The sequence below is a fragment of the Stigmatopora nigra genome, chromosome 12 (assembly GCF_051989575.1).
Source record: "Stigmatopora nigra isolate UIUO_SnigA chromosome 12, RoL_Snig_1.1, whole genome shotgun sequence".
Taxonomy (NCBI): Eukaryota; Metazoa; Chordata; class Actinopteri; order Syngnathiformes; family Syngnathidae; genus Stigmatopora; species Stigmatopora nigra.
Genome location: NC_135519.1, coordinates 7,708,832 through 8,223,811, shown reverse-complemented (window position 1 = coordinate 8,223,811; position 514,980 = coordinate 7,708,832). Strand labels below are relative to the sequence as shown.

Sequence of the window (514,980 nt, the reverse complement as noted above, 5' to 3'; positions counted from 1 at the left end):
CTATTTGCCGATTTTAACCCTTACTGGGACAGTGGTCATTAAAGTGAAAGTGCCTATTTTTGCCAATTAGAAATAACGTTCCCAGTAGCAATTATTATTGTTATATTCTTTTATTTGGATTATAGTACATAATACATGTCTTTGTCCCATTATTGTATATAAGTATGCATCATTAAATGAACCAATGAGATTGATTAGTCCTCTATTTGAAGGTTTAGAAAGTGATGATATATATTGAATAATTTGTGCATTCAATGGTGAAATTCAACATTTCCCCTCACTCGTTAGGTGTAGTTGTTTGAAACATTATATTTCATTTTGATGCGATAGCTGTGCTTTAGCAAACTACAACTCCCAAGAACATTTTCGGCATCATCCATGCGCCGCAGTCAATCAGCTGTTGAGGCAACTGCTGACTCTCTCGGAACAAGGGTTGCTTGTCATTTCTAAACCTAGACGAAGCAAACAGAAATATATTTATCCACCGAGTCCCAAAAAGGTGAACGATAAAGGTAACTTGACGACTGACTGACAATATCGCTGTGGTGTTTGTTGCTTTTGTTGGGGGATCCACACATTTGGATTAAATGGGGATTTTTTTGGAGGAAGGCAGGTTCATGTTGAAATGGATCGCATGTCTTTATTAGAGGGCAAATGTATTTTTTAAACTCGAATTGGGGAAATATGTTAACGAAGTAGACAGTTGGGCTATTCTGATGACCTTGGAAGCTGTTGGGGGAGAAAACCCGGATTAACTACCGGGGTGTGTTCAATGCAGGCTGTTGCTGCTGCTGCTGGTATTATTACATATTTTTTAAATGAGTTATAAATTTATCTCATCTTTCATTTCTCTATGCGCTAAACGAATGAACTTGCATGTGCAATTGGATGTTTTTCAATGCAACAATAATTTGTAATGATGTAAAAAAACATATTGCATATTCTAACATATACTTTTGCCCACTTTCCTGATATTTACGCATTTATTCGGATGTCTTTGGCTTTGCCTTGTCCACGTTTTGATCCAAATAAATGCGAATATGGGAAATAGGCTGATGCGAGTCGTGCTATATATGAATTGGAATTCTTCCACTGAAATGCAAAGTGGTATGAATTTGACCTGTTAGTGGCTAAGCTGCTCTAATTATACATGGAATTACTTTGAAACCCACCCTTTATGCGTGGGTTTCATCTGTGTCACTGCGGACCTCAACCATTGCGCTATAGCACAAAAAAAGCTGTACTAACAGAATGTGTTGGGCTATTTGTGTCTATATTAAGTGTGGAGAGAGAGCGAGAGTGTTCAGTTGGATGCTTGCGCATGAAAAATTCCACTTGCGTGACTCTGCAACATTTTGCATGGCCAAGTGTGTCAAATTCCTATCCTTATGGGTCAAGGTGCCTTTTTCTCCCTATGGAAGGACAGCTGTATTTACTGACATATGCAAATGAGCGTAAGGGAGGTCCTCTGCCCCACACAATTGAGTTTCACGTTGCAGTTTAGAGTTTCCTGTGGAGAAAACGCAACGTGGCGAAATCGACGCTACGCTCCATGCAAATCCGCGTCTGAATTCCGACTATGTTGTCTTAGGGATGTAGGTTCGATGAAATGCGTGATCACTAAATGGACTTTGTACTGGTGTGTTCCTGATAACGTCAGATCGGTCAAATGTACTCTGTGCTCGACTTCAATACTATAACAAGGACGCGTTCAATGCATCTGTTTTGCAGCTCTTCCAAACCATGCAGGATGATTTACTGATGGACAAAAACACAGCCCCGGCTCACCATCAGCAAGATCCGACGCAAATAGACCCTCCTCCTCCTTCCTCTCCCACCTCGACCCCCTCGTTGGAGCCGTCGTTCTCATCACCGGGGTCGGAGAGTCCGTCAAGCGGGAGCAGTAACGCGGACAAAGTGCCGATGGAGTCCCCGATTTTGCCAGGCTTGAACTTCCATCAACAAGCCCAGGAGAACGACGGTCCGATTCCCTCCCCGTCCTCCTCGTTTGGCAGCACCTGGTCCACGGGAAACACCAACTTGGTGGACGAGAGCTTTTTCCGGGGAATATCCTCCGTGAATGGGGCGATGCTCTTTCAAAACTTCCCCCACCACCTTAACGCGGTTTTCGGGGGCAATTTCTCCCCGCAAATGCCCCCCGCCCCGCAGTCTCAACAGCATCAACAAGCGGCGCACCAGAGAAGATCTCCCCTCAGTCCCAACCCAGGCCCCTTCCCCCAGAGAAACGCTTATCAGACAATCATGAACGCCGCTAAGGGATCTTCTACATCCATATCGTCACCCGCTTGGAATAATCACCAAAACGCCGGCTGGAGCACAGGCTCCAACCACCCTTGGAGCGCCGCGCAAGCAGGCAGAGACCCGCGCAGAGCGGTGGGCGTCGGTGTGGGGGTCGGTGTTGGAGTTCCTTCACCCGTGAGCCCAATTTCCCCCATGAAAAAACCTATTATTGCACCCCCAAAATATCAGAGAAATGGTCCCTTTAACCCTAAAGGCTGGAATGAGGACGTTGCCTTCAGGACTGACAGCAATATACTACCTTTCCAGGTAAACACACTTATTTAATACTCATGGTTAGTTTGGTGGTCAAAGTTTGTTCAGATTATGTGTAGTTCTGGGAAATAGATTTTTTTATTCATGTTTTTTTCTTTGTCATTGCTAATAGTGCAGCACCAAAATTATTTTTTGGCTCATACTAATTCCAATATATAGGACATCGATACTATACCAGTGCCACATTTAAAAACTGAGTGACTGAGTGGGTTTTCTCTAGGAAGACTGATTTCCGCCCTCATTCTTAAATATTGCTTGGTAAGCTTGTTGAACACTACGATTGTCCCTAGGTTTGAATTTGAGGGTGAATGTTTGTTTGTTGGTCTAGTTGACTAGCAACCAATTCAGGGTGTCCCCCACCTACTACTAGTGGGATAGGCTCCAGGCCCTTGTTGGGATACGTGTTGTGAAAAAATAATTAAAGAGCTAAGATGTCTCATTCAATGCTTTGTACAGTATTTCTAGTACAGTTAAACACAATTGCGCTCTCATACCAATTAGTGTGACACAAAGACAGTAAGTGAATCGGGTGAGGCCTGTCTGATGGCTAAAGAATGTCTGTTAGCTCAAAACCACTATTAAATGACGATCTACTCTGTCTAACTAACAACTCGTTCATACATGTATTGCATTGAGCAATGAGATCGTTTCACAGGCCCCCCTCCTACCTTGGCATTTCCAATTGCAAGTACACTACATGGCTGTCACCTATGTTGACCTGCTATTCAAATGGACGATGATTTTCCCCTCTTACTTTATTTATGACATCAGAATCAATCATCATAAGAGGATACTTAAGTATTTTTTCCTAAAAACTTAAAATGACTTGTAACTTAACATGATAAACACATTGGCCGGTAAGAATAGTTCATAGTCCTACTTCCGTTGTAATGATTTCATACTGTAAGTACAACTCATTACAGAATTAGACATTTACTCCACTAAAGGAAATAGTGATGTCAGTGTTGGTCAAACCTTACCAGGCCATAAACACAATTACGTCATAAGTGTGAATGTGGAGTTGTATGTTTCTCAAAGGAGACACTTTTATATATTGTCACTAAATTATGACGAATGGCTAGTGCCAGTGTAAAGTAAAATGGCTTCTCAATTGCACCAAAAGTATTGGCAAAAATGCAAAATATATACACGGTATAAAAAATGCATCTTATTTGTCATCCATCTTTGCTGCATAGCTTCAATAAAGACTTTTTTTTAGGTAGGGAATCAACATGTCAGAACTATTAAGATTTCTCAGGCTATGCAATTCTATGGTTTTAGTCAAATTTATTATCAGCAGGATATATCTGCAGTCACCTTCACCCACTAACAATAACTAAGTATTTTCCTAGAAGACCTTTGGTTCCCTCACTGATGTCATCTGTGCCAGTGTTCACACCTATTTGCTTAACAATTAAAGCCATAATTGGAGGGGAGTTATCACGAGGACGCAAGGTCAGGGTGCCAAATGTCAACTGGTTTGTTTATTGTCGTGACACTTGGGCTAGTTGCTGAGTCAAGCAGCAGGCGCAGCCACAGCCGACATGCAATGTCACATGGAAAACACATGACAGGTGTGCCAGTTCTGGTCTACAGTTTCCTGAATGCACCAAGAACCAAGACTTGAGCATTTTTCTTGTATAGAGATTCTCACCGCAGACACACCAAATAGATAGTCATATTATTGGTTGTCTCATCAGGTCAAATCGAGATTAAATACTCTGTCTTTGTGAGCATAAAAAGGTTGATTGTCCAACTCAAGCTGTCAGTAAATCAGCCGCAAAGGTATTTTTTGATGTTATGTTTTTATCAAATGCCGCAGGTGAATTCTTCCATCCCTTGTGCTCAGATGTGTAGTCTTGTGTGTTGGGTGACTGTTTGCTGAGGCTGAAACGTGAGGAATGTGTGGAATTCTTCTTAGCATATCAGTGTGATGCTTAAGTCCCAAAGTCACATGAACATTTCTCGAGATACTATGATACAAAGAGATCTCGGTTGGTATTTGTAGTCGTTATCAATTCAGACCTCATCTCAGCTTCAAACAAGCAGTCAAATGCTGTCAGGTGGTCATGCAAAATAGGAGCATTGAACATTTGGAGGGCGTAACTGACATCATTTGCATCAACAATGAAAACGTGGTGTGACTTGTTTTCCAGGAACTTATTGAGCAATCATTTCTATCATATAATTCAGCTGTCTATTTAAACTTACTAAATGCCCTTCACAAGCCTATTTAGAGTTATAGAATTGTGTTACCTGATGACATTTCGTTAAAAAAAAATTCCCAGTAATTGCAGAGGCACCGTATAAAGGGCATTAATCACTGTACCCTTCATTCTGACATTTAGGGTCCATATGTTGAATTAATTATAAACTCTGTGTGGAAGAGAGCATTATCTGTTTAGGTTATTGGACCAGATTGACCTGGCCCCCCTGCTGTGAGCATCCACACTGATCACTGAGGAGGGCAAAGCAAGGAAACCAAAAGCTCAGCGTTTTAAGTATTTAGCGTTTGTACCAAGTGAGCAGATTTTTATCTATATGGTGCTGTCAGATCCAGAGTGCGGGTGAATAACGCTTTTGAATGCTCAGCCCAATGCATAACAATGGTGTTGGTGTGCAAACAATGCGGCTTTGGCTCGTGCTGCCCGGCCGGCCTGGAGCGAGACACTCTCAGGCCTCACCTTTGGCACATATGTCACTCTCATGCATTCATTCACAGACAGTAAGCGTTTGATCAGCTGTGACCGCATGCTTTGACCTTCAGCCATTCCACATAAAATTGTTTGTTGTTCTGGTTTGCGAGGGGTCAGCGTGCTGCACCAGATCAGAAAATTCATCTGCGTAAGTTTTGTTTTGCAGCGCATGATTACTAGTTATCTGTGCTAAAGACAAAAACAAATCCAAGTGTGACCATGACAACTGCACCAACATCAGAGAGACCAGACTTTGATGATTTGGATAATAAGGATTAGGACTATATCGGTTGCAGAATTATGAGTGTTGAACTGCCAGTGAAAATGGCGAGTGGAAGTGAAAGTGACAATGTATATATTATAGTACTTTCCAATGTTGTGTTGTATTCGAGCTTGTTTTTATTTTGTACTATAAAATGAGACACATACTATAGGCTCTGACCCATGTACTCCTTTTTCTTATTTTTTGCAGGACCGGAATCGACCTTTTGATGCATTTAGCTTGCACTCTTTGGAGAATTCTTTGATGGATATGATAAGGACTGACCATGACAAAGGTAAAGCAAACTTTACAATTACCCTTGACAATCATTAATGTTACATGCAGGGATCCTTTTACCGAGTTAAAAATATTCATTTTAATGAACCAATAAAAAATGCATTCAGTATTTGTTGATTATATTTTTTGGGCACCTGATGCCAAGAAATGCTACATCTCAACAGTCCCTTTTCCCTGAAAGAGGTTATCAACTCCACCACCATCTGCTTCCTCTTCCTTACAACAATTAGCACCAGAAGTAGGGTACATTCTCATGGCTGTGCATCCCGTGTTACATGTTTACCATTGTGGTTGTCATGTAGAGAGGCATATGGCTGCAGCAAGCTCTCCCACCAACCACAGGGCAGCTCCACCCTGTTTGTACAGCACTCCAAAGTCTTCATCTATGCTGTGGATTCGAAAAGGCTCTTAAATTCTTTACATCCCACCATAGGAAAAACATGTTGAAGGGAGGAGGCATTAATATCTACTCATCGACTGTCATTAGTGATTATGTTTCACTGCCATTGTCGGCACTAGATGTTCAATTTGACTGGGAGAGGGATTAAAATGCATTAGGTGTCTATCTCCACCAATGGGAGCCCATCAATTAATTAGACCTGGTTGTGGACTTTAAACCAAGTTATTTAAGAGTTTTCTGCAAATGATAATCGCTTTTTTTAAAAAATGGATTAACTATTAAGCTATTTTCGGGGTACACCTATGAAACATATTGTTATCTTTGTCCATGTCAAATCGGGATTGTTGCAATATTCTTATGCCTTGCTGCGCCATTTTGGATAAGTGTTAGCGGACTTGGTCAGATTAACTTTGCTATGTCTGTCGCCACTCTGTATAGAAGGTAAAGGGAAGAACAACGGCTTGAGGAGGACACTGCTTTTGAGAGGGAGTGTTTCAATTAAGTTTAGGTGAGAGTTCAGTATCAGCTTTCCTTAACATGTTGGACTTCACCTCATAACCTTTCAGGACTTTACGCCGAGGTGATCACAACAGAGAAGCGAAGGCCCTGTGCTTTAAGTATACTGCATAAAGATAAGATAAACCCCACAGTGTGACATGGGTGTATTCCATCATATTTTCATAATTTTCTGCAGCCCGTACGTGGACAGTGGGTTGTAGTTGGCCCGTGAGCCGTAGTTTGGATACTCTGGATCGAAATTGTGTGCAGCTATGGGGAAACAGTTGTTTGTATAGTTGGCATATTTTCATGAGTAGTTTTTCTTGTATGAATGAAAAAGAAAAACAATGGCAACGCCTCACGTAGAGCATTGACAGATGGAGCTGTCTTTGTCACCGTATCAGAATGCAGTTTCTGTTGATCTCCCAGTCATTTGGTTTCATTTGTTTATGCTCATTTCCGTATGAAAACATATATTTTCTAATATTAACAGGTTGTTCATATGCCGAATGTTCAATCCAGTTTTTTTTCTTTTCTCGGAAGGACGTATGGGCATTAACTTCCATCATCCTGGAGCTGAACACATAATGCCTCTGAACAGTAAGTAGCATTCTCATTTTAAACACTCCTTATCCCGGTCAGGGTTTTGGGGTGCTGGAGCCATCCATTGTGGAAAGTCTTACCAAATCAGAGTGTAGAGTAGCAAATTGAACTACACCACTTGGTGGAAACATAACTGAAGTAAACCCACACTGATCCATGTCCCTAAAAAGTGGTGCACCTGCCTCCCCTTGGGCCTGGCTTCCCTGACACCATAAACCAAGGATGAACCTCTGAGCACAGTTGACCTGTGAAAAGCATTACTATGAATAGCTCTACATGTAAAACTAGAATCTCCTAGTACTAGTCCGCCAGTGGGCAGATTACCAACCAGATGAAGAAATTGGGTTTTCATTTCATATACTCTATGCATTCAAAGCATTATGTTTTTAGTAATGGACACTCTTCAGACAGACTTTATGAATAAACTATCAGCCTGAGATGAAGATGATAGACATGGCTCCCTTGACCGAGAAGTAATCCTGTCCCTGGTCCATTCAATGTTGTCATCTCAAAACTATGTAAATCAAAACATGCCAACTTCTTCACGTCCATAGAAATCAGCCATTGGAGTCCTCCGCCCAAACATAACAGACCGAGATGTAACCCAGTTCCAACCCATTACTTATCTCCTAGCTGGTTAGGACCTGACTTGTAACCCTGTGCTGTAGTATCCGCATGTTTCCCTGGTTGCTAGGTGACTTTGTTACCGCAGATGCTTGAGGGAGAAGTGGACAGACAATACTACAGACAGCCTATACAGAATGGAGGGGTTCAAGAGTCAGATCTAGTTTTAATGAAAACATGAAGAGGAGTCTCTGGGACAATATACTATTCCCTTAGAATAATCCCACCAATGCCCCCCTTGTAATGTCTTCTAAAGGCCAATACTTGTTTTGGATTTACCGAGCCAAAAGGAAACTCTCGAGGAAACTCTTTTGCTGGTATTATTTACTGAGATACTCTAGATTGAGACTGTTTTTGGATGCCGACAAGACAAGGAGATTTACAAATATTCCCATGGGGAAAATTCTACAACTACCAGCGTGATCATAAATTATTGTTTGCTCACTAGCACTTTTTGAAGTGATCATCTGTTCCTTCTTCTTTCTATTTATTTGAAACAAAAACAAAAAAGGTACTTTAGAACCAAGTACAGGAAAGCCAGATGATCTGAATCAATAATATGGGGGACAACATTTGAACTATGGCAGAAATTATTATATGATGCTCTTATTTGGTAGAAAAAAATAGTTATAGTATTGTTGAGCTGATAGGATTTTTTATGGCAGGTGGTTGGAAGATTTATTCTGCAGTTCCCGATAGTACCTACTTGTTAAAATTAACAGTTGTAACTTTGACTTTCCATTGATTAAACAAGAGGCTTGAGGCACATTCTGTCCTTTTCCATTCTGCGTGCAGTTTTCTCTCTTTCCATCCTCTCCATGCCCTGCGGAAAGTTTCCACTCTCTTAGAGTCTTCTACTCCTGACCAGAGAACAAATTGTAATATTTTACCAAGTTCATGATAATGACTAACCGGCCTGGCCTTAAGTCGTGTGTGCTTTGTTTTATTGTCGCATTTGGGAATGAACACGGAAGATTAGCATGAACATCACCATTCGTGGTTCATTAAACTTTGATAAAAATGTCCGGTAATGCGTTACACTACTAAATGGAGAATCCACTTTCATGATTTAACCTCACCTACCAGTCTGTTGACAAGGCAGGTTTTTCTACCAGCTGCATAATAATCCTCCCTCTGTTGAACAAGCTTAGGTGTAGCCATCTGTGTTTTTCCGTCTCCTTAGAGATACTGGTGTTATCACTAAAAAATATCTTTGAAACTCTTCTCTACCTCATGCCTTGAACCCCATGTCTCTCTTCTGTCTTTCTCTTTGCCCACTTTGCTGACATCTAGCCCGGAGCTTTGGCCGCAGAAGAGGTAATATTTAACTCTCCCGTTGGGCACCTGCTTGTTTTTCTTACTACTCTATATCTCTCCTAAATTGAGGGGTGCCTCATATATGCTGAGGTGAATTAAATCATCCAAATAAAGTCAAAGCCATTCAATTGAACCAGACTAAGAAACATGTCTTTGCATTTTACAGAAGTATACAATAGTCTAATTTTGATGCATTTTCCTTCCTCTCCTATCCTTTTTTATACTATTTTACGTATATTGTCCATCTAAATATGATCCTCATAGTGTGTTCCTCTATAGAATTGATGTATACAGGTATTTTTTGATATACTTCACATCTATATGTCTATTTCTATATGTATATCTCTATTAGGTACTACAGCGTATGATAGCTACAACTGCCACTTAATGAGCCTTAGACAATACCAATAGCTTTATGAAGGCTTATAGATAATATTCAAGGACAATGTATTCTTATCATGAATGATTGGCAATTTTACTAAATTTGCTCTGACTCTACTATATATGCAATAATATAACTACATGTGATTCAAGGATGATGATTTTAAAATTCAAGATGCAGTCTTTTCCATAACCTGCATTATTTACCGTTGAAAGGGTCTGTGCCATTCACATATTTCTGTTTATGCATACATCTCTGTTTATACATATTTCATGTCTCTCAACTCCCACCTGTCCTTCTGTTGTCTTTCTTACCTTTCCCCTGTTCCTATTCTAGGTCGTTCCTACCTTTTTCCCTTTGAAGATGGTTTCCTTGATGATGGCCACAGTGACCTTTCCTTGACCCCAGGTTTGAACTCTCCAACCCATTGTCAGAATGGTGAAAGGATTGAACGATACTCTCGTAAGGTCTTTGTGGGAGGCTTACCCCCGGACATAGATGAAGGTAAATTCTTCATCTTGGGTTATTTTTCCAATTTTTGTATCAATGTCACCCTGCTTTAGCCTGATTGTTGTGTTAAGAACAAACTAAGTTGCAACATAATCCCCATAATCATTTAAAAAATGCAAAAATACAGTGATGTCAAAATGTTAGGACTAATATTATCCCCAAAGTATTTAAAAAAGGAAGGAAAAAAACTTCGAATACTGCTTGTCATTGTATGATGCTCCCTAAAAAAATTGTAATGCACAATACACATGAATGATGCAAACATGTCTCCTACTGCCATCTTTATTATTTTTACAGACGAAATCACCAACAGTTTCCGTCGCTATGGACACTTGGTTGTAGATTGGCCCCACAAAGCTGAGAGCAAATCCTACTTCCCACCAAAAGGTAACATTAGTTCTCCAAACAAAAGCAGGATTTCCACAATAAAAATCAAAGAGTACACTAATAAATATCACCTTTGGTGTTTCTCACAATCATAGTGAGTCAACAACATTCATGTTACTTAGAAATCAGAACAAATGCTGCTGCAGTTGCAATTTTAGTGAGATATGTCTGTATTGCATATTGGAACGCTTACCTGAGGCAGGTCAATGTTATATATATTCTTTTAATAAAGATGCCAGATTAGCATTTGGAAATAAGACTGGCAAAATAGCAAAACACTCTTTATGACTTCTAACCCACCAGGAGCTAGGGAAGCTATTACGATATCCTCAAAATAACTGGCATTCCACATACATGTGCTAATACACTACATCTGGAGGACCTCTCTCCTATGCTCATTTCTCAATATTATTGTTTTTCTGAATCGGGAGGATTCCTTGGGAGTAGGCTTGAATTCTACCGCCACACCCAGCAGAAAAAGTATGACGAGCTGGAGGAGACTACCATTCTATATGGGTGGGGACAGTGATATGTTATGTATCTTAAATTAAATTTTAAAAAAAAATCTACCTTTTAAAACCTCTGAAATCTAACAGAGAATTTAAAACTACAACATTGAATGGAGTTTGTTTTGCATCCTTCATTAAATGGGTTTTAGTTGAAGAGGTGGCATATATTAACAGAGTGACATTAAATAAATGCTTTTATCCTGTGGATGCTTTGTATGGAACAATCGAATGCTTGCCCTGGCAACCACAATGAAGTCTGGTCACCTTGGTGATGTCAGGTACATCCGCTCAATGTCATCTAACACTGCCATCACGGTTAATGTTGCAAATGTTAAGGAGCTATTTTGGTCTGTGACTGAGAGTGATGAAGAAGGCAAAGCTGCTGAAGCGGGACCAAAGTGAAAACTACTACTACTTGTGTAAAATAGCATCATAAGTGTTAAAATTGCACTTATTTGCAAGCAGCAATTAGAATACAACAAAATATGGAGAAGAAGGCAAGATGGTGGCGCAAATTTGAAGATAGCCATCTGCACAGTCTAATCTAAAACAAGTGTTAGACCCAAATGCTTATGCAAAACTATAATGACACATTTTGAATAACATCATTTGGCACATTTTACACAACAGGGTCATCTATTTGTATTCGATCCTTAGTATTAGATAGATTTAACAGTAATTTGCAGGCAGAAAGGCACATAAATGTTAACCCATTTTCTATTCGTTTTATAGTTACTCTCTATTATATGTTTCCCGAGTTAAACTGTTCTTTCCTGTTTTGTCCTGTGCTGTTCCTTACTGTATTTCAGGAAGGTTATTGTTTGCGCAACAATAAGACGAGGGATTGTAAACAATAATCTGTAGGGTGGAAAATGATGTTGTGGCCACTTCCCCCGTTTCTCTTGTCATATAAATCTAGAGCACAGGCCACTGCGGAACAAAAGTTATTCTTTCATCGTAAAACATCTAAAACGAGAATGTTATGTATTAAAATTGTATACTACAAGCGTTTACCCTGCACGTACGGATGTCTTCTAGTGATAAACACATTTCCTCGCCTAGTTGTACCTGTTAATCCGAAAACGTTCATTTGTCTGCCTACTTTTTACCAGGTTATGCCTTCCTACTGTTTCAAGAAGAGGCTTCTGTTCAGGCCTTGATTGATGCATGCATTGAGGAAGATGGCAAGCTTTACTTGTGTGTGTCCAGTCCCACCATCAAAGACAAACCGGTAACTAGAGTCCTAAAGTGCAGTTGATAATGTTATTAAATAAGATAAGCATCAATTGCAGCCCCTGACAGCTTAGATACTAAAAGAGAGATACTACAAGAGATCAGCATTCATGTTTTTTTTCCCTTTTTAAATATTACTAATCTGGGTTAAATTGGAATTGTTGTCATCAATTGCACCTTATTTTTTTCCTCACAGGTCCAAATCCGTCCTTGGAACCTGAGTGATAGTGACTTTGTCATGGATGGTTCCCAGCCTTTGGACCCCCGAAAGACCATCTTTGTGGGGGGAGTACCCCGGCCTCTCCGTGCAGGTAGTTGCTATAACTAATGATATTATATTTCATCCCGAATCTTAACCTGAATGACTGATCAATCGTCTTTCTCTCGCGATCTAGTGGAGCTCGCTATGATCATGGATCGTCTTTACGGAGGTGTTTGCTATGCTGGCATCGACACCGACCCAGAGCTCAAATACCCAAAAGGAGCTGGCCGTGTAGCCTTCTCCAATCAACAGAGCTACATCGCAGCTATCAGTGCCCGTTTTGTTCAGTTGCAGCACAATGACATTGACAAAAGGGTGAGTAGTTCAAATTCAAACCTCCTATTATATTCACTCTCTGATGGTTCTGTTCTTCCCATCAGGTGGAGGTGAAGCCATATGTGCTGGACGATCAGATGTGTGACGAATGCCAGGGGGCACGCTGCGGGGGGAAGTTTGCTCCCTTCTTCTGTGCCAACGTCACGTGTCTCCAGTACTACTGTGAGTACTGTTGGGCCAGCATTCACTCGCGAGCAGGCCGAGAGTTTCACAAGCCCCTGGTGAAGGAGGGGGGCGACCGCCCTCGACACGTGTCCTTCCGCTGGAGCTGAGTAGTGTGGCTGCTTGAACATCCTGTACCCAGATCCCTAGAAATTCTCTCTCTCTCTCTATATATATATATAGATATATACATATAAATCCCACTAACATGACAAATAATACCACACAAAGCATCTCATCTTGACACTTTCTGGCCCAAATCTTTGTGTTCCCCTCTAATGAAGCATTGTGAGAATGAAAGCTACAAATTTGCACTTTGGCAGAACACTCTATCAAACATAGAAGTTGAAACCTCCAAAACTTGACCACTCAAGAATCAGTCTTCTTTTGACTGAGTTGGTAAAGAGAGGTGGGACCTGACAAAAGTCTTTTAGTTTTGTGCTTAGCCATAAATGTAATGTCTATGGAATTTATTTATTTACTTAAAAAAACACTCTAAATTGCCCCTAGGTATGAGTGTGAGTGTGAATGATTGCCCGTCTCCTCGTGCCCTGCAATTGGTTGGCTACCAATTCAGGGTAACCCCCCCCCCCCCCCCCCCCACCTCATGCCAGAAGTCCAGTGAGATAGGCTCCAACACCCCCTGCAACCCGCGTGAGGAAAAGTGGTTCAGAAAATGAATGAATGAATGTAAAAAAGAGCATGCACTTACTGTACTTTAAAAAAAAGACATCGTACAATCAATTTATTTACCATATATTTTGAACTATAAGGCACGCCTGACTATAATCGACATCCACCATACTTTAAAAGAAAACAGTTTTTCTTTATTTACATGCCGTATAGCACCATTAAGACCTCCCTTAAGAAGTCCAAATTGTACTGTAGTATGGGCTATTTACACCAAAAGACATGTAACACATCAGCCAGTTAAAATCCTTAAATTAGACACAAGGGGCTATAAACTGTTTGGTTCAAACCGAAGGAAAAACGTAGTGCCTTATATTCCGAAAACAACACTATACACACAGAAACACACGTCCACACCATATTTTTCGGACTATAAGTCATAGCTGAATATACTAAGTTGCACTGGAGTATAAGTCTCATCAAACATGATACATTATAGTAATAATAATAATAGAGTAATAAAGAAAGAACCGACATCTGTTAATGGAACATATTGACCTTTGACTTCTTTTACTGCAAAATGTAATCTTCTCTTATATTTCCTATTATAAATATCCTGCAAATTTGATAATAATCCTTCACCAAATGCGAGCTCGTCTAATGCGACCTTCTGTTTTGCAAAAAAAAAGAAAAGTACGTATATCAATTGTAGGCCCAGGCAAACTATCCACAAATGTGTCTTTTATAATCCAGAAAATACGACACCTACGTGCGTGTATATATTAAGAAACATTGTATAATCTAAACGCCGTAAACCGCCGAAATTATGAAAATATCACAATGTATCCTATTACCCTCTAATTTATGTATACCGCATACATTTACCAAATTAATTTGCGGTTCATTTCTAGATTCTTATCTTTTGATAATGTTATTATTTTTTAAAGAATTCTATAACTATAATGCTGCAATGGCTTTGCTGCTAAATTGATGGTATGCCCACGTACGATAAGTGCATACCTCACGTGTAAAAAGATCTAGAGGGGCACTCTCAACACAAAGATTGCCGCCATTGAAGTGCATGTTTAATTAGTTCGCTGCTTGCGATCGACTTTTTTAATACTGCCCATGTTTGCACAACACGTTACAAATTCATCCAGGGGCAGTAAATATACAAGGCGGATAGTGCTTCTTCTAAGTATCACAAATCCAATTTGGTGCATAATAACCATGACAAACCGTCTCTGGTAGTTGAAGTACTTTTTTGTAGTGATTGTTGTTATCATTGTGTAATTTTTATACCGTATCTCGTAAGGTCAGAGTATGCCTAGAGCTGTGATTCGCTTTAGCTGTCTTTGTCCGACATAGTGATGATGTTCCACAAGACTTAAAAAAGGATATCGTACACGTGTATTTGTGCGCTAGTACACTCTTTCACACACTAAATTATTGTTATCCTTGAATTGTGAACTACAATAATTTCAAGTGACTTTTGTAATTGCAACAATTTACTGAAAATCCACCATTGCTGTATTTTGTGGTTCAAAATAATTATTTTATAAAGAAAAAATAGCAAATCTGGCACGTCAACAAACAATGATAATGCCCTTAATGACTTTTTAGGTTTATTATTACATATATAATAGCTGTCTTTCCAATGTACACATATTAAGTTAGAGGGAAGATAACTTTAAATGAAAAGAAAAACAAGTAATGGATGACTTGTAAATGTCCAGAAGTCAACCAAAGAGCTTGTGCCGGATGATAAACGGCCTAAAATAAAGAGATGAGTGTGTAGTATGTGCCTGTGGATGGAATGGGAGAGGAATTTGAAAAGAGGCACAAGTTCACTACACATTTATGATAAATAAAAGCAGATTAGGGGTAAACTTTATATGCCCATTTATTCTGTCCTGCAAAGCTTGAAGTAACTGACCTGCTACCAATCTATTTGTTTGTGTTTTTGTAAAAAAAAAAAAAAATCTGATGATGGCAAATGACACTGGTTTGTAGCAGTCTTGTGGACAATCTTTAAAGGATTTTTTGCAAGGTCATGCATGTGGTCACTTTTTCATTTTGCTGGGGGGTTGATTGTGCCATGCCCTGAATCGCATCTCCTCTGTTTTTAGTCACAAACTGTTGTTTTTGTTGTTGTTTGCATTTATATTTTTTTAATTTTTTGTTGTTGATGTGATGTCCAGAAAAATTAAACCGGAACTGTTTTAATACCAATGGAAGTTAGATTTAAAAAGAAACTAACTTGATACGTAAATAATATGTATCCCTATGAAAGTGAGTTTGGGAGGTTTTTGTGACATATCTTTGCTATCCGAAGGTGATTTTCTGTTTCTTCTTTCTCTGCGGGATAGTTGATTGTTATGCACTACTCTTAATCTACTTTTTTTTTTTTAAAGATGGAAAAAAGAGAAGGTGAAGCTTGCTTCTTGACTGACAATATCTTTTACCTCAATTTTCTAAACATAATACATTTATTTTCTAAGTTTATTCAGATATATAAAATATATTAATTTAATCAAGAGAAATTATTTAACCTTTTTTTCTTGTTATTTGATTGATTTTTAAGAATTTATTTTTTTGAAAAGATAAAGATGAAGTTAGAACTTTTTAACTAATATATTGTTGCATAGTTTGTGTGAGTTTTTCTTATTTTATTGCAGGCGCATCAGAAAAAAAAAGATTTATTTTGTTTGAATTTTTTCACATTTTGTATCTTTATAATCATTTGTATACTGTTGCTTTTTTCTTTATAAAGCAGTGTACCTGAATTGTTTGTTTTTACGTTTTTTTCCCCAAGATTGGAGATAGGAAAATTGTTTTTTTTCTAAACATAACGCAGACACAAGTTGGCCAATTGCCCCCAAGGTGCATCAAAACTGGTGGCCTTCTTATCTCATGCAACACTTGAATCACTTGAATTTGTCCCCTTTTTTCCCTTGTCAAGCTAAAGACGTATTTGTTGTCATGTGCAATACTGTTTGTACCATTTGTTTAAAAAAAAAAGACAAAAATCTAAAAAAAAAAAAAGGCATAAATCTTTACCGCAGAATTATTTTCATTGTGATTCGCAAGAATAATTTTTTTACTGTGTATTTACCGACTCTACCTGCTAGTACCTTCCAGTAGTATGTAGCCTTTGTACTGAGAAAGTTTTGATTATTTTTCTTTTTTTCTTTCATATGACATCAACACTTTTTGTAAGAGGGGGAAAATGACAAAATTATTCCCATATTTTTGTTTTGTATTTGCTGTCACTGATTTATTCTTCAACTGAGATTTACTTGGGGGAGATTTTCATATTTGGTCAATGTCATTCATAATATATTATTTTGTATTTTACTTGGAATTAATATTGTGATGCTGATTAAAAAAAATAACTTTGATATTTTTACTTTTTGTTTTGGAATCTGGATGTTTTATTTTTTAATAATAGTGATCATGTCACTTATTTATGGATTTTTTAAAAATGCTTTTGCTTTGTGTCAATGTGAAAATTAATCTATTTAGTAGGCTTACATAAACAAATGATTGGGGTTTGATGGAAAAAAAATATCTGTATCAAAATAGCAATTAAATGGGGATAAATAAACCGAATTGAGCACATGTGAGTTTTGTATTTTGTAGCGCCATGGCCGAATTAACAGAAAGCCTCAAGCTGGTTTGCTGTAATAAATAAAGTGCATCTCTTCCTTTTCTTGTAGTGTGCATGTGTGATCTTAAATATAGGTCCAGTACATATTATACAGAATTTAGATAACCTGCAGAAGTACTTTCATATACACTCAGCAAGAATTTCCAAATGTAATGCTGTGGCATTTCCGTGTGCCGTCAAACAACTTGTGGCCCTTTAAGAATGCGTCCAACATCATCCAGTTTGTTCCAGAAACATTAAAAGACATCAGTCATTGATGTGCAGTGCTGAAAATGAAATAGCTGGCATAATAAAATGTCCATTTCTTGCCCAAATAGAAAAAGTAATGTATTTCTGTGAGTTCCAATGGCCCTATGTTCAATAAAGAGGACCGTTTTTTCTAGAATTGAGATGATATCATCACTTCAGTTCTTCATTACTTGTATAACGTGTTTGTCATGCCATTTGATTTTCCAAATAACCTTGCGCTCTTGCAATTGTCAATGATCAAAAAAGTGCTTTTTAAATACTTCATAAAAATGCTCATGCTCCATGGTTAAAGGGTGTGTAGAATTTATTACAATTCCACTTTCATAAACAAAAATCCACTATTACAGAAATATCTACAAGTCCATGATCTCTCACTTTTTTCTTTTTTAAATACTTCTGTCAAAACCATTTTCAGCTTGGCCCCTGATGACGGTTTAGTCAATGTGACACTGCATCAACGAGAACAGCATTTCATCAAGCCGTAGACTCATTTGGAAGTTCCGGACAAATCAGTCTTTTCTGCATCATAGAGTTGCGAGTAACTGAAAATAATAGCATCATGTGGTGGATGAGAAGAAGTGCTTGGCCTGGCCTGACGTCACTATTTTTCAAATTGCCAGAAATGAACTTGATAGCAGAGTCTTCTGTTGTGCTTCTACAACTGAGGATGAAGGCAAAATAAGGTTGTGGCCCTGCATTTTAAAGGCAGTGGGCCATAAAAAAAAGTAGTAGCTACTTCAGATTTTACACTGCTGAAACTAAATGATTAAACTATACAAATTGGCAGTTAAGTGCAGGATTCACTAAAACTTGGGGGGGAGAAAAAAATATACAGAAATTTCATAAAGGGGCTTAGCAAAATCAAGCTAAATACGGAGGAACTTGAATGCACAAAGTTCTTGCAGGTTTTGTACGATCCTGACCAGGTCCTGCTTGGTCAGATATGTGAGGTTGTGTGCCACTACTGCAGGGAGTGCATGAAACTGTCCAGGTTGTATTCGCTGTCATATTGTTGCTGGTCCCAGAGCTCTCCCAGACCATCCAATACTGATTTCATGGAGGCCTTCCCTGAGGTTGACGAAGACTGTTCCGCCCTTTCACCTTGGCCACTCTAAAGTACAAAAAAATGCACACATGCATTACAAATATGACTCTGATTTGGAAGAATGCTTGTGGTCTCACTTTGTCAAGAGTGAAAAGGTTGAGGAGCTGGTCAGTTCCCATGCTCTGCAGGCTTGCATTCTCCTGGCTGATAATGGTGTTGGCAATATTCATTTTGAACTTCTGCAGACCCATTATCTTCTCCTCCAGGGTTCCCCTAGTGATCAGCCTGTACACGTTCACCACTCGTTTCTGATGGACACAAAAGAGATGCAGCTCAAAACAGGGAACACAGCACCCTTACCAGTTTGTCTGAATACCTGTCCTATCCTATGTGCCCGGTCCATGGCTTGCAGATCCCTCATTGGGTTCCAGTCATGCTCCACAAACACCACCGTGTCAGCACCAGTCAAGTTCAGACCAAGACCGCCAACGTGCGTTGTCAGCAACAGCACATCAATGGATGGGTCATTATTAAACCTGGAGGAACAAATGGCTTTTTAGAGGCATTCAAAGCACACTCAAGAGTGTGGAGCGACGGCGAAGACGCACCGAGAGACGATGGCGTGGCGCAGGCCAGCCTGCACGCTCCCGTCCAATCTCAAGTAGGTGACGGCAGGCATTTTGGGTTTCAGGAGGTCGTGTTCGACGATATCCAACATACTCTTCAGCTGACAGAAAATGAGCACCCGGTGCTGAGCCACCACTGCCTCCGTGCTTCCTTCGGAACCCCCGCCGCCGCCAACTCCGCAGTCGAGGAGCAACTAACCCGACCGACAAACAAGCCTGCACTTTAGTTTGCACAGTAAAGGGCCTATTGAAAAACACAAAGCTAAAAGTCGAGCACCTGTTTTAGTGCAGAGAGTTTCGGAGCGTGCTGAATGTCCCGCAGGTTGGAGTTTTGTCCCGATAGCTGCTCGATGATGCGTTTGTACTCTGGATGTTGTGGGGTCAAAACCAAGCTTGGGTGGTTGCAGAGCTTGCGCAGGTACTGCAGTGCCTAGAAAATTATACAACTTTTTATTCTCACTCTTTTCATCCTTCTGCTTTCAAATTAAATAAAACACATTCGCCAGCAGAAGACGTCCAATAGATTTAAAGTGGGAGTGATTGTCAGAGGTGAAGAGTCACTACTTTGCTATCAGCCTTTACACTCGAATGGATTGGACATCTATTGCGGAAAATGGCACTTCTCGAGTTAGGAACTCAAGATAAACATAGGAAGTGCATGTTCAAAAATTCCTGCAGTACAGACAATTTGAACCAAGGACTACAGGCTGTGTATTTACTATTCTCAATTTCAGAATTATATGGCAAGTTATGTTGACTCACCTGGAAGACATGGCCTGTGGCCTTATGCTTGGGTTTCTCCTGTTGCTCTGGAGAGGTAACGGAGATGCTATCATCGATGTTTGCCTTAGCCCGAGACTTAGCAAAGTCTTCGTAAAGTTGAACCTGAAAGTTTAGAGGAAACATAGATGAAATACCAACACATGGGACACTTTTAGGTAAAGCCAATGAAGTAGTGCATGTTACCTGCAGAGGACTCAAGTTGCAGTAGTAGTCCTGAATTATTTTTGGAGGAAGATCTTGGAGAACATCCTCTTTCATCCTTCTCAAAAGGAAGGGTAAGACTTGCCGATGAAGTGCCTCCATTGCCAGGACACCTGGAAAAAGACGAGCTTAATTGACAGTTCTCAGTTTGAGTGTGCCGTTTCCATACCAGCTTCTTGTTCACGTGAAGAACTTTTGGCATCACGACTGGCCAGGATGGGTTTCCCGTAACGTGCAGCAAACTGGCGCTCTGTCCCCAAGAAGCCCGGCATGAGGAAGTCAAAGAGGGACCAGAGCTCCAGAACGTTATTCTGGGGATAGGATGAGAATTGAAAGTCATGAAACACTAGATAAAGGTGATTAAAAGGGAGAAGTTAACAATCATGAAGAGGATAAACTCACCTGAATTGGTGTTCCTGATAAAATGACACGGAAGTTGGCGGCCAATTGTTTAATAGCTTTGGAAAGTTTGGTTTTGCCATTTTTGATGATGTGACCTTCATCAAGAATACAATAATTGAATTTGATGTGTCTGTAAAAGTAGAAATCACAACACTTGTTAACAAAATGTTCTTTGAAATAAAATCGGATTAATCCATAGATGGTACTCACTTGAAAAAGTCAATGTCATTTCGTACGACATCGTAAGACGCAACAACAAGATTGTGTTTTTTCACTTGGTGTTGTAACCTGAAATCAAAGTGAAATACTATTTGGCTTTCACTCAGAATAAACTCTGCCCACACAAACATATGCCCTTCAAGGACCTTACCGCATTCTCTCTGTAGGCGGCCCGGTATAGTGCAGAGGGTTGAGGTATTCTCTAGCACAGAACTTGCCAACCTCATCCACCCAGTGACCAGTTAGTGTTGGGGGGCACACCACTAATGACGGTAGCGGGCTGCAGTCTGCTGCCTTTGTCTTGGTATATTCTTGAGCCCTAAAAAAGGCATCAACCATTTACAAGGTTGGGTGCTGCTCACTTCTAGGAAAATCAAAATCCACGCAACATTTGGGCTTTAACATTACCTGAGGTAGTGATCTCCTGCCAGTATGCATATAGATTGCAAAGTCTTGCCCAGGCCCATGTCATCACACAATATACCGTGCAGCTTGTACTTGTTTAGGAATGAAAGCCAATTCACACCATCCTGAGAGATAAAACCAGTGGACACTTTAGGCTACCAACAATACAATACATCTATACCACAGTTTAAACACCTTTCTGAACAGAGCGAGATACTATTCACATTTTTGAATGTTATTTCTTGGGAGCCATAATGAAAACTTTTGCCTCAAAAAGAAAATGCTCTCTAATATAACTAACAAATTTAAAAAGAACCTTACCTGCTGGTATTTCCTTAGTTCTGCCTTAATGGGCACGGGAATAACGTAATTCTCTAACTTTCTTCCATCTAGCAGTTGTTCCAAAAAGCATCGCTCTCTGGCCTTCTGGCGGATGAGTTCAGTGGACATGGCAGGGGGGTCAGGTATTCCCGCCTGGCAAACAAGTGAGGAGATCAGTCAAGGTGAGAGTGCTCAACAAATCTTAATTGTGTGGCCTTACTTCCAGCGGTAATAGGCGGATGAGTGTAGCAAAGCACTGCGTGGCCATGAAACGAATGCTGTCACTGGGATCGCTCATACGTCCCAACACCGGTACTACCAGCAGTACGATGTAGGGCACGATATCAACGTCCAACTGTTCCATAATGCCTGCAAGTCATCCTGTCAAGGACAATTGGCGGCCTCAAAGTAAAACCGAACGCCTTGTTGACAATGTACATTCTAAATAAGACCAGCAAGATATCCACATGAGAAAGCATGAAGGATACAAGCCAAAGCTTCAATGGACCCCTCCTGTTTAGTGCAATCATGAATAGCTGCTAACCAGGGTAGGACACACTCAAGAAAAGCATCCATGGTCTCCAGCATGGATATCTTACTAAGCACACCTACACACCGTGCTGCCATGTGACGCACTGCTGTGTAAGGATGCTGCAGGCATGTAAACAGATGAGGAAGGTGTTCCAGTAGCTGAAAATACAGGAAAACAAACATGAGTTTTCTTTTCACAAAATGCCAGTGAGCAATCCCCTCTGCAGTGAAATACTGTGCCAAGGAAAAGGAATTGGGATTAATCAACAGGTTTACTGGAGCGGATTTTGTGAGGAGGTCATTGCTAATACAATAGAATAGCTATGAAGGTAAACATCATACCAGAGGTTTGAGCTCATCGGACATGGCTCCAGTCATGACTTCGAGTACTTGTAGTGAGTTTACCAGTTCCTGAGCTGCAACATCACCTCTCTCCAACTGAATCTGCCTATCTGGAACACAGGAAGCACACAACCTGCGTCATGACATTTAATGAATTTCCCTATATCATGGTTCTTAAATTGTGGTAGGAGTACCACCAGTTGGACACAGGCTCCCTCTAGTGTTATTAAAAATAGATCATTAATAATTAATTTAACTACTGTACCTTATTTTACAAACAGTTCAGTTGTATTCAACTTCAATTAAAAAATAATCCTTCACATTTAATATTGAGAAATTGTTTTTCCAGAAACAATTGTTAGTGTAACCCAAAAGTGCACATACACACAATCTACATTACCACTTAATTTTTACTATATTTCTGTCTTTAAAGAGTGTTTTTAAGCAACATACCAATATCATTATTTTTATCAACAACAGCCCTCAAAGGTCCCACTGTGTTCTCCCAAAGGTAAGGCAAAGACTTTGTGAGGTCAGCACCAAAGTGCCTTGCAATGGTTGTAAGGGAAAACTCCGCCCCTCTCCTTTGAATGAGACATGGCTTCCTCTAAAAGACAAAAAAAAAAAAAAAAAATCAAGTACAGGAACACTTTATTTTGTACCTTAACATGGCATTGTCCCATCCCTTCATACCTCATCATTCTCCAAACCAATAGCGCTGCCAGGTGGAAGGTCAGAGGGGGGAGTTTTTGATGATTTCGGAACAGGGCCCCTTTTACTTGTGATTGCAAACGCTGCCCTTTGATGACGATACAGAGTCATGATACCTCGAGTTTTGGTGACCATGTGATGTGGGCAGTCTTTGTCCAAATTGTTGCCTAATGACCATAAGAGAACAAGAAAATGTTCGTGTAAAATAAAACAGACAGTAGAACTCAAGAGGTACTGAGGCAAATAATCCATTCAACTTTCTACTCCGGCTACCTTTAGAATTTTCTTGTGGGGTGGGCACAGGACAAGCAGACGAAGGCGTAACAGAAGAGTCTGCGCAAACTGAGGCACAGAGGTTTTTGATAATTTTGGGATTGGGACAAGGCAAACGACTGCCACACTGTTGTAGCAACTTGGCAATAAAAGAAGCAGCATAGCTCTGAATAAGTGTATTTTCTTCACGCTTGATAGACTCCATCAGAGGTCGGACCAGTGGGTTGAGTTTGTCAGGGAGTACTAGGAGGTTGATCACTGCACAGGCGGTGAACATATGGACCCGGAGATGCAATTGCTGCCATTCATTATTAGTTTCCATTACTGTGGCCTGTGCCTGCTGCCGTTTACTGTCCAATGCTTGCCATGGTTTTGTCTTCAGATTCAAACCCGATGTTGACTCTGTGAAGATGGTTGTCAACTAGTGGAAGTGCAAGAGAAGGAGTTATATTATTATAGTTAAAAGGTATACGTGAAGTCAGTGCGGATTTGGTCATACCAGCTCATTGGCTTGATCAATGGTGAAAACGCTACAATTGAGGCGGTCTTGAATATCGATGTGAGCCTCGGAGAGCAAGGCGATGAGCTGCTTGCACTCATTTTGCATCCGTGTGAAAGGGATGGCAATCTCATCGTAATACAAGTGCTCTGAAAGAATAGCGAGAAGACGAGGCTGCACCGTGCTCGACACTGTCTGGCAATCCTGTCCGGGAGAGTCAAAAGGTCAATGAAAATTTGATTTGAAAATGTACAGAGTCCTCACACATAAATGTACTAAAAAAGAAAAAGAAATAGGTTTCACCTTTTGAAGAGCAGCCCACTCACAGAGCACAAGAGCAACAGCAATTCGCTGCAGTGCAGACTTTGAATTGAGGTGAAAGAGCAGCAACTGGCCTAGCGACTCAGCTGGACGGATCTCCTGAGTTGCGGCATTGAGATGAGGATCACAGATACACCTACACAGAGCTCCGAGCAATCTATAGAAAAGAGAGCAGAGCAATGTTATAGAAATAAACGTTTCAAAAATGATATTCATGACTCATTGCTCACAAAAAGTGCTGCAGTTTTATACAGTTAAAATATGCCAACTTACTTGGCAGCCATAAGTCGAGCGCGAATCACCACATAGTCCCTTAACACAGGGTCATCAGTCACTGTCTCTGCTCCTGCTATATACTTCTGGACTGTTTCCTTTACCTGGTTGGTTGCTTGGCGTGCCTTAGGACCAGCTTTATCCTAGTAAAAGAACAGACTTCATTAAATGCCATGTGAAATAATTGGTGCATTTCAATTGCTGATCAGACATATACCTATAATCTTGCAGCACATTTAGAGTTCTTTAAATGTTAAATTTGTTTGATAAAAAATGTCAGCATAAGCAGGACTATTAACAAAAATGTTCATGACTTCCTATCCTGCCTCTCTTTATAAACACTTTTTAATAACTAGAGTCCATCTAATTAAACTATTTTAACTATGTTATAAGATTCAAACAGAAAGAAGAACCTTGCAGCGGGCTTTCACTTCCAGCAACATGTTGAGATCTATGGGAATGTGCGAGGCTTGCATCATGAAACAAAGCCAGGCACCCATCCACGGACAACTGGCTGCTACCACATACTGTTGAGGGGCCTGTGAGATAAGCTCTGTCCATACCTGTATACAAGGACAATGAACAGGCTTGATGCTAAATAAATAATAGTCAATAGCAGAAAAACCCTATCCTGCAATGTGTTGTATTCAGTCCTCATATGCAGTGACATACCTTTTGTATGAGTTCCAGAATTTCCTCATTGCTTTCGAGTATGCAAGACTGGAAAATGTGGCGAAGCATATCTTGCATGATAGGATTAATCCACAATGCACAATTCTGATAAAAAATAAATTGGGGAAAAAACATCAGCTAGTAAACATATTATTAAACATTCATAGATCACATCATACAAGGCAACATGCTTATCCAAGTTTACCTGGTCAGATTTAGATAGCAGCGTGTAAAGTGTTTCCAGTGCTGCTTTTCTCACTGAAGATATTGTATGTCTCAAGAAGGGCCAAACCCGAGGGACCAGCACTGTTAATGACTGCTGCGTACTACAAGCCAAAAGTGATGCAAAAAAACATTAATAACCACACCTCATGGACACAGAATGAGCTTAGAGCTAACCTTTTTTTCAATTTAAATTGTTTAATGTACAAGGTCAAAATAAGTACATCAGCTGCTTAAAGTTTGCAATTTCACACTGTGCTCAGCAATTAACATTATCTATCATTCAGCTACGACAGAAAACGTTACTGAGACCAACCTGCACTGCCGAACCTGCGGGTAGGTGAGCAGGGATGACAACAATGTCATGATGCTGTTGGTGGATGCAGTGAGATCATCCAGATCCAAAAGAGCATCCCACAACGTATTTATGATGAATGGTACCTGAATGGTACAGAATGCTATATTAATATTAAACCTTGACGAGAAGGACAATGTGTAAAAGCCGAACCTAAAATTTTGTTTAAACCTTCTCTGGACAACACATTTGAGGACTGCTCTTGGAAACTGACCTTACTGGGGAGTAACTGTACTAAGCCTTCTACCACTGGGATGAGTGCTGCAGCTGCTACAGCCCTGACATCATCATCGAGGTCCTGAAGACCCTCAGTAATGGCAGGGAGCAGGCGTGGGAGCAAAATGGAGATGAGGTCCTTAAATGCGGGGGGGAAGAACAGTGATTCGCAAAAGCCCCACAAACCGGAATAGTGGATACCAAATTATTGAGCAGCTGCTACCTGTCGGACAGCAAGAGCATATTTGATTCCAAGAAGGCCTCCGTGACGGACCTCCCACTGGTCTTCTTTGAGCAGCTTCAGTAGGACATCAACTGTCATAGACACACCCGTCTCACTCATGTAGCGAAGTGCCACACCAAGCGTCTGAGCACACGTCTCCCGGACAGGTGCCACTACCTAGTAAGTGATTAATAGAGATCGATAGATAACTTTAAAAAAATCTGTCAAATATGAATGCTTTAAAGTTAGTGTGTATGACTGTGTACATATACTGTTTCTTATTATCTCTAATCATGTGTACGATAAACCAGAGCAGTCTCGGAGATAAAAACCAACCTCATCAGACACAAAGTCTCCAAAACGATCCAGAGCGAAGACACACAGCAAACGGATGACGAGGTCTTGTATCCACTCCTCATGCTGCCGCATCATCTTATCAATGTAAGAGGTCCCAGAGTTACTGGTAAAACATTTCTTCATTCACATTAAACACATACCTGCTCCACAGTGCTTCCCACAAGTTTTCCACCTCCAGCACCATGGCACTTGAGGATTTCTCTAAGACCAGTGCCTGCACCATGACGGATCTATAAACAGTTAAATTGGTTAAAATAGTCGATCGCCATCATTGCGGTCAATGAGTTAACACTGTACCAAAACTTTTTGCTTGTACCTCCCAAGAAGGATTAAAAAGGTCATTGCAGAGCTCTTCACTGAAGCTTTCTAAGGGCCACTCTTGTATCTAAACATCAAAAGACATACACGATTCATTAATTTGATTTGGAAAATAGCCACATCTGGATACATTTATGGATATCATGGGTGTCTAATCTAGTCATCGGAGGCCATAGGTTTTCATTCCAACCGATGAAGATACGTTTTCATCAATCTGATGCCTTAAACATGTAATTGATTAATTGATTGCAGGAAGGTTTGCTAATTGTGTGCCACATCAGTTGGAGCAAAAACCTGCACCCAGTTTGTAGAATAGTTTGGGCACAGATGTGTATTAGTTTCAATACCTCCTCTGAAAGAGCAGCGTTATCCGTAACTTTGTTGATTAAACCTTTTTGCTCCAATGCTGGTTGGTCACCCATGTTGGTGGTTTTCCTTCGTTTCTCTTCAGGCTCACCTTCAAAACTGTCATTACTAAATGGCAAAATTATTTGAAAAAAATACATTAAAACAAAAACAAAAATATACTTTAGGCCATGTTTTAGCAAGCAAGCTTAAAACCTCAAAAGCAAACATTTATCAAACAGCCTTAAATCTGTTTTTATGTAGGGGTAGCTTCAACAACTTCACTATCATACTGGATATAAATTATAGTATTACATGCACTCCATATGGATACGAATACCATTCAAAAGACTGCAATATGCAGAACAATCATGCTTATTTTTCTCCTTACCTTTTTTCATTTGTGTCCAAGTCCCTGGATTTTTGTTTTGCAACTAGCTTTGCAAGCCTTTTTGCTTTATTCCTTTGGCGATTGCTCATGCCTGGCCGGAATTCGGAGTCGATCAATTCGGCAGCTTGAATAGGCTGCAAAGATATACATTTGTCAATGCATTATTCAATAATGTTAAAATAAGTGGAAAACGCCTACTCATGCTGTTCTGGTTAAAGATGAAAGGAAGACCTACAACATGGTTACGGGAGGTGGATCCTCCACTTAGCTTGCTTCCTTGAGGTCGGGACCCACTCGATGAATACGTATAGTCGAGGTCCTCGTCGTTAAATAACTCCTCTGTATCCATACCAATTGCAGCACCTATGTCAAGTCCAAGTTTCTTCTGAAGAAGCTTTCTTTGACAGGCCAGACGTTCCTTGGGGTCCATTTCACCTGAAAATATAGAAAAGTTACTTTCAAAAGTTTCCAAAGAGTGAGTAATGCGTCAGAAATGCAGTTTTAATTACAATGAGAAAAAACAATTTGTGAGCACATACTTTATAAATGGGCGTTTGTGTGCCTTTATAATGGAACACTGGCCGTGTTTGAGTCTCAACAATTCTAAATGTAATCATTATTATGTAATCATGCTTTGACCTACACATTTTGTCGTCCTGTAATTCAAACTCCACTCCTGCTGATCCCAAAAGAGACGCTCCATGTTTGAGTAGGCGGGAAATGTCAAAATGGTAAAAACTCAGCCTGTCACTAGTTGGATCTTCAGTTAAGGACTCTGTAACAAAAGAAATAGATGACTTTCATTACAATATGCCGCCTTTGTCTAAATAAACCAAACAAATATTCAATTTGCACAGACAGCCTGGGCACTGACCTTCTTTAGGGTTTGGGGCAGGCTTCCACTCTGGAATATTTTTTACAATAGCCTCTACAGCTTGACCTGCTGCAATGCGCGTGTCCCAATTTGGACTCCTTAGGTAGGTCAAGACCTTTGAATAGAAAGAATCAATCTATTGCCTTAACTATTCAAATGCAAGATGAGCAGAACAATTAGAACACAATACAAATACAGCTAAAATATCCTTAGAAAAGACATCTCATGGCACCGTGTTTGGGGAGAAAAACAAAAAAAAAAACCTTTGTGGTCTTTTAAAGCACTTTGTAGTGAAGAATCACACATACCTTTGATAAAAGATTATTTAGTTCATGTGGGTGTAGTTTCACAACTTCTCCTAGTTGCTGGGCTGCTGCTTTCCTGGTTACTGGCGTTGTTCCAGTGTCAAGTAGGATGAACAAACGATCAAGTCTAGAAATAAGCATATAGAGTCGCTAAAGACAATGCATGACAAAGTGCGTACGCAAGAGTGGCCGCTAAAATATATAAGCACAATTACAGGAAAAGCTTCTCATTAATAATATGTATGCTCATGTAAAATAAATCAGAAATAGAATTTGGAGTCAATCATTACATTGTGATTTTGTGTAACCATTTACGAGTATTTGTAACCAAGAGTGGGTTTTACTGCTTTACATAAGCAGTCTATAAATACATTGGAGTGGATTAGAGGTGTACAGGTTTCCCCCAAGGTAAAACTTCAACACAGAGTTCACTATGCAAATGATGATCAGTGTCACACCAAGATGACTTGGAACAACAGAACACCTCAAACATCCTACAATGCATAGCAATGCAAATATCAGATTGCTGATAAATAGATCAGTAGGTGATGTAAATCAACACCGACACTATACCGATCGTCACATTTTATGTCATCCCTGCATCTTTTGAGCATCAAGACTACATCAAACAAGCAGTGGTGCTCAACACTGCAGAAGAATCAATTAAAATGTAATATCGGACCAGCAATGCCAGTCAGTTTTAGTCATTAGTCGGATTTTAAACGTGTACACTGACGAGTGCTCAAGTTTTCCGCCAACATTACACTGTTTGTAAACCGACTATCTGGAGATCTGAGTTGTCGCTACGCCGATCTTGGCACAACTAAACAGCACACTCTGTTGTTAAGAAGGAACGCTAGCTAATTGTTAAGTAAAGTCCATCACATTAAAAGAAACTATGTGTAAGCGAAATGTAGGCCGGTGTTACCTTGTTACAGCCATGTTCAGCGGTCCTTTCGTTCTTCCCGTCCCACATTCAAGCAGAAGCTAGTAACTCAACACGATCGGTGTGGAAGGGTTCCAATGTGGCAAATAATAGCAGGCGAAATCATGAGCTAGTTAGCTGCTACTGTTAGCGAGTCGAGGCCCGATCGTGTGTGTGGATGTGCTACTGACCGCCCCAAGTGTGTCAAACCGAGACGAAGACTTCACAATTCATGGCATCAAAGTTGTCGCTGTTGCCTTCTAGGTTTCTTGTGCCATGAAAAATTATTAATTACCACACACATATCAATCTATAGCTTACGTCAACCCGCAGAACTCTTCGCCGATGAATATTTCAACCTAATTAAGTATAAAGAGTTATTTTGTGTCGCTGTGAGGGCGATCCTGTGGACTGTTTTTATATGAGGGGCCATCTTGCATTTATTCCTTCCTCTGTGTTAGACGATCGGTGATTGGCTACACACATCACAGTGGAGCCAATCACGTACACGTCTAAAGAGGAAACGAGTAGAGAAAAAACGTGTAGGACGTTTGTTTTTTTTACGCGTATATGTTATATTGGCGTGGTCGTAGGCGGGCTTTAACAACACAGCATTGTATCCAATACATAGAAACGCATCTTTATTCATTGATACCTATGAAAAGAACCAAACATCGTATTTATGCATCATATTTTGACATACCTTTGTTTTTCCCCAAAGCCTTTATTATTAGTCACTGTTGTACTAATTCCCTGCTTAGTCGTCGCTGTTTGATTTGATTCGCTCAAATGACAATAGATACGGAGTGATAATACCTGGAGCTGTCCATGGTGCTGAACTCTTTACTATACTTTGCTCGGCTCAAAATGGGAATTTTGACCGAAAACATTTTAGGGGAAATTCAGGTCAAAGGGTTTAGGTTTAGTGAAGGGGTGACCACGTCCGTTCCTAGAGAGCACATATCCAGTCAGTTTTCCATGCGTTTACCATGCTTCGTTATGGTCAGGTTTAGGATAAGGTTTAGAGTAGGGGTGGGCAAAGTTTTTGACTTGCGGGCCAGAATGGATACTAAAATTTGACATATGGGCAGGCCAAGACCTTTTGGACACGCAATGTAATTTATCAAACCTGGGGATGGAAAGGAAGAAAAAAGACACAATTAAAGGTGAATAGTTATTTTCAAATTTACTTTCATCATTAAGAACATATTATTCAATGAAAGAAAGCTGTCTTTAAATTGAATGATGAGTTGCATGTGAATTAAGCTACTGTATTGCTGCTGTAAGTACATGTGCAAATTGCATTTTTTTAACACAGTAGAGGAACTCACATTTCAGTGGGAAATGTGTTGTTGGTCTCCCTTTTGTGCCAGTGAGTTACACTCCAACAAAGGTCTAGACTAGTGCGCTTTCTACCGAGGAAACGAGGGTAGTGCAGGGAAAGGGAAATGAATGAGGTCGTTGATATTTATAATTTGGACAACATTGACGGGTCGGATTATAAAGCCTAATCAGTCATATATTGCCCGCGGGCCGTAGTTTCCCCATGGTGGTTTAGGGTTATTGTTAGCGCAGGGGTGGCCACGTCCGGGCCTCGAGAGCACCTATCCAGTCTGTTTTCCACGTCTCCCGAACCGTTAGGGTTTCTTTACCGCGCTGCATTATGGTCAGGTTTAGTGTTAAGATTGGCTAGTAAAGGGGTGGCCACGTCCGGTCCTCGGGAGCCTCTATCCAGTCTGTTTTTCATATTTCCCTCCTCTACCACAGCTGAATCATATGATCAACTCATCAGCAAGCTGTCCAGAAGCTTCATACTGATTCCAATTATTTGATTAATGCGTGTTGGTGCAAGGAGACATGGAAAACAGACTGGATATGGGCTCTCGAGGACCAGACTTGCCCACCCCTGAAATATACGTGTTCACAAGTTACACAAAATGCAGGGACCTTTCTTATCCCAACATTATAGGTGATGTAGAGGCATGTAATAATGTCAATGAAAACTTTTGGTAACAATTTGAAGTTCAACAGAGGTTTATATTTTAATTAAAACTTAGTGCACAGCACTGACTGAAACAATTTGTGTACACAAGAGCAACACACTTTCCAAATATGAACTGATTTTTTTGGAAACAGTTCACAGTTATGAAAACCAAAAAACCCCAAAACATCTATACAAGTACAAAAATATTCAACAAATGTGCGCCATTTATTTCCCAGAAAGGGATATGAATCCGGTGCTGGTATCGCCTCAACTAAGTATTGTTCTCAACAACATGGCTGTTAGGCATCTTTTGTGCAATACTTTTACGTATTTTAGCTCAAGTAAATAAATAAATAAATATTTTGGCATGGCCAAATTATAACAATTTGAAGTAATACCGCTGTGCAAGGACTCTAGTGGTATACTTGAAAAGCCTCATAACAGTTATCAACTCAACAAAAACCCTAACAACAGCTCTCCACAGAAAAAAATACTACAGAATAGCTTAAACCTTGAGGTCCAAAGTGCGGCATGTATTCATTCAACACCCTTAAAATTAAAAACGTGTTATCTTTTGGGATACTGAACTACCTTGTAACACAAAGAAAGATATCTTGACTTCTATTCAATAACAAAATGCCAGAAGTCCATCACCGGTCAAAGCATGGAGCAAAACTATAAAGCATGCCGACTTGATAAACTCTGTTAGTTTGGTTCGATTTTGGTTCAAATGAGGTAGTTATTGTCTGAGTACTGCCCTGCGGGGGTCCGTTGGAGACCTGCATGGTGGTAGTGGGGGGTAGATATGAGGCAGCCCTGAGGTTTGCTGCAAGAGATGGTTGCGTAGCTTGCTGGGCGTACTGCATGCCAGGACGGTGCCGGTACGGGGCCGCAGTGGCTGCCTGACTCAAACTATGGCACACCGTCTGACCTTGTTGCAATGGCTGTTGGCATTTCTGCTTGTTGGCCTCTCTAACATCACTGTCATGTGCACTGGAATAAAAAAGGGACAATACAAATCAGTGTGTTTTCCTTTAAAGTGTACTTTTTTGAAAGGTCTGAGGAGAGTTTATATAATTAATTGTAGAGTAGAATACACACGTGAGGAGCTTCTCAGCACATGGGACAAGGTTCTCCCACATATATCCACTGAGCCGCTGCAATCGGGGAGCCCACGTGGGGGATACATGCAGGATGAGGCGTGAGGCAGCCACGCATGCCGCAGCCACCAGAGAGGGTGCAAAACATAAAAATCCATGATCTAAAAGAAGAAGAAATAGGTAGGATCTAATTGTAGATATATATTTTGATGTTTAGATTTTCTATAATGTCACGATAGATTACACCAAAAAAAGTTTTTTTTCAGGAATGTGTGAATAGTAGCCTAATTTACAATTAAAACTGATTTTGCATGCAATATTAAACTTTTGATAACATCACCTTGCAGGGAGACCTCCAGGAAGTAATCAGCATACTTGGCCATGTAAAGTCTTGTTTTCTCGAGGCAGGACATAGGCCAGCCATCATGGAGATCTCCCTCATGTACTGCAATTGAAAGGTAGTATTCTATGAAATGAGCAGCAGTGGGGAGGTACAGGTTCCACTGGAAGGATTCTAGAAGGAAAAGCTCCATGTTTAGTAGAGCCTGCTTAGTCAAAACAAGGTTTATGGAGCTCATGCATCCTAGGCTGTTCAGAATGTCCAGTTTTGGAATCTTGTCCTCTCTTTCCTCAAACTTGCCTAAAAGAAGTAAATCTGAGCATTACAACACATGAAAAAACTGCAGAAATTTCCTTCTAAATTCATGGTCTCAGTTACACTTACTGGCCAAAAGAAGACATGAGAGCGAGACCATGTGAAGCTGGTGAATAGTGACATCATAGCGGTCCATGAAGAGGTCCAGCAGGTAGACAGCAAGGTGTCTAGCTGTTGGACACAGTTGGAAGTGGTTGCTGATGATGGCTATGAGGTCTGCAAAGTATCGCCTCAAGTTGAGCTGAGGGGACTGGCCTTTGAAGGAGGGCAGCTTGAGCTCCTGATTGACAACATTTTGCATTAGTCCTTCATTCTGCCTAGCAAGTCACCAACAAATAAAGCAAATTGAGCCTTGATGTTAATATTTCATTTGTCTTCAATGTGTTCTGAAGCTGAAACACTAATTTGTAGTACATTATCAGAATGACAGTCTATTTGAATAGACTGGGAGCCACAGTAAGTAATGATAACAAACTAGATCCAAATAATTTTCTCGTTTTCAGAAACTAAACTATAAAATCTTATTTTTGATGCGACAGTCAGCTCCAACTTACACAGTTCCTACACCAGACATCAGTCTGGAGACTTACATTGCATCTCAGCGTTTGATAAATATCTGTAGCCAGTTGTCCTTTCCACCAATGGTCCTCTAGCTCCATTTAACGCAGGGGCTTTAGAAATATCTGAAAATACAAACGAACAAAAAAAATGAAGCGTGATTGCATTCTATCAGCAATTATTACGTCAGTTAAACACATTTCACGAGAATACTACAGCGCCTGATTTAAAAGACGCATGATGATGATGCGGCAGTAGTCGGTACTGTTAATGCTAGCAGCAGCAACTGTCCTGTCCGTTCATTCATAAGTTTCAAAGAACTATATTAAGAACATTTAGCAAAGGGGAAACTTCACCTAGTGTGCACATGAAGGGAATGCAACAGTCCGTTTCGGCAAAGTAAATTCCAGAGTATATTCGAAGAACATACTCGCAAACCGCACTGAGAACTAATCAGTCGGTGAAACTTCTTCGGTCTGCATGTGTCCAGCAAACACAGCTGCAGACTTCACCGCCACCGGAAATACAATCATCAAGGTGAACCGCTATCAATTACAAAATTAAACGCTCTACAATGAGAATGTATATATATTAACACATACCTGATGAGAAACTGTTATTGTATGTTATTTCAATATGACGTATACATTCTGAGATGATTTTTTAAAGAGAAAAATAAACTAATATTTGGTTTGACTTTACTCTAATTTTTTTTAAAATTAATTTCCATTTGTCCTTGAAAGCAACACGGTGTGCGGACAGACGGCTGATTGGACGGATGGGTGGATGGATGAAAGGATGGATGGATGGATGGACCAGTCCAATCAATTTTGACAGGGCTGGCCGCCCATCTAAAATGGATTGGACGTCTATCACCGTCAATAGCAGCCAATTAGTCCATAATTAATAATAAACATGTAAAAGCCCACCCTCTGAAAAATGACGTGATCGGACCCGGATCTCCTCAAAAGTTTGGGCACCACTAATTTAGCGTCCATCGTAGCGAATGGCAGTGAAAGAGTTAATAAATGGATTGATTGCCTTTTAAATTATTGTCAGATATCCAAAGTTAACCTAACTCAGAGGCAAATATGTTTATAGGTTTAATAGGACAGCGAACAATGCATAGTTTTCCGTTTCAAACAATTCAAAACAATATTTTGGTTTTGATCAATTTCGCTCAGTCGCTATAGTCAGGATGAGGTTTGAGACAGGACGAGCTGCAACTGAGTGCCATCAGGCTAAAGGCTAAAGGGGCTCAGAGGCTGTAATCCCCGGATGATGAAACCATCATGGCTGCCACTCGCTGAGCTGTCAAGCTCTCGACAAAAGAAAAGGTAAAAGCCGAGACACTACTCTCCCCAGCAATTCTTCGCCCCGATCTGCCTTTAATTACGCCGTCGCAGCGACGCCCCGCAATAATATGCAACGATCGTAACTTTGCCCGACGTTTTTTTTTATTCCTCAAGTTATTTTGTCTATGCAAACGCTTGGTGCGTCACGTCATTTAAAACAAACGAAACGGCACTTTGCGTCACATTTTCGCAGTCAGATCGACAGCAAACGCACAAATCTTGTTCTTCTGGGAATTGAATACAGTGACAAGTCCTCTGCTCGGTTGTATTTAAATCGTCACTTCCCAATTCCATACGCGTCTGTCGGCTACATTCTCGTCACTTTGTTGTGGTTAAGTTATAGTAGTACAATGGCCGCCCCATTCGCCGACGAGGCTGCAATGATATGATTACTTTTGGTGGCTCCTTCTGCTTCACTCATTATTGGATTAGCAAATTCCGACAGGGATCTCATTGCATATTGACTGTAAATGGTGATCAAGTGGTTGTGCACAAAAGTGAGCCCACCAGCAGTGGCCGATCACTCAGTTATTCAAAAGAGTTCCGTGTTTTCCGCCAACGGCAAATGATAGAATTTTCAAACATAACAAGTTCCACCATATCTAGCAACAGGTGGACATGTACCAAAAAAGAGTGCATCTATTGTGTGAATACTGTCTGGTAAAGCAATGATTTACAACTATTTTGTGGATCCATGGATGCACAGAAGGGTGATTCTTTGCTTTTCTATGGTCAGCTGTGTAATTTTAATGCTGGGTTACTAGTATGGTTGGTGCAAAATTGTCCAAAAAGCATCTGTAGCTGGTAATTTCAATTGTACGCAGACCTCGCTGAAGATGATCCATGTTTAGGGACACGGCATAATAATTCTTGTTCATATCCAATATGTTTACACTTGTTAAAGTGAACTGAATCCTAAAACTTTTGAATCGTTTTGAAGACATTTTTGTTGATAACACATGTAAATCTTAACATATCCAATACACACTGTATATTAAAATGGAATATTGCTTTCTTTTAAACTAGTTGATTTGAATTTGCATTGATTCAATTTATTTTTACTCATAGGAACCTGAAGGCCTATGGACTTGGTGAATGTTTACAGCGTTATCTCTGCTCCAAATAAAAAGCAGCGCGCTCGAAAGAACAATCGAGCTGGGCGCAAACGGCTCCGCCGAACGAAACCTTCAGCTCCTTGCTCAACTATGCAACGTGAAGCTCAAAATGGACCAAAACATATGTCCGAGGAACATGAACATAGCACAGAGTGGCCTTCCTCAAATAAGCCCAACTTAGAGTCACAACCAAGTGAATGCTGGACAAACCATAATATTGATGCACTCAGGTTCACGTGCTGTCATTGCAAAGACAATCAAGAGTATGTTTCCAAAGACTTAGTGAGACACTTCAAGGAAAACCACAGAGGGAGCTCACCTATTTTTTCTTGTCATATGTGTCCTTTTGATGCACCTGACCTCTCATACCTAAGGGTACATCTGTTAAGCCACAAAGACACTTTTTCTAGCTGCAGCATATGTAAGGATGACATAAAACGCACCTGGGCTGAACTGAGTACTCATCTTACAATTTGTCACTGCCAAAATGGCAAATATTCTTGTGAAAAATGTCCAAGATTCTCGACTGATGATGTGGCAGTGTTTTTAAAGCATATGTGTGTACATCATCTTGGCCTTCAAACAGCAAATGAGATTGAACTCGACAAAAGTAATACTCAATTTGCTTCTGTTAAAGCAAATGAAACTTTACGTTGTCCCTACTGTAGCTATGAAGCATCTCAAAATCTGGTGCTTGCAAAGCACATTAATGCAAACCATGGTTGCCTGAAAGGTGACCAGAGAAAAAAGAAGATCCGTTCCAAAGCAAGGAACTCAAACAATACCCACATAAGGCCGAGGTTAACAAGAAGTTCAGTCAAAGAAATGTGCTGGTTGACACAGGACTGCCTTTCTCTTCCAGGTAGAGACTTCTTGAATAAATACTGTGATTTGTCAGATCCCCAAACTACTCTAGAGAAGACCCAACAGTTTTTAATGAAATCTGTAGCAGGGGAAAAGGGTGACCAGAAATGGACCAAGGCTCTTAAAAGTGTTCTGTCCAATGTTCCTCAAGATATTAGCATCCATCCAAAGTCTGAGAATTGCATCGTGTCTAATTCTGAGGAGCTCACTGTCCTCACAGTCCAGAACAAGATAACTGTATCCCAGAATGGTGCTACCTATCCTAAGAGATTAAAAGTGGTGGAGACAACAGAAAAAGAAAGTCTAACCCCTGAAAGTTCTGCTACCGATGCTCATTATGACAATGGCCAAAACCGACGTCAAGTAATTTTGAATGATACCCCATATTGCCTGGACACTGAAACAAAAGATAGCAAAGATGTATTGAATCACTCTCAAAACAAACCACTTGAGTTTGTTAAAATCCTGGAGAATGGAGAGAACCATATATTAAACTTAAACCACGGGAACGATGTAAAGCAAGAAGACATGCAGCTGGGCTTTGAGGAAATCAATCATTCTTGTGATCCAATCATCACAACTGAGAGCCAAGAGCAGAAAGCCACTCATAAAGACAAACCAAAAAGTACTACTTTGAGAAAAAGAAGAAAAAGAAAGACCAGGTTTAAAAAGGTGAAGAAAGTAAGCTCTGAGCTTGCCTTAAAGATTGTGTTAAAGAAAAATCCTGTCAAAGAAAGACAGTGGGTGTCACAAAGCCCTTTACTACCAGTGGAAGACCAGTCCAAACAAGCACCTCCTGACACAACAATGCAGGTCTCGATACCTATGATTGATCAACATGACCCCAAAGAAGCCGTTACAATAGCACATGCACTATCAGAGACTGAACCTCCTCTACATGGAGACACAAAACCTGCCCAGTTGAAGAATTTTCTTAATGAGCAGCCTTTCGTGTCTGAAGATTTGCCATTGCCATTTGATAGAAAAAATGACAATGTAAATAAGACATTACAAGTTGTGCAGACTGTTCATGATAAGAGCACCATGTCAAATTTAATGAAGACATCCATCGAGCTGTGTCCTGAGACCATGCAGTTCCCTTGCTCCAACGGATCCCCAAACTGCAGTGTGTCAGCTGTTGATGATGGGGCCACTCAAAGCACCCCCAGCAATTCTCCCCCTTTTTCTCAACCTGCTATTACATCACATGGTAAGACTACAAATGATACTTTATATTGAAATGAAACTCACTGTTAGATGCTGCAGAAATGTCTAAACTAGTGTCAAATTCAACTTCACAGGTATTATGAACCCAGCAGGGAAAAGGCAGAGTGACCATGATATAGAAGTGCCTCCCCAATCCAACACAGACCATCTCAGCAATTCTGACCAGCCAACAAAGAAAGCCACGGGACAAAAATCACAGCCAGCCTTTGTACGCTGCCAGCAGCCACTTCCAAAAAACCTTCAAAGAACACTGAAATTGATAGCCATGAATCCCTCTCAATTGATCAAGCGTCCTGTGAGAGACCAGCCAGTCGTGGTACTCAATCACCCAGATGCAGACGTCCCAGAGGTGGCCAGGATTATGAATGTGGTCAGCCGGTACAAAGGAGACGTGCAGAAGGTAGTGCTGTCGCAAAGGACTCTGAAAGCACTGTCAGCTGTGACCAATGGGACCCATGAAGCAAACCTTTATATGGACGCTCAGACTCAACCGCCATGGCACGGGGAGAACCTAGTCCAGGAAAGGTTTGTTTTGAAGCTTAGGTTGCGTAGACTTGGCAGGAAAAAGTATGAGGTGGTTGATGCAGTTTCGCCCAACAAAATAGTTGCAAAGAAATTCAGTTGCTGGTTCTGCGGCAGGGTCTTTGAAAAGCAAGAGGTGTGGATGGTTCATCGCCAGAGGCACCTGGTGGACTGGGAAAGGCCAAACTGTGAAAACTTTTAAATGTCGCATACACTGAAAAAATGTCTGGAATATAACTGCAATACAACAAAACAATCATGGAAAAAGTGACAATCATGTTTTCCAAGTCTTAATTTAAATGTCGCACAACCTGGACAATCTCAGGGTAACATTACCTACCATAATCTTCATTCTAGGCCAGGTGTGGCTCCTTTAAAACTATCAATGCAAGGAGTTTATTTGTAAAATCACAAAAATGTGATCGCTTAATTTAGTTTGAGTAACCTTTCTGTTGACCGACCCTTTTTTTAATTTAAATACACTGTTGCATTTTTTTTTAAAGCAAACACTGTAATTGTGTATTGCCACACAGTTTGAGCTATATATACGGGTAGGCTATAGCATATTTATAATTTTGAAATGGGATGCCAAGACCCATGTTAGTCAGAGATACCAAAACTCTGTATTGTTAAAGAAGTAAAACAAAAGCAATAAGCTGTTTTATTCAACATTTATTTATGGCTCTCATAAATGGAAATTATTTTGGGGCCAATGGAATATTTTTGTAAATGTTATGTAAATTCCAAATGTTTAAATCTAGTATTATCGATGACCGATATGTTTTCATGCATTGCCATGAACAGATTTTCCTTAACGTACTACATTTTATACCTGAAGTTATTTTATGATGTCAGCAAATGATAGATTTTTTTTAAAATCTGACCTTGATTGGTTGTTTTTCCAATTGCTTTTGTTTGACGTAAAAATGTTGATCTATTTTTTTTTTTTACTTGCACTATTAGGAGGATTTCTATTTCCGTTACCTCACCCCAAGTTGACAGGAGTCTCAACAGTGTCCTCATGTGGCAAACACATGTCCTAAAGCATGACATCTCAGTATTGACAGCACAAGAACGAACCGTGGTGTGTCTCTTCTCTGTGTTGATGTCACTCAAGGACCATCCCTTTTTAGAACTCTTTGTAAATATCAAATCTTCAATTCAGAGGAGAGATTTCTAATTGTATTGTACATAGTCGAACTAGTGGTACTCTAAGAATAAGATGTACTTCTCATAAAGTGCCTTAATTTCTTTTATGCAACAAATCTGCATGAACATTATTTGATCGGAGAATAAAGTTATTTTCCTGGTGACATAGAAACTTGCATTTTTAAAAAATAATATTTAATGAAAATTACAATTCGTAAGGGGAAAAACAATTCTGCTTCCGATAGAGTTACAGTCTCAGGGTTATCGCAAATTTCAATACATTTCAAAGCATCCGAATAAATCACGCTCAAATCTTCCGAATCTGCCACTTTGTAACCATCTGAGCTGCAGACCCCTTGTGTATTATAAAATAGGTAAGAATGCATCAGGGCTCTGGTGATGTCCAGCTGTGGTTGTTTCTTTCAGAGGGCGCAGCATGACAGCATCCTTGCTGTTACTTTTGCTGTCTATCAGTACTAGTGGTTTCTTCTGATGTTTTTCGATGATGTGAGAGATACTGTGGAAATACTAACAACATAAATAAGGAAGGGGAGGGAGACCCAGGCATCCAGTATTAGAACATATTTTTAAGTATTACTTGGTGTTTTAGGTTTACTTGTATAAATTGTTTCCATTTTCCAAATGTAAGTTGAGCACATGCATTACATTTTTTTTTTAACTGTTGTCTAAAAATAGGAAAAACTACCTCAACTTCACATACACTTTTTCCTCAATAGATATGCAATTTAACTGAAGCTTCCTCAATTTAGGGTGACAAGTGTGTTACATCCTTAAGTGATTGCCAACCAATTACAGGGCTCATAAATCTCAAGTATATTTGTCTTGCTTCGGTAAAAGTGCCTGCGACTTATCTTAGCTACACTTCAAGAAGTTTTAGTTTTAAGTTGTGTTTTAAAAGCTAAAAGATTTTTATGAAACCAATTGGACCTGAAAATATTTATTGGAAGAAATAATCTTAATCAAATTTCACTATCTGCTCTACCATATTTGCCAGTGCTTTTCAAATGAATGACAAAAAAAAAGCAAGTATACCACTTCTGTTTTCTTCTCACTCCCCAGGGCAAACTGCTGTCTTGTGTGTATAAACCGGATTGGGATGTTGTACACCTTGCCCTTACAGTACACCACCAACGTGTATGGCTGATTTGTGTTTTGTCCAGAACTCTTCCTCACAATGAAGGCCCCATCCTGAAGTCAAAACCAACAGAAGGTCAGTGTAATGTCAATGACTACTTTGTGGAAGTTGACACAGACATACTTCTTTTGCATGAAACAACAGCTGGTAAGCAGTATTGCGGTCACATTCCCCAGCAAACCATGACTCTCCATAGATGTCTGCATCCTAAAGTATAGGGGTAATTAAGCAGTGAATGGCATGGATTGCTTTAAATTGCTATTCATTTTGGTCTTTGCGAGGAAAACCTTGATTTTGTTGATAGTCCCATTTTCACCAGACTGACTTTCAGTTTGTTCTGGTACACATAGACAATTTACAAAGTACCGGTAAATGTAATGTTTCTGATGTGGTTGTTTTCTTGTATGTTGACAAAATGTTACTTACTGAGGGAAGAAACACTTGGAGGTGGTATCCTGCAGAAGTGTCCAGACAAATAGTAAATCATATTTTGAATATTTTTCCCTGGTCTCTACATTTGCCTTACATTGGGTGCTGCATGTCCAGAGTAGGGAACTTTGGAGAATGTGGTCTGCAATCTTTGGAATTTATTGGGAGTGTCCAGCCTGTAAAAATAATTATGAAATTACACAATGGGCCTGCTTATGCCCTGTAAAATCTCTTCTTTATTGAGTCAAAACTAGTCAGATAAAATAGAAAATATTTACACTGAAAATCTCTCTGCTTGGCAAATTGTACCTGTAATAAGAATCACTGTATGATTTTGGAAAGGGACACAAAAATGTTGTGTAACAAACCTCTGACCTACCTGACTCCAAGGAGGTTTGGGCAAACTGAAAAAAACAAAAAAACAAATCAAGTCATCCAAAATTATCATGAAATGTGAAAAACACAATATAGGTAGTATTTCAGTGACTTACCTTCTGTGAATAGGTTTGGGTGGGTAAAATAGAGATGCTTCTGGTGCTTCAGTGCCATGAGACAATACTACAAAAATAAATTCATATGATCTTTCAATGACAAGTCTTCTAGTTTAATGTCAGTGTACTTCTGCTGTTACACTTGGCATCAACTAGGTGGCACTACATGCTAAATTACTCTACTGTACTTCATGTGGGGCCCACAACGCTGTAATTATAGATGCTGTAAGAAGCATTTTCTCTCTTTAGTATTCACCTTTGTCAGGATCCAACACAGTACATCTTGAGTCACTTTCATCCTGGTGGTCCTAGATGGACAAATGGCAGTACTTATCCATGACATTACAAAATTAGTATTGTCACTCAGACTTAAAAGTAAACACCCACCTCTTTGCCCAGCACATCATAAAACACTGAAAAAAAGCACATTTGTGATTCAGTTTGATTGTAAAGATGGAAACATAAATAATTTAACAACTTTGTTGTTTAACCCAATTGTGCAGTTTGGACCAATATTTGATTAGGCCAAACATTCTTGGCATTCTTGAGTTTTTTTTATGTCTACATTTTTCATATCTCCCTTTTTCTTGTTAATTTGAAGTACATCTTACCCGAAGGGGGATTCCCAGCAGGTTCAACATAGTTGTTATCCTCATTACTATCATCTGGATTGATGTAGTCTTCCTGTAGAACATTAGCAAGAGAAAACTTGAACATAAATGGCTGTGCACACACTTGATGGATAGCTGGAAATTTAAAAAAATATCTCTATGTTGGAGTCTTCATCTTACATCACTATTGTCCATATGACTGGGCTGTGGGGGGAATCGCTGTGGTTCTTTGCATCGTTTGACAGCCTTTCTGTATCCCTTGTTTGGCCAGTTACTGCAACTGTCTGCAAAGAAGCCAGATTTTAGCATTTGCAAAATGCCCTCTTCTGACCCACTAACTCAGGTGCTTGTTTGACAATGTTTCTAATTTACAAACTTGTTTGTACAACTTGTTTCAACATAAATGATTGGGCGACCTTTTTTAATACAAGTGAAATTTGACAAGCAAAATTCACATGAGTGAACATGACAACACTGACCAACATAGGCCTCTATAGGGAAGGATGAAGAAGATGTTCTGGCAATGACACTGTGGCTGGGAGGTGGCTCATAGTTTATATCGTGCCCTTGCAGTGGATTGTCGTATATATCATTATCCTGGGAACAGCGGGCATTAAATTAATTGCTATTTTAGAGACAATTGTGGAGTGATGGCAGTACTTTTACTGTATTGAGAAAAAAAAGTTTAATTTACATATTCTGGTTCTGCACTCCAAACTTGCTCTGAAATCACCAGACAAATATTATATTTTGAGGAGAGAAATATCCACTCATGAAGTTTTTACAGTTTTTACCTTTGTAGTCCCTAACAGGTACTTCAGGAACTGGTTTGGTTTTCAGTCTAACAAAGATAGACAATATAAGAATTGGATCAATTAATAATTTTAGCTTCATTATCATTCATTTAAATAACACTGAAAGCAGCAAAAGTATACAAATGGTTATCATACCTTTTTAGTTTAATTAGGAAGCTGTTGTCATTTTTCTGTATGTCCTGAGTGATCTTTTGTAGCTGTCTGGAAAAAAAAAGAAACTCTCTTGATCAGTGCAAATGAGAACAAGGTCAACATTAGGAGTTCTATTTTTTACCCTTTTTTGGAATGGCAATATGAACATATTTGGCAATAAGTTTGAGATAATAGCTATAACACATTCCAATAATTTCAAAACAGAAGTTATGTCTTCATTCATATAGTGACAACAACCACAAAAATCATAGAACTCACCGAATCTTGGCTGTGGCAGAAGCGGTGATTTTACTGATAATTTCCATACCTCAGCAAAGGCTTTATCTCTTCTGTGCAGTAGGTATGTGTAAGTCACACTACGGGTTGGATTTTATTTTGGCTGGCTCAAACAAAAAAAAAAAAAGAAATAAAGAATCACTTCTCTTTTCCACTCTAAAACAGATGCACAAGCACAACCACAATTTACAAATAACCTCTTTCCTCAACAGGTGCGTTGGTTATATTGTCTTATGATGTGTCTATAAAAATTATGTTTGGAATTCACATTGCAGCCCAATAAATACAATACAATAATTTTGAAAGTATTTTGAAATGATCAACCACTCGCAATGTCATACAATTGACAAAAGCAATAAACTTAAATGTTACTTTTTTGCTTTTTGTTTATTGAAGAATCCGTCAGGGTGAATAATATGTAATGATTTGCAAACACTACAGAGAAACTACCATTGCAATTTGACAAATTATTTTCAATGGCTTGGTATGATAAACATTGAAACTTTTTTTATTTGTTTCAATTTTAAGGTGGTGGAAAAAAGTGACAACTGATAAAACAATGGCCAATGGTACTCACAGCTGCTAGCCTGAACGGTTCATAACGCCATCTAACAACTCCTCAGTTCAAACAACATAAGATGCCCAATGATCTGGTAAGATGATTTGGTATGTGAGCCTATTTATATACTGTGGATGGCAGTATTTCACCACACGATTTTGTGATTGCCATCTGCCTCTATTATTTGTCCCTAATCTAACATTTGGAGGTGATACTGGGCTCCACTTTAAGGCATCTCTTGGGCACACATTTGCTTTGACTAAGTGGCTCTTCTGTGTGATAACCACAAGGGGATGAGAGCTGCATTCCAAGGGAGGATGCCCATTGACACTGTATAGGCAGGACATTTTTGTTAAGGGGCAGCCCAGAGGGTTAGTGGTTGTTTGTCTCCTTGTGCCCTGCAATTGGCTAGCCACCAATTCAGGGTGTCCTCCGCCTCACTCTCGAAGTCAACTGGGATGAGCTCCAGAACCCCCCGCAACCCTAGTGAGGATAAAGCTGTTCTGTAAATGAGATGCACTGAGATCTTTGTTAAGTGTGGGGCTTGTTTAAATTGACAAATGATTTATGATCAAGTTTAGAAAAATAAGCAAATCATAAGGAGAAAAAATATGACTTTGTCACATGGTGATAAAACACACAGCTCTTCATTCCGATCACTTTAATGTTGCATCGCTCCATTCATCTATTAATGTTAATCACTGTCAGCGTTACAGATGTATATGGCGAAATCAGATAACTTTGGGTGAGGGCAAACCAAGACTAAACAAGTCTAGTACAGGCATTCACACTAACCATCGAGCCACAGGATTATTAAACTATGTTATTATTAACCTGTCCTGAGGCATAATTTTGGGTTGAACTTTATTACAGTTGGGTAGCCAGGCAATCTAAAGAAAAAAATAATTACCATAAAATATGCAGCAATTCTAACTAAATTATGTATTCTATTCTTCATAATTTATTGTTCCAGGTCATTCTTTGCTCCAACACTTTCTCTTTGACTGTAAAATTCAGTATGAACAACAAAGAATAACAACTATTTTAATTTTATGGACTACAGGTACTAATTTAATGGAGAGCTATTTCATGAAAAAACAGTGGTATTCCTTATAGAACATCTATTTACATTTATCTAGTATGCCTAATGAAGATTTTCAAAGCACCAACATGGCCTAGAGATAAAAGACAGCATCCAAAATAAACACAAAGTAAACACTTTAAAACAAATTCTTGTGGTTTATCAAGAGTAAATCAGAGCAATTTTGTCATATGAGAGACTTTCCCTAGTTTAAAGGAAATGAACATTGACCCCACACATATTCCTTGTGCCTCTACAGTGGGGAAAATGGTGTCTGTATAAATCAGACTTAGCCTTCTGACACGACTAAAATATCAAATAATTCACCCCAGCGGATACTTATACACCGTCCCGATGATGAATTATTTATAGGAGTGTCTGTGCTTGTTCAAATGAGACACAACTTCTCTGCAAGCTTCTATCTTTCCTTTGTATCACCAAGTGCAATCCTTGTGTAAAGTGACTTTTAAATCTTAATAACTCACTAGCTATTATAATAGCATTGAATTTCATTTGTGAAGTTCTTCTAAGTGCATGACTTCTCGCTTTATATGACAGGAGTGTATGAATGGAACAAAATCCAATGATTTGACGGTGAATAAAAGAGTTTCAGCAAAACCTTCACATACTGCTCTTTCCTAGAGGGCATGTTGGGTGACGTGCATGGTGATAGGCCAAAATTGTATTCCCTACTGTATTATGAGCAATAAATATGCTGTGAAGCGATAATAAAAAGGCTGATTTTCAGTGGAAATGGGTCAAGTTGCCAGCACTCTCGGCATACTTATCACTCACCTTGCTCATAAATAAGGCCACTTGGCTCTGGTCCCACCCCCCACACTGCTCTCTGGATGGCAAGTTCATTTCAGTCACAGCAGGGATACCTGGGTTGAAGTGAGTGTGCCTGTAGAAGTGCAGTAATAGACTGACCTGTCACATCTTGCAGCTCCAAGGTTCAGATAAAGCATAGAGGAGTGCACAGTAGGAGGCCATATTTCATTATTAGTCTCCCACATCCTCAACTAATGCAGCAATTTATGGCTTTTTTGAACGGTTTGTTTTTCCTTTATATTCCCCCTCAGAAAAGGGCATTCCACTGAGTTGTCTAAAGTTGGAAGCAAGATTCTATTTATTTAAGTAAATGCACCACCTAGTTCTAGTGACTAGATTCAACATTTATTTTCATTCTTTAAGAAAGCATGACTTTAAGGTCAGTGAAGAGTGTTCTTGTTTAATTGCTTTTTTTTTCTCCTGGAGACTCCTTTTTTTCCTCAAAATTGCTATTATGTCTGAATAATTGTCTGTCTAAACTCTATATGCCCTGAGACTGACAGGCCAGCACTCTTATGTATACCCATTTTTATTGTCTCATTTGGTGTAAAATGATCACTTTCCTCTTCAAATATTTTGTCATGCACCAATTGTAAAACACTGCTACTGAACACTTTTCGCTCAGCCACCACGTGGTCTACTTTGCACCTGTGTGTGCAAAAGTTGTTGATGAATCTCCAGAGAGACTCTCTTTTTTTAGATAGTAAACTAATTAAAGTGGTGGAGCAGATGGCACAGACTTGGTTTGGACATAATGTGTGAGCAAGTGGCAAAAATGAACTGGACATGGCAGAACAGCTGTGTGAGGTGACCAGTATACAAGCAACTCTCAGGGCAGGAGCTTCACACTCATTCTAAGAGAATTGTTTTCAACGAAACTTTTAAGTTTTATTATTGGGTATAACTCAGTCAACAGTGTCCTTTAAAACCGCATTTATGGTGCACTGTTTTTGGCAAACAAGACTATGCCTAATTCTATAGGGAATAAAACACCCCACCCAAATATGCAGGTGTTTCTATGGTAAAGACCAAAACTACAACTTCCACACCTGTTGCCAGAAGTTTTCTAGTCTATCAGTAACTGACAAAAACAGCCACATAAGAGGAATGTGTAGTAGAACAAAAGCAGAAGAAACATTTTTCTCATTCCAGAAAAGATGTTCAATTCTGCCATTGTGCCTTGGGTTAAGAAGCGGTCAAAACCAACGTGCGCCAGTGTACCCGCTCATGTGGTGAAATTTAAGGAGGTGAGACTGTACTTAGTAGAGAGGAAAATGGGCTCCAGCAGGAGAAGCTTTCTGACTCAACTGGCCAGGACAAAAGGCTTTATTGTGGATGACATCCTCAGGTTGGGAAAGAAAACATGCTTTTTGTTTGTTAATCTGTTTGGTTTTTGATATGTTGTTATCCATTCATTCATTTCCTGAACCGCTTATCCAGACAATGGTCGCAGGGGTTGCTGGAACCTATCCCAGCTGACATTTGGCAGCCAATTTGCAGGGCACACTGCAATGGACAACCATTCACGCTCACAACCAGACCTTGGGGCAATTCAGAGGGTTCAAACAGTCTACCGTGCATGTTTTTGGAATGTGGGAGGATATGGAGTACCCGGAGAAAACCCACATAAGCTTGAGGACAAAGATATGTTGGTAAAATACATCCTAACACAACACGGAGAGATTCTTTCAATTCACAAACGTCACTGTCAAGTTGAAAGGGGAATTTTTCTGTGGTTTCGGTTTCAGGCAATTGTAAATGTAACCTCTGGACTGCCTATGAATGTGAAAGGAATGATTGTACGAGTTGAGCGCTCTTTTTTTTTTTTTTTTTTTTAGAACTCGAAACTGGCCAGAAATGTATATGTATGATGGAAACAAAGCTACTTGGTAAATTGCCAAATAGCTGAAGTTATTCATGTAGGACGTTCATAGGAATTGACTCAGTTTAGAAGCAAATGAAAATTAATATATTTTATTCCCGTAGTGACTTTGCACTGGTGCCTGTTACCCTCGATATCTCATCTTAGTTTTATGTCTACTTCAACCACAAAATTATTGTTATATTGGTTTCAACTGCAAATAGTGCCCACTGTTAATGAATTGTCCTCATGAGTGTTGTATAACCGTAAATGTGTGTGTTTTTGAATGTGTGTGCCTGCAAGCCGCAAGACAGCTTGGCCATGGCAGCATTCCCAGAAACACAGCTTGAGCGCTACTTCGGTTACACTCTGCTTGATACAATGGTTTGAAAGCAACGGCAGGAAATAGAGTGAGCCTGCATCAAACGGACGTTAATTCCATAAGCTGACAAAACTCATAACAACTGCAGTTTGATGCCAACTGCACAAACCTTTAAGTTTTAGACCCCACCCACAGACACACACACACACAAACACAGAGTAAAGGCCAGAGTCAGCTCAAAGAATGGAGCAGAAGGGAATTTACCTGGGAGACTTTTCAATATTAAAGCTATGTGACTTTTATGCGTCCTTGTTTTCAGGTTCACATTCACTATGATTCTGACAAATACAACCAAACATTGGGCTTGCTGTCTTCTTCATGACACATTTTGGCAATTATAATTTGGTCTGGCATTGGCTACCAATATTTACTAGCAAGTCAATATTGTCAAAACAAAATGTGAGCATAGGGTAGCAAAGTCCGGTCTTCGAGAGCCTAGCTTAGTGGAAACTTTTAATAAAGTGCTCAATTACTTCTTCTTCATTTACAGTGATGATATCACTCATGTGGTCTCTGAAGACAGTGGGTCATCATCTCTTTGGGCGTGGCTCAAAGGTTGTGGCTTGGAGAATCTTTCCAAGATTCAAGTGCTGCACATCAGCTGGTTTACTGACAGCATGAGAGAGGGAAAGCCTGCTACTATTGAGACCCGTCATCTTATTCAGGTTTGCTCAGAAATCAAACAGACTTAGAAAATAAAACAAACCACAGCGTTTTATTTAGTCAACATAGTGTAGTTCTTTTTTCTTAATTCTTTTGCTTTTGCAGCACATGGTATTTTTTCCAATGCCTCACTATCTCATAAAACAACAATAGATTGGACGTAAACAACATATACATATATATATTTTTATGTCTGATTACCTGTATTTTTTTATCATGACCTTTACATATATATTCACAAATGTTGAACCATTGCTTTTCAGTATGAAAAGGGCAATTTAGAGGAAGCGAATTAGATGACTGCAAGCATATTGTAATGACAAGGGTTCAGCGCTGTAATGGATTTGGATGTCACCAGTCTGTGAGATGAATGACATTAGCTTGTTGCTCCAGAGACAGACAGTGATAAAATAACTTATCTAAGGCAAACAGTTACATTTCCATGTTGTTCAGCTCGGTGCTTGGCTTTGCTTTTCGGAGGTACATATCCTCTGACGTCTAAACATTCAAACACACAGTAGCAAGGAGTCAAGTGATTGACATAAAAACATACGGAGCACAATGCAACTAATACCATGCATATGTATTACATTTTGACTTCCTTTATATTCTTGTACCAAGGACACATCACCTACATTGCAAGAAGAGTCAGCATCTGTCCCTGTGTCTGTGATTTCCCAGTATGCCTGCCAGAGACGGACAAGTACAGATAACAAAAACAAGATTTTTACAGTAAGAAACCCTCTCGTCACTTCCCTCCAGTATTTTGCCCCTCAAAAACTGCATATTTTTTCTAACACTTGATTGGAGGAGTTGACAAGTAAATCCCACCTAGATACTTTGTGACCACTGCCATCAGAATCTACAATAGTCAACGACCGTCCTCAGTAGGAACCGGAACCTTATGACAATGACATTCACACTCACACACATGTAATGCCAACAATGCCAAGTTCCTACTCACATCTCAAATTGAGGTGGACTTCTGTTTAGGCTTCTCCTTTTCCCCCCTCTTCATTAACTCTGTAATCAAATCCATAATGAAATCATTAACCTCATGTACAACCAATGCAACTTCTCATGGGAAATGTTACATACTCAGGTGAATTCGCATTGAAATAGCCTGTCAAACTGAAATGCAAATCAGAGTAGTTTCCTAGGACCTTTTGACAGCACATGTGAAAGACACAATGTCACCATAGCATATCCTTAGTCTCTCTGGTGATGAATTTAGTCATCACATTTCTAAGTAAAAACACTGCGTAACAGCCAGATGTGGGCTCATTCTCTGGTTTGTAACCTCAGGGAGAGGATAGTTATGGTTTCTCATTAATAAAAACCTGAAATGAAGGTATCACAACCTATCAAAGCTGTAACGCAGCACCGACTCATCCAAACAAACTAGTGGTAACATATCCAGGACATGCTCTCGCCTTCTTCCCTATCAGCTCAGCCTGCTTTAGAGAGACAGCTTTGAGGGTGTGTTTACAAGTGGATGAGTTGCTCCATCTCCATGCAATGCACTAAGCGGGTCAGTGCATCCCCAGGTGAAATAGTGTCCTGTTTACTGACCCGAGGCTCTATGTCTGCACGAGATAGCAAGTGGTGCAGAGTCCTAAAATGAGCGCTTGGGTTAAAACACAAATAAGGACTCTTATTTAGTCTTGTCTTGGTCTAGTCAAATCCCAGAGCATTCAATCCAAGCCTTATTTGAAAATTGGAAATGGTTAAGTGGTTTATCAGACATACTTGAGGTGATATCTGTTACAAGTAGATAGCACTATGTAAGACAAATATGAAATACTAAAACAAACATTAAAAAATGTCAATTGTAAATGTCTCCTTAAGAGCACACTTGCCAGTTTTCATAAAACAGTTATGAACAATTTAATTTTCATTAGCCTCCAATGTAATAAATCATTAAAAACGTCAAGTATTGCTCACAGTGCTGCTTGTGAAGAGCATGGCATACTCTTCTTTAAGAATATTAAATGTGGCATTTTAGGGGGCAACAACTTCCCCTGACGGGATGTAGTGCGTTCTTACATTTTTAAATGCCTTCAAATGATGTAGTCATTTAAAGTATAATTACCAAAAAGAAGCGTCATGTTCTCTTACCAACAATTCACCAGTTTTGTACTGGATATTTGAAAAGCTGTTGATAATGCACCGATTACCATTATGTATTGTTCATTTCTTGTGTCCTGAATTTACCTCCCTTTTCCATTCCTTCCCCTGCCCTGATCCCCTCTGCCTGCAGGATGCTTTTGAAATACTGGCAGAGAACTACGAATTCAATGAGCTGCAGAGTTCATGCCTTGCCTTTAGGAGAGCTGCGTCTGTCTTGAAAAGTCTACCGTGGACTGTGCAGTGTATAGGGGCCACTCAGGGCTTGCCCTGCCTCAGGGAGCACACCAAGGCAGTTATAGAGGTGTTATCTTTTTAAATCTTCTGATTTAATTCGAGGACAGAGACCACATTTAATTTTCTTTAGGATCTGTTTAAAGTTGTGGTCAGAGGAATAGTACAGTCTGGTCAGCCCGTTCACTTGCAATGTTTTTTCCATTACATTTACTACATGTCTTTAAAACTAAATACACCTTGTTTTTAAAAGACAAAACTCCAAACATGAACATACCTTGTAGAGATGGCGGGCTTTTGTACGTTTTGGTGTTTGTGCTACAAGTAAATGTCAAGATTTGACAATTTTGGGGTTGAAAAAAAGAAAATCTCTTGCTTCTTTTGCTTGACTAGAAACTCTGAAGTTGACAGGCAAACTATTTTGACTATGATCTGCATTAGAGGCCTTGTCGGAGAATGCGATGTTATTGGACCCATCAATGTCGCATACAGTGCTTCTCTTGATATAGGTTTCAAAATCTGTCGCATCTGTCAGCTTGCAAGCGAGATCACTAAAGAAAATAACATGAATGTCGCAGAAAAAAACAAATTAGACTGGCAACGAATGACCTCATGTTAGTATTGTCTCTGTGGCATTCAGATGCTCATCCACTGCCACCATTTTCTTTTCTCTCTTAGAATATGGATCATAGATCAAAACAAGAAAATGACATGACAGATGAAATAAAGCGAAACCAGGCAGAGTAAAAACAAAACAGCTTGAAAGGTTTTTGAACATTTTGAACATGACGCTCGGACAGTACTGACTGAAGATAAAAACCTACTGATTTGAAGGTCTGGCAGCAATAAGGCAGAGTTTGTGTATGTGTGTGTGCATATGTGGGTGCTCTTCTACTGTAGTCTCATTGTAGATTTCAGGTTTACTTACAAATCGCTTTGTCAGGCCATTACTTACTTCACAACACTAAATTAATATTATGTTTAACAGAAATATGAAAGTTAGAATTTCAGGTTTTAATATCAACAAGAGGTGATGGTGATTTGTCCTATATCAAATACAAAAATTAAAAAGGTTTGGGTGTCTACTAGTGATAAATACATTTAAAAATCACAGCAGAACAATGAATGAATGAATGTATATCACGGTCAATGGCGGTAAAAGAGTTAAATAAAACATGTCAAACTTGTTTTTCAGGAAATCCTGCAATGTGACCGTTCATTTGAAGTTGAAAAAATACTCTCAAGTGAGCGGTATCAAACCTTAAAGGTCAGTGAATGAAAAACAAGTCAATCTCTACTCTAACAACAGCCTGCCATTGCTTTCTTAAAGTGCTTTCAATCTCTTTTAGAAATGATTTGCATTTTTTTTGTTGGTCTTTTTAAAGGCCACCCATCCATACAACATTTCAAATCTGCACTAGCTAGCCCCTTCTCAAAAGAACTCATGTCTTAACATCTTAATAAAGGCCTTTCCTCATTTCCTGACAGCTGTTCACAAGTGTATTTGGGGTTGGACTGAAGACAGCAGAGAAATGGTACCGCAGGGGGCTGCGCTCATTTAGTGAGATTCTGTCAGAGCCCAGCATTGAGCTCAATCGGATGCAGAAAAGTGGTATGTCAACATCTCATTTTTTTCTGCTTTTTCATTTCACTGATTAGAGAATTCAAAACCCACCTATAGTTGAGTCTTGAAAGAAAGTGATTTAGAAATTAAAGCCAGTGAACAACTACTGTGTCAGTAATTACAAGCTCAACTACGATGAAAAGCATTGCTTGAATACATTGCTTCACATTAGGATCCTATTTTTCTCCATACACAATACCTACTTTATACAAATAAACCAGTAGCATTTTTATACATAGTGATCAATGAGTAAAACCTTGTTATTATGGAGAATTCTATTCCCAAACTTCCTTTCAATGGTTCTTTCGCTGCTCAAAATGCAGCTGGCTGCATGACGAAGTCTGTTGCACTAAGTAGTACTTCAAAGCATTTGATTATAAAGCTCATGTCTTAATTTAAAAAAGAAGTTTTACATTAGAAGAAGTGGAACGGTGGCTTATTTGATCAGACATATTGATAATTTTGTCAGAAGTAGGTAGTTTATGTCCCAAGATGTTAATGTTTTTTCAAGCAAACACTTGACAAAAAATAAAATAAAACAAATAGTCGAGATAGAGCAAACCAAAATGACATCAGTTCATCATTTACTGACATGCACCAGCAGTCGCCTTCCAGCACAACATATCAAATTGTATCTCTCTTGTAATTCACAACCACTCTCTACTTCCCCAACTGGCTGTGATTGATGGCTGGCTCCAAGACTAATAACTACATGGTCTTTCCCCTGCAGGTTTTCTGCATTATGGAGACATCTCAAGGGTTGTCACTAAAGCAGAAGCTCTAGCCCTGGGGAACATTATTGACGAAGCTGTCCATTTGATCACATCGGACGCCGTAATTACACTGACAGGTGGCTTCCGCAGGTAAAAAGCATGTCTGCTCCTCTCCTTGTCGATGTGGTGTTTGCAACATTACTATTTTTAGCTGATGTAATCCCAATGACCTAATCGGTATTTAACTTCTAATTTACCTAATTGTTTTTTTAGAAACATTTAACATATTAAATCAAGCTTCAAACCATTAATGACATTTTACTCACAAGTGGATTTGCATTGATGTCCATCCTAATTACTCCCCAACACTCAGGTCAAAGGTCATATTAGTTTGATATACAGTCAGTTAGTATCTTTTTTTTGGTCACTAGTGTAGACTTTGGCAAAGAAGTGCTCTGAGTGCAGTTATTTTGCACCTTGCTAGAGCTTCTTGCCTGAGTAAGTTGGGAGCTTTCTGGTCTCTGTGTTGTGAAAATCCAGTTATATCTGGTTGTGTGAGTGAGTGCACACATGCATGTGCGCGTATTCAATATTTCAGAAGTAGCAGTATGGGCGCAGTAAGGAAGGGCACTTAAGTCAACATGGGTGACTGAACCCCCACTTTATTGTAAGTCTCAAATAGTTCTTGGCCGACCAGTGTTCAGCCTTACGACTTGTTTTCTTCTTTTTATCGAAATATATTTTCCCTATTTGATTCAATTTCACAATGCTTAGCAGATTTTAGCTCTCCATAGAAATGGATTAGTTTGTAAAAATCTAATATGGTTGTAGAGCCAGCATGTGTAATGTTACGTTATTAATGCTTTTGTTTACTGCTTGTAGTGAATTATTGATTTCCTCATATTGTAGTACCATTGCTTTGTAGCACCCAACTGGAGGGTGATAAAAATAACCCAACAGTATTCGGCTTCTATGTTATTCTCCTTGAAAATAACTTTGTGATCTCAAGTTACTGGTCAACTATGATAAAGGTTTATTGCTGTAATGCTTGGAAATGTTATACTTCTCTTGACATGAGAGAAACATTAGTGAGGGTAGCCTCCCAATACAGCATAGTAAGTTCTAACTTCAAAGAGCTGAGTGGCAGCTTGAATGATGTCTGATTATGTAAATAACTGCTCCTCAAGGGAAAATGTGGTAAAAGTGGTGAGGAAAAAAAGATTAGAGCATCACGGCTAGTTAACATCAAGATGATGAGGAGCAACAGTACACGATTTATTGGAGAGGAATCTGCTGAAACGCATAACAGGCCCAATGAGGGAGCTTTTTTTTATGACTTCAAACTCAGCAGGATGGAGCACATTTAAAATTCTTCTTATATGTGGTCCAGGGTCTAGTAAAGTCCCTCGAATCTATTTGGATTCATGTAGAGCTATATAGAAGAACAATGACTTGCAGATTTTAAGTAAATAAGTGATTATTTGACCTTCATATTGCTGAAGAGAAGGTACATATTTCTTTTTCCCCCCTTTTTTTAAATTAATTAATACTGTAGGTAATTAGTCAAAATGGATTTGACGCCAATCGTTCTCAATGGCAGACAATGAATTAGTAGTGGATCTTTGTTTGAGTCCATCACACTGACATATCTTACGAGCTCAAATAATTGCACTGAGCACCACTAATCACCCACTAATTCTCTTCTTTGTAACATTCTTGAAAAAGCACTTCTTAAAGCTTTGACAGATGTAATTAGCTATAATTTCACTATTGCTTGAAGTCTTTTATTAACCTAATTACTTACCAAGAATAGCCTTTATTAAAATCTCTTAAAATAAACATGCTCTAATTACTTACTCATTGAAATGTGAGTCAGACCCCAAATTTACAAAAAGTAACTGTCACTGGAGAAAGTCAAATTGTCACCCATTTCACACCAAAGTGGCACGACAACGATTTTGACACTGCTGACATTAGTCATTTTAAAGGGATAGCTGTGCAAGAAAAGTGACAAGTCTCAAATACATGCTGTTGAGGGGGATTAAAAATAGATTTTATTGGAAAATACAGCTTCTGCATGCAATGTATGTGAAAAGCTCAAATAGTATTAGCATGTCTTAGGATCTTAGGACCTCTATGGATGTTATTCAACAACATCATGATAGTCAGGACTGTTACCCAGTAACACTGAACCTCTCTGAAACCCAACAGTGACAGCACATTCTCAGGGCATGAACCACACTGTTATGTACTATGTCTCTTCACTAAAAACTACTAAAACTAAATGAAACATGACTATTAAATGTAGAATTTTATCCAAAGTTAGCTGTGGTCATCCACAGTGAACAAGATGAAAGGGCAAAGAAAACTGTTGGAGTCTAAAGATTTGAACAAAATTTTAATCAGGAGATTTAACTCTTTATCAATTTTTTTTCTTGAATTCATGTTGAACTCTCTCATTATCACTTCCCATTTCTTCTTGTGAGGAAAAGTTTTGAAGTGACACATTACAGCGAGGAAAGTGTCTCCTCCCACCACCCCTAACTTTAAGCTATGAGTAAACTTTCCTTTCCTCACATTCTTTGACATTTCCAGAAGCAACACTTCACACGTCTGTATTATTCATACATGTCACCCTGTCATCCACACAAATTTGTAAATAACCTTTAATATTTCATGTGCTTTGTGCTGGAAACACTTAATAATTTATCATTTTTCCTCACGCAATAAAAGTGTAGACCAACTGACTTTTTGTGTGTGTGGTGATACAACTGGCCATAAGTGAATGCCTTATAGAGATTGCAACAAAATAGAAGAAAAACAACTTTAACTTGAGTGAATAGGACTTATGTGCTGTCTTCCATCTTACTGCTGACCAAAGCTGTGTTATGGAAAGTAGCTGCACAGTCTCCTACTTACTAATAATACAGCAACTATCCAGAGAGCTGAGAAATATAATGCACTGTATAAGTGAATGTAACCTACCTACTTCCCCAAAAACCCATTCTTATGCCATGCACTCACTCATAGTTGTCCAAGAGAGGATTTGCTGAGGATGTCAATCTCCCTCCCTTTTTACAGTCTTGCTATTCATGGTGCACAATATTCCAGCATACTAAAGTGAGATATGCCAGTGTAGCAGAAGCAGCTGGTGATCTAGATGTGTTTTGACATCCAACACGGACAAGAAAAATTGTGGAAAAATTAGCTTTGCCAATTAAAAGTACTATAGAGGCTTATAAGGAAGTTCCATATTCAGCAAATGAGAAACTGCAATGGAAATACAAGTCAACTGATTAGGCCAAAGTTCTAGTTTCAGAAGAGACAAAAAAGGACAACAAAGGATGTTACTTCTTCAAAATTAGGTCTATACAGGTGGCTGCATCCCAGAATCAAACACCAGATCTCATAAATCAGCCTCTTGAGTTGAATGTGCTTACCAATTTTCCACCATACAGTCTATGCATCCGTCACATGCTGTCTTTTTTTTTTTTTGTTACAGGGGGAAGGATGTTGGTCATGATGTGGACTTTATTGTCACAACACCTGAAGTGGGAAAAGAGGAATGTGTGCTACGTCACATCATCGATAGCTTCAAAAAACAAGTAAGTAATGGATGGATTTTAAAATATATATTCACCAATGCATTGTTTGGTCCAGCTCAAACAAGAAATAAAAATTATATATGCTAACTCTATTTTGGTGTGGATTGTGTAAAGCAAACTATGAAGTTTCTTGGTGTGACGATGCTTTAAGTGTTTTTAAAATATATAGGTTTTCAATATGAATATTACTGAAGTTGTTGGGTCACTAGATTTGTAGTAAATGTATATGTATGAAATGAGTGAATATAAAAATAAGATTGAAAAAATACAGCTAGATTTTTCAGGATGAGTAAAGAGTCGGAGACAAACTGAACTGATTAGTAGCCACTAATACCATCTTACCCTAAAGACTTGACTTCTTCTCTTTCTAAAGTTTTAAAAATGAACCCCAGATCTGTGTACCCTATTTTTTTTTATCCACACCTCCATGTACATAATGTCCTTCAAAGCTCTAGCGACAATAATGACCTCCTACTTGCTTTTACAAGTGTTCCCACCATTTGCAGTCTCTTGTTCCATACAGGCGTACCAGGTGATCTGAAGTTGTGAAAAGCATGTGCGAATATGATCTAACATGAAGTAAGATTGTGACTTCTGCTGGTGTTAAAGAGGTTTTAGGTGGGCAAGAAAGGAAAGCAGGACATTTCCGATGTTCCTTCATACGGGCAAGGAGAGCCACAGATTTTTTTTCTACCCCTGTTAGGGTATTTGATTCATGCATTCGGCTAATACATATGAGATTAGATTTCTTAATTTATATCTTTAAATCTGAAAAAAAAAGTTAACTTTGACAGGCATTTGGAGCAAATAATCACAACGTTATCAAAATCAATTTCATAGCTCTTGGCTGAGACCAGCTAATATGCCACTGCCAGGCAGATTTTAGACTTTTCCTTGAGTTAGACAACTTACAAGATGAGATCACAGTTCTATGATTCCATCAAACAATTTGTTTGTCCTTTTTATATGGAGTGTTGTGCATTGACCTAATTAATTTTTAAAACATGCATGTAAATAATAACTGGAGGGTAAAACAAGATTTCAATCATCCCCGTTTGCCTCCATACTTCTTAGAAGCAAAGCTTTTTGGGATAAGATTATCTTTACGCCTGCGTCCTTTCTATGTAATTCCTTCTGTAAACTCTGGCAACAGCTTGCTCTCAGATGTTTGCTGACATTACCTGCTGCTTGGGAGATGATTACACACTGCCATTGGGCTAAACAGTCCACTATGTTACTTTAGACGGGAACTTTGCAACGGCCCCTGCTTAAAAAAAAAGTCTTTTTGGGTGTATGCATGTCAGAAAAAGAGTAAGACATAAATAAGAGAGACTGCTTATGATTTACTGTTTGTTTCTTGTATTGTAGGGCCACGAGTTTAAGAATAAGGGCAGGCATTTAACTCATTAATTACTATTGACGGTGCTAAACGTCCAATCCATTTTAAGTGGACATTTGTTAATTTGCACCTCCCAGTCAAAAAAGATCGGACATCTAGCCCTGTCATTGACATTAAAATAAGCACATTCTCATCTATAGCTGTCAATGGCAGACAGTTAGTCATTGATCCATCAGACAGTCATCAGAACTATTAATGCTTTTCTTGTAAGGTGGTAAGCACAGGAAGTGAAAAATCCTGTGGGGATGAATGAATGCGGCTTGATGTTTTTAAAAATAGAGCAATCATTAAGTGTGTTTTTATGTCAAAGGGACTCTAATTGCAGTTGAATTATTTTATATTGTCCCTCAAGTCACGACTATTCGGCACAACACGAAGGAAACTTAAAAGACTGCTCCCCTATCTAATGAAAGGTGAATGGTTATCTGTAATTGCAGAGAGAAGGCAAGCAATTCATGGAGGGTGACTCCTGGGAAAGTGGCATTTAGTTGCACAACAAATGACTGTGTGATTTTATATAATGTAGAGGCTTTAAGAAAGAATAAATGTAAAAATTATTTGCACTCGCTTTGTTCCACAATGTATCTTAATGAATGGATTTTATATTTTGTGAAAAAAATAGATCGTTTTCATTTTTGTACATGTTTAGCATTGATAATATATTGTTCAGAAAAGCCTGGAGTTCCTTTTTAAATTTTTTTTTATATCAGAATCCATTGTTGAACAATTACACCAAAAATCAATGGCCTTTGACAGCCGCATATTATAGTTTGTCATTGAGATTTTTATTCTGGTTCAAAGCTCAAGATACTCTTAACATGGAGAACATTGTATTTTCTAATTCTTTTGTGTTCATTCCATTCCATTTGCACTTATTTTCTTTGGTACCCGTCAGCGCTCAGCTTCCTTCTCCGGCACACTGAAAACCTACTCGGCAAAGATTCCCATTATCTGCAGACAGGAGGTTTTTTCCCCCCACCAAATAGGCTTTAATGGTCATCTATGGCTGTGTGACATCTCAGCTATCTTCTTTTCTAACACTCTTAAATTAAGCTAATGATCCTCTCAGTATTTCTGTTTTAACTTGCCTCTTTACCCCTCTCTCAGCTATTGCAATGATTGCTTTCCAAAAGCTTTTTGAAACATAAATCCTAATCATCTATTCTCAGAAAAGATGGAAAGACAGAAAAACTTATCATGGCTCAAGGTCATGATTTAGAACATAACTATTTGATATCATTTGCAGTAAAACCACACTCAGATGAACCTTGTTTGAGGAATCAACAAATCAATCCATTGCAACAATCTGCTTCAATTAAACTTGTATTTTAACTTTGGCTATTTATACAGTGGAATCCAGGGCAGCCCGGTGGAGTGAGTGGTTAGCGCATCAGCCTCTCCAGCTCTAGGGCCCTGGGTTCAAATCCAGGTCATGTCCTCTGTGTGGAGTTTGCATGTCCTTCCCAGGCCTACATGGGTTTCGTCTGGGTATTCCGGTTTCCTCCCATATTCCAAAAAAACATGGTAGGCTGATTGGACACTCTAAATTGCCCCTAAGTATGGGTGTGAGTGAGCATGGTTGTTCGTCTCCTTGTGCCTCTGGCTTGGAATCAGCTGGGATTGGCTCCAGCACCCCCACACCCTAATGAGGATAAAGTGGTTCAGAAAATGAGATGAAATGAGAGAAGGGAACCTTTGACTCCAGAGGACTCAATAAAATGATCTACACACATTTATACACACCGCCTCCCGTATGCTTCCTTCCAAGACATACTGTAATCTTTGCGGCATTAAATGATAAAGCTAAGGTCATCATCAGCATGTTGTAATTAAAGAATAACTTCCCTACAGTATTTAAAGAGTAATCACTTCTCAGAAGGACCAGAAGCAAAGACAATTATTTTATCGGCATAGAGGAGAATTTAGGAATTTCTAATGACTGAGAGAATGAAAATGGAGAAGGAAATGGGAGCAAGTATTAAACCTGTGGGGATGTTTGAAGGTTGAAAGTCTAAATTAACATCTTGAACTCTATTAAAGAGGCGGTTAGATAAACAAGCTAACTGATGACCGCAATAGAATCTACAATTCATATTAAGAGGGAATGATTCACCAAGCCTAATGCTTCCATTAGGTACATGAATAATGCTGTAGACATGTTTCCCCTCAATGCAGTAGCTATTCTAGATATTCTTTTCTATAGATTCCCCTACCACACCCTATACATTCAATGAACCTTCTTCTAGACTTCAAATAGTGTGCGCCTAAAATACTTCTTTGACTTAAAAGAACAACAACAGTGGATAAAAACCATAGATTTTTGCAAGCTCCAAAATGTAAAGTTAATTTATAAAGTCATGGGCTTGTTTCCCCATTTATGTCAGGACCTTTGAGTTCACATTTCAGCAGGATAGACTTTCTGTCCTTTTTTCACTCGACTGCTGCAAGAATATCTCTATATTGCTTTATGAATTATTAATGTAGACTTTGAGTCTTCTATACATCCTAAAAATCTACACTGTGGACTCAAGTTGTAACAAAAAAAAAAACATTCATATGATCAGAATTTCATTTCCTACAGATACATAAATATTCTAAATGATCATCTTGACCCCCTAATGTTAATAGCCATGAAAAAAAAGTTCTTGTTTTTTCTTCTTCTTTTGCTTAGGGAATTCTTCTCTACAGTGATTACAGGCCATCTACTTTCCATGTGTCTAAGCTGCAATGCCAGAGATTTGAGGCAATGGACTATTTTGCAAAATGTTTCCTGATCCTGCGCTTGGAGGCTATCCGAGTGGATGGAGGTCTCAGCTGTGCTGAGGGGGACAACAGGGGCTGGAGGGCAATACGTGTGGACTTGGTGTCACCGCCGATGGATCGTTACGCATTTGCTCTCCTGGGATGGACCGGATCCACGGTAGGCTGCAAAAAGAACAGAAAACAAACACGTCGCAACACAACACCATGTCATTTATTTTTTTTATAAAGCAACTTCTTTTTCTATGTGACAGTCATATTAAAGATGAAAAAATAGAAAGAAATCAATGGTTTCATGCAATAATGTTTCATGTATTAACAAGAGATTTAAGACAATATTTTCTTTTTTTTAACCAATTGTTTTTTTTTTCTCGTTACAGCAGTTTGACAGAGATCTGAGGAGGTTCGCTCGAATAGAGAGAAGAATGATTTTGGACAATCATACTCTTTATGACAAAACAAAGGTACCACACATTACTCATTACATATATTGACAGTGAAATTCATATATGTATAGAGATTGTATGTTTTCTTCTTGTTTGTGTGGCTTTTCTATAATTGGCTAATGAGCAGTTCAATGTAGGTTTAGCAATACCACAGAGAATCGAGGGATAAAAAAAAGTTTTTCTTCTTGAACAGAGCTTGTTTTTCTGCCAACAACATTAGAGAAAAATCTTCCACATCACAAGATGACTTAGTGGTTAAATGTGTGAGACATCCTTACAACAAACAAGAAAGCAACAGCTCTTAGTCACTGTCAATCTTTAATGCTGTCATTTCTGAGCTTGTGCTGGTTATATCATTGTACCATGTTTGGATTTGTTCCCATTTACGATGCTTAAAACTGAGCGGCCTTTATCAAGTATATAGACAACGAATAAAGAGGATCATGGTGCAGATTGACATCGGGGCCGCTGCCATATCACTGGAATGGCCCGTCAAAGCCTCCTTGGGTATAGAGGTCAGGGTCTCAGGATCACAGAGTGTCAATTTCATGCCAGTTTTATGCACAACTCACCAACTCAGATGGTGTTTATTAAAATGCAAGGACAAAGCAGACCTGCTGACAGTGCAGTCACCCGTGCACAGAAGTGGACAGTAGAAGTCACACAAAAACTTAGGCTGTAAATTATGTAGAAAGCAGAAAATGTGTGCAACAATTATTAGGATGTATTGCCCTTGCTTAAAGATAAAGAAGCCATAAAGACTAATATCTGTTTTAAGCGTGGATGATATAAAGATGACGATTTAGAGAGGTTTTAATCTTGTGGGTTTCACAAAGTCTCTGAGTTTATAAAATAAGGCGTATCGACTCAAACCAATCATCTCCTGACTAAGTGTTGGCTGCGGGGCAATCTTGACGAGGCTTGCAAATGGCATACAGAGATCGACTAGATTTATACATAGTAAATAGGAATCCAATTTTAAATCTCTTTCGTGGATGGGATGATGTCAACTGAAGACAGGTGAAACACAGCAGTGAAAAATGGCATAAGAGAGAAAAAATGTGTTTTGGGTGCTATTATTTGCAGGAGTTGCTCACACAGAAAGGCTTAAAACAACAAATTATGCTGCATATGGCCTTTGCAAGCGTTAAAAAAAATAAAATAAATGCTGCATATGGCCTGTGCAATATGCTCTGCAGAGCAATTCCACCCCTGAATGAACAGCTAGTCACATTTAGGTGGAATAAATTTGTATTGCCTTCACCATATTTTTTCTTAATACAGAACTCAGTGTTAAATCCCATAATCTGGCAGGTTGACAGTTTAACAGAAATGTTGCAATATGTTTTCTTTGGCGTGAAGGGATTTAAGAAGAAGAACAAATCTATTGTTTTGAGGGAAACTTGTAGAAATGCCTCATATAAGATGACGAATCGCCTCCCAGTGCATATTCTAGAGGTGTTAAATTGCATTCAACACTTGTGAACTGGTGGCATTGCTTGATTATCAGCATTGGAGCGAATAAAACACACCAAAGTGTGGATTTAAGAGGTCAATATTAGTAACAATTGTGGAATGAAACTGATCTGGGTCAGAACTACTTCACTGCACTAGTGTTGTGAGGTTTAGATGACAGACTAACTGAGGCGAGCTGAGAGGTTTTTTGCTTCGGCAAGCAATGACTGACATCTTTAGGCCAACAATTTGCAGTGCCGCAGGCATTTGGAACCAGCATCAGTAGGGATGGGAATTTGCAGAAATAGGTCTGCTATGATAGTAGTCTCTGCTGCAGTATCTTGTCAATGTAGTGGCTTCTGTGGGATTATTTGTGTGTCCTCTGCTGTAAGTCTGAAGGTTTGTGATAATTAATATGTGGAGTGGGTCTGATGAATGAGGACAGCTGGAGGATTTCATCATGCTTTGACAGAATGCTCCCTCCCAGAGCAGAGGGGATCCATGACCTGACCAACACCTGCAAACACACTTGAGTACAGCATGTGGGGAATGACCTATTGTTGAAAATAATTCGGTGTGTACAGAAAATATTGTCTATAGAGGGTTGTAAACAGTACAAATGCTGCAATATTGCCAATCAAAAGTGTGTGTATGTGCATGTGTGCGTGTGTGTGTGTCTTTCAGGACCACTCTTAAAGGGTAATCACTCTTGTCTTGTCTAGGGGTGTGATTAATGAAGTCTCGGTGAAAAGGGTGCAAGCGTAGATGTCGCAGCTTCGTCTGGTTGCAGTCACTGATAGGGGAAGCTCATTTATACGATGTCTACCTGACGCTCGCTAAAAAAAGCTTTAGGCCCATGTAAGATTCTTGACGGACACTGAGTAGAAAATACATGCTTACAATAGTAGACCTCATTAGTTTACATTTCAAGGTATATTAAAAGGGATTTTCACACTGGATGTCTATTTATTTATGTGTGATATCCCAAAGAGACATTCTTGGACATATTCTGTTTTATTTTATAGTCATTCTTTTCCATTCCATTCCAAGGTTGCTTCATTCACTTTGTGCTACATTTGAGTGGTATCATTTTTCATGTGCTTTAGTACTCTTGGTTATTTCACTATTAGTATTATTGTATTGAAATTCTGCCGAGTGTTAGTGAAAGGACATTATCAATGAATATATAATAACAATTATAGTTCAGTATGTCATGCACACAAGGATTTGCTTTGAAGCATTCACTTTCACATACTAATTTCTGCTTTGTAAAAATGACCCTGAGAGAACATCCAAAATGTTGCTTCAGTAATTCTTACCCATCCATTGATTCTTTAAAATACCTTTTTAAATCCCAGAACTTCATCAGATGCTGACAATTCCCCCAATTCTTCCTGACACTCACCAAAATGTTTAATTTAAAAAGTGATCAGCCTGTAAAGATAGTTCTCTGCCTCCCAGATGGAGAGTAGAAATTAATATGAAGCTCACTGTCAAATTAGAAAATCTGGGGTGTAGAGTGCTCACAGCTTTTTTGACCCACCCCCTTGAGAGAACTGGATGACTGGACAATAACAGGGCAATTGCACTGGGCTTTAGGGAGCAAGGGTTTTAAAAGCTCCAAGATGGTGGAAGTTTGAGGATAGGCACTAGTCAGGAGAAACATCTTAAGTGTGCAGGGGAAGGGGAGGAGAGCTTTAATTTAGCGGATGGTGGCACATGGACCCTTAGGGCGTCCCATATTGTAAAAGCACACACCTGTGCATACATTGTGACAGACAAATGAACTGTGGAGGATGTCCTCTAAACAGTCAGATGGCTGTCGGGTATGTAGAGGAGTTTGAAAATTAGCTGCTGTGCTTTTACAAATGAACATGCATTTCTCTGCACACTTACTGTGCATACTCACAAAACACTCCTCCCGTCTATCCTTCTGAATTTTAATTACAGTTTAATCAACTGAGGGAGATGAAAAGACATGGAGTGGTCGCATTGAAGGTGCATTGTCATATACTGCTTGAAGGTCAGGAGATGTGGTGGTTTATTAAATGCTTGGCGCATGCAGACTTTCAAGCCTCGGTAAATGTGTCTGAAACAGCTGCATCTCTCAAACTCTCTTCATCTGGTAACCACTGAAAGAAGCTCGACACAAGCACAAAAAATGCACATATAGTACATTGGTAATAACTTACGTGCACGCTCGCAAAGAAGGTTTCACGGTTCCAATTTTGTGACAGGTTATTTGAGTCACTTATTCTCAAGAATACAATTCTGTAACCCTGTAATTACAGGACGAAAAATATAATTCCACACCAATTAGAAGATTGCACAAATATGTGCTTTCTCTTAAAAACTATTGCGGTTGTCATCCCAGAACATTCTCTCTGAATCCCATTTTTAATTACGATTGACGTGTACAATAACAAACCACAAAATTGCTCTGTTTGTTACTCATATTTCCAGCTATCAATCATGGGAATTGCAGGAAACAAAATACTAAAATAAGGCATGCACTCAATTCTATTTCGTGACCTCATTATAGTAAAGCGCTAGAGGGATAGTTTATTTCTCCCTTGCCTCACATGGGTGCAAACAACATCTTGCATTTTAATTAGATACACAAAGTAATCATTATTATGCTTTTCCTGGTGTAATATTTGGGTGGAAATGAAGTTTCCGCGGGAAGAAATGTAGGTTTTATGTCTTTCTTTATATTACAATTCACAAAGTATACTAATATACTGTATTTAGGTTAAATTGTAAACAATTCATATGTTATGTTATAATCACTACCCCTATTTCAGAGGATACTATTTACTTTAGTTATCCACCTTAACCTTTTCAAGAAAAGTGGTCATGACAGTGGACAGCTAAAACATGTTGTTGTTTTTTGTTGATTTATTTATTTCACTCTTTATAGAAAAAGTGACTACAAATACAAATTGCCTACAGTAGATTGAAGGGGTTAAAATTCCATCATGGAAAATAACTTCTGTTTAAGGCTGAAATTAATACCATCAAATCATTGAGCTTTAAACACAAACCTGTGTTAGGAAAATTGCTTGAGACAGAGCTAGAGCTGGAAGATGAATGGTCGGATTAAAGTTTCTAGGCATATCTCAGCACCACAGGATTCTTGCTCCTTATAGCTCATGTAAAACATTTTCTTATAAGCCCCAACATATGGCTATAAGGTAAGAATGGCAAATTATAAAATTCATTTGGATTTGTAAATAGGATTAGGGAAATTGGACTGTTTCAAATGTTCAGCTATGTGATGTGTGGTGACTAACTCTTAACAATTATGGAGCATAGCCACTAGCAAAATATAGTAGCTGTTATGATTGGTAGCATGAAGTGTGGAAAAAGTGAAGAAAAAAAACAATGCAAATGACAGAAATTCAAACTTTCACAGATGTTAGAAAAAGCGTGAAGCTGCATTGCAGGATGAGTCTAATCAAGTTTCTTGGTCTGAATGGAGGCACATTTTTTATCCATTATTGATGAAGAGAAAGGCAGACGGTCTGAGGGATGTTTGAGTCTGGCCCATGTTTGCCTCGTCGTATAGCTTTAATTGACACTGAGCTGGCGATGGCACAAGCACGCTTCCTCTCTGGGCTTCTGTTTCAGTTTGGCCCATGATTTATTTAGTGGGACACTCCAATGAACAATCACTGGGCTGGTTCAGCCTGATCATGCGGTCACTGTGTAACCTTTGTGTGATTTGACTCTACATTACCAGAAAAAGTGAGCAGATAGCATATCTTACTAAGAGGAGTGCTGACCTCTGATAGGTTGTGACCGTCTACGTTTTATTGTTCCCTCACATTTTGTGAGAAAATGAGACAAAAATACTTCCTCGACTAAATTGATGCCGTTTATTCGCATGGACCATTAAAAGAGACTTTTTTTTTGGAAAGGTAGTCAATTCAAGTGAAGAATCCATAAAATAAAAATAAATGAGAATAGATCTGGGTATTTTAGTGCTGTTAAAAGCATAATTGTGGATTGCATAAAATAAACAAAAGTTAAATGGAGGGTCTCACACTCTAGTAATACTTAGGTGATACGTAGGATCATCCCAAAACACTAAATGTATTCCACCTTTATCCACACATTTCTATAAATTGAAATTTTGGAATGAATTACCATGTCGACCCCATCATAGTGATTGTTTGAAATGAGATCACATCTCTTTGCTCATTTTAAAATGAGCCTGCTTCAACTGATTGCCCCTAACTATTGCGATGAAATGGTAAAAAAAAGGCTTAAGAAACTCTTAACAACGATTCTCTCCACAAAAAGCTTCTTCTTAGTGGACTCTTGAATAAATGATAGTCTTAATTAAATTGCTATGAGAGTGACTTTCACATTTTCTTGAAACGAGCTAGTACTGAAATAACATTTTAAGTGCATTTGTCGACCTGCACACTTTTATCATATCATGAAAGCATTCAGTCATCCAAATAGTCTTACTTAAATGCTCATGCCTGTTGTATTTGGATTATTTTTGCTTGCAACACACATCCTAGAACCTCTATATAGACAATACCCATAATCGTCTTGAGCGCCAGCTCCCTGTTCAACAAACCAGTTAATTATTCATAAGCTTTGGTGCAAGAGAGAAAGTTAATTTTCTGCTATCATTAGAGGGGTGTTCTTTTTGTGGCTCAAAATGAAGGCGAGAAACAATGTAATGTACAATTGCAAGCTTGGCTGTGAACCTTGCCACATTTTACTTTTACGATTTAGAAAGAACAACATTCACGTTGTACTTTATTTACCAACACATTTAATTAAATCTAATCGCCAGCTGCAAGTGTTTGCTGTGCACTTACAAAAATATACTATAATAACTTGACAATATTTTGGATATTTTGTGAGTAGTACCAGCAGTCTAAGTGAATTTAAGTCTGAGTTGCATGAACAATAAAAATAACTGAAAGGGATTGAGAATGTGTTCTTGAGATAATACAGTATTAATAGAACATTTTTTCCACTCTGCCATTTGTTATAGCTAGCTATTAAATTTGGGCGATTTATTCCCAAATGTTTGCACCTCCACAAGTGTACAGGGCAATAGCATTTGTGCATATTTAATTAGGTATCCCACAACTTGTGATGACAAATTTATTATTTAATGGACCTTTGTCTGCTTTACATGCTGATTAGTGAACCATTAACACACTTGGATCAAGACAACACTAAAGCCAATATGGCTGTTTTATTAACAGATGTGTTTTTTATGACTCTTTTCCTAATGGCTGGTGTGATTAGTGAGTTGCTTGTGACCTTCCGGTATATGTTACCAGTGTTTGACCTGTGTTCTGCAGAGGGGAAGATAAGAGAACAACAACTGTGATTACGCAGCATGAAAGTGAAATCCACAACACCATAGCAAATGTTGCTTGAAAATATGCTGTATTATTAAATTTGGGATACCTTTGAATATTGCATAGTATATAATTTCCAAACAACTCCTTCACTTTGAGTCTACACAAATGTACAGTTTAAACAAAATAGACTTATGTAGTCGAAGTCAAAGAGAAACAATTACCACCATTTCTTCTGTTGGCAATGTCAGATACTAGGCGGGTGTTACATTTGTAAAACTTAGATTGACCTAAAAATGTCTTCTAGAAGACGTGTATTAGTGTACAAAAATCTGCATTTAGATTATCATCAAATTATTTATTGTGTGGAAATCAGATCTTTTTTTTATGTCACTGTATGTTTGACAATCTGCAAAAAAAAATGCAAAAAAAGATTTAGTTTTTCCACAAATTGTTTCCCCGGAAAACAATGAATGAAGGATGAAACAATCTCTACATTAATGCACTAAAGCGTATCATAATACAATTCAATGATACAATTAATTATAAGTTGTATAGCGTATTTTTACTGAAATGCCCTCCAAAGTCTTCATGACATTCGAGCTGAGCCGCTTTTCAGTTGTTGTTTCTTTTTCCCCCTTCGTCTCCTTTTCTGTCATGCTTTGATGTGTCGGTGGCGCCTGTCCGGCATCGGGCAGGCAGCCATGTCCATCTGCCCCATCCATCAAGCCTTGGACCGGGTGGCACACGGGATGACGGGTAACAGAGAAAAGGCAGATGTTTTGCAGGGACTCGGATGTTTTCACATCCACGAGGGACGTCATTATGGGGAGGACGGTGAAACATGTAGCTGATTAGCAGCTTATTTAGTGAAGGACACTGATTTGCGGTAATATGAGCACTCTCATTTTGGTTTGTAATGTTGATGGACTGAATTGGAATTCTTGATGTTAAAGAAGCAGCGATTAATAGAAATATGAGCTTTTTTTTGCCATAGGTTAAAATATTGTAACTCATTGCTTTTGTTTCCAATGAATAACATGGAACATTTTTAAAATTTTCTCAACCTTTTTTATTGACACAATGAGCAACGTTATACAGGTTTTTGTGTGAAACACGGTGCTAATAAAATTTCAAATTGACCCTGACGGAGGCCTTTGCGTTATCACCTCTCAGTCAGGTACTTTAAAACTTATAATAACTCTGCATTTTTTACCTCTCTTTGACTCAGCGCCTATAAAAGATAAAAACACTTTTTTTTTACATTATCAAGTGTGTTTTTTCCTGTGTATACCCAAGGCGGAGAAGTTTGAGCTACATGAGAATTATGGGCACAGTGCTATGCAAAATAAATCAATCAGCACCTCGCTGAGGGTGCAGGAGGCTTTTAAGAGTCGAGGAAAGTTAACAGTGCTCTACAGGAATGACTTTCATTTGATCCGCTACAATGACTTAATTGGTCATGTTGAGAATCTCATCTGTGTTTTTCTCATTCAGCTACATGTCCTCAATTGTCCTGCATCCCATGTATTGTTGTATAAGTGGAAGCCAAGCACTCTTTTTTTATGTTATCTTCCATTCCTCCTCGTAGCCTCAGCCTGTTATCACCCAGAAGTTCAATATTGTCTAGCGCCTAAATTACAATGATGTGTTTCTGCATGTTATTTGATTTAAGTTGTTAGAGCAATAAATGGGCCTGGGGTTATGATCAAGGCAATACTAACCACTTAATGTGCCTTAAAATGATTCCACTGTGATACATTAAATGTTCTACTCCACTAGATTTCCCCCCCTGAAAACAAACAAGTTATATTCCTCTAAATATTTTCTCTGTATGAGTCAGTAAGACCAGAATATAACTCTCAATTGTTTTTCAACTGACATAGTAAACTGATTTCAAGAGGATAATGAAATTATACAACAGATAAGAGGCTGGTCATAGCTTTGACTGTTGTCGAAAAGTAAAACAAAATAAAGAATCACCCAAGTCTGCCTGGACGAAAAACATAGAGAATCAGATCACAGTAACACTATCTCACTTTGATTTTTGGTGTTGCATTTTTCATCAATAAACTCACACCTTCAGAGATCACACTCAATCTTCTTGTTTCAATGAAATATAACAAGAATTTTAAGTTCTTACATTTTGTATTGAATCACATCCGGATATAGTACTTGGTTTTATTGCAAAACAGCACAGTATTGAATTTAAGCAAAGATATGAAAATAGAATTACATTCAATAAAAGCGTGTTTTCAATATTAACCCATTGGGTGCCATTGACGGTGCTAGACGTCCAATAAATTTGAACAAGGATGCACAAGTTTATTCGATACTAACCCTCCCAGTTCCAGTAGATTGGGCAACTACTTAGAAAAAGTTAAAGATCCATTGGCTTCTTTACTTTATGTGTACTGCTACTTTATTCACACATATTTGCCTCATGCCCAACACATGCTCACATCCTTTGCATTATCTGTAACAAGTTAGTGCTTTGTACTTTGCATTTCTCTCTAGGCTGACAACCTGTTACTGTACACGTGTCTTCAGCTGACAGCTTCGCTTTTCGTTCTTTTGGCTTTTCCTAACGTCCTTTTGCAATGTGTCAGGTCCAGTTTAACACTCGAAGGCAGGATTTGTCAAAATCACAGCTCATTTCTCTCCAGGCAGTACTGCTCCCAAGGTGAGTCAGAGCTCATCAGCCCTCTTATGAAGACAACCCCCCCATCACATGGCTTTGGTAAACAGCCAACTGCTAATAACCAAGTCATGTTTTGTCAAGGAAAATGCTCATCTCCTCCACGGTAGCACAAGTACATATACAGCAAAATATAGTAGGAAGGAAAAGAATGCCAGGAAGGAAAGTGCTAAACTGACTGGAACTATTGCGGGTAAAATAATTGATGATATGTTCAACATTTCTTGTTTTTTTATAGTGCCTTCTGCTGAAATGAATGGTAAAGAACAACCAATTACCGTCATTTAGTTAATTTGTGCATCTATAATTGCCCCTGTTCTGCCGATATGACAACACATTCTCCTATGGTGTCTGCTTTCCTAAATCCTCTACTCATTGCAATGATTTTTTTTCATTGTTTTTCTCATTGTTAGAAAGAGTTTCTGACAGCCAGGAGCGAAGAGGACATATTTGCTCATCTGGGTCTTGAGTACCTGGAGCCTTGGCAAAGGAATGCGTAGGCATCCACTCTTCCTTGAATCCTTGACACAACACCAGCGTTGCTCCCATCTGCTTTCAAGTATCTCCAACTTTGTTTTTTGTTTTTTAAATTTCATACAGGTGTGCATTGATGATCCTATTTGTTGTTGTTTTTGTTTTATTTTAAAAGCCTATGCATAATTCATAATGTTGCTCATTCTTTTAGCAGGGAGTGAATAAATACTTTCCTTCATCCACAATTTGCTTGTCTGTAAGTGTCGTAATGACACATGCAATACAAAGGCAATTGAATTCCATCGTGGGCGACTAAAAGAAGCACAGGAGGAGGGAGGAAGCAGAAGAGAAGAAGAAGTTAGCAGGGGAATTGGGGAGGCAGGAAACAATGAAAAAGAGGGGTGAGGGCTTGTTGAGAAAAATGTTGCAATCACTCTCTCGGCAGGAAAATGCACAGCGTGAAGCAGGAGAAGGTCTTGTGGGAATTGAGTGGCGGGTAATGAGCTTCAAATAAAGAGCCTTCTGCGTTGCCATTTAGCTTCTATTTTAATCTGCGTCCAGTGCAGACCATTTAACTGGCATCCGATCATTCAAAAACCACACTCAATAAACATCTCAACCACAAAAAATTGTGTATAATAATATCCTGTAGTACATTATCAAAATCACTTTGAAACTGAATATATATACTGATATATATAAGTCAATAAATCCCAATTCATGACAATTATCAACACAGTTTTGAGTACAAACCATTTTACAAAGATACAGTACAGAAACAGATAACACAGTATTTATCTATCTTGGTCTGTACTATGAATATTTCACAACATTCATACCTTTCCCCCCCTGGTCAAAACCACATCTCATTTGCTTATTCCTGACTTTTAACCAATCCTGCTTCCATTTTCCATTCAAATTATTGCTTTAGCTTTTCAAAGTCTGGCATGCACAACCTTTTATTTTGATGTCTGAGGTCTAACTAAGATGACTGGTGTGTGACAACATGATGAATTGCATGCACCCATTTGCATAGAAATAATTTGCTGATTTGCCTACCCGCCGTCCAAAAATAAAATCAGTTTTAGATTTCTCTATGGGTAATGATATTCAATTTACAGTGTTAACTCAGATTGATGTAGCAAAATCCACCTTTTTCTTGCATTTATACAGGCTGTATATTTGCAATTTTAACAGCAGCACAGGCCCCCGTCTTTATTTTCCAATCGGTATATCATGCGCCTGACCTTTTGATAAGCATGCACACATTATGTTTTATTATGTGGCAATGTAAAATGACATATGAATGCCCTGCACCACTATTTGTCACGGCAGATATTACATGATTGACTAAAATAGAGAGAGAATGATTTGTTGACAGCTTGCATTAATGGGAAGTGCCCAAAGATTAATGGGCTGCTCTTTGAGAAGGACATATGTACTCAGGGGAACTTGCATCAAAAGGTATTCATCGCTAGAACAAGCTTGATGATTTCATAGAAAAGTGGCTTAGAAGTTGCAAAGAGGTTACTGTACTATGATTTCAGATCAAATATATTAGTATTAAATTAAAATAAAATGTCACAATACCAAACTAAACGTTGACATTTTTTAAGACAGTCAATAATAAGTAGGATAGAAACAGGGTGAGAACACAAAATGGTAGAAATAATATCGAAATCTTATATTGCGTTTGTTTCATGCGAGTACTTTGTGACCCTCAATGATGACTTTGTTTTAACAGATGAGGAAGTGATTTCACTAGGGAAATTTCTATGCATCTTTAATTGTCCGTCGAGCACAAAATTAGTGCTTGTCCTAATTTATATGGCTTAATTTATCAACAGCCTCACTTGGATACTAAAACTTGCTTTGGTTTTATCTTTTGCAGGGATTTTTGCGGTAATGCTTCTTACAAGGTAAGACTTACATTTATGTGGACATGATTTTGCTTCCTGCTGTTGTAATGTTGTCTATGTTGCCAAATATAGTCCTTTATCCATCAATTTGATAAGACCTGCTGACAGAGTACAAACATAGAGAGAAAATTAAAGCTCAAGCCTTCTACTGCACTCTTGATCATGGGCACTCCCCTCGTCTAATTGGCTTGCTTCCTTTGACCAAGCTGTGGGGTGTGAGTTGAGTTAATAGGGTCATGTTTGTGTCTGCAATTTGGGAAGCAACTTGGCACAGACACACTTTTCTCATTCATTATTACAATGTTCAGTTTATGGAACCCCACAAGCTTCAAATGGCATTGAAAAGCTATGATCATCTTTTCAGCCCTCACAGCAAATCCCAGCTTGAATTTGATCCTTTTGTCTTTACCTTTTCAAATACTAATGAACCAAGCCCATCTCAACTTTTCATATGATGTGCTTTCTGTTGTCCTACTCTATCATATCTGTTCTCTGATGCAGGAAACTATCCATCAATTTGAGCATATGGTGAGTTGATATAGTGCACCACTTGTAGGAAGAGAAGGGATGATCAAAATGGAAGGCAGAAAAGAAATGAAAAATGGTATTTGAAGTGGTAAAAGATGAAGATAAACAGCTCAGGAATAATTAAAAATATATATCAGTAAATATCATCAAGCACAATGAAAAAAAATCTGTGTCATTCAGAGTAATGTAATATTTTGCACCCCAGTTCTTTTTATTCTTATCTTAGTGTCTAGTACAATAACAAAGTTTCTTTTTCTCCAATGGCCCAAGGGGTTCTCTTCAGATTCTGTGAAAGAAGGAGTCGACAATGCATTGAACTTTATAGCTCTTGTCTTGAGGGCTGCAGACTATACTGAGACAGCTGGAGGTAATTCACTCGGCACCATTTTGCTGCCTATCAACAGCTCATGAGAACCCCCACTAAACCTTTTAACATATTCTATTGTCTTTAAGAGCAGTCTTCGCTTTTCCTCCCTGGTTACCGTATGGTATGCTTATGCTTTGTGTGCTTGTGAGAGAAACAAAAAGAGGCTTGAATATCTGTGTGTGTCAAGATTAGGGCAAGAGTGGAGAAACCCATGTATCATTGATTTGCTTGCTTGGGGCTTGCTGTACACAACACAGTATTAAAATGATTCATGGTACTTGAACCTGGCTATGGTGATATTGAGATACTGTATCAGTTTGCCATTTTCTGTCACTGGTTCAATGGACAAATGCCTTAACTGACACAAGAGGGTTCTTCCACATGAGCTGAGTTAATAATCTAATAGCGACATTTGTTTTCGTCTCCAATTCCCTTCTCGGCTACAAAATATAATCTATCTATTGGGGTGGTGGGGGGGGGCACCTTTTGCCTCTGCAGTACATAAATAACAGTTGGATGACAGCTAAGCAAGTGTAGCTGGGACCATCTGGCCCTCCTGGTGACTCAGTCAATGTGACAATGATGATGGATATATAACCATCTCAGCTGCATAGCAACAAAAAAAATAATTTTTCGACTGTGTAAGAAATTTATTTCTATCATTGTATTTCTGATCTGGCAACATTGAGGTGCAGTGTGCCATTGACTCATGATCTCCATATTTGAGTGTTGACAGTGCCTTGTGTGAGGTTTAAAATGTTAATATGTATTGTGTTCGATAAAACTGATACATATAATATATCTTAATATGATTGAAAACTATTTTTAAGGATTTATATAGATTGTGCTCTCTTGTGTATGCCGTCATTAATCCTTTGTTTTGCTATTAGCAGAAAAACCCAAAAATATTAGGAGCTTAATAGTTCTTTGTAAAAACATTATGATTCATCTTCATGAAATGAGCAAAACTGTATTTTTTGTGTGAACCCTTATCGATTCTATGTGCAAATAACTTATAATTGCTAAGAATTAATCAGCCATTGGCAAAGAAGGGATATTAATCCATGTAACCTTTGTAACTAATAACCTTGTGATTCTTTCAATGCCCAAGCACACTGAGAATTTGTTAGCGTTAGAGGGTGTCGCGCAACCATTATGCATTGATATGGATTATTTGAGTATAGAGGTTAAATAGTCAATAGCGAATGAAAGTGATTTTTCTTAATGAGAGCGTCCTGCTGGAAAAAGCTGACTCACCTTGTATATGTGTTTGCTGTCATGGGAACAAACAAAATTATCCTTTTTGTGCAGAGTTCTCAAACCCTTTTAAAGGTTCTTTTTAGTCATTTGGGTAATTTTTGTTTTAAATGCATTAAATATGTTTGAAGGTAAGTGATGAAAGCATGTGTATGGTCAGTGGACACTATGGGATCTATCGCCAAGCATTTTCCTCCCTTTTAAAGCCTTAGAATATATAGTACCTTAAGTTTAATATTCATATAAATTTGGTAGGCAACACCCAATCAAATACTTTCACCCAATCAAACAATTTATTAATATTTTACTTCAACTGGACAGTATTTATAATATGATGTTGGAAACTACAGGGAACATTCAGGAAACTGCAGTTTCTCATTGTTTGAACTGTGCATGCTGTTTTTATTTCATTTCATTGTGTTATTTATTACATAAATAAAAGCATGTACAGATGGTAAAGGTTGCTATACAGAGAAATATAAAACTGGTGCAAATGACACTGAACTGATTCATTTCTACCCGGTCATGACTTTATTGGTAATAAGGTTTTAAAGACCTTGCTCTTCTCTTTCATTGCATATTTTCCTTCATTTTATGTTCCACCAAAATCTATGAGGTTCTTAAAACTTTTAATGTGTCTCTTGTGTCATATAACAATACTGGTAAAGCCTGCCTTGCTTTATATGCTGCTAAACCTAGCCAAATTGTGTTAGATTTTTTGAAGGATGCGCTTAAAATCTGCTTTGTTCTGCTTTGGCTTTATGGGCATCTGGTTTAAGTTAAGCACTGATCTAATAAAGGATAGTTTTAAAAAAAAATAAGATGAGATTACAATTTCAACATCACCCTCAAGTGCAGACTTGTGAGCAGAGATTAGTAAAGATTTTTATAAATCGTATTCTTTAAATAAAATCAAATTGACATTTTATTCCAAACTAAAAAGCATCACAGAATGAAAAACATTATAAACTAGAATAGCTGCAAACTAAAACAAGCGATTACTGCGTTCCCTAATCATTGCTTTGTACCTGCAAAATGTTCCGTTTTTCTCAATGTTTTGGTAAATGGGGCGTAACTCCACCTTTGAGATTTTGGCATACTCAAATATCTATTTGTGTTATGCTTCTAGTCTGCAGATGGTTCTGGCTGACAATATTTCCAAACAGGTGGGTGAGACTGTCTTCTAATTAATATCCTCATTGTTCCTACTTGGTCAAGCATGCATCAGTTATCTCAGTGGAAAAAATCCCCCTCACTCTGATTGTATTCCAATTCACAAAAGCACCACTAGCATTTTAAATTACCAGTACTCTGATGTTCTTTCTATGCTCTGTGGAGATGAAATTGCCTGTGGTTATAGTCTATTGTGGAGTAATAGCTAATTGGGTATCTTTTGAAAACGCTTCATTTAATGCATCAATAATATCACCCTTTACTTCTTTGATTTTTCTCCCTCGACACAATAATATTGGTGTGATTATTCAGCTGCAACGGAAAAATAATGATGGTAATACAGTCAACACACAAACAAAGCCTTTTGAAAACAGTGGAACGTTTTGTATTAGTTTGTATCACTTTTAATGTGGAGAGTGAAGTACATGTTGCGTAAAATCTGACAAATATACTTCGGAATAAGACCAAAGGGAAAATCCTGATGTTAAAATAGAAAAAGACAGTGTTTTCATTCAAGTAATGAGAATTGAAATATTAAACCTCTACATCTATTGACTACAAAAATGCAAAAGAGTCTATTTTGAATTTGTTGATAACATCATAATTGTATCTTAGATTAATTTTGTGTTTTACTTCTCTGCATGGGAGAAGTGACTCAGGCACATGGACTGTATTAGTATACATAATTAATTTCAGACAAAACTGGCTAAAAAGCAATTCCATCTGCTTGCTACAACTTTAACCTTTGGCAATATGATGCTGGGTTTTTCACTGCTCAATTGTTTTTCTCACTTTCTTTCTTTTTTGTACAAAAGTATTTTACTTGGATAAACCAGACATAGCCACCACAGTGTGCTGCTCTGTTGAGTTTATACTGTAGGAGATTTTGAAATTACAACCCAGATATTTTTCTGCTTGGTCCTATGAGAGGGCTTGTGTGGGGGCCTGGTTTCATTTATCTCACTGCTGCTAAGATATAAATGAAGGTTAAGACCGCCTAGACTTTGGTCCCTGTTGGGGATGATTGGGAGAATATGAAATGAAGTGGTTAAAAATTTACATTTTGCTCTCAGGAAATATCTAATATAATGTGTCACTTCCACTCACTCAACAATATATTTTTTTTAATGATTCTTATGAGTTTTGGCACATTTTCATGAGGAAAATACACAGTAGAGTGAATAAATCTTAGAAGAACAGGCCGTATGTATCTTGTTTTGCAAACAAACAAGAATTAATTGTTAAAGGGTGAAATGGAAAGTATTAATATTTGGAGAATAAAATATTAAAGTTGTTTGAGAGCTTTTGGACCTAGCATTTATTACGGTCCCCATTTATATGCACAAAGATACAAGTTTAAATGTTTGGGGATTTTATGTTATTATGTATGATGGATTTAGCTTAAAAAAATTGGGATTTCTACAGGTTGACATGTAATTCATTTCGCATGGATTATCTTTATATACCAAATTGCTTTCATTAAACATAATAGTAGACTTTATGATTTTTACAGCATTCTCAAAAATCACACATTCACTGCTATTGTTAATGAAAGACTTCCTGCATATTGTTCGTTTTTCCAGACACTTTTATAGTTTAAGACATCATTTTAGTTGGCATTGGCTACTGGAAGACTTTCTTGTCATAGTACTTCATATTTCTTTTTGAAAGTGCATATTTCAACAACCATCTGCCTGGAATCTGTACATATTGTATGGCATTGACAGCAGAGCAACCCTGACAGGTCCATTACAGATGTCATATTACTTTGAATGAATAAGGTATGAGAAGCTAAATGGCTCCATAGGAGTTCAAGTATAAATATTTAATTGTCACAAGCTGTAGTTTTTCAGTAGGTTTCATCAAGTTTTGCATGTAGGGTACAGACCTAATGACATGATGCTCTTAGACCTATTTTTAGCTCTGGCAACTTTGACTATGCTATAATAGAAAGTAAAGTTACAGACAACCATTCAATGATTATATTGCTTGAAAATTATTCATGCTTTTACTTGGAAAATCTGTCTTTCGGCCACCTTGAATCATAATAACATTCATGAGAAATTTCACAGTGATTTAAATCGCCATCTTTGTCAATGCTTAAAAGGTAAGTTTGTATGGTTTTCTGATTTTCCATTGGCCAAGTCTTCCATGTAGACTAAATTTAGCAAAAATCAATGTGTTATTTGTTTCAAAGTATAAATTTGATATACACGAGATACAGATAAACTTGAACTCTCTTGGGCTCCATTGTGTTGACTGTTTTAATATAGTATTGAAGTATTTAAAACTTCATTATTACACTTACTGCATTTTCAGTGTGTTCTCGTATCGTTGGCTGACCCAACTGCAATTGACGTCTAATACATTTTGACTGGGAGGCTTGACAGCAAATGATTAAAGCCAGTCTTTTTATATTTTTATGACCCTGTCTTGTTCAGCTGCTTAGCTACACACACTGGGAATCTAAATGTCTTTATGATCTGAACAGTTTTAATGTGCCACATGGGAGTTTTGTGGCAACCATATTTGACAATGGCAAGCAATGAGATAATTTTATGTGCATGAATTTCTTACAGATGTAGTTTGTTGCAATATATGAATAAAGTTAAGTACATGACAGACGGGTTGTCAAAGGCAATTCTGAATTGCTAACCCTAAATCACCTTTGTCTGGCAAGCCCGTTCTTCCAACAGCCAAAATAATTAGCACTTTGTAGGCATGTAATAACATAAATCTGTCAAAGACCTCTGCTCTGTATATGTGCTTTTTGCATTATGTGATTTGCGCAGCTTTGCTAAATTACAGCCTCTAGGGTACATAAATGGGTGAAAAAATGTTTGAGTCCATTTGCAGATCCCTATGCTTTCCCATATTCATAGCCTGAATTAAATTGGCAGTTCAGCTATTAACATATTTTTTGTGTCCTGCCTAAAGAGCTAATAAAGATGCAAACTATGCAAATAAACACAGCAGAAATAGAAGCTTTAAAAGTCATCAAATATTTGGATGCATGATTATGGTACTTGAACAAACATGCAGGTACATGGATTGGCCGTCAATATTTATTTTACAAATTCATAAAAAATGGAGGCCTTGTATTGGAAAACCAAGTAGGGAGATGGATAGATTTCAGACCTTTTTTTTTTTATAAGGTAATGTAATTTGTTCAATTTTTTTGTAATTGTATTTTTTTTTTAATTTGCTGGGGAAACTGTTATGTTATTAGAAAACATTCTCTGTCTATCACCGGGACTCTTTTCTGAAGAGGTTCTTAAAAGCATAAGAAATGGCTAGTTGAACTGAGGTCATCTGATATTGTATAGCCATTCACTCATCATTTAGACATATGAATGTGGTTTGAAACCTGCCTGCTAGTTTGCTCTCACATCATGTAGCAGACACATAACAGAATAATGAACTATTGCAGTCAGGACACATTTCATATCGGAAAAAGGTGTGAAACCTCCCTCGCGAAAAAAAAAAAACAACAACTTCATTTTCACCTCCCAAGGACGTCCTCTTAAGGACAGAAGGCTTATTTTTTTTTGTACAAACACATGGAAACAGATGGTGAATTCTCACCCGTGAATGTGTTAACAAAACAAAATTATAACATTGCCACATCACCTGTAGCCAATTACTCATCCATAACATTAGACACATGCTGAGAAACCCATACTATTATACTATTTTTTTTAATTATGTAGTTTTGAATCCTTGACCAATAACAGGGTAGACATTCAGCCACTGACATTGATGTATGTCCAATTTATTTAAATCAAGAGTCCTGGCTGTGAATGTTCATCTTTCATTGTCATTGACTGCATTAGACGTCCAATTTTTTTTGACTTGAAGGACCGGCTGGCAACAAATGATCAGTGGCTTCTACTCAAAATGAATAGAACTCCTCAATGAGTTGGTCACTGTATTCTTGTCTATAGCTCTCAAATTTCTCTGCATTTAATTCATGGCAGGGCTGCTGAATTCCCATGTGATGTTTCTTGTTTCGCAGCATTTAGTAACGATTGCATAGGGTCACCATTCTATTGGCAGATAAAGGACATTGACAATGAGCAGCATGTGACTTAAGGTACTTGGACACCTTGGAGCGGAACCACTTCCAAAATATTAGGTTCCCTTGGTTAACAAGACATCAGTCCTCTATGAGCTTTCAGACTGAACCATCTCTATACAGAATGATGCAAGTTGACTGAGGATTCAGAAACCACACTCTGCTTTGTCCGTTTAATGAAAATTTCATCACCAGGAGTGTTTACCTTGGGATGGAAGAAGGTTGATTAGTGACTTGCTCTACATTTTACTTTGTAAGTGAGTATTTGACAAAATACTTATTTCTTATTTTAACAAATGACTGTGGACATGAAAATTTAGATTACGCAGGTAACAAGTCAAACTCACACCTGATAAGTACACACCGATGTATTGTTTAATTGACTATTTCTACCTAATATTATTAGGTATTATAATATTATTTGTGTTTTTTAATAATAGGTCATCAAGATGCAATATAAGCGTTGAAAAAAACCTAAGCACACTCTTCAAACACTATACATTTTGAAGCCATCGGACATGACCCTGACTTGCTCGCTTTATCCGACTCGGCTGCTGAAATATAAATGCACCCTTCACTTGCCCTCTATTTGGCTTTCTCTCTTGTGTTTTTACCCAGCGAGCTTCCACAATATTTTGAGACAGGAAGTCATCACTTTTGTTGATACTGTTATCTGACAGTAGACAGACACTAACTTTTTATACGTTTCAGTATATTCTGAATTTTAATTTTAAGGACGCCTACAGATTTGGCACATAAAGACTCTCCTTTGAAAAGGCGATGCTCAGAGTCTCCATGGCTCTCTTGTTTCGGATTCTGCAATTCCATTAAAACTTGTTTAATACTGGTCGCACTGTATTGAAAGTAGAATAATTATTTGTTTTTTTAATTGCTCTCATTATGCTTTTGTACAAAAATAATTAAATGCATATTTTACTTTTCCAGCTACTAATTTGAAAACTCAAATCCCTACCAGGGTCTTATATTAGCAATGAATGGATAAAGGAACAAACAAACTAATGAATGAGTTTGAACCCTAAAACAAACAAACAATTTTTTAACAAAATGATTTTGGCTGGTGCACTATAGAATGGCCAGTCTTTTTAATTTGTCACAATTTCACTAATCTCAGCTAATGCTGTGTTGTTGTATTTGCCTGTTCTCTCTTCGGCTGAATAGGTTCATGTGGCATCCTTCCACTCATACAAACAGAAAAACATCTCCAAAAATCATATCATTTATTGATGTGACAGGATATTTGTCAATATGTACCTTGTAATTAGTTGGCTACCATTCCGGTATCACCCAGTTTCATCTTTAATAGGGTCTTAGTCACCTAACATCCTAAGGAGAACAAGCAATGGTGGATCGTTTATATTAGGATTGTGCCCGATCATTTTAGCACTACCTAAATGTGTGGAGAGCACCTTGACCTGATCACCTGACAGTACTCAGCTCATAGAACCTCCCTCCATCCTGTCATCACTCTCTCGCTCTCTCTCTCTTTTGCTCTATCTCACTCTCTCTGCTTCTCTCCTCTTTCCACGCGTGTCTGTGTACACGCTCGTCAGTAAGAGCAGTGGAAGCGTTCGACTCCTTTCCTCCTCCATCTGATCCGAGAAGCGATAGAAGAAACGGACGGCTTCATTTATTCACTGTTTACGCGGACCGGCTGTGAAGAAAAATGCTTTCTTTCCTTCGGCATAATCTTCGTCTGCATTATCATTAAATGCTCCCGAAAGAAAAGAAAAAAACGCCACGCGACCCTCTGACATCCTTACCGAGGTAACCACTTTTCTTATATCTTTCTTCTGCTTTGTCTTTAAGAAATATACACTGTGAGGGTGTGTCTTGCACGTGTTTTTTTTTGTCACTCGTGGGTTTAAATTCTTTTTTTTTTAATGAATTTTCACAGGTGAGTCTAGGTGTCTTTTTTTTAATTGCCTTGAACTAAGTCTTTCAATTTAAAAAAAACTCCATTGATATTACTTGTTGGTAAAGAAATCGTGAAATAGATCATGTATTTATAATAAAAAAATCTTAAAAATGAGATACCTAATAAATAAATTAAATACAGTACAAGGTGTACAGGGTGCCTGCATTTTTAACTAAGCATATAAATAGTTTTAGCTCAGTTTATTTCTATTATTTTGCTAAAAGACAATTTTCAAATGGATTTAGTGGGATGCGTAAGACTAAATTATTTGATATTGCAAGGTGAAGAGACCATAACCATTGAAGTTTTTATTTTTCATATTGATAAAAAACACAACCTCATAAAGACCTGGTATCAATACACAGGATCACATTTGGGTTTTAATATGTTAAGAAAATCTTTTTGTGTACTTATCGTAATTTCACAAAACTGGCTGTGAATGCACATTTTTAAGTGCCAATGACTGCTTCAGATGTCCAATTCATTCTCCCAGTCAAAATGAATTGGACACCTAGCATCGTTAATGACACGGTTGTGCATATCACCTTTCATTACATATGCTTGCGGTTATTAACTTATGGGAACCTGTGGCCGTTTGAAATATCAGGGATTTTTCAAAAGACGAAAAGCCACTGTATGACCAGGGAGAACAATTATATGTGCCATTTATCATGTGCCATCTTTTGATAAGTTCACGTGTGTTCCAAGCCAATTATTTATGATGTTCATTATTGCACATGGATGGTGAGTGGTTAGCACGTCGGCCTCACAGCTCTGGGATCCTGGGTTCAAATCCAGGTCAGGTCCACCTGTGTGGAGTTTGGATGTTCCCCCCGGGCCTGTGTGGATTTCCTCTGGGTACTCTGGTTTCCTCCCACATTCCAAAAACATGCATTGTAGGCTCTTTGGGCACTCTAAATTGCCCCTAGGTATGGATGTGATTGTGCATGGTTGTCCGTCTCCTTGTGCCCTACAATCAGCTGCCCACCGATTCAGGGTGTCCCCTGCCTCTGGTCCGAAGTCAGCTGGGATAGGCTCCAGCACCCCCTGAGACCTTAATGAGGATAAAGCGGTTCAGAAAATGGGATGAGATGAGTATTGCACACACTGTACTAAAGTTGCTCTGACAGTAATTATGCATATTAATGGTTGAGAGAGTCAGTAGGGATTTTCAATCCACAGCTATGCTAAATTTCTGGACTGAATATAAACAGATCATTTACACCTACACCTTTCAGGTAATACACAATCTGTTCTGAAATATGAACACACATTTGTTCTACATGCATGGCGCTTCTCTGCGAAGTCCTTGTATACCTTAAAATCAAACCATACCAGATAGATTAACTGTTGAAGTCTGTAACATGAGCATGTGGCATTATAACATTCTTCACACTCACATAAATAATGCGTCAAAGGAGTCAAATGATGAAAATTATAGTTCAACATATGTAAATTAACTGCTGTGAAGTGTTATGGGTTCTTTCACGTACCCACTGCACATTTTAATTGCCACATGCTCAAGTGCAAAAAGGAACAACCATGTTTTTTAAGCGAAAGATGACGGAGACATGCTTTGCTCTTTTGTTTGCATTTTACAAAGTTTTTATTTTAATTAACATTTTTGTCAATATCCGAACTGGGTTACTCACAGACTTTCCACTGCTCCGATTCAATGGATGTGGAGTCAATAAACATTACCATAATTTTTCAAAAAAGGACTTCAGATGCGCTGGGTCATGGGAACTTCTAATATTCTGACACGGGCTGATGAATAAGGACAGAAGGTCAAGATGAAAGCGTGGTCACTCGTTATTTTTATACCCGAGTGATTCTCTTGAATGGAGCATCTGTTTATTGGAAGCTAAAATGGGAAAGTTATTCTGTTTGTGTTTTTTTTTTGCAGCCATGCTACTCAAAATGTGAAGGACGTTTCTAGGATTTTCTGTTCAGTCTTGCTCATACAGCAATTTATATACTGTACTGTCATTTGACAAATTGAGCTAATTTGTACCACGTGGCAGAAATGTTAATAATTATATTTTTAAAAAAAAGATACCAAAGGTTTTTGATGGATATTTGGACTCAGACTTAGGGTCATAGGATAATATATTCCATATTGTGAGGAGAATTTTTTCTAGCAAGATTTTAAAAGGTGGAGGAGGAGATGACAAGAACATCTTTTTTTCCAGTGAGTGATTTCCTATTTATTTGATGGACTTGGTCCAATTGGCTCCACTTTAGCATAGAACAAGATAGAGCGAAGGAAAGAATAAAGCAAAACAAAAACAAAAAAAATATTTCCCCTCAACGTTTTTCTAATCAAGAGCAATTGAAAACAACAAGGAAGAGGAATTAATATTTGATGAAGGTTTGTTTGTTCAATTAAGAAATGAAAACTATTAGCCGCGGAATACAGAGACATTTGTTTAAAATGCTAATTAATTCTTGAGCTTTTCTCTGCATGTGGATGTCTGGAACATGTTGGTTTATTCATCAAGGAGAAAAAAATAGGAATGAACAACAAAGGGCCTTCTAGTTCAACAGTTTTCATGATTCATTTCAAGGCTTTGACACTTAGGTTATGTATAAGAAAATCTATAAAATCATTGGGTCTTTCGCCTTAATGTTTGTTATATTTAATTAAAATGCAATGTGTAGATTACGATACCAACATAAGGCAAAAAATAAAAGAAATTCATCCTTTTTTTTAACCACCACTCTCTTTATTTACTCTTTCAGTGGCATGCGTTTATGATAGAAATGAATTGTTTAAATTGCCTTTTCCATTTTCGATGTCTTATCCATTTGAACTGGGATCGTTCTTTCATTGGCTGCCATTCTTCTCAGTTCAAATGGATTCTAAGCCTATTACCATCAACATGCAAATCATTTAACTTCTATTAAAATTCTCTTTTGCCAAGAATTATATGTCACTTTCCCTCAATTTATGCAACCTTTTTGTGTATCGTAACCATTTAAAATGCTTATGCTGTTGTTGGTTTTCCCATTTTGGTTTTCATTTGCCATCACCACAACTGGGCCAAAGAAAGATATTTATAATGGATGAGCTACTTGTGGTGAATAATGTGGGTCAAATTAGACTGAGTGAGCATGTGCCACAAGCATTAAAATAGAATAGTAAATAAAGAGTGTGTGAACAAAGAGTAGGTTCTAGAGGGAATACGAAGTAGGAACTAGTGGTGTTCTAAGACTTCAGCCTTGGGAAAACGGCAGCTGCTGAGTGGGATTCATTTCAAATCCGTGGCAACTTTAAAGACATCCAAGTGCTTGTATTCCATTGGAAATACAGTGCAATAAATTTATATCATTTTATATTCTGCGAACCAATAAGTGGTTTTAAATTAAACAATAAATTCTACTCTGCCGTTTCCTTGAAATAACAAATTTTATTGCAACTCATAAATTTGGCGTCAGCTACAAATGGGCGGGCTGTTGTTTTCCAAGTGCATTCCTGTGGAAGAGATTGTACCTTGGGCTTAAAAATAAATAAATACATGATCTAATGCTTTTGAAAGCTCATTAATGGACTCCAGAAGATATTTAAAGGATCATCCTTTTACAAATTATTTCAGCGTCATTGGCAATGATGAAGGTGATGATTGTGATGTTTAATTATGTGGCACTGATAACTAAATTCACAAGGGCTAGACCTTCCATTACTATCCAAAATAGTGCAAGATCAAATTTACTCCATAACAACACATTTCTGGTGAGCTGTGGTCATGCAAGAACAAATAACTTAATGCCTTACCGTCAATACTTTGAATATCGTATCCAGGTTCAACATTTCAGTGTTGAGTCTTTGGCATTTTTTTAATACTTTGCTCTATTGTTGATCATCTTGGATTAGATTTCAAAATTGACTAGCCGTAGACTGACTTCTTATTGTACCATGTTTAATACATCATCATGTTTTTCATTCACTATCCTGCCTCTCCGGACTAATCACTGTACAGATCAGCCTTGCGGGGGGAAATAGAGGATTAGCAACAACTGCACACTTATTCTCTCAGTATCTGTATCCAAGCTTCCAAATACAGTGCAAGCTATTGTTGTTTTAAGTAGCTTGGCAATTGAGCGCAGACGCAGGCTCTAATTGTTCCTCAGAGTGGAAGGATGCTTGCGATTTGGAGCTACCTCTCCTACTATGTATTCTTCATCAGGATGTGAAACTGTGCATCTGAGAAAAGCCAACTGCCAGGACCTCTCACTCCGATATTCGCTTCATACATAATAAATAAGTCACTGTGAGTTACAGTACAGCAGTATAACTAGGCTAATGCCCAGATTTGCATATTTGTGCTGAATTCCATAATTCATGAAAGTGCAGCAGGCAGAAATTTGCGGTGCTAAGACCTTTGTCCATATGCTGCACATCACTTAGAGACGCATCTCCACCATGTGCAGGCACAGAAGCGCATCAAAAACAATTCTGATATTGTCACTGACTCTTGGATGGTGCATCTTCATCAACAACGTGAGTCTAAATTCAGCCCTCAGGGCAGAGATTGATGCTAGTTTTGTTTTTTTAGAGCGTGTAGTATGATTGAAACGGCAAGGAGCTAAACATCCTAAAAAGGAACTCCCAATGAATGATGTTCCAAGCTAGTACATTTACATCCCTGCACAGTAGGTGTACCTCTATTTGCTGATTCTTGTGCCAAAATGAGCAACAACATTCAAACACAGCAGGTTTGGGGTTGAGTGGCAGTCAACAAGCCATCAGTGAAATGATTGTAAATAATTAATGAAGTTGTTAATGTATCATTAAAAAGTAATAGCTATGTTTGGGGAAAAGGCATTAACTATCTATTTGAGCCAATTACTCTAACTTAAATTAACAAATGTATAAATTGACACTTATTCATTTGCACAGCTCATTTTGCGAGCAATGCACTGAGTGCTAGATTCTCTAATGTAATCTCTGCCTTATACACTTTTCATCTACACTTATCTTTCCATCCGGACTTTTAACACACTTAACAAGCAGGGATTTAATGTGCAAACACCAAAGGAGAATGATAAATTCATTCGAAATCTTGCTTTAAAATCGCATAGCTTGGTGCCATGGCAACATAGAATTTCAGGCTAACTCACATGGAAATATAAGGATTTGACAGGGGGCTATCAAACCTGTAGTTTAGCAATATACTCCATAAATGAAACAGTGGATGGGTAAAAACTGCTTGGCAAGTTCCAACTGGTCTGTTTTGTTTCCTACCCGTGTGTTGCTGCTATTCTTTGTCCCAGCCATGTCATATTTGACAGATTAACGGTGCTATTTCTTCCGGGGGGAGATCACGACCCTGTCTAGAGGAGAACGATTTGTTTTGATTCATATGCCCCTGCAAGGCCAGGCTGTAAATACTGCTTCCCAGCGTGTGGGTGGACGCACTTTCATGAGGCGAAAAAAGCAGATGATGGTGATTAGCATGGATTAAAGTTTTTGAAACGTTTTTTCCCATTTCCATTGGATCCTTATAGGGAGAAAACTAAAAAAAAATCTACTCTACGTAGATATATTCCAAGCAAGATAGCTAAATTGTGTTAAGGACATCTTGAGCCCATGATTATTTAGAAAACCAGTCTCCAGAAGTTGTGCTGGGGACTGTCTGTGGTGCTGGAAACTGTCTGTGGTGCTGGAAACTGTCTGTGGTGCTGGGAACTGTTTGTGGTGCTGGAAACTGTCTGTAGTGTTGGGAACTGTCCGTGGTACTGAAAGAGACTCTTCGTCTTCATCTTGCTTTTCAAACCTAGCAGCAATCTTTCAATTAACTTGAATTTTTTTCACCTTTTTCAATTTTATTTAAACCTGAGATAAGCTTTATCTAATATTCAGAACCTATGAAAAAAATGTGTCCTACTGTGTAAAATGATGTATGATTGTGAAATGTCTAGTGACATATTGAGTACTTTGATATTGATAAGCAATTAAAAACCATTGGAGTGGCATAAACAGCATCTAAAATGGAAAGATAGATGGACAGAGATGAAGATAGAGATAGAGAGGCTATTGTTTTATCCTTGGCATCTTCTTTTTCAAATCCAAACATATTGACATTCACATGCAAATCCCTTAATCACATTGTTAGGTGTTTCTACAAATCGGCAGTTTGTGTGAAGCAGCTCTTTAACATGCTTTTATTTCTGTCAGTTGCCAATTATGAGATGGTGATGATGGTTATGTGATAATTCTCATCAATTATCTTATCATACTTCAGCTGTATTGCTTGTAACTTTTGGGTCGGAAAACCATGGATATAGAAGCCTATTATTCGGTTCAGATACAACTAATAATTTGTATTTCTAAATTGTTTTTTCTCACTAAAACTGGATGCTTTTATTAGATGTTTAACTCAGCAGAGAGCCCATCACTGTGGCGAACACAGCAATTATGAAAAATGAAATAGAAAGCTTTTAGCGACCTGTGCAACAAATGGGGCACATTGATGATTTTTTTTTTGAGGGCAGCAAATATCTGAGTGCTTGGGCAACCTAATGGGGGTCCAGCTAGATATCCCTAGATGGCATGTGACTGAGTTGTTGGAGCCTCAGATGTTAAATTTATATTCCGGTAACATTTCCACTGGTCAGAGATTCAAAGCAAGATACCCAGCAAAGAGGCAGAGTCATTGCAAAGTCATAACCTAGTAAATGACAATTATAACAGTACTTGGAGTTAAATACGACAAAATGATATGCTAAATGTCTGATTACTCTGTAATAAGGCCATCTAAACAATGACAAGCACTCATTTCCATAAGTAATTTAAGCCTCATTCAGAATGTAGGCAGCAATTACCACCCACATGTCGCTACTTAAGTTTGTTGCAATGTTTAAAAGAAAGAAAGAAGGAAAATACAGGTACTAACTCATCTGGTGAGATTCATTTGGAAATAAATCCCAGCTCTATTATCCAACCAAACACAATTTTCTAAGAAAATACTGTACATGTCATTTATGTGACAAAGATCAATTTTCAATATACAAGCAGGATTACAAAAGTTAATCTTCAATTTCAAACTTTTCTTTGTCTAATACGTATGGGGGCACTGGTGTCTGTTTTGGGAGTTGAAAAGAAGATAAAGGAACGTGGAATACCTAATACACTTCACTGTTGTTTTACTATTTTCTACATTTTGTTTTGCGATCTGTACTTATTGCAATGTGAAACTTATTGCTGATCTTTAAAATATAGATCACATTTGGTGAACCATGCTGTGCAACAACATATGAATGAATATATATATGTTGAAAAAATTAGACTACACAATCAATGGCAAGTCTCTCCACACCCAATCTGGTGGGAGAAAGATTTAATTATATTCCTGGTTTCCCCACTTAATATGCACACGATTGAGTTCACATGATTTTAATCATTCCCATATCAGGTTTAGTCAGATAGCGATGTTGCTGAATTAAAAGTGATCAATCTCTGCTTGAATTTGCTGCACTTCATAATTGCCCAATACAGTAAAAACATGCTTGAAATGTTCCGCTTCAACTATTCATATAAAAAAGGATGTGTAGTTGTGTGTTGTTTAACATTACGTTATCTTAAAGAATATATTATAGAAAACTAACATGATTATGTCTTTCCGAGGCATTCATTTCAAAGCACATACACCTTTTTCACTTTTTTACATTGTACTACTTATTACTGTACTTGGCCTTTTACCTACATACCTATTGTCCCATAATCCCGTTGACTCATTTCAAAAGATTACGAGAGCACATACAGCAAGCCAATAAGCAATGTCCTATTGATAACCTATTTTATTTCCCCATGACACCCCTTGATACTTGCTTCCGAAAATTGTCTAATGAAGAATTCTTCTTCAGCAAGTCTACCTATGAAATGGCTTTAGCTGCAAGAACCTGGGGTGATAAAACAAGTTATTGGACCTGCGACCTCTTTTGCCTCTTATCTCTCGTAAACAGTATGGTTGGTTTTATTGGGCCGTGGAGAGAGAGGAGGGGTGACTGATGACATATACGTGAAGAACAGTGCAACGAAATGTCTGAGGAAGTCTCTTACTTAAAGTCGTGTTGATTAATCTTGAACACGGGCTTCATACATCATTCTGACACAAAAATGATCAAACGTACTGTATCTGCATCTTGCTTTTGGGGGGTGAATAACACGATACCCTGATTAGCTTTTTGGGTTGAGGCCTGTACAGATGATTCTGTTTTGAAAGTCACCCTGCCAAAATGGCACAATGTTTTATTCCCTCTGTCTCCTCAACCCGATTCTGTCAGATACAGAGCATGGCAGATGTTCAGATATTGTCATTACTTTCCAAACAGTCCCCCGCCAGTTATTTGAATTATATAGAGGGATTACTTTCAAACCTGCCATAGGTACGCTTGCCATAAGGAACAAGATAACGAACCTAGTGACAGAATGCTGATACAGGTGTTCAGTATTGCTGTGAATGGGTGCTTTTTATTTATTTTTTTGCCCATCCTAATGTTTTGGTTGCAAAATATTGGGTATTTTCTGCCTGGCAGGGGCAATACAAAAAACCCAATCCTAGTGCTCATACTTTATTGCTTATATATCCCGAGGAGCATAGTTATATACGTATAACCTAAGGTTTGGCAAAATATCTTGGCATATATTATCCTGTTTAGGGATATTATCACATTATGATAGGAATTATTTTACCCCAAGTTACATTTTTATTTTGAGAATATAATCATAGTTTATTTAATATCAATGCATTTCCAGAAATCATATTAGAATAAAACGTTTTAATTAATTTTATTGACTAGTTAAAATACTACATTTTCAAATATCAAACTTCATCATTGTAACTGGACTTGAATCTCTTAAAGTTTATTTTTCTTTGTATTTTCTTGAAAATAGGCAACAATTATTTTTGCTTTTATGGGATGTAGTGCCTTATTTATTCTCCCTTTCCAGTCAAAGGGGGTTAAACGTCTAACACCGTCAATGCCACCCAATGAGTTAAATCACCATATAAAGGGTTAAAAGTTACATTTTCCATCACCAGTATTAATTTTGCTGGGATATGTTGACAGTTGTTATAACTGACATAATGGCCTTGGCACAAAGTAAATAAAACTGAGTTGAAACATGCTAAATAATTGCTTGGTGCGACATTGGCACTGAGGCATAAGAGACTGTATTTTAATTTATTGATATGTGCTCAGATAGTAAAGTCGAGGCTTCCAAGGCATTTCTTGGCAAGAAATGGAGCAGGAGATCATTATCCTAGAGAAACACTTTCCTAAGCTCTTATTTGCCTGGCCAGTAGGGCTTGGTAAGTCACTAACTGAGTTCATTCCCTTGTAATGCTTCCTTTCTTCCAGGCATCATTTGCTCTGTTGATGATTTAGGGTGCGATTTATGCAAAAGGATGACCTTGAAAGCCTATCGCTATGATTCGTTGGTTTTTCTGAAGAAAAAAAAATGCTTTTTCACCTGTGTTAGCCTAATCTTTTTGAAACAGCTTGTGACAACTGGAAATACTAATGCTGATGAGGTAAAACTATATTCTTTGTTAAGGTCACGGCAAAATTTGAAAATGCTGTGACTGTAGTGGTATGAGCAAGAAATCTCAATGTTTAAACATTCTAGAAAAGACCTTTAAATATCATAAGCGTGCGTGTTATCTGCTGTTGCAGTTGTCTCTCTCCAGCTGTTACATGGCTTGCTTTGTTTGTGTCTCACCATGGATGCACTGCATCTTCCATCATGCATATTTACCAAAGCACGCCAACCATGGCCTGCTACTGAAAGACTCGTAAATGACTGTGTGATACTTTTACTCTGATGCGTGCAAAACCCGAAAATGAGCTCTAACTTCAGCACACTATTATCTGGATACTTGCAGTGTAGTGTTGGATCACATCAGTGCTTGGCAGCCCACAGCACATATTTGTGATGGCAGGAAAACACTGGCGGATCGCTGATATGAGACTTCCAATGGGAGCTTTTTGTGCCAAAGCGGGAAAAGCTTTCCAAGTCCATGTTGTTGAAAATTACATACCAGCTGTAGTTTGGGGAAATAAACAAGATACAGTATAGTTCAAATGTGTTTGGAAAGTGGCAGATCTTTTGAAATTATTATTCAGTGTTTCCTCTTGCGCTTTTTTTTAAACCTGGCGGTTGCCAGTCTTGTTTGGCGGCCCTGCCAGGATGAAAGTACTGCAAAAGAAGATAGTATATGACAAAGTATTCCTATTAGAAATTGGTCTGGTGATTGGTTTTCTTTGTTATAACTCAAATTTCAAGGCTGTGCCTTTTTGTAAAAATTCTCTAAACTTAAAGTTTGTATTTTTATTTAATGTATTGCCTGTAGATTTATTATCAAATGCATGATTGGCTACTGATGGGTCTCTCTACCACCATGCTTTGCATATTTTCTAAGGGAAACTCTGATTAGTAATATTTTATATATTTGTTGAATTTTGCTTTTTACACTGCTACAAGGGATTTGAAATGCAACTACAAATGTGATTTAAATATGGAGTTTAAGATATTTTCACATTTTTTTCTTTTATCCTTGGGATACTTTGTGAGGGTTACTACAATCAAGTGGAGATTTTCTATTTTATTGACCTTCAAAAGTCACCTGAATTCATAATAAGTTGCAGCGAGACAACAGCTTGCATAAAGGAAAACATTGAAAATAAAAGTTATGAATAGAATACAGTGTGTGTAAGTGTATAGTTTATATTTCATGCTTTTGTACACTACACCGATAGCATATACAGCCCTAGGGTATATTGTCCAATGCAAGCTGCTCAACTCTTGGCTGTATCTGGCTTACTCTCAATGTTCATCCATCATTGCTTTGTAGCCTTTATCCTCACAAGAGTTGCAGGGCTACTGGCGCCGATCCCAGCAGACAAATGGACGGGGGTGCACCCGGACTCAATGTCCTGTGTTTTTTATAATATTTTGGACCTCTTAAAATCCCAATCATTTAAAAAATTATCTGCAGGTTGTAACAATTTTTCAGAGCTTATCCGGTAGAAAAAATCATTTGATTGGATGTCTAGTGGTGACAAGTTAATTTAAATTTGCCGGTGAGCAAGTAGATAAGGCACATGATTGGATACCTATCATTGTTAATGGTAGTGATAGATTATATACCTGCTGGGAAGCATCATAGAAATTGCAGGTGAGTTATCACAGAAACGATAACCAGAGTACTTATAGATTGATTTTTTTTCTTGTACTTTCTGACCAGCATTGGAACATGACTCCGAATGATTCTCTGGTCGGGGAATTGCTTGCTCCCAGGTGATGAGAAATTTGGTCTCTTTTATCTGGGAAAAAGCCTTTCGGGATTTGACCCAATGTCAGCTGATGCTTGTGGAACATCTCAGATCATAGACAAATACATAAATTGAATTTATGCTGTGAGGTTGGTAACATAGACACAAGAGATTTTACTGCTTGACAATCATGTACAATAGAATTTAGATAGATTGTCAAAGCCTCATCATCATGCGGAAACGTTTTTTTTTTGTGTTTAAAAGGGATTTGGTGTTCATATAAAATTTGCAGGTTATGTTTAGCTGGCACAAACCACAGGCATCATAGCCTATTATTTTATTCAATACCTACAGTGGGTCGCAAGGACTGTAGTTAGAAGAGACAGCTTTCCAAATGAATCCACTTTACAGGAAGGAAGAACGGAAAATGTTGCAAGACCTTTTGCTTGAAAGCTGCGTTTAAAAGAAATCACAGGTGTAGCACTATAATTAGTGTGCAGGGCCACATGTCCCTGCAATTAATGAAAAGATAGATTGCCCGTTCATTAAGTTTACAGCAAAGGACTCTTCTCACATGTTGCAGTCGATCAGGTTATTGTTGTATCCTTTTGTTCGCCCTGAAAGATTCAAAGAATACTCTGCAGCTGAGTGGAGGCGCAATTTCCATTCCAAACATGGAGGGAAAATGCTCTAATGCTACTCCTTTAGAATCAATTCTTTCACAATGGCCGAGTTGTTAATCATGGAATGTTAAAATAGCTTCACAAACATCAGATTTTTCAGAATGAAATGTAACACACAATTCTGAGCTCTGTGACTATTGACCTTTTACTTCGTGACCCCAAAACCAGTCCAATTTCATACCAGAAACACATCCTTCAAGTTTAAGAACAATCCTTTAATTTAAGTTCTTGAGTTATCTTGAACACAAACATAAAGACAAACAGACATGACATAACCTCTGTGTCACCTACTTGTAATGCAGGCAAGAAAATATCATTACTTTTAGAAAGACCGCCGCTATATTAATAGTTTTCCTTTGCTTTCTTTTGTTATTTTTGTTTTTGTTTATTCATTTTGAAGTTGAGCTCTTTGCTCAAAGATATTTTTAGGTCACTATTTTTTTTCACTTGCATTGTGGTGCAATATGGAAATTTCCTTCAATATTTAGACCTGAAATGGCCAAATTACCAGTCAATTCTGTACTGGTTAAAAGAGACCCATTGAGCTAATATGTTATTAATTATATGATGATGATAATGATTATTATTATTATTATTTTTTTAATTATTAAACCACCTTGGCAATACAACAATATTCAGTCAGGACAAAGTTTAAAAAAAGTTATTACTTTAAAAGTTAATGTTATTAAAAATGAGAAGAGATGAATTGACATGTCTTTGCATACATACATGAAAATTTAATAAACACGTGGGACAAAAGTCCCTATTCGCCATGATATGGTGTAAAGATAAAGCAGCTGTTCCACGCATCTAGTTAAAATGTATATTCTTTGGAGAACTCTAACAATAATCAATCATTTTCTCTCAACGTCTTTGTGATCGAGCCTCTTTCTTGTTGTAATTATTTCGTACTAACGTGCGCAATGAGCGGCCATTAAAAAAACAAGGCTTGGCTGTACAATATCGCCTGTTTGCCACAGTTGATGGCAGCAGGCTTAGTGGAGGGTTTGATCTGAAGATGTATAGAGCCAGCTGTTTGGGTTAATTAGAGGAAAGCCAACCCCTACGGCGCTGTAAACCTGTGCAGCCTTTCTCTCTTTGTCGGCTGAGATATAATGAATAGCACACATCTGAAGACTGCCCTTTTTACTAAGCCCTTTTGCTCTCATGGCAGACAACTTTTTAAGGCCTTAATAAAATTGAGCCAGGGCTCCTCTCTGCTGTTATAATGATCAGCATGAGTGGAAGAGGAGAATTAGATGGATTTGTGATATTGTGTCTTTAATGCCTTCTTATTCCGAATTCTTTCAAAAAACAAAAAAGGAACTCCATTTAATGTGTTATCATTATGCATTGCATACCTTGGTTATTTTAGTAATGGTATATAATGGTCTAAATATAATTTGATAACTAACTTGATTTAGTTTTAGGAATTAACTTGAATTTGGACCCCAAAGCATTGAGACGTAAAAAATAAAATCCAAATGCACTATAAAATACAGCATATAACAAGATGTACAAGTGAAATAAAAGAGAGTTATATCCAATATAAACCCTACAAGAATACAAAAACACATAAAATTCAGTAGTTAAAGCCATAGTACAGACTCAAAGGTGATTCAATAAAAGGCACTGGTAAGCAAAGATTGTACATTTTAAAAGCTAAAAAATACAGCATATCTTTACTTTTATGTGGTTGGTCCTTCATATGTTGGCAAGAAAGAAAAAAAACTCAGAAGACATTTGATGTGTAGAGTAAGAGTTTATGTTACTCTTTTTAGCCTTTTGAACCAACTTTGATGTCCTCCTTTTGGATTTTTTGATGACATGCCAACTTGTTGACACTTTTATTGGAGTGGATGCAAGATGACTGATTATTAAGCAAATTTAAATATTTTTTTGTGGGTATTTAATTACTATCTGTATATGTAGTGGGAGGTGCAGGTAAGAAACTCAGGTAAGAAAAAAAGAAATCTTGCTGGCTAAGAAAGTGAAAAAAGATGTAAAACAACAACATATTTCACACATTTAAAAAAATAAATAACTTTCCCTACAGCATTTAAGAATACTTTAGTCTCATTCTTCAATTTTGATGTTGCCATATGCCGTATGTTCATGCTCATTCATGAAGTTGTCTGCTAACTAAATGATGGACAAAAAATATGCTGCTCACATATTAACCTTGCAAACAGCTGTGCGTGGAGTGTTCCCAGTAACTGTCCAATTCCACCAAGGCTAAATTTCACCTTGCCCGTTTGTTCCGACGACTGCTGCTGTTCACATGTCAGGGGATTGAAATGATACACCTGTCGTACATCTGAAGGACATGCGAGCAAGTCACCGTGAAAAAGTGACCACAGTCATCACTTAATTGCAGTTATTGTGCGATATAGAAGTAGTATGAGTCAATAGATAACTATCCAATGGGGGGGGGGGGGGGGGAGAGAAACGAGGGTCAGTGTCAAGTTGAAACAATGGCTCCTTCTCGGAGGTGGCGTTCCGTGAGATGAGTGGGATTGGATGAGACAGGAAACTTGTGAAGCTGCTGAGCTGTTCGCATTGGACTTGGCAGCTCCTTGCTGTGGAATGGCTGACAGGCAGGAGAGCAAATTAGAGCCTATAAAGACCTCACTGCACAACCACACTGGTCCTGTCGTGACTGAGGCCATGTGGAAAATCAATGTAGTATGCGATTTGAACCAAGTCACTTGAAAGTTGATCGATGGATAGTACATGTTGTTAAATTGTTTACATCACAATATGCGTAAACACATTTGACTGCATTAAAAGATATCATTGCATACTTTTGACATTTGGCATGCAAAAATGAAGTCAACAATACACAATTTAACTCTAGTTTTCAATGTTAAAAAAAGTTTAAATGAGGATTTTCAACTTTAACCTGCTAAACCTTCCTGCACCCCACATGACCTTTTTCAAATGGAAATTATGCATAAGACATGCAGGTGTTTCTCAAAATATTTTCCCATGCAAGCACTATCTTGTGAAAATGACCTTAGCCAGGATCTAATTGTTTCCAAAGCTTGGCTCCTTTGTTTTGACTAGCCATGTGTCAGCAACAACTCACCCGGATTGTTTACCCCATAAGAGCTTCTGAAAACAAGCTTTTTGATCATAATTAATGATATACAGTTAAAGCAGGAAAACATCACATACAAACATATGTGCATATATTCATTCATTCTCTGTACTGCCATCCTAAGCAAGATGTAAATCCCATCTCATTTTCATAAACATATATATATATATATATATATATATATATATATATATATATATATATATATATATATATATATATATATATATATATATATATATATATATATATATATATATATATATATATATATATATATATATATATATATATATATATATATATATATATATATATATATATATATATATATATATATATATATATATATATATATATATATATATATATATATATATATATATATATATATATATATATATATAACTTTTCATTTTTTATTCTTTGTTCTCATCAGTATGGTTAATCTAATTTAATACCAAAGCTCAATGAGTCAGCTGGATACAGATGTCCTACAATTGATCCTTCTTGAGAATTATAGGAAATCAAAGTCGCCTACAAGCGGGAACACAGTTGATTTCCTGTGCAAAATGTGTCTTTATAAATCTAAGGCTCTGATATGAAGGTAGTCTGCGGAGAGACAGTATGTGTATTGATTGGTCGTATAGATTCTGGGCTAGTAAAGCAAGACGGGAGCTCTTGTTGGGCCGACTGGCCTTCAGCCACAATTGCATTGCTCCGTTATGTTTCCTAACGAGCTGCTTTGCTAGACGTTTTTCAGCCTGAGAAATTACAGAATCACTACAAAACGGGTTGATGCAGTGGGAAGAGAAAGAAGATTGGATGGAGGATGATGAAAGAGGCTCAGAAAAAGACGAATAGATATCATCCTTTCGAGACGATACACTTACAGGACACGTGGATTGTATTTAAGGGCTAGATTGCATTTCCAGGGGAATGAGGATTTCCATTTCCATATAAATCAGACATTCATCTTACAGCACATAACTCAAATCTAAAATCCTTTCTCTTTTCTCTTTCTCCCTCTCTCTTTTTTTTCCCTTACAGATGTGCTGTGGACTGGCTGCAATTTCTTCTCCTGCTGTCCAAATTGCACGGCCGATAAAACCTGCACTTTCCGCCGGTCTCGTTATCACTGAGCCCAAAGAGCCAGATCTGGTTTACAGCTAAAACACAAGTTTCTGTTCTCGGCTCTCCGTCATTATTTCCCCTCTCTCACCATGGCATGTTTCCTGGTGTCTGCCTTTCTTCTCATCCTCCAAACGTCTGCTGCACCCCCCCAAACAGGTGTAAGTAACGAGGAAGATGTGGCCTTGTCTCCTCCTCCGGGGACTAGCAAAAGACCCCCACATAGCATTATAATTGGGGTGCGCAAAGGCGGCACGCGAGCCCTGCTGGAAATGATGGACATACACCCCGAGGTCGCTGCCGCGGCAACGGAGGTGCATTTCTTTGACTGGGACGAGAACTATTCCAAAGGTTTAGAGTGGTACCGTGAACTCATGCCCTACTCATACCCTCACCAGATAACAGTAGAGAAGACCCCAGGATACTTCACCTCAACTCTTGCACCCGAACGCATCAGGGCAATGAACTCATCCATCAAACTGCTCCTGATCCTGCGCGACCCGGCCGAACGGGTCGTCTCGGACTACACGCAAGTATACTTCAACCGTCTGGAAAACCACAAGCCGGTTCAAGCCATCGAGAACCTCCTAGTGCGAAACGGCGCCCTGAATACTCGCTATAAGGCCATTCAAAGGAGCCTTTACGACATCCACGTGCGCAACTGGCTACGTTATTTTCCCCTAGAACAGATTCACATCGTGGATGGGGATTTGCTCATCCACAATCCCTTGCCAGAACTTCAAAAGGTGGAGCGCTTCCTCAACTTGCCACCCAGGATAGTGGCCTCCAATTTTTACTTTAACCAGACCAAGGGTTTTTACTGCATTCGAAGTGACGGTCGAGAGCGATGTCTGCACGAGTCCAAGGGACGACCGCACCCGGTTGTCAACGGCACTGTGCTACAACAACTCCGTTCTTACCTGCAAGAACACAACAGAACCTTCTTTAGCCTGGTGAAGCGTACCTTCAACTGGCAATGATGAACCAGAACTCAAAGGAAGAAGTCTGTCAAAAGGTTGAAATCAGACTTTAAGCACTTTAGAGAAATGATATTGAAAGCCTGTCCGTTTTGAGCCGTGTCTTCTCTAGTTTCTGCCGACTTGTTATTAACTCCGTTTACACTATAGGCCAAAAGAGAGGATTTGTCAAGTTTTCACATTTTCTCCTTGCTGCAAGCACAAACGTGATCAAATTAACTTGATAATGAACAGGCTTTTTTTTCTGTTTCTGTCTGTTTCATATCCTCGTTCTTGATAATAAATTGTTCTTTTGAGTCTTTCTGGCATGCTTGCATTTCTCGCTCTCTGCATTTCTTCAGAACGCCGTCTCCTGTTCTCACAGAGGTGTTTTTGCCGTGGAAAGTAGACCTCATTTCAATGAAACGTGTACCCGGGAGCACAGCTTTAGTAGTACAGAAATCACTAATGGTTTTGGACACCGAAAGCAGTCGCCTGTGCCCACAGCTGAATCAGTTCATTTGAGCCAGATCCCGAGAGCTTTCCTTGCATTTCACCGCTGTTTTGCTGAAGGTAACAGTCAGGTGTTAGGATCAAGTGAATTGCCTGAAAAACATTTCCCTTTTAGCTGTCACTTGCCAGAATAATAGTTGGAAGGCATTTCGTGCGATGTGGGTCTTGTTTCTTTCATTTGAAGTTGACGGTCTTTTGGGAACTGATAAAAACTATGGAGTCTGAACAAAAATGTGGCTTTTTTTGTGCCACAATGAAAAATACATCTCTGCATGTTGGCTCTTCCAGTCGTGCAAAAAAAGCCTAAACGGAGGACACCCATTAAACTCATTTAGCAGTAGACATCAAATCCATTATGAAGGTGAGAGGCTGGCAGCGAATAATTGCTTAACATTTCCACTGAAAAATGAGCATTCACAGCCAGTCCACCCAGTTTAAATGAATGGGAAATCTATTGTTGTTAGTGTCAAGCAAGCAGGACTGAGTATTGATAGTAAAATTAAAATTGCAAATCTCATTATTCAGTTTTTGTATTTAAAAATGTAAATATCCTACTATTAATTTATTGTTTAAAAAACAATGGAACTTTAACTTTTTTTATTTTTTTATGTATAGATTGAAAATAGATGAAACACAAATATTTTCTTAAATGTTATATATTAAAAAGTAGTTTGTAAAAATTTAATACCAACTTGAGCTTGTTATTGGAAAACACAAACATTCACACTATGAATTCTCCCGTCTGCTCACCAGGGGTCACTTGCACACCAAAATAGCTCACCATGGGGCACAGGGAGAAAATTAACTCTCCATGAGGCCAGTGACTTTTTGGGTCAGAAAAACAAACAAACAAAAATATATAGAATGCCTGCAATGGTAAATGACACATTGCCATTTAAACTGAGGGGAGTGATTGTGAATGATCAAGTTTAATGCCCGCTCCCAACCCTTCCAGTTCAAATAGATTGGACGAGTAATGCCGTCAATGGCAAGAGTTATATGAGGACCGCACAAAGTGTTATTGGGTAAAGTTCTGTGCTCAATCAGGCTTTGTTCTTTTTCAAAAGAACCACCAAATATATGTAGCAGGATATTCAGTGACCTGGTTGATATATATCTGTCCTGGTATGTATTGCACAATAAAGAACATAATCCCTTCCACAGCTTTTTATTCCTCTGTAAACGGTTATAGATTCATAAAATTGCTGCAGTTATGAACAATATGTGAGGAAACAGGAAATACAACCCTATCTGTAGTATCTATTAGGTTGCCAAACTAGCTTTTTTATCTGAAGTATTTTTCAACACAGGTTGGTTGAGGAGAGACCCTGAACTTTTTAAAATAAGTAATTTAAAAGCACCAATACTGACAAGTGGCCGCAATTGATTGTCTCGCTTGTCATCTCATGTCTCTGATGAATGCCACTCTGAAGTATAATTAAAGTTTTAAGGGTTGAACTAGTGCAATCTGCAGTTGATGTTTTTGCTGGTCTTGTCATTCACAGAAGCCCTAATGATCTGTCTGGATAATGATTGATGAAGTACTTCATCAAATCAAAGTGCAAAGGAGCACTCTCTGCTTACTAAACATAATATAATCGTCAGGAAGGCTCCATGGACCTGAAACACACATCTCAGTGCTGGCCACATTTGCATAACATTACACACTGCTTTAGTTTATATTAATGAGCCAATCTATCCGAAATATGAATACCAATTTTTTTTTTTCGTCCTCCTTTGTGATTAACAATTTATTTGTTGTTGGCTCTTTGTTACATTGCCTCAGGTACAGTGGGGATGTGTTTGATGACATCCTGTGGGACTCAAGGGGAGGAATGCAAGCACGGCATCCGGCTCAAGGGAGAAGACGAAGACATGCTTCCTTATTTGCAAAGCATTATTAAAGTCTGTGATTAATCCTTTGAGGTGTGGGGAAAATATATAGCCCAGTGTTTTGAATTGGCATTGAAATATGCACGATTGGGGTAGTAGAATATTACACCACTTCTGCATGCCAGTGTTTTTCTTTAGTTTTTTTTAAATCTCAGGTGATGTTATACAGTACTAATTCCTTTTATACATATGGAATTAAATTGGAGAACGTTTAGCATGAAATTGAGCTGTGTGTTAATATTTTAACAACATACGGCACATTTTATGTCACAATAATAATATAACAATATTTAGCAATTGCTAATTAATTGATGAAATTGTATTTTCAAACCGTTAGGACCCGCCAAAAGGAGTGGAGGTCGATCACTGTCAACTGCGCTGAAACATGATCATTCACTGCTAACCCTCCAAGTTTAAATGGATTGGACATGTGTCACCATTAATGGAAAACCAGTGAGTCAACTGTTAGATTTATTCATGAACCATATGTTTGTGTTGTGTGATTTATTACAACACTCTGGTATACTGGTACAGGAAAATCTAGTAGCTATTCCGTATAATTGATTTAAGAAATATTGGCATTGTAGAGGTGAGTCCAGAGTTGTTGTATTTTTTTTGTGACAACAAGAGCAAATTCTAGATATTTTTAATGTTAATTCATATAAATATATTGATTCCTTTGGGGATTTTATCTATATAGACTTGCTAGACATTCCAATCAATTTAGGAGGTTGGCAGCGAATGAACAAATGTCTGTTCATTTGGTTTTTCATTGCCATCCTTCCCAGTTCAAAAGAACTGAGCGTCTATAAGTGATAAACTCCTTTAAATCCACAACAGAAGGATGATTATTTGACGTCCATTATGGTCAATGGCACCGAATGAGTTAACATCATCTTTTCTTATAGCACTCTAATAAAAGCTGGCAAACACAAGAAGATTACTTTTCTTTTGGCCCAAATCTCAGCTGTGGTTGAAAGCCCACACATGACTGTAAACTGTCTTATTCATAGAATAAAATCCCCTCGCACAAGCAACTAGACATGCTGCCTGGTCTTAAGGACTCAGTCACTTCACTTTCCCATACTCCTTTATACCTCAAGCCTCCCCAGCAGTTTATATCTATTCAAATCAAGTGCGAGTGTGACAGAAAGCTTTTCACGGTGGAATATAAAATCCAACTTCCTATGGGTGTAGAGTAAAGCCCAGAATCCCAGCTCTGATTCCTCCACAGCCAAACAACAACAAACGTCTGAGTGAACAGCCGTGGCAGCGAAGATCCCATTTATAGCAACCCTGGCCCACAGGAGGCCAATGTCACATTTTGCTATTTGCAGACGTTACAGAAAGGGGCAAGAGGGAGCTTGTGAAAGCGAGAATGTCTCACTTCAGCTCTGTCAGTCTTTTTGCATCACTTTTTCCTGTCAAATGGGATTATGACTTGTGTTGGATATTTCTTGGCACATCTTTTGTTCATTCATCTTCTTCTAGAATATTTTTCATGGCTGCTTGGCTACCCTTTTAGTGAAAGAGCTTCATATTTCATATCCTCCTGACTACCAGTAGTTGAAATATGTCCTCTGTAGAGGGCATTTGGAAACCTAAATATCTCCCATTTGGTGAATACAATTGCATTAACACTATAGAGGACATCCACAGCTTTTCAATGATACCAAATTGTTTTGCAGTATTCCAATTACTTCACATAGATTGGGGAATTTCAAATGTGATTGGATAACATTTTTTTATCCCTGGTAGTCAGACGGATAAAGTCATCCATCGCTACGGATAGATCTTATTATAACAGCTCATCCATTTAGTGAATGTTTCTAAGCCTAACAACATTTATTTTCTCATAACAAAAGAAGCGCTCGACTCAGACGGCTATTGCTTCGCTTCATTAGGGCCTTTTATGTTTTTTTTTCCAAAAGAACAGACAAATACAGTTGTGTTGAAAAGGGATTTTAGCGGAAATGATAAAATCAGTTCATACTCCCTGAAGTCTCCACAAAAGCAAGCAGCTATTTGAGGTGTGTTAATCCATTCACCAAATGGCCAATGTAAGTGGAAGGCAAAATAAACAATCTTATTCACTTTACGACATCCCGTGACAAAACACAATTCTGAAAGTTGGCATTTAGCTTCTTGTAATTAGGTATATTCTATTCCTATAATTACTATGCACACTGACTGCCCTCTGCCTGCACTGAAGGAGTTAAAATTCCCAGTGTGAAAGCCTTCAAGTCTCTGGTAATGCAAACCTAAGATTTCCAAATAAAAATCATGAGCGAGAATTATTTTCTCAATGAAGTAAAAGAAGACATTTTCAAGTACATTCTAAATGGCAAAGAGATGATATGATGATATCGAGTTCATAATCATTCAAATTCAGTTTTCTTGAATTGCGTCTTTATGAGGCAGCATGAAATGAGAAAAGTTACCCATTTCTTTATCTCAAAATGCAGCTGTTATAGATACGAGGTCCTCGTTAATAAAGTCATTTTTTTTTTCATTTTTATATGGCGTGTTGCTGAGTCGATCCAATAAAACAGTTATCTAGGCATATCAAAACATTAGTTACGGCCACACAACGTAGTGGCACAAAATATGAGATGCATATTTTGTTGAAAGTGCCTGTGACTTTTCATAATCTTGATTTGTATGTATAATCTATTCTTTTCCATTCCACATTTGGCATTAATATACAGTTTAAAATAACTATATTATTCAATAATCAAATTTTTTTGGGATGAATATTTACTGAATCAACCATTTAGATTAAAAAGGGTGTGCAATCACACACACACACACACACACACACACACACACACACACACACACACACACACACACACACACACACACACACACACACAAATATACATAACAACGAAGGGATGTTGTTAGAAGGGATGATATCCCATTACAGCTTTTTCAATTTGCAACGACATGAAGTAGTGGCTGATTGTGCAAACGACAAACACAAGCAGAAGCTTTCACAAAGCCAAGCGAGTATGCTCATTCAAATTTGACATCGAACCCATTTGCTGCTATTTATAAATCCACCTTTCTCTCAAATCTGTGGAGACTCCTTGAATGTCTCTAAACTGCTTGTTTTAAATGTATACAGGGCTTTTGATGCACACTATTTTAAATGCATTCGTGTGTTTCACTTGTAAAATCCGCAGATAACTGTGAAGTGTGAATGTGATCAAACCTAGAGCAGGCATTATTTAACTGCTTAAATTGGTTGTCCTTTGTGCTATTACTAAATATTGTGTCTGGCAAACACATAGGTTTTATTTTAAGCAAACAATCAACATGTCAACTGTTTTGAAATGCCACATCCCCTTCCTTGGCCCTGAATTTATTTCATTTCAACTGCCTGCCTGCTCTTTGATCCTCAGCCCTCCTGGACGTTGAAACACTGACAAGCTGACTCTGTGAAAAGGGAGGAAAAAAAACTTGACCAAGAAATATGAGAAATCAGCAGTATTTTCTCTCCTGTGTGTGTGTGTGTGTGTGTGTGTGTACATGTCATGTTAAAATAATTTTATGATGCCCTTGAAAATGACAGACGTCCAATCAACTGCCTTTTTTTCTTTCTTCTGATGAATTTTAAATGAGTTTTCCACTAGTAGTTCTCCAAACCCTTTCAATAGGGAAGAAGAGACACTTCACTTATTTCCAGTTCAAAGGTATTGGACGTCTATTACTGTCAATGGCATCCAATGAATTAATTTCTTGTAATCGCCTCGCATGTTTCTTTATCACTTAGAATAGATTAAAGTTAAAGTCAGACGAGATACGTTCCACCTCATCTGTGATCCCAAGTGCTACGTATAATGATAACAGGATGGATGGATGAACACTTTGATTAAAACATTAATAACGGAGCAGAAACTGAAGTAGGACAGTAGAGGGGAAACAATTTTCTTCTTGTCTGTTATTACCAGTACTTGAAGAGGGATTTCTGTGTACTGTATATATAGTCATGTGGAGATTTGTACATGTATCTGGCAACCAAAGTAACCCCTGGCCTCCTCAGACGATAGCTTATCTTATGATTAAGTAGACACAGGGTGCATCCATGTACTACTTCCTCCCTGCAGATCTACTGTACAGTATCATCCCCATTGGCTTAGTTTACAACATAAGAGGCCAGCTGTCATGACAACTCACCTTTCATTCTCCGTCCATGCAACATTTCACAAATCCCTTTTAAGCACACGCATTTCAAAATACATAGTGCATGTGAAAAGTATTTGGAGGTGGTTCAAATGTGGTCATGACCTCATTTAGTTAGATGAGGCAGGCATGTTGTCAGTATGATGCTATTTTAGACATTTTACCTCTTTTAGATAGTGCCATTCCGAACTGAGAATTATTTCACTTTGTGCATCAAGTGAAATGTTATGTTGATGCTGCTCACACTTTGTTTCCCGTAAATGTTGTGGTGTGTTCTTATTTAGCGATGTTGACACGTGTTTTTATTTAACGATGTTGACACGTGTTCTCACTCCTTCATAGAAATGCAAGAAAAAGAAAAATACTTTTAATAATTTTCCACACCTATCATACATGGCCCCACCGATGATTATCCAGGGCTTCATGTTGTTATGAAGATATTTTGCCGACTTATTCTGCACAAGGTTGTGACATAAAGTGCATAAGTGTTTGCTAAAAGCTATGACAATGATGCACCGCAAAAATACTTCAATAATCTGTGAATGTGCAGATATCTACAACCTTCATTCCCTTCTGTGCTACAGTATCAAGGGGTGGAGTACTCCCTGTTCTCAGGAGGACGCCTGGAAGCCACCCTGCTGCCCACCTTATCTCTGAATTCCCACCACTAGTAGAAAGGGAGGTCTTTAATTTGACTCTTATCATGGTGGCGAAGGATTTGAGATTAAATAAAGGGTATGTGTGTGTTTTCTGCTGGAGGTCAGAGCCCCCGCTGTACAATGCCAGTAGTTCACAGCCTCCCTTTCCCATGCCTACGTTTAATCATGCAGTCGCAGTCAAACCAGCTGCTTTTATTTTCTTGTCGTGTCACATTCTCATACAAAGTCACTGTGTTCACACATGGAAGGGTGACAGGTGGCCTTGCCACCGACAAAAAACTATTCAAGCGCGATGTCATGATGCCAGTTTGACCACAAAGGTCACAACCCTTGATATCCTGCATTGAATTTCCAGGTTGCAAAGAAGATGGCTGACTTAGGGGTCTTTCTGCGAAAGATTTCACTGATGACGAGGAAGCAGCCAATCAAATATTTTAAATTGTTCATGTGATTCTGTTCTCAGGGCTGGAAAATTCCACAACACAACACAGCAGTGAAGAGGGGAATAGGACTATGACAATAATAAAAATATATAGAGAGAATAAAGTCACATTATTTCAAGAATCAAGTTATGATGCATAAGTTTAACAGACATTATTACAAGTTCTAACTGTAAGTCAGACATTCTTATAGTATCAGGATTTAAATCATAATATTAGGATATTAAAATTGCATCTGTTTTTACATCATTTAAAACAAGATATAATTCCTTATTAAGAAGAGACTAATAAACATTTTTTGCTCCCGATACTCATTCTGACAGCAGGCCGTTGCCGATACTGTACTGATAGCCTGTTTTTTTTTTTTTTTCAAAGAGTCATACAAAACTCAAGCAAACAAAAACTTGGGTGAGAAAGAAAAAAAGACTATATTCAGCGTTAATATTTTCATCTAACCAACATTATGCTGTCACCTCGCTCCTGCAAATTCAAAATGCATCCTTGATTATTCTGCTGGAGAGAGTTTTGTTTTTAATATGGAGAACAAAGGTGCTCATGGGAGACTAAAGACTCATCTGCATTGCCAAGAAGACATTACAGGAGAGTTGGAGACAGACAACATCGTGGGCCCACCCGGTTGGGGGTACCTGGAGACTCTTTTTGAAGTGGTAATCTGCTAGCACCGAGAGGAGGGATGCCGAATTGATATGTCTTTTGACAATGACTGTCATTGTAGTTGCCCTGAGGAGTGTAACGAGTGGGAGAAACATGTTGAAACAGACAGAAAAAAGAGCCATCATCACAGGAAATAGCTTTTGATCACCTGACTTGTCTCACTGAGGTTACAATAGTCCTCATGAATTTTCTTCGGAGAGTTTGAATTTCAACATTATTGGTAATGTGCAGTTAAATTTGAGATACACAAGCATTTTTAGTATTAATGCTTAGAGCTTTGACATGTCAGCCATGTTAGGGCTCTGCTACTTTGTGGCAAGCTCTGATAATATTTCTTTGTAGACATTGCTTTACAATCCTGATTAGATTTGCTATTGTTTGGGGAGCCTGGGATAACATTGCTTCAGGTGATTGTTTTTGAACCAGAAACAAAATTAAACATTCCTTGTTGTTTTATTTTGTAGCGTTTATTCTCATCGCACAAAATTCCTGTTAATGTTGTATTGTCATTGGAAAACAATTTGCTTGTGTACGCAGGTGGCCAGAGGTCAACGTTCCCAAACTATTTTTTTTTTGTTCATTAAGGAAGTTGACAGGCTAATTAATAATACAAATGGAAGAAGAGGATGAATTTAAGAACAAATAAAATATTAACAATGACCTCACTTGCTTCATTCTTATTTATTCAATCAATTGTCAGGGTGGGCTGGAGACGATCTCTTGGGGCCAGATTTGGCCCCCGAGCCGCCACTTTGACACGTGCTCTAGACTGAGTGAGAATCGAAGTCAGGTGAAAGAACCACAGCACCGATGGGTGGCTGATTCATTTTCGTTATTTTTTTCTTTTTAATCTGTGTTTAAAATTGCAGAGCTCAGCATCAAATTAACCATCTGCTTGGTTCTATACACAATGCACACAATCATACACGCTTTTAGCCCCAGGAATCTCGGCATCCTCTTGAAAAAGCCAGAAAATGCTGTGGTAAAGCCCCTCAAATGAGGTCAGGCGGGTTCTTGTAACATTATGGCCTTATTGATCACCAACTGCTAAATATACAATGAACATTGAGGAAGGTATAAAGAGAAAGAACTAGGTACGTGCGGAATAAAATATTCTAAAAAGACAAACTTTATTAAGCTACGACAAACTTGCGACCCTGAAAAATGCAGTTAACATCATGGGTTGTCGGTCAGGAATTTCAATAAAACTTTAAGCCATACTCATCTGCTCCAACAAATTCATCAAGCATGAAACTCAGGAAATAGACCATACAAATATACAGAACATTTTTGGATGAACTTTATACCCCCATTTTTGTTTCTTTGTAAAATCAGTAACAAAAAATCATGCTGCAGGGGATGACATTCTTATCATCTAGGACTAATAATATTTGAAAACATTGAAAGGCCATTCACATCATATGTGTGAGTATATATGTTCATCTACTATATTGTATAGAATGATGACCAGTAGTAGTGTGTCCATTTTTAACCTTACATTGGATCAAAGTAGCGTATTGCTGTACTGTGTGAAACATGTAATTTTCAATAGCATATGTTGGTAAGTTTTCAGTTTCACAGCAGCATTATACTGAAGTCAAATTATTACATAAAACATAAGATTGGCACATATCAACCAAAAACAGTTTAGTGCCATAAGACGGTTCCCTAAGTCTGTTTCACTGTAGCTGAGGGGATAAACTCCAATCCCATCAATGTGTCAACTGCAAGCTACCTCGACAAGCCTTTGAAGTGAAGTAAGTGATCTTACTCTACCGCTGATGAACAGCTAAGCTTTCATGTCTCGTTTTGACTGAGTAAGTAAGGTACGTTTGCTTCTTTTTGCAAAAGTCAAATTCACCAAAAGTACTTTGAGAAATATGCAAAACACATCATGTTAACATGCGGCCTATTGAATAGCAACATTCATCATGGAACGACATGGAAATGTGACCATATTTTGCAATATATTGTCATTTTCCAGATAATAAGTAAATACGAGCAAGAGGAGAGTACATGTTGAACATGAGCTGTAAAAGCTAGAGCTCATATTTTATCAGATAGCATCCGTACATAGGTCAAACATGCAAGCCAAACACATTCCTGCTCATGAGACCTCGAGAAGCACAAAGGACATGAAGCAGTGTTGTGCCGTCGTGTAAATATTTAATCTAATTTTGCATGCAAGTGTTTGCCAACCTCATTATCATCTTGAATCTTATGACAATCCACAAACTGTATTAATCTGAGTTTTTGTATGTATTAGGTTTAGCTTTAGTAAAAGTAAATATTTGAACTTTGCACTTTGTCTATCAGTTATAATCAGCTAGAAATTGTTAAATTAAACTTTATATTGAGATGGGTCAACCTCTACCACCATGGCATAAATTCATAGTGAGCACAGTTTTTCCTGCTTGCTTTGGCTTTGACATGTCGTGGCATTGATGTGCATCCCACACCAGCACAGCCCGAGAGACAGTGTCGAGAGACCTTGAAAAGTTTGGAGGCCTGTCTACTACTCTCCGGGGAAACGAAAAACCCTGAACTGATAAGAAAGTGTGCCAACAGAAATAACAAGTTGTTCTTCTTCCAAGGTTTACCTCTGACGTGGACGCCATGTGCAAGATAGTTGCAACTATGACAATAGACAATAGACAATCTTTGTTTTTTTTTTTCTCACCACAGATGTATCTGTGTCTTGAAACTAAGGGAGGGTTAATGCTGACTAAGCAAGTTTTTTGCTCAAGCATCTTCAAGGTCCCAGAGGAGGGATAAATGCCCAACAGGCTGTGAAGCCCCACTAGACTCACCCGGCACTCTCCTAGGTAAGTTCTCTTCATACTTCAGAGATTCTAGGATGCTTTAAAAAAAAAGACAAGTCTGATTTTAATTGTATCTACCTTGCCTTTTGTCAGAGAAAGAATATTCTAACAGCTTTGTCTATTATTTTCTTTTTTTCCTTTCAGTGGCTAGCAAGCTGGAGCAGCTCTGGGAGGTTGTTGCACTCGCTTTTCCTTTTTCCTATGCATATACCTCTTTGAGAAATTGCTTTAAAGAGGCATAGGGCATGGGAAAATGGGGCTGCAGAGGTATTCCACTCTTCTTCTCGTCATGACAGCTGGAATCTAGGTTTACACATGGTTGTGGAACAATCATGTTTTATGTAATGTACACGTGTGAAGTTTGTGATGGTGCTCATTGATTCAATTTTCATAGATTGTGAGACTTTTGATTGGATGTTAGCAAGTAGCTGGCGTGTCAATGCATGTTTTCCCAATTATGTATACTACATTTTTTTTTTGCAGTTTCTAATAAAATTCCCAAACATCAGAGCAATTGCGTCTTTCATTTTTTTTTTTAAGTATTGATATTTTATATGGTGGATCAGCTAAATTCAAGATTACTAACTTACTAGTACTGTATACCATAGTAAATTAAAATTAAATTACACATTTTCATAACTGTTGAATACTTATGTGACAAAGTATTGTTTGATAAAATGCTTTGTTTTATATGAAAACAAGATTGTCACAATGCAACAATGCACTACTAAATATACACTTTGAAATAGTCCTTTGAGTATATTGAGCTTTTTATCAGAATTTTTATTTTGGTGAATTGTAGTATAAGTTTTATAAGTTTAAAATGCATATTAAACCCCCAAAAATCAAATGAGAAGTATTTCATAATAAAACTATATGATATATTGGATTTCTTATATTTTTGGTTTAAAACTGGTTCAGTATAAATAATTATGAAGACTTTACCTTGTTCAGCTTCAAGTTTCACACAAAGAATGAATTTAATGAAATACAAATGCTTTCATGAACAAATGGTACTCTGTATTACATTCATATTTAAAATAATGTACATCCATCATAGAGAGGAGGCAATATAATTTATTAATCACATAATTATACATTATTATCTACATTTCAACTGTCTATGTATTGCCCATGTTTTTTTAACACAAACGTAAATTATTTATTGCTCCCACAAAGTTATATGTACAAAGAAAAATATACGTTCACAACTGTAGAACTTCATCATCTCCCATTGACTATCATTGAATTCCTCAAAATACTATACTATTAATGATTACTGTAACTGCACCGAAACACAGAATCATTCTTATTTTTTGGTCTAAATCTGAAATTTCTCTATCTACACTACAGAAATCCTTTCTTTTCCTGCTTTCGTAAAGTATCTTAATTCTATCACAGTGATAATCAGATGAGAGGCAAGGGACAGTTTGGGGACTTGTCTCACATAACTTGCATTTAAACTTTGTTCACCATGTGACACCCAGTTTTGGCTCCAGTCTGTCTGCTGCCATCCAGCTGCAACAGTTAGCACCTCCTCACCTTCAACACACCTGATTGAAAAGGATCAGGGAGTATGTAGCTCATTGTCATTCCACTTACTATGGCTTTCCCCCCTTACAAAACAGCATTTATTGATGCTGGTGTGGCCATTAGATCTGTGAACAAGCCCAGCTGCTGGGATAGACGAAAACAGGCTTCAGGCTTATTGAACTGATAGATAGTAAAAATATATGACTTTTTGTAATAACCAACAAACTCTAAATATATACTATTTTAATGTTTTAATTTGATAGTACATTGTGGATGAGGTCAGATGATGACCTGCACTGACACTCACTCAACCAGCAGGTTGCAGCGTTTCCCATGTGGTATCCTATATTCAAACAGTGAGTACTTGACGGGAAACTTTATGACAGGGTGACTCAATCAGTCACCCATTTAGCTAGTGCTGCTTAATGACTTGAAACGTGAGGCAATACACACCTTTGTCAGACATGAGGGCGCCTTCCTTGAGTGGCTTTCATCTATGTGTGAATTGTTCGACGGAGGAGACAAAAGACCTCAATGGATATCAATGATGTGGCACTTACTTCTGCTTTGATGTATCGTTGAAGATGTAAATGACCCAGAAGCAAGGAGCCACCATGCCACCAGACGCCAAATGAAAATATTTGCCTGCAGCAACCAGAGGAAGTACCTTCTGATTGGATCAAAAATAACAGCCTTATACTGTAACAATGTTGTTTTAAATAACATTTTCTTGGTGTTGGAATTTTCTAAAATAAAATAACAATCTACGTAACATTACCATTGTGCTGAACTGAGAAAACACGTCCTCTCAATGTTGTCAAAGAGCATTTTCCAAAAAAATACAATGTCTTCAGAAATTGCAAGCATTATAGAGCATTAAGATGAGAAATCGACATTCTCGATATTGATTTCTTTCGTCTAAATAATTGATTAAGTACAAAACAGTTTCCTTGTTTTTGATTGTATTAGTACATAAACACTGTATAGTCACGAATACATATATTATTTGACAAATGTCAAAAGATTAGTCAATAGAACGCACCGCTGTTTCTAGGAACTGTCCTCAAGTGACGTGGTGCTGAAACTTTGGAGCGTCTTTCCTGGTGAATCTATTGAAGAGGGACACACTTCGATTTGCATATGCAAAGGTTTCGGATAGAAACTTGATGGTTATAAATGAGTTTAAAGGAGAGCTTATGGCTTTTTTTTTTCTTGTAGACTAACTGGCGTCAGCAAGTCTGCAGCTATCACGGAGTAATGTGATTGAATGCAAGTAGACAAGGCAAGCACTAACGTGTCATCTCCTGAGCAAGTTTATTGCATCGGAAACCAACAACCCCTGCATGTTGTACGAATTCAAATGTCTATTCTAATAAAAAAAACAATTCAAACATTTATTTTTTATGTAAGTATAATAAGTACCTAAGTATTATATTCGGTATTTATCCTTGATTAATTTTTGTCGACTTTATCAGTGACGTTTTATGCAGGTTTGACTTGTTTTGGGCGAATCACTCTTTTAAATTGTATTCATTGTACATGAAATAGTCAATCTTATTCATCTTATTTTTTTGTAAAGTGACTTCAAATATGTGCTACTTTTCAAATATTTTATGGAACACATTGAGCTTCTTAAGCTTCAGAAATCACAAAACACAATATAAGTTTGACTTCGAGACTTCAACCAGAGATTAAAATTAGTATCATACAAAAACTCAGACTCTCAGGAGCCATGCCGGAGGGCCCCTGTGGTACTTGTAAACTCATCAATGCCCGGCTTAATTACAACTATTTGTTGACCATGATCTGCCCCATTAGGTGGCGTTTGAAATGCAAACTGGGAGCTGGGGTGAGGGTGGGGGTGCGTGTGCTTGCATTTGGGTGCCTGGAAAAGCTTCGTGGGCGTGAAAGTGTAGGCATTTCGTTCCTGTTTGTGTTCATGCATGCATACATTCTTAAAACATTCTGACAACTGTTTTATTCTTATTGTTGGAATTGAAATAGTGATAAATGGGATTCATCTCTTCACAATAACAACAGCCAGCACACACACACACACACACACACACACACACACACACACACACACACACACACACACACGCACACACACACGCGCGCGCGCGTACACAAGCCCATTCTTTGTACTTCCCACAAAACGAGCAGTAACAGTTGCATTAAAAAGATAAACTTTATTCAGCTGATAAATAAAATTTAGTTTTGGCTTTATATACAATTCTTGCATCAAATAAAACGAATCAAAGAAAGACTCGAAAGCAGCTCCAAATTGCACTTCTTATTAAGTGTTCGAGTGAGAAGTCTCCTTTTTAATACATCTCTCAGTAGAAATGTGGGTTGGGGAGCAACACAGGGCGAGGGGCCATCTGCTGCATGGGTACGGGGTAAAAAGCTGCTCCAGCTGGGGGGTAGTGAGCCTGTTGTCCGGCCATGGCGTGGTATTGAATAGGGTGGAGATGTTGGAACATGACCGGTTGCACTTGGGGCGTGAGGTCCTGCACTTCCCTTTTGAGCTTCATTCTCCGGTTCTGGAACCAAGTCCTGACCTGAATGAATACATAATAGATTAATGTCTAAAGCTAAATAAAAGTGCAAGTAATTCCATCCAAAGAACGTTTGGGGTCGTGCTTTTACCTGAGTTTCAGTGAGTCCCAATTTGCGCGCAGTCTTCACTCTCTCACCAGCATCCAAATACTTGTGCTTGTCGAATATCTTCACCAGTTTGCTGATTTGCTCGGGGGTGAATTTGGTGCGCACCCTTCGCAGCTGGGAGCACTCTTTCTCCGCTTCACTGGTCTCACCCACAGAAAGGCACTCCGAGGAAGCTGCTTCACTATCGTAGCCAGAAGAGTAGCCACTCGTTTCTGAAACTGCATTTAATTCCATTTTAACTTCTGTAAATTCATTGCTTTAACAATAACAAACGTCAAATCGAGGTGCATCACTTGTAGACGTCCAATCCATTTGAACATGGAGAGATGTGCAGAATTTACTGCCGATCAAATGGATCGGACGTCTAACGCTGTCAATGGCAGACGCCGATTAAAAAGGCAGTGGAATACTTACTCGGTGACGATCTGCCTGTTAAATGCGATGGCGATGTCTCCGTCGCTTTAAATGATTTTGCTTTGGGCTGCACGTAAGTCTTGCCATAAGCGGGTGGGCTGGGCTGCACCATGCACGGGATATGCGGCCTGCAGGCGGGCACACCCTCTTTATCCTCCGGCCGGTCATCATGGTGGCTCCGGGCCAGCCAGTCCACGGAAAAGTACTTCACCATGTTCCCTGGCTTGTTGTGTTTTGTCGTGTCCGTGTAAGTGACAGCGGAAGAAGAATGCGGTGGATCAGGAGGGGAGCGCACTTTATAAGAAGTGGCTCGACGCCATCATTTGCATATGTAGAAAGGCTTGTTAACGCCCGATCGATCCACATGATTGGAGGTTAATGGCTCGTTATTGAAGTCTTTACATATCCTGTGAGTGTGTGAAGACCTGGCGCCTTTGAGTCTGTTAAAAGGACCCCCCCAGCCCATCCCACCCCACCCGGATCATACATTTGTCTGAGACGGACTGAAACTGTGGGTTCCTGCAGGAAAAGTTGTCAGGATTTAATAATAAGTCCAAAATAGATTTTTTTACATCGTGTTTGAAAAAAAAACACGCTAACTCCACACAAGAATGCAACCTCGAAATGTGCTTCTGCTCAATTTACGCTCTCATTACAAGGTTTAACATTGTTCATCATGTTATCATGTTTAGACTTTGCCACAGACCAGTGGGACCTAATAGATAAAAAAAAACATATACTACAGGTCTAGCCAATGAGTTCTATTAAATATAGGCATCATAACAAAGCATGTTTGTTAGTAGTTAGGTGAGTAATGATGCATTTTCTAAATATCTGCTCCAACCGGTTCATTGCATCAGCTTCATCCATGCACGTTTAGCAGCACATTGGCCGTTTTGCATGGCGTTCCTGTATTGACATGTCTCCGATACCCTGTTGCGCATCGGCGCCAGCGATCCAACAGCCCACTTTCGGCCGAGTCTATTCAAATGTCGTGCATCAAAGGAATTACAGTAGCAACACAATTACTCTTCAATGTCGAGCCATTCAAATGGAAATATAGCGAAACGAGACGAGGGGCAAGAAAGCCCGGATTGGACGCAATAACCAGAATGATCGCATTACATCAATTGAATATCAATGTTTTTCATAGATCCCGAATAATTAGTCTGATGGATTACTCCTAACAATATAGGACTGGTTTTGAGATCGTGCATGAGAATGAGAGGTCGTTTCTTGTTCCAGTCCAAGAACAATGCCACGACTTTAAGTGACCGTTATTTTTATGACAATGCAGATAAGAAAGAAGCCGACTCTGGTCTCGTTCCTTATCAATCCAGTGTCTCCGAGGAGCCAGAGTCCCCTCGAGCAATTTGAGGCTATTTATCTGGAAAGCTTTGAAGATGCTCCTTGATTTTGTTAGATAGGAAAATAAAGAGCGCCCGTGATGTCGCCTTCACGCTGTGCCTATTTCCTAAAAGCTGACTGACAGACAGGCTCCCACCTCTGTCTGCTTGTCTGATAACCCACCGAGAACGTTACCCCTTTGTATTTTAATGTACCCCATCTATTGCATGCAATATTGGCTCCATTACAATGTAAAAGTTGCCTTTGTCACCATTAACAAATTGCTGTAACATATTAAATGTAATTTCATTTATTTTATGTGCATGGTGTTATGCTGTTTTAATGTCCATTTGTATTTGGAATTAATTCTTTTTTTCTGCAGTTTGCAGCCACACCAACATTGAACGTTGATTTACCTGGATAAATGAATGAATGCATAACTACATTTGAATCCATGGACATAAGCCACTTTCCACCATCTCCTCAAACAGGGCACTCCCCTCCCATTTTAAAAATATCACATTAGATTTTATTAATTGGGCAACACACAAAAAACAAGTCACCTTGCTACAATGCACCACCCGTTCTTCAACCTTTAATCTCACAACTGTCAAGCAATGTTCTGACCAGTCATGCACTAGGGCCACCTACTTTTTAAATATGCATGATGCTATCTTTAAACATCTTGAAAACAAAAACGTTTACATTTCAAAAGTAGAACAAATTGTGACTGTCCACACAATGAAATGTTTTTATTCTGCATCTAAAGAGAATGTGGCTGAAACTGTTTGTTGCCATGGTAAGAAGCAACAAATGTCGTGGTTCAGTTATGGGTCGCTGAATGACGCCTTGAGGCGGGAACAGGTTAGGACTCACTGGAAGGAGGCTTTAACCTTTTTCAGGGTGTCCTGAACCCTTCTTGTTTCACGCTCCATTGACTGCTGAGATTCCGCATCAATGGCAGCATCATGAAAGTGAATGTCAGAATTGCCGAGCTGGCTGATGCGATGGCGAAGGTAGACCTGCAATTTCCAGTCTGGGATGTAGTTGAAAATGACCTCCTGCAAGGCGTGGACTTGACTCACCACTTTAGCTATGCTCCTTTTATACCCCATGTAACAATGAGAAATGGGATGGGAAAATAAAAAAGGAAAATATGTAAAACATTAATAGTACTTTATGAGATTTTCTAAAACTAGCACTATTTCTTCTGTGACCTAATTTGAAGACAACATGGAGGAGGCTGGTTTCAGTCCAACCAGCTGTAGCGCTGCTTGTCTCTGCTAGCCCTTTTGCCCTGAGCATCTGTGTATAGCCATCGGCTGTGAAGCATCTGGACCGCAACCTCTTTTCCAATCAAACCCTCCTCTCGCGGGTGCCATCTGCTACAGCAGTGGCCACCTCTTAATTCAACAGCTGCCTCATTCCTATCCAACTGCCCCTCGCTGTGACTCAGCATCTGGCCAGTTCGGCTGGCGAGAAGGAAAGGGAAAAAAAAAAAAACAAGTGGGCCAACTCAGCCATCGATGCATAGACGAATTGGGGATGGATATTTTGTATATATTGCTCAAGAAGAATGTGTACTACCTGTGGTACTACTTTAACCTTTGTGGAAATAGGATATGATTATACAAAAATGGATTTTTATAACAAATTGACCCCATGTGACGACCCTGTGCCTCTGTCAAACGTCCATCCATTCAACATTGACACTTGCTATAGTCTTCTGATATATAACCTAGAGAGCTAAGGGTCAAATGAAAACTAACTACACCTGAAACTGATGGTTGCTCAACCATGCATGAAATGTCATCATACCTAAGTTTGGTCCACTTGACAGCTCCGCTCGTGATGGTGAAGGCTCCAATTTCCCGCTGTTGCACATGCATGGCTAGGATTTGTGCTGAAGGCAGGGTGGGCTTTCTCCTCTTGTGTTCTTCCGTGATAAGACAACAGTCATCACTTTTCAGGAACACCTGAGGAAAGAAGTTAATCCCAAACATAGTATGTGTTTGGCCCTGAAATGAAGTGGGAACCTTTCCAGCAAAATAGCGAGGGACAGAACCAGATAATACAATTGAGACACATTTCCCAGTTTGACAAAACGTGGCCAGAAAAGCCGTCAGCACAATGGAGTGTAAAGGCAGTCACCTGCACAGCTCGTAGTTCCTGCAGTGCTTCAAGCATCTTACAAGGCAGATGTTTCCATGCCTGTAGTAGGCAAAAATAAATACATTTTTGGTGTTCATTTTCATTTAAATATCATGTTTTGACTCATACACAATTAGTGCATTTACAATTGCAATTAATTAAAATATATGTTAATATTGTGGACTTAAGAGTTTAAGACATTTAAAGGTTATGTTCCTATTTTGTTAATTACCATAATTAAATATAAAAAACATGTAGTATAATTTATAGCAAGGCGCCCTTACTGGTAATTTCCTGACGATTATATTCTCTAGTCCTCCTAAAACATGCATGGCTGTAGCAAAATCTCTGGATTCATAGCAATGCTTCCCAATGCATATAAATTTGATCAACAGGGAAACTTGGTCCTGAATGAAAGGTAATGGGAAGAAACAGATTGCTCAGGTCACAGTCTTTGTCACATAGACAAAAGCACTTCAGTGCACACACACTATTTCAGCCTAAAGGCAAAGTGTCTATAGGATGACCAAGTGTAGACTGCAACTCACCTTGACTGATTCACAAACCAATATTTCACTAGAGATCCATTTTATAACGCTGTCAGAGTAACCAATTAGCTGCTGCAGGTATGACCGTGATGGTGTCCCATCATGTGGCAGACTGATGCTCTCTCCTGATTGAATTTGCTGAGACCCAGTGCTTGAACTGCTGTTGGACAGAGAAATATAGGGGAAATAATTACTCCAAACCTGAATTTTAATGGATTTAAGGTTAAAAACTAAACAAAAGAAACCACACCTATGAAAATAATCTAGATTTTCAATTCATGGACAGCAATAAAATTGAAATGAATGTTTTCATTTTTATTATAGAAGTATAAGGAGATTTAAATAAAACATAATTATAATAATAAAAAAAAATATTTATATAGAAATATAATATTGTACCGAAGCATGAAGGCTTACTTGTTTTTCCTTGAGGGCTTGTCTGTGATGCCTTGAATTCTGGAATTGAGGAAATGGACCGGATGGCATCGGTGGAAAATATCCTGCATTTTAACATTGACATTAATGATACAATCACGGTGAAGCGTTTCCCCCTAGTGCTCAAGTAGAACAACTGCGCCGCCCAAAAGAAACATTAAAAAAACACATACAAAAAAGTTTTGCACCTGTTGTAGAAGTGTAAGTTGCTGGGCTACATTCAGAGCACTGCAATTTTTCTGGCTGAAGGACTTGTGAACATCGCAGTTGTAAGGATCGGCTCCTGCGGAGACGTAGCAAGGCAGGGGCAGAGCTGCAAAGATGGAGAAATTCTTCTCTTTTGGCGGAGATGCTGAAGGCTGTACGCCTGTTGACATTTTCCACTAAGAAGACAGTTAGAGAAAAATGGACGTTCTTAACAACTTTGAAATGACAAAAATTTGTCGGTTAATGCGGTCAGAACAAAAAAAAAAAAGAATCATTGTTCCGGACTGCCAGCGTGATAAAACTAAATTTTCTCTTAAAAAATAAATGGATTTGGGGATAGGGATGAAAAGAGGACATTGATTCTAATGAGTCACCTTCCTCATGTGATCCACAGTTCCAGGGTATTCTACTTCACATTGGATTTGATTCCCATTTCTTAAGCTAAAAATTGGACTTGGTGGACTTAAAAGAGCAGTGAGAAGGACTTGCCCTCGACTGTCCACAGGAATGACCTGGGAGGAGAAAAATGAAAGAAAAAAAACTGGTAAAATGTATTATTTAGCACTATTTCAAAACACATTTTATGTCCGTTGGATTGATTTCCAGGCAAATTAGAATGTATTGTGTATGCAAAAAATATTTTCAATGCCTTAAATTAGAGTGGATATAAAAACATGGACACTGGAAGATAGAAAATGACATTTTGTCAAAATATTGTAGTTTGCTATGAATGTATGTTTGATGTGCACTTACATCATTACGAAGGAAGTTCTCTAAAACATCTGCAACATTCGACTTTGGCGTGAAATCAACAATTTTACAATCCATAATCCACATGTACAGCAAGTCCAAACTGCGATGAAAGATGTTAGCACTATTTTCAGATTTATCTGGACCCTCTCTGTAATAAAATAAGAAAAATATATATACGTATAAATGATTATCATATGTCATTGAAGCTCAATCATCTTGATTGGGAATTCTTATTATACCTCACGGCCCTGGAGAATGTCTCCATAATAAACTGCAATAACTGCTCAGGAGTGCAGAAAAAGCGATACGTATACAGGAACTGCTGAATGTACCCCTCTGATGCAGCATTTCTGTGTAAATAGAAAATGTTGCATGACCCAAAGACTAACAAAAGTTATTGTTTCCTTATTTCTTAACTTAGTAATTACTGCACTACGTATTTAGTTATTTGGTCAAATGGGTGAGAAAATGCAAGCACAGTGAAAAGTATGTATATATATATAGAAAATTACTTTGCATAAAGGTAAGCCAGAAGACCTAGAGGAGTGCCAGCATGCAGATTTTCTTTTCCTTTGTGAGTTGTAAAGCTTAAGATGCACATTTCTTCAGAGCTTTGGACAAAAGGACACAAAGAGCCAGGCAGTATTGATGTGTCCAAGCCCCACTGATCCACGCTTTGTGTCTGTAGCAAAACATAAAATCATTTGTATGGACACAATAAATTAAAGTTGCAGTACGGCGTACTACTAATGTACTTCACCTCAAGGTACTTCTTAACATGACTCAAAAACATTACTTTGGATCTCAGTTCTTCAAGTTCAGCCCTGAGTTTGGATAGCATTCCTTTGTTGTCAAAATCTTTAGAAAAAAAACATTTTGTATTCATTTAAATATTGTTATTGAAAATGTGTTTAATCATAATTTTAGCATTACAGTGTATATAATAAAAACAAACCTTGATTCTTTCTCTCTTGCTGAATTAGTTTCTGGTGGAAATTTCTCATTTTCTTAAGATTCCTTGTTTCAATGATCAGCTGCTGCTGTAATTCCTGTTCAAAAGAAACTACACTCAGTGAATCTTTGATTCATTTTTAATTTATGAAGAAACCTTTGGCCTCTTTTTTCCCCCCACAGCCATTTAATTCTATCTTTTTTTACAGCAAGCAACAAATTTCAACAGATCCTTTGAAGTCAACAGTGAAAAGAATGCTACTGACTGACTTAAGATGGGTTATTGGTGTCTATTCTAAGCTTTCATAAGTGGGTCACCAGTGTTTGCAAATAAAAAGACAATTTGTCCATTTTCATGTGCAAATGATAATCAAAACTTTTGCCAAAGGTCAAATTCAACTATTAAATGTTCCAATCCAGGTTCCAGATTATTTTACAAGTCCCCAATAAGATCTCTCCCTATTTACCCCAAAGCCTGACAGTGTGTGATTGGATTCAGTTTGAGGTTTAACACGTTCATCATGCACAAATGATTACTTTTATTCTTCAGCCCACCCCCAAAAAGGCACTCTTTTAATCAACATTCAATCGGCCCTCCCTGTAAAAATGGATTAGACATAAGCACTGTCAATGGCACTGAAAGTTGACCATTTAAAATCAATCCTCCTAGTATAAATGAACTGAGTGTCTTCACTATCAATAGCATGTAATGTGTGAAATACTATGAAAAACAAATTTGCTTCAGGCCGTTACCAATGTTTTTTTCCATAAATTTAGTTTTACATGTCATTATATTAATCTAAACATTGATTTATAAATTTATAAAAATACATAAATATATAATAAAGATGAATAAATACAATAATAACTGCTAATGATATTTTAATATTTTTCTTGATCATAAATTGTTCATTGTCCTATGAAGGGAAAAAGGTCCTATAAGTCCAAAAACAGTCTTTTTTTAATTAACCAAAAATAGCTACTTTCCAAGTTCAACTTTGAAATAGCTGTCCATTATAGTGACCACTGTCCCTGAAAGGATTAAAGTCAAATCGGACTGCTATCTTCACTCACCTGTATTTTAACATCCAAGCATGGCAATCCTGAATACTGGCCAAGACTCAAGGCATACTGGAAGACCTCTGGGCTAAAAGAATCCTCTCCAAAAAAAGCCAAGTCCCAGGTGGGCCTGAAGTACAAGTCTGGTCCATCGGCTGTAGATCCCGATGAGATAATTTGCTCCGAAACTAGAGAATCTCGCTCCTCCATAACTTCTAGGCAGTCAGGACTCATCTGTTCAAAACAAATATCAGGCAATTGTTCCTTTGCTTTTGAATGGCATTCCGCTTTAGGGTGGCTTTCATCGTTGGCCCTAGCTAAGTGGTCTCCTTCCTGAGTGAGCCTTGCATCTGAAGCATCCATGTCTATGTCATCCCAGAGAAGGAGTGTGCCAAGATCGGCAAGAGAGGAGAAACAAAGACAGCTGACTGAATCACATGGGCAGTGAAAAAAATGGGTTATAGAAAAGCAAAACAGTCTACTTTGTACTGGAGTGGGGTCATTAGTATTTGTACTGCACAATAAATGTAGTGTGAAACTCATGCCCCTAAAGATAATTGTGCTGAATTCACCATACATTTTTCTCCTTTTAAAGTCTGTTATTAACCAATACTATTGACCCACTTATTTTAGAAATGAGTGCCACAGATTGAAATGTCAGTTTGGAAGCATCCTTAACAATTGAATTTTTGTTTTTTTCCAAGCATGTCTAAACGTAAAAGTCCTGAATTTCCAGAAAATCCATCCAGAACACAGCCTCAATTCATGTGACTTTCGTCAGCAACAGAAGTGTAAACCGCAAGGACCACAGGGAGCTTTGGAGCCAATATCTTTCTTTCATGAATTGTGAATAGAAAAAAAATGAAGGTAATATTCTTGAAGTCTTACATTTTTTAAGGGGATTCCTGATGCAATCAATACAGCTACGGCACGTAAAAAAAACTGAATTTCCGGCTACGTTGACCCACCTGGCCTCCGTCTTTCTACCCTCCCTTAATAAATATTGACTTCATATGAAAGTAGGAAAATAAATGAAAATCTTCTGCATGAACAGACTTCATTTTCAGAGCATCTCTTTTGATCCAAATGCATATATATATTTATATAAATGCAAAAAGACATGAAATTAATTATTCTCTTTCATTCACGTTTCCTTTCAGCCACCCAAGTCCTTCCCGCTGAAAGGATTTGCACATCATTAACAGTGGAGAGTAGGTTCAACATATCTTCTCAATGTGTTTAGACACTGCTAAGCATTCAGTGAAACAAAACACGTTACCATGGGTAACGCTATTCATGAATAGTGCTTCCATTATGCACCCTTCACAATCATTTAAATGACATATATGCAAAATAATATGTGTATACACTTAAAGAGGGTTATTTCAATTAAGACAGCGCATTAATGCAACTGCCCAATATGCTCAAAATTTCACTCTATTGTAGGTAATCCAATCATTCTTTTATTTTATGAACCTCTTATCCTTGCAAGGGTCATGGGGGGTGCTGGAGCCTATCCCAGTTGATATCGGGCCGGCGGCGACATACCTTTTAAAAATTCAGCTCACTCGTTAATGGCATTTTCATTCCATTATCTCTTTTCACTTTCGGTTTGTCTGTGTCATGTGGACTCAAATCTTTAACCATGGATCTTGATACTGGCTGGAAAACAGTAGAATTGGTTAAAAACATATTATCATCACAGATAAAATGTGGCTAACAAACTTAACAAACTGAATTTACCGCATTAACTCTGCTGATTAGTTGGTTCCATACATTTGTAGCATTGGTCCCTTGACGTGTCAAGTAATCACAACAACTCTGAAATGTATGCATAACACTAATGTAGTTATTGAGACCTCCAGGAAAGGGAAAAAATTCTAGGAATTATTGCATGGCACAGAACAAATGAAGCAATCTATTTCTTTATAGATAGTTAACAATATGTCGTGGTAATGGCAAAATTGTTTGAATCCAGTTATTGTCCAAACGTTAAGTTCTTAGTGCAGTGATGTTAATTTACAAGGGATGATGAATCTTACTGATTTAGAAATGTTTTAAAAATGTTGCTTGTTTCAACCTGTTTAGCCATGGCAATGGAAGGTCTTTCCATGGGTGCGTACTTTGCCATCTCAAGCAGAAGTTGTTTCAGTTTATGAGGCATTACCAGCTTCTGATTGGGCAACAAAGGGAATTTAGCGGTTGTCCACAGGATAGCAGCCACCCCATAAACACAGGCCTAGACAGTCACAGACCAATGTAATCAGAAAAAAAACACTGGGCATTGAAGGGCATTTTTTTTAACCATACCTTCTCAGTTACAATTCCATGCTCTTGATATTCAGGAGAAAGATAAAATATATCTTGAGATTCTGCATGGAACACATTTATACAATGCTTAAAAACAACAAAAACAAAATATTATGCAAAGATATACAAAACAATGACAAAACAGTGCACCAGTGTTATTTTTGAAGCTCTTTTGTGCACTTTAAAGTCCTACTTAAAGCAAGAGGCATGGGGTAACTGCCAGAGGACTCACAGTGCATCAAAGATGAATAGTGAAGTCACCCTAGGTGGGACGCTGCCAACTGTCTTTCTTTTTCGATTTCTTTTTTTTTTCTTTCTACTTTAGCAGTGAGAAAAATAAAAAGTGATCTTACCAATGTTTTTAGGAGTCAAGAAAAGCATTTCACCTTGACAGCCAATGTATACAGTGTCCAGGGATAAGCATGCTATTGAAAATAAGATACAACAATGATAAGTTACTTCAAAATCAGTGTAAATGAAAATAAGCAGAACACATTTGCATTCTCCTTTTAAGAAAAATTAAACAAAAAATGGTCTTCAATCAGAAATTAACCTTTTGTAGGATAGTGGTGACTATATGTAGATGTATTCTCATCTCATGAGTGTCCAATCAGCCTAACAATGCATGTTTTTGGAATGTGGGAGAAAACTGGAGTACCCGGAGGAAACCCACACATGCCCGGGGAGGGGAGAACATGCAATCTTCTCACCAGTGGACGTGACCTGGATTTGAACCCAAGACCCCAGAGCTGTGAGGCTGACACGCTAACCACTCACTCCACCGGGCACCCACATATGTGAGAAGAAGAAATAAAAGCAACCACAATTTGTCAATGAAAGGATGAAGAAGTGTACCTGGAAAGTCAATATAAGTCTGTAAGGATGCCAGGCAGGTATAACAGAGAGCCCATAGCTCATTCACTGTCAGTCCTAGTTCACAATGCGCAAGTAATTCCCTTAGTGGGATCCACTGAAGGAAAGAGAAAGGGGGAACAAAAAGAATTGCTGACTTCATTATGTATATCCTTTTGATAACATACTGGAATTTCCTTATGCTACTCAATGTGAAATTGCATTATCCTCTGTAAACTCAATGGAAATATAACAAGTATATAGACAGTATCAGTACTACTCTGCACTGCAGACAAATTGTGATGTCATCTTAAAGATCCATTATCAAAATCTGTCAGATGTTGTGTAGTATACCAATAGAATTAAATGGCAAAAGGAAAGTCCAATGTAAGTATCCTCTAACATAAACATTTTATATAGAAAGCCAGGGAGAAATCAGAGTTCAACTAACCTCATGCTGAGATTCTTCATTGAGGAAAAGCATGCTTTTGGTCATGAAGTTCTTTGGCATGTAGAGTTTGTGGTCCTTTGATTTTTGTGCCCCGAGGGTGTCGTATTCCACATCCAAGTAGTTGTGGGAAGCAAATTTGCAGCATGAGGCTACATTCTGAGTCGTTTCCTTTAATGTATGTTCAAGATGTTCTTGGAAATGGCTTCTTTCATGCCATGATGGCTTGCTGGCCTCTTCATTTATTCTTCTTGATATTGAATAGTCAGAAACGGACAACACGTAATCATCTTCACTATGACATGGATAGGACTCACAGGACCCTCCTCGGTTGATTCTTTTGTATCGGCTGCACTGGACGGAATCGGAACACAAATGCTGATCTGCTTCAATCTCAGTAAGATCTGATATAGGTATACTCATATTTTCATGAAGCGGGGTGGGACAAGGTGGATTATTGGAGTTGGGGACGGAGCAGGAGCGGTTGAGTGCCCACTTTGCCGTGTTGAGTTTTTGCTGAGCTCTCATTCTTAGTGGAGACTTGTTGTAAGAACAGCAGTCCAGCTCGTGTGCTAAATCTGGGCGGCATCTGTCGGAAATTTCCTCATTCCAGAGCGAGGAATCCCAGCCAACGCACACCTGTAATATTCCAGATGCTATGATACGTTCAACAGAAAATTTCTAGAAGGCATTTTTTACAATGGTAAACTTTGACAACAATTAATCACTCAAAACCAAGATACAGTGACTTAAATGCTGTATATAGCCTTGGATTGTTAATTATTGTCAATGAAAATAGTGGCATATGATACTTAAATGGCTTGATCGGTAGCGGGAAGTACCAAGAAATCACTTGCTGCTGCAGAATATGCACTTTACAGATCTAGTTTTAAACTGCTGAGTAACCAACCTAAGATGGTCACCAGCTATGGACACTGCCTTAAACAACAGCAGGCTTCTCACTGTTCCCAACGTGATGACAAACGTGTTACGTCCTCCTACCGCTGTAAATTTTAATGAGTTTATCATCAGTAGACGACCAAACCATTGGAGGTGGGACCAAGCCATGTTAGCCATTCCTTTACATTTGGGTGAGCATGCATTTATCATTAAAAGATAATTATTAGAAAAAAACAACAATGGTATCGGTACACAGCTAGGTTTCGGAATAATTATCCAGAGATGAATTTTTTTTTGGTACAACACAAAATGGCCAACCTGCTGCCTGCGTACACCGTTGTCCTTCATAGAGGTTTTTGCGGATTGGTCTTTGTTAATATCATATGAAATCTGTCTTTTGGATTTAGGATGTTGCCACATTTCCTCACAGCTTTCTTGCTTATCTGGGAAGGAATGGGTCAAGTATGAAATCACAACAGAGATCAAATATTGACATAGCGAGGAGATTTGATGGAATGACCTTGGAAATTTGATATCGATTCAATGGAGAGCACACGCCGTCCAACAGAGGATAATTTACGGCACACAGCTGCGGATGAGGTGTGCTTCAGACGTGCTTGAGCCTGATATAGGATGTCCTAAAAGATGTAATGTTGAAAAACATGTAGTCTTATAAACTTGCAATTGTTTATGGTATACTATGAGAATGGAAATTTGTTACTTATTACCTTTATAAGTGGTCTATCCTCTGGTTTCTTTTCCTGCATTTTTTCTAATAGCGTGTAAATGACCTCTCCTAGCTCAACCTGTAATTCTGGTTCGATGACAAAATTCAGTGCCGCAGACAGAGTTGAACCCAGAGAGAAAACATGACCCTGGATTCCAACAAAAAGAAGGACTTACATGTATTATGGGTGTCATTTTCTTTAATAAATGCGATTTTCTGTACTGCACAACCTGTTTGCTAATATATTTTTTAATAAAATGGTTCATAGTACATGATATAAATGCATTTGTATTCTTATGATGAAACCCAAATTAAGTGTAAACAATGTCAACACGATCAATAATTAGTTGGCAAGGCCATTGAGGCACCCATTGTAAGTGTCATGTTAAAGGTTGTGAGTCCATAAAACGTGATTCCGATATTAAATGGGAATTTAACTGTCTCTGAGTCTGCTATGAAAACAATAATTCCATACCTCAAATGTACTGCCTGTGCTGTCAAACTCAGGAGGCACAAATAATCCTTCAGGATCATCTGAAAGCCAGAAACAGATACTATACTTAGCAATTGCTATAAGATCATTTGTAAAGACTGATGGGGGGTTAATTTGAGGATCAACAGATATATTGAAAAATAAAAAAACAGTGCTCCAAACCATGGCAGATGTCAAACAAGTGAATGGAACTGCGAAATGCAATTATAGCTTTAGAGTGAGCGTGTTGTTGCAAATGACACAGTAGTTGCGATCAATACGATTTTGTATTGCTGACATTTGGTTTTACACGATCAATAAAAGCGTGGGATTAGTGTGAATGCACAAATCACTGAAGGGATGCGATTGGTAGCATACTGTGCAGAATGAAGATTAGGGAAATACGTTGCAATTAAAAGGCCCTCATGAAGAATCACAAAAGAATAGTAGAGCATCAAGGAGGGAATAAAAAACCTTTAGCTGTTAATATTTCAAAAAAGAAATCATGAAATGAATGTAATTATGTTTACAATCTTAAATAGTTTGATGATCTTAAACTCGAAAGTACAGGAGTATTTTTCCGAAACTTTTTCATAAAAATGGTGTTCCCTTGCTGTTAACTCACCGCTAATCTGCTCCATAAAGCAAACATTTCCATGAGCATTGAAGGCCAGCGTGTCCGGAGTGATGCACAAGGTGTGGAAGAGGTGGGAGGGTCGAATACTCTGCAGAGCTAGAACACACTCAGCACACACTGCCCACACATCTTCTTCAGACAGACACCTGTCTTGCAGAGTCAGGATGTCTGCCAGAGACACATTCTCCTAGAGACAAACGTTCACAGAGTTAAGTATGTCCCCATAAGGAAATATTACCCTTTAAAAAAAAAGAATAGTCCCATATTATGTTTACAATTGGTGATTTTAAATGACTTTTCTTCTGTATTTTAGTAGCAGTTCTTCGTAGATAGATGATTGTCACCACTGCTCAATCTGATGATTCTTGAATGCACAAGTATGAGTATTTCTGTCCTACAAAATGCATTAGTATATTAAATTGTACTCAATAGTAAGGCCATTTGGCACAATGTTCATGACATCCTCCACACGGACGCCACACCACAAAGTGAGTTCTACACACCCACACAGTAAAGTGAGTCATTAAGTGGAAATGGCCCCAGTTTCCAATGGTATTGCATCCAAGTCAGCATCACCCAGACTAATGTCCCCTTCTGTTCTGTTGTCCCAATATTATTAGATGCTCTTTTGTACTTATAAAAGGTTTGCGTGTGGTAAGGAGCAAGAAAAGATCATCACAATTATTACATCTTTCATGATCTCAATATTAGTGCAATTTAATCATTCTTTTTCCCCCCACCATAATGTTGTTGTATGCAAATAGAAATGCATATTTCAATGCATGTTCAGCCATCACCAAATGTGATTTCAAAGCAGAATTGTTTGTTATGATGTAAGAATACTGTATTCCTGTGAGTTCTTACAGGATGATAAATGCTACTGTCTTTAAACCAGCAGCTGCAACTCTATAAATAGTCATTTTCACTTGGGAGCAATGCTCAGAAAAGTAAAAAAAATCCTATAGCATAAAGAATGTCCTACATATAGTGAGCTTTGTGACTAGTGGAGATTTTTCTTGGAGTAGTCATGGGTTTGTGTATGCGGTGGGACCGAGATGAGCAGTGAAAAAGGCTGCAGAACTCACAGATGGTGTGCAATTTTGCTATGAGAATGTGTTGGTGGGAGCTTTTGTGGACTTGACATGTAGGAGCTATCTTTGGCAACTCAGTAAGAAAGCATCAATCCAATCCATGAATATTTAGCTGTAAATATTAAACCCAGATTCAGGTTTTTACTAGCAGTTCCATCAAATCACTGTAGAAATTATAGAGGCTTTAAATCAGCTAAGGCCAACTTTCTTCTCATTAGAGTACACATGAATATGATGTGAGACTTACCGTAGTATTTATTAGAAAATGCAGATTAACAACAAAAAACAAATACCCGGGTGATAATATTGTTATCCCTGCTGAGCAATACAGTATTTGCTAGTTTCAGTACTGGCAAGATAAAATAATAATTATAATATTAATTGAAAATAAATAAACTGGTTCTGTGAGATTTGGTACTTACCAGCTTGTGATTGTTTCTTGAACTTGTATAATGACAAAAAAAAGGAATTCAATTTAATCAAATATGCACTGACATTTTTTTTTATAGTGATTTGTTGGAAGTTAGGAACAACTGGTTTTAATCTAACATACATTTGATTCAGTATATGCAAATCTTAAACAACAAACGTCTTTTTCTGCAAGAAAAAGAAAAAAAATACCTCATCTTCTAGTAAAGTAGGTAGGTGGTCCATTTCATTGTATGCGTCTCTCCACCAAGTGTCCATTGCAGCAATTTAGTTCGGTTGAGTGTTTATGCCTTAGAAAAGAGCCGCAAACCTTCTCAGCTTGTGGCACCCTGTTCCGTTCGGCTTTGGTCCAGATGTTACTGCCAAAGACATCCGTTAAAACCTGTAAGAAAGCTGCATTAGGCATGTATTACTGCAGTAGAGCAAACTTGCACTTGGGAGATTTGTTGCCCACGAAACAGGCTGGTTTGTTGTGTTAAGTAAGAATGCTTGTTCCCTTTGCAAAAGAGCAAGCACATATACAGCAGAATCACTTTTTGCGCTTTTACCATTTTTAGCCACTAGAGGGCAAACGTGTATAAAGAAATTCCAACATTTGCCATTTCAAAAGGTTAGTGTGGAATTAGATCATTCACTATTTCTTCATTATAGACAAAAGTGAACAGTTTACTGACATATACTATGCACAAACGCACAAATGCTTAAATTTCATCACATTAATTTTGGACAGGAGTCAATATTTTGTAGCCTTAATTTTGTATTTGTATGTGTTGCAATGGAAAATAATACCATTTTCTATACTAAAATACAGAATGCTATTCTATGCACTACTCTAGTATACATAAATTAAGATGCAATTATTTGATTGAACAATCCATTATTTAAACTAAATCAAATAGTAAGCAATAAAATAAAATATTTTTAAAATGCAAATAAAAAATACATGAGTCATAAAAACAAATAATTCAAAATCAAATCAAATAATTTTAAAGATAGATATTCCAAATGTGTTTGTTTTGTTTCATATAGACGGCTTTTGACGTCCAATCCTGGTCAACTGAGAAGAAAAATTGGAGATTATTTGATAGCTTCGAGCCCTTCCCAGTTGACATAGATTGGACGTCTATTACCGTCAATGCATTTGTTCAGTGTTCCACGTGGAGGCTACAGAAGTGTCACCCTATATACATTACAATGACATATCCCCAGCTGTTTTGCTTTCACCACTCTAGGAGGAGGTGGCGCACTTGGCTGTTGTGTTAACAGACGGTTATAGGCCCATATAATCCACTGGCTTGTTGCAACAAAACCATCACATGATTTTTTTTCTTCTCCTTTGCAGTTGTAAGAGGTTGCGTCACCATTGGGGAAAGCTATAAATAACAAAGATGGGCTGTGGGGGAGGGAATCATGGTGGATAATCGTCAAAGACTAACAACAGCACAGATTGGCAGCTATCATCTGTTTTTGAAGCCAGAATCGTCTTCCATTAAACAGTGGTGTAATATTTACTAAGTATTTGGTATGCATCACACCACAAATGATTTAATGCATGAAGAAATTTGACAGCACAGCAGGGGCCTTTGACTGAGAAGAAAACAAGTAGAGAGAATATTTACATCACACATTCAAATGTCGTGATTTGAGTTTTATGACAAAACAACTTACTGTGGATTAAGGATTAACAATTTCTTGAGTAAAACTGAAATATAATCGTTTTCCATTACATAATGCAATGAGTAAAAATCTTCTCAACCTCTTGGAATAGAGGAGAGCCTGCAGATGGAGGAGCAGAATTCAAAGCAATAGCTTCAGGTTCAATCATTGGGACGTACTGCACTTACAAAGAAGTAGGTGAGCGGACAAGTGGTGGTAAATCAGGCCACGGTAAGGGCGCTATTTTCATATCCAATGCAGGTCTACACTTATGCATTGTTTTTCCCATAGAGAAGACATGTTAGACATGGTGTTGGTAATAGAGTGATCAGTTGCAGAGACCAGTTAAACAATTTATAATACCTTACATTTGAGTGTCAGGATCAGAAAAAAATAAGCCTAGTCCACTTCTTCCTGTCATCTTTTCCTTTTTTATTTCACCACGTCACCTTTTGTCAGTCTTTATCCCTTATATGGCTCTTTCTAGCCCTCCAAAATCCACACCCTTTCTGTTTGAGTCAGGATTGTATTTTCAAGGACGTCATTATCATGACAAGCACACCTTTCTATCACAAGTCATTGTGGGGACGATGGTAGAAAAATGTATGGTGAAAAAAAGGGATAAAGGCATTTTTGCCTAAAAAGATTTTAAAATTCATACATGAATTGGCACAAAACGGAAACAATCCATTTGCCATTCTTCCTGGAAGAAGATTTTTTCATTTTCTGACAGTTAAAAACAAAAGAGCATCTGCACAAAGAGACTGGCCAAACTCCTCTGCAGTGCCTACATTGGTGCGTTAACGCCTCAGTGAAAGTAGAGCGCGAACGTGTATGAAGTACTGCTTGATATTCCACATCTGATTACTCACGCGTGCCCACAGGCGTAATACATTGTCTTCGGCTAACAACACAGCCACATTCTCACTTGGCCTCTCCTCACTCGCTCATATTAACTAGCTTGTTTCACACAGTGGTAAATCGAACTACTGTAAGTAACTGTATGAAAAAGAAAAAAATCAAAACACACAACAATAGACAAAACAAGTCTACACACTAAAAATGCACCTAATCACTGAGATGGAGAGATGAAAAATATAAATTTCTACTAATTAAATACTGTTGCTTTGGGGCCAATTAAGTCAAATTGGATACATTTCCATGATAATCTTTCACAAGAGACTGTGTAACCACGAATTGGTTTGAAATATCTACTGTGTACTAATTAAGGGACAACTCTGGCTTGCTGCCCAGATATCACTTGCAGCAAAGTATAAAAAAAATATTGACTGTGGCCTACACAAGAAGCTTAAAACCAGCCCACAGTTTGGTTTTGGTTCTTAGCTTTCCCACAAGATGGACCCAAAACACAAACAGCTCCTCTTCATTAATTGAGTTCTCAAAACCAAACAACAGGTTCATATCAAGGCATGGAAATGGGTAGCATTTCAGCATTTTGTTTTACATAAATAAACCTAAAATATAATCCAATGTGATGAATTTAGATTTCATGGTTGTGACAATTCTCAACATCAATTTTAAGAGGGAAAGTTGGCATTACATGATCATATTTCACTGTCATTGACAGCTATAATCCAATTTGACAGTGGGGCTGGCAGCAATCATCCAAAAACGGATTGGACATCTTCATTAATAGGTAAAAATGCATACAATTTAAAATCTCAGTCATTCATACACAATTCTGATCCCCTATTTAAGAAATGAAAATGTAAGGATTTCATTTCTTCGATTTTTGTTGTTGTTGAAAGTAGCACCTAGAGAGGAAACATTTGGACACCACTACTCTAGTCTAAATCAAATTTCTTTGAAATGTCACTGTTGCTATGTATTCCATGTAAAATATGATGCCCAGAAAAGGATTACAATGATCTGCGAGATGCATGGGCTGAAGGTTGTGGACGCTTATAGCAGCAACACGCATACAAGCACACAAGACTGAATCCAAGCCTGCGGCATTTAGAAATCATACCCTACGGCAGCTCTGTGGGAGATTTCTTTTGTCAACAGTGTAGCAAGAACGCAGAGACCTTTTGCCTTACGCGTATTTACCGCCACATATGAAAGAAGGCTGACTCACAAACACATTGTAAAGATACTCTGGCTAGTTACATGGTGAAAAAATACATTTATTGGAATCTGTGTCAATGTAGAAAAAAGTGAAAACTGGCTTTGGGTTTTGTCATTGTACCACTGGTCAGTTTCAAGCAGTTGCCAGGTGACCCAAAATGAAGTCGTCATGCTCATTTGGGTCAGCATACCTGCTGTTGCTGATAATAGAGAGGGTATTCTACAGTGGCACTATGACACCAAATACATTGAAACAAAACATTTAGCAAATACTGGCACATAAATGAACCAAGACCACTGTTTAGTTAAATAATGTGATTTGTCCTAGTAGTACCCATTCCAATGTCTTTTTTTATGTGAATGGTAATTTGTCCTACTATCGCCTTCCCTCTCTCAATAAACATGTATATAGGCCTATCCAAAATTTAGAATATCAAGTAAAAGTTGTTTTATTTGGTCAATTTAACATAAAATATGAAAGCAACCAATTTTATTGAGACATTAAAACAATGAAGTCATCTCTGTTGTAACCTTGCTGATTTGAAGATTTTCAGCTTATTATGACAATAAACTTTTCACGATATTCATATTTTCTGAGTAGTACTGTATAGTATACGTATGTAAGTGTGTAGTTAAGTAATTGGGTAACAATTTCATCTCCCGTTTGCCTGTGTCTAAGCGACTATTAAGGATATGGGCCAATATTTTACCACTAAAATTCAACCTTTAATTACTCATTTTGTACAGGACCGTTGAAGAAACTCCAATGACTCTGTGGAGAGAGGGATTCATGCAATGTCTATGAAAAACTACAAAAAAAAAACCCTACAAAAAACCAACGAATTTCACGAGTGGCACGCTCTTCTCAATTTTTACAGAAGTCGCAATAATTAACGTGATATTCCTGTCCGAACAAACATCACAATGAAACTTAATGTAAAGTCATTTGGAGAGCGTTAGATTGGGTAGTGCACTTCTATTTCTCATATACCAGGGAAAAATCTCACAACACATTGAGATCAGCATACTTATGTTAATGACAAACAAAATGACAACAGATTAAAAGGCATTAGACAACAAAAGACAATTCTAAACTCAGATACTGAGCATTAAATTGAGAGTTAAGTTTTTCCCCTATTCATATATAGATTTACTGTATTCATAAACATTTTTTTTTAAAATCTGATGGAAAATAATCAGGAATCTTTTTTTTTTATTCACACAGCAGGAGTGCACATAGTGCAGAAAGACATTTTGTCCATGCCAAGGTGATTTTTCGAGAACAGGGTTTGCGGTCCATATGTTGATTATATGCAACTTTTTTTTTAAAGTTTTTTTAGGTGGGGTTTTCTGATGAAATGCATGGGATTTTCTAGACTCCTAAAAACATCATTCATCTAACACAGACATGTGGTTTCAGATGGTATGTAACCTCTGGCTCTTTACCATACTCATTAGGTGAGCCATAATCATCAGAAAAGTCTAATTGGATTTGGATTTTATAATTAATGTTGGAATAAAAGGATGTCTTTTTATAAAGTATGTTAAAGCTAAGGCTTTGACGGAATTGATATGATAAACTGCAGCAGTCTGTTCAGGTCAAAGGCAAATCAAATACTCGTGGGTGGACAAAGTCAAAGAAGGAAGTGATGGTTGCATAAATTAGATCATGCTTGAATTGGGATTTCATCATGACAACATGTGACAGGTAAAATAAACTTTCCAATGCATAACCTTATTTACGTGTTTTGTAAGAACACATAAGTCTCAACATTACATGTTGTATTAATCTTTTTTTTACTGGACCTTTCAGACCCCACTGGAATTATGAATTTTGATGTCTTTAAGCTCATTGGATATAGTTTAATGTCTAAAAGTTAGTAGTAATTCATTTTGCCATGCATGAAATGTTTTTTTTTTTTTTTAGATTACTGAACCAGTGTTACACTGGTGCCTTAAGATATGCCTTGATGAAAGTAAAGTGTCATGGAAAATGAACGAATGAGTAAGTGACTGAAAACCCTACAAAGCTATTGATAAAACAAATTAAAAAGCTTTTGGAACTTATTAAGCCTTTCAGCGGTCAATACACAGGACAGCAATTTAAAAGTAGCTTTTTTTTCAATTTCTATTTAATAGACTTAAGAAAACTTCATAACTAAAAATTATTACAAATTTAAATAAGAGATAATGATTGGAAAAAAATGGGAAATTAGGAAATATACTCTGGTCCTATGTTAAATGAGCGCCCTGGACAAATTCTAAAATAAATAATCATAATTTGTACATGAAAGGATTAATGGAGTGCTTATTTATCTCGATACAATATAGGTTATATGTCACTAAATTAACTCACACCTCAAGGCACCACTGTATGTCCTTTGTGGATGAAAAATATATCTACTGTATCTTCTTGGCTGAGAAATCTGGATTCATTAAATCAACTCATGAAAACTGCAGTCACATTGTTACAATTGATAAACAAGTCTTTTCTGAAGAAAATATAACCGAACTGAGAAAACACCATACAGATAGCATGTTCAATGCAAACCTGAAAAAACAAGTTTGACGTAATTTTTTTTCATGTCTTCAACGAGTATCACTTAAATGCTTGACACATTATTGTGTGTTACTTAGAAAATATCTTGCACTTATACATAATTGTATGACTGAATGGCAAAGAAACATAAGAAATCTACAATTGCTGGTTTAGTTTTCTAAAACATGTACTAAATGAATTGTTGAAAGTTTTGGTTTTGGTTAATCTGATCAGGTAATGAAGCATAAAGCATAAAATCCTGCAGCTTGTTGGCTTTGAGCACTAACTCACATTTTCAAAAATACGGTCATTCGATTTCTTTTATGCATACAGGGATATGTAGTGGTAAGAGCGGAAATATCTTCTGTTCACGTATATCTTCTGACATGTTCATATATTTTTTTCTTAATGAAATAGATTGTTTTGGGATTCGTTTTTCTTCACGGAGAACTTCATATATTGTAGTCAATTTCTGTCCAGTAAAAGATACAAATATGAGGACATTATTCCACACTGATTGAGACGATTATCATGTTTTTATATTCTGGGAGAAACTATTTTTTTTTCTTTTGCACGAAGCATAGAGTGCTACTGCCACGCATCCCAGACTACACAGTAGTTTCATTCTTCCATGGTCCAGTGCGTATATTCCCTGTACTGTCTGAGCTGTAAAGGAGTCCCTCATGCAGGCCACCTTTTAGAATCCCATTCTGATTGGGCGGATTCTGCGGGTAGGATTGTCTGCGCGGGGCGTGCATGTCCAAATGGTGATGCGTAACATGCTCCTCCTCCGCAGTTTTGCTGCACCCGCACAGGAACACGCCTGCGTCAGCTGCCTCTGCCGGGCACAATGAAGGGAAAATATCCGCTTTAGTGCAGCACATATGCCGGTGGCATGGATTATGACATGTGATGGCCTCGTGCGCAGTAGCTGCTGCTCCTGTGTGGCATGTATGCTGGCCCTCGTGGAGGCCCTCGTGGACCTGATGCGGACAAGTGTGGACGTGGCGCTCGTGAGTGCTGTGGGGGCTATCTGTGTGTGAGCTGTGAACGCTGCCTCCATCTGCATTGGAGGGGATATGGTAGGCATATTCCCTATCGCTCCCCGCACCACAAATACCGGTGCCAGACCGGCGGCTGAAACGACGGCCTTTAGTCCTGCCGCTGCTCTTCAGACAGGGGTGCAACTGGATTCCCGGCCGGTAACCCTCGGGATCAGCGTGTAGGAGCACGTGTGTGGCAGTTGGTTCCTCCTCCATGAGCTGTTGGCTATGCAGGGCAGCACAACATGGAGTCACAGGTGTCAAACATGTCACGTGATTCTGTGATGATGAATGGGCAGCATGTTTACAGTGACTTACGCTGCCGTGACTACAGCTAATCACAGCTTTACACGGAGATTCGTGGTGGCAGTGACCGTGGCCGTGCGATGGAGTATCTCCATTTACGTTGACTTTCGGCGGCACCTGCCCATGTGCCACGGAGCAATTGTCAGCCCGCCCGCCGGGACAGCATGAACACCAGCAATGCCAGACATCATCCCGTTTGGCACAATGATGGATGAGGATGAAGAGGCCAAGTGTGACAGAAAAGGCACCGTACAGGCAACTAAAGATCATGTCCAGGAAATGACCCTGGGACACAGCCAGCGCCCCAAAAGTCCAAGTGGCCAGGAAGAGGAAAAGCGTGAAGGCCGCTGTGCGGAGTTGGGCCTTGAAGGAGTGCTCATTGGCCAGTAGGGCGGGATTAATGGGGATACCCGGGCAACCGGCGGGGCAGTGGCTCCCAGTCGCTGGTGCCGTCAGCACGCCGGGCTCAGCCGCCTGCTGGCAAGGTGTCGGCACGTCGATGGAGGCCAACCTTTGCTGCTCTTCTGTCAGCTGCTTGAGCTCATACTTCTTTTCAGGGTGACGCCTTAGTTGAATGAAGGTACAGAGGAAATAGATGCACGTCACCAGGACGATGAGGGCCACTGGGCCGAAGAAAGCACCCAGACTTGGCTCCCAGGCCATCCAACAGCTGCGGAAAATAGAAAGATAATCAGATTATAATATTCTCTTAATTTGACTTTATTTAACTACAATACAGATCTCAAATGTAGATGACGAAGAATTGATGTTCCTGCTCTGTTGTTCATTAAAAGTAATGTGTGTAATTGTTGTATTCATTGAATAATAACTCCCCCATGTATACCTTTTGATAGCCACTGAATTTCTTGAATTGAACAGTGTGAACTTACTATGGTGCTTGCTCCACGCTGCCATAGTTGTCAAGATTGACAGCTGCGGTTACCCCACAGATGATGAAGGGCACTCCACTGCTGACTAAATAAAATCTGGAAGATAAGATGAAAAGGTGTTTTGGAAGAGTTTTTTTTTACATAAACAAAAAGTTGCTGATCTTAGAACAAATAATGCATTGTTACCAGCGACACCAATAGATGTTAAATCCATTCTAACAGGGATGGGTTGCATTAAATGATAATGTTTAAGTGCCATTCATGATAGACCTCCATACTGACGAGAGGGCTGGCAACGATTGTTCGTTCGCAGTACAAAATTCATTGATTAAATAACTGCCTTTAGTTGATGTGTTCACCTGGTTTCAGTGTTGAGTTTACAACAACTCAGGTGTGAATAACTGCATCAATGGCAGCCAATGAATTAGTCAAAATGAATTTTATTGTGTGAAATTTCAAATGAAAATTATCCAATGTCTATTGTTTATACCAAAGAAATAAAGCATTTTATCTCTTTTTGTGTCTAGTTAAGCAAGAAGAAAATTATTATATATTTGCTTTCACTGGCGATTCATTGAAATACAAAAAAAGAACACATTGTATGTCACAGTGGGGCTCTCAGCATTCATCTCATCATTCACCCTTTCCCTTTAGCATTAAATCTTCTTGTGAAATTAATGTTACACTTCCTCAGGGTAAAATTGAGGCCACAAATCTGAAGATGCTATCATATTTACAGTACTATTACCTTCAGGCAAAGTTCTTTCTGCATGGAAGCATTGCAAGTTTTCCTAATCTGTCAACGGCTGCCTGATAAGAACAGCTTTTTAATTGTAAAATCTGATTGCCAGCGATGCTTGCATCAACAACTACTTAACAGTGAAGCATAAAAATTGTATGCAGAAACATACCTAATCCCAAGCAGCTTCCTCTGCGCTCTGTTCTTTTTTTTTGTGTTCACTTTGCCCTGCCATCCACTTTCCTACATAACACTATGCTATTTCCTCTTCCATCCTGTTCAATCTCCACCCGTGTCACAGGTGTAACCTTCACAGCACTCCATCTTCCTCCTTTCTCCTTTCTCTGTCTCTCCCTTTCACAATACATCCCTCGTCACACAGCAGGCATCCCCAAAATTCAATTATAATCAAGGTTCTTGTCTTAGCCACTAGTACTTGGGGGTGGGGTGGGTGCATTGAGATGGGTGAAGCTGAGAAGGGAAATTGGGAGTGTTGTTGGAGATGGTAGTCGTTGGGGGGCATTACCAGCCTGTCACTGCTTCTGAGTGGAACAATTCCCTCAGGAGCTCCCAACCCCCACCAACAGAAAGCCATTTACACTCCTGTCAGCAAGATAAGTGTAAATGAGAATAAATGGTAAAATGTAAGGCGGCTGACCTATTTAACAGCAAAATCAATAGAGTACATGGCTTACATATGTAACTGTTTTATGCAAATAGATAATACATCCAAATCTGTGCATGTAAAAAGTCCAAGAAAAAAAGGGTCTGGGTATTTGGAAGATAACATGTTCTGAAGCATACTAAGACAAAAAGATCTTTAAAATTTGGCAGAGTATTAACCACTTGATGGCTGAACATATATTTAACAAATATACACATTATTCACTGCTAGTACTTAGTGTGTATTACCCCAATGAAATGTATAACTGTTAACTCAATCACTTCCAGGTAAAGGCATTTGCTTAGAATTCACTATCTGTGTTGGGGATGTGGTAATTTGCAAAAGAATTACATGTATAGTAAAAACCATTAAGAATACGAAACTTCCACTCCATTTTGACTGCAAGTTAATTTGCTTATTCACCCCTCCGAGCATTGGATTCGACGTCAAGCGCCCTCAATGGTAGCCACTGAGCTAAATGTAAATTCAAGCTTTGAGTTTAAACATGGGGTGGCAACAATTTCTCACCAAACTGCAATTGTTTTCTGATGTGTCATTAGATTGAAATTAGATGGAGGGACAGGAAGGTAGATCAGTAGAAATAGGGTTGATAATGGGAATGGGGGAGGTGGTGATTGGAGAATGGGAATGTGTTGGGGGGCAGCAGGAAGAGAATTGATTTGTCTCCAGATGCTAAGTCTTACTGCATGAGCATGTCTGAAAGGGACCATTACGGTCAATCATCATGGATCAACATGGATGCAGTGCTGCATGATCCAACCGCTTGCCCCTGGACAAATGATCTAATTCACAAGCTGTGCATGGTGGTAGCGGATCAAGAATATTCTTTATTAATATGCAGAATCATGGTATTGGCAGATGTATTTTGCCGGAATAAAGGCTGTTTAGAGATAAAAAAAATGTCCTTCCTTTCTGTTGCCCTTCAGAAATGCTTTACTGTGTTGTCTGCCTTTTTCATATCAAAACCAAGCTGAATAACACTGTTGTGATTCTTGTTACCGTTGATCGCCATAACTTATTCTCATAAAAATGTAAAAATAAAAGAAATAAATACAAATTCGTAAAAATTGTAATTTGTGTTTTGAAGACGACAATGTGCAAACTGAGCTGTCGTCAAACAAGCGATTGCTGACCATCCAATTTGCTGATTGTCGTATACCAAAATAATTATTGGGTTTGTATTTGAGCTGAACTAAAAGCCAGTCATTTATTGCAGCCATGCAAGACAGAGACAATGTCAATGCTCATTTTTCAGTGCCATTGACGGTTATAGGCATCCAATCAATTTTGACCGGGAGACTGACAGAGATTTCCACTGCCAGCCTCCCAATCAAAATGGATTGGATGTCTAATCCAGTCACAGGCAGCCAATGAGTTAAAAAGGCAACGCTTAAGTTCATTATATAGAATTTTGTGTACCTCAAGAGTGGTTGTTTAGGGGGTCTTGGCGGATCACCATCTTTGCTCTTTGGAGGCTTCTTAGTCACCTGCTTATAAATGTTCCTTGCTGTCACGCCGAGCCACAGCATTGTCGCTAAAGATGAGTAGTGCAAGATGAACCCGACCTGAAATGGTGAAAGATGGAAAATTGCTAAACGTATTTTCTTAACTGGTCAATGTCTGCCAGGGGGGTCAGAGTTTTTTTTACACATAATTTAAAGAGAAGGCAGATCTGCTGTTTAAAATATCAATATCATTCCAAGGGTGTCTCTGACTGCTTCCGTACTTTGATGTTCTGTGTGCCTAATTAAAGAGACCATCGAGCACGTCCGTGTAAAAGGTTGAATGAGTGCAAGGTTGTTGATAGAATTTTTGGGCAGTTTTACATTTGGATACCAGCAGCTCCTTATCAGTTACGCTAGAGGACATCAGGGGTGCTGCCAGAATAACAAATTAGAATAGAAATGATAGTCACGTTGACGCCTATCTCGTGAGAAGAATGCCTTGTAATGCGTACCTGCACTCTCCTAGTTTGAATATTCATAAATTATGCTTCAATAGAAGAATTGATCTAACTTTGCCAAAAGGCTTTGGCAACTCATCAAAATAGATTTAAAAGGGAAGGTAGTAGATGTGATGATGGAAAAATATTAGAAACTCCAATTGCTCAGTTGCTCTATCAAATCCTTATTCTTCAGCTTTAGCTCATTAACTAAAGTAGTAGTTTATTTGAGTCCTGGTCCTAATAGATAATATGTCCTTGAGCATCATATGTAGAACTGGTTTGTCAATCAGCCTGTTGGAATACCTGCATATATTTAAGCCTCATTAGTACCAATGAAAAGAGGAGAAATATATGGCTTGTAGGCATTTGTATGCACGCCAGTCAACAAATATTGGGTGTAAATGAATATAATTTGCTGGTTTTGACCCTCATATGTATGCTGACCAGCTGGCGGTGGAGATATTTTGAAAATAATAAAACAAAATTCTGACTACTGTTAGAGATTTGGAAAGTTTGTTTTCATTGAATGAAATATGTGCTAAGGACATGTTATTATTAGAACTATAAAAAAGACTGATATTTACCAATCCTATTATGTAGTAGTAAATAAACTAATGCAATCAAATGAGGACTTTCAATGGGTTCCAACCCATAGAGACCAGCAAACTAATATGATTGATCGCATCATATAAAGGCATGGTGGGCGAGACATTATTACATCTGCCTTCCAGTTTTGAGATTGAGGTTTTCAATCCCCGGTGGGTTCTGACCTTCCAGTGGAGTTTGCATATCTCCCTGAGCGTAGATTTTCTCCGGGTACTTTGGTTTGCAAAGAACACTTAAAGTTGTCCATAGGTACAAGTGTGTACATGAATGGCGGCTTGTCTGATTGTGCCCTCTGATTTGCTGGAAACCAATTTGGAGCGTTTGACTATTTTCATTTGACGTTAAAGCTATTGATAGCAGGAAATCTTGAACAAATATTAAATATTCCAGGCAATGTCTGCCTCACTAAGCAGAACGTTGATCACAAAGTCAACAAAGGATGAGCTGGAAACAGCCAAGTGGAATCTAATTAATGTTTTTTTTTTCCATTAAAGAGCAGCAGACTAGCAAATGTGAGCTTTCTAGACACAGTGTTGAGGTTTTTAATGGCTTGTTTACTGACCTTTTTGACCACTATTCTATTTTTAGACATCACTACTTGCATTGATGTAAGGTTTTCTTTTTCATATCATTCAGGTAATTTAGCATTTTAGTTGGGGCGACAGAGAAATTCTACAGAAAAGAGATTCCGCAAGCTTCTTCAGAACTATCAACCATTCCGGGATCACTGCAAAATTTCCGGTTCAAAATAAACTCGGCTATTATCTGCCTTTTTGCCCTCCAGTCATTGAACTCTGGTCCCCCGCACTCATAGAAACTTTAAGGGTCCCAAGCTGGAAATATTTTTAACAAATTAATCGTGCAAATGCCGAAGAGAAAAAACTAATATAATGTCATTCATAAGTAAAAAGGAGAACACAGCTCTTTATGATGAAAAGTAATTTCATCTGCATTTCAATTAACTGTTATGTGTATTAATAGATAGTTCTTAAGATTTGAAACAACACATTCACTTGTTTGTTGACAATGATTGAGCCTAAGTGGGTCCATGTAAGACAATTACTTTTCACATAGTGTAATATCCATTTAGCAGCTATCTTTATCCAGAATAGAATAAGCTGCCAACAGCTATAGTTCTTGTTTCGCCATTCACTGTAAATGGACCACAGTGATTTCCCTCTCAAGGTACTTCAAGTGCATTAGTGTTGTTTCATTCACACAAAGTGGTGGCCCCGTGGTTAAAATTGTCTTGCAAGCGTATAGCATGCATTTTCCCTTTTCCTTGTTTTTAGAACTATCTAAATGTCATAGCAATAAAATATGAACGCAAGTATTGGGACATTAGATTATTACAAGTAGAGGAGTTGAAAAAACAATTTTGGAGTAGTGTGCAGGGAAGAAGGATAAAGAGGAATTGTATCCAAAAGTGAAGCTAGTCACTGATTCTATATGAGAAGGCCTGCATCACAATCTACTTTCAAGAGCAACCCAAATGTGTCTGATGGGGTTGAGGTCAATGTTCTATGATGACTAGGCAGTCCCATTCCTTTGGAGAAAAAAAAACTCTATAAACCATAATGTTACTGCCCTTGCCTTGAAATAAATCGAGGCCACTGAGCTACTCAACAAACATTGATGCTGTTGCTAAAACATCCTAAAGCAAATGTGCTGCTTCCACTAGAATTGTAATTTTATTGTTGTTTTAAAAATACCCCGTCACGGACTGATTTTATTCCTAACGCCTCTATAAAAATTTCTAACCACTGTATTAGCAAGACTCACGGTAACAGAATGCACTTACTGTTTGACATATGATGGGATATTTGATTCGATTGATGCCCCCGGCAAACACAGCGAAGGTCAGAGCAGTATGGAAACAGAAGTTGAGAAGTATATGCCATCCCTTTCGACTGATGCGGATCGCACTGTAAAAAGAAAAATCAATATACCAAAAAATTATAAGCGCAAACTTATATTTCTTTCAGAGCAAAAATTCATAAAAATATATATTTGAAATAATACATTGCCCTCAACACAACTTCAGCACTTCACTATAATGTTAACATGTTTTTGTTTGTATTGTGAACAACAAAAATAAATGTTATTATTTAAATTGAAGCAATCTTACTCGTAATAAATCTCCTGATAACCCTTTTATATTACTATGATGTTGTGCTTATTCATTTAAAAAAAAAGGGAAAAGAATATCTGGACATGTGATTAGCATCACTATACAAAGTGGCATTTGCAAACAAACATTATTCGCTCAGATATGACTTGAACAGGAATAGGGATCTTTTCCGGTTCACAAAATCAATTGAAGCTTCCTTTTCTGTGTACTTAAAGTATTTTTGTTTTGAGCCCAGAGTTACATAGCCATGAGCAAGGCACTTAACCCACTTTATCACATTCACTCTAGTCAGAGAATAGGCTGAATAGGTCATACAACAGCAATATACAGTTTGGCACACGTTTTACTGTGGTGATCCAGTAGCAGTTGAGCCAATTTCAGATAAAGCATTGGCAGGAGTCAGTTACAAGGCATGTCTAGAGCCAAGCTGCACTGCTCTGGTGCTGCTGCCTTTGCCATAGTCGAGGTATTGAAGTGCATCCAGCAAAGAGGCTATAAATCAAGCTGACTGTTGGCTTCCTTGAAAGGAGATTTTCATAGGCGCCGCACTGCGTTTCATTGGGTCAAGTAAATTAACCTACAACCCCGCACACCCCTTAACCCCAGAGACTGGGATGAATTGAGCTGTCCTCTTACCTTGTGCTATGCATATTGAATGTGAATTTCATTCTTAAAGAAAAGCTATAGTCATTCAAAATGGTTGCACTTCACTCAAGTAGAGTAGATACCCACTGAACCTTATTTCAAAATCTGGAATCTTGTGTTATAATATGTCTTACCAAAATCACTCTTCAAATGATTTTTCCCTCTGTATTTGCATGTATATATTTCTGTCCGTGGTTTCCCTAATCATTCACTGAGCCAAATCATTAGCAGAAAATGAAACTGGCCTTACTCAGTATATTTTATGGAATACATTTTTAGCCTGGTTATATTTGTCACATCTCTTCCTAATCCAGTATTTCCCATCTGTGGGGCGCATTCATTTTTGGTTTTCTATTGTTGGGTCTGTAGCACGCAGAAGTAATGATGGGATTTGCGAGCACAGGGGAGTGAGGGCAACTATTTTTGAGATTTCATTTCAGAGGACGGAATGTAAAACACACGCATAACCCAAACAATAAATAAACATTTTAATTGCATACTAGAAAATGGGCCATGGCAATAAACATTTGAGAACCATGGCCATAACCCTTTGGCATTAAGGTAAGTGCATTTGATGTCAGAAATAAAAGAATTCTAAAATCTACTGCGTCTAGCCTTAAGCAAACCCCTTTGAATTTTGCCTATCTATCACCCTGTTAGTGCTTCATGCACTAACAATCAGCTTGAGTGATACTACACACCTAAAGTGTTCTGAAAAATAAATGGTGTTTAATAGTCATACCCCTGGCCTATCATCTCTCTTTCCCCTCAGTAAGAGTACAATAGTTAGTATATATCTTCACTACTTATATTAAGTAGCATATATATAATCGATCATGTTTTTGTGTTAGTATCCCCCTGTCCTTCTTTCCCTCTGTGTCCAAAAAAATCATTTTTAATCCATCTAATTTTTCAATAATCACAATGGGAGTACACTAAACTCCCATGTGGCACATTAAAAGTGTTCCAGTGGAAAATAACACTTAGGCCTATAATGCTTTACCATTCTCTATGTCTAAGCAGCTGAACAGGACAAAAAATGTAAAAATAGCCTTATTACCATATCAGATATTAACTACAAAAGAAAATACCTTATTAAGAATCAAAAGAAAAGGTATGACACTACTAAGACTAAACTATTGAATCCCTGATCTCCTTTTAAAAAAACTAGGTCAGATAACAGTAGTAGAAGCGTTTAAAAAAATTGTACATATGAATGTAGCGTGTGCGATAATTTATCCGTTTCTGATTGGACAGAGTCTTTAGAGCAGGGGTAGGGAACTTATGTCTCCGGAGCCATATAAGGCTCTTTCCATGGGTGCATATGGCTCTCCATTAACCTGTGATGTAAAATATGGAAATCACTAGTGAGAGAGCTGAGTCCCGAACGCACTAATAAGAGCGTCACTGTGGCGTTGACACTACTTCTACCACCACTTTATCATAATTTTGTCTTATAATACTCTTCTGCACGCATGAAATCATTGATACTGATTTAATAGCAAGAGCATAACAATGTTGTCAAAATAATTGAGACTTTTTGTACTTTAAAAGTGGTAAAATGACAAAGTAAAATCACACATTTTCATGTATCTTTACTTTTCAATTTTGAGAATGGCTCTCCAGAAATAACATGAGAAAATATGAATTGTTTATGCTTCTCTCTGTCAAAAAGGTTCACGACCCCTGCCTGAGGGGATTGAGAGTATCAGCACTTAAAGTGAGAACGAGACCCCCATGCACATGGGACATATCATACATAATAGTCAATTGCAGAGCTGCCAATGCACCTTTCAACGTATAAATTTGCTTAAAGGAGTGAATTAACCTACCTGTGATGCACTATGTATGTGATGATGGAGGCAAAGAGGCAGAGCAACATGACCGCAGTGCAGGCATACACCACTGGGTGCAAAAATTCCCCTGGGAATGGGGGGAAAGACAGCACCTTCTTCAGATCCTGGGGAATAAAAGTAAGCAGACGGGAGATTAGAGGAAAGTCGGCCGTTTCGTGACAAATAATATGAGCGGTTTAGTTTAGCTAAAACATCCCACAAAATCTGACCAAGGATAAAGATGATGATCTGTAAATACTGTATGCTATTCCACAGTACACTGTAAACAAGAGAGACAAGAATAGCTAAACAAGAGTTAGACCATACTAATTTCTAACGTACGGACGATATAGGGAAGAACACATTTTTCTATAACAACTGAACATTGGCATTCAATTTCCAGCATAAATAGAACACACAAGGCGTAAAAAGCATTTCTGTTATTTTAAAATACTACTTTTTTCAATAATTTGTATCAATATATGAGCAAATGTGGTTTTATGTACATTTCATCTCACTTACGTACTTGATTGCCGAGGTAATAGCCAAAAACACATTTACGTCTACCCACTCATTTTTATGCGTTGCTGATGGAAAAAAAAAACCTGTGGCATTACTCACTCCTTTGTACGGTATGAATCAGCCAAAAAATGCTGAAAGACATTTATCCCGCCTTCTATAATGAACAGTTTACTGTAATTAGCTGATTTTATGTTTACTGTTTAGGTTGTATTTAATCACATGTATACAATACAGTTATCCACTGAACATATGAATGCAATTGTCAGTCAGACTCGAAATAAGAATGTTTTGATCCCAAAAAGAGATGAATTTTTCCATTTCCATTATTCTATATTAAATAAATGTCATTAAACTTCTGTGTGTAATATTTCCAATGACAAAGAATGAATGACAAAACAGGAAAAAACTGAAAACAGAAAGACTAGAAATTGAACTGGAAAAAAAAGACTAAGTGAGACAAATATGCTGTATACTTTTTTTATGAGCTTCGATGAAAAATGACAAGACAGCATGCAGGGCTCCAACATATCAAACAACTTCCCGCATGTGTTAATGAATGTTAAACAAGCAAAATTGAAGTTTGTATTTACCCTGTGAGCGATGTCATAGAAGGACACTGAAAATTGGTTAATTATAAATTAACACGATATGAAATTAAAGTGATGGAAAACAAATGCCTACAGCACCAGAGGCTGCTCAAATGGTTGCGCTACATTTTTAACTAGATTCCGCATTGTATAGTTTATTTTAGTGAGTAACATAATCACACAACCACCAGTACAGGTAGCGTTCATAAAGTGAGTCAAGTGATGGACCATATTTTGCAAATTATCATGAAAGGTAACAGTCATAAACACTGCTGGCATTTTCCCACCAAGGAAGAGGCTTCTTTACATTAAGATCTTTTTTTTCTCTTGTAAATTCCTGTCAATAATTTAAAAAACAACAACTTGCGCTTTGACTCTATGATTTAAGAACTGTTTTGCTCAGTTTTACCAGGCAGATCACATGAACACTATAATGACTTTTTTTGTCAGCCAAAAGGGGTGAAGTCTATGAAAATGTGGTCCACTGAATTATAAATAAATCTTCTTGTAGAGAAATATGCTTAAAAAGCAATTGGTGGATAAGTCAGGATGGCAAACCTTAAATCTTCAGTTTCGATCATGTCAAGACAAGGCAATACCAGAAGGGCATCCCAGAATATCTTTTTCATCATAGTATGGACAATTTATGAGAGTCTGCATTTACATGTGTGAACAAGTCTAATTTTAATTAGCGTGCATGATTGATATTGGGCCTCCAGTTAAATATTATGGCTTGAGACCCTTTTTTACTACCACACTGGTAGCTGGTAGGCTACAGCCAGGCGTGAAGCAGTTGGAAAGAGTGTACAAACATCCAACTGCTCCTTTAATAGAAATGTGTGAATAATTGCTGAGCGAGCTGCTGTCCCAAGTGAAGGAACTCATGTATCTTGTAGTATGGGTAAAGGAAGAGGAAAAGACCGTCGCCTCATACTGAATACCAGGGATGGTCCCTGTGCTTGTGGATACGAATAAAGCAAACAAAATGGAGAGCACGCTCAGTCTGAATTGCAGTCTGTATACTAACATCGTGAACTGATGTCATGTTCTACTTTAAAATGCAAACTCATTGAGATTGAATCGACAGTGCCTCTGCAAATCGTAGTGAACATTTTCTTTCAGTTCCCTCAGACTTATTAACCTCAGCATGTTTTGTGTTTTCTTGCAAGGATGGCTTAAAAGACCTTCAAGACATTGAAACAACCCTGTGGACTACTGCCAAAATGGAACTGAAGAGACTTGCATCATCACCCTTGCAGCTTTCTGAAAAGCAGCACAATGAATCGTTTGTGACTGAAGCCCCAGAAGCAGGGGAGGTAAACATGAACAGCAGGACCCCCTATTTACACACACAGTGAACAGTCAGGATTTACTATCAGCCCAGTAGGAGATATTAACGCTTTTAGAGCTTGTTGATCCTTCCCATCTATTTTCAGAAGCGAAGTAGGCGAGATTTGCTTTCAAAAAGCACTATGCTGTCCATCTTTAAAATTCGAAAGAAACCATCAATACAGGCCATCTGCTTTCGTTTTGGCAAAATAATACTATCCAGAGAGTACGGTTTGTCATTTCTGACTCCCTAAACTTTCCCCTCCAAGGGCAAGTTATCAAATTGGTTATTCATAGGTACTTTCTGGAGTCAAAGTTTGAATATTAATACACTGGGAGGTAACTGTGCACTAAATACTATATTATATGTGTGCCTTATAGACACCCATAATAAACTTTGATTTATATTCTGCAGTTTATCCTCATGAGTGTCATGGTATTTATAAGACATACTGTGCAAATACCTCCTTCTTAGAGTTAATGGTAGACCAGGAAGTAATAGAAAAACCAAAGCAAGCTAGACTGTGAAGGTGGCACTAGGACTGCAGTAGCTGCATAAAACGCAGTTTAATGAACCACTACATTATTGATTGCTCACTGAAAACCATTATAGGGCAAATAAAACTACTGGGAAGGCAACAATCTTACACCATCTGTTCTTGGCTGTGGAGATTAAGATTTTGCTCAGGAAAATTTAAATGTGAAGATGTATCAAATTGGAGAAGTTGCACACTCTCAAGAAACCAAACCCGGACCCAAAGGTAGAAAGATCCTTTCAAGTTGGAGAGGTTTAGGACAGATGTACAAGGAAAAGGAACAAGAAAAAAAGTGCTCACAGTTTGGTAAATCCCTATAGAAATGATCATGTTCATCTACACTCTACAGTGTAGTTTGAATAAATAGAACTTCAATTTCCCCAGAGTCAGTAGTGGGGCACGAACTAACAGAAGGAATAGATCTGAATAGATGCCTCAAGTGCTTTGGTTTTACAAACTTTGAGTTTGATGTAAAGCTAGCTTTCCATGTGCTTTGTAAGAAAAGCCTGTAATGTTGTAAGACTCTAGTTGACCTAGCTGTCATGGTGACTGACGGGACATTTGGTGCAGTTAACAGTATGCTCTGAGCAAGTGAAATCAGTTGCAGAGCCAATCGAACATCAGCAGTGGACAAAAACTGCCAGCTCAAGAAAATATTTTTCCTTCAGGCCACTTATGATTTTAACTGCGATCATATTACTTCACTGTGCAATAGCCACTTTATTACTGTGGATCCACAGCAACACAATGTGACCGGCCCTTTGACAGGGCAATTCATTACAGCAATTACCTAACAATGCAATTTAACCTGTTCTGGATTAGCACCGACATGTTACATCTGAACACAACTCTACTGCCCCTCAGGCCGATGCAACCAAAACTACCTGATCCCCTTCTTGTGTAGCAACAACATTAATTTGTGACCTGCTCTTCCGTATCCAAAGTCAGATTATAAAAATCAATTAAATTTGATCTCATTCTTAATCTCTGCTCTCAGGCATAAAGAGTCCACAATGGTAGGGGTTTTGTTTTCACTGTAAGGGCTACAGTTAATGACTTATACAGAAGCGACTGCTTCATACGAGCAAGCTAGACTTGGAACTGAAGAAGTTGTCATACTGAGACAAGCTTGAACCTACTTTTGTAATGAGGGAGATGAGATGACAAAAAACAACAAACGTTTGTTTGAAACTGATCTTATGCAATCACAAGCCACAGCAAATATTGAATACCCACTCACTCACTTGCTCAAAGTTAACTTTTGTCTCAATGTTTTTACTGAGCATTTAAAACTTAAACTCTATCAGAACACATTGCAACGGCTCATACTGAATAGAGCTAAAACGTAACGCTTTGCATCTCTGTATGATATTCACCATCACTTTTTAATTGTCATATACATATTATAAACCAAAAAAGTACATTACATTAGAGATTATTGAAGTAATCTATACATAATATCATCACAAGTTTGCTTTTTACTCTGTTGTGAACTAGAATGTGGAACTAAATAAGGGAAAGAACACAAGTTAAAATCCCCTTGCAAACTGCCTTTGGGCTCCCAGCTTGCAGCACTACATTTTATCATCCTTGAGTGGCCCCATGAACACTGGAACAGAACCAGGCTAACTCTGCAAATCAAACTCAGTCTGGCTTCCCCATCGTCCATAGGATAACAGAGTGTGACAGAACACTGGTGAGACAGAACTTCCTGACTTAACAACAGTCTGAAAAACGGCCATGCACCATTAATGTGGTTCATCAATGATTCAACGGCACCTTGAGGCTGTCACTCAGTTCACAGCTTTGAGATACATTCAGGCATGTAATCACTGCCGCCTGGCAAGTGTTCAGCTGGATGCACCGCAATACAGTCATCAAATGCTGTAGAACGGAGTATAGAGCAATCCATTCATTACCACTATTTCTCAGCAGGCGTTACCCTCAGCCCAAGGCTAACTAGATCCTTCAAAAATAGTTTGGCCAATCGTTCTTCTGAGATATTCAAAGTGTACTACTAAAAATTAAATTAAATATATCAACATTGAGAAAGTGGTCACTTATTTGTACACAAAGCACAACATATAATCTCCTTTCCTTTACTATGATGCTATTACCAAATAAGATATTATCCTAGGTCTTGGGAGCCATGAATCAAAAAGTCATCTATCTGGTCGCTATTCCGAAGCAACCACCTAAAATCTCATTCCCTTAGCTGATGTGAAGTCGATGGTCAGCCTCAGTAAAATTGAATGTCCTTACTGAATATTTAATGTTGAGCTCATCAACCTTTGTCAGTACTTGATTTACACTACTAAATTTCAAAGCTGCCAATATGTTTGCTGTCATTTCCAACCCTTTCACGGATATATTCTGACCGCCTTGCTGTAATATGAAAACCCAGCCAAAATGTGTATTAGAAAAGCGCCCAAAAAAGATGTTGTATATGTCAAGCCCCTTGTAAACAGTGCTTGAGTGTGGCTAATTCATCTACAATATGCTAGTACTCCCACGCAAAATATGAATGCTCTACTCTATTGCAAAAGCATATTTTAACTGAGCACCTGGTGAATATTCAAATGTGCAATAAAAACAACTTATCACCATTAACTAATGCAATAGAAGCATTAATGAAACATCTTTGTTATTGAACCACTTCTAATTACAATGCCTGAGAATATTTCTACCTACAATGATGTTCTTTTGAAATGCAGACATATTGTGGCATTGTGACATTGCATATATTTAAATGAACTTGCTGTAAATATGTAGTATTTGAAATATTGATCATGGTCAGTCTAAATTCATTTCCTTTTATTTGCTGTCATGAAAATGGTTTAGAAGGCTTCACTTGTACTGTGTAGTTAGTTAAGTACATAACTACAATATTTGTTTTAAAGTGGCACAGGTTAACTTTGCAGAACAAATGCTAAAACACTTGTCAACAACAAGATGTTGCACCGAGTCGGGAGAGGACCAGCTGAGACAGCTCTCGCGCCATCACCAAACAAAGAGTGTCGAATTGAACCATATAATTGGGGCGCATGTTACAAGTGTCCAAGATCAATGTATTACTCAACCAGCAGCTGTCACCATTCATTTATGTGTGGCAAGGCAGCCAAAAGAAGTTGTTGTCGGCAGAGCCAGAGAGTCAGATATGTATTCAGGCCTAACGCTGGTACGTTTTACAAAAGCTTCAAACTGTATTACAGATTGTTCTATTACAAGAAGACACAAGTTGCACCTTTTTTTCTGAAAAAAAGAACATTAGAATAGCACTTTAAACATTCTGCTTTGATTCCATATACAGACATTGTAACAGGAAGGATTGAGTCTAAGCCAAGCCTCTGCAGAGCAACAGCATGCAAGCAGCATTTCTAAAAATGCATTTACACTCTGGCACCAATGGTCATGGAGGATAAATGAGCCAGCTCTGTGGCACTTAACAGGGTAACAGAGCTCACATGAATATGTTTCCGGCCACCATTTTTATGTGTGTTCTGTTTTGCTTTGGCGTATAGTGGTCTTCCTACACTTCTGCCTGACTGTGAAATGTTAGCCATTTGATAGCTTTACTATACGACAGCTTTGTAATAGTAACATGGTGAGCAGTAAGCAGTCCATCAAGAAGCTTTAAGTTTAAAAATATTGAAAAGGGGAAATGTAGATATAATATAATTGTGAAGGGCTTTTAGAATGCAGTATTGTAAGTGGATGTATGCATGGCCCGGGCTTGAGACTTACACTGTATGAGCGATGTTTTCAAAGATTAGCAATTAGTTCTTTATTGCTGCTGAAATTAAATTATTTTTTGTTCTAGTCCAAGGTGAAGCTCCATGAAATGTAAAGCACAAAAGCATTTTATAGTGGAGAGAGCTTACACTTTAAAACAGGCCAAAACTGCACACAATTTTTATAATGTACACTGCTATCTTTCAGTTAGAAATGTCATAAAAATGTATATATGACTTGAAAGAATAATTATTTTATTAGATCAGACCGAAAACTATGTATGTTTGAAATACGATAGGAACTTTCTTTTTAATTGGGTTTATACAAATAGTCGAGTCTCCAGCAGCCCTGACCACCCATTGAGTGTGAAATTAAACAACCAAGTAAATATTTTGCTATCTCCCTTTCTGAAACCGTGTGTGAGTAAGCCTCTCTCTGAGTCCCATCAGAGCATGTAGAAAACAAAGGATTTAAACTGCCTATGCCAGAAAATCATTGAAACCAGAAATCATTGTATGCAATTAAAAAAAGGAAAAGAAAATACATTCACGATTGGGGAAAAAAGATGATTAGGGTTATGTAGAATGCAAGATTACGTGCTTGTATTGTTGTTTAGGTGACAAGTCTGTTTCCAACATTCTTGTTCGATTTTCCCTTCCTGCTGAGTCATTTAAACTCAATGGCTGCCATTGACGGTGCTGGACTCCAATTCAATTTCAATTAGGACAGCATTAACATTAATTTATTTGGCCTCTGCCCGGGCAAAGGAATTCTGGACATCTAGCATTGTCAATGCCACTGAAAGATGCGCATTCACGGTCAGCAATTGTCCTAGTGTAAATGAATTGGCTGTCTATTGCTCTCAATGGAAGGCAGTAAGTTAAAATGCAATTAATGTGTGTGATATAATCATGCCATTATTACAAATTTTGTACTTGGAAAAAAAAACTTTACCACTGATGCCCATAATGAGTTGTAAAGAAACCACAACTGACTATGCTCTCTAACTATAATTTTTGACAGCTTTTTATAACCCTCGCTAACAGATAGCCACATTATAGTCTCCTATTTGAGATTATGTAACAGTCATTTTCAGCAGTGCTTATCTTCCTCGTTGGAGTGCACAAGGGGCCAAATTGCATCAACAGCTACCCCTAATTAAAAACCAAGAAACCAGACGTAGGTCTTCAACCCTGAGAGTTAATTCAGAAACACACAAATGCAGCCATGCTCCCTTTATGAAAAATATACTACTGTGGTTTCATTAAGTCACGTGTAGGTTGAATCCCAAAGGTCACACTGATCGTAATTGGTTATTCCAGAAAAAACCACCAATGTTTTGGCTAATAACAGTTTTTCAAGTATATTATAGAAAATGAGTCAACTTTGGCTCCATCACATCACAAGTGTTAGAAAAAGTGACAACTATTTTTTTTAAAAATCTATTTCAATAGAGATGGTGGTATAGTGGAACAATGTCTTTATGTGGTTATCTTGATTCTATTGTGTAAACTAATATATTAAACACGTATTTAGTAACCCATTTAAAAGACAGTGACAAAACTCAAAACAGATGCACAGTTGGGACGCAGTCTTCACAGCATGTCCTAATTTCTACCAGTCTTTCTCTAGGGCTCACAGCTGACTGGAGAGCAGCTGGAAGCATGGCAGATGGTACACATAGTGCCACTACTAGTTTATACATTTCTCAAATGCGTGACCATAGTGTCACCCTTTTTAACATTAAGTTAAAATCTCCCCTCGTATATCTCTTGCTCAGGAAAATGTAATTGCAATATGGCAGTTCTCGTCCCCAAAATTCCTGCATTTTATATATTTTTCTAATTCTAAATACATTTATAAGTAAATGTAAAACTAAATTAATGAAATTAAAATGAATGAAAAGGGAAATGCACTCTGGTTGCAGCCCAAAATAACTTTATAAAGAAGTCTTTTTTTTCCGTTGCATGCCATCCATGAAAATAGACGTCCAAATGATTTAAACCGGGAAGACTGCTCATGTTTCAGTGGCATTAACGGTGCTAGATCTTTAATGTTTGTTCACCACTCCTAGTGAAATGGATTGGACATCTAGCACTGTCATCAGCAGCCAATGAATAAAAATGAGTGCACTGTAAGGGTATTAAAAATAATAATAATTTGTGAATGGGTGGGTTAAGATGTGACATATTTATCTTTTGAAACACATGTACGCAATGATAGCTGAGTAAAATGGGTGCCAGAGCTCTAAACTCATTATGCTGAATCCGCCATGTGATTAATGGCTAGTTTACTGTCTGTTATGAGAGGGTTCTGGAGACTGTGGGGGATCACTGGATGAATTGTACCCTTGCCCTTTCACACCAAAGCACATCTGCAGGCAGCAATTTGAGTTAAATGAGCCACAGCTATGTGCATAGCGTTGATGTGACATAACACTGCGAAGCCTGATTGGCGAATGGTTAAAGTCAGAGGACAGTGAGGAGTTTGCATGGCTGCCTACTCAGATTTGAAACAATTGCAGCAGTGAAAGCACACTATAATAGAGCCAACACTTAGCAGCAACCCAAACACAGTGTGAACAACAGATTACTCATGTCCTCCAAGTTATCTCTTTTTTTTGTTTTACTTGGAAGAATAAATGAATTCACATTATGGTAAAAAAAGAAGTTTTGTTCAACTAAAATACTAAAGAACCTCAAATGCATCCATATGTGGGTTTATTATGTTTGTGTTTAAAATTGTGACAATTGAGTTATTTTCTTTGATTACACGATGTAGTTTAAACGTCATATGATCTAAAAAATCTCCCAACTAGTCTGACAAAAACTTGAGTCGCAATAACTCATTGACTGCCATTGACAATAATTGACATCTACATTGGGAAGACTGGTGGTGCCATTGACGACACAAGACGTCCAATCAATTTCAACTTGGAGGGGTGAGTAAACGAATGGATTGGTCATCTAATGCTGTCAATGGTAGCCAGTAAGATAAAATGGAAGTCACTCCAAAACTCCCCAAATTTAATAGTATGAACTGAGCTAAAGGAAGTGACTCTTAAATAGTCAAGTATCCACATTTTCTCACTGCTTAATACAATTAAGTACTAAATAAGATAGAGGGCCTTCATGTGTTTGGGCTAGGGAGAGACGATTGCATACTCTATCTGAACCAAAGTGACTGTTAGTTGGATTTTGATTTTTGTTTTTTGTTTTTTTTTCTTGTCGCTTGCCAAAGTGCTCCAGGACACAATCAACAAACTCTGAACTGCAGATCTTTTTTTTTTAAACTACTGAAGGGAGCGGTTTGTGTTACATACAAGTAGGAATAAACAATTTGCTCCTTGAGGTATCAACACTATCAAACATTATATTTAGCAGTTTGAGAATAAAATGGGTTAAGACCACAGCAGCAGGCACACTGACAGATGCAAAGGCAAAATTGTTTGATAATACATCTGATGTTTAAAAAAAGCATAGCTTGCTTAAGCAAAGTGTTTGGTAAAATGGTGCTATTATTTGTATTTACTTTGAACTGTAAGAAAAGACTTGCAGACAAAAAAGTTAAAAAGATTGTCTGTAATATTCATGCCAAAACAAACTTATTTTGTTGTTTGTTTAGCAGCACCAGTGTACCTAGCAAGGTCTATAAAGGTACAGGTCAAAATGTGAGAGCGCTGAAACACCACCAACACCTTTGAAATTCACTACAAAGTCTCCACAGAAGAGGCATCAACATGTAGTGAAACTGGTTATCATTTCTCTTTTAACTGCGTATGTACATGTTTCCACCGCAATTATCAATTAAACCACATGAAAAGAAATTTCAGTCTTTAAACAGTAGTTATGATTGACTACCAGTTGTAGAATTCTGCATATTAAAGACATATAGAATACATGAACACCTCTACTTCTCAATGACATTTGAAATATAAAGAAGATGGCTCAGAGGTATGTTTTGGTTGAAGTGTGGGGAGTATAGAAGCTCGTCACAGTGATGGAGACAAATGACGAGGCTGCATTGCTGTAAACGAGTGAGTCAGCCCGCCACGCACACACCAGGCCGTACTAGGTAGAAGGGGACAGGGTCAGAGGAGCTGTTCGTGGTGCTGAAATTTTGAACATTCATAACAGCGCTGTTCATTACTATTCAGGGGGGAAACACATTCGGGCAAGCTGTCCCAACATAGCTTTGTTGGCTAATTAGTGTGACTACGCACAGTAAGTGGTTACTAGGAAAACAATTGTAAACAACTATAGAAAACCAGTACGTAATGAGGCAATTAGAATATAAAGTAAGGATCAGTATACCTCTATGAAAAGAACGTGGGTAGCATGTCGTTCTTTCTGACCCCCAAGTCCAAGAGAATGTGAAGGAAGTGTTTTTATATATTTTGCTTCAACGACATTGTGTGCATTTTGCTGGATCACTGAGTACAGAAAGTGATCCAGTTACAACTGGAAAGTGATGTAATAGCTACGTTTGTGGTATAAATCACTGCCATGCTTCTCAATGCCTTGCTGTCACAGCAGTGGAACTAACTTTACAGCAAGTTGACCTGATTTTCCTTGAGGAGCACTGCAGCAGAGACTAGGATGGCATTATAGCCTTACACTCTCTAGGCTTTTTTTTTCATAAATTGCTTTCAAATGGACAACTCAGAAGCCAGCATGCTGAGGAAAATGCTTTGAGCGTGACATGACACGATTAAGCAACAGGTCTGGTGCTGGCTAAAAAAAAGCCTTCCAAGCAAATAAATCTCGTACAGAGATGATTGTTGCAAAAGGAACCAGGCGAAGAACATTTTTGATATGAAACGAAAGCGAGCGTGATGTCACAGGTCTGTTAACAGGGGTCTTTTTCGCGTGCACTGCAGAGACCAGGCGGGTGTGGTGACTGCATTCGCAAACGGGCAATCCCAAGCGCAAAAAAAAGCTTCCTTCCAACAGATCATTAACTTGCACACAGTTTTCGCTCACTAGTCTACCGATTATTCTATTGAATTCCACATTAGATTCCAGAAAACGGCAAACGTTGCGTTACATTCCCCCCCTATGCCACGAGGCGCACGCTGACTGCGCGCTTTGCCAAGCCGAGGTGAAGAAAAAAAAACATGCTCGCGCAATTACAATATGACATCTGTTTCGTCTAGTAACAGTTTAGTATTCTCCATGGACACCCACCTTCTTCTCTACACCCCTCCAACACCACCACACGCGCATACATACACCCACCACCACCACTACCACCCCGAGAACACACACGCACACGCTGCCTATACAGCCGCACTTTGTCATTCCAATGCGGCGTTTTCCAGCCAGCTTCCTTTTCCAACACGCCTCATAAAATATGCAGGTAAAAGGCAACTTGGAAAGCAGCGACAAGCATTTCAAGCACATCACTTTTCATGCACCACTAACAACTGACCTCCCAGTCTATCGAATCCCACTCTTCGGTAAACATCCGGAGGATTTCTTTTCATCCAAAAAATAAATAAATAAAATAAAATAAAATAATTGGAGCGAGCGCCAAAAGCGGCTCTGTGCATGGGCCAGCTCGGGCGATGCGATTGCCAGTTGCGCTTTGGTTAATATCCTCATGAAATCAGCGTGAAGAGGGGGACGTCGTCTGGAGGAGGCATCTCGGCGCAGCGACGGCGTCGAGATCAACTTGAGCGGCACAAATCAACCATGCTAGGCTTCAGAGTCCAACATTTTCTCTCGGTGCGATGCTTGCGACCAATTAAAACACCACTTGCGCCCCAAGGCGAATAGCTCCTGACAAGGCGCTCCTTTCCTCTCAGACCATCACTTCTTTTTTTTCCCTATCCTCTATTCGGAGGGGAAAATACATCCTAAATCAAATCCATCTTCCTGGGATATTTACAATATATATTTTCTTTTTAAAAAACACGACTTATCCACGAACTTGACGAATCTGCCTTTTAAAAAAATGCAACAACAAAGGGCGCTTGCAAATGCCCTCTTCGTGAAACACGTGACTCCCTCTATTCTTTATTGGGAAACGCTGTTTTCCACCCATAGAAGAAGTGGAAAAGGAAAAAAGGGGAGGGTGCTAACATGAATGACACTGCCATCTCACAAAGTACTCACCATGAGCACGGCAAAGTTATTAAGATGGGTGCAGTGGATGGTGGTCGTATTTCCACCGGAGCCTGTTATGTGGCAGCCTTCTGCCCTCCAGCCACCATGTCCATCCAGCAGGTCAAAGTCCCAATAGGCTGCGGTGGGTTCTACCCCCAGTGCGAAGTGCCTGAGTGCAATAGTGACGGAGTGCACGGCGCTCCCCAGGCTGCAGCCATCTACAAAACAAAAAGGGGGGAAGATGCAATGTATTCTATCAAGGAAATCAAGTGGAAAAGTCAGCGTAAGCGCCGTAGAATCAAAATCATCAGCATGCATACGAGACGCGTACCGCGACACAAGATCGAGCTTGCAGCAGAATTGCCAATGAAGTGCAAAACGTTGGCGCAAAATGCAAATAAAAGCAAGAGGTGGCGTAGTATTTATTTGGGAAGCCGAAAGAGAGAAAAAACAAAACAAAAAAAAACCCGCGTCCGTGTCAACATGACGCGAGGAAGTGAAAACATTTGAAGCAGGTGACGACAGAGCGTTGACATGCAGACGCGATGGTCGAATGGATTTCCTCTTACCTAATTTGGTGAAAGCAACTGGTGTTGACACGCTCCTCCGCTTGCCGGCGTCTGCGAGATTGGACGAATTCCCTGTGCACGGGAAGAGTTTGCCATTGCGGAAAACGATGAACTGCAGCCTGCAACTGGAGTTATCAACAGATTGCAAAGCAGACGAGGAGGTGTGTTGAGCATCCAGAGGTAAATGGATGGAAGCGACTGCCACAGAATTCTACCAAGTGGGGGGGAAAAAGAAGAGGTGAACATTCACTAGTCTTGCCCCCCAATTTGCCCAGTGAAACGTAAAAACACAGCAATTTACATGACCTTTTTTTCAAAGGGTTTGTTATCCTCTGTGGATGAAACCATTAAAGACAATTGTCCAAAGCAGTGAAAATCCAGTTTGAAGCGTGCCTATTTGGTCAGCCTCTGCCGCAGAGGTGGAAATGGTTCTTACCATTTCAGCTTGAGGGCACATCAGCACTGGCGTTTGATTTAAAGAGACAACTGGTCTGACTTTATATTCTTTTCACACATTGAAACAACAAGCTCTGCCGACAAAATAACAAGATTTGAGTGAAATATTTGGATGTGTACACACAAACACAACCAAGTAACATGAATAATAATTATTTAACAGATTTACTATACATAAGTCGAACATAGTGTGGCACCTTTACGAGTATAGGTAATGGTGCTGATACAGTACTAAAATTACATCATCAGAACGTGTATTTTTCGAGTACTAGTTTTCACCCGCTGGTTTCCCTCCCCAAAATGGCAGGCAGTTAAAAGAAAAAAAAGGAACACTTGAGTTAATCACGGGTAGACATCTTGTAGCGAATGAGTGAACGGTTATTCTTTGCCACCTTCCTCCTTTATTTAAAATGTGAAAGAAAAAACTCATCTTAAAACACAGAGCTCAACCTTTCCATTCAAATGACAATAAACTCAAATGACAATGCTTTATTGCATAGGTCAGCAGCACAGGCCACTGGGTCACCATATGCGTCGCCTGCAGACCTGTTCTAAAAATAGCCCACCGGTAAGAGAACATATATGCAAGCGATCATTTGAAAAGTAACTTCCAGAGTTAAAATGTAACAGATAGTAATAAAAAAAAAGTATTACCTAAACTTCGCTGTTGTATGAATTATCTAAAATGACTTCATTTTTACCTCCTCCAAATTATAGTCATAGAAGAAATACATTAGAATTCACCTACAATGTGCCTGTAAAGACATTTTTATAATCCTACAGAATAGTGTTATGCAGAGACAATACTTGATGTGCACAAAGCGCCTTCCCATTTGTGAACATCTGAAAATCGGTTATAAATTTCCCACCAGACGCTAATAAAGTAGTGATTAGGAAATAACTAAGAAGGTTCAGAGCTTCTTGGATAAACTGACTTTCTAAAAAGACACTTACAGCAGTAAACCAATGTCAGGTGACCACAGATGGTAATGTTTTTAGACATAAATTTGACCTATGACTTAACTCAGTAAAAATGGATTGGACCTGTAGCACAATCAAAGCAGTTAAATGAGTTAAACATTTATATAGGTATGCCTAGTTAATGGGCCTCCCGAAGAGAACATTGTCTTCCATTGACAAAAAAAAAAAAAGAGTTAGATTTGATTATAGTCTTTGTTTAACCAATACTGCAGATTTTTTGAATGTGGCGGATAAATAGAAGAACCTTGTGAAATTTTACTTGGGCTCAGGAGGAGGAAAACAACAGCTTGCTAAGTGCTGGCCTGCAGAATTACTGATCAGCACAATGGGATATTTGCATAATTTTTGTTGTAATCATGGGCAGTCCCATCAACAAAAACATGGCCAAAAACATGACCATGAAAAAGAGGTGAGTGAAACAAGGAGAGTACAAATAAAGTGTACAGAGGAATGTGTGTTATCTGGTTTGAATGGACAGCGCTATGCTGCAGCTCCTCAGGCGGATCTGACTCAGAATGTTACGTCAAAGGCTTGTGCCACATCACAAACCTTCACTTGCCTGCAACAGATGGGCAGCAGTGAACAACACTGTTGATTAGAAGCAGTTAATATTATGAATTGTGTGCAAATGCTGACTTACTCTTAGGCAAATGGAATTGCCTGAGGCTCTAAGTTGTTTCAGGAAAATTAATTAGTAAAGTATTCCTCCATTTTCATATGCCGTTGATAAACATATACATAGTATATAGTCACGGCAAAAAGTATTAAGGTCAACGAACACCTTTTGTAAAGTTAGCCCTCATTTTATACATGCCGGTTGCCCTCATAAGGGTCACAGAGCACATAATTAACGATTGATCACTGACATGAATGCATACAAAAGACTGCTCTTTTCAGTAAAGGCAGGGAAGGATGTTTGCTGACATTCCATTGATTGATATCATTCACAGGCAGCTCCTGTGAAGCTGGCATTGGCGTAGTGTCACCATAGCAACGTGGTCATGAATCTCCATGACAGTATTCTTACAAATTAGCACTGTGGGGTGAGCAGGCACCTATAATGTGTATGGAATAGCTTTACTTACATATCAGTATACCTGAATATGAAAGACTACAGGGAAGAGGAGACAATTCCGTTAAATGAGAGTATACACTTTAGCAGCGTTCATGGCTTCAACACATTACTCTTCCAAAAGTAGTATAGAACAGTATATAGTGTAAAAGCAAACATGTATTGTTCTACAACCATACTGAACAATAATTATAATGTTGAATTTAACAGCAGATTAAAAGTTATGTGGATTTAATCAAATGGGATGGCTTCAAAAAAATATGCTTCATATATCCCAACTAGGTGCCCGCTTAGGAAAGGGAGTAATGGCGAAAAATTTGATGATTGGTAAATTCTGCCCTTGTTTTCTGCCAATTTTCTAACTACTAATACTTGCAAATTTGGATGGATGTTTTGTTGTTGTATATATATTACTTTAGTTTGGCCATGGGCACTACTATGGCACATCCAGCAGATCTAAGTGTAGTAGCATATAATAGCATAATAAAAAAGAAAAAGAAGAGAAAAAGCTTTAAATGTATTTCATTTTTAAACCGTATTAATCCATCCCCACTAATCCTTTGAATAAATCAAATGAAACTAATGGCTCTGGTGGTAATCTTTATCTCAAAAGACTGATGGTAAAAGTCAGAACCACTGATGGTGAACTCAAAGCACACTAATTGTGCTTTGTAGCTTTACTTTTAATTGTATTTGTACTTTTTCAACAGCTTTTACATCCGAGTATGTGAAATTCTGGATCTACAGAAAGCCATTTTGCAAATAAAGAATAATTTTCCAAAAGTATTCAGTAATTTTAAGTTTGGATATACAAACATGAGGAAATTCTGTTTTCCCCCCAAACACAGTTAATGCATAGAGCTACTGTTTGTCATTCTGTTTGTGTCTCAGTCTCATGCTGTGAAATCCAGCACTTTTACCAGAAGCAGGGGTAGGGTGGAAGATTTATTGGTGAGCTCTTGTCCGTCGAATGCACATCCTTATAATCGATCTGTTGAAGTATTACCATAGTGTGCTCACTCCAGTGGTTTAGCTCTCTCCCATCTTCCATTTATGTGTTGATCAATGATGGTGCCCTCTCCCGGTCCACCTCAAACCTCCAGCAGTGAATGGGACCAAAGCCAAAAACTGACAACTGTTTGTCCATGAATATGCGGAGGAAAAGACTACTGTACTTCTCAATCGATTAAGCATTCCAATAATGATGGCCAGGTTGACAGCCATTCTGTTAATGTTGTTAAAAATGTCAAGCCTATGTCCATGTCTTAGCATCGTTTATTTCCTTTCTTAAAACATTGACTCAGTACACCGCTGTTTTCAGCAATACCCGAGATGCAGCTTCAGCAACTCCAGTTTTTTTTCCCCATGACCTTCTAATTGATGTAAGACTAAATGCAACACTTCACTACTGCCACAACAAATAACACCTAATATCTATAACCTTTTGCAGACCACTCTCAATCATTGGTCCCTTGGCAGTGGTGAGCTCCCAAACACCACTGACCTTTGCAAACACTCCATGGGAACTCTCCAATTTTTTTCTCTACAATTCCACACCATATCAGACCGGCAACCTCGTGCATAGCTATAGCTAATTTTAAAGTTATGATACACCACAGCAGTTCAATATAAATGTCCTCAATGGAAAAGAGAGAATGTTTTTACCCTAAACCTTTGGTCGTTTTGTTAATCTTTCATACTTTGAACCCCCACTCAAAAATATTTATAGTAAAAATGCATGTATTTGAAATGGAAAATACAACAACAACCTTGAAACTCCTGCAATTACCATACAAGATAAGCATCAGTAAAAGCTTTTGGTTCAACGTTAAAAAAATATTTAGAAGGTCAGATTGGGAATTTAGTGGAAAGGAAGACTGAATAAATTACATTGATTTTATTTCTTTTTTTATTTGCTTGCAACTCCTCAAGTAAAGAACATGGAACCGCCACTTTGTGGTTTTGATGTTTACTTTTTTTTCCGGTAACTATCTGTTTATTACTATGGGGTGACAAGTAGTGCTTTAGTCTGCTTCATTATTCAGGTGCTCACAAGAGAGATTTGGTGCCATGTTTGGCACTGAAATGTTTTGCTTAGCGTTTTGCGTGACATGCGCCCTATCTACCCTTACTTCTGATATTATAAATTAATAATTTGCAGCTCAGAGTCATCTACAACCCAATTTTAGTTGCATATTTGCCATAAGAGCACATTAACAAAACAAATGGAAGGGAATGATTTTTGACTCAACAAAACAATAATATTCTTTTAAACCATCTAGACATCTAAATTACGTCATTACTTGTATAATTCTGACATCACAATGAGCTTGTAGTATTGATTGTATAATACGAGTTATTTTGAACGTCCTGGTGTTTTATATCCAATTGATATTCACATTGTGTTTCAAATTCATACAATTAATTTAGCATTAATCAAATGGAAAATATTTTTCCTCATCAAGGGCATGCAAATACAATAAACAAGAGAGAGAGATTGACTCGTTAAACTAGAATACAATCATTCATCTCAATGAAATTTGTGGGTGGGGGGGATTAAGTCTGTTGGGTACAAATTTGAATGTAAATTCCTTATAAACATGGATGGTCAGCAGGGCATATTTTCATTGAACCAGTGCCGGACATAATTAGATTTTTTCCCCCTAGTATTATCTGTAAACAAGAGGTAAATGTCTCATCAGAATAGAAGTGTCAAGAAACGACAAATGCGCCAAATTTCAATTTCTGCAATTGCTTCACTGTTAACATGAGCCCAACTGTCAATACCAAGGAAACAGTAAAATAACACATACTGTATGCTTCATTAGAGGATATGATATACAGGTGGCAGAACAAAACATGGTAGTATAATATGGTGTAAGTAGTATGAGTCAGACTAACACATTACCAACGTATAAAGACAAGCATAAACTGTGGTGGTTGAAGCAGATAGTATGTTGATCGACTGGTCTTATTACCACTGTAAAATCTAATCTATTACCTTACAGCAGACAGGATGGCTACAATTTATCTTTAGTCTGTCAGGACCTGTTTTATTCCCAGTGTAACTGGACCATAATGGCTTGTGACAAGACATGACCTGCGGAATAAGAAAATATGAGATACAGATGTCAAATAGCCATGCAATTTTCTTTGAGACCCATAAATAGTATATGGGAAAAATAGGTGAACCCATGTGCAAAGTAATGGATATTGCAACTGTTATTGAGGCCTGGGGAAAAATAGTTTAAAAAAAAATCAATGCAGAAATGGTTGCAAAAAAAGATAAAATAAATAAATAAAGGATGAGGCAGCAGCTATATACAAAAGAAGGAAAACAATTTAAAAAAAAACCCTATGAGATTAGCAGTTTTGACAAGGCAACATTTCCCTCCCAATTATTCTACTATTCCATTGTATGTTTGCAATCTATCTTTGGACCAAGCAAGCAAGATTGATTCAAGGAAGCTGAAAACTGAAAAATACTAAGTCAATGTCATCTCATTTTGTCATCTATTTTTTTTCTCCATGCCTCCATTCATCTACAAAGCATAAAGCACCTTAAGAGGATGCAGCAATGAACTACAAAAGGAGCACATATTCCCTATAGTAGTGTTTGGTGATCTGGGCTTTCCACGAAACGGACTGATTTTGGACTATTGTAGGGATGCCAGTCGCAAAGAGCTCTAATGATTGCCTGCTGCTATTGAAGTCGAGCCAGAAACATGCAGCCCAACCAGTGCAGTTACAGGACACACAGCAAATTACAATTATAGCTCTTTTTTCAGACATGTCAGAAGAGCTATTATTTATATCTCAATATAGGACACAAGAAAAGAAAATGTCATGTTTGCTGATCACCTAAGCAAATAAACTGTTAGAAATATTTGTTTTTTCTGATTCATTTTGGAAATTAACCAAACGACATTAAAAGTGCAACACAAATTTTACATTGACATTCAAAAAGCCAATCACTATAAACTATAGTTTGAAAAAATCAAACAAAATCTATTTTAAAAAAAAGCCTGGTGGTAGTAATAATGCAGAGCGAGTCAACTCACAAAGTGAGCTGTGCTGCTGGCAATACCAACAGATGATCCCTCATTTTAGGATTCTCAATGGGTGCCATGTGTAGAGCGTATCAAGAGCTCCAGTATGGATTAGCTGGGCTGGGAGTTACTTATGCATTTTAGGAGAACACAGTGTAGCACCACACTGGATTACACAGCTGGAAAAAAGTTACAGAGTTTAATGGATGGGAGAGTCGAATAGAAACAGCAGGTAGACAGCATGCGTAATCATTAAAAACGTCAGGACGCCTTTTCATTTTTGTGCCCTCATAAAGCCAGATGGCACCAAAGCGGATATATCATTCATTCATTCATCTTCCATGCCACCCATCCTCGAAAGGGTTGCTGGAGCCTAACCCAACTGTCTAGGGGTGATTTTGCGAACTTTTCATTTCCCAAATATATTTACCCGGTTTGTAATAAATACTTGAAGACTAAGTGTGCACCAGCAAAACCCATTGCAAAATGAACTCAAAGTGTCAATCCATTACAAGCATTATGTTAAAAAATGTTGATATTTGGAAAATGACTCTGTAATTAATTAGGTTAAGTTAAAAATTAAAATAGAAACCCGAGGCTTCAAAAAATATTTTAACAAATACATGAATGAGTGAAAGCACTAATTTCCACATCAGAATGAACGTTAATTATAACATATAGAGCCAGCAAAAGAGAGGACAGTATGCTCTATGTGCTGAGAGACAATGATGTGTCTTGTAATTGTACCTTTTAAAGCTGCGTTGATTGCAGATTCTGCCAGAAAAAAATGCTAGACCAAGTATAAAAATATCTCTCAGCCTCTTAAGCAATGTTTTTAAATGAGTGAGTTATTGACTACACAGGAAAATACGAGGTTTTGGCTAAAAGTCCAAAGCTGATTATCTTGGGTGTTTTCATAAATTACTTTAGCCAATAAATTAATGTATCAAAGTAAATTGGCAGAGAAAAAATGAGAACATGGCAAATAAATTAAAAGTGCCTGCCGCGGGTGGTCCAAAGCAATTTCAGTAAATGATGGGATTGGGACACATGCTTCAGGACTGGACGACTTGCCCAGAAGAGAGTCTTTGGAGGAAATAAGATGAACTTCCCTGCTTTTCCACAAAGGAAAATTCATCTATGTCAGTCACTCATGGTAACAGACAACCATCCGCTGGGCCTACTGGCCCCGAGTCACTGACGGAACAATTTGTCTTCCTCATTTTCTGACACACAGTATCATTTCTCCTCGTTCGAAACTTTGTACTCGATTCACACAGTGTTTAGGTGTGCAAAACTGGGCACAATCTCTGCGAGAGGATGATGCTCACAGCTGGACAGATGAAAATAGTGAGACGATCGCTGCAATATTTTCTTAGGTTTGAGCACTAACAATATACTACAGTACTATTTTTGCAGAAATCATTGTCGTTTTAGTTTTACGCATGTTTTTTTTGTCTCTAAACCTTAGTCGACATTTAGTATTCATGGCCTCTTACAGCAGCATGAGAAATATATTGCAATGATTTGGACACATTCTGCAGGAATAGAAAAACATTGTTTCTATGTCCAGAGCATGATTGATTTGACTTTATGTTAATAAGGCCAACAATATTAAGACCAGCCTTTGCATGATGGCTGATGTGGCTGATTAGTGTTGCATTATGTATTAAACACCTTGAATGAATGAATATACAACAATTTATCAGGATTAATACATGAAAGGCACTCATTAACTCCTCAAGCCCCCTATACTTTCATTCAAACGAACTGACTAAAAAAAACTTAATGGATGTACAAGCTTAACACCGAGTGACATTTTAATCAGAGAGTCTAACACCCATGTAATTAACTCCTTGTATCTTGTTTGTCAAATACAGGGCAAATAATTACATCTAAGATCTTCCTAAACAACTTTATGGTCAATCTGTGGATGCATAGGTTAGCAAATCTGCTTTTCTTCAGAGAAAATTGCAGACATTTGGTCCTAACATATTCCAATTACAGGCAAATTATGACAACATTAAAGATTTATATATAAAAAGTGCTGTGTTTACTGACTCGAGGTAAACTGGGTCATATTTGGTTGTTTCAGTTCCTTGTGTTTCCCTTTGCTGTACAGCAGCTGCTGGCTCAATTCTCTTGCAACACTGTCCCCAGATAGAGCCTTAACCTGCAGGCCAGCTGATGCATACATACAACCAAACCCTCAAACAATAATACAAAAATTCATCCAGTTCCACCAGCCCTCAAGTGGAAAAATAAGTACATAAACACACCCACGTCGAGCAATTAAAAAGACAGTGAAGCTCTGTGGAGCAGAAAAAGGCTGTCTGAGGAGAAAGAGGTGGGAATGCACTGCTTGTTCAGCCAACAGGCTTCCACTAATTACCTGTCAATTGCAAGGAAGAAAGAGGTATATTCCAAACTGTTACCTTCCATGAACCAAAGAAGTTTAGTATTTAACCTCTTGATTTGTCATATTGGAAAAGTTGTCATTTGTCCTTGCACTTTGAACTTTTCATCACTATCCACAGTGGAACCAAAGGGTAAAAAACTGCTAAAGGTCAAGTCGTTATTGGGCCGAAATAGAAAAAACACATCCCGCGGTATGCTTAGCAGACAACTATCTTGGGTCAGTCACCCAATGGTTGGAAACAAAATCTTGAAGAGTAGTACATATTGCACATCATTGCCGCATTATTCGTTGGTACTGTCCAATACAGATGATGTAATTTTAGTATCATAACTGTGCCACATTAATATTAGTTGAGTTCTTTCTCAAGGTTAGTAAAAGGAAATGTCACCTTCAGGTAGATAAATCCAGTATGTATACAAATATTCCCATCTTTTTGCATATGATGATTGAAAAAGGGACTTGATATCGAATTAAATGCCTTTCTCAGCTATTTTTGCAAATGGAAAATAAAACGAGAACAGGCAAAGCACCAAACACAGACAGTTATCTGCATGGAAACCCTCTAGAAGCTCATTACCCGTTTCTGTTGCATAAGATAAATTTATTGCACAGCGTTAGAAATTTGCACTCGAATAAACACGTCTTCACCTTACTCTACAATGACTTGGGCAAAGTTAGTGCTAATTCACTTCATTCACCTCCTCTGGATTGGTTTTAGCATGCACTGATAGCCAGGTAATTACATTTTTTACAAACAAATGCATGTGTGTTTAAAGTCCTTACAACAAGAAAGCAAATGGAGCACATGAATTGTTTTGCCTTAGAGTTATTGAGCTGTGGTGAATAACTACACTCATCATATAAATGGTGAGGAATGCTATGGTATTGTAAGTATCTGTACTCACTGCAAGCCATTGAAACCATGTGTCCTATCCATTTTGAAGGGCAGATACAGAAATGTCGAACGTCCTCCCGAACACATACTGTGCTAGATTAAATAATCAACTGGTCAAATTTTTTAAATGGCTGTTCTTATTCATAACAAAATATATATTTTTGACTCACTTTTGTGTCAGCTTTTATGTGTGCCTCCTGTTTGTTTACACAATCCACCTAACCTGACCTTATGATTGATTTACAATGAAATCTTATTCAAGCCCAGTCAGGCATCATTGCTTAATAGGTGTGTCATGATTAAAACATTGATTAGTTTATGCATTACTACAAATAAGTAGAGCCATTAGTAACTTCATTAATTTAGAACGCCAGTACGCCCATCGCTGTGTCTACCAGGAGACAACAGCTTTGCACATTCAAGAGCATTTAAGTAGCACCTCAATGTCTCCCTATATTTAGTCCCCTCAAGGAGGTGATTTTTCAGCCTCCTATTTAAAACGTCCATCTGGAAACATTAAAGAGGGATGTTGGGAATAATTATTGAGTGTTGCATTGTCCTGACCAAGTGTGACTTATAAGCCAGCAGGAACATGCGCACTGAGTTGCATGAACAGCCCTGAGGTAAAATGTAGCAAAGTACTTAAGCTGGTGCCAAAGCACAGAGACATGGCAGTGTCACAAGAGAAGAAGATTAGAGGAGTGGAATAAGCCCAATAGCACAACCATGTCCATTGACTCGGTCTTGGCAGACCAGCGTACTAACAGCCTCTATTATTATTTCAATACTAAGTAACTAGCCATTAAGAAGAATGTTCCAAATGTTATAGATAAATACTACTTACACAAGGGCAGGATTATCTTATTCAAGAGTATTTGCTGATAAAGATATTACTTACTGAAGAGATAAAGTATTTACCACGGGGAATGTCAAAGGATGGTGTCTCAAGGAGTGAGCAAATTTATAGTGACAGCTACAAAGAATATTCACTGACTCCCAAATAACAATTACACACACATCCCTGCCATCTGTCATGTTGAAAATTGAAACAGGTGTCATAATTTCAAAAGTTTCCATGTTCACATAGCAAATAGGAGTGGCAAACAATGTGTGTTAATCTTTAAGTCAAATAATTACAAAATAATGCCCTTGCGTGATGTTTTCGTGTAAGATGTTTTGCATTCCCCAAACAGCGTGCACACGTTATTATATATTAGTTTCCATTACTAATAATACACTGCATGTAAATGTGTTTTGTACAGGCTGGTCTGTTGGCCGTTATAGTTTTCTGACCTGAGGTAGCAATTTCTACTCAAAATCATAAGTAAGAGCAGATTTGATTACGTTACCATTCGGAGATGACTGGCTGGTGTGCTTCGATTTATTGTGTCACATTTAAAGTTGAGGAAGGATTCGCCCATAGTATTAGTGCCTGAATCCTTGGTAGAATGGGTTTCCAGTCGAGGTGATGCATCATACAGTGGAGGCTGTTGGAGTGCCGTGCAAGACAGACCAAGAAAGTTGGAGGGCCGGATCAGAAAGGCCTCCATAGCTATGTTAGCGGACACCTGAGAAGAGCGGCAGGAAGATGAATAAGTAAAAATTAGAATATGACTATTTTTTTTAATAATACCTTTGATATAGCCTGATTTTCTCCAGTTAGTGCCACGTCAGCAATGCGTTCAACACACTGAACAATTCGAGTGCATGCTCTTGCTTCATTTTGGGCCATCCACAGGATACGCTCGTCTACAAGCATCATGTTGCTGGCTATCTCGGATATATAGTCTCCAAGCTGCGGGGACATACGAAGACATGCATTTCAATATATACATGCACAAAATTATAATAAAAATGTAAAAAATGGGAATTGGAAATAAAATAGGCTAAGAGATCATTCACACCTACCTATCAAGTCAACAACAGTCACAATTGTGAAGGAATGAACAGTGGGTTCATTCACTATAAAGAGATTTAATTTAGATTAGCAGCTCTGAAGGGTAGTAATTGTGTCCCCAAGATGACAGCTTGCTATTTACTTACTGCACTTTTCATTGTTGCCTCGTTTTACTATTTCTCATTAGACTAACGCATGTGCCCTCCGTTTACCCAGTCTTCAAATAAACCTTAATACTATTTTCTCCCTTGTGACCTGTTAGGGTTAATTGGACGCATTGGAGTTAAACTTAGCACTACATGACATTCAATCTGACTAAGGGCCAAAGATTTTCTTTGGCCAAATACACAGGATACGTTCACAAAAAGACAATTTTCCCTCCCTACATGACACGGTACTGGTCATTCTAGTCAGAAGATACAAATTGGTAGGATCCATTCGTCAAAAAAAAAAAAAAAAAAAAAAAGACAAATGTCCTGTACCACATTACATCGCTGAGTTCAGGGTTCCACTTACTTCTTTGCGCTTCTTTGCCAGCCTGGTCAGTCGCTCGACTAAGTGTGTTACGAAGATGACATCCATTACATCAGTAAAGTGAGCTGCTCTGCTGGTGAAGACCACTAACTGCTCCACCAAAGGTTGGGCATTGCTAGTGTTGATGGTTATCTGTCATCAAACAAATGTTAAAATCCATTATGAAAGAAAAGAGACAACTATGTATAGATTAAAAATACTATTATCTGAAACACATTTGGAATAAAGTGTAAACCAAATCACCAATACATTGTCACATGAATCACCCCCAATACTGTCCCTTTCTGATGAACTCTACATATATAATTAGCTGATTTAATATTGTGGTATCATGATATAAAATGAGCCATATCGCCCACCCTGTGGCATCACAATTTCAAATATGCTAGTCCGCAAACCTTCCTTATTGATACCTGGGTAAGCTCATGTAGTACACGTGTGAATTCACTGGCATATGGGCACTGAGTGTAGTCTTCTTCATCCCACCGTCCAGTCCGATCACAGCGGCGCCATGCTTTCTTCTCCTTATGGTTGGATGGCTGAGGAACAGCGCCTGAAGGGTGAGGAGCGGAACCAAACGTTGCAGGAGCGCAAGGAAAGAAGGCCAAGATTCCTGCAAGAGTCCTGGGCCAGCTGAAATTAAAATATAACTGTACATCACCCGAGGAGTTTGGCATCAACGATAATACTGTAAGGATCATAATACCGAAGATCATCTGCTTTGAAGGCACCTGATCATTTCCCTGCCCTTACTTTCACTACCTGGTCATAAATGGAATGAAAATGGTCCCAAACTTAAGAAAAAGGGGGCCTCATTTTCCAGGCCATTACGTTAGTGCACCAAGAGAGTCAGAGTCTGTGTGCTTATGAAGTTGAGGAGGGTGGCAAAGCAAAGAGGCTGACAGCTGCACTCTCACGTGACAAGAGAGGATATGGGCTTTAATGGAGAGTCTTAGTGTACATTTTTTTTCATTTAGACAAAAAAGAAAAAAGTCCACCCTGGTTAAAAGTAGCAGTTCAGTAAAGGTCAGTCATGTGAAGTGTCTTATCTGTGTATATTTCTGTATGCAAACAATAGGTTTTGAAACTGATGCTTCAAAATGCAAGTTCCTGCCCTCTTCTTTCTTGCTACATGGCCGCCAATATCGAGAGTAAGCATTATTGAAATCTACATCTGTGAAATTGCAGTGGTTAAGTACAATTATCTTGTGTCATGTTTTTAATCCACGACATCCACATGAAACTAAATATGTTTACACTTGTTACTTTTCTACAAGATTTACATCTAAGGCAGAAATTATCTGCTCACAATAACCATAATTTTTGGTAGATAATTTGTTATTGCTCCGATTTCAAGGCAGTAGAGCATTCATTTCAGTATCTCACCTGAATTCCCCCTTGTTGTTGGTGACTCGGTCAGCAGGACAGTATGGTGCAGACATCTCCAGGACAACTATCTCCATCTGCCGTGAACTGTTGCCACGGGAACTAGTCACCAGGCATTCCCAGGTGCCTGCAAGGCTCACGTCAATGTTGGTAAGGATGATCTCACTGGTGGAGAAGTAAACAAGGAATCAAAGAAAAATACTTGAATAACTTTGTCTTTAAAAGTAATAACAGCATATAAGGTACAAACAAATAAAAATATTACCTGATGTTCAAACCTTTTCACCCAATGTGAATGCTTTGTTCATTTTGTTATGCCGCAAAACCATCTAGATTGTGAGCCTTTTTTTGTGTTTTTCCTTATTAAAGAAATAGATTTTCCATTTAGCTTGGTTAAAACGGGTCCAAGTAAGGCAAGTAGAACAGTAGCAAAAGGGGAACATAATATTAAAAAAAACACATCTGGAAGGCTTCCTGGAATCATTATGAAAGCCTGGCATCTAACTATAAACTGAAATGAATTAAGTCAGAAATAAATACAGTAGATGGCAAAAGTAAAAATTTCCCACCAACACAACCAGAAGCCACTCTCTTTTACCCGTTACTATACTGCTGCATCCAACTAAAACAAGCAAAGCTGATGACAGAATGTAGCTCAGCATTGGGCAGTGTAATTTTCCTACATTATGAGAAAAAGGTCACCCAGATTCATCTGATAATGAAACATGAAGAAATCAGTCACTTGTGAAAAGCTAAAAGAAAAGGCACATTTATCAGCCACTGACCTACATACAGACTAACGCTGCACCACTGCGGTAAAAAGACCCAGTGGACTTATAGGCACATTAGTGCTACCAGCTGATGTTCAACAAATTGTTTGAATAAAGTTGATTTTGAGACAACAGCATTTCAATTTGTCCTTTTGTCCAATGCAATTTTAAAATCTGGCCTTGTTGCCTGTTGTGTAAAAAAACTGCACTTTCTTTCCTGGACGAAACACGACTACTACTTAATACTACTACTAATTATGCTATACTGCTTTTTATTTGCATGACAAAAATTTGTCGATGCTACGGAGGTCTGTGAAATTCCCCATGGTGGATGAATGAGGGTCTATTTTATCAATTTACAGTGTGGGGACTCATACATTGCACTTCTACAAGAGGTAATATCCATTTAACGACCATATAATATACAAGAGTTACAGCAAAAGTAAAACTGAATTAGATGAATAAGGTTCTCTTTCAACCAATCAAGGAACACTAACCAAAACATTACACTTGCATCTCAGTTCAACTACAAGGTATTAATAATTTTGTTGCTGCATTAATGACTGACTGGCAGGCTAATTTAAAATGGCATTGTCACCTAGAAAATTGATTTGTAAATAATTAACCAAAGCAGAAATAGCATGCAATACGGAAAGATGTTCAATAATGATAAGAACACCGGAGGGAACTGTCAGCATTAGATTCAAATACAAATTGAAAACAAACGCTGTCAAGCAACCTCTAAAAACTGTGAAGACACTGTCTTCCACTACAAAAATTCAAATTTGGCACATTAACTATCAAGTGTAAGAAAGCAGATTTGCAAAGGCATGGCACAAAACCCACAGACACATGTAATTCCAGCGGTAATATTCTACAACCATTTTCTTCCTCATTTTGTACAAGATTACGCCGATTAAAAATGGAAAGGATTAAGAGGGATACAGCCAAAGTATCTGCTGAAGCTAGCCACAGGCTTTTGAAATGTTTGATTAATGAAACATGATTCACAGGATGGTCCCAGTGCTACTGCTAGTACAGTTAATACAGAGAGTTTGGCCTGACACCATTACTCAGCAGGAGTCTGGCACACATCGGAGAACCATGTGGTCTCAGGGCTGTTATGTTCACTGAGAGAAATGTAAACAAATCATCTTATCAACGCAGCTGCAGCAGCAAATAACACATGCTAATTCGATGGCACAATGTGAGGACGGAACTGAAGGCTCCATGAAAGATACCCAAACAATGGGTAAACAAGAAAAGTGTGAACATCACACTTCTGCCTAAATCTATTTCGTGTACACAATTTGTTGACGTCTCATGTGGACAAACGTAAAACAAACAGAATTAAACACCTACAGTACATTGTTGAGTTTTTCTTCTCAGAGGTCACTTCACTGAGACTGTGCAACAGCATGTGTCAAATCTAGACATAGGCCTTAAACCGCGTACTAAATATTATGTATTCAGTCTTCACTGAAGGGACATGTGGAGTGAAGCCTAATGACTCACAGGACATTGATCCAAGGTGACAATCCCCAACAGGTGCAACTGTGACTCATCATTTGTTCACTGTGGTTAAACAAGCATAGCGAGGGGAAAATGTATTAAAGAACAGACTTTTTAGATTGAAATGTTTCTCTCTGGAAAAACTCGAATGAAGTAATAATGTCAAAATTCTACCATACTCAGCACATCATTTGAATTGGAACACTGAAGTTGAAATTTGCACAGGCTGACTTTCTGTTTGGACTGAACTGTGTAATAAAGTCCTCGCATGTGAAACTTACTTCTGCTCCTTGTGGGTTTTCTGCCGATGGGAAACATTTCAGGTGCCAAGACAAACATGACCTACATGAGCTCCCAGTGGTGGAACAAATTGCATTATTTGTCTTTGCTTGAGGCCAACAATGGGTAAGTGTAAGTAGGCCCGCAGGAGCAATGTTGAAGAATTTAACATGTTTCTCCTATGGCTCCTAAAAATAGTCACCTTAGTTACATTTATTGTACCTATTACAAAATGTATTTGATCTGATCTAGTGATTAGAAATCAGGGCCGTTTACATCATGTCCAGAGGATTGAATACAAGAGACCGGCGTCAAGGAAGGAAGATGCAAAGCTAAGCTTCTTGGCATGAAAACATCCAGAAGAATCATGATATCGGGAAAGGCTGGTGCACCAATGCAAATAACAACTGTTTTGGGTGGGACTAAAAGTAATTTCCTTATGTCATGAATCCCTCCGTGCGTCATTTGTGCAAATCTGCAGGACCATTTCTGCCAACCTTTCCATGTTCACAAAAAAAAATTCCAGTTTTCTTATGTTCTACGTCACCAAAGGATCAGTCATCAAATTTTCAAAACAGTCCAACACATAAAATAACTATTGATAATATGATATTGATTCTATGAGGGAAATTGTACACGTTTTAATGTGATGAAGCAAATACTATAATTAGCTGCCATCCTTGTTGCTTAACTAAACCATAAAGCATCAGGGTCATTTTAAATGTACAAAACCTGTGTCAGCAGCTCATCAATTTTTATTTTCAAAGAGGCAATTGGTCGTTGGTTGCAGGGCGATCTTTAAAAAAATTAAAACTATGCAAGGTTTCTACTTTTTATTACAACAATTATTTTTCAGCATCTGTTACTCTTAATGTCTAAGCAGTAAGATCTACGGGATAGGCTGGAAGGCCAGCCTCTCTCGGGACGGGCTGCAGATTGCGCCGAGATGTTGGCTTACTGCCAAGTCAATTTTTTCCTATCCTTTCAGATCCTTATCAAGGGCGCCAATGACTAAAGTTAAATCCTAGCTACTTTAGATGATTGAGAGATATGGAAGGAAAGGAGGGATGTGTCAGGGTCTTTACATATATTCTGTGTGTTGGCTATGAAGGTGAAATCGCTGTGCTGTAATGTGTTTTTCATTCAAAATAGGGTGGCTGAAGAGAGTTCAGTGGATGATCAAGTCATCATATTTCGCTAATGATGGTTACGATTCCGGAGAAACATGAACATCACCTCATCACAGAGTCGTTAGCACATATAATTTTACGTCTTTGCAATGAAAACACCAAACGCAGAGGTGATGAGCAAATGGGGAGCGTCCTTGTCAAGATATGAAATGTTAAATTTACCCATAAAACGAGTAGGTGTACAACTTTCTATTTAGCGGCTCATCAACCTTCAACCAGCTACATTTCTTTCATCCCATAAATCATTCAATTTCTAGCGTGTACCTGGTAAGCAGACAACAGTCATGAAGCAAGGTGTCTTCCACATAAACACCAGGGTCCTCTTGTATAGATACAGCATGGCCATTGTGATGCCAGTGCAGCTCAACAGATGGGTCCAAGTAAGTGACAGTGCACTGAAGAGGCAAACGGTCTCCCTGGAAAACCAGCTGCCTCTGGGAAGGGATCAAATGAAAGAGCGGCACCTCTAAAGCTCCATCTAGGAAACGAAGATAGGATACAACTGCAGGGTCAGCAAACTACTGTGTCAAGCATGTCTTCAAGCATCACTGTCACATTGAGTGCATGGTTTAAGGGTTAAGTTCTGCATCCTTGTGATGAAAAATAATTTCCTGTCTTTTCTACAGACTTAACATCAAATGCAAATGAATGTGATTCTAATTAATTACACCAAGGCACCCTGCCCACAAAGTTGCATTGTGTACAAACAAATCCTGTCAAGGTCAGACTAATCCCTCATCGTTTGCACATGCCGTTGCTGCTCCTGCGTGAGATAAAAAGCAGTTGATAAAGGAGGACTGCCTTGACCACTCCTCTGGACTCTCCTTGACTCCCTGCTTGTCCATCTTGATGGAAGAGTGTTGTATAATGTGGGCTACTGGAGCATTTATAGTATGGTTAGGGGATACGTACTTCCTTATTTCAGTTTGTTCGAATAATAGGAAGCCATGGGAGTGTGAAGCTGTGCACTGCAGACATTCCAGAATCAGGACATGCAGCACTTTTTATAAGCATGGTCGTGAAGTCACGTGACAGTGGCTGTGTTCCGAGGCCACTGAATGTCCATTTTTATTTATGAACCAGGATTAGCCTCAAGCCTTTCCAGCAAATTGTACCACCTTGGGAATCATTTCCGCGGGTGTTCAATACAGGGCTAGACATTTCCTTGGACCTGCTCCAAACAGCAACACAATCTTTGCCTCCACTTGTATACAATCAATTTTGGATGTTGCTGCCATTTGACAGGCAATTTGATGTAGGATTCATAAAAGTGCCTTATACTTTCAAACATTCAAAGGAGACACAGAAAGAGGAGGGTGGTTGAGAACCGGAAGGCTGTGACTTTAGGGATGTCTATAGTTCATGTGCGTCTACTTAATTCCTCATATGGACCCACTTTCCTAGTTTGGTAATCATAGCATTGAATGCATTTGAAAGCACTCAATGGATATTGCTTCTGTGCCACATTCAGACAACAGTTCAAACTGTTAGTTGTATTCACCTCTATCTGAACAGGTTAGAAAGGCATTTTGTAATGTTAACTGTAAACACTTTTAAACCGAGGAATAAGAAATCCTGTAAAATGTCTGTGTCTGGATGTCTTTCAATCAGAAATGAAGGTACTCACCACATCTGAGTTGCTGTCCACGAAGATTGCGAAACTCCAAGCCATGGAGATGGGTGGGAAACATGCATACTGTGTTGTTGCCAATCCTAACGGAGTTGCTTCGAGTCCACGAGAGAAGCCACTTCAGCTGACAGTCACAGAATAAAGTTTCGGTACCGAAGTGTCTGGTGAGAACAGCAAGTGACAATTGCGATCGCTAAGTATAAAATAGAAATATGAATTGCTCTTTCTTACAACACTCGAAGAGCCAAAAGGTGCGTGAAAAGTCCCACAGTCATAGTGGAGAAGATATTCCCAGACAGATTCCTGTAAGCAGAAAAACAGCTGTCAAACTTACAATTCCCCACTCAGTTCATCAAAAGGGTTCTAAATGACTTGATTGGAGTTGTTATACTTAAGTCTATAATAGTGCCTAATAATAACTGCATTAATGCTTATTAGTAAATAATAATTGCTCCCATTTTTTTTTACGTAAACATATAACTTACAGTTTTAAAAGATTGCCCAAATCTAGGAACATTTCAGGGTGGAAGCAACCTATCCTGTTGTTGGATAGGTCCCTGTAGTAGAGAGAGAGATAGTAGAGATTAAGAGAAAAAAACAACAACAATGTCAAACTTGTATTGTATGGAGAACAATCATAAGGTCCTTGTACATATGTGTTATTGTGACAAAATCACTTAGCTTTATTGTTGTACATATTAGCAAACAACTCAAACTTAATTGTTTTTTAAATGTTTTCTTTTTCTCTGAATATCAGTGATGGCTAAAATTGTAGTACACATAGATGAGGCTAGATGAAACTGCAACTGCATACAACGAACGGTGAAACAATATAATACGATGGCATTTGTTGCACCCCATCATGAACTTTTACCCATTACCTAACTACTGCCAGTATATCAAACACAAAAAAATGTAGAGGGATTTGTGAGTCAATAGAGCTGTGTCCTCATGCTCTGTAATTAAAGACCAGCTTTGCAGGAACAGCTGCGGGAAAATAAACAGAGCTCTCACAATCACCAATTGGGGAGCACTTAAATTAACACTTTGCTTTTCCATGAATTTGGGAAGCCCTCATACATATACAAGCAAAACTCAGCCAAAAATAAGCATCAGTAATTAAAAAAACAACAACTACGAGCTAGATCACTTTTTGAATAAACGTTTCATGAACAGAAGGTGGGATAAAGACATTGGTGCATAGTATTTGCATCGTAGCATATCAAAACCGTTGACCACAGTCAATGCAATCAATCCATACAATACATTACACCATGTCTTAGAAGAAATAACTGGTCAACTACGTCACAGACAAGTACATTAAGGAAAACAGCTGCAGTAGGAACAAAGTCATTAAAACTGTTAATTACATCAACCACAGTAAATGTTTTGTAATCTACAGTGAGGGGCTGCAGCAGAAAAAAACAACCCAGAAATTGAAACACTAAGGGCATTCTACCTTACTCATAAGCCTGATGCCTTGAGAGATGATTTGACAAGGAACACAAATTCTTTATATAGGGCAATCCTTTTTAAATCTCCTAAGTCTAGTTTATCTTATGACTGTTTCAAATGCTTTCAGTCACCTAGAAAATTTAAAGAAATTGGTCTCATGGGAAAGGGAGTGTATATATTTCATTTCATTTTGACTTAGTGATAAGGATAATATATTCATGTAATGTGCAAAAACAGAAGGATTCATCCTTTGTCCCCTAAAGGAGAGTATTACTAGACTTCATAATGCTTACAGTCTCCTCAAAGTCAGCAGACCACGGAAGGCCCAGGGCTCCACTGTGCTTATCAGATTATTCCTCAGATCCCTGAAGAGGACAAACAAGAAGGAGTCAGAGTTAAGGTGGTGATTCAGATGCTGTGAACTCAGGCCCTCTGTGGAAATGTGACTTCACACAAATCATGAATCTTGACTTTCTCACAGGTCAGAGAACAACATTTTTCAAGCAGTGGTCAACTGATGAAGAGACTTGAGTATAGTTGGGAAATAACAGGTTGTATAAAGATAATCATATTGTAGTATATCGTTAAATGTTGTAGTATCAAACTTTGCTCATACATCCAGTTCATATTTTCCAACCGGCCTTAAATTATATTATACCACATATATTGTGTAAATCTAATTTGGGATACAGATGTAATAAAATTGTGGAATTTTGGTTCAAAAGTATTTCTTGGTGAGACAGTACAGACAAGTTTGTGGTGGCTTAAATGACTAAAAACGTCATAATACGCAATGTGGTTTCATTCAATGACTCGACATCAACAAGCACCGGCAAACTAAAAAACTTCTACACAACCAAAATTTGTCCGTCTTGTTTTCTTAGCTGGCTCATCAACATTTACGAAAGGGTACCGAAGCAGCTCCATGACATAGTAGCCTTTTAGTCCAATTTGGACGATGAACGGGCGGCTCTCATCTCTGCTCTCATCTAAATTGTCTTTGATCGTGTGCAATGTGACACTAAGAGCGATTGCAGGGTGGAAACCCAGAAGTCATCCATTGTGCCTGAAGCACCTTCTTTCATCTTTGACCTGTGTTACTATCCCTCAGGAGCTTTGCTGAATTAGCAGATAATACTTTCGGTTTCATATGGACCAATTTACTGGAATTACAAAGGTTAACGCTTTGTGACTACAGACATGTATATAGCCGGTCATGTTAAAATTTAAAGTATATTCTATTTCACTACATAATGAATGAATGAATGAAATAGTAGTATAGTTTTTAGAATAAGATGCACCAATTCAATACTACTACTAAAAATAATAATGAGACAGGTCTCAAAAAAACAATCTAGATATATACAGAAGAACGAGTTGCAAAGATCAATTATGCTCCAAGCACCAATACATTAATGGAGGAGGATGTGTTATCAGGCTGATTCTCAGGGGTCTTCTTGCTTCATCTAATTGAGACAGCCTGTGCGCTGACATCACCAGTCCTCAAATACATGAATTGGGACACACGTGGCAGGTTTCTTTCTGGATCACTAAGAACATAGAACACACAAACATGCACACACAATTTCATTTAAGAACATAGAACACACAAACATACACACACAAACACACACACACACACACACACACACACTTGCACAAGGACAAAGTCACGAAAACAAACGGTAAAACAGAACAGACTACACACCAAACAGATCCCTAGAATAACAATTACTTACTATATTTTTCATGTGTGGGCTCAGTGAATATATCACAACATTGATCCAATTATATAAATATACCACTAGATTTGGAAAAGGTCAAGTCTCACATGAAGTAGGCAAACAAAACAGAAGCCTGCTTCAGGCACTTGGGCACTCATCCAAATAGAAAGTGACGCTGAATGATGTATTTGATTGCCCATACACTTAATGAAATGAGACGACGTAATACACTGATTTGAATCACACAAACATTAGGGTGACTCGAAGTCTATAATGCCCACAGTAATTTGTTTGCAACAAACAGGACTATATGTCAATGTAATAAAATTTAAAACAGTAAAGAGCATACTATACTGTACAGAGCAATGTCCATTATAGATTTAAACTGCAAAAACAGACAGCAAGACAATCTCTATCTCAGACATACATATTATAAAAAATTTAATCACACAATTTATCATGTAAATTCAGTTTTTTATTGTTTTGCTATTGAATTGTTACACCATCTGACATGAAACTTGATGTAGATAACCTTACGGAGATAGTGGTCACACAATCATAACCAGCAGTACAGAATGGCCTTCAGAGACTCACTATGTTCTCATCAATCACTTCCACATGCCGGCAGAATACAATTCATTCTTTTAGATAGAACAGAAGCTAAAGTTTGCAAACAGACACCTCATCAGGTGTTCAGCAATGAGTTTTTAGAGTGAACAATATTAAATGCCAGTCACCAAACCGTAAATTGATTAAAAGACTTCATGCTTTCCATTTACTGACCCTCAGGGTTGCTTTTGGAAAAGTGATAATAATTGTGTGGTCCAAAGGGGGCAGACAAAAACATACAACTTTCTTTCTTAAGTTTTTTTTAATTTGTGGGAGAAAGAAAAATGTAAGTTTATCTGTTTTACATACATGTATATTCTTCAGTTTGACTAAAAATAATGAGCTTTGTGTGGTGGGAACCCATGATTAAATAGCAAAATTAACTGACCAGGGAACAGTGACAAGCTTTGTTCATGCTTTGCTACCGTGGGACCCATTTACAGTAACAACTTGGGTCCAGATTAGATGGTGGGGGCTCTGGGCAGGTTCACCCCATTAGCTAATACACAAAGACCTTGGATTGTGCCTCTCTGGCGATAAAATAATTGTAAATTCAGATCAAACTTGAATTATTTTACTCAAGTGAAATGTGAAGACTAATTGAACATTGTAACAGGATCGACTTTGTGAAAAATGTTTCTTCTCGATCAAGATTGATGGATAGAATTGGCTATTAACTATAATGTCATGAATTTAATTAAAATATAAGTGAGCACAGAATTTAGAAGACACTTCAGCACCGATGGGAATGCATCAGTCACCCATCTATCTGCCTGTTTGGCAATGTTTCCTGCAAGCCATTTCAAGATTGTCTTTTGAATTAAATATTTATTCTACTTTTTTTAAAAGATTTCAAATAAAGTTAAAAGATTATCTTGTACAGTGTCCATAAAATCATGTAATAGGCACCAGCATCCCCACGGCCCTTGTGAGGATAAGTGGTACGAAAATGAATGAATGTTAACACGTCATTAAAACACCATCATCTTTTACAATATCACTATCAAACAATAGTTGCTTTCTGTTCAAGTAACTAAAGAAACTCAAACACAACTGCACGATAAATGTCTCAATCTCTGTCTCTCTCACACACACATGAAATGCTGATCCTGTCATGTAGCCAACCGCGCACGAGTCCAATGGGCCAGACCAAGAACCAGTTGGCAGCAACCTGTTCATTGAGCATACCTGGCATGGCATCAATTGCGAAGAAAAATCTATCCAAATGCTCTATCCAGCGGAACACAGAGGCTGAGCGTGCAAAAATTGAGACGACAAAAAGAGAGATCCATAGCGCTTTCTTATATTTCTCATGATTTTCTAGTACACCAAACGCTTGCCTCTATTGTAATTACTGAAATCTAGACGGGTATACCTCCTGTGTGTCCTTGTTATCTACAAACGTCAGTGTCACCATATAACCAGGTAGGGAAGCAGTTCTTGGAGGGCTCCACAGAGGTGAAAGCAATCAATTGCTGACTTCAGTGGGCAGGCATGAGTTGTAGCACAGTCATCATAGAGCTCATCATCAGCCTGATCCTGTGAAGCCGCCTGGGACATTCCATAAAATGTCCTATTCATTTACAAGGTTTGCACACTGTCATTCTGCACTACATTAGACCTTTATCTTATCTATTTTAAGACATTTACTGTAGTAATTGAGGTTAAGCGCTCAGGCTGAAAGGTGAAAACTACTGGCAATCCTCCTGAAAGTTGCACTCCTAATTTCTACTATGTCTTCTTTTTGGCTTTCTACAGCTTGAGTACAATGACAGATATTGGGACTCGAGAGGACAAAACAATAAAGCGAACTTGATTTAAGTACTCACAGTTTTTCCAGAGCTGCCAAGCCATAGAAAGAGCCATTCCTCAACACGGTGATCTTGTTGTTATTCAAATTCCTGTTCAAAGACATAAAATGATTAGAAATAAGGTGACCATGTGGAGAACACAGGTGTCACAAAACACAACATGTACGAAGTGTACAACAATATTAAATTATAATCACCCTAGACAGAATGTGTTGAAAGCAATGACATTTTAGTACTAAGGAACTCCGTATGAAGCTGTAACTTGCACTGAATAGGACTTTAAATCACTTTTAAATGACCAAATACAAAACAAAAGTAAAGATACAGTGGTGAATATGTAAACTTATCAGGTCCACAAATGCAAATACTTAAAAGTCAGCAGGAGTATTGAAATTTCGTATGGGTGTATTGATAATTTACTGTGTTATATAACTGTAAACATATTGCAATATTGACATTTTGTTCGGCCCCTAGGGGACAAAAAGGTTTCCACTATGTATCTGCAAAGCTTTGCAGTCTGCTTTAGAGCTGAAGTTTGTGGACATAACATTTTGCCCAAGACAATTAAATTATATTATTTTGGGAGGTGGGTTAAATTGAAAATGTTTTATGTGCAGCTCACTAACATAAAAAACTGATGGCAAGGTATCAGAGGTGTAATTCCAAAATAAATCACAAAAGCTATTCAAAGTCGCTTCTCATGTTGATTTATGGGTAGTCGTTGCCTATAAAAGTGCTTAAAGATGATTACATCTATGTCCTTTTGTCTTTCTGTCATGAGTTATTTGTCAATTGTGCACTGTGAATACTTCTTACAGCAGTATCCTAACTAAGTCCTTTTTGGATTCAACTAAACATTTTGAACTCTAGGCTTAATTTTGCCCTTTTGGCTGGTTGTTTCCGATTCACTCTCACTCACTTCACTTTCCTTCCTTCCATCAAAGTACAATCAGTTTGACATCTGTGCGGTTAGAAAATCAATAACAATCACCTTGAGAGTCACATGTCTCTGCAAGCAGGGATTTGAAATTGAGGTGACACAGTATCACAACATTACCCAAGTACCTGCTCATCCAATCAGAGAACTAATTTACATCCAATGTGCATATTAATGAGAGGTCTGGCATTCTGAAATTCCAGACAAAAAAAGGAACAATAGAAAAAAATAAGACATTTGTTGGGAGGCATTAAACTCATCTACTCAATGTTGTATAGTTTTCAGAAACTCATAAGGGACTATATTTCTGTGTTTAATGTTGCCGTTTCCTCTTTGTATCACTGTGAAATTTCTTTAGTCGATTGGAGGTGCAAGTGGCTGAACCAAAACTCAGAAAGCAACCATTTATATTGCTTTCATTATTGTTGATCCAGACATCAATATCATGCGGGGACCCTGTCACTTCTCCTTTATTTTAATACAAAGCTCCTGGACATTTTGAGTTTAAAAATGTCAGCAAAAAGTGAAATGGACATGGTCAGACCGAATCATAAGGTTCACGATGTCTTATCCATTTACTGATATTATTTCATTCATTTTCTGAGAAATGGCAGCAAATGTATTTACAGCTACTGATGGATTTTGTGAGATAATGAGATAGATTTTTTTGTCACTGGATAGTGTTCTCTGTGTTCCCTGGACATCCCTCACAGGGACAGGCAACCTCTGTTTGAGCAAACTCAACCGTGTTATTGCTGTGTTTGTATGTGTGTATCTGTTTATTCACCCTTATGTGCCTCATTCTGGCACTTTCTAATGCCTTCAAAATAAGTGCAATAACAAAAATGATCATTATGAAAACGGACCACAGACTTCTGGGTATGGTGCAATTGATCAATTACATTATCAATTATGATCTCTGTGGGAAAAAAGGCTGAGGGCAAGATGGGGAGGCAATTGTGAGATTAGAAGATTGTGGAGTCTGCACCTTACGCATTCTAGCACAAGATGCTGCATACATACTGCAAACTAAAATTACATGTTTATAGGAACATGGATGATCATGTGTAGGCTAACTGCAGCAACACCTAATGTTGAGGTGAATGCCTGTCAAGTCTTACAATTGGGCGTGATATGGAAACAAGTGAGATCTATGCCAGCGCTTCACTTAAACAGAAGCTCAGGCTCCTAATTTGTCCTTGCTACAGCTGGGAGACACACTGTGTGGTCTGACTGAAATGTAGCTAATCTAGAAGAGAGCCTGGCGGCCATGCACCAGAGACATCCAGCTGTATTATTACACAAGAGCCCAAACCAAAATAGCAACCGACACCATCCACACCAACAATCATAAGCATCAAGTGGAGCCGAGATCACAATGTTAACTTTTACAAATATTTTGATCCACTGGCCTCAAGGTTTTGGGACACTTTTCTTCAACCAGTCAAGTGTTGTGTTATTCTAAAAGATAAAGTTACGGGCCATAGCCAATGAAAATAACATATTTTACATCGGCTAATGCTGACCTATGATGGGAAACTGACATTGGTTCAGAGGTTACCTACTAGAAGTAATATATATTGCCAGATCCTTATAGTCTATACATGATAGTGAGGTACATCTGCCTGGGATTCAACCAATGAAAACTGGAATGGGAATTCCCAAGTTGTTTATTCAAGTGCTAGAGAATGAGCCAATTGGGAATTTAGCAGAATAAGGTGACTTCTTTTGACTGATTAACCCCATTCTGGCATGCATTAGAGAAGTACTCCCTACTGTCTTCCAAAGTTCCAACTTCTTTCTCAAGAAGTGGGAGCTTTACTTGTAAAACCATATGGTCATCATTCTGCTGCATCCCTAAATATAAAACACTTAAAGTTCCTTATTTTAAAATTTAAAGCAGACTTTTTTAAACCAAAGAATAAAAACGGCATAGCTGACTAACATAGGTGTATATTTCTATTTTATAAAGTAAAGAACATGTATGCTTTACAATTAGCCAAAACTATGCAGCAGAAGAAGATTGGTAGCCACTTGGATGTCAGATGTTTAAAGTGTACTCTTTAGAGCACAATTATTGCAATGCACCCCCTTCTAGGTGGTTGCATCATTGTCCGTTTTACTTTGCTAGAGTATTGCAGGAATATAGGGATCCTTATTTATACTACAGATTTTTCCTTTTCATCATAAAGCCAGCTCAAAGCCAGTCTGATCTTTGGTGGTCACACAGTTACTGGTTGATGTTTTTTTCTCATACAAAACTCTTTCTCAGTTGGATCAAGGTTGTGATGACTTGATAAATCTGATTTTCTTCTTGTGTCCACCACTTTATTAATTCATTGCCTAGAAAAATGGCATTAATTTAAATTAGTTTTAGCACAATGTGTACTCCAGATGCATTAATATGAGGACATCCAAAAAATGACTTAGGCTGAGAACATCAATGCTATCTGCAACTGATTGACAGTACAGAGTACAAACAGAATAAGACACTGAAAAATTCATCATTTGTATGCATAAGCTAATGCCAACAGAAAAGCAATATACAGAAATAGGCAGAATTGCAGATGAAGTTTTTACTCAGATATAGTCAAGTTTTAAACAAAACAAAAGAGCCAGACTCCCTTATTATGTGAGTATTCCAGAAATATTTTTCACAAAATTCTGGAAGTATGTGTGGAAATGATTTGCTCTATGTTGACAGTTTGTGAGGAAACTATATGTAAAGTGTACATATTTCACTTGATTGGTGTTCTTATGCATGCATTGTCTCTGCATTTAAACAAGAAAATAATGCATCACTGAAATATTGTATTTGAATTACCTAGAAGCCTAAAGGGCACAGAGTAATAAAGAAAATAAAAGTGTTGGGGGGCAATAAGCAAAGCTATATTTTTAGAATGCAATAAGGAGAGAAACAGAAAGCTATTTAAGGTAACAATTGTTGGGGGAAAAGAGGCCTCTGCAGTGGTTGTTTACACAAATCATGCAATTCTTATCTCCTTTCATGTGAATGAGGACAATATGGCAAATACCCTACCTACGTGCAAGGGCATAATTTAAGGGAAACATTATGCATTTTTAAATGGTTCCTAGGAGTGCCAATATCATTTTTGTGATGTCCTTGAGAAATATGCAAAGTATCAAGAACTACAGCAAAATGTATCAACTAATTTCTTGCTTTTCTTAAGCCTTTTTCAACCTGCCTGTTTGTGCAATCACTGAAGAAAGATTTTGACAGGAGCTTTACTGAAGAGTCCATTTTGGAAATGGAGACATATTTGTGAGTTTTGTAAGACTGCCTACACCAGACATTGGTATGTGAAAACTTCCCTGGATATCGGTGTTTATTTGTGCGGTGCATCCAAACAAAAGAGTGAGGAGGGAGGCCAGTTCAGCCTGACAAAGGTCACATTTCCGAGCGCAGGAAAACTGCTTCCTGGCCAGCCAGAGCAACTCACCAAACAATATGGCTGAACGACGATGCAACTCCATTAAAACATCCCTAGTTTACCTAAAGATATCTACCAGGGAAGTCACTTCCAACCTTCCAAAGGTATGTAAGTGCAGTATTTAATTATATTATTATGATTTATCAATAAGTTTCTCTTTAAAAACCGTAGTTCCTCCAACCCTGCAATACACAAAAAAACACACTTTGACAAATGCAAAATACAGAATACAGCCCTTAACCACTTCCCACTTAGAAGAACAAAAGCCCCCCTGCCTACACAAAAGAAAACTCAAAAATTAAATACATCACACTAAGTAGCGTGCAACCATTATTCAAGTGCACTCGCAGTTTAGAATAAGTGGTTGGCTGTAATTTGTCAATAGATTTTGCATTTAATATTTGCTTTAACTGGTTGAAAGCACTACACACTTAAAAAAAAATGAAAATATCTTTAAGTAGGGAAGTCAGTCCACCTGCACAGAGGCGAGGAACATTATTAACCCCCCAAAGTGTACAGAGTGCTATTTCATCAACAGGAGAGAACGCAGGAATATTAAGGAATGGTTCTCAGCATTGCAATTCAAGTATAAGATGAATATTTGAATAACTTGCCGTAAGACGCAATCATAGTTAAAAGCCAAAGGCAGAGGCCGCTTAAATTTGAGAAAACATCTTTTATCGTTAATATGTGAAGAAAAAAATATTTTTTGCTTTTGTTTGAAAAATATTAAGAGGACAGAACAAATAGTATGTGGGCATGTTAGATTGTATCAAGTCCATATTTTTACTGATATGATATGATTTGTGCAGCATTGATGAAACAATCTTTACAGTAAATCATCCCATTATCCATTTAATTCATCCATGATTTTCCACAGCAAACATCACACCTACTGATGAGCTGTAAACTTTAGGTTTGCCATTATACTTACAGTGATATGGTTCTATTGGGTAGAAAGCTGGGATGCAGTGTATCCAACAGGTCCACATCATCACACACAACTTTGACCCGGACGTGAAGTCCTCTCAGCTCTTTGGACCTCTCAGCAGAACACTGACAGTTGTCCACGAAGAGATCCGGACAATTTCTGTTGGCCACGTTGAAATTCAAAAGCCCGAGCATGGCACACAGTAAATTCAGAATCCTCATGACGTTCATCTGTCAAGTGATGTCCTCCCAGCTTGTTGTCCGAACCATTTCACATGGGCTCGGTTTCAAGTCCAGCCTTTTAAACCGCGAAATCCGACAATGTCATTTCCACAAGTAGCAAATTGCCGATGCTACTTTTTTTCAAAAGCGAAACTTCTATGCGACTTGACACTTGGATTTTTAAAATTCTTCCCATCTCCACTTTCGAATCTTCTCCCGACATGCCCCATGCGTAATATAAACTTCTGATGACGCGATCTAGAAGTCTCGAGAACTTTAGCGCGCGTTTAACCTCGCAGTTTACCGACACTATTTATCAGAAATAATCTAAAAAGAAAAGGAAAATACAAACTTGTCTTATACGCTGCTCCTGGACGCTTCTGCCTACATGTCCACAAAGTCCCTCCCAGTCAGCTGGGCTTCAACTGGGCTTCAACTGGGAATCGGAATTTGTCTGGATCTAAGGTAACGTGACACGTCAAAAAGTCCTCAGAGAAATCCAATTTATTATGGTTTCTTTCTGTGCCAGCAAAACCTGTACCAAAACACACCACCACACGTTCACATACACACTGACAACAAGGTTCTGCAGGATTTGTTGTGTTTTTGCACTTGTCTTGCAGGTTCAGAAACCAGCATTTGGTATTTTTTTAGGAGGAATATATTCACGTAATTCTAACACTCTGGCGCAAAAGAAAAGCCTATTCTATAACAAATGCATGTTTTAGAGCAACCCTTTAAAATGTATTTCCTTCAACAACTTCATAAATAATGAACTGCCTGATTGTGTAAGGATTCATTTCCCGGACTTTGGTGTGGCCACTGTGGGCTCAATTCCTGCTGGTGGCGCTATAATTGTGAGTTTGAATGATTGTCTGTTACTCTGTGTTGGTTCCTTTGGGACAGAAGCTGATACTTTGGTTGCCTGAGGGACAATGTTTGCACACATCTCTATGAGTGAGAACTCATGCCCTTGTTATCTGCATAGCTCTGATCAGAGAACAAAAGATAAATTGAGGCCACTCCAACTGACCTGAGACAAGTTGTGTGCTTCCCATCCGACTGTTTGCTAGCAAAAAAAAACACAAAATTCTCCTTACATGAGTACGCTACACTGGGATGAACACAACCTGTGCCATGTGTGTGTGTATATACGGTATACATGGTGGCATTGGTCCTATTCTATTCTGGTTACTTGACATTTCGAATGACTGGCACTCATCCATATTTTCATCGATGTTTTTGGTTCAAAACAGTAAGCGTACGTGAAGATCTTCCATGGGCTATCACATGGAATAACACTTTGTGGGAGTGACATTACAATTTTGGTGATCCTTTTTGATAGAAAAACGTGGTGGGGAAAAATGACCTGATAAAATGATAATGGTGAAAAGATGACATGGAGCTAACCTCCATGCAGTTAAATATGCTGCATATTTTAGCTACAAATACTGCAAGCCTTGCTATCTCATTCTATTTCATTAAGTTAGGAAAAGGCCAGAATGTGTCAATGTTTGAATGCACAGAGCCGCTGGAAAAAGCATGCTCAACAAAATTTCAGTGAGATTCAATCATAGATATGGGAATTAAGTGACAGAACCAGGCTCTGTTGAGGAAAGGTTGGAGACTAAAATATGCAGTGTCAAAAGTGGATGCGAAAAAATATTTTATAGACTTGCTCAAAGGGTTTTCACTGGTTATTCTAAAAACAATAAATACCAGAGAATTTTTTAGCCCCTTCTTTATATAATTGAAAGGGTACAAAGTGTTTTGGGGAAAAACATAAATGCAACAATAGCCCATCGGGATAGTTTGCATGTAAACTTTGCCCCCGATGGTCATAAATTCTGAATAGGAATGGCCAACAGGCAAGTTTCCTTTCCCTGGTTTATTGTGACTATTTTGTGTAGAATAATTGCTAGTTGTTCTCAGTGAAGGTCATCTGGGAGTCAGAGCTGATGCCATATTTCCTACCAGTTAGTACATCCCTCCCAAATCTACTTTTCTATTAAAAAGCCCCACTATGGTTAATTCTGTAGAGCTCTTGCCTCGGTAAGCTTGATGGAACATTTAATTTTGAGTCAATCACTCTCTTAGCCAGTCCAGTTAAGAAGTTCCTTTTTTTTCTAAACCACCCCTAATTCATATCCACTCATCCGCATCATAGCTTTCATGGAGAAACGTGTCTTTTCTGATGACCACATCACAAAAGAAAGCTTGGACGAACTAGGCAAACTGCATGTAACTTACCAAAGAAACCTCCAGTTTTACCACACCCATTCCTTTCATAAGGGTCCAAAACCAATGAGTATTTAAATTGAAATGTTTTATTGAACATTTCAAGTTGAGATGGTGATCTTGGATGTAAACAATGGTAAAAAAAGACCAGCAGTTTTAAGAAAGTAAGTAATGTAATTAAATGACCATCTGCTACATGCATTACTTTCAAATTGGGTGTGTTACTCTGACCCAGAGTAAAGTTCATGTAAGCATCTTGATAAAATTTAAGTGATGGTAAAAAATAGCGACCTCGTCTAGCTTATGTCTGCCAGTCAGTGTCTTCTGGGATTTATTTTTAGATCAGTCGGCAATTAGGACTCTGGTGAAATGTAAATTTCTTTCTTTGCCATGCAAATCAAAATGTACGCAACTTCAATAATTTATAAATAAAGAATTCAGCACTTAATATATTCGTTCTAGTTCTATGTCAAAGACAACAGTAATTTGGAGTTGTGTACTTATTTGACACTTGCTTAAAATATTTGATGACCAATTAGTATTTGTGTCTAATACAGAACTAAAGTAAGCATCATGCAATGCTGTTTCAGACCTTGGATTGAAGACAACAAAGTAAATCCAACAGACACCAGATTTCACAATTGTATCTGTTTAATTTGAGGATTATTTCTTGACAAGTGATTTGTTGCTTGGCCATTCTGTTGAAATAGTGATTTGGAATATTTAAAGCTAATATATGGTAGATGTTAATCCGGACTATTTGAGAGTTTTAGTTTTCCTTGGAGAGTAGTGCAATGTGGGCTTCCTCAAGTTCACACATGCTGCACTCTCCAGGGAGGTCTTGGAACAAGATGGATGTCACAAGATTCTGTGCGCCACAACTCTGCAAATCTCGAGGGCTTGCTAACCTCTGCTCCACAAGCTCTCTGCTCAGTTTGTCCCCAATGGGTGTTTTTTTTTCCCTCCTCATTTGAACTCCACTGAAATGTGGGGCTTACTGAGTCATGATTGCAGGCAGGGACCCAGTGACACAGGACGTCACTTGACTGTCATGTATAAGAGACTCCAGCTGAATCAACTGTGCCAGCATGGAGAAAACAAACATAACACACATATAGTAGGCTACTGCATGCTTACATGCACCAAAAACAAAATTACCTTGAGTATATTTGTCTTTTTTCCCTTCTATTTTTCATAATTTGGCCCCAAAGGTGTTCTAGCAATGCTGGTCTAACCAAAGAAAAGCATTTGCCACGGAAAGAAAGCTTTACATCATTAAAAGATTGGAAAGGAAAGACACTGCCAAACATCGGTAAAGACTTTGACCGAAGTTAAACCATCACACAAAATCAGCTTCCTGAGAATTATGCTAACCCATCGCCAAAAGCAGATTTGTGTTCACCCAGAACGTAGGTTGCACATACTTTGTCATATTTGCAAAAACTGGGAACACGATTTCTGCAAGCCGTAGCTGATGCCAACAAAAATGGGAACAAAACGCCAGTTTTTGCTTTCCCTTAGATTTTCTACTGTTGAATCTCTATCATAAAAAAAATAGATCTACACACCTCTGTGACACACTTCAGAGTTAAGAACAACATACATTCTTCCTGTTTTCGTTCCATTCATTGACCCTCTCCTTTCAATCTCTTTTAGTTCACCCACATCGGACGGAAGCCAAACAAAAAGTTGACCTGGGTTCCCTCATGGAGCTGCTTCTCCAAGACATCTGCACATGGCACCACAGGAGCAACAGACATCAGCTGTCCTGAATCAACCGGTAATAATTAGCCGAAACCAGAATTCTAAACATCAAAATTTGATTTAACCAACAGAAACATAGGTTTGGCTAAATGTGTCAGCTCATGTGTCACTCAGTCTTTTAATACCTTTCAGAAGAGTTCCTTGAAAAACAACCCAAAACCTTTAACTTCCCATTTTTTCAAAGTTCAAAATAGATTTTGTTTGATGTTTTCACAAACTGTTTATGTTTGCGTCCTTGCATCATATTTTCTTTTGTTGTGTACTTGAATTCCGAGATAGCCCAGGTGAAGAGCAAAAAATAAATCATGTTTATTTTAAACTATGCGGGAGAAGATTTTAGGCTGGCATGGGCCCTTTACCAATCAGGATAATCAAATTCAAAATCATAATAGCTTTAGTTACTTCTAATGAGTAGCACAGCAAGAGCCATTAAATTTTACTCATCTCTACACTGGAGAAAATGTGTACAAACATCTGATGTTCCCTCACCTCTCCAGTTTGATTGATGATCTTGATCTGTACATGTCTTTTTTTAAAGAATTCTCCGCATGTTTATTTGCATGCAATACCATACCAAAGTTCCGAATCAAACAAATACCAAATGCATACACTTGGCTGTGCTGCATTAGTTGGTTCATTAGAGTTCAAACATTTTCAGTATTCCCATTGATTATATATCAATTTGGAACAAGGAAGTTAAAAACATAAATAAGTTGCTGCAGTGGACACTTAGAGGAGAAAATTCTAAGCAGCAGTGAAGTGTCAACCCTTCAAAAAATGGTGATGTAAAAATGGCCCTCTATAGCAGAAAGCCACCTGGATGATGGCAATGGTTCTCTTGAAATGTCCAAGTGTCTCTCCAGTAGTGTAATCAGTTAGAGGGGGAGGTTGACACCACTTTTTTCCACAAAGATGAAGAGCATTTTAGCTATCAATCGTTTGAAACTGCACTCTGGCTGGCTCAAATTTTACATTCAGATAGTGTTTCATGACAATACTAATGCAGCTATCCCACATCCTGAACTTGGAAAATAAATAAAAACATGCACAAAGCAAAAAAAAAAGATATGCAATTAAATAAATGGCCAGTTTGTCTGCTATAATGTTTGAGGATTATATTGGGCTCCTTCAAAGAATATTTATAATCATACAAAGAATATTCCTATATCGAGAATTGATGGATTTGTGTGTTATCGAATGCCACCCTTAACACTAAACACATTTATATGCTATTTAATCTCAGCATATAATCATTTGCTTGAATTTGTGGGTTTCACATTTAGAAATAGGTTTTTCATCAATGTGAGTTTAATAAAGATCTTTAGCGTGCACAAATGGATTTCATTAAAGCCCTGATTGTAGAAGGCAAATTATCCAAAACCTCAAAGTAGTTTCATAATTTGATTGCAGCACCCCATTAAGGACTGCAAGTTCAAGATAAGTTCAGTTAAAGAGATTTGTAAGACTTGTTTAGACTTGTCAGCTAAATGTTATTGTGTAAGTTGGAAACAATGAAATATGAATGATTAAGCCCAATTGGTTGGTAACCAATTTAGGGTGTTCCTCCCCCTAGTGCCCTAAGTTGGCTAGGGTAAGCTCCAGCACCCCTGCTGTTACATTTAATACATTAATTTTGAGCAATCAGATTTTTCCCAGATAAAAATGGATGTATAATGTTAATATGTTAGATATTTATGACAAATTAAATTTCTTTTTGTTCCGAGGGACTAATAAAAGCTCAAAGATATGAGATATTTAATTTGCTTTCAAATATTTAGTGGTTTGGGCTTTCATCAATACTTTGGAAATCCTTGCTCCAAGTTGAATGAGAATTTATGGAAAACAGTTGACTGCAAAATTATAATGAAGCTTTAAAAAAAAGTATAAATTAGTACAAGCCCTTTTGCTTTTACTCAAATGGCCTCTTGTGATTCATGAGAAAACCACTCAGAGAAAATACAGCCAGACTGTATTATGGGCCAAAAAGTTTTGAGTGTGTGTGTGTGTGTCTTCCCACCCAGAAGCAATTCATCATCAAGTCGTTGGATTGTGGAATCCTACAACATACACACGAGTATACTTTATATGTTAAATACTATGATGTAACTTCCAGCAGTGACTTCAGTCGTTGTAAATGCAAGTGCTATTCTGCTTTCTCAAATTAACTTAATGTCCAAAGATATTGGTCAGAATGAATACATCATGGTTTAGTGGTGTGGCTATAATTATTACCATGAATACTAGAATTTTTAATGTATTTAGTGACACGTCCTGGCAAATGTAAACATCAACTCACTGTTTTTAATACTTATAATAATAGTTATCATATAAAAAGGTCATACGTGCCTTTATCTATGCTGGGTGAGATGTTGACATTTAAAAATAAGAGGAAGCCTAGTCGGATTAAAAGAAAAGTAAAGGAGTGTTCTTTATCTGTAGATTGCTGAGTACCGTATGGGTCCATTTTTTTCACTTTACGTTTCTACTAATCTCTAGCCTATTTGCCGTGAAAAAAATTAAAAATTAAAATTGGCCACCTTATTTCATTTGGATGGAACAAAGCATTCTTTTAACTAGCACCAAAGTTTCCATTTTGAACTTGAACTTTCATGGGTGGATGTCAAATCCGTCCTATCATCACTCCAGCAAAGTAAAGAAGCAGGTGAGTGAAAATTTGAAATATTCATCACAGCAGGGTTTTCTATCAAGATGCTACCACTGTCTCTGGAGGTGCTTGGTTATTCTTTGGTCTCAGAGAGCTACCACACAAACACTTTTGAGAGAAAACCTAGCAAAAACACAGCAGCAAACTTTCTAATTCAGTCAGATGTTTTAATGGTTGCTTGCATCTCAATTGGAGTGAAATTATTGCTGAAGGTTCTCGACAAATCAAGAAAATAAGAAGAAATATTGAATACGCTCACATGGACGTCACAATGCAGCCTAATACAGGTTCAGGGTTGGGCAATGAGATAATCTGCAGATGAAATGAACCATTATTATGCATAACAATGCACATAAATGACTGCGTACATGTGTGCGTGGCTATGAATATTCTTTTGTATGTTGAAAGGTTTAAAAAGAGATTTAACAACGTGTTGACCATATTCATAGTCTTTGTTAGAATGTATGAATAATTTACTCTGCTGGTGAGTCTTACGATAGGCTATTTGGCTATATTTCAAATTATCTTTAGGCATAATGGAGATAATGGTGGATTGAGTCCCAAATGAAGGCCCACGGCCAAAATGTAGCACCCACGTCCGAGTTTTTGTGTTTCCCTCAACATATTGTCTGCTCAGATACATACGTGCTATTGCGCTTCTTTTCACTTCAGTGTTTTTGCAACCTACTGCCTATATGTGTGTTGGTAAATTGTGGGAGCTGCTTAGTATTCCTGACTCCCTACTGTGATGCAGAGGCTTCTGACTGAGCTATGACTCATCATGGATGCTCAGTGAGATCTCTGAGGTCAGACACAAAAGAGTGCAGGCAGGCAGAATGGCAGAGATGTACTGAGCAGAATCTGTCGGGTAATAGGCATTGAACTAAAATAATCTCTGACGGAACAGCACACTGATTCAGTGTTTTTTTTTTTTATTGGGTTATTTTTTTTCCCAAGAAATGCGTCAAACTGTGAATAACATCGTTGTGGAACTTGCAGTCACGCCCGTGTAAAGGAAAGCACACTAAACCTTATCTGGAAAATAATGAATTTTAGTGTCAAAATAAGGTCTATTTCACCCCTTTTGTGGACGACGTATACAAGGGATTGGCGCAATTTGATTACATGTCAAGGTGGATCGGGAATATCTCAGTACATTGGCCACAGAAGGCTCTGAATAGAGACGAAAAAGTACCAATCAAGTGTGATCTAAGAGTCAGGCAGAGTGGGAGGCAGATCCAGAAAGTTATGCATGACTTTGTGTGTGGGTGAAAGACAAACTTGATAAGATTTTGTCCCACATCTGATAAGGCTGCTGTGGCTTATTTTGTATATCTGCCCAAAAGAAGACAAGGGGGAAACTACAGCATAGTTAGTATATGAGACATTTTTTACTCAACTTATTTGCTGCAAAGTTATTTACAGGAATTTTTACTTTAATGAAGATTAACCCTAACCCTATCTCAGCACACTTCTATTATTAATTTGAGTAGCTGTCTACTGTAGTGACCACTGTGTCTGAAATGGTTAATGTTGCAAATTGTACAGGTTAGTGGAGCAAATGTTAAGAAAGGTGACTGATACGGTAAGTCTATGAGACAGTGTGTCCTTTTCAAGAAAGTGGAAGTGCCAGCATCAGGTGAACATTGCACTTGGCCAAATGATGTACAGAGCTGCGAAATAAGAGGAGGAATTTGTAGGTGAATGAGATCACATGGGACGTGATAAAGAGGTGCTAAAGGGCGTAGTTGGTTAGTTGGCTGCTGATTTAGTGTTGGGTAGTGTTGGCATTGGCGTGGAGGGTCATTCCAAGGTGCAGCGCATAAATCTTCAAGAGGAGGGGAGCAAGTCTGGAGCATTGTTGCACAACTTCATTGACAGGAACTATGAATAATGACAAACTTTCGATGCTTGGGACAAGCATGAATGGAGCCAGGAAAAGTCTCCAAGCCTGAACTGTTTCACTGTAAAGCTACAATCTCAATACATCTTCATGTTTAAATTGTTTGGATCAGAAACCTTTTCCCCATGCATGGAATATTTTATTCCAGTTAATGTGCCATGGAAATATGTCAATTTGCTTTAAGAGCCCACAGTCAATTACAATTTACAAAGAGAAAGCTAATTTTCCAAAGTCATTAAACACCAAATTACAAAGCTGTCATAGCGTCATCCATTATTTATACTAATTTTGTGAAGCTTCGACTGGGGGCACTATTTCTTGGTTTACTGCATTACGGGTCAAATGCAGCATGTGACCTGCAATTGGCTTGCAGGTATTCCAGGATGTGCCCCCACCTGTTGCCCATAGTCAGTCGTCATTTATGCTCACATCACACATACATTTGATGGTAATGTTAAGTGAGGTGAATTTCAAACTTGACTTAACATTCACTGGCTTCATGGCACTGTGAGAGAAGTCAGAATTGCTCAGAGAAGCAAGGTGATAATTGATGTACAAGTTTTGATGAAAATGAATGGGCTTGCCAGTTTAGCTGACATTTGAGAGGAAAAACAAGCCGGAAAAAAAACCTAATGTAAGAACAGTACTACAGAAATTTATAAAAAGCACGTATTCAATACAGGCACTCCAATTTTCACTAATAATCTTATTTTATTTAGTTGTTCTCAGGAGAATTAAAAATGTATTCAGGTATTCGGTCAATCAGGGCGTCATTCATATCAAGCAGCAGTCAAATCATTATTCCATTTTTTTTAAAGTGCCACAATATGCTGCATTACAGACAACCAAATATTAGTTGTTGTTGGGTGTGTGTCTGGCTAAGAGAGAGAGAGAAAGACAGATGTGGTAAGGTGGGGGTCGGAGGGGAGCAATATCTGTTAATTCAAGATTATGGCTTCTCGCAATTTAATTGTAGACCATGTTATTACATGCTGCTGATGCACTGCGGCAGGTTTAAGCTATCAGGAAATTTAATACTAGGGCGTCATCTTGTGGTTCTGTTATGCATCACAAAAATGAAAGCCTTATAGTGTCATGAGTCATCCATTGCTGTCATATGACAGCATGGTTACTACACTGAAATTTGCTTTAGTTGTGAGTCTTGTCCTTAATTTCCATCAATTTACTGGGGGGAAAAAGTCTTATTTAGCTGCATGAGTGTCTCATGGCTGAGATGGGCTCGAGCACCAATGCCTTGCGGGGATTAGCAGTACGGAAAATTAATGAATATATAATATTGCAAAACAGCTAGTCCTGCAAGGAACTACAAATGTCTACTGTATGCACATCATTTTATTGCTTTCATCATTTTTTTACAGTCAACATGCACATTGGTGAATTTATTTACAAATGTTGAAGCAGAACAATATCTAGATCATTAGAATGCTACAGTAGAAATATAAATTTACAGAAAGTCATCCAAGATTGTTCATCAACATCACCATGAGGTGTTATTGTCCACGTTTTACATCATAAAAGGGAATCTTAAATCTTGTCTTAAATCTCGTTCCATCTTTCCTTTAGGAAGCTTCAGTGGTTTCCTTCTGTCGCTTCTTTTGCCAGCTAAGCATTCATTTCAGATCCATCCATCCATTGTCAGATAAAGGAGTAGTATATATAAAACTGGTCATTGTAAAATAATGGATATGAATCTTTTCATTCGCTCAGTGCTTTGCGCTTTTACATGACACAGTTCAGTCCAACATTGTCAAAGTTTGCAGGCTGAACATAAGAACAGAACTGAGAATCACCTGACCTTTTGGAATGAGAAATTACTGACAATCAAAGCATCGGATACCTTTCTGAGCTTTAACCAAGAGTAAAGCTCAGTATAATCTTCTACAGAAAAATACATGCGCAGAGAACCAGTTTTAAGTATCATCAGGAAAGGCAGAATGCCTTGTAATTTAAACAGGAAAATTATGCATCTGAAGAAGTTAAGAAAAAATGCAATGTGTTTAGTTGGATGCATAAGTCATTAAATCTATGGAAGATCTGAAACTTGCAATATGAGGAAATAGCTCATCCAGTAAGAGCATAATTAAGCAGTACTAAATGCAACAACAAATCTACTTGCGCCACTGGGCCCCCCAACCAACATACAATGTTTCAGGCTGTATTGACATGACATGCTGTTATGATGATAGCGTTTGAAAACGGCTTTTAACTTCACATGATCACAAAACTGCATCTTTTATGAAAAACATCAAACTGACACTATAATAAAATATTGTCTTTTACAGTATATGATCATATATGTCCAGACTGTTAATGTCAGGTACTGCTAGAGTTGCTTGGTTTTGTTATGCTTTTTCTCCCCCTGGTGTCCTCTCTTAGTGGTTGCCCATTGTGTTCAGCTGTCATTTCTCCACCCCTGGTGTATAGTTCCTCCCCTGTTTCCCAGGTGTTCCTAATTGTCTCGTAAAACCAATGTCAGTCTGTTCAAACCCCATTGGTTGCTTTGTCATTGTTGGATCATCTGCTTTGTTTGCACCATGCCATGCCCCCTGCTCCATATTCCTTGTTTCCCCATGTCTTTCCCGTCATATTTGATTTAATTCTTCATTTGATTTCCACTTGCCTCGTCTTTGCCTGCATCCCTGCAATTGGGCCCTACTCCATGTGTCCTCCCCATGACCTTGTCTAAAGACAGGTACAGTATATTAGTATTTCACTGTGAACCTGTTGTTTTGCAGCAGACTTCTAAAGAGCCTGGTGATTGTCACCCAAATGTTCATAAATATGCAAAGTGATTTGAAATGAATTGGGAAGCATTTTGCACAGAACTCATCTTGGCTAAAAATGCAAATTGAAATGCAGTCAAAACACTTCAATTCTAACCTAATTGCGATACCAACCAATGTGTTTTGGGGTAATGAGAAATCATTGACTTTAACTCAATCACTGCCATTGATAATGATAGGAAACTAATAAATTTTAAATGCTGAGACTGGCATTAAATGATCATACTAAACTGCCTGCCATTGACAGTGCTAGACATCCAATCCAATTTGGCTGGGTTATTTCATTATACATTTCCATCTTTCATGTAGTTGTTTGGGGCTTATACATGTAGCTGTGCTTTTCAATGTGTGTAAAATATATGAAACTAATTTAGAATTAGAGTGGTAACTGAGTCATTGAAGAACTAAATGACAATTAAACAAAAAACATAATTTGTGCTACTCATTGGACCTAAATTCTCTCAAATATTCAATTTTAAAAATCACTCCTATTGTGAGTTATTCTTTCATATCTGCAGTTTCTTCTGTCATCTACTGCCTATCCATTTCTACAGTTTTACTAAATATTTGGACCTTCAGTCAGAAAAGGAACATTAAAAAGATTATCACTCAGTGAAACTTGAGACAAATAGAGGAGCATCCATTCCGACTTTCGCAGCAATTTCCCAATATTTCAGCCATCAACTCATAAATTACATATCCATCTTATTTGTATTACAGACTAAGAAATCAAGCAGATATATAATTTGAATAACTGTGCCATAGTGAGAAAAATGCATTTTTTTTTGCATGTTGGACCTCACCAATCAGAATTAGGCAGGCAAAGCTTCCATTTCTTTTCTGCCTGGAGAAAAAAAAAACAATCTTGTATCATTATTAGGCTGCTGCTTAGAAAACTCATTTCAGAACCACACCTAAGTCAAACTTCTATGTACAATGTAATATCTGCCTGTCTAAATACTGAAATAAATACTAAAAGTACAAGTAATACGTCCAGTAAAGAAGATTAACAATGACAAATGATAAGGGGAAGGAAACTCTTGAGTAGTTGTCTATGTGGTGTGGATTATTGATGTGGCAGCAGCTTATGAAACTGAGAAGTTTGGGAAGAGTGGCTAGAACAATTCGACACCAATTGGTGCGCTCTGGAGGAGGTGCCTCAGGCTTGGGCTCGCTGCCTGTCGGGCTGGATGGGTCAATTGCCAATTCATTGGATGTGGTGGCAGCGGCAGTGGTGGGACCTGCGTCAGGCTCCTTGCGTCTCTTGGTCCTGTCAGAGTGGCTGGAGATGGTGGTGACGATTCCGTTTATTTCGTCATCAAAGTTGTGCATTTGGTGGCCATACTGTAACAAAGTAATCAATCAAAGAGGAAACGTTGCATTGAGCTGAATAATCAACGGACTGACAAATTAAATATATAAGGGCGTTCATAAATGATTTCAATCTGGGATCCAACGTGACAGAAATAATGTTGTATCAACCGAACCGTGGAGCATGCGGTTAAATTACGGCCCCTGAAGACTGTAATGATGATAATCACCGACTCCTATAAGACAAGTGCAAACACTGCAGCGATGGATATAACTGGATGGAATAATAATGAGGTTCTCACCATGAGCATGTGTGAGTCACTATAAGTGAGAGTGCAGAAGTGAGCCACAGCATACTCAATGAGGGCTCCGAAGATGAAGCTGAAGCAGATTCCTAAATACACGTCAATCGCCTTGATGAAACAGTTAGCATTTGGGAGAGATGTGCGAGCACCCATCATCAGAGTGGTCATCGTCAGTACTGTAGTTACTCCTGGAATGGGACACAAAGTGCACATTAATTGATGAATAATATCAGTTAAAATATTTTCACTAACTCTACTGAAAAAATGCATACTAAAATTTAAGCAACAATGAAATAAACTTTGTTTTTTTAATTCTTACAGCTTGGGACGTACCTATACAAATTCGTGCTGGAACTGATGACAGAGAAATCCAAAAAGAGACCCAAGAGAGGACAACCAACAGACTTGATGGGACATATGTCTCCAGGATAAAGTACAAGATGCTTCTTTTCAGCTCAAAGTGGAAGACCAGCTTGGGGTAGTGACCTTTCAAGAAATAAATACCTGGTAACTATAGTCACATTTACAAATTGGAAATTTAACATTAACACATTTAGTTTAGGGGAGGCCAGTCAGCCTCACAGTTCTGGGGTTCTGGGTTCGAATTCAGGTCCATACAGTTGCACTTTCAATGACTTCATTTATCAAATGTTAAGAACTTAAACCTGCACAAGTAACACACTAACCATTACATGGTGCCAAAGAGAATACATGATAAGAAATAAAAAAAATCTGAATCCTGACCAAATGGGACCATTTAAAGTGTGGGCAGCATAGTTACCAGTTTCATAAATGGCCTCTGACACAGAGGTGTAGTGGTCTTCAACTGTGTACTGAGCAAGTTGAAGAGTATCTAGGCCGCTGACAGACTCATTTCCTCGGGTCCAGTAGAACATGACATCGTTGATGTTGTAGCCCCCTATGGACATAGAAAATGATGAAAGTTCAACTTTTTTTTCAGGAACATTGCACATAGGGGATTTTATGAGTGGTTTGTCAGTGGAAATTAATCACTTCCCTTCAAGAGAATTCATCAAATAAGCACTAGGATATTATCACGTTGCAGGAGAACCATTCTTTTATTTAGCACAATGTAACGCACTCCTGACCAAGTGCGACTGCACTTTCTGCACTTGTCCTCATGTGACATAGAAAAGCTGCTATTAATAAGATATAGTGGAATGGGTAAAACAGAATGTCACTAAACTAAAATGTAGCACTGTATAGCACACCTTGAAAAGTGAATTAACTGCTCCTCCCACGGTTAGGTTATTATTGGATTACAAGCCTCAGTTGGCGTAAAGTCCCTCTTAGAGCACTACAGGAGCACCGCAAATGTAAAACTCCTTTGGAAAAGCTAGTGGAATGATGTTCACATCCAGATTAAATACAGCATTGAAATGTTTATACTTTCGTTTCCACACTCAGAATAGACAAACTAAGTAAGAACCTCAATCAAGCTTTGAAAACATTATTTAATGCATTCTAGCCACAATGGAAATTGAATACTTTCAGAGAAATAAAGCAAACTAAATTTGAGTAAAATTATGCTGTTTTATGTTTGCTTTAACGGGTTAAGCATTTTGACTGAAAAGGTTGGCATTCTCTGGCTCAACCTTTTTCTGTCAAAAGTAATTGCTCTTCTAGTGCTGTCAATGGCAGCCAATGTGTTAATGCTATGGAGAAAACAGGAATAAATAAGATCTAAAAGGATTATTCATTACTTAATGCAGAAACTGAGCCCAATTTTTCTCTGCTTATTGTTGTATTGCACCATTTCAAAAAGAAACGTTTGGTGTGTTTCCCCACACTTTTCACAAGAGGGAGTAAGAGGAGAAAAAAATAAACACTGCAGTGACATTTCTTAACTTTAATGAATTACTTTGACTTATTAAATTTATTATTGGCACTCTAAATAATTCACCAAAGGAATCCCATGTCATGTAGCCCACGATATAAACATAACTGTACAACTATTGAAAAGAATAAAAAATAAAAGCTGTACCAAATAGCTGTGCTATGGTTCCATAAAATTAAAACTTCACTCAATTGTAATGGTAACCAAATGGTAATTATGGCAATTATAGCTGACATATCTCCACACACTTTGCTGTCAGAAACTACTAAATATTTTACCGGTCGAATGAATGCTCAGCACTCTCCCCCACAATGACTCCATACTCTGCTGTCAAGCCTCTTTTAGCATAATTTTAGAAGAAATTAATCTTTGGCTCCATCTTCATATGAGGGCGATGAGAAAGTAAGCGGGAGATATCAGAAAAAGTGTAAGAAGATCAGGGGGAAACTTCCTCAAAATGTGAACGGAAGGTGCAGAAATTTAGCTCAGAATATATGAGGCGGCGTTATCCTTTCAGTTTCAACCTCAGGTCTTTGTGTCAGTTAAGGAGGATTTTAGGTCCTTCATTTTTATCTATTTTCCCCCTTTCTGGCACTTGGTTGGCTTTTGAGAGGGTTTGGAATGGGCTAAGCCTTCATGGCTAACTGTCATTTAAATGCTTGGCATAAAGCAAGCTGATCATCAAGAATGACAGGAGATCAGTGGGGGTGGCAGAAACAACAGCGGGGGTAGTTTATTTCTCACAGCGCAGCTGTCCTGATATTAAAAGAGGTTCCTGCTGCCTTGTACCTGCTGATCAAATTAAAATGATGTGTCATATAATGAAAGCTAAAGTGTTATTAATGATCTTTTTTTTTTTTTAATGGTGGCTTAATTTAACCAAGCCAAAGCGCCCAAAGAAAACTTGGAACAGTTCTTACAGCTCTCCAGTTGTAGTGTGCAGGTCTGCTTGTCCATTGGGTACTTGGTCAAATCCATGTTACAGGCCACAGTGGTGGTAATTCTGCAAGACATTAATATTGCAGTTGTTTACTGGAGAATTTTCAGACCCAACTTTGATTCGTTTGTATTTTTATTAAGCAAAATGACATCACCAAACTGCATATTTTGATAAGAGTAAACATGATGCAGTAGGAATTTATTGTGAATTCATTAGAAGAATACCTGTTGTTTAGTGAAAAAAAATCAGTGATCACCCAGACTATTTGGTTTGTTGTACCCATAACTGCAATTGCAGTTTGAATCTTAACTTATAATCTTAGCACAAACTGTATTGTTAATGAGGCAATTTCATTCTATCTATACTACATCACTGTACGTACATCTTAGTGGTTTCTTATGTATCCTCAAAGGCAAATCACTACTGAAACATTCACAAAGGCTCTACCGCCTCACATTTCTGACTCATACTGTCTTTTCTCAGCCCCGATTCCCCAAGGTAGCCGATCCTGCACTGACTATCTCTTACTAGCTGAGCTTCTACTGAACACCTCAGTCTTGGTGAAGCCCAAGGATGTTCAAAGCACACATAGAAAAATAACATTGCATGTGTGAGCAACACAACAAATTCCCTTCACAGTGGGATGTCACCCATAAAAAAAATGTGGAGCTGCAAAGCCAGGCTGAAATGAGTGGGAATACCCAACTCAATTTTGCAACGGCAAGATGTTCACATAAATGTCTTCCCCCTCTGTTGGTTGCAAAGCTGCCATTAACAACAGTGGAGATGTCTTCGATGTGGACTTTGCCCTTTTTTACTTGACTTAGATGGAGCCAAGCAGAAATAAATAAATACAAATAAATCATTTAAAGTGAGCCTGCAATACTACTTAATATAATCTCAATATAATGCTGTTGGATATACTTTACCTTGTATATTCTATCAATGAGATCAAAGTTAAAATATCCCAAATAGAAATATGATTGTTATTACCTATAAACTGTCTTTTTTTAAGCATCTGATACAAAGCAGGCTTACTTAACCCGTCATAGAGCAATCATTACCATTTGACTGGGTGGGGAATATTAGGTCCAAATAGACATCAAGCATCATCAATGGATGCCAATATGTTAAATATTTTAACATTATAGCTGTCATAACAGCGTTCCAAAGGAAACCATAGCTACGATTTGATATGCCACATGGATTGGTTTGATATCTCTGCTTTCATCCCTGAGTAGTAGCCAAATCCCATTTTTTTATTCATTACCTGTCACCCCATTTTTGCAGATAATGCATCCAAAAAACAATAAACCAAGATGTTTGTTCATTATCTGACCTTAGCGCATAAAGGACGGTCCCATTTGGAAAGATGCGAATTAGTCTGTTCTCCACAGTAATGTCATGAAGAAAAGACTTCTTGGAGTCCACAATGAAGGTGTCGGGAACCCATAGGAGCTCCACTAGTCGTCCGTCAAGGCTTAGGCTCTTGTTCCCTTCAAATACTAAACGCTCATCTGTCCAGCGCTGACGAAGGAATATGGTGGCTGTGTAGTCCTGCAAGATTGAGGTCCAAAGGTTATAACAAAACTAATGGGCTACATTACTTTGTATGTCTAAAATATGCTGACAAACATAGTTACTCATAGTTTTTCTCCCCACTAATGTAGGATATTATTGGTGTCAGGTCCCAGCGATAGCCTGTGCCTAAAGCAATTTAAATGCATGACGTTGCATCCAGTGAGTACATTAACTCTGAGAGAATGCAGCAGAGAATGTTGATGTATCAATGTTTGGAGTCTAGTTCTTTTGAGAAATTTGGAGGGGTGCTTAGGTTTCCACCAGAAAATGTATGAATTTGATCATGCCACTTGCGATTCTGGTCTTGAAATATTGGTTCATGCTTGATTGGTTGACCAAACTTTCTGAACACTGACAAGAATTGAATCACAATATCAGACTTCTTGATGCAAAACATCCCAAACTTTCACTAGTGTAATATTCAGGCCACGTAAGACTTCTGAGACCAAAACATCTGTTTCATCAGATGTGCCAGAGGTCTGATTTTGGACGATTTCCCAAATCTTGGACTGGCATGGTTTGTGTTTGTGACATTTGTTGGATGTATGGCCAAATTCTCACGGGCTAGAATAGGTTGGCAAAATGTCTTACCATGTTGATCTCAGATATAGTGTCAATACTAGCAACATCCAAGCTCATCCCAACAGTCACAGGTCCATCTAGAAACAAACAATATACAATATGTACATCCTTTATTGATGAAAAATTACAGCTTGCATTAGGCAGTCATCAAAACTTAAATGGTGAATTTTGGTAAATAAATAATTAGTGCTCACATAACATTTATAACAAATATAATACAAAAAAAACAGTTAGTGCTTGGTAACTGTCGAATGTTATTTATTTTTTGTAGGACTCATTAGAAATTAGTATGACAATACCCTGCCAAATAGCAAATGTTAAATTTGCATAAGGTTGCAGCTTCCTTACTATCAAAGAAAGGCCTCAGGTACTTGTTATATCCTTTCATCAGCTTTTGAATGGTTGGAGGCAGAATTTCACCTTCTTTAACCTCTGCATTGAACATGGAACTCTCTAGCAATCTAAGCAAAACACAAGGGGGAAAAAAGAGATGTAATTCATGTTTTGTTCATTGTAGCTGTTGAATATCCATATCATTCTGGTGCAACCTTTCAAACCCTTTGTAAAAGTGATTGGATTTTACAAACATGAAAAAAAGAACAAAATGCAGCACACTTGAAAGGCTTCTTGAATTTTTTTGAATCAGTTATCACATTTTATGGTAAACATGTATCTCGCATTCTTATGCATTTTAATTGGTATATTTCGAGAACGTATCTTTTTTGCTGCAAGTGCTAGCTATAAAGACCCATTGAAGTGTGGGAATACAATTATATTACTTGCAATTGCAACATGTAGTGAAAAACACCCCACTTTTATCTTTTACGATGATGTGCGTGTTTGTGTAGAAACCAGGGAATATAGAATCCATAATTGTGGACAAAAAGCTTCTATCTGCTCATGGCATGATGTAAGAAGGCTGTGGAGGAGGAGAGATTAAGTAGGCTTTTTGGAAAGACGGGCTTCATTCTCCCTCCACACGCTGCCTGCATGAGATTCCCAAACATTCACAGTTTTGGAGTAGCACATTTTTAATATGGTACAAGTTAAATGGATGCTAATCGGAGACAAGCCCTCACTAAGTACATATGAGCTGCCGTCAAGATATGAAACTGATCGTTGTGTGGGAGACTTCTTACATTCAATGATATTGCACAGTTGTTTAAATCTTGAATGGCATCTTCTTAAGGTTTGTTTGATATGGCCAACTAAATACAATCAAATAAATTCTTATATTGGGGGAGAAAGAGGTGCAGTGGTATAGCAGTTTGAAATTAAATGAACTATAGGGAGTAAATAATATTTTTTTCCCGGATGGAGTCATTTCACATCTATAGTAACATCCTAATGATGTTTTATGAGTCTACTGTGAGCAGTTTAATTTTATATGCTAAGCTTTGTTGAGCAAACCTGGTGGAGTGATTCAGAAACCAATATTAAAAAAGATTCTACATCTGCAATACAGCATATCAAAGTTTCGGATAAATTGTTAATTAACAGGCCACACATAATCTTATGCTTGTCCTATTTGCAGGGGCAGTATGTGGTCACCATTCTGGGACTGATAAGCTTCCTCACAAATGAAAATGAAGTTCAGCTCTCTGACCACCTGACTGTGGCAAACAAGTGAAGACAGCTGGTAAGTTGCTCCAAGCACCCTGTTGCTATGCTGCATGAAGTCTCACTCACAATACTTGCTGCCCGTTGTTTTAGTAGGCAACATTCTTGGATGATAAAGCCATGTTAGTGACAGTGCTTTGCCTCTGGCCCACTTTCATTATCATTTTAGCTCACCAAGTGTGGCTACATTCACAATGACTCTTGCTCAGTGCATGATGTGGTCACCTTCAGGACTTCACAGTTGCCTGATAGCTGATCTTGTTTTCTTATTTGATATGGTTAGAAACCAATATAATAAGGTAATATCATATTCTGCACACGTTCAACAAGAAAGAAATGAATATCCCTCCGAGTGTAATCGGCACATGTTGCTTCAATTTCTTGATGAAACCGTGTACATAATATTGCAATGCCAACTGATGCTCATTTTAAATTGATTATTTTCACCAAGGTTGATGGAGGGGTGTCAGATTTTCCCTTCAATTTCATAGACTTCAAGGAACAATTGGGGATCTTTACCAGAGTGAATTAAGGGGGGGAAAGCATGCTTATTTGTAAATAATACCACCCCTAGTTTATTCATTAAAGTATGGGAAAGGGAAGCAGCACATTTTAAAGTAACAAACCTCCTCATGGATATGCAAGCATCTTTCTATTTTGGAAATGTAGCAACTATCTCCACTGGACTGAAAGCTAAGTCTTCAGAGGGCATATTTTCCCAGGGTGCAATCTGACAGACCTGACACACCTGCCCACTGGGCTGCCTATCAAGAATAATAAGATGACACACCGAGTGCCCACGACTAAGCTCAAGGGGCAGATGCCATGCAGGCGGAAAGCCTTACTTAAGATTGAGTTAAAAAGTAGTATTTCGTATGTATAACAAGTACATAATTCTAACTATAAAATTGTGATTCATTAATTTTTCTACATGAATTCTCCCTATTTTTTTGTTATTCTATGAAAAATATTTTTTTAAAAAAGTATTTGTGAAATCAGGCTTGTTCTCACAAGTAGTCAGTGCAGTTGCCTATTTTATTATTTAGTTTTCACACCATGAGCCATGAGCACCTACCAAGTTTTTAACATCAATTTAAAAGAAAATTTTGGGGTCGCAGCATGGTATAGCCAGGCAGGTGAAAAAACAATTACTTCTGCAACTTAGTAAGTCGGACTTCAGTCCAGCACCCTCGTGATTGTGTTCTGGACAAATGGTGAAGAAAATTGATGCTTTTCACCGTGCTTTGTCAGTGCAGATCAATAAGTAGAAAACACAAATAATGGAAGCACTGCGAATCAAGTAGCTACCAAATCAATGAGTGAAAACACCTACAAGGACAAAAAAACTAAGGCACATTAATGATCTGCTCACCGGTTGTTCCAGGGCCATAATTAGTCAACGTCTTGGTATTTGATTTGATTGTTACGCGGCAAATGACTTCAATAGATTAGCTGCACATAATCACAGTAATAATTAAGTAGCAATACCTTCTAAATAACTTCATGAATGATTCTATTTCCTCCTTGAAAGGCCTCAACCTCTAGTGCACAAAAAGTGCAGTGTTCTACATTTGAAGCTATAGTAACTAATGCATGGCCTCCATATGTCTTTTATTCAATGGCCTTAAGGCTATACCAATGTGTGCATGCCTGGTGTTGGATGCATGGTTCAATGAATCCGTTCAGACATTGTTACACAAAGGTGCCATGGACTGAAGGTTCACACCCTGTAGCAGAATTTGCCTTTACACATAAGGTTCTATTGATTAACCTCTCCAATTGGCCCCCAACCCCTGCAAATATTCATTCACTTTCAGCAAAGTGTCCTTGTAGTCAGCCATTGCACATAGCATATCCGATTAATTTAGACAAACGGGCAGAACAGTGTCTCTGTCTTTACTTCGCACTTCCTTCCACTCGGCAATATGTGCAAGCCGCACCAGAACCCCCCTCTTCTTTCATTGATTTATGTCATTATCCTATTCCAACATCCAAACCATGTCTCTTGTTGTAGGCCAAATCCCTTGTGTTTTTAGTGTGTTCACAATGAGCAATTTGGATGTTTATATATATTTTTTTCTTTTAGCATTTCAGTGTTGACCGAGATACGGTTCCGCCAAAGTTTCCCTTTACTCCTGAAACTCTGACTCACAAGGGACATACAAATACATTTTCATGAGATAATTTTGCACCATGTTCATTAAACCTGCAAGTCATATTACCATAAGTTTTGCATTTCCTTCATACTATAAATTATATTAAAAAACAGTTTTAAATCCTGCATGTTTAAAAATAAAATGTCCTTATACAAGACTGTTTATTAGAATATTAGCACATACTTTACATTTAATTTTACCTCCCTATCAAACTATTAAAGTGCATTTATAGTCTTGCCAAACTGTCAAATTATCATGCATAGACAAATATAAAATAAAACCAACATGATTAGTATTATTACGGAGAAATGAGAAATTTACAATATTATTATATTATAATTTTACTCAATTCTGGTAAAAAAGTATTTGGTCTGGCTGCGTTACATTTCACTTGTTAAAATGTAAATAGTATCATACAAACATTTTTAATTAACCATTAAATCTATGACAGTAGGAAGTCGTTAAACTGGGGGTTAATTTCGTTAAAATTCCCATTGGATGCCCCACCTGGGTCCTTTAGTAAAGAAGATTATTTTCCCCCTTGAAAAAAAAAATGATTGGACATGAGATGCTACTGCTCTCATATGCAGAGATTATGTGCTCATGCATCAGGTGCCTTTCGAGCCTTCCACAGACCTCTTAGTCACCAGCGGCAATATAAGATACAAAGAGAGCCAAGTCATTCTCCGTTCATGTATCAAGCTTGGTGGATAAAAGCTGGTATTTCTTCATTTCGTGCAATCCTTAGTAGCCTACTTAAACCCTTCAAACGGGGCAACAAAGAACTGTCACCTACTGACGGTTTAAATGTCATGAAAAATGTGATTGACAATATAGACAAATCATCACGAACTTATTCCATAAATGATAAAGTAGTAATGAAGATGGGTCTTATGGCTACAATGTAACCTATGTTTATCTTTCTAAACCCGCTGTTTCTAACCCTTGCTGTTGGTGAGGTAAGAAAAGCATCATATTTCTAGAGCATTAACAAAACACAAAGGAACCATGTCTATTTGTCCTTATCATTTCTTATCTTTCATCACGATCTGATAGTCTTTCTTCAAGCAGATATTTGACTCCGGCATAATTAGGTTGGCTATGGATCATAACTTTCAGATAGCTCTTTGAATAGGCACAAACTTTAATCAGTCAGAAAAGATCATTGTTAAAACATTTCAGCAATATTGCAGCATTCTTTACACAATGTGTGTGATTCTGCTGTGGTGTTTTCTCACGGAAAAGCTCGATAAAGCTTTTTTGACAATCTGGCACAACATTTTAGTGTTGTATAGAGTGTGAAGTGCATTTTTTTGTGTGTGGAGACAGAAAAATGGAGTGTCGCATTGGTGAAATGCAGCTTGACTAAAGAAAATGGGCAGCCGCATGCCGCTGTCGAAGTGATAAACAGGTTATGATTTGATGAGAGAAATTCAGCACTGCTCCAAACGCTGCTTCTCAGTCCACATTTGCTATGGAACAAGTCTAGTATATCGTAAGGAGTGCTGGAGCCATAAATGTTCAGTCTTGTCAGAAGTTCATAGATCCAAGCTTCCGCACACTTTCTAATTTAGTTATAGAAGACACTGATCTAAGAATAAACCACTCAATTATAAATTGGTGTAGACAGTCTCCTGACGGTGCTTCATTCTGGTTCTTTGTTGCCAACAGAGTTGGGAAAATTAATTCTCTATGCAAACTAGTTCAAACTTCAGTTCCGAGTTACTTCAACTCAACATACTGTAGTAGTGACATTTTGCCACCTGTTCATTGCCCACATTTAAAGTTTTACTGTATGTGTTGCTTGAAGAGGAATTAAAAAAAAAAAAAAGAAAAACAGGTCAATAGTCCTCCAAACAAACAAAAACAAGGCATCTTGTTTTTGACATGCAGTTTTAAGGCTAACAATACGTTTCGCTTCTCAAGCATACAAATACAATAATGTTCATCCGATACAAACGCTGTATGCTACGTTAATTTCAAAAGATATTCTGTGCATTTCTCCCTTTTAAATAACGATGACCTTTATTTAGGTAGTTGGTGTGTTGTAAAATAAGGGTGTTTATAAATTACGAATCTACAAACACCCTGGATCAACAGTCATTTATAGCAATTGTTCTTAATGGCCACCTGAAAGTGTTTTTTTTCTTTCGTTTTGTCTTTTTTTTAATTACCACATTCGAGGCTTACATGCACATTATCACTAGCCTCCAGGGTTCAATTAATAGTGCACGTTGAAAACACTGGTGCTTTGACAAAGATTGTCACACTATACAAAAATGTTATATCTTAATTTTAATTAATTAACACGGCCCAAAGATCTAATTTAAGATTTTAATAGTGAAACGTTTTAAATAGGAATCACCTCAGGCTTTAAAATGGATTATGCTGTACCATGGAGCTCCTTTATTTATAAAGGGATAGTATTTGTTTTGTTAAAAATCTTGCAGGATTCTTCCCCCATTGACAAAGCATAGCTATTAATTGATAAAGTCTTTCCTAGAACAACTCACTCTCTCTTAAAAAAAAAAAAGAAAAGATTCAATACAGTACAGTATATAAAACTGGCAAGTTGAAACATTTACAAGGAGAATTGTAAAACTATTCGTAAAGCAAAATGATTTGCTTTTGTGCATAATATAATAACATTTAAATAAGATTCTATATAAAATAATCTGCCTTTACAAAGATAATAGAGTTCACTGTCAACAATTTAATTGAATTGCAGTGCTGAAGAAGATGGGAGAAGCTACTAATCTTTAGAAATTTGAGTTGTGGTAGCAAATGTTTTTATTGTCTTATGAAAAAACATAAAAACTGTAAATCTGATTTTCAGTATGTTCAACTTTCAAATGCAATGTTATTCTTTGTGTTATGCTACTGCACTGAATTTTGAGGTGATGGCAAATCAATAAGTACAAAATAAGCCTTTGCACTATTGAGGTCACATAGGGGGGCAATGTGTGTTGGCAAATGGTTGTCACATGACATTACTATTCCACTGGTAGAGCACAACTTATTATTCATAATCATACAAAAGATATCTGTTTATCTGATCTGAGCAACAATGTAAGCTTGCTGATGGGCTGCATAGTCTGCTTCGGTCTCCACGGTGTTCCTTCAAAACAACTTACGGGAGCCATACAATTTTATTAGGGTACTGCCTCAAAGGCATGCGGTTTAAAATGTGCTGTTATGAGGGAGGCTTTTATCACAGTCCTGGAAGACTTGACTCCTTGGCATGCTTGGAAGCAGTTATTTTCTTCCGTTTGTTGGATGAGGGCTGATTGAAAGCGCACCACCCATAGAGACCAAAGTACTGCAGTGAAATGGTGGCTTGAAGACTTCTCATGCAGATAAGAGAGAAAAGTAGCGCAAAATATACGAGACACGCTGGTGTTTCTGTGTATATGAGCTGTGCAGGCCTAATTAGATGTGCTTTACAGCATCGGGAATGCACAAATGGAATTTTAATGTAGAGTTGATTGTCAACTGGAACAGCGTCTTGATAGTTCACACATAAATGTAAAAGCCACTTCCCATGGTTATGCTCTTTAAATCTGGCCATACATGTTGTAAAGAATTGAAATTGGACAATAATTCATTGAGTTTGCCACACTCTCCCATAAGTAGGTAAAAATGACATGGTTAGACTCCTGAGTCTGATATTTCTTCTGAGTCAAATTGATCATGTTTGCTTTGATTTCAAGCCCCTGCCGGTTGGAGAATATCTATAAAATCTCTGGCTGCGTCAGCTTTCTGACCATTCTGAGTGTTTCTATTTGACCCACCCATGGAAATATACAATATTATTAATAATGGAAGGGGACTCCTTGGATATGGAACAATACAATTTTTCATTGTGGAGATATTTCAAGAAAACACCCAGTTCATTTTTGATTCACTAATCCATTAGGAGTCAAAATAGCAGATCAGAATGATTGTGTTTCCTCTTTTGAAATAGATCTTACCTACTAATGAGGAGAAAAGAGAGCAGGGTCCCCGGTGATACAATTGGACCCATGGCTGCAGAGGAAGTGGAGTGGCAGAGTGGAGTCTGGGGGCAGAAAACAACAGTCAAGTTAACATGATGCAAGACGTGATAGATTGTGTCCTCTTACGTTAACAGTTTTTCTGCATTTCAAGAGTGATGCAACAGAATGTTTTGCTTAACAATGGACTTTTAAAATCCCTCTGCTGTTTGAAAACCAATTTAAATGCCTGTCATCACCTTTAGACTCGCCTATTGCTCAGTACTCAATAATATACAGTAGTTCGACTCATATGAAAAAACGGAAGGTAGCCTGGCTCTTTGATGACTTCAAAAGACCCTCGAGCTTTACCTTACACAGCAGGGAGATATTGTGGAGACAGGACTTTAGGATATTCCTCATACAGAATAATGACTTCCTGACTGAGAATTGCACGTTCCGTCAAAGACGCCCTCTTGGTTCCCTTCACATTTCAGAATTTGTAGATGAAACCTACTGGCACTTGTCCCTTCACCATTGGAAATAACTGAGAGTCACGTGAAAGAAATTCCAAAATATGAATTAAATATGAATGCAAATTCATAAGAATCAGTTTTATTACTCTAATCTGGACAAACAACCATTCACACTCACATTGAGATCAAATAACATTGAGTCTTAAATAAGATATCATGTGGTAGGAAAGAATAATAAGTAATTTAACATCATTGCATACTTATGAAAACATTATTTAAAAAAGCATGTGTTACCATCAAATAATATATGTCCCCAGTTGACCATTAAATATGTCTCACTATTGAATTCTATACCTTAGATATTTCACTTTGAACTGAGGCACCAAAATGAGCCCTGAATCTATTTGGTAGAGGCAGCTCAATATTGCTGGCTGTATGTAGTCAAATAATGCAAGAGAGAGGGACATTAGCCTTTGGAAAAACCTGTACGCTAATTTTATAATCAATATTTTAGTAATAAGGCAATACATAATTCATCAGCCACCATTGCTCATGGGTGAGAACTGTACAAGTGTATACATTTAATTTATGTTCACACCTGACGACACAAGGCAAAAGAAAGTACAGCTTATTTAATAATGTCTATTAGCTTTATTAACCATATTCCAAGTCATAGAAAGTGCACCCTACTTTATGATAAATACAATATACGTGGGGTTATACCACCCAGGAAAAACTGATTTACTCCTAAAATTCTTTGCATGAACTAATTTACTAACATTATTCAAGTGCTCATCTTGACCATGTTGAAGAATGTAATGAGTGTACACAGGGAAGAGTGCAGTAGATGTCTGTTATATTTTGCATTTAAATGTGCCCTAAATAGCGCTGCAATAATTAGCAAAAGTCACCAAGGCAAAATGTTTGAGGTGGCAACCCACATTCCACTCTGCAGTTGTTAAGCATAGTTTGTGAATGATATTTGCATGCACTTCTCAGTGAGTATGTACTACAAATATCTGTCCTTGATATAGTGGCATAACATCTTCCTACTTCTAGCCTGCGCACATTAGTATTCGCCCGTCCTGTCCTACATGCCATTACATATAGACTATATACTATATAGCTGGCAACAAGTGCGCGAAGACACAGACATTTGTCAGGAAGATTTTCTGGTCTGATGAAGACACAATTTCATGCAGTATGCCTGGAGAAAATCAGTCATCAGTTGGTTTACACCAGAGGGATGTTGGTGGAAGGAGCGGAGGGATGGAGAAGTCACAGCCTTGAGACAAACCCTGTTGGACATACAGTATGTGGAGACCTCAACATAACCGCTCACTGCAATTCCCCAACCTGACAAAGAGAGAGGTGATGTGAAGAAAGAAATGGGAGCAAATCTCTGTGTGAACTTTGCTGCATAGTTCCCAAGAGTGGATTATCTGCTAAAGTTTTCTCTACTAACTAGTCGAAGAAAAAGACGGCTGACCTTTTATTAGGCTAAAACACCAACTGTCAGAAAAGTTAGTACAGGATTGAATGATTACTACCAGCCCTCCCAGTCAAAGGAGAATGGGCTTCTATACATGTCATTAGCTAATAAACCTGATTTACTGCAGGATTTGTGAGTTCAAATTGATTAGACTTCTACTACTATGAATGGCAACCAATGAGGAAATTTGGTAGTGTTTATATCATACCTTCATAGTGACACTTTTGTTGGTTTTAGTAGATGAGGACACTTGTACACCTTCCAAGGCTTGGACACATAAAGAATGGTGCGTTGCTCTAGTCATTAATGAAAGGGACTTTGTTTTTAAGCTCCTCGGCTTTAGCCACATTTCTTTGACACGTAATCCTTGAGAAACAAAGCCTGGGGGAGAACTTTTTTCTCTGAAGAAGAATCTTGACACTGACTTTTCCGAATGGACAATGGCAGTAAGCTTTATGTTGGTTTTGATGCAGCAATACTTAAAAGAAACCTGTGAGCTATTGGTTAGTGCTTTGACATGCAAGTCCCTGACAATGGATGTGTTTTTTTTTACATGCTTCCAAGTTTAAGGACAGAGAACCATCGAGAAGCAGATTGGAGATAAAATAGCTATCTGCAAACTGTACTGCTTTTGGGAAAAATCTGTGGTAATTTTAGGCCTTATTCATATATGCATATTGTGCATTTTGAGAAAGCTGAATTATGCAGTTTTCTTCTTTGTTGGGTGTTTGTTAAATTTTGTCTTCATTCACTCCAATGCTTTGCCTTTTCTGGGGGCCTAAACACTCCCTGCCCACAAAAGCTAGCGATGACATTTTTTTTTAACATTTCTGCCAATGCATTATGTTTTGGCAATTCCGTCAATCTGAAAGCAGGAAACACAAACAACACTCAAAGCCCTGGAGTTGTGTTGATAACACTCCCATTTGCCACACAACTCTATTTATGTAAATCACATTCCTCTACCCTCCAGTCCCTGTTTGTGATGGTTGGCCTGCACTGGGAGATCTGAAAGCTGGCAGCTGGCAATTTAGAACCAATGAGTGAACAAAAGCTGCACCAATTAAGTATGCCTTGCAATCTGGATCTCTTCCAAAGATAAAAGGCATGACGAGTGGCACAAAATATCTGTGAAATAAAAGGAAGGTCTGTCGAGATGCAACCTAATGCTTTAATAGGGTTAAAGAGATTTTTTTGGCATGGATTTGACAATGAGTTCATTTATCATCTCCTAAATTTTAGTAACATTGAGCTTACATGTTGACAGCAAAACTAATAACCACAAATCTGATTAACAAGCTCTTCATTTCTGAAAAACCCACACTTTATATTAGATCCTCATTCGGCTCAGCTTTATAGCATTGCACCCTCAGGCTCTCAGTTAAAGTGAGTCTTTACATTCATCTTGTTTTGCAATATTCAAAGTTTGCTTTAGATTTATACAAGCCAAATGCTGCATTTATTCTATTCAAAATGAGTCTAAAATAATCAATAATGCATGAATTGGCAAAAATGGCTGAAAACCTAAAATGCATTCTCCTAATACGACTCAAATAAAGATAATTCACTGGCAGCAATTGACGACTCTAGACGTCTGGTCTTTTTTAAAAGGGAGGGTTGGCCAGCCAGCTAGACATCAATGGCAGTTTAAAATAATTGTATGTCTCGTCATACGGCTATAAAAACGGATAACACGTGCCTATTTCTGAACTTAAAGTTAAAAAAATTGCATCCATCCATCCATTCATCCTTTAAAGTTCCCATCATCAGCGGACTTGCGGACAAATGCACGTCTACGCAATAGGCGCGCGCGAGAATAGTGGCAGAAAATAGACATCTCTTACACGAATAAAATAGCGTATTCTTCTTCATCATTTTAAAAAAAGGATATATATTGTTATGGTTTACTTCGTTACGAGTTCAATTTTCTCTCATGGATAATGTAAAGTGGAAAATGAAACGTACCTGGATTTGTCGAGCTCTTCCAGTTCACATTTTAACGCATAATTCTTCCCTTTGGTTATCCGCAATGGAATAGATCGTCTTTTGCGTTTGTCTCCTGGCAATGGATACACTCGTGCTGAAGACAGCATGCACCTGCCTATCAGAGCTCACACAGGAGCGAGCGAACAACTGCTTGTGCTCAGTCAGCACTTTGCCACTAATTGCTTATGGGTAGGACGCGCTTCTGCGCAATAGCGCACGCTGTCTGATATGGAAGATCCCCTAACATGGATAAATCTAAAATCGGCCACTATAACCATTGAGATGCTTTCATTCCTTTCTACCGATTCATAAAATAGCTCCACTGACATTATTGACAGCAATTCACCTCAATGACCAGCTCTAATTATGCATATACAAGCCCAAATATCACAAATTGCCTAATATTGCCCCCCGCACAAGGATACCCATCATGTTAAAACAAAATATAATTGTAGCCTGAAAGAAAGGGGTATGGGCACACTGCATGAACGCAGTGTCATCTATTTTGGTTCTTTGAAGAAATCAAGTGACAATAATCCTGTCAGCGCAAATTTAACGCTTGGAAGCATCACCTGCCGGCTATTACGCTTTCTAATCGGTCACATTGAGGAGAGTATGCTTTACGAAATAATAATCAGCAAAAAATAAATTTAAATGGGGTCAAACATTTTGCTGTAACCTTGTTTTTTGCTTATGTGGGTCAGATGTACCTTGAAAAGAATAACATTGCCTGAAGCGAACATGAGGTCACCAGCAACACAGCCATACCAATGTTAGCTCTCGTGTACCGTTACTGTTGAAGATGAGAGATTAGGCCGTTAGGGCATAGAAAGTGCCACGATGACACCATTCATGAGGAAGTAAGACTGCTTGCTTGCCCCTTTGATGGCCAACAACCTTTCAGTTGAAGCGTGCTCACAAGCAGCATGTTGAACATAGTCTACGCATGGAGCTTTCGCCTACAGGGAAGATGCTCCATGACTAACCCCTGACCTGTGACCGAAAAAAGAAAAGTGGTGGGAAAGAGGAGATTACGCAAGTCAACTAAACCTATGTTGTTAATGTCATTTGGTCGTGAATCAAATGCCTTAAAAAAAAGTGAAGTTCGAGGAGTTTAAAATAGATATTGCGATTGTTAAATAGTGAAGAGAACTCCCTGCCCCCCTGTTGTGCGCTTCTCTCATTTGCATTAAAGTTGCCTTTAGGTACACAAATCTGTAAAAGGTCAAACACATGGACTCTGGCCAGACAGAAAAATTTAATTTGACATTTTTGCTTTGAATATAGTCGCATCTTTGCATGTGAATTTTGCTCATCAATATTTTCTTTCTTGGATTGATTCATACATCATATGCCAAAATACATTACTTTGAAAGAGTGGTTGTTTATGGGTGGTTGGCGCATCGGCATCACAGCTCTGGGGTCCTGGATTTAAATCCAGGTCATGTCCACCTGTGTGGAGTTTGCATAAGTGGGTTTCCTCCGGGTACTCCCCTTGTATGTGTAATGCGGTTCCGAAACTGAGATGAGATGGTTATTTATGTTGGTGTCTTGAACTTCACCTCTGTTTATCGCATTAACACATGACATTTTTATAATGCCATATTGTTATCTAACATCTGATGTAAAGTGAAGGGCGAGTGTTCTTTATAGGTCATCACAACCCAACTTAAGAAACAAAACTGGAAGACTACTTTAAATGGTTTAACAAATTAAAACAGTTGTATTTTCAAATTTTGAGAAAGAGAGTCAGTGGCTATCAATTTTACCTGTGGTTTAAGGTCGTCAACAACCCTCCCTCCCATTCTGTGGGTGTTTATGTGTTTTATGGTATTTAAGGTGCTTGTTGTGTAATAATGGGAAAAGCACCATAGGAGGAGGGGGAATCATCGCATGCTGCCAGGAAGCCTCAAAGGCTAGCGGTGAATCGTGCAGTAGTGGCAGACTCGAGATGTGTCACAGGCCTGCTGTGTTTTAATAGAGGCTGCTAGCATGTAGAGTAAAATGCATTAAGTTGCAAAACAGTTGTAGGTGAATATTGATATTTTTTTTCCATACCCAGAATATTGACTAACCTCTAGCAAACAATTAAACGATGGCTATTATTGTTAGATTTCTGGGCAGAGCAGGTGTTGGAGAGATCTGGTACTCGTAGGGAATTTGTTTACATAGTATATGTAGAGCTGTTTTTATTCTTGTCCAAAAGAGTAATGGCTGATTTCCTGGAAGTACCATATTAAAATCCACATACTAGAAGCTGCACACAATACCAACAAATTCATTTTTCACACTCCTGTAAACATTCTAGTGTTTGGGTTTACTGGGTTTAAGGGTATCAAATGTATAAAAATCCCTAAAAATGTAACCTTGCGTTTTAATTTTATTCTGTTTTCCTCGGACTTGGTCTTGCTGGTTGATTTTATGTATGTTTGCCCCCATTCCTGCCAAGATTAAGGATATAGATGCTGTTGGCTGTAAGCTCACAGTAGAGTATTTTTGTCTCAAGAATGTATTGGTACAATATATTTTCACACATTCTATCACAACATACAACTGGGGTCGAGAATAGCAAATAACAGTATTTAATTGGTATATACAGTATTTCAGTCCTTTGCAGAATAAATATCATTTCTTTGCCAAAGTTAACCGGACTAAAACCCTTAGCCAACCTGCAACCCTCATGATGGCAGTGGGTGGATCTTCTAAAGATCATACAGTTCCAACAGTTGTTTGTACTTGTTTATGCATAAGACGGTCTTGGACCACTCACTTCTTGAAGGCCATCTAGCTCGCCACCCTCTGCTTATCAGTAAGCCAACTTGTGATGAATGCACCCTTCGTTTCCTTCCCATTATAATTCTGTTGAGGAATGTCACTACATGCACCTGAACCCCCATTCATCTGCAGCTTTTCACCTGAGGTCATAGCAGTATGTGCATATTTTATTCATGCTTTGTGTGCAGTGTATGCATTCATTTAAATGTATGTTAAAGTTGTTCACCAAAGTACAATCCAGTCAAGCTTTTCCCAGGGATGTTTTAGGTCCTCAACTAATTAGTTTTATCAAATATTATTTTGCGTGGTGATGCATTTTTACTCTTCTGTCATTATCTTTGTGATGTGAGGAACAAAAGGCTAATCACTGCACAAATGTATTTTACTGTAATCACAGAGCAAGCAATGGCTTTCTACCATATTGACATGGTCTTGCATTATGCAACATTTCATTTTGCTTCCATGGTTATGGTAAACGAAATGACCTGTTTTGAAAATTTCCATTTCATTTGGAGAATAACCTTGCAATCCATCGTCATCTGGATGATGGATTTCTGTATAAAGCCTCAGAAATCACTCCAAAATATATTGCAAACTGACTTTAATGTCACGAACAGACCATACAGATTGGATGGCCCTGGAATTGAATACAAGAAAAAAAATATATATATATAATTTATATTAGAATAATTAAACAAAATGTAAAGCTACTTGTGTCTTGAACATAAAGAACTTCAGCAATTTATGAATATTCTATGTATCATACATAAATCCCTGCTTTTGTCTCATACAGCTCATCTTCAGAGGGTTGTTAGATCAGACAGTTCACATGCTCTTTGTCTAACACTGAGTTCTGGGTTGACTTTCCAAGAATATCCAAACTGTGAGTAGTTGGGCTCAGGACAGTTGATCGTAGTTCAAATCACACCAAGCCCATAGTTAACTTGTTTTTAGTCCGGACTGAAATACAATGGATGCCAACTGACTAAAGAGCTATGGTATAGTCAGCTAGTGCAGGCTCCAACTCTAGATGACCCTGAGTAGTATACTTGAGGCAGTATGGAAAATCAATGGAAAAACTTTTAAAACTGACTGTCATATGCATTATTTTTTCTGTTGTGAGACTGTTGTCACAGCATCTGCTTGCACACACTTTGGACAGATTGTGTTTAGGGATGTAATCAATTTGCAACATCCTTGCTTTCAAAATGAAAAGTCATAGGAAGCTGAATTTCCATGTCATTCTTTCTAAGGTCCTTACATATATTTTGCATTTTGGTTTGTTCAAATCAAATGGGGCCGAGTGTTTGCTGACACCACCTTTGTGATGGATGAAGCAATAATAGTATGCGCTCTGGGAAAGGATGTCATTGTTATTGAAACAGTCTCATGCATAGATAAATAAATAAAACGGACATGAGTTAAAACATTTTGGTAAAGCCCACTTCCATTTATTTTTTTCCTTACTCTGTTCCTTTTCTGCAACACCCTCATCTTCTATGCTATCCTATAAACATGTTTTTATCATTTTTTTTAAATCATATGGTCAGGTCTTCCAACCTTTTTCTTCATGGCTTTTGTTCTTTTTCCTTCTAGGCCCACACATACCCATAAATAGCTTGGTTAATCTTTGCAGACGGAGAAGGTAGGCGTATTAAAATAGTATAAGAAAGAATGTATCTGGATATTTACTTCACAGAATTTTAAATACATACATTTAAAGGTAAAATATTTTACAGTCCAGATCCCCCACTTACTGTATTTTGGAGGTTTTGTCCTACATTTATTCTCAATATTAAGGATACCATCAGGTCAAGTAGTTCTCATCAAAGTACTTTTTCATCAATTTTTGTCACTTTTTACAGTAAATACAGGTGATTATAAAAATACTGTCAATAAGTGGATTTTTAAATGAATGTAACTGTAGAATTCATTTATTATTACAGTACTGTACTTCTAACTTACAAAGTAAAATCATTCAGGAAATGGATGGGCCGCTTGCAAGGACACAATTTCTATATTGTGCCTCTGAAGTACAGTATGATTAATAGCCTAGGCATCCCACTCAATTATCTGCAAAGTTATCCTTGTGGCCCTGGAATTAATTAAAGTACATGTTTCGTAATAGTAAAACAGTCCCCAAAAGCCACTGTTATATCCTGCATTGGAAAAGCTTAGGGATTTCTCTATCAGGGAAGAACAACTTTATATATTAATAGTACATTATTAAGGAATTATGTTATTTAACAATCAGTTTTAAGAGGACTCCACAAATTACACTGCCGTATGCACTTTTTTCCCTCAATTAAACTTCTACTACTAATGCATATACTTAAACAAGAAACTTGCCAAATGCTCTTGGTTTGGCATGATGGATGAATCTGTTTTATCTCCGTTGTTCTGTTAATTAATCCCCACTTGTCCTTGAATTTGATATGATCGAACCAAGAGTGTTAGAGTAACGATACAATCGCTCACAGTTTATTGCCTGTACTCTAACACTGTAGTATACTGTATTATCAAGAAAAAAGAGAATCTGAAAAATATTCTATGCTCCACAATTCATTCTGATCTTGTAATATAAAAAGTATCATTTGCAGATAAATCTCAAATTACTTGAAAGGAGAAGAGAATATCAAAAAGTTCCAGTATTTAATGTCTGTCTCTTCATAGCTAGTGGCTGACCTACTTTTGTCCATCATAAAACTTATCATCTTTGCATCTTGGGTAGGGATACCATATTTGAATTATACAGTATAATGCATTTTAAAGTACCTTTTGTATTTTCATCCATCTATTCATTCAGGCTACACATATTGTCACGACACATGGTGTTGTTTGACCTCCTCAATTTATTAAATACATTTTTTTCCACACACTTCTAAATGTATTTTTGGAGTGAACAAAGAAATCCCTAATGAGCGTGAGACCTACAAAAGCAAGTTACAGACACTAGCAAGGTTAGAAATGACCTTAGTTGTACCTTTGAAATTATCATAATAAAGACCACCCAAAACAAGGCTGCTAGAAAATATGAAAAAAATGCTTTTTAACAAGGTTTTATATAAATTTTTGGTGTGACTCATGAAGCAATGTTTCACTGAAGAGATGCCACTGGCATTTTCACAAAACATTCCTACCTCACTATAAATGACACTGAGAACATCTGGGATGGCACCTACTGCTGCAAAAAAATAGGCCTTGAGTTAGAAGGATTTTCAGTCAGATTTCTCCCCATATGTTGTCTCTGGCAGTCAGATTTCTTCATACATGCTATTTTTGTCATGGAGAGACTTGACATTCTATATTATCTTATCCCTGTTTCAATTGCAGCCTTAAGCCATTGATGTTAAATGGGCCATTGCGATAAAGCATAAAGTTAGACTGCTTTGTCGAAACATGTCATATTGATCGTCTTTCATATAACCAATGTTTTCGTATGTTCGATGAAAACATGTTAAGCAGAGTGATTTTTGTTGAGGTTGTATTGAGCTCAGAGGATTGGCCGTGTATAGCCCTTTCAAAATTGGCCAAATAAGTGATAGTCATGGAGAATGTTGAAAGGAGTATGGAGAGATTAAAACAGTAGGATATACTGTAGAGAGGTTATAAGAGGAGAGGAGGAGAGTCTCCTTTAAATTGAACCCGAAGCCCTTGTTCACAAGAGATGGTCATTTAGAAGCATAATAGCCATCTGTGGCCTTACATAAAGTGCTTCCCTCAAGTGGGGTTGTGAATTCAGAGGGAAATGCTGTCGTCTGTTCCTTTCAGTGTGGTGAAACAAAAGGTCCACGAACCGTGAAAAAATGTTGAACAATCCTAAAGCCAATGCTGGGGAACTTTTTTTTAAAACTGAAGAGTACACATACAAGGTGATTGAAAACAAAAGTAATGCAATTCAAATATAGCACAGCAATTTGGGTTTTGTCAAGAAAATACGATGAACAATTGATATGCCATTGTCACTTTACAATGATGTATATGTACCTGCATCTAAATTAACTTGAATGGTATGAGACTTCATGATTGATGTGTATTTTTCAATGTCAGCCAACAGATGATGGGAGGCAAGAGTTCAAACAGCCGTTGTTTCTTAAGTGGCTTATTGATTGCTGTCAGTGGGGCAACCATAGTGTGGCTAATCATAACTGATTTGTGGCTCTTCAAATGCAAAGACAATAATTTGGGGATGTCAGAATCGGAATATTTTGACTCTATCAATCAATACACACAAAAGTGCAGGTATTGTAATGGAAACTTGACTATTGGCATTCTGGAGCCAACTGGCTCTGTAAACAGGCAGCAACATAATTTTGTTTTACTCTGTATTGTTACACATTCATTCATATTCTTTATACTCAGTCCACACAATTGCTTATATCATAGGGACTACTTCTAGAGTTAGTAGAGTGATTTAAAAATAAACCTCAGAATGAGTCCATGCCTATCCACAAACAAACCAGGGGCATCCATCAGCTTCAACGACAGCATAGCCAATGAGGTTCAATTGACAATTTTGCACACAGACTCTGTCTACTTTTATTTTTTTTCCTTTAATTTTTCGTATCTGAAGCTGGTAATACTTTACCCAATATTGTTAAAAATCCAGAATTTACTCTCTGGGGATTGATAAAGGATTGTTTTATGAAACTGCATGTTTGAAATATGTCAGTATCAAATATATTCTGGTTCTAAGAAAGTCTTATAAAATAGGGTTTACTTTGTGAGTCCCATAATGTGGAAATGTGCATAGTTTCAGCTTTTGATAGAGCCACAAAATGAATATGGCATTTAAGAGTAGACATTTACACAAAGAGGATATTACAAAGCATAATTTTTCGTTTTTATTTCCTGTTAAATCTTAGTTGGCCAAGCGACAATGTGTTCCAAAACTAAGCATAGGGAGGAAGGGAAAGTTTACACACAAACGTAGCAGACATTCAGCATAGTCAGCACACAAACTGAAGCAATGGAGGAACAAGATATCCCGAGAGAATATCGCTGTAGTGAGAAACTGCACACAGATGAAGTGAAAAACATACCAGGCAAACAATGAATAATAATATGTTTCAGGTACACTTTTCCTTAACTGTACAATCTTATATTGCAATTGATGACTGAATAATTGTTTTGCACTGAAATAATGTGCAAATGACAAAAAAATGGCTATTCGATTCTATGATTATGGATCATGATGTGAAATACATTAATTGTGCTTAAATAAATCAAAAAATCTAATTTCTTTCAAATACTGTGGAAAGTGCAGTAAACAAAATGCCCCGATGCTACCTACTATTTTTTTTAGCAGCAATTCTGCTTTACCTGTATATTACTTTTGTGCACGTTCCATTTTCAAAAGAAGTACACTAAATAAGATTCAGAAAATAATATTATTATTTAAGTAGATAACTCATAACATGTCTTGGATGCATGAAAACAAGGACTTTTTATATTGCATATGCAACAGAAAATAGAAGAAAATGTAATTATTTTGCTGATTCTTGTACGTCTGTACAAACCATCAATTGTTAATGAGGGTTTGACGAGTATTGAATGATTTAGCTGATCCCGCTGATACAACATCTTAGGAATATGAAATATAATACAGTGAGACACGTAAGCAATGGTGAAAGGGAACTCACAATAGGGTTCTGAAGATGCAAATGTATTTATTGGACTGACTTTTCACATGACATTGCTACATTATGAATGCGTTCTGCACATTGTACATAGTATAAAGGTCAATTTTAGACAACACTTGATGTTTCTTTTCAACATTTGAGTGAATGTAAACACTCTAAGGAGAAGCACTGTAGCTGTATCTTTCCTTCATGTCTTTTGTCATTGTTTTTTTTTTTGTCAAACAGATTCATCGCTACATTTGATCCTTGATTGCATCTATAATTGCATGTGAACATTCAAAATTAGTGTTTTATTGTTTGAATTTAAAATGCATAATTAAAACGAGAACCCTTGCAGTGAACAGAATAGCAATACCTCCTGGAGACTTGTTTCAATTTGTATCTGGGAAGTAATCAATGAGTATAAGATTATTAGGCCATTACTGCCATTATTAGTTTTTGTCTTCTATTTTGTTGTGTTTTCTTTCAAGCTTTTTTTTTGCTTGTGTCCCCGTTGTTAAATGCCGTTGAGTACATACTGCATTTTTGAAAACATCTCTTATTTGTCAATGCGGCTCTGCCTAGAAGATGCGGAAGCACTTTAATGTTCTTCAAAGAGTAGATTCTGATTAATTATGCGACGGAAACAAGTCTGTGTTTTTGACATTATGAGCGATAGGAAAACCTTTTTTTAAATTATTTTTTTTATAGCCTAATCATCATGATTTAGAACCATCTGTGTGGTGCAAAGTAAGCAGTTATTTGTTTTTTTTTTTTCAAGCAAAAAACAGCTCTGGCAATTATTGATGTGTCTGAAAGAAAGCATCAACTCCCACAAATAATTTCATTATGCAATCATTTATACTATATTCTGTTACATATCACCATTTATCCATTGCCAAATATAATGGACTATACAATATATATAATTTATTCATTTCACTTTTTTAAATTGCTAAATCTGTCATAAAGCAGTATAATTACATGGCATCAATTTACAGTCAACAAAGGAGAGTTCCAATGTTTGGTATAATACTTTGCTTTGATAACTGCATCATATTCATAGAGTAATGAAGGGAGTTAAAGATTTATGCCATAATAAGCATTTCCCTCAACTTCCCAAATCTACCTTCAATCAAATGTTTTATAATACAGCACAACCCACGAAAAGAAAACACAGAAAGAAATCGAAAAAATTTTGGTACTTTTGTCTCCCTTTACTTCCCGTAATGAGGAAATTCGGCCGTTGCTAAGCAACCTCCCCAAACTTTAGTGCGCGAACCACTCAACGTTGATTATTGCAAATTAAGGAAACGCTTGCCCAGTATTTGAATCAATAATCTTTTTTCTCCTGAGATTCTGCTGCAGAGGTATTTTATTCATTTATCATGATCACATGCAACGATCTAACTAGGTAGACGTGTTTAGGTTTTAAATAGCTTATGAGCGACCACGTGGCTTCTTCAAATAACCTTTGCTAAAATGAAAGTTAGACATGTTGTAAAAACCTTAAATAAACCGCTCATCTAGCTCACTGATGTTTTTCAAGTTGAATTAAATTCCTATTTGACATCATTTTAGGTGCGATTTGCTATATTTTTAGGGTCATTGCTTGATAGAAAAGAGAAAATATAAGTTATGAGATAAGTACTTGATTTCCACTTTTGCACTGTACATGTTCTGCAAACAGAATCAACCATGGACCTGGATGTCATTCAATATTTGGCCAAAGCCAAGAAGAAACAAGGTGTGCTTTTGTATGCTGGCTTACACTTTAAAACCACTCTGGAGGTTGCATTTCATTATTTTGCTTTGTTTTGTTTGCAGACCCTGCAGCTTTGCAAGCAGCTTTCAATGAATTGGAAGAAATGACAGACCCTGACTCAGGAGGAACACTCAGCTTTGACCAACATATGTACATCTCCTGTGCAGAAGTAGGGCTACAGGTAAGACACACAGATTATGTCCTGTATTGCAAGCAACAAGTTAAAACTTATTTGGCAATGCCAACAGCACCGTGTGTGCTACTACAGTGTGTGCACCAGCAAGATCACACTGTAAGAGTTGTCAATAAACATATAGAGATGGAGAATTAGTATGTAACTGTGCTTACAGCTTTAGATTTCAGGTGAATGCTTATTCCATTATATTGCTGTACCTAGTGAAATGGCCAAAGAATGCTTATGCCTTATTCTGCATAGTTTTAACTACCCAAAATGTAATGATCATGTTGTTTTGTTTTCTAGCTGGGATGTTTGGACATAACGGCAGCTTGTCTCAAAAAGTTCTTTGATGGCAATCCACCAGCGGATCAATATTTGTGTCGCGCCTTTCTCTGCCAGATCCAGTTGAAGTGTCCTCCGCCCACAGGTACCATGGTGAGTGCGGTTAATTGGGAACGGCTCTGTTTAGGAGTGTTGCTTCTCTTCTGTTTCTCAAGACACTCACTTTGATTTCTGTGACTGCATTTTCTATGTTAAAATGCCATTTAATTGTCCTATCTGTCTGAGGATGTAATTTAAGGACAATATTGTTAATTCATTGTACTTTATATTTCATATGCAGAATTGTCATTATAGCATGGGTGTGTTTTCTTTTATTATAGGCAGACTTTAAAGAGAATGTGCAGTATTGCCTTAAAGCGATCGACATTTCAAAGAGAGAAAAAAGGTAAGTTATCATTCTGAAAAGTTAATTTTTGTTTTATACAGGTGATCATCGTATGATAACCAGTATATAGTCAGACATAATAAAATACACCCTCTATCAGGAGTGTGTTTAGTTCAATGTACTTTAAAACAACATCAATGTTTGAAAAGAAAGAATAAATAATTAAATGATATCTACTTGGATGCCATGACCTCTTATTCACATTTATATCATAAGTAATGTGTTAGTTTAATGAACAAACAACTTCATGAAGGTCTTTGAAATAGAAGTATTTTCAATCCCTGGTGTTTTTCTGTAAAATATATTTGGACATCAGCAGTAAGAAGCATGAAAAGTGTCAAGAGAAAGGGTCAAATGAGCAAACCTCCAATTAGCACCCCAGGGAATGTTTGTTAAACCCATTGCAGCCAAGTATACAACAGTTTCTTTTGTGAATAAATTAGCTGCACTAATGTGCTCTATTTAGAATCAACACATAAATCAGCTTTTTACACATTGAATTATTTGTCTACTGTGGCTCATTAGACAAATAGTATCAATACCATTATTTTGCCCTTCTGGCACATTTTGAAAAGAACTGTACTTAGAGAATACTTTCATTTATGCCAATATACATTATAGACATTACTTCAAGTATATATTATTAATTTCTGCCTTTTGGTACATTGGCTTTGTTTTGAACAGATCTCACTACATTGTGTTCAATGCCTCAGTGCTGTATCTTCAGACAGTGCGTCCTCTCCTGCAACCAGGACGGTGCTGCCACCTCATAACTTCACTTAGGCAGGTGGTCAAAAGTCTGGAAATGGTGGTGGACAAGGATCACAGCTGGAGAGCTGAACTCATGATGCAAGTGGTACCCCATTGCATTCTTATTGCACTCTTATTCTGCATTCACGGGGATGGGTTACAGAGATAATTAAGCAGCATTCCATGTGCTGCAACAGCTCTGTGGCTCCCCAATTAATTGGCTTGCTTCTCATCTAATAGAGGGAAAAAGTGCGCTGATGTAAGCTGTCTTGTGCTCGTGAAAACACCTCAGGTTCAAATGCTAATTTTGCTTTTGGTCGCCTGACACAATATAAAATGTGTATACAGTGGGAGTGAGTTTTAATTGGATTCACAGTTCTTTGAAGGATAGACACTTTCCATAACATCTGTTTTATTCCATGAAATACTGTCACATACATTCTAAATTATCATTTCAACCTATCTTACTGCATGAGGAAAAGAAAAGTAAGATTATGTGAGAAATAAAATATTGTTCAATTAAAATCCCTAATCAAAAATGGGTATGCCCATATTTTAAACTATTCCTATATTTGTCTTTTTCTCTTCAGGCACTTAATTGACGCTCTTTTGGATGCTGGAAAAACGGATGATGCTGCAAGCTATGCCAGAATTACAGAGGAATTCATTAAAAAACACTGCATGCATCTTTATTCTAATGTCTTTCGTTTACAGGTAAACAATTTATTTCAAGGTGTTGAAAGTAAGAAATACAATATTGATTTTTCAAGGATTTATAGTATATCCTAATGGATATATGGTATTGTCCTACACCATGCTTTGTATTTTTCATTGTGAAATGCTCAATTGGAAATATTCAGGGGGCAAATAGTAAAATGAAATTATTCATTCTTACAGTTGTAACTGAATTCAGTTTACAGTGATTTTAAGCCAACTACTGTAAAAGAATTTCAAATTATTTTTTGGGGAAATCCCGTCTAGTTTAATACAAAATAATTTTCGCAGTAAACTACTTGTCAATTGCTGCCAGATTTGACAGTAACTCATTACAGATATTTTTAACACCCTATCCTTCTTGACAGGTATGGCATAATCTGTCAAAACGAGAAATCATCCTTAAAAAGAGCCGCCAGTCCACTGCCTTAACTATCATTTACAAGCTGCTACAATTTAAAAGGTAAGTAATGGGAAGGCCCATTATATTTTTCACTTTCTATGCATGAGTAGAAGTATATCATTTGAGTGGTTTGTAGATTTGATTGCAATCTCTGTTCAAAAAAGGACATTTTAAATTGGTTAAGCTGGGACATCACATTTGACCTTATTCTGCAAATATGTGGCCATTTTGCTTCCCGCACTTCCAGCGCCAATGGCCACACAGCATCAAATATGAACACTAGATCATTCAAGAGTTTTTGTTACAATTTTAAAACATTCAAATTTGATCCAGTCATCGATAAATTATTGGGATTCTTCCTGTTTGTAAAGGCAAGACAAACAACAGTTTTTAGAGGCTAATTAGATTTTTTTCTCCAGTTCAAGAATACTGATGTAAAAAAATCTACATAATTTATATTTTTTGGGCCACGGGCAAATTTATACACGAAAAGTTTGTCCCCAAGTCAAAAAAGGTTGAGAACTCCTTTTGTATCATACTGTGCAATATTAATCAACAATAATGTGTGTAAATAACAAAGTATGAGACTACAACTGTATAATTAGCACTGTACAATAGAACTACTGCATAATCCAATGGTTTAAACGGTTAATAGCCCAAGGGAAGATTCAAGTTTGTAGCATAATCATTTATGAGCTTGATTTATTATGTAACGATTTGTGCAACTGTTAGCAGAAGCATTTTAATTTAGAGTTTGTAATTCCTGAAACACACAAATGCATTGGACTCCCCTAATGTCTTTAGGGGATTGGGAGAAATAAGTGAGGATGAACTTACGAAAAAGGATTTAAATGAACTTGAGGAAATTTTTAGCCTCATGGGGGAGTCAACAAAACCTTCTCTACGAACACCCCTCCCACCATCTAACAGGTATGTGATCAAAAACTCTTTATAACACCTTTGATTCAAGGCTTTTTGTCCGTTTTACACCAAATCTCACTGTATTTTGCTCTGGATAATAGAGTGTCCTTTCTCCTGGAGCTTGCTTTTCTTGCTTTGCAAGGAAAGAATCATAAAGTGGCTGACAAATGCTTAAAAAAACTAAAGTCAGCCGGCGAGACTGTGAGTACTCATTTTCCTAAAATATTGAAGCCGTTAGCATAATATTGCCACATATTATTTTTTTTAAATGATTTGTGTATTTGTACTGCTTGTGGACAAAAAATGTGAAATGACTACTTAAGTCTATGTCTCATGCATAAAATAGATACTTGAATAAAAAATAATAACTAAACGTTGTTCTTACTTAGTGTGACTCTTGAAAAATCTTTTTACATTTAGAGTATCGGAGAACAGATAATGATGGAGTGCATCAACTGTGAAATAAACCTTCGGAAGAAAGAGACAAAGACGAATGACTACTCCAAATCCAGTGTGGAGGTGCTTTCTCAACGACACTTCTCAGAACATATTAGTATTGGTCATTTGATTACAAGTTCAAAGTTAATCATTTTCACTTTTAAGAAAGCCACAGTTGTGCATAAACACTGCTTGAAATACACTTCATACAGCACTTGATTCTTCTAGGATTTTTCCCCATTTCTTTTTTTAATATCTAGTATACTCGGTGATAGAACGGTTGTCTCTTTTACTTGCTTCATAAGACTTTTGTTTCACCCCTAGGCTCGACTGAAAGCTATATTAAAGCTTAATCAGTGTCTTCAGGCTGCAGTCAGAGAGGGGGACCCTCAAGCTGTTCAAGCAGTGTGTGCAACACAGTGGAGCTTCTGTCTTCCACTGTTACAGCACAATCTCCGTAGACATGTTAAGACACCTCTGTCACGGGTAGCCCAAGCACTAGAAGACATGCAATGGTAACCGATTTAAATGATTCTACATGTAGTCATATTAATATCACCCCAAAGAACATGCTTCCTTTTACCTTGCTAGTATGAAGTGTCATTGCAGACTTTCTACAGATGATAGTGGGGCTGTTTACACAGGAAATATTAGCTTTATGCACTGGATCTTTAAATACCTCTTCCTGTTAATATGGTGTGAAACCAGGAAGGAAAGAAATTATTCAGTAATGTGTGAATACTGAAGGCACTGAAATAACCATTGTAAACATAAATTAATACTTCCTACAGTGTTTGTTAGTAAATAACAATTATTAGACTTAGTAGGCTTTCCTACTGTTTTTGTTAGTAAAGAACATTCATTTCCGTTCTAAGAGTTAGAAGGTCGTTTTTCCAGCATGCTGTTCACAGTTCGATGTCAGGTTCATGCCGAGCTTGCAGTAACTGAAGAAGAGGATGGACTTCTTGAGGCCTCACAAAATCACCTCCAAAAAGCAATGCAGCTGGATAATGGCACACAAAAAGAAAGATTGTCATCAGCATTCCACCTCCTACAGCTCCGACGAAACCTTTATCAAACGCCCTCTCGAATAGAAGATAAAGCCGCAATGCTTATGCAGCAGGTTAGAAGCACTGTTTGGCACATTTCGAGGCAGACAATTTCACTTTTAAACACTTCTAGAATATTTAATAATGAAACATGACTTCCAGAAAAGACAATACTTTGGTAAACTGTATTTTGCAATAAGCCACCATCTTTTTTCAGATCAAGGAAAGGCAGCCCCAACAGAATACTGACTGCCGCCCGTTGCTGCTGACTGTGGGTCAACTATTGGCTCCTGCTGATTTCCAAATGGTGCTAAATGCAGACAACATCTCGAAAAGTACATTTTCTTCTTTCTCACTTTCAGCATTCACTTAGTAGTTGCAATGGTCTAAAAATCATGAACAGGAAAATTATTTTCTCATTATTTTTATATGCTGCAATTGAAATGGCTGGAGGAACAATGATTTCCGTACATTGGACGTACATTTCTTCCGCGCAGTGAATAAGCATGCATATTTAATCAATTTGAATAAATTATAGGCAATCACTCAAGTCCTGGGAAACTACAACAAATTATATGGAATATGGAATTTATAATACTGCCATAATGAATTATGAAAAAAACAACTTTGTAACATAAAGTTTTGTTTTGCTAGTTACCAAATCCACTGTTGGATGTGGACCAACAGCAAATCTATCTGCTGAGGCTCATAATTACTATGCAGCTGTGCAGAAGTTGGATGGATACCTAGACCGACAAGGAGAAAATGCTGACAATACGGAGAGGTAGCTATCCTTTGTGCATATGTGTGGGTGTGTCAAGGGGGTGCATGAGTTTGTCTGTAGTGTATATGTACTCAGTTGTGTATATGTGAATTCTCTATATTCGCTTTCAATCAGTCAGTGATTAGTTCAAATTGGATACCTGCCATTCACACGAAAATGGCAGTCGTGAACCAAGTGAGACTGAGTGGCAAAGATAATTGGCGGAGGGATCAATTGGTACTTCCTGTGACTGCAAGTCTGCAACACATTACCTTCTTATTAAGATTGCTGAGTTTTATCTGTCACCAATGACAGAAGACGTGAAAAGAATAAAAATTAACTGTTTTTATGCACCAAACTATAGAGAAGCAATTAGATTTTACCTCAATTGTTATTGATTTTACTGTGCAAATGACCTTAATAAGGCTACAATTTGATGAGTATATTTTCTCTTCTCCAGATTGAGGCTGTGGGCCATACTTGCAAAGACAGCAAGAAAGCAAGAAGTGTGGGATGTGTGCAGAGTAGCTTGTCGATTTTGTTTGCTCTATGATGAAGCAAGATCGAAGATGTCCAAATGTCACAGTAAGATGCCTAATAGAAGGATGAATAAATATCAGAAAATTCATGTTAAATCAGAAAAGATAAGAAAAGATCCAAAAAAAGACGAGCTGATTCCCAGAGCTTTAGTATTTTGGGATCACAGGAAAAAGGGAAAAATTTGGATTTAGATGTAGTCTTCAGGCAAATGCCTTCATAAAAATATACCCAAAATATGAATTGATCTGTTGTATAATTTATATGCAGAATCAAAATGCTCAGATGAAGAGAGTTCTTCCGAAAACATTAGCACCTTTGAAGAAATTCAACCCTGTCCGAAAAAATTGCGCCTCTTAGCTGAAATATGCTTTATCACAGCTGAGGTAGGTGAATCTTTTCTAAAAAGTACAATATTCTGCACCCTTGCCCATACACAAATATTCTGGAACAATACTCATGATCAGCAATGGATTTTTAATAATAATAATGTAATTTTCATGGGTGAAATGTTTGTCCTATTTAGGCTACTGCCCAAAAGCTGCAAATGCTTGGTGTGCAGCTCAACAGCCCTGCAGTTCTCCCTCAGGATGTAGGTGTGTCTGAAGATGATAAACATTGGATTATTTACAGGTAAGAACAATAACTGTATGGTCCAAACTTTCCAAACTTTTCATCACAGGAAGGGTTTCTGTTTCTCAAGTCTGCCTTTGCTTTCTGATTATTTAATGAGGCATTTGATGACAATATTGCATGCAAATGCTAAATGTCACTGTGCCAAAGGCAGATCTATTGTCTACACAATTTAAAGATAACAGACAAAATTTTGATTTTTAATTAGATGGCATGTTATTAAACACTATTTTTTTTCTTCCCTGTCATTCACAACATAGAGACTGGATCCAGGATCTATCTGGCTATGCCACATCCACCTTCCTTCGAGCAGCTGAGCTTGGTACTCAGATCAGAGAACCCTGGGTTGTAGCAAATTCAGCCATTTACTTATGGAACTACAACAAGCATTTGCTGGTTACTGGGGACTATAATTGTCTTATCCCCACCTTCCAAAGCCTGGTAGAGATGTTTCAAAAGACAGAGTGCACTGGGTAGGAATGCATTTAACACTATTTTCCATCATTTAGTTTTAATTGTCCGGCCTCATTCCTCTTGATTTGTCAAAATCGAGTAATCTTTTTAACAGTCAGTATGGCAGCCCATGTTCACATTAAAATTCGGATTCAATGACTTAAACCTTCCCAAATAATTTGTGCAAGCAAAGATTGTAGAACATTATTTTGTCCATTCTAGAAATCATGCTCTGCTGGTGCTCCTGTGTGATGCTGTCGCTCGAGGGCTGTACCAACATCTAGCTGTACCAGACAAAATGGAGCAAGCCAAAATGGAGCAGGCCTATCCACAAGACAAAGGAAAAGTCAAATTTGATAAACAGATAACCAGTGTCTCAACTACTGTGCTGGAACCTGATGAGCTCATTAAGGTCCAAAAAGCTTTTGAGGTATGTCAGTATTATGTTTTTCCCCCCCAGTATGCCTGTTCAATATAGCTATTTTAAGCTCTGATTAAAAATAAAAATCAATAGATCTTTTTTGTACTGCTGTTGAAAAACACATGAAGACTTAATTCCAAGTTGAAATCAAAGTCTGCAGTCAAATAGCTCAGTATCAAGAGATTATATTTTTCCTGCCATTATGTATTCCTACATCAAAAGAATAACTATATTTTGTCTTCACCCTTAGCTCTGTAACTACGCACTCTCCATATCCAACAACAACACCACGGGGGAGACCGTACCCATTGCTGTGCAAAAGCAAGTGGTGGCCACGTGGGTGCGGATCAAGACCCTCCTGCAGCAGCAGACTGGCTGCAATGGAGAAACTGAAGAAAAGGTATCATTCTGCCTGTCAGACTAGAATAGTAATCTGTTGGGTCCAATAAGGACAGTGTGTAAAATATCATTATACTGAGTTGTAGGATTGGCATATCTGATAGGCCATGTTGTCATCAATGCAGGGTTAGATTTTGAAATGATCAAAAGTGATGTATTTCAATACAAAACATGAACACGCAATGTGAGACAGTCAGCGAAACATGTCTCCTCATCAAGGAGTTAATAAGGTGCCTGAGGCGTTTGGTTAGAAGCCCTTGCTAGTCAGGTGTTCATATTCATATTTTTTTTTAGACCAAAAGGCAATCTTGTGGATCTGACAGAACTGTGTTTTCCTAGCCTAACAAGGTGGCTTGCCCCCATATTCTGAAAGATAGCACAGCCTACAAAAGACACTTTGCTGCTAGCACATGGCAGTACATCATAAGCTGCTGACTTGCTTTCTGTGCAATGCAACAAAAGAAAAGTTCCCATGTATTTTTGGCTTTCTTCGACACATGACATTTATGTTACCACTGCCTGGCTGTTTCTGGCAGTCCCCTAGAATTCAACGATGGGGTACTTTGTTCTTACACCTGGGAGCATGGTGTTTTTTGTTAAAACTAATTACATCGCCTTTCCCAGTCTGAGAAATGCACAGTTATAGGAAAGTGTTTCTTCAGAATTACAATTAGTTATATTGATCTTTTTCTTTTTCAACTGGCTCATAGTTTTACATGTTATAGCAGCAAGTTGTTTTTATAATTTAACATGCACAGTATTTGGGAAATGTCATAATCAATTGTACTGCCTTAAAACTTACGCCCTAGATAAAAAGGTTGATTTTAGAATGATATACCAAATTAAAATCATTCATTGATAAAGGATTTTCATTGACAATTACATGACGCTTCAAGGTTCAATATGTATGAAGAAAACATGGTAGGAATTGTTCACCGTTCAACTAAGCCTAAAGGTGGTTCTCATACCTTCTTGTTAGAATGAAGAATACTCGCCCATGACTCGTGTGCTGATTGCGGTGGAAATGCTTCAGTCCTACAAAAATGCCAGCCCCATGGAGGGTCATGATCCCAGTCTTTCAACGGTTTGTTTTCCCATCTTTTTTTTCTCCTATTTAACTAGTCAACTTGATGATCAGCGTCATGTCCTGTGAATATATAACTAAGTTAAGCTCTTTCCATTCTCCCACTCCAACATATTCATTGCTGTTCCCATATTTCCCCACTTTACTGCCCCACCAAAAACTCATTTATATGCAAGCTTCAACTTGCCTTTCACCACTCATTATGCTTTTCCCCCATTCTTGATTACTTTCATTTTTGGATGGCCTTTCATTATCTGCACTTGATTACTTCTACCCATTTTATCACCTTTTACAGTATGCCGCGTCCGCGTGTCCTCTAATCACTTCAACTCTCCACATCACTGTAGCTTCCCATCTGCTCAGTTTGTCTTTTTTATACAATCTTTCTGTATGTTTGTTTCTTTTACCTGAATGAAAGATCTTGGATGCACTATAAAACTGGAATGATTCCGTTTTCCAATATATTATGAATGATTTCTTCTTTAGCATACTGTTACCTTCTGATTTTCTGACTTCTGATTCAATTTTCTTTTGTCTCGTCCCTCAAAAAGCTGGTCAGCATGGTGTCTAATTGTAACTGGACTGATGCCGTGGTGGAGCTGCAGACATGGTGTCAACTTGCTGCTTTCTGCCACCATGCCAAGGAGTATAGTTTGGTTCTAAACTGCACCGAGAGAGCAATGCAACTTGAGGATGCAGCATTAAAATGCCTCACCACCACACCTTGCCTATTGTAAGTCAATTGACCTTTTAAATTCATTTAGTTGCATATTTAAAAGAACTCGTAGATGAGTGGGTGAAACAAAAAAGGAACGTATTAGTATGAGGAATTGCAGTCAATATGAAACGAGTCAATATAATAGTCTGTAATTAGTAGGTTTTATGAAATAAAATATTGGTGTTGTAACCTTTCCTGTTGCTTAGCTTTAATATCTTAATATCTTCTAGGTATGGCTTGCCTGCAGTGAATGAGATGCTGAGTACTGCAGCCTGTTTGAGAGGGTTGAGCTCAATTCATCAGTCTATTGGAGACTTACATATATACAAGACAGCCATGGATATGCTTCTGTCTAGTATCAGGTAGTGTCCTTAGAAAACTTACTGTATGTTCTGTTGTGACATCAGTGGCCAGATTGTTCAAGAATAATTATTCATTTATTCAGTCTCTCCTTCGAAAGACAATATGAACAATATCTGTATTCTATGTTGTCTCACAGGTATGCGCTAAAGGCCGGGCATCCAGAATTATGTTTCACAGCTGCTAGACATTACTGGAACAATTGCCTACCTCTAACACATTCACCTGAGGAAAGACATCAGCTCAAAGAGCCATTGGAGGCAATTCTCAGTGCCCTCCTTCAAACTCATCCCAAGCATACAAACGTATGAACCTTTTGTCTTTTGCCATTTTGGTACTGATGCATTATATTTCCACAGTGGGATGGTGTGGTGTGTTGGAAAGATATCTATTGATCACTCCTATGAATAGTTAATGCTATTTTTCCAAATTAATTTGGTTTCCTTCCCATCAATCTGAATACATCCATGGCAGGGCGATTCATTATTTATGAAATGGTGAGGATTTTTGGATAGGCTTAGGTGGAAGAAAGCGTCTCCAAGGCTTCTTCGCTCTCTTAAATCTATATAGTACTACCTACTCACAATGCACACTCACAGAATCATAAAAAGAAGAAAAATATTATACCAGTGCATTTCCTTCACTGTGTTGCTTTGCCATATATATTCAGTATGTGTATTTATTTTTAATGCACCTTATAAATTTCATGTTGTGCTCATTGTATCAGCCTTTCTCCATCAATCATCTTTACGACTATAATCTTTTTGTCATTTGTCATTTTATAGAAACAAGACAAAGTGAAACAACCCCAGAAAGGAGTACCTAGTGGAAGTTCTAAACCTGAAGCACAAAGTAAGAGCTGAGTGAGTGGAAGTCTTTTCAAATGGACACCCCTTTCAAACTACTAATTTTTATGTTTTTCTTGTCTCTCTGACCAGACGAAGAAGTCCTCACTCTGAGATCATCGATGTACTGTCTGTTGCTACAAATATACATAGATAAAACCGATTTCAATGGAGCTTTGCAACTGTTGGATAACGCTGTGAGAGATATGCCTGGGACTAAACATCGACTGTAAGTGAAAACTGATCAAACATTCATTCATTCCTCACAAGGGTCACGGAGGGTGCTGGAGCCTATTCCAGCTGACTTCGGGCTAAAGACGCGGGACACCCTGAATCGATAGCCAGCCGATTGTAGATTGATAAAACACTAATAAAAAAAAAAAATAACAATAAGATGATGAATTCAACTTTATTTTCTTCTCTGTTCCTCAGGCTTCTGCTGAAATATCGCATACAGATGAAAGCCCGGCTGGGGGAGAGTGTATTGATGGACATGCAGACTCTACAAGGCAAAGAAGAGCAGAATTGTTCACTAATGTGGCACAAAGCAGCACTGTGTTCTTGCAATAAAACACAGCAGATGACTTGTTATCAGAAATCAGTAACATCTCTCATGGTAAGTCAAGATAATGTTGCAGCTCGCAGAGATACCAGATCTTCTGATGGAAGCATTTATTTTACCTTGTCTTTGGGATCTTTACAAAAAGAAATGAGATTTTAGTACTGTAGGAAACATATTTTATGTATGGACTTTTGGATCCATAAAAACTGGATCTTTGCACTGATTAAATAACTTTATGTTTAGCGTTTGGTATAAAATACAATCTTAAAAAACGAAATCCTACCCCCATCTTGTGGAATTGTAGTATCATTGCAGCAATTCCATCCCCTGGAAATTAAGAAAGGGAGGTGTCTAGGAAAAGAATAATGAGTTTGTGACTCTTGTGTGTTCTTAATTAAAGTCTGAAGAAAATCAATGGCAAAAGGTCAGCTTCCTGCTTGCATTTGGAGCATGGTTGTACTGTCACAACATGTCTACACAAGAGGCTCAGCACCAGGTTCAGTGGGCCATTGACATTCTTCTACATTTTGGAAAAGGAAAGTCAGAGAAATCAGGTATCCATTGATTATGAAATTGGCTCAATTTTTTTACTGTTAAGTTGATTGGCCGAATGTACTTTTTCCTTTTTTATATTCATTCAATCAATAGTATACTTTCTTGCGATGTGGAAAATTTCATTTAAAAATTTTGTGGTCTCTGCATAATATTTTTTTTTATTTCTTTTTCTGCCTAGAGGAAGGGTCTGAGGAAATGGACACTGGTTCGTTGAAATGTGAGACTCTGGCAGTTGTTCAAGGACTGTCATTCACACAGACGGTGTCCAGTCTGAAGGAGGTGCAACGCCTTGACAGCTTGGTGCAAGCACACACTCTGCTTGCGGTCATGGCAGACAGAAATTCATCTGAGCACCAGTTTAACCTGCTCCGAGCATACGACTTTGTGCTACAAATATGGCAGGTGGGCATGTCAGTGGAAAAAGTTTGTTTAGATGGCATTTTTCCAATGTTAAGTCAATGATTAAAGGCTGTTTCTACATCCACAAAAGGCTGATCGGGTTCCTTGCCAATATATGAAACTAAAACAGTTTGACAGACTCCCTCTCTACCTGACCCATTCTAGACTGTCTGACCTAACTTTTGAAAAATCGAAAACTGTGTATCTTTACAGGTCTCGGCAGAAGTTGTCTCTATGAGTCCAAGTGAGAATATTAAAGGCCAATCTCCCAATCCTGCAGGGAACAAAAAAGACAAAGCCAAAGGGAAAAAGGTCAAAGATGTATGATTATTTAATCAAAATTTTGGATTGTTTTAACATGTGGTTTCTGTGAAATATATTGATACATTATTTTATGTACTTTCCCCAGCCCTCTCCACAAGACATGACACCCAAACCTGTCTTGGAACCTACACGTCCATATACTCTGGATTACTGGGTTAGATACATTTGCTCTGATCAGGTCCGCTACACTTTCAAAACAAATCGCAACCCACAGTGCATAAATATTCACACCATTACTAATCAGGTAAGGTTACTTATACTCCATTGTTCATTACAAATACTCCTATAATGGAAAGAAAATGCTTATTGTTTTAGTTACTTTTTTTTCTTATTTACTCTAGAACCAAAGCTTGTTTTATCTTGACCTTCTGGAAAAGGAACTGAACTCGCTCTCACTGAGCCACCTCACCCTACCGATTATGCACCTCGCAGAAACATTTGCTCATGATCTGTTGGATAGGAGAAGCCTCTCTGATTTGTATCGACTCAGGTAGAAACACTGGCACATTAGTGTGTTTTTATACCTCATACCAGTTTCTCCATTTGATTAAATTGTGAAATTCACACGTAAAATGGCTAAAATATATATATTCATCCCAAAAACATGGCTTTATTGGTAGAATGTTAATATCACAAGTTCATTCATTTAATTTCCACAATAGGACTAGAAAACACCCACACACCATGTAAAATGTGACTATTCTATAAATCTCTTTCTGCCATTCTCACCTCATTAGAATTGTGAGGACCTGCTGTCAGCTTGGCATGGAAACTCATTCCTCATATCATGAGAGTCTCTTAAGCCTGATGAAAATGCGAGAACAAGAGCAGATCAGGTATTTAAGAGCTGCCGTGTGCTTATTTTTGTACTTATAACTTCATCCACATACAGTAAATGATATCTGTCACTATAGGTGCCACAGAGCATTCACTCTTTTACAGGAGAGAAGACGACTCTACAAATCCAACAATCCGGTCAATCCAAAGCGCTTTTCTGCTCTAACGGTACATCCCTTGCTACTCCTTCACAAAAAGGATAACTTTGAGTTACTAAGCTGTGCTTCAAAATATTGTTTTTGTTCATTTTCCTACATAACAGCAGATTATGGTAGTTTACACGTTAGCACAAGCCACCATTCTACCTTACGGTCAGTATTTGAATGCCTTACAGAAAACCGATATGGAGTCAGGTTTACAGAGGAGGAATTCCTTTCGATTGGATATTTGGATTGATAAAGCAGATGTCTGCATAGAGATGGGACTCTACCAAGGTGCCAGGCAGCTCCTGGCAGAAGCTCAGTTGGTTGCGTTGGTGAGTTAATGGAAGGCCTAATAGTGACAACAATAATTATTGTAGCATATTATATTTTCTTTGTTTTTCCTAATTAGGAGTTTGATGATCAAAGTGTCATGCCAAGAATCTTGCTTAGTATGGCTACTCTAGCTTGTGAAGAACACAATTATGCAGAAGCCCTATATCTTCTCGACAAAGCTCAGGCCATGGGTGGAGACGAGCACTTCTGGTACAAGTTCACACTCACAAAGGTTGCCGCCGTGGTTGGCCAGAGACCCCAGGATGCACAAACCAAGGTGAAGATAACCTGTAACTAGACCGTAAATTTAGCCGTTTTTGATCTAATGATATTTCTTTTAACAGATGGATCAAATAATCAAGCAAGGGTGTGAAGCTTTGACGGTGGTTTTGAAGCAGCGGTTAAACCGAAAATCAGAGATCACATTTTTAATTGAATCGTTAGAAATGAGGTAATTGTATACATTTAGCCAAGAGGAATAGTTTAAGTATTGAAAACTATTTTAAACAGTTCTTAAATATTACCATTATTACTGTGCCAGCAGCATGTGGGTTGGTTGGCGACATCTTCAATCAGCTTCTAAATCTCTTAATGTATTTTTTTACCCTGTTCTAGAGGTGCCATTGAGTGCATCAGTGCCATTTGTGGCAGCGAGCCTGGAGCCAGACTCTCTACCAAGGAATTCCTAGTGCTGAAAGCTGCCTGTGATACACTCGGGAAGTGCGCAAGCGTTTTCACACAACTCAACTACAGAGACCATGCTGCAAAGAGCCATGAACAATGCACATACGGCCTAAGGTCAGTCAGGTTAAAGTTCATCCATATTTTGATATTCTACTCTCTTGACCCTGAAGTAAATGCTGACGATGTCATTTGAATAATCTTAATAACCAGCTATTAACACAAATGATTTCTGACAAAAAATACCCTGAAACATGCATCACAGCCCTTTTTATGGTTTTATTAGTTTTGTGGTAGCATTTTGCAGGAAACTGACCCTCAAACATTCATGTAACACGTTCAAAGGTTTCTGGCGTACAAAGCTACAGACAAAAAGGAAAAGCAACGTTTTCTGCTCGATGCACTTTCCCACATGCAGTTATCAATCTCAGAGCAAGAACGTGTGGTTTTGAATGCTGAAAACCTGCTCCAACTTGAAGAGGCAGTAAGTAAACAGCAAACATTTCACAGACACATTTGAAGATTTATTTCCTTTGACTACGCATGTGAATATTGGTCATTGATTATATTCAAAATATGATATTAGTATGGGTATTCATTTCTGTTGCAACAAGATAGTAAAGTCTAAGAAGCGAGTAGTCAAATCATGAGATTCAGTCAGAGTTTTGAGGGAACTTTAAATGAAGACTTATGTTTCCATCAGACATCTATCTCAGCAATTGCAATACTTTGATGTTAACAGTGTACGCACAGGAGATGGTGCTGTTGCCCTTCCTACTCACTCGTAGCATTTATCCTGTAATCAATCAAGTCAGTGGTGTCTTATCAGACCTTTTGTAATAACACTGTTTATGGAGAGGTCGCATTTATTAACTAATTATTTTAATTACCATTTTAAAATGTGTACTTTTTTCATTTAACCTGTGTCTGTACCTTGAAATAACTTGCTGATGTTTGTTTTGTGTTTCTGCCAGAGTTCTGGAGCAATATTGTCACCCAAGTGGACACTTTTACGTCTGCGTCTCTCCCTGGTAGATGTCTGTTTGGCAATACTAGAGGAGCACTGTGAAGAAATAGTCAACAGAGCCCTGACCAAAGACAAGACTATTGCTCAGATAGCAATTGAAGATTTTATGCGAAGCATACCAGAAACCAACTCAATTGAACAGGTAGCTCCTATATGAATTCTATAAATTTGCAAAGAAAAACAGACCAAGGTCTGACGGGGGCATATGTAGCCAACTTCTTCCAGAGTTCAGGCAAAGGTGCCTGGCTACCACATAGAGGAGGTAGCAGTGATGTGTGCGTAAAATGTGAAACACCAGCTGAGGTCTGATGTGGCACCGTTATTTTTCTCAATTTTGAAGCCTACTTGGCAAAAGCTTGTTAACAATACTTTTTTTTATTTGGCTCAGTGACTTATTGCTGTCAACTTCTATTTTACGGGAGCATTAAAATTAGGAATCTAACGGGATATTCAGATTTTTCATCTAAATTGAATACAAATAATTTCAGGAGTTTGATGGGAGAATGTTTTTAAATAAAAACAAAAAAGTAATTTATAATGTAAAAAGAAATGTGTTTCTACAATGCATATTCTTCTTTTATAATGCATTTCTTTTCAGTTATTTTTTATGCCCTCCAGTACATTTGGAGTTTGACTTGGCCAGTCAAAACCTTCCAATTCTTCCCGCAATGAACTTCTTTGTTATTTTGCCAGTGTGTGTTTTGGGTCATTATCTTGACGAATGATGAAGGATCTCCCAATCAGTTTTGTGAAATTGGCAGCCAAAATATTTCTATAAAGTCTGGAGTTCATTTTGGAGCTGCCTTATGTGTTCACAACAATAAAGATTAATGAGCCTGTCCCGGAAGAAGCCATCCAAGCCCAAACCGTGACATTACCTCCACTATTTTTCAGATAAGCGTTTATTGGAGATATTTAGCTTAACTTTACTGTTTTTATTTACCTTTTTAAAGAATACATTTAATTGAGAAAATGAATTTTCACACTTACTGTACAATTGATTCCGACCTACTGACATTTGCAGTTGCTTACAATTTTTAAAAACAAATTTAATGAGGCTTGATTAACCCTATGTAGGTCACTCACGGAACTCACTGACTGACATTAACGGTGTCAGACGTCCAATCGTACGAACAAACGTTTATTGAAAAGAAAAAGTCAAATCACAGTTGCATGACTACTGGCATAAATAATACATTCTGAAAAATAATCTTGACAATCATTATGTTTATAATATAAAGTGATGCCTTACCAATTGCACTGGTCGACAGTGAGTTGTTCATGCTGTATGAACGACTTTAAGATTAAGAAAACAAAGCTTGAGAAAGCCATGTTTAAAGATGTGAGTGAAAACAAGTTTAGACATTGAGCAGTTCTTCAATCACCTTAATGAATAGTATAATTGCAGAAGGGTGATGTAGTTTAGCTTTTCTCCAAGCACATTACAGTGTGAGTATGGCAATCACTCTCTCTAATTAAGATTTTGCTAAGCTGTCTAGCCTTTTATTTTCATCAGAGTTAGGAGTTGCAATAATCACTGCGTGGAATCTTAAACCCATAAAAAATATATTTCCCTTATGTCTGACTGCCATTCAATAGTTACTTTTAATTCAATGAATTAATTCTATGAACAAATACATCCAACTTCATATCCTTCTGTCTTGAACAGGAGTGGATGAATGTAGGCAGCACGTTGGGCCAGATGGCGTTGGGCCAGCTGGCTGCAGTGAACTCTTGTTCTCTGGATGACTTGGAAATGAGAGCACATTGCCTGTGTTTGATGGGAAAGACCCTGAGACTGTTGGCTGTCCAGGAGGATCCTGTTTATATCTCTTCTCTCTGGAAAAAAGACCTAAGGGTAAAAAGCACGTCATTGAAATTGAACTTTCAGGCAAGATTACCAATAAGCGTGAATGCTTGCATGCAGTGACCCTGAAATTATTCTCCCCAGCTGCAAGTTTCCTTTGACTCCAGTGTCAAAATTACCGAAGAAGAGAATTGTGTGAAAGACAAGGAGAGCGTTCTAAGCAGTAAAGAGTCCAGAATGACCTCTGCCAAAAGCGTAGAGCCCCAGGTGCGTACCTCCTGATATATCTGCGGCTCCTCTAATTTAAAACTCAACTCGTATGTTAAATATCTATACATTATTGTCTGAGATCCCATCTCCCGTAGATTTTAGAACTGCTTTACGTTTGCAGAAAAAACGATTGGCTATTTTATGGTCTTAACTTTGGTTGTAAATACACATCTAGGCCATTTAATTCTCAGGGCACTGAATCGATCACAACTTCACTGTTTTGGTTGTCTTAGAAAGTGTTTCACCCCCCATCTGTGCAGGCCTTATTAGTTCTCGACTACAGCGAACAGTTCTAGCCTGAGGCCAGGGTTTCGATCGATTCGATGCCGTGGGAATATTATAAAATTCAGTAAAGGTCCTGTTTCCTTCCGTTTTGCTCCTTTAGGGTTGGTTACCAAAGTATGTCTCTTTTCTATCTCAGTTTCTCTTCTGCTAACCTCCTCTTGAACATCAATAGCCTTTTTCTGTTCAATACATCTGTCAAATCTAATATATATTTAGAAGGCTTTAGCTCAGGGGACTTCAAATAGTCAATACATTTAATTGGATTTGTTTTGTTTTTTAGGTTTGCTGTTTTTTTTTTGTTTCCTATCTGTCGTAATAAAATCCAACTGTAAGGATGAATGTGTATTGGTTTGTGAACTATACACTATAGTGATTGATTTTTTTTTACCCACTATCATTATTGGACCATTGTTACATCCACGTATTTGTGCTGATTACGCTATAAAAATATGCATTCATTAGAGTAACTGTTGTAAAGTGTAACCATTATGTGTCTTTGCCATGCAGCAAAAAAAGCACAAGGTTGAGCTGCTTTTGGCCCAAGCCAATAATGTGCTGTCCGAAACGGTTAGCTTGTGTCTTCAGCACAATTTGTCAGCATCCATCCTGAGTGATGCCTCTCTCAATATGCTGGAGTGTCTTGGAAACTCACACCATGAATTGGCATGTCAGTATCTTGCCTTGTTTCAGGTATGCTCTCGTCGGTGAAAAAATGTATCCATAGCCTGTTTATAGTTTGTATCATTTGCACTTTTTCCAGCAATTTATCATTTTAACTTTTTCTCCATAGAGTGCGTGTATTGCTGATGTCATGGCTGATGTTTTAAGTTTGGCCTGTGATGACACTAGTGTGTCCCAACTCTCAGCTCTACTCAGCCTCTACAGGAAACTCTTAGTATCTCAAGAGGGCAGGCCCACTAAAATGCTGGAAGCAGTAAGGCACTCCCTGAACAGCATTTCCAAGGTACCAGGTCACCGTACAACTCATGATTAATGGATTCTGTCATACCAAGTTGCTAAGTTCCCACGAGGATGGACTTGATATTAGGAACGTTAAGCCCTCTTCTCCAAATGGTTCCCAAAATTGTTCAGGGAGCCAGAGCAACACATCCGCAGTATATACGCATCACCTCAATTTTTTTTTAATATTATATATGTTATTTCAAGTACCTCTGATGAACCCCAAATATAGTTTAGATGTCCTAAAAGGAGTTTGAACCTCAACATGGATGTTTGTTGGATTCTGAACATTCACATCCCTACATATTACAAAATGTTCTCACTTGTACAATCACCTTTTCTTAGTTGATTATTTTTACTGGGCTCTATTTTTACCCGATAGTTTACTCGCCAAAACCGGGGTCATATTTTTAGTTCCAAAATTAATATGCATTTTCAACAGTGGTGTATAGTTTTTTTGATACTATATATTCAATTTAGCATTTTGCAGGGTTCCCTTACTGCCAAATGAAACGAATAATATACAAATTTAAGCGAAAAACTGAAATAATTTAAAGACGTCATATTTGTATGTGTATTTTAGGACATAAATCCATTTTTTGCAGGCCTTTTCCCAATTGACCATCAACCCCAATCACCTAAATCTTCTTGCTGAACTTTCGCCTGACCTGAATATTATTTTACTTCAGCACTCTAAGGATGGGTAATGTGTGTTATTTATGATATTACATTATATTACAGATCTAGATCGCCTACATTTAAACATGTAGAAATGGCTAGTACTGTTTCAATGTTTTTTTTATCTTAAATGTGTACCTTCCATCACTTTTTATGTTGTGCTTTAGATCAGAACTTTACGGAGCATTCTACAAAGTGACTGAGCCTCAGGAAATTCTAAAAGGAAAGACAACACCAGGTAAATGTTGATAAAGTGAAGAAAAGTCAGTGGATCCACCTAATAAGTGTTTATGAAATGTTAAAATGCGTTCTAGTCCAATGAATTCTCTTAGGAACGTTCATACACAGCAAAGTAGAAAGACATTTACAATAAACGGGAGATTTTGTTTGGACAGGTATTTTTGTATTTGAAAGACCAGTGAAGGATCTGCTAAAGAACAAGTACAGAACAAATCCCCCTTTTATTCACTTTTGCCTCAAGCCTAGGTTGTTTTACCTGTTTATATTAACTTATAACTTAAGTGTGAAAACAGTAGCCATGAAAAAGAATAAAAGAGTGTCTGCTCTGTTGTATAATTTGTTGAAGGGGACCTAGTTCGTGAAACAGAAAAGAATATGATATGAACAATGATACATAAAAATAAAAAAAAAGAGAGAGAAAACAGGGCACTGGAAAAACATTGGGAAGCGGCTGTGAATGTGCTCACGGGGACCAATTACAAGTCCCGTACTGCATGCGTTAAGAACCATACAGTTGTGACTGAGTGTATATTTATTTGCTGTAGGTTCACCAACATGCTCACGAGTGGCTAAGATTTCTGTATGCCCGAGGGCTCTGCTGGCTCTTCGCGAGCAGGCACGGGCCTTTGACCAAAAGATGAGACACGCACTCCTCAAGGAGACCTGTTTGCATGAAGGAAGAGTGAAAACCCCTGAAGAGGATCAGGTTTCTCATCCTGTATGTCTTTATCATTATTTGTCTTTTTTTTTAACTCAACAATTTACTTCTTTTTGGCAGTATAAAAAATGTCTTTATTTTCTGAACAGACAGCTGATGAGAAAAATGCCTTGACACTTCACTTTAAAGATATTGTTCACAAAATGGAAGAATACCTGGATCCACTAATTTCTCAGTTTGACTTCACTTTCTTGAGGTATGATACTTTATGACAGCAAATTATTGATCGTATCTTGAAGGAGGGATTCCCCTTTGGATAAACCTTTGTAGGGCACTCATTGGCTCTCATTGAGGCTGGCACTGAAGCATGAGCATTTACAGTCTGTCCTCTTGAGTTTGAATAAATTGGACATCTATAATTATCAATGGTAGGCAATGGGTAAAATGTTAATAAAGCTGGGTTGTCTCCAGCACCCCGCAAATCTGACATGGTTGAATGCTGTTGAAAATGAATATAGTATAAATAAATAGACACACACATTTTGGTTCATGTATGCCACAACTGTATACTGAAAGAAGATATTGTAATAATGACTAATTATTTTATGTTTTTGTTTGTTATAGTTCTCCTGAGTCATCTGATCCAGCTCCCGAAGAATGCCAAACCAAATCTGAAGATAAGAAAGCAACGATATGTGAAGGTACAGTCGCTGTTTCAATCTCGGACATTGCTGTAAAGCTAATATAAAACTTGGGTGGTCCAAATTTAATTTCCCTCAAACCTGTTTCTACAAGAGCACTCATACTATCATAACTAATGAGTGATGAAGAACCAACGGAATGCCATTGTCTGTCCTAATAAGAATTGATAATATTGATACATTTGTAAAAATGGAAAAAAAACAAGACAAAAAAACTTTTCTGTATTTTTGTGTGTCTTAAACATCAGCGCCACCACGGAAACCAGGTGAATTTGTAGTGTTGCTGGCAGATTGGAAGTTGATGGAGTTGCCATTGGAGGCTTTGTCAGTCCTTCAGGGGGACCTATTGTCATCCGTTTCTCGAGATTTCTCCCTCCAGCTTTTGTGCAGTCGTATACCAAAAGAAGAGCCGAAAAAAGGTACGAGATTAAAGACTCCAATTTGCCCAAAATTCACACTGTTATTTGCAACCACTATCAAGAAGCCTTGAAAGAGATTTCCAAGAGAAGTAACTGAAGTACTCTACTAGACATGTCATGTGAACCAGTTTTTTTCATTATATACAAGAAAAAGTGGTTATTCATCATGCCCTCATTAAATGCTTGAACCCATGAGAGCAATTTATACACAGAAGAAAGTGGATACATGAGTTTTCAAATGCCAACATTTGATGATATAAGAATCTTTCAATAAAGTTTCAATATCATGTGAACATATTTTGGCCTGCCTTTAGGAAGACAATTGCCCAGAGCCAAACTTTGTTTTCGACGCTTGCTTGAGTATGGCCGCCGCAGGTTTTGACAAAGCATGATTAAGTTTTTTAGCTCATTATGTTTTTAACCCATTCTAGTTGGCATCAAAGCTGCAGGTATGGCAAACCTGAGAGAACAGCCTTTGCAGGCTCCAAGGAGCTTTGTAGATGAAAATGAAAGAAATGTCAATGACTGCAGATATTTTGAAGCTTTTTGTTATGGGTAATAGCTAGCAAAGAACCGTGAATTTATTCATTCTATTTCCTGCTTTTAACAGTGGATAAGGACGCCAAAGGGGGCAAAGCCATGAAGGGGAAAGGTAATCAAAGTCAAGTCATCAAAGCGGTGAGTAAATTGATCTGGGCCTGTTTGATAGTGACAGTATGATATTTACCTGCTGTTGGCACTGGCAATTAGTTTTTTTTTTTTTTAAATGTGTATTTCATCAAAGATCCCATTTCTCCCACACCTGAACTTTCAGCTGGTATTTGCCATATACAATGGGATTTTGTTTATAGTTGTGATGTTTACATTTCAAATATATTTCTTCTTAAAGTGATGCCTTGTGGCTGTTCTCATGGTTTGTTTCATTCTCAAGACGTTTAATCCATCACAATTGGACATTCTTTACATCCACTATGTAGTACGGGATGTCGCAAAGTGACAGACGCCCCCAATTCATTTAGATGGGCAACATTAGATTTGAAAAATGATTATGGTCATTGGGGGTAATTGGCAGCAATCAACCAATCATTGCCATCCCTCCAATGACCGATTGGACATCTATCGCCATCAATGACAGCCAGTGATTTTGTTGGACACCTGAGGGCAAAATATTAAATAGAAATTTGGCAGTAGTGTATGTATTTCAAACCTCGGGTATTGTGGTAATTTTTTAGAATCGTGTTATTGTTTCATATTTTTTATTGCATATGTCTAAACAATGTCTTCCTCGCACATAAATTATAACTGCCTAAATAAGCTGTTTGGAATATTACAGACACCTATTGATCATGCTCTGCCAGAACACACCATTCCAGTGGACACACGGAACTTCAAATGCATCTTTAATGACAAAGACATTGTCAATACTTTCAGCAATTTTGGTGAGTAGAAGCTAATTCAAAATCAATAAACACAGAGGAGGAAAAATAGGACTATACTATGAGATGAAATCAAATGCAAGCGACAGATTTATAATGTTGTCTTTGAAAGCACAACAAAGCTCAGTTTTGTTTTGCAGAAGGAACCTCTCTTGTTGAAAGGATGAAGATGAACTGGCCAGCATACGGCCAGCATTTTACCCATCTTTTGGCAGGCTTTTTAAGCATCAAACAAACACCAAGGTGTGAATTTGTACCTTTTTACATTTTTGCAGGCTCTGCACATGTCATCAACTTATGATTGTAATTGCATCTTTGAATTTTTTTCAAGCTTTGGTGAGATGGAGCAACTGCTGTCCAAATGCAGTGGATTTATGTACTTGGGAGCAGAACGCTTTTTGGCTCAAATTCCACTTGCCAAACTAGCAGCCCTTAACCTGCCAGGTGAAATTTATTTCTACATTATCTACTTTCTAAAAGAAATGTAAGTAAATGATAACAAAATGAAGATAATGTTTTAAGGAAGGGAGTTGCAAGCAGGTTTTCTTGTAGCATCTTTATGTTTTTTCCAGATACTGAAGTGTAAGCTTAACTCACATTACCCATGTTGGTTTAATGAACACATTTAGTAGCACTGTTTTTCTTTCTGTTTGTCACACATAAACCCAAAACTTACAAGCTTTTGAAAAACTGAGAGGAGACAGTTTGACAATTTTCTTCCCTCTTCAGAATGTCACATGGCTCTAATTTTTGATCTGGTCCAGAGTAATGTTTTGCAGTCCTCAAACAATGACATGCACAAAAGGTAAATATTAGCATTTCTACATTCAAAGGTTTCTATTCTTTATTCTTGCTTTTTGCCCACGTGTTGTTGTAAAATTGCACTCGTGTGTCATATTCTTCTTGCAAATCTTGGGTTGTTACTCTTTTCTTCCAGGGCAGGACAACGCACCCTTGAAAAGCCTTCGGAGGTCGCTCTGCTGTTGAGCTTGAACGGTGTCACCTGTATTGTCCTCAACCAATGGCATAGTAGCCTCGAACAAAACTCGGAATACATGACCAACTTTTTGGATAGTATGTCCCAAACAGCCTTTCACAAAATCAGGATTTAATCTCTTTAGCTGTTTACATGCTCTCCTTTTTTTGAATTTGGGAATTGAGGATCAAATGTTTTGCAGATTTTCTGAGCGGAAGACAGACTTCTGGGCAGATTGTGCATTCTCTCAGGCAAGATGACGACACCACGGAATCAAATGGTAGCGTACATCTTGTTTATAACCATGTTGCAAGCAATTTTATGCTTTATATTTGTTTGTAAATTATTTCTTTTTCCTAATGGAAATTTATTTGATCTTTACAGATTCTGACACTGATTTGGAAGCAAAATTTCAGCACAACTCTGATCTGACACCATCAGCTTTCAACTGCGTTCTTTATGGACTTCCTCTTGTGACAGCCACATAAAGCAATTCAATTAACATAAATTGCTAAACGGTATGTTTACTGTTTAATCACTATTAGCATGAATTCAGTGAATTTGAACCCGCTTATTGTTTTTTGCCAGTTTGATCACATATGTTGACTATTTCTTACCTATTCCCACATCAATTGTTTTAGTGTAAATATCTGTTTTCAAAATATGCTTCTTGAGGTTTTCCATCCTTGTTTTAGGATTACAGGGCCTCTTTTTCCCTCAAAATGTACTGGTCCCTATTTGTTTTGCTCCAAAAAATAATCTATGACTACATTTTTATTTTACAAGATGTGTTTCAGAAAGCCTGTTTTATAACATTTAAAATTAACCAGTTTTGGTTTTTGTACTTCTGGGAAATAGTTCTCATTTGTCTGAAATTGAATGAAACAGTGACAGGTAGAGGTGATTCATACTCTATTCATATTTTAAACATGCGCTTAGCCTTCAGGGTCGACATTAGTATTGTTTCTTCTGGACAGTTGTATCCAGAGGATAGAGGAGACTGGAGCATAACTGCATATTGTTTGACCTTTACGTGCACTTCATGTATGCATGTGGGTCAGTACAAGATGGGGCGGAATATGTAAACCTTTGCAACTGGAGGCTTGTATGAGGGGGGAAATGTGTTGAAATTAAATGCAACATTTCTTTGCTTGTCTGCACCTACCCAGGCTTCAGTTTACTTGTTACCCTAATGAGGCAAGCACTGTTAGAAGAAGGGAAACTGGGCGGATTATTAAATAGCATTCTGCAAAGCATGATAAAAAAAAATAATTTGTCACTAGTAGACATCCAATTCATTTTAACTGAGAGGGCTGACAGTGAATGGACATTCCCATTTCAATTGTATTGGATTTCTAGTGGCTTTAATGGCAGTCTAAGAGTTAAATGAATATTATTTTTTAGACCAAATCCATTTGGGTAGTTCTTGAAGTCGAGCCCTAACTTCTAGACTGAATGATTATTAAACAGAGTGCCTCCCTTTCAACCTAATTAAACCCTTCTAAAATGCACTCGACAAGCATTCTGCCAGTCACACAAAAATCTAAATGCAATTAGTAACTATTTTGTTCCTTTTTGAGAGACAACGTGATGATCACAACACCCTCCCATTTTGGACTCATTTTGCATGATATGTTTTCACATGTAGACTTGATCTTGACTTAACCTCTGGGAGCATCTGGCCCCTGTCTGCCATGCCTCAAGGTGGAACTTAAAGCTGCTGTGATGTCTCAAACAGGGCAGTAAATCGGATTAGCTTCTCACTTTCAATAGAACAGGAATCCACAGGCATTATTTTAATAACCATGATCTTCAGTTTTATTGCAAAACAACATATAGCCTCCTCACATTTGGCCTCCGTCTTCATAATCACGTTATCCTGTGCTAAATTGTAATTAGATTGTATAATCACATTAAACTGCAATGTTTCTGGCTTGCTCTGAGCATGGGTTAGTTATTGATTTTTTAATTAAATGTGTTAAACATTGTTTTCCAGTCAGTTGCTGTCAGTCTTTGTGACTCAAGTGGATTTTGTAGCTGTATGTTGGGGATTCACATGAGGATTGTAAAATGAATATTTCTGTCAGCATAATTTGATTATTTGAATCATATGGAAATATGGTAAAAATAATCTTGTTTATTGTATCACGAGAATTATTGTGCCTTGTAGAGTCACACGTAAATCATTGCAAATAATTCCAATATTTCTTTGAAACATTAAAACTTTTAGCATCTTCATGTGAGTAACTATTTTTGAAAATAAGGACTGAAAGTGTGCAGTATTTTCATTTTGACAAGTGTAGTATATTCTCATATCATCTCATCTCATTTTCTGAACCGCTTTATCCTCACTACGGTCATGGGGGGTGCTGGAGCCTATCCCAGCTGGGCCACCCACAATATATTCTTTGAGTTTGTGTCTTTTTGTTTCTTGGTGAGGCAAAAGATATCATGCATTTGGGAGAAAAAAATTGTTGCGATGGATTTCTGTTGATTTATTGATTTATTCCTGAATATTTTAGCCTTCTTGCTAGTTTGTCCACATGTCCATCTGCCGAGTCTTAACAATGTATATCCACTTGTGCGCTTCGTACATCGCGTATAATACAAATAATATGGAGTCACGTGCAGAGGAAAAAATAGCATTTACCAATATGTGTGTATAAGTAAGGTATGCTGGTTATTTGAGTGATCTCAAAAATATATATTTTCATGCCAGCTCTATTGCTATAAATATAATACAAGGCTGTTTTCATTTCCACATTGTGTAACTGCTTAAATTGTGTTCACGATATCGAGCACAAAGTTAGACATTTCTGAGTGGTATGTCTATATATGCAACTCATTTAAATACAGTAAATAAAATCAACCTTGCTGCCATTCGGTATATAGATAGCCAGTACATCTTCCACTAGAATTGATTTTAATTTAAAATGTGATATTCTCTTCTTTGGCTTGTTTTGTCTTGGTTTGTGGGGAAAGGTTTATGGTTTTGGGGCTTTGGTGGGTCTTAGTATACACGCTGAAATTCTGTCTCTGCAAAATGTTTAAGTATTTGCTTGCCTCTGTCTGTTTGCTGTAACTAACGTGGGGGTCTCAGATTACTCTCTCTTTGTCTCCACTTGTCTTTAACATTGCATGTGTTCTACCTTTTGCTTTTTTAATTATTGTGACGAGAACTCATTTTGTTCAATTACTGAACCTCTCCATGAACCATTGTGAAGTGCCAGAAGGGCATTTCTCATCTAGTCACCGTGACAATATTGGCCCTTCTTAATTGCCTCCTATATAGTATTGTTTTTTCCCTCGATTGTCTTATGAATACACCGATTATCTCTTTATTGAGACTTCTAAGCAAGATAAAAATCCCCCGGGAAACAGCTTTGCCTAACAGAAAATAATGTAAATTGCTTTCATTTCCGTTTTACACACAATCCAGATGGTGGTGCTGCATTTGATTTTTAAAATACTGCCACTTGACCACTGGATAGAATTTTCAAGATTTTGGACTACTTGTTCTGTCTTGCATTTTGAATTGCCAAGCAAGTTATGTGTGCAATTCATAACAGTGGAATTGGAATGGGTACAGCACAGTAAGAAATCAATGCTGATGATATATGTAGCCCTACTGAATACATAGTGTGCAGTTGAAATGAATGGTATTTCAACAAAGCTGGTACTTGGGTTTGAAGGGATCCATTTAATTTAATATGCTTCAACTACAAGGCAGGAACACTATCAAGGATGATTTCCCCCCCCCCCCCCCCCCCAAGGTTACTAAATGACCCTGGTTCTCTCTTTAGAGCCCTACTATAAATAGTGTACCAAACAGGCCAGAAAGATAGATGGTCCCACATTAATTATCAAAACCACCAAGTATGTGTTGAGAATCGAATACCTTCTATGATAATTATTACAGCTGCAACCTCATGAATCTAATGGGGTTGTTGAGCAACAGGTATCTTGTACTGGAGCTAAACTCTTTTTGCATCAGCTTGCTTTAAACTTTCATCCCTCTTCCCAAACATTTAAATGCTTGTTCAAGTGAATATATTTTAGAATGTTCATGTCAGTGTAAGTCTTGGTTTTAGCCCTTTGGCTCTACATATTGTCAAGGAGTTATAAATTATCATGTTGTGAAAAATTTCCGTCAGGGACTGGATTACATTGTGATTACCTTCTTTCCACTATTTTTAAAAAAATTTTTTAGAGCACTTGGGCACAAGTATTTACCATATTACAAATAATATTGTTTCTGGTAAATCACAAATGAATGCAGCCCTTTTTATTTTTGCCCCAAACCTTTGCTCTTCTCTCATCCGGAAGAGCGAATATTCCTACTGTATTATATTTCAGAGCTAATTATTTTAGAACCGCTTTTAGAATGTACTCGCATTCATCACCTATTTCTGTCAGAAATCCATCACTGACATGTGTGGTTATATTTAGTGGTAACCAAATTACCTAAATGTACCAACAACACAGGCTTTTTAACCAAAACCGTCTCATATTCTGCCCCTCCTTTTTTCCTAAGATCAAATATTAATCCCAAATGTATGACAAAACAGATAAGACAACCTATAAATGAATGATGAACTAAAATGTGTAAAAGATATTTTAAAAAAAGTTTTTTTTTCTCTGAAGGAAGGACTGATCCAGTAGAAAATATTAATATATTGGCAACGTGACCCAACCCCTAAAGAATATACGACACCCCACAACACTTGACTTAGTGAGGCATATATATAGAGTATGATTGATGATAGAATGTGATTAAAAGGGAAATTGTGTATTTTGGGGTGCAACATAATAATTGATGAGATAATCCTGAAACTGAAAAAGGATGCATTAATTACAACGAGCAAGAGATATTTTTAAAGACCATCTGTTGTAATACCCATGCTTTCATGCAAAGTAAAAAAATACTAATATTTCGTGATTGGAGATAAAATGTTAAAATCTATCAGAAAGAAGAGCATTAGGTGCTTCCTGGCCTTGAATTACATGTCATTTTGAGTGCTTACAGCATACAATCAATATGTTGTCAATATATCTGTCAACAGAGAACTCCATGGAACCCTTTACATTTAGAAAGCTTTGGTTGGAATAGTTGCATCATTTGAGCCATCCGATAAGTCAACAGACCTTCACTATTTGCAGCCACTGCTTGCCATATGTATTAAAGTCTCAGTTATTATAGTTTGTCAAGTGTAGCCCTAGCTTTACAATGTACATCTGGATGAGCATCCATCATAGAAATAAGATAAGTTGCAAATATCGATTGATTCAACATGGCAGTACAGAAAGTCCTTGAAAACACAAACAACTAGGGCCGACAATCTCCGTTACAAGTGCCTACATGTTCTTGTGTTGCCAACTAAAGCTTCTCCTTTTCCAAATAAGAATAAATCCCAACTATCTTTTTAACACCATCTTTTTTGGGGGGGAAATTGAACTCGGGGAGGGAAAAAAAGAATTTAACGGTATGAAATACAACAGCAGAAGCATAAAATATATAGCGGTATTCATTTATGATTTGATGGATTCATATCCTTTTTTTTAATAAGTAACTTGATTGTTAGGATTCCGAAGTGTACATAAATCCAGTACAAGTGCAAGGGACTTTTGCACTGGAAAGAAGCTGGTGAAACCCTTCCATCTAAATGCCTGTTATTTTTATAATGACCATGTTAATGTGTTATGTACTACAAGGCTGGTAATGAAGACTGTTTCCAAGGGAACGACAAAGCCATGTTTTCTCTTGAAAAATAAGCTTTAATTCAAACAATATACAATCAGCATGCACTTGACCTGAGGCATGCAGATAACTCAAGACAGGAAAAAAAAAGTATTTCCCCGAACAAGACTTGACGTTGAAGTACAACACACAGTTAGTTGCACAGATTTAAATTCAGAAAGTGTTAAGCAGTGTTTAGATTTTCTGTCTTTGCTAAATTTATTTTGCACCCATGCTTCTGGACATTATACTTTTGTGTACTATTTTCCTTATACCCATCCGGATTGCTGTGAAAATAGTTGCGCTTGTATGAAATTTTGGTCACGATACAGTATGATGTTGTGCTTTGTGTTTATTGGCAGACATGATGATCCCAAGGTTCTCCTTAGGGGTGACCTGGTTGGATAGAAATAGGGGACAGTGAAGTCAGAGATATCTGACCTAGATGGTTTGGACCTTTCCAGAGGAGAAATAGGGAAAAGGATGTTGAGGATGGAACTGCCAGAGAACAGGGCTAGAGGTCGACCTAGGAGAAGATGTATGGATGTAGTGAGGAAGGACTTGAAAGTGGCTAGTATAGCAGAGGAGGATACATAGGACAAGGTGAACTGTATAGCAGAGGAGGATACATAGGACAAGGTGAACTGTGAAAAGGTCATTAGCAAAGACAACCCCTCAGGAGACAAACCGAAAGTGCAGAAATAGTCGTAGTAATGTAGATCTAGCATTTAAACTTATCATGAAAGTACAAATTCATTGTTGTGTGGTGGTTCACATAGTAGGCATTTAAGTTATTTATTTCCAATTGGCACACTGAATGAGAGTTTGGGCAACTGTATCTTTGAATACCTTACTGTTATTTTATTCCCTCATGGGATAATTCATTGTAGACGTGCCAGGCTATCAGTGTAGGGATGAATTTTATGTGACAACTCTTCATCGTCTTAACTTGATTTTTCTAATTATTTTACATAAAATAATAAGAAGAATAATAATGGACCTGAAAAGAGAACAATGTAATTCCCATACATTACAGAACATGCAGAAAAAAGAAAACAATATTACATGGACAAATACTTAAACTTATAATCATTTTAAAATAGGGAGTTATTTAATCACCCTGTAGTTAGTTGTAGACCACTTGCTACTGACAGCTTAGTTGGCTCCAAAAAGATCATTTGAAAAACACTCACATCCACAGTGACATCATGCACCAGGAGTTTTGACAGTCACAAGATAATTGGATGAAAGGGCGTATCAGTAGAGAAATATCTCTATCCTGCTGCAGAAGTGACAAGACAATTACAGTTAGCCATGTTTTTAAAAGAACCCTAATTCATTTGCTACTCTTCATAAGTGCGCAATTGATTTTTGATACAAATTGATGACAATAACTCAACCAACATGTACAATCATATTTTCATATATAATGAGTGAAAAACATATGGCCTTTATAATTGGTAAGTCACAGTTTTGACAAACAATACAGAGTGGTCTGATAATGATTTTGACAATGTAACACAAATAATTTGTCACAGATACGCTGACACATATTTAGTCCAACCTGACTGGCAACGATTTAAGCACAAAGTGAGTAGCAACACAGCAAACACCATACAATTACTTTTGGAATGTAATGCACAATCTTGCAGAATTGAGAGTACATCAGCGTTCAACATAGTGTGTGTTGAGCAATATAAAACAAACATGCACAACAAAGGCAAGTGAAAACAGAAGACCTGTTATGTTTAAATCGGCATTTGTATCTGTTTCTCTAACTTGAGTACATTTGAGTATATCTATTAATTCCAGCTAGGAAATTGTTGCAATGTCCTGTACAATGTCCAGTGTACACTATTTCATCATCCCAGAGTCAATTGTTTTATTCAGCAGGAGAGACAGACCATTCAAAAGGTTTGCAAACAGCTCACGTAGCTGATTTTTTTCAAACAATTTCGTCATACTCGTAAACATGTAATTCCATCTTAATGGCTTACAGTCTAAACGAATACATTTAAAATGTAAAGTCAATCAATTCAACCTTAATTGAGTAAAATGTATGAAAATCAACACTTCTCTCATTATAGTTTTGCGAAGTATTTGTTGTGTGTATCTTTGTTTTCCTGTTGATCCTGTTTTCACTGCTTGAATGTAGAACATTGCCTTTCTATCTCAGCAGTCAAGGCAATAGGGACAATACCCATTGACCATCTTCAGCTATAGTTGAAAGGGTTGCCATTCACTAGTCTGCACAGTATGTGCATGAACAACAATATAGAAATTCATATGGGGCTTCTAACTTTTTGACAGCTGATTTGAACTGCAGATGTCCTGCCAAAGTCAAGCAATGAAACAGCATCGTAAAATAGTACTTCCTTAGCTGGCTTTGTCTTGAGGCTTGAAAGACAAAGGCAATAGAGTAGATGCAAAGATACAGTTGGTATTTGATACATACTGATAAGCCCTCAACATGCGCTTTCCAAAAGTTTCCATTTGCATGAACAGAACAAACTATCAAATCGATTTAGTATGTTAGCGTTGCATTTTCTGGCACACTCATTTCTTAGGTGTGGTCAACAGAACTGCAAAGATGGCAAACAACAGAAACAAATGTAAGGCAAGCTCATAATCACCTCTGAGCATCAGCAATACCTTTTGTACATAGATTTAGAGATGTTTCAAAATCAACTATTGCTAAACTGTATTGACGTGCTTCAGCATAATACATACATTTTTATTACTACAACCACCATAAAAGACAAAGTTTAGCCTTCATACTCTAGCCCAAGAATGAAAGCAACTCGTCTAAAGCTACATTATGGTTTGTTTGTTTGTTTTTTTTGGCAGGAAATACATGTAGAGGCAGAAATTTCACTGTTACATAGGACACACTTTGTTTTCTGGTATGGGGAGCTGAGCAAAGGAACCACAGTCAGTTGGAGAATCCTCAGACCTTGGCAAATTTGTATCACTAATGGGAATACGGGCCGCAATGGCAGCCATTTCACCTGTTTGACTGTCCGCAGTAGTTCCAGGTCGCTCTGTTGTCTGATTCATGTTGCTTTCCGGTATGGCCACAATGCCGGTAAAGAGTTGGATGATGCACTTTCTGAACTTGACACAAATTAAAACTTTGATAAGTCATGATATAAACGGTATTCTAAATGCAAATACTGTGAGGATCTTTTACACTCTCACTTTGTAAATCTTATTTTGATCCAGATGTCATAAAAAATGACGTCAAGAACTGGCTACTTATCTTAAGCAAGAGATTTAATTCAGTCTTTTTATTTACATCTACTTTTCATGTTGACAGAGGCTGACCTATTTAAACGAGTCAGACTAGGACACTCCCACGGACATGCAGAAGGCATGCAGTTCCCTGCAGGGGAGTTTGATCTAATGACTTTTTTCATGCGAATACAGATTTACTTGGATGTATTGCACACACATTTTCTATTCGGAATACTTCAGTATTTGTCGTAAATATATTCTTTCCAGGGGATTCTATTTGCTGGGAGATAATGTGTGAAAAGTCTCCTGGTACAACCAAAACAACAAATTGATGATTTAAAATGGTTATAATTGAGCAGTTAAGGGCTTCTTACCTTGAGGCAATGATATAAAAAGAAATCTTGTACAACAGCAATTTAACAAGTCCTACCAGTCTATCTAATGATTATCATTATCAGCATTAGTTACATAATTTTGCTCTCGAAATGCACAGGATTTTTTTTACCCAAAAACTCTGAGCTCTTTTTGCATAGAAGTGCTCATTGTCCAGCAAATGATGTCAGGAATATCTATCAAATACTATTCTACATATTAATTATTTTTTAAACCACTGCACTCTCACTATCAACTTTAGACAGCTTGGGTCCAAATTTTAACAAGACAAATGTGAATGTTCTCAGCAGTAACCAATTGCAATAGCCAACTTTACAGGCAAGACATAGTGGGGTCATACATTTTTCAACAGGGCCTCATATGGACAATCGTACCTACTAAATTGCATATTTTATTTATTCATATGATGTGCATTATTTAGAAACACTCAGTCTAAATATATCAGGGATTTCTTGAAATTTTCATCCGCCGAAGGTGTTTAGCGATATGTCTTAATTTTTAGTTATGAGTAGAAATATTACCTGCCGGTTCATGAACACGTAGATGATTGGGTTGTACACAGCAGCTGTCTTGGAGAAGAATGCAGGGATGGAAGCCAACCTCGCATCGATATCAATAGTTGGATGAATTGTGACCAGTATGGCAAAGACCGCATATGGTGTCCATGCCACCATGAATGCTATAATCATGACCACAACCATACGGGTCACCTGACGCTCGGGCTTCCTGGCATTGGCTAGTCGACCATGGGACACCTAGCAGGGAAGGTTGTTCATTTTAATTGGCTTTTAAGTATTGCTGGCATGACATGACAAGTCAAATCAAAGGTTACTTAAAGGCACTTTAGTCACTGAGGATGTAATGGTACATTGGCCTGATTTTAGTGCATGCAATGGGGAATCAATTCCTAATCAGTGGCGGTGTGAATGTGCGTGCGAATGATTGTTCATCTCTGTATGCCCTGTGACTGACTCCGACCATTGCTGCATGTGGTTTACACTACAAGTCAGCTGAAATGTAGTCTAGTACCCCTGCAACCGTGAATGCAATAAGCAGTGTTGAAAAGTGATGTATACATGTATGTTTCTATATATAATAATAATAATGCAGTAATAGCCAAGATTATTTTTCAATGATAAACAATATTTCAATAACACCAAATCATGATTCTGATGATGTTAAAATCACATAACTATGAATATGAGCTGCATGGCCCATTTGCTGTCTTGGTTGAATGTATGTAAAATGTATATGTTTGAACATTATCAATGAGAAAAAGTTATAGTTGAATACCGTTTTAAAGTAGAAGTTGTCGTTAAATATAATGAAAGAAAAACAATCAAAAATAATGGACTGCAAGTGAGCTGATCCCAGGTATGAAATTATTTGCATAGGTGGTTTTAAAATGATGTTATTTTAAAACACATTCACATACAGAGCTCAGTAATGACAGGTTCCATACAGAAAATCATTAACAATTTACTGCCTGGGTAAAATAGAAGCCTGACTGACCTTCCTGAGCTTACGCAGGAGCTTCCCATAGCAGAAGAAGATAAGTCCGAGAGGCAGAATGAAACAAGTGGAGAAGAAAGTGATGATATAGCTGTGGTCAGTCATGTTGGTTGAATACCTGGTAAACACATTTCCGTTACAACAGTGTTAAGTAGCAATAAAACTGTGGTTGTTTTTTTTCTAGATTCAACACAGAAGAAGAGTAAGTGAGTTTGCTATTTACCCCACATTCACTCTCCCTCGTCTTGGATAATTACACTTTAGTTCCAAATTGACTCAAATCATATCGAAGTTGTGATTCATGGCTAATTGTGTGATTTTTCTTTTTTTTTATATCTGGCTCTGAATATCTAGAGGCCCCATGTTGACTAGAAACAAGTAAAAGTAAAGAAAAAAATATAGCAGTGGTTTATTTTTACCCTATTTGAAAGTAAATAGCTCAATAATAGCAGTCATTAACGTTGAATGACAATTAGTCTTCAAATGGACTTCATTATGTAGGAGTGTTTACAAATCAGTCTGTTAAAATGCATCCTGCCCTCAAAATAATAAATACAAGTTTCAGGAAAAATAATGTAAATACTAAACCAGTCTGCATGGCAAAACATTTTTTAAGAGGACGTTTCTTACCAGTCAGGCTCACAAGTTGTCCCAATCTTGCTGACGGTGTATCTGTTCCAGCCCAGAACCGGGGGGAAAGTCCAAACGAAGGAAAAGATCCAGACGAAGAGCAGACCCGTCACGGCGTGTTTGGCTTGCAATCGTATGTTGCCGAGAGGTCTGCAGATCACGAAGAATCGTTCGAACGACAGAACGGCCAGAGACCACAGGGCTACGATTCCTGAGGAAAACAGAAAGAGGTCAGTAATGGTGGCGGAGTAATAAAAGACAAATGTATTGGCAAGTCGTGCCTGTGATATGTACGTGCTCCATATGGTTAGTTATCACAGTTTGACATAAAATGTTCAAACCTGAGGTTCAAGACTTCTTCTGAGGTCTTAGTGTATTCCTCCTGCCCCTGCATGACATCTGTAAATCATGTGGTGTGTACTTAATCAATATCGTAGCAATGTGATCTCTGGAGGGTACAGAATTTGCTTTTTACTAGTTCGCAGAAGACAACTGTTAAAAAGTTTATCTTTCATTTGAGTAATAATATCCTTCCTTTCTGTTTTTCCCCCATTTATGATCAAATTAGATGAAAAATTCCCGTAATTTTATAACGTTAAGTGAGTGCGATGGGTGCAATTTCTGCATCTGCTAATCTCTTTGAAATGACTTCCCGCTCCTAAATGAAAATTTTATTATGTTCCATTATATTATGCTTTGGAAGATGTGAAACTGGGATGGCCTGGTTACAGTTTCACCTACAGTGCAGTCATTTGTCATTTTTTTTTTGACAACAGGTTTCAATTTTATAAAGCCAAAGGCGTGTAAGTAAAGATACTAATAGTGGAGAATAGTTAAATGATCCAGGGTGGTTGAATTAGGCTGCTTCATGATGAACTAAAAAAAAACCCTCCCTTTAATTATGGTAATAACTCACTCTCACCAAGCGGGTAATTACCTTTTTCTGAACAACCACAGACCCCGAGTGTCTGAGCTTAGTGTGGAAGACAAAAGAGCGTGGTTGAAACCAGGATGTTCAATTATGTTTTACGTATTAAAACATGAGCCGTTACAAAGATTTAGTAATGAAACTGACACTTTTGTGTGTCTTTTTTTTATTCAGCCATAATAGTCAAAATGGTGCATTGATACGGAACGAGACAAATTAATTGTGAGTTTTTACCATAACTTCTTTATCTATTGAATAATGTTGTCCTGAGCTAAATAATTGGGAGGACCTGTATCCCGCTCATCTTAATCATCTTCAAGTTCATGCCAATGCTGGGGACCACAAACAGTGATACAGCTATCAGTCCTCCTAAAAGAGACTAGACGAGACAAAAGTCTGCCATCAGTCCAGCCAAAACTTATCACACAACACCATAATACGCATTGGCCTCAACTCATGTACTATGCAAGATGGTTCCTTTTGGTCTACCTTGGAACACATAGGGCCCAGATTAACTAAAGTTCCCAAACAATAATTGAAAGTAATTGAAAATTATAACTGAAACAATTGGATTTAATGAAAATCATTGGCATTTTGGGGATATTGAAACAGCTATTGATTGACTCAATACTTTAAGGCCTTATATATAGTGTATAAAATGTAACTGAGAATAGCACCGTGTAATTCCAATTTGAGGAAAGTAAGATTTGTGTAATATACATAGTTTTTGCGGGGGATATTAAGATTTCACATTGACAGTAAAAAGTTCTTTCATGAGGGAATCGTTTGAATTAGTCGCTTGAATGCCCTGTCGGAATTTTTATTTTATTACCAAATCCAATAAGGAGTCTTTGACGGAATCAACTTGGACTGTTTTTTTGTCCTCAGCAGATCCTCAGCACCACAGTCTTGGACTAATTCATGACATCGGTCACGTTGCTCGTAACTCACTTAAGTTGTGCACAGTTGGACAAAGCTGACACCAGCTGACTTCAGGAGATCCGTGCTGGAGAAGAAGTTTTCTAAATTAGGTAAGTCTACAAAAATAGGTCGACAATATTTCCCCCTGAAGCTTCGAAAGCATGTTAGAGTTATGTTAGAGGTTTCCAGGAGATGTGTAACTATGTGTGCATTTCTTGGAATCACATTCTCCAAGTACCCCGTGCTGGTGGGAAGTTGATAACTGCAGTGGTGAAGGTGCTAAGGGGCATCTCCGTATAAAGTGTATGCATCTGTGCACGTGTGACGAAAATTATTTTGTCAGGAATAGGAAGTTCATTGACATCAGTACATCTAAACTCATTTTTCATGGCTTCCTCTTTTTGGAGTATCTATTATTATATGTCTTTATATCTATTGGGTAAAATTAGGTAGGTGTGAGCTATGTGGTACCCACTATTTTAGGATGTTTTACCTACCTTTTTTACTACTTTAAATTAGAAATGGTCGTGAACTCATACCAAATAGTATGTTATATTAATATTTCCTATTGTGTATTTATATATATAATGAAACCAGGATTAATCATTTTGAAATATCTCATTATTATATAATATTTTGCGTTTTTCTAAAACCTCAAAATTATTTCTTGCCCAGTAAAGGTATAAAGGTCGTAAGTGTGCATAATAATAATAATGAAAACTAGTCACTGGCTATAAAAGGTTACATTTTAAATAGGTAGTGACCACTACACCTGGAGGGGCTAATATTGCAGTCTGCAAGAAAAACAATATGCACAAATTATGACATTACAAGCTGAAATATATGACCTAAATGTTCATATATAGCACCTCTCACAGTAACTAATCTTAAAACTTTACTAAGCAACTTCATATACTGTCAGTTTCAGTGTACTGTATACTTAACCTAAAACTTATTGACACTTCAAAACACTTTTAGGGGTATTTGACTTTTTCTTGCTTTTTAACTTGTAAGGTTTTATTGGACTGTTTTTGTTTCCCTGTTTTTCCAGCTGGACTCCACACATCTTTTGGCACCACAATTCAAGTGAAAAAAAAAGTGAAAAGACATGCAACCTACCGAAAAAAGTGACAGCAAAGCCTTCCAGCACGCAAGCCCATCGACCCAAGAAGAAATAACCCCTGGCATTCGTCAGGAAACTTATGAGTCCTCCCGTGAGCGACACTAGAAAGTCCGCAATGGCCAAGTTCACGATGATATAGTTGAGCGGCTGTCGGAGCTGTTTAAACTTGTAGGTGGCAAACATGACAAGGAAGTTTTCGCTCAGAGAAAGAGTGCTGACCACAAACATAAGCAGGGCCAAAACAGTGAAGTTCCACGGTGCGATATTGGGAATGGGTCCGGTAAACGGGTCATCGATCGGACTCAGCTCGGCCGCCACAGTGTAGGACACTGCGTTGACGGACACACTTAAAGCCTCCATAGTCCATGTCCACAGTGCGCGCACTCTACTCACTGGATGTCTGGAACACCAACAAACTGCGGATTTTGCTCATATTGTCAACCTTTTACCGTCAAACCGGCTCACCCGCGCCGCAACTTTCCTCTTATAAAGTTTACGCGTCGAGATCCACGCGGTCCAAAATGCATGACAGCATCAGCGCAGTAGAGCGTGAGACGCACCAAAAAAAGAAAAGAAAAAACACTGGAGTAATGAATAAAATATTGCAAAACGCGTGAGCGTAGAGAAGACCTGCAAGCGACGTGATGCACGCGCTGGACTGGACACTTCACATGCTGCCTGGGTCTCTTTTATAGGCTGGTGATGATGTTCTTGTATGCTCTCCCGCCCAGTGCGTAGAAACAAGACTCATCCTTCTCCAAGTGTCACGGGTCCACTAACTCTTCATTAGCTCCACGAAAAAAAGATGACAACAAGGGATTTAAAAAGCAATCATCCAGTCTACAGGTAAAATATATTCATAATTTTAAATACAGTATTCATAGAGGTATTGAGGACCATTCATCTATTCATTTATTTAGCCTCACAAGGATTATGGGGGGGGTGCTGGAGCCTATCCCAGCAAACTTCGGGCGACACACTGAAATGGAGTTCAGCTAATTGCAGAGCAGGAGGAGACGGATACTCATACCGAGAGGCAATCCAAAGTACTCAACCGCACTACCATGCATGTTTTTGGGATGTGGGAGGAAACCCAGAGAAAACCCACTCAGGCACGGGAAGAACATGCAAATTCTACTCAGTGAAGAATCCTCGATCCCAGAGCTGTGAAGGAGGTTAACACTTAACAATATTGATGTGTTCCCATCTCTCTTTTCAGGAATGAAAGTGGAATGATTTTAAGTGTGCACTGAAAGTAGCCCTGGGAAAAATAAAAGAAGTTTGGATATTCCTACCGTCAAAAGACATTAATGTAAGTTACATATTTTTCTATGTTCGAAATTATGTTTTTCAGTTGAATTTTTAACCTTTGAGACAATGCCAATTTATTTCATAAATGGGACTATAATTCTGTTAAATTTGTATATTAACTCATTTTGAATGAATAAATAAATTTCCTCTATTGAAGTAATTTCATATGCTGCTCCTGTTCCAGTCGTCCAATTTAATGTTTTAATATATCCAAACAAAGCTATTATATTTAATTGTATTTTAATTTTTTATACACTTTGACTATTCATATTTTCTTGTGTTTTATTAAGCCTTTATAAATTTCCTAGTAGATGTTACTTTCCCAAAGTTGTATTTGGGGCCCTATATTAGTGGGAGCAACTGCACTCCAGTGTGGAAATCAGCACTTTTTGTGCAACATTTTCTGCATCTTTTTGGGATCTTACCAGATACCTCAATACATAGCTGCCCATTTCGAAATGGCTCTGGCTTGCTCCAAAATACTCCCAGTGGATTGGCAATTAGGTAGCGGAAAGTTTTGACCGACTTCTACAAGGTGCACAATCTGAAAGCTCACCTATTCTGCAAGTTGTTTTCATGCACTTGGTCTAATGCGATTTTGATGAATTTGAATGGGTGGACAAATGGATGGACAGACGTTCAGACAGATTTTATTCATTCTTCACCAATAGAATATTTGCATAAAATGTGAAATATTCTCTTTGCTCTGCAAATCTATATTATAGCATCTTGAATGTCTGTATTGTGCATATGCATGTAACAATGTTGTAATGTTGTTTGGAATTTAGTCCCATCATGGGTGTTGGAAATGCGAGGTAGTGGATGGATTTCAGCATCCTCACAGTCAGAAGTGTTGCGCTGTTTGACAGCTTGAGGACAGAGCCCGGAGGCTCTGGTGCCTCATTCCTGAAGGCGAACACTAAGGAGCAAGTGTGAAAGGTTGGCAGTTTCACCAGCAGTGTTGATGGCTCTGCAAGTTGTGGTGGACGAGATAAATATCTGTTGTTAAGGGCAGAGGGGAACTGGTGATTTTTGCTGGCTAGATTAACTATTCATTGTACAAATCCTGTATCGCAGAGCGATTTGGTTAGTAACAATGCTTTTGATGGTGTTCTGGTAGATGGACAAGGTAATTAAGTATGGGGCGTGTGCCTTTTTTAAATGTGGGGATCAGGATGCACCTTTTGACTGTACTCCGTTTCAATGTATACATTGATTCCACATTATTAAATTGTGGTATTACGCCTGACTGGCGACCAGTCTAGGGTGTAGTCTGCCTTTCGCTCGAAAACAGCTGGTTTAGGCTCCACAACCCTCGCAACTCTTTTGAGGATGCTTGAAATGGAGGATGAATGAATGGATGAATTCTTCTGTTCAATATGATTCTGCCCACCAAAACACTTGATCTTAATGCCTTCATTTGGGAATTAATGGTAAACGTTTTTCTGTCTTTGCAAGAATTAAGACTTTTGTTCCTCTGTATGGTGCTGACATAAGTATCCCCATTTGTTTTCCACAAACAAATATCATTGGTTAAAATGGCAGAACCGCCAAATGAGTTATTGAGTACAGTATCCCGCTGGGGATTAAGCCGGTGATACATAGTAGTAATATATCCTAAATGTTTACTAATCTCACACATAGTTTTTTTTAATGTATTCACACAAAAACTCAAGGTCAAAAACAAAAGTTGTTTTTCTTTCAGAGGTGAATGCTTGCCGCTTGTTCCTTTATCTTATTCCCTCTATTGCAAGCCAACTTGTCACACGTCAGTGACCATCTCCTAAATGAGGATTTATTGTCTATTCTGTCTCTCTGGACCTCTCTATGGCTGAATTTGTTTGGCAAGTTTGGGAAGTACCACTGCCAAGTTCAACCTTGTGGTTTGGTCAAGAAGAGTCAAAACATTAGTTAGACTTCAAACTTTTTTTTTTCGGACAAGACCTTTCCTCTAAGTTTCCTGAACAGCCAAATCGGAACATAAAAAGAAATTAACTCATTATCTGCCATTGTCTGCACTAGACGTCCAATCCCTTTTGACTGGAAAGAGCAAAATTGTATTCGTGTAAGTGGAAATGTTTGCATTTATGGCAAGTCCTCCAAGTTAAAATGAATTCACAAACCCAACAGTGACCTTAAGGGGCTGTTTTGTGGTAAACCATGCTCTGGAACATAAATAGTGCAGCAAGACCCTGCAGCTCAGAAACGCTACCATGTGTCTGTGGGCGTGCATGCGTGTATGTTTGTGCACATTTTGTCATACTGTGTGACATAATTAGGTGAGTTTAGCTGTTTTTCCCCCCACTGTTGCTTATATTAAACAGACATTGCTTTGGATTAAACTGGTCATGCCATCTAAATCTACCCTTGGACTTGGCTACACCTCATCCTGTTATTGTAGCAACAGGACGCAGGATTTGGCTTGTTTGTGGAGATGTCTTGCCCTTATTGTAAAACTTTGGAAGGATTAGTGACCTTTTCACTTCCATGAAAAAGTACTTGCCTCTACTTTCTGTACTTTACTGATCAAAATCATCACACAATGTTAAATATTCGATTCCAACATGACTCAAATGTAAGTACTTTGTACATATTACTTTGGTTTCCAAATAGTTTTATAGTGTAGGTGTTCATTGCCACCAAACTTCACTTGTATATAATTTAGACACTATATTGTATATAAAATTGATCTTAAAAGTGCAGTACCACACAATTATTTGCATAACTTTGCTTGCAGACAGCTTTTCGTCAAAAGTACCTTGACATCAACATGTTGTTGCCGTAGTTTGAATCGTTCAGTCATAATATATTTGGTGAGATGGAAATATGAGGCTTGGTGAGCATTTATGGGTTCATAAAAGCAAATTATCATATGAAAGCAATAAACCGTACATAAGCACAAAGAAATATGGATTCTTCCCTGGCGGAAAAACGAATGTAATCTGTAACATTGTGAACATCACCGTTTAGCACTTATGATTGCGGTGCCCGTAGTGATGTTTTATAACGTTAAGTGACAGGAGAGGACAAATCTTTTCAGAGCATTTTCTCTATGAATTGGCCATACATAAAAAGGCAGAAAGTCAACACAGTCCAATCCTGGCATACACAGTGGTTTTCAGTCTGAGGTGGCATTTAAGAAAATGTTATTAAGTGTATTTGTGTGAAAGCTCTTTCGAATTGAAATGACACAGCACTAGTAAAGGATTCTCATGTTTTGGGCATCTAAGAATATACATATGCAAATATACTTACCAGATTGGTCTTTTTTTCTGGGATGAACACATCTGTAGCATTCATAATGCATAAAGACCAATTTGTTAATGAGATTATTAATTCCTGCCACTCTGAACCTAATCAGCATCTAATGAGAGGGTACAAACCACTACTCCCCTACAGTCAAGTCAATGAGTTTGAGCAGAAAAAAATCTCCTCATTTAGTGAATCATTATTGCTAGCCCTTTCAGTTAAAATGCAGTGGATGTCTATAGAGTTAAAAGCATGATTTGAGTAATATTGTAATGGAAACAATGATGTACTACAGTCTAAGTGCAAGCCATACCAAGAAAACTTCAATTCCTCTACTTAAATCAATTTCCATTTCAATGCCAGTGTGGCTCAATAAGCAACCATTAGAAGTGAGGACGATCGTATAGTACACTAATTGTTGAAGGTTTATTTAATTTAATTCCATATTATCTTGTCCAACCAAGCTAATGTGATCCATGCAGTTTCTTACAGCTGTCACAAAGAGGTCACTTTAATTCACTCTTTCTGAAACTCCTAATAGGTAGATCAATAGTCCCCGATAGCTACCAGAACCAAGACATGACTTACATCTGCTATTCTTGCCTTTTTGTGTTTTTACAAAAGGTTTTATGTCAAAACATGGTTAAAGCTGTTGTCTTCTTTACTATTAAGGATCCATTGCATGGTTTACCAGGTGAATGCTGGAGAATTACATTACCCTCGTACTTGATTGCACACAAAGCCCATTAGACTGCCTCCCCTGGGCTACCTACTGTATGTTCTTTGCCATCATTAAGCACTTAAAGTAGCACAGTTTGTGGGGGGAAAGGATGACGTACGCCATCAACACTATGCCAACATGTTTCGAATAGATCAGTTATGTTTACCTGGAAAGTGTTTAAGGTCACAATGAAATTTCATTTATTTTACAATAAGATGTGTGTTGAAATAATGTGTCAGGAGAAAGGATCTGTATAATTGCAGCTATTGAATTGCAGATTTTGCCCTCCCCATTTGACATGTGCATAAATGATGTGCCGTTTGCTGTCAGTTTCAGGTGTGACAAGCTAAAAGGTCACCAGGGGGCATACAGGATGATGATTGCACTCAAATAGCCAGATGCAAGGTAACTATAATTTTGTTACAATTCGGGTTGGCGATATAGTATGCAAATGTCAAATTGTGTTTCCCGTTTAAATATTTCACAGTTAAAAGAAAATTAACAAAATATTTAAAATTCCGATTCCGCTGAGCTTTGCAAAACACCTGTAAATACCATTAAAATTCAGATATGCCCTTCCTTCTGTTTTTAACCAAAAGAAGTATATCTGACAAGTGCAACACATTAAACGAAGCTTACAATATGATTAATGATGTGCATTTAAAAGGTACAAAAGGTGAGAAAACTGCTCAAAGTAGCAATAGTGACATGAGTAATGTTTGGTTTCTTATGACCTCATCGATCACAAAAGCAGAAAGACTCAGCAAAAGGTAGCTGGATTTATCCTCACTGTCATCAGTAAAGAATGTTTAAATGGATTTCTGTGCACCGTTTGTGTTCTGCCTTATCATCACTGTCACTGAAAACAATGAGGACACTGAGATTGTGTCCTCTATGTATTTCTTGTGAGAAAATATGTGAACTGAGCACCAGCGCACAAAAGGGATTTTGCAAATTTTACCATTTTTCAAGTGTTTTCCTTTTTGCCAAATGTATTTATCTCTTTGTCTTGGTGTAATCAGTCTACATACTTCTAATTGAATAATTGGGACAGCAACACTTTCTTTTTTTTTGCCCAAAAGTTGAAAATATTTTGTCCAAATAAGGAAATAAAAAATACTAGCAACCTCTCTGCAAGCAGGAAAGAGGATGATATTAAAATGTTACTGCTATTAGTTTCCTAAACTATTGTATAGCTTATCTTGTCTTTATATCTTTCTTGATCTAACTTAATTAAAGTATGTACGTAGATTAATTAGTCTAGTTTTTCTTTTTCAAAATTTTGTAGTCAAATTACATCTATTTTCCGTTTTGTGTTAGCCTATCCTAATGTTCTTTTCTATACAAATACCTATTTACTAGAATATCTTCACTAATTTATGTTTAGTTTTACTTACTTAGGGCATTTCTAATAATTCTGAAAAACATACAATAAATCCATAATACAAATTCAGAAAATGAAGGAAATCAGTTAATGATGAATTCCACTTTTAGAAATGTGGTATTCTAACATGAGTATTTCATCTAAATCAAAAGTAACTTTACCATGACTCATTAATGAGTCACCAAAAATTCTCCTCACTCCTATTATTTGTTCTGATATTTTTCTGCCTTTGAACAAACACCTCCTCCTTTCTATTTTGTAGGCCACTGGCATGTGAAGCTGAGATGACCTATGAGGAAGGGTCGGTGTAATTTCTTTACCTCCAACCTCAGCTGATTTGTTTCCACTCAGGTCTTTGAGAGATCAAATAGCCGTAGTTCTGACTGGGCGTCTGACTGAGGTAATTTATGCTGCGGTTTGTTTAGATGACACTCATTCTGGGACCTTTCTTCATATGCCAGTCGTCCCAGTGACATTACACTTTGCTCACTGCCAGTTCATTTGCTTTCCCTCTTATCTGCCACATGAGAGGACCAGACAACCCCCTCCCATCAGGAGACAAATGAAAAGTGTCAGCGCTTATTTTTTTGTTGTTGTTTTTTTCCATGAAGTCGCAAAGACGGGAAATAGACTGGCATTTATCGCCCATCAGTTGATTGGTCAAGCTGAAAGGGCTGCAAGACAGTCTTTGGGCAGCTGTAAACAATCTGATTTTGCCACTGGCACAAGAAATACGCAGTAACTTACCCTCTTAATTTATTTCACAAAAACTGTCAATTGTTCTTCCTATTCTTCTACTAATTTTCTTTCCGATAAAATAATGTCAGATTTGCCAGTGTGCACGATGTTGAATGGTGCAGATAACACTAGTCAACTTATCATAATAACCTATATAAATGCTAATTAAGCTTTTGAATTGCCAGAAAGCTCACGACCTGACCGGCAACGTCAGCATGGCTGCCACCGAGGCATGTCGGCATTGTAGAGAGCCCCGTGTGGCTCCGGAGCCACAGTTTGAAAAACCCCTCCTATAAGAAAAATCTGAACATTTCTGCTATTATATGTAAACGGGACTTAGTATTGTTTTTTTCTTTTTTAAACACATACATAAGCATGTTTTTACCATTTAATGATTGTCTTCCCATTCACATTAAACATGACTAATTCAATTGGTAGAACAGTAAAATTCTCTGAGCTTTGAGTGGCAATTTGCAATTGTAAACCTGTTGGTGATCAATTCTTCACGGATATTGCCGAGTTTAATGTTACGTTGACTGAGGAAAGAGTGTGATTACAGACATCTTTTCCTCAAATGTAGCTGTGCTGCTAAATGAGCATGGCCTCAGGTGAAAACTCTCTGGAGCAGCTGGCCGCCTGTTGGGACCTTCAGATAAACCTAGTCTGCCCTTGATGCATGTCTCAGGCCACAGACACGTCCAGAAAGTCACCCAAGATTAAGCACCCCCTCACTACTTCCTGCCCAAACCCTCCTGCTGCATGCACATCTGTGGTGTTTGTGTGTGTTGTAGGAGGACATGCATGCATTTGATTGCTCATGCTTCAAGCAACAGTACATGGATGTCATTTTAATGGGCAAACATATGGCTCACCTTGAGGTAATTCGTCCACTTCTGTCTCTTGCATGTCCATGCAATGTGTTTTTCTTCTCTGCATGCCAATGCACATTTTTAAAATATATTTATATGTATATATAATATACCCCAGGAACCCTTGAGCAGGCGGATAAGTGGAATTATTTAGTGTTTTTATTCATTTCACCTTCATACTCATGCTGGTCATTTGATTTTATTCTCATCTCATCTCATTTTCCGAACTTTTTTTATCCTCATTAGAGTCGTGGAGGGTACTGGAGCCTATCCCAGCTGACTTCAAGCCACAGGCAGAGGACAGCCGATCGCAGGGCAGAAGGAGACGGACAACCATGCACACTCACACCCATACCTAGAGGCAATTAGTGTCCAATCAGCCTAGCCTGCCATGCATGTTACTGGAATGTGGGAGGAAACCGGAGTACCCGGAGGAAACCCACGCAGGCCCGGAGAGAACATGCAAACTCCACACAGGTACACATTAACCTGGATTTGAACCCAAAATCCCAGAGCTGTGAGGCCGACGTGCTAACCACTATTTTTGATTTATTTTCTCTATGTTGACCAATCCATAAAAAATAAATGCCTACATTAGACAGGTCTGTGGTGTAAAAAAAATAAGTAGTGGGCCACCGATCCAGACCACCACGCCTGAAAAACTATCTTCAATCATACTCTCCCACTCTTCATCTCCACACCAGACAACACATTTCAGCACCTCCACAATCCCGGCACATGCTGCCCTCTCTATGGCCTACCTTTTCCCACAATCCCTGACATTAGATAATGTCATGCTTGGAATTACAACCAGTCCTATACATAACCCATTCTTTGCAAATTATGTGTTAAGTATCTGTCTGGATATCTAAATAAACCTACCAATTCTAACAACTTCCATACAGCCTCCAACAAAAGCCTCCCCTCCATTCCTGTCTTATTAAACTTTAGTACAGCCTTTGACATGCTGTTTTCTTGAACTGGACCTTCAATTTTACTACTCTAAAGTAGCCAGTTGAGCAAACTGTGGCCCCACACAAAAGGGAGTTTGTTCTTAGTCTTGAAGGTATTACCTTCGAAGAATTCCATAAGCGTTAGCAGCTCACTCAATTCTTAACATGAGCTGGGATTGCAAATTGTAATTGCAAGGTCACAGGTTTCTCCATTAATCCTTTAATGAGGCGTGTTATACATTTGCGATCAAACACAAATCATGCTGAGAGGTCAGCTTGAAAAGTGGGAGGCTCTGCCTCAGACAGCCCGCCCGATCAGTCGCAGCTGATTGCCCGAAGACGCGACAAGGCGGTGGAGATGTTCTGCCTACATACTGTGCAAAAATGTGTCAACTCTGACACACCACTGCACAACATCCCTCCCACTGTGCCCACATGAGGACTGGGAACACATGATCTCTTACTATATGTCAATTTCACAACATGACCCACTTTGATTAGATCATGTGGAGTTGTGTTTTCTTCTTGTCTTGAGAGGTCTCAATGTAGAACTCATTGGGCACTTATTTCACTCATTGGCGCTTGACACACAATCCATTTTGACTAGTGCTGTCAATGGCTTTGGAAGTTGAGTACGTATTCACAGCCAGTCTTGCCAGTGCCGATACATTGGCCGTTTATTGTTGTCAATGTCAGGCAATGAGTTAAATGCTATGAAATGTGCTTTACCCACAACTGAATTTATGATTGTCACTTGCACTCAATGCCACTTTTGGAGTTTAAATATTTTCCCCTGTCATCTTAGTTTTAAGACATTTGCAATTTTTACTATTTAAAACCTGCAATTGATTACCTAGTGACCAATTCAAATTCAAGGTGTCCCATGCTTATTGTGGAAAGGATAGGCTCCAGCACCCCCCGCAACCCTTGTTAAGAATAAGGGTTCAGAAAATGAGTCCATTTAATAACCAACCATGTTTCACATGTAGGGCATTTCATAATAGCCATTTTATTTTCCTTTTGAAATACAGTGAAGAAGCAAGCGTTTGTCAGGTGTTACCTCTCGCCACTGTTTGGAGACATTTTAATTGGACATTTACATTTGGTAGTTTTGTCCCCTCCAGCACTGACCTAAATGTGTCAGAGATAAATCATGAGACAACGTAGTGGACGAATGCAAGAGTGAGCAGGTTTAGTGACTTGGGGAGGGCATCTTGAAGGCTGATGAGGCAATCAAGTGGACATCCTCTCTAACAGGGGTCACCAACCTTTTTCAAACTGAGAGCTACTTATTGGGTAGGATTAAATGCAAAAGCCAACATATGTTTTTAGTATAGAAAGAATTAGCTTCTTTGATAATTATGGGATTCACACAGATCTGAGCATCTGATCATTTGGATCAAGATGTAATGTGTACTTTAATTTTATTTTTATTCTAATCAAAATCATTAATGAATAAACTCTAAAATAAACTCTAAAATATATAAACAGACGCAATTTAGAGTATCGATCCAGCCTGTTTTTGGAATTGGTTAATACTTAAAATTATTTTTAAACTAGATATTTCTTTACCTGATTCCTATTGTCGTTTATAAGTAAAACCGGAAAAATTACTTGTTGGTTCTTACATTTTATAATTATTTTGAAATCACACATTTTGGTTGTAAATCAGTCCTAGCCACCTACCAACAAATAATAAGTCACCAGAAGATTTACGTGCCACTGGAATGAATAAGAGTGGAAAAATTGCTTCTTAACGGCATACGAGCAAATACATGAACCGTAGAGATGCAAACAGTCCATAGTTCCTTCTGTCTTTTATCTATGCACTCAACGGAGGCTCCAATTTTGATCTTAAGATGAACCAGGAAGTGAACCAATTTATTTTTGACTCACATTGTCACTTAATATCTACAGCATTTGTATTAGCAAAGAGGTTTTGATGATCAGAAATCTACGAACAAGAATCAGCAATGCTTTTGTTTCCGCTAATGGAACCATTTCTATTTTAAAATCCATGCTTTTAGTTTATAGGAACATTGTAGTAAACGGCATTGTGTGGTATTATACACTGCAAAAAATAAATACGTCAAAAGACAGAATATCATGACGAACAATAAATTTGCTTAACTTTTATCACCATGTTACCTTGGAAAAGTGAGTAGGAAGTGAATTTTTGCGAGAAAATAATTTAAAATGTTAAAAATCACTCTGCAACATGGAGTCATTCAAATTTGGAATGGCATTTTATCCTCTAAAAAGATGTTAGTCAATGTATTTTTGTATAGAAATGTAATATGTAGCCATAATTGTTGATAAAACAATTTGTATACTAATGTTTTTGTTCCAAATCTCTTCCAGATAGCTGGATTTTCAGAGTGCTGACTTGTGGGCAAGTCAACATTTTGCAATAACATTGGGTAAGCTGACTCAAAATGCATTTAACTTTCCTGTATTTGATTGTGATGTATTCGTGAAACTTGAGTGACTCTTATTGCGGATTCCGTTATTATTAAAATATAATGCATACAAATCCTCTGGGCGGCCCATTGGAGCAGTAAGCATGTCGGCCTCAGAGCTTTGGGGTCCTGGGTTCAAATATAGGTCGGTCCACCTGTATGGAGTTTGCATGTGATCCCCTGGGCCTGTGTGGGTTTCCTCCAACATTCCAAAAATCTGAATCGACACTCTAAATTGCATTTTGTTATATATTTGCTTGGTAGGCTGATTGGACACTAAATTGCATCTCAAATTTGTCTAAATTTGCTTTCCAATTTTGGCACCATTATTTTAGTGGGTTGGGAGCCCACCCAGACATTAATTTATCCTCATTTTTAGACGTTAACAACCACACACTACGGTAATGATACAACAGCATTGTTACTGATTCAATCAATTACTCTGATGGTTTTATAAAAAAAATGCACCCATAATCATTAGTCCATAAACGTGTGTAACAATGAGATTTGTAATATTTACTCATTCAAAATCCCTAAAGTAAATTCTGCGTTGGCAACAAGTATAGAAAGTGACACAACGCTACCCTCTCATTTGTCTTACTCCCATCAACCTCCTTTGTCCTTCATCTGACTTTAATACTCTTACTTCTCACTTGCCTCCCTTTGCAGCAGATATCCACAGCGTCCCTGATAAAATGTCATCAAGACTAAAAAAAAAACTAAATATTTACAGGAAAATGAAGGCAATTCAAATGGCAGCAGCCTCTGAGTCCTTCGCGCTGCTTCAGAGGTAGCTGTGCCCTGGCGGTGATGACCTTTGCATGTCAAAGCAATCAATCAGCCTGACCCTGTGGGTGCCGCAACTCTCCCAAACACCCAGTCTCTACCCTTGATGTCTGCCTAACAGGAGACATTACATTAATCTCAGTGTTGACACTCATTACACGAGTGTAACATGTGCACAACTTCCAACCTTCAACCTGCTTAAATTTTATATTTTTATCTAAATTTAAGTGTTTAACTGTTTAAAAAGCTCATTTGAATCAATGACTGCTCATTTTGACTGGGAGAGACTGGCAGTGGCTACTGCCTTTAATGTCACTAAATGAGTAAAATGAAGGTAAAACATAGGATATATAATATGGATTTTTTTTTAATGAGGACAAAACTAAAATAATCCCCCAACAATTCCAGAGCAAAATACTGGTTTTCTACACTTAAAAAAGATAAAGATTGCTTTAAAAGAAAGTTATTTTTAATTGTTTTATTTTACTTAGAATGGTTTATAATTTTCATTGACTATTTTTCTTCATTTTTTACCATTTCAATTTACTAATTATTTATAAACATTACCTTTTAAATTACAAATTTATCTTATTTTCTCATTCTAATACTATTTAATACCTTGTCAAATAATTGTCCCACAACTTACAAATGGACACAGGACCACAACATCTGTTGTAATGTAATCTGTTTATTTTTACTACGGCTAAACACTTTTTGATTCCATTTTATAATGCAGTAGGAAAGCAGCCTTACATGGTACCCTGAAACATTGTGACTCATCAAAAGGACACAGACATCATTTGTTAGAAATCGTTGACAAATGAACTTTCAAAATACTCTCAAGCATGTTTTTTTCTCAGGGCATTAGCATTTTAGGAAAAGGTTAATGTTTCATGATTGACACAGAATATTTCTTTGCATCCATCCTCGTGCGACGGTGACCATGTGTTGAGCCTATCTGCGGCTTTTTCTCATTTGAGCCATGACTTAAAGAGCTAGAATTCCTATTTTGTCTATTGACGGTGTTGCCCATCCTAAAAAAACGACGAACAAAGGACGAGGGATATTTACTGAGCTATTTAGACATGAAATCTTATTGATTACATTTTGAAACGCCGATTTAAACAGTAGGTGAATTGCATAATGACAGTAGGTGAGAACCGAAGAGGCGTCACCTAACTTGATAGCCTAATGAAATGAGACCAACTTTGAAAAACTACATAGTATAGTAAGGCTTTCCCCCCCTAAAAAACGACATAGTATAGTATAGCTTTATTTCTTTAAACAATGACATAGTATAGTAAGGCTTTTCTCTTTAAAAAAAAACGACATAGTATAGTAAGGCTTTTTTATCCAAAGAAAATGATCTTGGTTGGGACACTTTTTCACTTAGTTATTTCTGTGGACTTATTCTCAAGACACTCAAATGATTACAAAAGAAACTGTGGTCATTTGGTGGCATAGTGGTTAACTCACTTGTCTCTGATCGGAGAGACTTGGGTTCAATTCCCGCTGTCGGCACACATTTTCACTTAGTTGTTTCTGTGTACTTCTTGGAAAGACACTCAAATGATTACAAAGAAAAGTGTAGTCACTTGGATGGCGCAGAGGTTAGTTCACTGGACTCCCGTCTGGGAGACCTGGGTTCGATTCCTGCTGCCGGCACACATTTTAACTTAGTTGTTTCTGTGTACTTCTTGGAAAGACACTCAAATGATTACAAAGAAAAGTGTAGTCACTTGGTTGGCGCAGAGGTTAGTTCACAGGGTTCCCGTCTGGGAGACCTGGGTTCGATTCCTGCTGTCGGCACACATTTTCACTTAGTTGTTTCTGTGTACTTCTTGGAAAGACACTCAAATGATTACAAAGAAAAGTGTAGTCACTTGGTTGGCGCAGAGGTTAGTTCACAGGACTCCCGTCCGGGAGACCTGAGTTCGATTCCCGCTGTCGTCCTTTGGCTGATCAGGACACCATGTGGTCTGGAAAATGGAACAAGAAGAAAAAAAAAAGGAAAAAACTTTTTAATTTATATTAAACACTTAGTCATACTTTTCAGCAAAAGGTTATATTCCGAACTGCCTTCGGCAGTTCGGAAGACACTTGATGGACCTGTATGTGCGAAAGGCGTTCTCGGGTCGGCCTTCGGCCGACCCTCGACCGCTTGCTTGGTCAGTGAACCGCCGACACCGGGAAGCGAACTCACGTTCTCTCGGTGCAAAGGCGAGTGTGCAACCCACTACACCAACTCGTGCCCCACTTATACATAGGTGTTGAAACGTTTTATCCAAGGAAATGGGGTGAAACACTTAGTCATTTTTTGGACAAAATGCTTCATCCACTACTGAAGACTTATACACTTAAACACTTAGACATTAATACTTATTCTTTTAACTGAATAATATTTGGAAAATCTTTGCCTGGACTGGGATTTGAACCCAGGACCACAGGGGTGGTAGACTGATGACTTATCCACTGGGCCACCACCCGGTGAGAGAAAGTGGTAGTACTTATACTTTTACCTCTTTCATTTACCTGAAACACTTAGTCATTTTTTTGACTAAATGTTTCATCCACCACTGAATACTTATACACTTAGACACTTAGACATTAGTACTTATTCTTTTAACTGAATAATATTGGGAAAATCTTTGCTTGCACTGGGATTTGAACCAACAACCACAGATATGGGAGACTGATGACTTATCCACTGTGCCACCAACCTGTGAAAGAAAGTGGTAGTACTTATACTTTTACCTCTTTCATTCACCTGAATAATATTGGGAAAATCTTTGCCTGCACTTGGATTTGAACCCAGGACCAAAGAGTTTGTAAACTGATGACTTATCCACTGGGCCACCAAGCCGTGAAAGAAAGCGGTAGTACTTATACTTTTACCTCTTTCATTCGCCTGAATAATATTTGGAAAATCTTTGCCTGCACTTGGATTTGAACCCAGGACCAAAGAGTTGGTTAACTGATGACTTATCCACTGGGCCACCAAGCTGTAAGAAAATGCTGTAGTACTTGTTGTTTTGTCTCTTTTGACTCCCAGATCACACTTAGTACTTTATGGTACCTTCAAGCGGGAAAAGTTAGGTATGCAGAGGAAACCAGGATTTGAACCCAGGATCACAGAGATGTGTGGCCAATGACTTATTCACTGGGCCACAGGCTCCCAAACGTAAGCAGTAGTATTTATTGTTTTGTCTGTTGCAACTATTAGTATAGTAAGGATTTTGTTTCGTAAAAAACGACATCGTTTCGGAAGGCTTTTTTTTCGTATGGTAAGGCATAAAAAAACAACTTAGTATAGTTAGGCTTAGAAACGACAGTATAGTTAGGCTTAGAAGCGACATAGTATAGTTAGGCTTAGAAACGACATAGTATAGTAAGATTTAAAAAACGACATAGTATAGTAAGGCTTAAAAATGGTGAGGAGGGGCACCAAGAGTACATCTCTACTATTGAGGCCAAGTCAGCCACCTGGTGAAATTTACATCCTACATCACCGCCACCTGCAGGTGAGTCTAAGAAAAACAAAAAAAAAAGATATTTTCTGCACAGAACTTCATTTTTTTGTCTTCAGGTGTCCTCTCTCTCCACGCTTTGGGAAACCTTTAAGTTGGAAGACTGTCCATCCCACAAGTCATCAATTTTTGCCTTTGTCACTAATCTGAAAAAATAAAAATAAAAGTTGACAGCAAAGTATCTTTTGTTTTATAATGTGACCTTGACTTTAATTTATCAGATTTTTTTTTTTTCATTCCAAAAATTGTTTTGTAAAGGACATAACATCCCGAGCCAATACAAAGGCGTCCGGTCGGAGCGGTGCTTCCTCCGCATACTGTTGTTTTTTTAAGAAAAAAAAAAACATTACTGTACTATGTCATATTTTTAAGGGGAAAAAACCTTACTAGACATGGTCATTACCAAAAATAAATAAATAAATAAAGTCGTCAAAGATCACCAATATTACTGGAGAGAGTGTCTTTCCACAATTAGGATTTTCGTTTTATGACAAATGGTCTATAAAGGAACTTCGAATAGGAAAAGTCATCATTGAACTGTCTTCTTTTCTGTCCTTGTGCGATCTCTGAAACAATTAAAAAACACTAAATGCAATTTGATTCGGGGTGATTATGACTGCAAGTGTATCTTTATAGAAGCTTGCAATGTAGGGAGCATTTCTTACCTTTTCGGCATGCGTCGAGTACACAAAAATCAGCCAACGTGTCCTTTAACAAACATGCATTAGTTGGATCTGACACAAATTAGACAATTTAGATCATACAATTAAAAACTTGAAAAGACTTTTACAAACAAAACAAAACATACCAGTTATCCGCCATTTTGAAGATTGCGTCACATTTGAACTCTGACCTTGGCCACGCCTATTAAAGATAGACACACACACAAATTGATTGTTTTCATAATAACGTCTATTAGACTAACCAGGATTGAAAGGAAGCTAACCGACAATTTGGAATTATTCAATAAGTTTCATGGGCAAAATATAATTAAGATCTGTCTTTGATTCAGATATTTCTTAGGCCAGCAGAGAAGGCCTTGCAGTCCACCACTGAGTTCTACTGTCCCAAATCACTGTGTTATTAGTTTGTCCGTGCTAGGATGAACATTTATTGACTGCTTTCTAAGCATCAAAACAAGATAATTAACATTATTTCCTTTTGTGACATGCTTACCTGCATAAGTTATTTGGATAGGATATTGCATAACAGCCTCTTAATGTGCAATCTTTTAAATGATAAAATCTGAATAAAAGCAAAGACTTTAGAACAATATCGATTATATTATAAGATTATTTTTAGCACCCATCCCTTTGTAAGAACAAATGAGTATTCTTTCTGTAGAAATGTTCATTCAAACACAAATGCACAGAGAATACCCACAAAGGCACAAACTCTACGCAGGAAGGTCGAAACCCACTGGGGATTGAACCCTCGATCTTAGAAATGTGGTATAGGCATGCTAACCACTTCACACTGTGCCGCCTGTGACTATTTCTTCTGGAAATTGTCTTACAACGACATTTGGAAGCACTGCTTAAAGCTGCAGGTCAGTTCTTAAACGAATTTGTGTTGCCATCTAGTGGTTGAATGAAAAACCTACATAGATAATTATGAGCACAATCTTTTTCTCATTATTCTTCTTATTATTATTACTACTACTACTACTTATTATTGTTGACTTATTAACTATATATAAGTTGTATGTTTCCTTTCAATTTAGGATCCATAAAGGCAACAACATGTGGAATTAACAAAGACTAACTAACTGAGACAACAATGGAACAAATAACACATTAGTATTTGAGATTCAGTCACAAAAGAGATTGAAGAAAATTGACCATTTAGGGGGTAGTCCACATATACAAATGGGATCTGAGAAGTACTATATAAATGCATTTTACTTGTCTATGATAGTTCTAATTGTTGCCACAAGGTGAGGCTATCGACCCATTTAAAAAGTGATTTCACTGGCTTTATTTGAGTGCGCAATTGTTTAATATCCAAGTGAAACCTTTAATTTACCACCAACAATAACAGCTTCACATAGCATTTAGCAACCTGTATAAAGGTGAAGAAAACAGAAGGTTCATTTGTATATTTTCATTTACACACACATGTTCAGTGCATCATTTCTAATGAAGTCTTAGCCATTGAAAAAATTGAGAATAATCCGATTTTGAGATAGCAGAGGTGGTTTCTTTTTAGTGTGCAAACATCTGCTTATCTTCCCTCATGAGAGCTCTTTCGCTACCATCTGTGCCGAGATTACAGTCCGATAATCTTATCCCTTCCATCTTTATTAACCTTTCCCCATTCGATGGATAGACAAAGGCCCCTGACTATGCCATTATTTCAAATAATAGCTTTTACGGCATAAATCTGTCGCTTGTATTTTTGGACTTGGCTAAGGAGCAGGTTCATATAAATGTGGGTATATTCTATATATATGTTATGTCATTTATTGACAAAAAATATTGCACATGTTTAACATGCCTGTACAGAATATTCTTAATTTTGATATTGTTAGTTTAGTTCTCTATATAAATGGCGTTTAATTTGTCGTTGTCACCTACTAACTGCTTGATGAACCATTGAGTTGCCAGTAGGGATTTATGATGTTTTTCCACCATATTTATTCTATAGCAATTATTTTAAAGTTTTTTTAATAAACAAGATTAAATGAGAATAATCCAGGGGTGATATTTGAAATAGGAATATTTGCAATGCACTACTCTACTGCATGTACCCTTTCAACTTTGAAGAAATACTGTCACAATTGCGAATCACCTCGCGTTGAAAACCTTTTAAAAAATCACAATCTTTTCCTCGCTGAGAAAATGAGAAGCAAGGTGCATTTGGTGCCTTTCAAATGACAACATGCTCATATTTCACTCTTACAACCCTACATCTCCATAAAATATTACAGCACTCACGGTGATGACTGGAGGCCGACACCCCCCAACCCACACACGCACACACTCACACACACACAAACACACACACACACACACACACACACACACACACACACACACACACACACACACACACACACACACACACACACACACACACACACACACACACACACACACACACACACACACACACACACACACACACACACACACACACACACACACACACACACACACACACACACACACACCACACACACACACACACACACACACACACACACACACACACGCTTCCCACTCCCTGTTTAATAACAATGTCTCCCAAACAAGCATTATCAAACTTATAGACTGAACACTTAACTAGTGTGTGTGTGTTTATTTATGTGTTTAATTTTGTATTATATTTCAAGTAAGTTTGTTATAATGACAAAGGCATCAAGTATTGATAGGTTGTCTTTAAAATCAAATATTCCATGAAAGGCCTTGTATGTATGATCTATTTGTTGACAACTATTTGTTGTTTTATGGTAAATATAATTGAACGACCTTGGACAGAAATAACCAAAATTAGAAATTATTTGTCTCGTTTTCACTTTTTAAAATAAACTTATATTACATTTATTATTTAATGCTATATCATATTTGCTTATTTATATCACATTGCAGTAGCAGCAGCTTTTACGATTTGATTTGTATAACATTGTGAGCAGTGATCTCTAGTTCATAAATAGTAACATTTTTTAAAGAAAATAATGGTCATTTCAAATAATTTCTCATAATCAGTGGCGGTTGAACAGTTTGAATGGGTTTTGATTGGGAAAAAATCGCTCTAAGGACTTCAGGATTTGCAATGGAGAGACGCAAGTACAAATAATCATAAAGACGACTTGTAGTTTTAAATGATAATGGTATATAACAGCCTTATTTTAATGGGATGTCCTCAATGAGACGTTTCCAATAAATCCACAGAGTCCTTTTAAATGAGGACTCGTTTCGTCCATGTCAACTGGAGTTGTTTTTTTCCTGACAGTAGCGCGTCTGAAGCCGCGGATTTAGGAGTCTCGTCCAATAAGAGCACAGAACCCGTCCGCTCTCGTCCAATCAGTGCGGAGCGCTCCTACAATTCATCCAATGGGAGTCTCGAGCGTGCAGACGGAGAAGCCGTTATCAGAGCCTGCCTCTTCGCCGACAACACACCGCCAAGAGTTCCATCAAAAGCGGCCAGAGCATCACAAGAACGTCCGACTTCCTGTCACTTGGCCCGGAGCCCAGCCAGCCAATCCTCCCGCTGAACTAGGACGGACGATCGCGAAGAAGTTGGCTCTTCTTCTCGGCCTGGGATAGGGATAGTTTGGGGAGCTCTCCCGGAAGAGTCCAGCTTGAACTTCGATTTGTGGCTTCTTCTTTTCAATTCCCCTGCGAGAGTGGCGTTTCATGTTGACAAATGTTAGCTGTGGGACAGATGGAGGCTAACCGGCAGAGTGCTTTCGTCCTGGGCAGCACCCCGCTGGCGGCGTTGCACAACATGACCGAGATGAAGACGTCCCTCTTCCCGTACTCGCTGCAGCAAAACCCGGCCGCAGCAGCGGCAGCTGCAGCGGCAGCAGCGGCGGCCGGCTTCAAGGCGCCGTCGCTGTCCAGCATCAACTCGCAGATGTCCGCCGGTGCCACTCCGCACGGAATAAGCGATATTCTGGGGAGACCCATCACCACCGCTGGCCAGCTGCTTTCCGCCGGCTTTCCTAGGATCAACGGGCTGGCAAGCACCGCCGCCGCGGCCGCCGCTGCCGGGATGTACTTCGGGCCGGCGATGTCTCGCTACCCGAAGCCGCTGGCGGAGCTCCCCGGGCGGGCGCCCATCTTTTGGCCTGGCGTCATGCAGGGATCTCCGTGGAGGGACCCGCGCGTGCCCTGCCCCTGTAAGAAAGAACCTCTTAAAATCTCTTGTTGTTGTGAAATGTTATTTATCAAGCATATCCATAGAGAAAACCCAAAGTGCATGACCGGGCCTAAAAAAATAATATAGAAAAATATAATAAGAATCTAAAGTGTTTACCTCATTTCGTTTGACAAGTGTCAAACTCATTAGGTTTCCTTATGAACAAAAATCATAAACCACATGATCGTGACAAGTGACCATGAATTTTATTATTCTCCACCGTGTATAGCCTTTTTAGTCCAGTTTTTAGTAAAAGAAACTGTAGCAAAAGTCACGACAAATTGTGGGAAGCAAATAGGTGTGTTATTGTCCAATATATATATATTAAAGAGTGTAAATAAATGCTTGTAAAACAGGTTAAATTGAAGAAGAATTGCAATTTATGCACATATTTTCTGCCAAATGAAAAGAGCAATTGCACTTAGGCTAAAGTAATAAATATGAAGTATAGCCTCGGTTCATTTGTATTAGTGGGGCACATAAAAGTAGTAAGCTCCCCACTTACAGTACTTACATACACCTAGATAATAATAAGGTCTCTTAGAATAAGTACATTGATTTATTTCTATAACATGCACATAGAACTAAATCTTTGTCATCTGAGAAATGTTTATGTCACTGCAAGTAAAACATATAAGGCGACATTTGAGATTATCTTTTATTATTTGCAGGTATATTCTATTTTTTTCCAATTAATAGCATAACTTACAAAAACACTATGGATTTAAAAAAATATTAAACGTTTTTTAAAATCAAGATAATTTAGCATTGGAATATCTGCTCAAATAATCATTTTAATGTTAATAAATTACTTTCTTACAATGCCAACTCTATAGTGGCTCGACTAAAAAGGCTTTATTTGATTCCATCATTTATTTTCAAGTCACAAAATTTCAAGTGTAATCAAATACTATACTCTAAGTGAGAACCATTTTCTATGTGCGTATAAAATATGATTTACAACTCTCTCTTTCCCACACACTGACTTTTTGCAGCTCAAGCCAGTTTGATGATGGACAAGGACGGCAAAAAGAAACACTCCAGGCCCACTTTTTCTGGCCAGCAAATTTTCGCACTGGAAAAAACCTTTGAGCAGACCAAGTACCTGGCAGGACCGGAAAGAGCTCGCCTGGCCTACTCGTTAGGGATGACCGAGAGCCAAGTCAAAGTAAGGACTCATTTGCTCTTGGAAAACAATTATTAGTTATCAGGATTTGGTTGCTACTGGGTTTATTTGGGGTTTTTCAACGATGATTATGCATTTTGGAAAGGGCATGTTATAATTTGGCAAGCCGATGGATGGATCCATATCAAATAGGGAAATGGAGGGGTCAATTCAGAGAAACTAGGATATATTGAACAGAAAGGGCTCACCAAAAATTACAACTATCAAAAAAAAAAAGGATATAACAAAAACAGCACGACCGAGACGATGAATTAAATAAGGTATAAAAATACTAAATACCAATGTGAAGCTCTCGGGAAGTTGCAGTGAGGCAGGGTAGTAAGCAACAGCAATGCATGCAACAATCCCTCAATCAGCTGGTCGTAGCTGGTGTTCTTAAATGCAGGAGATGCCAATCAGCTAAAGCTGTTCTGATCCCGCCTCCTCTCGTTGAGATAATCAGCTACTGAAATGACACATGTAATTGAAGGCAACAGAGTATGACAAGACCTGTTGAGCATGGTTGTGGATTTTTGTCTCCATCAGGTGTGGTTCCAGAACAGAAGGACCAAATGGAGGAAGAGGCACGCGGCAGAGATGGCCTCAGCTAAGAAAAAGCACGACTCGGAGACAGAGAAAATGAAAGAAAGCTCGGACAACGACGAGGACGACGAGTATAACAAACCGCTTGACCCCAACTCAGATGACGAGAAGATCACGAGACTGTTGAAAAAGCACAAGAGCAATGGGGGCGGCGGCAATTTGGCCCTCATCAGCCCTTGTAGTAACAGCTCGGACACCTTGTGAGGACCCCCCAAACCTCACAAAAGATGCGCGGGGCGTCCAGAACAGGAAAAAAAACTGTCGGAGCCCATTTGCACCTGACATTATTGGAGAGAAGACACGAACTGGAGTTATAGACGACAAAATATGTACACACACCTGGATTCCAACACGAGCGAACCCACGTGATTGTTTGGATCATATGTAAAATTTGATTTCATATGTTTGGATGGAGTGAATGAAGTGTGTGAATGTTTGCTGGTGCTGGAGAACCCCAGAAAATGAAAAGATGGATATTATTTGGGCTTGCAAACCTGTAATGCAATTTTCTTTCAAGAAGCCACTCTGATCTGGATTCAACATTTTTCATGTCAGGTGTGAACGGGCTGACGCTTTCAAAGCTCAGTTTAAGCAGGGTATCCGCTGTCCTAAAAGGCTCAAAGATAACGAAAATGGATTGTTAAATATACATGAGATTGTATTGTATATATTTTTTACAGAATAATTTATGTTGTTTGAAGCAGCGAGGAGAACAAACAAACAAAAAAGACATTCCCTTCTTCACGCAGACCTGACGCGCTTATTTCCTCGCAAATAGAGCCACTGCTTCTTTTCAGGATGCTGTAAATAATGCAAAAGAAAGTGACACCAAATTTCTGGGGTGACCTCATCAGACTCGGCATAGAAAATTTGGACATCATTTTTGTTGTTGTTGCTGTTATTGCTTTTAAAAGAGTATTATTGCTTCCGGGGAAGTTATAGAGAGAAAACACACACTTTGTATTATAAATAAATTATTTAACAAGCTTTAGTTTTATTATGGTTTTCTTTTTTTTTTGTCTTAATGTATGGGCTTAATATAAATTAAAAGAACAGTTTGTGAAATTGCTGAATGTCATTATTCTTGATTTGGACGTTTTAAAATGAGAGGAATACTTTGGAATGAATGTAAAAATAAAACATTTATATTTTTCATAGATTTTCCTTGTTTAATTGATGTATATTGTATTTTCATTACATTTCAATGTGTGGAAATTGATTTTGTATCTTTACATCATTTTTAACACTGAAAAATACATTTACATAAGGCAACAAGTTGGGCAAAATACCATCTTCGGAAAACTTTTACACTTATTGAAATTGAAATAGAACTCGTAAGTTGACAAAAATTACGAAAGAAGAACGAATCTAACATTTTAATCAGTTCTGTTTAAAAATTAAGAGAAAACATTTGGTTTATTAATTACTAATTTGCCAAATTTCCAGCACCGAGGCAGCGAGGACTAAATTATTGTGGAGCAACCAACAGGTTAAAGATGACACTGAGATATGGGTGAGTTCTAATGTTGTTTATTGCTTGACAAGTGCATCATCACCTGTTGGCTACGAGGCCACAGGGGCTTGAATTAAATCTCTTATTTGCTTTTATACTGTAAAATGGAGTGAAGGAAAACCACAGTTTATATTCCTACAGTCAACTCCCATGAGCATCAGGAACAAACACAAGCATAAGTTTGCTTTTTTTCCTCTTACCTGTTTGCCTAACAATTCAAAGTCATACAGAATGAAAACAAATTGTCCAGCAGGCACAACATTATTCCACTTGCAGTGATTTCCACAAAGACAAAAACCACAGAGGAACAATTTTAAAACGTGTAGTGTAATAAATTCAAACTATAAAAACAATACAGCCTTTCCCAGTATAATGCTTTTTTCTTTTTTTGGTTCCACTGATGGCTGTTGCAGGCTACTAGGAACGTAAATAAAAGCACATTTATTTACTTGGTCTTACTTGCCTTTTAGAGTTACATTTTTCATTTCTCTTCTTTAAATATATGCCTACCGTTTTCACACATTATTTGCATGTACTTGGCACCATAACAGCAGTAACAAAATTGACAAAAAAGATATCCACATCTACCTAAAATGTTACATTCAGAACCATATTATTATTAAGTTGAAATAAATTAGAGTAAGAATGATAATGCAAAAACGTGAGTGTGCTATATATGAAATCTTATGCACTCGTATGGTCTATGGCACTGCTTTAAAACATTCTCGAATAGGAATAAATCACTGGCTAGACACTTTCTTGCCATTATTTAAAGGTCATTCTGGCAACAAGCGTCACCCAAAAAGCATTATAAATTGTCTGTCTTTAAAAAGTATAGAATATAAAACAGATTCAAATAATAATATTATATATATATATATATATATATATATATATATATATATATATATATATATATATATATATATATATATATATATATATATATATATATATATATATATATATATATATATATATATATATATATATATATATATATATATATATATATATATATATATATATATATATATATATATAAAATTTATGTTATATAGGGGTGAAGGTTAAAATAAAGTTAAATGAGCTAAAATAAGAAAGAAGCCTTATTTTCATACTGCCCAACATACAAATTAAACTATCCATATAGATATACGTCTTTTGCATTGCACTTGTTTTTTTTCTCTCTAACTGTCTTTTTTTTATACAAAACAAAAAAAAACACAATATGGAGTTGTGTAGACATAAAGGCAGCCGTCAAAATGGCAATTATGTGGAGCACGAGTGATTTTTTTTCATTCGAGTTTTGGCAACTTTTAGGCCCATCCCATTAGTCTATTCTCTTCTTATTCTCTCTCTTAGTGGGGGTGTCGGGGGGTTGCGTGGCAACGGCGAGGTCAGCGATGTGTGTGTTGTCTAGAGATCGGCCCTCGCACCCTCGGGTGCTGGTCCACGTTTTCAACAAGTGTTTTATGGAGAGGGAAAACGACGTGCTTGCAATTAAATGGGCTGCGAGGACGGCTGTTCAGCACTGCTGGAAAAGTTTGTTTAGGTTCGTCTTCAGTGGACGCTTGTGCAAAGTGTGTGTGCGTCTGTGTGTGCGTGCGTGCACACGTTTGTGTGTGTGTGCGTGTGTGTGTGTGCATCTCCTTGTGTTCTCACATAGGCGCTTCACAGAATATATTTTCCCCCCTTTGGCAACAATTTCCTGCAAGGTGAAAGAAAGGATACATTTTAAGCATAACAAGTAAACAAAGTACATTTCATATTTTGACTGAAGCTCAAGTTTGTGAGTCCATGTCTTAAAATGTCTGCTGCATTTTAAGCAATTTGCAAGCGTGATGTGTGAAATCAAATACCATTTGGACAAAAGTATTAGAACAAAAATATTGATCAAGTCACCAATGAGAGGTTATAAACTGGTAGATTATTAAGATTTCCCCTTGATGAAACATTGTGAATAATGAAATCTGTTTCTAAATTGAAGGGAAAACTTAAGTGAAGGCCTGTTTCTACACAAATGTTTTGAACAATTCTTAAGAAAAAAAATACTGAAAATGAGCAACTCTTTATATAAGCTGTTAAATCATTGCCATTGACAACGATAGACATCCAAATCATAAGTGCTCATCTTTCAGTGCCATTGATGGCACAATTCATTTTAACTGCCTTTTTCTTTGCTTCATTTTCATTTCCTAAAACTCTTGTCCACATTATCTAGTGACTGATCAGTGCCCATTAGTACAAAAGGATTCAAAAATCCGATCAAATAATAAGTCATTGTAAGAAAATAAAAAAATAATATTTACCACGACATCACTGCACCACACAACACTTGTGCTTATTTGCATTACGTTTACCTGCCCCCGCTGTTATTCGGAAGGACAGGAAGACAGGCTGGAAGAAAGTAGAGACAAATCACAGTTAGAGAGGAAAATCCATAAAAAAAATGGAGAAACATTCAGACAGAAGCTGAAGAGAGCAGTTCCTAAAGACTTTATTATTAATGCCCTGCTTGACAAGTGGGAGCTCTCGTTGCCTCTGTGTGACACAGAGGTTAAACTTACATACCAGGCCCGTGTGTTTTGGAGCCCTAGCGTTAACAATACGGGACATTTTTTAAACATGGCCAGCTGTGATTTTAGCATCAATGTGCGGCTGGGAGGTGAGGACCCGCCGCAGTATGCACCCGCGGGTTGGGGTCAGCTCGCACACAAGCGTTAGGGCCTATGTCGTAGCGAGTAACCATGAAAGACCTGGCTTAAGGCGCCTCTCATTCACAGCCAGGGCCGCTGTCTGAGGCGGCACACTGAAGCCACACTGTTCAACGGGCCGCCCGCTCATCTTCTGCTCGGCTCCTCTGCAATACACGTGTTAGCATGTCATCTGAAAATTGCAAGTGAAGATGCTCACTTGTGAACATGAGCATCATCATGCCGCAACGCCCTACAAACATGGCAGCTAAACCGTCATTACCGAGGAATATTACCTCAAGTGTGTTATCACTTATTTACAAAATGAGCAAAGGTTAAAATGTAATCTGTAAGCTTTTCTGGACGCTATTCTGCGAGCATCATTTATCAGCACGGTGACAAAAAGACATTTAGAAGCCCCCTTCCCTGGAGAATAATTTTGCATTTGTCTGGCATTGATGTTTACTTTCTAATTGAGTGTCCATATAATTAATGCATGCGTCACATGTACAAATATTACAACTTAATTTCACTCAAGGGATTCAAAAAGTCTCCGCTTCACTGAGTAAATTATATTTTGTTGGTGAAACACAATTTTATCAAGATGATGGCTTCCAAAGAGCATATGAAAATACAACAAAGCTATTTTTTAGGATGAAAAAAGCACCATATTAAATATCAGCTCAAAGAAACGGATAAATGCCTTGATACTAAATTACCACAGTATGTTCAGGTTTTTGCACCCTTGGTTGGGAATGCAAATTAAATCAGGACACATCCACCCAGGTATGGTTCATAAAAATCTCAAATATTCTAATGTAGACTTTAAAATGTATTCAATGTCCTTTTCCTGAACGACAAAGCTTAACATTTCAGACACTTATGGTATGAGAATATTATGTTTTGTTGGATCTATATACTCTCTACCCACAGTAATAGGTCCATCTGCCAAATGAGATCCAATACAAGAGTAGAAGAAAATAATGCCCTCTTACGGCAGACCGTCAGAAACATTTTAACTCAACAATGTGCGATTAGCATTTGAATCGCAGTTTGAGGTGGTGTAGAACGGCATGCCGAGTCATACCGAGAAGCATCAATTGAATCACTATGGTTGCTTTATCCATATCAACTTACAGTACCAGCATTAATGGAACAAAGTTGATATCTACCATAAATAAAATATTCTTAAAATGAATTGTAATCTTTATAAAGTCATAATGTTGTTAAAGCTATAGGTGTATTAGACTGCTATAGTTATAGGTGTATTTATTGCTCCTGGATTTTGCTTGTGATTGACAGAGCTCTTTTAGAATATTACTTGTCATTTGATATTCATGACATTACGTAGGATCTAGTTTTTGCACATGTCATGACATGGCAATCAACTGCACATATCAGGAAAGCAGTCAGTCTTGAGGTAAAGACACAAATACTCTCCAGAGTTGGGAATCATGAAGGCCCTAGTATAAGGCATAAGTGTGGGCACCCCTGATTTGTTCTGTTGGGCACATAATATATGGCGGAGGCTTATAAATACTTTATAGTCATTTCAGAATGTCATTCTAAACCTGGTTGGGAATAATCTCACAGCTTCAAATTCATGTACTATACGTAAAGACACAGACATGCCCAGAGCCCCCTTGTGTTACCTTGTGGTCTCCCATGCAGACATTGGCCCCAATGTTATCGTAGGTTATTGACGTCTCATCATTTTCTGGCTGCAAACAATAAAAAAAAAAAAAATTATCAGTACCGCAATGAACATAAAAACGTGTTTACACAAATGGTGAATAACTGCATAAGATTGAACAACCATTAAATGTAATAAACAGGAATATGTTGAAGAAAATATTTTTTTACTATATGAATCACCCCTGCATTTATTTCCTCTTTGTCTGGTTTTATTTGTTTTTCTTAAGCTCGGGGATATCAGATGTCAATAGAAGTGACTTTGATTTAGGAAGATACAAAGCAAAAGTTAGCGCAACCCATTGTACTTTTTCCACACACCCCAAAAAAAATCTAATACTTGTTTCCACTGAGCTGAAAACACCTTTAGTGAACCTTTTTCAAACTGGCGGCCGGTGCAGTGAAGATGAAACAAAACACAGTAGTCATTTATAAAGTGCGTGTTTTGCTTCCCAACTCGATGCACTGCCGCTGTAATCTTGGAGCCAATATGAGGAAATCATGTTCAATTTCACTCGGCACCCACAAAGAATCTGCTACCCATACAGACGTGTATCCACAGACTGCTGAATAAATCACACTTTCTGGTTGAACTAAAGAGTTTTTAAATAGCCATAAAAAAACACACACACACAAAGAACCGTACATGTGCACACTCTTGACATGGTGAGGTGCACTGGTGGTTCAGGAGAAAGAGACAGAGAATGAACCATAAAGCCAAATCCAAATTAACTTCAGAGTAATCCTGCACTGGAGTGGGGTCAGCACGCACAGCGGCGGCGCCACCTTACGCTACCTTTTTCTGGCAGGCCACGCATCGACACCTCTCTATATATCTGCGAGATGGCCGTCAACCCACTGCCTCACGAACCCGTCTCGTACATTCATCAAAGACGCATTTGATCATTTACAAAGGCGGCATAAAATTGTGGATTTTCAGGCTGCGTAATCTTTAGACAGATAAACAAATTACCCCAGGCCCTCCGGCGGAGGAGGAGCGCTCGCTCGGCTAAACATTCATTACCGGCGCTCCAGGAGCTGGTGCCGCGCTGCGCAGCCAGCAGGCAACCTTTGGCGTGTTAGGGCTCGGCAAGCAGAAAATAACATGATGGCGAGTTAACCGACCGTGCCATGATCGATGACGCCACGCGCTGGCCTGTTTACAGGCCCATGTCTCAACAATCTGTAATGCTCAGAGGCGGGCAACGTGTGCTCAGTGAATCATCAGCCAATCTGCGGACACACTAACTGTCCTCTGCATTACAAGCAATTAGCTCTTTGCTCCACCTTGACACGGCAAGCAGCCGTCCGCATATGTAGACGCCAACATTTTTTGACCGTCACGGCTTTTCGCCCAACAGTTATTGTTTTAGTGTTGCTACAGTCACGAAAGAAAAAAGGTCAGGGAGGAATTTCTCATTTGTTGTGAACAAAAGAAAGTCAAACTTCCTGAAGGCCCCATTTTGAAAGCTGATGGGTGCACAATACACTGCTGCATCTCTTTTCACAGCTGAATGCTGCAATGTTTGGTTCTCCACACCCAAATGCATGCTTAGAATCCAACAACAAGGATCTAAAATGCTTTGTTTTTTGTTGTTGTCTGTCATGGTTGTTCCAAGGGAAGTCCTGATGCAGATTTTTGAACATCTGATCTGATTATTTTCAAGATTAATACCCCAAAATAAAGCCAAAAAAATATTACAAATGATATTTTTTTGCATTACTACATATCCTCAAGAAATTATTTTTGTACAAATACTAAATAAGGTGCTGTTACTATCATATTATTTTTCATATATATTTTATATAAAGAAAAGTGGTCCCACTCAGCGACCATATTTTTGTGGCAGTTTGATTTACATCAGTCGAAAAGTACCATAGCACTGAAAACACACGCAACTACTGGATTCATCGAATAGCCGTATAGGGTGAAAATCGTCAAAGATTTCCAGATACTATACAAGCCAATTCTGTTTTGGTCATTAAACCAACTATATAACGCATGTACAATCCTCCTAAATGAACTTTGATGGCCTTTATAAAGCTGCTTGATGATCAGGATGAGGCTCACCTTTAAGACTAGGTCTCTGGCTGATGAGGACATAAGGATTCGGTCACACCAGGCTGGGCATCTGGTGTTCATGTACTGCTTCCCTTGATTGCTGTCTTCACTGTACGGATAACTGAAGGGAAACAAGCCAAACCCAATAGATCAGTAACAACGTTAGTTCTCAGTAGAGTACAGCCTTGTTGTACATCAAAACAGACTCTAACAGAAATTTAATAAAGAACCAAACAAGAAACAAGATAGAAAGGTACAGAAAAAGTTTCCATCAAAAGTCAACTTATGCAACTACTTCAGATTAATCATTTGAGGCAACAAATCGCGATAACCTCATAAATTACCAACTATCACTATATTTCACCATATCAATATATTGTCAAACCACTATTGAGCACATATAAGTTAAAAAGAGGACGAATCGCAGAGGTGAACAGGATTGAATGCAATCACATCTACTTTATCACACAAACTGATCAAAGTATTTTCATTAAAACAACAGGAGGTCCATTAGCATGACTAGTCATCTGCGTAATCTCTTAAATCAACACATACGAATGGCTTAATCAAAGTAATATTTCTCTGCCAACTGCACAGGTTGTGAGTGTGTTTGGTGGAGGGAGTAACGGAAGAGAGAGAAGGGGAGGAGTAGAATAACAGCGAGAATGAGAGCAATTGCAAGCCGAGGGAAGACTGGGTTTGCTGATATGTATGACTACATCCTTACACAGTCATCAAAAACAGATTAGGTACGGCGGCAAATGGCCAATAGAGATTGCACGTGTCTTGGAACAGCAGGGAATGATCACTTGATTTAAGCAGCGGCAGGCGTGGGGCCGGGCGAGCTGATAAAGATTTACATTGTTGAGAATTCAATTTGCCCATTCGGCTCATCAAACGGCTTCAGATTTACACACCAGCAATCCAATTTGTTTGCCGGTGCTCATCAGGGTGGAAGGGAAGCTTACATACTGTAATACCAATCCAATTTGCTCCTTCAATAGCACATGTGCTAACTGTAGCAGAACACAGAGTGAGTGTTCTCTGCAAGTATGATTTTATTATAATGCATAACTCATAGTAGAGCGCCTCTACTTCTTTATAGATATGACAGATGTAATGTATTAAGAGGCGTTTGATTGCAAATATGCTAAATGAACTCACAAAACCATGAACCCATAGAGGACAAAATCACAAATACCAACTTGATTATGGGTATGCATTGACTTAATTTGGTAAATCCAATACTACAACTACAATAACAAATCCATACTTATCCAACAGCGTTATCATAATTCAAATTATGTTCATTCTACTCAATAGCTATAAATAAAACTAAGAATTTTCAATGTGGATTTTTTTATTTATATTTTATACAATTTAAGTGTGATTATAAAAGTTCTAGGAGTTAGTCAAGTCTACAGCACCTCAATATAAATATGGCGTAAACACTGACATTAGACTATTGTACGTGTGGTGTTCATTTTTGTAAATTGTGACTTGATGTACTGGCAGAGAGTGTACTCTAGTGTATGGGGTTACAGCAGGGACACACACAGGGTCAACACACACACATGTCCACACAAACACACACGCTCAGGGCCCCCCACCAGGTGAACAAACAGACCTGCGGAGCGATACTTAAGAGAGGTTCTTTGCATTAATACCAATTGAACAATGCATATTTTTTTGTATGTTTAATTAAATGGCTAAAATTTGGAACCAGGGATAAAAGAGAGCAGGAATAAAAGGAGTAGTTTAGAAACGAGAAGAATTTCTGCAAGAGAGGGAGTAAATAGAAAGAGGTAGAAAAGGGCAGAAATCTTCAAAGGGTTGATTAGCTTCTTGAATTCAGGGTGGCCTGAATGCCCCCTGCTTCCTGAGGGAGGGATCCCAGTCTTAACAGAGAACAATTCTCCTATCAAGGCCTCAACTCTATTACCGTTTTATTGACCAACAAGCCAAAGCCCACGTTGGTGTTGAAAGATATTGAATGTAGACTTCCTTCTGACAATAAACTTCTACCAGATACCAAATGAGCCATTGGCTTCAAAACTTAGTCATTTTTGATGGCAGTCAGCAGTTGTAAAAGCTGATTAAAAATCTCTTGACAATGGCAATTAAAGGGCAATTCTGTGGACCTGTGCTTGTATAGGTTGTTCCCCTTCTCTCTACCGCACCCTGCATTGGTACCGAGGAAGATAACAAGCCTTAATGCAACAGCAAACATTTGAATGGTGTGCTCTGGCTAAAGTGATGAACGTGTCCGATTAGTGGCTTCACAAATTTATCACGGTGGGTAAACGGTCTGTGAGGGTGTGTGGGCTGCAGGCCATCAGTCCTATCAGACCCTTATTGCCTACACAAAGACAAATTGCAATAATTAATGGGCTAAGCTGATAACTAACAGCCGTGTACCTGTATAGAGGGGTGACACAACTTATATATATACACACACACACACACAGATTTAAAAAGACACACACATTGCTCGTTAATAAATTGTTTAACTAATTGTTAACTAATTGTTTAAGTTAACTTCTTAAAAATGTAAATATGATCGTCAATCACTATTATACACTGGGTGATGCAGGTCAGTTAAGTTTACCCCAGCTGGATAATTATTTAGCAGTCATTTGTGATACCCATGAGGTCTGAGCGGGAATAATAAAGTCATTTACAAAACATATTTTATTAAGTAGACATTTCGATTTTCTGATTGGTTTGTTTGCCCATTTTTTGTGGCACTGACCTATCATCTCAGATGATGCATGAGAGTATGGTCCCATATCTAGAGTGTGTAGAGCCCATCAAGAGCTCACTCATTCACGCTTGGATTGGGGCTTAATGTTTGATTTGACTGCAGACACATTACTCACATTTACTTCAGCCTGTTTGTTTTCACACAGTAAAACGAGGCGAGGTGAGGCCTTTCCCAATGTTTGTGTGCGTGTGCGTGTGTGTCACACTGTTATTGAAGGAGAGGGTTTGCCATTCACATTTTTGTCGCAAGCTTTCTGCAGCAACACAGATGATTTACAGGAATGTAACGTTTAGTTGTTGTTTTTTTAAACGTCAAGTCTGAAGTACAACCATTCCATAAAGCCATCATCTCAAAACCAGATCTCCAAATAAATTATTTTGTCAAAATGTTAATAATATATTTTAACAAAGTCTTTGTATAACTACCAAGATGGGAATAACTGACTGTATTTTTAAGAATCTAAGCGATCATTGACAATTTAAGGGCACAGAAGGGCATAATGGGATAATGTCAATATTCGCAGGGCATCAATTGGGTAAAACGTCAGAAATGACTCGCAACCTCGGCTGCAATGTTTGTTTGCGTTGTCAAGGGAAGCCTAGGAAAAACACAACACAACATACACATACTCGCAGGCGCACAAAAGATCAGCCAAATGCTATCAATAAAGCGGGATGTTTGCCTCAGTTTGTCGGGTTGGGAGACTCACAGGCACAACATTGGCACAGTGCAGTACAAACAGTGTAAAATGCCATCAGTAGCTCATTGCTCACAGCTCACTCGGGTTCAGCTATTGACATGTGTAGCATTTAGTTTCCCCACACCAAGGAAAGAAGTCACAGATGGCCTCAATTGAATCCATCCTGACAAAGATTGTTTTCAACAAAAACCCTGCCTTCAGTGGCATCATCACAGGCAATGACACATGACAGTGGACATTATTCAGCTATTATCGAGACAATGGTCCCTCACCAATTTCACAGGCTCTTTAGTGGTTGGAATGATGGATGAGCAGATGATTGTAAACAATGTTCACGTTAACTTGGTCAGCTGTTTTTCTTCGCCAGCCACACACACAGCAGTGCTTTGTTTTATAATTACTTTAGTGTGTCTTAAACAATGGAGAGAGGGCCTCTGATGATTATTCCTATCTTTCCTTCAAACGGCTAAGTGATTTAACCAGAAATAATGTCTCAACTCAACCTAATTTCTCATTTCTAGCTTCAGGGGGGGAAAAAAGTAAGCTAACACGTCCGGGTCATTTTTTAAGGGCACTCTCACTAATCTTCAAGTCACCCACCTTGTGACCTCAGAACTCTTCTCTTCATCCATGTCTAGACTTGACAAACACCCACACAAAAGACAAGTGCCATTCGTGTGCCTTTCATGCATTCCCAACATTCTATGTACTTCATGATAGGGAATATAATGAAGAAATTATTATCAAATAATGAAATGAATGAAATATTCATCATTTTCTTACATTTTGAAGGATTCACTTAAAAAATCCAGAAATGTAAAAAAAAAAGTTACTTCCTCAGCTGCAAACTATTCAAATCTTTTATCAAGCAGGTGCAGCATTTATGATCAACGAAATGGGACATGTGCATTCGGGTAGCATTCAAGCAAATATTGATGATTTATTAAAGGCCACATCACAAGCTGTAAGCACTGTGCCATGACTTTCATCTATTTTTTAATGCTCTGCTTCTGCCAGAATTTTTCAAGAAACAAATCCCTTATGTCTCATCATCTTTAGTTTGGTGCTACAGTAAGAATATTTTTAGTTTTTTTTTTTGCTGGCATGACTAAGAGTGCATTTAGAAAGCAATATTCACATTATGTATTTCCTTTTTCAAGCAAAGCAACAGTCCAATTGCTGTGATCTGTCTTCTTCCATAATTCCCTTCAATTTGCTGTGCTTAACTTAGATTTTCATTCCCTGATATCACTCATCATTTCCCACATGGTGGAGTTGTGCTGTTGGGGCAATGTCACTCAAAATCTTTCTCAAAGCCCATTTCCACTAACCATGTTAGGGACAGAATACGTTCCAATGCTATGCTCTCATTGTCCACTGCATTCCCCCCTGACGCTGGGCTCCCGATTTAATTTTTGCATTGATTTTGTGCAAAAAAGGGGCCAATAAATTGGATCAGAAGAATACTAAAAGCTTTCCTCTAAATCAATCAAAATGCAGCATGAATAAATTGATATACATAAGACATAGTGTGGTAGTAAGGGATACAGAGTACACTAGGTAAATAAAGGCAAAGGCCGCATTTTAACAGGGAACTCCTACATTTTGAGGTGGCTCCACCCACAGCGTGCATGTAGCACTAAGACATGGAAATTACAAACTCAAGCGTACGAGTAAATCTGTATTCCCCAGAAAATTGGGCAAAAAGTGTACCCACCAAGTGATGGTGTTGGTGTGTGTGGCCTTGTGGCTGATCAGTGCATGGCAGTCAACTGGCTCCAGGACCAGTAATGGCAAGTCGAGGGTAAATTCCACACCTCTCTGAGTAAGTACTTATACTTGTCAGCAACAAATTTGACAGGCCATTTTTAAGATTCAAAAGAGGTGCATTATAATACAACTGTTGAAGAGGTGTATTAAGAAAAGAAATACTCTACACTTACAGTAAAATACTGGCAGCTGTGGTTGCCAAAATTTTAGAATGGAAAAAAAAAATCAATAATACTTGTAAAAATGTATAGTCTTTCAAGAATCATAAATGGAACCTTCGATTTTGTCAATATATTATAGTCAAAATAATGTTAGTAAAAATCAAATATTGTTATGTTTTACACTGTAATTGATCGGTCTTGATAGGGGTGTTATGCCTTTTCTTCCTGATTGCCCTCTGCAGACTATTCAAACCCACGCTGTGTTTTGGCAGTCGAATGTGCTAACTACTGAGCTACTGCAGACCAGTTGGAGGAAGTTTTGTGCATGTGGGTCAAGAAATCATGACTTTCTGAAAGCTGAAGAGAGTGTAGTGGTAGTTAGTTGCAAGACTAGTGGGATAATAGTCAATCCGCCTGACTGCCACAGTGACAGCGTGTGTTCAAACTCCAGTTGGAGAAGAGGGCGAATACAATAAAGGGAATACTGTGATGTCACTTCTATTAGAGCGGTTACACAGATATACTTTTTACAGTCATTTAATGCAAAACAACAGTTGTATAGTATTTAATATATAAACTAAAGTTATTTTTACAATAGTTTGTTGTTAATACGACAATGAACGTTTTACTGTTTTCCGCCTTTTTAACGGTATAATTCTGGCAACCACAGCTGCCAGTATTTTACTGCGAATTCAATTTTGGTGTGTGTAAATATTACTACTACTACAGTTAAAATATATAGGCTAGAGATTTTATTTAAATCTATTATGTCATTTTTACTAAAGCAGCAAATAATAGTCAGCAGAACTACAAGGTTAAATCAATGGCTGCTGTTGAAGGCTACAGACGTCCAATCCAATTGAAGTGGGAGGATCGCCAGCGCTCCCAGTTCAAATGAATTGGACATTTACTAGTGATTAATATTCATACCAGAGAAATGAAAAGAGCTACATAATTGGACACCTATGACTGTCAATAGAACTGAAACCGTTAAATGTGTTTGTGTAGTCTTTCTTCCACACTTTGTGTCTGATGGTACCCACAAAACAGAGAGAATTCGCCAACAGATGAAATGTTTGTGAATAGAATTGATTTATGGATTTGACCAAAAGTGAGCCGTGTGTGTGCCTCAGTGAGGTTGTCTTCTGATGGCCACCACTAAAAAGAGTAATTACTTCACAGATGGTGAGGGGCTGGACTGGAGCAGACTATGTGATGGAGAACAATCATTGAGGCTTGATTGCTCAAGAAGCACAAGGCGGACCTGACAGGAGGAGGGGTTCCAGAATGTGTGATGATGAGTGTGTATAAGTGTAATAGAAATGGGAGGAGGGGACTGTTTAACTTTAACTAGGCCACTGCGTCCCATTACGAGGTTGACAATGATTTGGTTTGTTACACACACAGAGTAGATCAAATCAAATTTCATGTGCTGCTCCTGGGTTTCATCTATTTGATTCATCATCACCTCAACTATCATCAAATCATTTGTATTCCAACACAGCAGTGGAGTCATTCCTTCCAGCAGAAAGATGATTCAGTATTATATGGATCGGTGCAAATGTCATCCGGTATAAAAGGACAATAAATCCTCATGTCACTTATGCAAAGTGATGTAAATGGGGCCCCTGATTAAGACACAGAGTCATTTAAAAAACAGGGACCGGCAGAACCTTGACACGCACACCTACTCGGTCTTAAGGATCTCCCATACATGTACATGCACACACAGTAACTCAGTAAAAAAAAAAACTGAGCAGACAAAACAGGCTCTTCGATAACTACTCTATTTCAATCTGTCTCTCACACACGCGTGCACGCACACAGAATAAAATCCCTGTAGCCCGGCGCCTGCCACCCGAGCAGTTTATCAAGTAATTATTGTTTGATTACATCGTTTCATTATCTGCGCTGATTGAGTCACAACCAACGTCAAAGGTCAAGCGCCATTAACGCGCTGCTCCCGAAACATATTTCTACGCCGACAGCGTGTTTGCCCTCCCTCTCTTCTGAAAGGGCCAATTGCAAATGCATTTGTTTGAAAAAAAGGGAGGAGATCACATGCTCCAAACCCTATTGAGACAGAATATTCATCGCAAACAGAGAATTCACACCAAGTAGTATATTCAGAACATTTTCTGTAGTGAGATGAACAAAGTACATCAATTGTAAAAGGCACTATATTTAAATGTAATGATTGATTGAAATTAATGCAACAGTAACTTATTTTAGTAGTAGCAAGGATCTATTACGTATTGACTTCTGCTATATACAATATTACCAAGTAATGGAGGATATTTTTAAATTTTACTGGATCAATCATTGGCGGAATTGTAAAATTCTGGAACTTATTTTCAGATATTATATGAATATGTGTTGTGTATATCTGTGTTTGTGTGTATCCATACCTGGGTGGGAAAGATATTTCCAATTCATGCAGTCGGTCTTTGAAAACTGACAGTTCTTTGTCGTCTTCTAAGAGCTGTAGTGAGATGATACAGAAAATACTGTAAAAAATATTCCAGGAGACATAAACGGCAAAACTTAAATTCAATTACATTCAATTACAACAGCAAAAAAAAAAACTACTAGTCAAAACCTTCATAAGAATTAGACAACTAGAGAACTTGGCAATATTGAGACTGTGTTTGACTTGGGGAAACCTGGTGGGTGTTCACAAACAGACAGGCAATGACAACTTACATTTTTATCTTTGACAGCTTTTCTGATAGAAGAGCTGCAATGACACAAACTACTCAATAACAAGAAAATCCATCGCTGACTTGTTTGATTGATTACTATCCATCCATTATTTCTATTGCTTTTCCTGTGCAGGGTCACTGGAACATGGAGGCTATCGCAGCTGACATGGGGCACGAGGCGGGGCACAATTGCAACGCTCACACATGGAGACAGACTCTCAATCATACATCTGGGCAATGTTACTGTGGAGAGACCAAGGAACAAACTACCCATAAAAAAGCCAAAGTTTAGAATTGCCTTGTTGCTGTGGAGCTAAAAAAGCGGTTTCCATCAGATTTAGTATTAACTATTCGCCTTTTATACAGGGTGATTGGCTATCTAGGAGTTATTAACTCATTGGCAATGTCAGACGTCGAATCATGTAGCTTTTAAAAAGTAAATTAAATTTGTTTATCGAAGTTTATTACTAGTAGACATCCAATCCATTTGAATGGAAAAGAGAGAAAGCAAATAAACAAACCTCCCTCGTTCAATGATTTCGACGTCAGTGGAAGCCTGAGTTAACATTGGCAAAGTTGTAAATGAAAATAATAAGGCTACCATTAGTAAATATTTTTTATTATTGAATCGTTTTTTTTTCTCACTAATTCCAACATCCTACCAAAGTGCCCATGGGCAAGACACTGAACCCTAGATTTCTTACAGTGAGCATTACAGCAGCACCGCCTACTGATGTATGAATGTATGTGTGAATGGTGAATGTTGGAAGCACAATATACAATAAGTGCTCTCCATTTGGCATTTTGTCTATTAAATTAGAAAATAATAATAAAAATAACATGATAAATAATAATGATACCTATTAATAAAGAGATTTGTGAAGAATGCCTACAAGGTGAATGAGTCTTCAGGACAAATACCATTTTTGACAGCACTGTGTGTTCACAATAATGTGTATTATTTGTGTGTACTTCTGTTGCCCTATCTGACAGGGGGGTTCTCTAGCCACCGTGCCAGTCTATCGACACACTCTTCATTAATCATGTCTCCTCACCCAGCTGTACTCACTCACTTGAGTGTAAACACACACGTCCCCCAATTTACCCGCTTTCACAAAAGCCATAAATCATGAGTGAAAAGTGCAATTAGTGGCTTCTTGTATACATTAATTATCTAGGAGATAAACAGGTAGCAGTGGCACCTGCATGACTGCCTCCCTGAGAGACTGACAGCGATGTTCTCTTAGCAACGCTCTCTCGCTCGGGCCTTTCCGTTTCCTATAGAACGGGAGACGTGAAGTTGGATGGGAGACTTTTGGTTTTGATTATAAAATGGGCAGTAGGGTATTTTTCAGGATATGGAACAGTTACTGTTTGAAACTACTACGATGCGAAGAATATGACAGAGACGGAACAGCCAACTGGACATTAATGACATTACATTGGTGTATTACATCTGGCGCTACGGTGGCGTGTACAAGATGAAATATCAAAAGACAGGGAATGGTGGACATGGGTAATAATCTGCGAGGAGAGTGGAAACAAGAAAGGACAATGCATTGCCGTACGAGAGTGTAACTGTTGGCTCGTCTGACAAATTCCTGCTGTCTGCCGATGATTGAGCGTGAAGTTCAAATCATTGTCCAGTTGACACATGTGAGCTCGAGTCTGATGTCTTTGCGGTGGCTGTCTGTGTTAGTATTTGCGATTATGTGTCAGCCATGTAGAACAGTGGTCATTACTTGCAGCCAGCAGGGCCTCCCAGCCGGAGTCTCTGTGGTTCAGGAGGGCAGATGTGCCGCATTCATCAAACTCACGCTGCCGGGGTCATAGGAGAGACTCACACACTGTGGATGAAGGATGGCAGAGCATGGGATGCAACCCCACGCTCCACTGTCCACCCTATGTCACCATCCATCCACTGTGAGTGCGTGTCAAAACCCAATCAAAGTGTGGAGGCACACACTATTATCAATATATGAGCCAATGAAAATGTATCAACTCTTTTTGATTGAAGCATTATCATTGGTAGTATTTTAGCCAATAATAGATTAATCTTTTAAATATTTTAGTGATTAATAGACACTTTGGATGGATTAATCTGCTGAACAACCTTGTGATTAATATGGTTTCACAATTAAACTATGAATTCTAACGTGTCCAAGTCAAAGTGGACGGATCATTGTCATGGGAACATTATCATTGACAGTTAGAGTTTATGGTAGATGAATCTGATGAATAATTTTGGATTCATCAATTAATTCAATAGAATATTCATTATCTGGCATGAGTGAATCACCAAAAAAAATGAAGTAATATAAAGACTATTTCTTGAAAATTGGAGCTCTGATTGGCGAAAAAAAAGAAAAATTCAAGTAGAATCCCTGAAACCATGAAAATCTTTACTTAAATTATTGTTCTAATATTGCAATACTATCTTAATACAAGTTGGGCACCTCTATATAAATGACAAGGCACATAATATATATTTTCAGGACAGTTTCTAGTTAACCTAGAAACCTTACAGAGTTATGTTAGCCATGTATTATTCTAGCATGTGATATGGGGTTGGACATTGAGTGAAATGGGGTATAATACAAATAATTTAAGTGGGCAAAAGAGTTGGTACAGCAGGTGAGTAGCATATGGCTGTGTGTACTTGCGATCGGTTCTAAGTGAATGTTGAGTAATTCATTCAGGTGAATGGACAAGACGGCGTGCCAGAATTTCACACCACATTTAATCCGAGGTCAATTAAGCATAATGCTCTGTCGCCGTGGCGGGTGAGTGGTTTAAAAATCAGCTTATATTGGTTCAAGGCCTCTTGACATTATAAAGCCAACAGTAGTTTGTCAAGCAGCAAATGACCTTGGGAGTTGTGGAGGAGGTGATGTGAGATGATGCAGTACAATATCACACAGGGGGGAGATGAAGAAGTGTCTGGGTAAAAACTGCCCTGTCAAGAGGAGAAATTTCTGACTTTGCTTGGATGAAAAATCTCATCCTAAATCAGGAAGGCAGTGATAGTTAAGGCCGGAAGTTGAGGGTGTAAAAAAAAAAAATAAAGAAAAAATTGAACATGAGGTGTTTGGCCCCCAGCTGTCCCTCTCCACGTACCGGTGACTTGTCGGGCACCTGTAATTGTGCTTTGATTTAAATCTTGTCAAATATCCTCTGTGACAACACCTGGTGCTGTTAAAAGCCATCAATAAATGCTGGGGTGAAAGGTCATTTAATTTGATTTTTACACCTCATACTTGGCTTTCATTGCAAGGGCAATATTTTTCCCTCTTTTTATGAGACCTTCATTATTTGGTGTGGAAAAGCAATAAACTGAGTGACAGAGAGGTGGCCGATTGGTACCAGGAGGAGACCAGACCGAACAAAGCTGAAATCGACAGCGTACTGAACTGCTGAACTTTCATTTCCATGTTAACTGAGTTACGTGGTAAAGAAGTTAAACGCATGTCACACCAATTCCACAATTTGAGTTCACGCACGGAATACCTCGAGTGACTTCCCAAATCATGAATATCAGATTGAGTAGCACATGGCATATTTGTACATGGACACATCCGGTCGCTTTTTTCGACAACCAAGGACGAAATCCAGCCAAAAATAATTGGCTTCAGACGGTCAGCTTTCGTTTAGCATTCTGTCTCCAATGCCGTTTGGGAATTGTGACACGCACCACAATTTATTTATTTATTGGACATTTCTAATGTTAAAGGTATCTCTGGGCTTTTGAAAAATAGTGCAAGCAATGCGGCCAGCATGAAAAAGAGAGGCAGGCCAGACAACGGGGTTCATCACTTACTCACCCGAGCACACGCCACCTCCTCTCTTGGTCCCCTATCTGCCGACACTACACTGACAAAGTTACAATAAAGAGATAGTGAAACCGAATCAATGTGGCTGTGGGGGATTTGACCATGTGTTTGTGTGTAGAAGCCAAGTGGGGTCTGCACGTAGAGCAGCACACAGATGCACAACACAAACACGAGAGAAACACACGCAGACAGACGCACACACTTCCATCCCTCCACTGGAGCAGAGCCCCGCCGTGCCCCTTGACGCCACAAGAGCCCGGAAAATTTAATCTTCCCAAATACTCATCAGGGTTCTCCATCGTCCCGCCTTGACAGCGCCGGGGATAATTAATTATACAATTTCGATGGGAATATCGACTAAACAAACCTATTAATCATAGCAAAAGTCAATAGGCATGGACACATTCAATCATGTCCCAGCCAATGATTACTACTTTCAAAATACAATAATTATTTTCAAGAGCTGCTTTGAATTAAATTTCTGTCAAGCTAGTACAAGTCTTACAGTTGATGAAGGATGCAATGATTTTTTTTCTTCCCCTTTCCAACTGGAGAAGGGATATTTATCCATTTAGAAAGGTAGTTTGTTTTATAAGGATCATAACATGGTGTGTTTAACTCGACCATCAGATTATCTCAGAAGTCCCCATTATGTCGTCTATCTTGTCTGACTTGGCCTAAGAAGGCGGAGGGAAGGGTGTGTGCTCACTCCACTTACCCCATTATAATTCTTACACATTTCAACATAACAAATCAAATTGTTTCTCTTGCTTGTAAAACACCTCTTAATAACCTTAAAAACCTCTTTATTTTGCTTCGTGCACATGTACTTGTATTTGATTTAAAGTGCATAATATATGTGATACACAATTGACTTTTATCCTCTACACTTGGGCAATATTATGGAATAATAACATCTGCCTGTTCCATATGTATTTGATCATTTGAACCGAATTTCCATTGTGTACGTTGAGTTAAAGTATATTTTTTGCATTACCTTTTAAGGGGGTTTATAATCCATTCAAAGCATACCAAAATTGGCTCTCTAATTTAAGAAGGACAAAATGTCATGAGGATTTTTTTCCATGGTATTAAACTTGTATATTGTACGAGTTTGAACAAAAAATCTTAGAAAAACAACTAATTTCTAATTTAATGGGAGGCTTTGAGCACAATTTAAACTGATGTTCTTAAAATGTCCAGAAAATCAATGTGGAATGCGATCAACGACAACCATAGCCATTAGACTTTGAAGAGAAAAAGTCGATAAAATAAAATTAAATATGTAATAAGTGACTTGGAATAATGAAATGATTGAGAGTGGTTGTTTGTATAATCAAAAGATTCAAGATATTTCAGTGACTTACCGAGGTCCCGTTGTTTTCCCGGAAAACGTCTTGGTTGACATAACTAAAAAGCTTCTTTTCAAGCTGAAGGATGACCTGAATTAATGGCAAGAGAGAGAGAGAGAGTTGTCCCTGATTAATACCAATATTAATGGGAAGAGCACTTTGTAATTAGAAAACTAATGACCAGTGCTGTGCTGCAGTGTTAGGCAAATAATTATGTAATATCATTGAAGAGGTGATACATCTTCAGTTTGAAGAAATATAGTTTATTTTTACCTACATTTACAATAGTGAGATTTTAGCATCCTATTGTGCAAGAATAAATTACTTGTCATTTAAGGGGTCTTTGGTTTGTCAGCCAAAACATGTTCTACAAGTATAGATAGATATTGATTTTTCTGTGGTAATCAACACATTTATTAGCTAATGTAAAATGTGTGTGTGAAGGCAAATTAAACCATCTGGCTTACCTTTCTGTCATTATCACTTTCTCTAAATATTAGCTTGTTGACTTCATTGGTGTCTGTGGTTCTTTCTGCCTGCATTGTGGCGGATGAACATAGTCTCTGAAAGGGACAATTCAAAAGATGAAAAATGCTCAGAGTTAATATGGACACATTTTTACAATAAAGATAAAATGCTATAACTGTGAAAGCAACCATTCATTCATTTATCTGAACTGCAAATCGTCACAAGTGCAAGGAAACGGTATGCATTGGCCGCCAGCCAATGGCAGATCATATACACCACCAAATACATCAAAGATCCTTTCCATAGGAATTTTTTCAAACCTGGTTATTATTAAAGCAAGACAATCAACCACAATGAGAAAAATGAGGGCCCATATGACTACCTGACTTCTCCTTAACTAGTCCAATGTAGTGACCCCATGGATTGGGTATATGGTTAAATTCGCCTTTCAAGAACTAGTTAAACATTGGACCATCTGTGTTTGAAGACAGTTGAATGAGGTAATCCCTGAGCCAGCGGTTCCCATACCACACAGCAGACACTGGATGAGCTGATTGAAATTCAAAGCACAGATTAGATAATCAGGTCAAGCCAATATATTGAACAGAGAAGCCCCTTTGAACTAAAATGTCCCCCCAATCAGGTTCTTTTCAGACATGAAGAATTTTCTAGATTGGCACACTAAGTTAGAGCAATTACTGAACTGAATAAAAATAACTTCCTCACGGCATTAGCGCCATTTTGCTACGTTTGCTCAGTTTATCCACAAATGCAAATTTCTGAAGCCCTAACAAATCGCTCCATCTTTCACTCATTTAGGCAATCCAAATGCAGGGTCAATATGGTCACCTGGCAGCCAAATGCTAATGCGCTTAAGTGTGCTTAAGCAGCTTTATGCAATGAATAGGCCAAAGAAGAAGCAAGTGAGAATGGGTAAGAGATACTTTTCCTGTCAAAAAAAATCAAATTCATGCCTTTAAGATTCCTTTTGAAAGTAAAGAAATTTCCATCTTTGTCCCTTATTTAAAACTGGGTGAGTATAGACCATTATAGGGCACTCACTTAAATACTACGGGGTGGAGGTGGGGGGTATGGCATGAGTAGTGCATTTGGGGCAGTTTTCTTATTATCAATTATATACTAAAACAAATTTAGTTTTTTATTCATTTGGATTGATTTATAATTTATTCATTCATAAAACATGAACATATTGAATAAAAATGTCTAGGTCAATAAAACACCAATCCTTATAATGTAACTGTAATGTATTAGAATGTGAGGCTTCAGTCCTAATTTACTGCAGTTTTGTCCCCAAAAACAACTTGCTGAGTTATTTAAGGCCACATCAGTGCAGTGACGCGCCGGGCATATTTCGGAATATATCAATGCACTCAAAGGAATATGACATGTCAATATACTTCCATTGATCATCAGAAGCTATATTAGCAGTTAGAAAGTAAGATGTCCTGCCTCATTTTTGCATTTTATGAGAGCCTGCAAAGTGATTTGGCATTACATTGCTGCATTATGTGCCCAGGTCAACAACGAGTGTTTGTAGAGGGCCAGAAGCTGGGGGTTGGGATGGGAGGTCGCTGAGGAAGGCGCTGGCTTTATGCATCAATGGTGAATAATCTCATGACTGTCGGCGGAGGAAGCGCCTGTTTAAAGGAGCTCTCTATTCCAGCTGGTCTTTTTAGTAGAGAGGTTAAAGCAATCTGCCCCACTTCAAAGACCAAAGACCCACACAGACACCCAAGCCTTCTGTCTTGAGGCCTTCCAGCAGATGGAGGGGAACCGCCATGCTAAACTTAAACACTAAGAAACCTACCCACGACAAATTTAACATTGTCAATGAGCCATACATATCCATAATGATTTAACTAACCCAAACAATATCCTCCGTGTGCAAATTATTCCACAATGTGTTTATGTGAAAATTTTGAATGCTTTTTTTGTGTTTAAAATGTGTCAAACTACCTTAGCCTGTTGCACATTTCTTCACAGTTGTAGTTTTTGTTCCTTATTTATTCATTCTTTATAAAAGGGCTGTGCATATTTTATAGTGCTCGTATGGTCTTTAGTGAACAGATGCTGTGTTTAACTGCCCCGAGGGGGCATATTATTTTAATTGAATTGAAAAAAAAATATCCATACATATAATGTTCAAAAATGTTACAATCATTGGATTCTTTTTCATTCATATTCAATACGGTGAATTTGGCATCATTGGCGTTCCTATTATGCATTTACAAATCGGTTCACTTGGGTCGGAAAATTGTGCAGCAGGAGAGACAAGATGAGTGGACAATGAGATAACTATTCATTCTTCATTACTGGTGGCTAGAACAAGGGTTCCCCTTTTTGTCAGCCAGGGCACTGGCATTGTCAGAATACACAATTATTTTGTAGCTGCCACACATGGAGGTTGCCAGCTAAGAGAGTGTGTGCCAGCGGTGCTGGCAGGTTCGACGTGAATTGCTTAGCACCCTGATCACTTTTCCTCCGTTTGCTGTCGTTCATCATACCAATTCTGCATGCATGATTGCCATGTCTGCCTGAGTGGGGTAGGAGGGATGCATTCAAAGTGGGTAACAACAAATTTGGCTTCCTGCTTTACAGCTCGCTATTACACAGAAAAGCCAGTAAATCAGCTGTCTCTCCCCACCCAATGTGACTGGACACAAGCCAGAGTCATCCACTCTTCCGTCCCGTAGCTGGCTAATTTAATGCTTCCAAACAAAGATTAATCACTGACAAACAGAACAGGATTGCTATTCAAAATGGAGGTGAGGTGAGAGTGGACGTATTATCAACAGCAGACTTAGCCTGAGCGTGACCCACCGATCAACTGTTGACCCTCCGAAGGCTACCCGGTGTCGTCCGTAACAGCAAGTGACGCAGAAAGTCTCAACTCTTCCTGTGAACCCACTGGACTGTGTAATGGTGAGTTTTGTTGGCAATGTGTGCGCTTTAGGAGGTCTCCTAACCTACCACGCCCTTGTCAAAAACGAGCTTAGAGAGGTAAAAGGGCATCTGAGATAGTGATAATGTGCCCTATTTATCTTGTGCATTATAACATCTGGGAAACTTCTCTAAAAACAATAGCACACATTGAGGCCTGCCATTTGGGTTTAACCTTCAGAAACCAGCCAAAAGCATTTGTCCTCTTGGAATAGATAATGGACAGGCCACAAATCATTCAAGACAACAGGACGAAGGGGTTTGTGAGTGTGTGAGAGAATCCCAATTCATGTCTATGTTTTGTGTGCGTGTGTGTGTGTGTTCCCCCCTGGTATTTAACTTCTCTGCTGGCCCATTCTGCAGGGCCCCGCAGGACAAATTGCCCAGCATGGATGTCTTTGAGAGGCAGTGCAGCGCGCAGAGAAAGCGACAGGGCTGAAACACAGGCAACAGGCCCATAAAAATTCATCACTTTGACCCCAATGACCTCCCGCAACTGGGAGTTGGGGGGGTCTCAAACACACACACACACGCAAGCAAAGACACACAAGCCAACCAAACGCCCTCCGTTATAAACTACTATTCTAAAACGTACCTTATACACTTGGAGCTATCTTGGACTCTTAAGTTAACCCTGTCCTATAATATAAGTGAAATCACAAACGTATAAAGTCTCTCCTTCAGACATGTATGGTGACAAACACAATAGCCATGAAAAAGCTTTCTACGCAGGAAAAGACCACCAGATGCTTCATTGTGACTCTGCTTCTGTGTAAAGTAGCGGCTGTAAAAGGAGGGTGGGTTGTTCTTCTGTGGCACATTAGTCCCAGTAAGAGGAGGTCATTGTCTCAAACCAGAGCTCTTGACACATTACGGCCACCTGTACAAAGAAAGTCTAATGAGAGATTTAATTTGAGATACCTCCCCTGCCACTTATAGTCAGCATTTTGTAACCAACCATGGCAGATGTCTCCAAGACTGTTTAACGTACCCACTCTTCTCAATAATGCTATACATAGTAAGATTACTCAATTCAGTGGTCATTTCAATGCAGTTAGCTTCATTTGTGATGCTTTTGAAAAGCAATGTTGTCCAAAGCAAATTTGTCCTTCATGGATTTTTTTTAAACAAGGCTATCCTGCAAAGAACATTTGTCCCCTTAATGAGAAAATAAATGCATGTCCGGCTGTGCCATGGCCATTGAATGCCATTTAAATATAGCCAACTGAATTGCTATTGATGGAGTATAAACACTTACTGAGCACTTAAAAAACATTGCACCCATTTAATTTACCTATCCCACCATAGCTCTAGTTAGAAATCAATTAAAGGAAACAGATAGTGAGGTAATCTGTTGCTCCTGAGTCAATTACTGGATATCGAAGAGGCACTCAGTGATTAGTGATTATCCAATAAGAATGCAGAGAGTGTTGGGTTCATTACTCGGCTGTTCAACAAAAATTGGGATGGAACAATAATTCTAGGAAAGGGAAAGTTTTATCCGTCACCTAAACACCAAGATAGATTATTCATTCTTAATTGTTCAGTCTATCTAGCCGTGAATATTTAGATAACAAAAAGAGTCATAACCTCATCTCCCTAAGCAGTTGATTTCATATACACAGGCAGGTGACCAGATTGTTTATTGAGCATTAGGTAAAGACCCCAGTGAGGCATAATAGCCCCTTTTGACACACAAAGAGGACTAATTCATTTGCCTACCACCCTTTAATTTGTTTGCATCATTTCATCTTAATGATGGGCTTGTCTACCCCGGGTGAGAAAGAGGTGTAATTCAGTCAAGGAAAAGGAGAAAATACTGGAAGAGGGGTGGGGTGTTGACACCCCAGCACCGTGTGCTAGGCAACCATCTAGTGGGTGGGCTTTGTGATACATTTTACCAATTTTTCATGGCCATCCCTCTTGATGTGACCCCACTCAGGGCCTTTTATGCTCCTGACAGCTCTGCGCAGGAAAACATGCTGCCTCTCTGATAGCATGAAATCGGGAACAAAGACCCCCAGGGAGAGGAGAAGGGGGCCACTAAGGCCCACTGTGCTACGGTCCCGCCTGGCTCTGGACACAAACAGATGTTAGGCCAGCCCTGACTCTCTCGGCCCCCCAAAAAGGAGGCCATTTAGAAGAAATGGGCCTGAAATGCATTGTTTTCTGCATCCAGTAAGACAAAAATGGGAGCTGATCCCTTAAAGGGCTGGTCAATATGTCCATCACTGATAAATCAGACAAGGAGGAGGACTAAAAGAAAAATACTGTGAATTTTAAATGTGGCCATTAATGACCACTCCTAAATATGATGGGATAGTTGTGAGCAGGTGTGAGTGGAGCTTAGTAACTTAATGTCAGTGGGCCGAGCTGTTTAAAAGAATGCAGTGCCAACAGAAAGTTTACGGCTTAAATACAATGCCCCTCTCCGGTCGAAGAGAAGCGCCACCGATGAAGATGACATTAAGTACACACAGGGAAACAAAGTTAATAGGATGATCAATTCTAGTTTGACAATAAAAGACAATTTATTCATTACTCATTATTGTCCTCTTTAACTTGGCAAAGGCTTGAATTCAAGCCATTAAAACACCATGAGGCAAAAGTTTTGCTCAAGTGAATGGGAATTGTGACTGACTTGTTGAGTGAGCAGCCATGTGTAGCCTCTCTTTTACAGACTGCTCTTTTGCATATGCATAGAGTTCACTCAAAGATTACAATGCAGGAGAAAGCAAAGGGGATCCTGCATGCACATGCTTGTGCACAACCCCCACAGTCAACACATTATTTTGGCAGTGTTTCCATCATTGACATTTTGGGGAAAAACATATTTGTTTTTTTCCAGAGGATAGCCCCAAATGCACAGCTAAAAAGCAAAAAAAAGTGAGAAATTCTTGAAGGGCAAAATCATACACCTGATCTCAAACCAATTCAATATGCATTCCATCTTTTTTCTATTTCTATCTCAACACCTGACAGGGTCAACTCAAGGGCTTATTAGGCCATACTGCCTCCCATACCCCGTTTGTGCCAGGCACTGCGCTCATCCTTGGCTTGGTTGGTCACACAATCTTGCTGTTGGCATGGTGTTCCCAGCTGCCAGTCACAGAGGACCCCGCCGCTAAGGACACAATGGCAATAGCATAGCTGGTGCCGGGCTCAAACGGCCTGTTGTTAATGACCGAGACCAACAGAAGCCATTGCTTGTTGCCAGCATTTTAATTATATGGACATCACTTCCAGCGTAGCTGCAATGCACAAGTTAAGCCCTTATAGCTGAACCCGTTTCTCTGTGTCTTCAGCGCTGTATTCATTAGCATCAAACGCAAACAGAGAAAAGACAGAGAGAACAGCCACCGTTGTCTGGAGGGAATAGTCTCCTTCTATATCCAGATGGGTTATCTGTGATACAATGGTTCCTCATTGTGATAGATTGGACTGTTCTAGCAAGATAATGTGCCTTTATTGTATTGTTAAGAAATCCTTGGCATCAACTATGAGGCAATAAAAAGACGGGGGTCAAATAGCGGGTGCTTATAACCCTGTTTAACTTGCATAGTGCAGTAAATGGGTGGAGTTACCTACATTGAGACAATTGAGATAGCGTCAGGGTGGTTGTCTTACATAGAAAACAACTAATTTGCTAGTCTAACGCAAACCATCCAATGACTACAGATAAAATTCCACCCACTTTGACCTTGCAACATATAGAGAAGATATTTATCTCCCAGGTAGTCCACTTTTACAATAGCTAGTATAATTCGAATATTAGGAGATAAAATACCATAAGAGAGTAACGTTTTACGATAAAAAATCTTGTACACTAACGTGTCAAAAAATTTATTAATTGATGAGTTATTAAAAAGAAAAGATTGGTATAATGGAGCAGGCAAATCTCTATCTAAATTGCCTGAATCTCTCTAGTTGTGTCATTGTCATTTTGAGTAGACGCATTTTTTTCAAAAGTTCATAGAAATAAAAAAGCTATAGTGTGTTTACATAAATGTAGTATACACAGTATCTGTAACCATAGGTCTTTAAATACATGGTACTTGGATAATTTAGGAAAGGCAAGTCCCTTGTGGAGGGGTTGAATAGAACAGAGGCCCAATCAGTGCTAGCCCACTGGTTAATGGATGGATGGCCCCAAAATTAATTAGCCTGACTAATGTAGTGTACACTTAATTACACTTGCCGGCTTTTGATTTATAGCTGGCACGTAACACACATGCTTGTCAAAGACGGGCTAAAAGGGAAAATTGCTTACCCGTTACTGATACAAATTATTTACTCAGATGAGGTTCAACAGACACGACAATGGCTATAAACTAGTTAATGAACATGTTTGCAACATGCAGTATGTGGTACATGAACTCATACAGACTTGAAGACCTCCCTGAAAAGTGATCATGGTTACTATGAAATAAAAAAAAACATAAAAATACATATTAAATACTAAAATTAATTAATAAAATATGTGAGTGATTATGATGTCATTATTGGCTATTTTACTGGTATTCATCAGAAGTGGGGTTAGTCAATGGCTCAACCTTTAATTTCATGCTGCACAACAAGAGAAAGGATGCAGGACAAAGAAAGAGAGATTGATGAACGTTCTGGCTCTCTGCAACTCTAGCAAAAACATCCAGGAGGTGCTGATTCAAAACACTTTATAGTGAGAGGCAAGCAAAGCCTAATAAAATCTATCCATGTAGCGACAGATCATGCCGATTAAAACAGCCCCATGCCATGTCATGGGGACAATAGATCAAGTCAGCAATTAACCTTCCTGCCAGGATCTATCAATCCATACATTGGTGAAGGCTAGCCAGCAGCACAAATTCTCCACAGATATTAAATTTACATTCTATTAAATCTAATTAGGAGGGATTTTTTTTATATGATGGGTGTCTAGGCATTGAGCCTTGAGCTTGTCAACAATACAGTTAATTCATGACTACGGGTTACCTCAAAGACGTGCACACATGTGCAGTAATCTCAAGAATATATGAACTTCCAATTCTGTTTATTTATAACATTTATGGATGAATAGGAAGCATATAAGTTGCCCCCCCTCCCCCAAGAACCGTGTAGTAAAGTTGTTAAATACATAAAATAACATTAATAATAGTACAAATTTATTGTTGTTGATATTATATTTTTTAAATGGTTTAATTAAATGAAGTTTTATTTTTAATGAAAGCCATTTCTTTAAATAAATCAAATATGTAGGATAAAAATTACTGTTTTCCACTTATATATGTATAAAAATAAAAGGTAGTGAAACAAACAACTAATTTAACTTTTTAAAAATACATATATATCAACGACAGCTGTCATCTCATCAAAAATAACTGACAACCAATGAATTTGAACTGGGAGTCTTAATAGCTTGTCTGCTCTTTGCCATCATAGTAGCCACTGAAATAAATGTGTGTCTTATAAAAGGCTGATGTTAAGAAGAAACCACGGAAGACGCATCAACAAGTCCGAATCATCTCAAATTGTTCGAAACCCTCTCTTTGGATTCATCAGCACTGATGCAAAGCATGATCAAGCCAAACCATAAGCAAACCCCATGGGACAAGCAGGTCGGTGGGGACTGGACGGCCTCCAGGCCGCTCAGCCCTAACATTAGTCTCCACGTGGCTGTGTCCTTTGTCTGCCAGTCAAAGGACCGCTGAATGGAGGTCAATTGAAACCAATTCCCTCTGTCGGCCACAATTAATAGGGTTGCCCATGCTAGAGAGAAGGGGGGCCTCTGGTTACTGATCCTGCCGAACAAGCATGCCAGGAATTTGCCACCTGGAATTTACCCTGTGACAATAACATGGCCGCCGCTTCTTTACAAATCTGCCTTCTTTTCTGTACACAGTGTCTCATGGTGGTACATGGTCAAATAAGCCAAATTGAGACAGGCATGATGAGGACAAGAAGTTGTACAGTTTGATGTTGGATAGAATTAGTGATTGTGGGGCCTGATGTTTCAAACCACTTCACCAGCTATCAGACAAGTCAGAAACCCTAATCTCTTTAATTTGGAATATATAACCTCCTAAAATATACATCCCTTAGCACAACCATTTTCTATTGATGCACAGAGTGGTTATATAAAGACAGTAAAGGAGACAGTGAGAAAGAGAAGCAGTCTGTGTGTGCCTTCAGATAAGCATGGGCTATCGATCCAGTCCAACACTTTGTTGGATGTGCACTAATTGTCCAGTTGACATTAATTGTCATTAGAGGCCCTAAAACGTCTTACTTGCCGTGAGTTACATCGTGTGTCATGGTTCCAACCCATTTGTTTATTGGTGGCAACACAACTCTCTCAGTCGCTAATATGCAGGGCACTGTAAAATTGAACAAGTTGACCCCCGCTTTGGACGGGTTTATTTGAAGCAGAGAAGCTTCTTTAATGGCAGATAGATGACATCATCAGCCTTTTCTAGTATTACTACAAAATGGTCAGCATGTTTGAAGAACACTCATTAAAATGCAGAGAAATTATCTCTGTGTTTGTCCACAGCTCTACTTCCTAAACCTCAAAAGCCCCCCCTGGATTGATGCCACTCCCATTCTTAAGTGGGTGTATCAGTCAGATTCATTTGGCTTTAACAAATTAGTTTGGATGAGTTTGTGTGTATTCACCCTAGATGTGAATGTGTATGTGAATGGGGGGCAAGGTGCATATGAAAGGAGCAGTGTAGAAGGGAGGGGGCAGAGATGGACACACTGATGCAAGCCTTACACATCCCTGGAAAAGGGGTCATGACCCTGAGCACACTCAAACAGCATGTCAGTGTGGTAGAGACAAGTGGTGGCTTCGTGCTTACCTACCACAGAGCAGAAAGGACGAGAGACGCAACAAGAAAAGAGAGTTATCTAGATTAGGTACACGGGCTAATCACAGATGATAATTCACACACTGGAAGAATATATTCTATGATATTCAACATGGATTTAAAAAAAGCTTTCTTGCAAATGAAAAACTTTGAAATGACGTATTTGTAGCTGTTGACATGTTTAGTTACATTAAAAATTGTTTTACTGTTAATTATGACTAAATGAATAAAATTACATATCATTTAATACCATTAATTTAACTATATTTTTGTGAATCAAGAAAAAAATACTAATATTATGAATAAAGGTGTTTTTATCATTAGTGATTTTGTTATTATAATCAGTGATTTTACAATAGGTAATAATGAAACAAGCTTCCTCATCAATAATAATATTTTTTATCTACATGTCTGCCTACAGGACATACACACTGTGGCAAAATAAATGTGCACCAGGTGACAGTTCATTGCAATCATTGACTTTCTCAACAGCTCCACTGTTTGTATAATCTACTGTTGAGAATCCTTGATTTGGATATATTATCTCCAAAGAAACACATGCACATGATCTGCAAGTTAATGTAACTTCATTACAGAACCTAAATCAAATGTACTGCACAAACTTTGAGGCTGTCACTGCCTCTGATGGACTGTGAAGCAAAAACATCTGACTAACAGTGTTGCTTTACTTTATCTCAGAACTAGAACCAGAACTATCTCATCTCTTTCACAGAACTGTCAAAAAGAAATGAGCCCTATTCAGTCTAACAGACTCACCGATCAGCATTTACTGTGAAATATTCATAATGTTATTTAAAATACTTGCTTAAAGATCATAGGTTAAATCTTTTTGCTCTGACATAGCTACTTCCTCTCAGCCACTTAGGAAGAACGTCATCATCGACTATCCATGAGAAGCAAACAGCTGCGACTAAATTCCTGGTGATGGGCCTGGAACGTATTTGCTAGGGTTTCAGTGTAGTTGCAACTTCTGGTTGCCCACTTTCTGCAGTAAACTACAGTGGTCCTAGTGGCTTAAGGACCACTTGCACATGGGCTCTTCATGTGTGCCTCACAAAGTTAAGTCCTCCTTAAGCCAATTGAAGAAAACCCCTCCATTCCGAAAGCTTCCCCTCCTCTTTTCTCTCATGAATGGGCTCCTGGTTGAAATGAAAAACGCCCACACCTTGAACAGGGCCACTGATTCGAAAGCCATTGTTGTGAAGTGGAGGGAGAGGATGGAGCAACAAGCATCTCTTCAGCTCGGTTATCAACGAACACCCATAGTCTCCAGTGTGCCTTTATGACTTCTGATACCAAGACAGACCCCCGCCCCACCGCCACATGCCGAACTGACTGCACTACCTTGCTCTTGCTAGCCTCATTTGCACCAAGAGAAGGACAGTGCATGGGGAGGAAGGGACAGAGAAAGAGCAGTGAATGGTGGCATAACATAACAATGCACTTGGAGGCACAGTGAGCAAACACAGCTGGTCCATCCACAGTGAAACTTTTAATTAGTCGTAATGGTAAAGACAGTCCTTTGAAACGACTTTTACTCCTGTTTCCTGCCATGTTTTTCATAAACTCACACTTGGACTGTGTATCAAAATTAGTTTGATAATAGGCTACAATTCTTATAGTAAGAATATTTGACAGGTTCATATTTCACACACCACACTGACCTAACCCTAACAACACCATACAAAAATATCACTGGGTTATCATAACAAAAAGAAAAGGGGTGGACTCACCTCAATAACCTGTTTGAAGTCCAACCTGAAGTTAAAATCCCCAAAGATGAAATATGGAACGTTTTCAAACCGCTGGTCTGTTATCCTGCAAAATATTCCAATTAAAAAAAACATTTTAAAAAAAGGATTTGACCTGAATGCGCATGATTAAATATGTACATGGATAAACACAACCACACACACACATACACATAACTTTTAACTACTCAAAGGTCAAACTTTTTTTTAACCAAAAATTGAGTCTATATATAAACATATATTCAATTTTAGGTTAAAAAATAGTTTGACCTCTGAGTAGTTAAATAATGCAGGTCACAGCACCACCTTGCGGTCTGATTATTCTGATGAAACAGTCTATATAAAGACATGGTAAATTTAGTTAAGTAGCATGAAATATTCCTCGTATTTAAAATATATAGACCAAAAAAGCAATGTAATAATTTGATCCAAAGTATATTTGTTTCACTTAAATTACAATGCAAATACTGTGAATTGTCTTCAACGCCAGAGAAAAGAATATTCACAGAATAATACATTCAAGCATTTTTTTATTGACATGGGGGGGATGGAGCCTATCGCAGTTAACTAAGCCAATCACAGACATTCAAGCAATTAAAATAAATGTTCACTGACATCTCAAAAAGCTAAATGAAGTAACCTATAAATCATGGTTAGTCCAGCAATTAAGAGAAATCAGGGAACACTGAGTGTGACATAAAATCCAAATTTTAAAAATAATCATGTGATTTAGAAAGTGCAGTGGTGTTGCTATGGCTTGAAAAGACTACATCAATAAAGTTGAGTTACGCTGCCATAAATGCAACAGGGGAAGAGTTCCCATGGCCATATCGTCCTTAAACATATTCCAGTGGTAAAGGGAAGCTAACATGCTCCCAATACAAACATTTACCACTACTTCTCATATGACCCCAAAATTTAATAAAGAGATCTTGATCACTTCCCTTGCTTTTGAAGTAAGCTTCCTTTGATTTAAATTAGAGAACACTGACCTGAACTGTATGATACACCTTGGCGCTACCTTTGACTCAGACACTGTGTTGTTGACAATATAAGAAATAGATTATCTTTGTAGATGTTAGTTTCCTAAAGTATGTTGAGCAAAGTTGTCATTTTACAATTGCAAACTACACAGCCGAGCCATCACATGAAAAAGTATGAACATAATAAGCAGCACGATTGAATAGATTTTTAGATTTTTTGCTTAGAATAAAATAAATACATCACTAAATACATAATTTTGCCACCAGAAGTCATTTTCAAATGTTGTTTTAACCACCGTAAATAACAAAACCACTATTTTTATGTTTATCATGAAAAACATTGTTTGGCTTGATGTTTTGTGTCGCCCAAACCTAATTTTCTCAGCTAATAGAGAAGTTCTGGACAAACTTCGATATGATATGCTGATTGTTTCACAAAAGAATGGGAAATGGTAGAATAAACCATTTTTTTCTCACTCTGGAAACTATGCAATGGGTAATTTGAAAATGAATGTCTTCCATTGTCTCAGAGAGTCATTCAAGCATACATTCTACAGCGACATCGCACTAAAAGCCATGTCCAAATACCCAAAGCTCGGTTGTTTTGTCTGCTGTTCTGAGGTATCAAGAACAGGTCAGAAGGTAACATTCTGTTTACACGATCATTTCCTAAAGCACTCATGCTGACCCGCTGGTGTGAAAGTTGACTTTTTTCCCCCTCTGCCTTTGTGTGTAGAACGAAGAATTGCAACATTAGCTACAGCTACTGGGTGTGAAAAGGCTTTGAGAGTGGGGGGTCCAAGGAAAGCCTTCAACCCCCGCTGGCTGACCCTCACCCTTGGCCAGGGCCCCCATTAGCCTCGTCATCACAGTTCATTCAGGCAAACTGTAACAGTGTCACTGACATTCTACGACAAAGGCTCACTCCTTTACACAGTCTATAAACATGCTTTCTCCTGGCCAATTCATCGTGCAGTGACACTCCTAAAAGAGCCTCTTCTCACTGAGGTTTGGGCTGGGCCCTTCATAAGGCCTTCCTTGGAGCCACACAAAGACAGGGGTCAGACGCTAATTTATAATATGGCCCCCCAACTCTGCTCCCAGGCTCCTTAAACCACTACTATTCTCTTGCCCTGCATCTAAATTGCGCTGAGACAAACACTTTAAAAAAACTATAAGAAGGCCGTGGTGAAGAAATGAAAGATGCCCAACACAGGTAACCAAGAGTTACAAGCACACAATCCTTTTTCTCGCTCTCCCACTCTGGTCAGTCAGTATTCCTCAATCCTCTCCTGGAGAATTAAATACCGTGATTGACAGCTAAACTGGCATGTAATAGACAGCCTGTATGGGATTAAGAGGGTGAAACTGGGGGCCATGTCATGATTATATTGACAAGATGACTTACCATAATTTGGCCAGAGAAATTTAACTTTACACACAATGGTTAGGTGGTGTGCGGTCATCCATTGTAAGTAAATGTGGAGAATTTGGGAGAATGTTAACATTGTGAAGAATGTGCTTGGTGACATCTTTCTGAATGGGTCAGGGGTGGCCCTGACAGGCCCTTTGACACTAAAGAGAAGGCCATCCCTGCGTCCCATGTTCGCACCACACAACACCCACTCCGCAAATAATGCTCTGCATTAAAAGAGGGTTTTGTGTGCGATGGTCAATCTGAGGTTGAGAAATGAATCAATTAAAGCAATATCAACAAATTAAAGATGCACGGAGATAGCTATAAACACAGCGGGAAACCACGGATGGGAGAATTTGACAGGAGGAAGTAACTAATGTGCCGTCAGCAAGTATGCATTGATATTGCTCAAATTCTGTGAAGTCTTGGTTTTCGTGGGACCTGATGAGATTAAATCAACAGTCCCTCAGATGGTTGCAGCCAGGCACTGTATATCTTTTTGTCTTATTTTCAGCAATTTTAAACACTTCCATGTAAGGGATCGAACTGTTTAGATCTTTGGCTTCCATTGATGGCAAATCACTGTGTGATAACCAGGTGAGCACCACATATTTGAACATAATGTTGGAGCAAAAAGGGTAGATAGGCCAATTACCTCAACAACTAATGTCCGAATAATTTTGACTGTATGAGCTGACTGTGTTAACTCATTGGTTGCCATTAATGGCGATAGACTGGGGGGAAATGATCGTCAGCAGCCAAACTGGATTGGACATCTATGCCCATGAAACAGGATTACTCATTGCAATACTTTACAATTAAAGTGGAACTGACGACCATCTGTCAATGGTAGTGAAAAAGTTAATTAATTTGCAATGGAATAATGAAGGGAGCGGATTGGTGTCTACAGTGATATTGACACAGAATTGGTCTGTAATGTTGAAAAGGGAACTGAACCAAAAGAAGAAACGGTCCCCCCACGTTCCCAGTATCACCCACAGTCATAAGCGTTAGGTCGAGACCATAAATACAGAGCTGTAGGGTGCCAAGATTCTTTTTTAGCGATGCTTTGGAAAGCTCGGCTGTCTGGGAGGGGGCTCAGAATATAGCCGCAAGAGGAGCCAAATGATGTCTGGTTTAAGATGTCTCGTCAAATCGCTCTCAGAGGTAAAGGAAGTAGCTGATCTAATTTATGATAGTGCCCCTACCAACTAATACTCAATTTTAAAGGCTAACTAAAAATCACTATGCAAGCTATGTCTTCGAAAAAGTAATTAACATTTTATTTCATGCAGTTACTGATGACAAATGAGAAATTTATGATTTAAATATACAGCTGTATAGTAAAATTATAATCGTGCTTTGATTTGTCAATCGGGCAAAATGACTCAAATTGAACGAGTTTGCACATTAGTATTATAATTATTGTCAAAACATTTATTTAAAATAGATAGGTGAACACCCCCACATGTTCGTCATTATAATAAATTCATCCTGGATTTATAGAGGATCTCCCTGTGATTCTCCAGTCCACCCTTTTGCTGCTGAAATTGTCTATTGGCTGAAGACTAGCCGGCCTCCCTATGTTCTTTCAGCCTGTTGTTCTGGGAAAAGCCGAAAGGGAAACATTTAGGTTGTAGGGCTCTTTGAGACGCTCTGACAGTTGACTGATGACCGTCCATAAAATGACAAAGCATCGCTGTGTGGTAGCCAGTGTGGCCCACTGCCTCCCCATGGGAAACTAATTGCTTTGAATTGTTAAAGGCAACATTATTTTTCTGCCAATCACTGCATTTCAATGGTCCGAAAATGAGCATGAAACAAGCCTTTTCAGGGAACAAAAACGGTAAATGTCCCCAATGTTGATCAAATTAACTTCAGGACTGTGACAATAGACTATATTTGTGTGAAAATAATGGCGTGCCACCAAAGGATCTTTTATGCTCGGATTTCACAGTTGTAATGTAAAACTGTTCTCGGCTCAATGAATAAGACAGAGCACACTGAATAAGATTGGAAAAAAGAAACAAACTGCTATACACGGGAGGGATTTTAGTAGGAAATTTTTAAAAAAGCAAATTTTTATCTCACCCTATGAACACTATAATTTGAACACATATTTGGTCTACAATTCTAAAATCAAAACCCCCAAACCACTGTCTTTAAAATATTTGAAGTGGGCAAATACTTTGATTTCACGCAAATTGTGAGCAGAGAAATATTGGAGAATTTTTTTCTGCTTTTCATTTGCATTTACTGGTCGTGAGAAGAGCTTTGCAAAACTCTTATGGAAGTGGCTGAAAAGGCAACACGAGCTACAGAGCTGTGTGTTTTTAATGTCTCTCCATTGAGGGCTGGCTGGCAAAACGCTGTTCCTTCTCAGCATTGTTCCCCTGAGGCCTTGTACCACTTGGAGATAAACACCGTTTAGCAGTTAAAAGAGGCACAGAGGAAAAGGCTTATCAGATCAGTTCTCAATAGGCTGTAAGCTGCTTTATACAGCCTGGGCCCCAGATAAGGTGTTAGCCGAGGGTTGGTGCCCAGTAGCACAGATCTGTCCTCTGTATGTTAGACTCCTGTAATGACCACTCATGGAGCTCAGCTGGTGGGGTTTTGAGCAGCCCCCTTTTCCTCCTCTCCAATGAGAGATTTGAGCTCTGAGAGGGAAGAGAGAGGAAAGGAAGGGGGGATTGGCTTTAGATTCCCCCCTGTCCCTTTTCCTGCTCTACTTTCTGGGGGTAGGGAGTCACATTTAGGACAATAGTGAAAAAGATGGTTCCCAACCAGCCACTGAATGGGAACACTGTTGGTGGTAGGACTTCATTCAAAGCCCAGCCCAGGCACATTGTCCTCCCAGATCAGCGGAGGATAATGGAGTTTGCTGGTGGCTGCCAAAAGGTTAGCAGCCCCTGTGAAAGGACCGACCCATTATTTATTGCCCTTTACAGAGCCCAAGGACCCTTTTTGTGCTCCTCCTCCCAGCCTCCTGCACTGCCAGCTTTTTCTCACTCTGTGCTCCGGATCTGCGCACGACAGGTTGCCCCAATGTGAGCGAGTGAGGTGCAGGACCCTCAACCAGCTACCCTGGGATGCCTGGCTGTCAGGGACATGCAAAACTACCCCTTCGTTCCTTCGCACCATTTACCCCTGATATGACCCAGAAGTAACAGCAAGGTTGAACGAGAGGATTTTAAAAGCAGGGAGCGTGGAAAATGCCACCCAGCCAAGTGAATTTTCATTCAGTGCCTTCCACCACCTAACTACAAATCTGACACTCAACTATTTACATGTACTATTTACAAGCTGACAGTAGAGGGAAAGACAGCCGTAAAACCATAATAAAAGTGGAGGATTCAATCAAAATAGAATCGTCATCATGCCAGTAAATCCAGTTAAGTAAGGGAATAATAAAAAATGCAGGAAAACATCCTTGTCCATTAAAAGGTAGGCCATTCTTTTCATCAAAGAGAGAATGATGTCAATAAAATCTGTCTCATAATTCAAGTATGTCACGCATGTACGTACAGTTATTTAAAGTGGAGGAGACATCAGGATATGTTGTGCATTTTGATGCCGTTTATATGAAAAGTAAACTACCAGGTAGAGAGTGGACAGCAGCAACACAATGCATTCAAATATTAAACCACACTATGAACATAAGTATGCTTGCCTATTGATGTCTGTCTGAGAAAAAGAATATGAAAAATGACATGAAGTTAGGGTCACCTAAAAGTGTAAAAGTGTACCTGTCTAAAACGTAGCTGAGTGCCTTCTGCCGGGTTCTAGAATAGACGGAAGGACTCTTCTCCCAGGCCACCAGATTGGAAGCATCGTGGAAAAGGTGGATGTTTACCAGGTCAAAACAACTGGGAATCAAGGGAGGAAAAAAAACAAGATTTGAGAGAATGTTAAAGAATAACAAACACAACCTGATATCTAGATGTTCTTGCTTGGTGGATGACTTACCACATTTCCTAAACTATGAGTGGTAATATTTTTTTAATAGTTCTGCTGGGTGTGCGGTGTATAATCTGGTGCGACTTATATATGAAACACACACTTGAACTGAGAGGAGGTCCAGGCGTGTTCCCTACCTAAAGATGTGTCTTGTCATGTTATTTAGAGTAATAAAAGCTGAATATCTATATAATGTTCACAATAGAATAAAATTTGCTCGAAAATGCGCCATTTTTTGTTCATTTCTTGGTCGGTGTGACAAATATGTTATAGTGATTAATGGTTATTTGTAGACATAATTGTAATTCCTGTTATTTCCTAATGAAAGATTTTGGAGGGAAATGCTTGCTTGATCAATAAATGTTATGAATTGGATTGTGATCAACCTTAAATATTCCGCTCAAGTAGTCCAACACATTTTTATTGTAAGAATCTTCATCAATAGAGGTGCAAATAACGGGGCTAATCGGCTTTCATTCACTTTGTCATGTCAAGATTGCAATAGCTCAATGCACAATGATGAATGTATCCCTTCTCATGGTATCAATCTACCGTGTTTGTTTGCATTAAAGACTTCCTTAACTCTAGGGCTTTCCTCGGCAGAGGTACCCTAAACAAAATGATGTATGCATGTCCTCCTCTATCTTCATCTATCACTTAACCAGTCACTCTCTCCTTCTCCATGCTGCTCTTGTCAAACATCATGTCCCTATTAAATGCATACCATTTCAACTCTTTAGTTCTCATGTCATACCTCTATTAGATTACCACTCAACCCGACCCGCCCTTCCACCCAGTCCTCTGCTCTCGCAACTTGAAGCTAGCATTTGCATTCCTCCCACACAGGTTCAATTGCATGTAATGTTTTGTGTCATCTGTCATATGCAACTCCTTGACTAACATGATTATGTCTAATCAAATCCCCAGAGAGGATACAGCTATGTAACTAACTCTTGCCTGTGCTGTCAAACACAGCTTTCCTTTGTGGAAAGACAAACATGACCACAGTATTTGAATCATCAGCTTTGTTCGCTATGAAAGACTTGTAATCACTCAGGGATAAACAATGATGCGATGCATTGTTGGAGAGATTTATGCAAAAAAAAAAAAAAAAAAGGCTTACCAGTCAGGTAGGGCCCATCGGGTTCTGATGAATCCTTTCCTGGACCACTTGCACTGCAGAGAACAACACAATTAACTCATTTGCTGCCACTGACAATGATTGACATCATATCCATTCCAAATGTGACGGCATTTGGGTGATCATGTTTCAGTGCTATTAATGACGATAGACATTCAATCCAATTTGACAAAAGGACGTAACCTTGAGCAACACCGAAAAAATCCTGTATCACTTCAAGATACACCATCTTGGTTTCGTTGTACTTGCTTATGCTTGTTGTGATGACAATAAATGATTCTTTAACCACCCAATATTCATTCATTCTGCTTATCCTCACAAGGGCCACAGGGGCGCTGGAGCCTATCCAGGGCAAACTATGAGCCATTGGCGGATTAAATCGAAATCAATTATAAAATTAAAACACAATTCTTGAAAAATGTTGGTCAAGCTAAATGCAAATTTATATTAGTAAAATTGTAAAAGCATAATTCACATTTTAACCACAATCCACTAAAACCTTTTTTACATTGATCTATGAAAGAGGGGAAAAGAGTACTAGTGTTTGGACATCTGGTATACAACAGCTGTTTGATCAGGTCCCCCCAGTCTTAAGTTAATTATCCAATCACAAGTCCAAAGATGTTTCTAAAACACCACATGATTCACCATGAAGCTCGTTATTAAATGAGGGACAAATTGATGCTGTGAGTCTTCTAGTTCTTGAATGGATAAATAAGTCTCTTCTCCGCATCCTCTGGTCTACTATGCAACTCTCTCTGATACTCCTAATGGGGAGTTAATTGTAGTGATGAATAAACTAATTATGGGCCAGGTCACATAATTACAAATTGACTAATTTCATTCAAGAAAAAAATTCACATTAAAGGCTTAAGAGGTATTTGATTGCACCTCACATCCTTCAATCTGCATTAGGACTAGATTAACTGTATCAAATTGAATTACATTAGCATACTTGAATGAATCCATACGGCCTTAAAAGGATGTATGGGCCCTATTATGAGTTGTTGTCCAAATACTGTATTGTGATGTTAAAAGCAGTGAATGTAATTGAATATAGTATGTAATTATTACTTTGCACTTGAAAATATATATATAAAGTGACTAACCAAAAGTGACATGCATATTTAAAGACAAAACTAAACATCTGACAATAAAACATTTGGCCTGCAACGTATGCTTTTAATACGGACCCATTCAGGTAAAGTTGTGGAAAGAAAGTGAGTGGCTGCTAGGATGACGATGGACAAGATGAAAAGTGATGTGGGGGTGGTCGTGCTCAGCGCCCATACAAGCACTGACTGCAGCCAGAGAGGTTTAATCTCGATTTAATTTAAAGAGCCATTAACTGCAATCACAACATTAATATCAATCACTTCCCTGACACCTGGCCCCAGATTGCCCCATTTGCTCTACGTATGACTGATCGGCCCGCTGCTTCATCGCTTGCTTATAAACACCGGCACACATGCGCACAAACACACACATTCTGCTATTTCTTTTTTCAACCCAATATAGGGAGTTTTTGTTTCTAGCAGGATTCCAGTTAATATGATAATATTGTGAAATCAATCATAGTCAAGAGAAGAAAAGTGTAGCTCTATATTGCAATAGCATTATATTTGGTTGCTGACATTGAAGATGATGTGAAAAAACGGAATAATTTACACAATATTGTATCATTTTGTTAAAACAGGAGACATATTTGAATTAAGCAGATAAGTGACATGTAATCATATCATAAAAAAGATTTAGTGGCTGTGAAGAGTCACTGGGCAGAGATGAGGGTGCGAGTCAAAGGCGAATGGTAAAAGGTCAGAAGGCTTGAGGTGACATTGGCTGACCCACCACAGGTCAGTGATGGCGTCTCTGCCCATGACAGTGATGAACGGTGGCTACACCATGGGTCACATCCAGGGGAGCGACTAATACGTAAACGGGATGACTGAAAACACACATACGCGTCCCTATGCACACGCCCAAGAAACAGTCTAAATAATAAAGAACAAGATGGAAAAACAAATACCTTATTTGATTACCAACATCGCCAACTTCTAATATTTCACCTGACGTGACATAATTTTAAATTTGTAAGTTGTTTGTTTACATATGTTTTGTTTTAGTGGAAAACCACATTGAGAAAGTTTAGAGGAGTGAGTTGTGTTTCTTAGTCATAGCGAGCTACACAGAGGGCTGTCAAGTTACATTAAATCAATTCATTGCTTTTATGAACACACTTATGGTGTGGACAACAAATGCAAAACTCTTATGGGAGTTGATCTACTGCCTCTAAGGGATTTCCCTCCTTTTCATCTTGTTTTGTTCCTGTGTAAAACAATCAATAGTAAGGGTGCATTAAAGGTTTTGGTCGTATACTTTATTTATATTGGTCTATGACAAATACTTATGATGCAATGGTTTGTAGAGCCCTGTAGTATTGCAGCAACCAAATAAAGAGATTAATGCTCGGTGAGGTTGAACAGATTGTAAGAACACCAAATCCATTATGGCAGCGTTCAAAAGATATTCGCAACTTCTGTCTTCATGGATATTTGATCATTAATCTCGCATTATACGTCGACAAATTATAATAAATGGCCATGACTGAGAATTGGAAATGTAATTCATTTATAGGATGTTAAATTATAATTAATTGTAGACAGAGAAGACAACAGACCAAATTTGTACATGTTTTTTTTCCTCTGAATTAATCATGAGTACTTGTTGCATAGAGAATACTGTAAAAGTCACCCAAATCATTGGTCCTTTCACAAAATAGAGTGGCGAACTAATTATAATGAAAAAGTATGAATTCATGGGTATGCCATTTCCATTAAAAAATCAATTTGAGACTTCGATGGAAGTGGTATTTGGAAATGGAAGTGTTTATTTATTCAATTTTTGTAACGTTGGACATTTTTAATTTTTAACCCTTTATAAAAGTACTCATGCAACATATTTGCTGCAGTTGATGATGATATTGCAATGGTATGGAAATCGAATGAATGAGTATTACTAAAAAGAGTCAGCCTAAAAAGGGAAAATATTAATTTCCTATGGGTATTTTTTGCAGTTAGGACCACAAAAAGAAAAGTTATATTGAAAGCACTCATTGAGAATGCAGTTATGAAATACATCCGGGCACATACACACATAAATAATACCTGCTGACGTCATCACCATCCAGTCCATTCACATTTTATGAATAAGGGCATATATGAGGTAAAACATTTCAAGAGACAATTCGTCCGCTATCACTCCATAACTTTCTGCAGCGGAGTTCTTCTGACTCATAAAAAATACTTTATAAATTATAAAATATCTAATCTAACCTAATAAAACATTGAAGTGAACTTTATGAGCACATTGAGAAAGCTACAGCGAGTGGCCCTAGGCGTGTGGGAGACGTAGCTTTCCCAACCTGTTTCTCTCCAATATCATGCATGATAAGGCTGAGACTATGTGACCCGAACAAGCTGAGATTCTAGCAACTGGTTTGGGACTGCGTGTGGCAAACTGTTGGGTCCAAGATCCCCATGTAATAGGATTCCTCCAAGCCTCAGATGGATGGCAAATGTAGGCAGTTTCATCTACTAAAAGAGGGCATAAATCATAGGCGGAGGAAGCAAGGATGAGGCAGGGGTTATCACCAGTCTGCCTCTCTCATGAGAGCTTTGCATTAAAGCATTAGTGAAATTAATTCATCTTTCATAAGAGGTTTGAGCAGTATCTGTGATCTATGATAACAACCAATTTCTCACTATGGAGGGCCGGAGGAGGAGGGAGACAGGGGAAAAAATACTCAGCCCATTTAAAAAGAGCAGATTTGTGTAGTCTATCAGGGTCGCTAACATTATCTGGAGTGCCGCTCTCTGGAGCATCATCCCAGATTCATATCCCAGTCAGGAAAGGGACATAAATCACAGGGAAAAAACTTTTCTCAACCACTACTACCCTCATTCACTGCTCTTTTCTTCCCGTATCACCCCCTTTCTACCTCTAAAAATGCCCAGTGCCATCCTTGTGGGTTTTTTTTTCCCCGCCGCTTGTTCTGATAAGCACAGAATGATGCTTTGACATAATCGTTGCGAATGGATTTGCACCGCACTCCGGGCAAAAAGATGATTTCCCGCTGAACATGGATACAGTTTGTGAGAGACATGGAAATTGGGGGAAGAGTGCAGGGAAGGCTGATTCCATCTGTTTTGCATATATGTGCGGAGGCGGCCGTTGGAGCATGGTTGACTGATGAGTAGGGAGTGCGGGAATGACACACGGGCAGCCGTGCTCTTCATGACTACATCAGCACAGCAATGCTCTGTGCTCACCCTCCCTATGATGGTGCAAAAGACCATGCAGGAGAGGTGAAGGCACCAGAACGAGCTTAGAATTATTCCTCAGGAAACAATGAGTGGTTTCTGTTTTGTAAATTGAATTTAAAAGACAAAGTATTCCAATTCATTCTTGGTTGTTCCAAAGATTAAAAAAAAAGAATCAGTTCTGTTCTTTCAAAGCAATTCAAATGTTCTGATAGACGGTACACATAATGCTGATCACATAACTCACCTCAGGAAAGTAGTCTTGTGGAAACTTCTCCTTCTCCAGAGATGGTGTACTTTCTAGTGTCTCGGAGCAGGTCTCCTTCCCAACCACCTTCCTGAATTTCTTGGCTGATTCAGGGAATGCAAAACTCAAATATCTTACAAATCAATGTTGATTTTTCCAAGACCCAACAAAGTGATGAATAATTTCAAAAGGCATCCAAAGCATTACTTTTAGGAAAAACCTTGTACAGTCAACTGCACCATCTACTGGCCAGAAACTAAACACTGACATAGATGATTTGCCCAAGAGTGTATGTATTGAAGAAAATATACAATTCTCTCTTTTTGAATGAAAATATGAAAATTATAAAAATAAAGAGATGAGATGCGATTCATTTTTAATCGGCTTTCAGAAAGATTTAAACCACAGCAACGTTGTCACAGGCATTTTATACAAGTTTCCCTTATGGTTGTTAAATTGTATATACATGCACATTGTATATACATTCATGCATACTGTCATTATTTGCAGTAAATGTATAATGCAGACTCATGTAAATTCTTAGATAAAATGTTAAATCATGGAGTATGACATGATTATTGAAGACTATAATACTGCACCGATGAGTGGTCTCTTCTCTAAAGAAGCTCTCCCCTGCTGTCGCACTGTCCTTCACTGAGGTAACGGGTGCTAATGCTGACTTGGTTGTAATAGGAATCTAGGCGCCTCCACATCTATATCCTTTCTTTAATTAGCGTGGCCACGGGACCCTGTGGCACTCTGACACCGCAGGCTGATGAGACCGCCGTAACTGTCCAATAACCCGCCGAATACCATTACTGCAGGCCCGAAATCTGATGAATTAAATCCTAATATTAATAAGCATTATCAGTCGCTCCCGCTCTTTTTACATTATCCTCAAAGACAATCTCAGCTCATTGGTTTTGATTGAGATGGGAATAGCCTGTAAATGAGGGAGGGCCCACTCTAGGAGGGTTTCATTTCTAGTTTCTAGCTTTGATGAATAGCAGTCACTCACCTTTGAAATCAAACTGCTGGATGTTCTTCAAAGACTCGTGAATGAAGTAGAAACTTCCGAGAGCCTGCAAGAAAAAGAGGAATAGGCTTTAGAATTTATTTGTATCATGCATTCTGCGTAATGCACAATTCAAACGATTCCAAAGTAATTTCACATAAATTACAGCAAGACTTACAACATTTCGTTCTGCATGTGTTTGATCACAACCAAGTCTCCAGTTTCCAAGAAATTGGGTGGAAAGTCTTCATGAGTGTTTATCACGCTATCATGCACTTTAAATTTCTGCTTAATTCAGGGTTGAATTGGTAACATACCCACAGTACAGTAAACAGCCCAGTCTGTGTATGCACCATCCTACTCAAATGTGGCGACTCATCAATTTTAGCTAACTAAAAGACTCATTCAGCCGAACCTTTGAATGGGTAAAGATCCACTTCAATAGGCTTAAAATCGAAATTTTCTCTGTGAACAAACGGAAAACTTTCCCAGGAAAAAGTGAGTCGCACAGATGGGGATTTGATGCGGTTCACAGTCCACTACACTGCTTTTTGCTGGCCCTATTTACATTGAGGGCAACTGAAGGCAAAGCTCAAGCTCAATCCGCTATATCTTTGAGATGGAAGACTTCTGGCTCGGATAATTCTCAGTCTTTTTATTCCCTTTGGCCAAATGCTTGTGAGGAACTTTTTCAATGAAGAAGAGTATTATTGGAAACAAGTGGGTAACGCAAGTAGTTAATGGCTAAAACCAGAAAGTAGAGGATATATATAATATACTGAAGTCAAGGAGAGGAAAGTAGGGGAGGAGGGGGTGTTGTTGTGGTGATAAGTGATGAAGTGAGGATTTGTGAGCTCGATCAGATGAAGGAGACAAGGCATGGGTTTAGCCTACGTGTACTTTCCGGTTGAGGCCTAGAGAAAACGCCTTTCTCCGACAGGATGTGAGACAGTTTGGGCCCAGTGTGCATTATTTATGAGTGCTGGCACATCTTGAGATTAAACATTTGCTGATTTGTCAAAAGCACAAACATGAGCTCCTGCTCATCTCCTTGACATATAAGTTCAGCCATCGGGAAAAAAAACACCGTTGCACATTTAATTGATGAGGGGAGCGGCTGGTGACCCGTGCGCTCCCCAACTTCCTCATTGCAATGGAGGACGGAGGAAAAAAGGGGACAGATAGCAGAAGGGGATCGGGGAAAAAGAGGGAGAAGCATTAAGCAAAGGCAATGCTCAAGGTCGCATCTTCCCACTTTTTCCGGGTTTCCAAGAAATCCCACCTCCGCTGCTCAATTGTCTTTGGGTTATCTTTCTTTTTACCAACAATAAATCTTATATGTATTTTGATCTGCTTCTAGCGTTATTATTGTTATTGTAGACAATCTCTTTATTTAAATATGTACACATTTCTACAAAAACACTATTCTAACAAAAGCACGAAGGAAATTCTACTCAAAGTAATAGTACATGAAATATTTGTATCTATGCTTTACTGTTAGCCCATTCTTCTTCATGAATAAAACAATTGGGATTGACAAAACTGAATACAGGTATCCTTTACTAGTTTTTTTTGTACACTACTTAACCCTCAACCCTTGTAAATATCCAATTTAAAATTTATAAAAGCAAATGTCTTCTATGCTCCCTCTTATCTGCCTCACTGCATGACTCTTCATGAAGAAGCTATTATATTAACAGGCCACAATTAATCCATTTGTCTCCTAACATGACAGGCTCCAAATATTCATTAGGGCTGGGCTGCGCTGACAGGCCATGCTTATCATTTACCAGGAGCTTTACAATGGCTTGTGTCAAACGTATGTTTGTCACGTCTCACTTTATTGATTAGCTGCCAGACCCCCAAGAAATAATTAAAAATATAGTTTACATATTTATAAACCATGTTGCCACAGCGGCTACTTAATTCCCCATTAGTAAAATGCAGTCTATTAGTCGTGTGCTGCAGGAGAGCTAAGGGGAAATGAGTAATCATTATAATTGCAGACAGAAAGACAATAACTGCACCATAAAATCTCAGATTTTATGGCTTGTTCTGCCAATGCTATCTCTTATCATGACTTGTATTGCCAATGCCACTCAAAGATAAGCGAACATTGGCTCTGCTCTGCTCTCCTTTCTGCGTGTGTGTTCATGCAAGTGTGCAGTTGACATTTCTAATACCCCAGCAGATAAGGGCTGAACAAGTCCCAATAGACTGGCTAGAAGAAAATAAAGACTTGAGTACCGCAGTACATAGTCTGCATACTTTGCTCCCGTGAATGCTTTATCGATACCAAGGGCTGTGAGAATTAGTTCTGGCCAATGGATAGAGGCTGGTTTTCTGTGACCTCTGAATAGATTTTCTGCATTAAGCGTGAAAAATGGGCCATAAAGCAAACATAAAAGTAATCATTTTTCTTCAAGGTCTCACCTCCAATCTGGGCAAAGGGAAAGCCAGCAGTCCCAAGAGAGGTGCCATATACACACTCTAGTGTCATCAGAATGTCACTGTACCGCTTCTTGGAGTAATATTCTGCTGTCCCACTGCCACTAACAAAGTGTGGCAGGTCCAGTGGGGTTTTAATAGGGAAAAAATGGCTAAAAGCTGTGGCTTCAACATAAGCAAAGAAACGCTTATCCATGTGCTTTTGGACATGCATACTGGGGTAATTGATTATGGTGGCGGTTAAATACAGACATACAAAACAAAATACTGCTGCAGCAAATCTTTTGGCAAAGAGAATGAAAATACAGTAATACCTCGTTCATACAAGTGCCCCGACATACGAAGAATTTGGGATGAGTAAAATTCCGGGGAAATATTTACCTTGAGACCAATAAAAAATAATAAGTTGAAGGGTAAAAGTTTGAACCTAAATATAATGACCATTAACAACCGAAAGGAATCATCTATTTCAAATTTAGCTCTTTGATTGGCTCCTATTGAGAGACTAATCAGAGTTCACATTTGGCCACTCACAAATCTCAAAATAACTAAAAGATCTACTGTTCTACCGGCTTAAATGTTCAAAAACGATGTCATTTAATTTTCTGCCATCGACTACAATAAGACATCCAATCAGCTTTGACTGGGAAACGGATTGGACGTCCATCGCTGTCAACGGCACTGACAAATGATCATCCAATGTGTTTGAAGTCTATGGCTGTCAATGGGAGTGAATGAGTTCATACAAAAGCTCTTGGGCTAAACAAGCACCTTCACAGAAGAGCTTTTGAACGAAAAACAGCCTGTTTATCATCCACGGCACAAAAGTTAGCCGCCTCATTGGAGACGGTGTGTGTTTTCAGCGTAGTGATAGAGATAAAGCGGTCTTGGTATTTTCTAGTGCTGCAGAGTACACTGGCCACCCCCAATCTGCCATATGTGTTTGCCAAGGCTCTCTCCCTGAGCCATTGATTGAGTATTCACAGTATTGAGCCACAATGTCTATTATTCATTGGCTGCCCGGAAAGCCTGACTGGATACACAAAAAAACTCTCATTAAAACTACTTCTATCACTTCCTGAAATTTGAAGGAGGCCCAAGTATTGGAACCATCTGTCATGTTCTGAATAAGGCCTTTCCGGAGTGTTTTCTAGGAGGCACAAGTATGGGATGTAAATTGTTGAATGCTTTAAATTAATTAAAAGATCATTTGCATCACTTAATTTAAGGTGATCATTGAAAAAAACGCCCAGAAAAAGTCTCCATTTTGACTGACAGAACCTTACTTTGACTGGCTGCATTACGTAATTCTTTACGATTGTTTAAATGGATAAACACAATTTCAAGAAAACAAATGGTCACAGAATACATTCCAAACAGCCAAACACACACATGGTACATCATTTTTACTATAGTTGCAAATTGTGACATTTACAATAGTGTAATCTACGCTCGCACAAACAACGATGGCCGCAATGGATGAATTTACCAAACTCATTTGGTGATTAAATTTAATGGAATAGGTCGTTGCTTTAAAAGCCTGATATAATATCTGTATTTTGTGTTTGAGGACTGTGAAAGCTTTTGGCAGGGTGTTTCCAGGATTTCACTTCATCATTCTAAAATCTCCCAGAATGCCGAGCAAGACGCGGTCATGATTGATCTTAAAACCACTGATTTTATTTTCGTTTGAGCAAAATATTATGGATGGGGCTAAACAAGGCATAATAGGCCAAACCCATGGCAGCGCCTGACCTGCCAACAATCCAGACCCACTCCCAAGGTTGGCTGCCTCGCTGGGAAATATTGTGCATTAATTTCATTTAGTCTCCCCTCCAACATTCAATGGTAGAAGTTAATTAAATTGCTTGTCCATTGTGTTCATCCACTTACAAAGTTAATGATATTGTGCCGGGGAATTAAAGAGCATTTTATAAAGCGCACGGGATGGGAGCTGGCAGGCACTACATTGCCCAGTTGAACCCTGTCAGTCGGCAGGCTTCTGGACACCCTAATTAGCGGTGAAATGGATGCTTCCATCTGCCAATTTCCTGCCATGCTCATCAGTCGTGCGCTCCCTCCTCTAACCTGCCCGGCAAAGGTCTAGAGCAATAAAACCGTCATAGCACTGACATCCAACTAAATCAAGCACACACACGAAAAAAAAATACATGAATACATTTATACACGATATGACTTAGACTTTAAAATGGACTTTTCTTCCCCGAGTCCAGCTTAATCAAGAAGAAGGAGTTTGATAACTTTGTTAAAATGTTTAAAATGCACTGTAGCGCCAACATTCATTCTATTTGCCTTAGGAAAAATCACAGCAAAAGCATTAGGCTTCACTATCAATCGATCTAAGTGTACCTGTTGAATTTTTAAATAAAACATGCACTATTTCCAAGTGTACATGAAGAACAAACTAAAGTTAATATCTGCCCGGTTTCTGTATTTAAGTAAGCGATGATATTTTCATATATTTTGCTTACAGGTCCATGCAGTCCCACCTAAATATATAACAAACTAATGCACTAGATAAGAGTTGACAAGACATTCTGGCATGGCACTATTGGCATCCAATGCATTTTGTCTAAAAGGGCTGGCAGCGATCATTCACTGCCAAGGGCTTCTAGGCAAAATGTATTAAACGTCTAACACTCTCAAAGGAACTGAAAATTTAGGAATTTCATTTTCTGATGTGTGTACCATATTTATCAGACTATAATGCACACGTGAAATACGTTATTTTCCCAAAAAGAGACATTTCATCTTATGTAATATATCATGTTAAGCTTCTTAATAATGTCGAACCTATTTTGCTGGAGCAAACTCATCCCTCACAAAATCCATGATTAAAATAATGAAACAAATTAAAATTACAATTGCTATTAATAAAACAAAATTGACAACGTTAAAAGATTAAGAACGAATGATATGCATTGGAATTGTGGCCTACTTTCCAGCAGTAATAACTCTGTCGACTGGCCTGAAAAATAACATATTCAAAGAAGCCATGAACAAGATGAATGTCTGCCTAATTTGATCAAATTCAAAAGTCATAACAATTGAGAACATTAAAATGACATTACATCCTCTCTATAATCTCAGAGCACTGCTTGGTTGCCATGGCCATTATTCAATTGTTTCGTTTGCTGGAACATAAAAATAAATTTAATACACTTATCCTCATTAATGTAAATCATATTTAGCTATGGATGTCCAATAATCAAAAAGAATATTTCAACTTGTAATTCCCATCTGAAACACATTCCCATTAAGGAAATAGGCCTGTGCAAATGACAGGTCTTCAAATTCATCGATTTCTTTTTCTGTCTGCAATCTGGAGAGGCTGCTAATGCTGTCAAGGACTGTTCATCAATCTATATTTTTTAACTGATTCGATGTTGCGACTATTCACGTGGCCTCATTTATGAAATAATTGATTGAATTAGGATCATACTGACTGAAAGGAATGGAAGCAAGCTAATCTTTAGAGGTTGCTGTGGATCAAATCCTGAAAGTTTGGCACGGACAAAACTTTGCCTCGTGTGTGTGTGTGTGTGTGTGTGTGTGTGTGTGTGTGTGTGTGTGTGTGTGTGTGTGTGTGTGTGTGTGTGTGTTTGACGATTTCAAAGAGACACACAAAGAGGCTCAAATTAAGGTGCCGAAAGACAAATAAATCAGGAAAATGTCTCATAATGTCAACTGATAACGTAGTCAAATAGCTTACACAAAAAAAAAAATTGTACATGCCCACCTTGGCTTTTGTTACGAAACCAAATTTGAAATCTAAAGAGTGAATTATACTAGCTACTTTTAATTTCGCCATATTATGACTTGTAAAATTAAGATGTGTGACAGGACTCTATTTCTCACCATTAAGAGCCTTTTCTTTTGGCTCGCCCGCATGATACACTGAAAGGATATGACATCTTCATCAACACAGACAAATTGATGGAGGTTTATCAACCCGGGTGCAAAAATTGGATTGCACCTAAGATTTAAGGGAGGAAAAAAAAAAACCCTTCCAAAATATTTTTATTCTCATATGAAAAAAATAAGCAGCTTTCTGTCTGGGTATGAGCAGAGGCGTTCTCGAAGTACAACCGTGCCCACAGGAGCGTGAAGCTTTAGAGGACTGCAAAACATAGGCAGCAGCTCGTCTGAGGCTAAGACGCCCGTCCAGTGGTTCTTTGTGGCCTTCTTTGTCTTTATGTAAAAGCCAATGTGCACCAATGATGTGTTATGTAAAATTCCCAGAGGCTTGATCTAAATGGTTGGATATCCTCCATGCTAGCTTAGTTATACTCGAGTGCATTGCCACTAAGAACACATGGACGCTGCATGAAAAGCAAATGTAAATGCATTCTTGGCTTCTTAGATATCGAGAAATTATGTCATAGGTCTTTTCCTCTTATTGTATCATTATAATAATAAATTTCAAAAAGCGAACAACAGAGCACTTTTTCTTCCGCAGATGTTTCTTTTCATTGGACCAATCACACCATCCGGCCTTTTTATGTGATCCCTCTTAAGACTTAAGAGCTTTGAGATGCGAGTGAGACTGTGTGTGACCTATGCCAGGGAAAGAGTGGCAGCAAACCCGTGTATACCCGTAAATATAACCAAAGCAACGAGCGAAGAAAAGAGGATTTGAAGGGGAACCATGCAAGTCTGAGCAGGTGGTACAGTACTTTACTGCATATCATTAGGTCACATGTGTACAGCATTTTTTAATTTAACAGGACCATTTTTTGAGGTTATGCAGCAAAATATTATATACCTAAATTTGGCATTTGATGTCAAACACTGTCAAAGGGTAGTTAATGGTTTAACCATTAATCCAAAAAGGGAAAACAATTGCATTTGTAAATCGCAAAATTCAGAAGCATGTCTGACTTTTAAGTTCCTGCCGCATATGGAAAATTGTGTATTGGTTCATTTCTCAGCATTCCTTCAAGAGGTATTTCATTCCAAATTGACGGAAGAGTTTGAGTTTTGTTTGAGTGTAATTAAAAATTTCAACCATAATGCTTCAATTTATTTGAATGAGTACAACATCCAATCTAATTACAGAGTTTAGCAAATTAGTAATTAGCAACAGAACAGTGCATTCCGGGTGACATTTTGGTACGAGCTTGTGCAGGGACCTCTTCAATGAGGCACACATTGAGTTTGATTAGTTGCCGTTTGGGAAGTATTATCAACTTAAGATATTTGACATGCGAAGAAAGTATGATTGTCATCTTAAATCTTATAGAGATATCACTTAATATCAGGCATTGAGTTTAGTACAACTGCGATAACTGATGGAGAAAAGCAAGCTTTGGTTATAAGCTTTTATCAATCATCATGGGGAATATGGGAACTTTTCTTTGAAAGCGGCCATCAGTGAGTTAATATATTGTGTATTTAATTGCAAATAAAGATCTATGAAAAGGAAAGAAATCATCATATTTCCTTTAACAGTAAATACTTATCTGGCTATACTTGTTGCCAACAAAAAAATAGATAAATATGCAACATAAAACAAGGGTAACAATTCCAGTGAACATTTATGTGATTGAGGACATTCGATAAATGGGCCAATGCACTCCAGTGGCCAATCATAGGAGATGTATTTTGTATATGAAACAACATTGGGACAATTCATCAACAGCTACAGCAAGCTCTGCCATAAAATTTGTTCATACTAAGTTTCATCAGGCAGACTCTGGAGATCCCCTACTTGCTGGTTTGCCCAGCACCGCCCCTCATCTGCTCAAACCCATCCAAGATGACCTCTGGAAACCCACAGAGACTACATTAATTTTACAAACAAAAAAATCAATTGGCTAAAGAATAAGACAACGAAACGGCCTCTTATTAATACACCAAGGAGGGCACATCCTTTAAGATGGGAGTTTATGGTTGTTTTTTATCAGTAATAGTTTAACAGCCGGTGGCAGCTAGGGGACAAAGCAATTGCTTATTTCCTCCAAACCCAAAGATGAGTCATTCCAAATAAACACATACTCACTAATTTTAAAATACAAAAGGAGGCCATGGGACAATTTCGAAGCCACTGAATGAGTTTGTTATTTCAAGCATATGATACTAATTTGTTTTATGAGATGGCATTAGAATGTTGAGAATTGAAGGCAACAAGTCAAGGCCAATTTTTTTGGCCAATTCCAGGCCATGTGCCATGTACTCTGTTAATATAAAAGTTGGCAACATTATCAAAAATTAGCTGCGGAAATTATGATTTTTTTTATCAATAAAAGCTGATTTCCGTTGAGGGCGAGTGTTTCCAATTTCTTAGTAGATGGGCGGGATAAAAACCAGGATTTTTACATTTGCTGAAATGCTTTTTGTGAGCTACAAATATCCATTATTTCAACATGCCAACAAAAAAAACACATTCAGCATTTTTGAAGTTATTGCAGTATTATTGTATGTGAAAGTAGGATAACTAATACGATTGAGAATTAAAGTGTAATGAATTCTACAGAAAATTGTGGGTTAAAAAATATTAATATAAGAGGAAAATTAAACTTTTGAGGACATCACAATCTTTTTTATATCAAATTCATATAAATAAGTAACTTCTATAAATAAGGCAACTGGCTTTATAGTGTAACTTCCTTTAGAGAGGATTGTATAAATAAAGTGTCCATGCCAGACAGTTATAACAGATAATTGTATATGATAAAAAAAGGCTGCATGATGTGGTGCCATTACTTTGACAGCAAGCGAGGTATCATCATCTGAGAGACGGCTGAGTGACTAAGTGTGAGTGTTTAAAATGGCCTATGTGTTTAAAATGTGCTGCACAATACCTACTAATTCTATTAAGTGCCTCTGTGGTATAGCAGTGTGGTTTTGGGTTGATGTAAATGGAAGGCTGGTTGACTAAACAATGCAATAGCATTAGAATAAGGTGATTGGATGGCAAAGTAGAGTAGACGGCCTATGCCTAGCCTGCTTGGACCTTGCCAAGTCCATTATGTGTATTGGAGACAACTTGACATCCGTCATGGTGAGCTGCCAACCTGAAGAGAAAAGAGGCCGTTGTTTTGTTCAGCCTTTGTTGTCGAGATAGCTTCCACCTTGCAACATCAAGGTATAGATAATGCAATCAAATGAAGACCTTATGAACGATCCATCCCACTTTTCAATCTGCACCGGAACCTGTAGTTTGTTGACAAAACCCTTTTAGTAAACTAATTCAAGGACATGCATATAGACTTGAGTTTTGTGTTTGGACCACCACTAACCAAGCTATCATGAGGTGTGTTCCTTTTCTCTTATAATTGTAGTGACGAATGCAGGCCGACAAGTTTCTCTTGTTTTAAGAAAATAAAAATGATGAAAACCTTGTATCTACGCACCTTGAAGAGATATCAAGCAATTGGAAAGTTAGAAATAATCTGCCTTCTCATTTGATTGAAACTCTCACAGAGGTATTAATTGACAAAATATGTTCAATAACGTGGTTTTAATTTGCAGTGGTGTACAGAATATATTGAGGCAGTTTATTTTTATCTCTGTAACTAGATATTAGATACACGCTCAATTTAATTCAATTTTTAAACTCAATTTAAAATTTAATTCACTATCGCAATTAATTTCCCTCTTGGCCAAATTCAATAGATGCTGGCGGATATTTGTGTAGCACACCACTAAAAAACAGTTCACACAGGCACACACTGGTGTTGGTTGGTGTAATTACTTTTGATATCTTGCTTAATGGTGCCTCAACTGTAGTTAGGAATTTATGTATTTCACATCTTGTCTGCAGATAGTCCCTTGCTACACTAACAGATTGATGTATAAAAGCTAAAATAGTAAATGAATTCCTCTCCAACAATAACCATCAAAACTTCATGACGTTTGTAAAGGCAGAATCTTTCCCTCAATAGCTATTACATTGCGCTTGTGGTCAAGGTTGTTTAAACAGTTGGACCCAGTTTTTGACTATTCTTTTTACTTATTCGGTACCATTGAAATACATATACATATAATCCTGGCTGCAAATGATGGCCAGCTTTCTGACAATGGGCATCATACATAGCCCAAACAGGTCTATGATATCAATATAGCACCAAAACCACACAAAAAGAGTTTTTTACGTGTTAATTTGTATTTAAAATTGCTTTTGTCAGTTTCCAGACATACAGCCATATTTATTTATTTCCAACAGACGAGACACTGATCCCGTAAGTACAAAAGCCTCAGCCAATTATTCTGCGGGGTAGTCAAAAAAAGAGCACTTGTTTAATGCAGAATTGTTTGAGTGTCTTCATCTGAGATGAGCGTCAAGACGATTCAACTATAATAATTACCCCATAACGCAACGCTTACCACCAGACAAGCCACAGCCCTTCTTCAAACGAGGAAGAAATTGCTTGGATTTAATGTAACGATTTTCCTACCCCCCTCACGTTGATTATAACAGGTTGTGCGTGACACTGGGCAAGAGTGAGGAGATCAATTCCCCTGGAAGGGTTGTCTTCTTCCGACAGCCCAATGAGCCAGGATGAGTGGAGGAATCACGGACCAGCACATTGACAACCACCCGATTTTAACCTTCTTGTGTTGTACATGATAGCGAGCACCAGTAAAGGGGCTCCCCTTGGACCGAGTGAGTGACCGCCGATGCATCCATTCATCCGTCCCTCTATAGTAATACACAGGCAACGCGGGGAAAAAGGTCAGGCCGGCTGAATGTGGCTGGCAAACAGGCAGCAGGGGGTCTAGTGGCCCTCGGATGAATCACAGGAGAATTGGTGCATGGCAGTGAATGAATAAGCCGCCATAGCTCCCCAAACCCCATTATTTCCCTCCTTCTCCAACTGGGCCTGAAATTCATGTCTGCGCATGCTGCCAGTTCATTAGGGGGAGGATGTCATTCCTCTTCTGGCTGCTGCAGGACAGGCCAGGCGGGCCCCAGGAGGACCCAGCTCGGTTTAATTCCACATCAACCGCTCCACTGAGGGCCTTAATCTCTGCTTGTGTGATCAATACTATATCAGTGTAAATTAAAATGACAATTTTAAAGTAATTAAGCCTGTTAATGCTCGATTCAAATGTCATTATTTGTACAAGGAGAAGCAGAGGAGAAATTTTCTCGGCGTGTGAGTGTCCGTGTTTGTGCGTGTGCGTGTAATGGTGTCAGGGGGATTTGTGGTAGGGAGGGGGCTATGTCCACAGTGACAGGTAAAACGCTTTAACTAGAACAGCACATTTTTGCCGCTGTAGTCACAAAAAGAAGGGTTTAACAAAAGCAGATTAACTCTCCACCCATGCCGGCCTGCAGACCTCTCCAATTTCAGAGGAGGGTAACCCAATTGCTGAAATCTGATTTGCACAGGCAAACCCAATTACGGCCATATTAGATGAGAAGTGGCAGGGAGAGAATGCTTGCAGAGGGAATCAGGGGAAAAAATAATAGGGCTGGGGTATTTAGGAGGGGGGTAAAAGAAATGTGACACAATAAAAATGCACTTAAGAATAGAATGAAGCTCAGCAGTAATTGTGTGATTAGATTATTTGTGTCTACCCGCTCACTTTGCTTTTGAAACGCTATTGGGAGTCATTGTGATGGTTAGAATGAAATAAATGGGGCCCACTGTTAACCCTGCGTCTGTGTGTGTCCTCTCTCATGTGAGCTGAGGTGATGTGTAAGTGAAAAGGAAATTAAATGATCACATTGTTGCTTGTTATTATGACAGGCTCACAGCCAATAGCCAGCGACCCGCTACTACTCACTCATAGAGAAGATTCACCAATTACTTCCAGTCGCAGTACTGTATTTGGGGGGGCCACACGGGGCTGGGTAAAACTTCCAATTGACATGATTTACCTATACATTTGTCCTAATCCCGAAAAGAGACAGGGACATATCTTCTAATTCACAAAGAATGCTATAAACTAAATGCTCATCTGTTGACAAGAAAGCAGGGGATGAAGAAAAGCAAACACCACAGATTCAAAGATCAATCATGGATGTATACATTATGTCGATGCTCAGCTCAGCCAAACTACAAACCACAAAACAGACAAAGCTGTTGTCATTATTGAATTTGGTTTTAAATGGATGGGTTTTGTTTGTTTTTGCACTTTCATAACAAATGCTCCGATTACTTTGAAACAACATTAGATCCAAAACCCAAAGCATTGTTCTGAGTGACGTCGTTCTGTGAACTTAAATTAGTAATTATACCCTGAAATCACATGAGGGAAAACCAAGATAATGACTATGGAGGGTGCTTTTACACAACCCTGAAGAAGGGTAAAAGATATATGGGGGCTTTTCAATCGTCTGAAGAATATATTTGTTCGCGTCTAAGCTGTCCGATCTATCACACTGTCTGACTGGAGTTTCAGGCGCCAGCTCTTATTAATTATCAAATCATTTGGAGAAGAGGGTGACAAGAGTGAAGTGTTGGAAATGGGTGACCAGGCAACTGATCAATTGAAGCAATTGCTCCACAAGAACTCTGCTGAGGGTGATTAAGGTCAGATTGGTTGTTTGTTCCAGGAGTGGTAAGGTTGCGCAAAGGCTGATGATGGTAAGTGAGCTCACAATCTTATAATGCAAACATAAGGGATTGCCTGTCCACATTACTACCTCAAATGTTAACCTATTTAAAGTCTATTTAGACAAAAAGGAAAATCTACCATTTTCATTGACATCAATGACTGATTTGGCTTTTTGAGGGTGGTGCAGGTTAGACAGAGAAGAGCTAATTACTATCAAGAAGCAGACTACAGATACTCTTGTTTAAAAAAGAAATGTTGGAAAAAGTTTTAATAATGAATGATGTTTTGAGCTCTAGACTCAATGTATTATCAATATTACATTTATTTAGTTTTTACCCATATGAGTAATATATTTTCCAGAAATAAAACACATTGAGCTTTTGTTCCTGTATCCACACATGGATAATGATCAAATGGCATCATAATTTAAATATGTCTGTTGCCTGTATCCCTTTTTGTCTGCCAATAAATGTCAACAATAAATCATATTACAACATCCATGCTGGGTTTGCCTATACAAGCATGCATGCTTAGTCTTATGATGCATACTCATTATTTTAGAGTGAAGTGACTGGGGTGGGGGAGTTGGGAGGAAACCCCCCCGCCCTTTCTCCTTGGAGGAAGAGAGGACTGTGAAGGCTGTGAGGGCTCTCAATAGAAGGAGGATTATGGAAATCAAAGAGATTAGCTAATGGGAATATAATGGCCAGCAACTGCCTGGGTCAGATGGGCCATGCAAATGAAGCAGCGATAGCCACTGGTGAAGGGAGGATCGATATGTATGGGTAAAGTGGTGGCTAATGATAGCCCTATATCAAGATGCGCAAGACAGCCATAAATGAACAATGGACACCCCCTACTCACAACCCACTCACACACATATGAAGTAAGTATATCATGTAGGGGAGGGATGCCAAAAGACAGAAGAGAGCTTTCAAGGGGGAGCGCAATTGGGAAGCAGAAGATCTCGCCAGCTCTGTCTCGTCGATGTCAACAGGCAGCGTGTGCTTGCATGGCTCTCATCGGTCCTGACAAAGCACTGAGATGCAGATACCGGTTTAGTGTCGTTCTCCACGCTCCACCAAGTATCTATTCATCCCGACTTGGCCTCGAAACACAACAAACGTCCTTGTGGACAATCAATACTAGTGCGGCTTGGACTGCCAAGTATTACGACAGAATTTAGATACACTAAATAGTTTACATTCCTATGGACTGTGGACAATGTGACATCTTCCATTTAGGTGTGCAGGTATTAACCTTCTCAAGATGTATGAGGTAAAGCGATACCGTAAAACGGCGCAGTACGGGAGATATGAAAGCTTTTATCATCTAAATAATTGGAACATCACCTATCTTATATATCAGAATACCAATTTGGAGAATGTCAGAAAAATTTCAATTCCAGGTGCGGGGTGGCAGGGACCAGCACGCCGTGCTTGGCCTCTCCCCCTTTCATTTTCATTCCTGCCCGCTCGGCACAGTCATTCATCAGGACCAGGGCAGAGGACACTTTCCGGCTGCTCACAAATGCATGGAGCAAGCAATAAAATTAACCTTGTGGCAATTGTTTTCCCAACCATTTGATGGTTCTGTGTCAGCTCATCAGTTAAAGCGCCGGAGGATAAAAAGTCATCCTCGGATGTTCAACAAATTATGACTTGGAGTGAAGGAGACAGCAAGCTGATTGACGCTAAACTAATGCTGGATTATTGAGTGTGATCTGAAAATCACTAAAGAGAATCAGGGGCTTGATATTTTATGATTAGAAGACGAACCAAAAACATGGTTGTCTGTCATTTAATGCTCAGCTCGACATGGTTTCACAAGGCCGGCGGGGAAAAGCAGTAGACGAGAAACGAACGGAGGGAGGAATAAAAATCCTTCACATGGTGTTTATTTTCTCTCAACCGCTCCACACCAATCAATATTTTTAATTTGGGCCCCGAGTTATTATTTTTCACATCACTGCGTGCGGCGTAAAGTGGCTCATATTTTAGCACTAAAAAGATCGATATGACAGGCTCACCTTCACTCTGCACCCACTGTAGTTGGGGCACACACATAATGGACACTGGCTGGGAGCAAGCTGTTCTGCCTCATGGTGGAAAAAACAGCATTACAGAGCAAACATCTGCAGATTTTAAACTGCTCGGCCCATGTGCCAACAACTACTTACTTCGATCTTAAAAGTATACATTATTAGTATTGCAATGATGCGATTTTTGTACTCGCGATACAGCTGCCTTGTATCGGCAGATAAAAAAAATATACACAGAGTCTTAGGGGTTCCCGGAGCCTTCTTCGTAATCCCTAAAAAACGATGACATCATTATAGTGCAGTATCGGTACTGATGCAAGTATGGCTATTGGTGTGACACTATTCATTACATACATCTCAGAAAATATTTTCAGAGTAAATGCCCTCTCTCTTCAGGTCATAATTCACGGCTGATGGCACATTCATTGATTGTTGCTCAAAACGTCTCCTGATTAAATGTGAGAATGTGTGGTGGCTTGCATTAGTGTTTATTCGACTTTGACACTGCGCATGTGAGTGTGTATATGCACTTATGTGTGGCCTAAGCATATGAGTGATGGTCGTGCAGAGTTATTGCCTTGCAATATTAAAGAGCTGACATCTACTCCATTCAAGTGGCCTTAGCTGATGTCGTACTTCCCACCATATTGAAATAAGACCGCCACTTAGATTTAGTTTTGCAATATTTTAAACTGCTTCTAAAGCTGGCAGGAGGAGAGCAGCTCCTGCTAGTTAATCTCCGTGTGTAAAACCAACATACTGTACACGGGGAATCATCCTCTTTGACCCCACTTTCTCTTGCTGTATATAATTTTTACATGCAAGCCTATTTTGTTTTACAATAATAAAAAAAGAACAGGGGGTGGTGATATAAGATGCAGTTTAAAAAGGTGATAAATGCATTTGACACATTTCTGAGCCATACTGCAAACACACACTGAGGTGTTGTCAGCACAGAGGGACACTAAGTGTTCATAAATTCCTAGCTGAGCAAGGCGGTACTGATGATTGTATTACAACATGCTGCCTAGAGGAGAATTAAGACTCACCTCAAGATTGAGAGAAGCTGAGCTACGGTAAATGCTGACAGATCTGCTTGTTGAAGCACAGATTATTATGTGCTGAGGACGATGTAGTGGGTAATCAAATAATATCGACGACTGCTTATACTTCAGCTTTTACCTTGATAACACAACACCATCATATTCAGTATATTGTTACATGCACAATAACCTGCTTAGTCTTTTTTTGCCACAAAGGCACAAAGACAAACTTATGTTCTTGTCAAGTGCAAAGAAAAGTTTCAAGATAGTTGGAGTAAATGTGTATACTGGGGCACAACAATGCTGCAGCAGAAAATGGTAAAATTACTAAAATGGGTTCTCAATGCATTAATCTTCAGAAGGATGTGAAGTATGGCACATCCACTGACTGATTGATTAAATACAGTAGTTAGTTAAGAGATGTCTGTTAGTCCACACATGATGTGTTTATTACTCTGATAGTTACGTAAGTACACGCTCACATAGCAGAAGGATATATCATTTCTGTCTTGTCAAGCCACACAGACTGATTTATTCTCCATTGTTTCTGCCTTTCAGAACTTGTAGACCAAAGACGAAGGTTGCCTTTGATTTCCCGTTAAAATGCTTTGGAAAACATAGTTAGCATATTAGACATGGTTTGCGTGGGTATGGTGCAGTTCTACACATGTCGAAGTGTGTGTATAAATTGGGAACATGAGCAGACATTCAAGCACATCATTTGAAATGACATGAGCAGCAGCTCCAGGGCCAGGCCCACGATAAATATTAATGGCCAGGAACATGTGGATTGGGAGTTGAGTTATCGGGGCGGGTCTTCCTAATTGACATTTTACCTGCTGTATACCTTAACAGGACTGTAAAACACCAACTCTCAGCCACAGGGGTGTCATGTCAGTCAAGTTACATCCTATCATTGCAAGCCCTTACTAAGATAAGACAAGATAAGAACATATTAATTTAAGACTCTATTGCCCAAGTGTGTCGTTTTTATGCTGATTAGCACCTCACAAAAACCAGTCTAATGTATACTTGTATACATTGTCTTTACCCCCAAAGACAACTGGGATAACCTTCAGCTCAACCCCAAACTGTTCCAATAGATTAAGTACAACAATAAAAGCAGACACCAAATAATCCTTAATATATAAACCAGAGGAAAAATATTTTTCCAGGAAACCCTTTCAAAAAATCACTGTCTTTCAAAAATCAAAAAAGGCACTCACTTACTTACACCCACGCACAACACACACACACACACACACACACACACACACACACACAGAGCAAATAAACAAGCTGACCTTTATTTTAACATACACCGGCTACATTACCATATTCACACTCAATCAAACAATTCACTTGCACTTCTTGGGACAGCAAGCAACTGCATACAGAATACAACAACACACACACAAGGAGCAGAAGGCTCGGACTCCTGAAACTTGCCACTTACATTATCTGAAAATTGACAGGTGGAGCAGACAACAAACAATTCTCCCCGCAGCACGGTGGGAAAAAAATCGAAGATTGAGAAAACAAATATGAGTGATGTCATCAAAGCTAAATGGCAAGCCCTGTGTGAGGGTGACTAAAGAGTCTATTCATATTTACTGTTGCCTGAATTTCAATGGAAACATCACAGAAAAGACAGACGTTGTTTCTCTTTCCACAGACCAAATCACAATGACAAGAGCAAACTGTGATTTCTATTTGATGAGAATAAAAATACAGCAAAAAGGTTAATCTATACACAAACACGATTAAATAAACAGCTCATAATGCCAAGATATGAAATGGCACATAATTACATTTCCAAAAGGCCAGCGTTTGTAATATTCTTTTAAAGAGCATGTGTGAGTCAGTGGGTGCTGTGATTTATGAGAGTTTGTGGAAATGCAGTGGAGCATGGCGGAAATGCTGAAAACATGTTGGAGGACAACGATAGACACATCTCAACAAACACACACACACACAGACACACACACACACACGCAGTGACTTCACTACTTTTACGAGCACAAAATCTGGTATGATGATAAAGTAAGAAGACAGAAAATTATGTATCTTTTATGTAATGTTTAAAAACATTCTTGAAATCATTGTATATTTCAACCAGAACGGTTTACGATATATACAAAATAAGAAATACATAAGAGGTTGGAAAAGCCTAACTCTAATTCTTATATTTGAGTGTTTAGCGCCACCAAGAGGAAAAGTAGTGCTTCTGTTACAAGCGTGTAAGGAAAAACTTTTGACAAGCCAAAAAAGAAAGATAATTGTATATACAGTCAATTTTTATAGATTAAAAATGACTGGAGGTTTTGTGTTTATATGTTTTATGTATTCCGAGTTCATGTGCAATTGGTCTTAAAAGACAACACAGAAAAGTATAGAAAAATTATTGTAAATGGTACAATAAGAAACTTTTTTAGACGTTTTGGGAAAACCTAACCTTAGAATATAATATAGATATAATATAATAATTTCTTTAGGGGGAGGACAAAACTCAGCAGCATTTAAATTTGTGTCTACACAGATGAAACCAAAGATTTTTAATAGGGAAGCAAAATATTATTGTGCTATTGAATCAATAAAAGTAAAGTCGAATGGATAGAAAATACCCTTTTTTAAGTTGAACATGCATATGAGGATAAAATGTACATGTCTATTTGTGTGGTGGGCAAAGATTTTAGAGACAGGGACAGTTTCAAAGACCTATACTGCCACCTGTCGGGTATATAATATCAATGCATACTAAATGGGAACAGTGTATTTATCTAATGCACTTAACATGATTACCATCCACTTTTCTAGAGTTACTATTGAGCTGCTACTGATTCCACAAAATCCAACCCACAATAAGCAAGCTTAATCTGCTACATACATAATCACAATCTAGACATTTCTCTTCTGAGCACTTCAAGATCTTAAATGTAGCGCCTGTCAAAAAGATGAAAACATAGACTTACTGTGAAATGTTCTGGGGACTTGTAATTTTCATCAAGGTAGACGCGAGCTCTGCTGTACTCCTTCATGGCATCACTAGACAACAGCTCTCTGGTGAAAATACACAAAAACATAAATTTAGTTAAGTTAATAATTTGAGTAATTACGGGATTTGTATTATGTGTAAAGGACCTCAATGAAATAACATGAGCAGTGATTGCCATTGCTATCCAATGCAAAAGAAAGACATACTTTGTTAGGGGGTGCAAGAACATTAAAAATAGCAGTGTGTGAATAAGGATCGGAAATTACAACTTTGGAAAAAGACTCATTGTTTATACACACATTGTTTACTTACTTGACAAAACTATCCACGTGTGACATGGAAGCCTCATAATTCTTCCCACCCACTTCTTGACAGTGCACAGCTAAGAAATGAGGCTTATGTGACTGAACTGTCTGTAAAACAAAAGAGTTAAAGATTTAATTCAAAACAAGACAAAACAAATTGGAATTGACAAGTTAAATGTATGCAAGGATATTTATATTCATCATTTAGAAACCAATTGATGTATATAAAATGAATTGGGGCAAAAATAAAACAGAAGGCAGGGTTATCATTTTGGGCCATCTTAACCTTTCAATGACTGTCTTTTAAAGCTGCTGACTAGACACCACTGTGTTTCTAAAATTAAAAACCAAACTTGCATGATAATACATGACTAACACAACAGTTTGAACAGGTGTCAATTTTTCATTTATCCCTACACAGCTTTGTGACATGCAACAACATGTTCACTAGGAGCATAACAAGTGTGTTGCATAATCGTAACATAGACCCTTCACTTAATCGTTACTTAGGGATGTGTTTCTGTTTCTAAATGCATGTACATCAGCTTGTGACAAATGCTCAAATGTCAATATTTGTTCAGACATGCGGTCTCGCACGACTCGCTGTACCAACAGCAACTTTACTACTGTTGCAACAATAATGGGAGGACAATTTACCAGGAATCCAAATACAGTTACTAAGCATTTTATGAATGTACTTCAACATGAATACATACAGTATAAATTTGTCCACCAAGTCCTGTAGCCTCCTGCTTGGAAGTGTTTGTGAGTGTTCTGTCAGGGGTGTTCAGAGTGGCTGACCTCTAATGGAAAATCAATATCACGGAGTGATTTACAGCACTAGGGCACTCACAAGGTCAGCCTATGGATGGCAGGCAAAGCTATACATCAGTGTCATAGAGTGTTGTGAGTGGGGGGGGAGCTATAAATGGCCTGTGGACCCCAACCCAGCCCAGACACTTCACGAGCAGCCCACCTCAGTAATGCATTATGCTCACTACAGGCCCAATCAAATAAAATTAATGTATAGCAATAACACTATGGATTTTCCATCAACCTATGGCTTGTCACTTATCTCAATGACCCACAAATGAGAAGGCTCAAAGCAGCTCAAACTTGCAAAGATTAGTAGACCTATCAGCTCTGAGTGGGAAAGGGCACATTTTCAAGAAGCTTTCGCCAATTAGCTGGAGCAAAGATGACTTGAGTATATTTTCGTGTACAAATTGTGTCATTCAGCTGCTCTCAGTTTATCTTTCCAGGTGATAAATTTAGCTCGGGTTTGTTTAACAAACATTAGTTAGTTAACATTAGTTAGTTAAATCATGTAATTTTCTCACAACGTGACCACAATACAAGTCCACGTAATGATAATGTAAATGTTTAAATGTGCATTAAAAATGCACATTAAAATCAATTCATATTCGTTTAGAACTGCTGTAATACAGCTAGCTACATCACTGCCCTGTTTAATACTTAAACATTTAAATTGTATTCTGTATAACAAAGACCACCCGTTTCGATGCGTGTTCAAGCAACCTGCGGATTATAGTTAGGTGCGCTTCATAGAGTGCAATGTTATGGGTAATTAAGAAAATAATATGTAAACTACATTAAATATTTACTACATACTACTTCAAAATATTACTCCCTTTACAAGACTGAATGTGGGGGGACCAAACAATTACTGGCCAGTAATAGTGCAGACAAGTCCAAAATGTCATACAATGCAAATCCATATTTACCCTACCAGAGCAGTGGCGGATTTCCATTTACCAATTGTGTGCAAGGACCAAGCCAATTTGTTTTTGCCAACATTTCGCAATAGAAATCTGCTCCCTTTTTAATGAATTAGGTTTGTTGTATGCGTCCATTTGGACCGCAGTGCAACATTTTAATCACCAATTATCAGAGTGAGTGAATTGGACACTGTTACAGACACACCACTGATCTGTGAAAATTCCATTCACCTAAGGAATTCCCCCACAGTTCATTGGTGTGGGCATATACAGACAGAGTCCAAGTATATCAATATTCGAAGGAGGAGTAGAGGTTTAAACAAGGCGGCAGTGTGACCTTTGCTACAGTTGCAAGTCGATAAAGTGAAGTTTAACAGCTTGTCTTGTTTATTTTATAGGACGTTGCATAGAGACCTCGGCGGGCATATACAAAATGAGCACGCCTTTCCTTATTGGCCTTTAGGTCAGTCACTGTTGATTGAACTACAGCACACCTTTAAGCAGGTTTGATCCACAAGTGTATTATCTGTATATGTTGAAAAACTGAAGTTTGTAAATAAATAATTTTATCTGTGTCATTTTACTATATGGGACAGACTTTGGATGATATTTTCGAGTTGTCCGATGAAATTACCGAAAATCATTTAAAAAAATATATTTAATTGATTGCTTGTTTTTGTAAGAAACAAAAATTGGTCGGCTGTCATTGACCATTTTTTTAGGCCACCACGCACGAGTTCAGAGTCATGCGTTTTTCCATGACATCAGTACAGGGCTGGCATGTGGGACAGCCTGAACCACACAAACCACACCTCACACTGACTTCTTGGTCTCGTTGAGCACTCCTTTTCTCTCTCTCTTTCTCACTCACTCACTTGTTCTCTGCTCCACTTTGCAAACAATCGTCGAGCTTATATATATTTTCCTAGAAATGCAAAAAAACGCAACACTTCATTGCAGTGATTTAGTACAGAGAATGAAATCTGAATGTGAAACAATTACATTAGTGTTCAATATAATAGCGGTCCAATGTGACTAACCAGATTTAGCCACGTTTTCAGTACATTTTTATTGCGACATGTCAAACAAGTTACCAGTAGGAAATCAACAAAATATGTATAGATTGGAGTATATGTATATTCTTGTAGCTTTGTGTTTGACCTGAGCCAAAAGCAATGTGGACCTGTCTACATTTAGTTCCAGGTACCGGTCCTAACATGTTTGTTAGGTAAATTTCGATTTAGTTACTTATTTTGATAATTCCCTTTAACCATATACAACACTAGTGACACCACAATGAAATTAAAGCATAGTACTCTTAAATATGATATTTAACAGAGGCTAAACATTTTAGTAAACCCCACACAAATCCCATTTATTGTTTGTTAGACAGAAACGCTAACATGATCAAGGCCAGACATACATACGTACCTGGTAAAACTCCCTCAGCCATGTTTTCTGTAGATTTTCAGGCTGAAAGGAAAGGAAATACATTGTTATTTGTGGTCAGAATATCATCCCTATTCACACATTGGAAGAAGTCATTTTCTAATCTCATCTCATCTCATTTTCTTAACCACTTTATCCTCAATAAAGTCACGGGGGTTCTGGAGCCTATCCCAGCGGACATCGGGCCAGAGGCGGAGGGACACCCTGAATAGGTGACCAGCCAATCGCAGGCCACAAGGAGAAAAACAACCATTCACAGTCACACTCATACTTAGGGGCAATTTAGAGTGCCCAATCAGCCTACCACGCATGTCTTGAATGTGGGAGGAAACTGGAGTACCCGGGGAAAACCGAAGCAGGCCCGGGGAGAATGGCACACAGGTGGATCAAACTGGATTTGAACCCATAACTCCCACTGAGGCCGACACGCTAATTGCTCAGCCGCCGGCTGCCTAATTTTCTAATGAGGATTTAAAAGAAAAAAAGTGTGTGTGTACTGACATGGTTCATGGTCACTACACTAGATAACCCATCAACCTGTCCGCTATTTTCATTATTTTGCAATGTCTCTATCACTATTCCAGTCCTTTTTCCTAAACTCTAAAAGGCTATTTTGAGAAGTGGACTCCATTTCCACTGTGCAACAGAAAAAAAGACATGGCCCTGGGTTGTCTACTGTACCATTTAAGGAGAAATCTTCCTGTGCCGATAACTAGGTCTGATGAGCAGCAGTTGTGTGTATAGAGATGTCCTTGCATTCTTGTTAACTATGTGCAGAATAATCATTTATTTCAAACCTTATAGCTAGGCTGAATTTAATCATTTGCCAAATTTACCCCAAAAATATTTGCAAAAGGATCGTCTCATACACCCATTCAGATTTCAAGTTGGTACTTTGTGAGCCAATGAGATGGCACTGAATAAATAGAGATATCTTTGTGTTTTGATTGATAAAAGCAAAATGTGACTGTCATGTGCTTGATAGTTTTAATTATTTAATTATTTTATTTATGTTTTTGTGACTGAACTCTCGCTGAACTGCGACAGATGTATCTCACCACACTTGCCTGCTTTGTGAACCAACGTCAATATGTTTTCACTCTAGCTACCAGAGCTTAAGTAATAGGTACATAAATGAGACGCACGCTTGTCTAAACAGGCAAGTAACATGAGAAGAGGTTTCACACTTAAAGCAAGAGGCCATCTTCAATTTTTAATGTCCTGTTGGTGCATGAATTAAGTTAACTTTATTAGAAGTCCTTTGTCGGGACAATTGTTTCGCAGCAGCTCGCAGCCACACGACAGAGGTGCATACAAACAACAACAGCAATAACAATGTAGAGGATTTGGCCAGTCCGTTTAATAAATGCCACTGGAACATTAATATTCACAGCCATACTACCAGTTTTAATGAACTTGACGTCGATCATTGGGAATGACAGGCAATGAGTCACACTGGCCTGATCCTTGGGAAATTTTACCTTCATATTGGGGATTAATTAGTCAATTTCAAACAGTAAGCAGCCACTAGAGGGAGAGCAGATGTTTAGGGCTTTATGGGGCTGCATAAATGAATGTTGCTTCCCATTTTATCTGTAGTAGGTTGACATTTTTAGGGGTATAGTTTAGCAAACTATCTAAAGATTTAGCAAGTATGTTTATCCATGCATGCACCATCATCCAAGCTTGGGGCTGATTCGACAGCACATACTGGAGGTCTATATAAGGGAATGAGCACTGGACCTTGTCATTAGTCACATGAACAGAAGAAGAGAAAAGAGGTCAAAACTAAGACAGACACAGAGTAATGGAAACCTTATAATGAGAAAATGATTACCTGAACTTGACTTTTGTTTCAACAAATTGTCTTTGAACATCTCATGTCTGTCGGTGCTCCATTACAGAAGGGTTGAATATAGATTGACTATGGTTAGCAGCATTATTTTTGATTTTCAAATGTGTGCCTAATAAGTCCTCGTGGTTTATTTTTCTCTTGCAAAATACAAATGTAAGCCATTACATAAGTGATTCTGCAAATTCATATTTCACACTACAAGAACCATAAAACATAGCCTAGTAGCAGCAGTCATGCTGACAGTTTTATAAACGATTCATAGACCACTTGGGGAATGTATGTTCTAAATCAGGGTAGGGCAAACTATTCCACAAAGGGCTGCAGTGGGTGTGGGCTTTCGTTACAACCTCTGATTAGGAATCCTTTCCACAAATCTAATATTTAGAAGTGCAATCAGTGGATTGCAGTCGGGTGCTTTTAGCTTCCGCAGAAAGACCATGGATTAAACCAGAACTGGGCATTCCAGTCCTTGCTTGAGGGCTACTGTGGGAGCAGGTTTTTGTTCCAACTAATTAGATTTCTGCTGAAGCAAGAAGCACCTGACTGCAATCCACTGATTGTGCTTCTAAAATAACAGATTGGTGGAAAGGTTTCCCCTTATGAGTTGAAACGAAAACATCCATCCACTGCGGCGCTTTCTGGAATTAATTTCCCAGGTCTGGATGAAACAGTCCAAAACATGCACCCACAAGGGCCATTGAGGACTGGTTTGCCCACCCCTGTTCTAAATCAAGACAACTTGGGGTCAGTAGTGAAAAAGAAAAAATAAATAAAGCATGGCAAATAATTTCCAGGACTTTCCAACATGCTCAGCTGTAGGCTGAACCACAGTAGGGCGTCATTCTGTGCAACAGATGTTGACCTAGCCAGCGAGGCTCGGAGGAGGCCCAGTAGGGAGTTTGAGGCCCAGCCACTGGAGAGTAAGACAGTGGAATAGAAAAGAGGTACTGAGTGATGCTTGTCCATGGAGAGATATACATTTACCCATGGCATTTTGCACCATCCACAGCCTATCAGAATGTAATTTGCAGTTAATTAGAGAGGAAGGCTTGCAGACTCAGAGGTAAAAATAAACCCTGTAGCATCCCAAGACTATACACCTCCACTTCCTCTGGCAGCCTCAGTCACCTACTTTTCTTCACCTCTGCTATCACTTTTAATGCATGTTCCTAACTTAATGTCCTACTTAGAGCAACATCTGGAAACTGAAACTGGATGATTTTTTGGGGGGGCGAAGTAACCCAATAACCCGAATTGAGGTTTTATGATAACAGACAGATGTGACACTAGATGGGTTAGGACCCTTAAATTGTAAGTTTTCTATCTCATTAGTAGGGACAACAATAAGCTAAATAGAAAATACCATAGACCACAAAGCAGATGACTCGGACTGAGGAGGTGCAACTCTTGTGCATGTTCAGAATGATGATCGAATTTTTGAAACAAGGTCAGCGCTTCCAGATACTACCCAGCCGCCTAAAAATAATCAGCCAAGATTGGAGGACACTGATTGATGTATTAATTTGAAGGAGGGCAGTTGAAGAATTAACAGAGGAATATACTCATTTGTTGATGTGACTATCTATTGAATGTCTCCTGTATAAATCATATCAGAGAATGACATGAGATAAATTTGCTGGAATTATCCAATCACTCATTATACAAAAGACTTATGCTGAGGATTTTCATGGGGTGCTGCAGGCTATCCCCGGTGACTACATGGGTAAGAGCGAGAATAAACCCTGACATGATTGTCAGCAAACTGGTGGGCATTGAGAGACAACCTTTCTCGCTAATATTCAGACAAGTGGGAGTGGCACAACAAAATAATCAAATAAATCATGAGATAAACAAAAACACAAATGGGCAGCAGCAATTCAACACACAAACACATTCCCCCCTGTAAGTGTGAATCAGTAATGCAATCAGTTAGGATTTTTGCAAAATAGATGTCATCAGAATACAGGAAATTACAACACGTGTGTGGGTTGATATTCTTATACTTGTGCTAAGACTGTGGATGGGTTTGGAATCTGTTAATGAAGCTTCTGAATAGTAAATTTGAATTTGTGTATCTGATGTGGAATCACATCTCAATGTATAAATCAGGAAATACACATCCAAGTTGTGCAATACATAACAGAATTCAAAGAAGGTTTGCAATTGCCAGCATCTGACTGCTATTTGAGCTCTCCCACACACACCTCTGCCATGTGTTACTCAACAGAGATATCATAGTCCTTGTTTGATGCATAGAGCTTTTTCAATGTGATCTTCACCAATGCCTCTGCAGTCATATAAGTGTGTCCTATCCTTTAAACCCAAATTTGCAAAATGTATAAAATTATATGTTCCCTTTCTATCAAGTTTACCTGAATCACACGCTATTGTGGTTTGCTATTTGTTTAAGTTTTTTGGGATCAATTTTAAAAACCTAGTAAACTTCATGCAGCTAATGCAATCCACTGCATCGGGATGTACACGCATAAAGTCTCAGAGGCCTATTCTCGATTACATTTTTAGTCAGGGCTCATTAATTATATTAATAATTGCTAAATAACCAACCCGCTCATTGTGTGGTTATGAATGAAAATTAAACTCTAAAAAAAGTATTTTAGATAACTTGTGCTAACGATCCCACACAAACTAATATTTTCTAGATACTTTATAACCCAGAAGCACCAAGTATGCCAGACCTTGTAAAAAACATTGTCCTGTTTTCTGTCTGGCAGTTTTATGTGAATAAGACAGCTGAAAATAGCCGGAGTTCATTACATCTTCTGTTGCCACACCGCTTCTGTTAAACAGGGAAAGACAGGTGTTTATATCATACTAACATTTTTTTAGGGGGCGTCTTGACGAGTCCATTTACATGATCAGCTCTACTAGTTTTCCACACAAACTACAAATGGATAGTACTGTCTAAATACTAGTGAGAAGTGTCAAATGGGCCGATTTTTTAAAGGAAATTTTTGGTCTTGTGTGATAAAAAAAAAAGTTCTGCAATATAGCAGGAAAAACACAAACATCACTCAGTTTGCTGCTGTGTGTACTTGCAAGTTCCAAATAAACTCTGAGGTGAACTGACACTTTTGTGACGAAGCGCTGACGGGCAAATTCAAGAACTGGCATATGGTCAGCTTACTGGTCTGTTTGGACAAACCAAGTGTGAAATATTTGACTAAAAACTTTCAACCCAATGATACAGTACATGGAGAAAAAAAAGAAAATCTGTGAATAAATAATGTATTGACTTGCCAGTTTGTTGCCTAACAATGAATCTCCACAGAAAATTTGCAAGCTGTGCATTATAGACCAGCAGAGACTATTATTACAGTAGCAAAACTATTAATAGCTTTTTTGAACAGGATGTCAAAGATAGTGTATACTCACAACAGAAATCTAAAAATAGTCTGTTCAAAATATTGAGAGATGGAAGGTTTACATTGTTTTGAGCTATATAAAGTAAAAGTGTTATTGTCAGTAGGGGAAGACCAAGTGATAACCCTCAACAAAGGGCAATGTTGATAAGGCAGTGAAAGGAACCACACGCAGACACATTCTCACGTCCCTTTAAGGCTTAGAAATTGTTAACATATATAGATAGCAGTAAAGTCTATGAGCGGTTACATTAAATTAAAATTTTCTTTCATAGTTCATCCTTATGTCTGGTAAAGGTCGGTACACCACGGAAAACACGAAAATAGCACCATCTCATTTTTGTTTCCTAAACTTTTCCCCACTTGCAGTAATTCACTTGAACAGCCACATATATGCAGTTGAGTCAGAATGTTTGCACTTCTTAGTTAACATTGCTTTAAGATCAAAAGACTGTTAAATTTTGAAGTATGGATTAAAAAAAAATAACCAATATTAGTAGTATCCTGGTGAATTAGTATTTTTGTGAACTCTCCTCAATCTTTTCTGTTTTAAAGCATAACATTGATAATGTACTATATGAGTTTTTTAATAGTTAAAAGGGTCTTACCAACATTCACTATAACAACATTGGCAGTATCATGAAGGCAAATGTGTGTGAGACGTTTGAAAGCAAGTGGCTGCACTAAGCCAATGATCGTTTGAGAAGGTGCTACATTCATTATGTGCCTCTCGGCGAGTGAGTGCACTCCACTGCAGTGTTTTTCTATCGGGCGCCAAAAAAAAAAAATAATTACATCATCTCCCTTGGTGACTGTCACATTAAAAGAGCTATATTTGATTCTGTGTTTGAGAGTTCTGAGTACCCTACAGAGACGAAAGCCAAAACTACATTGGAGGTAGAGTGGAGATACTACATATGATAGAAACAATGATGCTTGCACTATAACATGTTTTTATATGATAACTTCAAAACAAGAGAACTAGCGCTGATTTTAGTGCTTTATGAAAAAAAATCACAAAATAATTTTATACAGCAAGGCAAATTTACTATTGCTTCTGCATATCATTAGAGAGAACAGAGTAATAATAATAATACTAATTCTAATGATAATATTAAATTCATTTTCAATTGCTTCAAATCGTGAAACATGATAATTTAGTTAAAAATAAAAATAAGTACAAACTCTGGAGGAGAAAGTAAGAGTTCCAACAAGGCACATGAGTTTCACTTCTTTTGACATGTTTTTAAAATGCTGGATTGGGGATATCGTTTTGGATATAACACAGTAGACCTTTTCAGAAAGTGTAGTATAATCATACACTTTTCAAATACTAGTAACTGGATATCCATTAAGCACCAAAGGAATATGCAAATGCAGTGATCCATCAGCACTTATATTTTCTCACAAGAAAATGTCTCCTGAAATGCATTCAAATAGCAGGACTAATTCAGTAGATTATATTTAGAGCAGCACAATACGTCACATATACGTTTCATTAAATAATGTAAAGAAATAACAAAATTCAAATGGCCACTTAGCTTCCATAATGTGTCTTCGGAATCAGTGTCTCACATGACACTTCTCATGAGCAGACCTAAATTTGGACTCATGTCAACAAAGACTTCATTCAACAGTGACTTAAAGGGTACCAACAAACTTGAAGCTATAAATAGAACCAGAAGAACACGCTCAAAGAACACAAACAAACTCTCATGTACATTTTGGCTGAATCTATTCAAAGTCTAGTGGAGAAACGTCCATGTGACATTCAACGCTCAGTTGAGAAGGAGTTTTTTTTAGAGAATGAATGGATAGAACTCTTCCAACATGAAAAAATGGAGTTGGTTGCCCTACTAACTCAAAACGGAAAGTGTCACCAAGGGTTATCAAAGTTTGAGAAACTCGGGCAGTTTGCTGCAATTGGGTTATTAAGCACTAAGTTGAGCAAGAAACAGGTGTCACTCCAAGTAGAAGCAAGATCATTAGGTGCCCCTTGCCAACCTAGAGAAAGCACTTTAAACATTTTAATAACATTGTTAGAATATACAATGGAAGCAGTAAAATCAAAAGCAACATAAAACAGACAGGAAACTAACTGACATTCAATGGATTCATTCATTCATTTTCTGAACCACTTTATCCTCAATAGGGTCATAGGGAGTGCTGGAGCCTATCTCAGCTGATTTGGTGGTCAGCTGATCGCAGGGCTTCAATCTTTTAATTTATTCATTTTACCATTTAAGGTAATGGAAATAACTACAACCATCATACATCTGATAAGATCTTATCAATAAACTTGTCACAAAAGGTCTAAAATAAGAACAAAACACTATCTTAAGTCATTAATGCCATTGACAATTAATCCTTTTCGACCGGGAAGACAGCAAATTATGTCTGCCAACCCTCTGAGTCAAAATAAATTGGACATCTAGTACAATCAATGGCAATAAATTCCATTGTGTATTATTTTGCCGTGTTGTTTTGGGAGGTGGTTCACAAGGTTAAAAGAAAAAGTCAAATCCGTGAATACTTTATTTGTGAACTCTTTTAAGCCTTTCGGTAAGTTTCCTGCATAAGGAATTTGCAGCATTAAGTTTCATGGGATTTTGGAAAGTTCATTTATTAAATTATTAATTTCCACTGTTTCACTGCAATGTTAATTCTCAAAAAAAGAACAAGAAGTCATAATCCCACCAGAAATGTTAAGAGGCAAATGGATATAAGGAGGTTTAGCGACCACACAGGATAAATCGATGACACTTGTATGAGAGTTTATGAATTAACAAAAAAACATTGGCATCGGATGATTATGATTTGTTTGGGTTGGCGACCAGACAACAACGTGGGAAGTGTGTTTATCGTTGTCATCTCCCTTTTCACTGACATCTTAATGATTTATACGCATACTCATGCATCAGACTAGAAAGTGGGCCATTGCAAAAGACAACAGGAAACAGCACAAGGAGCAAGTGAGTGTCTTTAAGACTAAGGTTGACATCCTCGTGTGTTTATGCGCGAGTCTTGCGCCTTGAGCGCGCGAGTCGTGACAATCTGACGAGTAAACGCGTCCAAAAATCAACGTATACCACGTAGACCAAAACGACAGCATGTACAATGGGTGAAAAAAGGGGGCGAAGCCAAGAAAAGGGGGAACTCACATCCTCGAACAAGGATCCAACGTTGGCTGTCACCAGCAGTATTCCCGTTCCCTGCGCTGTTGTCATCTTCCCAGCCATGATTCTCTCTTGCAGGTGTGTCGAGGACAGGATGGCGAACTTCACAGAAAACAAACAAAACAGCGATCGCAGGCCAATGTCTCAAGAAGCTGCTTTAAAACACGGGGAGTTCGCGTCTGAAGCTGAGGTGGCTCGGCTGGAGCATTTTTTTTCAGGGGAGACCGTACATCTACGAGGAGTTGCTTTGCAGTATACAAGGTCCGCTGGCGATGGGGGCTAGCGTGCAGCTTCAAGCGCTACTTTCACGGCTCCATCGTCAAAGTTTCCGTTTTAATCCACAGCGAGAGCCTGTGTGATCGCTTTCATTTCAGGGATGGGGTTTTCCTACCTTCCAACAGCGTAAAAGTGTCCCTCGTGAAGCAGGACCCCAAGCAGGACCATTGCCTTCAGTGTTCAAACACGATAGGTTGGAGTCCCGCAACGCTGTGACGTCATTGTGCCAATCGGAAACACGGAGCTCTCTTAAAGGGCCAGCGCACTATAAACACAGCTGTTGCCCTGTGCCTCTTTTCTGCTTTATGGAGATCACTGGCATGATGATCATTAGGGAGGGGCAATATATTCATTCATTCCGTTTCCCAACCGCCCATCCCAATAACTATGGGCAAGGCTGGTGATGCCCCGGCCAGCCAATCACAGGGCACAAGGTGACGGACAACCATTCATACTCATACGTAGAGTCAAATTTCAGAGTGATCAACCAGCCCTACTATGCATGTGGGAGGAAACCAGAGTACCTCGATTAAACCCATCATATTCTAAAAGGTGATGGGTAATTAACCTCTCGATGCAAAAAAAATGTAATCACTAAAATTGCTAAATATTTTCATAGTATATGCATTTGCTTTCAAGAAAGAAAGTACATAGGGAAATACATCATAACAATAAATAAAGGGTGCGCTGAAATAAACCACCATTCACGCTCAGACTCAAACCTATGCATGTTTTGGGGATTTGGGAGAAAACTATCACTGTGCAATGCAAAGGTAGCATAATAACTTGTTGATGTTTCCCCCTTTCAATTGGATAATTATTGCTTTTACACAAAGCCAACCATTGAGTCACTGAGATTTTGGAAAATGAAAACCTCGCCATATGAGTCCCGTCACGTCTCACGTGCAAAACTCAACATGTGGCGTCATTTAAAGATAATCAAACATGCCTTCCAAGCTGAAATCATCAGAGCTCCCTTGGTGATTCAAAGGAAGCCTTAGACCAAAAATAGGCCTCTTCAATTTAAGGTAGCAGGAGGTCAGCCGCTTAGGGCAGGGATATGACACACAGGATAAGAGCACAATGAGCTCCTGATGAGGACAGATGAGGCAAACAGAAACATTGAACTTTCTGTATTGATCAAGTCACGCAAAGTCAACACGTGTATTCTGGTCACTGCTCATGCATGCAGTGGAATGTGATGGGCAAACATTAATAGGAACATTTTTTACTTGGATGATGTTTGTGAATTATACATCAGATCAGATCCAGCTGTGCTGTAGGATGGTTCATGAATTTCTTAGTGTGTGTATCAAAGAGATGTAGCCGGGCGATTACTGCCGGATCATATACTCACTCTATTTGACGTTGGAATATGTGTCTGTGCTTACAATGAAAACAATATCAAAGGAATCTTGTGAATGGATTTGTGTGGCTAGCCATAGTGAATTTTATTTCAACAGGATGAAAATAGCTTCCAAAATAATGCAAATAGATAAAAGCCGTTCAATGTGTACACTAGGCCATCGACCTTGAAAAAGATAAAATAAGAAAGCTTATCATAATTTTTCTTTAAACCAGTTGTTTAGTTGCTTCATGATTTCTTAATCAAAAATTAATCAAGGTGTTTCCTAAGGCTTTCATCATAAATGTTTGAATCCCAGCCCATTTTCATGGTCACACTCATGAAAGTCTGCCAACTTTGTGTATACATTTCAGCAGCACACTCTATAATGTTGCTCTATAGAGTTTAGCCAACGACCATGCCGGTAACAACAGAAGTATACTTTCACCATTTCCATTTCTTCTAATTAAACAGCTTGAAGGCAGCCCAAGTCGAAATAGTCCTATAAATAACTAGACAAATATGTGTGGATGTCTGTGCACACAGATAACAGTAGAGACCGTGTGTTTCTTAACGGTCAGTAAATACTACACCATTACTTAGGCAGGATATCCCAGAGGGAAATGTTAGGACGGTGTGTTCATGTTTGATTGTGTGGGAGTTTTTGTGTGTGTGTGTGTCTTGTGTGCTGTTGAAAAAAAACATATCTTTCTCTGTCTCTCTCTCATACATACACGCAGCAGCAAAAACTCCACCCTCTGCACTCTGGGAAATGGAAAAAAATGCGTAGGAATTCCAGACAGCAAGCAACTGTGCACTTTGACCCCAGTGTCACCACTACTTAAAATCACTTGGCTAAAAATAGGAAAACCTGGAAATAATCTGGCATCCGAATGTTTCCAAGCAACCATGGACTCAATAGCAAAATCAGTATGTTGCCATATTCAGGGATCATAGACCTGATGTACCGAAGAAATACTTTCAATGGTGAGAGGAGAACTGAAGTGGGAATTGTCTCATAGCACTCCCATGCTGAAATGTGCTCATAATTGCAAACATAAGTGCAAAACAATTCCGCATTCTGCCGCTTTCAGTGGCAGATTATTTCAGCAGTTTATAGCCTATATAGTTTGTCACAGTTGCCAAAAGAAATGTAATCAAATGTCTACTAATTTTCTCCAAACGCTGAACAAAACCCCAAAAATCTTAGAACATCCATTGCCATCAATGACAGAGTTAAATGGGTGGGCCTACAAAGGGTTAAGTCATTCAGTCTTGTAAAAATGTGTTTACATTTTTTAATCAACTAACATGCCCATGTAAGTACTTTAGCCTGAAAATATTTTAAACCAAGATTCGTATACCAAATGTGACCGAAGTAGTACCAGTTTTGAACTACTTTAGGCCTAAAATATACAGAACGGGGACATGATATTGCACCGTCCCTGCAGAGTCTTCAAGGTCATGAAAGTTCCCAAGCTGTGGGCATCACTCGATTTCATGCGCCCTGCCATTTCTGTTGGGTCAGTTCCCAAAGATAGTCTTTTCTGCTTTGATTGGACCCTCAAATTGCTGGCATATTTCTCCTCCACTCTCGCAGCCAGTAAGTGAATCCCACTGCGATGAGGCCTATTTTGGAGATTCCACTGGGTGCTTTATAATGTTGCCCTGACTCATTTATCCTCCCTTACCAATTAATTTGGAGCATATTGTTCCTTTTGGTACAAAGGTCAGGGTTTTTTTCTCTAAGAGTTTGGCAGTGACCCATTTTAAGCTGAGGGAGATAGCAAGGATTTTCTGGCTTTGACTCATAGTTTATCATTTTACCCTGATCTAATTCTTTAAAAATACCATTCTTTCAGTAAAGCATGATGTTGGCATCATCATTTTTTTAGGCTGTTTGGTTTTTCTGTTTTTTTTCATTTGTAACTGGGGCGTTTGCAGAGGAAAAAACTGGTAGAGGGAAAACTGATTTGAGACATCACACCCCAACGTGAACATTTCCATGAGGCTGGGCTTCATTTTGTCTCAATGTGTCTCATTTAATAGCCTGTTCATTTAAAGCATAATTGGCAAAAGGCAGTAATCAACCCTGTGAGCCAGTATGCAATTTGAGGTTTGTACTACATATAAATTGAGATGATTAGACCCTTTTTTATCTCCATGTCAAACAGAGAGCTCCCAAAGGTGCTGAAAACAGGCCGGAGTGTATCTAGGAAACGTCTAGTGCCAGAATAAAAAATAACATTGACTCTGTGCTTCTGTTCGTACCCGTTTGTAAATGTCTGAACAGAGAAGGGATTTAATTGGCATCAACTGGTGCCAGTCCCAACCTGACCAAAAATGACAACATCATTCCACCAAGGGCTTAGGATATGTTTACTTAAAGAATCATAATGGAATCTTCATTCCCAATGTGTTTATATATATTTCGGCTCACGTCAGTGTGGAAACGGTCTCCAAGTAATGTGCAATTTTTGTTACAAAACAGACATAAAGCATAAAACAATCTTCTTTCAAGTCAAGTAAAACATGTCCCTTGTAATTATACATTCATGGGGTTGACTGAAAATTGGCAAAATACTCAAACACCCAGACTTTCAACTGCAAACCCCACCAGATATTTGAAGTCCTCCATTATACCATGTTTTTCATCGGAATTGGACATCTACTACAAACTTCTGAAAGAATGGATAATGTTTGCCTATCTTCTTGAGTATACTTCACCAGTGATTTGCAGTTAAACTCAAAATTGGAAAGTACACATTCGTGTCTGTGTGTGTGTGAGTGTGTGTGTGTGTGTGTGTGTGTGTGTGTGTGTGTGTGTGTGTGTGTGTGTGTGTGTGTGTGTGTGTGTGTGTGTGTGTGTGTGTGTGTGTGTGTGTGTGTGTGTGTGTTTATTCATGGAATGTCGCTGCTCATCTCAGAACATATATATATAGCCTCTAGCATCCTTGCAGTATTGCTTTGTTCCCACTAGAGAGCAGCAGAGTTGAATTTGTTGCAGTTTGTTGCTGGATGTATGTCAATAAATGTTGTGGAATTGTTTATGAAATTGAGTTGGGTTTTTTTTAAGAAGGGACCAAGGATTGATATAATTAAGACATATTTTAAAATCATTACTCGAATTTCTCCAGTCTAGCTGTACCCCTGAAGGGCTTTTTTTGCACAGGTCCTCCATCAATACCATCTTTATATTAATTAAAGCTTCAAAACGGTATGATAACTGATAACATCAGTTATTCCACTAGGTGACGCTATTGGATTAATTTTTCTCTTGCTAATTGTCATTTGCTCAAATTTACCTAAGCATCACTAGGCTGGTTAGGTAGTAGGCCTATGGGCAATAGATAATAAACAAAAACATTATTGAATACAGGAACGAAATTCACTGTATCCCAGGTGAAATGTTGCAGATTACCAATGAGGAATCTCAGAACTGAGCTGTTCAATAATGCATTCGGCCAAGAAACATGACAAGATTTAAAAACAAAAATATATATTAAAAGCATTGGCATAAAAATCAGCATCTTATATACCAGAAACATGTGATACCATGGGGGTGGGAATGAGAACCCAAAACATATCCTGCTAAAAGTCCAATAAAGGCTTGGACCAGCATTAGTTGTGTATAATGGCAGCAGTATTCTCTGGCCCATTAAGCAGTCCAGATGAGCCAGCATGATAACATATGAGTGACAGCCCTGCAGCAGCTGTGTGCTCCTGCCCATAGTTGGCTGGCATAGGCTTCAGCACACCACACGCCCCTTGCAAGGAGGATAAGCCTTTTGGAAAATGAATGAATATATAGAGCATGCTTTTATCTTCATTTGCTTTCAAATAATACATTTTAAAGTGGCAAATACACTGGCACCACACAAACTGCTTTTTGGGAGTCTGTCATAAAAAAATCGACCAGTAGGAAAATTGAAAGAAGTAATTATGAAATCTAAAAAAAAAGTCCATGAAATAGTGTGCAAGGTCTTTACACAGCTTACTTTGCATTTAAACAGGTGCAGCTTTTGAGTATAAAATGTGTCACACACAAGCCTACTGCGTCATCATTTCCTCTGAATTCCAAATGCACTGGTTTGCCTCAATATTGTAATCTTTGATAAACCATCTTTCACAGAGCTGTGGGCAGCATTCTTACTCGTGGAACATGGAATTGATTAGTTTTGTTTGCATTCATTAATAAACACCGGCTCACATATTTACAGTCCATGTTTATTTTACGATCCGTCATCATTTTGTTTCAAGTTTATGAGAGTCAGCAACGAGATTGTTTTACGATTGTCTAAATGCATCCACCAGAGGCTGTTACAGCTCTGTGGGAGTCTTTCCCGTAAATGGACAATGTCTTTGCCTAATTGCAAACATAGAATACTCCTGCCCTCCACGTATACAGAATCTTTCCATTCATTTCAAACTCTTAAAGAAAGCTGTCACTATTTAATTAAAGACATATTTATCAAAACCCACAAAGAACTTGTCCCAAAGGCTCCCAAAAACCTACAAATAGGTTCAATAATAAAATGCAGATGCCAACAAATGATTGTAAACACACAAACACACCCAAGCACACATTTTATAGAAAATTGAAACATTCCACAATATAATATCAGCATTTTAGTGGATTAAATTTGACACAATGTCACTTTTCTTAAAATATATCCATAGGTATAAAAGGTGCAAAGAAGAAAAAAGACCATTTATTTTCTCCAACTTTCGAGGAAGAAAATATAGGCCGAATCAAAGAATAAGGAATGAAGGCAATATATAGTATTATGAATACTCTGTTGGGGCCTTTCTCTAGGGATATTGCAGTGGCCTCCAGAGGCCTTAACAGTCTCCACTTATTATCATTCTCCTGTGGAGCAACATCTGATGGCGATCTACCATACAAGGCGAAAGAATGTCAAATATGAGGGTGGGCAGGAATTGCAAAAAAGTGAGCTTCTCCTTCTTTTGCTTGACTAAATGGACACATTCACTGTGCATAGCTGTGTGAGTTGAAGGATGAAAACAAAACCCCGCATGCTCCAGCACACAAAGGACACACATAGTGAAATATTGACAAATGAACAGTTCCCAAGCCTCAGGAGGTGGGAGCTGTGCTAGCTCAGCTGCTCCTGACTTAGACCCTGCAAGTAAACCAATTCGTGGAACAACAACCCCTGCCCAAATCTGTTTTCTTTTCTTTCTGTAAAACGAGAAAAAATCATTTGCTTATGATTTGCTTTGAATTCCTTAGCTAATGTTTCAACTGAAAACAACAAAATGCCAATTGGAAAATGCATACACAGTTTAACACTGTTATTGTGAGGCAAATATTGTAGACACACTAACCAAAGGACAAAATTTACAATATAGAGATACCATGTGAAAAACATGTTTTGCTAAAAACGGTACCCTTTCTACAGTCCTAAAATGTATTTAACACGCCGACATCACAGGTGCTGCTGGTATTTACACTGAACAATAACAATCTGGTTGGTTCATTTCCTCTTTTGCCCAATGGAACCAAAATTTACACCACTTCAATGAACTGTTTTTGTTAATTTAACATTATAATGTTCAGGTTACAACATTTTCTGCATTTTATATGAAGAGAATATCTATCCAATGACGTTAAGCCAATATCTTAGATAATACACAAGCACATATTATCTCTACTTTGTGTGAACAATGCATGCCGACACCATTTTCTCCAAATCTCTTGCGGCATGGCTTATCAATAAAATGATGTCTTCAAATCCAGTTTATCTTAACATGATAGCCACAGATGACGCTGAACAAAGATGGAATGTTTTTGTGTTTTCATTCATTTCAAATAGCTAAAGCAAACTGTGTGTTCCAAAACTATAATGACTGTGATTTATTTCAGTTTGCTGAGTCGAATAAGTAAATTGGATCCAGATAGCAATTTCCTGTTGCCACTATATAAAACAGCAATGGCAGATGGTGGTAGAATGTTTTTAGGGTACCAGGGATCACCTTTTGCACCAAACTGGAATCGCATTTTATTACATCAGTGGATGAAATCTTGAATATGATGATTCAGGTTAAGTTGTTAGGCATGTATTGTGTGATAAAATGTACAGTATGTACAAACCTGAATGTGACTCGAATGAGGCAAATTCAATTTTGGCCTCACTGTCAGCCCAGAGTGCACCCACCCCATTATGAGCAGGCATTAATCCACTAGATCCTGTTAACTTCACACACATGCCTCCTCCCAATTTCTTATGAAGTAACTAGATTACAGTCCATTTGGTGGTGAAAGTTTCTGAAGCTTTTATAAATTCCAAGATTGAATCATTGTTGTGCAGCAATGTTAAAAGTGCAGGATTAGTGAGACAAAGGTGGTGGTTATGAAATCATGCTGTGCAGAGCAAAGTTCACAGATGGGATGAGCATTGCGACAAGCCTACATCCACACACAACTATAATCAATTTTGTACGATTCATTTCTAGGAAAAATATTGCAAGAGCTTTGGTAATGTGTAGTCATTCAAAATGGGATTCTAGAAACTAGGTGAGATACAAGCAACAACAAAAAAAAAGAAGTCTCAAAATAACTAAAGAAAACAACAGAAAAAAACAAAGTTAAAACTATTAATGTCAGAAATTCCACAACTAGTGCTGTGCAAATGAAGCTGCTTTTTTAAAATGTAGATACAAATGAATTCCAAAATCCAGTGTAGACACATTCAACTCTACCCCAGCCTCTACACATCCCTACATGATTGAACAAAGATGTATTATTTGTAGGACATAATAATTCTGGGACCAAATGACCGACTTTCGACAATTTTGACAAAATCATAGGCACTCTATATTCACACAATGAGCCAGATGAAATATGTGCCAGAAGTCATCTCCACAATGTAAACAACACCTTCAAACTCATTAACTTTTAATCCGTGGCAACCTGTTACACTACTGATACAGCTCTCTTGAGAAATATAAAATTTTCCCAAACACTTACAAGGGATCTGTAAGGAAAATTCAAAATCCTTGAAGGTTATCTTTTGTTGGATTATGAATTTGGAAAAAAAAAATTTCTAGTATGATGACAATTCAGGAACTATAAAAGAGAAGCAAACAAGAAATAGGAGAAATAGAAACACGCAGACAATCAGAAAACTGAAACAAAAGCACTTGTGTTACATTCCTTGGATTCAACCACTGATTCGGCATACTGCCTGCACATTCCTTGTAAATAAAATGCATTTTCCAAGAAGTTACCCTCTGTGTTACTGTGTTATATGTCTCCACAAGGAAGCCCATCCCCCTTTAGGCCTCGCAGAAGTGAGAGCAGGCAGGCTGGTGAGGTTGGGGGCAGGGTGATTCTCTTTAGGGTCTCCAGAGCCCACTGACAGCTGCTCAAGGAGGCCTGAGGCTGCAGCTTGCTGGGGCCGAGGCACAACCACATCCTGAGGGAGGACTCATGCATGCTCACGGCCACATCCATAGCAAAGCAATTGAAATGAAGGCATCAGCAATGTTGACTCAATCTGTCCACAAAAGGAAATATTTGAGGAGTCACCAAAGGGAGGAGAATCACTAGATAAATACTCTTTAAAGGTTTTCTGCATTGTGAGTAGAGGTCGGTTCTTATAGGAGTCTATTCTCATGATACAGACCACACGCCTTACTAATGGTCCGTCGTCTACTGTAAAAGTCAAATTCTTGAAAAAATGCATCACGTCTCCTCAATTTGTTCCCAAAAGATCACAAGTTCATAGAAAAAAAAGGCAGAGATGAAGAATATTACACAATAGCATGACGCAAAATTGATTGCCTTATTTTAAATACTAATTATACGAATACTTTCATCGTAATACGAGTCTTTGCCAAATTTGGTGTAACTATGTTAAAAGCAGGGTTACAGTTGCAATCAGAATGATAACAAAAAACAAACAAAGCAATTGAATATGCTTATATAAGAATTACTATTCAGCAAGGCTGGTCAATTTTGTGTAGCACACACCATAAGAATGCATGATACATGAGGGAAATTGAATTATTGGCTTCCTGCTTTAGTATTCTGACCTCTAACCCGTATTTACAAAATAGGTCAATAAGACAGTCATTTACAGGATGCTAACAAGTCAATAAACACATGATGTGAGAAGAGGAAGTAGCAAGATATTTTTACTGTTAGATTCAGTATCTATTTTAAAAAGTTAATTTTCCAAATGTGCACACTTTCTATATATATTTTTAAAATTTTAGTAATTTTGGTCTTACATTTTGTATTCTCTGTATTGATAGAAGCTTGTATTTCTTCTTATCTGTTGTAAAACGGCAAAAAAAGGAAATTATGATTCTGACCAGTTCTAGATATGTACTAAGTTATATACTAGGTGTCCTATTACCCTCCTTTTTCATGTTTTGTTTCAGGTATCTCACATGAGGCCATCAGCATTCAGTAGTTGAGCTTTGTAGTTCTTGTATGCACATCATTCCTTTGCCAAAAGTATTTCCACACCTTTAATATGAGCATATGTTACACCAGATCATCTATCGTGTCTAATTTAAGGATGCAGTCATGTCTTGAATATTATCCAAGGTTTGTTTCCTCGCTTTTGCCTCTCAGACTTTTCTTACTGCAATCTTCACATACAGGATGGGCTTTCACTGAAATTAATTATTGCCACAGCTTGCATAGAGGCATATCATTAGCCGTAATTGCGCATGGCATCCCTCTGCCATTTGCCTCGGCTGTTTGTCCCAGATTTATGCTGTGCTCATCTGTGAAGGAGTGAGTGTAATTCTCATGGAGGGAATATAGTACAAAATCGGATCTGTCTTCTCAGTGTGTGCTGGTATAAGACAGGATTACTCCGTTTATGTAGGTATAAGCATACTCGTATGTTTTCAGTAAAAACAGGGTAGGAGCTGCTTTTTAGAAAATGGAAAAACCGGTTTGTTCCTGCTGAATCATGATCCGTGGCTTTTTAAATTCCAAACGGTAAACATTGCGGCTGTAGTACATTAACACAGCACCTGTACGGAAATAGTACTGTGCCAGGAAGTAAAGCCTTAACTTTAGAATGACCCTGAAATGTTCTAGGTAGTTACATTATTTAAACGAATATTAGACTCTACAATAATGTGGTTGGTGTTTTTTTTACTCATTTTGAAAGAACTATAGTAATAAACAAGCATACTCACAGCTCAAATATATTATTAAAGATGAATTCCTGAAATTATCTAAGCATACTTTAAAAAGAGCCACAGCTATAACAGCTATTTCTTTGCAGGATTTTTATCCACAGCTATGAATATAATCTAATCTATCAATCTCAGTGTCAGACAAAGATGGAATGTTTGCCTCAAATTCCAAAGGGAACGAACTGCAGCTGCCATTTTGCTCTTAAACATTGGGCAAATTAAGAGAACATAAATGGAAAGTGATTTGTTGATCGTTGCTCACCATCATTGCTGTTCCAAGTGTGCAATGTCTCAATGCACTTTACACATTTCAACGAGTGGAACTGCAGCTCGTCTTTCTGCTCTACTATGGCCCCCTTTCACCTGCACAGGGTTTTCTAAACCAATCAGCCTACTCAGAAAGCGAGGCATTGCCTGGAGGAGGCTTGGCACAAATGCTGCAACTAAAACATACAGGCAAAATAAAAATGGAGCCCAAATTGAGGTTTTCTTTTCAAAGTAGACAGCCAAATGCACTGTAAGTGCAGTTGCTAGTTTATTCTAATCAAAAGCTACCCTCATGCGACTAACAAGACAAATTTGCTGTGGCGCCAGATGAAAATAGACTTGAATTGAAATATTTTGTGTCATAGCCAGAGAAGGTCTTATAGAGTGATTGAATCTCTAAAGCTAAATACTAAACCCACAATCTGCAACTTTGTTCTGCTTCAAATTGTAAGTGCTTCAAGCTTTTGGGCCCATATAACAAAACTGGTAGCAGTCTTCCTGTTTTCCTACTAATGGGGACATTAGTGGATGTAATAAAACGCTAAAATCACTCAATGCTTGCGAAGGAGACATTGCGCCTGCAGAAAGAAAGAGGAGTGTTGCGAAATATGTGACAAGAGACGGAGTCAGATACGAAATAAGAGCAGACATGCAGGGAGACATTTTTGTACAGCTGAAAGGTTGTTGCAAAATGTGGATATCAAGTGATAGCAGGACAGAGGCATGAGTTACAGCTCACCTTGAATGTACGTCCACTGAGCTACCACTGTGCACATACATACAGATCTCATGAAACCTGAAGACCACAACTATTTGTGGCATAGCTAGGAAAGGCCTGGAGGAAGGCCGATGGAAGATAAGAGAAAAAAGACAGTGCCTCTCACAAAAATGCAGTGCAAATTCTCTGCTGCAAAAAGAATCGATTGGTCTTCATAACAAATCTGTGCCCAACTGTCATTGATGTTTCACATCGACAAAAAAAATAGTACTCCCGTTTAAATATTTTCAAATTCAAAGTGAACCAAGAGTATTGTGCATAACTCAGTGTGGTACGATTATATGAACTTGAAATCAGATATTTTTTTTATCTTAATCTGTTTTGGCTATCACCCCTGCATGGGAAGTTCCTGGTATAATGAGAAATGTTAATTCAGATGTGCTCACAAGAACAAGTTTAATGTTTGGTGGCAACACTTAAATCCTAAAGCCAGTCTGGTAGCATTGTAAGAAACTGCCAGTAACTAGTAAAATCTACCTGTTAAACAATAAATTAAATATATTTTTTGCATTTAAACAAATGTTTTTCCATGAAAAGCAGCTTTATACCAAATGTTATCAAAGCCATGATATAGCCACACCAAGCTACATAAGCACTGATATTGCTTGTATATTTTATTTTATGCACTGTACATGTACAAAAAAAGAAGACAAAGTAGCCAATAACATTGACCAATATGGGCAACAGTTGATAGCCATGTTGCACATACATGGGCCGCGTTTCCCCTCTCAGGCATACATACATTTATATCTTGTGTAAGGCTGCCTGGAAAACTAGCCGGGCTTGATGGCAGTCAAAGCACAGAGCATCACAATGGTGGTTGTCTGCTCCCCTTAAAAAGAAAAAAAAAGAAAAACTTCCCTCGTTGGCAATCAATGAACCGTTTTTCCGCTTTGATCACAGCTAAGCTTTTGGAGCCAAGCGGAAATTAGAAAGACTGTGTGCAGTTTTAGGACTGTGCTTAACAGCAGCCCTCTGCTATACTCTGCCCCCTCCCTTACTCAAACAATGCTAATTTCAACACTACGGACAGATGAATTCACAGTTTTCTTACAGCATGTTATTCTAGCCTTCCCAAATTCAATCATAAAGCTTTTACTGTTACTGCATAGGGAGTGTTGACACATACAGTATTTTACCCATGTCTGTCCAGTGGAAATGTCACGTCTGGATTGTTGTAGTGTGTGTGGTAGATGAGTGAACAATACAGTGTACACAACCATCCAAAAACAGGAAAAACTGTTGATGAGACTATAATAAAGATTTTTCCTCCCCTATCTCCAAGGCCATGGATAGTCAACCACAAATATTTCCTAACGCCCCTGCTGCCTATCAGGGCTGTAACTCACAATAGCGTTTCAAACAGTGAGCTTACAGCAGGCCACCAAGGTACAGATAAAGTGCTTTTTTTCTTAATGCTTTAAATAATTACAAGGGATGGAAATATTTTCAAGGAAAGCAAGGAGGGCTTGACACAAAGTTCAAAGTGAAATGTAAGGGTGACATAAAAAGGATGACCGTCAGTATAAACATGCACTAATCCAAGTAATGTCGGATGGAACACTGGTCACTTGAAAGTAAGAACAGGTTAAACTGTCACAGGCGTGAAGCTGTTCACATTTTGAAGATGTTATGTTGTTGAAAAGGAAAAACAAAAAAAGGGATAAGACTTTCGGAACCCTTCCTTCCGTTAAATTTCCTAGTATTAACGGCGGGTAGGCGGCGCTCAAAAGCGAGTCATGACAGCAGCACACTGGGATGTTTTTTTTTCCAGATAGAAAGATGGATTTTGAAAATATAACATAATAAATACATTCTGGTTCTTGTTATGCCGCTCCTTGTTCGATTGAAATGGGAGGGGGGGGGGGGGGGGGGGGTATTAAGGTATTAGTCTCAGCAGACCATGAGGTTGCATGGCCCTGATTTGCTCCCATGTCCTGAACATCCCTCCATCTTGGCAGCCATTTTACAACAGCCTTGTGAAAAATAACTGAAAGAAGGGGGTGGGGGAAACAGCATATAAATAGTCGCCGAGGCAACCGCACATACTCCCTCCTGGGTCTTGATGACAGGGTCTGAGAATTCACAAAAAACCTCAGAGACCTCCCGTCAGCGCTCAGCCTCCTGCACAAGATGGAAACAAGAACGATCACAAAGTCAAGACAGTGAGCAAATAAGGCAGGTTTAATATTTACAACAATCTTGTCCAAGTCTGCAGACTAGATCTGCCAATTTTAATTGGAATTGTCTTTTTGCAACAAGTTCAGTTCTGTATGTTTATAAAAAAAGGTAATTTCGCAAAAAATATACAAGCATTAGTTTATTCAACCAGTTTGATAAACTCAGTATATTGTCTACTAACCTATGTATCGCTGTGAGAAAGTAGCGACGTAATCTCTGGGCTCATATGTCCAACGGCCTTGGCTGCCTCCAAGATGGCTCTCCGGTACATCCCTTTCTTTTTGCGGTTAAAACGGGACCTGAAGAACTCTCTGAAAGGTGAAAGTTTGGCAACAGAGAGTTGAGATGTGGTAGGGGAACCAAACCAGGCCACCTTTGCCTGGGGCCACTGTGCCTCACAGGTGGCAGTTTCCTCTTTGCGGGTGCCGCTGATGCTGAGGACACGAGCCGGCCACCAAGGGAAGCCATGGATTTTGCCCCACACTATGTCTCCCACAGCCACAGCGTGACCTTCTTCTGTCACACATTTGGTCATGCTGCGAGTGTGTAGCCGCACCGTGATTGGGGGCACCGTCTTGCAATCGTCCCGTGAAGGTACAGAAGACGAAGTTACAGATAGGTCTTCACCAGGCGCCAAATCGCACAGCTCGGGTGACGTGCCATCAGAACTGAAGGATTTGGACTCGTCCAGGCTGTCACTGCTGCAAACCGACAAGCTGGAGGAATCTGCTTTTCGCTTCCGGAAATTGATGAGAAGGGTTAGGTCGTTGTGGCCACGCTCCGCTTCCTCCCCAGAGCTTCCGGACCACAACTCCATAGCGTTCTTGCCTTCCCCTGAGTCCTCGGAGTGGGTGAGGCAGGGTCCAGGTGCCCTTGGACTTCGCCTCCTTGCATTTCCTACAAGTTCCGCCTCATACTCAACCATGCGCTCATCGTGCTCCCCCCTCTTTGGGTGTCTTAGTCGGATATTTGGAGACGGTATATCCTGACACACGGTGGTGAACGGCCTTGTCAGTTTGAGTTTGGGAATAGATACAGTAAGACCAGACCGTCGAGCATCTAAAATGTGTCTTTGCTCCTTCGTAGCATTAGAAGGTATCTTGCCATTCTCTGTCAAGCCATTATGCGTTAGCTGCTTTGGACAGAATGGTTTTATTGAACCGTGGACTCGTGAAGGGATCTTCATTACCTCCCCTTTGCCCTGTGGTGTGCTGTATGAAATCTTTATGACAGGACTGTGGGGGATAACGTCACCTCCAGGGAACTTTTCCCCTTCCGCTTCACTCCTTTTGTCTTTCCTGAGGCGCTTGCTGTCAATGCTGGTGCCATTTTCCCGTCTTTTATTGTCCTTGGCTACAACTCCATCAGTTTTCTTTGAGAGCTTATTAGGTGTGTCTTTGTCATCTCCATCATCGTCACTATGTAGTGTGTTTTCTTTTCTGGAGTTTTTTGCATTGTTTAAACCATCTTTGCTGTCCTCCTCACTATTCACTGTATTTTTACACTTTTCACAAAGTATCTGCCGTGGTCGCAAACGGATAGTACTCATCGTCATGCGACCAGGCTCTCGTGTCCGCCTCTTCTTTCTTTTGATGGGCCTCGGAGGGGGCTGCGGTACCCATTGGCTGTAGCTGTGACGTACCCATAAAGGCTGGGGGAATGGTGCTCCTTCAAAATAAGGAGGGTATGGCGTCTGCCCAGCTGGCACTGGAGTGGGAATAGGGCAAAGTGGAGGTGCAGTAGCTATACTACTGCTTTCGGGGAGAGTGTTTTCATCCTTTGGTCTTTGTGATTCCAGGCTGGGAGAGTTGGAATCCTGCTCCTCAACTTGAACGTCTGGCATTTCACATGTTGTTTTAGATACCACAAAGTCGACTGGTTTTGCTGTGAATTCAGGTAAACAGAACAGCCCGGTCCTGAAATGATGAACAGAAGGAAGGGAAAAAATTAATGTCAATCAATCACCATTGCAGCAGCATATCACAATAAATACATTAATATATATTTAATATACATAGTTCCTTTGTGGGTTTTAACAAGCAATTAAATACATATACAGTTAACTGGTTCTAAATCTTTTTCCCCATTTGTATAATTTTGAGTGGACAAACTGTGGAATGCTTCGATTTTATATGGAAAATTAAGGATTCATAAGAGTTAGGTCACAAACATGTGATATGGTAATACAAATATTCAATAAAAGAAGGTTGTCAATCTTACCTAAAAAAAAAACAAAGCCTTTGTGATGGCCGTTATTTCGGTCGCTTTCATTACAGAACAAAGGATAGTAAACGCCACGGACGCTCTTTATCCCTAAATCTTGTGAATGCAAAAAAAAATTCCATGAATCACTTGGGATTCTGAGCTATACTCTTGATAAGGAGTCAGGGGATTGTTTTTTCTGTTCTAAATTACTTACACACCCCTCTTCTACCTTGGTGTTATATGTGGTAATTCATTAGCGTACGATTAGGGAGCTGATCAGCCCCTGGAGAAAAAACATTCACTGCTGAAGACAAGTCTCTTGATGCTTTCTCCTCCATTCATATGACACTAAGGAATCAGAAAAGTCATTGGCTTTTACAGAGACTTTACAGCACACTCTCCTTGCCTGTGACATAGATCCAGGGGGACTGGTCAAGCATATTACAAAGATATGGTAATTAATACAATGTATGTTCATATAATATATCGTGTAAGTAAAGGTTTAAAGAAAGACAAGGTGAAATTAACAACAATGTATGTTATTAGGACAGAGGTAATAGTTTGTGACCTTACGGTGAAGCCTATTTGACTGAAGGGTCACATTAAAAGCAATCTAAGCAGACACTTGAGTGGAATTCTGTTCTATTAATAGTAAAAAGCCAGAAGCTTTGAAAAAAAGTGCACAACGTTTACAAGAGGGCTTACAAGTGACATACACAGACAGGCAAAGAAGACATTATTACACATTGATAGATGCCTACAATGGAGGCCTTTATGGCCACTATATTTCAGGTGATCTGTCACAGAGAAGCCAAAGTGTTTTTGGAAATCATCTAAAGTCAAACTGTAATCAACCATGATCAAGTTAAATCATAATACTACTCTAGCTGTAGAATGAACATAAATATGGCTAATTACCTGCCCTGCTAAAACCCCTGTTTATGTCAAGAGACAACACTTTAGACGATCACTCCCATTAAATAAAGGCAAGGCATAACACATGTCATATTCACTGGATGCCGTGTAGTCAATTCTTTATTTTCCACAGAATACGTGGGATCTGATCTGTATGATTAGGGCTAACAATAAGCTATGGATGAACCCACTGACATTAGCTATTGTTCATCTTAACCCATTCTCCATCTCAGAATATTGGACACCCACCTTGACAGACATGGCAGCCCTGGGGTGAAATGATGCGATTAACTATGTTATTAAAAGCAATTATGAAAACATGGTTGTTAGCTCTGATGCTAACAAGCTAGCTGCCCTGTCAGCTACAATAACCCACAAGCCTTTCGTATCGCGGCCCGGGCTGCTAACTAGCTAGCGTTACTAGTTAGCATCTAAGTCCAATTAATTTGAGCCACGAATGATCTAGTGAATCAAATAAATGACACTTACTTTTTGTTGCAATCAAGTAATATCCCCGTGTAGCTCCTTTCTCGATAGGTCAGCGTCACCAATAGCGTATCGTTAACTATTTGATCGATAGTGACAGGTAGCCGAGAGCCGGCCAGCAGCTCCTCGGCCGCAGCCTCCATGTTTCCCGTGGTGAGGTGTCCGACTCGGCGGTGCTCGACCCGGGCTAAGGGAGCCACCGTCGTGTCGGCTAAAGCTCCGTCTCCCCTGCGCTATTGAAGCAGGAGGCTACAGCGGGGCATAAAATGACGCCATCACCCCTACCAAGTCAATTACACAAGTACTGCCACCGCTGACATCACACTGCCTGAGCAAGCAGGAGAAGCAACAATCTCTCAAGACAAGGCCTTCCCTTTCGCTGCCTCACTTTGACTTGAAAGTCATGATTGGCAACCCTTTGCCTCGAAAATGTCGGGCTTTTTATGCTATATCTGCTTGCACAATCATTGAAATGAAGATTTGCTGCAGTAAATAAAATACACTGAATACACACTAGTATAGTATCAAGAACAACACTAGTTTTTGTTTTTGCAATACCAACTACAATTTGCTCTGAAATCACCTTTTATTGTTTGTTTTGGAAGGTTCATCTTATAAAGACACACACTGGAGGTAAATTAAATTAGTTTTGTTCTGGATTAAAAATCACATTGTGTTGTGTCAAATTGGTCAGTTACCCTCTGATTTGCAGTACATTTTAAATATTCCCATTTTAGTTCATGCATTTGTTAAATGTACAGCAATCACTTGTAAAGAGATTTGTATTAGTTGGCTACAGAGTTTTGGTTATTAATTATTATTATTTGCATTGGTAATTGATATCTATTATGATCAGTTGGGTAGTATACCGTATATCTAATGATCACAAAATGATTTTCATAATTTCTACCCCTACATGCAATTTCCTAAATAGTTATGGGAAAAAAAGAGTCAAAGCCATTAAATTAATATCTAATAATAGAAACTTCCTTATATTAATTAAATCAGTCAAACCACCACCACATCTTGAAGTATCACTGCTGCAATGCTCAAAAGCTGCAGAATATTTTATTCTGTTTTACCGTGGCTGCCATGCTGCCATTTTAAATCTTTCTCAGCAGATGTAGAAAGGCCTTAAAGGGTAGATTCTATCCCATTATTCATTTTGAGTGTTTCCCAACCAGGATGCCATCTCACACTCATAAGCCACGATACATCATTTGTAGTTCTAGGGTAAATAGTCTAGTTTCACCATACATTTCAGAAAATGCGATTTATTGATTTAAAAGATGAATCTTTGTTATCGATCAATGTCAACAACATATTTTAATGCAAAAGTCCTTCCTTTGTTCAATTTAATATTCAATTAGGCTTTATCCATGTTATATTTGTGCAATTTATATGGTGATATTGTGATATATTTGATAAAATATGTGTTCTTGTACAATAAACTTATGAAAACAGTATTTTGAGTACATATACGGACCATGTTCTCTGGACGTTTGGAATATTTTATTTCTCGTCACTGATTCAACTCTGGGTAAAATATTGTCTTTTATTCAAACTAGAACTGTGTAACAGGTTACATATTTTTTTAAATTCTTAAAAACAGTGGAACAAAGGGCATTGCTGATATGCTTTTGCAGGTTTAAAACAAAGTCCACTAGATGGCTCTGGTTTACCAGTGACACTGAAAAAACTAAGTCGACTGACATTTACTATTCAGTGATTGTGACAAATTTAATGGACCTAGATACAGTGCTTGGCTGCCCTCTTGTGGTATGTAGTTAACAGCAACACAAAACTGCACTTTGCATTTCCTATTTTAACAATAGATCACGAGCCAGTGTTTTTTTTCTCTCTCCCTGCATCAGAACGTGCAAAAATGTTTCAATGGTTCGCTTATGTACAATAATTGTGTTGATACATCTGTGCATGTAAAAGCCTGGGTGTGTCACACACTCATTTCATAAAGATCAAATCAAAGACAATTAAACTCGAAGATTTCCCCTAGGAGATTGGAGGCCTGTCTTTTTGAATAACCTTGACAGTAGTGAGATGAGAAATGGTTATGGTCATCTTACAGCAGCAGGCTCTCCTGTGGAGGGCTGTCTTGGCCTCCTCACAGTGATTAGCCACAGACAGCTCTTGGCGAGAGTGTTTCCGTTTTGCACCCGCAGGTTATCGATCTTTTTTCAACTGGCTAAAAATATTATAGTGCTTTAACTGCGAGGACTCAACTGTGTGGCACATGACATCTCCTAGGGAACAGAGGTGACAATGGAGAAGCAGGCCGGCCAGCTATTTCAGTGGACATCCTCTGTTTCATTGAACAGGGAGCAGATGGCAAGGATCCACATACATAGCGAGCAAATCTTTTCTCAAAGTTAAGGTGCCTTTGGTTCACCTGGATGTCTCCAACTGACTGCTCGCTTAGCCAGCAGGCCCGTCTGTTAATGAAGCCCTAATGCACAATGTCACGTGAAGGGGAAAACCCCCATCACCCAAGTTAACTGCTTGTAAAACTGTATTTAGTCCCTCTAAACAGTATTCCAAATTCCAATACATAAAGACATCATTAAAAGCTGTAAATACATGTGTTTGTTACTATAAAGATGATATATCTTTTTAAAAAATCAAATTATTCAATTTATAGGCCACCCAGAGCTTCAGTCATACATCTAATCTCATCTCATTTAATTTAATTAAAGAGTTTAAAGTGTCCAATAAGCCTGCCATGCATGTCATGTGGGAAGAAACTGTAGTACCCGGAGAAAACCTACGCATGCCTTTCATTCATACATTTAATCTAAAATATTTGATCAAATATAAAACGACCACTTATGACAATGGCATTGTTTGTTTTGTTCAAACTGCCCTGTACATTCAACAATTTAACAGCTGTTTATTTATTTAGTTTATAAATATACGCTGCTTTTGTTTGTGTTAGTTTGAAAGGGCTGCATTTAACAATTTCCGGTTTGGGAACCGCGTTCCCTCCTTCACTAAGAGAGCCTGAGAGGCTGCACGAGTGAAGTCCGTGTGTTTCTTTCTCTGACACTGCCAAAGACAGCCGACCATCATCGACACCGAGAGGCGATCTCATCGTTCCCGTGGAACTTGCTTTAAAAGATTTCACGTCACGGCTGTGACTCTTTTTTTTTGTGGACTGTCGTGAGAAAAAAAGGACTTCCAACTCGCTCTGCCCTAAGATCCGCCTCAATAAATAACTAACACGAGCGCGATATAAAACAAACCAACCACGGACACGTTTTTGCGTGAAATGTGTGGCGTGTGGTTGCAGTTTACCACTTGGACACTTCCACTTTGAGGTATACTTTCTCATCAAGAGGCGAGGAATGCTATCTGAGCATCCATGTTTCACTGGGGAAAGTGGAAGAAGAGAATGGGAGCAAATAGTTCTTCAAAAAGACCCGTTTTTGACGAGAAGGAAGATGGTAAGTGACTGCAAAGTGCATCAACACTCATTTTGCAGCTTTTGTGCGGGTGTCATTCTTTCCAGTCGCATCATTTGTCATCTATTTGCAGTATTTCTCATTAGTTTGGAAGATTATTGACTATTACACAGAGTTCACCAAGTTTATTTTTTACAAAAACTAATAATAGTTTTCTCTGAGAATAACAATGCTCAATATTCTCTTGTGCATATACAGTGGAAACTGGAAAGTACATTATTAGTATCCAGTCACTGTGAAAAATATGCTCCATGCTTGAATGAACCCTTTGAGACAGGAAGTAGTGGAAGAGCAAGAGTTAATTGCATAATTAAGGCAAGATTAGTGTCTTGCATGGAAGTAATGGTAATTCATGATGGCTTGTCAGTGGGATGGAAATAAGCCTCTCTTAAATCTGCTGCTGAATCTTGTTGATAAAGTCTAAGAGGTCCAGTGCTCAAAGGAAATCGGGTCATTTTACCTCTGGGATATGGTCATTTTGGTTCCAGAACGCCATCCCTTCAACCTGAAATAACCCTTTTGAACCTCTTCCCTCTTGATTGTAAGGTAATGTCCAATTTTAATATTTTATACCCCTAACTGTGATTAACTATGTTATACATTTGTAACATTTGTTTAATTTTTGATTTATTCACCTACTTCACTGCTGACAATTTTTTTCCACGATAAAATATCTGACTGACTTATGTCCTGTCTCATGGAGTCTGAAATAAAGAAAACGTAACTGTTTGCTGATCCTCAATGAATAAATAAAAAAAACAAAAAAAACCCAACAACATTATTTTCATCTTCCAAGTCACTTAAGGGGTGCTGAAGTTTATCCCAGCTAACTATAGGCAGTACAGGGTGATGAACTACGCACATCCATACGCAGAGACAATTTGGAGTCTTCAAACAGCCTATCATGCATGTTTTTGGAATGTGGGAGGATACCGCAGTACCTGGAGAAAACCCACACAGGCACAAGGAGAACATGCAAACTCCACACAGGAAGGTCGGACCCTTGGTTTTGCTTTATATGTTTGTCAACTATCAAAGTTGCTAACCAGCAATTTGGCCTGGCAGACTTCTTTGTCTGACGTTCTCTTGGCAATTCATTCTCTTAATTAAGAAGGGATATATCGACTATGAATCCAATTTACTGTTAATGACAATCTGTTCCCCTTGAAAACATTACAAGTGTGGATTTTGCAGTAAAGCAGCATGTTCGCTTTTATTATGTTTTTCTTTTCCAGAGCACTGACACAGAAACGGTTTGACATTGATGTAGTGTAATCGATGCACAAGTAACCACAACAGTAGTCAGATGATGACTTGCATTTCCCCCCACTAGTTGGATTTTTTTGGGGGGTTTGCAGCTAGCTCATGCAAACCATACCCTCCAGTTCTTTGGCTTCTAACTACTGCCTTCCCAGTTTTTCGGTATTCTTACCAAACGTAGCCCACACGATGTACAATAGATTTCCAACAGATATATATGGCACCCAAAGATGACAGCATCTACAACACTGCACCACTCTGAGATTTCTAGTTGCAAGCCTGTATGTGTGTGCCATAGAGCTCTGCTGTGAGTAACAAATAAACAGCACATTAGGGCTTTTGCCACCAAATATTTTTAGAATCATGGACTGTCACTTTTTCATCAATTAATTGCATGATAATGGAATTTACATAAAAAATGCATTGTAAAATCAGTTAACTCTTGGCAAATCTAATTATTGTTACCTTTTTGGTTTATTTTACTTATGTTGTCCTTGCCACAAAAAGTGAACATTTTTCTTGTTTGACTAGTCATCTTTGAAAATATCTTTAATTAGATATCTTTATCTTTTCATTTTTATTTACTATACTTAAATGATGGATATTAGAATTAGTATTTGTGTTGGCTTGCTTCAAGAAAAGGCCTGATTGGCATACACTTGATTCTTAATATTCATGTGTTGTGTGGCGTATTATATTTTAGTTGTGTATTTGCAATGGTCCTTGTTAAAGCCCGAGGCAAATTTCCGCTAATGTGGACAATAAGCTTCCATTCTTATGTGCTCTTCTTGCCTGTGTGTCTGCCTGAATGTCTGAGTGTGCGTGACTGCTCTTCCTGTCAAGGATAAGTATATGAGGCAATGAAAGCAAATTTTGGTGTGGATAAAGATAGCTGCAGAGAGATGGCTGATTACTTGCACTGAATGCTGAGGCACCCACTTGCTTTCATCTCAGTTACAAACTCCCAGTTTCAGTGCTTTTATTCGACTCCACTCCATGGCTGCCTGAAGCTATTGGCCTCATAAAGAGACCACCATAATTGCCCTTAGCGGAGAACAGCAATAATGTGAGTGTACTACGGTTACCGTCTTATGCTGCGCTCACACCAAACTTAATCTATAGGGGGAAAAGTCATCACCAAAAGCAATTTCACACAATTTCACAGTGTTCGGACAGAATCGATGCTGCCAAAAGTCAAAGTCCGCAGTCTAAACAACTTCTTGTTCACATAATGTAGGAACAATGAATAGAATGACTTTAATCTCATTCTCACAACTTTTTTCTTAATTTTACTCTCACCTAATATTACGCCAAAGCGAATTTTGTGTTCATGCATACTTTGTGATTAACACGCGTTTAGCAAAAAAATACCTAAATCTTTCATCCTTGTAGATAATATTTAGACATCACAGAAATGTTCAGAAGCAAGGTAAAAAAAACTCATGCACTGGTGTTTGTTTTTATTTTTATTTGTGTAGAGGGAGGACAAGTTCATAAAATTGGGTTAAGAAAGGGTATTATAGTGCACCTCCGTATAAAATACGATAACAAGGTTAATGTAAGTGCCATGTTTACATGTTGTAAGGCAGTAATAACATTTTCCTCCTACCCTAACTCTATTTTGTTTTCCCTTCTCAGGGCTTCAAATCTGATTATTTCACACACAAGGATATTTTACACAAGCACAAGTAATACTTTTTGATTCAAGTTGCCAGTGAAAGGCTCCACTCTTAAGACCTCTGGCTTGTGTCTGCTGTAACCATTTTTATTTTTCAGATGGGTTTCCCGTTAGGGCGGCCCGGTGGAGCAAGTGGTTAGTGCGTCGTCCTTGCAGCTCTGGGGTCCTGGGTTCAAATCCAGGTCATGTCCATCTGTGTGGAGTTTGCATGTTCTCCCCGGGCCTCTGTGGGTTTCCTCCAGGTGCTCTAGTTTTGGTGATTCAGAAAATTAGATGAGATGGGATGGGTTTTCAATTAATTTCTGACTAATATCAGCTGGAATAAGCTATAGAACAATATATAATAGGTGTTGATGAGATGGTATTAAGGGAAGTCTAAGTGTGGTAGTATTTAAGGGTTCTGGAAGGTGCTCTTTCACCTCTTTGAGAACTTTGAATTGATGGTCATAATACATTTGAGATCAATAACAAGTTACATATATCTGGGTCAGAAAATGTGTGGGGGCAGAAGTAGCCCCTTGATTGCAGTGATACACTCTACTGTTTCACAATTATGGAGCCTTTTGCAGGATTTCCCGCTGTTAGTTCATTGTTTAACTGCTAATTTTTCTTGATTAAAATGTTGTTAAATTCGAGTTGTGGATGAGTCACTGATGGTGTTGTGGAACATTCGCCAGACCCAATTTCCAGTGAGTGATGATCTGAATGGGAGTGTGAAAGTTAACCCTGCGGCTGAATGGCTACCAAACCGTCTTTTGCCCAAAGCCAGCTGTCAAATGCCCAAGAATAGAAAATATGTTGATGGAGTTCTGAATTAATTCATATAATGTACATCTGAAATAGACTGTTAATTATCGCACTGAAAGGCTTCTCCCGAACATCACTTCTCATGGTCAATATTTAAAACAAATATAATATATTATATCAATAACAAATAAAATGAAATAAATATAGAATAATATTATCCATTCATGCAACTATACAAGGAATGAATAAAAATAATAGACCTCAGATAAAAAAAACTACTTTTTAAATAGTCATTTAAATTACACTTGTCCAGCAGTAAATATAAACCATGTAGGCCCTGCATGTATTTATTCATTGTGGTAAATTACAAATGCACATGTAATTTACACCATTAAGATACAAATACCTTCGGGCATTCTCCCCTCATGGGTGACTCAATACACTCTAAATTTGAGTAATGTTGCTTGGATTGACGCATAATGTGGATGTAAACACATTTTTGTCCAATTATCGCTTGAAATTCATAACAGCAACTGTTACACTCCAATGATAAGCTTTGTAGTGCTGATGAATATTTATGAGCACTGTAAAGAGAGCCAAGTGACTACATTACGGTAGTATTAAAGTAAAGCACAGGATTGTGGCTACTAATTGATACAAAAAATTCTAGTGAACAGTATTGTCAAAGGTGCATTTCAGCATTTTGGCGATTGCTTGTTTTTGTAAGAGTAAATGTTTAATGCAAAATGATCTCCTTAATGCAGAAATATCTCAACAACATGATTTATAAGAAGCACTTCAGAAAGGAATATCTTCCTTTCAAAGAAGGCTGCCCCTAAATCTAAAATATTTCAAGCTACACTGTACTTCATTACCATTCAAAGCATGTATAGCTGAGTAGTCCAAGGATTCAGGATGCATTGAAGATCAAAGATCAGTGGAAGGTCACAGTGCTCATTTTTTTTAGTTTTCACATTATCTTTCAAGGAGCAGGAAAATCCCTGAAGCAAATTGAATTTGAAAGTTAAAATGTTACCAATACCGCATGTACATCTACTGTTTAGAATTGAGCTCCAGTGGTTGAGTGACTGTGACAGGATAATAAATATTGCTTCACAGTACAATAAAATGTCACCACAGAGGAACTAGTATGTAAAATGTGTCTTCATTTTAAGAAGGCTATGTGCTTTTGCAGTCTTTCTTGTAGGCTGATAAGACTGGCTAGAGGGCACAATCTCCAAAGGCAGAGCAGCAGCAAGGTATTGATTTCAAAAAGGGTTTTGATCACACCCCAAAGATGTAACTGCAGTATCAAGTTAGTTTGCACTACGGTCATACGACATCTGGTCTACAATTCTATGGTACGTTAATAATTGGAAGCTGACTTTAGTTACTTTCAAGCAGCATACCCTGCAAATTGCCACATCAGTGACATGACACACAAGCTAAGATTTATTGCCTAGTCTGTTACAAGTAGGACCTACTGAAGCAGCTTATTGCCTAAGCCTAGGCAAAATCCCACTTTCAGATCATTAAATGCTCGGCAATGTCAGAGCGACATTGACAGTTCTGTTCAAAACAAAATAGATAGGGTTGTTTTCATGAACCAATTGGCTCTTACCATTTCATTTTGGTTATTTTATACCTTTGTTTGGGAGAGTGAGAGAGTAGGTCAGAGAAACAGAACGATGTTAGAATGACAAGTTCAATTTAAATTTTTGGCTCACAGAGTGAGCTTTTTCAGGTGGCTATGCATATTCCTTGTTTCAAGATTACTTTGTTTTTGTTAGACAGTTCTTGCATTAGACAGTTCCTTCCTTGTTGATATATAATCGAAGTGTATTCCAATGTATTTTGTTTGACTCTCAGAAACAAGTGAATCAGGAGTTGCATGATAGTACTCTTAAATGTACGAATGCATTGCTCCTTCCTAATGACAACGGTATCAAGTTACCCCCATTAGATGATGGTTTGCCTGCTTTACAGTCTTTGGTATCATTGGTACACAGCTTGATGGATTCATTCCAGCTGATGGGGGAACTGTATACCTTTTTCAGGTTATTGATCATGTTAGGATTCTCTTTTAGCAGTACTCTCCTGAGTGTGAAACTGGAAGCCTCGTAATGGACAATGTAACATGGTCAGAAATTTAACTTGCTCATGCAACTTGGTAATTTTTCTCAAAGCAAACTCAAGCCTAGTTTCTTTTTTTTTTTTCAAATTATACACAGATTCTTCCGGTCTGATATTCATTTAAACTTCTTTGAAGAACCTGCCTTTTGTTACCTTGCTTTAGCAAAAAAAAAATTATCAGATAATGTTGAATGAGTCAATGAAAAACATAACCTCAGTCGCAATTTTTGTGTTGCAAAGTGTACACCGCGCAATAGCCACATCCACATTTTTCACTGCGGGAATAATATTCCCTTTAGAAACAGGTTTTCAAGCACTTTCCATCTAAAAAAATATTCTGAAAACATCCCCATGAACTAGAAAGTGTTTTTTAAATTATTTTTTAAAAGGACTTTAATGTCGACTATTAGTTTTAGAATAAAAAGCACGTAGTGTACCACAATATGGGCTTCTTGCCAGTAGCAGCTCCTCCACAGGAGCCAATCTCCCACTGCGGACGCCTGTGGAGTCCTCTCAGCATATCAGCCTGGTGTGTCAGCAGCTTTCTGACCCAATGAGCGAAGGAGTTGTTCTTTCACATTTTCTTCTTCGTTCTTGATCGATGAACTCCTCTTACCCTGCATAATGCAACGTTTCATCATAGTCCTTCTAAAACGTCTACTCAAACCTGCAAAGACCAATGATCTTTCTGTGAATTTCTATTATTTTTAAGGTACATTTCAAGTAATATAGATAATATTTGAACCAATAATAATCTTCAAACGTCGAAAAAGAGAAATGCATTCAACACTTTAGGGCAATCATTGAAAAAAGCTCACATTAGGGTTAAAAAGTATCCTGATTTTGGAGGAAAAAAGCTGAAAATTGAACCAATAAGTAAAACCGCCACCAATATGTAAAATGTCAGTGATGTATGTTCATTGCAATGTAATATAACATGACTAATATGACTTTTCCTTCTTTTTGCAGTGAACTTTGACCACTTTCAGATATTGCGAGCAATCGGGAAGGGCAGCTTTGGAAAGGTAATGAACCCATATCTAAATCTGCATTTAATGACAGAGAGCAGTACAATACTGTCTGGTTGGGCTAAATAAAGTAGAAGATTGAGACGATGTTACTGTGTCAACAGAATCGAGCTCAAGAGATTATGGTAGTTTGTCTTCATTTTGTATCATAAATATGGTGGTTAATATTTGTTAAGCCTTTCATATCTGCATGTTTTTGCGAATTCATTCTGTTTTGCTCCTCTCTTAAAGACCCCCCTCCGAATATGTCCCTTTGTTGTGAAAAGTCATCCCCAGTGCTGAATACATTTCCATGCAAGATTATGTTAATGTGATGTATTGCTTTGTTCCACCAAGATGCTGTCACTTTCCTTGTAATACAGAAAAGAATACGCTACATGAATCCAAGTAGGGTCTTCCAAATTCCTATAAATCATTATACATCTAACATAGTGGTTCTATTGTTTATTTAATAGTGTGTACAAAACACCAGAAGATGGTAAAAAAAAGTCATGGACTAACTTAATAAATAAAAAGAGCACTGTATAGTTTAACCAACACACATAAAGATAAATACAGAATAAGACCAAGTGATTGAATAAAGAAAAAAATAAACCAAAAGTAAACTGTATTGTTATATGTGCACCCTTAAGGAGTTTGGCCAAGCGAGAGAAGTTTCAGTGTGCTTGGCTCAATTTGGCAATTTATAGCATCTGTGTCTTACGGCCGGCTATAGATCGTTGTGAATGTATTTAATATGGCCATATGTTCTTCACTCAAATGTTAGTAAATTGGGTTTAATGTTTATTAGAATATGAAGCAAAATAGAACTAACATTAATGTCACTGTGTTTTACTATGCTGGAATTGAGAGGTGCTCTGTCCTCTCCACAAAATGTGTGTACCGTTTGCTTACACAATGTTTTCTTTGTTCTTCAACACTCTTTTACTTGCAACTCCCTCATCCACTTACTTTATTATCACGGTTCATCTCAACACCCACTTTCCAGCCTACGCAGGCTATAAAGATTCCAGAATTTTTGTTTAATTTGATGGTTTCTAAGGAGATATGCAATTAGTCTTGAGGCTACACTTTACGACCATGCTGTCGATTCCCCCCTAATATACCTGGATCATCAATAACAGAAGTATCAAACTGGACTTTTCTGTAGTGTATTCAACAGAAAAAAAGGACAGCTTCTCAAAAAGTTGCAACTAATCATCATTAATATAACATTTCAAGATTCAGATGATGAGTTTGTAGTTTAAAAGCTCATCTTTATTATCTGCCCCCTTGCCCGGATCATTTTTTTTTCTCCAAGCTAGTACACTGCTGCAATTGTAACCACAGGAGTGGTTGGTATATTGCAGCTAATTTGTAACACACCTGCCATAGGGCTTGATAGCCATGCAGTGCCACCGAAAAGATAATTGCCTGCCGCCACCATCTTCCCCCTTTCCGCACGTGTACTAGCCCCCTCAGTAGTTGGTTTCTAGGAGGTGTTGGAGACAGCTTTCTCCACCAAAGTGTTCATTAAGACCTTCACATGGCGAGTAAAACCTGAGAGACATGACAGTCCACTCACACTCACATGAGTTTTATGAAAGCTTTTCAATATCAACCGTCAGATGGAACAAAAAATAACACAGGGAGGCTTTTGATGGACAAAGACAAGGAAAGTCAGAAATACTACAAGAGCTCAGCTAGTGGATCCTTTTCTCACTCACTCACCAATAATAGCAAGTGCTCATTAGATTGAAGTGTCAAACAGTCATACAGGTATAGACCGGAGATGAGATCTGGATGAGCACAAGACAGTGATATAGGCTTTATGTCAGAAGACACCTTTTTTTTTTTTTTTTGCAAAGGGCAGATATTGAATAAGCCGTTTGTTTCTCCTTTTTGCTTTTAAGGGTACCTGGCAGGACTTTTAACTGTTGTTATGCCTTTCTGATTAAAAACGAAGACAGTTTTACAATACAAATTCAGGCACATGTTCAGAAATATGAAAGCAATAATAATAGGAGTGGTGATTTTTGTGGTAGAACTTTGGGAAATTAATGAATGACTCAGGAATTTAATTCTTGACATGGCTGACGTTACGTGATACAATGAATCAGTCAGCGTTGAAATGAGAAAATTCTTTCCTCTGCTCAGTGAATGATATATTAGCCAGACTCTAAAGGTCCATTTGCCTTTTCTCCTTTAGAGTCCTTACAAAGTCATGATTATTCTGATAGTGCCTATGTTGATGAGTGGTTGGTTGAATTGGTGAAGGTTTAAACTAACACAATCACATTTCAACAGGCCAGCCTCTCCCTACCCAATTATTTTTAGTTACTCATCACTAACATTGTAATTTAAACCAATTGTCCTAATATTGATCTACTATGGATGCTAATATTCCAGTTTAGTTGAATAGGACGGAGATGCCTGCACGTCTTCTTTGGGAATATATTTGACCTGTAAAACAGAAAATCCCAAACTTTTGATATCCTATTTCCTCTCCCTTTAAGGTCTATTTTCTCATTTTAAATGCTTTGCTGTCCACGGAGCTTATACCGCTCTACCAAACAAATCATACTTTATAGCAGAAATTCCTAACCACTGTGTTGTGGCACTATAGTTTCCCATGAAGGATTATAAAACCTGAAGATAAACTCAAAGAGGTGCTCCAATTTCTAAGTCTTTGTTAAAACTGTGGTACATCAGAACGTTAACGCTTGAACTGTGACAGAACTAGTTAAAATACACATATGTCAATATTTATGTCTGATCTACTTCACCAAGATTTGCTGCGATCTTTCAACTGTTCTATAGTTCAGGTTTAGGTGAAAATGACTCCATTTATATGCAAATATCTTTGAAGACATTCAAGAAAATCTGGACTGTAAAATAATGTTTTTCTTTGCCAGACTAAGCCAGTTTAATGCATTCGGTTGCTTATGTTTTCATGAATATATGAATGAATCCTTTTGAATTGAGGTATTCCAGGTAATCCAGAGATACTTTTACCTGCCTGACTGTAATACCCTGACCATAAATCTATTTTAAAAGGCTAGTGTAGAAACATCATCATATGAAGAATATAATAATCCATACATAAAGATGTTGATCAGCATGTCATGTTGAATTAAGACTGCACAATTTTGACCCAAAGAAGATATTTTTTTAATTTCTGTTTTTCCTGCCATAATTTAGAGCAATTTCGTTTCTATTGATAATCATCATGTCTCTATTATTTATTCCACTGATTATTACTGTAAGTGCGTGTCAAATGTTTTGAAGCCAAATATTATTCCAAGCACAAGTAACGATTTCACAATAAATTGCTTAATTGCTGTTCAGCATCCTGGAGAGGACATCTATGATTCAAGGTGTTTTTCTTCCAAATATTTCACATTACAGTTAAATTACAAGTTATCAGTGCTCTACTGAGCCTAGTTTATTTTCTACTAAAGCTTTTATATACAGTCTTGTTAATGTATAGTTTTTTATACCATATGTTATTTTCAAAAATTGCCAAGTAATAGCGCTATTGAGGTTGTCAGACTACAGGTTGTTTACTTTTGACTGAAGCGTTTCAAATGGGAATTTTTCTTTACTGCCCTGCAGCCTCTACTGCAGCATTGGTTTTGAAAGACTGATAGTGGTGTCTCTGAAGATACTCTTAGACCCGTTTTCTTGAGCATAAACATTTATCTTAGGGACCTCATTAGCCGTATGTAGGCAATTCATTCCAACTCTGCATCCGATACTGTATATGTTGTCATTTTCTTTCAAATGGATTACTTACCAGTTCATTTTCTCTCTCTCCCTCTCTCTCTTCCCAACACCCCTTCCCTATTCCCCCAACACATCGTTCTGTCACTATACTCCAGGTATGCATCGTGCAAAAAAGGGACACCGAGAAGATGTACGCCATGAAGTACATGAACAAACAACAATGTATAGAAAGAGATGAGGTCCGAAACGTCTTTAGAGAGCTTGAGATTCTACAGGAAATCGAACATGTGTTTTTAGTAAATCTCTGGTGATTATCTTGTGTTTTTCACTTTCAATGTGTGATGTAAAGCTTTGTCTGTTGTCTGCATGTTTGTCCAGCCAAAGGACTTTTCATGGGACACATTTTAAGTCTGAAGTCTGAAATAGCTATATTCTTCTCGGAGATAACGCACCTGATATTGCAAACACTGCATCGGGGGGAAGAAAAGCTTTACAAGTGCTTTACAGAGATCACGAGTAATACCTTTTGAAAATTCACACAAGACTTTCAGGAAGAACGCATACACATCTGATAATTAGTGAGCTTTTAAATGACCTCAGTTCTCCCTAGAGTTGGATAAGCCTGTGAGTGGCGGCTGCTTTCATTATTCAAAGCTCATCTCCGAGAGGGACACATTTCTAAATGTAATTGGGGACCTGGCACGCCATTCATGGCATATTGCACAAAGCACTTTACTCTTTTGTAATTGGTAGCATGATATTGCATGCATCCATCTTTTCCAGACACCTATAGCGAGAATACTTTGTCTCTCACACATCATGCATGATGACCCAATAATGTGCCTTTTGTAACTAAATGTCTGACGAAAAAGCATGTACAGTTGTCTCATGATGAGAGGTTAAAGACCTCTTCAGAGCCCTTCTATATTGCAATAGATCAAATTGAGTACTTTTATAAAAGGGGAAATGATCAAGCCTTTACCAAAACTACGTTCTAGTTTTCCATGAGCCATGATCATCTGCTTAGTCCCTCAGCAGATACAGAATTAGTCTAAGCACCTTCTAGTGGTCCACTTACATAACCACTTGGGGGTTGGAGGTTGTATAAATCTGGATCGATATGTCGATTTATTTTGCATTAGCAAATCAACATCCCATATGCCAAGTTGTTAAAAGCATTCTTTATGAGATGATGTTGAGTCTTGTTTAATCTGCATACAATTTTAATCAACTTAATTTAGTTGCTGCTTGACAGCTTCTTTACCATACCGGTACTGTTCAATAGACAGTTCTAATGCAGCCAATGCATCGTCATATGGATGTCTATTTTTTTAATAACGGCTAAAAATTTAATAAATTCAACGTGTGAATGTAAGCACACTATGCATCTAATAGATTTCGTCTCCATAGGCTTACCCTTTAGTATTGTCATTTCTGTTGCTTAGCAATTGGGCAAGCCAGTAATTGTTAATGGATGTGCAAGAGAGAGCCAATGGGGAATTAGGAATCTCTATACTTAAAGGGAAACATGCAAAAAACACCAGTTCTGATATCATTTTAGAACCACATACACAGCTGCAGGCATTGTGAAGTTAGGAATACCCTGAACAGCTGTCACAGGAAATAATGATTTCTACAGTAGTGGAGAAAAGTATGACTGGAAGGTTTTTGAAACCATTTTGGGAAAGTATTTTTCATGTCAGATATACAATATCAAAACTAGATACTTTCCCCATCTTTAACAAACACACATGCAGTTAATGGTGCTATTTGTTTAAAATGTTTTGAACTGCAGTACTTCAAATTCATTTAGCGGTTGCCTTGGAAATTCAAATCAGTTAAATAAAGGCTTCTCAAAGAAGAGTTGATGTTGAGTGTACAGCACAATGGGACTGTTACAGCTAGTTTCTTATTGCATATCTATGTGTAGGAGTTGAGGTCACATTAAAAGAATTACCTTCGAGAAGTCAAGATTAAATGTATTGTACGTGTCAATTGCACAAATAACCACAAATCCCTCAAACACGAACAATGTGAAAAAAGTGAGGGTAGCTTTTTCCCTTCATTTCTAATTCTTTTATCAGAATCCAATTGACCGAAAGGAGTGGAGAGGATTGATGTGGTGTGTCCTGCACAGACTCCATTAGGAATATTGATTTCAGGCTGAATCAAGGCCTGATTGTCGAACAAAGTAACCCTTTACTCATCCAGTTGGGATTCATTGCAGGTTGACATTTCACTATTTTGATGTCTTTTTCCCAAAAGTCACCTGTCTCATATACTATTATAAACACCTGTGTTAAGTCAGTGATATTCTGTTGCTGGTTTTAGACTTCTGTCTATAAATCACAGCATTACATTATATCTAACTGGAGAGAGTCCATGTGAAACATAGTGATGGAAGCTGCAGTAGGTGGTACCTTTTCAAGCCCTGAGAGCAGGAATAGTGAAAGAAGAAATTTCTTGTGATGGAATGATGCAGCCATTTTGAACTTGCCCATAGTCAACTTTATATAGGTCACCGGAACTTTGCAGATGGCACAACGCCAATGGGATCGCATATTTGTGTTTTTCATTTGCTCAAAACTGTTCTCTTATTCTCTCTCTTGTTCTTCCCAACCTCCCTGTGCTCATTTGTCACAGTGGCCCGATTACTTCAGCCATTTCGTTGTTCTCTTTGTAGCCAGATAACCCGCTTTTCATTGCTATGTCTATATTAGCAGTTCTATCCTAACCTTTTACCAAGTTCTTCTCAAATTTGGATACCTCAGGTTTTTGCTGAGCAGTCAATTCTACACAAAGACTTTAATGGTGATAGAAAATGATAACAGGATTCCCCTATAAAAGTTTGCAAAGTCTATAAAGTAGAGAAATCCCCAAGTGGTCCACTGTTTTTAGAAACAAGTATAAATGTTAAGTTGAAACAAGTGCAATTTATAGTCCGGAATATACGGTATGTATTGGATATGCAAGCAGGGCGTTGAATGTGAGGCAAAGTGCCACAGCAGGGTAGGCTGTCTTCTCAAGTGCCTCCTGTGAGTCATATAGTGACCATGAGGTGATAAAAAGGTGACAGTGAAGAATGCTGTTTCCTGGGGCCAGCCATCTGCTTGGAGCCTCTTGTAGGGTGAAGATATATACATTTTTTAGCCTTGCTAGCCTCCATTTATCATACAAAGACTGGCCAACCATTGGTATGCATGAGAAAATGTAATTTTGAATTATTTAATAGCAACATAAAAGCAGCAGTACCCATTATCTGTCCTCTCACATGAAAGTCAAGGAGAAGTCAAACGCTCTCAGAAGATGCAACAAACAGACCTTCAAAAACTGTTTCTCTTTCCTTTTTAGTCAAGACGTGTTTTTGTCCTTGGATTAATTTTCACTTTCTGAAAAAAATCCCCACACATTTTCTTTTTTATTGATGCAGGGCTTTGCAAACGAAGACACTATACTAGTCATTATGTAAATAGACGGAGTACAAAAGAAGACTTCATAAGAAAAATTCAAACGGTAAATAAGAAATATAACAACATCAGGTCCTTGCAAATTTTTGACTCTATAGTGAAAACATTTATATTTATAATAGATTTATATTGGAATTTTTTTGTACGCAGTTTGTTCATCCATGTGCTTAATGGATTGGCCTATTTACAGAGCACAATTCATGTTTTCAAACCCCCTCCTCACTGAGAGCCAGTGTTATAATTTGATGTGAATGGTTAAGTAAGCCCGATTACCAAAGCTGTCAAACGTGGTGCAAAAGCGGCTTTCAATTAGGGCACATCAAGCAAAGATGGGGTCCATGTTAGCTTTCACTCAACAAGCGCCTCAGCTCTGTTGCACGCCCTCAAATAAATATATCCAAGCATATTGTAGTGTTAAATCATCCCCTTCCAATGGAATCTAAGATACCTGCATCTACAGATAGGCTAATTTGTCAATGCACATATTAAAATAAATTCTTCACTGGTATTTAAACATGTTTATTGTCCTTTGCACTTGTGATGCATGCTTCGGTGTAATGTCATTGCATGGTGTGCATCTTTGCTTTTTTTGTAGGCTGCTAGTGTATAAACTCATTTGTAACTTGGAACTGTAACATCCTCCCTTCCCAGGTATTCATTCCAGGATGAGGAAGACATGTTTATGGTGGTGGATCTCCTGCTTGGAGGAGACCTTCGTTACCACCTGCAGCAGAGTGTCTCATTCAGCGAGGACGCTGTTAAACTTTACCTTTGTGAAATGACACTGGCACTTGACTACCTGCAAAGCCAACACATCATTCATAGGTATGGGGTTAATCTATTTTATATTCTTTACTCATTTTTTAAACACATTTTTATGGACATTGTTTATTTTGATCATGTCTGTAATAAGCAGTTTTACCATACCGAGGTAGTCATCTCAAAATTTTTAACATTGTGGATGCACTAGCTTTTTACCAAAACTGCACAGATGGCAGTCAGGAACAATGTTTTGACACGAGCCGTTCGGCATGTCAGTAGAATGAAAAGAGCGATAACACTCAAATTAACTGCTGGCAAATTGAGGTAGGCAGGCATGGAGTTCAACTAATCCTTGCTTAAAGCAACTGACAGAGGTGTTGAACGCTGTGTGCTATCTCAGTAACCCAAGCCTGGGATTTTTCTATGGGAACTGTCAAGCGATAACTATACGCTATCTCCTCCTAGAATGTTGTCTGGCTGAGGCAGTTTAAAGTTGTTGGAGGGAAACCATGGATTAAGAGTAAAATGTACTCTCCCACAAACAACTTGATTCATATCAAAATATAAAATCATTTTTTCCAGCATGGATGTCTATCTTAAGATGTGCAGGTATTTAGTTTTATTATAAGACCATATCATCAATTGTAGGTGTTAATGTGACATTTGTTTCAATGCAACTTTCCAATGCGCTTATCCAATTTCAATGTTCAGTGCAATGGATGATTTCATGTGTTTTCATTTCTATGAATATAAGTTCACTGAAAGGTCTCATATGGAAGACTCAGTTAAGCGCTTGTCATCTTCAGCCATGGTGCATTTTCAATCTGCAGCCTTTGTTCAAATGTGCTGAGCATACTATAAATTGTTAGCCAGTGAAAGCACTAGGTCCCTGCAGACATGGATTTAGAACCGAGAGAGACAGAAAAAGAGTTTGAACCCTGTTCAAAACACTCATTTGGGCTGGAATGGAGGGGAAGAGAGGTGGGGGGTGTACCTACAAACTATTCTCTTGTGTCTCTGCTAGAAATGTGTTTATTATGCCCAACCCTTTTTTATTTGAATTGAAATTCCACATCAGTATATGAGTTTTATTGGTTTATTTCTTCCTTTTTGCTTCATGGCAGGTGACACTCAAGAGCGTACTGTGCTAATCAAGAAAATACCCAACTGCTATTACTTTACATTGTTTACAATTTACTCTGATAGCCTTAATCCAAAACCTTGGCCACCCTTAGCTTCTCAATTTTGTTGCACCCTGCAAGTTTTTGAGAGGAGAATACCACACAATTATTTTGTTGCACTAGCTGAAGGAAGAAGGTCTCTGGTCTCCTAGCAACAGTCAGCTGCTGCCACTATGCCCGAGGAGGCAAAATTAGTTCTTTTAGCAAGGAAGAAAAGGGGGTGAGTCCCTCTTGTGTAGCTTCTATCAGAATTTTTGTGCACCAACAACCTAAACCAGAGTATTTCTGGTTCAACAAAAGAAGAAATGTATTGCCTTATTGCTTGATATGGAACTCCTAAAATGTAAAGGGATTTTTTTTGGTTAAATCCATAAATAATAGTGTGTGAATATGCCTCTGCACCTTGCATAATGCCAACCCTCCTTCCTTTGACAAAGTTGGCATTTGGTTCGGATAACACTGGAAACATTGGTCCATAAATGCTTTGTGTATGTGGTATAATTCATTTGGCATTCAAGACAATGCTTACCACATGGCAGGCTCGGCTGTGATGGGAACTGCTAAAATATGATGCTTGAATATGTGTCAGTGTTGTGGATGACTAGTAGTCTGTGCTAACAAACCTGCATGAGCAGGGTTATTATAGTGGGTCTTCTGATCTGTTCTGTAAGTGTTTGACTTTAAAAAGGAGAATGAGTCTCCCTGATATCCTCAGCTGGTCATATTCACACACACACACACACTTTAATCTGTTGCAACAACATGGAATTCATGCTTGCATATAAAGGCCTTGAAACATTCACAGATTTTCACGTAATATAATTCATATGCTGTAATATAATCTCAGTGTTTACTGGACCAATACCAGTAATGGAAACAATTCTGTATGCAAGCATACTGTATGCAAGCATACTGTATGCATTTCTGTCATAGCATTGGTTTTATGCTTTGAATAAAGCTATTTTCTTGTTCTACTTTCATTTTTCTCCTTTAGAGATGTCAAACCAGACAACATTCTTTTGGATGAGCAAGGTAAGAATGGATTTTTTTTTTTAAGCATTTTGGTTGTTTTCGCTCCAGTTATTTGCTGCAGGGCATTAATCCTTTTTCGTTACATTTTGTTGGAGTACATGAAAGGAATGATAATCTTTAAATAAATAAGTGTTTCTTATTGAATTATGTATAGAAAAGATGCATTGCTCTCAATTTTTTGTTTGTTTTTACAAATAGATGGAATACAATAGATTTTATGAATATCTTTGTGTAAAATCCCCCAGGATGACAAGAAATAATAATGTCCTGTTTTTTCTGTATTTGGTTAATTTGGACAGGCCATGCACATTTAACAGACTTCAACATTGCGACTATAATAAAGGATGGAGAGCGAGCAACAGCCTTAGCTGGAACCAAGCCGTACATGGGTAATGTTGCTTGATGTATTATATCAGTTGAAACACTGCACTCTGAATGTTTAACTGTAAAATGGCAAACTTGACATGCTTGCCTTTCAACATCAGGATACAATTAGAAGGTGGTTCCTTTTCCTTTCTGGCAAGATTGTGTAATGCCTCTCTGCCCTCTCAATAATTTATCATGCAAATATTCATTACACAGATTTGGCTTCCGGAATTGCTAGCATGGTGTTTGGCAGAGTACAGACGAGTGCATATACAACTGAAAATTCTCCGCTAATGTGACAAAGAGACTGTATTAAGCCTCTGCGTGTCGAAGTCAAATGCCTGTTTGTTTAGAAACACTTATAGTCCATGTGCTTGGTGTGTATTTGTGACCAGAACTGTCTGTGTTCCCTTCCAGCTCCCGAGATCTTTCACTCTTTTATGAATGGCGGGATGGGCTATGCCTTTGAGGTTGACTGGTGGTCATTAGGGGTGACCATCTTCGAAGTTCTGCGGGGATGGGTAAGGCTTAGGGAGAGTCGGACTGTATAAGTACTGGATTGTACTGTAAGATTTGCTTTAGTTGGTAGTCAATGTTGTTCTTTCCTCCTTCTAGAGACCCTATGACATTCATGCCAATAACTCGCTAGAGTCCCTCATCCAGCTTTTCAGCACAGTCAGTGTGCAGTACAGCCCGGCCTGGCCTAAAGACCTTGTGTCCCTCTTGAGAAAGGTGAGTGGGAGATGTCAGTCAATCTTTGTGAAGGACTCTTGTATGTTGCAGGTTCACATGCAATTATAATTTTATCATGGATTTTCTTTTAGTTTTTCTTAAGTAACAAGTTAACCTTTTTTTTAAACAATGTTCAGATGCTTTCACATAGATTTAATAAGCTTTTTTTATGTTTTTTTGTGTGTGCAAGCACATTGGTTTGGGGCTTGGATAATGAACCATCATAAACAAGCAGAATGTAAGACATTAAGCTTTGTAAAATCGAAACATAATGAAATCAATGTCAAGTGAAGGGAAGGCTGAAAGGAGGAGACGAGGAAAACAGGCATATAAAAGGGTTATATATCAGAGGTTGTGTTGTGGTCGGGTAGAAGGTCGATGTGAAATGGGTAGGCTCCAGCTTCGGGGAGGATGAGTACAAACCCTCAGGACAAGAGAGAAGAGACACAATAGGTGAGGAATATCTGAGATTAAGTCAGGAAAAAGTACTCAAAGGCATAGTACTTTTTATCCCAAAACAATTATTTATGGTCATATTAAGTTTATTGTTCAATAATAATACTTTATTTAGCTTAACAGTGTGAAAATGCGCTTCATTTTGTTGAACGTTGTGGACAGAGTGTTGATCTTTTCCACCCTCTCGCTAATCGATTACTCTATCAGGATGCCAACGGGGCAAAATGATCTGGCCCTGGAAACTGAACAAGATTGTTTTAGACAGCACAAGTGTTGCTATGACAACCAAAGCTACACACCATTGTCCAAAATTTTCCCATCAAGTGAATCATGGTGAGCAATATCCGCTAATAGTTCCACTATGTTCCACTGTTTGTGATCCAATTTCAGATCCTGTGAAGCAAATGACTCATTGGATTAATACTACCCCCTGTTGGTTCATTCTTTAAAAGATCCCTGAGAGTATTTCAGACAATTTTGAAATAAAAATCAGATCCCAAATAACCTACAAGCATCTTTGTGGTTAACTTATTTGACATGAAAAAAATATTTGTCATACTTAAGGAAAAATTGCCCCTATTTCCAGAATTACATTGTTACATGTAAGCTTGAAATGTATATACACAGTATGAAAAACTATATATTTTTTACTCATAATTATTTTCACTTTGAGTAAAGCAACGACAATCATTAGTCTTTATTTGGCGACTGCTTTATCAAAAATGCCTTTATTGTAACCGTGTCTGTTTCTGCATCCACCAGTTACTTACGGTGAATCCTGAGCATCGTTTCTCCGGCTTGTCTGACATGCAGACCTCACCCTACCTCGCTGGCATCAACTGGGACATCATTTACGAAAAGAAGATGAATGCTGGATTCGTTCCGAATGTTAGTTTCGAGCAACTCGATGCCAATACACACACAATGCATTTTACAGCCCCTAAGGATCAGTTGTCACCACCAATTATTCAAGGATATACAATCATGTCTTTTTTTTTCAACCTCCTATTAGTATTTCACTGTATTGGGTTTGCATTGTAGATCACTGCGGTTTTTCATGCTATTATTATTTGCTTTGTAATTGTCTCCTTTGGTTTCCTGCCCTGATTATGCAGAAGGGTCGGCTCCACTGTGACCCCACCTTTGAGTTGGAGGAGATGATCTTGGAATCACGTCCCCTGCATAAGAAAAAGAAAAGACTGGCAAAGAGCCGATCTCGAGACAACAGCAAAGATTCACAGTCAGTGAGTAAAATTCATGACTAATTTCAACTTGTCGATTCAAGTACTTCAAACAGTATTTCATTCTGCACAGGGAAGCAAATTCCTCTTATCCTTCTACTGATATCTGCCGGTTTTAATTTTTTAAAAATGCAACTCATTTATGTATTCATTCATTTTTTGTTCCGCTTAACCTCACATGGGTGGGGCAAGGGGTGCTTCAGCCTCCCCACTATGTTATATTCCGTTTAGATTCCCAAGTTTATATCTAATCCTGCATAGTTGTGTGATGTCTTCTCTTTGGGTTATGCTTAACAAAAACACACAAGGTGGAAATGTATTGAGTACTATACATTAAAAACTAAAGAAAAGAAAACAACTGTTTCCATTCAAAGTAATTTCAGTGTTAGTGGCTCCTTTTTCTATAAAATCTACAGTCTAAGATTAAACTAGTAATTCAACCTATACTTTTCTCCCATATCTTGCATTTTTCAGTATTTATGAGGTCTCACATAGCTTCCTCTAGAATACCAGTCTTATGCAACTTTTTTCACAATGATGCTGTGCAAGCGTAGCCCTCATTTAATTTTCATTATGTCTTTTGGGTTATTAAATTATTTGAGTGATGCACCATTTTAGACTTGAGATTTTTGTTCAGCATTTGTAAAATGGCGTGACATTCTCTGAAAAGAAAACAAAACTCATCTCAGTGGTTGGTTTTTTTGGATACCAACTGATTCAAATTGTCATTTGTATGAGGGTAATGAGTCTGGTCATTTTACTGCGTGAGATGAAAATGGATTCACACGGATTCGTTTGATTTTTTTTTTTCCTCTCACCAGGAGAATGATTATCTACAGGAGTGCCTTGAAGCAGTACAGCAAGAGTTCATGATCTTCAACCGTGAGAAGTAAGGAAAATCTGCACCAACTAAGGATTGCTTTGCACTACTTGGTGTACATGACACACGGCTGATTCACTGCTGCCAAGTGGCATAATTTAAATGTGGGTCATGGACAGTGATGTCAGTAACAGGTTACTTTGTTGCGTGCTATTCATTTTTGATGCTCTTGGCAGCAGTGAGCAATCCGATTTTTTTTTTGGTTACTTGAAAGGGTCAAAAGGATTCACATATCGGTTTAGTATGTTGTGATTCCATCATTTATGGGTTCGTATCCTCCCTCATCGCTTGAGGCCATCTTTAAGGTATTGCCTCATTTATCATGGACCCAGCTCTGACATTGTAGCAATACTTAAACAGAAATGAGGTATTTTATCCTAATTTGGTGAATATTGATGAGTGCTATTTATAATGTGGTGCATAATATCACAGCAGAAGTGCTATCATTAAACTTTCAAAGATGTCTGATATTCTACATAACCTATTACGTTCTTGACCTTAAAATAAAAAATATATGAATCATATTTCATTCAAGGTGTATTTTTTTCCCCCCTCAGGCTGAAAAAGCGTCAAGAAGGTCATAGTGAGGCCGGAGGTGAGGTCAGAGACGGAGAAGTGGAAACGGGCATCACCGAGGACGTTGTGGCCGAGCCCGAACCGGAACCAGAACCTGAGCCCGAGCCCAAGTTCGCTTCCAAATTGGGCATGTGTGGTTCTGTGTGCTCGTCCCCTGGCAGCTGCTAGTGTCACATCTGGGTTAAAAATGGTCTCCCAGTGCCCTGCCGATAGATATATATTCTTCTCTCCACTCTCATTTGCAGTAGCCAGGAAGGGAGGAAGCACACAACAGGGGGACTGACACACTGGAGGACCCAATTAGTTTTTCTCTGTAGCAGCCTTTCCTGGTAAGGCAAAAAATGAAGCATAATTCACCACCTCCGTTCTCCGCCCTTCACAATGCTCCAACTTCTATGCAACGTTATACTTCCTTCACAGCATGACAAACAGTGAGTGTCACACACTAGGAGATGAAGTAGAATGCTCGGCCATGATGATGACATCCTGAGCAATGGTTTGTTTGTGATATTTTCGTAGCTTTGGTGGTTTTAGTAGAAATGCCTTGCTCCCCTTCTTCAGAATGAGCCTGGGATGACTGAATTATTCAACATGCACAGGCAGTTTTACAGTTTTAGCCTGTCTCTACTTTATTCCTCCCCTCAGCATCTCTTATGCCACCAATGCCCTAATTCAGAGCATTTGTTTTTCTGCATAGTACTTTTAATTACACACCTTCAAAAAGGTCACTCACAATGACCAAATTGAGAAAAACAAATATTCTTTTAGTTCCCAAATATTTGCATTATTTTTATTTAAAACTAACAATTGATAAGACACCTGACTATCATTTACATGCTCATTAATTAATGGAATCAAATGTCCAAATTTGGTGCATCCATGTAATTAGTCATTGTCTTCAATGTCAATATGAAGTAAGTTTTTCTTGGCAAAGTTCTTTGGTGGTATCCTTTGGAGGATTAAAGTGACTCGCTAGCTGTATTTCCAATTCTTTTTGAAATCTACTACAATTAAGTGAGGACTGTTTTCATTTCAAGCATGTTGGAACATGTAGCAATGATCCCCCTTAAATTCAGTCCGTAAATGAAGAATATGTATATAGTGCACATTGTAGGTTAATAACTTGACCACAGTTTTATGTGGCATTGAGAAAGTCGATATATTTCAACTCAACTAAAAGAAGCATGTGAAGTCAATCCTTCACGTTGCTTCATTCTGCTATCTGCTCCAAGTGTGCAGGCACATCTTGTAGGCAAAATAGGCCAAAGCTTTTTCTACCATTTGCATAACCATTTCTGAATGTGTGAATGTACGTCTTTCTTCTTTCTCTATATGTCCGATATCCAATCTTTAACAATATGTAGAAACACTCACAAATCAGCTATGGAAAGAATTTAATAACATGAAGAAAAGCTGAAATAATTAAAATAGTAATTAAAAGTAGCCATGTTAAGAAATGACCTTAAAACTTGTTCTGACAGTTTAACCCAAATTGGATTTATACTGTGACATAAGAGTTTAAAATGATCTTGGCAGCATATTGTGACAACAATGTAGTTGTCTTTACTATTTTCAGCACACGTAATAATAAAAAAAGCTGTTATATTCTGATAATTAACAAAGCTAAACATCTGATTGTTCAGAGTTTTGTATGAGAAACAATTTATTAAAACTTGTGAAACTAAATATATTCTTATCAATTTACACTATTGTGGGAATAGAGTAAACACTGGTATTGCGCCAATATGATTTATTCATCTAATTTCTGACCATTACTCCTGCATTGGCTCTGATCTTAACATATAACGTTTATGTTTTTTACAATGTCAACAATTATTGCTCAAATATCACCGTATTAGCTGATTTTTCTTTGGATTGTTTTCTATTTTTGTCTCCAAAGTGATTCTTGTACAAGGATTTACTGTGCAATGTAGTTTATTATGCACTAGGCCACTTTGTGCTTCCGACACACCTACATGCATGCAATGTCCAATCAACATTAAATATTTAAATTGTTTAGAGCCAGCCACATTGAGAATCCAGCTGTTTGCAGGGGCAAGAAAACAAATAAAAGCAAGATAGCATAAATTTTCTTGCCAACCTAATCAAATCCAAGATTATTAAATATTTATATGCACACGCAAATTCATATTTACAGTATATGTTAGGCAAAACGTAGCTTCATCTAAATATTTCATATGGAGTATATTTGAAATTGAAAAAAAATCCCTTTTTATATAAAAGATTTTACTTTTTAAACTTTTTAAAATTCTATTGTTTTGAATAGGCCTTTGCCAAATAAGCCTGATTTTGCCTAAGCCTGGTGCTTGAGCTTTATGGCTAATTTCTGGCATGTAGAAGAAGATAAAATTATACCTCACTCCTTCTACTATTGTTGACAGTAGCTGACTAAGTGCATCTGACCATTTGATTCTGAACATTTAATTGTAGAGAGTCGCATGAACCCGCAGTTATATAGACGGCATAGTATTGTTATACAGAATGAATTATACCTTCTAAGAGCCGATGGGATGTCTTGATACACCTCCATTTTATGTAAAAGTGAAAATGTGGGTCCCCCTACATTTGATGGCCTGTGATTATGGTCCAGTATTAGACCTTTAATTTTAGTGAGCATCATATTTGTGGTTAAAGACACTTTGTTTTTTATATAAACTGATTCATCAAAATAGCTGTTATTTTAGCATTCATTTACGACATGTTGCAGGGTGGGTCTTTCACATAATGAAAACATTACATAGTTGTGGAAGATCTTTAAAACACACCATCTCAATCATTTGTGTGTTATGTTGTATTTTTTATTTTTTGGGGGGGGAGGGTAAATCCTGAGAACTGATTTTGAGGATTAAATGTATCTTTGAATGCTTTTTTTGAGGTGGATAGCAGTGATTTCCCTGACAGACATTGCTTGCTTACACTCCTGATATGTTCCTTTTAAATTGTTAAGATTTTGGATGCTCTTAGGTGTTTTCAAAGCGATCTGTGCTTGTACGTGACCAGAAAAGCATGTATCCTAAACGGCCGTGGTCCAGTCGATGCCAACAAGGTATGCAAAATTGTATGTGTTGTAATGCTGTTGATTGCAGTTTGAAAGTTGGTGCAGTTATCATTTGGTACTGATGATGCAATTTTTGTTGCTCTTTTCCCCCCATATTGTCCTACAGTGCATTTGGTGCTATAGGATTTTTATGATGGGTTTGGTGCGAGGCCTTGTACTTAAACTGCTTGTGTGTTCAAAACATCCTGCTTTAACTGCTTTCATATGGAAATAAAAGTCTTTCTTGAAAGGTGTAATTTTGGTGTTTCTGTCCTCTGGAGCGAGACTGATGAAGAGATCAAAACAGGTGAATCAAAAGTATCGTATATTCTAAGGCTTAGAATATATGATACTTAGATGCTTAAAATCTAAGCAGTTCCATGTTATTTTTGTGTCATCTTAATTTTAATCTACTCTTCTAATGTTTCAGATTTTGGCATCCAGTGCCAATTTGTGTTAGGTACTTTTTAATAAGTTCCTTTAAATGAAATATACACCAGTGGTCACTGCAATGGAGGAGTTCTAAAAACACTTGAGAAAATAATCTTGATTTAGGTTATCATAGTTTGTACATGAAATATTTTCGTAAACAAAGTTATATGTCTACTTGGGTTATCTCTTAACATGACTGCTTTTTTTCATGTCTAAAATTCTTTAATGTCTAATATGTGACTTTATGTTTTTGGGATCCTCCAAGATGTCAACTGTTGTTCCTGCATTATCCAATTGGACGTTCCACTTTGTGTCTTCAATGTCCTCCAGAAGAGCCTTCACCTCAGCCTCCAATTTTCCAACTGCGTCCTCCACTTTCTGCAAAATATAGAAGGTATGTTTTTGTGCCTTGGAGACTAAATAATACATTAATAAGATGTTTAATGAATAATGCAATCATCATTCATACATTATACAATTCTTGATTCATATAAATAATACAGTTCCCATAGTAGTTAGTTAAGAAAGGTCAAATAAAGTAAAATAAAATCGCAAAGAGAAACCGAATGCTGTAGTGAGCCTCACAATTTGGGAAGGTAAAAACAAATCACCTTTTCCACAACATCCAAGCGCCTATGAAGACTTGTATGCTCTTGACATGGACTTGAAGGCACGGATCGAGGTAACCGCTTGGAATCCACTGCTGTGAATGAAATAGAATTTAAACCGTTTTGTTTCAAATTTATTAATTAATATTAATTATTTCCCTATTGTGTTTTGTTTAGTTCAACATCTTTTTTCCAATGCAATTGATATTATTGAACCAATTTGGACGCCATGTTTGCCACATCCTAGCACATAAACATTGTTGGAGTACTGACAATAATGCTTGAATCTTTGAAGCCACTAACTCCTCATATGAGCCTCCATCTGGCTGTCAGGTATAGGATATACTCGCTTCTTGTTTAGACCGCTTAATGAAGCTTCTTGTTTAGACAGCTCAATGAAGCATTAACTGTGTGCTTGCTCCCTGGTGGTTGGCTGGCATAGAAAAAGCTGCCTCATTAGATGTGCAGCAGAATTGGCTTTTTTTTTTGAAAGATCATTAACAATCGGGTTGGTTTTATTGTGGCTTGTGAAATTGTGATCTGATTAAGAGCCAAAAAAAATGCTTCTCTCTGGATATACAATTGTGGGCTTGCTGTATTCCTACATTAGAGTGTTTGTGGTATAAGCACGCAGAAAAGCAGTTTGTAGTAGAAAAAAATGTGACTATAAGCAGGATGCCTGTGTTCAAGATGAACTACGCATACACTGTTTATTTCACAAGGACACATAAAGTTGTTGCAAAATAGCTGACAAGATGTTCCATGACATCATTCAGCTGTCTCTAAGAATGCATGCATTTTTATTTGTGTTGGCTGATGTTTTTGTAGAGCTGGATGAAGAGTTGTGTTTATTATTATTATCAAAAAAATGAACATTGTGATTCCGCCAAAGGTCATGAGTGACTGAGATTCATTGTGAATGTGTTTGTATGTTCCGCCCTCCAGGCACAAGGGAAGTGAGGCAACTTCCATTTGACAAGATGAGGCAAAGCAGCAGTTTGAGTTTGTCCAGCGTATATACTGTAAATAAATGGTAAGCTACTAAAGGGCTCCTATCCCTAAACATATCTATTTAACAAAAGCTCATAACCTTGATTTTGACAATTTAACTGGACAACTTACTATTCTGGTGTAGGCTTAGAGTGAATAACTGAACACGATAGAGGAAAGGAAGAATTGTTTTTTCAACATAAATTTAAGGAAACTACAGCTGCAGTGAATTACAACCATGTGTGCTGTAATACATGCAGACTTTTTTAAAAGTGCACTCAGTGTTATTTTGTACAATTTGAAACAAAGTTACAATTCTGTAAGAATCGTACACCTCCCACCAATGCGTAAATATTCACAAAATAACTCCCACCTCCTGTCAACATTGCCACCTCCCCTATGCAAGATACTTTTCTTACCTGCCACAGTGCAGCCAATCAAGAAGATGAGTCCAACTGTGGTTGATGGGCGGATCATAGTTTGTTTTTTTTTAAAGGAAGAAATTAGTAAACAAATCTTTTTCAGAGAAATTCTTCCTTCACTTTTGCCAGAATCTTTCCTCCAATGTGGTTGCACCGAGTTTCCGAATGAAAACATGGAATGCCGAGCAGAAAGCTCAGTATCTGGGAAGGGGTGGAATGTTTGTACTGGGGAGGGGAATGACATATTGGTCGGGCTTACTAAACATGAATCGACTTTTAAAGAGATAGCTTCAACACAGCTTTATTTCACTCAGACTTCCTTGTCCCTTTATCAGTCATGGATTGTGGGTTTGGTGCATTTGTGATTATAAATCTTACACCAAGTTTGTATCAGTACACTCTCTGTTCCATTTTTAGTGCGACTTGATAAAATCAAGAGAATAAAAGCTAAAGGAAGGTGCCTTTTATTCCAGAGAAATTCTCTTTCCTGCGGGAAGTCTGTCCAATCAAATCAATTCCACTGCAACGAAAGCTCTCTGTGGTGATATTGATTGCTTCCTTTTATTCACTCGGAATTTTGTTTTTTTTTCTTTCTAACCCTCACATCCACACACACACACTTGCCAGTGCACACAACCTGGTCGTAGTAAGCATGGTGATCTTCTTTAAGCCAGACTGCCTTCAGCCGCATGTACTGCACACTTGTCTGGCCTCTTAAGCAGATCTACAGGTTAAGCAGTGGAAAAAACAAAAGTGGGGGAAAAGTGAAACCGAAACAGGCTGTGGTATTAATATGTTTCAGTTCACGTGACATATGAACAATATAGTTGCTGAATCTCCCTAGGCGTATAGCTTTCCACATGAGTTCAAAGCAAGAGGATGGATGACTGCATCTAGTAGTTGTGTTCATGTTTCAAAGTGACATACTGCTAAAGGCAAAGACCACCTTCTCAATCTATTTCAGTGCACTTTTCTACTTTGTCCTGTATGTCAACATGCAAAAAAATATTACACCCACTTGATAGGACAGTCTTAAAGTTCAAGGTTCAGACTTGCGTTTGGAGGCAAGATTGAGAAAAGGATTACCCCAGAGTGCAGGTCATACTAAAGGTTGATTCAAGTTGATTTAGGGTTTAAAAAAAGGGTAATGTCTACTTTGTGTACACAGAGGTCACTGATTACCGTATTTGTCCTTGCATTTGTGCTGTTATAACACTCTTGGCATCAAAGTCATCTGGAGATGTCCCTGAGAACAGGAAAGTACCCAAAATCCCAGTTTAAAAAAATTCAGGCATGGAGTACTAAAGTTAACTTCTCCTTTTAGGGTCTCCTTCACATATTCTTTAATTCATGATCCACCCCTATTCTCACTTTACCCCTATGTGGTTGAGTCTTTGGATGACTGCTTCTTAGATAAACCCTACTGTAAGTCTGCAACGATCCCTTTAGACCGTCTGATTTGTTCTACGTCACAGAAAGTGGACGTAATCCTGGTCTGGACCAGGAATAGAATGCTGGGAGTGGCCAAGCCATCGGAGAGACGCTCCAGAGTCACCGTGCATGTGTCCCTAGATAATCCCTTCTTAAACAGCTTCTGAGCTGGGTAAGAGTTTGGGGACTCGCTCTGCAGACATTTGACCGTGGGAGCTGCACTAGATAGTAATTCCACACCTCAATACCTGAAGACCATATACAAATAGGGAACTGTTTGGATTTTAGAAGGAATCTGCTCTAACCAGGATGAACTTTGCTGCCCAGTTATTCTACTCAAGCTACTTGAATGAGCGACTGGAGCGATTGTTTTCACCAAAGCCTGCAATTAAAGCAACTGAAGAAAATGACCCCTTTTGGCACAGGTGGGAAACATGTAGTCACCCCAACCCATCAGAACTCCCTTCTACCCAAATCAAACCAGTAGTGATGCGTTCTCTTTGTGACAACAAAACCCAACCACTAACGCAGAAAAAAGATGCTACTTCCAGTGTAAAAACAGTTCCTAACCCGGTCCTTCCTCACGTTTCGGCTCAAGCTGTAACAAATATCCTTCACCCCAAAAGAGATTTGTTTTCACAACCTTCCCTTCTTGAACACAGCGGAAAAAAATATGCTTTTTGGCAGACGTGGGATACATCATGTGAGCCAGAGTCTACAAAGGTCTCTACAGTCCTTCCCAAAGTAGAAATTAAACCTGCTCTTTCTGAAAAATCTCAGCTGCTATTCAAAAAGTCTTCTAGTGTGAGACCAATTTCAGGCTCTCTTGTTTCTTCTCCACTTGTTGGGCCGTCACAAATAAATCAAGGTAATTCCAAAATACAATCAAGAAAACAATTGGTTTGTCTTTCAAATCAAGATTTGACTGACTCCCTTTCCAAACTTCCCTGCAACAAGTCTCTTCCTTCAGAAGTTCCCAAAGCTTGTCCAGATTCCTCTGAGCCCCCAACAGCAGCAACCTCTTGCATCTGGCTAGCTTCTAAAACCCCAATCCCACATATAGATAAAGTACTCCCTTCCCTTCATATCGTGGTAGACTTTCTTCTCCATTTGGCAATTTATGTTGTTCTTCTAATTTTTGACAGGTAATGCCACCCTTTTTGTCTAGAATAGTAATAATAATAATAATGATATAAGGGCTTGTGTTTAACCTGAAAACTAATGATGTTTAGTATTTTCATGCCGAGGTTAACATATACTAAATTGATTCATTGACAAAGTTATGATTGACATATACGCTTAGGGTAATTGAACAATATTTGTTTGGTATTAAACTGCATTGTTCCAGTTTGTGTCTGTTTAGGACGTCACTTCTGTTTCTATTGGGAAAAAATATGAACTTTCCACACATTTACCACTCCTCATCACTAGCATAGAAACAATCAGCAAGGCATTGCATTAGAGTCAGATTTACACAATTAGGAATCTGATAGAATGGTGTTTTTGCTGTGTAGTTAAAAACATGCAGGTCTTCTGATTGACCTTAAATGGAAGCATTTCACCCCTAAAATATGCGACAAGTGCATTTTACATTTTCTTTACTCGTACATGTGGATCTAGCAACTCTGCTATTTTTAAGTTATTCTGTTTTTAATTTATACGATAAAATAATTTGCTGACAAGTCTTATTGTTGGTGACACAACACAAATGTGTGTACTCTTGTGTGCTTTTCTAGTGAGCCATAGTACTGTCTTATTCGCTTTAGGCTTTTTGTAATTTTCTGTTTTGCACAATTTATTGCGTGCTGTTTTATGATACAGTTCAGGCAATGCGTGTCACTGACTACGTACATTTGGGTTTTTTTTTGAGAGAATGCAGACACTAATGTCAGAAGACCCTTTTACTAAAACTGAACTGGACTCTTGGGTTTTTCCGATCACTATGTTTTTGAGTGAATAATGGACAGCGGGTCTCTGATAAGTGGGGCAGAGTGCAATAATGAGGCCTTGTGACAAGAGTGCAAAGGTCAAAGAATTGTGATTTAAATAGCAGCAGCTTTGAAAGAAAGACAGCCTGCTTGTTTACAACACTAACTCTACCCTGACGTTACTTATTAGAAAAAAATAGCAAAGCTATAATGAGAATATTGAATCATTTTTAATACACTATCTGACAGCCACCCTTTTCACTGAAGTATAGTTTTAATTACCAATGCACAGGCTCTATTCCATACATTATAACTAGAGATTCAAAACTTGCTGTTAACCAAATGTGATCTTCTTTCACGTCTAGGTGACAAGGCTAATCTCCAAAGGCTATAAGCCTATTATTATGTTTATACTGTGTGAAAGGTCCTCTAACTGGCAATGGCAAAAGCGGCTATGAAAGTTTAATGTTTCCAACAATCCTTTTAAATCTTTTTTACGGTTTCGATATTTTTTCGCTTTCAAATCGTGTTTTATGGTTTCAATTTTTTTTCCACTTTCAAGGAGTTTCTACATTAATCAGATGATATGATGATGATGATATATATAATACAATTGGGCTGTTTAAAAGACCATACCATTTTATTTGAACCCAATTTAGTGAGCAGCAGTACATCAAACTGCCCCGCTCCTGGTCCATAATTGCCACTTTAATCATTTTGTGAGACTTGAAAAGAAAAAGTGGACATGTAATGAATCATGAATTGACTTGTATATACAATATTTCACAGTGAATAGAAACCGTTGCCACAAAAGGTGAATCAATTCATCATTCACAGAAAATAGTTTTGTTGTTCATATCATTTTTAGGAATTAGTTCATATTGATTTTAATCAGGCAGGTACAGAAGAGTTTTACTTTTAAACTGTAAAATTCTAAAACTGATAATTTAGACATTAACTTTCATCCATTTAATCATTAATGTTGCTGAAACATTACCAGGCAGTTCTCCTTTTTTAAAACATTCGACCTCTGTTATTTTCAATGGTGGCTAATGAGTTAATTTGTGCAGTTCATTTTTTGTAATTGTTTCCTGAGTACGTATTATAGAACTCGTCACATCACAGCGAGGTTATGAATTACTGAGTATAATCTTTTATGATCCACGCCACATGTTGCTTTGTGGAACAAAATAATAATTGCAGATGTAATACATGTGTATAGATCTCTGAAAATCTGAGGAATTCTACTTTCTAGAGAGGAGCTGGATCTGGGTCCAGCAAATCCATGTGACTCTTACAAAGGAGTGGCGGTCAGTAACGGTGCCGTGGGCCGCAGACCAACCCTCATTGAACCAGAAAGACTCAAAGACTTTGGTGAAGAGGAACTCTTCAACGGGGATGTCAAAGTCCGTGAACCAAGGGTGGTGGTCGAAGCACCTGTAATCGTACTTAAGGAACCGCCAAAAACCAGACGAGTCAGCGAGTTCCGGATCGTCCCCAGACCGACTCTTCTATACCTTCGCTTCGAGGACATTAGCGCTGCCGCCTTCACCATCCAATCGGGGATACAGAAAACGCCCTGCACGGTAATCAAACACAACAACAATACATGGCCCTTATTTCATGTTGCATAACAAAGCTGCATTTTATATTTGAAGAGGGATCAATAAATGAGTGACGAAAGCCTTCTTGTGTTTCTCAGTACTCCCGGCTGTCCAAACAGTATAGCATGGAAATTTATCTGAAGAAGGAGCACCTACACTATACAGGCTCAGTGAAGGAGAGAGGAGCATTGTACCTGCTATCTTCCCTCTCACAGGTAAAACATAAGATAATCACATTCTTTCTATGAGATCATGTGACTTGAGAAATCTGCACCGGCAGTGTGATGTATGACACACTAAAAATAGCCATTATTACACATTGACGACTCCATACACATATTTTCAGGAGCAACAAAGGAAGGGTGTGATTGTTGCCACTGACTGTAACTTCTCCCTGGCTGTGGCCCACCATGCAGTGGAGTTGAAGATCCCTGTGTTTGTCATCATGCCATCATGTTGTTCGTCGCCTCGTCTAAGGATCTACAGAGACTACGGTGCCATGGTCATCTCGTATGGCAGCGCCAGTCATGACTCTAAGAACCATGCACGCCATCTGGCCAATGACAATGGTTACCTCTATTTAGAAGAGTGAGTCATTTATTCTCATTTAATTTTTCTGTACATGTGTAAGTATTCAGGTTGTACTTTGCATATATTGATGTTGCAATGGTCATTGCATATTCAAGGGTGTTATGTTGTATCTGAATACATATTTTCCCAATGTTTTTCCTCAAAGGATTCCAAACTAGACCTTGAAATCACAGGTTCTGTAACTCAATATTGTGCAACTCAATAACTTTACCTTACCTTAGGCAAACCTAGTTTTTTTTTAGAGTGATTCTTGCACTTCAGTGATGTGGTTCACTTCAGTTCAAATCTTTCTTATTTATTTTACACAACAGCTTAACTTTGTTGTTGGTTTATAGTCTACATTATATTTACACAGCACCATTTATAGTTTTTTTTGTAACCCTTAAAGGATATCTGACAATTTTTTCATGTTAAATCATTTTGTCAATAAATTAAAATGATTAATATTTGCTACAAAACTTAGCTTGCAGCAGCCAGCCTTTCACTATCAGGATGAATTGGACATCTAGTGCCATGAATAGAAGCCAATGTGTAAAATGAGTGTACAAAGGTCTATGAAGGGTTTTTTTTACATTACATTATATCTAATTGTATGTACTATTTTTTTAGGGATGAAAGTCCAACCTACCTCGCAGGACTGGGCACAGTGGGTATGGAGATCTATGAACAGGTGCCCAAGCTGGATGCTGTGTTAGTGCCTGCAGCTGGACAGTATGGTCTACTTGCAGCCACTGCGGCAGCCATTAAGCATCTCAACTCACATATTCTTGTCATAGTAAGTTAATGTGCAAGAAAATAGAATGTACAAAATTCTCTCTTCATTTACAGTGAGTGCGCCTCAAAATTAGGTCACATCTCCCTTAAAGCCGTTCCTTTTTATTCTGAAGAAAAGTTGTTGCTCGCTTCCCACCTTTCTTTGGTGTTGATCCAAGGATGTGTCCCATTGCACTTGCCTTCTTTTTAACAAGATAAATGTATTTGATGTTACCCGCTGTTTTTCTTAGTTGAATTATCTGCCTACTGCTGAAAGTCTGACAGCGTTAAGTCTGTTTACACCCACTAGAGTAAAAAGATGAGCCTCTTACTTTTTATCTCAAATACATAATGCAGTCTTCTGGCTTCAGCAAGTGCTTTACATTTTCAACACATGGGGGCTGGTGGAGGTGAATTTACTCACATGCATTTACTAATTTACTGTGATCAAAGAATTAAATGCACGGATAAATCTTGCAGCAGCTCATTTTAATATAGCGGCTCAGTGACTGTGAGGGGGTTGTGCATATGAGGGCGGCCTGAGAGAAGATTTTATAGTTATAATATTTATTTCATGTGATACAAAAAGAGATCCAGTGCACATCAGAATTCTGTATATGGTCTCTCTTCTACAGGGAATAGAACCTCAAGGTTTCCCTTTGCTGCTGCAATCTCTAAAGACAGATGGCCCCATCAAAGACATTCACAGCAATCCAAATACCAAACTATATGGAGGTAAACATATTGAACATGAAATACATTTAAATCAAGCATTGAATGTGTTGTTCAAGTCTATTAGAATGTTAAATGAACGTTCATTACTATTTGGGTTTAACTCTTTTTGTTTTACGCTGCTAGTTTCTCTTCTGTTTGTTGTTAGATCTTATGGAGAGTTCACTGGGTAACAACACTTTCCAGTTGGCAAAGAAACTTGTCGATAAAGTCATCTCTGTCAGGTAATCCACTAAATCTTAAAATGGAAATTATTCGGGGGGTTTTATCATTGTATTGTTCACACTAGTCGTTTTGACACATGCATAAAAATAGACAGTAAGATTCCAAAGTATTTGGATGAAGATTGCATATTTTTGTGATTTGGCTAATGCACTGTTTAAGTAACTATTTCTATTTCATGTTAAAACTGAAAAGTGCAACAGAATGTATTCTAAACTCAAGCCTGTTGTGCTAGCCATATTTAATGATAATAAATCCAATGCAAACTGCGAAGCCGATGGTCCATGGGATGTCATTTTCCACATCTATTTAAATGTGATTTGAATCTGGCTCATTTGAAGCCATTTTTATTAAAGAGATTTGTCTTTCGCTCGCAGTGAGGAAGATTCTTTAGTGGCAATGTTGAGGTTTCAAGAGTTTGAGCGCTCCACTGTGGACACAGAGGGAGCCATGGGTTTGGCTGCCATTTTAGCTGGACAACTGCCAGAACTGAGAGGCAAAAGGTGTGTTTACATGTTTTAATACAGTCTAATTTCATCATATGCAACCGCCAGACTGCTTCTGCCAGCTGCTCCCCTCGTAGTTAGAGGAAGCGTAGTGCTCATTTGCATGCAAACTCAATCATATTTGAGCAATATTGTGCAGGATGCATCACTTCCACCTCTTCAATTCTGTCACTCTGCATGATGAATTGTAAACAACAAACTTTTGTGACTCACAGTCCACACTAATTGGATTGCGCCACGCTGCTCTTGTTTCCAAAGTTTGCTATGATTATTTGACTACTTGATTTTCTATGAGATATTTTGTGGGAAAAGCTACTTGACTAGGATATGTATATAGATGCATGGGAAATGAGAATAGAAGGATGTCTTTTTTTGGGCCGTATGCCATAACATAATTGTTGCGTGGGCAGGGTGGCAGTGGTGGTGAGCAGCGCAAATATGGATTTGGATCTGGTGAGGCAGTGTGTGGATCGTGCCCTGGTGTTGGAAGATCGCGTCAGCAAGTTTTCAGTGCAGCTGGGAGAATGGCCAGGAGACATGGCCAAGCTACTGGACCTCCTGTCCAGGGAGGACGTCAGGTGATGGAATTTATTGATGTCTATAAGGCTGTATTATTTTTTTTACAAATTGTATTTCCTGCCCTGCTTATCATCAAGTGTTCAATTTCTCACTTCCCTCCTCAGGTTGCTGGACGTCAGCCATCGGAGGCACAGTGACAAATCCGACCTTTTCAAGGCAAAGGTGAGCAGTCAATTAGTCTTCTTAGTGAGCAGTGAATTAGTCTTCCTAATGACAGTTGACATCGGCCAGCTCCCATTACAGAGTATGTATTGTGGTAGTAATATAATAAGGGGAATTGATTTTTAAAATGTTTGAGGGCAATAAATGTCCGATCCATTTAAATTTAAATTATTGCTTGTAGCAACTCCCATTTCAATTGGACAATTATTGCCATTAATAGGCAGCCAATTAATAAAACTATGTGATGGTCACAAGAGTTTTATAAATGAAAAGATAATGTATACAGAGAAAATTATACACGGATGTTTCAACAGTATAAACCAAAATGCATTCAATAAATGAATACATAAAAAAACACGCAAAAGCCTTCTTTGCCTAGATAAATCTGTCAGAAGCATTGTTCTAAATGTATTCATTTCTCCCCAACAGTCCAACCTCTTCATCCTGTTCTCTCTGTTGACAGGTAGAATGTGTGGTGGAAACCAGAGATAAGACGCAAAGCGCTCAGCTGCGGAAGACACTGAGCGAACGCTACCCGTCCCTCTGCTGGCTCGAGCGGTGATCAGTCACCATAAAGATCAATATGATGATGAAATGACATCTATAATGTCTGAGAACGGCAATCACATTCAGACACAGGATGTTCATCATCACTGACTGTATGTTTAAAAAGCGACACGATTTAAGCACAAATACTCTATATCAGGGGTGACCAAATCAGGTCCTATAGAGCCCCTATCAAATCTTTTCTCCCTCCTTTAACACACCTGACTCAAATGATCAACTCAACAGGAAGCTGTGCAAAAACGTCATACCGATATTTGATTCAGGTGTGTTGGTGAAGTGTGACATGGAAAAAAAACTGGATAGGGGGTCTCGAGGACCGGACTTGGCCACCCCTGCTCTATAATTATATTGTTTCATCACTTATTCATACGAAGTACAATGGATGAGGTAGTGAGGTTGTATATACGTAGCTCATGTAGTTTCCACTCTATCCAGGATTGCATTTAGCATTGCATAAACAAAATCCAGCAAGTGAGCATGTACTTGTCAAAATGAGCATTAGTTGCACATAGAATCAACTGGAATTGCTAACAAGAGCTTTTTTTTTTAACCAAAACATTCTGCATCTACATATTAAAGTACAGGTGGAATTTTTGATGCAGTTCTTGCATTTCATTCAATTGTGCATGTGCAACCAACAATGTCTGTTGAGTGTATGTATATACAGAATATCATGTATTTCATGTATAAATACTAAGATGCCTATTTTTGAAATTCCTATTGTACATATGTTTCAGTATTATTTATACAATTGTATTTGGTGGCATAGTATTGCTCCTAGCTGAAACATTATTAAAATAGAGTATAACCAAACATATGGTGTTAACTCAAATTGACATACATTGGCACTGATGATAGTACGAGTAAAATATCCTTATAGCATTCACACTCACAAATCGTACAGGCACCCAATGGGAATCGATCCTACAAAGTCAGGCAGCCAGAAAAACAATTGAATTGTTATTTTTTTATTTCATATCTTAGCAGTAAAAACAGCAAGTGCAATATATTTGATGTAAGATCACAGCAACTAGAAGATTATCATTATCTCCGGAATGTAAACAATCATGAATGTCTGAAAACATTCCACAACATTGTCCTGCATTTTCTGCTATTTAGTAAGCACTCCAAACTATTTTATGCATTAATAACCATTCTCCCCAATACAACATGAGTGACCACAGCAGCACAGGATTCAAGTTAACAAGATCCTTGTCTTCACTAGTTTAAAGAAACAATTGTATGGGAGGAAAAGGCACTAGTGTCATCATCATATGTTCCTAGGTCAGACATAGTGTTCTTAGAGTGGAATCAATGTTGTTTGGGTCTATCTGGGTTGTATTTAATGAGCAGTCCCAGAGAAGCGAATCCAAAAATAAAGGTCTGAAAGAACCACAGGCAGCTGGTGGGCATGGTGATGCCTTTGTTTCTGAAAGAGATGCCACACATGCAGCATTAAATTACATTTCCATTCGATACCACAGTACCCTCTAGTGGACTATTATATTTTTCTTACCTGCAAACTTTCAAGGACACCAAGGCCTCTCCAACATGGATTGCCACTGTTGCCCACCACCTGAATACCACATCAGATCAAGAAGGGAAAAAAATGATCAAAGCATGTGAACGAGGGTGTTTATATGGGGGAAAAAATGATCAAAACATGTGAACGAGGGTGTTTATATAAGAAAATAATCCATATTTTTGTTAGTTTGCCCAATTTCTTAAGACGGGATCAGATCGGTGACATCTTTTATATTTATACTTTCCATTGACAGATAGGATGTGAGAATTGAAGGAGCACCTAAATCATCAGTCCTGTTAGTCACATGATCAGCTAACATGACACTAGTACCCCCCACCTAGAAAAGCCATTGCAATCAGGTGACAGCATACGCTGGCATCAAATAGGGTGATAATGATCTCTGAAGCAGCCTTGATTAAACTGAAAAAGTATGCTAAATTATCTTCAAACAGACAGACCTTATGTTCATCACATGGACTATATGGTGTTATCATATACTGTTTAACTGCATTTTTTTTTAAATACGGCTGCTGCACTTATTTTATTTTATAGATGACAATTTCTCAGAATAGCACTTACCCCTTATACAAGGTGCTGGCATGGTTGTCTACAAGATACTTGCAGAAAGCACCAAAAGGACCCATGAGATGACATGGTATTACTTCGGGCACAAACACAATGCACTGCAACAGGAAAAAGTAGATTCTTATGACAGCTTCATCAAACATAAAAACTCAGTGAATACGGATCTAGGTCATTACTATAACTTTTAAACTGTCAAATATGTGGACAAATAGCCCTTTTAAAAGAACATAAATTGCTTTTGGGATTACCGGAAACCACACAGAACATCAGATAATCTTCTCTTCAGTGATGTGATGGTAATTCAACACTAGTCATGTTTGTTCATTATGGGATGCTGTGGTTGGGTTTTGTGCATGACTGCATTTAGTGAATGGAGAACAAGACTAATGCCTATTTGAGAAAAGTTCTTGAAATTGGAATTTAATGCACCTCTTGAGGGAAATTATCACATGATCAGAAAGCTAACCATCATCCTAGTGATGATAGTGACAAGACTAAAAAGCTGTTAGAGCAAGAGAATACTTTGGTAATTTTAAAAACAATCCTAGAGAACTGTCAAAATACCTGTATTGCATGCAATTAAACATTCTTTAGCTGAAAAGATCATGTTTTATTTAGCTGGCATACCGTATATTATGTCTTGCGTGTGTAAATGTGTCACCTGCCTCATGTCATGTGTGGACAATAGTGATGCTGCGTTTACAATATAAAAGGTTCATTGTAAATATGGGCCCCTTCATGAAGCCACTGTCATTGTGTATATCTTGGGGAAATTGCGTTAAAAAAACTGGTAAACTAACAAAACACACTTTTTTCTATTGCGAAAAAGAGTTTGATTTTAGAGGACTTTGAGTTGCGAATATATTTTTTTCAAACATGGACTGGGTCCCCATTGAGATTGTTTCCCGAATTCCTAAACGCAACACCGTGCAAAGTGGCAACGAGGTAACAATGTTCATTGATGCCCATTGAAAGACAGCACAGTATTGTAAATAAAGACTACGAATCACATTTTCAACAAATGCAGACAATAGGCACGCTTAATATTTGAAATATGTCAAGTTTTGAAAGAAGTGTCTTAACGGATGGTTAACATTTTATAAGTAATTGAGACGTGTTCACTTGCACGTTGGACTTTGTGCAAAACTCCAAGTCTGTTTTCCATCTAAATCAGATAAGATAAAAAATCGAACGACAAACAATGACAATAGTCCCGGAAGCTCCTCTTACGCTAAAATAACACTGCAACAAAATAATAAGGAATTTGAGGGCGTGCTACAAGGCTTTTTACTCACTACTATGAATCTCAATTTTAGTGGGTTCTGTAAACGCAACACACGAGTAAAACAGTAAACACGCTATCATACTAATTTCAAACTTGACCATACGTTTACTTACAGTGAAATAGATCAACCCAAACAAAACGGAGACGATCCAAAAGAGGCTGGTTCTTTTAAAATAGTCACTTCCATCACTTTTAGCCATTGCTTCTATTGCGATCGCTGCAGCTGTTGACGACTGGTCCTGCTGTCAAATGGTTCCGTAAAACACTGCTCGTACTGCAGCGCACTGCCTGGTGACCAAATATACTACTTTATAGGAAGAAATGTATATTTTATTGGATTTGCTTAGAAGTACGATACAATATACTACTGGATCTTATTTGGGAATTGTTTCCACCCCCAGCTAAATCCGTAACATTTTATCGAGCAGGAAGTTGTATAAAATTAATTCATCGTTTTAGCGCCCTCTTGTGGTCATATATTTTTATGGTTAAAAAAAAATACCTAAGTGTTTTTCTGCACGGATAGGCAGTATTCCTGCCAAAGTAACATTAGTTTAAACAGTTGTAGAAAGAGCAACAGTGTCTTTGAGAGAGGGAACCTGTTCAGACTGAATGTCTAATATAACATTTAAGTTTCAATAATTAAAAACGTTCTGCACCAGCCTGCATATTTACAAAAATATTGTGTACAACAGGGGTGAACAATCACATTCGTGCCAATAATTGTAAACAAATAGAGATCCAGTAATATCATGTTGAAATCAACTTTTGCACGCCTTTTGGTTCAATATTCCGTATCCCGGATGTCACAACATACCTCACCTTTGTGTTTGTTTCATTATGTTTGGCCTACTTACTATGTGTCCTGCACATGTATTGATGTGAGTGTGTGCTCATAGATAGGGAATGTCATTATAGGTGTAAAGATAATCTTCTCTAAAGTGTTGCATTTTAATAATGCGTACAATGGACAGTCTTACTGCAAATCTGCTTTTTGTATTTTATTTTTTTATGAAGTAGTCTTTCATGTTTTAGTGAACACATTTTTATTCCAAACAAACATAAAAAGAGTGAATAAAAAATGCTAAATGTTATGTCTACTCTCTAAACATTGTCCAGAAATTAGGGGAGGTTCTAACTTATCAAAATGTTGCGATAGGATTTGCATGAATTGTATGGCAAGTTGGTGGGACTTTGAGGAGTCGTCTTCACTTGGCGTCATTGATTACGGGGGTTGCCCAGCTACAGATTAAAGATTGCCTCAGTTTGTTTAGCTACTATGGTTCACCTTCACACTGCACTATTATTTAACACAGGCAAATACAACTTTGGCCTTTCCAAATGTGTGGCTTTTCAGTGTATTTGAATGGATTTCCTCCAGTTCACTGGCTCCTGAATCAACACCTAGTGCATGAAAATAACAGTAATCCCATTTAGGTTGCTCAGTACATTGGAGACTGAGGGGTTAAAGGTCAGAGCATTTGCACACAACCTGGAAAAGGCCTCAGCATTTTGAAGTGGTTGACATGCTTTTCAATGAATTCAATGCGGCTCTTGTTGGTGTAATGAGGCTGCACAGAGGATCAGCTAAGCATCCAGTTAATCATTGAATCATTAGTCACCTTTGTCTTTCCTCCTGTGATAGCAGTAAGCAGCTTTGCATATGAAAAGGAGACACTGATAGGTTTCACATCACAAGGCAAATTTTGCCGCGTTTTTCTTTTACACTATTGTTGTTGATTAATGTTTGCAAATCCTCAAACGTTTGTTCGCGCTGGAGATTTGTCATGTGACTATCAGGAGTCATGTTGTCATCGGGAACATGTTTTTTTCAATAAGATATACAGTTTAAAGTATTTATATTAAATGGATCAGATTTTATAAGCAGATGTGCCATTTTTCCAACATGCTTTGTGACATTGTCACAAAGCCAAAGTTTTCTTTTGTACATATTTATTTAAAAATAATATTTTAAATATCACTAAATTAATTTTGAAACTTGTGTTGACATTTAAGTACTTTTGTTTCCTAACATGAGCAGAACATTTTTCAGAAAATAAATATAAACCCCCCAAAAATCATACTGTATAGCTAAATGACACAATCTTGTCAAATCTAACTCTTAAAATGAATAGGAGGGTGACTGTTTTGCAGTACTATTCTTGGGACAGCCTCTTCTGATTTGCAAAAAGCCTCAATAACAGCCACACACACATAGCCAACAGCCATGTTGAGTACTTTGTTAAGTGGTATCGATGAGGCAATTCCTCAGTTTTTCTCTTGATGTCATACGAGTTGTCGACCTTGATAATCCTTTGAAAAAGATGGGGTGTTTACAGGGGAGTGTGTGCATGCACGCTGATGCTTCTTCTGCTGACCAGCGCCCCTGAAAGAATAAACCCCTCCCCAACACTGTGTTGCTACTTTGCAAGGCCTCAGCTGATCAATATATAAGGTATCCTAAAAAAAGCTGTGGACACACTGAGAGTCACAGAGTCACACAACCATCCTGACTGAACTCTGTCACGTGGGGGAATCTGGGCATTTGTCTATTTAAAAGTCCTGCCATGTGGAAAGATTCAACTAATGGTAAGTAGAAATTACATTACCCACTGTTTGATCATTTTTGTTTATGTGTGCGGATAAATATTAGTTTCATTTAATTTTATTTTATTCATTTTGTGGGCTCCAAACTTACAAAACACTTTCAGGGACACTTAAAACTTTACACTTTCCAGAGAAAATGTAAGCAATTATTTTCTTTTTTTATATATGTATATATATATATATTTTTTTGTGCTTCTTGCCCTTACAAGGGTCGCGGGAGGTGCTGGAGCCTATTCTAGCTAACTATGGGCAGTAGGTTGGGGACACACCAAATTTGTGGCTGGCAAATCGCATGGCACAAGAAGGCAAACAATCAATCACTTATGCCCAGGGGCAATTTAGATTGTTCAAACTGCCAACTATGCATGTTTTTGGGATATGGGAGGAAACCACAGAACCTGAAGAAAACCCATTCAAGCTAAGAGAGAACATGCAAACTCCACACAGAGAAGACCCACCTGGAATCGAACTCTCAACCCCTGCTAAATGTTAATTCAGGCTAAATTTAAGCAAAGAATACAAAAGGAAATACGATTTGGTTGCAGACATGCGAAATAAAACTCTAAAGCACATTCTTTTTTTTCTTACTGGTGTTCAAATCAGATGCCATTAACAGGTCTAGATGACCAATTCTTTTAACCTGGGAGGATTGGCTGTCATTGCTTAACTTTTAGTGCCATTGACGTTAGATGTCTAATCCAATCTGACTTGGAGAGGCAAATAAATTGCATTGTTAGACAAAACAAAAAAATGTGTGCATGAAATGGTTAACAGCAAATGTCAGACTCATGGAAAACACATTTTTTTGGAGCTTGTCTGATGTGCAACCTATCATTTTCTATTCTCAGATGACCCCAGAGCTACTGCCTGCAGCGGGGGCTCCTCTCGCAGTGCCAGCCGCAGGAAGAGGACCAGCTTTTCCAAAGAGCATGTTGAGCTCTTGCGGGTCACCTTTGAGACCGACCCGTACCCTGGCATCAGCCTCAGAGAGAGTCTATCTCAGACCACGGGCCTTCCAGAATCCCGCATCCAGGTATAATGCAATAATTCTGTCTTTAAAATTTGACAAATTACCCATTTAGTCTTCCAAGAAAAATTATGGGAAGTTGTTCCAAACCCCATTAGATGTTGTGATTTAAATTCCTATCTTCAGAAGGTCTGTTTTCAAAGAGCTGATACTGTTCTCACTCTATCACTTTGTTTCTTTCAAGAAAAGATGACACAAGCACTTTTTATCAGCTTTTTGTTTGAGAATCGCGAAGGCACAGCAACCAGGCCAAGTGATGCTCCCTTAATCTTAAACCAGAAAATGATTAACAGAGCAAATGTATTTGTTTGTGTTGCTCTTTCAAATATCCCCTCTTCTTTTTCCAGGTGTGGTTTCAAAACAGGCGAGCTCGTACGCTAAAATGTAAAGGCGCCAAGAAAGCACTATGGCAAGCTGATAGTCCAATCTCAAACGCTTCAGGTTCACATCCCACTGCCCCCAGGGGCGCTCACAGTGGTCCACTCTCCATGGGGCGACAATGTCCCCCACCATCCTACCCTACCCGCGTGAAGGAAGAAAGAGAGGAATCCTGCTTCTGCAGACCGTGCCCTCCATTGTACCCCACCGTCGAGGAGCATCAGCATTACAGCTCTATGTATGGCCTCTATCAGAGCACGCCATTGGGCCACAGCTCCAGCCATAGGACAAGGGGCTATTGGGGCCATCCGAGCTTCCAAACAGACCCAATGACCCCGCTGGGCTATGGGCCACACAACTACATGGCCTGCTCTGGTTCTCACTCCTCCAGCCCCGATACCCCCGATTCGGGATACTGGGACGTCAACATTGAAAGCAGCCCGCCGCCGGAGAGTCATTACTCGCAGAGGGATGATTCATGGAACGTTCAAGAAGGTTGCAGGGCCTCCGGATTTCCATCTTTGGTCCAAGTACCTTTGCCTGAGTTGTCTCTACAGGAGATTCTCAGGGAGTTGGATGAGACTTGGCTGGAGGGTGAAGGACTGGACAGCCATGCCACTCATGAGAAAATGGCTCAGTGCTGATGACTTGGTAACATTCTCTTTTTAAAGAATCAAAAATCATGTGTAATATTTAATTGTGTCTTATTTGAAATGTGTCTGTGGAAGGAAAAAACAAAGGGATCAACAACATTCCATCATGCTGACTGCATATGAATGCTGTGCGTGTGTATATTTATTGATTCAGTCTCTATTTATTATCTGTATTTATACTTTTCTGCACTTTTATAGAAATAAATAATTGATAAGTAGGATTAGTACTTTTTTGTTGATGGATTATAAATGTTGGGAGAAGAAACGATTCTGCGTAAGTAGTGTATTACCACTAGATGGTGCTTGTCAGTAGAAAACAAATAAAATCACTGTTGGTCTTTCACCACCACCCAAATGTGGAAACAACTTTTCAGTCACCTTGACATCTGTTTTATATCATCGAAGCTTCTATAGCAGAAGATTTATGATAGCATGTTATAGTACAAGTAAAATAAATGTAAAAGTATCCTGATTGTCTCATCTAAAACATATAGTAGAAATGGTTTTACTTATCAACCAAACAACAGATGAAACTTGACCTGAAAACTCGAAAACATTTATTGAGTACCTCCCATAATTATCAAGAAAATATAGTAATCTGAAATCATAAAAAAGACTGTTAACTCTTTCAATTCCACTAAAAATTTTGTGCGTCTTTATAATGTGAAATAAGTGAGTTTATCACTGAAGTGGGTGACACCTATTCAGCTTCAGATTTGATTTGAATTCTATTTCACACCAAATTACAACATACATTTTAGTAAACAATATATCTCACGGTCACAAGATTTTTCATCAAACATTTGCAGGTAGATGCTTCACAGAAGAGAAATAGAGGTCAGAGACACATGAGTGATGGAACTCAGCTGTTTGCCATTCTGGGCAATGAAGGTTAGGATCACTAAAAATAAAGCCTGCAATTTCCCAAAACCCTCCCAGGGAGTTGACAGTGGAAGCACACTGTAATTTAGAAGCTCATCTGAGCTTTTGTGATTGCACTGCTCCACTCTCGCTTATCTACTGCCTTGCGTCTAGACTGTGATTAATGTTGCTTATGGTCGGGGAGGAAGTTGGTGTCAACATGCATGTGCCCATATGTGTTATTTTTAGGTTACAGCATATACTGTACGACAATACCTGAAACTAGATAGGGGGAGGGGTAATGAGGAAGACATTTGTTTGCCCTTCCTAAAAATAGAACACTAAACCCCTTGCAGTGCAGACAGCTCACATAGAGTTGTGACACACCTCAATGTCAAAGAGCTATATTTTGTAGTCATTGAAGATGAAAGAGTCAAACATTATTTCATTGTAATTAGGAAAATAGATGAGGAACATTCTTAGAATTAGCTAATGACAAAAAACACAGAAAAAACATTTTAACTAGAATATAATTAATGATCCTTATAAAACTGCATGTATAGGACGTTTTTCATGATAGCAATATGAATTGGACATTGCCATCAATGGGAGTGAAAGCAGTGCTGCTTAAAATTCAATCCTTGGAATAATATTTGATCTCTTCACCAGTGTGTGAGATCTGTTACACACAAAAAGGTAGGTTTTTGTTGCAGAATGCTCTATTTTGCAGTATTCTCTTCATGATAAACACAGTGGATCATTTTTTTTCTTGTTACAACAAATATTGCTAGTTAAACACTACATTCCCAACTAATAATTTAAATTGAGAGGGAATAATACAATGTAGTTTTGCAGAAATGGATGGAAGTAGTCCCTCAACCTCACACATCTCAGAATATTGACTGTCCATCCATCCAAGCACAGCACAGAGAGGAGTGTCTCCAATGAAACACTTGGAGACTGAGTCTGAGGCATGAGGTAATTGTTCAGTTTGGGTCACATGACCTGCTGCGGTAGCTGTCAAACGTAATGATAGCAGGAGAATCCTCGGCCGCGCCCCCTGCAACAGTCTAGGGACTGTCAACCACAGTGTCCTCCTGCACGTGCACACGGTGCAGACAAGAGATGGAGGAAAGTACAAAATCATCACATCGCTAACACATAAACAATAGGCGGGTTAAACACTTTAAATTTCGCCTAGGTATATTTGTGAGCGTGGATGATTGGGATTGCCTGGCACCCAATTCAGGATTTCCCCTGCCTGTTTCCCCATAGTTTCCTGGGAGAGGCTCCAGCAACCCTTGTGAGGATAAGCGGTACGGAAAATGAATGAATCAAATGAATGCTTGTCAGAATACTTATTTAATTTGAATGACATCAGAGAATTTCTACCATTTACCTTTAGGATACGTTTTTTTCCGTTGGATTTACATACTTGAGTCTACTACACTACCGTATTCAGTGTTGGCATGATATAGAGGTAATGTAATTGGAGCTAAATATGTTTTTTAAAGCATATCACCCATTATACGTAGTGTAAATTCCAGACAGTGCCTTGGTTCCAAACTCCGCCTCTCCAGCAAGCACCGCCGCACACACCTTTTTTTCTTGCCCCAGCTGCTCTACAGGGCGTCCGGCAGCGTGAGCCACACCGGGCAGCGCGCACTGCTGGCCGGCTGCAATTGCCAGCACCCACGGCAGACCAAACGGGGATATGTTGGAATAGAAAAACCTCCATTGACCAACACACGAAGATCGGGAGTGAAAAGTGCTTGGTTCACGGCTACCATTCGTGTTGGCAGCGGTTGCAACGGAGTTCGGGAAGGGGGATGATGCAGTTGTGCAGCCGCTCGGTGCGTCTCGAAGTCAAGCGCGTAGGCTGGTGATGCCCGCCTCTGTGCGGGCACCCCCGGCACAAAGAAGAACACAAGACCAGGAAGAGGAAGCGATGAGGGCGGCACTCCAGGGCAGCCGATGAGGAGGATGATGATGAGGAGTTTAAGATTGAAATCATGGCAAACGGAACTGGTACTATCATGTTAAAATGTGTCGTTGTGGGAGACGGTGCAGTGGGGAAAACGTGTCTTTTAATGAGCTATGCCAACGACGCTTTTCCAGAGGAATATGTTCCAACAGTTTTTGATCATTATGCAGGTAGGCAGATCATTTTTATTGTATTTAAAAATCTCCTGGTGCCATGTTGCCATGTGTTTTAGTGTCGCTACAAAATACTTCTAGAGCCTAGAATATACTGCAGGAGCTAAACTGCATTGGCCTGCATCTGTTGCTATAATCAAAACCACTTGTTTGCCTTCATTGCAGACAGAGGTTAGGGACCTACAGCCCCTCCTTCTTTCACTTCACTCCCCCCTCAGACCTCTTCAACCGCATGCCTTCCTCTTTTTAACTGTTCTCTGTTATTTCCTCACAGTGAGTGTCAATGTCGGAGGGAAGCAGTACTTGATGGGACTGTACGACACTGCCGGACAGGTAAGATTTTTTTGGTCCATGGTGCCAAATATGTGAAGGATGAAGACAGCCACCCACGACAAAACATTCACTCCCACACTGTGTGCCTATCTTTGGTAACAGCCCACTCACAGGCTTCATAAGATGCAACAGGTGATAGTTTGCACAGACTTTTACTGCCATAGTTCAGTGTAGCAAAGACATTGCTGGCAGTGAGGGCGTTGAATAGTTCTATTATGGCAAGAACAGGCTTCCTGTGTCCAGTAATGATGTCACAGATTTGTTAGGCCATTGCTCCGATTTTTCCTCAATGTGCCTTTCAGGGCGTAATGGTTAAAACTCCGATCCAGCAGCCCACACATTCATACACACGCACAATATTTTCTCTCAGCACAAGAGACTGTGCGTGTACTCATAGTGCGAGTAAGAATGTGAACTCACAAAATGAGTAAATGTTGCGAAATGCTAAACTACAGACATTTGGACTTCCACATTTCTCCAGTCTGTTTAGCCTACAAAGTTCTGCTAGTATCATGCCTGTTTTGATGCAAAGTGAATTTTGCAGTCAATGTATATTTTCTGAAACATAATCAATAGCATTTTCCTTACTCCATGAAAAAAAATTTTTTGCCCTCATGAACTCTTTCAGTGTATTTGACGATGAGAAATCCAATCCTATGGCTCTTAGAAACCAAAACACAAATCTGAATAAGTTCATCACTAGTAAGTATGTTTTTTTTAGCTGCCAAATCTGCCACTTCAAATGGATTTGATGTCTTATTTTGTCAATGGCAGCCAATGACTGACCAAGAAAAATGTAAAAATATCCTCCATTAATCTCAAGAGTTGTACAAAAATCTAATTCAAATTTCTGGTCACCGATGGTTGTGCACAAATAATTTTTTTTAAGACGATTAAAAAAAAGTTATACAAACATCTATTGAATTGTATATTAACAATTGAAGCCATTGATGATTAAATAATTGAAATATTCTAAAATGACTTTAGTATTTCTCCAATAAATTTCTAGGTTATTAACTGAGTTCTCTAAAAAGATTAACAATTACTTTTTCAAGATATTTGAATCGGCTTTATCACAGCCCTAAAATACTCAAATAAAAAATAAATTTTAAATGCCAGAAGTTGACATTCTCTGCCTCAAGCACTACTGTCTCAGTGGCAAGCTAAAATTGTGCATGTGACATGCTGTCTAAGACTGCTCACTGCTCGGGCTGGATTTAACAGTGTGAATGAGTCACAATCTGAAACTAAATCTGAAAGCAGGTGAAAAGATCAACGAGGCACAGGAAGGTCAAGAGCCTATTCAGATATGTGCTTCTGTGCCTACTCAGTACTTCTGAAAGTACACATGACACCCACATCACCTGCGACCATGTTATTTTTCTTTCTGAAGGTGCTGTAAAAGCATGACTTTCTGATTGTCTATTCTCAAGTGCTGTTTTGCGAGCGTGTGTTTTTAGCTCTCCGAAATAGAGAAGTTCTCCTCCAGATGTCAGCCAGGGAGAGTAGAATTACCAGTTGAAAATCTGTCCCCCACTAGCCCCTGACTCTACTGACCTCTTTTAGAGAGCAGGACGCCTGCTGGTAATGTTTATAGCTTCAGTGTGTGTGATCAAAGAAGGGTGGCACAAATAGAGGCAGACTGGCTAAGAAGAGAGAAAGAGACTGATGGGCTAGAAGACAAAGAGAGTATGTAAATCTGGAAAGGCTGAAATTCAGCTGGCAATGCTACCTTGTAAAGAAACATTGCACAACTGCCACATTTTTTATATTATATGTACCAGTGTGAGGGGTGTCAAAAGCAGCTGGAAAAGGCTTCATTTTTAAAGTTATACTATTAAATGTTAGGAAAAGGATGGACCTTGTCACACTGTAGTGGATCGGAGTATCACTGAGTTCTATCTGCCTTCTAATGTCGGAAAAAAGTGCAATTGTCCCAACCGCTTTCAATTTAATTATTCCATAGGGATAGACTGCAAAGTCTTTATTGCTGACTGTGACAAAGAAGAAGAGACCAAAGTGTTTATTTATTCATTTGCTCGCCCACTATGAACACTCCAAAAGGAGCTGGAGGAAACAGGATGTGGATATTAAAAAATTACATACCTGTAGGAAAACTTGAAGGATGGTATCAACTAGCTGGAAAGTATTTTGGTTTAATTTATAAAAGCTAGTATTTTTTGTAGTATGAATAACTCGGCAAAACTGTCAAAGCTCATAAAAGGTTTTAACTCAAATTTTAAGATCAGTGTTAATTGTATGCTGAAAATAATTCCCATTTGGGAACCTATCCACTTTATACAGCCCCCGGGCAAGTGACAGTGGGAGCAGATGAGGATACGGCAATGACTCACAGAAATTGTGTTCATGTGTGAAGAAGTCAGACAACAGAACTCAGACAGTGACCTAATGAATATCGTAAGCTCTGCAGAGATAGGCATCTACTGGGATGACTTTGACCATACTAGTATAGCCAGTTGCTTTTGATTTCTTTCCCTGTCTACTGATCTTAGTATTGGGTGTCAGGAGCTTGTGATGCGGTGCTGTGGAAAAGTCATGAGTTGTTGAACTGACCTCATAGAACTGTGACATCCATGTGATAGAAACATTTCAAACTGATGAAGTGCCCTCTTAGCAGTGGGAGAGTGAACATAACTGGGCCAAGCCCTGAGCAGAGCTTGAGTATTAGAGCTGAGCTCGCTTGTAAACTGCCTCACTTGTGGTTAGACGACGTATTGTGTTTAGTGTCAGAGGTAAAGTGAGAGGCAATGATGGGTCTCAGCCAAGCTTTGGGCCTATTTACAAGAGAATGGCTGAATGGCTTCCACCATTTTTCTACATTGCTTTTTAGTAAAGCAGATTATATTTTGTGATTGTCACATTAAAGTGGCTATGCAGCAATTGTCAATCTAAATAGGGACACAGTAGAGTACAATATTTCCTGATGTTGAATGTTTTCCCAGGAGGACTATGACCGACTCAGGCCATTGTCTTACCCGATGACCGATGTTTTCCTGATCTGCTTCTCCGTGGTCAACCCTGCCAGTTTCCAGAATGTCCGAGAAGAATGGGTACCTGAGTTGCAGGAATATGCACCTAACGTCCCATATTTGCTCATTGGCACCCAAGTGAGTCCTCACCGGGATATATACTGAATAAATGTGATTTTAGAATAGTTTGTATGTGTTAAATAACTTGTTTTGGTTGCTCAGATTGATCTACGTGACGATCCAAAGACCATTGCCAAACTGAATGATATGAAGGAAAAGCCAATAGTGACCGAGCAAGGCCTGAAACTGGCAAAGGAGGTCTGTGTTTCGAATAAAACTTAACTAGACGTCTTATTTAAGGACAACTTATGAGTTTTTCCTTTCTCTGTCACCAGCTATTTTTTACATATACCTAATAGTTTTAATCCCTGAATGCTAATTTTTCCTTTCCTCTTCCTCAGATTGGTGCATGTTGCTATGTAGAGTGTTCAGCACTAACCCAGAAAGGACTGAAGACTGTGTTTGATGAGGCTATCATTGCTATTTTGACTCCCAAGAGAAAGAAGGGAGCACTAAAGAGAAGACTGGGACCCCGTTGCATTAACTGCTGCCTGATCACATGATGAGTACCCGTACATGATCTTTTCCAGCAAACAGCAGTATATCATAAATGTCCTGGAATTCCAAATATGACTGCAGACAGTGTAAGCAGCACAAAGGAATGCCGACAAAACTTTGAATCGGCAAGGCCACTATTTTCTTCTGCTGTCCAACAAAGAGCACAAAGACAAAGAGGTGCTTCTTCTAATTCAGGTGTTTTACAGTCAAAAAATACAGAATTTTAAGGTAAAGAATGTTGATTCGTGATTAGATATGAATACAATATTATTTCAGGCACCATATGCATTTATGCTTATGTGTAGACATGAAGTCTAAATCTTTTTTTACATACATATTTTTTGCCACCCCATAAACGTCCAATCATTCATCATTGAACACCTGAGTAAACTAGATATGTAGGGGATAACCAAATCAGCAAATGAAATGTCAGAACAAAATATTTTGGATCTAGAGCTATTTTTTCACAATTTTTGTCATGAAATGATTTGTTGGTTGATCTTTTTTAAAAGGTATTTTAACCCTCAAATAAACAAACATACGTACTGTTATTAAACAAAGGTGGTTAATGTTAACTTACACTTTATATTAAAGGCTCAAGAGATGAAGCACATTCCTCTGCTTTTTAGGCACTGCCCATCTTCCAGCACAGAGAAAAAAAACAATGAGGATGCACAAACTTGCTGGCACAAGCTTGAGCAGTTTATCATCATATAAACTTGCAATCCTGTAATGTTAAAGGCTAGAATTTCATTATTATGAAATTTGGAAATGCTATATCTTCTAGATTGTAGCTTTCAACAGATAATTCAGGGTTATGTGTTAATCTTGTATTTTAAAATTAAGGAGATGAATATTGATCACCAACGTCCAATTTTGGAAAATACTAAATTTGTAAATAGCAGAAACCAAAGTGCTATGGATATCCTTGTTCAGTATAATTGTGATTGGCAAAACAATGTTAACTCACCTGCAGCAATTGAAGGGCGTTAAATCCATTTTAACTGGGTAGGTGGCAGCAAATTAGTTCATTTGCTGCCATCCTTCACATGGCAAATGTATTGGACATGTAATTGTTGCAAATGTATTTAAATTCACAGTACGTATATGGATGAAAAGAGCCTCATGACTTTCAAATATATAACTCTTCTGTTATGATTTGGTGTGTTCCAGATTAGTTTAGTTAGTTGAGCAATGAAACATTCTTAATCGTTTCTCTCAAAGATATACATAGTGTGTGATTGAAGTGAATATGCAGTACTATTTGTTTTATTTTTTATGTATCCTCCATATTTCATGCAAAGGTGTTCTACTGCATTTGGACAGTTGACTGCTTACTAGTAACCAAATTTTTTTAGGTACTGTATGACTATTCCCTTGCTAGTTTAATTAATACATACAAGGGCATGTAATAATTTTGGACCCTCCTTCGATGACATTTAAAAGAAAGTTATACGTATAAAAGTACTTAATTATGAGGTTTTTCCTTAAATGAATCCAATATAGGATATTTATAAACTTGCATTATTCGCTTACATAACATTCATACTGTTATATCATATCATAACACAAATTTAGATACTGTATCATGTCAGGTTTACAAGCCCTTTGGGCACTGCACTAGTGTCTTATAATGTACTTTTCCTGCAAGCCAAATGTCCCTAAAAAAATACCTTAATAAGTGTTATTCATTTGTTTGTTGGCTTTTCGTACATTTTTACAAGTGCCAATTGTTGCTAAAGAAGTGTATTTGTTCTGTTAAGAATGTGATACAATGACCGAGTGATGCTTTAATGTCAATGGTGCTCCCATTCTCGACCCAAGCCTGCACGACTGTATTGTCGCTTTGATTCAGAGGGACATCCTCGCCACCTCGGTTCAAAGAACTGCAACCACTAATGGAATGATCCTTCTTTTAATTCAATAAAAGTCTTTACTGTGTTAGAAGCTCATCTTTGTAACTTTACTTCACACTACAAAAGTAATGAATTTACTTTTATTATAAGTATTATTTATTCATTTACTATTTATTTTTATGAAAACTATCACATTTGAGTACTTGTTGTTTTAAACTTGAACTTCTTTATTTCTTCAATGCCTCCTCCTTAATGAAATGGTATAATTGAACTGGGATATTGCCCATAATTTTAAAACACATAATCTAGATCTAGGTATTAGGTTGAAAATAAGAGGCTAATGTAGGATGTATGCATATATTACCAGAGTAGTATTCTCAAAAATGTCCCACAGTCCCATAATACATTAGTGGGTAGTATAGAGTTATATAATATATATAATGCATTTCTCATGGTTGTAGTTTTAATGTTGTCAAATATTTTTCTCAATAAGAGACAAGTTAATTTTTGGTGGAAGTTCCTGATTAGAAAGCGAAGGCCCTATGACATCATAACATAGCTTTAATCCAGAGTCACCTTTCTCATATTCAAAACCCTTCCTCTGATTTTGATCAACATGCACATGACTGAATGTGGTTCTGACATGTTGCAAATATTTTAACACGAGACCTGAGGCATTTCATTTGGACCCAATTTTTAAATGACTTGGGTACCATACATGCAGAAAACGGGGTGTGCTCCCTTGCCGGCCGGCTCCTATACATGGGTCGACATACTGTGAAACATACCCCCAAACAAACAAAATGATGACCAATTCTTGATTTGGCTCATGACAGTAAACAGTTCACACAAGCAAGAACATACAGCCCAGGTCCATTAAGTACTGTTCTGTACTTGTACACAACAGTTACAGATAATGGATCCTATGTCTGATCCATTTGGACTGAAGAGTTTAGTGGACTGTATTTTCAGAGCAATATATTTTTCAGAACCGACTGACATGAGTGATTTTATACACCGATATATATCAGATCTTATGGACTACATTGGATTTCATGAAGAAGTGAGTCTCAAGCGTCTTTTTGTGGTCTTCCAGGAACAATGGGGTAAGGTATACTATATTACTCTTCATTTTGCAGTTGAATGGTGTAAATTAATGCATCAGATTCAGATAATTGGTTCAGGCTACCAAATAATGTTTAAGTGATTTTTGAACAACTGCAATAGTGAAAATATTTCTATGTACAATAATGGTTTGTTACACACTCACATACAAAGTCGTACAAACTTAATTAATTTCCTCAAACAGCTGTCTGAACGGTTATTAGAAAGTGAGACTGGTAAAGTCCTGCATTTCACTCATCTTGCATAGGTTTGATTCCCATACGACTATGTATTCACTAGCAGCTATTGGCCACGTATCAAAGGGCCACTACTTGAGGAATTAAGCGCATCAGTGCTAGCATTAATTGAGGATATAAAATGCTGTGCAAATTTGTATTCTCAATGTGTAAACTCATGTCTGTGATTTTCTTAATGGCCCTCAACAGAGAAGAAGTTTCTAGATATTAAAGTCACAAAATCACGCATGGATTCTGTCCCGTCCTTACAAAATCTATCTGAGGCTGAGATTGAAGACCTCTTGCATAAACTATACAAAGATTTAGCAATAGCCAATGTATTACCAAAAGAGGTAGTCCATAGAACTAAAAGAAGCCGGAAACACAGTAAGAAGTCAAATGATGAAGTAAAATGTGAGTTGAGTTCATCACCAGAGGCATTGGATGAAGTCAATACAGAGCCAGATGTAGTGTCAGCAGGATGGACATCATGTGAAGAAGACAATTTACGACAATGTGATGAAGCAATTCCAATTCTAAAACCATGCGAGTTGGCACCAATTTTAGTGACATCTTCCAATATGGAAGATACTACTTTGACAAATGTTAACGTTAGTCCGGAACCCCCGTCAGACGTGCTTGTTCTACAGTCTAATTTCCAAACACAAGAGCTTGAACTCGCACTTAGCCCATCAAGAGAAGAACCGGTTCTTACGCCTAGTCCAACAAGGCAAGAATCATTTCTTACACCTAGTCCAACAAGCCAAGAATTGTTTCCTATACCTAGTCCAACGAAGCAAGAATCGTTTCCTACACCTAGTCCAACGAGGCAAGAATTCTTTCCTACCCCAAGTCCAACTAGGCAAGAATCATTTCTTACACCTAGCCCAACGAGACAAGAATCATTTCTTACACCTAGCCCAACGAGGCAAGAATCATTTCTTACACCTAGTCCAACAAGGCAAGAGTCGTTTCTTACACCTAGTCCAACGAGGGAAGAATCGTTTCTCACACCCAGTCCGAGGCAAGATTCGTTTCTTACACCTAGTCCGAGGCAAGAATCATTTCTTTCACCAAGTCCACAAAGAGAAGAACCTGATTTTACCCCAAGTCCACCCAGACAAGAACCTGTTTTCACTCCCAGTCCACCAAGGATGGATTCTTATTTTACATCAAGTCCCCAACAAAACGAATCTCTCTTTTCACCTAGTCCACCAAGGGAAAGATTTTCTTCTCCACCTAGTCCAACGAGGAAGATCAAGTTTGTTAATAAGAGTGAACTAATGGTACATATGAAAGGATCAGATGAAATCATTAGCAAGTCTACAGGGCAAAACTTGGCACAGACGCGAAATGATGGTACTGATAAGACTAGGTCTGTTAACAGGGCGACACACCTAGGGGCTGATAAAACCAAGACAGTATCATTTGTAGGCAAAAAATCGTCAGATACCAGGCCTAAACGTGCAGATTCCAAGAACACTCGGCCCTCTTACTTTATAGCTCAAAGACAAGGACCTTCAAAATCTGAACCAGTGATCAGACCACCACAGGAGGCGAAAAAAACCAGACTGGGCTCCAGCCAATCCTCTGGTTCAAAGAAATTTGAGAGATCACAATCACTAAACAGACTGACCATTTTAGAGACCACCAATGTGCTCGCTCACGTAACAATGAGTCCAAAAAGGGCAAAATCAGGAGTCGCGTCATCGTTACCCGAAGTGAAAAGAACAAGGTTAAGTCTTCGACACTTATACGGAGCAGAAAGGCCTAAAAGTGGTGGAGCGGACACAAGACCAAAACCAAAACAGCCCTGGAAAAATCCTCTCAGTGATCCTCCAGGAAGGGAAGGACCTCCACGGGTTCTTTGGATGGATAGGGAAAGAGTAAAGCCAGTGCAAAACAGGACACATTGGAAAATTCCTAGAAGCATCTTGTTTTGATACTAACCACAAATGATTCACACACTACACACTATTATTTCTGTTCGACCTTTGTTGTATACACTTTTCTGCAAAGATTTTGTTCAGCGGTTTTTGTCTTTTTGCATGCTTTTGAGTTGGCATGGTGTCTTTACTTGACTTCCTGGCAAGTACCCATCTCAGCCCATGGACTAGCCCATGATGAACATCTCTACCTAGCCATGTGAGATAACCTTGGGGCACCGATGGCAGCAGGATATGGTGTCTCGAGAGCCCTTTTGTGTGAGTTACAGCTGATAGCATGTGTATTTCCTTGTGCCTTGCAGAAACTCCAGTGCTAAGGTAGAAATTGCGGAAGAGTCGAAGATGTGGGTGAGACTTCTGGTGACACAAGACCTGCGATGAGTGCAACAAAAGAGTTTGGAAGACTTCATCCCACCTTGCCTCTTTGATAAAGATTAAAAAAAGACAAAAAAATACTGTTTCAACACACCTTTGGCTCACTAGAACCATTATATTAGTTGGACCCAAATTACTTTGAAACTTGTAACTCAAGCATTATTGTTGGGAATGCAATGTGAAAAGAATTTTCCTGCCAAGAGTATTGACTGTAAATAAACTGCTCTTGTGCTTTTTGTGCAGATCTCATTATATATCAGCTTTTCAGCATATGGTATAACCTTGTGTGAAATATAGAAAACCAGTGTTTCTGTAGGCCCATTAATTGTGCACCCTAACGTTTGTATCTTTGTATTTTTGTTATGCCACCACAAGAGGGCAAAATAGGGCTTACATAGTTTATATACAGTGGATCCATTCAAAGGGATAATTAGCCACAAAACGGGCAATTGAATTGCTCATCATTCGGATTCCTTCATAAAACAAAAACCAATTGAGAAATTACTTTTATTTCTCACAAGCAGAAACAAGGCCTTCAACTGGTTAGTGTATATGTTTTAACAATTGCCAAACAAAAAGACTTGTCTGTGTCTTGTTTTAATTGAATTTTGCTTGTGTTGCTTTTATTTGTGTGGGTTATGGAATTTTAAAATGAAAGTCTTAAAATTATTTCAAGACGTTTGATTAATATTACTCACAAGTCAAACTCACCTAGATTTATGTCATGTTCATTGCCATACCCACGTTGATTCATTGATTTTGGTGATTTTTAGTATTTAGTCTTTACAAAAAAAGTTACTTGTCCAGTATAGAGTTAAGACAACCCGTTATTCCACTTTATTCACATTCTATATTTCAACAAGTTAAGTCAGTGCAACCTCAACATTTCAGTATTCTCATGAGTCAGTGCAACCTCAACATTTCAGTATTCTCCTGTTGGACACATTAATTGCATTTTCCCCTTAATATTTTGTATGCATCAATCATCTGTGGTATGTAAATAATATACATGATGTCATTTCTGGGATACCTGAAAGAGCATCATTGCAATGATCCACGCTTCCATGCACTAGCTGGAAGTGTCCTCCTTTTGGTCCAGAGCTCCCTTGTTCATTGGTGGCACGGGACGCCCATCACTAGGAGACATCTCCGGGGTTTTCCCTATCCGCGTCCCTAGTCGGAAGTGGAAATGCGTCCCCTGTTCTCCATTGGACCACCACGCCGTCAGTGAACGAGCGCTCCCCGGCTCACGGAGCTCCGAGAACACTGTCATATTGGGCTGCCGCTGCGCCGAAGAACGTGGAAGCAGTAGAAGAGCCGGTGGCTCGAGTTTGATTTCGACCACCAAATGATCGCGACTGGGGCCGCCGAATGTTTCCAGATCTGGGGATGACACCCTTAAAGATCATCGGTCCTTTTGAGCCTTCGCCCGACAACGCCGTGCCGGCCGAGCCGAAAGGAGACATGCCTGCTCTCGTTCAATAGCCATTTTTTTGCAGACAAAGAGGGCTGTTGAGTAGAGCTTTCAAAAAAGGCACACGGGTAAGACACGATCCGACAAATGAATACGGAGTTTATAAATCATAGCCACTGGATGGATCTGTTTTGTTACAATTACGCGTGTCCGATTGCGTCGTTAGTGGGCAATTTGGGCTGGATCTTTTTCTAACGCTAACCAGACTAGCTTGCTGCGTGGCTAGTTTTGATGCTAGTACGCCAATGTCCTGGGATTTGCTTAACGCTTCGCGTTTTTTGGGTTAGTCCCCCTGATTTCAATTATTTTTCCTTATATCCAAACTTAACCATCGTCTGGTCGGTCCCTTCGTGTGTGTTTGGCAAACCGATTTCAATAATGAAGGTTTTATCTACATTTTCTAACCGCTAATGATCACCATCGGCGAATGTTAGCATGGAAACTACCTTGGTTGGGATTAGGGAAAGGGGAACACGTCCTCCAGAAATTAAAAGATCCCAAAATCGTAATTAGATGATGATACGAACTTTACGCGCATTTTGCTCATTTGATGCCGATAGTTTGCTATTTTTATTCTAGAGACTAATGAACCAAGCCGCTAGTACACTGCTACCCATTTTTAAAACACTCACGCGAAAGGTATTATAAAGTACAGTCTGGCTTGCGATGACTAAATCCATTTTTGACTCATGTTCTCAAATTGTGACGCAGTTATTTAGCATGTTTAATTGTCTCCCAGATGCTGGATTTCTTTCAACTCCTATCCTGCCACTAAACTTCCAATTCATTTGACCTGGGAAGATTGACTGTGCAAATTTATATTTCAGTGCCGTTGACTGCACCAGACGTCCATTTCATTTGAATTTGGAGGCGATCAATTGCGTCCAAATGAAGTGGACGTCTAGCTCTGCCAATGGCAGCCAATAAATTAAATCCTTCCCTTATTAGGGTTAAGCACAATAATCGCTGCCAGACTCTCTCCCACTTAAAATGGATTGGATGTCTAGTACTGTCATTGGCGACCAATGGGTTAATTTATCTTTCAGAGAGGAGACAAATGACACTAGAAGAGATAGCAAGAGAACATTTTTAAGGATTACATATCTTCTACATTCTTTACTGAGAAATCCATTTTAAGATATATTGTTCAGAGGTGACCTCCAATATCCCTTTAATTAATTTAATGGGATTCAAGTGATCAAGAACAACCTCCAAATGTCTCAGCAGATCTCTACTCTGCTCCTGTCTTCTTTACGCTTGCTTTGCCAAGAACCATCTCGGAGATCAGTTTGATCCCATGAGAATGGGTGTGCTGACCTGGCAAAAAGCCAAATCCCCTACTTCTGTTCCACAAGATTGCTGGATTTATAGGTCTTGCATGACAAGCAAAATGTGAATTTGCATTAAATGGACACGTGGTGTCAACTTGTCTTGTTGACAAAAAGTGACAGCACTGAATTAAAAAAAATATTTAAATGATTGACATGAAACGTTAATTAGATGTATTTTCCAAACCACATCCTGAGTTGTAGCGTGTACCAGCTTGGGCAAAAAAAAAAAACTTTATATATGTGATATACAGTAGGTTTAGGGTGGCTCCAAGCTTTTCACAACTTTCTAATTTGGTCTAAGTAACACATAATTTGGGTGTGCCTTTTATGACATTGTAATTTGTGAAAGTGAGTTTCGCCTTTGTATTTCTTTTAACATAACTATAAAAATAGACAAAACACACTTCATACAATTCCTTAGGACAGCTTCAATAATTTTTTCCATCTAAATACCCTGTGCATAAAGCATACTGCAAATCTGGGCCAAATCCCCAACCGACCCCCGCTCTTTTTTTCCTCCGTAAATCTAAACCTACAATGAGGCTTATCAGTACTAATTTGGGTTAGCCAGAGTTTTGGCATGGAGTTTTCATAAACATTTTTCAGAATTGATGCACCAAAAATTTGGCCACTGAACTTTTAGGCCAGTGTGTTTTTCTAGTTTCGTTCTAAAAATTGTTTATTTCACTGATTTGAACACAGATGAAACAGACTGTTGTTACAACTCAAAGTAAAAGCCAAATCAATGCAATCACCTACTTACATGCCCTAGAATCCAAACCTATGCCAAGTTACGGCGTGTCACAGACGTTTTATTGGCCGGCACTCAGAGGGTGGACTGTTCCCTGCAGGGCATCAGCATTATCTAGATAGCAATCTGATATTAGTAGCGCGGATGCGCCCGTTTCCAAGGAGCAGTCGCCATGCCAGAGTGCAGAGCTTGGCATGAATTCAGATTTAAGAAAAAGTTGTGGCTCATCCTCGAGTGCGCACTGCTCTTTAAGTATAATGTTCTTGTGCTTAAAAATCTAGGCTCAACTTGAACTTCAGCTAGCTTTATAACGTCAATAAGCATATGTATCCTAAGATGACACTATGGTCTTTGGATGACGTCTCTCATTTCTTCCCACTCTCAACATGGCAAAAATGTTCCAATCAGTGTCAATTACAAGGGAAATTTTGAACTGTAACAGGCTAAAAAGATAATGTTATTAGCCTCAGCCCTCTTTGCCACACCTTTGTGCAAGTTGATTTTATCAAATTAACACAGATTTGGTTGGTCACCCTTAATAATTTAAATTATCACATACTTTTGGAGGAGGCTATTTTCCTCCAAGTATATGTCCGTGCTGCTGTTTCAAGAAATGTTTCCTCAGGTCTAGACTGGCTCTGTGATACAGTAAATACCAGCAGATCAGTTGTGAGCATATCCCGGGTCATTTATAGCTGCGGCCTTGTGTCAATGCATGTCTGCCTGGCAACTCTTAACTCTCCCGTTCCAACATCTTAAATCTACAGACCACAGTTTATCAAGTTTTTAATATTATTTTGTTTTTCTTCTTTCTGCAGGTCCCCGGGGCCCTTGTTGAAAAGAAGTTCAGCAATATGTGGAGTAACCTAAAAAGCAAATGCCAAACTTTCTTTCACAGCAACAGTTCAGGAGGACCCACCGATGGCCAGAATGAGGCAGATGCCGTCCTCTGCGTGGTAGATCTCAGCCACGCAGGTAGTTCAGGTGCGGCTCAGGCTGCAGAGGTCTCCACATCATCAAGCAGCCCGCTTCCAGTGCCAATGATGACCATGGGGCGCCGCCATCACAACTGTGTCTCGGACACGCCTCAGATAGTAGAGATCTCTATCGACAAGGACACAGAGGATGTGGGTGGGGGATCGGGGAGTGTACCCTTGGCTCGCAGAGATTCGTACTCCCGCCATGCTCCATGGGGGGGCAAGAAAAAACACTCGTGTTCCACAAAAACTCAAAGTTCTTTAGAAGTAGATCGGCGGTCCGGACGCTTGCGAGGGAGCGGAAACCGCAGAGACAGACGCCATGGCGTCTGCTCAATCCAGGAGATGAGTGATTCTTTGTCCGGAGGAGGACGGGGCGTGAACGGTCGGTCGTTGCGGCAGCGACTAAGCGATACCGTAGGCCTTTGCTTGCCGCTAGCTGCTAATAGACGCTCTTCCAAAAACCCGGTCATTTCCAAACGAAAGATCCACCTGACAGAGCTAATGCTGGAGACCTGCCCCTTTCCGCCAGGCTCCGAGCTCGCCCACAAGTGGCATTTGATCAAGCAGCACACCGCGCCCGTCAGCCCACATTCCTCCACTGCCCTTTTGGATGCCTTTGACCCAGCACACCCCTCACCTGAGGACGAAGAGGAACGTCTGCGGGAACGCCGCAGACTTAGCATCGAGGAAGGTGTGGACCCACCTCCCAATGCACAGATCCACACTCTGGAGGCCGCCGTGCCGGGCTCATCCGTCTACAAACTGGGACCAAAGATGGCGCCTGGCACGGGGGACGCCCCCGCAGATGGCCGAGCCTCAGTAACGGCCACTTGTTCGGGAGCCTCGGCCTCGGGGGCTTGCGCTCAGGTGTTAGGGGCCACCGCTTTGGCCCAGGACACTGACTCTGAGGAGGATTCCACAACCCTCTGTCTCCAGGCCAGAAGACCGAAACAAAGGCACGCCTCTGGCGAAGGTCACACGAGCAGACAGCAGCCCGGGCCCTGGAAGGTTCACACCCAAATAGACTACATCCATTGCCTCGTGCCCGATTTATTGCAGATCACATCTTTGCCGTGCTACTGGGGAGTAATGGACCGGTACGAGGCCGAGTCACTTTTGGACGGACGCCCCGAGGGCACCTTCCTGCTTCGTGATTCGGCCCAGGAGGACTACCTTTTCTCTGTCAGCTTCCGCCGTTACAACCGTTCGCTGCACGCCCGCATCGAGCAGTGGAACCACAACTTCAGTTTCGACGCACACGATCCTTGCGTTTTTCACTCTTCCACCGTCACGGGACTGCTGGAGCACTACAAGGACCCGAGCGCCTGTATGTTTTTCGAACCCCTGCTCACGGCGCCCCTCCATCGGACATTTCCCTTCAGCCTGCAGCACCTGGCACGAGCGGCCATCTGCCGTTGGACCACTTACGATGGGATCGGATCTCTGCCGCTGCCACCTGCCTTGCAGGACTTCCTCAAGGAGTATCACTATAAACAGAAAGTTCGAGTTCGCTGGCTGGAAAGGGAGCCGGTGCTAAAAGTCAAATAGTGGTCTTTGTCCGTTGCCTGTAAAATCATGGAGGAAGATTACACAGCTTGAGAAATGCCCCATTAGTGGCTATACTGACAGACTCATTAACCTCTTTCCAGTGGAGGTTGGAATTGAAATATAACAACCTATATGAGATTCATTCTAATCTTTATTTTAGGTATTACTTACATAAAAGCATATGACTATATTCTGCTGGCTAGCACAGATGATGGAGTTCAGTATATATAAATACAGTAGAAGCGGTCTATATTTTGGATGGGGGCAGGTAGGAGGAACACAAATAGTGCAACTACAACATTTATACGTCCTGCTTTGTCCTTAGCGTCTGCCTGATCCCAAAACATCAACCTGCCTGTAGACCTGCATGCATGCCTCCCTTGTCAAGTGTCCACCCCTCAAAAGTTCAAACAGCTATACTCAAGCCACATTCTGTAGCTACATTGTACAGGTTACATTTTATTTTGCACTCAGTTGATTTTCTTGTGGAAACACCCAGTGGAACGACTTTCCAAGAAATAGTTTTTAAAGGTCCCCTTCTGTCAAAATTCTTTGTTTGGTCTTCTCCACTGTTTCACCTGTAGCATTGTTTAAAATTAGTTTGACCTGGTTAAGGAATATATATTTGGCTTCAATGTATTTGTTTGAAACTCCAGTAGAACAATTCTGTCGGAGCAAATACCACATACCAATGAGTGCAATGGACGTCTAAAAGAAAACATCTACTTAATTGGATGTTGATCCATGTGAATGGCAATAGTTAACTGCCACCTGAAAATGACTTTTTCAACATGAGACATTTTCACCGCAAAAATCTCGCAGACTTAAATAAAATTACATTATAGATTAGAAAAGAAAATACGTTTTGAATTTTGATACATGGGAGGGGACCTTTAAAGTGTGATTGGGAAGGCATCTGGGTGTGCTTTTCGTTGCATTCTGTGCTTGTCTCATGGATAAAAGCTACATCAGCCACATTCTTAGCCACCTCTTTGCACATGAGCATTTGCTAAACAAGAGACAGGGGAAAGCATCAGGGAAATTCAATGATTTTTAAAGGATTATAAATTAAAGGCACATGTTTTTCCATAAACAGTGATGGTGAATAATAAACCAGCCTATTGTTTCCTACTTTGTAAGCTAAACTTGTCAACTTTATTCTTGCTTTATGGCTTCGTGCTCACGCTATACTGCAGTCACAGAGAGCTTTTGATCCTGGATGATATTGAAACCCCAAGTCAAATTTTGCCTTTTATTAAAAGGCTTTTGTCACCTTCGCAACAAACATTTGTCTCATAGTAAATAGGACTCTGCCTGATTTTTTTCCCCTTTTGTTTTACCAGCAGCTCAGAATGTGTATTTTTTTTTTTTTAAGTAAAGGGACGAGGGTGCATTTTATAAGACAATCAAATGTCTAAGATTCAGGCTGTGATTTGTCATGTGGCTTTGTGGGTCAATCACAAATCTGAGGATTATGTTGGAAATTAGGCATCCGTTAGCAAATGTAATACAGTGGATATTTTGCATATTCACAATTTTTGAATCCTGCACCGCCACTTACTGTTAATAGTGGGTATCCACTGTATTTACAACATTTCAAATGCTGGAGTTTACCCTTTCTAATTTACTTCAAATGTAGCCTGGTTATTTGTTATCACATAGTGAACATAACCTTGTGATTTCTTTTGTGGCAATGACGCTTCAAAATCGCGACTGGTGCCATTGAATTCTCTGCAGTATCACATGACTAAAGTTCAATTTTGTTGCAAATCAACCTGTAGGCAACATTGCAAACCTTGACATGTAGTGGTTTTCATCACATAATGTTGCTGATGATGCATTTGAGTACAGAGCCCCCAATACTTAAACATTAGTGTAACCGATGTGCCTTTGGTATTGAATCATCTAAATTAGAGCAAATCATGCCCACTGATGCCATCAAATCACACAAGTAATAAAAAAGGTGCATAAAATCCAAGCTCTCTTACTCTCGGTGCACATAAGACTTTACTGGTGCTAAGTCTGATAAGCTATTGCCAATTATTAGATGAAGGTTGGACTTTCCAAGTTTATAATTTCATCTGCTACAACTGTACATTGTCCTTTTTTTTTTTACCTAGCCTCTTTTTCAGACTCCAAGTCAATCCTGAGTTTAAATCGCATTTTTGGGTGGGCATTTTTTTTCAAGGGGGATTCAGAAACCAAGAGCAAACAAACCTTAGATTAACAATAATAAAATGTAAAACAAAAGGCTAAAACTATTTTAAAAAAGTGTGATTTATAGTCTGGAAATTTGGTTTAAAAATCCATATTCTGTGGTGAAGGTAAAATAACTTGAATCCGACACCATTTCTCTTAAAGCTTGTATCTCAAACATATGTGGTCTTTAGTGTCAGTTAAAAGAAAACCAGAGCAAGCATTGCATATATTTCAGAAAGGGTGACAATGTGTCTAGGGTAGCGTGGAACCCTGAGCTGTCACATCAACATTTAAATAGACAAATATGACATTTTCTGGGATAATGAGATGTTCCCTTTCTGTTTAAATGTACACTAAAAAATTTTCATTTTCTACTGCAACTCAAACATTTTTGTTAACTAACTCACCTATATATATTAATCTCACCACACACTGATGTAATCAGTAATGTATAAAAACACCTTAATTTTTTCATTTCTTTCGACCTTGCACAACATTAAAATAACGCATACTATTTTCACTAGGCAGCAACAGTCTCAGGCATATTTAGAAATTGAGGGTCATTCTTTGAGCCATTACAGACTATCTTAATGACACTCATTTATTGTAAAGTTAAAGTCCCCATTTCACTACAGCTTACCCGTCCGAGGCCAACATAAAGTTAAAGATGGCTACTGTTCCCTGAGTGCCCTTGCCTGTCTTGACTACAAGTTTATTTTATTTTTTTGAAATTCTTAAATTAATAGCACTTTAATCATGTGGTTGTGTTGTACAGTGCAACTGGTGAGTATTTGGGCAGTCAGTGGAGCTTTTTTTTATTGTCCGTTTTAACAAATTTTAATAGCCATAGATGAGTGCAAATTTGTTTTCTCAATGTCAGAGTGTGATAGGAGCACTAAATAGGAATGGGCATTAGACAGAGATGTCCTTAATTTATTATAGAGTAAATGATATTAAAATGAAAAAAAAGGGTTATTAAAGGGGTAGAAATTTCTGGATGTATAATCTAAATTTCTTGTTTTTGTGCTGCTACAAACTAGATAAACTAAATCAACAGTCAAGAAAAATGGTAAAGATTAAATTAAATTAAAAAAATAGATTATATTTTCATGATATTTGGCATATAATATATTAAACTTGAAAGGAATGAATAAGTAGAATGTTGATATTTCAATTAACAGACCTGGATGGCAAATGCCTATTTAATGATGATAAATTGCCTATTTAAATAAAAATCTTTGACTGATTTCCACCTTGTTTACATTGCGTGGAGTTCAACTCCATCGACTACCTTTGAAGCCAATGACTGGTTTGGAACCAGTCTTCTGAACAAAGCTAGATGGAAAGTTGTCTCATTGTCATAATAGCCACCGACTGCACTCTACCAATGTGTGTGTTCATATGAAGCTTTGCTTGAAAGTCCAGAGTTCATTTATCTAGCTATGTGAAGCAAAAAGTGTGTTAAAATGGGAGTTTCTCCATGCTGCCAACACAGCGTGAGAGTGGGAAATCCCAGAGGAAATTATGCAGAGATGACTGTGAGGAGCAATGACTCCAGTGAACAACACCTCTGTCTGTCCCTTTTCCGTTCTGTTCAAAATTAAGCCGGTCCACTTCAAAGAGGGTGTCAAGACTGATCCCAATATCTTTCCCTATGGGAAGTATTTAATATTAATGCTAGAATCTTACCATATAACTAAAGTGACAATAAAGCAATCGTCAATAATGAACCATAGCGAAGTCAGGAAGCATGAGACTTTGGTGCATGGACACACACACACACACACATACGCACACTGGCAAAACATGGACCACATTTAGCCAGCACCATGTTTGATTTCTAAACAGCATGCGACTTGCATTTTATATTTTTTACAAAAGGAAATGATTTCATTTTGTTATGAAGCTGCACTATGTGGAGCCGTCTATTATGGCGGGTTACCACCAGGTCAGGATAAGAGTGAGGCAAGTTGTTTTCAAGAAAGGAATATTTAAAAAGGAGTTTCCACAAATTTCTATATTTTAGAAAGGGGATTTAAATGCTGTATGCCAACAGGTATATGGATGAGTCTGAATTTGTCATTTTTACAACTCCCCAATATGCAACAGAGTCTAACGTAACAAAGGTTGCAATCCTGTCACTTTAATGCTGTTTGTGCACATGAGTTTGTGTGGGGGTGTGGGTGCTGAGGCAACAATATTTGACAGCAAATGACAACTAATCATTTTCATTGACGAACATTGCCGTTATGTTTGCCTCAATCCCACAGCCACACCTGTTGTCTGTTTTCTGTGCGGTAGGGTCGGGTGTGCGTAAATGGCATCGCCATGCTCTTTTTTCACAGTTTTTTTCTGTGTTTATGTCACCAGTCAAGAGAGGAGAGATAAAAAACATTTTCCAGTGTAACCTATTCATTTGGAAGAGTCGTATGATGCTTTATACGTGTAGCTGTCACTCTTGGTGCTTGGCTTTCTGCTTCATTGTCTTAATATTCCAATAAAATTGTTAAGTGTAAACCTGTGAAAGTTGATTTTTTTTTTTAATCCCTAGTACTTTCTATTCTGTGAGTCAGTAAGTCTAATGAACACTTTATTAGATATCAGGTGATATTTTTTGCATTTACCAGAAGAATTATTTTTATCTTCCCAGACTGAACAACTGTAACCAAACCACCTACGACTGTGATGCTTTGCAGTTTTGCACTTTGAGTTCCAGTCATAATATAGCACAAGGCAAGGTTTTGAGCAAACAAATCCCAGTGTAAGTAATATTGTTTAATAAAGTGAAAAGACACACAATTTAATTTGTTCTGATATGTAATACTGAAGAAAAAAACATAAACTATGGGCCTTATTTTCCAGAAGTACACAAAATAGCCATTCTCAGACATTTTTAAATGCCAGTAGTACTACTTAACCATTTCAATTCATCTATCACAAAGTGAACTTAAACATTTTGTGAACTTCATTTTTTTTGTATTAAATCTACATGACTTTGAATGTATTGGCTGCATTTTTAGAAGGGTGAATAAGTAAATGAACGTTTATTCACCCTCCCAGTCAAAATGGACACAGGATCATTATTTACATGGTTCTTCAATGCCAAACCCCCAGTTAAAACAGATTGGACGCCTGTCCAGTTACTCCAACATTAATGTTCCTTATCCAATGGAGCAGACCGGTTTAAAACCCAGCAGCGTCCAACCCCGAAGAAAAAAATGTTTCTGCATGCCTCCAGTCCAACCATCCAAAGACTCCATTACTCTGCCATGAAGCAGCTGTACAGCCACACTACCAAGCAGCCAAGAACGCCATGCTTGAAATTATAAATAGCATGTGGGTTATCAGTTTCAAGTTAGCTACCCAAGGATTATGAATAATTGATGCACACCCAGGATGGTGTGGGGAACTCTTGGGTAAGGTCAAAAGAAAACAAGGCAGAGAAAGTTCAACATGAAGCCAAGAAATGGTAATAAAATTGAGTTTTTCTACAGCAATATTTCATCTCTGGATTTGTTTGTCTCCTAATGCACCCTCCTCCCTAACAGTAAATAGCGCTTTATCTCTGCTTGGCACATTGGCCTGCAACAAGCAATCATTTTTGGCAGCAGCATCAAACGGCATGTCAAGAGTGGAACCATGACACTGCAATTTAGATAACATGTCTCTTTTTTAGTTGGGGTTTATTTTTATTACAAAGGAAGATAGTTTGTTACCTAAGAATTTTTTCAATAGTATTTTTAAAGTTTTTTTTATATGAATTCATTGTATTTTATAGTTTGTAATAGTGAACAAAGTCTATTTTGATGTACATTTATTAAAAATGTACTAAGTAATACACCATTTAAACAATGTTTTCTGTGATATTTAAATATCTTGGGTGTTAAACTCTACATGTAAATGTCAATAAGCCTTGAGCAAATGTATCCTTTGATTTGTTGATGCAACACTTACACACTCTTTTTCATTCTTTTTCCAGCTTTGTGCACGCACACAGCTGTAAAGCCACATCTGAGCCTACTTCCACACCACTTGACTCGTTACGTCTTATCAGCACCAAACAGCCTTCATTTGAAAAGAAAACAAATGGGAAGAGCAAGCAGTGAGATGATGCCGTTGCTCATCCCAGCATTGGAGAGCCTCCAAGTATGTGTCGCGCACTCATGTGTTTCACCTCTGATTGACCTTGTTATAAATGTGCAGGGGCCTGCTCGCCAAGTGCATATCGCTTACTTTTTATGACGGAATTTGCCTTACGGCGAGTATCTATGATTGAACTCGGTCCATTCCTCGATGGTTTACATTATCCATTCTAATTCAAATAAATGTAGAAATAAGCTTGTTATCATGTATAGCCATCCATCATTAATGGAAATTTAAGCACTGTGTACTGTGCCATAAATACTGTGAAGAAGAATATACATGAATTAACCCATTGAGAGGGGCGAATGAACAACTGAAACACTAACATTTGGATCCAGGTTTCCTGGATTAAATGAACTAGATGTCTATCGCCATCAACGTCATGTATTGAGTTAAATACTATGACAAACTAAAAGAACTGTAGTGTTACACTTAAGGAGTGTATATTTCTGTTTTTATTCATTTTATATTAATAGAGTTTGATTTTAGTAACATTATATTCATTTTTTATATTAATTTTAAGAATAATAGCTCTCACACATCCCAAAAACTTGCATGGTAAACTGCTTCTTAGACACTCAAATTGATTTTAGGCATTATTGTGAGCGTGTATGGGTATTCGTCTCATTGTGCCCTGCAATAAATGGTCACCTTTCATTGAGCAAATTTCTGACTTGACAAATATTGGGAACGAATAGGATCGTCTACCCTCGCAACTCATTTTGAAAATATCCGAGTCAAATTTAAGAGCGGGCCGCCCTGTCCGACCACTTTCCATCACACTCTCACACACCCCTGTGTCATTCTCCTTCAGCGCAGTGTATCATTGGCACTTGGCTGGCCTTTGCATAAACTCTCAGTCTGCCCAGCAGCCTCAGCCTTCCCATTTCTCAGCGAGCCCCTGGAAAGTTCTCCTCAGTCAGAGCGCTGGCACTGAGAATCAAATTCATGCATGTGTTTATGGAGCTCTGACAAATTCCTTCCTACTCACTCCATCTCTAGAGTTGCAGACTTGACATGCGAGCATTATATTTAATCCCTCATTCTCAGTGCATGTTGAGGCTGTGTGGTGGAGATCCAATGGGTGCCTCTGTGGTCCCCGGTGCGCCACTGTGGATGTACGTAACTAGGCGGTGCTAGTCCGATTTATGCAATGAAGCTTTTAAATTGTGGAATGATACTTTCTCATGACATGAATTTGATTGGTCACTGTTTTTTTTTTACCAATGGGATATGCAGCTGTCGTTATATTGCTTTTGATGAGCTTTCCAAATAGGCAAAGTTATTTGAAGTTGAGTTACTAATGGTGTAGTAATCACACTATTTTTGGTCTTTCAAATTTGAGAAACATAAACATCATAGAATCTGAGAAAAGGCCTTAAAACATTTATGCCTTTGAAACATCTGTTTGACGTTAATTTTCGTCATTTATAGAAAATTGATGCCAACACCCTACCGCCTGGGATATTCAATTTAACAACTGTTATCTGAACATTTACTTACAAAAGCACACTGAAAATGACTTAGGATTAAAATATTTAAATATAACTTTCTTAGGTGAGTGTTTATCCATTTAGAAAAGCTTTTTTTTTCATGGATCATATACAAATTTCCCTCCAGTAGGAGTTATATCTCAGTCTCTGTCATTATTTGAATCCTGATGAAGTCAAGGAATAGCCTAAGGAATAGCCGGTCTTTATTTGTTCAAACACCACAAAGGCTATGCAAAAAGAATTACCAGTGTAGCTTTGGGTGACTCAGCTATTCTAAGAACCTTTCCGTTCCCCGGGAGTCCAAAACTAAAGCATGTTGCGTTTTAATAACACTTACTTGAAAAGGGCCTTAACTAGAAATGGGACCGGAAAATCTGTGTTCTTTTACTCTTCCAGTCCTGGTGAATACTGGCAGCGGCACAACTAAAGGGGTCCAAGAGAAACTGTGGTTTTGTTTCTCAGCAGTGTGATTCAGCCAAAGATCACCACAAAGAAACCCAGAGCTATTTCATTCATCCCCAGGCTCCCCTTTGTAAAAGCCGAGGGGGTTTAAGCATCTCTGATGTCACGTTGGCCCGCCGTCGTTTCCTGATGATTTATGTTGCTTGTCATCATCACTGTGCACAAAGTATTTTTAATTTACTCATTTTTGCAATTGCAATTATTTCTACAAGCATGCAACAAGGCTGCAACAACAATGCAAGAATGAGGAACAAATGTTATAAACACGCAAACTCCATCCACAGCCAAGAAATAGTATATGGAAAAGATATTTGGTCATATGCTTGTTACAACAAAAGCAACTGAAGTTGGAAAAATATATGCCAAAACTTCCCACTGGTCCAGGTTTTGATTTACCACAATCCTACCACTATTTATGTCTGTCAATTGTCTGCCACGTGTGCTCCCACCTGCATTTGCTGCCATGATTGTCCACCATGCTGCTTGAATGCATTCAGACATACTGCTCCCTTGAAAATGTATATTTGTAGAAAGAGACATTTGGTCTGTTCGTCCAAACGTTACTTGCTCTAAAATGGAACCGGAGCCAAATCTCTTGGTGGTCGTCTCTCACCGAGGACATGTTGAGAACGTGCTGGACTTGAGAGTGATACGGGAAGAACAGAGTGTTTGAGTCTTGACTTGTGGTCAGCACAACTGAGGGCTCTACAACAGGAAATGACACGACTCTGCACAGTGGCTAAAAATAATGGCCGTTGTTAAGAGAGAATACTGGCAGGGTGGGAGGCAGTGGGGATCAGTAAACATTATTGCAATTAGTCCACAGCTCAAAAATAACAAATAATAATGTTATTGTTTTTTTTTAATAAAAGTTTATTTGCTTTTCCTATTCAAAACATAAGCATTCACAGCCTTTCGTCTCAGTTTAAATCAACTAGATGTCTGTCCCCATCATTGGTAAGCAATTTGTTATATACAACTATGCAATACAAATTTTATTTGGGGGTGTGACCAGTTTTAATTTGAGGTTATATTCATTTTAATTTCATTAATTTACTCTTATGAATATTTAATGATTTCATACATGTATTTATAATGATTAATATTTGTAAATGGATATATTTGCTCCTATTTAATTATTCTATAAAATGTATTTATTACTTTCCCTTTTTACATGAGCAAAACTTACTCTGTAAAGGTGCTATGTAATGATGACCCCATCAAAAATTTTAAATTGACTTGCACTAATGAAAATTTACATGTAGAAAACAGATTAGGCACTCAAAGCTGGCTGTTAACTATTGAATTACTTTCCAATGTTCCACTGTCTCTCAAAGGGTTAATAGAAAAGGCTGCTTGAAGGAAGAAAGACGGAAAAGGAGAGGCAAGGAGTGAAAACTATTGCCTATAGAGTGAAATGTGGGGTGAAGGTGATGGGGTAAGATTCCTGAAACTATGGCGCACTCGCAGTACTTGGGCGTTTCCACATTGACATTACATTGGTGAACAAAAGACGAAAGAAGGGGGTTCTGTGGGCTGGAGCTTGGGAACACAAACTCACACCAATGCCACTCTAGTTCACCTCCCCCTTTTCAAACACACACACACACATGCACACACACACAGAGCCTGGCACTCAGCTGCACAGAGCTAAGAATGGCGCACTACTTCAGCTCTGCTCACGCAATGTGGTGTGCTGAAATTTCCTGCTATAAAAAAAGTGATTGGGAAGATACCCATTAAAATTTGTGAGGGACCGGGAAAGGGATGGGCGCTTGCCAACCATTGGCGTATGTAGAATGATAAAGAAAAGAAAGTGGAAAGTAAATGGAAATGAGTTAAGTGGAGGAAAGTTAACAGAAAGAGAAGCACCGGAGGGGGCGAGTGTTTGCTCTCCTTGCTGACCAACGGCTAATGTCAGCTGTTTTAAGTGAAGAAAGAACACATTTTGGCTCTATTTGCATTTGCACCTTTTTAAAATTCTGTTTTGAGTTAGCACCTGGCAATGCTCCTCCGAACTTTTGGCTTCCCCAAACCAAAAGCTATTTCCTGATTCACTCCCTCTCTCATATAATTATTCTTCTAGGCAGTTCTTTTTTCGGCCTTTTGCTTCTAGCACTGCCCGTTCTGTACTTAGGGTGACATCACAGCCTTAATAGGGCAGTTGGATACAGTACGTTCGCAATAGGGCAGCAGGTCCCGACTGCTCCCAATTTTCACACATACTTAAAAGCCTCTGACAAATTCCAAAAAAGGAACAGTGAGGTTGGCGGCCATATAAAAATCACAATGCACGTTTTTCCTTATATAATCGAAATTTAAGCCTATCATGTTAAAATTGAGTCACCATGTCAGTTTTCATGATTTTTTTATGGCATGACTACTATGAAAGTCTCTTTTTGCAAGTGTGGCATCTTCTATCTGGACGGTCGTAAAGCGCATCTGCTTTACAGCGCCTTATTGTCAGCCATGAGTGCTTGCACGTCATGGGGAAAAGGCAAAGAGTGAAAGGAGGAAAGGGGTCTGACGCCAAATGGGTTTCATGCTGGTGTTGCTGTTTTAGAGTGTCTCGTTGTCACGGAATGGAAAAGCTCTATGTTGATCCAGTGAATTATATTTAAGACGCCTAAAACGAATATATCTGTGAGGCTAGAACACTTGTAGGCTAAGAAATAAGCAAGATGAATCAGCACCCTTCTGTTGTAATTGTGGTTTTTGATGGGCAGTTGACAGTTGAACAGCATGTGGTTACAGCACATTTAGTGGATACGCCCAGTGTCTGAGAGAGAGATGCACTCAAATTTCATCATTTTAAACCTAAATTTGCTATATATTTGGTGATTTAAAAATAATATATTAAAACTAATGAAACATACTTGGATTTTTTAATTTACTACAGTGCATTCTCTGAGGCACATGTAATATGCAAAGGGTCCTTGTTCAAAGCTTCCCTATATTTGCCCTATAAATGCTTCTATTGTTCCTGTTGCATCCATAAGATTATTATATATTATATACATTTATGTAGAACCAATGCAATTATTTTGATGTTCCACCTAAATATTTACTCTAATGTTTAGAGTACACCACCACATTGCACTACTAATACATTTTCTCCATGTAACCTGTACATATGTTCTCAACGCAGCAGCTCCGCTCCCTCTCGCTCTCTTTCTGTCTCTTTCACTCTCTCAATTTCTCTCTCTCTCTTTGCTGACAAATGGCTCTCTTCCCCTCCGAACCGTGTGCTTCTGTCTCCATTCCAGCTGTTCTGGGTGTGGCTTCTGTTGGCACCATAAGAAACTTGGGCTTTGGCTCATCTGGATAAAAGTTCTGTACAAATAGTTGGGTGTTATAATATGAAGGTAATTCCTTTCCTATATTTCAATCAGAAAAAAACACATTGTGCGTAAATACTTGTTTATTTATTTATTTACACAATTATATTTCGTTGAAAATGTTACTTTCCGCACTCACTTCTGTTACTCACAATCAATCGCACATTCACATTCTGTAGGCCAACAGGGCTAAATCCTCTCCCATTACTCTTCCCACTTTTGGACCAATCACCTGTTAAACAGTTGACTGATGCTATGCAAGCCAGTTAAATTAAGCTACATCTTTTTACAGTCTTACTAACAAGCTTTTAAAGTAACAATGGGTGCTTGAAAAGTCAAGTATGATGTGATAGTCCAACTGTGACCCAACTCTCTGTAGAGACTTTCACTGAATTGTTAGCGTCATGTGGACATGCAACATTTATGGGTATATTTGAATTAGTATTTTAAATGCATCAATGAAAGTTTTAGCACAAAGGAGACCACAAAGTTTTTAGGTTTCATATTGTGCAATGTTATTTCATGTACAATGCAATTAAATTTTATGTCTTTTTTGTGCAGTCGCCGTTTTGAAATATCTGTCTGGACAAGAAAACCATATTAATTAAATTTGAAATGGTTTGGGATAAGCATCTTTGTTGGTTGGTTGTTAGCACGTCTGCTTTATTGTTCTGGCATACAAAGTTCCACTTTTTATTGAGTTTGCAGTTTTCATATTCTTTCTGTGCTGGAATGTTTTTTTCTCTTCAGTTACCATACTCTGGCTTTTTATGCATTCCAAAAAAATGCGTTTTAGGCCAGTGATTATCATTACAGGACACCAAACTGCCTATATTTGTAAATCATTCAATATAAATATACATAGCAACAAAAATATTGCAAATACACTACTGCAGCTGTTTTGCTCATTTTAGGTAGAGGATATAAAATGAGAGTTTCTTTCTACAGTTTGACAGTTTGTTATTATATCTGGCACTGTAAAATTTGTAGACAGAACTGCAACATACCATTATATATTATGTAACAATGACATCATATTTTGATGACAGAGTTGTACGTAAGATGTAGTTTCCAGCATGGCAAGAACCAAGAGCTGAGGTTTTATAAAAAATATATATATATATATATCTCAGGGATGTACAGTTCTAATCTAGAAGAAATAGTTTGCTTTACTTCTGCAAACTGTCATTCGTATGTCACACATGGGAAACACTGAATTAGCCTACCATGCATGTTTTTGCAATGTGGCATGTTCTTATTAAATGTGGCACTCTTTCCAATCTGCTTTTGACAAGAATGAATGTAGTTATATGGAACTTTTCCAAGATGTTATATAATGACTACAGCAATTAAGAGGGCTACACAAACAAAACCACTTTTTTTCTTTTTGAAAAGGATGAAAATGTGGAGCCAGAGCCAAATGTGCCCATGTGAGGCATTCCAACATGATCTATCACAGTCAGTTGATTTTCCACTCTTTATATCCTGTTACAGATATCCATTTTGTTGCAAAATTCCCATTGCTATTTGTTGTTAAAAGTCAGAATATAAGTTGCAAATGGTTTAAAAAACGTTAAGAGATAAAAGGCATCCTTTTCCGCTATAGTTTCTATGGGCGAAAGAAGTTGTTGGATGAGAAAGGAGAATTGGGGGTGATGGGGTTAATGTTGGGGTTGGGAGATTAGGGTTACATTCCTTCCATCGATCTGTGAGTCTGCCAACCGGGTCACTCCCAGTTCAGCCGCAGGAAACTGTGAGGGAATAATTTCCTAAATGTGTCCATAATGGACTTGCCCACTTTTTTTCACAATGCTGCTGTCCGTGAAGATGGTAACCAAGCACTTGGTATAGTATGTCCTACATGTTATTCGACCCAGAGTGCAAGGTTGAAAGGATACAATGGTGTGAACTGGGGATGGAGAGATTTTTTTTGGTCAAATTTATCCAACTCTTTCCCCACTAACAGCACACTAACAGATAATTGGAGTGGGTATACTATATTCACTTCAATTTTGGCTAAACGGTAACCTCAAATGCGATTTTTCGGAACACTGAAAACACTACAATAATTTGCTGTGTCTTTCTTTTGTTGCGGCTGTAGCGGTTTTTCGGTCCTGCGGGTTTGTGTGAATTGCCTGTTGTGCTCAAGATGTGCGATCCAACCACACCATAGTAAAAAAAAATCTGAGGTTCTGCAATAAATTAAGTCCCTGTTGCAGCCTGATTGAAGAAGGATGGCCTCGTTTCGAGTTCGAGGGCTTTGCAAAATAGCCATTTGACAAAAAGCATTGGGAGATTACTAACGCCTCATTTGCAATATACTTCAGTCAAATCAAGTTGTATAATTCAGAATTCTTTCCTGGAATATTGCACAAAAATATGAGCTACTGGTATTCATGTCGTCATCAGTCCGTCTTGCAAAAAGCAATTTCAACTCAGGTCATCAACCTCACTTTTCCAGCTTTACATTTTAATGGGAAGGACATGCTTCTGATGAAAACAACAAAAAATACTTTCTACTCTACTCTCTACTGTTTTAAATGATTTTAATCCCCATAGTTAGGTCAGGCTGGGTAATCAATCCACAAAGGGCTGCTTATGGGTGCTGCTTGTTTCAGAAGAAACCTCATTAGTTAAAGTTTTTGTGTTGTATCGTTTGGGACAAAAACCAAGGAATGCTGGGTTAGGTGATAAACTTGAAGAAGGCTAAATACACGCACCCCAAACTACTCGCGTGGCTGTTGCAGACTCTCTATTACATTCAACCACGTGCAATTCATCACAACATGACCATCTGCCACTTATAAAACTGTCACTGAGGACTATACAAAGCTGGACAACATATGGGTGTAACTAATATGATTTCAAAAAGTATGTGGCCACTTTCATCTTTATAGTGTGTTCAATAATTAAAAATCTTATTTTTGAACATGCAATTGACACAGCCTGCCTAATACGTAACTTAAATAGATGGTTATATTTTAAAATCGATTACTTAGCACTAAAAGGCCAGCAAATGGCATGTTTTTAACATCACTTCAAACCAAAATGACTTCCTATTTGACCTTTCAATTGAAATGGTACAAATTGCATTTTGTGAGACCAATACAGAGAAAAGAGAATACTGGGAATGAATTGCGTTACAGGAAGCCTAAAGAATCAAGAGTCTGTTTGTTCTAATCTGATAAAAATATAAATAAATAAAATAAAACCTCTTGCAAAAGTCGCTATTGCCCAATAGAAAGGATGGAGAGACGCCAGTGGTTTTGTCTCAAATTGATGGTATAGTGCCCTCCTGTGGACAGATTTCTTTTTCTTTTTTACTGAGACGCATGTTGCCAATCTAACTTGTTCAGCTGAGGTTGATGATGCTAAACGTGCAATTATTTAGTTTTCAAACGTGAAAAATCAAAATATAATCTTAAATGACTGGATTAATCCACTTTTTTATCTTGTTTACATACAAATTGAATAAACAAAATAAGGAAACAGTGATGTAGATTTTCTTTTTTAATTTTCTGGATTTCATTTTTCACAAAACAAAGGAAACATGTGTACATGATTAATTGTTTTTTTCTATTTGCAAAGGAAAATTAGATTTTCGATTTAACAGCTTGAATAAATTGTTTAATAAACGGAAAAACCTATGAATATCTTTAAAATAATGATGTAAGATTTTGGTCCATCTTCAGCTAGTGTCATCCTTCTGGATTTTTGTTAAAAACATCAAGTACTGTATAATTGCGCCCTTAAATTGCGTGACATACCTTTATTAACAATATCCATACATTGTTTATATCCCAACATCAGAATAGTTTGAGTCAACTTGAATCATATTGCAGTGCCACTATTCCCCCCCATCCATACCTCCACAAAGGTAAAAAGACACGTGACACAAGGGTTAGGGCCGATGGGCTGTGTCTTAGTGTTGCTTAGCCAAAATGTCTCACTCTATCAATGAGCAGTGCAGTGATGGCCCAAGTAAAAGTAACAGCGGATGAATTAAGGAGCCACCAGGACTGTGCTGACCTGTACTCTTCTAACATGCCCACTCTCAACTCTACGGCAGGTAAGTTTACAAAAACATATATGTGATGTTGTTTTCATTAACCATCTTTCATTCATGGTATTTTTACCATCGATACAAAAAAAAACCCTGAGCTATAGTAAATAGAATCGATAAAATACAAATTATGTATAACTGACTTGATGAAAAAATATATAAATATTACATACTTTATTATTGTTCCTTCATCAATAAGATACAGTATATATATTTTTCCTGATATTATAGATAAAAATAACATTTTAATTCATTTTTCTGCAAATAATACTTAGAGTTAATGTTTGAATGACACCCAAGACTAAGTTGCCCCAAAAAATATACCCCCTGTATTGTTTTATTTAGCACTGATGCTTCTTCTGTTGCTGATCTGCCGTGTAAAATTAACAGCTAAGTAATTACGGAGCAGCTATATAGACCAATTACCAAATTGGCCTTTTTTGTGTGAAAGCGACATCTTAGCCGAATTCTCCACTCCGACAAATGAGTCCCTTTGCTGGTAGTTGTGGTAATAATCTGCATTAAATCCCTCTTGTTTCTGGTATATCTCTTTCTCACGAGGTTATGTTTGGCTGCAAAAGCTCTCTCGCTCTCAGGTTGCCTGATCGAAGTGGGAACCCACCGAGTCCGCGTAATTCCTCTTTAATGGAAAACGTCATTGTTGACTTAACGAGTTAAGTCATGCTTTTTCCAAGATACCAAGCGAGGGAAACACAAGGACAACACGAAACAAGAGCTGAGGAATGGTCTTTCATTCCAGGTAAAGGTATAACACCCCACCTTTGTTCATCCTCTAAACAGATATTGGAGATTCATTGAGCGGGGGGTCACCACACAAGACCTCCACACCTGAGGCTCTCAGCCGCCGGAGTCGGGCCCGCCAGTCTCCGGCGAGGAGACGTCTCCGCACTACCTTTAGCCATAAGCAGCTGGAACAACTGGAGATGGCGTTTGGACAGAACCAATATCCTGATATCTACTTCAGAGAGGAGCTGGCAAGGATCACTAAACTCAACGAGGCTCGAATTCAGGTATAGCAACGCAACGATAAATCAATGGATTGAGACACTTCAATATGGACAAATATCCAATCCATGTGTCAGCAGGTGTGGTTTCAGAACAGAAGAGCCAAACAGCGGAAGCACGAGCGCGTCTGCCAAAAATCACACCCGATGGGGGTGATGTCAAGCCACCGGGCACTGCTGCATGGGACACCTCCTGTGGCTCGGCAGTATTACGCTCAGCCCCTGGCCCACATTCCCCATGTGTCCACAGTGTTGCCTGCTAGGGTGTACTCCCACCACCAACAAAGTACGGTAAGCCCGTGCCCATGTCCACCCATCCCACCCCAGATGAGCTCTCAGCAAGGGCGTGAGGAATGGTACAACCACGTTAGAAACAACCTGACCTCAACAATGCTCTCTTTGACCTCCATGCAAAACCTTGACCCTTCCACTCCCTGGAGTTAAGCATTGGCCAATTAATAATAATTATTAAAACTTCATCAAATTGTTTGCTAGCCATACTTATTGGATGTGCCATACTTTCACTAATTGGTATTGAATAAAGGTAGTATTGTTTAAAATAATAATTGTGAGCAAAATGAATGCAAGAGAAAGGATTTGAAATATTTGTATTCAACAAGATGGGAAAATAAATATTCATACAGAAGTAATTAATAGCAAACTGTACATCAAAAAGCTGACATGTTATGAACCTGGGTGCATGTCGGCTTAGCTTTATAGGGTTTAAGTCAGTTTTATCCAGTGATAGAGGCAGCATGAGGGTACAGCACTGGTTTACATTCAATCTGCTATGACATTTTCTTTTTATGTATCTGTTGGATGCAAAAAAAAAAACATTCACAGATCTTAACTCGTTTGTGTTATAGAATCTTCATCAACAACTTTCACACAATGATGTTGTACAGTGCTCTTTTGGTTTAAGTAACAAAAAAAAAACCTGTCCCAGAGGTAGACACTGATTAAGATATAGTTAACTAAGGCCAGACAGTGGAGGAACAAAATAATTTGATTTGTGGAAAGAAACCTCTAAAAAGGCACTATTTGTTTGATACTGCAAGAATTGAAAGTGCTTAGATTTTCCATACGATTTAACCTCAAAAGTGGCACGTTTTTTCCTACAGATGTTTTGAACTGGCAGTTTGCTGCTGCTAAGTATGGGAAAACGTATTAACCTTACAATAGTGGCCAGTCTTCTTCAGCTTCTTAACAATTTTGTAGAGAAACAAGAAGCAAAAGCCATATTGTTTGAGTTGATATGTTATTCTAGTGATTTGGCAAACTCTGCATAGTCAATGTAACCATCATTGTTCTTGTCATCATCCCTTAAAACATCATCGATGAGCTTGATTAAATCTTCATCTCGCATTGGAATCATGTCCTCTCCTCTCTCCTAAAAGTAAAGGAAAAAAGTCTGTGTAAAAGAAGCAGCAATAAAGTGAATACCAATTTAACAGAAACCTGTAAATGGACAAATTATATTTGAGTGCAAAATCCCTACCTCTTTGTGGACATGGGTGATGGCTGTAGCTAACTCCAGCCCATCTAACAAGTCGTTGCCATCGTAATCATGCATCTTAAAGTAGTGAAGCTGAAGCTCCTGAGGTGACATTTCTTTCTCTGGTTTGTCGATCACACCCTCCAAGTGTTCCATAATATGGCTGCAAGACGAGAGCAATTGCTGCACACGACTGCGCATGTGCTCAAAGTCCACCAGAACATGCATTCTAAATGTTTGACTCACTCTTTATCTTGGACCATGCTTTTATCGAACTGACTGTGACCCGACAATTGGGCTGCACTCTCCACAATGGAGGGTTCTCCATGTTGTTGAGCATCGCCATCAGCATGGATGCATAGAAGAAGGCAGGAAACCAAGATGAGAAGATGGAGGTGTCTCATTATGCTGCAAGGCACAGAGGTATGTTACATAAAAGTACTGCTGTGACAAAAAAAAAACATTTTGCAATCATGTGGTTCTTATCGCCCTTCTACTATGAATTTAAATGAGTTTGTCACGTTTAGACGTCCAATCCACTTGAAGTGTGTGGGAGGAAAGATATATGTTCATTCGTTGACGCACTCCCAGTTCAAATGAATTGGACGTCAATGGCCGTCAATGGCAGCAGATGTGTAAATTGCTTTAAACATGCTGTCAGTTCAATTCATCGAGTAAAATGCCATTGGGTGCTATGGTATATGTTGTGCAGACAGCTGATGTTATTCATTCATCGGAATTAAAATAGGATATTTTTTTGCAATGAGTAAATTCAATTTCTGTGTACTTTGAGAGAAGATCTTAATAATCTTAGTATAGTATGTTTTCTTTACGGATGTGTCATTTACTCCATGTAAACATCTAAATCAATGTCATTTGGGAAACATTGGATGGACAGTATGTACAACTAAACTCACTTATAGTACAGCGTGATCAGAAGCTGTGAATGATCATGAAATTAACCAACGGATTTGAGGAAAATACATTCAATATCGTTACCTCATAGACGACTGTAGTGCCGCACGAATATCAAGTGTTAAATTGCTTTTCAGATCTCCAATATTAGAGCGCTTCTTATATTTTATTAGACGTACCTTGATTCGTGTTGACTTCTTGTATACAGGCGCCTCTTAACACTGAGCAATCTCTCTGGCAATTGGTGCCGCCCGCTTGCCGTAGTTTCACTTGGACACGACATCGTATTCCGATTGGTTGACAGAACCAAGGTAAGCGCAACTGAAACATGATGAATACCTTATATACTTTTTGCGGACACTTTTTTTTTCAATAGTTTGCAACTCTGATCTATATTAGAAACAAATGTATGAATTGAATAATATAAGTATGAAAATAGACCACATATTTAATGTTTGTTTTCTTTTGTATAACGTCTAGATCTAGATCTGTCTCATCTTTGGCCTTTATAATGAAATCATGCGAAAATAAAGTGGTTAAAAGTGTAACCAGTTAGAACTAAGTATACACTTGGCTAAAAATGGGGGAATAAGATGATTGTTTACAGTATAAAATCTTGATCACGTGATGCGTTTGTTTTGCCGTGCGAATTAAAACAGATTGGACGTCTATAGTCGTCAATGTCATGAAGTTGATGGATGTCAACTGGTTTCCTCACATATATATTCACTTTTTTTTACTGATCCATGTTAGACTTCACGATTGCAGTTGACCTTTCACCATTACATAACTCCTCCTTGTTGCCCACTCCTACTTTTGTATTTTGGACTTTCAGTGACAGTTTGACGCAGTTTAGGAAAAGAAGCCAGGAGCAGAGCCCAAAATTTTAATTCGAATAATGAATACGAATCATCTTCTTGTTAATGTGGAGAAGTGGTTGGCAGAGAACCAGAATGCTTTCCTGCCACCAGTATGCAACAAGCTCATGTGAGTAAATTCGATTATTATTTTCTTAATATTCTGCAACTACTAAGGAGATTTCAGAGCCAAAATAATTGAGAAATTTGGCACAATCCCATCAATTCACTGTTGTTATTTCATTATTATATATTATATAACTGTTATATTAATACAGGGATTTTTTTCACTCCATTCAGGCACTTTTCCCAGTTAAACATTATGTTTGTTGGCGGACCAAATACCAGGAAGGATTACCATATTGAAGAAGGGGAGGAAGTATGTGTTTGTTTGCAGTCGGCATTTTCTCAGTAGTGAGTGTGTGGTAACATATTGTTTGTTGTGAATGATTTATTTCCATTTCCAAAAGCTCTTCTACCAGCTGAAGGGTGACATGTGTTTGAAGGTGATTGAAAACGGCACGAGAAAAGATGTGCACATCAAGGAAGGAGAGGTGAGTGACCTTCCACACACTTAAAAATTAAAAAAAAATATATATTTTTTTAAATTCATACTGCTCTTCAAATGATCAATTTTCAGATGTTTCTGTTGCCCGCTCGGATTCCCCACTCCCCTCAGAGACAAGCTCATACTGTAGGACTAGTGGTAGAAAGGAAACGGCTACAGACTGAGACAGATTGCCTCAGGTGATGAATTCAACAGATGAGATTTAAAAATCCATGCATTTCATATAATTTTAATTTGCCATTGGACAATACGAATGTATTTTTACCTGTTTCCAAGTCACCATAAAGACACGAGAATGTGTTTTCAGGTACTATGTTGACGACACAACTGATATCCTGTTTGAGAAATGGTTCTACTGCGAAAATCTTGGAACCCAACTGGTACCAATTATCCAAGAGTGAGAAAAGCCATATCTGATGACAAGTCAGTCACTCTACACATTCTAAATTTCCTCTTACTACCAGGTTTATGTCATCAATGGAGTGCAAGACGGGAAAACCTGATCCAAGTAAGTTGTGCTTTTTGCCGTTTTCTGGATTTCATTACCATTGCAAATATTTTTATTATTTTATTTATTTTATATTATCAGGTCAAGTCTTTATGGATCCTCCATTCCAGATGAACAACATGAATGTGATGTCCCCATTCTGCTTCAAGTCCTGGCTAGAAAAACAAAAGCCATTCCTTGCCAGTGGTAACAACCCGATTGACATGTTCGGGGCTCAGTTTGAGACAGAGGTACACCGTTTTAATGTTGTCAGCTAGTGATGAGATTTCATGTCACAAATATGAACTAATTGTGCTGATAGGCAACGGTGTACGGACCCGGTTTGTCTGAAGCATCCCTGCTTCAGAGTGATATATGGATTTGGCAACTGGTATGCTTTAATTCAGCACATCTTATGGCATTCTACCTCTTCTGTGTATAACAGTATAAGCATTAGCATTAAATTGCTTAATGATATACATTCGAAATTTCACATTATGCAAATCATTGGCATCGTCATTTAAAAAAAAAGAGAAATCATATTAAGGATTTTAGACATTGAGCCTCTTATGAATATAGATATCAGTTCAAACATTAACTTACATTGTGTTTTGGCCTTTTTTCCATTTTCAGATTAAAAATAATAGATTGCAGAATATAAATTCAGTCAAACTTGACATTTCTTCTTATTCTCACCTTTTTGATTAGGAGGGATCATCACAGGTGACCATGAATGAAAAAGAGTTTCTTCTCTCTGCTGGAGACAGTTTACTTGTTCCTGAGCATAACCAGTAAGTCCACAATATTATTCGCGATATCAATGAAATAATTTGATGTTTTTTTTTTTACCATTTATGAATTTCACATAGAGCATAACAGAAGTTTTTTTTAATGCATAATATGTTTCACTTGTAGGTACCTGTGGAAGAGAAATGAGGCAACTGTTGCACTTGTTGTGGTTCAGAATCCTGAACGTAAAAGACCCTGATAAAACCTCCCAATAAAACATTCAACATGCAGCTCTCTGTACTTGAAATTATTATATTTTAATGAAAACAACAGAAAACACAATTGCAAAAATAAATAAATGCACGGAGGGCCCTTCATAATTACTGTATTTCTGCAAAACTTTGCTCGAAAGTTGTATTTGTGAGCATCAAATATCAAGTGGAACCGGAACTAAAAAGAAAGAGAGAGAATGAAATATTTTTCTTATTGTTGACTGTTCCAATTTGCTGTGAGTTCATCGATTGGTAGCACCTGCAGGAAGCTCTTTTTTCAGAGGATAGCAATAGCTGTTCACTTTCACATTCTTATCCTCAGAGTGTTTTTGATCACGTGTTGCTCCGCTATGAAAGCCGCAACACCCCAAGGAAGTGCATACTCCAGAGTCACCAATCCTCTGAGATTGTATTTATAATGCGAGTAGTCCCAGGGACAAGCCCCAAACAGCCCGAGTCCACTCCCCCAAGTGAACTCCCATAAATAGATGAACAGTATATAAGTTATTAGACGCACAGACAGCGGTTGATGATAAGTCAGTAGCCAACCTCTCAGTCTCTCCATGAGGTAAATTGCAGTAGCGTACATAGGCAGCGCCCAAAGACTGCTGTATCCCATCATCTTCTGGTCCTGGATGCTGCACCAGTCCAAAATAGCTGTGAAAGTTACTTCACAGAAGCAGCCGTGCAATGCGTACACATAAAGACGAGCCAGAACGGAAAGGGTGCGAGTGGAGACTTTCTCACAAGTCTCTGCTGGGTCATGGTCTTCAACATGTCCTGTTGCCAAGAATATTTTGTCAGTGAAACGTCAGGTGCTTAAGTCGGCATTAAAAGAAAAAAAATAGTTCTCTTATGTACTGGCTAGACATAATTGCAGACATAGGTAAACCTAAATAAAAGTGATACTTATGGCAGTTACCAAGTACTATTTTGCAAGTTTAAGAAACATTTTTTGTTTATTGGTAGGAAAATGTCAATCCAAAACTTTATTATTGCATTTCCTTACTGTATACGGGCATTCAAGGATTGACATTCTAGTGCACCTTCTCGGAGGATTAAAAAGACAGTTGGTCAGTTTGTCGAATATAAGACTTAGAATAAGCCTTACTACATTTAGGACTCAACAAGATCTTCCGATACCAAGGCAGATTCTTTCCTTGTTTACGATTGTGTTTTCCCTTTGCACAAAGTTAACTTAAAAACAATTTGCCAAGCTCCATCCATGATATTTTTGCCGGTGCCAATAAATGCTATATTAAGTCACCAAGTGAAAACGTGAGCAGTCATTAATTGCATGAGTTAACATGCAGTTAACAGCCATAACTCACCTGAGTGGTCACCACCTTGTGTTCTCCTCTCGTGTAGTATTCTCGCCTCCATCCTTAGGCAGCATATGTGTTTCCGTACGGCGTTTCAATCCTTTGTACATGTGCGTGTGTGTGTGTATCTTGAGCTAAACATTAAGCTGATCCATGATAGACAGATAAGTGCCCATCCCAGAGTGTTGGACCCCTCATGCAAACTTGGCCTACCTGATAAAAATGGTGAGGTATGAGTGCCAGTATTGATCGCATAAGTTCCCTTGTGAATGAAACCCTTTAAATTTTCAGTAAATGTGTTCCTCCTTGTATTGAACTAAACCAAACATACAGTCGTGTGCTTTGCATTGTGCAGAAGCTTCTTCTAATACACGGATGAGTCATTACTGGGTCAGTTTCAACATGAATAATAGAGCATCAGAAGCTGGACTAGTTAGCAAAGTTAATGAAAGCAGATGGGACAGAAAAAGCAATGTCACAGTGTTCATACTATTGAGTACTATACAAGTAATATGCTTCATTCATTGGTCCAATTGAAGTCCTAATAAATGCAAATTAACATCAAACTACATTGTGAAACTAAAGATATTATTCTTGGAATATTATATATATTATATTTCATAGCATTCATGAGATTTAACGTTACCATGAAAGCATAGGAGTCTCAATTTAGAATATTCATTTAACATGACCACCGAAAAGCAGTTTGATTAATAGTAGACCTCCAGATCAGAGTCCATGGACTCAGTAAACATACATGGGAAAGAATCGGCCACTGTATCAGAGTCAATAACCGTTAAGTTATAAAACTGTCAGAGACTAGATGCAGGATAGATATTAAAATGGATTAGCTTGGGAAAGTTGCATTCTTCTTGTGTGAAAGTCCTCATTTCAATATTGGAAAAATGATTTGAATATGAATTTGAAAATAACTTAGGTTTAACAAATGAGAGAAAATAAAAAGAGCTTGCATGACTATTTTTGGTTCCAGGATGTTTTATTTAATTTTGCATTTGATTATTTGGATTTTGGTACTAAAGTATTGATTTGGCCCCCAAGCAACTGTGCATAATTGAGGTGTTTTTATTTTTTGTTTTGTAAATTCATAAAATTGCGTGGAAAAAATGAAAAGGCACTTTGCTGCTCTCGCGTGGCAATTATAGGCAGTTACAAACCTTTTGAGCGCATCACATGCACTGGTTATCACAATTTCGAAATACATACCTTATAATACTGTATAGGATGAAAAATAAAATGAACAGTTCATTCAATAACATTACCAATCAACAAACCAAAGTCATATTTTCTACCTGTTCTATTCTGTCAAAAAAACACTTAAACTACGTTTTACTACAGTTTAAACTTTAAGAGAAGAAATAATACTATAAGAAAAACAATACTGTTTGAAATTTTTGCTTGGGGTCGTTTTATTCTACCCAAAAACTGCATTTTCTAAAGAATGTGCTATTCCCTTTTTTGACAGAAGGAGCGCCAAGAAGCTTCCACGACCGAAGCCTGAATCCAATTTGGAGACTGCTACTTGGAGCGACTTCACTGATAAAAAGAAGCAAATGTCAAGTTTCCAGAGAGAAAATGATCCTGCTAAATCCTTATTCAGAAGACTTGAGGTTTCATTTTCTCTCTTTCTTTTTTATAACATTGATTTCCTCTCCTTTTTAACTATTCCTGTCTGTATACCAGTGCCGTGATTTAGGACGAACCCAATTTATGTAGACAATCTCTATCTCTGTTTATATACTGTATTTACAAATGCAATATCCCTTTTTGGTAGTTCAGTTCTTAATTTTGATATTAACTGCCATTCACGGCGATTTACAGCCTCATCTATATTCTATAACCGTGAAATCATTACATAGGTGTTGTTTTTACCCTACCTGATCTACTTAAAGTGTTAACTAAAAGATTAACAGCAAGCATGCCTTCACTCCTGACTCCTTAGTCATGTGACTTTGTGAAAATCCTTCCATATAGTTTGGTTAATGTGACCTTTTTTCAATACATTATTTCTGGATATACAATGGTGGCAAACCCACCCACCCACATACAAGTGCGCGCATCTGCGCGTTAAAGATGACATGTTTATTTCTCCTCAAAGTCTGCAGTCACTCCCATCGTATCCGGGGAATACAGTCAGCACCGGGACCGAGCCGCTATGGCCTCGCGGATTTCGTTCACCCAACTGCGCTTAGAAGCGGATCTGGATCGGTACCGGGCCGAGTGCCAGTGGGATCGAATCCCCCCGATCGTCGAACACATGCAGGCTGCGCACATGCACGAAGAGGGTGAGTCAAAAAGTAAAGTTTGGCTTTAATACTTTGCATGCTGACTATTGGGAAAGCAGTTTTTTCTCTCTCTTTTTTTTAGTAAATGATTATACATAGTATGACTTGAATTTGTGTCAGTGAGTGACATGAGAAGTTGACCTTTGTACTGTTGACAACTTGCAGTTTCACCTGGTGGATGGCAGGTCAAATGAAGTCAGTTTTGCTTAGTTTACAACAGTTGTTCATCAATATGATTAATCTTAGTCAATTCATAATAAACATCTAAAATGAAGCCCTGCAATTGGCTGCCCACCAATTCAGGGTTTTGTCCCCCTTCTCATGCCCAATGTCAGTCAGCTGGCCCCTTGTGAAAATGAATGAATGAATCTTACATGAATTGAATAAGATGCTTTGATTGTCATTATGCAAGCATAATGATAATTTAAAGCTCACCCAAAAAGGGCAAACATAACTAGAACAAACAAACAGGCAAATACATAATCAATAAATAATAACATACTATATAAAGAAAATAGATGGTACAAACTAGAACATTGTTAGTGAATCTGGATTTAACTCCCGGACTGTGTTTACTTCCGAGTTTTCAAATATTTATGTTCCAAAAACAACACGTGTGAGTTGCTTTCCTGTCCTTGAAGATACTGTGATGTTTGATGATAATGTTTTTTGTTGTTGTTTTTTTTAATCTTGCCTCCAGATGACTATGGGACACTACTATTGGCAGAAGCACTGCTGGAAGAGTGCCTCGTGGAAAATTTGGATTTGCTAAGGATCTCTACACCTTTAATTGATAAGATGCAACCCCAACTATGGCGGGCCAAAAACTACCTAAACCTCATCTTGAGCCGGGGACGTCTGACTGTGAGTGAAATGGGCCGGATAATTTCCTTTTTGGAGTTATTAATTGCTCATCAAATCTTACATCGTCTAACCCCTGTCAATTTAAGTAACGGAAAAACAACTTAACACATCTCTTTTTGTTCCTCCAGCCCCGATATTTAAACGAGGCTCTGCTGTTGATGGCCAAAGTGCACTATGTGCAGGGTTGCCACCGTGACGCCCAGGGAATGTGTGCAAGGGTAGGACTGGAGGAGCTAACGCAGGATGATCAACCCACCTACCACCTGCGCCTTCTAGCTGAGGCATTTGTCATTAAAGGTACTAGAACCTTCATTTGCTGTTAGCCCTCCGACTTCAAATGGCTGGGACGTCTAATATTGATGAATTAACTGGGGTGAGAGGTCATCAGATTTAGGGTGCAATGTGGCCAGAAGAAGGACTTTTTTTTAGCTCATCATCTTCCATTTATAGGATAGACGTCCAATCCATTTGAAGTGGGAGGGTTGGCAGTGAATGTTCATGCGCTGCTACCCTCCTATTTAAAATGGATTGGTCGTCTAATGGTGATGTACCAATTTATGGGAGGGTGCATCGTGGCCAGAGGAAGGATAAATTTGATTTTTTTTTAGCTCATCATCTGCCAATGATGGGGAGAAAGGTCAATTTTAGGCATTTTAGTGCCATATCAGTAACAATAGTATGGTGATTGATTAAACACTGTTTAAGAGAGGAATTAATTAATATTAATTCATCGTATCTGATTTTCATTTGCCTAAATACTTCATATGTACTTAAAGATACATTGGACATTTTCAAAAGTCAAAATCCACTGGATGGGGCAATATATTCATGGATAATCACATTGTTTTCACCATCATCTCATTACATCCAATATTTCCTAATGATCGGTTGAGGCTTCCTGCTAGACGAAATACAATTACATTTACAGTCACTGGCATATTTTAATTCCAGCTCGTTGTCTTGAAAATGATCCCTAAATTCTTCTAAGGTGGACTAATATAGATGATGTTAAGGGTTGCATGGGAAAGTCAACCCATTCCTCTGGGGGTTGCCTCTTTTACTGTAGATTCTGGAGTCATGCACACTGTTGAGAGACTTACTGTGTGTATCTGCTTGGAATATTTTGGCAATGGATGTCTATTTGTAGCACGCTACTTATTTGATTAGGCTCGGCGTCCTGCCTGGAGCTATTGACCTTATCAAGCCTTATTCTACCTCAGAAGGTTGCTCCTGACCAGGGATTAAACCAGACATTTCATATTTTGTTAAATATTGACAAAAAGTCAATCCCAGTCGCAGGCGAGTTTTCCTTTTAAGGAGCTCTAATGGATTTTTTTGACCTGACAGATAGCCTGATTAAGGTAAAAATACGAAATAATCCTTAGAAAATCAAAGTTATGTATGCAATGTGACATGAAAGCACTCATTTAAATGGTAAAAATAGCATTCATACTAACTTGCTTCATATTTAATTTATTATGATAACAAGTACAAAAAATAACTCCTGAGTAACTGAGCTAAACCTAGTGTCATCAACTCTCTACTGTTGACGATCTCTCCTTTTGTGGTCTCTCGCTGGGTCTAGTCAATGTGTTTCCTCTTAAATTACTGCAAACCAGAGTGTTTTACTACATCAATGTGATGAAAAGATACTGTTCTGCATTTGAATAATTGAAACCATCCAATTTGGTCTTCTTCTTAACCTTATCACTTTGACAGCTTAGGTATGAGGCCTCATTGCCTTAGTCGCCAATGGAATGATAAACAAAGGACAATGTTTCCGTTTTACGTCGTTTTTTTCCCCTTTTCGGTTTCTGACTGTGTTTTCTACACATTCCAGGTCTGTCTTTGGACCACCAGGCTCTTTCTACAGTGTCTCGTATCCGTCTGTTGGAGAGGGAGGAGGAGAGTCTCTCCTGTTATCTTAAAGCTTGTGATGCAGCGTTATCGTACCTGCAAGAGCTTGATAAGGTATACCTCCAAAAAAAATTCTGACTTAAAATTTGTAAATCTAATATATTATATTATTAGTTATATTATATCAATGTTACATGAACATTTATTTCAGACCGTTATAACACCCCACACCAAGACAGCCAAACTCAGTCTGCTTTCTTCACCTGTGGACTTTGACCTGGGTTTTTTCCTTCAAGCAGCCCTTCAGAGTGCTTACCTGTGTTTGCTGCAGAGAGGGTGAGTTAGGCACGCACAAGTGCAACTGTATTGTGAAAAAAATAGACGTCATGTATTAAATTGTTTTGCCAATAGATGTCAGTATTGCTTCTTGACTCAAAAAATAACTAGTCTGTCACAATAGAACTGTAAGAAAATAGCAGGACTGGAAATGTTTTATGTATATATGTATATGTATGTATATATACATCAAAATCACTGAAAATTTCTGTATTTTTTAGTCATCTGGCACAAGGTGCTCACCAACTGCGTCGTGTTATGAGGGTGGTAGAGTCACGAGGGTCTCAGGGTTTTAGGAAGGTGAGTTAAGTGGCCTAGTCCACAATTTGAAAACTTAAATGTATAAGTCAACATCATATTGCCAACATACTGTCACTGAGGTAGTACTTCAAAACACATTGAATACTTGCTTTATAGGCTGCAGCAAGGAAGCTGGCAGCAGTACTGCTAAGTTCGGTGTCGGAGGACAGTTACTGGCCTCCTCTGGGGCCCCCACCCTCAGCCTGGCTCCGAAGAGAGGGAGCCGCCACCTCCAAAGATGCGCTCTACCCTACTGTCAAACCACCGCAACGTTACACAACTGACAGGTTTGGAATGTCTCGCTTTGGAATTTCATTAATTTGAATATTCTGAGTGTGGTCAAAATAACTTGTAGACAGATGAATAGACCAAAGTGGGAGGGGGTGCTGTATCAAATTTTTTTTTTTACCTGTTCATGGTTTTATTGAGTTTTCAAGAGGGCCGAATTAGGTGCAGCTGTAGTATTCATTCATGGTATTTAAAAAATGTCTGCCATTGACGGATGCTTTCTGAACAAGCCCACTAAAAGCTACTGCACTAGATATTATTCAATAATACACGTTTGCGGAATGGATGTGAGCTACTGTACATCTAAGAACATGCCGGGGTTACTGCTAGGGTGGCCCGTGTTAGGTTACACGCCAGGTGAGTCCGAAACCGGACCCCAGATGGCTGCGGTTAATGATATCTATGCATTTGCATGTTTTTCAACAAGTAACATTCTCTATGTGTGTTCCTTTTGTTACCACAGTTGCTTCTGTCCCCAGGACGTGGTAGAAGAGGCTGTGTTGCTGCTTCTAGTTACAGAGTCCATGGTGAGACATAAAAGCGTGCACACAGTGCATGGATATTGTTTACTTATGGAGTGTAAAAGAAAACTGTTTTGTTATTATCATCACTTTATCCAGGCTAGTGGTGATGCCGTCATTAGTCGGCTGCCCGATCAGGCCGAGGCTCGACAGGCCACCCTTCGGGATTCCGTTTCCGTCTATGACATGCTGTCTATCGGCATGGTTAGGAGGGGGCAGTACACTATGTTGTCTGAGGTCAGCTGACACCCCTAATGTGCATTTTATTCAATTTTATTTTTGTTGATGTAACCAACTTTGAACTTTTACAGTTAGTAGGCCATCATTTTACCCCTATCATTTTCTTATATTTTTGACCTCTTGGTCTATACAATCCATAATGAGGATGTTTGTCAATAGTTTGCCTTATCCTTGCAGTGTTTGGAAAGAGCAATGAAGTTTTCTTTTAATGAGTTCCATCTCTGGTACCAGCTTGGCCTGTCACTCATGGCGTCTGGGAAGGTAAGGTTCTTTACCCTTTAGTCTGTCCCTGTCATTCACGATGATAGGCGTTCATTAATGTGACTTTTTTCATACCCTTCTGCTGTGAGGTGAAATGACTATTATGAACACATGCAAAATATTTGGACACAGAGCGCTAGCAGCAAATAAACTCCATTCACTGTAGCACTCCCCATTCATATGGATTGGACGTCTAGCAATGTCAATAGCAGCCATTGAATTTAATGCCATTAGATTCCGTCTAACTTTCACAGTTGATAAATGTAAACAAATTCCTGACTCATATTTACATATAAGTATTTTTTCAGGCGGTTGGTGCTGTGTCTGTGTTTAAAGAATGTGCCAGGATGAAACCAGATGACCCCTTGTTACCCCTGATGGCTGCTAAAATCTGCATCGGTCAGCTGCACTGGGTGAATACAACACACAATGCAATTTCATGTAAAAGCACATGATAATTCTTAATGTTGCACTATAAAAAGTTGACCTTATTACATTTTACTCAGTGGAAATAACTTTTATTTTTTTAAATACATCAAATACTGTATTATGTAATTTCTGATTAGGTACATTTAAGGAATGCAATTGATGCTTGTTTCATATAAATGCCTTTTTTTTTTTACCAGATAAAGGATAAAGCATGCTCAAGTCGTAGTGTATGTAAAGTTCATTGTACGCACTGTATGTAGGTACACATCAAAACAATCATACTCCATCATTTGTGTTGCTCATATTATTGGAGTGGCATTCAAGTCACTGAGGCAGACACATGACCAGGATCAAGCGCAGGTCAGACCGCCCTGCTGTTCATGACCCCAGCAAGAATGGCAAAGCCGCACCAACTGCCACATATTTTCGGGGTGGAGAGGAAGAACGGGCAAGAATGAGGCAGAAAAGAGAAAAGGGCCTGATTAGAAAAGAGGAGTTTACAGGGTCGAGTATGGAGAGCACATCTGTCAGTCGCTGGAGCTCACGCTAGGCCAGAGACAGTAAGGAGCTTATGGTCTTAATCACAATGGGACTCTGTGGCCATAGCACAGTGGGGCATTACATAAATGGGCCACCATTATCTGCCATCAGATGGGCCAGAGACTTCAACATACAATCGCAAACGACTTTCTTCTCTGGCGGTATTTTGGAGACCGCCATAGCACTTTAAGATCTAATGGTCCCCCATCAGCATTATCACTGCATAACTACATTTCTAAATTCCTGGAAAGAGGATTTTGTTGTTGTTTTCCTACCTCAATATTGAACAGTTGATTCATGAGTTCACTCCTGAATACTATATTCCTTATCTTTACATATCCCACCAATATTTCAGACTGTCTTAATAGACAGTATTTGTGTGTTTCAGTTCTCAGAAGCAGAGTCTCTTTCTCAAAGTGTGGTATCCATGGGAGAGGGTGCTGGGGAATCTCTTCCTAGGGCCTACCTGGCTCTGGGACTCTCTTACAGTTTGCAGGCTTCTGATGGTAATAATGCAAAACTTACTTAACACATGAAAATTATATATGTACTATATATCTATCACAAAAAATGACATTAGTCTTGAGTACCCATCTACCCTGAACAATTAACCCGTCAATTTTATATTTTTCTGGCAGCTTCTTTGAAAGAAGATCGAAATGAATACAACAAAAAAGCGCTAAGAATTCTGAAAAAGTAAGTTCCATGTAATCCATTCAGAACTGTGTTAAATCTGACATTTTTTTTATAGTCATGAAATGCAGCACATGTACTCTATTGCTTACTAATTCTTAATTTATCTTTAAAAAAGAAACCAGGAGTTTTATTTATTTGGCTACCTCCTGTAGATATCATTTTCACATAAATTGCTGAATTGCTATCAACAATATTTTTGACTTTATTGTCTCTAATCTTGTCAGTTTTGTCTTTTACTTTGCAGGGCTCATTCATTAGACCCACAGGATGCTCACATTGCCATGTGCTTGGCTCTCCAGTTGGCTCTTGTACGACAGGTGAAATCAAATAAATTACAAACACAAAGCACACTGTCTTCATTTCAAATGTTCTTATGAAGGATTCCGAATAATAACTATTTTGTAATTATCTGTATTCCAGCAAATAATGTGTTGTCATGTACTATACTCATTAGAACCAAGGAGACAAGTCTTAATTCACCCACAATAACGGTTATGCAATCCACAGGTATCTGCAGCCATGGAGCCCTTGCAGGTGGCTTTATCTCTGCAAGGGGATGACTTGCATTCCCTCCATTTACTGACACTTCTCCTCAGTGCTCAGAAGCACCACCGCCATGCCCTGGACACCTTGGGACTGGCCCTCAGCCAACACCCTGACAACTTCAAGTAAAGACAGCCGCAACACCATAACACTGCTCAAGCCACACAAAAAAAAAATACTGATGAATTTGGCGGTCAACTGGGAATTGGAACTACTAAAAGTAAAAATGCGGAGAGCGAGAGACAGAAAGAGAGAGAGAGAGAGAGCAAGAGACATGCAGCACCAACACTTGTCATCTTGCAGGGATAGGGTGTCTCAGCTCCACCGCGTTGGAGGCCAGACACACACACACACGCATACACACACACGCGCACACACACACACTCGCAATGCCTTATTTAGAAGTGCCAGAGTGAAGGCCTGCATTGCGGTACCTATTTCCCCTTATACACCCTTTTGCCTTTTAACACTCTGTAGCGCTAAACCAAATCATCACGCAGGCTCTCAACATGCTCAATGTTTTAGAGTATTTAATTTAAAAAAATACATCCAAATAAAACAAAACACAATCATTTCTTGGAAAGATTGTCAATAAATTGCCAGGAAATTACTAAAACATCCATTTTTGTACCGAGAAAAAAGTATGATTATGATATCAGTAATCAGTCCAGGTGAGTGTCTTCACGCAAATTATATTCTGAAAAAAAATGTTGCATCATCTTGAGATATTTTATCATTTTTTTTATTGCACTATTGCCTGCAAATGCATTTCTTTATACAACCGTTTGGGGCCAGTGTTGACCACCATAGTCCCAATACAAACAAGTGTATATGTACTACTACAACACTACATTAGGAAGGACTAGAAGAGAGTGATATTGCAGTAATACAAGAAAATAAATGCAACAACACGGGGGAGGAAATAACAGAAGCTAAAAAGAAGGAAAATAGCTTTGCAGAATTGATGATTGGTTCCATCATGCAACTTCACTCATTTGCCCCCCATTTAAACCAATAAGGCACTCATTGGCTGCCATTGACAGAGCTAAACGTCCAATTTTTTTATGACTGGGCAAGGCTGGCAGAAAATAACCGCTGCTAGCCCGCTCAGTAAAGATATATTGGATGTTTAGGGCAATTAATGATACGGTATCAATTAATAAGGTTCATGGTTTGTTTTTATTCATTATGGTATGTTTATATATCATATTTACTTGCCCTATGAAGTGTTAAAATGAAATATTTGCACCCTTTACTGTCCTCAGAGAGACACACTCTCTTTTGTAGAGACACTTGACTACTTTGACCTATTTAAGTGCTGTTTAGTGGCAGGAGTGAATCACCTTTTGGTCCTTTAGCCCGGATCCCCCATCACTTCTGTAAATATGAGTTCACATGTGCCTGCAGCATCAGCTGTCGTTCCAAACTTGTGTGTTATTGGGCAATGCTATGAACCTGAATTGGGGAGAGAGAAAGAGACTGATGAAACAAATTTGCTGCATTGACTTATTATGAGATTGCCATATTGATAAAAGTGGTCGTCACATCTATTGCCCTTGGGAATTTGCTGTGATTGAATGAGGGATTATGTTTATTTGGCAATTAGAGCACAAGTTGCTACCACCGGCACTGTTGCTACAACATAATCTCAGTTAAGGCCCTCTTATGGGAAATTTGAAAGGAATTTTTTAATAGTATATGGATGCTAATTTAATTCAAGATTAGATACAGGCATCTGCAACTGCTAGTTGCTGTGGCATCGTAGGCACGATAGAAAAGAAAACAATCATTAACTTGTATTTTAATCAGTTGTGCTAAGTCATTGTGATTTGCCTTCCTTCATTGGAGTTGTATTGTCCGTGAAAAGCCTCTTGAATATCATTTGTGTTCATTGAGTGTCCCATTTCCCAGCCAGAAGGCTGCTAGGTATTGCACAACTGTAGTCTGTTCTGCACTGGAGAGAGGAAATTTATGTGTGTGGGTGTGAGTAGGGGTGATGTACTTGTGTCTAGGATTTTAGTCTTGCACATTGATAATGATCTGTGTCACTGTATTTTTGTGTGTGCATTAAGGTGTACGATACCTGTCAGCATGTCGGCTGTAGAATACCAAAAAGGCTATTCTCCCAGCTTTCTCTACTTTCTTTAGCCTTATTTATTGATGAATATCACTTTAACATTTTCTTTTTAAATGTTAATTTTCACAATTCTTATGGTTAAACACACAGACATATGCACAGTTTGTTCCTAATTATAACATCACATTTTGAGATCAGCTTCCAAAGGTTAATTTTTTTTAAATGATCAAAAATAGTCACATGACCTATAAAGAGTTGATACTTATATTAGTATGTTGATATGAGGTGATAGAGTGTAGGAGGGATTTGTGTCTTAACTGTACGATGCTGCTGGTCTAAACAAAATGGCCTTTGACATTGAACTTGTTGAATAAGGGTTTGATTTTTAAGGCAACATGCATGCATGCATGGCTATTTGGCATGTATATATACTTGCTTATTGCTCGAAAGGAAATATATCTGCACGGGCTTTACTAATGTAATCTTGTGTTTAGTGCATGTGTTACACCTGCTCATGATGCAGTGAAAACAAATACTGATTCGTAGGAGTGCGGGATGAGTAATACTGTACTGTAGATGGACCACTTTTTTCAAGGGAACATTGCAAGCTGGCTATTTTTAAAGGCAGTTGATGCTGGCACTCGTTCCTGTAAGCAGGACACCACTAAGCATTTATACTGAGGAACTCTACTTGATGCCATCCACTCACCAACACTGTAATCTGTGTACACTGGGTGTATTCCCACTAGGCCAAAAATGACAATTGGAATTGAAGTGCATTGTCTAATCTTAAAATCTACTGTGGTGAGGGTGGAAGGCCTTCTAAGCCTCCTCTGATGGTCTAAGCATTTGTTTCACTGCCTTGCATTTAAAACCTACATGAAATTATGTTCATTTTATTCCTAAAAGAAGGCACAAATATGCATGGTACCTCCCATGAAACTCAGTTAAAGTGGTTTAACATGACAATCAACACCTTCCATTTAGTCCACAGAGAGAGTCAGCTCACATGATACACACCAACACACCATGTCACATTTCAACACTAGGATGGGTTTACACCACCGTAATGCCTCTAAACGTTTTGCCACAGTAGTAATAGGGAGCCTGGAGACATGCACAGCAGGTGCACGCTTCATACAGTCAGTCCCATCCTCCCACACACTCAAGCTTTTAACTCTTCCCAAAATTCACCCTCAACATTTACATCATTTTTCCCTCCTCCCCAGTAGTCTACTGGCCTCTGAGTTGGTAATAAGGTGCATTTCACAGATAGTTTTCTCCCTTGGCGCAAGGTATTCTCACTCAGCTATTGATCCTCTCTTGTAGCCCTCACCCACTTGCTTTTGTCCATCTGCTCTCCACACAAACTCATCTCTCTGATGGAGCATAACCTATTTGGAGGATCTTTCAGCAAGGATGATGCAGTTGACAGCTAGATCAGCATGGCGTTTTGGATTGTACTGTCGTGCACAATCTCGCTTTGCATTATGATGCTTGTGCCAGACTGCTTTCACTTAGAAAAAAAACCCTCTAGCAATTAATGCATACACACTGTGAGGTTATATCTGACATTGAAACATGACTTATAACACCATGCACACTTATAACATACATGATTTTTGTTTTGCTTTAGTTTGCTCTTCACCAAGGTCAAGCTTAAAGAAGTCCTGGATGGGCCAGCTGTGGCCTTACAGACCTGCCAGGAAATGTTACAAATCTGGCAAAGTCGTTATGCTGTCAACCGCTCCAAGTAAGTTAGTTTACAGTACTCATATTTACATAGAGAATATTTCCAGTATTTTATTATGTGGAGATATACTGCGAATAACTTTTGAACTATGTATCATTCATCCTGTGGCTCACGACACAGATGTTCTGTAAAATTTGGCTAGGTATAATACAAGTTATAAAAACACGTTTTTATTTGCATTTGTATTTTTCAGCGAGGTAGATGATAGTGGCAGTATACCAGCAGCGGAGAGGGTGGATGCAAGCCCTAGAGTCAGTAAAACATCCATCCACCTCACTCTTCCTGACTTCCAAGATACCTCTACTGGTATGACTTCCCAAATCAAATATTTTAGCCTTTAGTACAACACAATTTGAATTATTTGGTAAAAACTGGTGGCCCATCGGCCACGTGTGGCCTCCATCCCCCACTCAATTTGTCCCTGGAGTAGGTGGATGCCAAATGAATTTGGTTCAGATTGCTATGATTCAAATCACCCACAGCGGGAGATCTAAAATCCAAGGAAGCCTGGCATTTGTAACACTAATATGAATATGTCAGGGTTACAATAGCTGGAAAACATTCTATTGTTGCTGATTTCACAATAGTTTGTTGTAGCTCTTATTGTCAAATTCATACAATGTATTTTATTCATGCTCATTCATAGCTCAGTTTTCACTTTCAGGCTCAAAGAGTCCCTCATCAGTTGCGGCTTCTCGTCTCGAGGCGGCACTCTCAGAAGTGTCAGACATAAGTTCCATGCATCGTCAAGGACCCACCTTCATCTGGACCACCCTAGAACGTATTTGGCTGCAAGCTGGTAAGGTAGTTTAAAATTAACTGTTTTGATTGTATGTTTATTGGGACTCAGACATTATTGAAACTAATATCGCACAATACTACTTTTTTGGCTGTGATACCAATTCATGGTCAATGCATCGACAGTCTATCAAGACCACGTGTTTTGAAAGACTATGAAAAATATATATTTTATTACTAAACTGCTTTATATGCTGTAAATGAAGGGCTGATCGTGGTTTAAATGCGCGCAAGTCATTTCTGTGTACTCTATTTTGTACATGTGTACAAAGTACAATAGTTATAGGAGCAGATCCAACAAGCAGCCCACCAATGTGTATCCAGTACCCTGAGGGGTTCGAATGGGTAAGGCGGATGGAAGTATGTCGGGGTCACATCCCTTGAGGTTTACAGCAATTCAAAAGTGATTTTTTATAACCGACTTTACATGTGCTGAGAAAAAAAAGTATCCTGTACTTGCACTCAACTCTCACAATGTGTGTCCTACCCTGTAATGGGACCAAGCAGAAGAAACTTCATTTTTCTAATCTTCCCAGCATTCTTCCTCTCATCGGTCATTTCCGGTCTCTATTTCACTTCCTGATTGGTCACTTAGGGAAAGACAACACACAGAGATATACAATTACATGAATTTGACAAATAAACATGTGATTTTATATAGTATTCACCAAAAGACATTTCATCAGTTATAGTAAATATCCTAATAATTACTTTTTTAAATCAGTATTCATCCTTACCACGACTTGTGAAAACAATATACCTCTCCCTGCCAACTGCATGAATGATTTTGCCCAGCATTCAGGAGCCAAAGGCATGCGTGATATTTGCACAACAAAGTTCATCTCAGTTCTCCCTCCACCACATGCAGAGTGGTGAGCTTTGAGAGTTGAAAAGTTCATTCCTCAAGGCTTCCTTGGCTGTTCGTGTGCAAAGATGCACTGTCACGGAAGGATCCGTTGGACAGTATGCAATTTGTTGTACATGACCTACTTCATTTTCCTCATTTATTTGTGCAGTCGTGTGTCTGGGGCAAACTACCATCCTCCCAGAACAAGGCAGCTTCACTTTGTGATTTCCTTATTTAGACAACAGTTCCATATGTTCCCAGGAACTCTGTTGCTCCTTAAGTGTGGGTTCATGAGTGGGTTTATAGGGAAGTCCCCAATTCGATCACATGATCAGAAATCGAGGTAGATCGTAATTTTCAACAGATCGGAACACAGTAAGAACAACAATGTTTTTACGATGTATTTATTGGTGTTGTTTTTTTTTAATATTACTGTCTCTGTAGGAGAACTGTTCATGGAAGATAGGCGACTGAAAGAAGCCCACTTTTGCTTGACCGAGGCCAGCTCACTCTTCCCCAACTCCCACTCGGTGTTGCTACAGAGGGGCCACCTCGCTGAACTCCGGGGTCAAATGGAGGAGGCCAAAAGTCTCTATGATGAAGCCTTGGCCATCCACCCGACTGGGGAGAATATATTGGTGCACATGGTAAGCAAATGAGGAAGCTTGTCGCAAAGTTCATTATGTTCATGGAACTAAACACACTAGCAGTTATCCTTAAATATTTTATATGCGTTAAGGTGTGTCTTCATAGAATGTAAAGGCAAATAAGGCATCTAATAAAAAAAATGGAACCTTACAATTAGGCCAGTAGTGCTCTGCTGCGTAACAAGATGATGCATAGCAATATGACAAAAACTTGACAGGGTTCTTTTTACTGTCTACACTATTGATTAATAGTATACAAGCAATACATACTACATCTTTTTGTCTAGTGTACACCTCAATCACTTGAAATAAGTTGGTTCATTTTGAGTCCTCCAACTCTAGATAGAATATGGGTCACATTAGTACTAATTACCACACCGTGGAGTGGTGATTTTTTTACTCCCATTTCTCTAAAACACATTACAACAAATGACAGCTTTGTTATGTGTTAGTGTCTTTTCTGATTTTGGACAACCCTCTCTCACTCACTTCCGCTCCATATTAGATAGACCCTCTCCAGCCCACACAACATGGTTCTCTCTCCTCGCCTGCCTTCCAAATGAATTAACCGCTAAGCCTGTAACCTTTGAACTCTCTCCGTTTTCGTGCCGACGGGTCTGGGCGAGGGCTGTTCCTAAAATCCAAAGATGCATGCCCACTCAACATGGTTACCAACACACGCATGCCAGCCGTCTCCATGGTCACCATAGATGTGTTGGCTGATACCACTGTCTTTCTCGTGACCACATAAGGCTAGCGCTTTTGCTTTGGTTATGCACTTTGGTGTGTGTGACGGACAAACGTGCAGTTGTGTAGTCGAGTCTCTTCCATATTTGGCCTGTGCTAGAGCCAATCCCTTGAGGTGAAACATTGAAACAAAGCCAGCTGGCAGTGTCCCACTCTGTAGCTCTCATAGGGCAGATGTGCTCTTTATAAGCATCTGTGTGTGTGTGTATGTGTGCGGATTTAATTTTCTATTGTAGTGGGCAGATATGAAACTAAAGAGCTACTACTACTTACAATGTATTCCCTCATAATTTGGATTAGATCCTAGACATACTAATGGATCGGCATGCCGAATGGAGGCATCGTTGGTTTGTGGCTGCTAAGTGGGACAATGTGTGGGACATTTCACTTGGAGATCTTCCCATAATACTGGCTTGCATCAGCCAGCGAGAATACAACCCTCAGTGGCTCAGGCTCCCTGCATGTATTTTTATACTGTATGTGCCGCTGACACTTTATGTGCCAGTGGCCCATTTACTCTATTCGGCCTTTAGGGGAACTCTGATTATTCTTGGTTGATGTTCTTGAGCTATTTTTCTGCAAAAGTACATTCTGTTCTGTACTTTCCTTAAATTTCTTCCTGATTTATTCTGCTGGGGTAGAAATAAAAGAAGATAAAGATTTACTGATCTTCTACAGTGCTTTTTTAAGTACATTATCTTTCTTCATACAATAGCTACCACAGTGAAATATTTCCAATCTATGCATGACTAAAGTTTGGTTTGAGACCCCTATTTTATGTCTTTGGACAGTAATAGCACCAACTATGACCACATGCATAAGCAATTATCATTGCATCCCAAGCTATGGTCAGCTGCTGGTATTTTTGGTTCTTATGAGGGTGTGTGCCATAATACCAACCTAACACCCCTATTCCTGCGCTTTCTCATCAACCGTTTCCATAATTTACCTCACAGAATAGCAGAGAGCCATTTGCACCCATCAAAAGAGCCACACGCAGCTCCCGAGCCATAGGTTCCTTACTTCTGTTTTAGGGCTACTGTTTGTCTGACGTCTGTGGAATGTGGCACGGTTTTGTATGTTCTGGTGGTGTAGCTGATCCCAATACAGATCTCAGGCCTAACATGTGTTCTGAAATGAATCCGACCCACTCCCAACATCCTCCACATTTCATTTCCCTGCGCGCATAGTGGCACCTGCTCTGAGTCAGCCGCACATGCTCTACTTTGCCTCTTCTCTTGCTGAAGCATATTCATACACATGCATGCAAAATCTCAAGGACGGGGACTTGTGCTCATTGAATTAATTTTTGCCCAATTATCAAATGCTCCCATCATTCTCTCTTCTCCTCTCCCTACGCTTGGGGGTGGTTGTTAGCTGATTGGATCATGCGAATACATTATTTATAACACTTCTTTCCATTTTATGGGATTGCCTAGCAACCCGGGAAATATATTCTATTGAATAAGTCCTGCGATAAGCACAGGGGAGGCAGTGAAAGAGATTCAAAGGAAAAAAATGAATCAGGGCCACAAACATTAGGGCAATTGGGAGCTGCTGTTTCCTTGGTTGCTGCTACGTACGGCTCACGCAGTTGTTGGGCATCTGTCTGCCCTTTTCATTATTCAGCTAACTTTAGAGATTCCTTGCTTGCCTTTCTTTCTTTGTTTACATGACCTCCTAACTCAGCCCTTTCCTATGTTTCTTCCACTTTCCTCAGGGATTTACCTTTCAGTTTTTTTTCTTCACCTTCTGATGTGCTTTGTAATGCAGACTCAAATGTGAAAATAGAAAAATACATGCTGGTCAGATGAATTCCTCAACTTATTCTTCTTCATGTTCTGTTTCACGTGTACCCAGAGAAGAAATCCCTTTTTTTTGCCTGGCAACAGTTTCCTATCTTACAACACACTATACTAGTGACCACAACAACATTTAGTGGAAATTGTGTATGAGTTAAGTTCAATGTGAGTACATACTGGGCTTAAGTTTTGATTTCCTGATGGACTCTCCTCTCCAGAACCTCTAAATAAATGCACTCTGTTAAACCAAGTAGATTATGATCAGTGTATCTAAAGTGAAACTATACAGGAAGCTACAAATTTGCTTAGGGCCAAGATTTCACTTTTCAATCTATATTTAATAAGGAATTACTTGATAGCCATCTGCATATCCATGTGGCTCATTTTCATTTTGGAAGCTATCAAGTTCCATTTTAGGAATAAAAATAAATTCCTAGGTTTGTAGTAAAATGTGGATTTCTTGGGATTTTCCGGGAGAATATAAATTTACTTAATCAAATGCTGTTTTCCCCAAACATAATCTAAAAGAGGGTTAGAAAGACAACTTGCCACTCAATTTAGCTCAGTGTACTACACTTGTGCTTTAATGAGATACAAACCTATGCTGCTTAGCTCAAAGCAATCGGCTGAGGTAATATTGGTGACAGATGGCTTGGAGCACTTCAAGTCACACCAACTGACACTTTTAGTTTCCTTGACGCCTGAAAAAAAAGCAGTTCCAATGTTCTTCATCTCACATTTGTTGAAATTCCAATCTTGTCAATGTGATGTCCAAATTCAGTTATTAAGGTTTCATTTTTTTCCACTGACATGTGTCCTGCTCATCAATCTCTGGAGTGTCAAACTCGAGGCTCAGGGGCTAAATCTGAACCAACATTTCATTTTGTGTAGCTTGTGAAAGTCAACCATTGGCGTTCTGTCTCTAAGTAAAAAATAAAAAGAATTTAAAAATTAAACAATGTATATTTACAGTTCCCCCATTCAGTCTTAAATGTTCAGTTAATACCTTTTAAAAGGGTTACATAAGTGTTAAGTGAATACATTATTTAGTCTAAATCAGATTCTGGTCAATTGATTTTGCCATGAATCCATTCTAAGAAAAAACATTTAAACAGACAGACACTAATTATGAATTCTAATCATTATCTTAGAAACACATTTAAACCTGGAAAATAGTTTGAGCTAGAAAACAGTCTTATACACCACAAAAATCTGTGGCCCAAATTTTAAACCCTGGTTTAATGGCTGAAAACCTATTTTTTGCAGGGTGGCTTGCTGATCAAAACAGGTCGCGCGAGCCTTGGCGAGAAGGTCCTTCGCGATGCAGTTCAAGTCCATAGCACGTCACATAAAGCATGGAGTGGACTAGGGGAGGCACTACAGTCTCTGGGATCCTGCCAGGCCCCGGACTGCTTCCTCACAGCTTTGGAGCTCGAAGCTTCTTGTCCAGTTCGACCCTTCACCATCATTCCCAGGGAGCTCTGATAAATATATGATTGGCTGATTCAACCCCAGTTAAAGCAAAGTTGTACAAGTAGGGACTTTTATATTGAAAGACCAAAACACAATGTTTTTTAAAGTTACTCAGAGTGATCCTGAAGTATTGTATTATAAATCGAAATCATGTTTATTTTAGATTTTTATGGAGGTTTGTCTCCAAACTGTTTAAATTCTGAATTATTTCAGCGTGACCTTTTTATAAAGCACTTATTTAACTCATCGGCTTCCATTGTCGATAGCTTGAGGCGTCTATACTTCATTTGACAAGGAGAAGCTGCCAGTGTGTGTGTTTCTCTTCTGTTATGTAAACAGATTATTAGATTAAATTAAATTATTATGAGATTGTTGATTGGTGTCACTTTCATACACACACAAAATCATCTGCTTTTGTTTTTCAGTTATTATGTCATCAATATGTGCATATATGTATATAGTGCCATACACGCATTTTAAGCCTTGCCTCCAAATAAGAAAGCCCACAACATGGCTGTGGTGTAGTTTCATTTTTTTTTATAGAACGAGGGGTCACATTCGATCTTATTTCTTCCCATTATAAATAATAACAGCTTTTAAAATCACTGCCGGATGCTTCGTCTTCACCTGCCTTGTCAGTTGTGACTAATGGGCATCACTTCCCCTCCGAGTGTCTAACCATATTAATATGAACACTGGGACTTGCCTACTGGCTTATGTAACACTGCCAGCACACTTCTCTGCTTCTGAACGTCCCCCACCTCCCTCTCTTCCTCTCTTGTGCTCTCTCCAGGCTAGCCTGATGTGATGTGGCTTGGTTGCCTAGCAGCCACCCCCTTGTTTGAGTTACTGGGTAAAGCGGGAGAGATTTTTGCTCTTCTTAACAACACACTCACACGCACATCATCCAAAACAGCAAGAAGCATTTGATGACTACATTTTGAGTTTAAAGGCTTGTGAGTGTGTCTTTGATTTCTCCGCCTGCTGTTAGCGTGTGAGGTATGATGTGGCGACAATCAATGACTTCACCTGGTGTCAATTGATTTGTCTTGAGGGGCAGAGAACATGTCTTTGTTCTGCATATGCATCCATTTCCTAAAAACATGAGGATTCCTGTTTGATTTTTATGTTGTATACACTTTTTTTAAAAATAATTCTTTATAACCACCCACACTCACAGTGTGACCTCCACGCACAAACAGTACAAAATACTTGTGCAACCCTTATCGATCATTGTCCCTGTCTTTTTTTTTCTTCTAGTGTCTGGAAAAAAATCTATTTTGACTTTTGCCTTCACTGCTCGCCAGGCTGTTCTCCCTTGTTTCCAATCTCCTACTCATTAGCAATGTGTGACACCCACATTGGGGATTTGGGAGATGAATGGTCTTACCCTGTGGGTAAAAGAGTGAAATATTACAAGTTGTGGGCTCGCAGAACGGACATGCACATGCAGGCAGCACGCACAAGTTATAAAGGTTATGCTCACACACTGTCTTGACAACCCTTGTAAGAGGAGACAGATTCAGGGAGAAAGTGGCCCACTGTTAAAAATCTCAGAACAACAATGGGCAAATCCTAACAACTGACAAATACAGAAGTAAAACACACTTAACATGATAGGATAACCCTGGATTTTTTTTTAACTCCAAACAAATACAGTGCTTTATCAGTTTTTAAGCCAAAAATACATTGGGGAAACATCACATTTGGGTCATGTATAATAATATTGTTGCCTACATGAACCTAAATGGGGTGCCCACATATGTGGATGCCTCAATTATGGAGAAAATTATAATGAATGAAAACAGTCGTTAGGTCCTCCAACAACACTCTCATAATTGGTAAATACTATATTAAATAATGAAATAACATAGTAAAATAATAAATGTTATTTTTTAAATTATATGTACCAAGCAAAGGACGGTAGATAATAAATAGATGCCCACCATTATTGGATTTTATATTGAGTGAGGAAAAAGGTTTTTTGTAAGGAAAGTCTGTGAGTGCTACTGTATCACCTCCTACATTGTGAAATTCTATTTTGGGATTTTATTTCACACTTCTATGCATCCGTCCTATGATTAACATAATGTGAGGCTAAGTACAAAGGCACTTTTGCAAAATCTTGCTTTCAATTGGGCTTGGACTACTTCAATAGAACTGCCATCATCAAGTTTGAGTTACACTCCCACTTACAAAGAGAGAATCTCCTTATTATTGCATTGAATATGCTTTTTTAACACATTGACTCTGTCATTGTCATTTGGGGATTCCTCAAGGCACAGTCTATGTATGATACAGAATTTATTTTAAAGCAAATTCAGCTGATTTATGGCACCCATAAACCACAATAATAAAAACTCTTTTGTTTGTTTATTGCACACATGTGAAAATTATGTGAAATGTAAATCAGAAAGGGTCTGCTGAAATGGGATAACCCTTATGAAGCTAATTAAGATCATTAGCATGGTTAAGGTAATTAATTTTGTTTTTGCCTTGTTGTATGTGCCACTGTTTGAAGTTTCCTAGTTCACATCAAAGAATTATTTCCTTCCTGGATTGTGAAATAGAAACCACGGTATATAATGACAACAGTACATGTTGGCATCCATTATATACTGTATATAGCATATGATCGAAGTCATTTCTTATAAGAATGAACATAACCACATGGGATTAAAGAACAATCGACTGCAATAAAAGTCATGGCTACATTGTGCAGTATATGTGGTCTGGTATTTAGGTCACTGTTGTGTTTATGTGGATGTTTTGCCAACCCTTATGCACTTGTTAGGCAGTGTTGTGCATGTGCAAATTAAAAAGAGGACAAATATTAAAACTTTGGGGAGGGCTCTTCATGTTAGATTAACAATAGAAAAATATACATACATCATAACCTGTTAGGTGTGCCTCTAAAATCTATACTTCTCCTATAAAGGGGGTGTTTATTGTTGATGCAATAGTTAAAAAGTGCCAGTGACTTCATTCCCGCTTGATTATCTTTGGACCCACACTAACACCATCGAAACAATGACGCTCTTTGTTTGGTAAAAGTCACCAACAGAGGCTGATTAAAGTGTCATTTGTTACGGTCCTGTCCGCCCCAGTCGTCAGCTGACTCATCAATACAATGAAAGCAAAAGAATTTGACATGAACTAAAAAGAAAATAAATGGCCCAGCAAAAACCATTTATAGGCTGTTAGTTTAACTTATTGGCTGCCCTAGTTGATTTTGACTGGAAGGGTTAGTAGCGACCACTTACTCCTATCGACCTGAATTCATGTCATTGTACAATATGTGTTTATGAAGAAGCGATCCTGATTGACAAAGACGAAGCAGGTGGGTGGGCCGCTCCAGCAAGAGATGGAGGGTGTTAAGTCGTCACTATGAGGCACATGTCGGAGATCAGCTGTGGGCTGAAGAGATGACTGAGATAAGAAGGAGAGAAGGACTCCAAATGTTGAGAGGGGGAGATTACTGAGACTTGGCCCCGACAGAAAGAATGGCCGTATGCGGGTCGCCAACTCCATACACATGCCCTGTCCTCTTCTATGTTCACAAGGGTAAAAGGCAATGGCAGGGATTCAAATGCCAGCCTCCACATGGATGTGGTAATGTGAAAGCACTGATCGCGTGACAGCCATCTCAAATAAAACACTTTAGCGATGCCAGTGTCCCATCCTCATGCTAAATCCTCTCACAGAGCTCATGACTGGGCCATGAATTCTACAGTCAATTTTTTTTGTATATAAGTATATCAAGTATTCCATTTTTTTGCTGTAAACCTTAAATTCGGCATAACTTGTATGCCTTTTTTTTATCCTTACTCGCATTACAATCCAGTGCAAGTATAATAGCATTAGTTATGTTTACATGCAGCAAATAATGTTATTTTTGACAACAACCCGATTGTGCAAAGATGCTCATGTGGCAATACCAATTTTTATTTTGCTATATTCCATCCTTTAAAATGATCTTAGATGTTTTCTAAGCTCTCTAATGAGAAAAATCTCAGAAAGTGCTGGCCCGTTTTTCTTGAAACTCACATAGTCTCATCTGATAATCTACATCTCGTGGAGATTTGTACTACTGTTGATGTGCTGGCATGAGCACTAACGAATGAATTGAATGCGAAAACAAACGCTAGCCGTATAAGTATGCCAAGCATGTTGTCTCGGATCAGTCTGTTATTGCTCCCTGTTGCCCAGTAATGAACGCCACTATTACTTCCTATCATTGCTGCATTCTTCGTCTCAACATTATTGGCTATGTTGAGTTTGGCAAAAAAAAAAGAAGGAAAGGAGAGAATGCAGAGTAGTCCGCGATAAGAATAGCTGTTTTATTGTGTGCCACTGCCTTGGCTCATAATAGTGACTGTGTTATCTGAGGGAGCAGCATGCCACACTAAGCTATGTGCATGTGATGCATGGATGAGCAGCATTCCTCCTCCTGAGTGCATCGCGGGGCAGAGATAGTAGGAAGGGATAGCTGCCTGAATGCCAACAACAGTGAGGAAGAGAGAGAAGTGAGAGAAGTGCAGTGGAGAAATGAAGGCTGAGAGCAACACCGGGAACATTTAGTTAAGTGGAATAAAATACCCTTTACAGCAGATAAGATCATTCTGCTTTCCTGGCTATCATCACTAAAATGATTTCAGCAACAAATGCAGCCTATTATGCTGTTGGCAGACCAGAAAATCCATGGAGGTAAACATTAGTCCAAGCATTAAGAGACTGCAGGTTTGGTAAATTCAGTTAACATTTATTAACTGGATGAGGACAGCATTTTGCATGGGGTCTACTCAAATTAGGGGGTATCACGGAAGAGGAAACTGAATGATGGATCCGATGTTGTCTTGGTGCTCAAGCGGTCACCAAACCTCCAGTAGGGTTCGTATGTGCCTGGGCCTGGTGTTCCCTGGATTATGGAATAGAAAAATCCAAACATATGTTAAAATATGCCATGGACCGGTTGATTTAAAAAAAAAACAGCTTATCTGGGCTGTTTTTAGATCATTTACTCACTGACTGTACAGTGTGGAGTCTCGGTACTCTCGATTTAAAAGAGGAAGTAATGCTAGTTGTAGGCTTGCTTGAAAGATTGTAGACACCCGGAGCAGGGCCTTCCTTCTGAGGCAGTCACAAAAAAAGTTTTGCTTAAAATCACTTTAAAAAGAAGAAAAAATTCAATGTTTGAATAACATTTAAGATCAGTAATTTCAGCAATAGGAACTTATTGCCTGCCATTGGCAACAGGATACATTACAATTCAATTAAAGCAATAGACAACACATGTGAAAGACAATTGCAAAAAGTATTTATGCATGCAAATTCTGAATCTCTTAGAAATTTGATAATGGAGAGTGTAATGTTTACACACACAAAAATGACACCACTCACATTGTGTGACAAACGTGACGTCAGTGTTGATACACTCAAAACAGGTAAAAAGTACTAAAAGTAGATCGTATCAAAAGGAGTGCCACCATTTGTAAGTTTTCAATGACAATTTCTGATTCAACACAAGGAAAAGGACCTTAATTCTGGATGTCCATGCGATTAGGATTTGTGTGAGGAGTTTAACCTTTGACAATTACATGTCTCGGAATCGCCGTGACACCACTAACAGCAGAAAACTGCTCTCAACTCTACAGTAATAACACCCTCGGGGTTTCTTAGCACCTTTCCTTCTGTGTCAACACTCTGCAGCTGCCAACCGGTCTCAAATATCCATCAGCCATCAGAATGGAGACACTGTAAGGCTGCAACACCCTGCAATTTGAGCCTCAGCTGACCCTAATGCTCCTTCGATTGGGGGAATCGTTTTTCTTTGGCTCCTTGGGTTGTCATAACCTACTCGTGCGTGACATATACCAGATACACATTACAGTAAAGCCACAACTGGTAACCAAAACCTATTGAAAGTTTTGGAACAAAGCCTTTCTGTGGGCAGCGGAAAGACTGATGGTGCTAGATACCGAGGCTGAACGATGAGATACTTACTGGAGGAAAGGTGATCCTTTGCACGCTTGAGCGAAACACCGCATGCCTGCAGAGAAGACAATGAGGGAGCGAGCTGTCAAAAAAAAAGGAAAAATTGAAGAGAAAATGATAGAACAGAGTGGTGATCGCCCTTCCGTCTTTGAGAAGGAAATGAGAGAAGGAAGGGACATTGGTGTGGAAAACATGATTCATAATTGCAGCACTCTGAAATACTTACATGCACGGCGTCTTCTCCACCGGTTTCACCATCACATTGTAATCGCAAGGTGAAGTATTTAAATGCTTGACATGATAGAAAGAGACACGTAAGCACCTTCAGTGAACTTAAAGAAAACATCTAACTATGCCATTTAAAATAAATACACAACCTTGTCTCTAATTCCTAAAGTGACAACATCAGGCCGTGGACAGTTTTTGAAAGAGCACAACGCCTGGCGCTTCAATACTTCCTGGGTGGAGTCAGTAAGGTTATATGCTCCAGGTAGCAACATGTCTCCTTTTTGCAAACCCACGGGCGGGCGTTCGCGGCCAGTGTCTTTAAAGCCGTAAGTCTTTATGACGGGGTTCAAGTCGGCTTCTTCAATAAAGTCTCGAACGTCATACTGGCCTGGATATGGACTGTCCTAAACAGAACGTATGGAAAGATTTCACTATCATATATATTCCTGGTTAACTTTCTAGGGATTAACTCTTTGCTTGCCATTATTGTCTTTGCTGTGGTGACTTGCAAAAACACATTTACGTACTGAAAATCAATTAAGTACTAATAACAACCTTACCTTATCTGCTCTCTTATTTCCTCGGTAAATGTCAACCGCCATTGAGACATTTGTTTTTCCACTAGTCTCTATTCAGCATAGTTCACTATGTGACTGACCAGAAGTCCACTGACACCTTGGCGACATTAAAACGGTGACTGTTACTATAGAAGCGACTTCACTATCAATTTTTTAACATTGTGCTCAGTTGGCAGGGTACTTCATTTAGATTTAGTAGCTGGATGATGAGTTAAAGACAAATGCAAGTTAGAGACAAAGGGGGACAATTTAAAGCTGGAAATTTGCTTTTTATAAGACTGATGTTTGACTGGTACATTGGAAAGTAGAAATACATTTTAGAAGACTGATATCAAATGCCAGACAGATTATACTTATAAATTTTACTAAAGTATTTAGTAAATCTTGTATTTGTAAATGCATGTAAAGTAGTATATTCCTTTACAAATTTAAATACTTTAACAGCATACAGTTCCATAAATATGGACATTGAGCAAGGGAAACAAAATTCAAACAAGGCAGGGGTTCACAATAGAGCTTTATTTTGTCAAAGTAACAAACTTAGTATCTCTGCAAGCTACTGTAACAAACTCAACTAGAAATCTTTTGTTAAAAAAAAAAAAACATTAGCTTCAGATCTATGCTTCTTCCTCAACACCTTGAGATTGAGCTAAATAAGACATGTGGCCTTTAGCTTTGACATGCTCTGCCAACAGGAGCAGACAACACAGCCTGTGGTCAGTGACAGCTCATGCCCAATTTAAATGTTAAGTACTGTTGTGCACACTTCCAGAGTAAAAGCCTTTAATCCCACTGCGATTTTGAAATGGGGAAGATTTCCTCAGAGTTTCTTACATTAAGAGGCATTGGCTAATGCTCCCAGTGCTTTTGGTACATGACAGATGATAATTGGAAATAATGCTCACAATTAGTGAAAACAAATGTGGGGGGATATTTCCATTTAAAAAAAAAAAGCAGGCGGCTCAATACAAAAATGGTCGCTAATAACTCAATCAAAATTGAAAAATAAGACCAATTATCAAATCTGGGTAGATTGTAAATTTTATTGGAAAACAAAAATATACAACTTGGAATGGATTATTTGAGGCATGGCCAGAGACCATTTAAAAAAAAAAAGAAAAAAGAAAGTGAGTAAAACATTTAAAAAGCATGGTAAGATTAGTAATTTTCTGATATATAGAACAGCAGATACAAAAAGAGTTTGTACGAGTACCTAGGAGATACACCCGTGTCATTTTTTTTTTTTTGCAGTAGTGCAATGCTGAGATTTCCCATATATACTTTGTCCATAGTCCATGCAGAGTTTCAACTCCTCTACATTGTTTCCATGCCAACAGGGTTGCCAAGTGACAACCAGCTGACAGGTTTCCAATGTCGCCTTGCCCAAAAAGGCCCTGAGCACAATACAGAGGAGTCGGTCGTCCGGCTCCCAAGGGCCTCGCAGGCATCTGGTTGGATGACCGTTTGTCACTCAAACACCATGACAGCAAAAGAATGGGACATGGGGGACAAGAGCCTATGCAGTTTACATGCAGTTCCTTTGGACAGCAGTAGGGGCAGGGAAGCAGGGGTTAATAAGATTTTACAGATAAATTACATAGAGAAAAAAAGGCAAATTATTTATATACGAAATCTGTACAAGGCCTTCACTTTGCTGTCATCATTTGTACGAACTCTGTGGAAGGGAGTGGAAAAAAATATCACGATAGGAGCTCTCAGATTTAAAAAAAAAAAAAAAAAAAATCTGAACGAGGGTACAAACCTTCATAGTTGACCTGCCCATCTCCATCAATGTCTGCTTCTCTAATCATCTCGTCAACTTCTTCGTCAGTTAACTTTTCCCCGAGGTTTGTCATTACGTGACGGAGTTCAGCAGCACTGATGTACCCATTGCCGTCCTGAATATTCCATTAAAAAAAATTTAGCTTTCAAGTATTAGCCAGTCTTGAGTTTAACAAAGCCTTTACCTTATCAAAGACGCGGAACGCTTCTCTGATCTCCTCTTCACTGTCCGTGTCCTTCATCTTTCTAGCCATCATGGTCAAGAATTCCGGGAAATCTATCGTGCCGTTTCCTGAAAAGCAAAAGGTTTCAATTGAAGGTCCCTAGTTTGGAGGCACCCCAAATGTTATAAAGCCACTCACCATCTGCATCAACTTCATTAATCATGTCCTGCAACTCTGCCTCTGTGGGATTCTGGCCAAGAGAGCGCATGACTGTGCCCAACTCTTTGGTGGTAATAGTGCCATCTCCATCCTTGTCAAAAAGTGAAAACGCCTCCTTGAACTCTGGAAGGGGAAGTGACGCCATGAGGAATTAGGTCACTTGTGTTTCCAATATCAACACATCATTTTGATTCTCCAAAGGCAATGGTTTCTAGTTCAACAAAGACGATGACACCAAACACAAGCCACCTGGCTAGGGGGCTAATGACTTGTGTTACTTTGGGGCATCACGAGGAAACGGGATTGATGACAATAAAGAACAATGGGGCCTCTGTTATGCCATACAACACCCAAGCCAACTATTTACAGGATCAACACAGCAAAGGCCAATATTTAGGTAAAAAGAAAATTTTCCAATGTCTCCTGCAGGAACACTGCAGTGCTGCTGTCTGTACTTAAGTGAGACAGAGCCACCCATTGATCGTGGTAACAGAAGACACAACCTAAAAACTGCCAGTTATTTGCAAAATAAATAAAAAATAAATTTAAAGACAAAAAATTAACTAAAATTGATAATTTCTAAAGACAGGCCAACTCATAATACACATTCTACCATTCCAAATTGTCACATTGGCAAAAATAAAACAGTAGCACTAACTGGGCCAAGCAGCCAACATTATATAACAGTACAAACATTTATATTTCAAATGAAACTACTCCAATTAAGCACTCATTCCATGCAAGGACACACCCTGGGCAAAGGACTCTTCGGGCTCACAGCAGATATTTTGTTAGATGGCATGAATGCATTTTCCATCAAGAAATGCATTATTGGCCCAATTTGAAACCCAAGAGACCAGATTGAAGGCAAGAGTCAATGGATGCAAGATAAATTATTAAGGCCTTTTGGAAAATGTGGAAAACGCAGCTCAAGAGATATGCAGAGATGGCTTACCAGCAATCTGCTCTTCTGTAAGCTGATCAGCCTGCAAAGAAAAATACATTACTTCAAAATATGATAATTAAATTCGCATCATAAATGACTTATTAGCAACATTCAATTGTCGATGATAAAAGTGCATACACTTGCAATTAAAATCTAAATGAGATTCAAATAGGAATCCAAATGGGAATGGCAGAGCCCAAAGATAGCTCCCACCTAGTGTCCACTTCACCACATTGCAGCCATTTCAAAAAGCCTTTTTGGCACAAGAATATGGTGACGTTTGGCTCGCAATTTTGGCGGCATCCAAACAAGACAAATCTTCCCCCGGGAGCACGCAAAAACGTCGCACATATTAGAGGATCTTGAATGTAATAGACTGATATAGTTTTATTCAAAACATCATCGCGATCGCGCCTAACGAGATATTGGCATCATTAGATTATCAGTAAGAGCGCCAAATCTAAAGGAACACCCCCAGGCTGAAAAATCCGTCTACTTTCATCTTCTAGTAGAGGCAGCAGTTCAGTAATATTGCATAAAACAGCGTAAAAGAGTCAGCTTAAGGCATCAATTAACCAAAAATGCGACATTATGGTCGCAACTTCAAAGGCGGTGTCGCTTGCCGTTATTCCAAAGTCCCGTTACATCGCACAACAACTACGATCTGCCGTGATGATGTAGCAGATGTTAGCCTAACATTTATTTTGACTTACCATTGCGATGTAGATAGAGCTGCTTGTACGCGAACAAAATCCTTAGCACGCCTAAGCTAACACGTTAACTCGCAACACTGCCAGCCTGAATGATGGACGCAGCGCCGCCGACTGCAACCGGGTTCGCCTTTAACAGTTGTCCTAAACCCCTCCTCCTTCTAATATCCCTCCGCTCAACTGACATTTTTTGCCCAAGAATATAAATGATCCATCAAAGATTTTATTTAATCCACCAACACCAATTGAAATCTAATACTACACTTTACTAGATTTTGTCTTTTGTATCAGTTTGTGGTTTTATAGAAGGAATTATATACTTGAACTGAGAGGAGTCTAGTTTACAGCGTATGGTTACATTGTGCGTCTCTGTGATGAGGCACACGCCCTTGCTGAAAGAAATGGCGCTCTGTGATTGGTTTGTTTGTACCTGCAATGCGTCACTCCCCATTTTCTGCGTTTCGCTGCATCTTAGCCAGTAGCCATAGACATCCTGTCTGTCGTCGGTGGTGGTGGTGCTTCATCTCCAGCAGGCCGGCAAAGGGAACTCCCAGACAGTTCAGCTACTAATAAATGGAATTAGAGATAAAGAAAAAAACTCATCTGCTTGTTGACACAAATTCCAAGTCTCAAATTACATTTTCATCTGAATGTTAAAATGAATGGCAGTGCAATCCCAATTTGGAACTCCTAGGGTACATTTAATAGGTGTGCATAATGAGATGGACGTGTATGTGATGTTTCTAAAATTATGCCTTCAAAAATGTCTATATCTCAGCTACTTAGAGATAACTTTTCTGCATAATTGGTGTCCATTAGTGATGCATCCTTAGCATTTTTTGGCACCCCATTCCAATACTTGGCTGTATAATATTGGCCAATGCTAATACTACATTCTTGTTTGTTTCTTTTTAAATAAATTATACAACTGTTCTCCTTTCAATACTAAATTACAGAGTACACGTTCCGCAGCATCACCCCATTATTTTTTTGGGGTGTTTACAATAGTGTATTTTAATGCCACATGGATACTGATATTAGTATTGTATCGGTGCCACAATACTTTTGATAGTCCATTTTCAGAACTAATTATGCAGTTACTGTGAAAAAGAATTTAATAGCATGATTGCTGATGCTTGACTGCACACCTGTCTCCCAGCCGCCACCTATCTCAGGCCTCCTCTGAAGGGAGACGGAGGAGGTGGTGGAGAAATTGTAGATGTGCACTTGTAACGCCCATTTTACTCCAAGAACTCTCCAGTGTCTGTGCGTAGAGGATACACAGTGTTTCCCCACTTCCGTCGGTGGTAATGCCAGGTCATGTGACCAACTGTGCGGCCTCACAATCTGCCAGGCTTTTTTGCAACCTGTATAATCTTGAGCGCATTGGATTTGTTTTCATACAGGGGTCTTTTTGTCATTCAAGATTAGGAAATGCCAAGCGGTGACGGCAAAAAAAAGCCTAGCCCTGTCACAAGAACCAGATAATCTGGAAAATATATAAATGACTGCATGGAAAATCTCTAGTAGGATGAACTAGTGAACATGAAAATATAAAAGTAAGTCACCTGGCATACTTATCCGGCATGCATAATCAGCTATTTTTTTTCATCTATGAATTGCTCCCAGAGGACTTGGTGAAGAACACTGGTGATTAAAGGTCAAAGGTTAATATGAGGAGCCCATATTAAAGCTCGAGAGGCATAACTTGCTGTTCCATAAAACCAAAAACAAATCTCTGTGACGTAAACAAAGCAAGACTTTGACAATAAAATTTGTTGCATCGCGTTTTGCAGAAAAAGCACGTTATTTATCTTTAACAGGAAAAAAAAATGAAAGGCAAGAGTTTACACATACTTAACATCACTTCTGTGAATATGTAACTTCTATTCATAACCATAAATGTCCTTATCGGTCATTGCCTGACCCAGAACATTTTTTTAATGAAGTGGCTTCATTCATTTCTTTCCAACCAAGAGGGTTTAAAGTTCACTGTAGTTTAGCAGATAGAACTCAATTCATCATTATTGCCCCTTGAGATAATACAAAAGGTGTTGTTGTTTTAATAGATGTATAGCATGTGAGGTGAGTGACAATAATAAGGCTATGTTTACCTCTGAAACCGAAAGACGACATTACGTATAAATGAGGCCGTGTAATGCACCTGTTGGTGCAATGCCAAGTGAGTAGATCACCTTTCATGAGAGAGAATGTCAGGTGTCTTTCAATGAAAAGATCATTACGTAATGTGTTTGCATCTACTAGCTGCTTTTGTCTTATTTCCATGTTTGAACTGAAATGCGAGCTAAATACTTGTTTGTGTAGCTTTCAATATGTGTGCACTGAGGGTAAACCAATATTGAATGAGTGTGATCGATGAATTTTTTATGACTGACGAGTAATTCAGCAAGATCTGAAACGTCGGGCCGCCCCAACCAGCTCAAGCTATGGCTCTGCCAGTAGAAGATGTAGATGAGCCCAAAGCAAAGCACTTCAAGGAAGTACGGTTGGTTTTACAGCTGTGCAATAACAGTATTAGGCGTGTAAAGTCCAACAACGCGTTTGCTGTATATAAACCAATCCCATCAAGAACGCTGGCTTACCTGTTACTGAGAGATGATTTGTTTTCCAAAATTACATCACAAGTCAGGAATGATTAATGGCCTCAAATCGGATAAGAGGATTTATTCGGGCCAGCCTGTTTCAATCATGTTGTGAGGAAATGGATATAGCATAAAACATGTCCTTGGTTTTCCATCCTCGTCGGCATATTCTTTTTTTTTTGTGAAGGTTTCCTGTAATTGTCTTATTTGAGGTGATCAGAAGACATATCCAGCAGTTCTAAGTCCCAGAAAGTGAAAATGAATACCTTTTACTTCATCCAATAATAAAATCTGGAATGGCAGTATTGGGAAAAATACTCACTTTCTCTATTAGTCAATTGTAGTGGAAATTAAGGTCAGCAAATAAAACATAACTGGAATAGTAAAAATAAAAGGTACTTTTACCAGCTGCTTACTTACATCTCATGTCATATACATTGAAGGCCATAGGTCAATTAATCCAACCTTCAAACTGGCCATGGATTAATTTCTAACTGGTGATGTGACGAATTATACAAGTTGTGTCAACTCTTGGAATCAATTTGGTTTTCAAATCATCACCAACTGAAGTACTAAAACAACAAAAACTAACTCAGTTAATCACTAGTAGCCAGGTATCGGGAGCCAGACAAGGGTAATATTGGTGCAATATTAGTATTTGATACGCATGACTCCCGCATAATCATCAGTTAAATCCAAAATTTCCCCCTAATGAGAAAAAACTAGCTAGAAATAGACATCCTGGTGTTCCCTCATCAATTGTGTACGGGACACTGTACTTCTGAGTCTCCACACTTGTTTTCACCAATCAACTTCAAACATTTACCATAATGTATTCCAAGACAAATCTCTTTAATGGGTCTGTATGGCTGACAAATCGAATGGCTATGTCTTATTCTTCCACTCTCTCTTTTCATTACCACCCTTCCATCCTCTGTCAATCTGGCCCTCTCACGCACTCCTCCCTGGTTGGCTGGCCTCCAAGTTCCTCTGCTGCAGTATCTGTGTAGAACGGGTGTTCATAAAAATGCTTCTCGGACTTTCCAGAAATGAGGCACTTCAACTCTGTCTTGCAAGGGTAATTTCTCCCACACTGGTTTCTTTTTCTTTTGTCACGATTCCTTATCGATCACATGGACCTGTCCTCTCTTCCCAGAATGTTTAATGTGACCTAGTAGTGGTAGCAGTATTAATAATTAAAGTAAATTTCTTCATTGAATATGTTCTGGCCACTAGCAGAGGAAGTGTGTAAAGCAGGTGACATGCAGCTTGCCTGTGTGTTTTCTGAAATTTGGTTTAGACTGGTAAAAGAGAGGTGATGGATCTGGTCTGCTTGGAAGATTCAGCAGTGACATCTTGTGGGCAGCACGTTAATTGCTTCTGAAGTTCATTCATTCATGTTCAACATAGTATATTTAACCTTGCCAGGGTCCCGGGGTGCTGGAGCCTATCCCCCTCTGACTACAGGCGAAAGATGGACTAGAAGAATGGTAATATGCCAACTTGTGTCATTTTATAGAGTTGAAATTTGAGCTTTTTTTATACTAATGAAATTCATTCATTCATTTTCTGAACCGCTTATCCTCACAAGGGTCACGGGGGCTGCAGGGGGCTAACACAACTGGCACAAGAGATTTTCTTTTTCTGCTGCTGACTTTAATTGACATTTTTTGTACAGGAGCTAAAGTCAAAACATCACATCAAACTTGATCATTATTCAGTCGAATAAATGACAAAAAAAACCTTTCAACGTCATTCAGGTTTACTTGTTTTTGGCCATATAAATAAATCTTTCATTTTCATGATAAAACTTCAGCTTCAGAAACTTGCTTAAGTTTGAGATTTGTTTTACATGTCTGGATGTATTATGTATTTTGGCCTATGTCCCAAGCATGCACGTGCTGTATGTATAATAGTAAATTCAACATGTGTTATCTGATGCGTTGCCGGGGTGTGATATTGTCTATAATGCGGGGACTGCAGTGAGTCATGTAATGTAAAGTTGGGTCAGAATAGTTGATGGGTTGAGAATGTTGAGATTCCTGAATTCTCTCAGTTAACAGGTGAGGCAAACTGCAAGGGAAGGAAAAACCATAAAGCACATTTGAATTTATGATGTGTCAAGCATATCGTCAGTATCTGTATACAAATGCTGGAGTCATGGACAAAACATTCTAAGTTCAAATAATCACAAACAATAACAATTTAATTCTAATTCCCAGTGACTTTCAGAAGACCAAAATATAAAGATTGCCAGAATGCACTTTTTTGTAAGATCTATGAATATATTTTAGGTGTAGCTTAGTTTACTTACTCTCCAGTCACTGTCTTCTTATAGCAGCAAAAACAGGCTAGTGCAGCCAGAAGGAGGAGCAGTGGGATGCCAATGCCCAGAACCAGGCCCAGTATAAGATTCAGATTTAGGTTCTTGTTGCTGTTAACGTTGTCTCTTTCCGCTAAATTTGAAATTCAATTGTTAACAGATTGACACTTTAGACATTTCTATTAGTAATGTTTTGGATGTTTTGTTGCTCATTTACTGTGACTGCATGTGACATATCTCAAACTTCACTATTTTCCAAGTAATTCAGATTTCTATGCCAAAAAATGTATCGATACTCACTTAATACACAAGATTGTGATTCATCTACATCCGTTGTGCCATTGCACACACACCTATAACCTCCATAAGTGTTGGTACATAGTGCAGGGTACACACATGCCACCTCCTTGGCCTGACACTCATCCAGATCTGTGGGTGGATAGGCTTTTAATAAGGGACAAAATTGTGCAAAACATGTCAATTTTCTACTCTAACAGGATAATACATTGGCAATTGGGAAATTAGGGATGTGCGGGTTTACCAGAAACTTCTATGGCGTCGATGTCATAGTGGCTGCTGACTCTGGCAAGGTAGTCTCTGATGTACCAGTGAGGTGTGTCACTGGACACATTAATTTGATAGTTCACCAGTCGTGGACTTGAAGTCTGTCCCGTATCCTTCTTTCTGGCATGATAGAATTTATTCTGGAAGCCTTGAGAAAGAATGTTTACCATCTGAAAGAAAAATACATATCTGTGTTCCTGTTCAAATTGAATAGCCACTTGTGATTCACTGCCAGAAATGATAGTCATTACCGCAGGGATATTAACCGACCTGCTCGAGTCCATCTGGCCCGTTCCTCTTCCAATCCACAGAAACAATAAATACGTTTTCCCCTGGTGACACATTTGACCTCAGTGTTATGGCCTCTTACGACTAAATAACATGTTACAAGAAATTTGAATAAATAATTACCTGGAGGGTTGGCAGAGTCACCTGTGGAGTTTAAGATAACAAGTATTATAATTCCTGGAATTAGGTATTAAACCTACAGAAATTGGGGCCATTATCTTGGACTACAGCATTTTTTATAGTGTTAAACATACTTTTTAAATGCAGTGTATAAGGAATATAATGTAATGCAATATATTGTGGAAATCAGATGGTATGTTATTACAAGATAGTCTGCATATAAAAGAAGGTATCAAAATAATTCACAAGAATGAACATAAAATAAGCATACCACATTCATCAGTGTCCATATCATTCTGGTATCTGCAGAAGCACTCAACAGAACCTGGAATGTTCTTACACTCAAATTTAGCATTGGGACAAGTTGACATCTCAGCACACTCGTCTATATCTTCAGTACATGTACAGACAGGCAATATTGGATCAATTTTTGTTACAGTTAAGATTATTCCCCTCCAAGGTGTGCCATACCTGTACAATTCAATCCATTTCCCCAAAAGCCTGGTTTACATGTGCAAGTGTAGTTTTGTTTGGTGCTGGAGCAAGTCGCATCTTTGTGGCAAGGGAAGGTATACGGAGGCATGCACATGTC

At 38.4% G+C, this 514,980-nt stretch overlaps 30 protein-coding genes and 6 long non-coding RNA genes across 49 annotated transcripts; 18 read left to right on the top strand and 18 right to left on the bottom strand.

The window, feature by feature from the left end:
• The first annotated feature begins 385 nt into the window (after positions 1 to 385).
• On the top strand, positions 386 to 17,303 carry cpeb3 (cytoplasmic polyadenylation element binding protein 3). 2 transcript variants are annotated; one of them, XM_077729622.1, is made up of 11 exons: positions 386 to 512; positions 1,732 to 2,568; positions 5,743 to 5,827; positions 7,271 to 7,327; positions 9,248 to 9,271; positions 9,990 to 10,157; positions 10,461 to 10,550; positions 12,172 to 12,290; positions 12,489 to 12,603; positions 12,688 to 12,869; positions 12,935 to 17,303. In XM_077729622.1, the coding sequence occupies exons 2-11, from the start codon at positions 1,744 to 1,746 to the stop codon at positions 13,160 to 13,162; spliced, it is 1,893 nt and encodes a 630-aa protein (XP_077585748.1). In that variant the 5' UTR covers positions 386 to 512; positions 1,732 to 1,743; the 3' UTR covers positions 13,163 to 17,303. The 2 variants fall into 2 exon arrangements, with proteins under 2 accessions (XP_077585748.1, XP_077585749.1); XM_077729623.1 differs by lacking the exon at positions 9,248 to 9,271.
• A 584-nt stretch (positions 17,304 to 17,887) lies between these two features.
• Positions 17,888 to 30,188, bottom strand: btaf1 (BTAF1 RNA polymerase II, B-TFIID transcription factor-associated). Its single transcript, XM_077729873.1, has 38 exons — positions 29,760 to 30,188; positions 28,835 to 28,958; positions 28,527 to 28,641; positions 28,296 to 28,427; positions 27,888 to 28,087; positions 27,653 to 27,786; positions 27,264 to 27,390; positions 26,915 to 26,983; positions 26,739 to 26,828; positions 26,578 to 26,673; positions 26,242 to 26,418; positions 26,017 to 26,157; positions 25,764 to 25,888; positions 25,431 to 25,551; positions 25,226 to 25,330; positions 24,967 to 25,116; positions 24,554 to 24,696; positions 24,263 to 24,437; positions 23,960 to 24,163; positions 23,461 to 23,881; positions 23,170 to 23,354; positions 22,930 to 23,083; positions 22,477 to 22,586; positions 22,092 to 22,293; positions 21,824 to 21,972; positions 21,604 to 21,756; positions 21,286 to 21,407; positions 21,029 to 21,196; positions 20,869 to 20,946; positions 20,659 to 20,788; positions 20,426 to 20,567; positions 20,239 to 20,369; positions 20,035 to 20,157; positions 19,550 to 19,702; positions 19,255 to 19,466; positions 19,023 to 19,182; positions 18,784 to 18,954; positions 17,888 to 18,712 (listed from the first exon to the last, which is right to left on the bottom strand). Exons 1-38 carry the CDS (start codon positions 29,771 to 29,773, stop codon positions 18,563 to 18,565), a joined length of 5,556 nt encoding a protein of 1,851 aa, XP_077585999.1. The 5' UTR covers positions 29,774 to 30,188; the 3' UTR covers positions 17,888 to 18,562.
• Positions 30,189 to 31,772: 1,584 nt separating this feature from the next.
• ccnj (cyclin J) lies at positions 31,773 to 35,700 on the bottom strand. The gene is made up of 6 exons (XM_077729828.1): positions 34,410 to 35,700; positions 34,086 to 34,178; positions 33,565 to 33,775; positions 33,181 to 33,480; positions 32,842 to 33,001; positions 31,773 to 32,733 (listed from the first exon to the last, which is right to left on the bottom strand). The coding sequence occupies exons 2-6, from the start codon at positions 34,152 to 34,154 to the stop codon at positions 32,391 to 32,393; spliced, it is 1,083 nt and encodes a 360-aa protein (XP_077585954.1). The 5' UTR covers positions 34,155 to 34,178; positions 34,410 to 35,700; the 3' UTR covers positions 31,773 to 32,390.
• On the top strand, positions 35,013 to 40,451 carry znf518a (zinc finger protein 518A). The gene is made up of 3 exons (XM_077729827.1): positions 35,013 to 35,390; positions 36,477 to 38,597; positions 38,689 to 40,451. The coding sequence occupies exons 2-3, from the start codon at positions 36,491 to 36,493 to the stop codon at positions 39,336 to 39,338; spliced, it is 2,757 nt and encodes a 918-aa protein (XP_077585953.1). The 5' UTR covers positions 35,013 to 35,390; positions 36,477 to 36,490; the 3' UTR covers positions 39,339 to 40,451.
• A 68-nt stretch (positions 40,452 to 40,519) lies between these two features.
• Positions 40,520 to 44,278, bottom strand: blnk (B cell linker). Its single transcript, XM_077730100.1, has 11 exons — positions 44,199 to 44,278; positions 43,923 to 43,988; positions 43,767 to 43,813; positions 43,667 to 43,695; positions 43,452 to 43,569; positions 43,153 to 43,256; positions 42,973 to 43,045; positions 41,729 to 41,778; positions 41,565 to 41,648; positions 41,339 to 41,494; positions 40,520 to 40,813 (listed from the first exon to the last, which is right to left on the bottom strand). Exons 1-11 carry the CDS (start codon positions 44,243 to 44,245, stop codon positions 40,649 to 40,651), a joined length of 939 nt encoding a protein of 312 aa, XP_077586226.1. The 5' UTR covers positions 44,246 to 44,278; the 3' UTR covers positions 40,520 to 40,648.
• On the top strand, positions 41,348 to 72,801 carry dntt (deoxynucleotidyltransferase, terminal). Its single transcript, XM_077729708.1, has 12 exons — positions 41,348 to 41,516; positions 44,745 to 44,869; positions 49,421 to 49,595; positions 50,215 to 50,325; positions 51,854 to 52,024; positions 53,150 to 53,221; positions 53,443 to 53,566; positions 54,309 to 54,441; positions 57,794 to 57,896; positions 61,967 to 62,215; positions 62,436 to 62,519; positions 72,401 to 72,801. Exons 2-12 carry the CDS (start codon positions 44,862 to 44,864, stop codon positions 72,485 to 72,487), a joined length of 1,317 nt encoding a protein of 438 aa, XP_077585834.1. The 5' UTR covers positions 41,348 to 41,516; positions 44,745 to 44,861; the 3' UTR covers positions 72,488 to 72,801.
• On the bottom strand, positions 42,249 to 42,651 carry LOC144205371 (uncharacterized). Its single transcript, XR_013328065.1, has 3 exons — positions 42,618 to 42,651; positions 42,362 to 42,428; positions 42,249 to 42,274 (listed from the first exon to the last, which is right to left on the bottom strand). It is a non-coding gene; the product is annotated as an uncharacterized LOC144205371 (long non-coding RNA).
• A 10,516-nt stretch (positions 72,802 to 83,317) lies between the features above and the next one.
• hs3st1l1 (heparan sulfate (glucosamine) 3-O-sulfotransferase 1-like1) lies at positions 83,318 to 101,180 on the top strand. Its single transcript, XM_077729772.1, has 2 exons — positions 83,318 to 83,565; positions 99,827 to 101,180. The coding sequence occupies exon 2, from the start codon at positions 100,000 to 100,002 to the stop codon at positions 100,885 to 100,887; it is 888 nt and encodes a 295-aa protein (XP_077585898.1). The 5' UTR covers positions 83,318 to 83,565; positions 99,827 to 99,999; the 3' UTR covers positions 100,888 to 101,180.
• A 14,578-nt stretch (positions 101,181 to 115,758) lies between these two features.
• Positions 115,759 to 117,060, bottom strand: vox (ventral homeobox). The gene is made up of 3 exons (XM_077729884.1): positions 116,671 to 117,060; positions 116,239 to 116,474; positions 115,759 to 116,150 (listed from the first exon to the last, which is right to left on the bottom strand). Exons 1-3 carry the CDS (start codon positions 116,882 to 116,884, stop codon positions 115,926 to 115,928), a joined length of 675 nt encoding a protein of 224 aa, XP_077586010.1. The 5' UTR covers positions 116,885 to 117,060; the 3' UTR covers positions 115,759 to 115,925.
• Positions 117,061 to 118,523: 1,463 nt separating this feature from the next.
• Positions 118,524 to 132,471, bottom strand: kndc1 (kinase non-catalytic C-lobe domain containing 1). The gene is made up of 27 exons (XM_077730099.1): positions 132,180 to 132,471; positions 130,456 to 130,654; positions 129,834 to 129,892; positions 129,360 to 129,506; positions 129,152 to 129,269; positions 128,950 to 129,074; positions 127,735 to 128,370; positions 127,287 to 127,401; positions 126,785 to 126,856; positions 126,432 to 126,493; positions 126,202 to 126,360; positions 125,865 to 125,942; positions 125,675 to 125,783; positions 124,137 to 124,549; positions 123,067 to 123,160; positions 122,872 to 122,969; positions 122,624 to 122,793; positions 122,351 to 122,461; positions 122,112 to 122,259; positions 121,733 to 121,870; positions 121,340 to 121,534; positions 121,134 to 121,216; positions 120,717 to 120,876; positions 120,453 to 120,575; positions 120,169 to 120,228; positions 119,836 to 119,993; positions 118,524 to 119,118 (listed from the first exon to the last, which is right to left on the bottom strand). Exons 1-27 carry the CDS (start codon positions 132,243 to 132,245, stop codon positions 118,890 to 118,892), a joined length of 4,125 nt encoding a protein of 1,374 aa, XP_077586225.1. The 5' UTR covers positions 132,246 to 132,471; the 3' UTR covers positions 118,524 to 118,889.
• Positions 132,472 to 135,769: 3,298 nt separating this feature from the next.
• On the bottom strand, positions 135,770 to 193,234 carry adgra1b (adhesion G protein-coupled receptor A1b). 5 transcript variants are annotated; one of them, XM_077729074.1, is made up of 20 exons: positions 193,040 to 193,234; positions 192,470 to 192,763; positions 187,165 to 187,236; positions 183,296 to 183,367; positions 182,033 to 182,104; positions 181,779 to 181,850; positions 181,545 to 181,708; positions 180,182 to 180,395; positions 176,167 to 176,331; positions 175,194 to 175,413; positions 174,763 to 174,912; positions 173,983 to 174,144; positions 173,699 to 173,917; positions 162,478 to 162,688; positions 161,918 to 162,126; positions 149,093 to 149,220; positions 146,286 to 146,409; positions 143,353 to 143,498; positions 140,510 to 140,605; positions 135,770 to 140,289 (listed from the first exon to the last, which is right to left on the bottom strand). In XM_077729074.1, the coding sequence occupies exons 2-20, from the start codon at positions 192,694 to 192,696 to the stop codon at positions 138,879 to 138,881; spliced, it is 4,134 nt and encodes a 1,377-aa protein (XP_077585200.1). In that variant the 5' UTR covers positions 192,697 to 192,763; positions 193,040 to 193,234; the 3' UTR covers positions 135,770 to 138,878. The 5 variants fall into 5 exon arrangements, with proteins under 5 accessions (XP_077585200.1, XP_077585201.1, XP_077585202.1 ...); XM_077729075.1 differs by lacking the exon at positions 192,470 to 192,763 and having other exon boundaries at positions 193,040 to 193,232; XM_077729076.1 differs by lacking the exons at positions 182,033 to 182,104; positions 183,296 to 183,367; positions 187,165 to 187,236; positions 192,470 to 192,763; positions 193,040 to 193,234 and having other exon boundaries at positions 181,545 to 181,671; positions 181,779 to 181,844.
• Positions 192,586 to 218,685, top strand: LOC144205042 (uncharacterized). Of its 2 annotated transcripts, XR_013327996.1 has the most exons (5): positions 192,586 to 193,152; positions 196,582 to 196,705; positions 205,999 to 206,184; positions 212,173 to 212,277; positions 218,379 to 218,685. It is a non-coding gene; the product is annotated as an uncharacterized LOC144205042 (long non-coding RNA). The 2 variants fall into 2 exon arrangements; XR_013327995.1 differs by lacking the exons at positions 192,586 to 193,152; positions 196,582 to 196,705 and adding an exon at positions 203,342 to 203,970.
• Positions 202,595 to 222,560, bottom strand: LOC144205041 (gamma-aminobutyric acid receptor subunit pi). Its single transcript, XM_077729080.1, has 10 exons — positions 222,319 to 222,560; positions 218,386 to 218,471; positions 210,987 to 211,099; positions 210,648 to 210,715; positions 209,815 to 210,032; positions 208,456 to 208,538; positions 206,459 to 206,596; positions 206,011 to 206,163; positions 205,675 to 205,865; positions 202,595 to 205,405 (listed from the first exon to the last, which is right to left on the bottom strand). The coding sequence occupies exons 2-10, from the start codon at positions 218,436 to 218,438 to the stop codon at positions 205,034 to 205,036; spliced, it is 1,389 nt and encodes a 462-aa protein (XP_077585206.1). The 5' UTR covers positions 218,439 to 218,471; positions 222,319 to 222,560; the 3' UTR covers positions 202,595 to 205,033.
• Positions 222,561 to 231,988: 9,428 nt separating this feature from the next.
• cfap46 (cilia and flagella associated protein 46) lies at positions 231,989 to 258,348 on the top strand. Its single transcript, XM_077729252.1, has 59 exons — positions 231,989 to 232,105; positions 232,426 to 232,482; positions 232,563 to 232,681; positions 232,982 to 233,113; positions 233,341 to 233,405; positions 234,090 to 234,254; positions 234,746 to 234,869; positions 235,238 to 235,332; positions 236,077 to 236,202; positions 236,295 to 236,394; positions 236,614 to 236,712; positions 236,956 to 237,146; positions 237,529 to 237,754; positions 237,898 to 238,015; positions 238,335 to 238,464; positions 238,904 to 239,028; positions 239,251 to 239,366; positions 239,507 to 239,613; positions 239,874 to 240,086; positions 240,289 to 240,496; positions 240,738 to 240,887; positions 241,866 to 241,970; positions 242,522 to 242,703; positions 242,919 to 243,050; positions 243,188 to 243,353; positions 243,834 to 243,900; positions 243,987 to 244,122; positions 244,326 to 244,509; positions 244,856 to 245,009; positions 245,189 to 245,412; positions 245,623 to 245,730; positions 245,819 to 245,977; positions 246,075 to 246,223; positions 246,471 to 246,569; positions 246,648 to 246,738; positions 246,905 to 247,045; positions 247,123 to 247,323; positions 247,391 to 247,497; positions 247,662 to 247,844; positions 248,073 to 248,211; positions 248,702 to 248,896; positions 250,424 to 250,612; positions 250,706 to 250,828; positions 251,624 to 251,806; positions 251,907 to 252,080; positions 252,682 to 252,779; positions 252,922 to 252,992; positions 253,540 to 253,712; positions 253,802 to 253,908; positions 254,277 to 254,353; positions 254,602 to 254,772; positions 255,383 to 255,450; positions 256,106 to 256,211; positions 256,349 to 256,451; positions 256,540 to 256,652; positions 256,938 to 257,013; positions 257,146 to 257,282; positions 257,387 to 257,464; positions 257,569 to 258,348. Exons 2-59 carry the CDS (start codon positions 232,434 to 232,436, stop codon positions 257,670 to 257,672), a joined length of 7,731 nt encoding a protein of 2,576 aa, XP_077585378.1. The 5' UTR covers positions 231,989 to 232,105; positions 232,426 to 232,433; the 3' UTR covers positions 257,673 to 258,348.
• Positions 258,349 to 263,560: 5,212 nt separating this feature from the next.
• Positions 263,561 to 272,366, bottom strand: valopa (vertebrate ancient long opsin a). Of its 2 annotated transcripts, none has more exons than XM_077729251.1 (5): positions 271,659 to 272,366; positions 268,691 to 268,901; positions 268,061 to 268,178; positions 267,070 to 267,303; positions 263,561 to 266,030 (listed from the first exon to the last, which is right to left on the bottom strand). In XM_077729251.1, the coding sequence occupies exons 1-5, from the start codon at positions 272,020 to 272,022 to the stop codon at positions 265,926 to 265,928; spliced, it is 1,032 nt and encodes a 343-aa protein (XP_077585377.1). In that variant the 5' UTR covers positions 272,023 to 272,366; the 3' UTR covers positions 263,561 to 265,925. The 2 variants fall into 2 exon arrangements, with proteins under 2 accessions (XP_077585377.1, XP_077585375.1); XM_077729249.1 differs by having other exon boundaries at positions 263,561 to 266,035; positions 271,659 to 272,364.
• LOC144205127 (uncharacterized) lies at positions 268,270 to 272,978 on the top strand. The gene is made up of 4 exons (XR_013328008.1): positions 268,270 to 268,920; positions 270,507 to 270,649; positions 271,591 to 272,508; positions 272,882 to 272,978. It is a non-coding gene; the product is annotated as an uncharacterized LOC144205127 (long non-coding RNA).
• A 4,259-nt stretch (positions 272,979 to 277,237) lies between these two features.
• LOC144205696 (uncharacterized) lies at positions 277,238 to 282,351 on the top strand. The gene is made up of 4 exons (XR_013328170.1): positions 277,238 to 277,348; positions 278,590 to 278,727; positions 279,857 to 279,943; positions 280,181 to 282,351. It is a non-coding gene; the product is annotated as an uncharacterized LOC144205696 (long non-coding RNA).
• Positions 282,352 to 285,392: 3,041 nt separating this feature from the next.
• Positions 285,393 to 288,573, bottom strand: LOC144205695 (uncharacterized). 4 transcript variants are annotated; one of them, XR_013328168.1, is made up of 3 exons: positions 288,468 to 288,573; positions 288,325 to 288,393; positions 285,393 to 286,111 (listed from the first exon to the last, which is right to left on the bottom strand). It is a non-coding gene; the product is annotated as an uncharacterized LOC144205695 (long non-coding RNA). The 4 variants fall into 4 exon arrangements; XR_013328166.1 differs by having other exon boundaries at positions 288,325 to 288,367; positions 288,468 to 288,506; XR_013328169.1 differs by lacking the exon at positions 285,393 to 286,111 and adding an exon at positions 287,306 to 287,805.
• A 3,185-nt stretch (positions 288,574 to 291,758) lies between these two features.
• On the top strand, positions 291,759 to 295,076 carry nkx6.2 (NK6 homeobox 2). The gene is made up of 3 exons (XM_077729922.1): positions 291,759 to 292,502; positions 293,518 to 293,690; positions 294,234 to 295,076. Exons 1-3 carry the CDS (start codon positions 292,028 to 292,030, stop codon positions 294,492 to 294,494), a joined length of 909 nt encoding a protein of 302 aa, XP_077586048.1. The 5' UTR covers positions 291,759 to 292,027; the 3' UTR covers positions 294,495 to 295,076.
• A 1,776-nt stretch (positions 295,077 to 296,852) lies between these two features.
• On the bottom strand, positions 296,853 to 372,129 carry inpp5a (inositol polyphosphate-5-phosphatase A). 2 transcript variants are annotated; one of them, XM_077729921.1, is made up of 16 exons: positions 371,604 to 372,129; positions 363,190 to 363,231; positions 360,027 to 360,127; positions 359,692 to 359,779; positions 340,661 to 340,724; positions 339,643 to 339,746; positions 335,059 to 335,111; positions 333,725 to 333,844; positions 327,561 to 327,645; positions 316,000 to 316,095; positions 315,548 to 315,622; positions 310,057 to 310,130; positions 302,263 to 302,374; positions 300,152 to 300,220; positions 298,116 to 298,203; positions 296,853 to 297,514 (listed from the first exon to the last, which is right to left on the bottom strand). In XM_077729921.1, exons 1-15 carry the CDS (start codon positions 371,679 to 371,681, stop codon positions 298,123 to 298,125), a joined length of 1,242 nt encoding a protein of 413 aa, XP_077586047.1. In that variant the 5' UTR covers positions 371,682 to 372,129; the 3' UTR covers positions 296,853 to 297,514; positions 298,116 to 298,122. The 2 variants fall into 2 exon arrangements, with proteins under 2 accessions (XP_077586047.1, XP_077586046.1); XM_077729920.1 differs by having other exon boundaries at positions 298,167 to 298,203.
• Positions 372,130 to 384,068: 11,939 nt separating this feature from the next.
• On the bottom strand, positions 384,069 to 389,695 carry pwwp2b (PWWP domain containing 2B). Its single transcript, XM_077730119.1, has 3 exons — positions 389,258 to 389,695; positions 385,830 to 387,564; positions 384,069 to 385,591 (listed from the first exon to the last, which is right to left on the bottom strand). Exons 1-2 carry the CDS (start codon positions 389,395 to 389,397, stop codon positions 385,830 to 385,832), a joined length of 1,875 nt encoding a protein of 624 aa, XP_077586245.1. The 5' UTR covers positions 389,398 to 389,695; the 3' UTR covers positions 384,069 to 385,591.
• A 2,526-nt stretch (positions 389,696 to 392,221) lies between these two features.
• stk32c (serine/threonine kinase 32C) lies at positions 392,222 to 417,289 on the top strand. Of its 2 annotated transcripts, none has more exons than XM_077729595.1 (12): positions 392,222 to 392,712; positions 399,518 to 399,573; positions 403,437 to 403,588; positions 407,400 to 407,573; positions 409,686 to 409,723; positions 410,023 to 410,112; positions 410,507 to 410,610; positions 410,705 to 410,821; positions 412,040 to 412,165; positions 412,393 to 412,521; positions 413,340 to 413,407; positions 413,956 to 417,289. In XM_077729595.1, the coding sequence occupies exons 1-12, from the start codon at positions 392,631 to 392,633 to the stop codon at positions 414,140 to 414,142; spliced, it is 1,323 nt and encodes a 440-aa protein (XP_077585721.1). In that variant the 5' UTR covers positions 392,222 to 392,630; the 3' UTR covers positions 414,143 to 417,289. The 2 variants fall into 2 exon arrangements, with proteins under 2 accessions (XP_077585721.1, XP_077585722.1); XM_077729596.1 differs by lacking the exon at positions 392,222 to 392,712 and adding an exon at positions 393,087 to 393,276.
• LOC144205306 (uncharacterized) lies at positions 416,815 to 419,717 on the bottom strand. The gene is made up of 3 exons (XR_013328055.1): positions 419,482 to 419,717; positions 418,076 to 418,167; positions 416,815 to 417,842 (listed from the first exon to the last, which is right to left on the bottom strand). It is a non-coding gene; the product is annotated as an uncharacterized LOC144205306 (long non-coding RNA).
• A 1,341-nt stretch (positions 419,718 to 421,058) lies between these two features.
• On the top strand, positions 421,059 to 429,262 carry LOC144205062 (L-threonine ammonia-lyase). The gene is made up of 11 exons (XM_077729124.1): positions 421,059 to 421,340; positions 424,099 to 424,429; positions 424,546 to 424,662; positions 424,794 to 425,035; positions 425,648 to 425,813; positions 426,427 to 426,526; positions 426,672 to 426,747; positions 427,123 to 427,248; positions 427,662 to 427,829; positions 427,935 to 427,992; positions 428,456 to 429,262. Exons 1-11 carry the CDS (start codon positions 421,225 to 421,227, stop codon positions 428,552 to 428,554), a joined length of 1,599 nt encoding a protein of 532 aa, XP_077585250.1. The 5' UTR covers positions 421,059 to 421,224; the 3' UTR covers positions 428,555 to 429,262.
• A 249-nt stretch (positions 429,263 to 429,511) lies between these two features.
• On the bottom strand, positions 429,512 to 432,387 carry tmem254 (transmembrane protein 254). The gene is made up of 4 exons (XM_077729128.1): positions 432,068 to 432,387; positions 430,664 to 430,767; positions 430,076 to 430,135; positions 429,512 to 429,988 (listed from the first exon to the last, which is right to left on the bottom strand). The coding sequence occupies exons 1-4, from the start codon at positions 432,152 to 432,154 to the stop codon at positions 429,871 to 429,873; spliced, it is 369 nt and encodes a 122-aa protein (XP_077585254.1). The 5' UTR covers positions 432,155 to 432,387; the 3' UTR covers positions 429,512 to 429,870.
• A 2,064-nt stretch (positions 432,388 to 434,451) lies between these two features.
• Positions 434,452 to 436,789, top strand: mxtx1 (mix-type homeobox gene 1). The gene is made up of 3 exons (XM_077729126.1): positions 434,452 to 434,543; positions 435,410 to 435,594; positions 435,936 to 436,789. The coding sequence occupies exons 1-3, from the start codon at positions 434,522 to 434,524 to the stop codon at positions 436,608 to 436,610; spliced, it is 882 nt and encodes a 293-aa protein (XP_077585252.1). The 5' UTR covers positions 434,452 to 434,521; the 3' UTR covers positions 436,611 to 436,789.
• Positions 436,790 to 439,085: 2,296 nt separating this feature from the next.
• On the top strand, positions 439,086 to 445,519 carry LOC144205064 (rho-related GTP-binding protein RhoQ). Its single transcript, XM_077729127.1, has 5 exons — positions 439,086 to 439,634; positions 439,912 to 439,970; positions 442,934 to 443,098; positions 443,183 to 443,278; positions 443,422 to 445,519. The coding sequence occupies exons 1-5, from the start codon at positions 439,493 to 439,495 to the stop codon at positions 443,581 to 443,583; spliced, it is 624 nt and encodes a 207-aa protein (XP_077585253.1). The 5' UTR covers positions 439,086 to 439,492; the 3' UTR covers positions 443,584 to 445,519.
• A 578-nt stretch (positions 445,520 to 446,097) lies between these two features.
• LOC144205061 (uncharacterized) lies at positions 446,098 to 449,305 on the top strand. Its single transcript, XM_077729123.1, has 3 exons — positions 446,098 to 446,540; positions 446,985 to 448,919; positions 449,023 to 449,305. Exons 1-2 carry the CDS (start codon positions 446,351 to 446,353, stop codon positions 448,715 to 448,717), a joined length of 1,923 nt encoding a protein of 640 aa, XP_077585249.1. The 5' UTR covers positions 446,098 to 446,350; the 3' UTR covers positions 448,718 to 448,919; positions 449,023 to 449,305.
• Positions 449,306 to 450,154: 849 nt separating this feature from the next.
• On the top strand, positions 450,155 to 456,310 carry socs5b (suppressor of cytokine signaling 5b). The gene is made up of 2 exons (XM_077729573.1): positions 450,155 to 450,637; positions 453,470 to 456,310. The coding sequence occupies exon 2, from the start codon at positions 453,506 to 453,508 to the stop codon at positions 455,177 to 455,179; it is 1,674 nt and encodes a 557-aa protein (XP_077585699.1). The 5' UTR covers positions 450,155 to 450,637; positions 453,470 to 453,505; the 3' UTR covers positions 455,180 to 456,310.
• Positions 456,311 to 470,741: 14,431 nt separating this feature from the next.
• Positions 470,742 to 472,648, top strand: prop1 (PROP paired-like homeobox 1). Its single transcript, XM_077730165.1, has 3 exons — positions 470,742 to 470,883; positions 471,679 to 471,908; positions 471,984 to 472,648. Exons 1-3 carry the CDS (start codon positions 470,772 to 470,774, stop codon positions 472,344 to 472,346), a joined length of 705 nt encoding a protein of 234 aa, XP_077586291.1. The 5' UTR covers positions 470,742 to 470,771; the 3' UTR covers positions 472,347 to 472,648.
• Positions 472,496 to 474,642, bottom strand: mcfd2 (multiple coagulation factor deficiency 2, ER cargo receptor complex subunit). Of its 2 annotated transcripts, none has more exons than XM_077730166.1 (4): positions 474,492 to 474,642; positions 473,644 to 473,805; positions 473,401 to 473,560; positions 472,496 to 473,292 (listed from the first exon to the last, which is right to left on the bottom strand). In XM_077730166.1, the coding sequence occupies exons 1-4, from the start codon at positions 474,593 to 474,595 to the stop codon at positions 473,161 to 473,163; spliced, it is 558 nt and encodes a 185-aa protein (XP_077586292.1). In that variant the 5' UTR covers positions 474,596 to 474,642; the 3' UTR covers positions 472,496 to 473,160. The 2 variants fall into 2 exon arrangements, with proteins under 2 accessions (XP_077586292.1, XP_077586293.1); XM_077730167.1 differs by having other exon boundaries at positions 474,397 to 474,515.
• haao (3-hydroxyanthranilate 3,4-dioxygenase) lies at positions 474,488 to 477,243 on the top strand. The gene is made up of 11 exons (XM_077730164.1): positions 474,488 to 474,623; positions 475,148 to 475,299; positions 475,470 to 475,548; positions 475,640 to 475,723; positions 475,810 to 475,916; positions 476,045 to 476,134; positions 476,202 to 476,245; positions 476,327 to 476,475; positions 476,547 to 476,615; positions 476,933 to 477,015; positions 477,140 to 477,243. The coding sequence occupies exons 2-11, from the start codon at positions 475,211 to 475,213 to the stop codon at positions 477,210 to 477,212; spliced, it is 867 nt and encodes a 288-aa protein (XP_077586290.1). The 5' UTR covers positions 474,488 to 474,623; positions 475,148 to 475,210; the 3' UTR covers positions 477,213 to 477,243.
• Positions 477,156 to 479,935, bottom strand: LOC144205655 (transmembrane protein 229B-like). Its single transcript, XM_077730168.1, has 2 exons — positions 478,557 to 479,935; positions 477,156 to 478,005 (listed from the first exon to the last, which is right to left on the bottom strand). The coding sequence occupies exons 1-2, from the start codon at positions 478,606 to 478,608 to the stop codon at positions 477,530 to 477,532; spliced, it is 528 nt and encodes a 175-aa protein (XP_077586294.1). The 5' UTR covers positions 478,609 to 479,935; the 3' UTR covers positions 477,156 to 477,529.
• Positions 479,936 to 480,043: 108 nt separating this feature from the next.
• ttc7a (tetratricopeptide repeat domain 7A) lies at positions 480,044 to 498,236 on the top strand. Its single transcript, XM_077730310.1, has 21 exons — positions 480,044 to 480,175; positions 480,664 to 480,850; positions 481,551 to 481,714; positions 481,843 to 482,011; positions 483,555 to 483,685; positions 483,783 to 483,907; positions 484,129 to 484,207; positions 484,325 to 484,494; positions 484,959 to 485,022; positions 485,116 to 485,253; positions 485,434 to 485,517; positions 485,826 to 485,930; positions 486,875 to 486,992; positions 487,125 to 487,182; positions 487,427 to 487,499; positions 487,690 to 487,850; positions 491,439 to 491,555; positions 491,749 to 491,861; positions 492,220 to 492,354; positions 493,645 to 493,847; positions 497,663 to 498,236. The coding sequence occupies exons 1-21, from the start codon at positions 480,119 to 480,121 to the stop codon at positions 497,879 to 497,881; spliced, it is 2,670 nt and encodes an 889-aa protein (XP_077586436.1). The 5' UTR covers positions 480,044 to 480,118; the 3' UTR covers positions 497,882 to 498,236.
• A 4,434-nt stretch (positions 498,237 to 502,670) lies between these two features.
• Positions 502,671 to 504,693, bottom strand: stpg4 (sperm-tail PG-rich repeat containing 4). Its single transcript, XM_077730095.1, has 6 exons — positions 504,652 to 504,693; positions 504,241 to 504,495; positions 504,090 to 504,154; positions 503,873 to 503,945; positions 502,895 to 502,999; positions 502,671 to 502,787 (listed from the first exon to the last, which is right to left on the bottom strand). Exons 1-6 carry the CDS (start codon positions 504,691 to 504,693, stop codon positions 502,677 to 502,679), a joined length of 651 nt encoding a protein of 216 aa, XP_077586221.1. The 3' UTR covers positions 502,671 to 502,676.
• Positions 504,694 to 505,173: 480 nt separating this feature from the next.
• calm2a (calmodulin 2a (phosphorylase kinase, delta)) lies at positions 505,174 to 508,651 on the bottom strand. Its single transcript, XM_077729581.1, has 6 exons — positions 508,494 to 508,651; positions 507,790 to 507,820; positions 506,814 to 506,957; positions 506,637 to 506,743; positions 506,432 to 506,567; positions 505,174 to 506,344 (listed from the first exon to the last, which is right to left on the bottom strand). Exons 1-6 carry the CDS (start codon positions 508,494 to 508,496, stop codon positions 506,316 to 506,318), a joined length of 450 nt encoding a protein of 149 aa, XP_077585707.1. The 5' UTR covers positions 508,497 to 508,651; the 3' UTR covers positions 505,174 to 506,315.
• Between the last annotated feature and the right edge of the window lie 6,329 nt (positions 508,652 to 514,980).

Excerpts from the sequence above, each read along its gene's own strand:
- cpeb3 (XM_077729622.1), top strand. The coding sequence starts at position 1,744 with ATGCAGGATGATTTACTGATGGACAAAAACACAGCCCCGGCTCACCAT. Across the intron at positions 7,328-9,247 it reads ACACATAATGCCTCTGAACA|CCCGGAGCTTTGGCCGCAGA; the intron begins GTAAGTAGCATT and ends GCTGACATCTAG. Across the intron at positions 12,870-12,934 it reads ACAATGACATTGACAAAAGG|GTGGAGGTGAAGCCATATGT; the intron begins GTGAGTAGTTCA and ends TCTTCCCATCAG.
- btaf1 (XM_077729873.1), bottom strand. Across the intron at positions 26,419-26,577 it reads GAGACTTTGTGTCTGATGAG|GTAGTGGCACCTGTCCGGGA; the intron begins GTTGGTTTTTAT and ends ATCACTTACTAG. Across the intron at positions 19,703-20,034 it reads CCACAGGCCATGTCTTCCAG|GCACTGCAGTACCTGCGCAA; the intron begins GTGAGTCAACAT and ends ATAATTTTCTAG.
- ccnj (XM_077729828.1), bottom strand. The coding sequence starts at position 34,154 with ATGGAGCTAGAGGACCATTGGTGGAAAGGACAACTGGCTACAGATATT. Across the intron at positions 33,481-33,564 it reads CTCATGTCTTCTTTTGGCCA|GCAAGTTTGAGGAAAGAGAG; the intron begins GTAAGTGTAACT and ends TACTTCTTTTAG. Across the intron at positions 33,002-33,180 it reads CCTGGAGGTCTCCCTGCAAG|ATCATGGATTTTTATGTTTT; the intron begins GTGATGTTATCA and ends TTCTTCTTTTAG.
- znf518a (XM_077729827.1), top strand. The coding sequence starts at position 36,491 with ATGGACTTGGTGAATGTTTACAGCGTTATCTCTGCTCCAAATAAAAAG. Across the intron at positions 38,598-38,688 it reads ACCTGCTATTACATCACATG|GTATTATGAACCCAGCAGGG; the intron begins GTAAGACTACAA and ends TCAACTTCACAG.
- blnk (XM_077730100.1), bottom strand. The coding sequence starts at position 44,245 with ATGGAAATTATCAGTAAAATCACCGCTTCTGCCACAGCCAAGATTCG. Across the intron at positions 43,989-44,198 it reads TCTGCCACAGCCAAGATTCG|ACAGCTACAAAAGATCACTC; the intron begins GTGAGTTCTATG and ends TTTTTTTTCCAG. Across the intron at positions 41,495-41,564 it reads TGTTGTTTCATGCAAAAGAA|GATGGGGCCTTCATTGTGAG; the intron begins GTATGTCTGTGT and ends TTTTGACTTCAG.
- dntt (XM_077729708.1), top strand. Across the intron at positions 53,222-53,442 it reads AGCGGTATCAAACCTTAAAG|CTGTTCACAAGTGTATTTGG; the intron begins GTCAGTGAATGA and ends ATTTCCTGACAG. Across the intron at positions 54,442-57,793 it reads CTGACAGGTGGCTTCCGCAG|GGGGAAGGATGTTGGTCATG; the intron begins GTAAAAAGCATG and ends TTTTTGTTACAG.
- hs3st1l1 (XM_077729772.1), top strand. The coding sequence starts at position 100,000 with ATGGCATGTTTCCTGGTGTCTGCCTTTCTTCTCATCCTCCAAACGTCT.
- vox (XM_077729884.1), bottom strand. The coding sequence starts at position 116,884 with ATGGTGAAGTACTTTTCCGTGGACTGGCTGGCCCGGAGCCACCATGAT. Across the intron at positions 116,475-116,670 it reads AACAGGCAGATCGTCACCGA|TTTCAGAAACGAGTGGCTAC; the intron begins GTAAGTATTCCA and ends AATTAAATGCAG. Across the intron at positions 116,151-116,238 it reads TGGGACTCACTGAAACTCAG|GTCAGGACTTGGTTCCAGAA; the intron begins GTAAAAGCACGA and ends GTATTCATTCAG.
- kndc1 (XM_077730099.1), bottom strand. The coding sequence starts at position 132,245 with ATGGACACTTGGTGGAGAGACGCATACAATGAAATGGACCACCTACCT. Across the intron at positions 123,161-124,136 it reads GCTTGGATGTTAAAATACAG|GAATTACAGCAGCAGCTGAT; the intron begins GTGAGTGAAGAT and ends TCTTTTGAACAG. Across the intron at positions 119,994-120,168 it reads AGGAACTACGAGCTGTGCAG|GTGTTCCTGAAAAGTGATGA; the intron begins GTGACTGCCTTT and ends TTCTTTCCTCAG.
- adgra1b (XM_077729074.1), bottom strand. The coding sequence starts at position 192,696 with ATGAACGTCATGAGGATTCTGAATTTACTGTGTGCCATGCTCGGGCTT. Across the intron at positions 182,105-183,295 it reads CTGCTGACTTTGAGGAGACT|GGACCTATCCAACAACAGGA; the intron begins GTAAGCATTATG and ends TCTCTACTACAG. Across the intron at positions 162,689-173,698 it reads CAGCCAGTCATCTCCGAATG|AATTCTGTGGCAGTCGCTTC; the intron begins GTAACGTAATCA and ends CCCACTTGGTAG.
- LOC144205041 (XM_077729080.1), bottom strand. The coding sequence starts at position 218,438 with ATGGGTCCAATTGTATCACCGGGGACCCTGCTCTCTTTTCTCCTCATT. Across the intron at positions 206,597-208,455 it reads CACACTACAACTGGAGAGCT|GGGGCTACAACATCAACGAT; the intron begins GTAAGAACTGTT and ends CTATGTCCATAG. Across the intron at positions 205,406-205,674 it reads GTGACTCACACATGCTCATG|TATGGCCACCAAATGCACAA; the intron begins GTGAGAACCTCA and ends ACTTTGTTACAG.
- cfap46 (XM_077729252.1), top strand. The coding sequence starts at position 232,434 with ATGGACCTGGATGTCATTCAATATTTGGCCAAAGCCAAGAAGAAACAA. Across the intron at positions 246,224-246,470 it reads TCTGATTTGTATCGACTCAG|AATTGTGAGGACCTGCTGTC; the intron begins GTAGAAACACTG and ends TCACCTCATTAG. Across the intron at positions 252,993-253,539 it reads AAAAGGAAAGACAACACCAG|GTTCACCAACATGCTCACGA; the intron begins GTAAATGTTGAT and ends TATTTGCTGTAG.
- valopa (XM_077729249.1), bottom strand. The coding sequence starts at position 272,022 with ATGGAGGCTTTAAGTGTGTCCGTCAACGCAGTGTCCTACACTGTGGCG. Across the intron at positions 268,902-271,658 it reads CTTTGCTGTCACTTTTTTCG|GAATCGTAGCCCTGTGGTCT; the intron begins GTAGGTTGCATG and ends TGTTTTCCTCAG. Across the intron at positions 267,304-268,060 it reads TCCTGCGTAAGCTCAGGAAG|GTGTCCCATGGTCGACTAGC; the intron begins GTCAGTCAGGCT and ends CTTCCCTGCTAG.
- nkx6.2 (XM_077729922.1), top strand. The coding sequence starts at position 292,028 with ATGTTAGCTGTGGGACAGATGGAGGCTAACCGGCAGAGTGCTTTCGTC. Across the intron at positions 292,503-293,517 it reads CCCGCGCGTGCCCTGCCCCT|CTCAAGCCAGTTTGATGATG; the intron begins GTAAGAAAGAAC and ends GACTTTTTGCAG. Across the intron at positions 293,691-294,233 it reads TGACCGAGAGCCAAGTCAAA|GTGTGGTTCCAGAACAGAAG; the intron begins GTAAGGACTCAT and ends TGTCTCCATCAG.
- inpp5a (XM_077729920.1), bottom strand. The coding sequence starts at position 371,681 with ATGGCTGGGAAGATGACAACAGCGCAGGGAACGGGAATACTGCTGGTG. Across the intron at positions 339,747-340,660 it reads CCAGCAGTTTGATTTCAAAG|CCAAGAAATTCAGGAAGGTG; the intron begins GTGAGTGACTGC and ends TCCCTGAATCAG. Across the intron at positions 315,623-315,999 it reads AAAGTGATAATGACAGAAAG|GTCATCCTTCAGCTTGAAAA; the intron begins GTAAGCCAGATG and ends CCATTAATTCAG.
- pwwp2b (XM_077730119.1), bottom strand. The coding sequence starts at position 389,397 with ATGGAGGCTGCGGCCGAGGAGCTGCTGGCCGGCTCTCGGCTACCTGTC. Across the intron at positions 387,565-389,257 it reads TTACTTGATTGCAACAAAAA|GACCGGGCTGTTCTGTTTAC; the intron begins GTAAGTGTCATT and ends TCATCATTTCAG.
- stk32c (XM_077729595.1), top strand. The coding sequence starts at position 392,631 with ATGTTTCACTGGGGAAAGTGGAAGAAGAGAATGGGAGCAAATAGTTCT. Across the intron at positions 409,724-410,022 it reads CATTCTTTTGGATGAGCAAG|GCCATGCACATTTAACAGAC; the intron begins GTAAGAATGGAT and ends TAATTTGGACAG. Across the intron at positions 412,166-412,392 it reads ATGCTGGATTCGTTCCGAAT|AAGGGTCGGCTCCACTGTGA; the intron begins GTTAGTTTCGAG and ends CTGATTATGCAG.
- LOC144205062 (XM_077729124.1), top strand. The coding sequence starts at position 421,225 with ATGAACTTTGCTGCCCAGTTATTCTACTCAAGCTACTTGAATGAGCGA. Across the intron at positions 426,748-427,122 it reads GATAAAGTCATCTCTGTCAG|TGAGGAAGATTCTTTAGTGG; the intron begins GTAATCCACTAA and ends TTTCGCTCGCAG. Across the intron at positions 427,993-428,455 it reads CCGACCTTTTCAAGGCAAAG|GTAGAATGTGTGGTGGAAAC; the intron begins GTGAGCAGTCAA and ends CTCTGTTGACAG.
- tmem254 (XM_077729128.1), bottom strand. The coding sequence starts at position 432,154 with ATGGCTAAAAGTGATGGAAGTGACTATTTTAAAAGAACCAGCCTCTTT. Across the intron at positions 430,768-432,067 it reads TTGGGTTGATCTATTTCACT|TGCATTGTGTTTGTGCCCGA; the intron begins GTAAGTAAACGT and ends TTCCTGTTGCAG. Across the intron at positions 430,136-430,663 it reads GCCAGCACCTTGTATAAGGG|GTGGTGGGCAACAGTGGCAA; the intron begins GTAAGTGCTATT and ends TGTGGTATTCAG.
- mxtx1 (XM_077729126.1), top strand. The coding sequence starts at position 434,522 with ATGTGGAAAGATTCAACTAATG. Across the intron at positions 434,544-435,409 it reads GTGGAAAGATTCAACTAATG|ATGACCCCAGAGCTACTGCC; the intron begins GTAAGTAGAAAT and ends TTCTATTCTCAG. Across the intron at positions 435,595-435,935 it reads TTCCAGAATCCCGCATCCAG|GTGTGGTTTCAAAACAGGCG; the intron begins GTATAATGCAAT and ends TTCTTTTTCCAG.
- LOC144205064 (XM_077729127.1), top strand. The coding sequence starts at position 439,493 with ATGGCAAACGGAACTGGTACTATCATGTTAAAATGTGTCGTTGTGGGA. Across the intron at positions 439,635-439,911 it reads AGTTTTTGATCATTATGCAG|TGAGTGTCAATGTCGGAGGG; the intron begins GTAGGCAGATCA and ends ATTTCCTCACAG. Across the intron at positions 443,279-443,421 it reads GCCTGAAACTGGCAAAGGAG|ATTGGTGCATGTTGCTATGT; the intron begins GTCTGTGTTTCG and ends CCTCTTCCTCAG.
- LOC144205061 (XM_077729123.1), top strand. The coding sequence starts at position 446,351 with ATGGATCCTATGTCTGATCCATTTGGACTGAAGAGTTTAGTGGACTGT. Across the intron at positions 446,541-446,984 it reads GGTCTTCCAGGAACAATGGG|AGAAGAAGTTTCTAGATATT; the intron begins GTAAGGTATACT and ends GGCCCTCAACAG.
- socs5b (XM_077729573.1), top strand. The coding sequence starts at position 453,506 with ATGTGGAGTAACCTAAAAAGCAAATGCCAAACTTTCTTTCACAGCAAC.
- prop1 (XM_077730165.1), top strand. The coding sequence starts at position 470,772 with ATGAGCAGTGCAGTGATGGCCCAAGTAAAAGTAACAGCGGATGAATTA. Across the intron at positions 470,884-471,678 it reads CACTCTCAACTCTACGGCAG|ATATTGGAGATTCATTGAGC; the intron begins GTAAGTTTACAA and ends TCCTCTAAACAG. Across the intron at positions 471,909-471,983 it reads TCAACGAGGCTCGAATTCAG|GTGTGGTTTCAGAACAGAAG; the intron begins GTATAGCAACGC and ends ATGTGTCAGCAG.
- mcfd2 (XM_077730166.1), bottom strand. The coding sequence starts at position 474,595 with ATGTCGTGTCCAAGTGAAACTACGGCAAGCGGGCGGCACCAATTGCCA. Across the intron at positions 473,561-473,643 it reads AGCATGGTCCAAGATAAAGA|CCATATTATGGAACACTTGG; the intron begins GTGAGTCAAACA and ends CTCGTCTTGCAG. Across the intron at positions 473,293-473,400 it reads TCACCCATGTCCACAAAGAG|GAGAGAGGAGAGGACATGAT; the intron begins GTAGGGATTTTG and ends CTTTACTTTTAG.
- haao (XM_077730164.1), top strand. The coding sequence starts at position 475,211 with ATGAATACGAATCATCTTCTTGTTAATGTGGAGAAGTGGTTGGCAGAG. Across the intron at positions 475,724-475,809 it reads TGCACATCAAGGAAGGAGAG|ATGTTTCTGTTGCCCGCTCG; the intron begins GTGAGTGACCTT and ends ATCAATTTTCAG. Across the intron at positions 475,917-476,044 it reads ACTGAGACAGATTGCCTCAG|GTACTATGTTGACGACACAA; the intron begins GTGATGAATTCA and ends ATGTGTTTTCAG.
- LOC144205655 (XM_077730168.1), bottom strand. The coding sequence starts at position 478,608 with ATGGAGGCGAGAATACTACACGAGAGGAGAACACAAGGTGGTGACCAC. Across the intron at positions 478,006-478,556 it reads ACAAGGTGGTGACCACTCAG|GACATGTTGAAGACCATGAC; the intron begins GTGAGTTATGGC and ends TCTTGGCAACAG.
- ttc7a (XM_077730310.1), top strand. The coding sequence starts at position 480,119 with ATGTCAAGTTTCCAGAGAGAAAATGATCCTGCTAAATCCTTATTCAGA. Across the intron at positions 486,993-487,124 it reads CAGTTTGCAGGCTTCTGATG|CTTCTTTGAAAGAAGATCGA; the intron begins GTAATAATGCAA and ends TTTTTCTGGCAG. Across the intron at positions 487,851-491,438 it reads CAACACCCTGACAACTTCAA|TTTGCTCTTCACCAAGGTCA; the intron begins GTAAAGACAGCC and ends GTTTTGCTTTAG.
- stpg4 (XM_077730095.1), bottom strand. The coding sequence starts at position 504,693 with ATGGCGGTTGACATTTACCGAGGAAATAAGAGAGCAGATAAG. Across the intron at positions 504,496-504,651 it reads GAAATAAGAGAGCAGATAAG|GACAGTCCATATCCAGGCCA; the intron begins GTAAGGTTGTTA and ends CGTTCTGTTTAG. Across the intron at positions 502,788-502,894 it reads GACTCCACACTGTACAGTCA|GGAACACCAGGCCCAGGCAC; the intron begins GTGAGTAAATGA and ends TCCATAATCCAG.
- calm2a (XM_077729581.1), bottom strand. Across the intron at positions 506,744-506,813 it reads TAATGAAGTTGATGCAGATG|GAAACGGCACGATAGATTTC; the intron begins GTGAGTGGCTTT and ends TTTGCTTTTCAG. Across the intron at positions 506,568-506,636 it reads CGTTCCGCGTCTTTGATAAG|GACGGCAATGGGTACATCAG; the intron begins GTAAAGGCTTTG and ends TGGAATATTCAG.